At 42.9% G+C, this 560,563-nt stretch overlaps 5 protein-coding genes across 11 annotated transcripts; 3 read left to right on the top strand and 2 right to left on the bottom strand.

The window, feature by feature from the left end:
- Window positions 1-11,228: 11,228 nt before the first annotated feature.
- Window positions 11,229-36,873, top strand: MATCAP2 (microtubule associated tyrosine carboxypeptidase 2). Of its 2 annotated transcripts, XM_075745457.1 has the most exons (7): window positions 11,229-11,467; window positions 16,885-17,567; window positions 27,653-27,796; window positions 29,605-29,737; window positions 30,962-31,267; window positions 31,790-31,887; window positions 36,276-36,873. In XM_075745457.1, the coding sequence occupies exons 1-7, from the start codon at window positions 11,443-11,445 to the stop codon at window positions 36,435-36,437; spliced, it is 1,551 nt and encodes a 516-aa protein (XP_075601572.1). In that variant the 5' UTR covers window positions 11,229-11,442; the 3' UTR covers window positions 36,438-36,873. The 2 variants fall into 2 exon arrangements, with proteins under 2 accessions (XP_075601572.1, XP_075601574.1); XM_075745459.1 differs by lacking the exons at window positions 11,229-11,467; window positions 16,885-17,567 and adding an exon at window positions 26,654-26,769 and having other exon boundaries at window positions 36,276-36,548.
- Window positions 36,874-46,751: 9,878 nt separating this feature from the next.
- Window positions 46,752-113,094, bottom strand: EEPD1 (endonuclease/exonuclease/phosphatase family domain containing 1). Its single transcript, XM_075745444.1, has 7 exons — window positions 111,768-113,094; window positions 77,187-77,238; window positions 57,949-58,059; window positions 54,122-54,256; window positions 52,701-52,833; window positions 47,362-47,556; window positions 46,752-47,253 (listed from the first exon to the last, which is right to left on the bottom strand). Exons 1-7 carry the CDS (start codon window positions 112,619-112,621, stop codon window positions 47,054-47,056), a joined length of 1,680 nt encoding a protein of 559 aa, XP_075601559.1. The 5' UTR covers window positions 112,622-113,094; the 3' UTR covers window positions 46,752-47,053.
- Window positions 113,095-175,100: 62,006 nt separating this feature from the next.
- Window positions 175,101-458,622, bottom strand: SEPTIN7 (septin 7). Of its 5 annotated transcripts, none has more exons than XM_075745448.1 (14): window positions 458,619-458,622; window positions 238,068-238,170; window positions 202,755-202,861; window positions 196,485-196,585; window positions 195,761-195,895; window positions 191,892-192,009; window positions 189,987-190,079; window positions 188,698-188,794; window positions 186,512-186,563; window positions 186,139-186,264; window positions 181,633-181,653; window positions 178,791-178,926; window positions 176,659-176,798; window positions 175,101-176,139 (listed from the first exon to the last, which is right to left on the bottom strand). In XM_075745448.1, exons 2-14 carry the CDS (start codon window positions 238,075-238,077, stop codon window positions 176,100-176,102), a joined length of 1,176 nt encoding a protein of 391 aa, XP_075601563.1. In that variant the 5' UTR covers window positions 238,078-238,170; window positions 458,619-458,622; the 3' UTR covers window positions 175,101-176,099. The 5 variants fall into 5 exon arrangements, with proteins under 5 accessions (XP_075601563.1, XP_075601561.1, XP_075601562.1 ...); XM_075745446.1 differs by lacking the exon at window positions 458,619-458,622 and adding an exon at window positions 257,006-257,595; XM_075745447.1 differs by lacking the exon at window positions 458,619-458,622 and adding an exon at window positions 257,000-257,021 and having other exon boundaries at window positions 238,068-238,166.
- Window positions 292,908-314,374, top strand: HERPUD2 (HERPUD family member 2). 2 transcript variants are annotated; one of them, XM_075745385.1, is made up of 9 exons: window positions 292,908-293,039; window positions 293,319-293,639; window positions 299,296-299,373; window positions 302,703-302,816; window positions 304,925-305,082; window positions 310,955-311,077; window positions 311,400-311,723; window positions 312,900-313,014; window positions 313,354-314,374. In XM_075745385.1, exons 2-9 carry the CDS (start codon window positions 293,493-293,495, stop codon window positions 313,513-313,515), a joined length of 1,221 nt encoding a protein of 406 aa, XP_075601500.1. In that variant the 5' UTR covers window positions 292,908-293,039; window positions 293,319-293,492; the 3' UTR covers window positions 313,516-314,374. The 2 variants fall into 2 exon arrangements, with proteins under 2 accessions (XP_075601500.1, XP_075601501.1); XM_075745386.1 differs by lacking the exons at window positions 299,296-299,373; window positions 302,703-302,816.
- A 62,806-nt stretch (window positions 458,623-521,428) lies between the features above and the next one.
- Window positions 521,429-560,047, top strand: TBX20 (T-box transcription factor 20). The gene is made up of 8 exons (XM_075745383.1): window positions 521,429-521,681; window positions 523,742-523,976; window positions 525,322-525,486; window positions 530,682-530,790; window positions 536,311-536,469; window positions 540,232-540,308; window positions 552,512-552,621; window positions 556,999-560,047. Exons 1-8 carry the CDS (start codon window positions 521,555-521,557, stop codon window positions 557,337-557,339), a joined length of 1,323 nt encoding a protein of 440 aa, XP_075601498.1. The 5' UTR covers window positions 521,429-521,554; the 3' UTR covers window positions 557,340-560,047.
- The last annotated feature ends 516 nt before the right edge of the window (window positions 560,048-560,563 follow it).

The following is a 560,563-nucleotide window of genomic DNA, read 5'->3' as shown; positions in this document are numbered from 1 at the left end:
AAGAACACGGAGAGTTTTACCTCCTTTACAGGCATGTAGAATGATACTGCCTCGTTGACTCCACACCTTGCAGCAGATGCTCAGGAGGGAGTGTCCCTCAGCCTTTTTCATTTGAAGCTTCATTTTTTGGCTAGCATTGACAGGAAAACACGATTTTAATGTTACTCTGTGAATTGAGAGGATACTTGCCCAGTGCAGGTAGAAAACTGCAGCTCCTTCTCATGGCCTTTAATGTTTCTCCTTGCATTACAGCCCGTGGTCTCACCAAACCTCACCCACCAGTTCTTCCTGCTGTCCCCTTCCCTGTTTTACTGCTAGACCTTTCTTAATGGGCAAGTGCTGGGGATGCTGAATTGGCAGAGACCCGTGGGGTGCTCAGATCCAGTCCTCGCTATCCGTGGTCTGTCTCAAACTCCTTTCCCATAAATGTAAGTTTGCAAGTACAGCTTGGTTTTTGTCTCTGCTTTTCCTCCTGGGAGGCTGCTCTAGGCCTGACTGCGCGAATGACTAAACCCTGTCAAATTTCCAGTCGATCCATACGTATGGACGTACCTTTTTGCTTGTATGCAAATGATGTTCATTACCTTGCATGAATGCCCTTTTTCCCTAGCGCTATGCTGCTTGCCTCCTGAATTATTTATAGGCAGCAGTCGTTTCTTCTTCCAACCTTTGCTTTGCCTTGCTAAACAAACCACGCTCTTCTAATCATCCCTCATTAGAAAATCTTTCCAATGCCTTATTTGCAAACAGCGTGGCATCAACGTGCAGCAGAATCTAAAAATACAGTATCAAATAATCCTTTTCTGAAGAAATCTTCAAGATTAGACACCCCGGCCAACAAATGTCCCTGCACTGTTCTCAGATAAACGTGGGTTGGAGCAACCTGAGGTCCGTTGCGAGAACTTGCTCATACCCCAGGCTGAAAATTGGGACCTACCAATGGGTCTTATCACTCAGTCATAATCTGTGAACCAGCCTGTACAGTGATAAGAAAGGACAGGCTTTATTTCCTTCAAGAGCAACTAGTTGTAGCTATCACTGGGAAATAACAGAAACATTCCTTTAATGGGGCAGTAGAGAATCAATCCAGGCAAAAAACCAGAAGACAAAATAGCCAATATTACTTACTGCTGAGCATGACGTCATATGGTATGGAATATCCCTTTGGTCAGTTTGGGTCAGCTGTCCTAGCTGTGTCCCCTCCCAAGATCTTGCCCACCCCCAGCCTGCTGCTGGGGAAAAAGAAATGTTGGAAAGCCTTGATGTGTGCTGGCACTGCTCAGTAGTAGCCAAAACACTGGTGTGTTATCAACAGTTTGCTAGCTACCAATACACAGCACAGCACCATGAGGGCTGCTGTGGGGAGAATTAACTCCATCTCAGCCAGACCCAATACAGGAGCTCAAAGTCATTGGCAGAAAATAAAAAGAGAGAATTGCCATTAAGTCTTTTCTTTCTCTGGCCATCCCAAAGGAAGAAAAGTCATGCACAATCTGAGCCCTTTAAATATAACACAATTATTGCAATTTAAACATGCTTTCTGCTTTACTTGTGGATCTATGAGATCCATACAGTGCAGCTCCAGGTGTCATTGGTGCATTTCCAAACGTGGCTCCATCCATTGCTGTCGTCTTTCAAATGATACGGCATAGCGCATGATGCTCAGCCCAGGTGCCAACCACAGTGGTGTTAGCTGCAGTGTTAGTGTACATAATAATCTCATCTGCTATTTAATATTCAAAAAGAGAGAAACAATCATGGTTTATTCTGTAAAATAAATCTCTTGTAAAAAATATTTATATTAAGTATATTCTGAAAAATGAAATTGAGATTCCTTGGAGTTTATAACTGCTTAAAGCTTCAATGCAACGTGCATGTGACAAATGTCCTTTCATTTTGATCTCTACAGAGCCAAGAATTTCTTCATCATTTTGATCCAGACTCAATGGGGCCCTGCTAGAAATAAAGAAAATATTTAGTTTCTCGTCAAGGGGTTATGTCTGTCTTCCAGAAGAGTGATGGATAGTAAATATATCTTATCCTTTCATCGCTCCAAAGAGCCAAAGCCAGTCTTTTTCAGGAATGGGACTATAAAATGTCTGCGAGATTGTCTGTGTAATTGTGGGGGGTAAAGCAACAGAATTTCCAGTCAAGGTTATTTTTTTTTCTTAATAAATCAATAAAATTATTTGCAACTGATGAAAAAAAAATCAACTGATGTTTCACAATCTGAAGGCATAAAGAAAAAGAGAGGGAAAGAAAGGAATGCCATGTTGAAACCAGCAGAACAATGAGCCGACTCTGCCCGCTGAACAGCATTATGTTTTATGCCAGCCTTTTGCATTCAAAAATTATGAATCACACCCTCCACTGTCTCCTCGCCCCACATGATACAGTTTGAGATTCCTTCTTGCCAGGGGTAAGCTAATGAAAAGTCATCCCTTCTGTAACAATAAATAACACAATACAAAGCACTTGGGGAATGGTTTTTGCTGGCTTGCAGTTTTCATGGGAATTGAGAGCGTGGGCATGGAAGCCAGTCATTTGTCTTTTAACATGGCAAGAAAAACATTTTTACTTTCCCAAGTTTTCCTTCAAAAATTTTGGAAGCATATGGACTGCTTTCAGGGGTGTATTTTCATTTTCAGAAGGTTACAGAAGTTTGCATTAACACTTTAATAAGAACGAAGCACTTTTTAACTAATGAGGAGAGTGCTAGCCAAAGTTTTTGTAGCTCTTGCTTCCTTACAATACCGATACAATCATAAATGTAAAATATTGAAGGTGAAAATGCTGATCCCAATGTAGTCCACTGTATAGCTCCATTCTGTAGTCCTCAGAGAACATTTCCTAAAACTTTATTTCTGCTGAGAAATTGAGTTCACGATTCTGATTTCAAAGGAGAGATGAGCAAGATGCTTCCTTTGATTCACAGAAAAATCTCAGTAATCCTGTCATTGAGAGAAAAATACTGTTTTCCAACTTGTAATTTACTTTTATTCACAGTTAAATAATTCAAAGTGAAAGTTGATGCTCACCTATCTTGCCTTTACAAGCAGCTTCAATCTATTGCATGGTAATACAGTACATTAAAATACAGTACATTGTAGTATTCCTTGTAGTTTAGGTTTACCTTCAAAAAGGCATTTTTTACCAGAAAATTCACTCTTCCACTAATCATTTGGCGAGATGTCATGATTCTGGTACCTATTTCACACTGGTACATATGATTGCATAGGATGCCCTAGAGAGGAGAAGCAAGTGTATAGTCTAGTACACAGTGCTGTGCATGCTTATTTCCGGAGTGTAGTCCCATTAGACTTAATTCTTCCCAGCCACTTCAGACAAAGGGTTTAACCTTGGGGAAGCGGCAAGGACATAGCCCTTGCAGAGCTTCCTGAGGACTGTGCCACCAGCAAGGACATCCCTTTCCCCTAGCCCACCATCTTTTTGCCTCCAGTGGATCACGGAGGACGTATGGTGCAGGTCTGACTCCCCATGTCTCGGTGCCTAAGATAAAGCCAGGCTGTAAAAAATTCCCCTTCCTGCACCAGGACCCCTATATAAGGGAATCCTGCACTACAGAAGAGCTTTAAGAATATAATAACCATCCTTTCCTCAGTGATTCTGAAATGAAGACCAAATTGTGCCCTGAGATCCTCTTGAATATCCTAGCATGCCAGAGACTTGGCCTGGGAAAAGGCAATTTCACGGGCTGGTCCACAGTATGGCAAAACACAGCAGTTTGGGTTAATCTGTATTTTCTGTTGCAAGTATTACATAATGAGAAACATTTTGATGGGCAGCATTTAGGGTCTGTTCTCTGTGGCAAGCCAAAGGTGATTTTACTGGTTTTTTTCAGCTCCTGTGATAATCACACAGGCAACTTAGGCTGACATTATCCAGTAAAGGAATATATTTACATCAGGAATAAGACACGTTTCATGAGAAAGTAGCCCAATGCGTGATGTGGGTTTAAATGAGAGCACAAGTCTCTCTTTTAGTATCCTGAGTTGGAAATTGATAACCAGCTCAACCAGACTAAAAGAATGAGACCCCATAGCCGTTACAGTCTTAACTTTCAGCTGGGACTGTGCTTTATCATACTAAAAGGCTTTGTTTCTTACTCTGCCTTGGTAAGTGTAGTTGGGAGGAAAATCCTTTACACTGGACATTTGCTGGGGGAAAATATGCTACATTTTCAGAATGTACAGAATGAACTTCAAACAGTGTGAATTTTATTTGTTCCCTCACTTGTCATTTGCAAAATATGGGAGGTTCTCAAGAAAACTGGCTCTACTGAAGACACCATTTATAATAAAGGTTGGAAAAGCACACCGTCATTTATATTCTACACTAAATTACTGTGTGATGACACTGATAGATTAGTGTTAACTGTTGTCAGAGCTGAAATATACCATCTCATATGAGGAGCAACTGAGGGAAAATCACACAGAAATCGAAGCCAGAGGGAAAAGCAAAAACATTATGGGGAGAAAGAATAAAAAAAGAGAAGTGTGGAGAATGGCAAACAACAAGGCAGGATAACAAAGAAAACAGGAGGAAAAGACAGAAGAGAAAATATATTAAAATGAAAAAACAGTGAAACTAGGAATGAGACAAAACTCCTATTTCATTAACAAGAGACAGTTGTCAAGTGGCCTCAGTTTCAGAAAAAATCTCTGAGTGGTTGAATTCTGCATTTTTACAAGGCTGTGGGAGTTAAGAAACATTTGCCTGTCATGCACTCTGAAGAGATTTATTGTGTTCACAGTTTTCTCAGTGTAATATTGCATTTGTATCACAAAATCACAGGAGGTTTCTCAGGACCTTTCATTTAGGTCTCCTGACTGATTTACACTAGAGAAGGGGAACTAGATTTCCTTCTTTTGTGTCTCAGTTACAAAATATTTGCTTTTCTTTCTTTATCCATACAGTCCAGCTGTGCCATTTGCTGACATAAAAATTCTGAAATGAACCAAAGGGCCTGAGAGTACTTAAGTGCCATTACGTTAATTTAGACCACAATGTTAATTTACAGTACCTGAGACTTGCTTGCAACTCTGCAGCGTAATGCCAACGGAGCAATCGCATAATCGCGTCAGCAATTTCACCAGCCAAATTGTATCCCATTTTATATTCTTGAAATAATCTTCTGAAATAATCTTTTCTCCAAAAAAAGTGTTCTGTCAGCTCTAGTTCCTTTTTTTGAAGACTCAGTATGCTTTAAGCTCAACAGGTGATAATTTTCTGACCTCATTCTTGCCATCTTAATCTGATATTTTAAATAAATAAATGGGACACACATAAATCATAAATTATGCGTGAGGAAGCTCAAGAATGTTACCTACAAAATTACCTGAAAGTTTTTAAAACTAAAGTAGGTGCTCCAAGTTAAGCGTAGCCTATATGGTTTGCTAAACAAGGAAAGACCTAAGGATATGAAATGGGTTTTACAGGACTTCATGATATTCTTTTTTCTCTTTAGTTTCCATGTCATTCCTCTGAAAAAAAAAATCCATACAGTAACATGAAATATTTTCTGCAGTAGTAGCATGTTTACACTAGAGGGTGCTACTTCGACAGGATTTTAGGCTGCTTTGGCAATCTCTTTTTCAGTATTTGGAAAAAAAAAAAAAACATCTGAAATAAGAAGCAGCTGTTTTTAGAGGGAGAAATTCTACTGTAATTTGAACAAACACAATTAAAATGTAACAGTGATCATATTTTCCATACACGTACCCATGAGGGACACTGGTAATACAGTCATCTCAGCTTCAGTAGAAACTACATATATAATGATGCTGAGGCTGTGTTAGAGATGAGTATCCCTAATATTTTGGTCTGGTTTTGCTTAAAAAACTATTATGACATGGAAAATATATTAACTACAGGAACATGAAAATAAGGTCATTGGTCATTTTTAATGAGAGGGACAGAAACTAGTGGAGTAAAACATAAAGTGGCAGTCTGTAGTACAAATACAGTGTCACTGCATGGCTGGGTGTGATATGATGGAGAGTTTCCTCACCTTCCAAACGGAATGGAAGTGGCCAAGAGGTTATTTTAACTAATTCTTCCCTCGCCCTTCCAGTGGTGGTGAGGATTGTCATAGCCCTGAACATGTCTCTGCATATCTCCAGGGGCTTTGTCTGCCTGGAGTCAGAGCCCACATGGAGATGGTGGAGGTCTTGGGCCATGAAGAGAGTTGCTGCTCCCTGACAACGGTTAGCAAGTGGCTTGGTATGGGCAGCTTGTCTTCTTATACATCTGATCCAAAAATCTCTTTTGAACTCAGCAGATCTGCAAGAAGGCAAGACGGTGTGTGCCCTGCACTGTCTCTAACTCTAGTAACACTGTGAAAAAAGTGGTACCCAGGGAATCTCCAAAACCAGACATGAGATGGAGGAGAATAAAGTCTGAAGAGAACTCTGTCTTGCCTTATGCTTCTCCCAAACTTGAACACTATTTCCATCAGGTGAATTTGTCACTGGTGCCACTTGAAAGGGATTATTCACCATGGAGTAAATAAAATAGCCCAGATGTTCTTGAAAATGGAACTTACCAGAAGACCACCTTCTCCAGGCCAGGCAGAGCCCCTTCTGCTCTACAGATCCAGTCCTAAGTGAGAGGATCTGGATGCCCCATGAAATGAGATGCTTTGATGAAGAAATAGATCATCGCTCTTTCCCCAGCTGCTGGGTCTTTGCTCACTGAGGTCAACCGCAAAGGGTCCCCTGGTCCCAGCACTGGTGCTGCAGCTCCAGGGGAGCACCGGCCCCGACATCCAGGTGAGGCCTCTTCCTCCAAAGCACCATGTAGTCATACCTATTACTGCACAAGTTGCATCTTGTAAAAAGCTGCTAAGACGGTGTTTTGTGTTTCTTGGATATCCTCTTTTCATTCCCTAAATCTGTTGTACAGCCTGGATCAGCAAAAAATAGGGGATCAGGTAGGCGGCGTGGGAGAGGAAGGGATAAGGAAATGAATGGTGACAGGGAGAGGAACATTGCTTTTCTTAGGCTGGTTGAGAAACAAGTGAAGTCCCCACCTATCAGCCAAAAAGAGCAATGCATTACTATGAAAACATTTGCTTTTCAACTGAAATTATCCCAGCACCACAGGAGAGTTGGGAGACTTCAAAAGGCCCAAAGTACTTACATTTAAAAAATTCTCATCACTTGGGGGCAGATTGTCGTTAGCCCTGTGCTGCCTGACCTGGCATTTGTGTTGCCACAGCAAAGTATCCGTGACTCATCCGCAGGTGTTTGTGGTTTGGCATGCTGCCTGCGCTCAGGCTGCCTGCCAGTCCTGCCTGCCAGTCCTGCCTGCCAGTCCTGCCTGCCACTGCCAAAAGCAACATCCTGCCTTTCTCAGAAGGACCCCTGCAGTGACAAAGCATTGCTGCAGAAGTGGGCAGACGGTCAGAGGAGGAAAGGTCATGAGGGGTGTATTGGTCCACCTGTAAGCAGGTGCATGCTTGACTGTCACTAATGTATTTAGATAACCCTGTTCTCTGCCATAGGGAAAAAGCCCTCTTTTTTTCTTAGTAGGTTTAAGTGCACTTGGGAGTGTACAATAGACATTTCTGATTTTTTCCCCCATATGATAACTGCCAACAGTCAGCTGCATTTGTAGGTTCACATCACCAGGACCTTACATTGCTTTCACTTCTCTGAACTTCACTGCAAGGTTTGCCTGCATTTTGTTTCCTTTTGTTGCATGGGGTTTACAGTATTGAGCCTCCTTAGCATAAAGCGGGAACAAATGCAGTGGATAAATCAATCTGAATACTGGAGCTGTATCAAGTTGTGCTCTTCAAGGCATCTTAAAAATAGCAGTCCCACGGAATAGGACTATGAGTAAGCAGCTCCCACAAGCATGTGCTGCCTTTGCTGTGTACTAGAAACGTAGGACCCAGCTGGAATCAGACAGCAATGTTAAACATTTCAGAAGGAGTTTCTAGAAAGTGTATGTCTGGAAGGATAGTCAGTTGGAGTCACTTGGTCAATGAAATTGTTCAGTCAGAAGATATTCAGCCAGCTAAGAGTCATTAGGGACTCCCCTCAGGGAGGGGAGGCTGACCTTGCCACTCTGACAGCCCTGAAGCTGTGCCAAATTATGCAGTGTTAGTTAAGGACTCTTGTTCTCAGCTTTCCTACTTCCTCAGAGATTCTTTCTTGTCAGCAGAGAAATGGAAGAAAGGAAGCAAATAAAACTGATGGTAAAAAAAGTGTGTGTGTATATATATGTATATGCATATTTAAAATCCAAATGTACATATACACATATATATTTATATGTGTGTGTGTGTTTGAATTTTGCACTGCTAGCTTGTGACAGATGTAAAGATCAATAAAATATATCTCTGCTCTTCCAGGCTGTACATGCTGCAGAGCTTATTGATGCTAATATTCCTATACTCTTCTGCATGTAAGACATTGCACTATTTTTGACCGGGTGAATATGAAATTATCTCTGAAGGCATGACCAGGTAACTCTGAAATGATCTCTGGAAGTAATCTTATGTTGAAGCTGAAATACAAGATGCATGTCAGTCTTAATTCTGTCTCCTAACAATGGATAAATGATACCAAGTTGTAGATCTATTTGTATTGTGGAACTGTATTATTTAAGCTGTATTCCACAGTGGAGCTCATCAAAATCTTACTGTTTGTCCCCATGTCCTCTCACCTTGCTACAGTGCGGATCCATGCCAGCTGCACTGACAGCCTCCTGGAATTTTTTCATGACAAAGTAGCTTGTCTTTTTCCCGCTGTCCATCTAGGTAGACTTGCAAGCTAAAATGCCTTTGAGGTCAGAACTGTTACAGCTACATTAAATACATATATAGTATTTTATATATCAGCATTTGAGATGGTTAACAATGTTTTTCTTGACTGAGTTTTCCATGTTACGCTTTTAATCAACAAATGTGACAAAGCTTGCTCAGAGCCAGAGCAGAAAACGGGCAGGTGGCCTTTTAGCATCCCTCCCCTGTGCCTTCTGCTACTGCCTTTGGCATCCTCTTGCTGGAGCCAAGAGCTAGTATGACCTAATAAAACCTTCAAGCCACCCTGCAAAAGAAAGAGGCTACCGGGAAGAGAAAAAATAAGATGGAGGCAGCAGATTGAGGGGTGACTGAATGCCCAAGCACTTGGTGAAAAAGGACACACAGACGCTAGGGAGAAGTAGGCAGGAGATGAGAAATATGGAGAGAAGGTATCCCCCAGAGGGAGCAAGGAGAGGGAATGTATGTCTAAAATACACATCAAAAGCTGGAGTTACCAATTTCATTGCTATGGCTTCCAAGCATGTATCATCTCTAAGGGGAGAATTTAGGGTCTACACAGCAAAACCACTGGAGAGTCACTGTAAAATGGTACATTGACTTCACATTGCAGCAGTCATCTATCGTTTCTTCATCTGCTGTGCTGATTATTCACAGTGTTTGAAATGATTCACTGGTTTGGGGTTTTGGTTGGTGGAGGTTTTTCCGTAATTGGCATGTATCACAAGCAAACTCTAGCCCATTAATGATAGCTTTGTCTCTCTAAATTTAAAAGTGTTTATTCAGCTCCTGCAATTTGAGATTTGGAGACAAGCCTGTGGGTTCCAGATACTACAGTGTTAGCAAAGTACTTTAGAGGGTATTTTAGGTTAGACTTAAGACGTGTTGACAGAGCGTATATCTTCTCTGTTCCTCAAAGACTTCAAGTTAAAAGGGACATCAAATTTGTCAGCTAGGTAGAAGTGTGTTTCAGCACTAGCTCTTCATTAGCAGACTGAAAAAAATGACACCTAAGTCTTTTCATGGCTGCTCTTAAGAATGCCTGTCTTTGTGTGTGAGGCAGTAGTAAATAAAATGAAAATACGTTTTAAACTCTTTTTTTTTCTTAATTATTGCCTATGAAGAATAATATGAAAGCAGACAGAACTATCTGATCAGCGTCCACTCAGTCATATGATTGCATATGTGCAAGTGTCTATAAGAAGGATTCATGAAGTTCAGTAAAACTTTTCCAGGTAGGACACAGAAAGGGCTTGTCAGAAGCATCAACAAGCTGTGATCTATGGACTTCCCATCCCTGCTACGTGATGATACAGCCAGAACTCATACCCTGTAAGATGATGTTATGGAGAGAATCTATGTGTACAGTGCACTGCAGGTATGAATTTATTGATGGGAGGGAAGGTGGCAAACATTTAAGCTATTCAACCAAAGCAGCGCACAACCTCCCAGTTCTCCTCTCCCCAGCATGTCACTACATTTACGTAATGTATGTTGAGCACTTAATGTATGTTAAGTCACTTTCAATTAAATTGCTTTCTCTGTTAAGCGTTGACCATTTAGAAAAGTAAATGCGTGAACACATTAAAATGTATTCTTGTATAATGCGAATTCAGTAATGCCCTTAAGTCTGCATGAAGAATACAAAATCTTCCTACAGCATACCTACAGTAAATGGTTACACAACTGTAATTGCTACGGTAGAATAACTTGTTCCTATATGATGTTGAATCGGCATTTTAAAACGTGCAGATTACATTTCAAGGAATGAAAGGTTTCACAACAGATTGCACAAGCAAAGCAACAGAAGGGTGCAATACAGAGTCTACCTTCTACTTTAAATTCCATTTATTACTTATAAATTTATGACAACCTCCTCGATTAGTAAAATAAGTTATTGCTCCAAATTGTTGCCTTGACACAATTCCCCCATTCTCTTTAGCAAGCGATGACGGCTCCTTGTCCTGCTCTTCCAGGGTGGCACATACCCTGTCTACACACCTGCTAAGCACCCTTGTCCCACGCACCCCTTTCTCTGCCTGCCTTAGGGCCGGTGGATAATTATCAGTCAGACCAATTATTATCAATTACGGCAATGATGATAATTGATAATTATCAATGTACTGCAGCGCAGTCGCTGGATTTAACGCAAGTTATACCTCCTAAGCTCCTGCAAAAGATGATGCTGAAAGCCTATCCATGTCGCTGGCACCCCACGCCAAGCCGTGCGGCTCTGATAAACCGGGCTCTTTCGGCGATGTCTTCGGGTGCAGCTCGGTTCCCGCCCCACCGGCAGCCACCCCGGGACACCGGCAGGGCCGCCCCGTCCCCCGCACTACAGCTCCCAGGATGCACCTCGCCTCCCGCACTGGCCGCGACAGCGCTCAGGCGGCGCAGGGCTTGCCGGGACTTGTAGTCTGCAGGTCCGGGCGGGCGCTCCGCTCGGGCGGCTCCTGCCTGCCGGGCCGGGGCCAGCCGGGCTCACTCGGCCGTGGCCGGGCCGGCGTGAGGCACCACGCCTGCCGCCGCTCGCTGCCTCCCTCCTCACCTCCCCTCAGGGCTTCCCGCTCCTCCTCGCCCTGGAGGCAGGAGCCCGCCGCCCGCCCCGGCCGGGCCCGCCGCGCAGGGGGAAGCTAGCGGGGCAGAGCACCATGCTGGAGTCCATCCGTGTCACCGGTGAGTACCTGCCCCGGGCCCCAGCCGCTCCCTGAGGCGAGGCCGGACCCTGGCTGCGCCTCCGGGGCGGCTGGGGCGTTACCGGCTTGGCGAGGGGCTTGCGGCGGCGGGAGGAGGGGCAAGGTGGGGCCGCTTTCCCCGCGGTCCCCCCGGCGCCGACAGTTGCTCTGGCGGGGGGGAAATCATCACCCGTGGAGGCGCCGAGGCGTTTCCGTGAGCGTACCTGCTGCCTGGGGACGAGGGAAAGGTGCTTCGCACCTACCGGTCTTGAAAGAGGGCGAAGCAGGAGTCCCGTCGGTGAAGAGGGACACGGGTACCTTTGCCTGCGACCGCGTCCCCTTCCAGCGACGCGGGGGTGCGGCGGTGGGTGACACCCGCCCGCCTTTCGGCGGAGCGAGGGACAGAAGGTGCAAACAAAAAACGCTGAGGGAAATATTACTGATGACATCGGTGTCTTTCACTCTTCGGCTCTCCTCTGTGCTGTATTTTCAGAGAACTTTACAAATCTTTATAATATGTGTACGTAAAAGCCTGTGACTGTATAACCACAGTGTGGAATGGTTGTGTGTGGTATCAAAAACTTTTAACTTCAGTGCTGTGTATATGTGGTATGTAGGAAAACCTGCAATACCATTGCTCCTGCAAAACAAATTTTTCACTCAGGTGTTTTCCTTGTTTAAATTTGGCATTGTATTTCATGTGTCACTTCAGCTGCTTCAAGCCAATGTTATTTTGTCATGGGGAAATCTATCTAGAAGACATCTGGTGGACATGTCTTAGTGTCCCCTCATACGATACTGTTAGAATCATAATTAAGATTTCTAACAGCTACTCTTTCTCTGCGTAATTTATATGCCGTTCCATCCGTGCCATGGATATGAGTAGGGTGTTACTTCTGGTAATGGGAGTGGAAATAAAGTTGATGGAATCAGAGCATCCCTAGAGATGTGCAACAGGGACTGTAATCTTACAGGATTAAGATTTCTTAAAAGGGAAGATAGTTTTTTGGGGTCCATATACCATCAAATATTCCTGAACACACCTGTGCTGCAGTAGAACAAGCTAGAGATCTGCTTAGATGGAAGTTTCATCCTGTGCAGGTCTGTCTATAAAACAGTTTTGTGATTATATCCTGAGTCTATTAAACAAATGGCCCTTGATTTCATTAGGGCCAAGTCTTCACTTTTACTGATTATTACTGTGCTATAAAATTTAATTTGAAGAGTGTGAATTTGGAGTCAGTTACATAATGTTGTATTTCAGTGTACAAACACGCATGCAAGAAACTGCTTGCAAGTCAGTTTATGCTTTTAAGGCAGAAAGAGTACCTTTTTCAATATCATTGCAATTTTAAAGACAAAACCCAAACTGCACAGTCTAAAATCATGCCAGTGAATCCTGTAAATGGTGGATATTTCAGAGTTATTTACAAACACTGGCAATTAATGAATCAGACAAACAAGTTGACTCATAGCTGAAACTTGCCCTTGGTTTTGGAGCTCAGAATTAAAGTTGAGTAACAGATACGCTGTTACAGGAAGAAAGCAAATAGGTGAATATTTTTGGGGAAAAAAATTTCTTAGGTTAAATGTCAACGTTCCCAACACCATATGGGCTCTAGTTTTTAATGAACTTGCTGTGAAAATAGAAAATACCTCAGCATCAGTCTTTTTACAGGAGCTCACTAATTCTACAGCAAAATCATTTTCAGTTATTATAGAGAAAGCTGCTAATGCTGTTTAGTTCAAGTTGCCTGACACTTTCTGTTCAAAACTTGAGTGTTTGTAAACCTTAAAGGTGTTTATAGTGGTGAGGAAATATACTACAGGATTCTGGTCAGATTCTGTTACACCACAAACATAAGCCTGTAGTATTTGAGAGGCAGTGAAACAGTATAGATTCATATACAACAATCTCCATTGCCTGCTGCAGCATATTCTTTCTACAGCCCTCTGCACCCACAAACCATACAGCCTCGAGCTCATAAACTACAGATAGTTGTTAATCTACTCACATTACTTGATTATTGATGACATTTCTTTGTGATATAATCGTAGGTTTGCAGAATGTGTCAAAGGAGGAATCTTGTCACATCCATATATTTTCTTCTCATCTTCCAGTTTCAATTGTCACTATTTTCTTATTGTAGAAAGATCACTTACATTATTTGCATTTCTGTAAATCTGAAAATTCAAGTCAAGCTCTTTGTTTCTGATTTTGAATAAAAAGAAATTCAAGCGTATTCTAAAATGGTAATGCTGAACTGAAAACCAAAAAGCAGTGGCTCAGATCATTACAGGCCTAGGACAGGAAAAACTGCTCCAAGAACATCTTCACTAAGCACCTCAAGAATCATACCTGCAGTTCAGAAACTGTCCATTATGTGTATATAACCTGAGTGACAGCTGGTCGAAAACCACAGGAGCTCTCTACATTTTTTTTTTTTTTTTAGAGCAAGGCTAGCTGTGCAGAGAGAGATCTGCACCCACAAATATCTATCAATAAATACTGACTTACAGATGTGAGTTTAAAATTATAACTATTACAGATTAAACAAATGTACTGGAGAAAGAACTTGAAAATTTGGTGTTTTGGAACATGATTTTGACATCTCAAATACTATTTTCTAGTTTATTTTGTAAAATGATGTTGTTCACAGGACCAATCAAAAAATTTAGAATCACAGTTAAATGACTTCTATGAAAACAATAGTATTATCTAATAGAGTCTTTCAAATCTGCTGGATTATCTGTTGATTCTAGGTTTCCAGCACAAATAAGCATCAAATAGTAGTATTCTTTAGTCAGAAGAAAATGAAGGACGGTCACACTTGGTTTAGCACCTGAAAAATCACTTTGCTTCGAGATTGCACGTATAAAGTAACTACAGATTTGGGGACAACTATTTCTGGTATCAACCACGGGCATGTGAAACCAGCCAGCGTGTGTTCAGCACTTGACCACCATTTGTGACACTTGCAGGAGAATTCTGATTTGTGATGTTCAGAAATTATGTACACATAAATGCATTTATTACTGGCCAACTGTACTACTTAGATCTGAAAAATTACTGTCATGAGTTTTTGGTATTGAATTGGCACAAGAGCTGGGGGGTGTGTTTAAGGTCACTGAGTTGTTTCTTTGAATTCTGATTCTGTTGGTTTGGGTTTTTTTCTTTTCTATTTATCACTTCTTAGATACACCCATGATATTAATTCAAATTATTCCCTGTGTAGTAGCAATTTAAGGCTTCTCTGCTTTTAGTGACTTTTGAGAATTGATTAGTAGAGAAGGTAAAGCATTACTGCCATGTTACATTATTATATCTCATCTGAATTTTAAGAAGTAGCTATTTAATTTCCAAGTTCAATTTTGTCTACACACAAAGTCACATGCACAGAAATTTCTGTGTTCAGACATTCTGGAAGCCTTGCTTTTCATTTATCCTTCTTAAAAGTAAGGCTTCTCACACTGAAATACTTGGTACAGGCCTGAAGTCAGTCTTAAATACTTGCCAAAAAAGGTGTCAGCTATCATCTTATTCTGTTGTCCAAAAAATGCCTCATTTTATAGGAGTTGTTTGTGGATAGGTACACGCAGAAATGAATGCCCACTGCACAGTATCCTGGCTGCATATTTGATGTTGTTTTCCTTGTGATGGGAAGGGTGGTTCCTCAGCACTACAGCTCATGGCAAAGCAAGATAAGCCAGGTAGGCAGGCTGTCACCTCTGTGACAAGAATGATCTGACAGAATTTGAACAGGAACGCCAAGGAGCACGCTCCTGCACGCACCAAGCATAAAAAGGGGATTCACAAACTTACTGTGAAATAAATCAGCTTGCACAAGATAAGCGTGCTTTAGTGGAAGAGAATAGTCTAACGCTTCTACCTCTCTCTTTCCAGTGGAGGGAACACCCAGGCTGCAGATTTCCTATCGTATCTTCATGTAATGAGGACTTCTGTCTTTCTGCTTTTTAGAACGGTGTCTTCAGGAGAACTGAGGAACACAGATTGACATGGAACTGACAGAGGTCCAACAGCGTGAAATACATTGTCATGGTGCTTATGTTGGGAGCAAAACCTAATTTTACTGTGAAAATAAAGCTGAAATTAAACTACTATTGATTTTTTTTTCCTCCCCCTTGTAGGCATTTAATGATTTCTTGCTAATGTTCCATTCAGAGTATAATTACTGTATGTAAAGTAATTAGAGCTCAGCTATGTATAACTGTGGGCTGAAGCTCAAATCCCTTTTGCAGGCTTTAATCAAGCTCCGGCCATATCTCCTGTTCCATGAATCCTTTCATTTTAGGTGCAGAAGTAGGAAGCATTTCTCTGTGGCAGGATTTACTTGTGCCCTTGCTTTTGGCTCACCTAATGTGCTAGGATGAGCTGGGTGGCGAGAACCAATGAAGAGAGGTCACTTCTCTGTAACAAACCAGCACAAATATTAAAAACAGCTTTAATCCTCAATGACTTTGCTGCTCTGCACCAGGGACCTGCCTCCCCTGAAGGCTCTGCCAGGGATCAGAGCAAGAAAGGAGAGTTCCTTCACTAAAAGAACCTTATTTGCTTCTTGCATTCAGTTTAGTTCACGATGTTTCTTCTCAAGTGTTTTCTTAAAGCCGGCTGTTATTGGAGAACAGCTTTGAATAGATGAAGTGACAGTGTTGTCTTATGGATTCTTAGGGGTGTGTTTGTAACTAGCTGATCTCTCTTCTCTCTTCTCATTTAAATATGGCTTATTGTCAGTGTTAAGAAGGAATACGTAAAACTGAAGTCTTTTAAACTTGTATTACTATTCGTATGGTGTTCTACATTGTTCAGAGTGGCTAGACCATTCCAGTGTTCTCATCCTTTCTGAGAGTAAATTGTGTGAATTGGATTTTGCAAATGAGACCACACCAGACTGCTTATATCACAGCACAGAGCCCTGTGGGACTTCACTGTAAATACTGCTCATCTACTCCTATACTGTTTCCTATTTTTAAGTTATTCTTTATCCATACAGAAAACCTTCCTTGCATGATAAAGATCAATCAAATTTTGTTCAAAACTAACAAATTTGTTAATGTAACAGTAAACATTCATAAAGCCCTGCACAGAGTCATGTTTTAAACAAGTTAATTCTTAGCTGCAAACAGTGCACTCATGCATGGAGGTGCAAGCGTAAAATACTTGTTTATCTGGATCTTGCAAGTCCCAATCTAATTGTTGAAAAGTGATATACACACACAATTCCCCCACATGTCTAGAATTCAAGATTAACTGAATGTGATTGCAGTTAAGACAAGTTCTATGTTTCATTTATGTTGCAATTTTGAGTCCTTACAATTAGTATTGTTGTATAAAACAATCAAATTTGTCCTCAGCTTTTTTTTTTTTTTTGCCCTTTTTTTTTTTCCTCCTCAATGCAGAAAAACTTCACTGGCCTAAGACAGAGCTTTCTAAGAAATCAGTCCTGCGTCCAGAAGAACATAAGCTGAACATTAATAATGAAAACAGCCTCCAGCACCCACCTTCTGGGATCCTTAAGGACACTTTCACAACAGGAACCAGTAGCTACAACGTCCTTCTGCAGAGCAAAGAGGAGAAAAAACACCATGCTCAAAAGCAGTCATCTGCTCACCACAAGAAACACAGAAAAACTCCGAAGTGTTCTACCACCTCGCGAAGCAACGAGCACCGCAAAATCAAAGTGCCGCTACCCTTGCTCAGCGGTGGATGGTACTGCACTAACAGACAGCCCCCCATCATCGTCACTGGCCCCGTGTCTACCAGCGTGAAGTTTACAAACAGTATTTCAGTTGCAGGGAGCAGCATAGGACTGCCATCTCGACCCAGAAGTAGAACTAAGAGGCACTTTAATCTCACAAAGCCAAAGCAATCCCCGTCCTCAAAAAGCCATGGAAAAGAAGGTGATGTCTCGGGCCGAAAACTCTGTTTACTGACTGCAATCAAGCCTTCCAACGTGGAGAAAGAGAAGATGAAATTCTTCAAGTCAGATTTCACATACAATCCTCAATTTGAATATGCAAACCCTGCTCTGCCAAACGTGTTAGCTAAGCACAGCCATGCATCTGACCGATTTCTTAAGCAGGTATAGTTACTTTTCTTTCCCCCTTTTCCACTGATGATTTTTTCCTACACCTATTAAGGTGGTATTTGGCTTTGTTTGTAGCAAGTTGTTTCTCCTTACCATCCTCCCCTACTGTTTGAAACATGCATCAAAGATGAGAACAAAACAGTAGAACTGAAAGTCTTTTTGATTTAAAAAAATGAAAGGCTTCCTAATATTTACAGGATTCTATAGGATAAAGGCACAGTTCCTTATAAATGGGTTTACATGAAACAAAATTTAAGGCAAGAAAGCTTTTTAGGCAATGAAGCATAGTCCAATACAGGAAGAATACAGTGCCTAAATAGGTTTTAATAAGCAGAGGGAAAAAAGCAGCATAGAAATCCTGCCAATCCTCTTGGTGACACAAGGAATGGGAGGGGATAGCAATTATTTGAGGTTGTAATTGGATAAGAATATGTTGATGTTCCTTGTTTTAATCAACTTTGAAAGGATATTTACATATACATTAGGCTCAATCAAGCAGCAGACAAATTCCATTCCAGAGAAAGGTAAAATTTAAAAAGACACCCCGCTCTTTTTCTTTTTTTCCCTTTTTCTTCATAAAATGCAGTCACACTGGTGACATACCTACAGATATTCCCATTCTAACTACCTTGGCTTCCTACCTGTCTTTGAGTTACCAAAAAACTCAACAAACCAAAAAACCAAGAACAACAAAACCTTTGCTTTCAACTTTGACCTAAGCGACAAAACCCAGTGCTTATCTATATAATAACAGAACAAGTCCTCTTCCCACTTTGGCTATTTTAAAATGGTTTAGAAATATCTTATTTAAGTCTGACAAGCTTTTCTAAATAGAGAATCTCATATTTCAAGTGACACTTGACTTGGGAAGAGATCCTGCCATTCCATGAGTTTCACTTCTGATATGAATATTTCACTTAAAACTCCTCAAAATTTCTGATGAAAAGGATACATGAATTAAAGTACCATGGATTCTAATAACTGACCCTTGACTTGAGAAGAGTCTGACTTTTTTTTTTTCTTCTTCAAATCAAGAACACACATAGGTTTTATTACCCATTAAGTCATTGTCTTGTAAGGCTTGATCTGCATTTTCACATTAAAAATATCTTAATATTTTAAAACCTCAGTACCTGGGATTTCATTAAGACTTTTTTCTTTATGAGAACAGGTAACAGCTGTTCTGTTCTTGAAATCGGCTTCCATACTTCTAAACAACCAGCTAAATCACACTGACACCAAATAAAACTACCTCTTGACTAGAGCTTTTCAACAAGTTTTCCTTTGATTTTTGTAGCAATATTAGCAACATTAATCACAGATTACAGCAAATCATCAATAACTAATTTGACGACTGAATTTAATACAAATTATCCCTTTTAGTATGAGGTAGCAGAGCCTTAAAAATTATTTTATGCATGCTGATTCTATGGAGCAGGCCTGTCATTGATTTACTCTTCTTGTGATAAAAAACCCCACACCTAAATAATGAATATTTTAATAATGATTTATTTCTCAATATTATTCCAATTTGTAACTCTACCTTTTTCCCTTTACACACAAAGCATGGGAAAATAAAGGCTTTATCACAACTTAATAAAAAATATTGAAGGATTTAATATTCAATGAAGTATGATATTTCTGAAACTTACCAAGAAGGATGTAGATTGTTTCATAAGATTTAGTTTGTTACAGAATTTCTGAGCAAGAAAAGCATCTCTTCCAAGTTCAGCTCCTAAAAATACTGAACAATATCTTGAACTGAACTTCATATAAACAGCCAAAACCAGCTTTCACCCAGCTTCAAGCCCAGCAGGTGGCACTCTCTCTTTTTTTGACTACAACTAGCTTTAGAAATTTTCATCTCCACACAAATTTGCATTTCATTTCATGCAAATCTGCTATCCAGAAAAAGCAGCATTAATCAAAGTTTTAATCAGAAAGTATTATATGAGCATTTACTTTTCCTCAGTGCTATTTTTTTTTTCCAATGCAGATTTTACTTGTCAGAAGAAACACATAGGTATCTTATAGGAAGCATTAAGTTCAGGAAAGGTGACTTCAGTTGCAAAAAAAGTACTCACAGTGTCAAGAGTCGGGGCTGGCAGTAAAAACACAACAGCGTGTAGTCATCCTTTTTCCTGCAACAAGGATAAATTCAGTTTTGTCTTTTGAAACATTTTTGGGTTTCATTTGCTGCTGTACTTATTTTAGGAAGCTTTGCTTTCTGTGAACAGAAATGGAATGATTTCTGTTTTGTTCTATAGAAGGTGCTTACAGCAACTTACACTTTCTTGGTCTTCTATGACTAATGTCTCTGTAAAACCAGCTTTTTACTGACAGAACTCTCTAATTTTATAGGGAGCTTTTAGGATACTTCAAATGAAATGAGCTCAAAACCCAACATTTCAGAATATTAGAGGATTTTTAATAATTTAAAAAATATTTTTACCCACAGCTGTGCATAGCCTGCTAGGACATTAAACAGACTGTGTTTTCTTATTGCCCTTTCTACTTTTGTGCATGTCTGTGGAATTGGTTAATATAGCATTACTGCAACATATCTGAAAGAAAAATCGCACCCTGCCCTTTTTTTTTTTTTTTTTGAAGGCAAAGAACACTATGGATTTGCAAACCATTCACACAGCAACACTGCAATGGGGAATACACAGGCTTGTGAGGACCCACTTCACCCCCAGGCGTCCAGTCAGGTTAAAGATTTTAAGCCTTAGGCACAGCTGAACACTTGTATCGATTGACTTTTCACAGACATAGAGTAAACATTTTAAAATTATTAATAAATTTGAAAATAATATTTTTAATGTCTCCTCATTTTGTTTCCTCTCACTCTGTTTCTTTCTACTTTATCTTGCTTTCTTCATAATAAGGTTATTTCATGCATCACACAATATGTGCTTTTAGGGAAGAGAACTTGAGAATCAAAAATAGTATGCAGACTTGCAGCTTTTCATATTGATTGACAAATCTAATATTACAGAAATTAATTTTCTTCTTGCTGTGCTTCAAGGTCAGTACAGCAACTGTGTGTTCAAAGTGCTATGAAAGTTTTCTTATTAGCACTCCTTCTGGCTCAAACTACTTGTCCTTCATTGTTAAGCTTTCTTAACGCTTAAAGTGCGTGTTTGTTGTTTTTGCACAGATGCTAGAGGTGGCAATACTTATCTAGAAGTAATTGTCCCCTGTGTTTGCAGAGCAGATGACTTAACAGTTGCAATTTGCTGAACCAAAATCAGCGTGGAGGTTGCAAGTTCAAGTAGCCTGTGTGTTAAGACCTATTTCTTTGAATTGTACATGAAGACAGGAAATCTATTTTTATATACTTTTTTTTTAAAAAAAGTCATTTTGTTGAATGAGTAACGCCACCTGTTAAAGAGTTGTACATCCGTTTCCCTTGTGCTCATAAAAATATAGCAGTTTTGAGTTAATAAATAAATCAATCATGCCACTTTGGAAGCGTTTGCATTACATACCTTTTAAGTAAGTAATACAAGTAGTCTACAATTAGCAAGTTTATCAGATGTTGGAAAAATAGTTAGGTGGAGCTGGAAGGCTAAACAACATGACATTCAACACTGAATAATCCTTTGCAATGTCCAGGTGATGTCACAGCTTAAGCATGTTGAAGATTCAATAACATGTCACTGGCTGTGAAGAGCACTTAATTGTAAAACACCTCATTCTCCACCAATAACAAATTCCCTCCTAAACTAAGATGTATAGATAAAGTGTGTTAACATAGAACACAAAACATATCAGACCTTCAAAGCAGCATAAGTTCTCAAGGTCCTACACAAACTTCTCTCTTCCATTGGAAGAGACTCTATATCACTTCTGGTGATACCTCAGTAGGAACATAGGTTTATTTCAGGTCACAGTCTCATAGGAAAAAAAAAAACAAGTTAAAAACCAAATTAATTTTTCATTCCTTACAAACCGTTTGAAAAGTTTTTCATTAAAAATATTTCTACCAGCTCTACATTACTTAAACATGCTCTTTATCATACTGAGAGCAAGCATGCAAAAGAAAATCCACTGTAAACATTGAATAAAACTCAAAATACTACAGCCTCTGCAGACTAGCCTCAAAAATTTGCTCTTACCTCTCTCCCTTCTTTCTACTTGACTCAGAAAGGAGGGCAGCCACCATTTTATGACTGTTGATTAGACTAACAAGTTCCATCTGGTACCACTTGGCATTACCTAAGGATGCAGCTGGGAAGCTTTTCCCCTCAGCAGATAAGCTACATAGAGAGGAGAGCCATGGTGCCTGCAAGCCATGTCTGTCTCACAAATCTCAACAGAAACTGCAACCCTTTTGTAGCAGAGCTGTTTCTGAACATAGGATGAGCTGACTGAATGCTGGGGGCTGACTCCTAGGTCGCTGAGCCCATTTTCTAACTTGGTTGCCCTCAAACAATTCATGAGCGTGTCTTATCAGTACATGTATCTAAAATAATGCTCAAGTAACTAAGCTGTGTTGCTGCACATGGGTGACATGGGATTCTGAGACCTACTTGGCAGTAAATAATTTGTTTAAAAAAGCCACCACCACCAAAACCTAAACCTGTCAATTAAACAGAGCCTTGTCTTGCTCTTGTTAGTGCTTCTGTGTCATTACTTTCTTGAGCATCAGCAGGGTTTGCTGTGCAGGGGGACTTGTTGTGGAACCGCTGCTTCTTTTGGCGCTCTTTGGTAGCGACAAGAGGGATTAAACTGGGCCTTTTAGATAATAATGAATAGGAATTACTACTTCTAACCAGTAACCTGGTGCAGCCACGTAGATCTTCTTTCCTTCCATTGTTTTACCTGTTGCTGAAGAGCTTACAGTTTTGCCTTAGGAACTGTGGCAATATCAGTACCTTGCCTTCTGCTGGCCCAGAGGCTGGAAAATAAGCTCAGAGTTGGACACTGGAATAGGCAAGAGCTGGCATGCTGGTCTGGATTTTGCCCTTTCCCAGCAAGTTCTTGCAACGCCTGACTTTGAGTCATCTCACATCAGAGCCAGGTGCAGAACCCCAAGTGAGGGAGGGGCTCCATGTCACACGCAGTGCCTGGGATCCAGACAAATCCCAAATCTTTTTCCCTCAGGAGACACCACCAGCTGTGGTGGTTGTGGCAAGAGGTGTCAAACCTAGTAGCATCACTGGGGACGGGGCCCATCTGCCACTCCCCAGAGATTTGTACACTGGTGGCAATGTGTGTGTGTGACTTGCAGAGTCACACCTCTTCGCTTGGAAAGAATTATCAGGACTCATTCTGTTTTGCTTGAGACAGGGTCAAGGGAGGAGGTGACAGGGGTGAGCGCTTGTCTTAGTAATTTCCTAACCAAGAGAATATGTGTTCAGCAATGAGGAGGCTTATGCTGAACGACTTTCCCAATATGCATGGGTTCAAACTTGCAACATCTATTTGGAGGTGTCTGAACAGCCAGGATATAGGTTACTCAGGGTGGCACATGAAGTAGAGGCGGCACCTTTCACTATCCCACCCTTTCCCTTGGAGCTGCAACCATGCACCATGATGAGGTGGGAGAGGCCAGAGTGGGTCTGTGCTTCTTCAGGGGGAGGTATCTCCGAGAACCTGCTATTCATATTGTGCTGTTGATTCAAGTGTCTCACATTTTAGTAAAAGCCTTAAACAGCCCAGGAATTCAGGAGGGGGCCTTCAAGCAGGCAAGAGGAGCTAGAACTTGAGCCTCCTGACTGCCAAACTCATGCTGCTTCCCTTGGCACGCATAGGTCTCCGCTCCAGGGAGTTTGCTGTTACAGACGGCCAAGCAGGAAGTTTAATGCACGTTCAGTGCTCGTTTTCTCACTGTTTGTTGTGATGAGGTGGTTTTAGAAAATACCTGCACTCTGACTAAGGTAGGAGAGTCCTCTGGGATAACACCACCAAACCTACCTATGTAAAGCTGCATCTCATAGTAGTAACATCTTTATAAACAGTGTCAAAACAAGAGAACTAGATAATAAAGTTTACATACCCTTCTCAAACACCCTTATTTTTATGAGATTTCATGTGAGAAGAAACTGCTCCCTTGCTCTCAAATGGTTTTGGCAGTCTTCTGCTTCATCAAATCTGCTCTCATCCACCCTACTCGACTTTGATCAGCACTCTAGATTTGTCCTACACTTTTTGAAATGTATGTAAAGTATCTTTGGCATTCTTCAAGCCTACTTCTTATCTTTTGCTACCTTTGTTGGCTTCCTTCAGCCTGTGACTCTCCCTCGCCTGTTCTTCTCCATCTGAAAGCTTTGCCATCACATTATCAAACATTTCATTGTTTGTACAAAACTGAACTGGACCTGATGTTTGGTTTGCTGAGAGGCAGGATATGCATCAAAATGTAGTGGCCTTGTTCCCACTTCCGTTGGGAACCCAACAGCCACATGATCCTTTGGCTATGGCCAAGTGTTGCCTGGGAGAGGAATGCTGGTTCACCTAAGGCAACACCGTGCCTGGGGGCCTACCAACCATTCAACTCAATGGATGGATCCCTTCCAACACCTGAGCCAATATCCTAGTCTTGTTTGATTTACTAGTAGAGAGATGTAGCCTGAATGCTGGATACTTTTTGAAAGATGCCTTAAAAACCCTTAAAAAGGAAAGGACCAAATCCTGGTGGCTTTTGAAAATAACATCCATCCCTGCATCAGTTCCTGCAGTAAATATCTTTCAGAGAATGTAAAGCCCACAGAATCTACCGTGTTTTAAGTCACATTATTGAAAACTTTTGAGGGGAATTGCCATTCTGTACAACCATACATTTGAACATAGACAGACCTATCTCAGAAAGTGAGAGTTTGGGGGACACCGCTTGGCATAGCTGCTCCTGGGATTGTGGTTCTCTGGCAAGACCTGTTGTATCTTAATTTTTCATCTCACTGTGATTTTTATAAAATGCTATTAATTATAATGATTTTTTTCCAGAATTTATTACTGAGAGATAGAACTGGCCATGGGAAGAGATGAGGAGAAAAAGATGAGGTTCAGGAGACAAAATGTGGTGCTGCTGGGCAGCAAGTCTCTTTAGGAATGGAAATCACTGATGCACATTCAAAGGAACTTAAGCATCCAAGAATTTAAGTGGGTACTTAGTGTGTTAATCTAATAGACTTAATCGAAATTTAATACCAACAAGTTGTGAAGACACATTTCATGCCAGAAGATTAATTCAGAGACAACTTCCTTCAGAGTGAGCAAAGAAAGTTAATTAATTGTTCAGAGAAACCAGATACACCGAACAACTAGTAGGTAACATAAGTACCTTAGGGATCTGGCACTTTGCAAAGGCAACTGAAGAATGGTTATCATAAATTACTCAGGCTGCAGGCTGAGAATAAACTTCCTGGGGCAGGGTCAGGAATTTTTGGGTTGCTTCTTTAACCAAGGATTTTGTGTAAGGCGGGGAAGTGCCTCAGAATTTGCAGACACTGAAAAACTTATAAAACAGCCAATGTTTTAAGAAGTTAAGAATTCATGTATAATTTAATAAAAAAGGAAAAAATCCTTTGGGAAAATATGCAAGAACTAGATTTTGCTCTGATTTGTTCTTTACATCTAGCCCTTGATCCTAATTTTTGCTAGAACCAATTGTCATTATCCTCCAGAAACATTAGGCCTTGCATGAAGGATTCATATATTCCTTCTTTTAGTACTTAGACACTAACCTTGCTTCATTTATCTGAGGTAATTTTTAAATGACAAGCAATGTTACGACTCGACTGTTCACAAGAAAAAAAATTATTTACCGACATAGAAAGACTTCTATTCTCTTTTTCTAATCTTTTAGGCCCTGACACACCTATGCATTTGTGCAAGACCTAATATATGGGGAAGTTACTGGGAACTAAAATCCCATTTGCCTCATAGGTCTCCAGTAGAGATATGTAGTTGTCCTTACTCATATTTCTGTGCACTAGGTTAATGGGACTAACTGTAAAAATAACAGCACTGAACCTCTGTTAAATACGTACAGTAGTGGGTAGACGAAATGATGCTGGAGCTACCCAGTTTGCACTAGATGAGGGTGCATCCTCAGTTTTTGATGCATTCATCTCGAAAAAACATGATTTGTTTTTAAGCTGCAGAAGGACGTCACAGTTTTCACAGCAGCAGTCCCATCGCCTCGTGTCTTTAGGAGCAGTAGGATTTATTTTCTCTGCAAACAACCGAGCCAAAGGTTTGTAAGGTCCCTGTTGGTCCTCCTGGGAGTTCCCCGTTTGGGTGCCAAGGAAGGCTGCATAACACACGAGATGGAGCTGTGTTGCCGTGCGCGCTCATTGCGGTGCTGTAACAGGGAGAGGCTAAGCCAAATTGTTTGCGGTGGCTTGGGGGGTGGCACCGCATTCCTCTTCTTTACGATACCTGTCTTCAGACATCTTGGCGCCTGATCTTAAAAAGGAAACTTGAAAAGATGTGTTCCTCGTTGGTGCCTTTCTTCTAACGTCAGCTTCTCACTCGTGCTAGCTTCAGCGAGTGCTGGGGCACAGCTGCCCCAAGGGGCCAGATCCTGGGAACCAGCCACACGTCACCAGGCCCCCAGTGGGTCCGGTCCAAGTCCCTGTCCAGGCTGAAACTACTGCTGGAGTTAGCGTGGTGGCTAGGGAGTTTTGGCCACACGGGAGGCAGTGAGAGGAGATAGGGTTCGTGTAACAACACTGGGTGGGTTTATGGTGAGCCGGTTTCTACCAGAGTCGTTCTCCTGAGGCTGCGCGTGCTGGCTTTTTGGAGAAGTTGCTTGAGGACCGTATTGCAGTGCTGCTGGGCTGTCCCTGAAGAGACAGTGATACAGCTCTCAGAATAACCAAGGGGTGATGTTTGCAACAGATTTCTGTTTATGCATCATTTTCTGATTTGCTATTAATGCTTTGCAGTATATGCCCTCTTCTCCCATGTAAATAAAACCTTACCATGAAGACTCAGGTGCAGCAGGAATAGAGATCACAACAGTGAAGGCAGATTCTTGGCTTCCAGATTGCATAACCCCCCAAAACAACAGCCTTCTATAAGCTAACCTCTTTTTTTTTTTTCCCCTCTGTACTTAGGTAGTAAATTATGCTGCTTTCTTCATTCTTGAAAAAGAAATACAGATCTGACCAGGAGGCCCTTCAAATTTAATAACAAGTATTAGAGGCAGACAGAGAAATACCAAACATTCAGTGCAGGTATTCAGGTAATTGATATTTCTCTTATCAAAGAGCTACAGGACTTTCAGAATGCATAGAATCATACAATGGTTTGGGTTGGAAGGGACATTAAAGATCAACTAGTTCCAACCCCCCTGCCATGGGCAGGGACACCCTCCACTGGACCAGGTTGCCCAAAGCCCCATCCAACCCGGCCTTGAACACTTCCAGGGATGGGGCCTCCACAACCTCTCTGGGCAACCTGTTCCAGTGCCTCACCGCCCTCACAGTGAAGAATTTTTTCCTCATATTTAATCTAAATCGACCCTCCTTCAGCTTAAACCCATGACCCCTTGTCCTGTCACTACACTCCCTGATAAACAGTCCCTCACCATCTTTCCTGTAGGCCCCTTCAGGTACTGGAAGGCTGCTATAAGGTCTCCCCGGAGCCTTCTCTTCTCCAGGCTGAACAACCCCAGCTCTGATCATCTTTGTGGCCCTCCTCTGGACTTGATCCAACAGGTCCATGTCCTTCTTATGTTGGGGTCCCCAGAGCTGGACACAATACTCCAGGTGCAAGTTAGCAAGATTACAGTGATAGTTGATTTTTGTAAAATTCTTTGGAGAACCATGAAAAGAAACATGCTGACAACTTAAACTGCAAATGTCCTTGTGAACTGTTGTGTCTGATTTACAAGGCAGTTGTACAACATTCCCAAAATTAAAGAGTAAATGGATGATACTTCACTAGACTGATAATCATCTGTGTCATGCTGATGTATGTGGATCCAAACTGAGTTGATCAGAATCTTTTTTCAGTACTTTGGCATTAACATATGTCTGATGATGATATAAATTGATTACAGAGTATGTCAGCCTGTATCTAATGACTACAGGGTCTTACTGTTGCTATGCTTTCATGTTTTATAGTCCATTAACATTATGGAGCGGACACTGCAGAAATACGGAAGCTATGAAAAATTTGAACAGGCCACTGGAGGCAGCTTGCTGACCAAAAGTCGCATCTGGAATCACGTCAGGAAATACATGGTGAAAGAAGGCTGTCTCGGTGAGGTAAGTGATACACTGGATCAGGGAAGAAACATTTATGTCGATCTTAGAAATTACACGTGGATTGCCCCAGGACACCATTTGGGAGGCCTTTCCTCCATATTTACAAGAATATTCCTTACATCATATTTTTCTCGTGGCTGTGCCTGTTCTAATTTTTGAACAATTGAAATGATGCAAATTCCTCGTGAATGCTTCAGCCATCTCTTTGAGTCTGTTTCCTGATTCACATATGCTCATTCTTAAATTCAGCTCATTTGGGAGTACCCCAGAACGACACCCTTCCTTCCCTCCTTTTTTCAGCTACTTGGAGACTAGCACATTTCCATTTATTCATCAGTTCTGCCATCCGTTCTCTTGATTCAAATTATTTACACTAAAGGAAAGAGAGTTAAGAAAAAGCCAAGAAAAATAAGCAGCAGCCCAAGAGACTGATTTATAAGCAGGACCACAAATGAAAGTGACATAAATGAATAAAAATGTCTGAAAGAGGTTGGCTTGTTGGGTTGGTTTGAGTGCTGGTTTTTCCTGACTTTAACCATCAAATTTTTTAGAGTCCTGTGCAAAAAACGTATTTCCCATATTCAGGATTTTAGAAGTCCACTTTCACTGAGTTACACTGAATTGCTTGGAAGAGGCAGGTGAAATTGAATGTATAAAAAGAGAATTATTATTATAAAGAATTATTCCAAATGAAAACACCAGCTGACACAGTCCGAGACTTGGCTGGGATCACTGGCGGTGAGCGAGAAGAGTCTGGAATGGGAGATCAATAGACAAAAATTAGTTTCCCAGAAACTAGGTTTAATTATTAAACATAATATTATTAGGAGAAACTGGTAAACTCATCACACCTTTTTGGGAGACTATAATTTGACACCGATACCAGACTTTACCTGTGTTTCTAAGAGTGAGGTTTTAAAACTACAATTTAGAGCAAGCAGGAAAAAATCAGATTTTTGGTTTTACTGTGCTTTTATCTTCCTTTGCAATCATTTTTGTCTTTGTCTTCACAGAAGCAGGATCCTACAGCCTCATTGAACATCCCATGTCCTTCTTAATGAAATATTCTACTTTTTCTGCAAAAATACAGTTAATACATCATGCTTAGTATGGTTTAAAATACTATGAAAATACTGTCCAATTGAAGAGGTGTTAATAAAGCTAAGTGGTGGCCATGCTTTAAATGCTTTAGGATTTACCTATCTTTCCTGCATCTTAAATAGGAGTTTCATGGTACAGTCATGTTAATGCCTTTGATCCCTGGGTCCTTTTTTGTTAACTTTGATAGTAAAAAAAAGAATGTCTCTTGTACATAGTCTCCCTTGTACTCTTCTGAGCAGTACTGTGGGGAGTTTCTTTAGACATTTCATGAAGAGGGAAAGGTGCTTAATCTGTAACAAAGAGCTTCCCTTCTCCCTCCCAGTCACTTGTTTAATAAGTCTTTTTAAACTCAAATAACAAAATATATCAATATGCATTAATTTCCTTCTCTGCCAGTTTTTGTTTTGATTACCAGTTTTCCAAGAGAAAACAGGAAAACAGAAACTACATTCCTGTATCAAACAAAGCAAAACAATACCAGTATTTTAATAATATTTCAAGTCTGCATCATGTATCAGGAAACAAAGTACACAGTGCTTCCCCCCCTCATTCATGTGGCTTTAGAATTGCAACTAAAAAAGTTTCAGATAGTTAAGTGTATATATATATATATACACACACCTAGTCAATACTGGAAGAGCTAAGGGAAAAAGCAGGAATAAGAGCGATAAGAGAGCTCTTTGCTACCTGAACTCTCTCATCTTCAGATTGTGGTCCATCTCACGGAGGACCTGCTTTCTCGAGCCTCAATGACAGTGGTGAATGGCCGCCCCACTCTCACTATCAATATCTCCACTGCGCGAGAGCACTGGCTGGAAGGGATGCTGAGACATGAAATTGGTACGAGCATGACATCAGTTCTTCAGGCAAAGGGGAGTACTTGCATGCTTTCTTACTTATTTTGCAATGATGGGCCAGGCACTGTACGTGCACAGAAGGAGGGAATGTCCCTGTCTAAAGAACATATGCTGAAGGTGTGGTAAAGGGAAGGAGAAACCTGTCTGGGATGGAGAAACCTATTTAGCAGTGCACCACGCAGTAGAAGGAAGATAATCCGCTTGAGGATTCCTGGAGATCACGTACATTATCATTTTTGGTCAGATCAGGAGCGAGCTTTTGAAGCAAGTCTACCAGCTAGTCCCACTTACTGCACTGATACTCACATGCCAGAGGAATCTTGGAGCAGACAAAGTGTAATCCTTTCAGATGATGCTAGCCCAGAGGCTATGCTCCAGGGCATACTTTCTGTGCTGTCACTGCTCAGGGACATTTTGCTCATGAGAGCAACTTAGAGCTAGTCTGAAGTAATAAAAGGGGAAACAAAATTAGTGTGACCGTTCAACCTCCGCACCAGCCATTTTACTTTACAAATCTGCTTCTGTTATGCTGCACTGCTTGCAAATGTAGGCATACTTTAGGTATGAAGACTTTACCCACCGCCCCCTAAATCAGTGAAGGATTGCCTTGATTTTGCATTACACAAGGTTGTCCCAGCCTGGTGGAAAATTTCTACAAATTTTTCAGTGAATCTGTTTTAGTTAAGTACATCAAAACTTGATTAACTTGGCTAGTGCCTGAATTTCAACTGAAGAATAAGCCCTGTGATTGCCTTGAGCCACTGTCACTCACATTGTGAGGGACCATAGCCTCTTCCAAGGCTGCAGCAGGCCTGTTTGATTAACTTCAAGAGGCAACATTTCTGCCTCCTTCCTTTGATCCTCCTTCATTCTGTTCGCTATGATGCCGAGCCTATGCTAGAGGCATTCAGCATGAAAGACACTTTTGAAAATTCCTTGTCATGGATTTGGGAACTCAAGTCCTGCTGACATTTGTATTCCTTAGGCATTTTCAGGAGTCCCACTTGCTGTCAGCACGTGAATAATTGCACCGTGTATCTACCTCTGACAAAATTCTCTGTTGTAGACAAGGCTAAAGTTGGCACTTTTCCCAGTGCCCAGTCCTACCAGTTCAGAGTTCTGAAATGGGCATCTCCTTCCATATTTTATAATTTTTTTCTAATCATTAGATGCTACTGTTCTAAATCCCATATTCCTTTCTTTTCAGGAACTCATTATTTTCGGGGTTTTAACAACAACAGCCAGCCTTGGTGCAACTGGAATGGCCGTAGAAAACATGGGTTAAAACCAATCAACCCTACAGAAGAGGGGCTAGCGAGCATTCACAGTGTCCTGTTCCGCAAAGACCCTTTTCTTTGGAGAGCTGCCCTGCTCTACTACACGGTGTATCAGGCCAGCCAAATGTCCTTCAGTCAGCTTTTCCAGGATGTGGGGAAATTTGTCAAGGATCCCAATACTAGGTGGGATTACTGCGTACGAGCCAAGAGAGGGTGGACTGACACATCACAACCAGGTGGGTTCCCTATTTGTCTTCTCTATTTTTGTGCTTCAGGGAGGTTTTTCAGAACGTGCACAGCGCTCCTTCAGCATGTCACGCAGTAAAACCTTTGCAAAAGGGAGAAATGGGACTCCACACTTTCTGAAATGAGGCAGCAGGATTTCTGCTATTGAAAACAAGGCTGAAAATGCACAACTGTGCAACTTTTAAACTGAATCAGTAATGGATTTTTTTTGTTGGAAGTGGGAACATAAATTGCAAAACCATGAAGAAGTTCATACTCACAGTTTGACCTCCTTTCTTCTTTATTACAAGAGATGTAATGTTGCTGTGCATATTCACAGACACCATCTTCTATGTTTGATTTCTTTCTCTGCCTAGTGAGGTTAACCTTCTGGTTAGTTTTTGAGAAGGTTTTCAAAGCCTGGGATATAAATATCTAGTTTATAAAAATAAAATTGTTCTGCTCTTAATGGCTTGTGAGAATATGCCCGGAACCAACCCTGAGAGAGTACAATGTATCTTGATTTCTTTTAGGTTGTTTCAATAAGGATCAGGTGTACTTGGATGGCATCCTCCGAATCCTGAGATACAGGGAGTCCATTGATTTCCACCTTCTGACAGCCCTTGGAAAGGTGAGTGGACTCATTTCTACCAAAGAGTACAGTTTTGTCATTTCAGCAAGCCTGCCTGTAAAGAGCTGTAAGTCACTGTGTTCTGGTTTACTTTGATCTAGAAATCTCCGTTCTGTACAGCACCTTGTGTTACACAGTGCAAGTTACAAATATTTTGAGGTCCTAAAAGTTTGTACCAGCTTGTCCTCATTCCTTGCTTATCAGATTAAGATTTTATGGTCATATTTCTCAGACTTTCCTTCCCTCCTTTCACAGGATACTACCTGACTTGCAGTACAACAGACTGCCTTGGGCAAGCAGGACAGGTGCTAGATAAGGTGGTGGTCCGGTGGTGGTCCTAGCAGAAGACAAAATCTACTATTTGATGCTAATGCATCCACTTCCACCACAAAGAGTTTTTCATCTCAAATTTCTCTTACTGATGTTTTCCAAAAATCAGGCTGTTTTTTTTCCCCAGAATACATACGTTCACAGAACGTATTTATGTCCATCTAACTGTCATTGCTTGTTTGTTCTCAAAATCATACTAAGAAGTGCAGAAACTTTGTCACACTTCCTGAACCAAATCCTTGGATCGCTAAGTTTCCACAGTTCATAAAGCTGGGTCCATATTCACATAAACCAGGATGCAAACTGAGGTTGTTATGCTTGCATTTAGAGCTGGTATACCAACAACATTTCTGCCTACTTGGCAATCAGCGGGTGATAAAGGGAAGTGGCATATTATGATAGAGGGTTTTGGTCCACATTTAAGAAGTTTTGCCTCTAATGTCAGAAACATCCATACTGGTGAGCAGAGCTATTTAGGTAATGCAACCAAGGTAGGAAGCTCTGAAAGTAAAATGGCACTGTCAAATAAGTCTCTACAACTTTATTCTTTGAAACTTCCTTTTGCTTTAAGCCTGCTTAACTCCACACAGCTTCTGCCTGCTAAACTATTGAACACATACTGTTCCTGTGCTGCTTTATCCTTTTCTGTCTTCAGGGAGTCTGCAGGATTGTCAAGTGACTTCGAAAACGTAATAAGTCATTCCTCATATAATTACAGATTCCACTATAATCCACAAGGCATCCACATTGAGGGTCTACAAGCAATTTAGTTCTAGCAGCATTTATAAGTGCTTGACTTTACAACTTCTAAAATAAGGGATTTTAGTGTCTACTCTGAATGTTTCTGCTGCACACATCTTCTGCAAACTGGAAATTTGCATATAAGAGCAGTGCTTGCTCTCAGCATCACAGATCAGCTGAGGTCTGCAGGGACCTCTCGAGATCATCTAGTACAACCCCCATGCTTAAGCAGGGTCAGCTAGAGGAGGCTGTCCAGGACCACGTCCAGTTGGGCTTTGAATGTCTCCACTGATGGAGGCTACACAACCTCTCTGGGCAGCCTGCGCCAGTGTTTTACCACCCTCACCGTACAAAAATGTTTTGCATTCGGACGGAATTTTGTGCATTTTAACTGGTGCCCATTGCCTCTTGCCCTGCCAGCGGGCACTGCTGAGGAGAGCCTGACTCCCTTGTCATTCCTCATTCCTTCCCATCAGGTGTTTATACACACTGGTAAGATCCCCCTGAGCCTTCTCTTCTCCAGACCGAACAGTCGCAGCTCTCTCAGCCTTTCTCAGCGAGATGCTCTGGTCCCTTAGTAGTCTTAGTGGCCCTTCACTGGGCCCTGCTCCAATATCTCCACATACTCTCAGGAAAAACAATTTCTGTGAGTGTAGAGAAATACGAAACTTGCATTGACATCTGGCTTGTGGTTATTACAAGTTTATCACCACTCTAAAGGGTGATTTGTTTGTTTGTTTAGGGTGGCATAGGAGGATCAGGTTGTTCCAAGGGGAGTATTAAGCTCACGCTGATGTGTCTTCCAGGTTAGAAGAAAAAGCACAGGATTTAAACATAGGGAAGCCCAGCATTTAGTGGGAAAAATTTCATTGCCTTTTGAAGATTCTCAGTGTTGTGTTGCAACAAGTGAGCTCATCTTTCTCAGCATGCCTATCTTGGGCATATTTTCATTGCCAATACAATAAAGGTATGGACATAATAGGAAACGAAAGCAGTCAACTATACTGCTGACAACAAATTGCTTCTGTGCTCTAGTAGGTAGTTGTAAAATCCAAGCACTGCTTTCTCATGTGAATGTATTTAAGACAGAGCCATGCTGAAGTTTCTGTGTCTCTGTTCTCATCTGAGCGCTGGAGAACTGGCTGATGGAGGCAGCCGTGCCTTCCTGATGCTTCTGACATTACTTACAGTGTAGAAGAGAGCGGTGCACGGAAACAGAACACACGCAAGCTGTTCGGCATACCTAGAAGTGACTAAGGAAAGAGCTTGAAGCCTGAGAAAAGATGCTTTTTAGAGGGATCAGTTTTAAAACTTTGCAGGAAAGAATTATATATGGGAAGCACTGCAAAACTTTCATGTAGTAATTGCATGCAAGTAATATTAAAAAGAGAAATAGAATGCAGATACTGGGTGCACTTCAGTATAGCATAACTACCAGAGTTTTAAAAAGCAAAAGCAGCAAAATGTCACCTACTGTTGTGTTTCCCAAGAATGTGAAGGCATTAGAAAGAGCCTAAATAAGCCTGGTTTAGTCTCAGGCTTTTTTACCTAATACAATGATTTTAATTACAGGTGATAAGGAAGACAACCTGTCGCCACAATAGGATGAGATTATGTTTTTGATCTCCTCAGGATGTCAACTTTTATCGGTTTTTTAGCAGTTGCAAAGACTGGGGAAATACATCCCATTCAAACCATACCTTGGATCACAGATACTTGTTTCTTGGTTCCAGCAGTAACAGAAACCCCTGAACATAAATATGAGGGGGAAAAGGTCCTTTTTCTTTCATTTGGGAGGAAAAGAGGTAGAATTTCAGGTTGGGACAGGAGGGAAGGTCAGTATTTAATCTCATTTGGTGCTGTGTCTCCAGACTGAGAGGAGATGGAGATTTTGTATACTCCTCTGTATCTACTTCTAAATATGTTAATCAGGTGTAGTGCCACACCATCTTCAAACAGCAGTATCTTAGTGACTCGAGTAAGCCTGGGCATGGGTGTACGTTCATTTTGCCATTGCAGCTAGAAAAGCGCACGTGCATACTCAGATGCAAATTCATTCTCTTTGCCGACTTTATTCCCATTATCATCAGCGAGATACACACCTATCTCCGACTGCCTCTGTGGGTCAGGTTTAGCAATCTGCGTTGCACCATCCTAGCTTTCCAGAGAGCCCTTCCATGCCCCTTACACATAGCTGAATCATTCCTGCTCACTTTAATCTTTTCTGAATAGAAACCATCCCCTGCTAAGAGGGCTGGCTGGTTCCAGGGAACCCTGACTGCGCGGTGCTCAGCTCCTTAGAAGAAACATGGGGTAAAAAGGTCAGAAGGAGCAGGCTTTACTCTCAAGCCACCTGGCACAAGCCTGCTGTGAGGAAGTAGGATGTGCCAGTTAGTAAGCACAGCCAGGCTTGTGGGTTTTGCCAGTACATATGCTTCTGTCTGTAGGGTGCCCAGAACGCACAGCTTGTAGACAAAGCGGCAACCACATAAATTTCATCACACTGGATAGCTGCCCAAGGAGTCCCGTTCCGTGCTTGCAGGGCAGCTGGTGTAGCTGTTGCACAGCCAAAGCATTCACCCTTTCTGGACCATCATTGACAGCACCATGAGCTATTGTGAGCTCAAGACTTGAAGTCCTAGCTCGTGGAATCAAGACTATGGAGAAAAATCTCAGCTTTCATTAGGAAAAAAGTAGTTGGCCCTGTAGTAGCTGGAAAAAGTTTGAGAGCGTCACATCTATTGAATGGGAAAAAAAACCAACCTGGCATGCTTAAGGGTTGCCCATGCTGTAGTTAGTTACTAGAGGTGCATTTTAATTTAGCTTTGCAGAAGCACATTTGCTAGTTAAAATGAAAACATCAAAGTTCAGGTCAGCTGGCACCATGCCTTCTTCCTGTGCCATGCCTGTCCTGCACTCCCTTTCTTGTTCCTCAGTCTTTGGCACAGTGTTTTTTTCTATTCTCCTGTCAATCTTTCCACTTCTTTGAGAAGAGACTCCAAGACTCATGTGTGCTCCATCCTTTCCCTCTCTACTCCTGCATCTGCTGTAGGTCATTCTCATTCAGGTTCCTGTGAACCTGTTCACTGATTGAATCAAAAGCAGAATCAGGAAATATGGAGGCATTTGCTAAAATTACTTTTTTTTTTTTGCATCTTCCACAGAGGCACACAGTTACTCATGTTTTCAAAGGATTCTCACAAGCTTTTAAATCCACCTGCTCTGAAATCTTTTCTCGTCTACAAGAGAGAATTTAGACCCACAGCAGAGAAGTAACAGGACTATAGCACTAAATTAACTCGTGTCCTTCCTTACAGATCTCGTATGAGGACGTGGATCGCCTGAAAGGATTAGCTGTGATTGAGAACATGAGGGTACCGCATTTTTTGCAAGACCATGCCCGGTATATGGAGCACTTGGAAAAGATCATGGAAGTCAATGAGCTGACTGATGAGGAGCTCCAGGATCTCATAAATTAAGAATATCAGCCCACCATTCACTTACTCTGTGCAACTGAGGACGTGGAACTGGACTTCCCAGAGCTTGCAAAAATGGACTTCTGAGGGGTGGGGAGGGAGGGAACGGTGGCCAGAATATGTGGAATTAAGAAAAAGTCCCTTTATGTTCCATTTGCATTGTGATTGTGTAACGGTTATTTTCTTAAGGGTTTGTGCATTTTTTAAAATCTGGCGTAGGAATTTCTTTGCAGTGATCTGTCCAATCATGTACTCTGTTTTATGTGCTGAGTATAATGCTTGACACTGTCTTTTGTAAGATACTGCCTTTTCCCATCCAGGTTTAGAGGTGGAAGAAAGGAAAAAGAGGAGAAATTCCCCCTTAGTTCACTTGTGTTTGCCCTGTCTTTGCTCATAGCTTTCATAGTTCATAGCAATAGAACTGCTGTAGATTATGCTACTTCACTGTCTGTGTAACTCTTTCCCATTTGGTCATCATTGCAATGAAAAAAAAAAAAGAAAGTCTAAAAAACACAGTGCACAGAAGCAGGTCTTTGTGCCATACGATCAAAGCTCTGTAATGCTATAAAAAGTTTGGGTTTTTTTACTGGGAGACTTAGCATTTAAAAAAAAAAAGAAAAAAAAAGATAGGTATTGCAATTTTAATGACTGTAAGCAGGTAGCAAAGTTATTCCCTTTATCCCCTCAAAAAGTTACACTGTTCCACATCTTTATCTGTGTAGTACACGTTTCAGGAAGCTGAATTCTGGAAAGGGTCTCCCTCCTTGGAGGGCAAGCATAGCATGTCTAGGAAGTTCAACATGGCAGTGTTTTGGAAGAAGGATCGGGCAGAACTGTGATTTCATCACTTGGCATGTTTCAAATAAATTCAGGAACGTGGGGACGTGATTCAGCACAGCAGGCATCACTCACTTCTCTGGGTCACCTGAGCCTACAGAAGGTCAAGTCACTTTTTGAGCAGCACCTCCATGCTACAGCAAGCTTGAGCTTGCAGAGCTCGTTGAAGAAACAAGATGTAAATGGGAGGAAAAGAAGTCTCACAAGTGCCCTATTCCTGTGTTCCAACAGAAGTGCTGCACCACTCTGAAGCAACCTTACCTCTGTTTTAACTGCCGGTGCTATATCCAGAACCAAGAAGAGAAAGCACCTTACTGTCAGCAATGGCTAGTCACATGAGAAATAGCTTAGATGACACAGGAGGACTTACTACATAAACTAGGTTTTCTGATTCCAGACTATTAGGGAAATATCGAGGTGAATCGTGTTTTGCACCTATAAGTATTGTGATAAAGGGCTTTGTTTTAGTAGATGGCTTTTTACCAGGAGTCCTCTGAACCCCTGGGAAGCAGCTGTGGCAGGAGAAGCTGGGCAGGAACAAGCAAGGGCCTCGGACAGGGCTTCAGCAGTTTATTCCCCTTCTGCCTTGGCCCACTGGCCTGGCATTGGATAAGGCGAGCAGATGGATCCAAGGTTTCCCCCCACACCACATCTGCATGGGCCTGAGCCTTGTATCCCTCCCTCCCTGCTTATCCTGTTCTTTCATGAAACGGATGGAATAACCCTCCCACCATATTTTACGCCCAGGACATTACCAGCCATTACAGCAAAGTTTTGAGAACGCATTTTCTGATCCGTAGGAAAATCTGCGGGGAAAAGCTCTCGGTTGGCTAAAAGATTTGAAGGTTTTTGAATAATCCCATAAAAGCAGCTGCCTTTTAGATAGTATTGCAGGTGTGTTTGCAGCAGCTAGCTGGCTGACTGCTTCAAAAAAAAAGAAAATGCACTCGACAAGCATAAATTTACTAAATTTGGTTATTTCCAAGGCAGGGACCAAGAACTGCTCACAGCAGCCTTAATTTTGTATTGTCAGTATTGTTGACGAACTGAAAGCCTTTCAGCCTCTGTATGCTAAAATAAAAGCTCTTTTTCTCTCCTTCCCCCCTTCAGACCGTCTAGTTTGATCACTTTGTTTTAGAACTGCACCAAGTAGACGTGGTGTTGCAGCAGCCTGATGGGAACCATTTGCAGTCATGCACCCACACACTCCAGATTTTGGCTCCTTCACCAGAAGCAGCAAGAAAACCACGCATGGCTGAGGTCGAGTCAAAGATTGCAGTCGGAAGCTGTCTTTGGAATAAATCAGGCAGAGATCGTTTGTGCCTCGCCATGGAAGAATCTGGCTCACCTTGCTGATCCAGGGGTATGAAAAAGAGCCAGTCCTTTATCAAAGGGACAATTTTGAAGTGATTTTTTTTCTTACAGGAGAGAACTCCTTGTCTTTCTCCAGTGATTTCTACGTAAGTAAAGGGCTTTTCCCCTCCCCCCCAGTAGTAATGTTTTATAATCTAACCGTACGTACGTAATGTGTCCTTGAAGTCCGGAGGCTGTGCTAGTCGCCCTGCTTTGCCACAAAATACCATGCCTACAGCCCTTCATCCAACGGCCAGTTGACTCATTTACTGCCCTGTAGCCCTCAACGCTACTACAGGCCTTTTTGCTTTACTCAAAGCCTTGCATCACGTTTTCTCCAGAGCAGTAGGTGCCATTAAACTCCTGTCTGGAAATAGATTTGCCCTGTGCAACGTTGGAGTCTGGAAGTGGTCAGTATCAAAGTAGTAATGTAGCAATAGATGAAGCTGTCGGCTTCTGTTTTCAGCATCAGATCTGTCCTTCTTCCTTTGTAAAAATGTTTCAAATTTTGAAGTGTAGCATTTGTAAACTTTTTCTGATTTTTTTTTTTTCCTTCTCAATGTGAAGAGGCTGGTTACTAAATTGTGATACTGAAGTTCTGTAATAAAACGTATGGCCATTAAACTCCTGTCTGGAAATAGATTTGCCCTGTGCAACGTTGGAGTCTGGAAGTGGTCAGTATCAAAGTAGTAATGTAGCAATAGATGAAGCTGTCGGCTTCTGTTTTCAGCATCAGATCTGTCCTTCTTCCTTTGTAAAAATGTTTCAAATTTTGAAGTGTAGCATTTGTAAACTTTTTCTGATTTTTTTTTTTTCCTTCTCAATGTGAAGAGGCTGGTTACTAAATTGTGATACTGAAGTTCTGTAATAAAACGTATGGACAGCAGTGCACGTGAGTTCATGTCACTACGCAGTTTCATGACGTCAATGATGTGATGACAGCCTTTCCTAGCAGCCTGGTTCAGCTGTTTGCAGTGTATCCCCATCTTGCTACTTCTATGTTATTCCTATACAGAAACCTGGTCAACATTGGCAAAGCCTCCCCGTTTCACCAGACCCATTTCAAAGGGTATTTTATACAACTTTTACAGGTAAAGATAAACGAAAGGATGACAGAGATGAGAGTACTGGTGTTACGCAGTGTTGTGTGAGAGGGTTACTCTCTTCTGATGGCATTGGCTCTACAGCTAGCTGGACATCCCAAGCTGTGGACGGAAGAGATGGCTTTCTGGCACAGTTCTGAAAAACATCACTGGGGCTTGGAGTCATGAAGGGTCGGTGAAAGTCATACATTGGGTACGGCTCCCTCTGCTCTGTCGGAAGGCCTGCCTGCTCACGAGGAAATTACACACCCTCCCTTTTTCTAGGATACGGCCCGAGGCATTGCTGGAGTCACTTGGCTGCGATACATTTCTCAGCACCATCCATGCGGGAAATGGCAACTCCAAATGTTCTTCTTTAACACTTTATCCACCCCCCCCTCCCCCGCTGCTTCATTTCAGGGCTCCTTGTCCCTTCTCACATTATAAAATCTGCTTGCTTATCTCCAGGGAGTCCTATCATCTTGTGGTTCAGCTCCTTCCTGTATAAGTACGGATACCATTTAAGGGTTGTTCGTTCTTTTTAATAGAAACACTTTAGAAGCTATTAGCTGATGTGCCTTGCATGACAGCTAAATATTATTGCATTACATTCCCCCTCCCTCACTAGCTAGTTCAGGAAACTCAGTCTGAAATCTCGCCCCTCCACAGGCTCCCAAATCCCCACTCCCTTGCCCAGTATATCCCAGATCCCCCTTCTGCAGTGTCAGTGGCATGAAACACAATGCTCAAGCTTTGCTGGGCATTGTTCAGTACTGAACAAACTTCACATTTCTTACAGGTGATCTGCAGGACTACTGCAACTCCCAAATCTTTTTTCCAGCTCTCGAGTGCGAGGATTGTGAAGATGAACGCCCTGCAAGCAGGTTCAGGAGCAACTCGAGCACCAAGGGTCCCAGTGATGCTCCTGTCTATGTGGTGAGGAGCGAAAGCTGGAAATCATTTCCTCTAGAAACCAGGATGGAAATCTGAGCATGCACGGAGTCAGGGTAGAAGTTGAGAGAGATGCTGTCCAAGCCAAAAAAAAAAGCAAAAGGAAACAGCCAGAACAGTTTTTTTTAAAGGAAGTGTTCATTTAAAACTGTCTTAATTTTCATAGTATATTAGCACCAAATTAAGGAGTTATTTGAGTTTTCAATATGCAGTTTAAAATGAGATTGTGTATCTTTGATATACAGAGGGGAGAATCTATTTTGGCTTCACTGAACAATTTTAGCTAATGTAATTATGGACTTTTCACAACTGAAGTCTATATTAGATTAAATCTGGAAAATCTGGATATTGAATTTTAAACCCATTCATTTACGTTGATTCAATAATAGAAAGATGCCATCAGCATTACCTTTCAAAGCACAGCCATGCCCTTCCCATTAAAGCTGTCTAAATTAATTTCTTATGGTGCTGCTGAAACGTTTTGTATCTTCCCCAGTTGCATAGTACCTCTGAGACACTTTAAACTCCTTTTCCTGAAGTGTCTACGGACACGCAGGGCAAATTACAGCGTTACTTCAGCTCCTTAGATAACGAAGAAACCAAGGCTGAAGTTACAACCACGCTGGCCACCGTACGAAGCAGGAAAGTCGTGCGATACCGTGGGGCTTTGGAGGAGGAACAGAGGGCACACAGCAACGCCAGCCCCCCTGCACAGCTACTCTGATAGAGCAGAGCTGGGCTCACGTTCAAGCCCTGTCCCAGCAGCGCCCTGAAAATTGCACTTGGAGGGTATGTGGTATATACATTAGGGCCCAATTTCCATCTCATGCTACATCCCAAATGAGACTGGTCAGGCTGTCTCCTCCAGTTTACTTGCTTATTTCTTCTGCTTGGATTTTGTCCTGGTCTCTAGCAGTCATCCTTCAGGCTGTGCTTATTTAATCCCACTCCTTCACCTTCTTTTTTATATCAAGAATACGTTCACTTCCACATCATTCATCTCTGAGCCTAGAAAGTACGTCAAGTCACTCCCACCCACCAAAAAAAATCCACACATGATCTATGAGTCTACCTCTTCTTCTTCTTCCTCTCCCCCATGGCAATATTTTAAAGCTGAGGTCCCCTGTATTTTTGATCTTCCTTTACCACTTTCAGAAAAGAAGCTTTTCCAGGTTTGGGCAAGATTTGTCACCAGACACATAGGACCATGTGGAGAAGCCTCCAGCTGTGATTCTGTTGTCCATCTGCTCTCCCCTCTCCATCCTTCCTCCTTTCCCAGCTCCTCTCTGACCCACACTCCACCAGCTCCCAGCAAGCTTGCTCAGACATTTCTCCACCCTTCTCCTAATTAAGACCTTCCATGTTGCAGCTACATCCATCCTAAACGTGCATCGCTTCAGGGAGCCCCCGCGCCATTCCTGCCAGTCCATTGGCATGCTCCTGCTATCCACCGGCTCCCCATGCATTTGCACTCTCTCACACATCCCCTCCACCACCCCCTCCCGACTCTTTGAGGCTCCTTCCTGGGTCCTCAACTGTCCCAAGAACAAAAGAAATCTTTTCCTTCTGTTCTGAAGGGAAAAACGTGGTCAGCTCTGGTCACACCTCCCTGACCCGGAGCCCTGCCTGATACATCTCTACCTGCTGCAGACAGAAAGGAGCAATGGCAGGTCCCCAGCCTGGTGGGACAGGCTTATTTCTAAGCCTCAATTTCTATTACCTCCAGATATGGAGGTAAAAATGACTTAAAACTTAAAAACCTAGAAAACAAACAAACAAACAAAAATTCTTCTTATGTTATAACCTGATGACAAAAGGGTCCGGTTGAATGTGCACATGGCTCCAGAGTTATAAGCTGTTGAGCCTTATTATCTCCTAAAGTGTTTGCAGGGTCAGGGAGAAGAAACCCAGCCCAAACCCATGTGAAGGAGAAGAGGAGCCAGGCAGCGGCGCAGGCTGGGGCAAAGGAGCCAAGGGCTCCATCTGCAATTGCGATCATGTCCTGCTCTGCGGGATGTGGGACACAGCCCAGAACTGCTGGGGGGTGACCGCGAGAGCTGTGCAGCCTGCTGGCAAGGCGCTTCTGTCACACCCTGAGAGCAGCGGATTCACAAGGAATCTCTATTGCATCTTTTCTGAGGATGAAAAAAGCTGCTGCAGGCTACGTTTCCCACCACAGCCCTGCTTCGCAGTCAATGTGACTCCTTGCATAGGGGAGAACTTTGCGTTTTGCTTCAGAGAAACAAATGAACACAAGCCTCCTAAGAAGTTTTTTCCCCATCTAGAAACTCTGTATGAAAGTGTGATATCTGGAAAGTCAAAGGCCAGGAAACGCCTGTGTGGCTTTGCCTTGCTTCCTGCAGCTAAGGAAAAGCTCATAACCTAAATATAGGACATGTCCCCCCAATTTCCAAGTGCTTGCAAGTGTCCCCAGGGAACAGTAGCTGCTGCCCCAGGAGCTCTGCTTCCCATCACATCTGGCTCCTGCCCATGGCCAGCATACTCCTTCAAGACACTAGTTTTAAAACCAAAATAAAGTCATTCTCAAAAGAAGGCATTTAAGCGTCTAGGAGAACTTTGAAATCCCCTGGGCTGACCCTTTTCTCTCCTTTTCTAGGAACGCTGAGCACCGATTCCCGCAACGGCTCAAGAGCGCCAAGAGCAAGGCTGGTTACCTTGTGTGATCAAGCTTCCATCCCTGCTGCACAGGGATTCATTCAACCCACTGCTGCCACAACCTGGTTCTTGGAAATTCATTTCCAGGACAGTTATTTAGTTATGTTTCCTCCTCGGAGGTTTTTAGCAGCTCTCCAAATTATTCCTCCTGTATCGCAGCTCCTTTTTTCAGACAGTTTGCAGCACTGCTTGGTGCAACAACACTGCAAAGCCAAGTGACCAAATGGACATTTGCCAAATAAATCCTCCTAAAAAGCCTGCAGCAAACAGGTCAAAACAAATAGGAAAGAAGAATAATTCGGCTGTGAATATTTTAAAAGCCTTTCCTGTGGGGAGCAAAGAGGAGAAGCCAAACACCAGAGGTGCCCCCCCTCAGCCTCGGCGAACGGGGTGCTGCTTTAAGCTTTTATTCCAGCAGATGCTAAAAGGTAGAAACTCAACTTGAAAACTCAACCGTACCCCACCAGGAGCCGCATCTCCTCTCAGAGTCTGCCAGGAGGAGAACAGAGCTCCCCTGCAGAAGCCACCACTGCAGGGTCGTGCCAGCCACAGCCACGGCAGGGACCACGGGCTGCGCATCAGCTGTCACCACATCACCTGGCCAGGGGAGGTCTGAGGCTGGCATGTGTCAGGTGGAGGTAAGAGGCAGCATTTAATCATAAGAGAGTGGCCAGGGTCCATGTGCAGTGGGCAGGAAAGAGCTCCACCACCCTTCACTGTGCACAGGTCAGGTGAATTGCCTTCCAGAAGTGACTACAGTGAAGAAAAAATAAACCTGGACTGAATCAGTCCATAGCCTTTGGTGATGTTACTTATGAAGCAGGACCCAGCCTCACAAAATCTGGGCTCCTGAGGGAGCCCAAAACGTGCAAGGTGTAGAGCCTGTATCAGGCCTTTTGCAAGACCCACTGTTTCCATGCTGCCCCGCTTGGCAGGGCAATACAGCTACAGAAACCTGGGCTAGCCCAGCTTCTACTATAAGCATCTTGAAATAAAATTGCTATTCAGGTTTGCTCCTACAGTCACAGAAGGAGGCCAGCCACCACTTCAGCTTCTCAACCACCATAACATGACAAATGCTCTTGGGAACTCAAAAATCCATCATGCTTGCAACCACCTCATCATCCTCCAAGGATGTTGCACACAAAAAGCAAAGCAAGCTTTTTAAAACCAGTGAAACCCTCAAGACAGGCACTGCCGATTCCCAACACAAAGCAACCAGGCACGTACCTCATACTGATGCTCCATGCAAGGCAGAGCTCCACCTGTAGGCATCCAACTCCTCTATCCTCTGACCTTGTAGGACCACCAAGTAATCACCTTTCCAGAGCTCCCCACTTCCTCCCAAGCAGGCTGGGCTGAGCAACCTCCGGGCTGCAAACCAGCCTCATGAACCTTCCCTACGTGGGTTACGAGAGCAGCTCAGCTCGTTTCCCCCACCGGCAGCCCATGCTAACAGGCAACTCATCAGTCAAAGGGCCCCTCCTGCAACTGCGAGCACTGGTGCTTGCAGACACCACCTGCACAGGAGACTGCAGGTGCTTCTCTAGGCTCTGGTGCCTCTGCATTTATTTACACCTGCAGCAGATTAAATGGGATCTGGCCCTTTCAAGTTTTATTTCTAGAGCTATGAAGTAATGTCAGCTTCCAAACATACTTATAGCAGGGAAACACTACCAAACACCAGGAGGTACAAGAGAGTGATTGTGTTCTTAGGAGTTTTACTGCCACTCACCTCATGTGATATTCATTTGACTAAGGGACTCTATTGCATCCTCACCCATATTTTGCAGTGGTCCAGTGAGAGTTGCTTGGGAGATCTAGTGCCGCTCAAATCGTGCCTGGTGGAAAAGGACAAAACAGCAGCAAGGATCCCAAATGAGAGCTGGAGTCAAGCTCTCCCGCTGGCTTCTTTAATGACCAGGGACAAATGCCTGCACCTCCCATTTTCAACAGGGGATGCTGAGCAAGTAAAGATACATTTTTGGTCTGATCCTCTGAACTCTTAGTCACTCACTTAACCTCTTGAAATGTCAGTGAAACCTCCCTCAGCCTGCGAGTCACACCCAGACTATTTCACCTTACTCTGGATTTAGTTTTGAGTATAGTCAGAAAAGCTGTTTGAAATATTTGACTGTGTGTGTTTGCACATGAATTTATCCAGTTGTTGCTACCTGAAATGAGACAGTATATAGTAAAATGCTACAAGAATATGATAGTATTTTGCTCTAAACCCCTCAGTTACAACATCTCCTTTGGTGTGGCACCGCTGTCAGGAGTAGTTTTCCCTTTGTAGCCCAACGTGTGATCATCTGCAGCCTGGAGCAGAAGATGCTGGGCTAGTGGGCAGCTCAGCACCTTTCACACCCAACCTATTTCTTTTGCAGATGCTGAATTGCTTTTTCCAGTCCTTATATGTTTCCCTTCTAGGTTACTGTTTATTAATTGCTACTTGAAAAATTTTATGTAGGTGGCAAATTTAACACTCCATCCCCAGTGCTGTCGTGGCAGCTTGCTGACTGAAGTCCTCCCCACCCAGGACACGCACAGAAACAAAGCTCCTTCGAATTAGACCCCATCCCTGCCATATACACGATGACCATACACTGTATTCAGACTCCCTGGTGAGATGCCTGGACCAGGCTTATGCAGCAGCGAAGCTCAGGAAAGTGATGCATAACCACCTGGTCTTCCAGAGGAAGAAACTGAAAACCCCTAAAAAATCGATGGGTAGAGGTCGGTGCAACACGTGCGTCAGCCTTTGGAGTGACCACCTGAATGTGGGCTTGTCTATAGACCTCCCACCAATGTATGACCTAGTTCTCCCCAATGCAGAACACTGACTCCTAAGCAAAGACTCAGGGCTACATTTCCTCTTTGATGCCAGTTGCATGGCCAGAGGACAAGGGCTGTTCCTGCGAGATCCCCAACAGGGAGCAAAGGGCACTGGAGAAGTGAACCAGGTTCCACAGAGGGATAAGCTGGTGGTTTCCCAGCTCCTGAAGGCTGGTGTGTAGCAAAAAACCAGCACTGAATGCTGCATGCCAGACAAAAAGCCAAAGTCAAGCTCCTGGAAGCCTTTCTGGGGCAAAACACACCCTGCCAGGAGCATAAGTAGAGGGGAAAGGAAGGATGAGAGGTGCCCACATCCACACGGGGCTGTGGTGGAATGCGGCCTTCTCCAGGCTGACCCGGAGGGACCACTCAGGTCTCATTTCAGGTCATGTAGGGACCAGCTCCAGCAGCTTTTGCAAGTGCTGAACGACATTTGCAACTTGGTAAGAACTTCCACGGTGTCTCTCTTTTTCGGGGCTCTCTTATTCCCTCAGTTTACAAGGAGACAAAGGAAAATAACCATCGCTCCCCCCTCACACTCACAGCAAAGCCCTGGCTTGGCTGCATTTTATCAAAGATCCTGTACAGTATTAAAAGTACACTTTATTTTCTGTACAATTCTCATCCAAATCTCCAGGCATGAAAATGTCCACTGTGTCCCCAGAAAAACTTGCAGATTACTCCGCTGCCATGAGACACCCCACAACTGTCCAGGAGGGTCACAAAGCCAGGGCCACCAAAACCAAGTGCTGACGCTTTCTAGGCGCGGGGAGGAGAGCGAGAAGGAGGGAGAAGGGGAGGCAGTCCTGCTCCGCCGCTGAGCCGCGAGCGAACGGAGCCTTCGACGGCTCCCTGGGGAGCAGAAGAGGCACCCTCAAGTTCACGTCATCGTTCGTGCTTAGCGTGGGAGTCATTGCGTTCAACCGTCACCCCGTTCCCGTTCCGCGTCGTGTCCTTCCTGTTCCAGTCCTTTTCCAGGTAAAATTCAGCGAGCACGGGGCAGTGGTCTGAAGCCACTCCACCCCAGGACCAGTTATCAGGGATCCATGGGTTTGTAAGACCTTCTCGCACAACAGCCCAGTGGCCTGCATGAAAAGGAATCACAGAGAAAAAGATAAGTAATATTGCCCAAATCTGACACATGCCACTAACCTAACTGAAGGTTACATGACCTCACTAAAAAGCAACTCTACCTGTGAAAACTTTTTTCAAGCTCCGACTGATCCAGATGTTATCCAGCGACTTGGACCCTTGTGGGTTCTTTGTGCTGATGTTGGTGAAGGTGCTGGAAGGGACCAAGTGATGGAACTTCTCCTTCCTCAGGATGTCATGGTCGCTGCTGTCCGGGGCTTGGTTAAAATCTCCGAGGATGACCACATCTTTTTCTCCTAGAAAACAGGAAAAATAGAAATGAATGGGAGGAATGGACATCCATCGCTTAATTACGGGGGGGAGAGAGAGAGAGAGAGGATAAATGGGAGGAAGAAAAATATAAATACTGAGTAGCAAAGCTGACTTTACTCTGAACTCCTGAAAGAACTACTCTTTAAAGCCTTTTTCACTGGCTATTCACTCATGACCATTCACTTCATGATAATAAAGCCAGCCAGTACACATTTCATGCTTGTTTTTAAATATCATCTCATTTATATTGGCATCCTTTGCTTCCTATTCATGGATAGTGACAAACTCAAAGGCAAACAGTTCTGGTCTTAGAGGTTTTTAGAAATTTGTGACTTTGTAAGCTTATTTTTCTCTTTTTCTTCAAGAAACACAGATTGGCTTTAACTTGTCCCGACATTGTCTTTTTATAGATTTGCCACAAGAGTCAAGGACACTTTTGTGAGGATCCCAGGAAGACGCAGCCTTATGCTGCTATATACCAGAGGATCCCAAAGTGCAGTGCTCGTTCTAACCGTCTGCATTTAAGACAGCCCAAGGAACAAGCCCGAGGAGCAGCTCGCAACCCTGATCACAGACGATGAGTTCACAAACCACACGGACACTCCCTAACTACAGCAGCTTTCCTTTGCCTGGCCAGCTGAAGGGATACTGCTGAACTTGAGACGTCTTAGGTTTTGTCTAGGGCTGAATTTTCAAAGAAACAAAGGGAATGACTTGAAATGCTCGTCAAAATATCCTGTCTTCATGACAGGAAAAAAAAAAAAAATCTCATGTTGTGCTGTTGCTGTAGAAGTAGCTAGCCAGGAGAGGGAGCGCAAGTTCAACAACAAAATCTATTCCACTCCTGTCCTGCACTGCATGAAAGATGAATTGGGAAGGGGCAGGAGAGCAGCGAGATTGATAGCATATGACTTACAAAAACAAATACTTCAAAACATGCTGCTTGCTAAGATGCAGAGGGGCGATGAAAAGAGTGAAACTATTGTGGTTTCTCTACCCTTTGCAAGTCACAAATCATACTGGAAATGATGAGGTTTAAATATTATTCTATAAAGTGTTCATGACAGTGGCCTTCCCACCTTGAAAAGAAACAAAAAACCCAAATCTGAACCTGAGCTATTTTAAACTCCATCAGAACCCAAAAGAAAAATCAGTGCTTGTCTAATGGGACGACAGTGCTTGCTGGGAGCTGGTGGTTTTGCACGCATCTCATCGCAAAAACCCAAGATCTCTTGCTTGGCAGGACCAGGAAGCCTGAAACACGACCGCGCCATCTCGGTCCTTCAGGACTAATGCTTGCTTAATGGCCCAGGCAGCACTCGGCTCCTTCCATGCTTTCAGCTCGGCCATCTAAGTGGGGAAAGGCCATTACAGAAACCTCTGGCGCACATCCTTGGGGGCTGATGTTTAATAATGACAGAGAGGCAGGGATCTTAACAGCAGTATCTTGATCCTGCACAAAATCTATTCTATCCTATCCTAAAAATACTTGCACTTCTTTTACCAAATCCTCAAGCCTATTTCCCTTACATGAAAAATCTCTGAAAAAACCATACTCACAAGTGAATTTTGTAACTGACTGCTCTGTTCTGGCCTGTTTAGAAACAGTAAAGACTAAAATGATCCAGCACCTGGATGTGTGCTCGGAAGAAGGTAAGAAGTCAGCCTGCAGCATGCCCAGGGAAGGAATCACTGTATTCTTCACCCGTTTAAATTTCCACATATAGAATAACTAAGCATAAAATCATAACACAGCGTAAAGTTGACAGAACAGGCTGGGGCATGTCAAAGAAGTTGAAACCCAATTTGCCATTGGGGAAGGAAAGGATTGCTTCTGGTCCCTTCTCACAGGAGCTTCTGGGGCTCCCCATGACTGCAAATCACTGGGGAAAAGGCCAGGAAGCCCTGTGCTAAGCAGGAAAAGCAGGCAACATCAAATTTCTAGATAACCACCAACTGCATTTCCCCTTGTCCTGGCTCGCTCTCAGCCCTGCTCCTGCGACAGCAACGCCATGCATGGCAGCACAGCGGTTTTGTGTCTTGTCTGTGTGTCGAGACTCCGATAGACATCAAGCAGTGGGAGGAAGGAAGCAAACCTGCCTGGATCCTCCCGGGTGTGTGACTGCACCTAATCGGTCGCCCCTGGGTCCCTCGGCAGAGGCAGGGAGCAGAGCTGCCACGCAGCAGCTGCAGCTCTCAGGGGTCTCACGGATCAGCCCCAACAGCTCTTGGCCAAACTCAGCAAAAGGTCCAGAAGAATTCATGCCCTTGCCCATAACGAGGGATGAGAACTGATCAAAAACCGCAGTCATGATGTCCAGAGTTACAATCAGATGGGGGGGGGGGGGGGGGCTGAAAATGGAGATAACGCTACTGGTGCTGTGATGGAACTAGATGATCTTTAAGGTCCCTGCAAACCCAAACCCTTTTATGATTCTATGATGAGATGAGAGCTTCAGATTGGCAGGGCTCACTCCTCCTCCTCCTCAGGACTGGGCAGCAGAGGCTGCCTGAGCCAGAGGCTTCTCAGCTGATGCGATCCGGTCCTTCTCCTCCCACAGGATATGTCAGCAAGCGCTCCCTCACCAGCCCGGATTTTGCTGCAAAGGTCCCTCCCACAGACTACACTGTCCCACAAGGACCCAGAACCTCTGTCTGGTGGGGCGTGGTGGCAGACAGCCTCCAGCAGACAGGCATATCTCCCATTACTTCTCGGGGTGCTCCTGCACTATCGCACTGAGACCCATCAAGCTCAAAGTAACCCTGCCCTTGTCAATGGAAAATTCCTTTAGGTGAGGAGAAAGTCTGGTCTGTTTGCAAATGCATCTGCAAATTCACTGAAGTACCAGGGACTTTTAGCAGTGTCTGCGGGTGGCTCTTGGCCAGCAAAGCAAAGCAAAGCAAAGCAAGCAAAGCGCTGCCTTAACTCAGCCCTGTGCCGCAGTGGTTGAGCACCAGAGTGCCAATGCCATCAGCTGAGGGACTTTCAGTGACTGCAGAAAAGTCTGCAGTGTTAATATCTGCTTTCCTGCAGGAACCCAGAAACCCTCATTTGCTTCGTGGCAGTCCAGAGAGGCACCTCTAGTACGCTCTCCCTGACTTCCCCGTGCTCCGAATGAGTCTCCTCATGAATTAAACAGACCCTGAAATCATCAAATCCTTCCTGGAGAGAGTGAGAAGCAGATGATGAGAAGGATGTGATGGTACACTGGCTGCCAAGAGGCTCCCTACCACCTCTCAAAGGTCTTCTAAGCCTAGTGCCTGATGCATGGGTAACCTGTGGAATACAGCCAAGCCAGATGGGAGAAGATGACTAAGTCAACACCCTAGTCCCTGGGTCCAAGTGCTACCAGCACATCCAGAATAGCGTCTGTGTGCCACCCACGGTCATCACACTGAAGATGAACAGGTGGAGTGCTTGAGAGAAGGCAGAAGGGCTGCTGCAGAGTGTCAGCTGTGAGCAGCCAACAGCCACCGCATCTCTCCGGTACTGCTGAAAGGGAAAGAAAGAGGGGAAAAAGGGAACCAGGACCCACTGGTCTGATGGGAGAAATATGGGGACATTACCGCTCTACATTACAGGAGACTCTGGACAGTAACCAAATCTCCTCAGATGCTCAAGTGCCTCTTTGTAATAATGAAAGATAACAAAGTAGGCGTCTGTTAGCAAAATGGGAGCAGAAACTCCAGTTTACTGCAGTACCCACATACAAATCAGTCTTTAATACCAATATTTCATGGATTGATTTGGAAGAAGGTAATTTTAAGCATGACATTGATTTTGGCAGGGTAATTCAGCACTTCAGAATAACACGTGTGTGCTACTATTTGTTTAGGAAACAAGACCCGCATCCCTCAAGTTTGGAGGAGTCCGAATTCTTCTTGTGTGAAAGACTAAGCCAAGAACAAGCATGCTCCAGTAATGTGTCTACAATATGAAAATAAAAACACGAAATAAAGAGAAGCCCTAATGCTGACCGTCTAAATTTAGATGCAGTGGAAATGCAACTCTGTTGATTTCGGAAGAGCTACACATTTATCTGTGTCTCAGTTCAGCCTTTGGGGATTAAACAAATGATCCTTTTGTTTACTTCCAGCCTTTCCCATTTCAAGGCGTGTGGACAAATACTTAAATCAGTAGCACTTAAAAATAGCTCTGACTGACTTCTTACAGCTCAAAAGGAAAAACAATAGAACATGCATAAAAACTGCAAATACTTCTTGTGTTACACAAGAGGGATATTAATGTTTCCAAGTGACTAGCCTGGGCCAAGCTTAAAATCATCACGCATACAACCTTGTAATCCTTTTGCATCTTTGTTCAGCAGTAAACAAAGGGCTAGATTTATCTATTCCTATAACAAGATCAGCAACATTTAGAATCTGAAACCTGCTGTTCTGCTTCATAGGAAACTGAATTTAATTTGCAAGATTCAAAGTAAGAAGCAAATTCTCAGAAATGAGGTAAAGAAATTCAGCTGACTATTACAATGCTTAAGTTCAGGTCTAAATTCTGGTGTCCCTCATCCTGGTGTAAAACCAGAGCAATTTATTTGAAAACAGCACAATTATCCTGCATATTACACCCAGGTACCAAAGCAGGATTTGGTTGCCAGTCTCTTTTCTTGTTAGCAGTCATCTTCTGATTTGCACTAGGTTTTCCAAAGTGCTTCCAATTATCCACAGGGAAATATATATTAGTCTTTTTATTTGGAAAAAAAGCCATTAAGCTTTGTTCTGACATCACGTAGGTGTCATTTCCACAAAGCACTTAAAATAAGGTCTTAACCCTGGTATCTTTTCTTTTTTTTTTTTTTTTTTGGCTGAACTTGCTCCTATACTAGCATAAAATCAGAAGGAACTTCATTTGAAAAAATGGTGTCAAAGCCAGTAGGATCCTGTGTGCTGCTTGTGTTAATCAGGAGAGACTATAAGACAATGAGCAGGGGAAAAGCACATTTGCCATGCTACGGATCATTCAAATTCAAACACCAGTAACGACAATGCAAAGCTGATGAGGGTATTTCTGAAACCTGCACTGATAAGATTTTTTTTTTTTTAAATTCCTTTTGATTAGGTAAGATGACCTGTGTGCATGTGAGAGCTGGCAGGAAAAAAAATGCTGTACCTTTCAGAGTCTCCTGCAACGTTTGTGCAAAGGCTGCTAGTTTGTGGCTGTCGTGGTTCTTCCCGGTATTCTCTCCTGCCGAGGGCGACAAGGCCAGATGAAGGTTCACCAGCGTTAGATCATTCATCCCAACCTGGGGGAGGAAGGAGGAGAAATCAATGCCATGCAGACAGGGCACGGAAGGTCACAAAGCAAAACCATGCGCCTGTTCCCAGTATTGTCAGTAGTAAATCTGGGTGACTAGGACTCACTTTGCTATGTGTGTGATGTGTTTTGGTTGGTCTTGTTTTTGGGAGGAAGACAAGGAAGGCATTTTGCAGCTCTGTCCACAAAAACCCGATACCCTTTCAGTTCTGGAGAAAATGGTTTGCATAAGCAAACAGCTTCTTTCCATCACGGCTGCAGAAAGAAGCTGGCTGCTTATGAAAATCAGTCTATGCAAAACCAGTTGTTAATAAGCTACAAATAATGTTGTGGTCATTACATGGGCTAATTACAACTCTCTTCTGATTAGCTCTGGCCCATCACAGAGACTAAACTTGAAAGGAGCTGTTGGCTCCCTGCAATGTTCTGCTTACCTTCTGGGACTCACTTTGTCATGTGGCACAAGTAATACTTGCTCCTAATATTGACCTGTTTACACTAACAATTAATATTTATTATCAAGAATAATTTATTTATCTATAATTATTTTATTAATGCTTCTCTCAAAGCATTACCAGAGATGCCAAGTTCCCCATACTGGACCCCTCCATCACAGCCTGTGTGAAGGGGACAGTACGCTCACTCAAACGTATGTACACGAACAGTTTCCAAAATGCATGATGTTCTTTTACACAGGTTCAGCCTAGTGAAAAAGCTTTAAAAATGGAAACTCTGCAGTACACCAGCAGCACGTGAGAGATCAGCCCGAGTCTCTCAGAAGCACTGTGCCTTCTATATTTATATACCCATTTTGACTACACTTACCCCTCTCCACTCACAATTTGTGGCACTGACAAGGTTCACAGCCCGGTGGCTGGCTGCTGCTGGACACACACCTCGTTCTTGCCGTGTTCATTTGGTAAAAGCAGAACAAGGCGACTGGTGACTTCTGTCACTCTCAGTGGCTGTGGATGCTACCGAAGATCCACTGACGCCCATGTGCCTGAATGCTGCCTTGCGGCAGTGTTTGCTCCCACGGGAGCCAAGGAAAGGACTGATTCTGGTGATCTGCCAGACCCATAAAGGCCTTTGTATGGGTATGTCTCATGGCCTTGACCTATAATCAAGCCATGAGACAGTGCTGAAGTGATGGGGTGGGTTAGAGTCTCATGCAAATATTTATCTGTTAGAAGACTGTGTGTCTTTCCAGCTTCTTACCCCAAATTTTTTAATAAAAGCACAATACTGCAAGGATTGGTTGGCGCAATGGCAGTTACCTTGAAATGTGCAAGATACGGGTGAGGATATGAGTGCTTCCCATTGCCATTAGTCTGTGTGCTCTCCTGAGATGAAGCATCTTTCAATTCAATGCCAGCTGTTGTATCCCAGAGGAAGCCAGAATATTCAACTCCCTGGAATTTAAAAAAAAAAAAAAAGAAAAGCTAATAGTAAGAAGGTAAAACCAAAACATTCTGTCCAAATCCATCCCCCGTAGGTGGAACTTTCACCCACAAGTTTCAGTACCACTGTTGGTATTGGCAGTGGTGTATATCACTCCCAAAATATGCAGAGGCAGTAAAAGATGATGCAGGTTTATATCCGGGCTTGGCGCCTGCTGAGGGCAGGAAGCCCAACTCGCTGTGCACAAGCGTGAAGGAGAAACAGCATCCTAGGTTATCAGTAGGAGATAAAGAAACAAGTAGAAACGCTTCTTTATCGCACCGCAGCCAAAAGCCCCACCAGATGCGGGAGGAACACTCCCTGGGCAGCCCCACTTGAAAACTGAGCGCACCGAGCTGAAACAGATATTGCTCTGCTACTTGCAGCCCCTCGTGCCTGTACGCTGGTTATCGGACACCCAGGTAACTTTAGTGCTGCTCGGTCCAGCCAAGGATTTAATAAGCTGTTTTTCAGCCTGGAGAAAAGAAGGCTCCGGGGAGATCTAATTGCGGCCTTCCAGTACCTGAAGGGGCCTACAGGAAAGATGGTGAGGGACTGTTTATCAGGGAGTGTAGTGACAGGACAAGGGGTCATGGGTTTAAGCTGAAGGAAGGTCGATTTAGATGTTAGAAAGAAATTCTTTACTGTTAGAGTGGTGAGGCACTGGAACAGGTTGCCCAGAGAGGCTGTGGATGCCCCATCCCTGGAAGTGTTCAAGGCCAGGCTGGATGAGGCTTTGGGCAACGTGGTCTAGTGGAGGGTGTCCCTGCCCGTGGCAGGGGGGGTTGGAACTAGATGATCTTTGAGGTCCCTTCCAACCCAAACCGTTCTATGATTCTATGATCTTATACAGGTGGAGCACATTCAGGATTGCCACAGGGGTGAAAGATGAAGATGCGCCTGTTTGGGCTGATACGGCCCTAGTTTCCTCCTAGTCCAGGCAAGGCATTGGATTCTTCTGAGCGTGATCAGTAACGAGGTAGTTTGTTACCCATAGGATTATTTGTCTAACCCTGAGCTTGGTGCCTCGTGGTCTCACTGGGCGACTGCTAGGGCTCGTGGTAGACAATGCTGCACGCAGTTGTTCCTTCTCCCCATGCCGTATGCCATCTCACAGACTTCTGTCTCCCGCTAGCTAAAAATATCCGGGCTCCTTCAGTCTCTTGGCATGAAATCTGGTCTAGACCTCTCAGCCTTGTCAATCTTCTCTGTCTCTTTTCTAGCTCAAATGTTTCACCCTCAGCTCTCTGCTCCTTTCAGCTCTGTTTCTATCACCCTGCATGGGTTTTTTTTTTCATTACTTTGGGATGTGTAATTGGCATTTTCAGAAAGCTGCCCGTCCCGGTCGCACCAGCAGTGGTATCTAATTTGAAGCCTGTCAGCATCTCCTCCCATCACCCAGACACCATTTTCCTTGGTATCATTCAAACCCACCTCCCTTAGTGAATCATAGTTAAATCCATTACAAGGAAGTTTCTTCCATTTCAGCTGCAATAGAAAAGTGTTACCTGCTCTGCTGACTTCCTGTGAGCTTTGAAAGTATTAAGTTTGGCTTAAATCCTTTGGTAGCTCTTTTAGATAACTCACCTTTAAAATACTGACAAAATTATTCCACTAGGCAGAAGTCTAAGGACTGAAAACTGCTAAAGGAAAAGATGTGGAAGAATAGAACTGCTGTCAACAACTGTTCGCTATTTCCTGGCTCCAGATTTCACATCAACATGGTGGTCAAAAGTCATTGCTTGGTTGAAGGCCAAATGCCTGGGACGTGTGGGAGCACGAGCTTGAAGCACCATCCACCACTTTGCATTATTTAGCCCTGTAAAGCGTCCTGAGATCAGCTTGCGCCGAAGACGCAATATACTCAGGGTCACACTGTTTTACTTCATTGTATTGCATTTGTGTTCAAACCTGATGGACTCATTAACTAACCCAAGGGGCAGAAGAGACTTTTTGGTTTTGTGGAGGGTTCTCCAGCACAGTCAGGTTTCTGTTAAAGCAGCTAAAAGGAAGAGTCAGGAGGTAACATTTCTATTCTTAGCTTGGCCACAGACTTCTCCCATAATTTTGGGAACTGTTCATCCTTACATCCCTACCAGTAAAACAACTAGATGATGATTTTTATTTACTCAGCCAACAGGCAAAACTTTGTTACCTTTGGAAATACAGCTCAAGAAAGAACTGACTAAAGATTCTGGATTTAACATAGAAACTCTGAGACAATTATTAATAATTGTTGCAATGAAAGAAAAAGCGGACGAAACAACTTTGACAACTTTGCACGATTTTTTAAATTCAGTGTTTTAATGATCTGGCCTAACAAGAGATCCCAAAGGAAAATGCCAGCCAGGAATAAAAAATGTCCTGAAGGGGATTTGCACTCTGCACCGGAATTAAGTGTGAATTGTATTAAACCCTGGATACATTCAGACCCTCCGTGTCTTTCTAGTGATAGCTAGAGTCCAATCCTTGTGCTGCTCAGGTGGTGTTTAGGTTTCTTTCTCAATCTTGGGTTTTACTCAGAAGGGCAATAAAAAAGGAGGTGCACTTCCCAAAACATCAGTCCAAAAACAGTGAACAGTGATGCAACCTAATTTGGAAAAGCCAAATTAAGGAAATGTGGATTCTAAGCAGCGTGAGTATGGGATACAACTGCAGCCACATATTTAATAATGACAGTGTTCAGAAAAGATGAAGACAGCCCTGTGCACTGCTGGGCACCATTCGTTACATGACAGGTCTCGGTGCCTGCTTCTACCCCACAGAAACATCTGTGCTGCAATAACTGCATCATGACAATGATCCCGATCAGCAACAACAGGCTCGAGTCCGAGAAGGACCTTGATCTGAAAACTCAGTAGGTCCTTTAAAGGGGAAAAAAAAAAGAGAAATTTCCCTTGGGAGAGACTGCTTTTGGGCACCATTAGTGGCGTCCAGGCTAACGTAGCTATACCTTGAATATTGTCAAGGGTAGCAGGTGCAGCTGTCACCACCTTATAAATTAGTACCTCACTGCAGTACACATATATATATATATATATATATATTCCCACGGCAGAAGATGCTGCAGGAAAAAGCACAGTGCAGCACGGTGCAGATGTCAAATGGAGTCCACAGCATTTTAAACACCCATGCAGAGCACTTTGGGGAACGTGGGAGATAAGCTCCTCTTCCAGATGAGGATGGCAGCAGGCTGCGCAGCCCCTCTGCCGGGTCTTCACTCGAAAGCTAGGAATCCGGGGAATCCTTCCAAATGCCAGCCCGTGCTGCGCTAGGGAACAAGCTCAGGTGACTAGCACAAAAAATTCAGAAGTATTGCAGCCTGCCAGGGGCAAAACCAAGGACTCGTTCCTTGTCCTAATGTGTAGCCTTTCTTCTACATTTCTATACTGCTTTTATGCACCATACCTCCCCCAAACACACATGCCTTCCTCCTTACATGTGTGCCACAGGCTGAGGAAAACAATTCTTTCAAAAAAATCAATCGCACAGTTGAATTGAAAGCTATAGGAACAGTCAGCTTAAAAAACAAGAGATGCAAAACTTGCCAAAAAAGATTGGCAAAATGTTTTACCTTAAACATTCAAAATATGTCCTTGGTTAGAGCAGGGAGGGGGGTGGGGTGGAAAGCAAAGCCAAAGTTCAGACTTAGGGATTAATGTACCTTGTGTAGCTGGCCTGAGGGTTTTTCGGAAACAACACCCTTCCAACATCCTCTAGGGCCCTTCCACTTGCGGATGTTTGGCAGTGTCGGCTGGTTCAGCTCCATACAAAACTAGAGAGAGAGGAAAAGGGGGGAAAAAAAAAATCAGCTTTGTAGGGTCTTTAAAAAATTGCAAAATAAAGCATATAGCGAGGCATTGATAAGAGACACTGTGGAGCACTGGCTGTGCTCTCTGCCCTCCCTGAAGGCTCGCAAAGGAGGTGGTCTGGGCCACATCCCAGGCTGACTCACCCCCCAACTGGACATTACTCGGAGATAAATAAAAATTAAAATAACTCAGTGCAAATGCTGTGAGTAGAACGTTTCACCCTCAGACTCTTTTTTTCCCTCCAAAGCTACTTGTTTGACTGGAAAGGAGTTTCCTCTGCGCTGCCTCCAATGATGCTTACTGCACCGTATCCCACCCCCGCCGAGGGGCTTCACGAACAGCTGCCGAATCCTCCCAGGGGGCAGGAAGCCCCCGTAACGTGGCTGGCTCCACTCCAACACCATGGCCACCAGCACAACACAAGAGCAAGGGTGTAGGCCAAGCTCAATAGCTGGCATTTTGGGGTCAAGGCTCCTCTTAGTTTATGCCACGGACACATGCTCGAGACTCCCCATGCACGAAGGGACGGGCTGCACACTTGCATACACACACACAGCAGATCCTTCTGATGCTCCCCAGAGGAGGTTGTTTTCCTGGACGCTGCTGTACGGCCACAGCACTTGGACACCTTTACGTGTCCAAGCACACGGTCAGAGCTATAGAGGCTGCGTCCTAATGCGCAATACATCAGGGATACTATAACTATGGACACCATGGGAAGCCCCCAAGTCCACCTGGGTAACATCTTGAGATTGAAATAAAAAATAATAATAACAAAATAGAAAATATTTTATATAAAATATATAAAAAATAACAAAAAAACCCTATGCCCTCGAAAATCTGGAATGTGAAACCCCTTTATGCAGACAATGCGGAACACTGTTTGCCAGAAGTTTCAAAATAAAGTGTAATAGGATGAGCTACAGCCCCTTGCAAAGCTGATGTCAGGTCCAGGCAGACTCAGGCAGGAGCCCGGCCGTGCAGCAGGACCGGCACGCAGCAGCTCAGGCGGTGTGGAAAGGGGCTAGTAAAAAGTAATCGCTGTAAAAGAGCAAGAGAGACTTTGCACATCATTTTGTTACATCTGACACTAGAGAAACTGCTGAAATGCAGTGAGTAGCCTCAGATAAAATCTTATATCCAGAATGTCCCTCCAAATCAAGCAGCAATTTAATGAAGAAGGATTTTCAAGGCAAACAATAACGTCCCATACACGGTGACTCTTTGCAGGGGGACATGCCAAACACAGTTTGAAGAGCTACAGTGATAAACTGCATGGATAGAAGCGTTTCCTATGTGGGTATCAGCAAAATGATGGGACAACTATTCTCATGTTTATTTTACCTTTTGATTCAAAAATAAAAATCAAACCCTGCTCTTTCACTAGCTGCATTGTTTGCGAGTTCAGCATCCTGGAGGCTGAAGCTGTAAGCAGTGACTTCTCAGAGACAGGCTACCCAGCAACCCTTTTTTGCCTTGGAAGGCTGAGAATCACGTTGGTTGCACAACCAAATTGAAAATGCTTGGCACGCCTTTCCAAACAGTTTTCTGAAATGCAGAGATTGGCTGGGGCTTCTTATTCAAGATGCTGCATCAACATATCGTGTTATTGTCCGTTATATACCTTCAGGCAGCGCTAGGGCTGGGCTGATTTATTAAATGAGGAGGCACGTAGGGTATTTGCATGGCCTGGGAACAGAGCTCTGCTCTCAACTGATTGCCAGGTGCTACCCTAATAAACACAATAAATCACGCAAGCAACAATTATTCATTCCTGCTGTCATTCTGATGAATTTAAATAGGGTGAATTTGGTGAATGAGTTTTCTAACATCTAAAAAACTTAAATCAGCAAAAAAACCCTGTTGAAATTAGGAGTTCAACTGTAACCCGACAAAAGAGTTAATTTATCTCTGGGCTGCAGCTGCCTAGAAAGTCCAGCCAGCACCAAATATATGACAGGGCTGAATAAATCCTACAGAAACCATCACTTCATTAAAAAGAGCAACTGCAGTCGACTAGTTTGAATATTTTGTGTCCTCCAAGCTGATCTATTTTTTTTAAGACCTTGACTTAACTTTGCTCAAACAAAAAGATGACAAATAAGATTTCACGGTTTGTTCAGTAAAAAAGCCATCAGCCCCTTCTGGTTACGGTTGCAGCAATGGAGAACTTGGCCTACAGCAGCTGACTTCAATCTGTGCCCATTTTCCAGGGCTTACAGGCACACAGATTTTGAAGCTGTGACAGCATACTTGCTTAGGTCATGGGTTTTTGCTGAAGTGAGAAGAGCATTTCTCAAATTATGTTGTTCTGCCCACAAAATCCCATGTCAAACAACATTGTTTTCCCTCATACAGTAAAAGTATACAGACAAGCTCCTAGCCCACACAGGGAACGAAAAAATGCCTTTTCTCCTTTGCAAAACTAAGAGCTACACCAATCCCTTTGAGAAGCAGTTTTTCAAGTGGTAAAGAAAAATCAAAATTAAAATCTCGGTCAATCAGAACAACTTTTTTTTTCCCCTCTTTTTTTTTCTTTTTTTTTTTTTTTCTCTTTTTTTTTCTCTTTTTTCCAAATCCTCCTAAGGAAAAAAGTTCTAGTTTTGTTTTTCTCTAGAGCCTTTCAGGCTGCAAGTTTCCTGAAATTCAATCAGCTTCTTCATTAAATCCTACACATACCAAGTCAAAACTCACACACATACCATAATGCCAACGGCACTGGGGCTTATTTACAAGGACGCCCTGTATTACACCTATGCTGCCGCGGTCTCTCTTGCAGCCAGGTGCTGGTTTTCGTGGAGCAGGAACATGGCAGCACCAGGCTCCAGGCATGCTCTAGGAAAAGAGCAGCCCGTGCTCCTGAGAGGTCAACCCCCTTGTGCCAAGTACCTGCCCATTGCCCCCATTTGGCATGCCAGGCACCAACAAGGTGGACAACAAAGTCTCCATGAGCCAGCAATGTGCCCTCACGGCCAAGAAGGCCAATGGTATCCTGGGGTGCATTAAGAAGAGCGTGGTCAGCAGGTTGAGGGAGGTTCTCCTCCCCCTCTACTTTGCCCTGGTGAGGCCACATCTGGAATATTGGGTCCAGTTCTGGGCACCCCAGTTCAAGAAAGACAGGGAACTGATGGAGAGAGTCCAGCGGAGGGCTGCAAAGATGATTAGGGGACTGGAGCATCTCTCATGTGAGGAAAGGCTGAGAGAGCTGGGTCTGTTTAGCCTGGAGAAGAGAAGACTGAGAGGGGATCTGATCAATGCTTGTAAATATCTAAAGGGTGGATGGCTAGATGAAGGGGCCAGACTCTTCTCAGTGGTGCTCAGTGACAGGACAAGGGTCAATGGGCACAAACGGGAACACAGGAAGTTCCATGTGAACATGAGAAAAAAACTTCTTCACTGTGAGGGTGATCAAGCACTGGAACAGGCTGCCCAGAGACGTTGTGGAGTCTCCTTCTCTGGAGATATTCAAAACCCATCTGGATGCAATCCTTTGTAAACATGCTCTAGCAGGGGCGTTGGTCTAGATGATCTCTAGAGGTCCCTTCCAACCCCTGCCAATCTGTGAATCTGTGAAGGGCCACCACCCCAGGAACTGGGACCAGCCCTGTTGCCTTTGTTCATCAGCGACACGTCATTTTCCCCAAGAAGGGAGGATCCCAACACATAATTGCTCTTTGTCCACCCTGATAAGGAGCCGGTGCCTGTTGCTCCCGGTGCCTGTTGCTCCCAGCCCCTCCGGAAGCAGAGACAGGTACAGGAATGAGCTTATGACTGACACTGGAAAAGAATGGAGGGCACTTGGAAGAAGCTGGGTAAATGCACATTTGAGGAGGGACTGGAGAGGGGAAGGCAAGGGGTCCTGGACTGATTTGGAAGCAGGGATAAGAACCTATGCTGGGCTGGCATGTGCTGGAGATCATAAGGGAGTTACAGACTCCCTAACACACCTACCTGCCTCCCCAAGACGCTCCAAGCGCTGCCAGCAACAGCATCTAATTTGTACATTAAGTTAAATCTCTTCCAGTACAGTAACTCTGCACACTAGGAGACCTGCCAGCAAGCACTCTGTGGTAGCCCACGAGCAGATCTCACCACCTCTTGTTCAGGATGCCCTGGTTAATCTTCGTTTTCTTTTGGGGTGCTATTTGTGCAGCCAGTCCCAAACCAGGTACAGCAGGGCCATCTTTTCCAGACGATGACACCATTCTGTGCTGAACATTTTTGCCTGTCAAGTGTTACTCCTGTAATACCAGCACTGGGGACCACACTGAGCCAGCAACCTCCCTGGAGGTGAGCATCTTTTGCGCAAAAAGAGGGTGCGCTACTCCTAAACCCTGAGGAAACTAAATGATCCAGGAAAACAATGTCTTAGGGTTTAATAAATTACACATTTCTTATTAGCCAGTGATTCCTCTTTGAAAGACACTTTCATTTCAGACCTGGAGTCAGAGCAGAAGCTGTAAAGGGCCAGGAGTTCCTTTATTTTTAACAGGCACTAGAGGGAGCAGCTTTAATGAGTACTGGAGATGCATATGAAACTTCTATCAATTCCTTATCATTTCAGCTATGTTGAGGTGTCATATTAGTAAAGATTTGACATCATGGTGAAAGAGACTTGAAGTTTGAGTGTGGGAGCTGGCAATAGTTGAAAAGGAGACCCTGACCAGCAAAAAAAAAAGAGATGTTAAACTATATTATTAGGTCAAAATTCACCACCTTTTTTTGAAATTGTAGATCCCGCATAAATCTTGAAGTAGAAAACTGTACCTGCACATCAAAAATTTAAGTCTGCTTTCCAGTTACTTTTGAGGGACCTCTCAGTCCCTCAAAAGTACCTCTTAGTAGTTCATAGACTGCAGGACTTGGCAGGTCATGGGCTGGAAAACACCAAGGTAAGGGCTGTTCTGTGCTGCAGCACATCTCCCACTGATGGGCTTGGTGCTTCAGGAAAGGCTGAACAGGAGAGCTCTAAGGTACACCTTGTAAATTGTGCAGTGGCACTTGAGGGGAAGCCCCCCAACCCTCTCCAATGAAACTCTCATCCTGAAACATAATCTAATATGGTTTTGATAGAAGAGATAACAAAATTGACAGTGGCTTCATTAGACCATCTGGCATTGCTCTTTTTTAATCCATCCTTTTATTTTATATATATATATGTATATATATGCCTTCCCTGCTCTAACACTGGGTACTGTATAAACTAAAAATGATGTTCCTGGAATTAAATGCACATCATCCTTTCTTTTCTTTATTCATCTGAGCGGACTGTACTTGGATTTCCAATTGAAAAAGCAGACTCGAATACCTGTAATCCTAATCCAATCTACCATGTACAGGACACGGCTACAGTTGGTGCACCCTAATGAAGCCTGACCTAGAAAGCCAGGAGCAGAAAAGTTGCAAATATTTCTGAGATCTTGAAATCAACACCTTCGGTTTTCAAGTAAAGCGTCTTGATTTTACACCGATGCTCCAGAAAAAGAAGAGTGTTTTGTTAGAACACACTCAGGAGGAGGAAGAGGCAGAGTTAGGGGGTGGAGAGATTTGTGGGTGTTGCATTCTACTAACTGGTTAATGAGGTAGGGGTAAGGAAAGGTCAAAGGCTTCAGGACTGTTGTCCTGGTGCAGCCACATGTGGCAGAGCAAGGCAAGTCGAGAGGGGATGCAAGACGCAGCAGGGCCAGGATGCTCAGCACACTTCAGCAGCTGAACAACATCCGCTTCCCACCGGAGGAGCAACAACGGAAGGGGACACAGAGGAGCATCAAGCCTTTCAGTTACACCTGGATTCTCCTACAACCAAATGTAACAGCAGGGAAGGAAACGTTATTATGGCTAAAGACGCATTTCCCACTGATAACAGTGTTGTCTCAGGCTTTCGTTGCTTGTTTGCCTTTCACTCAAGTGCATCCCTTTCCTGGTTGCAAAAAATGCACACACAAGAAATAGATGCATCCACTGGCATGGGGGATGCACTCATAAACTCTACTGAGAGGAACCATACAAATAACATGAGGGAAAGTGGGGGTAGCCTTATGTTAAGATATAACATTTTTCACATGCCCATTCAACCAGTCCCTTCTAGGAAGACTTCATTAAAAATTGCATAAAATTTATTGCTTGTGCTGTTCAAGTATTGATATTACATAAAGGCAAATAAAACTTGGCAGATAGATAGGGGTCTGATAGACAGATAATTATGAGTCTTTTCAAAGGAGAACAACCCTCCCCCAGGGAATCAGTTTCATTCTCAGCCATATCTATACATTTGCACTGGAAAAAGTTTTCTACTTCTTCCTCTTGTACATAATTGTACATAATTATACAATGAAGTTAAAGCTGAAGAAATAATAAAAAAATTATGAAGTTTAGGAGAAAAATTCTATGTTAAAAAAAAATATAAGGAACCAATCTACTGAAAGTGCAGCATCCATAGAATTACTCCTGGAAAGCTTATCCACCCCTCCTGCCACGCTAACGTGTCCTTCTTGCACCGGATCATCCAGACGTCGGGCAATACCTTCCCATCCTTTACATACTGGTTTGCTCTACCTAAAGCTAAACCAAAACACTCAGACTGATGACCGAATAAATCCTTGCCATCCTCCATGTTCTTCACAAACATTATCTAACACATCCTTCAAAGAGCTCTATAAACTCATCACGAGCAGCGAAATCGAGGCAGAGCCCTTCAGCAGAGCCAAATCCTCGACCAGTGTCTTTTTTCAGAAATAATACAGCATCTATAGGCACAGTCATCACCTCTATGTACCTTTGCACACTATGGACATACGCTCTCATTTGTTGGGATAAAGTGCATGCACATCGGGGTCCTAAGTCCTGGTCCCTCTGAAGGCAGGCACCCATAGCTTTTTCATCAACTTGAGCAGGGCTCATTTTTTTTCCTGGAAAATATGCTACTTCTGCTTCTTAAAGAGCATCCCAGTAATTCAGACAGACACCCAGAGAGGAAGGATTTTCCTCTGAGGATCAGATTCTCACTCAGCTCCTAAATGAGTGCTCCAGGCACCACGCTATGGACCGGAGAGCAAACATTTACCATACTGCAGCCTCACCACCCGGCAGCCACATGGCAACCTAAATTCCTGGTTTTCCTGCAAAGACCGCTTCTAAGCTTAACATTTAAAAAAAGGAAACCTCTGGGTCTGAGCTCCTCAGAGGATATAGGATGAGGAAGGCTCATTTTTCAAGCCCAACTATACATAGGCTAGAAACTAAGTTGTCCAAGTCCATTCTGCCTGCTTCAGACGGGGGTAATTCTGGGTGTCTGCTTACCTGAGGAGCGTGAAAGCAAAGCATCATCCATGGAGGAACACCCCCATCCCTGGAGGTGTTCAAAAAATGTGTTAGATGTGGCACTTTGGGACATGGTTTAGTAGACATGGTGGTGGTGTGTTGACAGTTTGGACTTGATGATCTTAGAGGTCTTTTCCAACCTTAAGATTCTATGATTCTGTGATTCTATCAGAAGACCCCTCATTTCGGCACCCCTGGGGTTAGGTAGCAGCTAAACAATGCTCGGCAGGATTGGAAAGTTTTTCAAACTGAAGGCATCGTTTCCCATGTCAGGTATCTGAGCCCCTTCGGGAGCTTGGCCCTGTTTTGAACTGTCCCGTGGGTGTGAATCCAGCTGGACACGCGCCTCTCTCCTGCCACTGCTGTGTTACTCACCCATTGTGCTCCATGAATGTGCAGGAAATAATTATGCTGATAAGCTTAACATTATCTCAATTATCAAAAGAGTGTAATGATTTGTTTCCATATATGAACCTGTTTGAATCAAATCAGATTTTTTTTTTTTTTTTTAAAGTCAGGCTTTACAGGATCAGTTGGGGAGTGGTTGGAACCTAAGTGTGCACTCCCAAGTTATTTGCTTTCCTTTTCGAGTACTTATTTTGGAAAAATTTAGCAGTGAGTTTCTACACTGCGCTCCCAGATGAATTACAGCTCACCACAGTCACCCAACTGCTTAATTCTTTGTAATATCTAAGAGGAAATTACTTTCTTTATCTTTGAAAATATGATTAAAAAAACAGATTGTAGCCCATAAAACCAGTTCCCTGCTCGCCTTTAATCATAGTGTTCCCAGGACAACAATGCAGATCATTCACTGTCACGTTCTCCTACCTTCATCCTAAACAAAAGTGATTATTTATATAAACAGTGTCTTTTTATAGATCTTCAAAATGAAGACATGGAAACCTTTGATGCAGAACAGCAAAACAACAACTGAAAGAGGCAATACAATAACTCCTGTAAGATATTTTAAGCGTGGGGGCCACTACTGAAGAATTATGGGATGCTCCACTACCTATTGTCAAAATGGGATAGGTAACATCTTTCAGCCAGTTTACCATTTAATGGGAAGCTGTCTTCACAGATGCTTGGTGGAAATGTATGCTGTCCTTTCCCTGTGGAAAAGAGCACCCATATTTGCCAGACTCCACACAGAAGTTTTGTGGGTTCTTCACTTCTCATGCTTCCATTCATAAGCTGAGCTTTTTCCTCGTGCTTCATGGGATAGATTCCTCTTGCAGACATTTCCTGATGACTTCTTTTCATACCCTTAAGGACTTTTTTTATTTTTAAACATAATACAGGAATTAAGGCTCAAGAGATTGTCAAGTATGGTCACAAATCTTTGCAATTTATTCTTGAAGTCTTTTCAAGAGAGTGTTTTATTCTGCATAAGTAGGCAGTATAACCATTAACAGCAATAATGGCATGCTAAGGGAACTGATGGGATATAAAGAAGAATAAAAAGAAGCCCTGATGATTATGAGGCTATCTTTTTCATCAAGCTGCTTTTACCAGAGATGAGTGGGTGAGTTCAAACATTTTCACTACATTGTCACAAACCGAGCAGTGAGCTATATCGATTTGCCAGGATCTGCATCTCCTGACCTGCACATTGCCTTCAGCCAGAGGAAAACAGAAGGGGAAAAAAATGTGCTAATACAAAGGAAGAACAAACAAAACTGAAAGGGAACAGAGAAATCACAGTTTTGAATGCTGGTTAGCTGTGCTAAAATCATAGCTTCCCCATGACTGAATTATTTACTACTATGTTGTCTGCTGTAAATACGCAGGTGCTTTTCCAAGATTTTTCCCCTACTCATTATTTCCAAACATTTTATTTCCAAAGGAAGACGACAAGTTTCATTTTGCTGCCACTTCTGCCACCAGAAATATATCTCTCTGGGAACACAGATGTATGCCTAGGAAAGGCATCATTGAAATTATTACAGCAATGCCGCATCAGATATTTTAGAAATACTACTCTGAGCGTGTAACTACAGCTACTGCTTCAAGCAGTGACCGACACAGAGGGATTCAGGTCTTGCTCAGAGTGAGCTATTGTGCGTTTACCCAGAGCACACGTACTTCGTTTTGACACATTACGGCCACCGCATCTGCATGGCAAATGTTCGGAGACCTAAGCTGTATGTTCATTTGGACTAGATATAAGACACTGGACAACCAGGAGCCAGTGGCTTCCTGGGGACCTCTCATTTTAATTTTTTTGTTTAATCCCATGGCTGATTATTTTCTCATGAAACATGAAACTCAGGAATCGATTTCTGTGGCGTGGTGTAAAACCATACCACCGTGAGAACAACCTTACTCACCCAGTAACCACCGGGACTACATGAGGTGAAAATCAGTTTATCAGAACCTTGCCCTTAATACAGAAAGCAAACAGAAAATCATCCTATGAAACATGAGACCCAGAAGTGCTAAGAAATAGTTTCTTGTTCACCAATTAAAAAACAAAACAAACCAAAAAACCAGTCAGTGAGCTATATCGATTTGCTGGGATCTGAATCTCCTGACCTGCACATTGCCTTCAGCCAGAGGAAAAGAGGAGGGGAAAAAACGTGCTAATACAAAGGAAGAACAAACAAAACTGAAAGGGAACAGGGAAATCAGAGTTTTGAATGTTATTAATCAAGGAAAGCTGCTTAAGCACGTAAGATATCTAGGTCTCTTTCCATTCCTATGATAAAAATGTAGTCATTTCCAGAGGTGTTACCAAGTGAGTTAGGGCTTTTTGTAGGTTTTGGGTTGGGTTTGGTTTTGGTTTTTAAATTATGCACTTCTGGCATATACATAGCGGTAAAGACGGATGGGACTGTGCTGATATGCTGTATGAGAAGGAGTAAGAGCAATGTGTTAAGAAAATTGCTGTGACACAAGGAAAAAGGCACAGCCCTCATTACTACAAGGTCACAGTCTGGCCACCTCTACAGAGCCTTGCATCAAAAATAGTTATTCACTGGGCATTTTGCTTTCATCCATTTCTTTCCTACTGTTAGTATTACTGTTTTCCCCAACTGATTTACATCTCTGCTTAGAGCAACCATTCTTTCCCATGCTAAGAACACAAAAACAAGGAAGAGAAAAATATATAATATGACTCACAACCATTGCCAGACTCAAGTATTTATTCTTTCTTCAGGCATTGATTACACCACTGTACAGAACACTGTGCCACCTCCTGTAAAGTTATCTAAATCTGTCTCGTATCCTATTCCATCACTTTTTTTTTTTTTTGGATGCTTCTTATTAGGAGGATCTCTTCCAGGCTGCTAGCATTAGGACATGTCATCTCACCTTTTTTTTTAAAAAATCTCATACGCATCTATATTTTTTTTCACGCCTCTAGCCCTTAAAGAGCCCAATTTGACACTGATCCCTCTCTGAAATAGCATACTCTTTATTTATAGGTTTGTATGAGTTTTCTGTCTTCACCCACTAGCACACCCTCCACAGAGCCTACAGGGCTGTCCTCCAACCCTGACCAAAGTTCTGCTCTAACAGATGCAATGGACTGTGACTCCCCATAGAGAGCACATGCATTACTTAATGCACGTAAACTACCAAAACATTATTTGGGCTGATTTTAAAACACTCTTTCTGTTATGTCAATCTATTAAAAAGCAAAAAAAAAAACCCACCCTTCCCTAAAATTGCTGACTATTCAGAACTGGTCCTGTTCTGTGAACTTGCTTTGCCTTCTGCCATCTTCTAGAAGAAAGTCAGGAAAAAAAGGACTAAGGACACCTATTATTTGTATCACCCACAAACAAAACTTAAACACATGCCAGCATTTGTGAACACATATTTTCTGTTTCTTCTTGTTCTGGAAACGTAGAGAATAATTTTACTAGTGGATAAGTTTGGCTTCTGTCTAGGGATAGCACTAGAGGCCGCACAAAAGAATGCCAAGCTAGTATAACAAGCAATCTCCATACCAGCACTTCTCAGAGAGGCACAGTCATGCTCTAGGGAAGAAGAGGACACCTCCTAAAGGACAGCATTTTAAGAGCAATCTGCATTCTCCATGGCTCCCAGCGATGTGTATTGCATGTCTTCTACCATTTTCTTTATTGAAGTCCACTGATCATCAGAAAAGAGATGGACAATGCAACTAAGGGAAAAAAAAATTCCAAGCAAGATCAAAGGTGCCAGACATACTAGAAGATGAGAACCTGTGCTTCCAATGCTGCTGACCACTTGACAACACTTTGCAGTAGAGGGGCTTAGAAAGACAAAGTAGTCATAGGTTCCCTGCAGAGAGCTACTGAAATCATCATGGAGCTGGCCAGAGCCATAAGGTCCACTGATACATCTCCTTAAACTTCTAGCCATCTCGATCCCTCCTAGAGGACAGAAAGGAGGGAAAAAAGTGAAAGGCCAGAGGCAACTACTGTATGGCTGCAGGGTTCCTAAGTCAATTTAGTGGATGGGATAAGAAGCCTCCCATATTGTAAGAAATGGCGTCAACATTGTTTCCAGCTCCACTCAGCCAAAAATGGTTCCTTCCTAGTAACAGCTGTACTTCCCTTCACGTTGAGATTTCTTGACTCTGAAAGAAAGACTTTGCACCCCTGAGTATTACCTGCACTCAGATAAACAAGCAAGGGAAAGAGAGAGGGGGAAATACAGTAAGTGTGTGGGAGAGCAAAAGGGTAATAGTGAATGAGGTGAAAAAAAGAATTAAAATAAACTCAGATGGACGATTTGGAATAATCTCCTTTTACTCTGAGTAGTCAATCATTGACTCCATGGTGGCTTTGAAGGAATAGGGCAGGAGGACCTACTACAGCTGATGAATTATACAGAAGTCTGTCCCAAGGCTGAAATAGGCATGATTCCACCTCTCTTGTCTGGTAATGAGGAACAGAAAAATAAGGCAGCAACAGGGCTGGACAAGGCTGATCAAAGGTCCCAACTGAGTCAGTGGCCAAGTCTACATCTCCTTTTCCTGTTCACTGAAAGTGAGACTGCTGTTTCCTTATCTGACTCTAGAGGACATCCAAGTGTACTTAAGTTTCAAAGAGGTCAACCTCTTTCTGAAAAGGACAGTTCTAAGAACAGGCAGTAAATATAACTCATTTACAGCCACTGATTCATTCATTGGCAATTGCCTTGTAATCTTCTGTTAATTCATAGCTCTGAAGTGAAGCCAGACGTACTAGTAGATGAGAACCTGTGCTTCCAATGCACAGGACAGATTGCAAGACAAGAGCTCACTCACACTGTACAGGAGGACTATGGCTTTAAAAACCAGGCACACAAAGACTCAGTCCTGAACCAACTGCATTTCTGGGGTACACATCGAAACAATTCACACCAAAGAGGAAGGACTGTCTTGGCATTAGAAGAGTCCCTGGGACTCAGGAGACTGAGGTTCACTTACCAACTCTATTCGGACTTAGTCATCTTAGGTGACTGCCAAAATCACGTGATTTCCTTGTAACTCCAGCACGTCTCCATAAATCAAGGATAACCACAATTCTTCCTTGCCTCTCTGAGACTGCTGCATGACTGCACTCTCCAAAACAACTGAGCAGCAGCAGCAACAGTGCAGGGTATTTTGGCTGCACAGGCAACAGCTAGATTCCAGGTGGTCCAACCCCAAGTAGCTGCAGAGCTCAGACAGCAATGGTAGATCCTCACCCTGAGGGGGGTGGTGTCAACAGCCCTTCCCTGCTCTTCCTCCAGGAGACATTGGTGGTAGCTCCCATGCCAGTACCAGCTTATGCACAGGGAATAATGTTTGCCTGCAAGCAAGCATTGACTGCACAAACAGCCACTTGGTGCTTAAACCGAGGAAATGCTGATGGGCCAGACAAACGGCCCTGGGTGACCAGCTGCTCCACGTCAACACATATTATAGCTCACTTTCAACTGCCCTAGCAAACGCACACACAAACATATTTACGTCCACACAAGCAAGAAGCGATGTGCCTATGCTTACCCATGCAAATGGAAAACAGCACCTCTCTTTCAAACGCCGACAAGCTCCTAGGGATAACCTTTCACAAATAAACAACCTGCTCTGCTCCGAGAGGGATTTTATAAAGAACAGAGATTACAATGGGCTTAATCATGATTAAACACTGATCTGGCTCAATCTACTCAAAAGCAGACAAAAGATAAATAAAAATCTCCAGCAGATGCATTTCATACTGGAAATTCTGGAACCTCGATTGACGTCATACTTTTTAAGTTCAGATAATATCTGGAGGAAACAGTACACTGGATCAAGAAAACAAAAGCAAATTTCTAGTTAAAATCCTCCGTGCTCTGTATAGAAAGGAGAAGGCTACAACAGGGAATGCACAGCGCAGCTCAGCATTTTACAGACCTGGTTTTGACTGTAGCTGAAATTGCACTATTGGAGTGATGCAACTAGAAAGAAACAAGCACTCCCCTTTGTCCTTGTCTCCTGGGTCCTACCCTGTAAAAGTGGGCAACATTAGTCATTTCCCCTTGGACAAAAGCTGCTTCTGATTGATGACAGGCAAGTTAATATTCTTTTACTGAAATAATGCTACGTCCTCAGTGTCACCCCAGTTGTGGTGCGTTGATTCCTCAGGCACAGTATGAAAATTCTGCATGATAGGAAGGGGTTGCATCTAGCGAACATCTCCCAAGTAGACATCCGGTTTTTCCTACGGGTGAGGAAACCCAGGGAACAGATTCCACATCATGGGAGTACTGCTGAGGGAGGTGGAAAAATTCAAAAAATGAGCACAGATCCTAGGGACTGCTTGCTTACAGTTTAATAAAATGCTTCCCGTTTTATTCAATGGGATAAAGATGTTCTCTTCAAGGAAAGAGAAATAACTCTTCATATGGGGGGTAGGGGGACAATCTATGTGGAGGAGAAGGCTGATCAGAGTTTTCTCATGCTATCATCCCAACTCTTCATGTCCACAACCACAAGAAATGCCCAGTGGATGACCACGTAACGTTTTGCCAGCAGACAGAAGAGATCCCTTCCTGTACTAACATGGCTAGAAGCTACATCGCTGCCTCTCCTGGTGCCTAGTGAATGTATTCTGTGCTTCACAGCTGCAGGACCTCTACTTCCCAGCACCAGGTAAAAGACTTTTGATCCCTTTTGATTTGTGACCTCCAAAATTCTCCAGTGAAGGTGAAAATCCCCATACAGACAATGTAAGCCTACTAATAATTACTTTGTTCTTCTCTCTGACCTCTTGGATGTAGCTCACAGTGCATAAATTTGCCATCACTGCCACAGACAGACCTTGATAGTGAAACCTATGCTAATTATCCTGATTTTCAAGCTGCAAGATATCAACAACTTCAAGAACATCACCTCTGAACAAAATCACAGTTCTCACCCCAACTCTCACCATCCTTCAGCCCACCCATCTCTCATGCCAGTCTAGATAGGTCACTTCCAACTTCAAGTAGAATAATCATCACTTTGCAGTTGAATTCCCCACTTCCACAAACTGCAGATCAGAGTTACACGATTTGTGTTTCCTAGATGAGAAGCCAACAAACCGCTCTGTCTTTGGAGTCAAGTGGAGACTCCTTTCTCATTCACAGTAACAGCACTTGCTTATTAATACACAAGTAGGAAACTAATGGGTTACTGTTGCTTGTTCCCAAAGCAGGCTCACCTTATAAAAAGCTGTCAGGGGATTGCTAAACATAATGTTGTTGTACAGATTATTTAAATTTCCTCAATAACCTACTTCTAAAGGAGAAACGAGTTCAAAAGCCCATGTTAACACCTGAAAGGCGCAGGGGGGAACATATGACAGAATGCAAAGAATATTTTTATTTTTCCTTACTCTTCCTGCACATCCTACTGGCATCAAGCACCAATAAGAACAATCGTTTTGGCATACTTGTTGCCTATGGAAAAGGACTACGGATTTAAACACTAAACCAGCAACCAATGTGAAATGTCACCTAGCTAGGCAGTTCAATCTGCTAATTACTCAAACAGATTTATTTTTAAACTATAAAAACAGCATGTTCCTCAGGAGAATTATTTCTTCCCCTTCCCCAAATAAATACAATTAACACTTGCCAAGTAGAATTCTTCATCTGCAATTAAGGACTTCCCAAAATTAGACCAAGTACTCAAAAACACGCTGGGTCAAAAGTGTCCCTGGGGGGGTCTCTCCCAGGGCTGCGCTTCTGGAAGAGGAAGAGTTGCTTCATACAGGACACAGCGCCAACAAACCTGCGTGCCTGAGATACTCCTTTCTAAAGCCTGAGTGGCCTTGAACCCTTGCGGGGACGAGGCTGTCACAACCACAAGCTCTCCCTTAGCATCTCGCCATCCGTATTCCTTACTGCCCCTGGCAAGCAGCAGCAGCACTTCTGAAGCAAAGGCATGCTAGCAAAGCAATCCCACGGCAGCTGGGGCAAGCTGGGCAAGGAGGTAGGGGGAAGCAAACAGATCGATTTGAAGGTTCAAGGTAAGACAAAATATAGGTAAAGCATGCACTTAGTTTTAAGCTGCTGGTGAGACCGTTCACGTGGAGTATGTGCTGGAACGGGTCTGATGGGCCACCGCCAAAACAAACACAAATAAGCCCGTCTCTGACCCAGAATTTTCTCCAGATAAAGACTCTTACTCTTCTTACATGACCTGGTCCTGTTTCACCAAGATAAATTAATATTTTCCCATTACTCTTGGTGACAGAAGTGTGGTGCTGGGGTCCAACATCACAAGCAGCACCCGTCTTCTGCAGTGCTTACAGGCACCCATGGCACCCCAGAGCAACAAGCCAGCTGATGAGCAGCATCCAAGGGTCAGGCAAGCTTGTCCCAGGCCAGGATGAGCTGTAATTAAACCCTGCCAATGATCCCTTCTGTCTCGGCAACCGCAAGCATAAATAAAGCCAAGTGTGGTAGATCTTTGGCTTAAAGGGTCATTTTGGTCAAATTTGCCAAAACATTAGGGTTTAGGAAATTAAATGCATAGCGTTTTTGCATGACACAAAGCTTCTCATGGTGTGATCAATTCATTTTCAATGGCCAAGGTGGGAAAAACATTCAAAGATAATAAACTATCTAAGATAGTCAGAATGGCATTAAACCCTTTTGCTGTAAGCAGTGACTAAATGCCTGACGTGCAGCTTTTGAAGGAAGCAGCGCTCCACTACACGAGGGCAAAGCTTTCTGCGACATACCCGCAGGGGGTTGCCATCTTCTCAAGACCCCAACAGTTCAAGTAGGTTCTCCCAGCCTGCTCCAACAGCCTGCTGCTTCATGTGCCTCGCCTCCCAGACAGTCACCCCGTTTCAAAAAGGTGACAGTAAACTGTGTTTTGCAGTGCCAGGTAATTTTCTGATACTGTCTCAAGGCCCTGGTTCTCAAGAGACGTGCTACACATGCTCTTAACTTCAATGTGATTTGATTTAACAGAGGTAGTCTGCAGCACGCACACGAGTGTGTGCCCCTAAGTCTCTTCAGGGGACACTGCTGTTCACCAGCGTGCTTCTACTCACTCTGGGTTTCCACACATCAAACATATATAACAACACTTTCAAAGCTAAGCATTGAAATTTAGAAATAAAAAGATTACGAAAGTTCAAAACCATCTATGACAGACTAGAAAGTGTCCTATAGGAAAAACACGTTTACATTACCATATCCGTAGCTGTTTTAAAGAAAATTTCCCTTCAAAACCCAGAAAAATCAATATTGCAATGTATATTAAAATATTATCATTTAACTACATTCTGTATTGCTGCAATACAATGCAGACAAATAATGATTTACAAATACAAAACTCAGCACGTGTTCTGTGCAAGCAAGCAGGACAAGGGATTTTGTTCTAGTCTACTTTTTTCCCCCTCCTGTATTTAAAAAATAAAGACAGCAAATTTCTTTGAACTTACATAATTCCACCCTGTTATTTTCCAGAGGGCTAAACTGGCCTTTTAAATTCTTTAAGCTTGGCATTGTATGAAAGCAGATATCAAATATTCAGAGAGCTCAATTTAGAAAGATCATTTTTCTGAGGCTGAGCCTTTCTGAAGAGCTTCCTGCGGAGCTCCAAACAATGCCTCAAACAGCCATTCCCACCAGGCTGAGGTCAGTCGCCCTTGCCAAGCCATGTTTTAGGAGGCACTGGGCCAAAGGGAGGTGCAGGCGCCACAGAAAGGTGAGAAACGGACAGGGTGCGAGGTGCCAGGGAAGCTGACTGCTGCAAACAACAACAATTGGTGAATATTAATCTGTTTCGCACAATGAGCAGTTGAGACCTGTGTCTTCTTCACATGCAGAAAACGACAGTATCACCTGTCTCGTCTTCTGTCGCTGCCTTTTAACAAAATCCACCTCTTCGGGTCAAAATCTGAGTTGACCAAAGCCAATGAAGAGATATCTCTCCTGAATTAACTGGGTTGTACATAGGACCTCTGTGAAATGCATCTCCAGTGGCAAAGCACAAGGCTGAAGCACACACTGCTGCTGGATTTCACGTCAACCAGTATTTCTAGAGTACCCAGCAGATGTAGCCACAGCTGTCTGGCTTTAACACGGTGCTGCAGGACCTTCTCCTTCACACAGATAGGATGTGCTTGAGGCAGGAGAAGGTTTTTCTCCTTCCTCCCCGAGGCTTGCCAGGTTGTTCATAGGTACAGAGGGGCTGCTTGGGTCAGCAGCAGCTCAATGCCCGCCACAAGGCAACAGTTCTTCTAGCAGGGCTCTGAATCCAATTGTTTTCTTTGAATCCTACCAAGTCTCTCCTATTTCCACCCTGCCTCCCAACTAGCTCCTTGGTCTTCTAGATGAAGGAGCTGGTGCAGAAAGTGAAGGGAACCCACCAGTCCCAGCTTGGGCACTGGGAGTCCAGTCCTACCTTCCAGGCCAGCAAAATCATAAAACAATAAGAAATAAAACATTTGGTTCTTCACGCAGAAGGAAATTATCTACAGGGTACTGCTGCGTTTGGAATACCCTTGGCTGAAGAGCAACACCGGGTTTTATTATTTACAAACCCTCCAGCCTTTTGTGGCTGCTGGTTTTGCTGCGGCTGCGCAGGTGGGATCTCAGGCTGCTGACGCACTGGTGCCTTGGCTAAACCAACGGGAGATTTTAGGCTCTGGACCAGGGGGATGAGCCCTCTAAAGAGGACCACATTGCTTGGAAGCAGGAGGCCATTGGCTCTGCACAGCTTCTCCTCTCTGCCCCCCAAGCAGCTGAGTACAGGCTGTTTGCAAATCCCTAGGACAGCTGATGGATAGCACATCCCTCAGCTCTCCGTAAGGCCAGGCTTAAAGGCAGGCCTATCCCTCTGCAAGGCAGCCAGAAGAGCTCAGACTGACATGCACCATATACTCAGCTGGTGGTGGTAGGGCTGATGATGAGTAGCTAGCTGCTTTGATCCCTTCATCACTAAATTAGCATTTCTTCCACCTTCTGCCATTCTCCTGAGCTGGATGCTTAAAAGCGGCACCTCAGAGGCTCTTTCTAGTTCAGACATTCATCACTGTCAGTTCAAATCATCTACTTATCCTAGCTATTAGCAAGGGGCTAATTTCAGGAAAGCTAATATGGGCAGACTAGAAGCACTGCTTACTCCAAGTTCATTGTAAAATCAGAAAACACCAAAAGCATGTGGTCAGCTTGGACAAAACATCGCTGCTCTGACTTCACGTACCGTGTAGCTAGAAAGATTTCCTGGTTTATGGTCCATGATTTTCTATAAAGTTAGGAATCCTGACTAACAGAAGGCTTTAAGAGCTAAATGTATTATGACAGTGTTATATTTTTCAAATACCTTTTCAAGCGCCTCTCTGTCAACCAGCTCCTGCACAGCCAAAAGCTTGATGCTGTAAGAAAAAACAGAGAGAAAAAAAAGATTTAATCACTCCATTGCAAGCATTACAGAAACACAAGCAAGACCAGAACTGAAGCTCTCTTTTTATCTTCTCACTTCACAAAAAGAGTCTATAGAGGTACAGATACATAAAGCGCTTGGGATATAATAAATTAAAGCAAGAGAGAATCAGTGTTACTTTGTCTGCTTGGATTTAGCTGTCCCAAACAGATTTTCTGGTTTCCAACTTAAAAGCATATCGGAATTCACCTTATAGAGAAACTGCATTAATCATTACATTTTTAATACCCTAAACTAACGCTGCAGGATCTTCTGAATGATGAACACAGAGAAAGACTAGAACATTTCTTTTGGTTTTCGTCAGCTTTGTTCTTCAGTATCAACAGGTTTCTGTGAGTCCCACAACAGTCACTCCCAGGGATTTAAAATATTACATATATAAGCTACAGCAACGATAATCCAGCTCAAGAAATTTTAGGGAGATATGAGAGAAATATGCATAACTGTTTGAAAGCAGGGTGGAGAGATAATCAATAATTATTATTTTTGTAATGTAATTTGCAATCAAAACCAGATTTCTTCACCTACTGAATCTTTTCTAAGTTTACCTCTAGGGACTAAATCCTGCACACTGAATTTCATTCACTTCAATAAGACTATGAGGGTTAAGCAGGATTTTTCCCTGTAAGACAAGTAAAATCACAGCTAAGTCGAGATATGTAAGAGACCCTCGTACAACATCTATTCTTTCATAATCAGTTTAATGAGTAATTAGAAATTATCCATTCTCCTTCAACATTCTCCCCACGTAGTGCAAAAGCCCAATCCCGTCGACACTAAGGAATTTCAGAAAAACACCTTGTTGCATCCTCACCAAGCTGCAGGGCTCACAGGACAGGTAGAGAACCTGAAAAACATTCACTGTGGGAGCGGTGACTTGCCATTTGTGGACACTGAAATTGTAAGGCACCAGCTGTATCAGCTGAATGTCCACAAGTCCATGGGACCTGATGGGATTTATCCCAGAGTTCTGAAGCAGCTAGAGGATGTTACGGAAGGATCCCTCTCAATCACAAAGGTCTTGGAAGTCTGGGGAGGTCCCCACTGCCTGGAACCTATCCAACGTTATTCCAATTTATTAGAAGGGCGTGAGGAAAGATCCAGGAAACTACAGACCTGTTAGTCTAACCTCAGTTCCTGGAAAAAATATGGAGAAGATTATTCTGGATACTATTGAAAGGCATTTAAAGAACAATGCAATCATCAGGCACAGTCAACATGGGTTCACAAAGGGAAAGTCCTGTTTAAATAATTTGATAGCCTTCCATCCAGGTGAAAGGTCACCTGCCTAGTGGATGAAGGGAAGGTGGTGGATTTAGTTTTTCTGGATTTTAGTAAGGCTTTTAGTACTGTCCCTCACAGTATCCTTCTGGACAAGTTGTCCAACTGTGGGATGAGCAGGTACAGGGTGTGCTGGGTGAAGAACTGGCTGGACAGCAGGGCTCAAAGGGTTGTGGTGAATGGGGCTACATCTGGATGGCAACCGCTCAGCAGCAGCGTTCCTCCGGGCTCAGTCCTAGGGCAAGTGCTGTTCAATATTTTTATCAATGATCTGGGTGCAGGAGTTGAATGCACCATTAGCAAGTTGCTGATGATAATATAATGGGAGGTGCTGTTGAGTTTCCTGTGGGATGTGAGGCCTTGCAGAGGGATCTGGATAGATTGGAGCAATGGGCAGTCATCAGTGGCATGACATTTAACAAGAACAAAAGCCAGATTCTGCACCTGGGATGGAGCAATACCAAATACAAGCATAAATTGGGAGAGGACTGCCTGGAAAAGCCATCTGGACACAGTCCTGGGCAACTGACTCTAGGTGCCCCTGCTTGAGCAGGGGGGTTGGACCAGATGACCTCCAGAGGTCCCTTCCAACATCAACCCTTCTGTGATTCTATGAAAGCAGATGGAACTCTTGAGACGCCCAGACCATTACCAATTATGCTTATTTAAAATTAAAAGCACAACAGGGAGGAGCTAGGGTCATTTCCCCGTTCACTTCAGTCTTTGCAGATTTTAAAATCCATTCAATGCCAAACTCACCCCTTCAGTCTTTTCTAGGCTTTTCCACAGATGAAGCCCACCAAACTAGGTAAGTCTAATTACCAGATTAGGTTAGAAACATGAAGAAGGCATCCTTCGCTGAAGGGATGGAGAAGCACTGTGGGTGTGCTCCCTGGGCACTTGCCATCAACGGTCCACAGCACCTGCCTTGGCCAGAAGGCACAAGGAATCAACAATACAAGCACTGACATAACCAGGCGTCTGCTTTAGGAGGGCACAGTTACAATTCAGCCCGCGTAAACTTTAGCTCTCTACAGCTTTAGTGTCAATCGAAGCCAGTGTTTAGATTTGCTATATGGTCAATGAAACGAGAGAGGGATCTCACTTCCCCAGGGCAGTTCAACCCACCCATCCTGGCATCATCCCCTACGTCCTCCCACAAGGGCAGAAGCTGCTGTCACACTGTGCTGCCCCAAGTCAGGCTTGCAGAAAGCTGGCAGGCTTCTTACCCATGGAGTAGATGAGTACTGCAACTCTGACTGCTCACCTTCCTTACCCAGTCTTAACACCAGTCACTTAATATATTATCCTTGGACTTCAGAGGATAATTTCCTTACCCAGGGATACAAAAACTCTCGCGTGGCAGTGGAAGAATCAAATGATGCATATAAATATTGTTTAAATTACTTTCACAACTCTGTAGACAGATGCAGCAAAGAACCAGTATAGTTAAAAGCTCATATTCAAGGCTGTGCGAACAGTCAATGTAGAAGTCTGCCAAAGGATATAATATGCCATGTACTACAAGGAGTTTTATTAGCCTTTCAAAACCTCAGAGCAATGTTGCATAATTCTTGAACATCCACAGACATCTTATACATTAATTATGTACGTCCATCCTGTAACAGCAGCTGGCAAAACATAGCTTTAGTCCTGTCCTTCTACTGTGCTACAATGCTTTGCACTACAAGTATTCACAGCCTAACCCCTAAACACAAACGTGCTTTCACTTTAACGTACTTCTAGTTTTCAGATGTCTTCAAAGCATCATAAAAAGCCTATATCCAATGAATTATAAAATAGCCCCAGACCATACATTTCCAGTCTGTAGAGGCTATTATTACTAAGACAGAGAGGGTGGAGATGGTTCAGAAAACAACAGGATAATCAGGAAAAAGAAAAAGGTATTCCATTAAGCCCAACCACTACAGCAGCAGGGGGCACATGATTTTCTGTAACTGCTCGGTGAACACACTAGGCTGCCCACAAGCATTCAGCTGAACTGGAAGGTACTTAGGGAGAGTATAAAGCAAATACAAGGTGGTTTTTAACATGATTTTCCTTGCAATTCAGCCAGCAAGCAAAATAAAGATGGGATGGGCACCAAGAAAAGAAGGCACCTCCCTCCATTTAAAAACCACTGCAATGTTTGTCCAACCCTGAACTTCAGAAGGAGCCTAGGCTGATGCATCTTGGAGAACAAAGTCAAACAACATAGGCAGTAGCAATGCAACCACGGTCAAGACCTGTCTCTGAATTCAGAGCTCACCTCTTAGTTTTGGAAAAAACACACTCATACGGGTGAGAGGAAGATAGTTTAACACGCATGTGGAGGCATCCAGGATGCTCACAGCCAGCTGGGCTGCTGCAAAGATTGCAAGTCCATGTGTATGTAGTAAAATCTGTCATTTTGCCATTTCCTTCTGCAAGCTGTACAACACAATGTGGGTTTTGTTATGCAAATTACTTTTGTCTTTTTCCTTTTGAAGCCAGAGACTTTTTGATCACTTAATCATCGAAAGGCAGAACTTATCAATCAAGGCTGCTGATGCTTCCACCAATGGACTGATTTATTTCCAGAACGTTAATTGTGAATTATCTGACACTCAATAGCTGCAGAAGAAAGACGTAGACTGCCCTAAATGCAAGTACTGTTTTCATTAGAGATCATCATCTCATTGTATGAACCTACTCTCGTTCCCATTTACACTAGTAAAGTCCCACAGGATCTCCTTCAGCTGGTATGCTTTTATTTAAAACAAAGTATACTGAGTTACACAGAAGCAAGCAATACAACAGGGAGCAAGAATCTTTTTACTTTATCTGATTATATTTACAGGGATGCTGTACTCTTGTTCAGAGCACAGAACCCATACAAAATGTTTACATCCTACAGAGACAATGCATTATGCAGGGCCAGAAGCAAATCTGAAGTCAATGTTATTACGTGATTTACAACAACACTGGTTTGACTCTTGGTGAGAAAAAGACTTCTCTCTACTGTTATAAATTTACAGAGATCAAAGTTTGCCCAGTATTTTACTCTCTTCTGCTCAGGTGACACCAAGCTATTTTTTCTGGATCAAAAGGAATCAGCGAATGCAAATATCAGTCTTCATACAAGCAGCTGCAAGACGCTTCTTTCCTTGAGGCATCATCATGGATGCTGTCTCTGCCCATTGGATTACAGTCCACTACCTGGAAAACTGCTCTTGATAGCCAGCTATTTACGGCTATTTCTTCCAGCAATTCCAAGCAACATTTGTATGTGCTACTTTATGCAATGTTGGCTTGGAAGTGCAGCTTCTTTCAAGGCTGCTGCTTTGGGGGTTTGATGCTCTGAAAAGAAATCAGGCTGTTTGTTTAGGCACTACATCAGCAATCCTACAAACACTGAAAGCAGTTCATAACTATGTATGCTGTCTGTAGTTTACATGTTCGCCAAGGATTTCAGAGTAGATGGGAATATAGCTACTCAGTAACAGAGAGGGGAAAAAAATCTCTTAATAAAGCAGAAATGCAAAGAGAGCTACCAAAAACCAATGCTCAAGCCCAAGGTCTTGCTGTCTACAATATAATGCCTATGTACTCTGTTTATATACCAGTGTGATTTCTTTTATCCTCACCTGTGGTATGTGAACACTAACTCATGTAGAAAAACATGTTTTCTGAAGAAACCTTCTGGTTACTGGAGCACCTACTCTAATCTACCAGCTTTAAAATATACTGGTAATAAATCTGTACTGCAACTAACTATATCAACTTGATGAAAATGACCCTGGTTGTATCTGAAACCATAATAAAAATACTGACTCAGTTACTTACATGATCTATGTAAAAAAAAAAGCTATTGAAGTTAATATCCTGGCACCCCAGGCACACTCGAAATACTTGAAAACATACAGTAATGAGGATGACGGACTCTCCTCCAGCAGTAAAAATATGCAAACATGATGTGCTGTCAAGGCAACACATGACTCTCTCTTTTTTTGGCCATTGGTGACGCACAGCGTTCTCCTCTAAGGGAATTCCTTTTGGTTTCCAGAAGATGAGTCAGTGCCGAGCAAATGCCTATAGCTACAGCATGTTTCTACCCCCCGAGGGTAGCACTGCAATCCTTTCCTCAAAGTCCTTCCTACTTAAAACCACGTAGATTTGGGTTCCTCTCTCTAATCCCACATACCCAGGAATAATTTAAGCCTTTTTAGCAACCTTTTGCAATACTGCAAACTTGCCGATAGGTCCCTTGCTGGTTAGTGCGTTCCTATTCACCGAGGGCCACCATCACATTTTATTTGTACTGACCTTCACTTCCCAGCTTGAGTTCGCAAAATCCCACCTGCTCTTGCAATAGGGGATGTCAGGGCCTTCCCAAGAACTACTGCAGGGTCATCTGCCTGGAGACCAGCACACCTATGGCTCTGCAGCAAGGCAGGTGGAACAGACAGAAAATGCCACGCAAGGCAGATCCAAGATCCATCCATGCAGAACGCACCTGAAGTCTTCACCTGAGGAAGAGAAGCTGCTTCCCCCAAAACCAGCTTGAAAGGTGCTCTAGGATAGGGGCAGAGAGGATTTAGGATTACAGCCCGTTTCTGGACCACTCTTGCACAGCACTGGACTTGCAGCCACTATGGATGCATGTCACTTGGCTGCCACTCTCAAGGGAGAAGGACTCCAGAGCAGAGTCCTGCATCAACAAGCACAACTATCTGCAGAGCTGAGGTTCCCACTCAGTGCAGAACCTGGTCATTTGGTGAAAAAGGGAAAGAGGAGGAAAGCATGAAGCATTAAGTTTGTTGATCAGAGAATCAGCAAAGTATTTAAGTAAACACTTGGCCTCACGACATCATCCTGCAGAAGGAGCCAGGTGCTGTGATGCAGGGTGGCTGTGAAGGTAGAGCAGCAAGACCCCATCTGGAAGCTGGCACTCACAGCACCTGCCCTCAGCTCTCCACACCTTGTTAGCCAGCGAACAGCTGGTGCACGGTGAGTCTCCAGGCATGCCAGCACAGCTGGATTTGCTACCACTTTGCTTTTCCTTCCCAGCAGCCAGCCTCCCTCCTCAGCCTTAAAGAGCAGAGCTCCAGAGCCAGCCAGTGCTGCCCCTCTCCGACCGGTGGGTTGGTATGGCACGTGGCTCACAGCCAGACATCAGCAACCCGGGTTTGTCAGCCAGCAGCAACGTGAACTGAGTATTGGTCTCGATTTGCTTTGCAAGCTTATACATCTTTGCTCAGGGCCTGAGTTTTTCCAAAAACCTCATGCTTTCTATTAGTCAGTGCATAAGCCTGACTAAAGTTAACAACATGAAGAAATGCTGTTTGACTTCTCTTCGTTTTCTGGCTCCTTCTTCAGCATACAGCTGTACTGAATCACACTTTGACTAGATTCACAGACATTATTATAAATAGCCTGCGCAAAACCCATTCAACCCCAAACCGTTATTTCGAGCATCCCTAAATCATTCCCTCCACTCTCCCTTTTGGTCCATGAACTTTTCCCCTTTGTGCTTGAGATAAGATCCTATAACCATGTTATGGCCGAAGGTGAACTTTCATGGATAACTTGCATATCTAAGAGTAGAGCACGGATGCACGTAACAGAAGAACCCCCTACTCACATTGTGGTTAATAAACACAAAAGAAGAGGACAAAACCCCTTGTTGGCCATGGGTGACGCACAGCGTTCTCCTCTAAGGGAATTTGTATGCTAAAATTGCATTTGCATATCTACGCAAACTGGCTTCACTCATAAATCAGTTCTGCTCTACAAGATCGGCATGAAACGTGAGAGTCAGAAGAAAACAAAACAAAACGAAACAAAACAAAAATGCAGCTGAGCTATGCTAATGGCCCCTGGTACCTGGGAAGGAGCGTTCCCCATCAGCTGCCCACTCTCGCCCACCATCCCCACACCTGACCTCAGTCCCCAGCTCTCCTCCCGAAAGGACACACTCCATTTCATCACCATGCACATCGCAGCCCACGGCCCCAGTTTCTCCTTTGGCATTTGCCAGATGTCAAGGTGAGTAACACTAAGGACGATTGCTGCTTACAGGCTGGGGAAGCGGCCGTCGTGGGTATGTGTTCACCGCGAAGGCTGTGGCGTGTCCCCACTGCAGCCAGCTCTCCACGGTCTGATGTTAAGGGCTGTGATTAACTGTTTTCTAATTGTTTTAAGTGCAGGCAGAAGCTCAGGCAGCAACCATGTGCTGCTTCAGGAAGTGCACAGAGGGTAGAGAAAGATAACAGCCAAAAAGTGACAAATGTAGAAAAACATACATCCTGCTGCTTAAGCCTATGGGGATGTGTGTGTTTGGGGTGGGGTTTTTTATGCATGTCATGAAAAAACATCTCATTTTTGCTGGCATATCTCATTTACAAAGTTGTCTTTCCCCCCACAACCCTGTTCACTCAAACCCCAATAAAACTAAAAGCAGATGGAAGAAAGAAAAAAAAAAAAGCACGCTTAATGATTTTCAGCCTCATAAACTTCCTCCATCTACCCCTACAAAGTCTGACAAGGAAATAAAATCGGTTTCTCCTTTTCCACTAAAAGCATCTGCGTCTTTTCAATCATTCCTTAAATGGAAGGAAAAATCGCATCCACTGCCACGTCTTAACGGCTGCTGGAAGCCACCAGAGAGCTCATGAAGTAAGCTGACGGGCTTGGATGGGAATACCATGCCATATTGCTTTGGGACTAGCTGCCAGCTAATGACACAACAAAATGATTTGGAAGATTCTCAGGGGAAAAAAAAAATATATCTACAGTAAGTAGAAATTAGGATAAAATCAGGGAGCTGCATTTCCTTTAAAAAAATATTTACTTTATATATGTATCTATATTATAGCATAGTATGCATTTATATAAAAATACATTATATATACCTGTATTATATAGTAAATAGCTACATAAATTTTTTATATAATTTTATAAACATTTTAATACATATATAACAATATATGTATGTGTACATTTATTTAGGGCTACTTTTTTGCATTTTCCTAGTTCAGATGAAAGCAGCTGTTCTTCGATGTCTAGCTGTCATTGATTTGCCTGCAAAACATTTTGAAATCAAAAAGCAGATGAAGGCTCTGCAGCTGGGAAGGGAACCAAGAGTAAATGGAAGGAGCAGAGAAGTTGAAATCCATCGAGCAAATTGGCAGTGTAGCACAGGCCGGACAAACACTGTTCCCCCATGTTTGCATTTGTGGATCTTATTATCTTATGTGAGTGATTGGATTATTTGTCATGGGGAGAAAGGAAACTGTAATGGAACTAAAAAGGGGAAAACATGAATTATGGATGGTTACTACTGAGAGCTAAAGGAGGGAAACAGCAGCATTACTCAAGCTAACAGGGAGGAGGCAACTGAAATAGTCACTCCTTTCTTTTTCCATTTCACCAGTTCCCTGGGTCCAGGGACGCTCTCTCAATCCTCTCTCCTTGCTATTCTCTTTCCTACATCTACAGCAAAGCCATCATTTTGCAGGACCTATGAACTTTGCATCGAGGGTCTGATTTATGTTCAACTGATGCTGTGGTTTCAGCACAGCAGTATTGTTGAAGGAACAGAAGGATGATTCATAATAAACCCTGGATGCTGTGTATTCCCAATGCATGAGTACGAAACCAAAAAGGGAGGTTGCAAGAACAGCAAACTTCTTCCTAGCACTTTGGAAGGGAGTAAGACGTGCTCACCAAATGACCCAAACCACAACCAGCAGCAGAAAGCATGTGAATGCCCACATATAATGAGACCTGGAAGCTTCCTTGGGAACACCCATTCCAAAGGGACGAAATCCATGCTGCTGTGCATACGGACATTTCCTACGTCAGTAAGCAGAGCAGGTCATGCACAGCGAAATTAAGAGGGCTGCTGCTCAAAACTCCCAGTCTTGCTGTGCCGCTAAAGAAACAACACTCTTTTCTTGTCCTTCTACCCAAAAAAAGGTGTCTCCTGAGTTGAGGCACCGATGCTTGACAGGACACTTCTGCAAATTCTGGGGGTTGCTACCACAGAGAGGATTAAGAGCAGCAGGGAAGCATCCTACTTACCTCCTCCTCCACATAGAGGATCACATCTCAGGCCTAATTCTTTCCTTTCTCAGGAAAGGGGTAAGAAATAGGAAGGAGACCGGACATCACCTACTCATTTCCACTTGCATAAAGTCTCCCTTTCTGAAGATTCCCTCAAACTTTTAAACCAGAGGGAGCTGCTGAAGGTGCATCCTTGTGGGTACATGCAGCATGTGCATGCACCTAAATACTATCCTTTCACTCATCACTATGTTCACCCAGATTTGCTATCCCATCTCAATTTGGGGTGCAGAGTACTGAAGACATGAGCCCAGAGCTAACTGCACTTTCTAGAAAAGCTCGTTTGCTTAGTTATAGGCCATCCTATGGCCTTTTCTTTTGCTGTCCTCTTATTCTTTTTTTCCTATCCTTCTCCAACTCTATCTCTGCAAACTGGTGCAATGCCAAGAGAGTGGCAGCAGTTAGAAAAGTAAGCATCATGGAACACTTCCAAGGTCCTCAGAAGAAATGTTGGTTATTAAGGGTTGGGATACATTCCACTTGATTGAACAGAACCAAAACCGATTCCTGAGAGGCAAAGGTTAATTAGAAAAATGGCTCAAAAGAATCAATCTGTTCTAACTCATTATTTGTTGACTTTTTAAAAAAATTTTAAAAGAGAGTTTAAAATAGACTAGGCAGCTGAAAATAACCTCCAAATTCCCAAACGCATGAGATAAAACCACAGAAGGCCTGAAACTGCCAGTAACATAACAATTACAGAGTAGTAGCCTAATGAGTAAAGAACAAGCAAATCAAATACCTGTATTAAATCATATTGAATGCAGCAATCTTGTCTGCACATATCTACTAAGGTGCACCAGGTACAGACAGTGGTAACGCAGCTTAACTTCCAACATCATCCAAAACTTGGGGTGACAATCCAGGAGGCTTCTCTGTCACCACTTCCACCTACCCCTTCACTGATTACTCCTGTGCGGAACATTTCACTACATGATGATTCAGGCAGCATAAGAGAACGCTATTGCAAGTGTGTGTGTGGGAAATCTGATGACAGTTATATTTACTCACAAAAAACACACAAGTTGTTTCAATTCACTTCTGACAGCAAACCAAAACCAGTTGCCTGTATTAAAAAAAAAGGGGGGGGGAGGAGTTGACTTTTAGTTTAATTTATATTGTGATAAAATGTATTTTCCTTCTCCCATACTGCATTTCTTACTATCTTTAGCTAAGAGTAATAATGTCTCCCTTCAAAACAGTTCACCTTATGTCTACTGGTTTTGAAATTAGGGAAAATGCTCTGTATAATGTTCACAGTCCTTTTTTTAATTATTATTTTTAATTTTTCAAAGGACGTCTGTTTCCTTATAATTCTGCAGGAAGAGAGAGGCTCACAGAGTGTTGTGTTTGTGGCAACATTGATTTCTTCTGAGTCATTAAAACTGGACATGGGCAAGTTATTTAACTTGCACTGAATTATTCAACTCTGTCCAATGAGGGAGGAGACCAAGACTGAAAACAAAAATTTAGAAGCTCATAAAAATCAAAGGTGACTTAGAGCTTCCAAATATAGGCATTATGTTATAGTGTAAGTGGTCTCTGGCATTTGGCTCTTTTTCCGGATTTTCTGAATCATTCCCTGCTAGGATAGAGCTTCTTAGTTCTAGAAACAGCATCTTCTCCAATCCAACCCTGCCCCACTGCAGCAATGGAAAAATTGAGTAGTCCTTAATTACATCAGATGGGCATGTTTGGGAAAGGGCACACCACCGAGCCATCATTCTGCCATGACGGGCAAAGCTACCAATAAAATTATGGGGGCTTGGGATGCAAAACAATTAGTAGGGACTCTACTTGAAAAATTTATGTCCGTGTCCCTGCAAAACAGACTTGAACTTGGGAAGCAATAAAATGCTATTTGAAATAGTTTGCATCCCCTTTCTCCATCAGGTATGTGAAACAGTGGAAACCAGTTCATTTTGTTAGGTACAGGCCCACAAACAAAGCTGCAGTTTGGTGGCAAGAGAACCACAATCAGCTGGTGGTATCTGGGTGCTGGTAAAATTTAGCCTGGCATTATGCAAAGAGTCTTGAAGCTTCCTAGCTGTATCTGGATATAGAATTCCAAAGTCTTTTATAGTATGCTCTTAACAAAGAGACTGACCCGCAAAAGTTGGCTCCTACTTTGAAGAGGCTGGCGGAGCGCCAGAGCAATTGTGCATTTCATATGGGCATCTTCTGCAGAAGACTTCATGCCAAAGTGGAATTGTTTAAATGGTGGGAGAAGGCCGAACACCAGGGATTAGAACAGGAGAACGTACACAAGAGATGCTCAGAGAGATGCTACGAAACTGTTGAGGAGAAGCAGTGCAACAAGGGGAAAGGAGCACTACAGAAATCAAAACAGATGCTTTGATCGAGTGTACTTTCCTCTACGGCTCTTTCACGAGCAGCTTGTGCTGTCTTACAAATTCAGACATTTTGACAGAAAGGATAAAACGAAGTGCATCATTACAACAGGTAGAGGATACAGCAGAAATGGTCTTAGCAGACAGCCCATACGTTGTAAGGACTTCCCACTGTGTGGCTAAAAGCCAGCCCAACCGTGTTTCTGGAGTGGAGCTCAGGAACCTGGTGACAAGACCTTGATGCTGCAGCGCCCTGCAAGAGCAAGGGGCAGGCATCAAGGGACAAAGAAAAGGACTTTGCCAAGGTGACTAAGGCCTTGCCATCATGAGTGGGATAAAAAGGAGGAGGTGACAAGATAACATTCCTGCGCTACTACTCCAGCAAAAGTCTCCAGCACAGGCCTAGCCTAACACTATCAAGCTTGCACATCAACAGAGCTGAGCGTGTCAGTCAGCACAGCCATCTACTGCAACACAAACAGAAATCCACTGTCAACAACGGGGTCATTCTCTTTATAGCATCTATACCATATGGTGCAGGAAAGGCTACAGTAGATGAGACTTCCTCAAAACTGCCACTTGGCTTATCCCACTTTAAGACTACAAAAAACAGAACAATTTGGTACCCAAGCTCTGAAGAAATAGAACATACACCCACCCTCCTAAAACTGAGGTCAATTGCACATTCCAAAACGTGAAGTAAAGACATGGGAAACTGTGAAAAGAAGCGGGTCAGAGGGAGCAGAGGCAGAAACCCCGAGTTCCGCATACCAGTGACGATGGCACTCCTCTGCCTTGCATGTGCCCAAGCCTTTAACTGTCGGAAATGCCACTGAAGACAACTGAGTAAAGCTGCTCACACGTGGAGTTGATGTCAAGCCATAAAGAGTTTTGTTTATGCTGATGCTATACTCTTAGGTCACCAGAAATGTAAAGAACATAACACTCAGCCAATACTGAGGTTGCATCTTGCAAGAGGCCTCAGAAAGCACAAATCAGATAAGAAAACCACCTGTCACATGAAGTGTAAGTTAAAAGCCTCCTTTCCAAGAGCCAATTACAAAAGTATCCTACCAGCTTCATCTACAGTATCAGATGATACTGCATCAGAATATAGCTTATGGGGGGCATTTGGAGCACCATTTATATAACTTTAACCCAAACAGCAGACCAGACAGTTTTTCTATCAGTCCAGTTGGTTTTTTTACTTTAATAATGACTTTGAAGTGTGATAGGGGCTACAAGAAGCTTAAGCCTCCGGTTAGCCAAAAACCACAACCTCATATAGCCTTTGCTCTGAGTATCAGAGTAACACGGAAAGGTTTTGATTTAAACCTCCAGGCGATGCATCACATAGCTGCAACTCTAATCCAGGAGAGAATGTAATCCTTCCTCAATTCTCAAAGTCAGAAAAACTGGCTGAGTCGGCACTCTCCCAGCCAACTGCTGCCCTCAAACCAGCCTCTGCTCCATTTGCTGGCAGAGTTTTCCAGCAGCGCTATACTAAGCAGAAGGGAGAGACCACTCAAAAAGAAAGTATGCAACATAGACCTATAGCAGAGCAGACTACGGCCTATCTCCACAGGCTGCTACCACTTGCTTTTTCTACTGTGTCCCAGAAAATTACTAGAGACTGTGCATGGTAAAAAGAGGAACACTTCATCAACCGAATCTGTCTCCAGGAGCACTACAGACCCACAAACACAGAAACATTGGTCAAAAGAGGCCGTCTGACGCAACAACTCCCTCAACATGGGACTATCATGAGGTCAGCTGTGGGTTCACCCAGCTGAGTCTTGAAAACCTCCAAAACTGTAAGGCTCCATGGCCTTAAGATAATCTCTTCCAGTGCTGCACCAACTTGTGAATGAGGAAGCTTCTTCTGATGTCTGTTCTGAAGATCCAGAACAAGCCGACTGCCCACTTGCACTAAAGCAAGTGGTTATTTTACCTGCAGTGCTGAACTATGTGCTTCCTGTTGAAATTCTTAAGGCTTCTGTTGACCCAGACGAGTTTCTCCAGGATCTTCTGGATTGAAGGGCTACCATCTGTCATGGTAGCCACTCCCCCAAATAACATACCGTTACAGTGCATAATAACTTATTACCCATCGTAAAGCATAATCAGCCTCTGTAGCAAACACAGACTACCACAATGTCTTTGTGGACATCAGAATAAGTTTATCTGACTAGACAGATGAGTAAATGTTTTCTTTTTCCCACTCCAACAATAGCTTGTGCCAGATTCTTCACAGGACAGAGCAAGATACATAGTAAAGAAGACAAACAGCTTCTCTGCTTCCCCTCCCTCATCTCATGTAACAGGACCTCACCACTGTCTTTATAATTGTCTCACCTGATGGTTCCCAAGCCTTCTGGGCTGCAAGCTGCTGTCAGGATTGAAGCTGCTCTTCATGGAAGATCACATGCTGTTGTGAAACCTTTGACCAAAAGATACTACAGAAGGGATGTCTTGCCCACCATGAAACCACAGTCATGTCAGTCACACTTCAGGAATGGGGCAGGCAGGGGGCAACTAATCCTTTATTTCAGCTTCTGTTGAGCTCCTAACCAGCGTGGCATTTTCTGGCATGGGCTTATTAATGTGGCATGTTAACAACTCCCTTAAAGCAAGCACAGCTGAAAAGTCTTCCCCTTGTTCTAACATGTAGTTAGAAAATAGCACAGTTCAGTTATTTTACATTCCCTTATCACAGTGGCCTTTTTGTTCTAGGATCTCATGACTTTGAGATCAGAATGAACTTCATCACTTAAGGAACCTCATTAAAATGACCTATTTTTTCTACAGAAGAAGAGGAATCTGAAGTTTCTATCACGGAAGATATCATTGAAAGTTTTAAATTATGGAATAACAAGTTTCAAATCAAGGTTCATATGGGTACTTACATAGAAGCTTCTGTTGCTAGCAATAATAGGTGCCATTACAAAGGCGGATTAACTATCTTTCAATTAATGACTGCAAAAAAGCCTGCATACAACAGGACACATAGTAAATGCTTCCCTGCAGCTCAGTACTGCACACATGAGCAAGTTGTGACTTTCCCATTTATTTTGACAAATACAACCACAGCATTTGTCAGAATAATTAAAAAAAAAAAACCAAACTACAAAACAAGTGCGCTGCGGTGTTGGTCCCGAAGCGCTCCAATCTGATAAGGAATTGTGCTGCACAGTTGGACCTCATCAGGCGGAGCAGCCTAGGATCACCCTGAAATGCAACACCACCACCCAGGTGCCCTGCTCCCAGCACCACAACCATGCCAGCTGCATCCACCCTCCCAGGACAGCCACATGGCAGAGCTCCGTCTTCCCCGACAGACCAGACACCAGAGGCAACCACCTGATGGACCTCTCCCCACGCCACGTCATCACCACGCAGCAGCTGTCCTGCCTGTGTATTTTAAAGTTGGGGTCTTCACACGCTATCCCCTGTGGACCTCCACATGCTGTACAAAGGCAGCAAGTAGCGCTGCTCCCAAAACGTACAGCCAGGGCACAGTCCAGCTCTCTCCTGCAACCGCAGATGAAGTGGTTTGAGCAGTCACTGCTCCCGTTCAGCAGCTGTTTAAGTGAAGCCAATTTAGTTGGCAGACAAGAAGCTCCCAGATTAAGCTGGATCAGCTCTGGGTGCTGAGAAAGAGTAACAAGCAGCTACTGGGAGGATCTCAGAACCATGTGCTTCTTAAGCGGCAATGAGAACACCCCTGAAGCTGCAGAGCAATGATGACGCTCATCCAACACGATGTCAGAGATGGAGATGGGATGGAACCATGGTGGCTACAGTCCCAGGCCATAGCTTTGTTCTCTTTGCCCACCTCATTTTTTAATGCCTCATTTAGACATTTTACAGTGCATGAAAGCATATGCATTATATAAGTCTTAATTATACAGCGTACATGGCTCCTGCTTCAGATTTAAGGAAAGCTTTAATGCATTCTTCATTACTTCAGCATTTACTCTTTGCTATTTGGATGATTGCTCTGACTTTTATAGTAGCCCCACCCCCCCCACTTTTTTTTTTTGCGCCAAATAGTTCCGAGCTATAATTTTGGTTACAATTTGCAAACACTGGTTTGTGGACGATTAATTATGACGGTGGAGGCTGGGGAAAACCTGGTGGATGACCAGTGCTAGTTTAGAAGTACCGGACAGCAACAGGAAGCATCATGGCCATCTTCTCAGCAAGACTCGGTCAAGCAGCAGAAGTTTTGGGCTGCCTCCTTCTCAAAGCATGACAAATAAATCCCCAAACACTGAATAGCTACAGCTTAATCTTAAAAGGCCGTATGCTATTACAAAAAAATTAAAATAAATAAAAGTTCAAACCAAAAGCAGAGCCCCTAAGGAATCAAACAGGCTGGGAGGATAAAAAGGAACGTTAATTTCATTAGCTCTCATTAAACACAGATGCCTGCAAACTGCCACAACTGTCACAGTATACAGCCAGCACACAGGTACATAATCGGTTACAATAGAAAATTATAGAAATGGCCATTACATAAATTGCAGAGGGCTGCATCTATGGAGGAATCTTCTTTAACCATCCTGCTAGTATCCACTAAGCTCTAAACCAAGGTTAATGTCTAAAGCAAGGAGGACTTGTCATATCTGCTTCACTAGATGCATAACAGGGGACAATAAACATGATTGTACTGTGTCAGCTCTGTCACCAAAGGTTTTCCTTTAGAGCAGACACAGGTAAACATAAAAGCAAAACCTCAAATCTTTCTAATTTTAAAAGGCTATGAGCTTATTGGGGATTTTTTTTTAAAAAAAAATATCTTTTTAAAGCCTTTCAAAGAGCCACGAAAAGGAGATTTTGTTAAACACGTGATTCTCACCATCTTCTTGTGCTACGCAAGTGTGAGTAGGGCAAAGATTTCAAGTGCTTTGCCTGTGAGTGGATGCAGCCCAGCACGCGCTGCGGGCAGCGTGAACTGCCCGAACTGAAGTAACCCTGCGCAGGCAAGGATCCAGCCAGACGTCTTAGGGGTTACTAGGATTCACGTTTCAAGAGGAGGAAAAACGTCGTCTTCTCTCTCTCTCGCTAATAAAAATAAAAATTGCCAAAGGCAGATGTCTCCGCATGCTTAAATTCAGTCGGATATTATGTGGTTGGGATTGCATTGCCACAGGATTTAATAAGAGGAAGTTCTCTTATCTCCCTTGGTTGGGCAGGAAAAAAAAAAAGAAAAGAGTATTTTTTGCTTTATAGAGAAAAGAGAAAAACAGCACCCTCCACACAGCCTCTCTACTAGCGTAAGAGGGGGAAGAAAAAGTTCCTGACATTATGCAAGTCCTAGCAGCATAAGAAAGGTTAATAGAGTTTATTTGACTTCTAATAGGGCATAACTGTAGCCAATCTTCACAGCCTGCACACATCAAAAAGGTGATTTCATTTGCTTTCTTGTTTATTCCTCCATGACTAAACTCAAGGCCTCTGCTTCCAAACCCATTCTCCTTTCTGAGCCAATGACCAACTCCCCTTGCCATTCACCTTGGCTAAGCAGAGCAGTGTTATGCAGCTGTGCACCACACATAGGAGTACTGAAGCTTCTAGACACGGCACCACATTATTTCCTCAAATGGGACTGATTTTGGTGTGCAGTCCAGGTGGCTGGGATAGCCATGGAAAAGGAAAGCCTCCATACCTTCTCCTGATGACGGGGAGTCCATGGAGCAGCATCTCAGAAGGTGCCTGTTCCCCCATCAGTCTGGCTGCTCTCCCAGCGTGATGCCAACCAGGAGCTTCCAGAACATGGCAGCAACCTTGCCCTACAACAGATCTGGCTATGGCCATTGGATGCTCACCAATGTTTCACCAGTTTAAGCAATCAAATACTATTCCAATTATAACTCTACTATGGCATATATGTATAAGACTATAAAGAAAATCATCCCCTCCCCAATGCCTCAAACCTCAATACTCAGTAAAAGACCAGCCATGTCACAGATGATGAAAAAAAAAAAAAATCAAGTATAGCAGTATTCACCAGCACTTCACTGAAGAAAAAAGCTGAGTGCAAGCTTGCAATTTGGCATCTCATTCAGAATAAGGTCAACATGAGGCAGCACCATCCTCAAGGGAAGGAGCTCAAGGAAAGAAAAAGGGAGTCCTAATGGGGTGGAGGAGTATGATGGATCTCTGGGTGAGACTGTAGAGCAAAGTCAATCAGTTAGTGTGTCTCCAGGGTGCTCAGCAAAACAATGAAAGTAAGCTCCCCAGCCACGTGTGAGCCTGGGTGATCCCACCTCGGATAGTGCCGCTCGTGCAAACGACCACGTAGTGACACAGGAGGATGAGGAAAGCGGTGCACTTGGGGAGAGAAGGCTACAAACAAGAAGAGGTGGCAGTCACCCCTTCCTCTTTTAAGAAAGGGTGGGGAGGAGATGACAACATACTTAACACCTCATGACAACCACACAGAAAAATGCTAAGGACAGCTTTCCCAGAAAAGCAGGGTAGAAGAAAGCAGAAAAGAGAATTTCCTTTTCCTCTTCAGAGGAAAGCACGAATAGTTCAGGCAAAGACTGTACTGTTAGGGCTGAAGCACAATTTAAGAGTCAGGATGGACAGAAAAAGAGGCTGAGCAATCACTGGAGCAGATCCTCAGCAGAGATTCTTTCCCCCTTCACTGCAAAGGGACAGCCCTGGGCTGGGTGGCAAGGTCCTCTCTTCCCATAGCCCCAAAGAGCAGAGTAAAGATCACTACAAAACCTCCCACCAACATGAAGTCTGGCAGACCACGAGTAGGAGGAGCGGGCACACACAGGCAGTTTAGCAGTTAAGTTGCGCACCTTCTGCCTATACAAAGAAACTCGGGTTATTTAATACCAGTTGCTACTTTATGAAAGAAAAAGACAACCCAGCTTTTTTCCAGACTTGTAAGAAGCTGTTACCCATGTGCATACATGGCAACAATGGTGGAAGTTCAGCTCAGTCATAAAACACCCAAATAAATGCGTGTTGCCCTGACACGCAACAAGAAAGCCAGAGCATGGAGACAACCTCTTCTGATGAGTCAGCAGGGGTGATGCGTGCCTGTGCTGATGCAATGACAGCGTGCAAAGGGAGTTGGGTAACACCACAAGGTGAGCCAACACTTTGTTGGGATGAATCCCCCCCCCGCTCAGGAAAACACTGCTATCACAAATTAGTCAATACTGTCACAAACCACCTCACCGTCAGCTCCGCACCGAAGAAATCTCTCACATGGCAGGCAAACCATCTGATTTCCTAAGCCAACAGAGCCAGAGTGTTCGGCTTTTGCTTTCCTCTCTCCCCCACCCCCATCCCAAAACACAATAACGCTCCAAAACGCTCTTTCAAGAAGGGAAACACCCATCGTGTCTACAGGATGTGAGAGGCGAAAGGGATGTGGGTTAGCTGGAGGAGGAGCAGCAATGTGGCTCCAACTGCCATGCCCTTCAAGTCATACCAGGACGTGCCCCAAAGTTCACAGCAGAGAGCAGCAGATTGTGCATATCAACATGGGACCTGACTGTGAAGCATCCTACCCACCTCCCAGTTTAGCTTTCCTTTGTCCAGGGCAAGCAGTCTTTTCCACAGGGCGCAGCTCTGAGGGATGAATGCAAAAGGTGTGAGATTATGGATAACAGTCTGCAAAACTTATTAACTCTGAATTAAACCTGTTGGTTTTTTAAAGACTTCACAATATTTGAATGTTCAGAACAGGGAACACTCAAACGTTCAGGCCCAACCCTGCAAAGGGGACTCCTACGTCTATACGCCATTGATTTAGGGATCCCACTCAAGCTGGCCGGTGCTCATGGGTAAAGCTGTTTACAGGTTTTTGTAAACAGAAGGAGACATCCTGAAGAAAAAATAAGCTATCAAACTGCACGCTTAAGCTCCTCTAGCACACCTCTGCGCGCCTCAGACCACAGCTTTAATTCCACCCCAGCTTCCCTCTCCTCAAATCAACTCCTTTAGCACTCCAAACACCCATGGCTAATGATATCAGAAGGGGTAGCAAAGCAAACAGCAGCACAGCCAGGTGCACCAGGAGAAGTTCTCATTTCACCTGAGCTCCTGACCTGCTAGAAGGCAGGAAAAGGTAAAATAATTTCACTAGAATAAATTTCCTTTTCGTCCTTTATTTGCTCTTTCTCCTGGGGCTCGCAAATGCCTCGAGGGCTGCGCAGTCTTCTGGAGCAGCACCTTCAGGTATCAGGTGGGTAGACCTCAAGGCCACCATCTTATAAACGATGCAATCCAAACCTCCAAGGTCAAATCCCTGCACCGAAAGATGTCCTTGTAAAGAGATTTGAATATATCTATATATTCACTACCTTGTTCTCTCTCCTTGTACCTGGGTCTGGGGGGAAAAAAAAAGGACAGTTCAGTAGAAAGCACCCTCCTCCTTGTCCCATTAACCTGCTTTTATTTCCCCTGGCTACCTGCATACAAAAAGAAACAGCAAACCAGTAGCAAATCACCCCCCAAGCGACTGCAAGCGGAGGTCGAGAGGGAGGCGTTGTTTCTTCGTACTGAAACCCAGGATCCCCACCGTGCTGGACATTTGTGCTCTTGACGGCAGGCCAGCAAGCAGATAAATGGAGCACCGCCACGAGGCAGCCCGGCTAGCTAGGCATCCTCGCTAGCGCGCCTTAGAGCCGAGCGCTCGTACCACCATCACGCCATATAGCCGCCCTCCGCCTTGGCTCATCGATAATTCGGGGTTACACTATTCCCATGAACCGCTGCTTGTGTTCCTGCATGGAAAGCCAACAAGGGAACATGCTAACCTCCTGAAAAACCATACTCTGCGAGGAGGAGGGGATTAGGAGGGAACAATGTTGGAGTGTCTTCAGTGAGCTGGAAGCAATCCCAGCTTCCAGCTGCACAATGACACGCAGGAAGGAGTTTTGAAAGCTTCCCAGTCAGAGTACCCCTGTGTGCCAGGCTCGGAGATGTCTGGACATAAGAATGGCCTTTAAAGCATAAGGATGCAAGAGGACTGCGGAGCCCTGCACGCAGACTGGCCTTGGCAAAGCGGGGAATGGTGGCTCGAGCTTAGCTCCCCCCCCCTCCAGCACTGGGTGCTAATTGTGTAGTCCAGATCCTTAACCTTATTTAGGTCAGAGGCTTGAACACAAAACAGTCTTAGAAATGCCACTCTTCTGTGGGAATGAGAAATTCTGCTTGTCCAGACCCAGAGCTGAAGTGCAATCGTATGTTAGAAAGGGATGACAGGAGGAGATCATGTTTGATGGGCTGTACGCAGTGGTGCAAAATTATGCCTTGTGCAGCTTTATACATGATTTGCATGTTTTGTAACAAGCTCCGAGGCGGATAGAGCAGCTCTTAAACTACATGCAGGGCATGAAACAGGATTGTGTGGATGCTCACGAAGATGTTCCCCATTGGTTCGCCCTGATGCCATGCCTTCCTCCGGCCTGCCACAGGTCTTCTCTGGCTTGAACAGGTGATAACCCCCGCAAAACTGGTGGAAAAATGGTGAAGGTGGCAATGCAGGCACCCCCAGGGAGCAGGAGCAAGAACATTGCATGCTGAGCCCCAGTGACTATTTTATTAGATTCAATATTGGGCATAAAGCAAGATAAAGAAGGCTCCAGTAATTCTTCTCAGTGGTGCTTATGCACCTGCAGGCCTACAAAGTCCACGGAGCAGAAATTACAACCCTTTCACAACACTGATCTCATTCCTGTTTCTTGATTATTCTGATGATAAAGTAATCATTGCTCCATGGAAAGCATTTCAGATTATTAAGAGGTGTGCCTCACATGAGTTTTGTTAGCACGACAGCCTCCTGAAGTTGTGCCATAGAAACAATCTATAAAAGCAATCAAACTAATGATTTAATACCTATAGGCAATAATACAGTACTAAACTATCAAGCTTGCCATTCATTGTACCCATAAGGCACAATGTCAGTATGGAAAACAGCATGTAAAAATGGGGTGACAGGGAAACATGCAGAAGTGTTTAACTGGATGCCAGCATCCAGGAAGATGGAAATAAGGAATAAGAAAACTACCCAAAATTTAACCACCAACTCAATGGGAACAAACCTCTGGATTTGGCAGCATTTCCAGGAGCATCCCAAGCAGACCTGGGAGGTGAAACTTGAGCCAAGCACCAGGAATATTAAAAATGGAAGCAACAATCTCTGTGCTTTCTTTGGACAGTGGATTCAAGCTGTTGTATAAGCCTTGCTCACTGACAACATGAAATTGTCCTGCAGCAGATAAATACATGTACAAAGTTTACTAAAAACATTTGGTCAAGTCTTTAGGTTATGACGACTCTGGGAAGACCCTATTAGCAGAAAAAAAAATAAAAAATCCCCAAAATCCAGAATGACAGTGTTGTCATCTGGAAAATCTCTGCTCCAGAAGAACTAAAAGTTTTCAGACCATCATACTTAACATTCCTAGCAAAAAACACACTTATGTGTTAACTGAGTACCCACACTTAGTGCTAATCTGGCTGTAGACTCCAAACAATCCCCTAAAATGTACCAATAAGTACTTTAAGAACTGGAGCACAGGGAGTCTTGCATGGAAGTCTCAGGCTTTCTCCTACAAATACCAAGGTTTAGCCAAATCAAGCTGTACCTAGGCACTGAAGACAAACATCACTGCCATGACAAAGCTGATATTCTTCCAGTACTTTCTATTTTTAAGAGATTTTTCTGAAGAGCTGTTAGACAAAAAGATTCTTCTGATACAAATTCATCAGTCTCTCCTCAGAGCTGACATCTCCAGACACTATCTTTAGGAAGATAAGATGCATATGGAAGAGGAATTGTAAACTGTTGGTGCAGCATACACCCGTAGAGCATAATCAGATAGGCTCAACTGAAGATAGGAAAAAAATGCTGAGCGCTTGTGCTGCTAAGCTGCTGTACATACAAACTCCTTTTAAACAACTGCTCTTGCAAGTTAAAAATAATCCCACGTCCAACACATCAGGAAGTTAACAAGGTATTTTTCTACAGCACCTCTGAGGAACAGAAATCAAAAGCCATAAATACTGTTTTCCTTTAAAGCAATAGTACAAGAGCCTCCTCTATTTACAATAATTTATAAAACCCCTTGAAATAAAATGCAATGCCGCACTTTTCAAGCAGGTTTTGCCTGAAACTTGAGATATCTTAAAAGGTACTGATTTTCAAACTGCCTGGCAAGAGGCTTCAGCAGAGCAGAAAGAAATGCTGCAGCACATCTTGGAATGAGAAGACAGTGTTAGAATGACTTTGGGGGAAATATCATGGATGATCCAAGGAAACTGAAGTCCTCGGTCTCGTAGGTGGGAAATGATACCATTCAGGTGTCATGGTGTGAAAGCAAAGGCTTAATCAAAATACACTTGCAATAACCGGAAGCGCTCAAGGTGTGGCAAAACAATTTAAAAGCCAAGCGAAGCCAGTGAAAAGGCTTTAGGTTCAGTGGGACTGGAGAGAGGACGAAGAAGGGGGTCACATTTGGGTTATGAGAGCAAGCTTCGAAGGCGAGGTCAAAGATAGAGGCAGTTTTTATGAGGCAATTTCTTTTACCCCTTATGGACAATCAATATACAGGAATCTGCCCATCTTCTTACTTTCACTTTCTTTTTGCCAAATTTGGATGCACAGATGTGCAATATAGAGGACCAGCATCATCCTTGCACAGAGCTCCTCAAAAAAAGCTGTGGTACTCTACACACACACAACGGAAGGAGAAGCAAGTCAAACCACAGACAAGTCCAAGCGGTCTTGGTTTAAAAAAAAAGAAATGGGAAACACCACACGCTTAGAGGTGGCTTTTGCTTGCGCAGCACAACCTTCATCTACAGGCAGCATTTCTAGAATTTTTACTGCCAGCAGCTCTGCATAGAAGTTGTCCAAATACCTCTTAAATCCACAAGCTGCTGACGAAGGGCTGTCCAATCCTTTAACCTTTATCTTGTCCTTTAAGCCATGGTGCTATTTTGCACCAGAGAACTCAGAAGCAACTAAAATAAGAAATTTAGGGAGTTTTTTTGGTAACCAAAGGGTAATCTTTACCAAGACAGCCCTCTGAGAGGCATTGGAAATAAGGCAGAGCTATCTGCCAGCAGTACCAAGCCCTTCACCCTCACCCAGGCCACATCCTGCTCATTGCTCAACGCCATGTTTTCGGGAGGGTGGCCAGCACAGAGGACAGCAGGCAGCGCTGGTAGCGCAGTCTCCATTGATTATGAAAGGGCAGTGTAAACACAGCTAGAGATAAGGGAAAAAGCTGTACAAAGAACTAGCAGGAAGATATAGTTAGACAGCCAAAAAATTGCACTACCATTGCTGCCAAAAATCATAGGTAAACTCAGGTTCATCAGCATGAAGGTTGCAAAGGGTAGTCAGGTACCACTGCAGCATTTTCCTGCCAGTAACATTTACTTTCACACTTAATTCAGCTGTGGCTCTGATGTTTTATACACGGTGGGGGTCTCATGCAGACACAGCGTACTGCCTTTCCCACGTATTGCAAAGCCAGTACGTGCCTCACCACCATCAGCCCCACACGCCACGAGAGGGGAGCAACTCAAAGACTCCCCTAAGGTGGTCCTCATGCAGGTGGACCCCATCTCTACCTCCAGCAGAGTGGCCACATCTGCCTATGTTAGCTTAAGATGGTATCACCATTGGAAAATTGCTGCCTTGTTTAAAATGCAAGCTGTTTTAAATTAAGTAATATGGGTCCTTCCCAGCTCAGAGTATCCTCCCTTGTAAGGGTTCACACTTTTCTATATTCTTGTCTGCTTAGAAGGAGAAAAAAGAGGAGTACAATAGTAATTTTATATGCTGCAACAATAGCAAACCCATGGAACTGACTCTGCATGAATAAAAGCAACAAACTTGCCTATTTTACAGTTCATTTTTCAATATCAAGTTAGAGTCGCTTCTGCCACAACACCCTGCAGTTCAGTGGCATCAAGCTAGAGCCGCACTTGGTCTTACTTGCTTAAATACAATAAATAAAGAAACCAAAACACAAGGTTTCTAAGTTAACATCCAGCGCATATCCAACGGCATGCTGCTTCCAGTCTGGCAGAAAGCTTGCTAACCTTTATGCCAGTGCAGCCTGGGCGAGGGAGAGAGGGAGGGAGGGCATTGACCAGCAATTACCCTGAGCAAGGCTGGAGCAAGCCCTCGGTGGCCAGCGGGAGAGCGCCTGCACCTCTGCACCCACAGGCCTGCGACAGATGGACCCACGAGGAAGCAGAGGGGAAGGAAAAAAAAAAAAAAAAACCCAACCAGAAAACACAAACCACAAAAACAGAGCTATAAATATAACAGTAGTCGAAGTATAAGTTCAAAAGCAAAAGCAACAGCCTCTTTATGCTGTAGCTGGGAGAGGTTTATGCTTTCCCCCCCACACCTTGTGAAGCAAAGGGGGCAGTGGTTTTGCAGGATTGGCAGCATGTCACGAGCGTGAGGGATTTAGGGCAGGAAGGCTGTCGCCGCACCGCACGGCAAAAGCCTTGTTGATCAATTAGCTGTTCAGTAACCCATTAAAATCCCGTTCAGCTGTGAAAGGCTTGGACAGCTGTTGTAGCTAAATTTGCACAGGAGCTTGAGCACGTTACCTGAAACGCCTATAAAAACACAGCAAAAAATAGCCATGCAGAAGGAAAAGGAAGTTTTCCAATTCCTCCTCCTCATCCGTATCCATAAACCTACGGCATGAACTGCTCCCAGGAACAGCTTTGCCCCATGGGATGTTCCCCACAAAGAGCAGGAGGGCATTGCTGTGCTCTCCCCCTTGTCCTGTGACAGACAGACCCATAGACAGGACAGACAGACAGCCTGCAGAGCCCTGAGGCTCCCTGATGGACGGGAGGTGCCAGGCACTGTCAGACACCGGGACTCCAACCTGGAGCGCTCTGCACAAGCTGGCTGCACTTATTCCACCGCAAACACAGCGCGCTTAGCAACCCCAGTATTCCTGGCCGCCCTTAGCAGAGATGACAATATGATCCCAAATGTCTTTTTCCATAAGAACTAATTTTTATTATATTTTTTTATACACAGTTCAACTTCTGGAACATGCACACACCTGAGGCACAAGCATGGTAAATGTATTTCTTTTACTCACTTGCCTACTAATAATCTTACCACAAGCACTGAAAGTAACAGCTCGGCGCTGGCGCCAGGCTCCCGCCTGCACAAACTCCCCCAGAAGCGGGGATGGAAAGGAGGTCAGCAGCGCTGATCCTCCCCACCGGTGACCCAGCAGTTTAAAACACTCGTGCTATTTGAAAATGCCACATGGCTTGCCCGGGATGTGGATATGCTGCATATCCTGAGGGTTAGAAGAAACTGTTTCTCAACAGAAAACATCTTTTTTTATTGCAGCTACATATTCCCTTCACTATTTATCAGCTGTTGATATGATGCCCACCTTGCTGTTGGCACCTTATAGGGCATTTCAGAACCCACGGTGAATCACCCAGCCCCCAGACCAGGGAGGGGACCAGTCCAAAGCAGGGTGGAAGGCACATCCAGACCTCCAACACCTCACCCTCCCCTCAGCAAAGCCACCAAATGCTTTCATGCACCGATAAATCGGTGGGGATCACCAGCTATTATTCAAACAAAGTCCCTCATGTAAAATAATAAATTAAAAAAAGCTGGAAATGAAGAAGTTACTGAGTTCCTATTTTTAAGCACTGTTATTAATAATGTGCCACAGTTCTTGTCTCCATCACCACACCATATAATAGTGTTGAGAAATTACTGCAGCGTACTGTAATTATTTCAGTAAGGACACTGTGCCTCCGTCTGTCAGCTTACACCTGCATCGCAATGAAGAACAATGCGACTTAAAAATAAGTTACATGCACACTGTAATCTGTGTCCTATCAAGTTTTCGCTGCTCATCCAGCCAAGCCTCGAAATCATTACTTGGGCAAGACTCCCAGAGAAATGCTAATTAATGACTGAAGAAGCAGGGTCCTCCTAACAATGCAGCTGTAGGAATCACTCTGAAGCCCAACTCCAGCAAGAAGGGTGCAGCTGAATCTGTAAAAATCAGATTCTCTCTTAAATGTTACTCTTTAACACAGCTGGAGACCCATGTTCACAGTGAGCCAGACCAGCACTTGGTTGCAGATACTGTTTTCCTCCAGCTAAGAGGGACTGAGTTACCGCTCACAACTTCTCAGAAACTTGGAGTATTTAATTCCCATGTTTGTAGTCCCGTGGTCTGTCTTCCCTAGTAAGAACAGCAGCAGCAGCATCTTTTGCCTTCAGGAACGGTCCTGTTGCTCTTTTTAAAGCCAAAGCTAGAAAACTACCCTTCCTGCAGCTGTACTGTGAGCTCCCAAACCACAGAAGAATCACAGAGCATTAAAGATTTCTGTTTACAGGATGGAGCCCTATACGTAAGATACCTACTCTGTCTTCTACAGTTGCGTGGCACAAGCTTTCTGAGAAGTGTAGCAGGATGAGGTTATAGCCTTGTGACCTCTGCTCGTAATTGTGGAGCAGGCAGTAAAGCATCGCTTACTAATTCACCAATTTATTACCATAAATCAGCCAACCCATTTAATCTTTGCTGCATGGAATACAGCAGACCCTGCGGGATGTGCAAGGGGTAAGCTGGCAGCTCCGGCTTACCAAAATACCTGTGACCTGCAACATGAATCCAGTGACATGAAATAAATTTGCAGAATAGCCCAGAAGGCATGGATTGAAACTATGCAGCCATTAAGTGCTGCCAGATGTATCAAGCACACATGTTGGGAGGAGAAAAAAAAAATAATATAAGAACAAATGCTTTCCCCACTGATCTGTTCCATTTTAGTCAGGCTTTATAGCACAAGTAACAGTGGCAGGGTATGATTATAATTTTAAAAAGGAGAAAAATAAGGTTTATTTTATATGGATAAAGTGGCCTTTAACTATACCATATTTCCAGTCGCATTCTCAACTCTAAAGGAGATAAAAATGGCTGGTTAGATACAGCCTCTCAGATGTTCAAAGAATAGGCAGCTGTTCAAAGTCAACAAGATACCCAGATTTCCCTTTAAAAGAGAAAATCCCTGAGAAGGTTACTCAGGGGTGATTTCAAGGGCCTGTCCAACATTCCTCCGTCACATCTGAGGGAGGAAAGCTGGGGGGGGGGGGGCTGTGGCAAACCCACCAGATCTACAGCTATCGACAGAGACCAAGCAGGATCAGAGGGCTCAGTGCATCCACCTCTGTGATCTCCTGCAGAGCGCACAGCTCCAGATGCCTTCTCTAAGAGTCTGGAAATGGGGATGGTGTACACCCTTCATGACCTTGCTGTAAGTCCACCCACTGCTTTTGATGTCTCCTGCAAAGACTCCAGAGTTGCAAAGTAGCTCGAGCGAGTGACCCACCTTCTAGAGGAGGACCAGGCGATGCCCTTATAGAGGGTCTTAGTACTGCATCCATATGAAGCAGAGTTTGGAAATGGAGCTTAATTTATTTCATTTAATTAACTGACATCATCTGTTCCCCAAAAGTAGTCCTGAAAGGTGCTGGGATCCCTACCCAAGATGGGAGCAGTACCACAGAGGAGCCCTAACCCCCCGGGGAGATGGTCGCACTTTTTAGCGCTGACCTCTACAGCCTTCATGTGATTTGACACAGACAAAGAAATGAGCCAAATCCTGATCAGGACTAAATCAGTGGAGTTTGATTTCACTGGAAAATGACGTAACTCAGGGTCTGACCTGAAGATCTTTGTGCTTTCCCCTGCCAGATGGTATGCAGAAGGCAGTTTCAGCCTCCCACTAGTCTCCAGCAAGTAAAATATTGTTGATCTCATATAGGCGGAGGCCAAAAAACCCAAGAAAAAAGCCAACCCCAAAGAACCCAAACACAAAAGCTCTTCCATCACCCCATTTATTTATCCTCAGAGGTATTAGAAGTTGCAATTTAAAAAATAGTAGCTTTACATGCATCTGTATTTCTACTGCTCATAAAAATCTCTTTGTGAAGTGCACATAGAAGATACTATCTAACAATTCCTTTTTTCTCAACTTTTTCCTGAAGTTGCAGGAGGCAGGATTTCCTCCCTATTACATAAGGAGAAGGGGGTGTATTTGTTCTTTTGCGGTTTAAGACTTATTAGCATGGTCAGGTTACTCGAGCCAGGCCTTCTTTCCTGATCTTTTCTTGCAGGGGAATTATTCTTGGCAAGGCTCCAGCCTAGCATTAATCCAGGGAAGAAAAAAAAACAAACCACCAAACCAAGCCAAAAAAAACTAAGCAGCTGTATAAAGAGACATAAAACAGACACACCTCAGGGCTTCACTGGGCCACCGAGAGCTACAGCGACAGAGTAGAAATAACAAATACAGGCTGGTGTTGAGCCTCAGAAGCACGCAAGTACAACCATCGCTACTACTACAATACACCGCTGTGAGGAACGTGAGAAAGAGCGACACTGTCTGTTTGGGGGGGGGTGTGTATGTATGCGTCTGTCGTGTGTGCGTGTATATGTGTGATCCCTTCCCATTGTCCTGCTGGGAAAATGCAGCTACAAGCCAACGGGCAAGGTACCACACCGCATCGCTTCCTTCCCAACCAAAGCGTCAAGCCCCAGTGGTAAATAATTGTGCCTTGTAAGCATTATACCACGTCTTAGTCCAGATTAAGAGACTGGACACAAAAACAAAGCCCCCAGCCTCTTTAATGTACGAGAGTGATGGGAATGTGCTTCTCCTGCCTCCAGCAGCTAGTGCAGGGACCTGGGGGAGATGGCTTTTTAAGGGGGGTGCTCTGGAGGGTGATTCAGGAGCTTGCCCCCCCCCCCTTTTTTTTTTTTTTTTTTTAAGGTGATGAGAGGAGATGCTTAGGGTAACTTCTCCCCCAAGGGCACCTACCTGTGGTAGGTAGGACTAGGAAAAAGAACTTCCAAGTACAGTGGCACAGTGAGGGTTACCCAGGGACTGCCTGTCCACCCACTGCCTCCCAGGAGGTAATTTTGGCCTGAGGTTTACCTATCCTTCCCCCAGCAGGAACACCAGTTTGGGTCTCTGAGCCACAGAAATTGAGGGCAACTTCTTACGTTTGAGAGACCTATATGCTTCTATCTAACCAAAGTGAAAACAGCTAACAGGTTACAAAGCTGGGGGAGGAAGGGGTTGACATGTTCTGTAAAGGGTAAGCGCAGAGGCTTGCTGTCCCAGATACTAAGCCAAGAAGAAAAAAAAAATTAATCAGTGCTAAGTACAAACCTTATATTGGTACTTGTATTTCTTACTCTACAGACATGTAAGAATGATTGATCTCACTGTAAAAAAAAAAAAAAAAAAAAATTCTATGACAGGAACCTGAGCCTCAACCTTGGTACCCCACCATCATCCTGCCACACACCTCCTCTTCCCCCGCCCCCTCCCCTTTTGTTGTTTTTTTTTGTGGGTTGTTTTTGGGTTTTTTTTGAGAGAGTGCAAGTTCTGGCTTTTAGATCCTCTATCAATTTTCATTTACTCAACTGCAAAGTGTGCTTACAAGAAAAAAAAAATAATTAAGAGGTCATCACAAAGTTACTGCTAAGTATTGTAAAGTGTAATGAAAACCAGTTGAAAAACATCTGCTGCAAACCATGCTGGGAAAGGTGCACAACTGATCACTGCCCCTGGCTACTAGCAAACTTTCAAGCAATTAAACTAGAGGATGCACCTTTAGCATGCTCTGTGTGTCAGGCAGCATTGCACACGCCTGCATCATGCTTCTTGATGTGGTCACCCCAGCACGTAACAGCCGGAGAAAGGAGTCACAGGGTTATTGTGGGAGTCACTAACTCAGTTTACAGCCAGGGGGGACAGGCCTGAGGCAGGTACGGATGAGGAAGGGAGAGAGCCCCCTTCCCTACAGACCTGGGGTATGGAACAGCTCTGGGGTACCTCCAACCACCTTGGCCAGAGGAAACATATCTGCTGGGTCTACTTACCCTCCCGATGCAAATACTTGCTGCCTTTACCTGAACTTGCTTGCCCTTTCAATCACACTACCCTAACACTACTTTTTTTTTTTTTAATTTTTCTTTTTTTTGGTTAGAAGAAACTGTTGGTTCCTTCATCCCCCCAAAAATGGGGATGGCACGGAGGTCAGCTGGAGGGGGATGACCTGCATCCCCAGAGACAGGCCAGCTCTGGCCCCCTGTCAACAAATCCCAGACTTGCCGAACCACGCCTGCAAGAAACGTCACAAGTTTGGGCAAATTCACCCCACATTTGATACTTTCATCCAATTACATGTCACACTCGTCTCCATGTTCACCATGTTAATCTCTTCTAAAATTACCCTCCAGTCCTGTGAATGAAAATACCTCGTTCCTCCACTCCAAACACTGTGATAAACATAGATCCTTGTAATACGAGAAAGGGGGCGAGGACCTTGTATTCCATTATTTTTTGTACTGGAGCAATGAATTTCAAAATAGCTTAGTAGTAGTCATGCTTACTGATTTGGTATACATTCCCTTTGCCACTCTTCAGAAATTTAGCACTTCTGGGCACAAGTGTGAAGGTTTGGGGATTTCCCCCCCCCCCCCCCTTTCAGCAGATTACTCTACATGATGACATTTTCTTGCTTTTTGTTTGTTTTGAATGAAGGCACAGCCCTCTTTCCTTCCTGCACAACTGTTCCCTCTGTGCAAAGGCTATGCAGGGCTGGAAGACAGGAGGACCTTCATCTTCTGGCTTCACCTGGAAATGAGCAGTAATTTTCACCGTTGCTAATGCCTGAAAGAACAAGCCCAAGAGGTCTCAAAGCTACTTGCTGTGAACCAGTCATGAAAAAAACCACCGAACTCCAAAGCAAACCCCAAACCAGCCTTTCAACTGACATGAACATCCCCGAGATCTCAAATTAAGATTCTTTACGCAGTTTTTAATACTGTCTTCTTGACTTGCTGTGTTTTATTCCCAGACATAAAAAGGTAGGTGGGGCAGATCCTCCAAAGGAAGTACTGCAACAAGGCAGTGCTCCAGTGCTCCAGCTCCTGAGACCACCCTGGACTACGAGGGATCGGCACACAGGAGCACGCTTACGTACATGAGGGTGGCTGTGCACCAAGTACATCAGCAAGCAGGTGCCCATCAGCATAGCTTGCAGAAGCATCTACCTATTGTCGGACTAAATAGCCTTCAGACCCACTGGGCAACAGCTTGGGGCATAGCTGGAGACTTCAGCAACACGTGCAGGACATCTGCTGAGCACGCAGAGCGCCTTGAAAACACGACGCCACGGATTTCATGAGGCTGAAGTGCTGGTGAGCCCTGTGCAGCAGTGTATTCTTGCTTGCAGAAGCAAGAGATTAATTTCTCCAGCTGATTATCAATTGACATTGATTTACCTGGGCAAAGATCAGTTTGCAAGGCATTTTATCAGTTCCCAGGGTACACAACTGGAGCTGGGAGGAAGATCATGCAGTTAACACACAGAAAAAAGGCAGTTTCTGGCCTGAGCTGAGGCCGTTTCACAGCTGCAAAGCTCCACTGACCTCAGCAATGCTAGCACAAGCAAAAGGAAATTCCTCCCTGAGGTGCCGAGTGTGACTTTTCCCAACATATACTTTTTTCCTGCATTGTGTTGATTTTTTTTTTTTCTCCTGTTCCCACATTTATTTTCCCAGGAAAGTTTTGCAGGCTTGTCTATGGATGCACATTACCCTCATTTCTTTCCAGCTTCTCATGTTATCACAAATAAGATCAAATTCAGAAAACAATTGCATTGTACTCTCCCCTGTGTGACTGACGGCACATATACATGCAATAAAACAGAACAAAACCAAATACTTGTATCAAGGTTATTCACACCACCCAGTTCAACTGAGTACCTGTTTGCTAAGCTGGATGGAAATGAAGTACCATGCAGTTTAAGAGCAAAAATAAAACAGTGAGGGCCACGCTCTGTATGCACGGTGGCTGGCTTGGGCTAACACAGGCTTATTTTATAAGTCACTTTCTCTGCCTAGCTGTTTTAATAGGTGGACTTGTTTGGGGTTTTTTTGCCTTTTTGTGGTTTTTGGTTGTTTCCCCTCCCAAAATGCTGAAGATGCAGAAGTGACAGATAGTTAACACTGTAATGTATGAGGTCCTCAAAAAACCAAACATTTATCTATATATAAAAATAAATAAAAATACATCATCAAGTCACTTTGCATCCAAAACTGGATTATGAGAATAATCCTGAGACTAGTGATAACCAGAGATGTTTCTTTCCTCAGCAGGTCTGCCTGCCTCTGCCCCCTACCCTGATGTCCAACCCCACCAGACTTCATCCTAAGCGCCACTCCAGCCAACCAACTGCTCATGAAAGAACAGGAGCAGTGGCAAAGAGGGAAGCACGGGATACCTGAACTAGCAGAGCAGTTGAGGAATACTGAAAGATGTTAGGCTGAAGCCACCAGCGTAACATCTGAATACCCCCGCTGGGCTATCACCTCCATTTTGACTATCAAACAGCAATGTTTGGGAGACAACAGATGTTTCCTATGCAGGAGCATCAGGCTCCCCAGCAGTGCACAGCAGAGGTATCCTCGACCACAAATACTGTACTGCAGCGCAAGACACCAAATTACTGTCACCGTCTTTCTTGTGTGCCTCACCTCTGCAATCACACCGACAAGAGCTGTTACTCAGACTGTTACTGGAAAAGGACAGAGCTCTTGGCACTACCAGAGATAACTGATGATCAGCACTTCCCCTGCCCACAACATCCCTGTTGCAGAAGTCCAGGAGTCCCCCGCCTATTCATTTCCAGCTGGAAGTTTGAATGGCAGCCCATAGAGAAAAGGTAGTTTCCCAATACTGTAAACTAAATGCCAGATCATCTGGGACAGATTTCGCATATGGAAAGGAAAGGGTGACAGTTACTTCAAACTCCTTATTGCCTTCTTACATTTCTGTATCAAGCAGAAAGTTTTGCAGGAGAGACATCCCCAGCACTGTTGCCTGGCCAGGCAGCTGCCCCCAAGGATGAGCAGTCCCTCCAGCTCAGCAGATGCACCATGACAGCTCGTTAACAAGCGGTGTCACCCTCGTGAGATGAGCCATGGCATTCCATGCTCATTACACAGCCCAAACTGTCCTGACTACACTCTCAAACATTTCTGATTTGAAAAGGGGATCCGAGGGGGAGCAGACTGCAGCCCTAACAGTGAGGTTAAGGAAGTCACCACCCAAGCAAGACTCTGGGGAAGAGTCACTGGAAGGTTTCAGCTTGGCAGCTCCGAGAGGGGCAGATGTAGCACTGCATCCTGCCTCCCAAAGTGGTACTAAGATGCTCTGGGAAACACTGTAAGAAACAGGGTACATACAGAGCAGCTCCTTCCATGCTATCCCCCCCCAGCTTCCGGCAGGACAGACACCCATCTTGTTCAAAAGTCTCTTGACAGAGAAGAAAACCTTTAACAGGCTGAACGTGACTGACCATAACAGCTCAGTTTTCCCTGCACAGATGTATGTAAATACACATGTAGCTCCTCAGCAGGTCCACCACCCTTCAAGGACTATAGAGGCTTCACCAGGGGACAGTCACTACAGCCCAGCATTAAGACTCAACAGGGGTTTCATGCAAGAAGTGAGAAACATTTAATAATCCCAGGAAGGAGCAAGTCCCACTCGGGTCACAACAGGCCTCTAGAGTGCCCAAACCCCAAAGGTATCAACTTACAATCCTGCATGGAGCTGGGCCCAAAGGCCAGGTGCTGCCTCTTACCTGTTCTCCAGCAGCGTCATGCACACAACCTCCCGCACGCCTGGGTTGTTGGCTTTCTCAGTGGAGCAGCTCTGCAGGTTCCAGGTAGCCACCCTCAGCACAGGTCTGCCATCTCTCACCCCCCCGAACATCTCCACAGAGGGGCGAGTGGATATGATCTGGGTTGGACCCCCAGGAGGAAAGTCCAAGTCCTCGCTCTGGAGGCTCAGAGAAGTGGGGCTGGGGTGAGGCTTGGCCGTGAAGTTAAGACCACCATTGGTGTTCGTCGAAGGGGGCCGGGACCGCTCAGCAAAAATCTGATGCCTGATTTTGTCCAGAAAGGAAGAATTGATGCAGTCCATCCTCACCAGGTCCTCAATACTTTTGAAGGGACCGTGCTCTTTACGGTAGTCCACGATGCTGTTGGCAATCTTCTCCGTGATGCCACGGATGCTCATGAGCTGGGCCGGGGTGGCGGTGTTAATGTTGATCTTGGTGGCAGAGAGGTGGTGCTCGGAGGCCAGGTCCTTGCGCAGGGAGCTGGGCGAGTGCTGCGCAGAGCTGCCCTTGCTGCTCACGCAGATCTCAAACTTCACCTGCTCCAGCTTGGCTGCCCCCACCCCGCTCACCAGCGCCAGGTCCTCCACTTTCTTGAAGCCACCGATGTACTCCCGGTACTCCACGATGTTCTGGGCCACCACCCGGGTGACCCCGGGGAGGGTCATCAGCTCCTCCTCCGTGGCCGTGTTGATGTTGAGCCTCTCCTGGTTGACGAGGATGTTGCTGAAGTTGCACGCAGCGCTGAACTTGCGGCTGTGGCACAGGTCCGCCGGGTCGCGGGGGATGGAGCGGTGGCAGCCCAGGCTGCCTCCCATCTCACCGCCTCCGTCGCCGCCGCGCCGGGCCGCCGCCGGAGCCGGGGGAACGGGCGAGGGGCGCTGCCGGGGCTGCCCGCCCGCGACTCATGGACCCCCGCGGGAGGCTGGCGACGCCCCGCGGCTCCGCGCCAGGGGACGACGGACCGCGGCGGCTGCAGGGCACCCTGCGGACAGACCCGACACCACACGCCCGGTCAGGCGGACCCCGGAGCCCCTGCGGTGGGGCCCCCGCGTCCTTCCTCCTCCTCCCCGCCGCTCTCCTCCTCTGGGGCGGGGGGCGGGGCACAACTGCTCCCTCAGCGCCTGAGGTGGTGGTGGTGCCGCCGCAAACGCTGCCTGGCCGCCCGGCCCGCCGCTCCGCTCCGCTCCGCTCCGCTCCAGCCCCGGGCTCTCACAGCAGCTGCTGCCGCTGCCCCGCGCCCCGCCGGCGGTAGTAGTAGCCCGGCGGGAGCTCCCGCCCCCTCGGCGGGGCGAGGCGGAGCCGCCCGCCGCCACCACCGCCTCCCGGGGCGTCACCCGCCCCGCGCCCGCCCCCGCCCGGCGGCGGCGGGGACCGGCCGGGGCTGAGGGAGGGAGGGGGGAGAGGCGGGACTCCCTCCGGGACCCCGGCCCTGGGTCCGTCCCGAGCGCCTGCATGGGGCGGGGAAGGATGAGGAGGGGTGACCTCCTCCTTCCCTGCATGGGGGACCCCGAAAGGTGGGATCGGGCTCTCAGGGCCCAGGGGGATCCGAAATGGCCGGACTGCTGTCACCTTGCCGTTAAGGGTAGGCTTTTCGTCCAGGTGAATGGGACGCCGGGGTCTCAGGTGCTCAGATGCTCTCTGCAGCGTTCCCACCCCTGAAGTTCCTTGGGCTCGCCTCTGCAGCTGGCAGGGCATCGGTGTGTTTTCAAACCTCACGAAAGCTTCATCAGTCATCTCCACTGGCTTTTTTTGCTGTTGCAGGTGCTATGCTTTCATACATCTGGGTAAAGACTGCTTTTTTTTTTTTTTTTTAATCTTCACATCTTAGGCAATCGTGAGAGTGCTCAACAAACTGAAACTCCCTGCAGAACGATGCTTTTGGACATATTAGATCTGCATGCTATGCCCACGGCCTCTGGTCTACTGCGTGCCTAAGCCATTACCTGAGACAGAGTACCACCGTTCTGCACCAAAATTGTGGTCGTGTACCAGCTGTGTGCCTGAACTGGCATTAATGTAGTTCGTTTCTGCCCTGAGAGCCGCAGCAGCCTGCCACAGTCTGTGTTGGTAAAGCCACCAAAGTATTTACCCGGCTTCTGCTGCATTGAGTCCCATGCTGCACTGTCTGCAATGCTATCTGTAGCCAAATTAGCTCATTTAAAACTAGCTTGACTATGCCCACACAGGAGTGACTGCAATGTCAATGCATCCAAATTATAATCCGTGGGTGTAATTGAAAGGAAGGGGGAGGAAAACCGAAAGAAAGAGCAACATATGCTTGCAGATGCCCGCTACACACACTGACGCTGACAGTACACATACATTGCTTTTATCCGGATAGAATATGGTGCATGTATATTTTCAACATCAAGACTCTTGGTTGGCCCGCTAATGAAAATTAAACAGCTTGTAATAACAGCTTATACATGTATATTTCATGGCAAGTTAATGGAAATTATTTGGGTTGCCTTAAAATAAAAAGTTGAATTTGTTCAGCTTCTTGGGGATTGAGAATGCAATGTGCTGCGCCGGGCTTTCAGATTGCACAGGGACACTGCTGCTTTAATATTTGCACTAGATATTCTGCTGCGGATCACACATTTCTCTTCTGTTCGCCTGAGCAATAGAGTTAGCAAATTATCATTACGGGAATGGGTACTGGCTGCATTAGGGTATTGGCTCTCTGCTGACTGTTGGAGTGGAGAAAGTGCTCGCTTAGGTGATTAAATGCTTCCACGTCTACTGGAAAGTGCTCTGTGTGCTGCGATAACAGTGGCCAATGCAGCAGGAGTCATGCTGGGCCTAATCCTGCTGGGATGATACCAGCGCAGAGCTGGAAACAATTAACCATTGAAACGCGTATTCTTCGTGAGGCAATATTATTACGGTAATAGCTCCACAAGCTGTTATCTCAATGGAGAACATACTCTTCTGCTTTCTACAGCAGGTTGTTTCGAATTGATCCAGGCTCATTAAATAAGTTTCGAAGCTGAAAAGTACCAAAATCCATCTGAGGCATCATCTACATTGCAGGCAGCACTAGGTTTTCTGTGTTTCAGAGAGAAAGCAGGAGCATCTCCAGAAAGAAAATAACAGATGTCACTCTCGTCCAGCACTTTGTATTATCAGCAACTACTCAACATTTTTTGAATTTGCAGCACCAAGATAACTTGTGACACTGAATGCAGCTGAGGAAGTGGAGCTCAGAGGGGTGCAATCAGTGTCCCATCTCCTAATCCAGAGTATGACCCATGCTAATATGAGGTGCAGGGGGGGAAAGGGGGCTTATCACTCCATTAGCCCCTTACCCTTTTTTTTTTTCAACACTATGAAAACGTCAGTTACGGGGAGCTTATTGAGCTCCGAGTCAAATTTTGACATGTCTTGGTATTTTGAGGAAGTGCCAAAAGATGTGAAAAGGTACAGGTTTGGTTTATATTTTAAAAGGTTCAAAAAAAAAAAAGATGAGTCAACTAGCTTGACATCAGTGTTAGGCAATCCATTAACATGAGAAAGCTAAAAATGGGGTGCAGTCAGTAAATGATTGAAAAAACAATGGCGAAATTATTGACAGCCAGTGTAGGCAACAGAGAATAAATCTTGCAAAACCCAGGTAGATACTAGATTTTTATCTTCAATCCTATCCCAACCTCGGTGTATTTAAATTTATTCAAGAAGTGATTGATGGTGGTCTGCTGGTGCTCGCTGGCTGGCAGGTAGCCTCCCCGGGGCTGCTCGGCACCTAACATGGCAAGTGGCCACAAATCCGGGATTCCTGGATCTCCATCAGCCCTGACAGGTTAGAGGGCTCCGAGACGCCGTGGGTGGCTTATTCCTCAGGATCTGCAGCTCGCTGCCTGCCGAGCAGCTGGCTGCCTGCCAGGGCCGCCTTAAAAACCTCTCGGCAAAGGCAAAAATTGAGTTTTCCAGCTCTGAGGGTGCAAATCTGGGGAGGACCTCACAGGGCCAGGCAGGCTTCCACAGTGAGAGGAGAGCGGAGGACGCCTGCAAAAAGCCCCTTGGGAACGGCCATCGCCCATCACGCAGAGTGTTTTGGTTTTATCACCGCCTGGCAGCCATTTGTTGAGCTTGGACTTGCTTTGCCACTGTCTAGAACCCTCCTAGGCTGAACAACTTGCACCCTGTCCCCCCAAGCAGCTAGTGAAACGGGTTCCTGGACAGCTGAGTGACACCAGGACGAGCAGCCGGCCACGTGAGAAATGCAGGGGTAGGGCAGTGTCATCTGCTTGGCAGCTCTGGAGGTCTCAAACTCCTCTTCCCTGCAGGAATTGTTCAAAGAGGAAAGAACAAAACTAACTTTTTCCATAGGAAGGAGGTTCTGCAGCACTTAATTAACTTTAAATGCAATGTTTAAGGAGGATATGGAATTGCTTGAACCCATAACAATGGAGTAGATGCCAATACTGCTAAGCAATGTCTTTTGACTTAATTCATGCAAAGAATCAGCCTAGAGGCCACTATATTTTGAAGGCATAACTTCTCAGCATTTTAAGATGGTCTTAAAAAAACCCAACTATTACTCTATTTTCACATTTTCAGAAATGCACCATCTACATTGCAGAGAGTCCAAACAAACAAATCCTGTTTCATGATGAGGGCTAGAAGGAGCCAGGAGATGTTGCTACAGAGTTTGCCTTCAGTCTTCAGGCAGCAATCGCAATTCCCGGCAGCCCACCGTGTGATAGCAGCGCCTTTTCCAGCTCTCTCTTACACAGAGTTTGGGAGCTGAGGGTTTGGTGCTGAGGAGCAGCTGCCCTCCTAGGGACCATGTTTTCAGACCTGCCACACTGGGCTCTTAATGGGCAAGGACTTGAAAAGGCAGCTGATTAACTGCAGTGCCTGTACTTTTATTTAAAGGAGCTATTAAAATAATTGTTTTCCTTCTGAGAGGACATCTTCAGTAACACTTGTAACAGGTGCCCGAGGCAGAAGACAGGCAGTGTTTTTATGAAGACAAGTAATAACAAGTAGGAGTTAGCAATTTCATGAGCGGTGGGACTTACGATGTCTGATTTCTGATGGCTCTCTGTTGATTTTCTGATGTATAATAATAACGCTGAGTATCCATTAGTCTCTCAGTGGGGTCACTAATTTGGACATCTCTGTTCTACGTGGCCATCAATTTTTGTGGCATTTGTAGGAACTCTGTATTTTTGAGACATTTAACCTCTGACAAATTTGCTTGAAATTAGCCCACACACTAATAAAATCCCTGAGGAAGGCATGATGAGCAGAACAGCAGAGCACACAATCACATGAGTTTTTTCTTAGGAATCCAATGTCTATGCTGTGAGCTCTTTTTCCTGTAAGGCATTTTATATGGCTGCCAAAGTTGTTGCAAAAAAGATTAAGTGATGTCACTGGTGCTGGGTTGCCAAGTTACGAGTGTCACATCCTACAGAGAAATACAGTCAGAAGGGTGAGCAGAAGTGACTCATCCTTGTACCTTGATTAGGGCTTCGTTTTGGTTGGTGTTGGGTCTGAAACCCAGACCTCTAACTCCCACAGGAGATCCCAACCACTGGCCCACCATTCTCTCCCATCAGTGTGTGGTGGGACAGCTCATCCCGGAGGGAAATGAGAGGAACCCGCACTAGAGAAGATGTTGTCCAGCAGAGCTTTGGGATGTGGTTTCCAGTTTCCTTAGACAGCAGGGGGATTTGATTCTCATCCCCCACATCTGAGGCGGCATTTAATTACCCAGACATCCCTTGGGTCACAGGGCTGGAAAGGAATTAAAAAAATCTAGTACTTCCTTCATCCCAGGCAGAGTCGCCAAGGTCATGCTTGCAGAAGCTTACCTACTCCAGGCCTCTGGTGGTGGCATCTCTGAACTTCCCAGAGGAGAAACATGGCATACAGTGGACCTGTGTCACAACTAGTGTTTTCTCTGAAGCCTAGTCTGGCAAGCCGCTAATAAAAATGCCCACAAATCACTACTTTGTGAATTTGGCAGGGTGGAGAGTCAGAATTTGTGACTTGCGAGCTAGGTGTCTGTGCTGTCACTCTGGGCAGGCTTTCCGTGGTTCCACCCAGAAGCAAGCATCAAGTGGATTTTTGTGAAAAAGGTACGGGCAATGAGATTTTAGGCACCTCGAGAGACAAGCAAGAGGAGAGGGAAGGTAAACCAACATGCTGGAAAGGGACATTCATTATAGCCATCAGCACAGCCTTTGGTTATCAACAGTTGGACAGCCAGCCTCTCAAACATTGCTTCTCATATAGACCTCTTACCCTTCAAATGTCTTAGGTGATGCCTTTTGGTGGCAGAAAGGGATTTAAAATGCAAGCAAGTCAGCTCACTAATTTACAGCGAACCATGGACTTCACAGGCAGTATGTCTCATTAGTCCTTTCTAAACATTTGCATTTCAAAAGCAGTAAAACTTGTTGATGTTTAGTGCCAGAAGTAATGATATTGAGGCCTATCTCCTGATTGCTCTGTTGTTTCACTGAATAAATTATTATTTTGCATTATTTGTCATTTATATCTTATTTGTAGTTACCAGGTTACCTTCTACTACATGAAGAGTTAAAAACATAATTAATTTTCTTGTTAACAAATTTTAAAGAAATGTTCAAAAAATCCATTTCATGTTTACTTTTGACTTTTCAGAGAGCTTCATGAACACTAATTAACTCATACAGACAGCAGTTTAACTCAAAATGATTCCACAGTTACTGTAGCAGCCAATGCAATTCTGCCCAGACTTAAATATTACTTACAACTTCTGCTATTTGGGGGTTTTGCTTTTGGGTTGGGTTTTTTTTGATATAAAAACTTAAGAGCTCGGTCTCTACTTCTCATTCACATGAACAGTTGTGCTTCAGACCCTGAAATTATTCAGAGACACAAAACCTGGACTCTTAGTTCTCCTAATTTTCTCAGACATAAGGAGAGGTCAGTCAGGTCTCCGTGTTGTTTACTTGTGCTAAGTTTCATTTGTTTCCTGTCTCTGCCTCTTCATGTGTAAACTTATGTTTATTAAGAAGAAAATAAACCACAAAGTGGAGTCAAATTTTCCCTTAGCCCCAAATTCTCTGAGGAGATCTGCAGAGGACAGAGCCTCAGTATAAAGCCATAGCTCTGCAGAGGATCAGGTCATTGGTTTATGAAACAGTGAGTGTTTTGTTTAAGACTTTTCACACAAAACATAGCATCTTGCGTAAATGAGCATCTCCACTACTCTCTTGAGAAAATCTGTCTCACATTGCAAGTCCTGCACCAACAATTAAAAGGGTTTCATGGCCTCAACCACTCCCAGCAGACTTTGAACTTCTCTGAGGAACCTCCCCAACAAATGACACCTACATTACAACATCCTCTGTGAAAGTTTGATCTACTTCCATAAAGACAGAGTAAGGATCTCTGCCGATTTACAGGAGCAGGCAGACCTGTGCTGTTGATGGAATTGACTTGCATGGTTCTCCATATGAAAGCCAGGTTTGTTCAAATGAAAGCATAAAGGAGGTAGGAAAACAGGAGAGTACAGAGGTCTTCCTCTAGAACCAGGCCCTGTAGGATGGCTGCTTAGGGGACACAGGCGTGCTCAGGTCAGCAGCGTCTGGGGGAATTGGCAGCAGAGCATCTGAGCAATACTGGACCACTGGAAGACAAGCAAGTCCCTAAGCACCTGGAGATGAACACCCTTGAGCTATTTAAAATAGCAAATGAAGGACCCATTAAACCTAGCTTTGCTCCCTGGAAAGACTCTGGCATAAATAAGGATTATAAGTACTTGGAAGATAATTAGGTGTTCAAAAAAACCCACCTGCATTGCTTTACCAAACTCACTTTTTTCTTTGGTGGTGCAACTGGCTTGTGGGATAGGACAGAAACAGCAGATTAATGACAGAGGGGGTGGAAGCAAGTATACTAACAAAGCTTGTAGGTACACTGAGCCTGAGGGCCTGCAAGGACCTTGGTGAGCAGGATCAAAATTCAATGTAGTCTTCACAGATCAGAGGGACGTTCCAAAACTGACAAGATGAGCTTTGGTAGAGACCTAGGGAGGAGAAATCACAGCATCCATTCAAAGTGAGGAGTAACTGAGCCACAGATGGGGCAGGAAAGACTCAACAATGTAAACAGGAATCAGCAGGGTGGCCCATTAGGTAGACAACAAAGGCCGTTTCTAGCTGATCTCATGAATCTTACCAACATGATTAGGAAGATAGCTATGCAATGACACAATTACAGTCAAGAACATGATGCTTGGAGCCACCATACCAAAGTATTAATGAATTACTGCCAGATGCTGTACAAGTTGCAAAAACCAAACAGTTCCCCCCAGACAAAACCCACAGCCCTGAAAGTGATTACTGTTTTAAGACTAGATCCTACTCCTTGCTTATGCTGAGTAATATATACTCTGATAAACAGCCTAATTGGAATCACGGGGACTATGAAGTACTGCTGGACAGGCATAAAGCTTGTGTAGCCTGGGGTGAGGAGTTTGCTTCCTAAATAAGGGCTTAAATTACGTAAGATGTCAGAATGTTCTTTTTACTGTATGTGACGTTATGGCTGAGGTCACAGCCATAGCTCCAACCCTTGTTCTAGCCAAACATCATCTGCTTTGGAGAGGCTTTTCCAAAGTTTGAAGAGCCATGAGGAAAAATAGCTGTCGCCATCTTACACAAGCTTTTGCATTATGTCAGCAGCACGAGCTCCCCATGCTCTGCAGGATGTTCATTCCTAGTCACCTGGTGTATTCGTTAGTGTGACTCAACATGAAAACAATACAGCAGATATTAGTTGGCTGTAATTTCTATGCAAACATTGTTCTAAATATTGTGGGACTTCTGTTTTTCCTGTTATGGATTCTCAGACTTTGTTGTGGTTCATGAATGGCTCCCAGCACCTCCTGCTTCAAAAACAATCTCACTACGTATCGTGAAATCAGGTTTTAATGCTTCTCCCAAGTGTCCCAAAGCATGTAGTTGATTAATTCTGATTTCACACCGTAGATAGCCGTGTCACACACCCCCACACCCTTGCCAGCCCATACAGGAGCCACATTCTTCCCATGTTAGTCATGGAGCACGTCTGCCTTTAACCTATGCAGCGGCAGACAATTATGGGACATAGGGTGCTCTTCCCATGACTCAGGAGACATGCCAGTCTCCTGACACTGCAAGGTGCCGGGTGTCCCTATCCTGCCACCTGCCAAGTGACCTCAGGGGATGCTGTTATCTCACCAGTGGGACTCCTAAGATAGGACAGAAGGAAGACAGGACACTCAGCAGGGACAATCAGCTCAGACAAATGGTTGGATCAATGGCTCGCTTAAGCTGACTAAGGCCCCATCCCAAAGGTTCCAGTTGCCGAATCTGACTGTTCCTCATGCACACGCACACACACAAGCTGCGACAGTCAAACACCTCCAGGAAGACAAACGCTGCTCCTTCAGTGTGTATACCATACTGCCATCCCAAACTGGACATGAACTCGCTCCACATGTAATATAGGGCTGACTGCATGGTGACCTTCCTACCTTGGGCTTCAGAGCATCAGGTACCTCTTTTGGATACGCTGATTCCCTTGGCCTGCCTGACATCCAGCACTCCTAGGCAAAGTCAGCAGGCTGCCCACAGGTCACCTCTCAGACCATTAAATTTGTCAGGTATGAGCTATCCAAACTAAATAAACAGTTGCTGTTAGGTGCACTACAGCATTCATGCTGTGCAGGGATGCAGAGACAGATTTTCAGCAAACCAAGGCATCACACATAATATTTTCTTTTTTTCCCCTGCAGCTTTTCCCATTGCATTTCACCGCTTGCAGGCATTACTCCTAACAGCATATGACAGTAGGGTTTTAGAAAGGCAAGTTAAAAGAGAACCTGGAATAGTCTCCATTTATTTTAGAGAACTTCAATATAGAGATTATCTATCAAAGGAATAGAGGTCTGCAGGTTTCTAATGGCTGCTGTCCCAGCTCTGCGAGGTCTTTGGACCTGAGCCTGCCATTGCATGCTGCGCGTGAGGATCTGCCACCTGCGCTGCCCTCGTTGAATCCAGCTTTCTCTAGCGTGATTACAACCTGCTGGCGAGTAGGGGATTGCCCATCATGAGGAAGGGTATCAGCACGCGGCCTTCACAGGGTGTGTTTGAGATAGGCAGCCATGCACGCTAACAGTTGGCAGGGACACTAAACAGCCTTCACATCAATGGATCTCGATACCGTCTGGTTTTGAAAGGGCTAATTCTGCCAGAGGTCCTGGCCGTCTTTGCGGGAGACTGAAAAGAAACAGGGAAGGAATTTTGCCCCGTCTGTATTCTTTTGTCCTCGCTGCTTTTAGATAAGGTGACACAAATTTGCAGATTTGAATTTAAGCTGGTAATTGTTTAAGGCACAATGATGACTCTGTATCATGAGAACAAAAGACGAAAGAAACATTGTTAGAGAAGAAAACCCTCGAATCAGGGAAACCACTGTATTTTCTCCTTCATTAAGCTCTAAATGTCATCTGGTTTTGCTGGGCAGAGGCTCTGGCAGGTGTAATGTGGGGCGCATGGCCCAGCAGAAACATTCCACCAACTTACTGCAGGATCATAAACCAAAGTAAATACTCAGAGATAAGTTCCCTGAGGTGTTTGCAAGTCCCTCAGCAGTGCCAGGGGCATTCTTCCCCTTGGATTTCAGGAAGGGTTAGAGCTTCCCAGGAGATCAGGCCAGGTGCAGTGCATGAAAACAAAAAGGCAAGACAAGAATTGGTGTTACCTTAAATCAAGTGGGGAAAAAAAAAACCAACCCAAAACCCAACCAACCAACCAAAAAAGAAAAAACCCCAACCAAACAACAATAAAAAATAACACCTGGTTATATAAAGGTCAAAATAGGTCTCTTGCCCATGCTCCAGGAAGTTCTCAGTGCGTTCTCTAACTCACATTTTAAAATCAAAATGCTCAAAAAAGACGGCATCAAGTAGTCTCACTTTCCAGAACTGGAACATTCAATAAAAAGTGAACTAATCTTGATTTTAAATATTGAATTAAGCTTTAAAAAAAAATACTTAGAAAAATGGAATATCCCAACAAAAATTCCTTGATTAGAAAAGGCCCTCTTGCTAAAAGTTTTGGACATTTGTGATGTCAAACAATTGTTCCAAGCTCGCTGTTAAAAATCAAAACAAACCCCAAGCTTTTAAGAGTATTTTTCAAAAAGGCTTGATAAAACTCTGTAATATTTGACTGATCTACGTTGTTAAAGGAACCAGGTGTAAAGGTGTTCACCTCACCATACCATGTCACTTTGTAGGGTCAGCTACGTAATGCACACATATTTTAATCTTTGGATAAAGCACAGGGGCTGCCCAGAGATAAGATACCCAACACTCTCCACGCTGTTTTCTAAGTTGCCTATGGTTTCACTTAGCAGCTCCCTGACTCATAGGATGGCATCGCAAGAGGCTCGTAGTCAGGCCCACTGGGAGTCATTCAAGATCCAGGAGCAAATTATCCAGGAGAAGCTATTTTCTTTGCTTCCCACCTACTCGTCTTCCTCTTGGCATCCACTCCTGCTCTTTAGACCTGTTTATGACTTGGAGCTAGCAGAGGCAGAGGAGCAGCAGCAAAGGCTGAGCTGGGCGAGGAAGCATCGGATGGCACAAGGTTTCTCTCGAAATCCAGTTGCCCCAGTTTTATCTCCTCTTCACAGCTCTGCTCAGAAGGCCCTGCCAAGCCCAACGCTGTGGGTTTTTTTGTTCTCCCTGTCAACCAAGAGACCCTTCCCCGTGCCTCTGAAATTTTAAAGCTGTGTTAAGATTCAAACTCAGTGCTAGGATTGCTGAGATAAGAGAGGGGCTCTTATTTCTGGGTGCAAGAGGGGAAAATCTGTCACTCCTAACCATGGCCTGGTTATTATTATTAAGACTCTTATTAAAACTAACTTAATATTATTAAACTCTTTAGATGTATTCAATTTCAGCAGAAAATTCTGAGCAATCTTTACTCCCACAAATATCCCCATGAGAGTGGTGCTGCCCTGGGGCAGGAGTCCAGAGAAGCTGAGGAATCACCATCCTTGGAGATATTTAAAACTCAACTGTATGCAATCCTGAGAAAATTTGACCAGGAGGACAGACTAGATGATCTCCCTTCCAACCTAAATTAATCTTCAGCTTTGTAGAAGAAGTTGGTCTTGGACTTGTTGCTTTGGTAAATAGGAGCTGGGGGAGGATTTGGTGAGCTGTGGACAGCACAGCTATGAGAGGAAGAGGAAGGGAATAGAGGATGGATAGCATGGGACTGACAGTTTCATATCCATTCTTGACAGTTGTATGTTATTTTTGATAGTGAAAGAATATGTGATCTAAACTGGATCAAAAAACAAGTAAAAAATCCTCATCCATCTGCTCTCAAATAATTAAGATTTTTTTTTTCCTGATTCTGCAGGAAAGGAGATAGTGGTTTGTTAATAATGTACAAGTAAACCCACAAGTCCTGAGTCAAAGCTCAGTTGAAATGGTCCAGCAGAGAGACTCCCTAGTCAAGGAGAGGTGCCTTCTCTGGGGAAGGAGAAACAAGGCAGCCTTCAAACAGCAGCATCACAGAGCTTTTATTCTGCTGTCACTTTGCATGATATATGGGGTTAATTTTAAGAGAGAAAAAACTGGTGGGCTTTTTTTGCCAAATAGGGAGAAGTTCGGTCACTTCAGAACAATGGAAGCAAAGAGAACTCAAGGGAATTATTCATCTTGTAAATGGAATTTGATTTTCTAATGCAAAGAGCAGGCTTTAATTACAGCAAATTGAAACAATAGAACATTTCCTTACTGAAAAGTTTTAGGGTTTTTTTGTTGCTATGATCACTATGCAAAGGGGATGTGTCTGCTTAGGAGTCCTAGCAATTATAGTAGGGTTTAACTTGAGCCAACTACTTTGTAAAAATTACCATAATTGACTACAGGAATGTTTTCCTTTAACTTACTTTTCCTAAGGACCAAACACAGATACCATGATGCATGCATAGTCATTGTGCAATATACACTACATTGGCACAGAAAAGGACAATTACCTCTGCTTTAAGAAAGGGTCCATTTCTTCATTTGAGAGCACGGCCTAGAAGAGAAGTAACACAAATGGATCTCCATCTCCCGCAGCAAATAGGATCTGCCATCCCTCAGCAGACAGACATCTAATACTAAAATGATGTTAAGATTCTACTCAATACTGGATGAAACCCCTTGCTAGCTTGCAGTTATTATATTTGGCAGCATCTATAATAAATAACCAGATTATGACTAATTGCATTAATAGGATAGCCCAAGGATCAATGCACGTGATACAATGTATCTCTCTGGCCAGGTTTTCAAGTTTAATTCTCCACATTTTATTCCATAGCTACACTCTTCTTAACTTTCATGGTTGCATCATGGGCTGGGGACACATGTACTGGCTCCTGGCATCACTTTTGGAAACAGAAGTTCCAAAACTTGAGGAAATGAAGTAAAAGAAGTAAACTCCCACACTCCTGTGAGGCTCTCTGAGTATGAAAAAAAATGCATGCTGTGTCTGTTAGAGGCTGCAGTCAAATTAGCATTTAATTACATTAACATTTAACGCCTAAAAATGTCAGGAAAGGACTGGGGAGGAAGAAAAAAATCAGAACTCAGAATAGAGACAGATGAGATGCACACAAGTTTAAATGCCTGATTTGGATTCCCAGTGAAGAACTGTCTCCATTTTTCTTGCCTCATGCCACACTGTATACAAAAATGTAGTGTGTTCAATGTTAAGTTGCCCCCACCTCCAGCTTTCTAAACTAGTTGAAGCTACTCAAATTTAACTACTGCTTCCAACTAATTTTTGTCTCTGGAATGTTGTTTGATAATGAAAATCGTGATGGGGATAAAACACATCATGTTCTTCTGAGGTCTCAGGACTATCAGCCATGCTCCATTTAATCTTAGCACATATCTGAGCAGGAGCTTCAATCTTTTGCAGGGAGTAGATGCACTTGGGGCTGACATGGCAACTAATGCTGTGCCTGCACGACGAGGAGCCACTCCAGAGAGTTGCTGCATGTGTTCAGCACTTTGTTTCTTGAGCCATGTAGCTCAGAAAGTTGCCCCTTCAGGAGACCAGTGATCTATCAGACTGAGAAGAGGCTAGGCAGACAGTCAGAGCTTCCACCTGAAAGAATACAGAAGCTGGATACATGTACAGTCCCTGCTAATGGAAGGAGTCCTATGCTGTAGTTCTTTTGATCAAGGGATTTCTCCAAGCAGCAGCTGTACAGAAGACTCTGGTCCTAGTTATCTCTTACATAAAGGCCAGATGGAATATTTTTCAAGATGCTTCTTAAGGAATTTTTTTTTTTTTAATTATTATTATCCTCTCAGTTCTCAGTGAGGATTCCTACAAAGTATAAACTATGTGGTCCTAGAAGGTCCAGTAAAAGCCTGCACCTTTGTGTTGCTCAGGGAATGCTACTCCAGCAGGATCACATTGCTGAGAACTTGGGATTTCACAGCAAAGTGAAATTACACATAGAAAAGAACATTCAAAAAACACATTTGTTTTTAATGAAGACATTAAACACTCCGAGCTTTGTCTTTTCCCTTCTGTGCGCAGCCTACTGCCTCTGTAATGAGCCCCCAAGCCTTGGAAGACCAGAGATGCCTCAGTGTCTCTCTGCTAGAGAGATTTCAGGTTTTTGGTCTGTTCACTTAAGAAATTATTTGACAGTAATTGATAATAGCGAAACTAAACTGCCTGGAAGATTTGAGAACAAATGTTTTTCTGAGTGGGGCTAAGGACTGTATGGCCTTGATGAGTCTTCTCATCATATGGAAAGCCCCAAGAAGGATCTCTTGCAGATTGTGGTGAGTAGGTCAGGGGGCTGAGGCAAATGAAGTGAGGGATGACGGATCCCTGAAAATGGCCAGAGGGGTTAATACAGCTTCACACACAGCATTTAATCTCCTCTCCTTTCTCCTAACAGCAAGGTTCAGACCTACTACATATGTCTCCTGTACTTCCAGGATAGGACATGCAAGGAGGAAACCCTTTGGGAAAATACAAGTGAAGGTATTTCCCTGGAAATGTCTGACGATCCTAGGTCACAGAACAAAACACTCGGAGGTACTTGCTCTCCACACTTTAAAAGGAGTGGGTCTGAGAAGTGAAAAGCTACAAATGCAGGAATGGAAGTCATCTGCTGGCGTCCTCCCCCCAGTCTTTCTAATCAAAGCGCCTCAGGAACATCACAAAAATCTTTCCTCATAGCATCTTAATTACACCTGGAAGTGCCATTAACCTCTCTTTACAACTGGAAAACTAGAGAATATAATTATATGCCTGAAATCACAGAGCCTGATTTGTCCCAGGCTCTCCCCTTGTCCCTGGAACTACTCCATCACATATCCTGTACACAGATAATCCTGCAAAGTCAAGCTAGACAGGAGAGAAAATGGGGAGAGCCCTTTGTTTTGAGAAACGACATCCAGACTCTGCATTTATCCTGCATGAGTCAAAGCAAATATTTTCATCCTTCAGCACTCTCTCCTGCCAGCTCCCCAGTTTTCCAAGGCGATACCCATAGACTGGAATTTCTGTATGAACATGAAAATGAAACATTACTGTACTGTAATAGCTTTTGGCATGGACATGTATTGCATTTGAATTATTGCTCATGATGTTTTTATTTCTGAACTGTGAAATCTTGGCCACCTGACTCAGATTAATATATTAACAAGATAAAACTATATACTATAAGGCTTCTTAGATGAAAAGCTTAGCTATGCGAGGGCTTCCTATTATCCTTTTTATCCTTCACTATGTCAGAATGAATTGTAGCATCTAAGTCTTCAGCTAAACCCCCTATTCAATACTTAATGCTCAACAGATAGGATAATATTTATTTTATTTTGGAGTTTAATTTTAGATGAGGTGACATGCAACAGAATGGAGCACAGTCACTGGAAAATGGTCTCCTGCAGTGTGATAAATGACAGATCACAAGTGAGTAATGCAGAGGCAATTAAAAAAAAGGAACATACCCCTGAAAGTTGGCACCCTATAACCCCATGACTAAGTAGGCAAGCAACAAAGTGAATGCCAACATCCTCAGCTATGTTTATGCAGTATGCTGCTCACATCTAACCATACTGTAGAGCACGATGGGGAATAGTCAAATGAGGAGAACTTCGGGTTAGTTCTGTGGCAGTGGTTATTTTTTTGCACAGCACAATTTGCCCTCCATACACCAGCTTCCCCTCCCTGTGCTGTTATCAATGAAGTCACTCAAGATCATGCTGTGCAGCTAAATAAGTTGGAAGACCTTGTCTTAAATGAGACATCGCTCTCCATGCAATAAAGCTTTCAAGCATCTGATCATATTGCAGCACGTGCATAGTCCCATTGGCTTTCCTGGCTCAGTGGTCCTGTATGGATGCTTGTGTGTCTTTTGCAGGAAGAAGTCCTCTTCAGATGTCTCTATTTGCCTGGCTTTTAAGAGGCTGCATGACCTCAGCAACGTGACCTACCGAGGTACAGGAGCTGGGACGTTCACTAGTGTACTTTAAGCCAAACAATGCAGGCAACAGTTGTTGGCACTGTCGTCTGGGAGAGATGGTCTACGCTACAGCTACAAAAGTCAATGAGAACAGGGGGACAGATGGATTAAAATAAAGAAATAATAATTTTTAAATAGCCGTGATGATACAGCAGGGAAAATGTTAAATCTCCTCCTAGCTTAGACTGCAGGGTGGAAAAGATATTTGGCAAAGTCCATTTCAGAAACACAAAGAGCTAAGATAGGCCTAACTCTGCATTTCATATCTGTTACCAAGACATCGTATAGTCTTAACTGTGACAGCATCTAAGATATCACACCAAGGCACTGAAATTAGTCATAAAACAGAGCACTATAATTCATACTTTCAAAGCTATTTTTGTTCACTTGGAGCTGTTTTTACAGACTGACATAATTGAACAACAGGTATGACAAGCCTTTACTGTGATGTTATCTTCACCGAGCCAGAGACTATGTTGTAGGAGAAGATGAAAAACAGAGCTCTGCCAAACAACACAGCATGGAGAAAGTCTACCTAACCCGGGGAAATCAGGAGGCTGCGTTCGTCTTTCTCTGAATCTAATCAGTCCCACCAAAGCTACCTCATTGTATGACGAGCTGTAGTGATGTTTCATGCTGGCAATTTCCTAGAATCCAGTTATAAACAGAAGACATAAGCAATGGGGGGGAGGGGGGGTAACAAAAAACCCAGACATATTTGTAATCTAAATATTCACCTTTCAGCAAGCTCCTGCCCTAGGCAGCTGCCTTCTGTTTCCACATTCCCCTTTATAGTCCCACCTGTAAACATGATGATACACAACCACACTCTTCAGAGCACGTGGGGCATTAGGTGTCAGCATGACGGGGTACAGTCATCCCTTCACCTTATCGCCAAATGAGTACGTATATGACAGCCCACACACTTCATCTTCATTGAGCCAAGCAATACCCCAAAAGAACAAGAACTTGCCTCTACTTGATCATTATTAGTATGCTTTAGTAGTAACTTTTTCATAGTGCTTCCCACCTTCCAGACAGACTGACTGCTTGTATTGCCCTTGTCATAGAAATCAAAGAATCATAGAATCTTAAGGTTGGAAAAGACCTCTAAGATTATCAAGTCCAACCGTTGACCCAACACCACCATCTCAACTAAACCATGTCCTGAAGTGCCATGTCTACGTGTTTTTTTTAACACCTCCAGGAATGGTGACTCCACCACCTCTCTGGGCAGCCTGTTCCAATGCCTGACCACTCTTTTGGTGAATAAATTTTTCCTAGTATCTAATCTAAATCTCCCTTGACACAACTTGAGGCCATTTCCTCTTGTCCTTTTGCTAGTTACTTGGGAGAAGAGACCAACACTCACCTCACTACAATCTCCTTTCAGGTAGTTGTAGAGAGCGATAAGGTCTCCCCTCAGCCTCCTTTTCTCCAGGCTAAACAACCCCAGTTCCCTCAGCTGCTCCTCATAAGACTTGTGCTCCAGTCCCCTTACCAGCTTCGTTGCCCTTCTCTGGACACGCTCCAGCACCTCACTGTCCTTCGTTAACATTCACCTGCATCTCACCAAATGGGCAGCTCTGACAGAGAAATTAAGCCAGAGCTCTGTTGCCACACAAGGCTACAAACTCTGCTGCTTGGGATACTAGACTGTGTCTCAGCAAAGCAGCACCTACACAGGCATAAGACAACCAGAACAAAATGAAATATTTACCTCCTCCTGATTTCAACCTAGTCTGTGCTAAAAAAGCCTTTGCAAACCATTCCCGGCTTTGCTCTCAGAGGCTCTGCTCAAAAGCAGCTGACAGCTGAGGCTTAAAAACCACATTGATGAGAGATAGCCTGTGCTGACTTAGAAAACCTGATGCCTAAAAAAGGCAGCAAGTAGCTAGCATCCCATGTCATTAGGAGATGTTTTTCCCATAGTGCCTAATGAGCCGGCACAGTGTTGGCTTTCAGTGGCAGCTCCTTCTCTTGCTGGGATTGCCTGACCAGGTTCCCCCAGCACAGGCTACTTCTTTGTCATCCTTCCTGCAGTGTTTAGCCCTGACTAGGAATAACAAAGACTGCTATAATGTGAATAATAATAATAAAAAAATCCCACTGTGCTGCTGACACCAGGAGAACTCATTGCCCTGTGGTGATCAAGGCAATAATAACTCTTCCAGTCCTGATGGGGATCACCAAAATATCAAGACTGATGGCTGCCCTTTCCCTTCTGACATGATAGTTAGCCCCTGGGAAGGAAATAAATTACTGAGCCACTTAACACCTCATTAGGACTTAACACTATATATTCAGCATCTCCAAGTAGCTTTTTCAAGCAGCTTGACTGTTTAACAGCAAGCTGCGAAGCTAGCTCTGATGGTATACAGCACCATTTCCTTAAGGGAAGCTTTTTCCTTTAAATGACTCCAAATCCCAGGCAAATAATTGTTTCCATTCTCCCTGTTTAGCTGTCCTGCTTTGGGTTGTATAGTCTGTCTGTATTTATAAATAACCCACTTTGTTTACCAATTATTTTAAGTATTTTCAGGAAAAGGAAGGAAGAAAACCCTGGGAATATTGCAATTGCCTGTCTGCCCTCATTAGCCCAGTAATTATTTCACTGTAATTCAATTGTTTCTTGTACTCAGTTCAAGATAAGAAGACTGCAGTAGCAATAATAACTTAAGAAGTTCTGCTTCTCTTTTTTTCTTCTTCTTCTTTTTTTGCTCTTTTCTCCAAGGCTGTTCATCCCTGCCTCTGCATCACTCCTCCCTCCTAGTTATGATATATGGGGGGCTTGCTACTGTGCATTGAATCAGAGCTAAAAATACTCATCCGCCTTTCTTTTTTTGTAGGTTTCGATTGGTTTTAAATCCAGATCAGTTGGCATTTGCATGGTGGGTACACTGTGAAAGCTAAATAAGATTTATCATATTTTATTCAAGTTAATAAAATCTGCAAACATGGTGTGACCTATTACTGAAAACTAAGATACTTTAATACCCAAATCCGTGAAGACTCAGGACTGCGTCAAAGCAAATGCTTTGAACTATACTCCAGCTTTTGATGCTCTTTACTGTAGCAATGGAAGTAGGAGGCAGAAACATAGATCCCCTGTGTATGACTCTTCCTACCAGAGGTATGAATGGTGCAAAATGTTCATGTAAATCTGGATATTTTGGATGGGACCAGATTTCTTCTGCTTAAGGCTTGGACTTACTGGGTGAGATGAACAGACAACCTGGGCTGCTCCGCATTTTAGGTTGAACGTAACCTGCTGTCTACATGGATTTGATGTGACCAGAGGTACAACCACAGTGGCACTTCGGAGGGAGAGGGTGCAGAGCTCTTCTTCACTGTGGGTTCACCGTGATGTCTCAGCCATCCTCCCCCATAACCCCAGGGCTTTTTCTTGGCTATGAAAACGCAGTTGTCATCCACAACAGGGTGTTTTTCTGTCACCCACAATATTCCCTGGCTTGAGATGGTACCATTTGTTCTCCATTCAGCTTCACTGGCAAGTTGGATGATCTCCAAAGACATCTCTGAGTATCCCCCGGTTAATTTGCTAAGGGGGTCTTTTTTACTGATGGCTTCGAGAACAGATTTGGATTGAAGAAAGATGACTTTATCCTGCTACTATGAAGGGGAGGAGGGGTGTGTTTAAATACAGGTCCTTTTTTAAAAAGCAAGTCTTAGTCTAAACTTGGTTGATGTGATTTCCTCAGGTAGGATATGTTGCACCAAACCACTTCAGAATTATGTCTTAGCTTAATTTTAAAGGTAAAATGATTAATCCTTCCACTATTTGACCCAGAACTGAACTTCAGAGCTTAAGGAGCTTTCCTTATGTGGGGAAGGGTTGTACATTCGTCCTCCTGGCATGTGTGCTCCCACTTACACCTCGTCCAAGCAACAGTGCAGAGCTGCCGTGCCAGAACCTCACTTTTTTTCAATCAAATGGCAACTACCATCCTTTGCTGGATGTTCAAGTCTACATCGCTTAAGTTACCTTTTGGCAACCTCCAGTGACCTCTGCATATGCCTGAGCCCACTGCACCAGCCAGGTGCTGAGATTTAAACTGCGAAGGACAATGCACCAGAGCAGATAGAGCAGCAAGGTTAGCGGATCAGCTCCAAAATGGGAAAAATAACTCTGATTTTGTCCAGACTAGCTGCATGTAAGATTCTGCGAACTTTGCTCAAGTTTCTCAAAACTTCCATGTGTTTATCTTGTTCATCGGCGTGGCCCTTCTCAGAGAAGCCAGGATGTTCTGGGAACTGTGCAAGAAGGGGAAACTTTCCATCTGATCTCACTGATGTCCCCCAGACAGGAACGACATGCATTTTGGTGGCCCATCAAGGCTTTCTGATTTGCCAAATGGCAACTGCCTTACCTCTCATAAACACTCCAAATCCAAAGAGGTGGAGGAAAAAGAAGAGGAGGAAAAGATAAGGAAAAATCAGGGAAAAAAAAAAAAAGACTGGGACGCCTCTCCATCTCCCAAGAGTGAATAAGAACTGGTTTGCAATAATCAGTCTCAGTGCCAAATCTTCCATTATTCTCCCACTCCCCAGAGGCTTTTCTGGGGGGCTGTTTTTAACTCCCATCACTTTTATGAACAGGTAACCTGTGTTCCTGCAAGCAGTGTTACCAGCCCCACTGAGAGGGCATGGGGGAAGTGTAACACAGAAGAGGAAGGGGTGATGAATTCTGCTGAGTCACCAGGAGGGATGTCCAAAAAGGGATGGAAATGCCACTTTTAGTGAGTATTTGGAAACTACCAGGACCCTCAGAGGCAGCCTCAGCCCTAGTTCTGTGCATCTGCCTCCAGCATCAAGGTCTGTTCCAGCCAGTGCGTGCGTCTTATCGCTGCATTGCAATGTGAAGCTGTCCTCAGCAGTACTTATTTTCTTAAGGGAAGCACTGGACCTTGGTAACACACTGCAATTGTCCTTTGACACCGTGTTTCCAGAAGGAGTTAACACCCAGCATCAAAAACGAGAACAGCTTATCTTGCAAAGCAACAAGAGAGGCAAGTGCCTGCTGTTGACCTTGGCTGGAGGGAGTCAGTGCCATTCAGCTCCTTGCCTTCAGTCCTGCCTTGGCAATGGTGAAGGAAATTATTCTTCATGTTCTGAAACCTCAAACGTCGACTTAGGTTGCAGATTTTCCTTCATGCTTGGTGGCAAGCACCAAGGCCTGGTGTGAAGAAGAGAAACTAGCTCCAACAGCAGCAGCCTGTGCCTTTGAAACAGGGAGAGCTGCTTTTCCCCATCTGTCACCGGTGACTTTCTGAATGACTTTGGCATGCAGCGGTGTGACAACCATTAAGACCCAGCTGACTGGTTTGCTACAGCAATGTTTCTTCCAGATTTACTGCGAGGAAAGCAGAGAAGTCCAACACAGCATCCCTCACAGAGAGGGGATGTCTAAAGCGCGCATCCCCCCAAAGCAGCAGGATTACTGCTGATTTTCCCGTGCTTGGACTGTCTCTAATACACCCTTGGTTCTCTTTTCAGTCCTGCAAACGTGCATCCTCTCCAACAGCAGCCTGTAGCACCTGCAGTACATCCAGCAATGTTGTAGAGCAGCAGGATTGTCCTGTAGGAATGGGTGAACTTGTCTGAACTAATTTCAGATCTCTTCAGGTATGATGGATTGGAAAGTTCAGCTCAGATTCATGCCTTTCTAGGCACAGAGTGAAAAAAGTAAACAGGGAGAAAAGAATGCAGGGGAAAATGGTACTCAGACTATAAAGCAAACAATATAAAAATGATTATGAAATTAGAAGCCAAGAGGGGAAAGAGAAAGAGGCTAATAAAACCGTAACAACCTGTGTCTTGAGGAGAACAGACATTGGCTCTCAGAAGGAAAAGGGAAGGTTATTTCATCCCTGGATCATTGTGCTCTAGCTAGAGCATGCTCTCATTCTAAATGAACAGACCACCATAGAAACCATAAACTATGACATTTTGAAAGCTAGGTAGATTTGCAATCCTCTTCAAAAAGCATTTTGAGCGGTTTGTAAAGCCTTATGTTTCTAAATATTTACTTTCAGTACCGGGATTTTGGTGATGAATCCATGCTGTCACCGTAGGTGGCTTGCTCCTTTTGCATTATTTTTTAATCAGTCTTCCTGAGACTATTCCCCAGCAACATTTGCAGTCCCAGGCCAGCCTGCTTCCCCATGGTTTCCTGAGTCAGGGCAGTGCTGGCTGCTTACCTGCTCTCAAGTCACAGGCGACTTCTGGGCAGTTCTTCACCCTCGCTGGGGGATGCGGAACTCAATCAGGTAGGTTTTGCAGGTGGAAAACTGAGTTATGGGGAAGCGAAACCACTTGACTAAAGCTACACAGCTGGTCAGGGACAGAACTGGGTGCCAAATCAAGGGCTTTTCAAGTCCAAGTCAATGCTTTCTGCTCTGAAATGGAACTTGCTTTGGGGAAGCCAGCCGCACACATCCCTCTGCTTGGGACCCTTCAGCGGACACCATGCAGGAACGCAGCCCTTCCCATCTCACCCCAACCCCAGGGCTGGACAGCCTGCACAGGGATGGAGAGGAACCTCAGAGCCGCTCCTCTCTCCGAAAGCCACGATCTAGTCTCTGGTGGTACCCTGGCACAAAGACCCTCTCATCCGCTGGTGCAGAAAAGAAAAATGCTATTTTACGTTCCTGGATAGTGGGAAATTTGCACGCTGCCAAAGCCACCAGTGTGGTACAGCACCCGCTAAGTAGGCAGACAGCTCCTGTCACCAGAGATGCTCCACGGCCATAGCGTGATGCACCGCTCAGGACTGTGTGGTGGCTCTCAGTGAGACTACAACGGGCTTTAGTGGTTCCCCAAAGCTCCTTCTCTGAGGACTGAAGCTGAGGTGAAGAAACGTGGTCATTCGGTTGAAAGATGTCCGTTAAATTCCCACTTAAGAATTTCTTTGGAGGTATTTCAGCATTATCTGTAAATGTGGATTACTGACTTTGTGAATATTTTATGATTTCTATTAGTTGTTCATATTTTTAGAAACATAGGCCGTAAAAAATTGAAGTAATTTTGTTTCAGTTCTGCCATGCCAGAGATCTTTTTCTCCAAAATATATTTCATTAGAGCCTTGTATGTCAGATGAAAGAAACTGGAGGGAAGTTGAAAGGGAGATATGTCTGGTCTCTAACACTTCCCTGAAATATGGATCTACCTGGGTGGATGACAGCATATAAAGTTTCATTAGGCAGGTAGGAAATTCTCCTCTCCAGATGCCCTCTCAGCACTGACTGTCCTAAATACCTCCTTTTTCAAAATCAAACCACCACTAAACTTATCCTGAACTTCGTTAATTGGAGATGTGAGAATGGGCTCAGCACAGAACCGCGGCGGCACCAAACGCTGTCCCTGCTCCAGGGCCGTACGGAGGCTTTCCGACAGCGACTCATTGGGGGACGGCGGACACTTTTGGCAGCATATGGCTGTACAATATTGGTACCTCCCATGAATTTCAAGCTGGTCCCTGGGTTGTAAATTGAAATTTCGGAGCCACTGTGATTCATACCCCAGCTGTTCAAAAGCACGGTGCAGCCACAGGCAGGCTGGAACCCATTAGGTCAATTTTTCCCTTATAATATAATTACTCACAGCTGCTGGAAGTGCACATACTCTGATTTCCAAATATAGAAAGCTGGGTAGCTTCCACCTCACTCCCGTTTTTCCTCAGCTTTCTATATATCTTCCAGACTTGCATTCTTATTTGAGCTTTACACAAGTTTCTAAACCCAACTGAAAGACCCAGGAGGCCTGTGATGGAAAGTCACCACTTCTTAAGCTCAGCATATGTAAGGTGAAGGAAGACTCAGACCACTGTTGGTAATTCCCCTGGAGTGCTCTTGTTCCTTTCGTTTGCCACTGATAGCCCAGTGAAAGTGGTTGGAAGGGAAAACATTTCACTTAGGAACAAAGGGAAATTTAAAAAAAATCACTGGGTTATAAATCTTTGCTGGCTTTGCCTGATCTGGTAGATTTTCTCCTTTTTTTAAAACTCTTTACAGCTTACACTGTTTTAAAGTTAACCTAATCTACAAACCATGGAATTGCAGCCAATTTTGAGACTTGCGTTCAGCCTGTAGACCTTAACCTCATGGTGCAGCATGAAGGGATCAAAAAGAGCCCAGAGATACGGGCAGGTTAAGATTTCCAGCCGCACATCTCTCTCTGCTGTGTGTTCCAGGACCAGGCTCAGAGATGTGCCAAAAGGTGGAAAGCCCTATGCCACTGATGTCTTTGCGGTCCATTTTCTATGAAGCCACATCAAGTGACCTCCTAAGGCAGATACTGGTCCTGTTGTACAACTGCAGCAGCCAGGTAAGAAGCTGCCGAAAGTAATTTGGTCATCGATGTCAACACTGTGGGGCAGATGCTGTGGGACCATCCCCACAGCCCTGGATGCATTTTTCAGCTCTCTCCCTGCTCTCCTTTTGCACATTTTTGTAGTCACAAGAGATACAGGTTTTTAATCTCCTGAGTACTGCCTCATACAGTATTGGATTTTACAAATTCCTTTACATCTGATGAGCTACACAAAAATATCCTTGCACTTAATGAGACGCTTGAATGCTGCTTTCCTGTCAAAGGGCTGAAAAGTATCTGCTGTCTTCCTGCGCTCAAGTTTACTCCCATAATTTGTGCCAAAAAAATCAAGTTTCAAGCCATTGAGGTTAGCTGGTCACAAGCCATGGGGTCAGTCCTTCCAGCCTCTGTCACCCAAACTCCCTGCCAGGAAAGGTCAGTCTGATAACAGAGTTTCTCCATGCTGCTCTTTTCATCATAGTTTCACTGGTGGCCCAAAACATTTATGTCAGCTCTGAATTAAAAAAAAAAAACAAACCAAAAAACAAAAACCCTGAAGGGCAGCCTCAGGGAGAAATATGCCATAGGCTCTGCTCTCTGAGAAAGCTTTGCCACTTATGTGAAATATATTTAATTTTATGGATAAAAGTTACTGGTATAACTGTCAAAGAATACTTATTCTTTGTGTTTTAAAGCAGCCCAGTTATGGTTTATCTTAACCCACATCCAAAGCAACGCAGACTGGAAAAAAGGAGTTTCAATTACATACCAAAGTAAGCCTACTTAGGTAAGTATGCGCATCGCTTCCCTCCATAGACAAAACTGGAGAAAGGTACTAAATAAGGTCCAGGAAGAAAGTGCAAAACGTATGGAATATGAGTGGATGAAAAGGTTGGATCATATAAGACTTGGGACAAAAAGAATACAATAAATGCACGCTTCAAGCCCAACTCCTGCTTGCATAAAGTGACAAAACTCCCTTGGAGCTGAAGTGGTGGTAGTGCATACACAAGAGATTTGATCCAGTGGGTCAGATGGGTAAATTTTAACAGTAATTTTCTAGTTGCAGAAAACAAGGTGTATTTCACAATTGAGCTGGCCATAAAAGCATCCCAGACCACCTTGATGCTGGGGTGCCTTTCCCCCCCTCTTGGGAAGAAGTGGGATGAAGATGACTCAGCATCCAGTGGTGGTGGGTCTGGCGCTGCCCAGGGCTGCAGGGGGACAAGCATTTAGGGCTCCTTCCCCTTAGGGCACGTTCATTTTGCCCACCTCACGCTTATCTGTGCTTTTTTAAAAGGAAAACCAAACACCTTTTGCATTTTTATCTAATGGTTATTAATTCATTGAATATTTAGTTTCAATTTTCCTTGTTGTTTTGCTTCATTATGACCCTTCTTTAATTCTTCAAAGATTTTGCAAAAAAAAATAAAAATGTTCATTTTATTTTTTTGTTTTTAATTAAACCTGCTCATCCTGCAACAGCTCACTTTCCATCCTAGCAAACCCAAATCCCTCTCCTCAACCACAGCTCACAACAACTGTCAGAGATAACCCTGCTTGGGCTGACAGAGCGCTCCTTCTCCCTGAACTTCAGCAGCAAAAAGATCTCACCAGAAACTTTTAGCTCTTTCAAGCAGGGACCTTTCTAAATCACTGGAAGGTAAGTTCAGGGACCAAGCCTGTGACATAGCAAACTGCTGCCGTTACCAGGCTAAAATATCAAAGCTTTTTCTCTCTGAATCTGTCCATTGGAATATTTTGGTGTATGCTGGGTGCATCCCAGAGTCCCCATGTATGGCATGGGACCCCGTGTCCTGCCCAGCACAAGGCTCAGGTGGGATCGGTAAGCCCTGCAACATTTGTCCCAAGTTTATGTTTTCCAGTGGCAGGTGATAACCCTTTTTGTGCCCGTGGGACTGTCCTTACTCTTACCTTTCTTTCAGAAAATGGCATGGTGGAAGCATCTAACAGAACTGGAGCTGACATATTGGCCCCACTAAAACCATCTGGAGGGCCTTGTTCTGCTTCAAAGGAGAAAGTATCAGAGAAACCACCTTCTGTTCCTGATTCCTACATCTGCTCCATGACCTTAGCAAAGGCATTTCACCTTTTACTGCCTCTGTGTCCACATCTGTAAAGATAAACGGTAAAGAAATGCATGGCAGATGAACATGGAGTGCCGCAGGAAACTTAAATATCACATCAGGGAGGCACTAGTGATATCAATCAGCAAACGAGGGCTGAACAAGAAGTGACCGTCTCTGCAGGACTGTTACATTTTGCAATGCTGCTATGTTATTTGTCTTCTCCCTGCATTTTCTGTGCCAAGCTGTTGTGCTTCTAGCGGGGAAGTTTGCAGCCCTCCCCCAGCCCACCCCAGAAATTACACATCTCCAGCAGCAGCCCAGAGCTGCAAAAGGCAGGATACTCATATTTCCTTCTGTGCCTGCGTGACCTTTAAAAATATAACCTGCCAATGATAGGAAACAGGTAAAGGAGAAATACGTTTCACTCAAAGCACAGGTTTTTACAGCAGCACAACCTTCCTGGGGCACATGTGGTAGTGACTGAGTATGGAAGGGCTAACAAGACAAGCAATAAAAACAGTGGTGCTGTGTGCCTGCAGCTGGAGAGACACCTTGATGCAGAACCTGAGGGTGCAGCCTAAAAACACCCTCACTGCCTTCCCCATCATTTAGGTCGCCAGTCAGATCTGCCGTGATTGACAGCCCGTTCTGAAGGAGGATCAGCAACGGGTGGGGTGGCATCCGTTCAGAAATTACTGAGCGGGAAGAGGGAACATTCAATCTCGTACCAAAGCGGAGCCAGCCTGGGGACCTGGATTTACAGCTAATAACATCACCTACTATTAATCCCCTCGCTGCGCAGGAGAGGTTTTAGCAGAGAAATCCACCATGCTGCGGGACTCTCATCCGATGGCTTCTCGGCTGCGTTCAACAGCAGCGGATAAAAATAAGAAGGAGGTGCAAGAGAGATATTTAGCACTGTTGACTTTCGCTACAGTTAATTAGGATGAGCAACAACTGCTTCATTAATTTGAAACATCTTTTAGGAAAGAAACTTAACTCAAAGCCTAAGGAGGAAAACTAGAAGGATAAGCAGACCATCATGCTTCTGATGTCCTCCAAGCCACGCTCGGGGAATCGTGATAAACAGCCACGTGGCCCAATGCACGATTCCCAGTGGTATTATTATCTATTTCAGTAGAAGTTATAATGCTTTTGAGAATCCCAGCAGCCACTTTTGGGCAAGTGAAAGATCCTCAAGCCTTAGAAAAGCTGTCCTTTAATCACGGGCTCCTGGTTTTCTCTCTTCACCATTGGATGCTATGAGAATTAATTTGGTAAAGTATCTGTCTGGACACTGCTCAAGTTGCCATGGGCAGAGCAGCTGGGTACAGAGTGGCTATTTTATTCTGATGCACCAGAGGAGAAGGATGTTAAGAAATTAATTCCATTTTGCTCTGGCTCAGTACATACCCATTTAACCAGAAATGCTGGATGTTTTAATCTAACAAGAACAACATTTTCCACTTACCAAAAAATCCAATTTCACACTACATGAAAAAAATTTTGGAAGAAAACTTAAAACACCTTGCATGTTTTCACAAATTATTTTAGGGTTTTTGATTTTGAAAGGAGACCTTTTTAAGCAGCAAGATGTTGTGTGAAAAATTCAAACAGTCTGTAATTGAATCCAGCAGTGGGACTAATACAAAACCTTTGAAAGAGCTTGCCAAATAAATGTATCTTATTACATTTTCAGTTTATTGCTAGCACATTTTAGAAATGGAAAGTAAGCAATTACTACAGTTGTATTTGAGAAACAATACTTGTGAGATGTAAATTAACAACGCCTGTTTCTGGGATCTGCATTCTTCTTACGCCAGTTTATAATGCAGGGGAGGCACGGCTTGTGCAATGCTGGCAAGGAAATATTAAGACGCACCCAGCAGAAAATTGACTTGTCTCATCTTTCGGCTTCGGCTCTGGATTCGATACTAGCAGGAGAAGCTAATTTTCCTGACAGGGCCAGTCTGGAGAGCAAAGCTCAGTCATTGACAGCAGAAAGCAAGCATCGCTTTGAAATCTATTGAGCCACATGAGCCATGCAAGCGCCTTTGTGACTTTTTTCTGGTTGTTAAGTGAAGGTGGCAGGTTTAAAAATGAAGAAAACGCAGCAGTGCTTCATCCAAAGCCTCATCAAGCTACGTCGCCTCTTGATGCCTAATGGTACAGATGCCATCAGGTCACGAGGACTCACGGGATGGCTAGATAGCCCAAGGAAACGGATCAGTTGAGAGCCATGAACTACGCAGAAAACACCTGCAACGTACCCTGTCCTCAGGCTTGATGGGCCCTCATGGGGCAGCACAAACGGGGACCGTGCCAGCAGCCAGCCACTAGCATGGTGCACGGAGAACTACGCAAGCCCATCACCAAAACACACACGTAATGGTTAAATAAATGGACATATATGGTTAAATGGATGCCAAAAGTGCGTGCAGACCAGCCCATAGCTTATCAGGGGGACAAGAGACGCCAGGCAGCTGCGGCTCCGGGGGCTGTTCGGGCCAGCGTGACACTGACCGAAAAGACATTTGATTGAATTTTGCCTCGGTGACCTGATTACCTGGCTGCAGCCCAGCTTTTGACGTCTTATCAGCCTTTCTCAAGCTGGAAGGGAAATGCTGACCCATGGTCAAAAAGCAAAAACAGAGGGGACAGATTATTTTGGGTAGCATTAAAAAAATAAATTTTATATACTTTTTTTTTTTTTTAAAAAGAGTCTTAAACTACTAGATTAAATAATTGAAGTGCTTCGATATTATCTCAGTGACAAACAGGCGGATGCTGGGTCAGGATTACCCTGTGATTTCCAGTCTAATTTTGATGTTTTACTGCTACCTTAATCTAGTAAAGAGATAAAGGCATCAGCCAGGCACTGGAATCCTTCTCTAGAGAAGCAGGTATAGAATCAGAATGCAGGTTTGTAACAACAGAAGAAAAAAAAAAGGAAGAAGTCCTTAATCAGAGTGTTTATTTGTAAAGAACTAAAGCTGACAAAGCAACACCAATTCAAATCGTAGTGCAAACACCATTGCAGATGATACCTGCGCCCCGATACAGACTTCTCCCTCTGCAGAGGAGCCTGGTGTGGGGCATCCCCTGAGCCCCAGCTCCTGCTTTAGGTACTGCTGTGAAACTATTTGGTCAAAATCAGGAATCCAAGTTCCTGGGGCACATCATTTCCATAGCCCAGAAACTGGGACTTATGGAAAACTTCTGAAAAAAACCTCTCTGTTTCCTATAGCATCTTACTCCGCACACACTGGGATTAAACTTCTCTGGGGGTTCGTGGCTCTCTGCAGGTGACATGGCATATACTAGTAAGTTTTTACCCCCAGATAAGCTCTTGGAGGTATAAACCATCTTTTTCTTCTGCTTGCTGAGGGCCCTGGTACAGTTCTGACATCCTACTGTGACACGTGCAATAAATAATAAACCTTTGAATTTTTAAGTAGTAGTTTAATACTGGCTTGGGAGTTTCCTTGGATCCTGTGAAAAGAACTCAAATCCTGCTGAAGTTGCTGTCCTTTGATTACAAATGGATGTCTGTCCTGGTGCAGCATGTCCCCCCCTAAGGGATGCCTTCTCCCCTGCTGCAGGGATATCTCTGCAGAGTTCGCCCACATCAGTACTGGGGCCTCTTGTTTCACCTTTTTCTAACATAACTCCTTGTCAGCAAATACCAGAGAATTTCTGAAAGCGTGGTCAGCCTAGCTAGCGCTTTAACACTTTTTTTGTTTTTTTCTGGGCTATTTTTTTTTCCCCGTAATGATTTTAATTTCTCTAATCCCTGGGGATACTCAGGCGAACAAGGTGTGCTGCCAGAGAACAGCCTTCAGTGGGGAAGACTAAAGTGCCCAGCTAATGTCCCAAATGGGTCCTTTCCTCAAAGTGTTTAATGCAATTAGAGAGGTCTCTAAACACATCTTCAGAGTGTTCAGAGATAAAGAGTTGTGAGCGGCGAGTTTCCTCCAGCACCTGCCCTGCAGGGCAGCATTCATCCCTGTTCCTATGCAATTTGCTTCACTTACCTGCATTACATTTTGTCTCCTGATTTTTGCAGGCATTATACAGGGTCAGAATAAGAGTCTATTTAGAGAACAATGGATCTGTTGTGCTGGGTTTATAGATCAGTACTGATACGAGCACTGACAAGTACCAATTTCAGAAGTCATTTGTTGTTAGAGGATGTGTGTATATAGATACATTTTGCTTGTATTGTTTATAATCTCTTAAGAGATATATTTAACAGTGTGAGTCTGTAGGTGTGTCTATATATAGTTCTCTGTATGTATCTGTCTACTTGGCACCGCCATTAGCCTTTTCTTAGAAGCACGATATGCAGTTCCAAGGTCCCCATTTCTTTATCCTCCCACCCACGTCTCCTTCCTTTTCACTTCACCTACTTCATTCCCCAATTTCTCTCATCCCCTTCATCCCTGTCTAGGCTCCAGTCTATCACCTCTTGTACCCCTTTTCCACACAACCCCTCAGTGATGTTGCGTGCCCAAAAGCAGCTCCCTACACCTGTGGCAGAGGCGGCCGCTACAGAAAAAAGGGAAAATAAAGATATTTCCTCCTGCCAGCTCGCCACAGCAGCTAACCCACTTCTCACTGCTTGGGTTGAAGCACAGCTTCTCCCGCCTGGTTCAGAAATCCTAGAAAAGATTACATTTTGCTGTTAACTTTTCCCCCTGCGTACCAAGCATATATTCTGAGAAAGACCAACAAAATAAGACTAGAGAAACATGGACTTTCTAAGCCAAGCCAAAAATACAACTGAGCCAAATAAACTCCCAAATCCAACAACAACATAAGGAATAGTTATAATTTTTTTCCCCAACCATTATAACTTTAAAATGCCTTCCCTCATTTTTAATAAAACACACAGATCAACCTGCGTGGGTGAAATAAAGAGAAAGAACATGTCTATTATTGGCAGGCAGCTTTGACTTCAACTATAGAAGAGCTTGCGTCTCTTCTTAACATCCCCCAAAACAGTCACTGAGGGTGCAGAGAAGGGGGGCACTGAAACAGCTCTGGATTTGCTTGCACATGAGTCACTTGCTGTTGAATTTCTGCCCCCCCGCCCGGCACCAGCAGCAGTGGGGACATGTGGTGTCCCCTTCTGGCATCGCTTCCCTGTGAACCTCTTCAGGCACCCCAAAAGCCACATCCCAGGGAGAAGCAGGGTGCGTAGGAAGGCAACATAGCTTCAGTCTTTGCTTCTAAAACTAAAACTTGGCAAGCTTTAAACGTAACAGACCCTCGCTGGCATAGTGCAGCTGGAGCCAGCTGTGCGCTAGGATGAAGTCCTGGCACTTGATGGTAACAGACACCAGTAAACCTTACCAGCAGCTCGCTGGGAGGACTGGCATAGCTCAGCAGGGCAGCGGGGGAAAGGTCTGTCTCCCGCCTATAATTAGCAAGTAATTCAGCATGATAGGAATAGGTCAAGGGACCAAAGCAGCTGATGCCCCTGCGCTGTAAGCAGTTCAGAGGTTTTATTTCAGATGAGGTCTGGTCCCCCAGACTGGGTGTCCCTGCCACAAGGACAGAGAATTGATCTGGGACACCCCAGATGGGCCCAAACCGGTTTTGATGTGCACATGGAGGCGACTTCTGGTTTGGTTTCCTCCCCAGGTGCCTGGGTCACGTATGCCAAAGCACCCCATCAGCGCATCCAGCGCTCACATCCTGACACACAGCTGCTCTGAACCACAGGGCGAGCGGGAGGCGAGGAGGCGCAGCCCCAGGCTCGTGGGCTCGCATCTCTGCGCTGGAGGAAAATGAGAGTTCAGCGCAAAGGCAGCAGCCCTGGCTCTGTCCAGTTGCTAATACGTAGCATGGGCAGATAATAGTGCCTGCATCCACAATTAAACTGCAGGCACAGGTCTGCCCTCTCCCAGCAGCCGGTCCCTCGGTACCCCCCATCCCCCAGACGGGGTGGTCCTGCAGCTCTCCGCACCCCACATGCATGAGACCAGCTGACATCATTGGTACAGAGGTGGGGATTGCTACAGATCATCACATCCTTAAACTGGAAATGGGAGAAGGAAGAAGAAAAGGCAGGCAAACTGTACGCTGCATTACAAACCTAGGACTTGCTATTGACTTTTACCAGGGAAATGTCACAGCTCTGGATAGCCTCGTGCCCGAGGTGACAAATGGACACATTCATCACAGCTTGTGGTGTCGCCTGACCTTTGGGGGAGGCTTGGGGGATTCTTCTTTCCTTTTTTTTTTTTTTTTTCCTTTTTTCTTTTCTTTCTTATCTGCATGGGAGGGTTTTAATTAGTTCTGAAATGCCATTAAGAAATAAAGCAGGCCAAGTTCATCAAGGGGGTAAGTCTCCTGGAGTCAGCTGTGTTACTCAAGGGGTCAGTATTCTCCTTCATGCTTTTTGTGGTCATGTTATGAAATATGCAGAGCAACAAATAGATGTTTTGAGTGGAAATAAATTTCACCAAGGAAACATTCCCCAATTTTAGCACCCATTTGACCTAGGACAAAACCAGCAGCAGCCGCGGCTCCCTGTCAGTCGCAGAGCAAAGCAAAGCCTGAGCAAATTCTTGTAGCGGTTTGCATAGCTGAGGCCCCAGATGGCCACTGCCATTCCTGTGCTATTAATAAGGACTATTTTGGAACAAATGATCATTTCGCAAGCGACCAGTCTATTTATTAGCCTTATTATCGTTACCGCCAGCTGCAAGGTGTTTCGAACCCCTCATGCATTGCAGATGTAGCCTGACCAAGAGACAATATGGTGCAAGCGAGGGTGATGAGCTGCTGCTTTGTGCAGTTTTAGCACTTGGAAAGCTGATGGCACCTCTCTGCCTGCTTGACTCTTTACAGTAATGACCTGCAGCACCTATTTTTCATTGCTAGTAGCAAAAGAGACAGTGTTGTTCAAATTATCTGGGTTAGTCCCCTCAGGTATTGCTGCTTCCCTTCCTGGCACATGCTCTGCAAATGGAGTTTGATAACTCGGGGTGGCAGAGCTGTTCCCAGCTTCAGAATACTTGTTGCTTTTTATAGATTAAGCTCTTGCAAAGTAATGTGTTCTGCATGTTGAAGAATAAAACCACATTAAAAAAAAAGGAAAGCAGAAAGGATGATGAGGCAGCACCAGCCCAGTACAGTACCCCAAGGGGATCCCTGCTTGGAAGCAGTCCAGAGACTTTTACTCCTTCAACTTTCTGTCACACGAAAAGGCAGCAATGGGTTGGAGGTTTTTTTGCTATGTGCTTTTTATTAAATGCTGTCATTGACTTCTATTCCCAATTAAGCGTCTTCCACAAAAGGGTCTTTTGCCCTCACCTACCTCTTAGTCCTTTTCACCAGCATTAGGAGGACAAAGATAGGACAAAGCCCAATTTTCAGATGAGTTTTTCTCCCATCATGTTTCTGCACGGCCAGGGGTGTAACATGGGACAGGGAAAACCCACCGTTTGTTCCAGTGACAGCAAGTTCTTCCCAGCCAAGGCAGCCAGCAGCAGCTGGTCCCCTGGTCCAGCGGCCACTGGGAAGGGGCACACTGGGGTGCGATGCTCCCCATAGCCGGGCTGCTCCAAGCACCCTGCTTCAAAATTTAGCTACAGAAAGCAAAGCGATTCCCATACACCCACCCCTTCCTCCTGAAGGCTGCCTACCTATGGATTTTGCAGCATCTATGAAGTATTTTGTGGTTTTGAGGAGAAGCCAAAAAGCAGACTTATAATGGAAACTCAACTGCAGCCTTCGGTGTAGTTTGGCAGCTCTAATCCTATAATAAACCCAAAGCACACGTGAGTCTGTGAAACAGTGCGGTGAATTCTCTATTCCTGTCCGCAGTATTTTTAGCTACCAGGGTCATTTTTAGCCTTTTTTTTTTTTCTCTTTCAGTGTAAAGATGTTGTCAAAATACAGGCGTTGCTCACAGTGCAAGCAGCAGTCAGTCGATTCAGGCGGATGCGCCTGACATTTCAAAACAAGAAATGCTCAGCAATCTAATTCCTGGCATGCTATAAAATGCAAAAATGTGAAACTGTTACCTATGGCAAACATTTCTCCATCGCATGTATCACAGGACCGCGGTGAGGAAATCAGTGGAAGAGGAGGGAAAAAGTCAGAGTTTATGTTTTGCAGATAGCTTAAGGGAAAGGAATCCTGAATATTGAGCAAGCGTTTGGTTTTGCATTGTGGCAAAACGTTTGTTTCCTTAACACAGGGTGATTACAATGCATCTGCATTTTTGTTTAAAAATACTTCTCCCGCTGTCTGGGCTGCAGTGTAAACAGGATGCACTGAAATGTCAGCCCATCCGCGGGCTCTGCTATGGCAGACGCACGCAGGGAACCAACACGCTCGCACTCAAATCCGACCTGCTTCCCCAAAATAGATCTCCGTTACCCTTACAGAGTCATTGTTGTCTGATTTCAGCTTACCGGGCACGGGGCAACGCGAGGACGATGGTTGCAGTTAGTGGGACTGAAAGCAAATGCCGGGGGATGCACAGGCAGAGCCGAGCTGTGCGGGGGCGGGGGGTCCTCAGAGAGGAGCCCAAACCTCACCGCCTGTGTTGCCTCCCCGTGCCGTTGGATTAAACCCACCCTGGCGGGCACCCAGCGGTTACCAGTACCTGGCTGCCTGTGCAGAGCTGGCTGACACGGGGCCGGCCTGTTCCTTTGGTGACTCATCACCGCAAATGTCAGGAAGAGACCCGAGATGTTTGTCTTCGGCTGCTATTCATATCAGTACAAACTTAAGAAATAGCTAGGGACTGTCTTATTTGTTAATTTTTCTCCATTAAGACAGGAATCCTGCAAACCCCTCAGGCACAAGCACCGTCATTGCCAGCCTCTAGGCAATAGTTAAAACACCGTGAGCTTCCCAGAATCAAGTAAATTGAAATTTAGACAGTGAATGCTGCTAGTGCTGGATCCAACCCTTTCTCTCCTGCTTTTCTCTATCAAAAGTTACCCACATTTAATCTTCTTAAGACAGATATGTGCGATCTACAAGACGCCTCTGCTATTACACAATGAATATTCGACAGACTGCCTGTGACAAGGCCACTATCCCTTAGGTGACACTGGTGTCTGACCTGCAAGGACTAACACTTTCCTTACCGTACCCGCAAGCTTCGTACAGCACACATTGCACAGCATAAACATCTTCCCTGTAAAAGCTACTGCAACAGGTCTTCAGTAGCAACAGGCCTTCAGTAATAAAAATCATCATCTGCATTTTCCTGAGCCCTGATCCAACACAGCACTTGAGGACACGGCCACCTATAAGGATGCCCGTGATCACACCGAAACCAAGAGGACTGCAGTGGCCTCCAAACAGACAGAGACTTTGGGTTTCCAGAGGTCCCTAATCAGATTTCTTAGAAATAAATATTTCTTGGAGCCCACCTTGACATTAAACACAGCCTTACATATTTTGACTAATAAAACTTGGGCCAATGAACATGCTCAAATGCTTCAGCACCCCAAGACCTTATTCAGTGCACGAGTTACAACACACAGATTAACAAACCCCAAATCTTTTCCCACATCCCAAAGGTCAGACAGGAATAGCAATAGGTAGCTCTGGTGGGTGCAACCACATTAAACTGAATTAGTCATTATCCCACAAGCTCATGTGTCTGCAGGGATTCTGAAAACTCTGGTGAAGAAACTTCTTGTCTCCAGTAATGGTGTCCAACCAAGCTAAAACTGGAAAAGGGTTTGGTGAAGCACATTTCACTCAACTGTCATCTCTTCACAAAACAAGATTCCCAGAAAATCAGCTGGGGTTTTATGGATGACCCATTTGCCATTACCTGGGCTCTGGGAAAATATTTGTCAGCATATCACAACTGCAAGGGCTAAGGAGGAAACTAATTGCTTAGAAAATTGCTTCACAAAATGAAATAAAGACATTTGTTTCAACTCGGTAAGCATGAACTGCCTCTTGAACGAACAATCTTCTATTTTGTTTGCTTCTTTCTGGTTAATGAACGACCAAATAGACTTGTTTTTCAGTATGTAGCCAACAACTATAAACATCATGGTCTCTTGAAACAAATCTTTGCTCTCCATGTTTCAGCCCAGAAATCAATGAGGAACATAAGGCTACCACTGATTTTCTTACAGGCAGCTGCAAATCCTTTACAAAATAGATTTATCACCGAGATATTCTTGGTGTCTCTCCTCTCAAAAGCTGCCTTATACTCCAGCGGTATCAGTATCTGTATAAGAGATCTGTTATATTGTCTGCAGCTCAGTTCTGTATACAAAGGCAGTCTGTAATGTATACATGCACCTGCTAAAACACAGCACGCGTTGAAGGAGGTGAAGAGGAACTAAACCCGTAGAGAAACAGCTATAACATTGACAAATATTTAGGTGTAGGTGGGACCCAGATTGCACGTGAGGACTAAAAGCCCTCTTGTCTTCTCCTTGCTGGCAGGGAGTGGGAGAGGGCAACCACAGACACTTAACAACCCTGCGCTGGGGGCACAAATTTGACCATTGATGCCTTTTCCAAATGGAGAGTGTTGCAATGTTGGACTGTTCCTGGAATTACCAAGAAACTCCTCTTCTCCCAGTGGCCAATAAATATTTTTTTTCCTAATAATTTTAAGGCATGCACAGGTGTCCCCCATAGACACCTTGTCATCAACGGAAAGAGATTTATCTGCTCTGGTAAGCCCTGGATGAAGGTTGAGGAAAGCCAGCTGGGATGCTTAGGATGTTTTGGGTGGGCTGGTGCGTCAGGAAGTGCGCTTGGACTTTTGCTGACAGATTTTGGCTGAGCTGGCAGGTGCTAGAAACATAAGATGAGGAGGCAGCGGCGGGCAGGAACAGTTGACCAAGCACAGTGTTTACTGCTAAGAAACAAAATACAACAGGGTAGGTAGGCCCAAACACATGAAAACCCCAATCCTCTTCTCTTTAGCCTTCATTGAGAGCAAAGAGAAAATTTAATACAAAAACCCCAGTCAGAACCGGCACTGGTGTTACTAGTGTAGAAGCGAGGCCACGTTTGTCCTGCTCAACCCACGTTGTAGTACATCTATACGTGACTTGGGAGATTTACGGTGTCAGACTGTTGGGTTGGGGCCATCCAAAACCAAGAAATCCAAAGGAATTGTGGAGAATCCAGACACAGATGCAACCCACACCGCCTGAAATCTGTGCTGCCTCCCTGGCATCCCGGGCTTGCCCCCATGACCGCTCTGCGATGGGATCAGCTCATCGCCCCTGTGTTTCTGGCCCTCCTGCTTGCAGAGCAGCGCTTGCAAACGTACCCTTACTGCAGAAAGAGTCAGGCATTTACTATTGCTTTTTTGCTGAGGAGATTGTTTCAAGCAAAGGATGGGCTGCCTCACGACTTTGAACACTAGGAGCTGGCAAGGCAGCAAAGACGAAAAATCTGGCAGCTAACTCTGAGAAATCAGGCTGCCTTTTTCCCCTCCTCCCCTCCCACTCTTTCCCTGCACCAGATGTCAGCTGGGATGCGCCGAAATGCCTGCCATCCTCCCGACTCCCTGCCTGGTGGCTTACAGCACAGCACGCCGTGCCGCAAGCCTTCACCAGCTTCCCAGCACTACCTGCCAGCCGATCCTCTCCAGCAGAGACAGCCACCCAACGCGTGCTGAAAAGGCATCTGTGCTCATACCTCTCCATCCTCATCCTCTCCCCTCTTTCACTGTCCTGTTTGTTATATATTGCAGAGGTGCCTTTCTGATGTGGATAGCAGATATACAAAGAGTGCTTTAAAAACATGCTAAATGAAAATCAAGGCGGGGAGGAATAGCCCCAGACAAGCTATAGCAGCAGGGGAATATTAATCATTTCCAATTAAATAAAGCTCAGTAAAACTCTGCCTTCCTTTCAAATAAGCAGGGTTTTCCCTTTTCTCCTTCCTGCTCCAGACATTGTGTTGCTGGGTTGGTTTGCTATCAATAGAAATGCCACATTGAAGGCACCTCCAGACCATCCCCATCCCACATGAAAGTGGGCATGTTCAACAACAGCACAGGCTAACCCACTACCATGAGCGCCTGATGTTTATTGGGAAGATTTTGGCTCTATAACAAGCTCTCCATGCTCTTTCGGACACAGAGAGCATCAGCAGTGGTCCTGTGCAGAGCCTGTTCAGCCCTACGGCATCCAGGGCTGAGCTCTGTCCACACTGCATGGAGACGAACACATAAGCCCACCAGCCTCAAGCGTTCCCATGACCGTGGGGACCGCACGTTGCTCACCACTCTAAGACTGGAAAGGCTTGAATGACTTTCCATGATGACCAGAGATGCCCACAGTGAAGATGGTTTTAAAGGAGTGGAATTTTTCAAAACTCCTGGGCATTTCCAGGAAGCTCAGCTGGAGTTTCACACCTGACTCTGGTGGGACCAGAGTCAAGCCAATGCTTTGTGCTTTCCAAACTCTTTCCTTGAGTTTAGAAACGTGCTACCCTCCTGTCTTTGCACCCCAAATATGGGGAGCTCTGCACAGCATGGCGCTCAGAAGATGGGGGTTTATTCCCTCCCTCTGAGGCAGCAAGAAGTTAAACTGCTGAAGTCCTCCAGGACCAAAGCCGAGATTGAAGCTTTGGCTTGTGAACCAGCCCAAACCCAGTACTGGAAATACCAGCAAGGGAAAAACTGAGTTTGACAGACACTGTATATGGTCTGTGGCTGAGGAACTTTAGTTTCTTTGTCCTTTTGTCTTAAAGGAACAAACCAGACTTTGTGCACAGCTCTGAAGAGACATGGGAAGAACGCAACACGAGCGTGGTGTTCTGCCCACAGGGAGTGCAAAAAAGCCCTACAAGGCAGAGCAGGGGGGAAAAGTCCATCTCTGAGCTCACTCAAGATGGGGTCATGCTAAGGAGCCTCTCAGCATTTTGTCTAGGCTTCCTACTAGCTCTGAATTAAGTTTGAAGTCTGAGCCTGGATGACAACACAGGCTGGGTAGAGAAATAGCTTCCCCATCAGATGCCAGACAGTGACAGAATTGCACAGAAGAGTCCAACGCTTTCTCTCCAGGTATCATCACTGCTGGCTAAAAACAAAGCTTCCCCGCACTCCACAAACAAATTTCAAAGTTATCTGCTGCCGCACAGCCATTCTCCACCTCCAGCTTCTTCCGTCTTTCTTGCCACACAGTTTTATCTGCACATCAGCATCTCTGCCCCGTACCAGGAGGAGCCAAGTGCGTCTGCTCTGTGCCGCAGCCTCTGCTGTGATGGCTTCCTGCCAGTGCTTTGCCAGGGCTGAATTACTGATGGGCACCTCCTGAATATATGGAGGCTGAATTTAGCCTAGGAGACCAAGGCAATGATGTAATCATTCTTGTTAGAGATTATTTTTAGTCATTATTATTAAAGATTATAATTTGTGAAGAGAAAAAAAGATCAGAGCATGATTTTCAGCAGGAATCATGTTCAGGAGGAACATCTCTCCATCAACTATTGGAGGAGGCCCAGGTATGCCCTGTGCCTGAAGGCAGCTTGTGACAAGAACATTTGCCTGAGAAAATGATTGCACAGGATGAGCAACAGGTAGATATGCTCGCACATATAAGGTGTCAAGATCTGCCAACCACAAAACACATCAGGGCCATTACACTCAAAGAAATATCATAGACTGTTTGCTCCCAAGAAATCAAAATCCTTCATGAGGAAAAAGAACAAGAGAGGGAGGGAGAAGGCCCATCTGGGTTTTGTCATGCTGCTCCAACAGAGGTAGTGCAGCCTTGCTCCTGGGGTTGCTTTTCCCCACGAGCAGCAGCTCAAGGCGAAAAGCAAGGTCTTACATCTAATTCCCCACAACTCTACCCCTCCATGCAGCAGCTGATGGAGAAGACCAAGGAGAAAGTAGGAGAAGCAGAGGGGCTGCAGAGGCTCTGGAGGGAGCGAGGTTTGTACCGGTTACCATGCCTGCTGCCAGCCGCCTCTGCTAGCCACCACAGCTCGGCCTTCGCTTCCAAAGAGAGCAGTGCATGAAGATGATGCCATTTTGGGGGACTCCCAGTGTAAACACTGCAAAAAGATCAGAGTTTCAAGGGTCACTTAATGTTTTGAAAAAGCTTCCAGTCGGCTGCCCAAATGGAAAACGTAATCATTTTCCCTTTTCTTACTTCATCCTCACTCCTGGCTATACAGCAAGATCAGGCGAGAAGCAGATGCACAGAAAAATGAAAACCAGTTGGGAAAACACATACAAAAAATAGCTGCTGCAACCATTTTGCAATGCAGAGAGCACAGCTATGTGAAGAACACATTTCAATGCCAGCAAAGAAACTCAGACAATTCTGTTAATGAAGAAGCATCGATACCCTGTCCCACTCTCCTACTCCCATGACAGGCAACAGCTGCTCTTGCTTCAGGGCAGCGGCCAGCACAGGGGCCCGTCAGGCGGAGCAGAGGATGGAGACATGGGAGGGATGAGTTTAGTGACCCTCGAGCACCAGCCTGCTTCGGCTTCCCCAGCTGTGAAAAGTGCCTTTCCTCTCTCACAGCATCTCCGAGATCTGCTGCTGCAGAGCTACATGCAGCTAGTAACTATGGAGGATAATCATAGTAGCAGTGTAGTACAGGTGGGTCTTCCTTGCAAAGGTCTGGTGCATTCCTAACTTACTGCTCAGGAAGGGCAGCGCGTGGTTTTTGCAATAAGGACTCCTGAAATACAAGCTCGCTAAGCCTTGCGGTAACATAGGCATCTGGCTTCTCTCACAGCTTTAATGAGCTCAGAAAAGCCTTTGCTCCCCCATATCATGTTTGCAGATCCAGTATCTCACCGCTTCTGATCCAGTCCTTCGGGAAGCACGAGCTATCTGAGCTCTTGCCAGCTGCGCTCAGAGAAAACCCTCCTGCAGACAGAGCCAGCAGCCATGCTTTTCAGGTCTGGCTGTCCCCTCGCTTTTGGTTATGCCACCTTCTGCGTGGCTGAGCGTTCCCTGCATAAATGCTGGATCTGCTGAGCAGCTCATTCTTCATCTGCACCTGACCACTGACTCTGCTTCAGACCAAGGGCAACAACCTCCCAGGTTATTGCAAAAGTATCAGTTCTGTTCACTACGGGGGACCTCAAGCATAGGTACGTATGAGGTAGGAAGCACGTTCCCTGCAAGCCCCAGGGTCCCAATGATGGCCTGAGCAACCACCTCCATCCTCCCTGCCTCAGCCATTGATGGGGAACACGCCCCAACATCTGGAGGCTTTGGTACTGGAGAGAGGGGACAGTGTGGGCTGGCTCTCGCTGCTGTCTCTGTGGGCACCAGGCCCCCAGATGCATCCCTGTATTTGCCTTTTTTTGTTGTTGTTGTTCTCTTTAAATCACATGAGCTTTTCCTCTCTGAAGCAGCACTTTGGGAGCCCGCTCCCTGTCCTGCTCTGCTGAAGTAGCAAACCACACAGCTCTGCTCGTGAAGGGGGGCTGCAGTACTCACTTGAGAAGCGTCTGATTCCATTTCCCAAAACATCGTAGCTTGTTTTTGCCATACGATGACACATAGCAAAATTTTAAGGAGTAGATGGCAGCTCGTTTTACCACTGCTGCCGTAGAGGAGGCGGCGAGAGGGGCAGGTGGGAGCAAAAGTAGCAATTTGGCCTCAGCAGAGCAAGCCTGGTGGGGCTTGCTAGCAAACCCCACACCTCAGCCAAAAGCCTTGCCAGCACATTGCCCCATATGCCGCCCCACGCTCCCTGCCAGTACTGCCTGTGGGGTGGTGCGTGCGTGGGGCTGGAGGCGGACAGATGCACCCCAGCTCCCTCTCTCTTTTCCTAGAATGGTTTCTAGAAGTCCCCAAACTGGAGTTTGACTGGAATGATCCAGGGCATGATGTGAAAGAGTCAACAAATGAGAGCGAAAGGTGTTAACAAGATTTGTCAAGACAAAGCCAAGGCAAAGACAGGGCAAAGGGCTCTGTAGGACTCAGGATGGGGGAAAGAGAATGAAGAGAAAGCCTCAAATTGAACAAGAAAATGGTAAGTGAGGCACAAAGGACAAGTGAGAGGAACAATGTGCTTGTTGCTGCTAATCCAGCCACAGTTTTCAAAGCAGGATCATGAGTCACCAGCCCCATCAGGGCTGGAACAGAAACCCCAGCTTATCACGTGCGAGAGCAGAGCATCCTTTTTTCGTCAAAGCGAAGGTCTCCCGTTTGTGGCACGTGAGAGGCTGGAGGTCTGGAGTCAGGTGCTGCAGGTAGATGGCCATGGTAGAGAGGCTGCAGGAAGGCTGCCTGTCTGGACTGCTCACCTGCATGGAGGGATGCTCTGCGGGAGCGGGGCTCTCCTCCCAGTTCAGAGCTCACAAATACACCAGTGGGCAACATGCCAGGCTGGGGTTGTGCTCTGCATATTGGGGTTTCAGTCTTGCTACAAAAAAAAATCCGGGACTTTTTTCTGGGGGGTTTTAATGAGGTGAACGTTCACTTTGTTTTCTACTTGCCCCAGCAAGACACAGCAGTCTGGGCTCCCACCCAGCCACTGATTTGGGCTATTTCCACAGCCCCAAGTCACACTGGAGGCTCTGATCCTCCCCGCTGGTGGCGTGGGGAGCTCCGTGCACTCCCCGGTGCTGTTGTGGCCATCCCACAAGAGCCAGCAACACCTCCCAAATTCCTCTTTACCCATCACAGGTGTGTTGCAGCCACTTCCAGAGAGAAAAAGGGCCCCACGCAACTTCTGCTGTGTTTTAGCACATCTGTCAGGAAGTTGTGCGTCTGCTTTTGTGCTATTCCACGTGGGAAACCTAAAAACACATAGGGCATAACACTGCAGATGGCACACAGCCCTGGCAAAGAGGCACCTGCAGAGATGCTGTCACCGCACTGTTTCATGAGCCCAAAATGAGCTGAACTGTGAGGAAAGAGCATTGGCCAGCTGGGAGGGTTTTACAGACTTTGGGTTTGTTTCTCCTCTGCCATGCACCACAGGTTTTGGGTCCCCAAGCGGGACAGGGGAGCAGTGCTACCTGACATGATGCAAAGCAGAAGTTTAGGCTTGCCCCAAGAGAAAGCAAGAGGCCCGGCTCCAGGTTCCACACAGCCCAGGCTGCCTGCTGTTGTGGCAGGCAGGAGATGCATGTGTGCACGTATATGTATACATGTGGAAGTGCAGGCGTCTGAGAAAGGTTTCATTTCCCTGTGGAGGCTGCTAAGAGATGCACTGAAAGTATTTTTGGGAAGCCCAACATCCCCTTGGCATGCAAATCAGCTGAGCAGCCAGGCAATGGTCGGGGCAGCCAGTCTTTCACTTTTCAGCAGCCGAACATAACCCCCAAATTGGGCTCTGCAGCAGGGCTGGGATGCGCAGGGGCTGCCAACCCATCTGATGCATCTCTCGCCAGCCAGCGAGGTGTATTGCACCATCAAAGCCACGGGGCTCACTGCCCGGCATAGCCTGCTAGCTTCAGGTGGTTCCCTCTCATTTTAAGCCCAGAAGTCATTATTGTCAGGTCTCTGCTAGTTATAAACCGCATGCAAACAGGAGTCTTGTCTGTGTGCTCCAAGAGATGCTGTTGAGCTGAGGCAGATCTTTTTAGGGTGAAACAGCAGGAACATTCACCAATCCTAAAGCTGCCTGGCCTCTAGGAAGTAGTAATAGTGCTCAATAACATTAGCAATTATTTATGTATCTATAAATAGTGAACATCCCTATGCTGGTTGATGATATTTCCCATCTCATGGATAAAAATCTTTCACCCAGTCTCCCACCCTAGGTCTCAGAAAAAGCCCCATCCTAAGTATCCCTATGCACTTGGCAGAAGTTTTATTTCTGGTCTGGAGGATGGGATAAAAGAGATTTCCTCCAGATTTTAAAGGCTGCTGGGTGAGACAAGTAGGGTCACAAGACCCAGAGGAAGTCAGCCTTGGCCTGGGAACAAGAAGAGAGATGCTCCGGTCCTGCCTCTGGCACAAGCCTCTCCTGACTGCAAGTGCTCGACAGTGCTCTTTGTTGCCATCTCCAATGCAGCTTTATTTAGAATAAAAAACAACTGTTACAGGGCCTCTGGGGACAGGTCACCACGCAACCTTGTCCCTGCCTGGGACCACAGGACCAGGCTCTCTGTTTGCCCCATTGCTGCAGCGGGGGCACAGAGGCACAGCTCCTGCTGCTGCCTGCACTGGGGGGGGACAGGCAGGCCAGGGAGACTGGCCTTCAGTTTTAAAGGTCACCCCAGAAGTCAGGAGATATACAGGGTTCATTGAGTCGTTAAGCAAACAGCGCGAAGCTAAGCTCATCTCGCATCATCCGCGGGCAGCCAATACCTGGGCGAAGGCAAGAGTGGAGAGGCTGATGGCTATTCTCCGACCCCGCAGCTATTCAGGTTTGCACAAATGACCCCTCCGAGGGACATGGCTGTAAATTGCTTAAACAAATGCAAAGTTCAGACAACTGCAAAGAACTTGTCTGGCTTGCCAAAAAAATTACAAAACGCCAGTGTTTTCTGAAAAACAAGTCTGTGCAGCTCGCTTGCAAGAAAGGCGACAAGAATGCTAGGAGCTGGCGAGCAGAGCAGATGGGGAAAGACTTTGGTTCTTGCCCAGACAAGACTTTTGTTTTGGGGGGGGGTGTGTGTGCTTGTTTTGCTATTATTGTTCCTAAGAAGAGATGTGAGATCACCTGGAGCCCTGCACTTGTTTGTAGAGAGGGGGACAGCAGAGGTTCCCTGGTCACGGCGGGTGAGGCAATGTTTGATCACAGCCTCCCCCAGGCTCGAGGGCAGCTTGTTTCATCACCCGCTTGATCAGGAGGTGACTCACCTCAGCATGGCAGGGGCTTTTCAAAGTCCCTTATCCTCAAATCAGTAGCAGCTTCCCACACGATGGTCCCAAACTGCTTCAAGGAAAGGGAGTAACCTGGCCAGCATCTCCCACCAAAACAACTCTTACATGCCCTTGTCCCCCAGGGAGCAATGGAGGCACACAAGCATCGCCTGCTGCAGCAGCGAGCTTTGCCATTGTGATGTTTGGGTAAAAGACAAACTGCTGCTCCCTTTTCTCTCTTCGAAGGCTGAGCAAGAGGTTTTTGGTTTAGTTTTTTCCCCACTCTGCACAATACCAGAAGCAGCTGGTAGTTGTTGCTATTCCAAAAGCAGCTTAAAACCACCACCCAAACCCAGTGTCTAAGAGCTGTACACAAGCCCAGTGAATGAAAACCTCAATAGCTGAAGAGACACAGCCATCAACGCCAACACAACTGCTTGTGTCCAAAGGCTCAAACTGGTAAGAGGATCCTTTGTGCTGAACGCTGCAGGCATACCCTGTGATTTACACAAGCGTCATGTAATTCATGGCATGAAGACATGACCATGCTTTCCCCATACAATCTATCCAGAGATAAGACACAAGGAGCACAGATGATTTTCACCCCAAAACCCCACACAGAACCCCTCATCCCACCCTTTGCCATTCAAACTGCTATGCTGGAAGCTGCTCTTTTACTGGTTTACTGGGGGGGGAAAGAAAAAAAGAAGCCTCCAGAGGACAGAAAGCCACCAGGAGCTTGCACAGCCACATGAACCAGCTAGGCCAGGTTGTCTGAGCAGATGAACCAGTGGCTTCTCGAGTTCAGCTACACAGAAATATGCATCCAGGTATGCAGCTTCTCACACACCCCTCACTTGGGAGCACTGCCAAATGCTCTTCAAACGCTCCTCCAGCCATGCTGCGTTCCTACAGGTGGTTTGGCACATGAAGAACTCTCCCATCCACCCCCAAAGGCTGTTTTCTGAACAATTATTTTCAGCCCCTCTTGCAGGCAGAAAATTGTTACTCTTTACATCTGTCTGATATGAGCCACAAAGCATCTCACCACACCTTCCCTTCCTCCCTCCATCCCTCCCGATGGCTGCCCAGACGAACATTTTGCTCCCCACGGGCCAGGCACAGAGCTGCCCGCCAGCTGCCCCACAGCAGGGGGATTTAAAACCTTCAACCTCACTTCTTCATTTTACCATCAAGCCACATAATCTGCTTGTGTTTTGGTTTCCATCACAGGGTTAACAGCCCACAGGCATATTTAGGAGGTGAAACATGCTACATGAGGAGCTTTAGCACAACAGTTTAGATCCCAAATATTTCACACAGAAGCATTTAAAACAGGAACACAAGCATGTAAAATTTTAGGGTTTAGTCTATAGGGAATAAAAATGAGAAACAACCTTTCAGTCTGAAATGTTCTTTTCCTCCCCCACCTTCATGTGCTGTAGCACAACTTACCTGCCACCCCCACTCTTGGATACTGAAATACCTCTTCTGAGGTCCCCAGTACAACAACATGCTAAGCAGACTGAAAACTCACCTACAGCACTAAAACACCCCCCAACTCTTCCCCTTACCTAGGAGGGGGCCTTCAGGTCCCTATATAACCTGAACCCACAACCAGCAGCTGCTGGAGATTAAGTCCCAGCTGATGGAGGTCAGCAGTAATTCACAATTACCACCTCAGAAAGGTGCTGGGAGGGAATGCCTTGAGCTAGAAGGGGAGCACCTTGGCCTTGAGGGATGTCATGTCATGTCATGTCATGTCATGTCATGTCATGTCATGTCATGTCATGTCATGTCATGTCTCCTTACTGTAACTCTGCCCATCCCCTCTGCAGCACCAGGAGCAAAGCCCAGCTGGAGGCAAGGTGACCCCACGTTACCTGATGGGTACAGTCAGGTAGATGCAATGGCAAATCATGACCAGCGCTGTGCAGAGAGGTCGGCATGCTGGTCTGGGAGCAGAGCTGCCGTGCTGCCCTCCTTGCCCTGCCTGCGTGCGGTGATGCCCTGAGCCCCTGCCTGCACTGGGCAGGTGTGGGGCAGCCGTGGGTGCGTACCCAGAGCAGCCTCGTCCCCTCTGCGGTGGCCCTGCTGAGGGGTTTGTGCCTTCTGGCTCTGAGGAGGGGCTCAAATGCCCTGTTGCGCCAGGGATGGGTGCGTGGGGGTTTTCTAATAGTGCAAGGCTCCCCCAGAAAGAGAAGGGGGAGGGGAAGCGGGGGCAGGAGGGCTGGCAGAGTGGAAGGCAAGGCTTGCTCCCTGCTAGCTCTTGTGTCTGAAGGATTTGCAGAGCCCCTGCCACGCTCAGATCGGGAAAGGTGATGTACAAGGCTTGGGAACGCCATCCCTTGCCCACTGCTGAGCATGTGAGCTAATTAAACATGCTGTGCAGTTAAATGGTAATGAGGATGCATGGTCTGAAGCAGTGTGATAGCCTCCCAGTGGGGCCCAACGCATCGGAAAATTGTGATTGTTTTTCCACTTGCGCCCAGAGAGAGCATCCTCACGGACCATCCCCTGCTGCCGCTGGTGACTGAGGACCAGCACAGGAGCAGCTCCTGCGCCAGCGCTCCCTTTGGCTCGCTGCCTTTCGTGGGCAGGTGGGGATGGAGATTTGGGGCCACTTACAGTTTCAGGGGGACAGTTTAAACACTTAGCAAGTTCTGATTTGAGGAAAGCTGTGATCAGCCTCACTGAGGATTAAACCCTGCAGGCTAAGCATGGGCACCCAAAAGACCAAAAAGCATCCTGCATCAATAACCATGCCAGAGCTCCTCGTCCCAAGGCAAGGGCTTGTTTATTGCTTTCCATCAGCCTGCAGGTCACTGTGACTGAAGCCGTAACATCACCAAGAAGGAAGTCAACAGGAACACGAAGGAAGAAGAAATTCCCGTAAACATCACTGGCTGCTGCTAAAATTAACTGGGAAGGGTGCTGGTTCCTAATTTACTATTCCTTCCTGCGATTTCCCATCCGCCGCGCTCATGCCTGAGCTGTGAGAGCAGCTCCCTGGGATGGACGACTTTCTGCAGCAGCTGTTCCTGGCGAGTGGCTAGCTGACAGCGTGCAGCATAGATAGATATTTTTAAAGTTATTTGGCTTCCCCAGTCCTTGCACATTAGCCAAGATAACACGGGCGAGCACTGCCGAGAGACCTCACGTCTAAGTGCAGAGCAGGGTCAGCGTGCTGTCTACCCCCCCTGCCCCATTATGAGTATCTTGGCCACCTCAGCTGGGAGAAGAGACCTTTCTCCCTGGGTGAGGAGCAGCCAGCCTAGCTCACAAGGAGGTGGTGGTGGCAGGAGAGCAGCAGCACCGCTGGGAACTGAGCAACCCGCAGCAGCGCCGGCTACCCCACTGGCTCACCGAAGGGGAGCTGCATGCCTGCTGGGTGAGGGTCAGCAGTGGAGAGCAGTCCTGGTACTCAGCCCCCAGGCAGGTGAGCCAAGCTATGTCTCGCTTTGCCGAATGGTTATCTTGTGACTAAATCTCAAAGGTGTTTTTCACAGGCTGATGCCTCTCTAAGGTAGTAACTCAAAATCCAGAGCTGCCAAGGACACAGCGTTCATCGTGTTGTTTCCTTGGCTGCAGCCCTGCTGCGTTCCCGGCTGGGGAAAGGGCCAGGCTCCTCTTCCAGGAGTTAACAAGAAGCTGACAACTACTAAATCAGCTTTCCAATGCTTCTCATTGCTCCATGCTCCCTCTTGGGCCCGGGGAAGCAACCACAGAAGATGCACCAGCATCACTGGTGGGGTTCAACAGCCGTTAATGGGCTTGGGCTGCACTGGTGAGAGACTATGGCTCTTGCTGATGGCCAAGCCGCTGAGGTCTCAGCACAACCTGGCTGCTTCAGTGCTTATTTGGCCAAGCACCTACCAAATCCATTTGCATTTATACTGGGGAGGAACGCCGCCGCTGCGGGGCTCTGAGCGGCCAGAGGAAGCATTTGCAGGAAGCCGGGGTTAAGCAAAGCCAAGGCCATGCCGGGGTTTCTGCTCTATTTACGGGACTCATCCTACTCTACGCAGGTGCCCAGCCTCCCCACCACATCCAGCCCCTGGCCAAAGGCAGCTGCTCCAAGGCACTGCCCGCAGCCAGGGTCCTGCGAGCCCCCCGGCGCAGGCGTGCGTGGGGGGACCTGAGGAGCTGCAGCTGGGGACGGGGGCTGCAGGATGACCTGTTCGCCTACGACAGCTCCTGCAACTCATCAGGGTGGGATCACACAAGTCTTTCTGCCTGCTCTCACCCACCGTTTATTTTGGAGACTGGCTTTCCTTCTCCTGCCATCTTCATTTTAGTGTTGTTAGAAAATAGTTGCTTCCGAAATAAACACAGATGAAGCTCATGGTTTAGAAAGACTATTCATACAACGGGAAAAGAATCCCACAGCTCCCTTTGGGAAAATCTTTTACGTAGGAAACAAACTTTTACTCTAGGTTTGTCTGTAATGGGCATAACATCCCTCATTTTTCCTCATTTTAGGGAACAACCCAGAGATGTGCAGCCTCTGCATTTGCTGAGGACCTTTCCTCCTGGGAAAGGCAAGCTTCACACCCATCCCTCCCCCCCGAGGTATTTCTGGGAGGGGGGATCCCAAACTGATGTGCTGCTTCAGGAAAGTGCAAAGCACCACTAGCTCTGGGAGGGTAGAGGCTCCCCCTTACCCTCACCCTGTGGGGAAAAAAAAGCAGCTTTTCCCCCCATTATATTATTTCCTTGGAAGTTTCCTTTTCTAATATGCATGGGACAAGTCTGTTCAGACCGTTTCTGACCATTAAAATGCCCTTTCTCATATAAAGCATTGGGGTCCTAGACAGGTCCAGTCCCGTCTTTGCTCCGCTCCCAGCCAGCCTCATGATTTCAGGGCACCTTCTCTGTCCACACAGATTTCCTGACAGGAAGAAAGCTGGAAAAAAGGCACATTTTCCCACGCAGGTCCTGACACGCAGCCCCAGGGCAGCGCTGCTTTTACCCCCAGCCCTAACCCCACACCTCCATTTCAGAGCAAAGCCAGGAGGAAGACTAATTGCCAACAGCATCACGAAGAAACCTGACCTGTCCAAAACCATCGAGCCATATTTAGCATCTTCCATCCAGGAATCTCACAAGCGTGTGACTGAGGGGTGAGTATTTTTACCTTCCTCCCTCAATGTTCCGGGTGGGATAGCTGGTGCCTCCGCAGCGGGGCTGCCATGAGCCGGGAAGAGCAGCCAGGCTCGCTGCCAGGATTGCCAGTTTCCAGCTCCTGATGCCCAGGGAGGCCATGGCTGACCCAACTGCAGCGTTTCCCCGTGGGGTTTAGTCTTTGGGGCCAGAGCCGCAGCTGGGTGCTCGAAATCCTCCCCACCGGTGCTTCTATAAACAACAGCAGAGAAGATTAGGAGACAGCAAATGTGGATTGAGGACAAAAATAATGTAAAATGATGGGGCTTTTTTCAGAAAAAAACAATGCGTGAAGGCTAGCCACAGCTCTTCTGCTGTGCAGAACCCTTTTCTGTGCATGCCCAAGCCCCTAAACCCAGAGTAGGGCTCTTGAGGACCCAGCCAGATGCAGAGCTGGCCAAAAACCAGTGAGACGCAGGAGGATGGACCTCCAGCAGCGCTCAGCACCCCAAACCCAGCCTCCCCATCCCCACGCCACTGCCTTCCCTCCTGTGACAGAGAAAACCACGCTTTGGTGGGATGACTGGGGGACCAATCCGTCCCAGACAGTCACTGGGACGCTCACATGCATTTCCCTTGTCCAGTTCGGTTTTCATGCAGAAAAATCTCCACGGGCATCCCTGGCACACCGGCATCAATATGCAGGGGTGAGCTGGGGTTTGTGTGTCTGGAAGAGGCAGGTGGGCACATCTGGAAGCTGCTCCAGCTTCCAGTGATAATCCATGATCTGATTTGGCCAAGCCTTTGGTGAAAATCACACCAGACATTTTCATCGACTGGCATTTCTGGACCTGGGAAACCTGGTCAGAAGTATCTTGCTCTGGTGACACAGAAAAGGAGGTAATTGAAACAGAAGTGTACCACGGTCCAGGCTGGATCCAGGGATCTTCCCTGCGGACTTGGGAACCACTGCTGTCCCCAACAGACTTGTTACAGCAGGTGGGACACATGGCAGCAATACTCTGCTTTAGTGCAGAAGGAAAAAAATACCTTCAGCTGACTCCCCATGCAGGCAGAAGAGACATCGCTGAGACTGGGATTGGGTCAAGGCGATAGGTCACTGCTTTCCTTTTTCACTTGGGGTTTCAATGAGCCCAAACTCTTCTTTGACAAAGTGATGGTCATCTGAGGAAAAAGATGCAACCTCCTGACTCTCCTTTGGACAAAGCCAAATGCCAGCAAAGCCATGGTGGGAAGGATGGTTATTGGCGTGTGGGCAACAACATATTTTGCTGAAGACCAAAGAACTCTTCAGCCTTTGGGATATATTCACAGGGGTATCTCTATTTCTAAGACAACAATGAGAGCCACTCCAAGCACTCGGCTTGCACCAGCAGGGACTTAATATCCCTGACAAAAATCCCTCCTCTGGGAAAGCAGCCCTCAATTAAACTCCAGCATGCCGTCCCTTCACGGCATGCAGCAAATTGCCTCAGCACGCTGCAAACCAAGTCTTGTGCCCATCCTCCGGTGCTCAGCCAGGGCTGGAGCACAGCTGACACCGCAGGTGGGATGCTGCCTGCTGCAAATTTGGGCACCGCTGCCCCATGCAGACACAACGGGCACAGTGGTGCCCGGGGACAAGGTGCTCTGCAGGGGCCTGAAGCCAAGGTGGATGCTCCTGCATCCAGACGCTGGGAGATGCGGCAGGGATGGCAGACGCTGGTCCCCAGATCCTGAATTAGGTCAGTGGAGTTGTAACATCTGGCAGCAGAGCTGCCTTTCCACGGGGATTAGGCACAAGCGCTGCTCAGACCCTGTGACGTAAATACCCCGAGATGCGGCTCGTGGATGCTGGCGGGTCCGAACATCTGTGCTCTCCCTGCAACCAAGGGGCTCGGGGGCTGCTCCAGGGGCCCGGAGAGGAGGAAGCCTGCGGTCACCCGTCCCGTGCTCCTCTCCCCACCACGGCCCTGGCCTCCCCAAAGGGCATTTCCCTCCCCAGGGGTGGCTGCTGGGTCGGTCACCCACGGGGAGTTGCAGCGGTATGGGAGGAATCGCAGTAGTGAATGCGAGCAAACATCCCCTGGGAAACCGAGACAAACTGCCAGTAACGAGGCAATTATCCGAAAAGGCTGAGAGCTACCCCAGGAAACCCAGCTCAGTCACGGGCCGCGGCCAGCGGGGATACCAGCTGCTGAGACACATTGCTGTTCACCATGCAAAACCAGGGCCAGCTTTTTATATCCCATATGTAAGCACACAGTATCTCTACATAAGCTCATGTAAATAAAGATACAGCACAACTTGCTGTTTTGGAGACATCGGTCTCAATTAGCACTTTAAGCAGTGTTAAAAATCCTTCTTTCTGAGTTGCGAGATACCTTTATAAGGCAATCACATTTTCTGTGTGGTTTTTATTTAAGTGCACACGGAGGCAGCAACAACGCCGTCAGGTGGTCCCTTCCTGGCATTTCGTGATGCTCTCACCAGTCTCGGGTGCTCCACGTGGCTGTAGATTTCAGTTTAGTTCAGGGGTTTTTCTTGTCACTGGAACCGCCTGAGGGGCACAGAATAATTCAGGTGGGAAGGGACCGTGGGGGGGGGCTCTGGTCCGACCTCCCGCTCAAAGCTCAGACCAGGATGCTCAGGGCTGCATCCAGCCCAGCTGTAAAACCTCCAGGGACGGAGCCCGCTCAGCCTCCTGGGCACCTGCACAGCCACCCTGGGGACCTCCCCTGAACTCACTGCAGTTCATGGGCATCCATCATGTACTGGGGGGGATGCAGTATCCACACCTGGTCTAACGAGTGCCAAGTAGAGGGAGATACCCCCTTACCTCAACCCACTGGCCACGCTCCTGCTCACAGGGGTGGGATGCTGCTGGTCTCCATCACTGCCAGGGCACGCTGGGGGCTCACGCTCACGCTCACACTCCTGTCCCACCACCCCCAGGCTTTTCCTGCAGAGCTGCTCCCCAGCCCATCCCTCCCCAGTATCGCTGCCAGGGGTTAATCCTTCCCACTTGCAGCACTGGGCACTTGTCCTCACTGAATTGCATAAGGATCCTTTCAGCATTTTTTGAAGCCAGGTGTGCCATTTGCCTTTCTCCAGTCATTGGGACCTCTCCTGATCTCCAGGACCCTCCAAAGGTGACAGAGAGCAGTTTTGCAAAGACAGGCATGGGTCACGTTTGCTGCAGTAAGCCCAGGCTCAATCCAGCTCCTCCAGACTCCCACCAAATGGGACCACCACATCCAACCAGGACTACAGATTTCAAATTCTGGTGCAAGAAGAGCACATGGAAGAGGAACCGAAATCATGGAGTAGGAAGGAGCAGGTGTTAAACTCACGCCTTTTCTGGTCATGAAAATTAAATTTCTAAGTAAATGGGACGTTTGCATGTGTCCCGGTTTCAGCTGAGAGGGTTGATTTTCTTCATAGTAGCTAGTGTGGGGATATGTTTTGGATTTGTGCTGGAGACAGCATTGATAATATAGAGATGTTTTTGTTCTATAGACCTATTGTTGAGCAGTGTTTACGTGGGGCCAAGGCCTTTTCTGCTTCTTGCACTGCCCTGCCAGCGGGATGGCTGGGGGTGCACAAGAAGTTGGGAGGAGACACAGACAGGACAGGTGACCCAAACTGACCAAAGGGATATTCCATAGTATATGACATCATGGTCAGTTTATAAGGAGCTTCGGGGGAAAGGGGGGGGGCGACGGCGTTCGGCGCAATGGCGTTTGTCTTCCCTAGTAACCGTTACATGTGATGGAGCCCTGCTTTCCTGGAGGTGGCTGAACACCTGCCTGCCCATGGGAAGTGGGGAATGAATTCCTTGCTTTGCTTTGCTTGTGCGCGCGGCTTTTGCTTTACCTATTAAACTGTCTTTATCTCAACCCACGAGTTTTCTCACTTTAACTTTTCCAATTCTCTCCCCCATCCCGATGGGGGGGAGTGAACGAGCGGCTGCGTGGTGCTCATCTGCCGGCTGGGGTAAAACCATGACAGCATGCTTTCTCCATGCATTTCTCCAAGCATTTTCATAGCTTCACATGGATGGGAATTGTCCTTGTAGGTGGAAAGACTGGAAGACACGTAAACCTGGTATTTAGAAAAAAAAAATAATCAATAGAGCAGATTTTAAAAGGAAGAGTCTGAGGCTAATGGAAAACTGATCAAAGAGTAGTATGAACCACATGCCAGAACAACGGCCATGACAAGAGCAGAAGATGAAACAGAAAGTGGAAGCCTGCCTATTGCCAATGCCCATAATGAACCCCACTACTTATAATCACTTTGTGACTTAATGAGCTGGCATCCTCACCCGTATCAAAGGAAATCCCCCAGGATTTCAGGCATCTACTGTTGACCATCTGTCTTTACGGACAGAAATATTTTAGTATCTTTTAAATCAGTGTCACGTGTGTCTCTTCCACAATTTCCAGGAATTTCTGGGCTAGCATTTACTGTCTGCACCGCTACAGAAATGATCTTTTGTTGTTCTAAAATCTTGTGATTTAACTTAATTTTCTGGCTGCTTCTTTCTCCATAATAGGCCCCCTTATATTGTTAGTTCCTCTATGTTTAAAATAATGTAACCTTACCTCTGGCCCTCACCATTATCCACCAATGACACAAACAAGATGACTTTACAGAATATATTTTTTACAGAATATTTTTCTTGGGGTTTTTTTGGAGCTCAACCTCACTATGTAGATTTTGTGCCATTCTATGCAGCAGCTCATCTTCTTCACCATAAGGAGCCACCCACAGATTTGAAATCTGGAAGTGCCAGACAGAATTGCAGTACAGTCAGAAGGGCATTTGGTCCGGGGTCTGTTTGTTTAAAATCACTGCATTTTTGGACATCGCCAGCTACCTCAGGCTTCATACCCACAACCATTTTGCTTTTGCTAGCCAGAGGCATGGAAGAGCTGGACAGTAGGAACTCAGTATGCCTTAGAAGAATAACAGGTGTAAGGTGAAGGCAGCACATAGAAGAATTTAACTGACTTTCTCTTTGATTAATTAGAAATAATACCATTAAACCACTCCGTCTGGACCCTGGGGCCTTTGCCTCCATCCTCCTATGCCAGGACTGCCATAATTTAAGGCTTCTTCAAGCAGCTCCCATTTAAAAATTAGCTTCATATCTCCCTTTTGGGATTAGTCTCAATTGTCCTTCCCCATCCCACCGGTCTGAGGCTGAGCAATGCAGCGGTTGAAGCACACAGAAACAAACAGTGAAGCAGCTCAACGGGTTTACAGCAGCTTTTCCAGGTGCTGAGGTTAAAGGACACCCAAGATATCAGCTGTGGACTAGCTATGAGTTTGTGGTCCCAAGGATGGCAGTAAAGCTGGAGAGCCACGTCTGGTGGAGCCGGCAGACGGTCCAACTGCTGCAACATTAACAGGGTGCCAGGATATTTCAAAGGTAAAGCTTGAATTCATGCGTCAAGTGTTTTGCTTGTGACCCACAAGCCGTCAGGAGGATGCTGAGATTTAGAGATGGGGAGCCAGCAAGGAGAACAGCAGCAGTAACATCCTTTAAACCAGAAACTCGCTGCACTATTAAAGGCAACAGGAGCAAGGCACACAGAGTCATGCTTTTAAAATTCACTCAGGACAAATACCCAGCTTGCAATCCGATGTATCCCAAACACATGGGACTACAGCTCTGCTACGCCCCACCTCAGCACCAGGACACCTCTCCCTGCGGCCCACAGCCAGTCTCAGACGGGGCAGCTGAGCAGTCCCTGTGCCCAACAGCTGGAGAAAGCACACGGAGAGCTGAAGCACATGAGGAACAGCCGCAAACAGGAGTCCATGAGGGCCAAATGCCACTTGCCCAGCATGGCAATTACTGACCAGCTTTGCCTTATTATCTCCTTGCTTACTGGAGCAACACAAAACCTCAGTACAAGGAGCTTTTGCAGGCACGGTGGGAAGAGGAGATGAGGTGAATGGCAGGAGGGGACGATGGGGAGGTGGAGGAGAAGGGCAGGACAGTGTCAGGGGGGCATGAGGGCCATGGGGGGTCTGGGGTGGGGGCAGGCCCGTGGGGTCTTTTCCCACAGTCGCTGTAGGAGCAGGAAAAGGAGAAGCCAGGGCTGGGGGAGCAGGGCACGGCTGTGTGGAAGGCAGGCAGGAGACTGGGGAAACAAGGGCAGGAGGAAGAAGGTCCAGGAGGTGAGCTGTCACTAAGGTGCCCTGCAGGGAAAGTGGAGTTGTTCTAAATTGCCCCTTTGAGAAGCCATTAAAATGCACACCCATGCACATCCTTAGATTCAGGGGAAAGCTTTTTTCCTGCATCTTTCCCAAACCTACTAAAGCCACCACGTAGGGAAAGCATTTGTCAGTACACGTGGAGGCGTTCCTGCACACCCTCACGCACCACCGACTCACTTTGGGTTGTGCTCATTGAAAGACATGGGGAAAAAACCCACCTTCTCTGAACAGGAACCGTAGCTCTAAATTCAAGGTACTTCCCTACTGTGCTTCTGAAGACTTTATTGAAGGCCGGTGCCGGCAAGGTGCTCCTGAGAAAGGCAGAGGCTGCAAACAGAGCCTGAAGTTTCTCCTGCTCTCAGAGAAGGAAAAAGAAACCCTCCACAAACCCGTAAGTTGAATTTCATAAAGCAGAGGATGTTGCCACCTGCTGCTTAAATATGGGCAGACATCAGTTTTCCTGGGGTTTGGGTCATTTCTGGGATTTAAACTGGTTTGTAGTCCAATAAGCTAGGGAGTGTAGAGGGGGGTAGCACTGCATGTTCCAGGGACCAGCAGCTGGTTTTTTGCTCTTGTAACTCAGCTGTCTGCGACTCCTCTTCCACCATACTGCTGGCAAACACAATGGGCCACAAAACATTCCCTTCTCTGCAGTTTCTTTACTGTAAACCGGTTTGCAAATCAGGTGGGTTACCGCAGCAAGCAAACATCACCTGCAAAGCCTTCAGAGGAGCCTGGGTAGGTACTCAGCTGCCACTTCTTCCCCAGTGCCTCTTAGTACAAGGTGCAAATCTTCAGGGATGATGAGGATCATGGGTGGCTAAATCATGGGCACCCAAAAGCAAAATCAAGACAGAAGGGGGCTTTTAAAATTATTTTTAAAGAACTGTAAAAAGTGCATAACCTAAACACACTAGGAGCAGGTGTTGAACTGCTGCCCTTATTTACCTTTCAAAGAACTAGGTCATAGTATTAGATTAAAGCGCACACACTTTGTACAGGATTAAATAAAAAGGCCCACGTTTCTGTGAGAGCACGGCTTGGCAGCCGGAGAGAAACAAAGCAAAACCAGCCGGGGGTTGCTGTGCAGGCAGAGCTGATGAAACAGCAGCACTGGATTGCTATCGCCCCTGGTGAAATGCTCCTGGGGAAAGATCTGTTGATTACAACCATCTGGGAGAGAGTCTCTGCTCCAGATGTAGCCCTGTTGCTGTGGCCAGGAAGGGACAGCACGTGGTGACTATGGTACATCCGTCCGTGGGGCCACTGGAGTTTGGTGCACAGGCCTGGGGGGAATGGAGATGCAAAGTCTTGGGAATCGTATTGATTCGGTCTGAATGTATTTTCTGTAAGGTCTCCAGACAGGATGAAATGATGCTGCTACTTACATCTTGTCTTGGTTAGTTTTCTGGGAGTTGAATCGGCTCCATGCAGGGTCTAAAACCACCAAAGCAGCAGCAGAGAGGGAAGGAGAGGAGCTCACGCCATACCAGGAGGCAGGACACTCAGCCACCAAAGCTGGCCAAACCCGTTTCATCCATTTTGCCAAGACTCACGCCCCTGCCTTCATCCCCTGCAAGAAAGCTATTTTTAAACAGACCAGAATTTCTGTTTTCCAGATGGAAAACTGAATAAAACTACAATTTGAGTGACCTTCCCAAGTTCTCAGAGGCCTTTACTGGCCAAGTGAAAACCTGAAGGCTGTCAGCACGATTCTCAGACTTGGCACGTACAAAGTAAAGCCTTCCTCTTAGCGAGGAACCAGCCAGTGGTGTGCTGGTATTCTCATACTGCTCCAGTTAATCCTTGCTAAAGCCCACAGACCAGGGCTGCTTTTGCTGGGAAGAAGGTGACAGTATCAAATTGTTTCCAAATTTTAACAAGGTCAAATTAGCAAAGATTTTAAAACTTCACCATTGCACTTGACTTGTGAGAACCATATGGGTGAGGCAAGTCTGGGGAGAAGTGATTCAGCAGCTTCCCAAAGGAGAGGAGCCAATTATTTTCAAGGTATCTAAATGAGAAGCTCTTGAGAGCAAAAAAGAGATTTCTCTTGCCCCTCAGTAATCTTAATAAACTATAAAAATCTGCCTTGGTCATTGCAACATGGCTGCTTTTCGCATTTCCTTTCATTGGTTTCCATGAAGATTATTGCTAGCAGAACGCGGTGGTGAGAAATCAGAGAAGCCAGAGGAATAATAGCCTGTTAATAAAACACAAATACAAGTTTTATCTTGACTTATGTGGTCTAGCTGTCCCAGGGCAAGCTGAAAGATGATCACCTTCATTAGAAAAATTGCTCTGGCTGCACAAAACAAGCATCTTGGCTGCCTCAGAGACTTCTGCGGATGACAGCGGAGAGGTGATATATTACAGAAAGAGAACCAGAGCTGCCTTCCCAATCATGAGGGGAATGGATAAAGATTTCTACTTGTTTTCCTATGTCAGTCAGCAGTTTGTTTTCATGGTATTGCTTGAAAAATCTGTTCCCTCAGTCATCCAACTTTTGAAAGCTCATTAGATGAAAACAGGGTGTAGCACACAGGGATTATTTGCACCTGCAGCCTCTGCAGCAGCACTGCTGGCCATCCTGGCCCACTTGCAGGTCCCAGAGTGCAGCTGCTGTGCCCCCACCCATGGTCACAGATGGCCTCCTGCATCCCCTCCTGCTCACGTGGGGATGCCCAGGCAGCTGTGGGTACCTGATGAATGGATCAAACTCTCTGGTCTCACAGCTATATATCCTGGTGACCATAGGAAGGGAAAGACCTGCTGTTTAATATGCTTCCTCACTACTATCTGTAGCAGAAGAAAACCAATCAGCAAACCGAGATGATGGGAAAGCGCTTTGTTCCAGCATCACCAGGTGGTTAGATGCAGCTGTGGGGGGAGGAATCCCATTCGCACCCCCTGAAGACAACCTCTCCCACTTTTACCAGGATATAGATGAACATTTGTGACTCGTTAGAAGCAAAAGGAAGCTGCCAAGAGCAACAGCTGAGTAGTTCCTGGGAGAAGGAACCACATGGCAACAGGAAGGCAAGGGTGGGCAAAACCGCACCACGGTGCGCAGCTTCAGAAGTGCTCCACGCCTGAAGGCCTTGGTACGGGCAGCTCTTTTCAGAGAGAGTGACACAGCAGATCCTGGTGTCAGGGGCAGGCTATCGTGACAGCTGGCCACCAAACCCACCAGCCAGCCGGCAGAACAAGGTACTCAACAGAAGATGGGATGAAGCAGGCATGGGTTGCAGAGAAGGGAGAATCGGTCAGGAAACAGATGTTGGCCGTGGAGAAACATAAACGGCATTAAGAGAGGATTGTAAACATTAAGGTGAAGCTGGCAGGAAACCCAAGAACTGTCTGCAAAAGCAACCTCAGCAGCTAGCCCTCAGGAAAAAGCACATCCTTACCTTGGGCACCTAATACAGCCTGAACTCATCACCCAAAGAGAAATGAAGCTTGACAATGCTGTGCAAATAGGAAAATGAACCCTTAATATACTGGTTTGCTCCACAAGTTCAGCTACACTTTCTGCTTATTTCCAAAGCATGAACTGGTAATCCAGCCCAATTCTTGATTTCCATATGGATTTATTTGTATTGAAACCTTTAAAAGCATTAATATCTGAAGCCATTTATATTTAAATCACATTGAGGGATTTCTTGAATCAATGAAGACAAAAATCAATCCTTGAACAATTAAGAATCTCTTCTTTTTGCTTACTCTGGAAATTATGAAGGGGAAACGTAGATTGCCTCACTCTCTGGGGTGCCACATTGAGGAATGGTTTTGTTATTTCTTGAGCAGCCTGACCACAGAGGGAGTACTCTGGTGATACAAAGTCACCTGAACTCAAAAGATCCAACATGTGGCCTTTTGAGAAGTCAGAAAGGGCATCAGCTGGTCCAAATGGGAAAACCGCAGTGAAAACTGAAAGAACACCACCACCACTCCATCAAAACTTGGCACTTTGTATTGCAGGCGGATTGCTCGGATAAATCAAAGACACAGGTCAATCAAGTCCCAGTGGAAGCAGCAATATTTACACCCAGATAATCAGGGCGCTGAACCTGAATTGTGGTCAGCCAGGTAAGCAACCCAACACAGGAATGTATTTTACATCAGAACAAAGTCCCAAGTCTTCGTTCCCCTTTTCCTATACAAAAATATAGATGCATTTTCATATCTATCTCTATATAAGAGTAAATATACACCACCACCACCCGCCATATAAATGCACAGGCCAGTGCAGTTGCATGTTCAACAGGGCTGTTAGCAGTGCCACCCTTGGCAGGACCAGGATCATTTTCCCTTCCCCACCACCTCTCTAACAGAACACACTCTAAGCTGAATCAAGATCTTCATTCTAAAACAGAGCAGCAAAATTTCCAGCTTCATAACTACCTGCAGACTAGACTACGTTATTCTAACAGCTGCTGTTACAGAACCGTGCGGCAGATGTACAGAACTGCTTTTTAATATCTTTGGTTTTGTGGCTCAGTAGAGGGTAACGTTTCCCTTCTGGTATGCTGTGAAGTAAGCGACAAGTCTAGTACTGTCCGGTGACATCTGGACGCAACAGGTTTCTGACCAACGGCATACACGCCACAAAACCTCTGCTGCACGTTCTTTGACTTTTGACACAGAGAAATTTAAGTATCTATTTATTAACAAGTAAAGTGAGTTTTGACTTTACAGAACTAACATATTTAAGTTATGATTTAGTCAGTGGAAGAAGAAAAAATATCCTGGGCTGTATCATAGTACCTCTTTACCTTAACTATGTTGCAAGCTGCACAGGTTCGCACCTCCTATTCTCAATTTTATCTTATTTTTAATAACACCACCCAACCCCCAAGTGGAAAGTGCAGAAAGAGTAAAAAAAGAAATTCTAATTTTTGGGAAACTCGTACTCTTGTGCAGCCCAAACTTACCATAAAAAGCCAAAGCATTTACGAAACAAGTTAAGACGTGATAAAAGTCTTCTCAAAAGGACAATGCTCCATTTCAGAACTCAGAACACTTGATTTCTACATGGTCTAAATTTTCATTCAAATACAAATACTATGTTATAGAATACTTGTGTTTCCTCATACAAGAGATCTAACAAGAGCTTATACTAGTTTCTGATTATTCCAAGTGGGAAGGTGGAGGGGAGAACAGAGAATAGGAGTGGGGAGAAAGATGACAAGCACAATTAAAACTACTTTCCTGAGAAATGCAATCTCTATTTCAGAGTAAATGGGAACGCTAAAGCACTAGCACATCCACTGACAGTGAGTATATCCTGAGTTTTGATGAGTCCTAAAAGCAATTCAGAATCTGCAGCTTCCGTCCTAGAAGGTAAGTTTTGCCTGTTCTTTACATTATTCAATTTATTGAATTAAACTGAAACCTGAGGGGCAGATGCAGGCAGCGTACATCCATGATGCAATAAAAGATCATATTTTGCAATTCTGTTCACTTGAAAGGGAAAGCTATGTCCACTTACTGGTAATCAGTGTCTTCTCTGACAAGCGATAGGCAGTGTGTTTGAAATGCGTTATAAGGAGGCCTTTATGCAGACTACTGAAAATGTCTTCATTTCTTTGGGAAGCTAGCTGAATAAATGGTATTTTTGACAAACATAACTCATGCAAAAGAAAAATGAACAGAAACAGAGCGACAGCAGGGGTAATACAAGGGACATCTGCAGAAAGTGAGACATTTGTCATTTTTTCACCAGTGAAGACAGACATAAAAAGACCCCATCAATTTTTCAAGAACTTATAGGCTGTATTTTAAATACCAAGTTCCTGACTATGTCATTTATGAGAACGGATGCAATTAACTAAAACCAAAGTCAAACCAACCACCACCACCCCTTGCCAATGAGCCTACCAGAAGTACCTGAGGAGGCTGCCTACGCATTGTTACACAGCAAGCTCAGCAGACAGACATAAAAGCTTGCAGAAGGCGTGACTACCGAAATGGGAGCTAGTGGGACGCAGCAGAGCAGTGCAGACACTTGGTGCCCTCTCCTGGGCACGACAGACCTTCCTTTTCCCAATCCGGAGCACAGTCACAGAAACGGGGTTTTCTAACAATTCCACAATGCACAGGCATTTTCTATACCTTACATTAATTCCTTGGATAAATCAAAGACCCAGGTCAATCAAGTCCCAGTGGAAGAGAGAAAGTTCAAACATTTCCCAGAGAAGTACTCGGTTGTTTAACTCCTTTAAAATTTCTGACGCAGCAGCGTGTTACATCACAACATTGTTTATTATGTGACTTTTTACAATACAAACAAAAATACAGAAATGCAGTATATGAATACAGCTAAATGCGAAATGGTGATGTTTTTCTTGAGGCCATATTCCCATTTCTAGTAGAAGAAAGAAAGACTGCACACAGGTAGAAACAGGTTGGTAGTTAACGCCACGATTTTGCCTAGAAATGACCTATAAATGCGTTTTCCTGCTACTTACCATAAAATGTAAAAAGGGAGTTAAAGGAAAGTTTTACTCACTGGTTCCTACCATATGAAAGAAGCTATATTCTATTTAGGAGGGCCAATATATGGAAAAATATCTAAATTAAATGTTATTACAAAAAAATGAAGCAGTAATGAGATCCTTCTGGCTAAAGAAGTTACTAAATGAGAATAGCATATATTTAAAGAATCCAAAACATAAAAGGGTTGTTATAAAAAGCTTAGGTGCACTGTAAGCCTACAACTTTCGTTTTTCCATGTGTATTTTTAAACAATGGAAGTGTCAAAAATAGGGTCAACTGTGTTAGACTAAATTACATTATTGTATATGCTGCACTGAATGGAATTCTTGTATTATAATAACAGAGAAGCATTGTTTGCATCATATTATGGCAATTTATCCTCACTAAAAACCGTCTAGAGTCCTTGCATTTTTTAAGATCCTGTAAACCGTCAAACCACCAGAACATGATTGTACAACAGTAAAATGTTTTCTTTTGCATTAAAATGACATCTGTTTAAAAAAAGGAAAAAAAAAAAAAAAGAAGAAGAAAAAGGTACTTAGAGCTGTTATTTTTCCAAGTACACAACACCCTAGACAATTCAAGGCATCTCATTCTCCATCAAAATTAACAAAAATTTGTCATGCTGTTAAATCCATTACTATGGATATGACTGGTGCAAAATTGGTCAAACGGATCCAACAAACACTGATGTCCAGGCTGGTATATTGGCAACTAATACATAACTGGTGGTCAAAATGATGCATTTAAAATATCTTCCCTTTCTTCTTATTCTTTTCCAAGGTTCTAAAATGATATAAAAAAAAAGTTCGTTAAATAATGCATACATGCTCTGATTTTTTTATATAAAAATCACTAATATACATCTTTTTAAATATGCATTTTCTACAGCTTTACTGGTTGCAATACAATGTATGAAACTTATTAGGTACACAGTACTCATAATGCATGAAGTCAAGTACTGCATTTATCACTTTCATTCTGAAAGCCTTAACTCTTCACCCCTTGGAAGTCTGATGCAATCTAGCTTTCAAACACAAACATTTTTTTTTTTTTATATAGATCTAGTTATGTATGGATACAGTGTTTTTGCAGATGAAAATCTGCTTCAGAAGCTAATAATCTTCCCAATATTTCTGATATACCCTTATTTATAACTAAAAGCAGTTCAAGGTTTTTCTTGGCTTTTAAGTGACACTTCCATATTGGTCGGCCACCATTGACCATTATCACCCCAGAAATTGCCTTTTAGCAGAAAGCTACAGAACATTTTACTGTGAACTGCAGGACAAGACTCCAATTTACCTGGAAGAATTCTGTTGTTCCAAAATACGTTGTTGAGCTTCCCAGTTTGCTTTCTCGTCCTCAAACTGGCGACGCTTTTCCTCTAATTCTTTGTGTTGTGCCTCCAAATTCTTTTTCATTTGCTCATGGCGTCGCTGCAGCTATAGAAACAGTTATTAACAGAGTCAGTAAGCAACTTTTGGAGCTGTAGTAACAAATCAGCAACTATACTAATGCAAGAAAATATAGTATTATGTTTTCTCTTCAGAGAAAATAACTCTTAGACCAAAAACTCGAGGGTTATAGGCATTGGCAATAACAGAAAGTAAAAGGGTATTAATCCCGTAGCCTCATTTTACAGTTAACAGAAAACACCCCAAGTGCTGCCTGAGTTACAAATAGGAGTTGTAAGCAGCTACGTGTGGCAAACAAAAGGAAATTGAAGAATTCTTTGATATTTGATGCAAACGTTCAGCACCAAATTGCAGAGCATTCGAGTATCAGTAATGCATAAATTAGCGGCATCTTTGATTTTGTGTGTGGAAAAATACCCAAACATTGATTTCATCCTATAGTATTAACTATATTAAGGATCTATTTGGGAAAATATTATTATTGAGTGGATTAATTTATTCACTAAATTAATTATTATTAGTATTATTGAAGTGAATTGTCTACGCTGCCAGAACAGTTTAAGAAGTCTCTCCTGCAACTTGATGGACAGACTGACAATCAAATGTGCTGCATGTGAGAATGGAGACACTGTCAGGAAAAGTGATTCCTTGTGTGTGGTGTGACATGTTTTTTTAATTGAGTTAAAAGTCCCTCTTTCTTTACTCTCGTGCAAGTCTCCATCTTACACAAATCCTTCAAAACTTACTACTTTTTATATATTTTTTAAATGATTTATACACAGCACTGTCTATTGCCTACTTTTCTACATTTAGAGGAAAACAACAGAAGTTTACAAAGTTACGAAAGGTGCAGAAAAAAAGGAATGAATCGCATGAACATTTAAAAACTGCTATCACAAGATGCACTCAGTCAAAAAGTCATGAGGTAGTATATGAAAAAGAAAAAGAAAGATTTTTGTGTGTTTCTCATGTAACAAGGAGAGTGTGGAGGCCAGAAGTATAAATGGGTTCAAAAAGAGTAGAGACAGAAACTAAGGATAAATCCAGTGACTAATTAAACACCATGATCCAGATAAAACATCTAGCTTTAAAATCCTCAAATTGCTGACAGGTGTATCTTAGTATTTATATCCTTAACTATTCACTTTTCCAACAGAAAAAAAAAAAATCTAGATTGATCTATTTTTTCCCTCTGATTCAGTATGCCTTGGCTGCTTACAACACGTGGGCTGCCAAGAATTTCAACTACCCTTCCAAGTTTCTTCACTTTCCCTCAAATTTGGAGCTGAACTTTCTTTAGGAACTTTGACAGTTCTGAACTTCTCTATTAGGCTTCTCGTGAGAAGCTCCCTTCTCAAAGCCTAAAATTAATTGTCTACTTAAATGTAATTTTATAATGGTCTTAAAAAGATCACTTTGAGAGCTCCTTGAAGCCCATAAAAAACAGTTTCACTGTGAGGACCTCACCTAGAGGTGATAAAAATTAAATACCCATAAAATTTATGTATGTTCAAATGACACCAAAACACTGACAACAACATATCCCTGACTCTTTCTTAGTCTAGTAATTCTTATTTAGATGACTTCTTATAGACATTGTATCAAATTCCTGAAATGCTTTTTAAATATGCAAACCAAATTATCATTACTACATTAGCTTATGTAGTGTCACATAGTCTCAAGAACTTTTTAACGTACATGGAAGAAAACAGGCACAAAATATTCCAAAGAAGAGAGTGGAAGACAGGGTAAGGAACTTAAGGAGTATTTTAACATACTGTGACTGTGAAAATAAAAAGAGAATGCATGTGAGCATTAAAAGTACATTTTAAGTTTGGGCTTATGACATTTCAGCAAAGACAACAAGCTGAGAAAGAACAAGTGAGTTGTCTTTAAACATAAAGTCTAACTACGGAATCAATTCCTAGATAGAGGTTATGTTGCAAAGTCTCGGGAAAAAGAGCCATCTCTACATTTGCTCAGCCTCAGGCATACTGGAGTTTAAGACATTTTGATTACCTCAGCTTCAGAGTCCTTCAGTTTCTGAACTTTTTCTTTGACTTTCATCTCAAACACCTGCTCCATTTCCATTTCCATTTTTTTCATTTTGGCTACATGCTCCCTCCTTTCCTCCTCCATCTGTGCCAACGGGCTCCTGCCATAAATCCAGAAGAAGAAAGTTAGCTAATAAGAACTTTTTTCCTGTCTGTTACATTAGGGTATCTGGAAAAAACAAGGTAAAAAAGCTGAAGCATTAAGATAAATAAGATTGCTGTATGCACTGCTAGCTTAAATTCAATTTGTCTTATTGCAACCATTTAGTTAAAGTTTCTCAAAAAGATATTTCATACAATATCTTTTCGTCCCCCACAACATTACATTTAGGTTAACAGAAAATCTTGAGTTTCTATCTTTAGCAGAACCTGGTCATGGGAAGAGAGGAAATCAAAGTTACAACAAAAAAATAATAGCATCTTCCAAGTGATCTTCAGGCATCTTTTTCTTTCCCGTTCAAATATATACAAAAATTAATGGTCATAATAAAAATTTTAAGAGCATTGCAGACAAAAGTTCCATTTCCTCTCTAAGTCTTCACTGTTCAAAGTGAGCCCAAGAGTAAGTTAACGTTACAACTGTGTTGAACACTGTGGTCATACTTTTGAAGAGACAGCAACTTTGCAAAAAAAGGTTCGGGCAACTGAACATCAGTATTTCATGAAAGTGTTAGTTGGAAGATTTTCCTTTAGAAAGCTATTAATAAACTTAATGTATAAAAATAATGTACATTATTTTTAATTTTTCTATACACTTTATGGTAACTACTTTCCTGGATTCTACCGAATTTTTCAAGCTGTACAAGCCTGCTATCCATGTATGGTGAGACAGGTTTTAAATAGGGAGTTTCACATTCAATATCCAATAATACAGGATGATTTTGATCTGGTGATGATTGCTACATACAGTCTTGTAAGACTTTTCTGCTGTTCAACAAAGAGCAATCAAAACAAATCACTGGCCTCTTGTTTCAGTTTTGAGTATGTACGGTTTAAAATCACAAAGTGTTAACTATTGTGTTGGTAAAAATGAAGAACTGAATATATTTGGAATTGTTACAATCAGCCAGTAGAGGATATCTGATGTAATGTATGCAAAAGTCACTCAGATCAGCAAATTGTAAAATAGAGGTGGCAAGCCTAAGCCCTATCAAAAATAAAATTTTTGTTTTCATTTCTTAAAAAAAACCACAAAACCCCAAAAAACTCTGTTCTGATTCAAATCATGCAGAAAAAGCATTCTAAAAGGAGAAAAGAACTGACTGTCTTTCAGTTATGATTGAAACATAATTAGCAACGTCTATTTTGATTCAGAATTTGCCACTCATTCTTAAAGGAATGGTGGTTACATATCAAACATAGTTAAGATCTGGTTTGACTATTAATTTTATCTTTCCTGTTTGCCCATTTTCACCAACTAACCATACAGTGAAAGTAATCGATGTCATATGAACTCAAGGCCATATGAACTTTTTCCTCAAATACCAGTACTTTAAAGGTGACAAATGGTGGGGGGCAAGAAGGAAGAAAATGGCATTTCAATTAAAAAAAAAAAAAATTTAATCTGAACTAATAGTTGCAAAGCTTAGACTGGTGAGTAAAGTGCTGCATAATATATGGAACTGAAACTGATCCTCAGTCTAATGTTTACCTTAGCCCTTCAAAAGGTCAACTGCTAGCAACTTTTGTCAAGGGGGAAAAAAAAAAGTTAAACACAGGTGAAGTACAATAATACACAAAAATAAGAAGAAAATGAAAGAAGACATGAGTAACAGTACTTGAGGCAGCTAACCCACTATCAAAACAAGACTATTTTCTTGTTGTTACCTTTTAGAAGTGTAAAGTTCTCAAATGTATCTGCTCTTCAAAAATTAACCTAGGAAGTAGATCTGAATACTGAGGAAGCATTGCTGCAGTTTCTACAGACTTGAAAGAGGAGCAGAACCAGCCTTCTGTTGACAACCTATTAATCTAATAGGGTTGTCATGCAAGCTGTATTTGAGAAAGTAAAATCAGTCTGCACAGAAAATTTGATAAACTAACAAGTGAGCATTTACAGCTGAGAGCTTTACAACATAGGTCACAACTGGTTTTGTTAGGTCTTAAGTATGTGATGTGGGTAAAAGCACATCACCCTGTATTTCAGGATAAAACTATACAAGGGACTTGAACAAAAAAAAGAGCTGACAGAAAGAAAAAAACCCAAACCACTAAAAGATGTAAAACATTTAACTGATTTAACAGGATGTACGTTAAAACAGCCCTTCTAAGTTAATCTGCAAAAATTAAAAATTATTCTAGATATGCGCAAAGTGGAACCTCTGCGAGCCAGTAATAAGATAAAACCATGGTCAGAAGAGATTAAAGTAGCTAATTCCCCAATCCAATGAAGAGTTATAAATTTACAGATAAGCATGAAATTTCCACTAATTCTTTATAAGCATCTATATAAAGGTGATGGAGCTATGGATAGAAACTGGGGGAATTTCATAATTTATCCACTTCTACTCATTATTGAAATTTGACCAAATTCGTCTTGAGGCTTAGCCAAGAAGTTTCTAAAGAGGATAGGTTTTTACAGATATATTTGTCACTGAAAGTATTTATATATTCCTAAAAGTTTACATTAGAACAGCTTTAGAACAAAAAAAAAAGAGACTGCTAGGGGGGAAAAAAAAAAAAAACAATGCCAAGAGCGGGAGAACAGGAAACTGTTTTAAATTTGAAACATTAAACAGTGAAACCCTTTTTGTGTTTATAAAATTTTTGTCTTTAAGTTTTTTGGAAAAATTTAAATGACCACTTACATGCCTTCAACTGTGTCAAATCTAAAAAACAAAAAATACAGAGGCTTAGCTTAGCATGCTTAAATAAAACCACAAAACCAAAAAGCAGTAATTAAAAAAGTAAATTCATTATTAATAGATTCCTAAAGCTAATTATGCTCCCCAAAAGCAATTTTTTCACAGTAAAAGGAAAGACTGTTAGTTAAAGCCTGTTATATTTATTTCAAATTCAGTTAGCAAATCACTACACCGTTGAAATATTAATGCAGGTTTGATGTGCACATACTTTCAGGAGTAGTTTCCCTAGAATATGCATGGTTTTAAAGCGATTTTAAGTATTTTAGTGACACGAACAACCACTTGCTCTAAACAATTTTTCAGAAACCAATGCTGTATCAAGGCTTATCTGTTCATTTAAAAATTGTCACCTAGTGAAGGACATTCTATTAAAAGCCCGTGAACGTTCATGTGCTCCAAAAAAGAGCACTTGGCTTCCATGGCCAGCAGAGGTCTCACCGGCGGCTGAGCTCAGCTCTGAAGAAGGCTGGGCTGCAGTGTCACCTCCCCAGAGCAGGATGCTTAACCCGAGCATGCCTTGGGTTAGCGCTTCACTAATACTACAGGAAAGGGGGGGAAAAAAAAAAAACCAAAAGTCTGAAAACAAGATTATGATGTTAAGTCTCACCATGTAGTAAGATGGGCTTAATAACATTACAACTATTTCACAGAATTGGCTGAGAACATAGGCAAAAGGAGTTAGAAGTAAGAGTTAGAAGGACCTCTATGCATTGTGTATTTTGTTACCCTGTGTGAGAGGTTATTGAACAGATCAGTAGATGGCTAAGGCTCATCTTTACAGTGTACAGTATGACTTTCAATTAAAAAAGGTTTTACTTTTAAACTCACTGAAGATATCAGCTTCATACAGCAAACTGAAAAGATTTCTCAAATTAAAAATTTGAAGTTTCAGACAAAATGTCAATTTTCGTACATGTCACATAGTACACGTGTGAAATTACAATTACCACATAGTTTGAAGAGACAAGTTATATGTATATGTGAAGATTACCCTTGACATTTTATTTTATTTTTGTAATGGATGGGATGATGTTGAAAGTTTGAAGAAATGAGACACCAAACCTAAAACAAAAAAAACCTATATAATCACGGAAAATACATGCTTTGGATTGCTCTTAGTTACAAGAGTTACTTGTAGAACAGTCAATTCAAGTTTCACCAAATCAAAGCAGACAAATCAGAGATAAAATTATCAACTGGACAGAAGAAAATGCTTCAATTCATCTGCCCAGTATTATTAAAACTTGTAGCACGTACTTCTATTTGTATTCATGTTTGCATTCTTGTTCAAAGAAATACATTAACAGTTGCATGAAAAACAAAGATCTGCTAAGACCATAAAAATACAGCGGTTTTAAAGGCACAAAAGGTCAATCAAGTCTCCAACAGCTGCCAGTAGGAGATACGTCTGGAAAAGTCAAGAACCACGGCATTGTACATCTCCTCTTGCATGTACCCTTCCCAGCCTACAAAAGAACAGCAGCTTAGGAGTTTCCAGAGCCAGAGGTTGTATCTGTGTTTAACAGTATGCTTGTAATACCACCAGATTAGCATCAGAGCACGTCTCCATTCTCATATAGAGATACAGGATCTGTCTCCTGTGAAAGAATCAGACTTCCAGAGGACAAGTCAAATATTGCTCCATTTTGAGACACAGATACTTCTTTCAACAGGCAAGAGAAGCATAAAATTCCTAAGGGGATGCATAGATAAACCATTAATATCTGTTCTTCCCTCTTTCAATTAATTTCCAGTAAGACACATGGTTATTAGGAAAATTCCTTCTATGATGCTCCAACTATGCTAGATTCAAAAGCAAAAAACACACTGAAGCCAAAAAAGCATGTTAAAACTTAAAAAAAAAAATAAAAATGCTGCAACTCAACATATGGATAAGGTAACAAGACAAGAATAGCATCAGCTCCTTAATAACCAGTATATGCATTCAAGAATTTTATTTATTAAGTCACCCTATGTTCAGAGGAACAAACTCTAAGGAAAGGTTCGAAATATTTCCTAAAAGTTTGCAATGGATTTTGCCATCTTTCAGATGGCTGAATCAAACAAACTGTGATAATTTATTTATTCTCTTGAAAGAAAGAAAACCTGATAGCTACGAGCATCATTTGTATTTATTTGCTTCTGAGCTGCAGTACTGCAGTGTTCTAAGAGACAGATTTCTTATGGAGAAAATTGTTCTAAAAGGCATGTTTACCTAGAAATATTCAGGTGGGACAGCAGTGACCCGAAATGGCAGGAGATGCAAAAATAAGCATGCATCAGAAAGCAAAGTAATTCCTTAGAATACTTCTAGTAATTCCTTCTTAGAATAAATTCTAGCTAAAAAGGAAATCTCAGCAATGCTATCAGCAACTGACTGGGGCCAGGAGGGTGAGGGGGAAGGAGGATGAATGAATGACACAAAAAGTTTTGAAACCTTTTGGTAGATGCATTTATACAAAAACACATCTTGTTATGTTTGCAATATGGGAATAAAAATTAAAAAAATAATTGTGTTATTCTTTTTAAGAACGCAGAATAACAAATCCTTACTTGAATTAGGTACAGACTAAGCCTGTAGGTGCAGACTAACACAAATCTAAGCAGGCACAATACAAAATGGTGAAAGTGTTATCACTAAAATTAAGGTTTTTCTGACTCTAAGGAAAACATATGAAGATTTGGAAAGGGATAAAAACAGTATTAAACAACACAAAAAATAAAATCTAAACAACTTCCTCTGGTATCCAAAATTAAAAGTTTCATTTTTTCAGTACAGTAACAGCAAATAATTGTACTGTAAAAAGTAGAGTAATAGCAAGTCAGAAGTCCTGAAGGAAATGCAGAATTTTCTATTCTGCACTACTATTAATACACTATCACCACAGCAAAGATAAAGTTGGCTCAGGTTCTTGCGCTCAAGCACTTTTTCCTTCTCTGACGTGCCCACCTGCGCTGTTTTGTTCTCAAACATGCAAACTACCTGATATGTCCCCCATCCCAATTTTTCCACACTATCTACGTCATTTACTAATTCTAGTTCTTAAAACTCTTCCCCTCTCTACCAACAAGCCCGTACTGTTTTGAGTACAATTGTAGCTTGAGAAATATTTCTAACATACTTGCTATATGCATTCAGAAGCCTTGAGATGCAAGTCACTGATAACACGACGGCAAAAAACACGACAGTGAGAAGTAACCACTGTGTTATGGATACACTTATTTGAAGGCTTTTTAAGGCATTTTAAGGCTTTACCTCACCACAAACTTTACCTAAATTTAATTACACTTTTGAAGAGTTGATATAATTGACATATACTATTATATTTTTTGTTAATGCTGGCTCGCACTAGATGAAACTAAATCGTGTCCACTTAAATCATTCCCTCATAGCCACTTTCAAAGCATTAAGACAGTGTAGAATAGACACTCCTTTAGTGAAAAATGGCTTTGTAGCTGTTATATGGATAAAAATAGCAGATATTTCCATCTAATTTCAGTGACTTTTTTCAGGAAGAACAGGTATAATTTGGCGAATTGAATGAAAAAAACAGTATCACTAATTACTAATTATTTAATCACTACTTGTTGTTTATACAGTTGACACATGTAGAGCAGGAAAAATATTTAAAAGTATTGCTATTCTCAAATAGCATTATAAAATGAAAAATACAGTAGAGCCTACTTTTAAATCTTCCAATAATTTCATCAGGTTGGCAAACAGCTTGCTGTCAAAAGGTAATTAAAATGATATACTAGGGTTAAAAAAACAAACAAACAAACAAAACCCACAACCACCCAAAAACCAGCAACAACAAAACCCTGCATTGCAACTCTCCTCTCACAAAAGATAAAGATGTTGCAATAATTTCCCTGCCATGATAAGTAACCCTAGAAGTAGCCAGGGCAGCATTTCAAAGATGACAATAGTGGATCTGGATTTTCAAAGTTTCTAAACAAATATTAACCCGTTCTTCTCAAAAACATTCCTGACACTGAGTATTAGGCATTCATAGCAAAAGAGCCATTAATTCCAAAAGTAGTATATATACCAAAATAGAAACACTAATGCACAAAAACTTTGCAATAAGTACCAGTGAAATAAAACTTATAAACAGAAATACTAAATGTAACGATTCTTTTCAGAATTGAATCTAACTAAAATCCAGTTAACATGTTCAGATAAACTAGCGTAAACTTTAGTGAAATAGAAAAAAAAAAAAACAAAACCAAACCACAAGTAAACCAGAAATATACAGTGTTCAGACCAAAACACAGTGAAGAGGCAACTGAATGGAGGATAAATACAAACAAAACCACCAGCCCCCCACGCCCCCCCCCGCCACAAAAAGCCCCAAACCAAAAATCCCACCACGCATACACTAAATCAAACCACCAAAAAAAAAGGCAAAAAGATTAGAGTACAATACAACCTTAACAAGAACTTACTTTGTTAGCTGCCCTTTATTTTTGTTGTTGTCAACACCGTTGTATGTAACAGCTGCCAGTTTTCTGCTTCTGTAATTCTCATAATGTACATTGTTAGTGACATCCTTCAGGTCCTGCATATGAGTTCTGTCAATAAGTGGAATTTATCAGTTTAGTGTACAAATACAAAATACTATCTGAAAAATCAGTCTATGTTCATTTTGCAAATTGACTTAAATTATATCCCTGCATTACTGTCCCATTCCTCACAGTGTTGTCATTCTTCCATTTAAATTAGAGCTGTCAAGACAGTTCAAGTCCTTTTTCTCCAATGTATGACTTTCCAATCTCTCAGACATACTAGAAAACTTAATGTTACCTGTAAGTTACTTACCTTATCAACATGTTCCTCAGAATTGTGAAGTCACAGTGCTCACCGTTTTCAACTACAGAAAGAGGTAAATTTTTGTTGAGATGCCAACCAAAATATGTGCATTACACAGAGATAAGGCTTTTAGATGTCACCCATATCCTACATTCATTCCAACAAGAGATGACTTTCAGCCTTTCCTTACTCAGCAGTATGCGCGTTAACAGTAGGAGAGCATTAACAGTAGAATTATATCAATATATCTTACCAGCAAAGTTCCTATGCTCCCCTAAGCCATATGGACAAACTGTACTCCAAGTCAGTATGGCAGAATAAGCTACCACAACAGAAACATAGTTTTGCCATTTAAACTAACTTTATGATCCTTTGGAGGCCCTGCCATCACAGTTGTATAATTAAGAACCAGACACTAACTGAAAACCTCAGTCTAGATTCAGCAAGATCCAAAATCTTTAGAAGACAGACTTAACACAATCTATTTCTCCCCAAGTTGCAAAAGTCTGCATTTTAATTTTAATGTGGATTTAGTTCTTTATCAACTAAGCAAAGGAAGGTCGCATATTTAATTTGATGCGCCTGCCTACAGACCAAAAGAGAGGGTTAGCAGCTGTCATTAGATGCCACTTATTCCAGCTGTGCCCATCATCCCAGCACTGTAGAAGAGGCTGATGCTGTGAGTGGCATTTCCCTGATAAGATAATGAAATGACACTGGAGAAAAATGCACACCCCAGAACCCCCTGGTGTGCAGAGAGAGATGGCAATGCACAAAACTCTTAACGCACACAAAAGAAAGGTGCGAGGCGGGTTCCTATGTGCCCCTGAAGTAAAGACGGACGTTTTCACGGGAAGGAGGAAGAAAAACAGGACGAAGGAATTAAAATAACCCAGTAAGTTCAGTGAATACAGAAAAATGAAGCACATAGCTTCTTTGTGTGTTCGTCTTGCATCTGTACTCCTGCACTATTTTATTCCATGGTTTTATACAACCTGGTAAGTTCCGCTCTGATAGTACGTGAAGTCCTACTCTCAAAAAAAGCATCATCTTCAAGTATTTTGTCCTTAGCTGACAGACTCAAAGCCACTTAAAGAGGTTCCTTTTAGTTAGGCTAGTTCTTGCCTTCCGAAAGTTGTACAATCACATGAGTCTGAAACATTTATGAAGTTTGTTTTACAACAAAGAAAAGCAGCGCTCGTCTGTACATCTCCAAATGCTAATGCAAGAGCCTTAAAAACAAAGCTTGATTCTCTCTGGTGCAGCTGGTTTTTACTTTCTGCCAAACCTCATTTCCTGCCAGACACGCACTTCAAAGTGCTACAGCATTTCTCTTTAAATTATTGGTCCATACTCTGCTTGTTGGTTGGTGGGGGTTTTTGTCTATTTTATACTGCATCAAATTTATAGTCCGTTGCCCTTGGAAGGCAGAAATAGTGAGAAAAACCCCAAAACTCTTTATTCAATACATGCACACAACAAGGAAAAAGTTCAATGATCATGGAAAAATAGTTTAATAGTGATTGTTTCACTATACAGCATGGTGCAAGCTTTATTTTTCCTGTGCCTTTTGAAATAAGTGAACAGTATTAAAGCACAAGCAATGGTTGCCAAGAAGAACGTGCAGTTATCTTCAAGCCTCTATAACAGCAGAAAATAAGTTTTAAATGAACTAAAAAAAAAAAAAAAAAAAGAAAAAGAAAAAAAAGGGGAACTATCGAAAGTATTCAATTCATTACCAGTTACCTTCCTGTTGCTACATCCCAGCAATTAAGACTTAGATTTTTTTGGGGGAAAAAAAATTCTTCCAGAAACTTTAAGTTGAATTTATGCTAGTCAAGCTGATCAAATTAACATTTATAATATTCTAGCAAGTAGCATTTAAGAAATACATAATTTTTTTTACATGAAGAAAATTAAAATAACACTAGCAAGCAGTTGTAATTTAAGCCTCATCATCAACTGCAGTGAATTACTACAGATTTTACAATTCCTCAGTGAAGCTTCAACAGGAACCTGCTTACAAAGTTACATGTTGCTGGACCTTTACTTTGTTCCAAGACTTTCTGAATAACAGAATGGTATATTCAATAAATGTCCAGACCAAAGCACATTCAAATTAAACATTTCAAACATATCAAATACAGATTGTCTAATAAGTTTTAAATGGATAAAAAATCATTAGAAATCCTTACCTTCTGCAACACCCCATGGGTACTGCCTTCCTCTAACTCTCTTGCCATTGACTTCAATGATCGTATTACTACCTACCACAGCAAGAGGTAAACGGTCCTACAAGACAAAGTATTACTTTAAAAAACAAAATTTCTACTGTCAAATGATACTGAAAGCATGCCCATGTATAAACTTGATGTAAGCTAGTCTGATGCTATAACACTGCAATGCAGCTTACCCAAAGTGCAAGAACAGTCATGTTTACTGAACCTCTGTCTAGCTACATGACATATATAAACACACACACCCCTTTGAAATTCCTCACACTGTTGTATTCTGTAAATCTAGTTAAGAAACAGACATTACTGTTACTTAGTAAGCTAAGCAACAGGAAAACCATTTGCTATTTAATCAATTGCACGGTAATTATTTACCAATTCATATTCCCACTGGCTACAAAACCTGTTACTTTTGACTGGATCTTGTACCCAGTTTTCAAATGTTTGGTAAAGAACTACTTCAAGTTTTTGTTTCCAGCTATACCCTCCAGCGTAACAAGTAACAGAGGACAAGCTTCAAGTAGCTGAATGGAACAGTGTACCAAAGCTAAGTATTTTTGACTTTTGTCCTAGCTTTTGTTCTGCTTTTCTCCTTTAGGCTTAGTCTCAGAATATCTTCCATTTGTGCTATTTGTGTTTATCTATCCTAGGTGATTCCCACAGTAACAAAAAAATTTAAAAGCTCTTGCAGGATATTAAAATTACTGAACAAACAGAAACAACGCTCAAGAAACATACACAAGATGGACTCGACATAAAAGAACAAACCAAAACCACAAGTAAACAAAGAAAATCCTTTCAACAGCCTGACAGCCCTTTTGATTCTCTTTAGTCATTCGTCTCCATTAAGGTCTCAGTATATCAATTAGTCAGACAGCTATTAACTGTAATGCACGCACTCTGTGCCACTGCACACCTCTGTCTGAAAGACAAATCTTGCCTCCTTCAAAGCTCAGAATCCAACATAATATGGTAGGTGGATAAAAGTCAAATAGGGATGGAATAAAAAGAGAGTGATCTTTAAAGAGTTTATTAAATGAGCATGTGATCCACTGCTGCTCATTCTGAATTTTAGCCATTAAAAGACTTAAGTCATCTAAGTGTCATTCATTGCCTCTGCTGAGGAACAGTTTTACATTCAATTTTTATCTTCTAAACATTTTGGTGGGCTCTTCGTTAATGACAAAAAAGCTTTTCACTCTCTACCCTCCTTCCCACCAGTATGCAGTTTTTCAAAGAAAACTATTTACCTTTATCTTTTTAACAATCTTATTTTCTTCTTCATCATCTGTTTCTGGAAATTCATATATTTTAATTTTGTGTTCTTGGATTTCTTTCATTATCTAAAAACAAAAACAAGTTTAGTTTGAGGAATTCATACTTTGTAATAACTCTATTTCTTGCTGCAATCTGATTCTCCTTCCTTTTGTTTGATACGTAAGATCCTTGCATATTAAGGTGACCAAGTTACATCACAAAATTTGTACATGTTTAACACCATCAGGTGACCCCACAGGATTATCAGCATGACCACCTCTCCTTAGCCAGGAGAAGACAGCATCAGAGCCAGAGCCCTCACAGCTAATGGAATACTACCTCATCAATATAAGGCAGCAAGAATGAACAGCAGTTTCCTACAACTAGACAAACAGATTTACACTAATGGGAATTCTACCTGCACATGCAAAAACTAATACAGTACAGCTTAAATTCTCAGACTAGTGTCACAACTGAGACCCTTAAAAAAAAGAAGATTTGAATAGATAACTGCAGGCATGCTTCAGCCCTTTGAGTTCCCACAACAGATACTGCTGTCACTCCTATTCTTTTCTGTTTCTAGCTCACCTGAGCATCAGTTGCTTGAAGCAGGATCACCTGCCTATTTTAATAGAGCTTGTGACTGACGGACTGACTCTAGCAGTTAGTTGTGTTGAAAAATATTTACAAGCACTAATGGAAATTTAAGAATAACCAACAGCATCATCAAACATGAGACTGTACTGTTTTGGTGCTTGATTTGTCTGAAGGGTATTTTTAAAAATAAGCTGATTAGTTTTCCAGAATTTTAGAACGGAAAAATATTAGACCATTTAGTTGACAGCTACACTGCAGAGCCCTGGGGAATACTTCTAATTCATGGGTTTGCAATCTTAGAAGAACATTAAGTTTCCAATTCAAGCAAGTACTTATTTTCGAAGTTTGATTTGGGAAAGTTTCCCCTATGTAACATCAACTCATTGATAAAGCTGCTTATAGATCGAGAAATATTCTGTGTTCTACTGTTCCCCCCCGACCTTTACATCAAAAAAAGCCCATGAAATGCAACCAAAACAGACTTCAGGTACCTTGCTTACATTTCTCCAAGGCAAAAAATGTCCTTTAATTTTTCATCTTAAATCAAGAGTTTTGCACACAACACATCTTAATGCCAACTTATTTTCAAAACCTGTGTTCTTCTAAACTAGGACTGGACACAATTCAGTAAAACAAATTCATGCCTTGTCTTGTCCTGTTCCGGGTCCTCCTTATCCTCCCCATACAATACAGCAAAGCCTAAGTGTTCTACTCTGATCATGCAGTTGAAATAAAACATAAACCACTTAGAGACATTAATACCAAATTTATTCTACAAACACAAAGAAATGATATCAGTTCTATCAATGTTAGAATTATCTCACCATCTTTAAAATGTATTACCATAGCCCAAGACTGAACAACAGATATACTGATTCTCATCTAATACCTGAGGCATCTTTAATAAATGTAGCGCATCAAAACAAAAGTTAATACCACAATACAATCAATAGTACTGTAATACTGTTAAATACTTTTTTTTTTTTTAAAACACACAACTTCTGTTAGGCAACTAAATCTTGAAAGCTCCCGTCCTCCCTTACTGATTTTTATCTCAGCAGTGAATTATTTCACTTGCCAAGAATCATACTACACTTGAAACGTCTTCCCCTGAGGATAGAAACACGATTATTTCACCAAGAAATATAATTAAATCTAGAGATATAAATTACTTAGCTTTGCTGTCTCAAGTCATTGCTTCAGGGTTTAAACTTTGCATGTGAGAAGTTAAATCTCACCATTTCCGTAGGGACCAACTTACTAAATTATCCCATGTTGTAAATATTAACCTTTCAACTCACCTGTTTTTTAAACTGTTGGCATTCCTCGGGTGTAAGTGTGTCTGCTTTGGCAATAAGTGGAATGATATTCACTTTTTCATGCAGGCGCTTCATAAACTCTATATCCAAAGGCTTAAGTCTGAAAGACAGCATTAGACCTTTGCAATTTACATTCATTACACAAAAATGTACAAATGATTCAAGATTTGTCCTGACAACTACACTTAAGAAACGGATGAATGATGGATACTTGAATGAAATTCAAAAGGCTATCTGCAACTGCTATAGGAAATCCCCTAGAATTGTATAATACCAGAGGAATAGGTCATAAGTTAAATATTATTAGTAGGCATGAGACTTCAACTAGTGGTAATTACACTCATTTAAGCAAGTGACAAGAACTCTCCTACGAAGGTTGTAAAGCCTGTATCATCAGCTGGAAGATATTTCCATTTAAAGCCTGACTGGTAAAGAGTTCACAGTTGTGAATCATGCCCTGTTCACGCACCCAGCTTCAGCCTCTGAAAGTCATGCTTATTTGTATGCTTCTTCCTGAGAGAGGGCTGTGAGATGTTTTTATACATTAGATTGCTGAAGGCAGTTAACTCTGTGGCCCATGTACAAATGAAGTAGAAATAGCTCATGTTTAAGTTGCTATGTATAACAAAAAGACCATTATGAAAGTGGATGACAACGACGTAAAAACTCAAACAGCCACCATGTGGGTATATAAAACCACTGATGTGGGTCAAAGTGGTCAATATTTCCAGCTTGCTAAAGTAAGGCCACAGAGGTTTTGATGCATTAATGTGTCTGAATTATAGCAAGTTTAGTCAGGCTTAAAGGATTTAAAAAGATTATTTCTCATATAAAATAAATTAGGATTAGGAACATTAAAACCAGATTCATTTGGTATTCAAATTTAGCTTTTTCCCCAAACCACATATAAAAGAATAAAGAAAATATTAAAGAACACATACTTTACTTCGCTTTAACATTTTCTACCTGCCACTGAGTTTCTCAGCTTTTCAACATGTTTCCATTAATGCACATCTAGATTTAGAGCACTGGTTTGGCTATCCATTCACCTTAACATGCTTTCTTCCCTCTCCTTGCTTCAAAAAGTTGCCTATAGGGCAACACCAGGTTAAAGGCCAGTTGTGCTGCTAACGACAACAGTGCTCACCTCAAGGTCTTGAGTTTACAGCGGAGACTGAAGCAGGAAGCCTTTACATAAAGATTCTAGAACTGCAGAGAGAGGCTGCAATTCATTATCACCCCATTTACCTACCTGGAAGGCTCCCCCCACCCTTTCACTCTCTCCCCTTACCCCCAAACTAACCCGTCAGTTCAGATGTTTGTGAGGGTAACAGCTAAAAATGGTAGGATGTGTTAAATCATAGAATCCTTTAGGTTGGAAAAGATCTTTAAGATCGAGTCCAACCATAAACCTAACACTGCAAAGTCCACCACTAAACCATGTCCCTAAGCACCACATCTACGCGTGTTTTAAATGCATCCAGGGTATTAAACACCACTTCCCTGGGCAGCCTGTTCCAATGCTTAATATTGCTTTCACAGTGAAGAAATTTTTCCTAATACCCAATCTAAACCTCCCCTGGTGCAACTTGAGGCTGTTTCCTCTTGTCCTATCGCCTGTTACTTGGGAGGAGAGACCAACACCCACCTGGCTACAACCTCCTTTCAGGTAGTTGTAGAGAGGACTAAGGTCTCCCCTCAGCCTCCTTTTCTCCAGGCTAAACAACCCCAGTTCCCTCAGCCACTCCTCACAAGACTTGTGCTCTAGACCCTTCACCAGCTTCAATTGCCCTTCTCTGGACACGTTCCAGCACCTCAATGTCCTCCTTGTAGTGAGGGGCCCAAAACTGAACACAGTAATCAAGGTGTGGCCTCACCAGAGCTGCGTACAGGGGGACAATCACATCCGTACTCCTGCTGGCCACATTACTGCTGATACAAGCCAGAATTCTGCTGGCCTTCTTGGCCACCTGGGCACACAGCTGGCTCATTCAGCCAGCTGTCAACCAACCCCCCAGGTCCTTTTCCACTGAGGAGCTTTCCAGCCACTCTGCCCCAAGCCTGTAGCATTGCATGGGGTTGTTGTGACCCAAATGGAAGGACCTAACCTGCAATTGTTTTTGGTTTTTTTTCCTTTATAAATTGTAACAAGCTGGCTTTTACAAATTTATTAAGTCATAAGGACAAACAGAAGTAAGTCTACAAATGCTTTAATTCAGTGTAAATATAATCATGCATTAGGAGGAAAGACTACACTACTTGATGGTTTACACATGCTGCTGTCTGCACAGGAAACATGACCTAAGACTGCACCACCACAAAAACCAGGTAGGAAGCGAGCAATGTCCTTTTCAGAAAAGACAGCATCTTAAAAGAGGAAATGAATGCTAACAGCAGCACCAATTTCCTCTGTGCTCCATTAATTTCCTTAATTAGGTGACAATTCCAAGCACTTACTCCAGTAATTGAAAGATACTACGGAAACCTAGCTCAAGTTTACAGGTTTTTGCCCCCTCAAGAATAATATGAAATACTTGTACAAGGAACATACTTCTCCAGCTTTTAGCCTTACAAATTTAGTGACCAAAACCTAATTTATCTGAAGCATACCTTTATTTTTTCTTACAAAAAAAATTGTACCTCCCATCGGTTTAGAAAGTTTTAATAGATAACAAGGGTGGTGGTGGTGGGGGAAGACAAATGTTTTTTCAAGAATCTGAAAGTTATGCTCAAAAAAGATTGACTAACACAAGGAACAGATCATTTTCCCGTTATTTAAATGACATTTTGATTTTGCACACTAGTAAAATAATATATGCCAGGGACTCAAGTGTTTGCATTTAAAATTGACATGCATGTTAAGCAAACCTGACATTACAAGCATGCATGCTGAACAACAACCAAAAATGTTAAAGCAAGTCTACATAAGAAACACTCTTCTCCACCCCCCCGATATTTTTTCCAAATTTGAGAACTCTCTCTAGTTCAAAATTATTAGAAATGTTCCGATGCTAGCTACAGAAGCTGAGTGTAATAGTTGGCATTTTTCACTGCCTGATGAATATTTCTCAGAATTCCTTCATTACCCCTTTCAACAAGTTTTACTACTTTTGACCTGTACAATAGAATAGGCTGCTTATCTTCTCCTCCTTCTGGTTTTGGAGGTATAACTTAGAAGTCTCTGACAAATTTGATCAGTTATAATGATAAAATGCTAAGCAACCAATTTCAGATACAGTCAATCTGCATCAAATACACTCTAGAAACGCAGTTCTCTCTCTCTACCACTAGATAGAAGTCTGATCAAATTAAAAACTGAGCAGGGGTGGAAGATTGCATAATAATTGAAAAAAATCCAGAATGCCTATATTGGAATTGTCACTAGACAAAGGATTACACTCCAGGTGAATTAAAGCATCCTAGTAAGGATGCATAAAACTTCCTATCTTCAATTTATCATTAAAATCCACGGAAGGGAGGAAGAGTGGACAGGAAAAATTCTGTTGCTTGAAGTATGAACCAGTTTCTCCTAAACAGGAATGTGTGAACAAAAGACATAGATCACAAATAGACCTGGCAATTGTGAACACCTGTCTATTTTTAATTGTTCTAACACTATTTTTCTTGTTATGCAATTAATGTGCAATCATGTTTTCTGGTGTTCTGACTTATTTCTTGTCTGGCTTGCTGGTGTTTGACAAGCCAAAGTAAGCTCATCTTGAAATTAAGCATGGTCTGCAGGCCATTTAGAAAATCCTGTTTGGAACTTTACATAACTAAGAATGCCAAATTTGGATATTTATCTGAGATAAAAGACAGAGAAAGGAAACATAAAACACACTTATACCAACCCATGTCCTGAAGGCGCAATGAAGTATAAACAACACTGCACTCTATTATCTGGCATCTGACGTCTGTTCACTCGAGATTCTGCATTCAGGTAGTCCTCAAATTTACTGTCAATGTAGTCGATAACTGGCTGCCAACTGCAGAGGTTACATGAATAAAAACCTGTAAGTTGTATCATTTATGTAAAAAAGTATGTCTTTCCTAAGAAACAGATGTACACTATTTCCCCATGGCTTGCCTTTTTTTTTTTTTTACATTAAGAGACTTCAAGACAGCACATTTTAAGTGACCAGCTCCTCAACATACAACTGAGTTACATAGCTCTGAAGATACAATCTGTGAATTCACTGAAAAACCTTTTCAAACACAATTACCTTCATTGTAATAGTATTAAATAGAACACTTCAGAACAGTACCCAAAGGAGTACGCTTTACTGGTAACATCTCGTGACAGCACAGAGGTTGGTTCTGCACATTGCATGTGTGGATAAAGAGCCAAATGCTCCATTTGCTTTAAAGGGAAAAGCTGATAGCATATCAATCAAGTTATAAGAGTACTTGGAACTGCAGTAGTTAAAGTTTTCAGCTAGCTGAAAAGTTTAAAAGTGTTAATATTTTAACTGAAGATCCAAGTGTGCATTTAAAAAAAAAAGTCAGAAGGTATTATCTCACACACACGCAAAATACAATTCAGTATTGTGGGAGAACATACAACGAATGTCTTACCAATTACTATTATCCACAGCATCTCCAAATCCTGGTGTGTCAACTATTGTGAGTAGTAACTGAACACCACCTTCTTTGATTAAAACTTTCGACTGTTCAACCTGTAAAATGAATAAGGTGAGGTTAAATTTTTAGCAATTTCATCACCCATCTTAAACACTGGGAAAAGCATTCAATGAATAAAAAGTCTAAAAGAATTGCTAACTTTTCTGCTTCAGAGGGATAGTGAGTCCATGTTTTGCTTATAAAATCCTAATAATTTTATAATCATTAATTTTTTTAAAGGGGAAATAAAGGGGTCATAAATTAAAGTCAATGATAAGAGAACCCATCTGAGTATACAGGATACCTTAACGTTTTAACTCCTATTGAAACAGGAAAAACCCTAACCAACAATACTAATGCCAGTATATGTAAAAAAAAAAAAAAAAAAAGGTTCTGAGATATCCAGACATTCTGATAGACCAGGCATTATACTTGATGAAATTGTGAACTTTGGTTACTTCAAAGAAAATTGGACTTTTCGAAACTAACCTGCCCCCCCAAGCGCCTTAGACACCTCATTTCTAGTCCTGTATTTTTAACAATACATTTATTCTTCTGCTAGTATAATGCTTGGGGAAGGAATCGCAGAGAACACGATGGTTTCCTGTTACAAACTGATTGATATTGGAAGGTAATAAAATCTAGTTGCAATCTGCTGAGCTAGACCTCATGTGACCATAATGGATTGGTTCCTGCTAGCTCAGGTCACTGGTGGAAACCTGGCTCAGGAGGCAGCTGCACCAGCATACGGCATGATGCAATATCTGGGTGTGGGAACGTGTGCCTCGAGTTGTGACCACCCATCTGCAGCACATTTCAGTCAGCATGTCAAACAGATTAAGCATGTCATGACACAGAAAATTTAGATTAAAAAGCAAATGGACTGCTACCCCCTTCTTTCTACTAATATCTCAGTAATTATTGATAATGCAGTGTCAGGTGTATCTGCTTGAGAAAGAGCTGTACACCTGTCGTATCAGTCAGTTTGATCTAAAACAGTAAGAAATTACAAACTCATGTTAGTGCGTTGGCTCTTTCCAATTGCTCATATTTAATCATAGTTTTTCTCCCCTGATATTAAGAAAATTTCTATTAAATTACTACTGACACCATCCTCTAGATATGGATTCAAGAAATCGACCATGCGAGTCATTCAGAGCCACACACGAGTTGGCAGACGTTGATGCCACCTTGTTGCTCACTGCTTGACATTTCTTAAGCCTCCTGAACCCTAACAGGGAAAGAAAAGCAAGCTATATTTAACTAGATGAACACCTGCAAAAACATTCAGTAATGAGCTTTCAGAGAGAAGAGAAACCTGGATAGTAAATCTTACCTGGATGGTCTCTTGAGCAGCTCAAGATGTGAGAGAGATCGTATCAACACTGCTTAAGTGCTTGCACATCCCTAGTTATATAGGTGAAAGACTCTCACAGCCACACCTGAACACTGTTGCAAACACTTTGCAATCACTGGTTATGTAATGCAATGCAAATTTACAAGCTAAATTAACACCCTGCAGAAAGTCAAACTAAATACCTCTTGCACAAGGAAAACATTGATTCTAATTCAGAAGAGCATATACAGAAACACAAGAGACAGTAACTAACTGCAAAGAAAGCTCCACATTTAAGCTCTGAGTGTGCAGTATACTGTTTTTACCTGCTCATCAGTAGGGATCCTATCTGAGCCAGATCAATCCCTTTCACTGCTAGGTCTCAAAAAATTAATTCAGCTACACTATGGCCGTCTACAGCACGCAATCATCATGATCTGATTCTTCACCCAACAAAAAGACCAAAAAAAAGCTTCAGCAAGGCAGCTTCATAAAACAAGACTCCCCAACACTAGGCTGCCTGGATGCTAGTTACGGAAGAATCCAGATTGGGGTGGACTTCAAGACCACCCAATTCTATTTCCTACTTGAGCAGGCCTCACCTTACCACAAGGTTAAGAAGGTTAAAAAAAAAAGAAATAATAAAAAAACCCAACCCATACCCACCAGCCTAAGAGTTACCCTTTCACTAACAGTATAACTCCTGTCCTTCCAAAAGTGTCGAGTCCAAAGCCATGAGAACCTAGGAATACATGCAGTGCTTTAAAAACTTATGTTTTAATTGTGGTGAATGTATTTCCATCCCCCCCAAGAGTTCTATGGGGAAATTTTATTGCACACAATCAATGCCAGAACTCAAGAGAATAATCTCCAGCCACACAGTCAACTCAGCCAAGAGTTTACTACTCACAAGTTTTACCACACAGGAGATTAATTTCTGATTCCTCACATTCTTTTTGCTATCTTGCATACAGTAACCACAGAGCCCTTCTATAACCAAGCTCTCTGCAAGTATAAGAAACCCATAACACTATCAAAATACTAGAGATGATAATGTGGAGAGCTGTACTTGTGCCAAGTGCTACAAGGTATCAGCTTTATTCTCCAGCACAAAAATTCCCAGCAAGAACCATTAAATTATTAAGCACTCACAGTGGAATGCTTTTACAAAAGAAGCAATTAATAAAACATTATCTTGAACGTGTGTTTATAACAAAGGAAAAGGAAGGTCAGGAGAGCCTCAGAAATGCCACGCCAAACATTTTTCCTGATTCTGTATGCTTGTAAAATGTAAGTGTGGCTGAATTTATGAAGTCACCTTCTGACAAATGGCCTGCAGTAACTGAATGTCTGCAGACAGTGCTAACACCTTACTGGGCGGTGAGGATTTAAATTTATTCTTACTTTTCATAAATTCATGTAGGTATCTTGCTATCAGAACAGGATTTTCAAAAGCCTACAGAACAAGAAACATCAGTTGATCAAATTAGATGTCCTATGCTCACGTCACGGACAATCAGAACACATCTACCGTATTATTGTAAGCGAGAGATAATCTACCATATTATTGTAAGGTAGAGACTGCTGGTATGAGACAGTAGGTGAAGAACCTGCCATAAAGCCTCTGTAAAACTGCATTTTTCTAACCTAAATGGATGTGTCCATATATGGTCAAAGGCACAGAAAGCAGCAACATCTGGAAAAGATCCAGAAAAATCACTGTAAACTAGTGTCATTCATAGTTAAGCATCCAACTGCATCCTATCATCTGATTTACAAGTATTCCCAAGGGATTCATGGAAAACATTAGTTCAAGTCTTGGAATTTAAAACTTTTTATTAAAAGTCGCCTCCAAACAGTCATTTTCCCATGCACTCCAGTCAACTGGGTCACACGGGTCTCCTCGGCAGTTACTACACAGCATTCATGACTTGATGCTTCTTGCAGCTTGACTACTTTTAATGGATTAAACAAGCCTTTACCATATTCCATTTAAGACAGTCAAATAACGATCAAAGAAAACATATTTCATGCCCCATCATTTCTGAAGAAGTTTCCTTTGAATTCATCTGACATCGTCACTTACTATTAACTGTTTTTTCTGTGTTTTCCACGAAATTAATACAAAGGACCTGCCTCACAAAACAACTTCAAACTGCAATTGTTTTCAAGCCTAAACAACAGTGTGTATTGTATTCATCTATGTGAGACACTCTTATACAATTCCTGATCGATAAGTTATTCCTACCATATAAGAGCAGATGATTATTACCACCAAGATTTTACGATGCTCTGGTGGTCTGTCTCATTTCTACCCTACAAAACTCCTTCTACAAAACACAGAATTTTCAAGGTTGTGGGAAGAAACAATTTTATCCTCACTTAGACATTGACACTGAAATAAGACAGTTTCAGTTTCCTTTTTAAAATGCTACACTTACTGATTTTTCATTCATCACAGCAAGTAACTGAAAGCAAAGCAATGTTGCACTACATGCATACTCAAACAAAAATCCCCCAACTTATTAGATAAAGTAAACAATAGTATCTAAGGGGGAAGGGTGGTCTTTAAAAAATACTTTATTTCAATCATATCATTTGCTAAGTCGTGATAGACCCCAATTTGCTACTGAAAATAGTTTTGGCTAGTTCTCAGCCACCTTCAGGCTTTAGCCCACACAGTGGAATTAGGAAAAAATGCAATGGCTTTTCAGCCAGGACTCTGCTCAAGCCTTTTTTTCAGCATTACATGTCTTCCAAAAAAAAAAAAAAAAAACCCAAACAAACAAACACCACAAAACAGAAAAAACCAACCCCAAAAAATTAAGTGACACTTCATGGAAAGTATGGGGGGTTTTCTTCAACCAGTAAGTTAATAAAAATCAAACCACCTCTGAAGAACTCAAATGGTCACAATGAACAGATCATCTAATTTTGACATTTGATGAGAGTACTTAACTCAGATTCCAAAAGCAACAGAGTTTCAGTTTTGGTTTTCTTACATTGATCCACCTTTAGCCAGGGTGGGACTGAGTTATCTTTGAAAGATGTTAAGTTTTTGTCATTTTGTGTGTAAATTCTTCCTATGATTTTTTCCCAGTTTAAAAAAAATTTAAAAATCTTCCAATAAAGGCAATCAAACCCACCGTTATTTAAACTATAATTCAATGAACATAACCTGAATTGGTTTAGCTTCAGCTAAACCAATATGTAATCAACAGTAATGAAATCACACTAAGTCTCTCTTGCAATTAAAAAGTCACCTTTCTACTCAGTTTTCCAACATTCACTGATTATTTCATTAATAAGTGTATTATACCAGAGCTTAACTATTTGTACACCTTTTCCATCGCAACTAACATCTCTTAAACGGGTACATAAATTCAACCCTTCTAATTCAAATAATGAACTAATGCCCCTGCTAACAAGCTTTCAAGTCCATGTTTGTCAGTCACTATCATTTTACATTAAACTGATAAAACACCCTAATAAACATGACCAAAGCTTAGAGAAATGTAAATATATTGTTAATCAAACTCAGCAAGTTCAAAAGCTTTCTTCTGAATAAAATAATTGATACTCTGCAACAAATGTATTGCCTATTAGTATTCAAGACTTTTATTCAAGACTTTGATGTTGAGTTGAGTAAATGACAAGCAATGTCATTTAACCTTCTTAGTATCAGCATAACTAACTTTTTCCTCGTCTTCTGGTAGTTATTCAGTGTTCTGAGATTGGATTTAAAAAACCAAAACAACAGCTTACCCAAAACCTCAAACAAAAACAAACCAAAAATCCCACAAAACAATAAGGTCAGTGGACATAGCATTGGAGCATAGTTAATTGATTCCATTGAATAAAAAAGACCCATTCAATTTTGCAGCTTTGTTGAGCACCTTGCATACCCTCCTAACTCAACACAAGGCTTCATCACTTTATGACAACTCTAATTGCATGGTCACTTCAGCCACAGCAGAAGTGGTCTGAGACTGTCATATTTTGCAGCTGGAGGAACTCTGCTGGACAACAGCAGCAATGGCGAGCACCTCCAGTCCTCATCTGTACAAAGTGACAATTATCACAAGCTATCTTCACCGAAATCTTAAAGAAGTGTCTGACAAGCATCAAGAGAGATGAATGGAGCTCATTCATCCTTATTCCACTGCACAGCTGTGGAGGCAGAAAATACCCCACTGAAACATAATGATTTCCTAAACTACCCACAACACTATTTAGTTATTTCTTAGTATTAGGGGTTTTTTTTAATAAGCTTTTTGCAATACAAAAAGTATGCTCCTTTTCTTGAGAGAGAATCTTATCGATCAGTAGCAAATTATTACACAAAACAAATGGATCAGGTCCAGGTTTTCAGTCTTTGACTAAACATAATGGTTGTATCATGCACTTGCAGGTTGTATCATGCACTTTGCCTATACAAGTCCAGCACTTGAAGTCAGCCAGGTTCATCCTGGTCCCAGATATGTTTCAGAACAACAACTTACAATGGGAGGGGACATACCACCACAAAGGGTACAGGTTGCAGAACACGGGGTTTAGTGTACATCTATGTATTTCTACACATATACTCAATATCTTAACTGATAATAAAACATTCAATTTCTGAACAGGACTGCACCCATATGATGTCTAAAGTACACATAGCACACAAAGTACTTAAGGGTTCCCATCCTTCAACAGGCTACAAGCTTTGTAACCTGGAATTTTTGTGTAGCTACGGTACACTGAAAGACACGCTGTGTATTACCTAGTGGTTCACATTCTGCCTAAACTTACTTGAAATATAGGTGCTTATGTGGCAACTGTATCCCCTTGCGTTACTAAATTGCAAGTTAGGTCCTTCAAGCTGCTGTTTCTTCACCCAGACATACCTGTACAGTCTTTTTAATTCTGTGTGAAGGACCTGGATACTCTGGAGAATACAATTCTGTTAAGAATAATGAGTTGATTAATGTTGATTTTCCCAGTCCAGATTCACCTAGAAGAAAAACAGAACAGTTTCAGTAAAAACAGAAGTATCACACTGAGTATAAACATTTAGATCTACGTTTCAAATACTCTTGAAACTTACTACCTGAAAACATGCACTGCACTCTAAGGCTTTAAGAATCTATCACCTTTTCCAATTTCAAGGAAAATCTTGCAAATCAAATTGTCACTGCTGCATTCTGTAGACGTTCATTTTTCTGATCACATTATGTACCGAATGCATTTAGCACTTCTCCATCGCTCCCATAACAACATACAGAGATGATATTGCCCCACATTAAAGTTTATAAACAAGCTGTCTTCCTGGTATTACTTCCCATCATGACGCCAATGCAGACTAACCTATCTCCTTTATTTCAAGTATTTTTTGAGGGTCTTATTGTCAGAGAGGGGGGAAAAAAAAAAAAGAAAAAGAGAGAAAAACAGAAAAGAAAATCGAGATTATTTCGCTCTAACTTCTAAACCCACAAAAGCTAAAATGAAGTTCCAGAACTATGTGGTTTGCCTGGGAATTTTGTTGTTGTTGGGGCAGGGAAGAGGGATTGCATTTTGTTTGTTTGTTTTTTTGGTAATTTGTTCATGAGCAACAATAAGTCAGCCTTGCTAAAGAATCTAGAGGCACTACTGCCATAACAATCCAAGCAAATACAATTACAATACCCACAGCAAAAACTACCCTCCCTATTTACAGCTCTACAGAGACAGGAGCAAGAATTTCAAATCAACTACTCATTACAGAATTTAAAAATACCGGTCTTTTGCTTAGTTTTCTATTGTAAAGAAACTACTTCAACATGACAATTCACACTGGCATGAGAATGAAGGAAAAAAGTATACGAAAGTGATACTTCCAGTTCAAGTTTTCATATGCAATGCTGTTAGTACATTGACCTAAATGGAAACAGTCACACAGAAATCTGCTCTTAAGTTAACGAATTTGAGTGCAAACTACTGGTGATATACTTTCACTTAGGGAGGAGAACAAGCTGCACTGCCTCCACACTTTGAAAAGAAAAAAAACCTAACCTCCTAATTCTCCCCATCCCCAAACAAATACCGGTCAGTTTAAAGAAAAAACTCAGAAAGCTTCACAACATGCCTTGAGACACATGTCCTGGGTTAATGCAAATAATTGAGAATTACAAAATAGAAAGTAGTTACAAACTTCAGTAGACAAGACCTTGTCTCCACTGTAACAGCTGGCTCGATTTCATACACAAGCTAGCTTACACACATCAGCCATCTCAATTACAATAGCATAGCTCAGTCTCTGCAGCACTGAACAGAGCAATCCGATTAGCTATACTGTAAAGGGATTAGCAGCCGATGAAACATTGCCACCAGAGCTCCTGCAGGCCAGCCACGCCATTAGCTGTGCTTGCTCTTCAAACCCCACCCTGTCCCACAGATGAGCTAACCCACGCTGCAGCCAGGGTCTGGCTACGGCCAGGAAGACGGGCTGCGGCAGCCAAGGAACAAAGAGGTGCTCAAGTCATAACCTCAACACAGCAGAGCTGGGAACACTAAACCCAACACAACAGCTATATGCGAGCCAGAGGAGACAGGTTTGCTGACAAGCATTTAATCATTACCACTGCAGAATTTGCCTTTTTCAGATGCACTCAACATTTCAGACCTACGTGGTAAATACAGTGCCTAAAAGTGTCTGGTTGTAAGGGACACATGTCTTCTACTCTGAACTCGCAAGATCTTTTGGGCATGGTCAGATAAAGCTGAGAGGCTTCCCTACAAAGTTTGCAATAGAAAGAAGCTTCTGAAAAGCACAGCTTTCCAACCTCATAGCTGCAGCCAGTTTAAAACTTAACCTTCTCCCTCTCACAACTCTGCTCAAGATACTTCTATCATTCCAGTTAAACTGACGAGTTTTTTTATCCACCCTACTGAACCCCTCAAGAGGAGGGCTCTGATTTTGCAATGTGCGATTCATATTCTTTCAGCGAACATCGCTTTTTTAGTTGGCCATAATCTTGCAAAAGGCTCTCTACTGCACTATTGAAGAAAGGTTTGTGTGTCGGATTCTATTCTAATACACAAAAAGGGTTGTCTCTTCTTCTCCCTTCTACTAGGGTTACTGCTGGTCTTAACATACTACAGAATTTAAAATGGAAAACACTCAGAACAACCACTTCTCCCAAAAATCACAGTGCTTGTCAAGTTGCCATTGAAATTCAACATATGGAAATAAGATTTTCAGCTTTGAAAGAATGCGATGGAAAACCAGCAGCTCTCCCTAGATGGTTCCTGCAGCTGTGGCACTCCATACCAAGTAGTTCCTAAACTGCTGAAGCATTACGCCCTGATACATTTGAGATTTGCTCCTCCCGCCCGTTACAGTAGCAAGGATGGGAAGGCAGTTTTGAGCTGAAATTAGTGAAAAGACAAGTATGCTAAGGGTATTTATGCGCCACCTTGTCCTCAAAGGTGCCCAGCCTTGTAGATACTCATACCTATGCTAACTTTAATCAGCCAGTGCAGATTGTAACAGTTTAAACTGCTTAACTGCTGCCAGAAAATGAGGTATTACATGTAAGCGTGTGCATCAATACACCAATCCTGGATGCAGTTGTACCTTAGACCATGTAACAGTCAACATCTATGCTGGTAGTAAAAGGCTGTAATATCAAATAAAACAATTCCCTGAAATGGTAGGTAAGAACCATAACTGAAACATTCACTATTGTACTATGGGGAGTCATGCTGCTTCCACTGTAATCAAACAGGAATTTCTCTGCTGAGTACAGAGGAAGCAGAATTAGAGAAACCAAGTGTATTTGAACAATTCTAGTGGCCTTTTTGGACACATTAAAATATCCTGATCCTAAAATATCTTTCTAGCTAGAAATATGGCAAGGAAAAAAAAACTCCACCAAACAAACCCCTCTGTTCTTCCTATGTAGAACGTTGCTCAATCCAAATTCACCTGAAAAGATTCCCTACTGGAAAGGCTGGGAATGCAGCTTCCAAGGATGCAATGGGCTATGAATACGATAAAAAAAACCACAAGAGAACAGGGAATACAAGTGGAATTTATTTCGCCTTAACATTAAAAAAGACACATCCCAAATAAAATGCATCTTCCAACTCTCAGTAAGCATTTCTGATGAGATTTTGCCATTTCACCATTAGATGAAGTGGCATAAGGATGCAATGTAATAGAAGCATTTCAGCAGTAATAACTTCCAAACACTCAATGCATCATGATACAGTTAGATCTAGCTGCCAAATTTAGAGTGAGCGATTTTTAGAAATACCCTATGTCTTCTGCTTTCAGCATGAAATGTTTTGTTTCAAAAAGAAAAGAAAGAAATACTTTGACTTTGCAGGGTCGTCCTGAATCCAAGAGTTTATTAACTATTTTTGGTATCCAGCTACTGCTTTTACCTTGCCCTCACTCTCCCACTAAATGTTTCATATATGCCTCAATTTCTTCTGAACAAATACACAGGTCTTTCTTCATTTTGTCTTGTGTTTATCAGCAAATTAGTGTTTCAAAATTCCAGTATTTTCTCAAGCCGTTTTTCCTCTATAGTCACATTCAAATACATGGAGCTGGTCACTCTTGTTGGTAGAAACAGGCATGTACTTTTACTAACGTACTCCTGTCAGTCTTGCAAAGGACAGAACCTTTTGTCAGCCCTTACTGGACTAGCAAAAGTTCCAACTCTTCTCAAGTCCATGAATTTCTAAATGGCTGTACAAATTCTGGAGATTTTCTTACACACTTGGGTTAAGAATTATCTGTTGACAATTAGCATCTTTATACAGATGACCCATGGCGTATCATTTAAAATTAACATTGGATAGCAAAATTTCTTCTGTGAACAAAACACTGACCAAGTACTTCCTTTTTTCTCTACACGGATGAGACTAGCTGTAACATGAGAAGGGGAAAAAGAAATCCCACCCCAACACAGTCAGCTTTTTCTTTTGTATCTCAAACATATTTTTGAAGGGTCAGAATAGACCACCAGCAACCACTGGAATGGTTTGCAAACAATGGTAAATAGTCTCCAGAATAACATTAAAGCAGACAAGTATGGAGAACAATTAAAAAACTGGAACAACGAAGTGCACTTCATGGGAATGGGGGAAAAGCAGTGCTCCAGAGATGAAAAAATAAATAACTCAGGTTGTTCTCAACTGAGCTACATAAATCTCCTCCCTATGATAACAGAAGCGAATTGTTATCCTTAAATCTTAATGATGCTGCTTCTTTCACCGTTCGTTGTTGTGGCACGTTGAGAATGTGGCATATTTCCAACCTCCTCCAACTTTTCATTTTCAGCCTCCGCCATTCTTACTCAAATATCTACAACAGAAATGGACAAATAGTCCAGTCCAAACCAGTTTTCAGATTTATATGTAACTTCTTTTGGAAACTGTTAATTTCTAATTGATATATTACATCTCCTGAAAATGCACCACACTACATCCTCTAGCTACCACATCACTCTGAAAATCCAGGATCAGTTTTCTGCTGTGATCTCCTAGTATTTTTAGGATCTTGCTTTCTAAAAATCAAAGCCCTGAACTTAAAAGCATGACTTACATTCTTAGATTGATGACCCCACGTGAGAGTTCGTGATACGCATCAAGTGATTGAGATCATGAATCAATATCGAACATTCTCAGTCTGCTCTCTGCATGGTTTATTTCCTACCTTCTCATTAAGGAGGAAAGAAATTACTCTTGCAGGAATCACCAGAAGTTTTTCCTATTCTCCACTAACAATTACTTGGCAATCCACCAGTCAAACAGTATTTCATGCTCATGCCCTGTGACAGTCGATTGCACCACTGGGAACGTGACCACACTTGCTATCTGTACTTCAGAATTTCACAATACTTTCCCAAGCTCCAGGTGGGACAACAACACTGCCTAGGAACCACCCATCTGCAAGGAAAACTCTTTTGGTACTCACAGCATCGTAAACAGACTTCAGTTAAATTGCTCAAAGAAGTATGCTTCATGTACTGTCACCAAGAAGATGATCCACTCTCTGTTACATGAGAATGCTAGGAACTGCAGATTCAGAAGGTGCGTTAATTGCCAACAGCTCTGGTGGGTGAGAGACAGTAATTCATCCCAGTAGGGCTTGTAACTTACTAGAGACAAGTCACCAACACAAATGTCCCAGGGTAAACACGTTTTCTACAAATTGCACAACTTCTTTCAAAGCCTCCATTGCATTCTAAGTAGAAGTCTATATTTAGGGTTACTTCAGACAAATAAACACAAGCTGCAGATGGTTTACTGCTTTATCAGAATGAAGATACCCAATAATACATTTCGTCTCTGATGTGAGAGGACAGAGATTTTTAATGCGTTTCATAGCCCCAAAGAGTTATTGCAAAGGGATCGAATTCAACAGAAAAATGCTGTACTTCACAACCTACATAAACAGAATGTTTACATCAAAACATATTTTATTTTTAGCAGGTGAGCCAGTTTTTTCACAGAATTTTCTCAATTTTATAAATTCTCGTTACTGTGACAGTTTTTGCTTAAAATATAATCCCATCAGTTTGATGCTGGTGACTCAAAGAGGGGTAAAAAGCTTGTCAGAAGACATAAAAAATAATGCACGTCATCCTCTTTCATCCTTGTACAATCCAGAGTTTATATGCACAACAGCACCTGCAGCTTTATGCAAATGTGCAATGGCTTTGCTGGCACTGTCACACACAGTTTTTTGCATTTATACAGAAGGGAAGCTGCATGAATAATCAAAGAGCCTGAACTACACTGAATGGTATGATGGAACCGTCCTCTCACTGAGGGGGAAATGGTGCTCTGCCATGTTATTATAGATGACCACAAAAACAGAGACTACAAAATGCTTTTAATTTTAAGTCTGATTTTAGAAGCTTTCGTAAAGGCTAGTTCCTGTCTTCAGCACTCTACAAAAATACGAACCAACATTTCAATAAACATACAAGAACATCCAAACGAAACCCATCAGGAGAAGTCGGAGCAGCACTGTGCTACACAGCTGCTCCCACATATCTACAGTTCCATGTAGAATCGTGTCATGTGAAATCTTGCAAAAAGTTCAACTTTGTATTTTATTGACCTTTATAAAGAGAAAAAAGCCAAAAGCTCCACCATTTCACAACTTGAATTTGGAGCATAAATTATAGAAGTAACATCTGTTAGAACCACAAAGCTGATTCTAGCAAAACAGAGTAACAGGCAAGTCTACCAGTGATAAATTCACTTTTGCCTATCAGCAACTGCATCAACAGCAATAAAATTTCAGCATTCAGGATACAATAAGACAATTTAATCAACTTTCTTAGAGCAAAATTTAAATTTTAAGTGCAATAACTGAAGACAGATTCTTGGCCTATCATTCTTGTCACAGATGCCATTTAAATAATTCAGAAAAGCCATTAAAAGCAGGGAAGAGAATTACTTCAGAAGAATACTGTAACAAATTCTAGATAGCATTTTTCAATTAAAATTATTTCCCCTCAAAGCAGAAGCAGTTCTAGCTTTCTACAACTGACAGATTAAAATGGTCATAAAACAACCGCTGAACTTCACAGGTGAGAGTTTGGCTGCGGCCAAAAGAAGTGGTCCCCCTACTCCCAACCCACTACTTGCTCTGGAATTCATAATGCAATTTGTGTCTAGTAAAATAAAGAAACTGAAATCCCAAGTTCCTCTTCATTTTCAGTTCTTCAGCATGACTGCAGATGAGAAAAACCACCCCACAGCATTAGTCCACCCGTATCTAGTATCAAAAACAGCTGAAGTGTGACAACCTGGGCTTCAGCATCCAGGCTTGCATGGAATTACAGGTATGCAATTAGCAGCTGCAGCCCAAGCTTGCCAAAGCTTATCTCACTTTGTTTTCTATATTAGTTAAAAGAAAACTCTTATGTCCGATCAAGCTGCAGTCATACTGTAATGCAGTTTCAGAGACATTACAAGCAACAAGAAGTTGTCAAAACTGACCTACATGGGAAATATGAATGCAGAAGCTATCCGTGAAATAACTGGGTTAAGGGATTCAACTGGAAATGACAGAAGCTGCAGAGCTCCAGGACAACAAAGCTATGATTAAACCCCATAACCAGCACATACCTTGAATTTTCACAGGTTTTGACAAAGCTAAAATAGAGAGCCTTAAAAAGAGAAGAAAAAAACCCATATTGCTTCAAAATAAAAGAAAGAGGAACAAAGTAGTTATGAAAGATACTACAGGAGGGTGCTCTCTTTAAGACTAAGAGAACATACATCTGAGACCACCACTACTTGGTCTGGAAAAATTATCTGTCTAGAGAAAGCTGCAAAGCCAGACTTACTCTCTGGACACATACACAGTGATAAATATAATTGATTAAATTCCCCAACTATATGAATTAAAAAAAAAAGAGAGAGAGAAAGATGATAGGAACATGAAATTTGTTGTCTATACATTACTATTGACAACTAACTGTACAGCATTTCCAGTACATACTTTCTAACTTTTGCTGAGTCAAGAATGAAAGGTATGTTAATAGACAGATCACAGATTAATTAGTCACAGTAGGATCTTTCATTACTTGGGCAGGAAAAAAACCAAACCTGCACAGCTATCTACATGCTGATGAGAAAATAACAAATGAGTGATTGGGTTCGCTTAATCTTTAAGACTAAAATACTTGGTACAGATACAGGGTCAACACCTTAAAGACAGTATAGCTTGCATTACTCATATGCTACTTCAGAATAAGTAGTATCACAGATCAACTCGAGCAAAAAAGAGAGAAAGGTGAAGCACATTAGGCAGGATGTTACCCAAAAACCCCACCCAACTGATACACAGGCATGAATATCACAGAAAATTTCAAAAGGACAAAAAAGAAAATTATTTTCATTTACGTGGAAACTAATGAGTCTCTACATTAGAAAGAGCACCTAGATGGACTTACTCAACACTGCATCACCTCTTCCCTTGAAAACTTACACATGAACACAATAAAACCTGTTAGGAAGAAAATGTTGAGCGCTCTCAAAATATCCCAGGTGGAACACTCTACTAAACCAGTCTACAAAAATTTGTTAGAGGACTGAACTTAGAAAATTTTTAATGCTAATCAAAATTTCTTTCAACACCTTATACCTTGTCTCTTGATACCTTCTATCCTTAATGTCTTTGGAAGCACTTGTTATTGCAGGCAGCACAAAGGAAACAATGGTAGGACAAGACACTTAACTGGCACAAGTCACAAGTGGCAAGAGAAAGTTATAGATAGCTTGACAGAACTCTGCAAATTTACCCCAGTGATACTATTTTGGGGCAATAAGGAATGAAAAGTTAGGGCAACACCATTTGCAAGTTAGGATAATTCTGCTTTTCAATATTTGGTCTAGTGTTAGTCAAGCAAGGCGCAAAAGGAACACAGAGGTGTGCTTTGCTGGATACGCTGCTGCCACTTCTAAGCAACCTTGGCAAAATACAGAAAACTGATATCCCCATTACTTGGGGGCGGTTACATGCTTTTGTTTCCATAAGACTGCTTCCACTGTAGTCAAAGATAGGTATTTTATCTCTAACAAAGGCTGAGGTAGGTTGGAATAAGCTTGTGTGGTCAAGACTACAGCCTTTTTAATATGGTGACAACAACTGTTCTGCTTAAGTGCTAAGACATTGCTTCCAAATTGCTGCTGCCATTATTTAGTTTTCTAATAATTACTTAGCAGAAAACTGAGCCGCTTTTGTCGGCAACAACAGAAGCATATATTTACAAAGCTGAAAGGAAAATAGATAGAGGTCTGATGATAAGGTGATATCCTAAGACCTGTTTAGTGAGCTTGCTATGTTTTGCAGCAGATGAGCATGAAGGACAGACACAGGAGGTGGACGAGGACTCCTTCTGGAATTCCTGCCAGCTAGGGAGGACACAGCCTAGAGCCAAGGACACAGAATCAGGTCACAGGCTTGTCCGTTACAGAAGGTGAGAATTATATACGATGAAATTAGGCAAAAGAAACACAAAACATAATTCTTAAAATATTTTCCCACATAAATTCTTAAATCATTCCATCAAATGCAATGTAAAAAAAAAAAAAAAAAACACACCAAAAACCCCACTGACTTTGTAAGTTAGTGAAAAACTGAGATCCTCTTTTCTCTCTCAACATCTGCTGAGTGGTCAGCTACTGGTTTCTGCTATGCCTGGCACTGACGTAGCAGAAAAGTGGTGAATAAATACTTGTCAATAGTCAGTTTCCTCTAAATTAGCAACTCTGTATATATTCCACATTTGTTAGCAGTGTATGCCTCCAAGACCTAAAAAAATTACAGAAATCATGCAATTTCTCCTCTACTGCAGTGTAACATTATCCCTTTAAATTAGCTTTTTCAATACAAAATATCACAAAATCTCACCTCATCTCCTATTTCAATATTTATGTTACTCTAAGTCCCAGTTTCACTATGGATTTTAAAGTAATTGTCAGTTTCCTATTCAAATTTGTTGTTGAAAGTGGTATATCGTATACTTGTTCATACTGAAGTAATATTTCTACTAATGAGACTTTACAAAAAAATTAAGAAAAGCTTCCATGATGCATGGAAGTCCAAATAGGATACATCTGATTAACATGTAGTTATTTAACATATATGAAAGCTCCCATTTAAAAAAAACTTGGGGAGTTTTTTTGAAAATACATACAGATAAGATTTCCACATCTGACAAATGTTTTGTTTGAAACGCACATCTTAAACAATTGATTTAAAGCCAAGATTGTGTGTGTGCTAAATGATGTGTCATTTATGAAACTTTAAATTGTTCTAAGATGAGGAACAAAGACTTGCCTTCATCCTACACCACACTGGGCAGCTGCTGCCACCCGTGCTTTAAAAAAGCATTAGCTCAAAAGCATGTTGCCCAAGTATAGAGTTCTGCCACCATTAACATCAGCTGATCTGATGCATGACTTCAGCTGAGCAGTACTAGAGGCTGTGCTCTTTCCCTGAGCTCTCGATTGTTTCAGACACATACAGAATCCACAAAATACAATGTTAAAACATCTACCTAGGAATATTTTTCAGTTGCATCCTACAAGACTGACTTGTGCGTAGCTTCGCTTAGTATTTTTAGTATGAAGGTATCCATAGGATAAGCTGCTCTTCCAAATACACAAGTCTTAAAATTCTTTAAGGAAAAATATCTTGGACAAACAGATCCTTCATTACAACCGCCACACTAGAGTCAGTAATTATAATGCTGAAGATTTTTAGCCAAAAGCAAGCATTATTTCAACGCAACCGAAGTTCATTTCAACAAGTTTCTGAAACAAATGCCTAATCACTGTCAGATCAACCAATACTGCCACCAAAAAAGAAAAAAAAAATAAATTCTAGTCTCCATGCCATCCCTTCTTTGTGCTGACACAAGATTTTTCTTTTGCCATGCTGCAAACAGACTGGAGACTAACCTTCCTTGCAGCTCCTAGAAAACTCTCCAGCTGGATTTGCACACTAATCCAATTTGGGCCAAGTGCTATTAGTTCTTTCAGCAGCAGCACAGACTTATGCCAGGTTAAAACCTGAACTTCAGCCTAGAGGAACAGCTGCTACTGTTGGATCACAGTTTTTCCTAATTAAACCAGAACAACACTTCATAAATGCCACTGAAGCCAGTATGCCTCTTCAAGTGCTTAAAAATGATGGAAAATCATTTCCATACTCTTATTAATGCAACTGACACCCTCTACATCAACCAAACTTTCCCATCCAAGCACCTTCGAAAGGTTACCCGCTATATCAAGAAACAGTGTGAAAAGGGAATTCCGGAATCTGTAAAGAAAAAGGAGAAGAAAAAAAAGTATCCAGTAAAAAAACAAAACAAAACAAAACCACAAACCAAACACACCAAACCAACACACCCACACAAAGAAAAAAAAAAACCAACACCAAATGCCACTCTACAGAAAAACTAGTCTAAAAGAGGCTGACCACATATGGAATGTACAGTTTAATTTTTCCCCCCTTCACTTTGTTCTGTTTTTCATCAAGCAAGAAAACTCTTCAAGTTTTTTGCGGTTTTTTTTGGTAACAAAAAGTACTCCAGTCTCATTTTCCTAAAAGTCACCATAGCCTGAGTTGGGAAAAGCAGCTGACGAGCACATGATACTGACATGAAAATACTCAAATTTTACAAGTTTTAAAGATGTGCAATCACTGAAAAGCTAGGGAAAAAAATGGGAAAAAACATAAACCTTGAAATAAACAAGTCTAGTACTGACTCCAGTGCCACATTACAAAAAGTGGTTTCCTATACAGTGTTTTATCCATTAAGATCTGTGACACTAATCGTCCTTGCCATGTTCCGATGGGAAACCTCTCAAAGGAACCAGCCATCCTGGAGACAGCCCTAGTTATTTTCCAATGGCAACTTTATGCTGGCCACATTACAGACCTACCAACATTAAAATGATTGAAGAAGGACTAGAAAAAGAGAGTTTGCCACATCAGATTCATCAGTGGAAAAAAGAGCCATGTCAAAGAAATCCACTGGTATCTATATGAAAATAAAAGCAGCCAGATGAGGTAAAGAACTGCAAAATAGAGTCACGGCTAAGGCAGTAACTGCCAAGGAATTTGCATTGATTCTAATATTTTTGAAAAGGAAGATGCAAGTCTGGATTCTTCCTAGCTGTTTCCAAATGCTATGGCTAAAATAGGTCATTGTGTAGTACAGCATTCTTGTAAAGGGTAGGGGGGCAATGGACACATGACTACTTTTACAGTTTCAATAACATCAGTTATTGTTCGAACTTACTATGATAAAAAAAGGGCAAGTTTTTGTACTTGAATATCCATAGTGTTATTGGGAACTCAGTTTTCAAAAGCAAAGGCAAGACAACAGCCAAGCCAACATCACAAAAAAATGAAGGCCTAAATGAAGCAACCTAAAAGATAGGGAATGAAAAGGAAGAAGTCATCAGATTCAGTAGCTATGTTGCACCATAAGGTGTCTCAAACATCAATACTCATTAGAAAGTAAACCAGCACACAAGCACACTCAGGAATCAACAGAAAACCTGGGGCTGGGATGAGGGAAGTGGCAGAAGAGAAAGTTAGAAAGTTTTCAAAAAGGAGAAGGAAGTTTGAATAAAATTGAAAAGTAAATTGCTAGCTCTATCTGAAAATAATAGCTATATGCAGGCAGCCCCCATCTACGCTGCTTCTGAACAAAGCTTCTCAACAGTGAAGCACTTAAGCCACGCAGACCAGTCCGAGAGAAAGCAAGGAGAAGAGTCCTAAATTGAGTATCATACTAGGAGAGCAATACTAGTCACGCCAGCATCCAATTACGCTGGAGTGAAACAGTTCTGCAGAAAAATCAATCAGAAAACTGTGGAAAACGGTTTTAGGCAAGATTCAGACTTCAGCAAAAATCTCTGCTACACTGAGCTGTGTTACAGTGTACATCAATAAGCCCTCTGCTCTCCCAAGAATATTCCTTCCAAAAAATAACTCACCATAAACAACCACAACAAACTTACTCTTGACAGTATGCGCTTCAGGTTAACTACTTTTTACGGTTTGATCTAAACTCATCTATACTGTAAAATAAAGATCACGGCTGTCACTACCACCCCCTAAAAGATCCATCTTTCCTTCCAAATTTCCATGAAGGGGTCTGGGTTGGTTTTTTTTTTCCCCCTCTCTCCCCACTCACCTCTAATAATACTTCATTTAAATTATAGGCCTAAATTGCTCCAGATATAATTCAGGAACTGAAGCTACCAACAGACTTATTCATAACTGGACATAACTTGCTACTTTTACCACCAGAGTTATGTTTCACAACATCCTCCACCCCCTCAAATAGAGATGCAGCACTGCACTCTATCAGGACACTACTTTTTATTTAAGAACTTACGTGTATAGTTGAAAGAAAATTCCCTCTTTACTAGCTAACTTCCTAATTACTGGAAGAGGAGCATCCTCCTGCCTCTAGACCCCTGCAAAAAGAATATGACATGTGTACTCTTGTCTCTTCTGAAGAGTTAAGGGCTTCCCCTCTTCCCATCATGAACATGAGCTGTGCCTTTTCTGCTGCTTAAAACAATTCTGAAGGACGAGACATAAAGTTAGCATATTTCTGGGTCAAATTTTTTCCTAAAAAAACCACCTAGCTATGATTCTGAGTCATTTAAAGCATATTGAATAAAGACTTAAGTTGAAACACTTTAAAAGTAAAGTATTTCAACCAGTCACTCCTTAAGTCCTTGTACCAGGTCCAGTGAGGCATTTCAGCAAAAAGCATATGCAGAGGTTAGAGGGTTTTGGTTGGTTGGGAGGGTGGAGCAGGGTGGTTTTTAATTTTAAAAGCTTCATTAAAAGCAATGATTAAAAGGGCTAGTTACCATGAGTCACTGAGACCAGATAGTCACCCGGATGGCTTCTTCCAGTCCTAAAGCATAATTTTTTAAAATTATTATTTATTTAAATATGAATAGCCCATAAAGAGCAACATTAAGATCTTTAAAGTGATCAGACAACAGTAATGTCTGCAGCACAGGAAGAAACATAAAGGTCATTTTCGGCTATAGTGCCTCTGATAGCAGATACAGGATACTCTTTAGCATTAAATTTGTTATTTTAAATCAGGTCAGATTTGCTAAAAGCTACATTGATTTCACAGCATTTGTATAGAAGCACAAGAAAAGTTGGTCACAGCTTTATTACCAACCAGATTTTAAAGACATTTCACTGGTTCCTTTTTGCTTTTAGGATCAACTTCCTGATCTTAAACATCATTACAACTATTGGCCTTTACTCAAACATTTGGAAACCCCTGAAGTCTACTACAGACATACCACACCTACATTCCTGTGTGCTTCTACATGCCCCATTGACCATCAAATGTCACAAATGGGAACAGAAAAAAATATCATTAAAACCCCACCAGCCAAAAAGGAAACAGAACTATCTGCTAATTTCCTCATTAGGAAAAGCAAACAGCAATCCCACTGCAGATCCTCAAGTTCTACCTCTCCACGCTAAACACCAGGACATTTATGGAATTAAAACAAACAAGTTTGAATCTTTTACTACAGACAAGTTTGTAACAGTTGACAAAGCAATCTATTGGTAAAAAGTGGTCAGAACTACTCTAATTCAATTTAACTTGAAATGTTTAAGTTACAGTTTACAGCCTGCACATTAAATACATCATGTGCTTTTATGGATTCTCAGAGTTTCTACACACAAAAACCTCCAGACTTCTAAAAGTAGGCACTCTGCTGCTTTTTCTCCTTTTAAAGAAATCAGCATCACTTCACAGAAAATATGAACTACTTCCTACATACAAGAAAAGCCAAACACAGTAAAATTTGCATAAAAAGTTGTACTACAGGAACTAAGACTTGACTACACCTAAGGCCACGTTTAGACTTCCACTGGAACAGCAGCTATGCTCAGAAAAATTGTCTTAATTTGTAAACAGTTAATATGGCCTTAATTGCAAGTATGCACTTACAAAAATGTTTACCAGTTTTATGTATTACTATTGCATGAGTTGTTCCATAACTAGCAGAACCAAGTTTGGTTTTCTAGACACCAGTGGCCATCACTTCCTACCAAGCAGTTAGCGCAGGTTCCTCTTTCAGCCCTCTTGCCTCTCTATCTTCCTGAAAAGCATCCTCAGCATAAGCCTCCAGGCAGACTGAATGCTAAATAGCAAATGGGTCCTATTAGATATAATCCTAGACAGAATCTTCTGATTGAGTATTTTTTCTGAAAGAAATAGACTTCACATACTGCCAGACTGCTCCATGATTTGAATGAAAGCTCAGTAAATGGGAACAATTCAGAGATTCACTTCAAAAACAGAATTAAGATCAGAGTTAAAACTCCCTTGTAGATGCAACCATCTAGCACACTGTTTTGCCAGACCAGAAACACAAGTGAGACTCGCTAGCTAGTAATGCTCATGCTAACTAATCAGCCAACTAACACAAACTGTAGACTAGAAAAAGCTTATTTATACTGTCCCCCAGGGAAAGTTAAACAATCCTATAAAAACTTCGCAAAACCAGTATCTATATAATTACATGGTATTTCTAGTCTTCAGCACTTTTGGAAATTCTTTGAGAGCTCCCACTGTCATCTAGTGAGGTGGTGGAGTAAAAGGGATCTGGCAACAGGCAGCATGATCATCGTGTCTTCCACCCATACGGAAGAACAACAAACATTCTGGTACCAGACCACAGGTATGGGGAAAAACCAGCACTAATACTTCACATGGACATCTACAATCCTGAGTTAGGCTATAAAAGCACTAATTTAAAAATCTGAATGTAGAATACCTGCCCAGTCTCAAGGTGCTCTTTTGCTTCATCACTGCTGGACTTAGTTATCTAAAAGCTTTTTCCTAGATAAACTATCTAATTATAGGGGTACAATTTATATTCAACATAGAAAGGAAACAAATCTCCCTTCTCCCTTTTTCCTCAAAACTTAAGGGTCTGTCTTCCCACACCCAAGGATGGGCGTAAGGAAGTAAGCTTTTATTCAACCAAGAGAGGAACACACCCAAAACAGTTTTTTCCTTACATTATATTTCATATACATCTGTATTAATGCTTTTGGACTCCAGCTTCCTTTACACAGAGCCTTGGTGTTGGTTTGTTTACTCCTTTTCCCCTCAAGTGCAGAAGCATTGTCTCCTCTATAGCTGAGCAGTACTTTCTACTCCTCATCCCCTCGGACTACCTAAAGCAGCCCCACTGAGTCAAGAGCCACTTTCACCAACCCCACCAAAACACGGTGGTGGTTTGCCAACCAAGGCAGCAGGATTCATGCAGAGTACCAGCGATGCTCTCCCTTCCAGAGCCAAAGCTAAAAATTGTTATAATGTTGGTGCCTTGGAAGTGGAATAAAATTATTGGGAGCAACCAGTTGACTCCCCTACCAAAGAGGGACTAGATATTAGTTCTCTCAGCCTTCTGTTCAGGAATCCCACCCAAGAAAACAAATCTGAAATAGCCTATGTAAAACCATGCAATTTTTGCAACCACACTCCTGCTCTCAGAGATTTCATAACACTCTGAGTATGTTTTATTTACAATTCTAACACTAGTCCATTGACCCAGGCAGCAGCAAGCTGCAGAATATGGTTAGGCTATTTTAAGTAGTACTTTGGCAAGTATTTATGAATGTCTACAATAAAATGAATTTAGTACCTTTGGATCACAGGGGAGGAAGCCTAACGCAATCTCTGTCCTCATCGTTCTGAAAATGAAGGATGGCATAGTACGTAGCAAACATACTCCTACCTGGAATGCGTTTTTATGCACCAGATCTCGTAAGACTTCATAAAAAACATATTTGAGAATCTTTTTGCATAAAAGCTTTATGTAAAACTAAATAAATCAGTATTAGTGAAAAACAAAACAAAAAAACCCAACACCACTGCAGCTTTAAAGTTGTCCTTATCTTTGTCACTCACTTCTTTCCAAAAGCACTATTGGACCCAAAGCATAGATAAAATACTATTTTAGAACTTCAGTGCATTTAACTGAGAAGGATCAACATTAAACTACTATATTTCATATACCCTCAAACAAGAAGTGCCAAGACAAACATGCATGTAACAAGACAGAAAACTCAATTAATTCTGTCTGTTAATAGCATACACAAGCAGTGCTTAGTTTTGATTTATGACCAGTGCTAACTACTAATTAGCAGGCTTATAACTAAGATATTAAGAAGCCTGTTCTGAAAGGCAAGCTAGAGTAGTTTCGACAAGCCTGAGCAGTTAAATTATCAACACACTGCAAGTCATAGTCACTATGCATAAACTTAAATATGGCCAACAGGGTAAAAAAAAAAAGGTAAAAAAAACCAAACAAAAAACCCCACCAAAAACCCCACACCACCTTTCAGAAACAGCATTACACAACAACTTACTTACACAAATAAAAAAAGGTATCATTTTACTGCATTTCAGCAAAACTTATACTTTGTTGGGAACTTCCTTTTTATATAAAGTATTAAAAGTTTTCTTTGCTACTTTGCAAGACTCTTAAAAAACTGGTCAAAACACAGAACCATAATTTCCATATCCAGGTTTTGTTTATGAAAAAATACAAAATCTATATTCCTATACTGAACATCTCTATAACTAGCTTAGAGTGAAATTAAATGTCTCAAAATAGCTGAAGAAGGCAAAAAGCTTAGGAACAGCTTCTGTGAATTCTTTTGCATTCTTTACAGCCATACTGGACTCTGAAAGGAAAACCAGTACATGTTCTGCTGTTCTGGATCCAGCTGATTTATTATGATCTCTAGTTTGAGATTGAGACTTCAGATTAAAGCGTTATGCTAAACCCTTCTTCGAAGCCAGTAAACTGACCCAGCTTCTCTACAAGCTGCAAGGCAAAAAGCAAGAAAACCCAAGGAATGGCAGTAGTCAATAGATGCACAGAATGATTGGGACCATGAACAACTGGACCACCACGTCTGCGCAAGAACTAACTCTGCACTTCACCCTTAAGTGCCTGTCTTTATTATACATGAATCATGTAAGTCAGAAAAGAGTTACCCAGACGATTACGGAACATATTTAGCAATACTTTGACAACAGAAAGGGCAGGACCAAAACACATTTAAGCCTTCAAGGGGAAACACCCAATGAACTCACATGTAAAAAAAAAAAAAAAAAAAGCTTCTGATGAAAGAGGTACGGAGAAGAACACATGCTTATAAAAAGGCCCCATGATACAATATTCAGACCAATTCCAAAAGCTTAAGTGGAACATTGGCAATTGCATGCATTCTGAACAGTGTCTATGCACCATGTCCTGGACACGGTACCCACCTGACTCAGCCAGGCTGAAAGCTTCCCCTAGCAGAACGCTTTGTAACAAACAGTGTTAAGTGGCAACTCATTTATCCTAACATTTTAGTGAAACACTGTATACCACCTCCACCTCACTCAACTGCATGATTCCAATGTGTCTTATCCTCATTTGCAAGGATTTCAATCACCTCAAAGAAAGATCACAAAAAGCTGTAGTATTCAGCAGGTTTGAGATAAGAGAGATCCTTATGGGTAGCGGGGTACCATCTGACAACCTCTTGTGGATTATTGCAAGAGGCTGAACAGAAATTCACCTTTGTTAGCAGATCTGACCAAGAGAACCTCTCCACGAACCATAGCTCTCTGCCATCCCTGTCTACCTTATTATCACCAGCCAGTCATGTGGTTTCCACTTCTTCAGCAGCACCCAGTGCTAAATCTGAATCATGGGATTCGAACCAAGATGCCAGCACACAGCAGGAATATCTGTCCCAGTAGTGTTTTTCCACCTTTTTATCCATGGAAATTCAACTACTAATTATTTTTGCAAATCAAAATTTACATCTCAGGACTAAGCAGCAAAGATGCTTGCCTTCTATTTTCACCTTTCCTTTCAGTACTTTCCCACCTTCACGCCCAGCGTATCAAGTCCTCGCTTTCTCCCAGAATAGCTTCAAGAACCACAGCTTTTGCTTGCTTCTAGAAGCAGATAACTCTGAAGCTATACATATGTTTTGACATATGCAGTCATTTTGTTAGAATATGTGGAAAAAGCTAAAGATGTTTTTGAACACTAAGTAATAAAAAGCCTTCCAGAAAGAGTCCAAAGTACATCAACAAAAAACCTGCAGCCAGAAACATCAGAAACAAGATCTCTACAATTTACTGGACATGAAAGGATGCTAAATATACTCAACAGTACTGCTATGACACAGCAGCTCAAACAAAACAGGTAGAAGATAGCAGCATGTAAGATATGGCCCTTGATCTTCCATTCTCAGAAGCATAAACATAATCAAGGCACAATTTAACTAAAAAGTCATATATTATCACCTACAGAAAGAAAGATAGTCGTCTTAGTTATCTTAGTCTTCTTAGCTGGGAAATAAAAATTTCTCAGTTGCTTATTTCTCCTGGTTTTTAGGGAGGAAAAAACCCCCACAAAACCAGACATCTCATTTAAAAGCTTATCACTGTATCAAGAAAATCCAGCTGAGTTTTTTTAAAATCCTTTTGCTCTATATGTAATAAAACCTATCATAAAACTTCAGCTACGAAGAGGCTTTATGTAAAAGGGCAAAAGGAGGGGCAGTACATTGAGACTGCAGTTCATCACAAGTAATGTAACGCTGTGTATTTATGCCTCTTCATAATAAATAGCTAACATTTACTGCGGTGTTCATGTCACTTAGACAATACTGTCAGTACTAGTATATGCACCAGAAATACCTTACATGAAAAAACAGGTGTTTTAGAAAGATAGACACTTCATAGGGAAAATTCTCAGGAGAGGAAATACACACTAATTACTGCCAACCTAAATTTTGTATATACACCCATCTCTATAAAAGATACCACAATCTTCGATATTTCTAACTGTGTCTAAGTTAATCTTTTGTCTTTTCTGTAGAGTTAAAAGTGCTATAGGCTCTCAAATTCTTATCCAGCAAGAGTCAGTCTCAAGCTTCATCTAAAGTACCTTGACAGTAGGTGGCAATAGACCAATGTGTCTACCTGAAGAAACCAAACAGTTTTTAAGGTGTGACACTTTCTAGGAAGTACTGACTCTTCTAGTTCCCCTGCAAGGGTCTAGTTCTCAGTAGCTGGGAAATTAGCAAGCAGCTTTCTTCTCCTTACTAAAAACCTACAAAAAACAACAAGAAAAAAGCAATACCAAAAAAATTCTGCCACTTTATAACTGAGTGGACAGGGAAGGTGGCTCTGGGAAGAGAGGGTAACTTCAAGAGGGAGCATTCCATAAAGCACAAATATCAACAACACATAAAACAAGTTATGAAATGCCTCCCCAAAACCACAAAACATAGTCTGAGGCTAGGGCCCTAACCTTAGTACTTATTTTTGCATTCGGCAAGTCAAGGATAACCTAACCTTAGAAAGACATATCTAAATTAAACCACTCAGAAACATGCAAACAAGTAAAGAACACATCTTTAGTGAAGCATGGTTGTTGGGCTTTTTGTTATTATTAATATTGTATTGTAATAAACTAGTTATTTAAATATTAATCATATTCAACATTCATGAAATTTATTTTGCCTTTTTTTTAAGCTGACCACAACAGTCAGTTAAGTCAGTAAACACAGTGATGACAATCATAACCTTATTTGAATAAGCAGAAAAAATTCTCTGCATCTGCCATCAGTTCATCTCACTAGTAACAGGGAAGCCTTTCTTGCCCCGCTTTCCGATGGCACAAAAATGATGAAGTAACATATGAGTTTTAAAATGCTAAAGGAATAAGATATGAACTACAGGTTTACTCATTAATTGTAGGATCTTTTCCTTAACAGTTTATTAAAAAAAAAAAAGACATACATCAATAAAGGTCTTCACACTCTGCATATTCAAATTAGCATAATTCAAATAGAAACTAGTGACTGATTATATTGCATATAATGACAGTTCTTATCTGAGGCACCCCTATTTAATCTTTGGTTAAAAACCTACTTTTTAATAAAATATTCACAGTACCTGGTTAACAAGAAACTGAAAATGGCCTAACTTCACCTGATTAGCAACTGCAAAGCATGTCAGAACACAAATTTAGCCAGAGAAAAATTCTAAAGGGTATTAGATTCACAAAGATTTCAGAGTCTTTTCAAGCTATCAATAACATCTTCCATCTTCCTGAATTCTAGTTCTGGTTGAAATGGTATAAAAGCATTTTTGTAGGTCAGCCTTTTTTGAGGTAAAATGAAACTGCCTAAACGGTAAAATGAGAAAGCTGAATGGTAAAAACTCCTATGTAGCATCTCATCCATACGATGAATCTCTAGATTATAATGTTGTCTGTCTCTGGAAACGCTTCAACTATCACGTTAATGTCACAAACTGATTCAACAGAAACTGTTGACAGAAACTTGACAGAAAATTACTGACAAGTAATTTTAATAACCAGACTGGAGAACCTATGTTTCATCAGAAGCTCAAGAATGCAACAGATACCAGACTACTGTATACGTTGATTTATTTAATAAGACGTGCATGTGTTGGACCAAATATGCTCTACCGTACCTACAGTATTAAAATACGGCTGTGCAGTGAACATCAGCAGGATACTCCTGCTGGATTTGACCCTTGGCTTTCCACACAGTGGTGTACAGCAATAAAACAGCCTATAGAAAAATGAACCAACATTGTGCACAAATTCAAGATTTTGCTTTTTCCTTGCCTTCCTCCACTTAAAACCTACATTGCTTCCCCAGGTATTACGTAGCCATAGGTAACATAAAAAAGACCTTTTAGAAAACTCCAGTATCAAGTGACCCCAAGTACAAGGAAAAATAAAAAAAAATCTACCCTGAAACACAACTGCTCTTTCAACATGAACATAAAAGACAATTGCTCACTAACATTTTAAAAGAATTCAATAAGCCTTTCCAATAAAAGCTATGTACAGAGCTTAAAATTGTTGGTCTGACCAAGTGCTCCATAACAGCACCTTCCTCAAACACTCACAAACTGTCATCAACTGTCACTTCAAAATAGGACCTAGCTTATTTTATCTAATCTAATCTCCTTCTCCTGAGAAAGGACAAAAGCAGATGCCCAAGAAAAAGCACATGGAACTGCTTCAAACAGGGGCTGGACCAGATGACTTTGTGAGATTCCATCCAAGCTGGACTATTCCATGATTCTGTAAAAAAGCACACAAGCAAGCAGTGATATTTCCTTGAAATACCATTTATCTCCCAGAGTTTATAGCACCAGTTGACAGAGGTCTTTATTTTGACCTCTTAACAACATGCACTTGTGGGAAGTTACAAATAGTAAACAAGAAAGCAAGCATCATGTACAGTCAGGCCCTGATGCTAGTAAACTCAAAATTTATTTCTCAAAAACAAAAGGCACTGACTTCATCTAGCCACAAACCCTGAGCAAGAAATGGCTGCTTATCACTTATTAGCAGGAGGGCTACTCTGAAGCCATTTTTAAAAGAGCTCTGTAGACACACAGTCAAGAAACTGCAAGAGGCATGCAACTGGAGACCTCTTCATCCATCTTTACAGATACCAGCTTTCTCCAAATTAGTACCGTGCCATAATTTCAGCTACTGTCATTATGCTGATCCTTTTTCTGATTTACTGTATTTTCAACTTATTCTGCTGTGTGTATCCTTGCTTGGTCTCAGTCAGCCACTCAGTAATATTTAATAGGCATTAGAAAATAGAATTACAGCATTCTACACTGTGCAGCAAAAGCAAATTACTTCTAAGAAATTAAGTTTATTTTTAGCAAAAAAGGACAGAAAACTTCAGAAGAGTGCCAAAACTAAGGGACAAGAAGACAGATATATATAACCTAGAAGTTTGTCTATTGATTACATAGTATATTTGATGTTTTGAACTTGTAGGTCTCAAGTCAAGCTGTTGGAGTGAATCCAGAGGAGGCCACGAAGCTGATCAGAGGGCTGGAGCACCTCTCCTGTGAGGACAGGCTGAGAGAGTTGGGATTGTTCAGCCTGGAGAAGAGAAGGCTCTGGGGAGACCTTATAGCAGCCTTCCAGTACCTGAAGGGGCCTACAGGAAAGATGGTGAGGGACTCTTTATCAGGTATCTAGTGATAGGGCAAGGGGTAATGGGTTTAAGCTGAAGGAGGGTCGATTTAGATTAGATATCAGAAAGAAATTCTTTACTGTTAGGGTGGTGAGGCACTGGAACAGGTTGCCCAGAGAGGCTGTGGATGCCCCATCCCTGGAAGTGTTCAAGGCCAGGTTGGATGGGGCTTTAGGCAACCTGGTCCAGTGGAGGTTGTTCCTGCCTGTGGCAGGGGGGTTGGAACTAGATGATCTTTGAGGTCCCTTCCAACTCAAACCATTCTATGATTCTATGAAGTCCTCTCTAATTAGACAGGTGTATAAAAATGTTTTGCAATTAGTTGTAGAATAAATGTTTTGTTCTTAAAGTAGAAGCTGTTTTTGATGGAACCTCGAATAGTCCAAGTATCTGCAAAGTTCATAAAAATACTACCTCTAAGTCAGTTTTGTTTTAGTCAGTTATCTGAATGCTTGCAATTTGGCATAAATTGACCAAAGCAGATAAATTCACAGTCAAATAAAAATTAGGACACTGCCCTCAGTTCAAGCCACAGTCTAAGTATGTAAAAATCACATCCTTTTACTTATTGTATAGACTGAAATAGCTGTGATAATTCAAACAAAGTTATTGTAATTCAAGGAATACTTAAGGCTAAAATCTGGCCTGATCATCCAAGTCTCAACTCATTTCTTTGCATTCAGTCACTAAAAATGTCTGATCACAGAGCGACCTTGCTATTAAACAGTTCAACAACAGCAGGTAAAAGGACCAAAATGTACAGAGCAAGAACTGTATTTTAGAAACACAGTGTGTATTTCCTCATAAGTACAGGGATTTAGTCTTCCAATCGCTAGACTGCATTAGTCTATTGAGTGAATTAATATGTAGCGTGCATTACTGGATTAAGCTCTACCTGTACAGTAGAGAAGCAGGTATTGATTTTGCAAAATCACTAATAGAAGACATTTCCCTGCAGTGGTAATTTTTTAGCCTCAGTTACTCAGAAAGAAGTAGGAGACAAAATATACCTTGAAATGATCATTCAAATAAAAAGAATCATAAAACACCATACAAGAATAAAAATGGAAAAATTTCAGCACAACTTTACAGAAGTGAATGTAAAATGCTATTTATATTGATACAGAAATCTACATACAGGGGAGGATTTGGTGTAGCAGACAAGATCATGCTATTTAAGGTATGACTTTGCTAGAGTTTCACTGAAGTTAATCACCGAGCCACAAAATGGTAGTGCTGTGGAACATACAGGACACTTCACTTGTCCTGCTTGGGCTAACCCCTGCATTAGTCCCCTCATGCAGGCTTCACAGTACATGGAAACAAGGTGGTTAGGATTTTATTTAACACTTTCTTTCTGCATCAGAAGACTCATACTGACAAGGTTACCTTTGGCATTTTCAGAGCAAGAAGTGCCACACACTAAATATCTACAAAGAGACAATATAATTGCTTTTCATGACTTCAGTTCTGTTGCTGGGAGCACAGAAGAATGGTTAGCCACAAACCCATACGACCATCTCAAAGGTTTCTACATTCTCAGAGTCTTTTGCCAGAAATCTGGAGATACACGATGAGAATTCTGGTGACCAAAACATAGTAAGTTCAGAAGGGAAATCCCCCTAAAAATAATTACAACTAAACTTGAACACTATTTTATGTTGCTAAACTGTCTACGGGTCATTAAACAAAACACCATTGCACATTATCCAAGACCCAAGAAAACTGATGTTCAGAGTCGAGCTTGTCTTCAGGTCCTTTAAAGAGCTCCTTCTATTATTTACTTGTGCCATCCTACATGAAGACAATGGTGCTTTTACATTAGTTGCTCAAAGGTCTCTGACAGACTGTGCTGCTTGTCATGTAAAGCATTTACTGGAGGTGAAAAACAAAAACAAACCAAATCCTCTTATCAATAGCAGATGTAAAAAGCTAATACAGAAAACAGTGAAGCAAAAATAACAGAAAACTGACAATAAACTGTCTCATACCTTAAACCAAGAAAGAACAGATGGTAAGAGAGAATTACTGACTTTCAAGACAAATAAAGTTTACACTCAGAAAACCTACATCTCCTTTTTAACTCTGCAGCATAGGACAGAAACTTTAACAGTATCTCCTCCTCACAAAATCATGTAGAAGTGAAGGCAAGTTAATGGATCACAGTTTAATAAAAAGTAAATGTTTTACAGATTTATATCATAGGGTTTGAGGAGAGATTTATAGATGAAAGCTCAACTAGCTCTTTAGTAGAATATTGTATCACTGGTGAATCATTCACATCTTCATGAGACAACTTCAGAATATTCCCCAGATTAGGTCATTTGTAAGAAAAATCAGATTATTCCAAAAGAATAAGAATTCAACTACATTTGGTGCAATAGTTCAAAATCTTTTAATTTAGTGAACTGCTAGTCTGACTGGCAAAAACCAGAGCCTTGACAACTGGCAGAAGACATGGTCAATGTGGACCAAGGTAGTAATAATAATCAATACATGTGTGCAATGAATTCCCTTTGTTGCTTAACCCCATGCTGTTCAAGCTTATCAAGTGTCACCAACTGCTTATCTGATAATTATGATATTTTTCAGCAGTTGGTTCTTCATTTTAACATGTTTGTTAGCCTCTTCTGCCCAGTGCACCACAGACATCCAACACCTGCTTTCAGGCCACTGATTTACTACTTTTTAACCGACTTACCAGTAGAAAATAGGCCTAAGATTCAGGATTAGCCTACAAATTCAGAACTTAACATGTAAGGATTTCAGACTGTGAAACTGCTAATTTAAAAAGCACTGCTGTTTGCTGTTAGAGGTGTCACCTGGGAATGCTTCAGATTCTTTTCATATACTCAAGCTGTCACCTTATATAGACAGCAGCACCATTTCATGCATCCCAAGAAATAAAATACCAGAACCAGATGCTGTTAGAACTGACACTTGCTGCCGTTATCCACGTCGCGGTTATTTGTGTCCTTCCGTTGCGCTGCTTCTCATTCTGCAGAAGGCCAACAGTTAAATTCCCTAAATCACAGACTACTTCTTGCCCTTCTGGAGAAGCATCTGCCCCAGGAAAACCACTTGTTTAGCCTTCACAGCAGAAGTTGCATGAATGATGCACTTTTCATTAGCTTTGACACACTTGTAGTTTCGCTTTGTCGGCTTAATTTCTGGCTTAAAGCCTCATCAATGACAGAAGTCAAAACTTCAGTGATACGAAGCCAGAACTGCTTGTGAAATTAGGAAGTCAAGACCCTCCAACAACTTTCACTTCAAGCTTAATAAAGGGAAGGAACGACATTGAATGGCATCATTACAGACTTAATACAGCTTATATCAACACTTTGACAGAAACTTAGCACCATTCCAAGACAGACTGTAAGAGTACTTACATTTGTGTTCTTGGTATGCGTAACAGAAGTACCTACAGTGAAAAATCAGGATGGAAGTAAAGGCTGACAAGAATTCAAACACAAAAACTAATTTGATGAAACAGTCAGCTTCAGCAGACTCTCACCTCCAACCACTAATAAGTCCAAATATTCTGCTTTAAGTATTATATTATGGTATAACATAAAAAGTGTAAAAACCAGACAAGACTGGCATAGAAGTGAGAAAAAAAAAATTTCTTAGAAGATGTTCATTCTCTTTAATAAAAGAAATTCTAGACTCTAGGAGTATGGTATAAACTCTAATTTGTCAGTAAATGTGCTCAGAAGCTCAACAGAACAACATCCAAAACCAAAAATGAAACAGTTGTGTGCAATAGCCATACTACATACAGGAAAACACTGAAAAAAGGAACAAAATCTAATAGCTTCAAATGCATTCACAGTGAATATCTGAACCAACTATTGCAAAATCAACCAGGAAAACACGCATATTGAATCAGAAGAGCCACATTTAATGGGTGACTGTGGCTTTACTACAATTGGAAGTTTAGACCACAAATACTCCATCCAAGAATATCACTTTGGTTACAATATTAACCTATTCATCCATGAAATTGTCAGCATTCCTTGTCACAGCAAGTAAGCCTAACGTTTTCGGCCAACAGGAAAAGACAAGCAGTTTAACTCAAGCAGCATATTTATCTATTTAAAAAACTGACTCCTACTTCGAATCTGGCTCCACGCTTGTACAGAAGATGGTCCCAAAAGCAGACCTGCAGTAAACTGGCACCTGATTACCCAGGGCTAAGGAACTGGAAACAGTAGTAGTGTGACTTCTAATAGGTCACTGCTTACAAGACGTGTGACATTTAGCTCACACCCTACCATGCACCATGACAGCTCAGGACGATCTGTTGACTTTTGAAGGCAGAATCAACCAACTGTTGATCACCTGATAATCAATTGAAGAAGAATGTATCCGTTAGTTAGGTACCTTCTTTATGATGTTTAAGTTCACACATTATATTAAACCCTATTACATCTGAGCATCTACAAAAGCATAACTAGAACATCATATAGTGACTAACGTGTAACCTACAAACCTGTCACCAACAGGAACAAGGATCAGGTTCAAATGCGGATCTCACCGTAACAAACAAGTGTACTGTAATATATGAAATACCAAAAGAGTAACTGTGTGTTTGTGTGCATGTGCACACATATTCAGATGTGTAAAATCAGCAAGGACTTTTTTTTTTTTAGAAATAAAAACTGGTAAGCTAGGATAAGAAAAAACACCTAGAGCAAAAATATTTATGTAGTTAGAAACATAACAAAAGTTACAGCTGGCCTGAAGATAGCTAATACCATAGCAGGATTAATTACGTAGGTAAGTACTAAAAAACTCCACAAAGCTTAAAAAAAAGACACTGAAGATGACACCTACACAATGCAGAGTACAGTATCTTATTAGTTGGTTTTCATAAAATTCCCTGAATTCATCTATTAGAGATCCAGCTTTAAATACAGATAGAAGTAAAAGAATTCATACCATTTGTTATGAGAATGACAAGGAAATGATACACAAAAAGAAAAAAAGAAAATGTTTCAAACAGAATCATCACCTGGCTAAAGAAATAAAAGCCAATTAAGGTTACAGGCAGATTTTTGCCAAATTACGGCTTTATATCCACACACGTAGGTAGAAGTCTCTTCCCTCAAAAACCTTTGCCAGGAAACAAAGAATTTTAAAAGAGAAATTAGGCTCTGACCAAAATGCTACCACACAAGAAAAAGTTCTGTTTAGTTTAAATATAACCACCAAAGCTTTAAAAAAACCTTTCCTTAATTTTCAAAGCAATATTTTAATATAATAATACTTGGTACTTAAGGTCAGTTGTCAGAACTCAAGATTTGTATGACAGCAACTATCCAGTAAGAGACACCATAATGAAGTTGGCTTTCATATAACCTACTCAAGAAGCTCTGCATCCAAACAGTTAATAAAGAAAACAAAAACCCAAAGGTTCTTTAAAAGTTGTCCAGTAAGCACTAAAATTCCAATTAATGTTGTAGTTGCAAACATGAAAGCTGAGAATCGAAGAGCAATAATTTTAAATATCAGCTTCAGTTCTGGCCATTATAGTCTTTAAGCATCCTTCAGTACAAGTCTAAGCTACTGCACAGCAAGGGAAATGTTTAAAATGAGCTTAACAAAAATTAAGATTAAAAAAGTGTGGTGTTTTTTTTTTTTCCATATTGAATGATTAAAAACCACTACACTACAAGCAACTTGTGAGAGTATTTGAAGAGCTATGGTTTCTACATAAACTCAATTCGGTACACTGACTTTCCCCGACACTGTTTCAACAATAATACACTGTAAAAAGTTTCTCTTCCTCCATCAGGTTTTAGACTTTGTGCAGGTTTCTTTCCCCAACACTAGAAAAAGGCATAGGAAAATGCCACAAAACAGGTAAGAGCAGCAAGCACGCTGATAATCATATTTCCCTGTCTTACAAAGAGGGAAAAGAAGAAAAAAACCCACCCATAGAACCAAAAAAGAAGTATGAGAGAAAATTTTCCAACTGAAGCTAAGTAGTCACATGAATCTATACTTCAAGCTCTCACCTGAATAACTCGGTGGAAAATCATGCACTGCAGGCCACTAAACTCACTGTTAGATTACTTGACCATCCACATCTTGAAGAGATATTCACTTTTCCACAGAAAAGACTTCAGAGTTCATCTATTCTGCCTTCGCAAAAAACCTTTATCAACTTCCTTCCACAAAATGGAGTGATATGTTATTGGTGAGGCATTACTCCATCAATAAAAATTACTCCAGAGGAATGCGTCATCTCTAGAAATACCTTGGCTCTATTCTGAGTTCCACTAGTTTTCTATTCCTTTCATTTTTATCTCTGCCAATTCTCACAAATTCAACATATTTTGCTTTGGCATGTCCATCAGGTACATGTAAGTATTAAGCTATCAATTTTAATATTCTGCAGACATCATCACTGGAACACATATCCACATAACCAGTACATGAAAGGCAGTAAATTATTTTTAAGGTTACAATATTCTTCAAAGAACCTTTCTTATTTCTGTACTTCACTGAACCATGGTAACCCTGCCAACAGAATACCTACAACTGAATTTTTTTTTTTTTTTAGTTTCCTAAGGGAGCCGTATCTGCTACACAACAGCTGAATCCCAGACTACTACTTTTCTTTATGGAAAGAGTACCCTGCAAACTGAGAGAGTGCTGTCTAATCTGGCCCTGGCTCACTGGCACAGCAGTACCGCAGGGGCAGTCACCTGTCATGCAAGTAGCTCAAAATGGGTTGCAGCCAAGGTGATAGCAGAGGATGAGAGAATTAGAATTGAGGTATTTTGAAGAAGGGAAAAGGAGGCAGGATGCATTCAAGAAATAAAAAAAGGCTTTACTCATTCTTTTCCATAAATGCTTTTCCTTTCTAAGAGGTGTATACGGTCTTGGGTGTACACTGGCATACACAAGGAAAAGCTCCATAACTGATAATGCAACAATATAGCCCAGAGAAGCTGCGAACTGACTGGAAAGGTCAACACTCACTTCTTTTTTCCTCCAGAAAGCATGTTTTAATTTTATTTATATGGTAATAGAGCCTAGAGACCTCTAAAATAATGGCAAAAGTTAGGCAACGGATACTCAGCAGTGATACTTCACAGAGCCTAAGAAGCCACGCATGAAGGTCACACAAAGGCCAGACAAATGCTCAGATACTGTGTAGCAGGGACACTACAGAAACCTTTATTAAGAAGATTTCCAAACATAACAGGTCAACAAGAACTGGGAACATCCCAAAACGGTTTCTATTAAATTGTACTGCCCATCCACAGGTTATTTTTCACTTAAATATTCTTCCTATCCTGCCATATGCTTAATGATTTTGTTCCTGGCTTTAAAATTGGGAAGACAGACTAACAAAGAACAAGTAGCTATCAACATCTGAGGCTCTTAGTACCACTGGTTGGCTTGATAAACTGCCCCAGAAAGTGAACAAAAAAGGCGTAGTTCTAATCAGAACACGATCCATCATCAGAACATACCAGTATCAAACCAGTCCAAGTCTTCCTCAGTGAAAGATAAAAGCGTTTTAAAATCAGAGTGTGCTTTTTCTTTAACATAACTTTAAGTCTTGCAAAATACAGCCCTTTCCTTTGTGTCCATGCCAAAAATCCATGTTTAAACCAAAACATTTGAGTATGCATATAATTACAAAAGAGACACTATGACAATACTGCATGACATTTTCCTTTAAGTTGTAATCTACAGGTGATCTACAAGGCTAAAGCAACAATTAGAAAACAAAACAGACAATTTACTATAGGAGAGGTTTCAAAACAGCTTTTACAGTTGAAGCTGCCAAACAGTTGTTCAAGAAATAGGAACTGTGTAGAAAAGCCCTCTGGAAAGTCATAGAATGGTTTGGGTTGGAAGGGACCTCAAAGTTCATCTAGTTCCAACCCCTCTGCCATGGGCAGGGACACCCTCCACTAGACCACGTTGCCCAAAGCCCCATCCAACCTGGCCTTGAACACTTCCAGGGATGGGGCCTCCACAACCTCTCTGGGGAACCAGTGCCAGTGCCTCACTACCCTCATAGTGAAGAATTTTTTCCTAGTATCTAATCTAAATATACCCTCTTTCAGTTTAAACCCATGACCCCTTGTCCTGTCACTACACTCCCTGATAAACAGTCCCTCACCAGCTTTCCTGTAGGCCCCTTCAGGTACTGGAAAGGCTGCTATAAGGTCTCCCTGGAGCCTTCTCTTCTCCAGGCTTAAAGTCACTCGACTGTAAGTGTTCTGCACTTTGCAAATCAGATTATTTGAAATAAAATAAAATTTAAATGTCCAACCTCTAATAAGGCTCATGAAGCCTGAACACCTTAAAGTATATAACTCTAGAAAAGCCACCCCAAAATTATTAAGTACATAGTCTATAGAATAATTTTTAAAAATTGTGACTTTGCATCTCCTTGGGTGTTGGTTCAAATCACATGTTACTAGTGTAATTTCAATACAAGAACAACAAAAGGGGACTTCCTGATTCGGTGTTTAGAAAAAAAGGCACACTAAAAAGCAACGCTGTTTGTTCCAAACCTCACTATACTAAAACAAGAAAAACACATGCCCACTACTTAAGCAAGTGTAATTATATTAATAAGCAGACATAATTACAATTTCACAATTAAGATTTTCTTTAACTGTGAGCTACTAACCATAGTAGTATTACTTCTGGAAGTTTTCTTTTCTGAAGCATCTGACTTAGGCATGTACTTTCCTCCAAAAAGCCTATACAGCAGAGAAATACAGAGACTACACTTTGGATTTCAAACAGACCAAATATTTATGTCGGGTTCTCAAATGTTTCAACAATTATCTTATACTTGAAGAGATTACACAAGATCATGAAGGAAGTGATCTACGGAAGCAAATTTGACATTGTTTTCTACTGGTGAGCTTTCATATTTCAGATGTAGAATCAGTTGCTTTAAACTGCTATTTATATGTCTTCTTTTTAAAGCATCAAGAATGAAGTTCAGTTTAATGCATCTTTCCACATACTTTGTCTTATCCTCAGAGGAGGAGCTTAGTTTTTATTCTACAAAATCAAGTCATTTCAGAAGTAGTGTGATTTAAATTACCAATTAGCCTTTTAGAATATGACTAATATGAAATTCACTGTCTCATGAAGATTTTAAAGATATATCAGTGTCCAATGACAATTAGTCAATAAAGAAAACAAAGGGCTACCTCAGTCTTCAACTTCTTAAGAAAAGTTTAGAAACACTACCAAAGGAAATGATACAACTTAGAGAAAACATAAGTAACAGTTAATGAGATCGAGACCTTGAAGTGTTTATTATAGCTAAATATTTTGAGTAAACCCAGTTCCTATTAAGGTTAACTTTTCAATGATTCTTAAAACATTAAATATGAAAAGGATACTTTAACATCAACTTTCTATATTTACATGTGTGTAGTTCATAAACACTTCACCCCTTAGTTATATTTAATGTAAACACCAGAACACCTGGAAATTAGCAACTATATTTACAGAAAAGACTTCACTAGCATTATACACCTCAAATAAAGCGATCTTACTGAGTCCTGACTCAAAGAGCAAGTTACAGGACAGAGCACTGTCCACACAGCTGTAAATGGAGCCACTTCCAAAGCAATGCCCCTGACCAGCTTAGATCAGCTCAGATATGAGCATCCATGTCCTGAACCTTCTCCAGAAATCATATTCTAGGCTACTCAACAACTACTTGGCCTTATGCACACTCAAATTTAAAAGCCCTCTCTCCAGCTTTGCTGGCACAATAGAAATGCAGGACACAAGGTGGTTTCACCACACAGTGCTATGGGCAACCCCATCATCTCCAGGGCAATGACAGTAACTTGGCAGCCTGGGGAAAATGCATTTTATGGAGTACATTCATACTTTATGCACAGAAAAACTGTAAGACTGATCTCCCTGCAAAAATTCTTACTGGAAACAATGTCAGATCTGTGGAATGCTGTACTACTTCCTCAGTGACAAGTATCTTCCATCATTAAACTGAAAACTGAATTGTTCCTACAACAGTCAGTACACCTGTACAACCATATTGGCATGTCTCTCCAAAACACTGGTCCGGTGACCTTTGACTATTACACATTTCAAGACAAAGAAGCCAGATATCACTCCATGAACATCTTTTAAGTTTAACCAATAATTCCAGACTAAACGGACAACTGGAAAATAATTGCTATACAAATGCATCAGCTGCAACATCAAGCCTTACAAACACCTGAAAATAGTTGGACACAGAGATTACAGATCCCAAACATAATTTGTTTCCTTCCTTTTATCTGTTTAGCAACCACAATTATTGGCTTTCTCATTTTTCATTTCAGAACAAACAGGTAACATACTGACACTGAAGAACCTGTAAATAAAACATAGCCAGCAGACTAGTAATCGTGCCATCTACAGCAAAAGGCAGCCATGCATGCATGGTTACTGGTAGGAGAAAGAGCAAGCAAATATTTTAGATTATCTGCAAGAGATGAAATATACAATATTCTTATTCAGCCAGCACTGACCATATATAGATTAGCACTACATTCTAAAACTTTTAAGTTTTAATAAATAGATTATAGATAATTCTCTTTACTATTACAGAACAGTATAAGGTCAGCGAAAGACCTCAAACCAAGTCAGAGTACACTATCTCAAAGGATGAACACCGCAATAGATAATTACAATTCTAAGAATCTAACTGCACATGCCAGTACAATGTTTGCCAACAAGTGCTCCGTAATACACAATTTAATTTTCATATTTAAAATACATGCATCTTTTCAAAGCATACTATTAGCAGACACATCACTTTGAAGTCCCAGAACAAAATCATTTCTCTCCCCAGCCCCTCTCCAGATGTTAGAGTACTAAAAGATCAGCTACCGTTTTGTTTAAATACTCACTTTCAAATATCTGATTTCTATACTATGGGGGTTGGAAGGATAGAATTAGATGCATTTTTAATTTAGAAAACTACTGCCAATTCCCCCAGTAAACTTTCAGACAATGGCACAATTTCACATGCAAATGAATTAAGTCTTAGTAGCAAGTACAAAAACATTAAAAGTAAAACTAGTAGCAAGATTTTCTGATCAACATCTCATTTTCAATCTAATTTTGGACCAACTTTTCTTCTCCATAGCACAATTTTCTACAGTTCCCCTAAATGTAATTGCTTTAGGCTGTACTACAGGTAAACATAAGAACACCAAGGTAATTGTACACGCTGTCTCCAGTTCTAATACATCACTACATCTACTACTTGTGCTTTAAGTGACTTGCTTTCTGTGAGAATGAAACTCAAAGTACAAATTATACCCCATTCTAGAACAACACTTTCTAAAGACAGTTGTCTCCCTTCCTCCTCCCTTTTTCCTGTGGACAGCAGAAAACCAAATTTTATTTAAATTTAAACAATTTTGTACCAAATAATGAATTATGTACTCGGATGCAAGATTACAAAGGAACCTGTAATCAAGTTCCAAAAGAAGAAAGTAACTCTCATTTTAAAATTCTTACTCACTTTGTAATCAAAAGAAAATTATAAGTGATCTACAATGAGTTTTCACCAATTTGACCTTGATTTCTATCTCTGTCAATAGTACTATTACATAACATGCTACACGTACATAATGACTGCACTAGATATCCACTGTATTGATGACAAAACATCAAAGCATTATCAAGCTAACTAAATTACAAGATAGAGGTAGAGATCGACAAAGAGACAGTTGGCTATTATGAAACGCTTTTATTATTATTATTTTAACCATTAGCACGTTAAAGCTGAGTCACATATCCGGTATATACGTATCAGTTACACAAATGTACCCAACCTGAGTAACTGTCTACTATCACACAAGTACTCAAAACGGGGGGCGGGGGGTGGGGGGGAGGAAATCGGATGTCCTAGCAGGACAGATGACAATTTGGGTCATCACTGAAGCCTAAATGAACTGTTCTGCAAGGCATTATTCATCCATACCAACTATAGTTTCCCATTCTCTGTAGTCCATAGGGAATGCACTGTTTACATTTGGTTTTCTTTGCAACCATACAAACTAGAAAGGTTTGTTTAAATGAAAGCTTTCATTTTATAGCAAAGTTTTGTGGCCACAGAACTGCAGGATATACAGGATCCTGCTGCCTGGTTATGTGCAAGGAAAGATTCTAACTTTACTTTTGGATCCCAGTTTGCCATATTGCACTCACAACTGTAAAAGCAGTTCAATTTTTCTATTCAAATGAAAATCCAAGTTCAAATTACTACTATTATGTCATACTCACAAGTCACATTTTAGCCTAGATCCACACCAAACTTTTTTCTTAGGCTATATGAAATATACAATTCTTATTCCTTACTCATCTCCTCCTTGTCTACTTGCATATGCGACAACATGTTCTTTTTAAACGCTCTAGATTTAACAGTGTAGAGGAGGAAGACCCATATTTTTCTCATGAGATCACAAAAACCCATATTTACATCACCATCGTAGATTTTAAGAACTACATCTTCAAATAATCACCACTCAAAACAAAGAAAGAAACTTACCTACTACCATGAGTGTGAATTCAAATCCTCTCTTCACAGACTTTCGGTAAACTTGATTTGGAAGATTTGCAAACCCCACATATCCTTCAAGGTTCTTCTGTTGCTAAGGCAAGAGATATTTGGGGAAAAAAAAAAAAGTTAAAATAAAAGCTTGTAAATTCTTACTTTGCTTACTTATTTTTTAGTTATTTAAACGTTCACTTCATTTTCATATTTGCAGAAAGGCACTACCTACCCAACCTCTCAACACCCTACGTTGTCTACATCAAAGAATGAACTGCAACAATAAATAAGAAAAAAATTTTTGTTTGACTGGATAGCCAAAAGATTGGCATAGAAAGTTAGCTATGCTAACAGTATTTTGAGTACGTACAATTACCACATTATGACTGTGCAAGCACAAGAGCATACAAGCACAAACAGATTAAAATATAAGCAACTTTGTTGCAATGCCCATTTAAAATGCAGTCAAGTAGTATGAGCATAGCTCTCCTGTACTCCTGAGTCATGGTGGTACTGATTCAGTATTAGAGGGACTAAGTTGACACTCCCTTCTTCCAGGTCACACAACCAGAGGCCTTTTTTAGTACCTCCATAGTACATCTAGATCTAGAACCTACACTAACGCAGCATGCATCGCAACAAACCCTTCAGAAAGGCAAAACTTCAGTTGCCTTGTACTTTAACTAAGTTACTCAAAATATTGCCTACTACAAAAAGAGATGAGAATTCTGGATGTTAGTCACTACTCCTCACCATGCTAATGAAAATGTGGAAGGTGCTTAAATGCTTCTCCCTCATTGTACTAGACCTGGCAATTCTCCAGCGATCAGGCATGCTACTTTTAAACTGTTCCTCCAGTAGAATCCTAGAAATGTGTTTGATGTCACGGTAGGTCTGAGAATCTTCTTCTAAGACAAGACAGTTTAGTTCTTTTACAGAGAATATGAAAATACTTTCAGAGACAACTGTCTGAAAGCAACACAAGGTCCTGTTTCTCATGAGGAATGACTTCAGCCTTTAAAACCACAGGCTTTATGTCCACCCAAAGTTGAGAGTATACGACCTGATACTACCTCAATTTCAGAGCTTAGGAGTTATGCACATCCACAGAGCTGTCTACAAGTTTGAATTCCCCTCCTAGTATTATCTTCAAGAGGATAGAGGGATTCTAAACAAATTTAAAAATCTGTTCTACTAGTGGCACTATTGCCTCAGAACTTCTCTGTAAGAGTACAGTTTATTTACATTTGATAGGTGGTTAACTTATGCTTATTTGGATGTTTTTCTAAATACTGAATCAACAGAATAAACTTATTACAGTAATAACTCTTAGAGTTTAAAGAAAACTCAAGTTTTTTAAAATTAAAGCAAACATTCCTTGCAAGGATATAAAAACCACTAACCCTTTTAAAGCATTGAATGCCAGAAGAACTAGCCTCTTTGCAATCCAACTGCACTAGTCAATGAATCAACTCCCTGCTTTCAAGTCACATAACTTATTTCTCCATTTGCCAAACAATTATTTTCGAGCAACAGTACTCTCCTAGAAAGACATACTATGCTGGTGCTATCAAATTTAAATAAATCCAAAAAGTCCAAACTTAGCAGGATTACTTTGGAAATATAGATTTAATCCTAGTGCAATTATTATCAGCTCTCATTTAGTGATAAAACACAGTATCAATTCTCCAAGTTTAAAAAAGGCAGTATCTCTGAACTCATAAACTCATACAGAATAAGAGAGGAACATCTAAGGATAGCCAGCTAAAGCTAGATGTTATGGCTTCAAGTTCAAATACACACAATACAACAAATGTTATTACTACTTTAAATGTAGGAATGTTTGCCTTGTGTCATCAAGAAACTTCTTTTTTTAAGATGCTTTTTGTTTCATTTCAGCCTTAGGTGCAGCAATAGTCTCAACTGAAAGGTCTCAAAAGGACAAAAAAAATAACCCAGGAATTTAAAAATCCAAGTATGTTTAACTTTTCCAATCTACTGCCACAGCTACATGTGAGGAATACAATCCATCACATTCTAAAACCCTGAACAGGAACCAATGCTTCAGAGGTATTACATGACATACAGGTGGGTGCTCTTTAAGATATTAAAGAGCTCCTTAACAGTGCAGGTTCTTAATAACTATTAAGGATATGCAATTGCTATTCATCCTACCAGATGTAAAATATATAATCACAGTCAGACACTCTTTATAGTTCTACTTGTCAACCACCTGCATCTTTTAATACCTACATACCTTTCAATATATGTCATGCTTAGCAGAAACAGCTCCGCTCCTCATTCAATCTAGGTAATACTTCTTTTACTTAAAAGAATAGGTTTAAATGTAATTCTTCTTTTAAATTAATTTTATTTCTCTTCCCTTCCCCTTCACATATAGCTCCACACTTACTCTGCTTTACTACTAGGAACTTTAAAAATGCTGAGTATGAAATGCTAAACAAGAATAGATGGCAACTTCTGGGCTGTTTGCTCTGTTAAGTGGGTCTATAGCATTTACATCCACAATTTTAGAGAATGAAATATAAATGTTACTAACTAGAAAGATGTATGAAGTGTTACATTTGACATTAATGCTGTATTTAAAATGAGCATTTACGCTCCATAAATCAGATGCCAGATTCAGATTTCTGGTGCACCAATACCAATTAAAATCGGTGCTTTCAACATACTGATTTTTGAAAGGCTGCATTTGTTCACATTGTGCTACATCTAAACACACTGAAACAAACTAGAAATTGAGTTTCTTCAATTCCTGCAACAGCTTTTAAAAAAAGGTAATTATTACTCTTTTTGTTGAAGCATTGAATTCTACTGTATTGATCGCGGTGCCAGGTGAGATCTCACGTTTCTAATACTTACAACAGCTTCCCCTTAACTTTTATCCCTTCCTGATTTTCAACTATCTGCTACCTAAGCTCAGTTTCAGTTCACCTACCAAAACATTAATGCTTCTTCTATTTCCACAATAGCTATAATACATCTTTATCAAAGTAATACTTACAGCTACTTTGTAAACAACACATTTCCATCATTTCCAGTGTTGAAGACATCGATAGAATACATCCAAAAGTAGTCCAGTAAAACGATGAATTTGAACCATTGCAGCAATGAGTCCACACAGGTGCAGCAGCAATCCAAAAAGAGAAATAGGAGTGGTGTGAGGAGAGAAAGAAAAGGAAAAAGTTACTTACATTTGATCAAAGTTACCCACAATATTTTTAATCTAGTATGCTTAGCTTACAGCGTTTCATGCCACCTTAGTGTGCTTTGTATGTGTGACAGCTTCATTTCATGATAATACGCTACATGACCTCCACGCCATTTAATGATAAATACAGGTAGTTTACTCAATAGTTCTTTTATATTCTAGTTATTCAGCATGCTTTTTGTTTACCATATGCTATCTGAACCTGTAATAGTTTCAAGGGCATTTATTTTCTGAGGTGCTCGCCAGAACATGTAATCTCATTTCACCAAGCTACTGCACAATATTTTTATTTTAGAGTGGAAAGGTACAAAGATCAAAGCCATCATCATTGTGTCTCAGGATTTTGTATTTATGTATCACTATACAGGCAGTAAACAGTGTCAATTCACTTCATTTGCAATACTGAGCATTGCAAATACTGCTGCAAATTTGGGCATAACTGTCCTTGTTGAACAGCCAGAAAATAAAGAACAAGTTAGGGGGCACAAGTGTCTATCCAGCATCACCTAATGCTGTGGATGACAAGATACCTATGCTAGTTCTCCAATATGGCACTTAAAATACTTTAACTATAAACCCATATCAAAAAGACCTTTAAAATGTCTGTTTTTCACTAAACATCTTCCTGTACTTGAGCATTTCAAGACACAGATACAGAAAAAGATTTTAAAAAAAAAATCTCAATACCAAGTTCTAAGCCAGCAGTCAATGATGCTTCTGAGCCCTAACACCCAAATTTTTAAATCAATCCCATACTCCCAGAGGTTCAGAGACTATTTTTAGGAAGTTTACACTGTGATGGAGACTACAGTTCAAAGTGACACTGAAGTCCCCTTCTCTCTGTTTCTACCTAATGGGATATGAGCCTTCTGTTCTTACAGTCTCCCTCATTCTGTCAGCATCTGGAGCCACAACAATTCACCACACTGGATACTTCACTGCTGCACCCTTCTGGGAGGACAAAAAAAGCAATGCATTGCTGATCAGTTCCAGTCCCAGTCCCTCCCCGTGCCCTGCAGAGAGGTGGCACAGGGTGCTCTATGTAACTTCAGGAGGATAGATGCACACGCAGCAGAACTGGAGCAAGCTCCACAGGCTGCAATACAACTAATACTGCAAATCTTGCAGCAGTATGAATGCCCAAAAGTTTTTGTATCAACCATCTTACAGACTATATTACTGTAATTTATTATGTTGCACATCACTACTTTCATCTTTGAAACAAGATAGCGTTGTCAAGCACAGACAACTTCTACATCAGTTCCCCAAATACACAGGAGGGCCTGGTTCCCTAGTTGTAAACAGTCTTATTATATTAGACAGCATGGTTTTACAACCATCATCCAGCGAGAACAGCCACATGGACCAGACCAAAGTTCCTGCCTTCAACAGCGGCGAGAAACATACACCTAAGGTAGCACATACAACTGAGTACACAGCAGTATTTCTCTAAACGCTTCTGTAGCCACCAAAAATCCACCTCTCCAGCATTTCTAAGATGGGGGAATTTTTCCACCTAAATATCATTTGATTGATTTCTCTTCCATGTACTCTTCATGGACATTCTTCTTAGCATCATGTAAATGGAGCATCCACAAAAGCCCCTGTACCAAGGACTCCTCCTGATTACCTGCGCATTGCCAAAGGGCAGACTTTATCATTTCAAAATCACCACCTGTTAGCTTAATTGCTGCACAACACTATCTGTGTTGGAAAACAGCCTTAATAATCTTCATTGAAAAGAAGCCATTTCATGCCCCTGATCACCTCTGCTGCTCTTCCATAACACTCTTCTAGCTCTGTAGTCTTCCAGAGAGATCAGGGTGAGAGCTATATACAGCATCCAAGAGGCAAAACAGTCACAGATCCACAGTCTGATGATGTAGTATCTTGTTCTCTATTTCTATCTTACTGATTCCCAACATGCAACTTGTTTTTTTAACTACTCGTGAGTACTGAGCTGATGACACTGTGAACTGTACACAGGCACAAGACCTTACTCCTGAGCTTTAACAGATGTTCACAGCTAATCACTGAGCATACAGCAGTCCGCACATACATCACTTTACATTGACCTATACTGCATTTTAGCTACCATTTTATATGAAGTCTTCTAACATTTTTAAGTCCTGGTAGCTGTTCATCATCACTGCTCTAACTCAGCACAAATGAAGGCAAGCCATACAAGCAATTACAATTTTAGCCTTAGCTGACTTTTGATGCATTCACTCTGTACACTCTGTTACTTTAATGTAGGTCTCCCCAAGCAAAATGTCAAAGTCCACATAAAGCAGCTGCAGAGCTGGCATTTTTAGATCCCTCGTATGAACCAATGGATTAATAGCCAGCAGCAAGCTGCTGTAATTATGCAAATGAGCAAAAAGAGAGAAAGGAGGCACCATCAGTGGCTTTCCAAGGAGTTTTTAGAAAAAACACAATTAAAAATCGCCTTTTCCTTCTTTTCTATCAAGTCTATCTATCACCTCTGTTATTGCCCAGACACCATAATTTACATTTATTCTGTGCAGTGTCCAGGAACAATAAATCTAAAGTCATTTTTTAGGTAATACCATCAGGGCCAAAAAGATGACAGTCTCTGGCATAAGGTCCATTGTCTGACAAAACAGGACACCTTAACTGTCTTATCAAGAGGGGATGCAAATCCAAGGTGGCTAAAGCCATTTTTTTACCTCTACTATGTCCAGCTTGAGAGTTCAGCTCACACTCTACACAGCTAAGTGCAGCTGCTGTGTGCTGGTAGTAACCTGTTACGTGACGTTATGAAAACACTTCAAGGATTTATGACCTAGCCAAACTAGCAGCAAATATTAACAAAGACAGCTGGAGAGAAGAAGAGAAAAGCAGTTTGACATCGGGGGAATCACTGTTCTTTCCAATCAAAGTTAGCTTTGGAGCTTTTAAATCAAACTTATTTTAAAAGAAACGCAATACACTTTTCCTTAGTGTCCTAGGATCCATTATTTTTAAAAGCCTCCAGAAGCATCACAGAAAAACCAATAATTGCTGAAATCTGACCACAATTATAAGCAACACAAAACAATCTTAGAAAGGGCACAGATCCCCATTGCATTAGGCATGCGATAGCAATGTTACTTGTCATCAACGACGAAAATAAAAGGTGATCATTTTTAAGTTTTCACACATTTGGACGAGGGAGCACATTCTGAACGTATTTTTTTCTACAATTTACATTTGCTGTGGAGTCAATTTGCTCTTGTAAGATACCTAGACATAGGGCAAGTTTTCTTTATACACAGTTTACTTTGAAAAGATGCCAAAACGTAAGAATTTCCACCTGCTCTAACACTGATTTCAATAAAGCTAAAATAATCTTTTTAGAACTTTTAGCTAATTTCTGCATACTCTTTAGCCACAGTATTCCTATTCCATTTCCTACCATCATGCTACGAGTAAGATCAGTTTAATAGAGTTTCTAGTTTTATATAGAAAAAGACTAGTTATTCTATAAAACACTGTGTACTTACATTTCCTCCAATATATCTGACACGGTAACTTTTTATTTTCTTCTTTCTAACAGTGCTAGCTGTTTAAAGTCTCCACATCAGCATCTAGAAGCCTGCAAGGCCTAGGGATTTACCTTACCAACATCTCCAAAATCCCTAAAAGCGTTCTACGCTTTAACAAAGCCTGCATTTTTTCCAATTTTTACTATGGAGGCAATACATAAAACATACAGCTAACACATATCCCCATCTTGTCCTGCCACATCCCAGAGGCAGATAGTACCTGCACGTCTTGCAACTGACAGTTTTTGTTTCCACATTCTTAGAATAGGAACTTTACATAGCAGTAGTTAGTGTAGCAATGCTTCTACAAACCCTGATAACTTGTTATTATAATAGATTAAGATACATGCAATCCAAATTAAAAAAAAAAAAAAAACTGAATTTAAAAAGTACGGAAATAACACTATGAAAGGGGGAAACTTACCAACTCTAGCTGCAAAGTTAAACTTATGCTGAATAGCTACAAACACATTTTGCCTTTCACTATTCAAACTAAAGTAAAAATGTTTGTCAGGTCAACAAAGTCTGCTATAATCTGCATGGTAGAAGTCTGGTATTGGTGGAAAGGAAACCAGCACTTTTATTCTCTCAAACAGACATCAACTGTAGCCAGCAGTACCTATTAGAAGTCTTCTTTTATATTAAGACAATTTGGCTTCCAAGCACAAACCTAGGGTCTTGCCTATATCAGAAAAAATTAAAACTATCCTCAAAAAGGAGAAAAAAAAAAAAAGAAAATTGTTTCAATGTGTAACCATGATTAAGATATTAGGATCTTTTTCAGTCTCTAGGAGCAAGCTGATTAAGTCAATAATTAATAACTTCAATCACTGATCCAGTGAATGCACTTTCAATTCAATTGTTCCTCAAAATCTCACCGGCCATAGTGAGTCAGTGTAAGTGAAGAGTAAACTTCAGACTCTCTCCCTCTTCCTGCGCCAGACACTATCATCTAGTTTGTTAACAGAGAGTGTCGAAACACACGTGACGTCTAAGAGCAAAACAATTCTGCAACAAGGATTCTGCACCGTAAAAGATCAGAAAGAGCAGACAGCACAGTCCACCTCCTGAGCTACAGGTAGCGTGTCCAGAAGGAACGTAGAAAACTCTGAAGAAAAACAAAGTGGATGTAGCAGGCACACTAATAAACCTTAACTTGTCTGTTAAAAAAAAAAAAATTGCCAGCCTTCAGAGGTATACAAGGGCATGCCTGAGCAGACTGTGCACAGACGGCAGCACTACAGCATACACAGCCAGCGCTGCAGTTCTTACAGTGGCCAAAGATGTGCAAGACAGACAACTACAGGAAAATGAAGTCACTTAACTAATTTAGAAAAAAAAAAACTATAGATAGATGGGGGGAGGAAAAGGAAAAAAGGACGTCAAACTACCAAAGCCAGCCTGTATAACTACAGCACACAATATTAAAAGAAGTTCTACCCATGATGACTCTACAAAATGTTCAAGTCAGCCACACGTACTGACAGTTTTTATGTAGTAGTTAGTCCTTCATTAGAATTAGCTAGACAACTAATTTCTTAAAGAAAAAGTAAATATTTTTTGTGTATTTTAAATACAATTTAAAAGTATAGGAATACAATTTTGAAGCTTCTTGTTCTTTGTGTGCATTTCCCCCCTTTATTCTGGCTTTAAAAAAAGCTTTGGTCTCCCTGGAGAAAGCAGCAGGCAAAGCACCATCACATAACAACTTGTATTTAAGTGAAATGACCAACTCGAAATCAAATTTGACAGTAAAATGACCCATTATCTTCCACTCCATAAAGCAGGGGTCAAAATGACTATAGCAAGAAATGGCACAGGAGACAGGAAAGCTTACAGAAAGAGGTCACCAAAATGGCAAACAGGGAACTAGTGTCAGGAACAGCAGCAGATCAAGCATCAGCCACACATCACTCTTTGTGTCTATCGCCACTTTTAACCTTCCTTCCTAACTCCTCCTCCTCAGTTTTGCTATCACTGAATGTTTATTCAAATAGAAACACTAAGCCAAGGGCTGAAGATGAAAGATGCAAAGGAAAAATATTTTGAAAAAAAGCTATGAAAGATTCCTGGGCAAAAAAACCTCCAAGGGAGAAAAAAAAAAAAATCCATACTCCATATTTAACATGTCTCTTGTCTATCTAGTTTGTGGAAGTCTCCCAAAGAGATGTAAATAAGAGATTTCAAAAGAATAAAAAAAAAATAGTGGAAACTTTCAGACAGTTTTATCTCACACTACTTTCACCTCCTATGAGATCAACTAAACCATGGGTTTGAAGAGAGTAATTTTTACAGACATAGAAATTCTCCACAAGTAGGCTAGTGCTTCAATCAGGAGAGACCATTTCAAGAGTCTTACTTAGTACTGGAAACACAGTAGAAAGAAGCAACAAAACACAGTAAATATCAAGAAACACATTAAAGTATCATGCTGTAATGTATCATTTAGTTCCTTTGCCATTTCCTTTTAATCTAAGTTACTGTTCAGCATTTTTTCATTTCCTTCAGGTTCACCTTAACATTGCATTTTCCTTCAAACATTGTATACGGATCAGTCAGTTAACACAAAGGGTCAGCAGGTTGTGATAAATTATGGTTTATAGGTTTAGACCTATTTTAAAAAAAACAAACAACCCCAAACCAACTGATTCCATCCCTCTCCTACCCCAAATCTCTGGGTGAAGCAGCACCAAAGGCTCACATCTGCCCAAGCACAGGAGTGAATTTTTCAGGAGGTGTATCTGCAATCCAGCTGGCGACATTTCAACTGAAGAACTCGGGAAAAGGGATTTGCAGGTGTGCACTCTGCGCTCCCTTCTGTTCTACGCCTTGGATACCAGCAGAAGTGAACTCCCCAGCAATATATCCCATTCTTCTCATCAAGCAGCCATAAGGACGGCAATACAAGAAACTGTATTGTTACATTTCTAGCATAAACGGCTACTATCAGATCTAGTAAAATTTCTTGAACATGTAGGTGCAGAAATGCTAAGGAGAGGTGAATCACTCATGCAGAAATACTCAAGTATGTTCAACACACTAAGTGGAGTGTGTTCCTCTTAAAATCCTAAGAGGAATTACAGTATTTCATCTCTGGTGCTCCTGTTAACATGAGGAATTCTCATTTAAAGTAACTAGGATGAAGGGCTTTTACCATACAGTCATGTATGGTGGATGCAACTCGTTCCCATATGGAAGCCATCTGGTTTTCTGTGTATTCTCTTATTTTCCTATACTAGTTCCTATGCTGAACACCTCATGCTCTGACTTACAGAAGCCTTTAGAAGTCCTGTAGGTTTCACCACCCTGTAGGTTTCACCAAGAAAGAAAACTTTAGCTCAAAATATCTAAGAGACATGTCCCTGTCACTTGACTTTTAAGGTTTATTGTATTTTTGTGCTGTAGCAAACTAGCACCCCAAAACAGTGAAAGCCAAGTACTTCCGAAAGCACCGATCCTTTTGGCTCGGACAATCTATTTCTTTGGAAAAAATTAAAATGCATCTTGAGACTATCATCAACAAGCTGTTACCAACTACTCATTTAAAACATGTTTTTATGAAAAAAGCATTGTGGTAGTTCAAAGTTAAGTTACTGTATTTTTTATCACTTGAAGCAGGTTAGGTATTTTTCCACAGCACTCATTCTTCCCCCCCCTGCCATGACAGCATATTCTAATGACACTAAAAGACAAAAGTTAGACTTTTAATTATAAATTAAATTTTCAGGATATTCTGAAATCATGTTTATTTTTATGTTTCCATACTTCTACTACGAGGTTCATCAAACACTACCAGGAGAGGTCTTCAGGGATATTATTAAATTACTAATATTTAGAGGATTTTACTTTTTACTGATTTGTACACTGTCTGAGGAGTTCTGTATTCATAATATAAAGCGCTAATAAGACCAAGAAGATTAAAAAGAGAGACACAGGTGCTATTTTAAAGAACTATGTCAACTAATAAAAACCTCTCCATGTGTTAAACTTAGATGTTTTGAAACACAGCTGGCTGCATTGTTTTTAATTGTCTTTATTTTTAAGCTAGAGAGACACCATAGAAAGACAGCTCCCATTATAATTACTGTGTAAGGAAGATAATAAGTAAAAGTTAAGATTGTTTCCCTGCGGGTTGCAATGGCAACAAAAGAATGGTCGATACTGATAACAAAATATATTGCAATATATATATATTTTGGTATAATTGCAACTCATCTGTAGTATAAGTTAGCAGTTAGAAACCATAAGTTTTGATTTCATTTATTCCATGTCCAGGAATTACTTTTTAAACTTGGCATTTACTGCATACATTTTTTCAAAGAGGAAGGCAACCCATCTGAGAGCATCCAGAACACCAGCAGTCTAATTGCCTCGGATGAGAAAACGGAGGACCGTGAGGACTGAAGCCACAGCCTGATCGTGAACCATCCCAGTGATCAACAGCACCAAACACGTCAGTTTCTCAACTTCCCAAGTACTTTTGGTTTCGGCATTAGTAACAAAGCCGGCTGTGAAGAGCATGCATTACATGGTCCAACATGAATACCAGCAGAGCAGCTATCCTGCAGGATTAGCCATGCTAAATTTTAGAGTGGGAGTTAAATCTTCTCCATACCTGGCTGCCACACCAGAGTACTTGATGGCCAAGATTCACAACTGGGAACACAATTCAAAAGAACAAGAAACCCAGAATCATTTTTGCTACCCACAAAGACTTGAACATACCGAAAGAGAGTCACCTTTACCTAAGAGGATATGGCTGTCTTGCAGGCATGTTGTTAAGCAAGAAGCCAGAGACACAAAGCTAGGACCAAGTGAAATTCATTCAGTGACCAGGTTAGAGGCCATCCATTGAGCATTTCTTTAGAGAAGCTGTGTCTTAATCACTTTCAAAGTCTTCCCCAGAAATCTACTCTTGCATACGTTTGGACAAACAAGATTTCAGTGACCCCTCATTACTAAGGGATTAACATTCAAATAACTTCACTTGGTCTGCATAAAATACTGAGTACTGATACAATTTTGAAATCCCCTGCTGAAAAATTCAACTGTTTAAGGATTCAGAACACAACACTTAAAAGGTCTTTTACAGAGGCCCTGAAAATGCCTAAAAAGGAACAAACACCAGCCAGCTCAAAAATCAACTTCCTAAGTAAATTTGAAACTGCTGGTAAGGAAAAACTCCGATGAAATTCCCAGCTTTCCTTGCAAATTTTTATAGGATGGGGGCTCACTACCTCTACCTTCTCCTCCTTTGAAGCATCTAGTCTTCAGTATTGTTCTGAACTTGTAACACAAAGACATTTTTCCTTTAACTGATTAAAAAGGAGATCCCTTTCATTCACAATCCACAACTTTACAACATCTGAAAAAGGACTGAACAACCATACCCTCTAGTTTTTGCCCCAGTCTCTGTAAGGTCTTGTTCCCTATTGCTTCAGTCTGTCACTTACAAACTGCAGGTTCCTTCCACTGCTCTGAAAACTTACAGGTTTGCAGATGCCCACAGAACTGCAAATAAGAGCACCGAAGGTCAATACTTGGCACCACTGAACAGCAGGAGATAACCATGAGCTTCAGTAACTGCTACTGCATCAGTTTGAGACTATTCTCTGGAAGTTCTCCCCCAGCTAAGTGCTAAAGAATTAAAGAACACAGAAGGCAGCAACAGGATGGCTCCCCGTTACCCATCATCAGGAGATTACTCAGACCTTGATTTTGCACCATCTGGCAAAGCCTCCCAAGAGGGAACTAATTTAATCTTGAATCTCTTGGTTTGTTAGTATACCTTTACTAACTACAATTAGGAAGTGTTTGTTTTCAGAAGCAGGCGGTGGGCAGGAGAAATACGAAGATGGGTTTCTTGGCCTCGTTCTACTTTGGAAATTTTCACTGTCCCAAACTTGAAAACATTCAATTACATTTAAGCCAGCATCTGGAACTCAGATTTTGAGTCATATACTCTGAGTTTTGCATTCTTGTTTTGAAAAGCTACAGTGAGTATTGCTAAGATTGCACAGCCAGAAAACTCTTTGCTGTCAGAAAGCTTCCAGAAAAAATACATTTCTCCAGCAACAGCTTTTAATGCCTCACAACTGCTTTGTTTTTCACAAGTCAGCTAAAACTGGTATCTCAACTTACTTAAGGTATCATCACAGTTAGAATCTGGTCAGGACTACAAGACCCTCTGCACTGCCAGATTTCTGCAGCCATCATTAGCCAGGGCTTTAGTTTTGTACATCACTCAAGAAAGCCCTAATGCTAATATTAGTATTACCATAAACATCCTAGGTAATGATGCAACAGCAGATAACAAAAAACAAGTCACCTCACCCATTCAGTGCTCAAGGAGTAAATGATAGCAGCTGAAACAAGAGCCATTAAACTTTGCCCACTTGTGTTTATCCTCAGCTAGGTCATCGCCTCAGCACCAACGGGAGAGTACTACCTTTTAGCCACTAGCATTCATTCCTGCAACAGGATAGGGTTTTCCTCTTTCCCTATCCTAGCCACCAGTAGAATGGAAATAAACAAGTTGTACAACTAGATCAACTACCACGTATCTCTTCTGCCTCGGGCACACTACCACAACTTTCAGCCTACATTAAGATTCAATGCTAGGGTAGGAACAGAAAAATCAAGCTCACTTCTCTTTGCAGCAGTGCCATGTTATACCAGTCTAAAACAGGCACTTAACCAGGATTGCGCATATCTGTCTATGCCAAAGTGGTCGGCTGAAGTTCCATCTCTTGTCTAGAGCACACTTGCATTTCTTTTTTCATGCCAATACTTCTGTGATCCCACGATATGAAAGGTTCAGGGACCTCAACTGATAGAAAGAAAAATAATCTTGAGGAAGAAAAAACAGGCAGTTCCTATGAGTTAAGCTCCAAGAACTGACTCACTGTCGGGTCAAAGAGGCACCCTGTGAGGGTGGGGAGAGCAGCAGAATTGCCTCCTTTCAAGCAGCTGGCCGACAGATTCACCCAACAACCATAGCATCGGGTACAGCTTAGGCTTCCCTCATATCGGTTCTGGTAGCTGTACAGTTAGGGAACAAGCCAGATTAGTTCACATATCCAGCGGAAAACTACTCTACCCTAAGGTTAACTTTCCATTACATCAGCAAGCTCATCTAATCATACCAGTACATGAACACTAGAGGCAACACAAAGGAGAAGAGAAAAAAACACACAATCAAGACAGTATTTTTCAGCTGCAGTCCAGTTATACCAGCGCAAGCCATGAAATCACATGATAAGGTTCTTAAGAAAGAACAAAAAGGAAAGCAGAGGATACTGTTTGAAAATACTGCTGGGCATACTAAAACTTCCTGCAAACTGTGAAAGAATTACACATAAACTGAGATTAAAACACTCCAACTGGCCAACACTGTAAAAGGTTTTATTTAAGCTTAATGTCAACATTAACTTAAGCATTCTTGGCAATGTTGACCACCACACTAAGTCAAATTTCATTTTATTTAAAGTTCAACTTGAATCATTACATGAATGGTCTTTTAATGTATAAGATATAAAAAGAGGTAATATTTCATACATTAATTCTTCTAATAATCCGCTGCCCATAGTAAAGTGACAACCACTGGCACCAGTACCAACATTCATGCCATCTTGCATTTTTCTCAGCATCAACTGCAATGACCTACAATGCCTTTTCACACAAATGTCACACCAGAAATTCTGCCACCAATGATTTCGGCTGCCTTTCTGAAAGGTCTCTTTGTAATAACATTACTGTATGATAGATAAGACTATTTTGATTGGAATTTGATAAACTGCTACTTTGCAGCTCAATGGTCACCAAAAACATTAAAGAGCATGCCTTGATATATCTAGTTTGCATTTCTCTTTTTCTGGTCATTTTTCCTGTCATGCTTTACCCCAAAGCAATGGAAAAAGCTTAGTATGCGATATTCTCTCCTTTGAGAGCATGCTTCTAAGACCACTGTCCCCCCCCTTAGTCCTTTCTGTGTTCAAATGAAAGACAATTCTGAAGTCAATTATTACTTTTTTTTTCCTTCAGGTCTCACATCTTTTGTGAATATGATACCATCTTTCTATTTAAAAAGCTCTATTTAAAAATGCTGACACCAAAACTGTCAGCAGTTTTGTGTACTGTGTCTTAGTATTGATTCCCCTAAAGCTATAGTGGGTCAAAGGAGGAAGAAAACTCCCTAACGTTTTAATCAATCCTCCCCCTGCTTATAAGTCCTAACATCTTTAATATTCAGGTTAAAAAAAAAAAACAACCAAAAAGCAGACAACCGTTAAATGTAAAACAGGAAAAAAACCCCAATTAAAACCTCTACATCTCGAGATGTGATCTTCAATGCCGACGAAAAAAAAATTTCTAAATCTTCTGTTCTACTAAGAAATAATTCAGTTCTATTTTAGTTGCTTAAGTGCTGCTGAATGTAACACCCATAGTGTTGTTATTCTGTAATACTGCTTCCAAAATTATTTGCAAATGCATTCTGAACTACCATTGCATTAAATGATAGAAACTTGGCATGAAAATGGCCACACAAAGAGCCATTTGAAACTAAGCTACAGAGCTAGAATCACTGAAGAACAGACTCCCCGTAAGCGGCTTGAAGAAGGGCTACCGGGCAGTGCACCGCTCCATGCTGTGGCACGACCAGTCCAGACACTGAAGTCGGCGTGTGACTGGCCGGTTTCTCTAAGGCACATTTAGAAGCGTGGAACAGCACTGATGCAGAAAAAGTAGAAGTAAGATTAAGCGGCTTTTGCGGGAAGTAAGTCCAGGATGTACATCAGAACAAGGTTTAGTCAAGCATGTTTTAGGTACCTCTAGCTCAAACTCTGTCAAAAGGAAAGTGGATACATATTGTCTTCTGAAGTACTTATGGGCCTACTGGTTACTTTTCAATTTTTAATGTAACACAAAGAACGACATAACTTACAGCAGCTTCACAGCCATGCTCTTGCAATGCAGCAAATATCTGGTTTTGCAGGGCAGCTGCATTAAACTAAAGCAGAAGGCAAAACTACAAGTTATGTAAATAAATACTGATTTGATTTTTTCCTATAAAAAAAACAAACACACACACCAATAGAAGAGAGCTACCTGATAATATTACAGAGCTATCACAATGCTCCCACTAAACCAGGGCTGGAAAAAAGTCCAATTTGACTCACCCTGACATACACGAAACTCACTCTGGCAAGGTGAACAGGAAGTCATAGGTTTCCGTGAACTGAGTTTCTGGCTCTCGCAGTTGAGAAATGTCTTTACCTCACCTATGCCACCACCCCCACCTCTGCAAGACATCTACAAACATCAGTTCAAGATGTTCAAACCCTCCTAGGGAGTAGTTTGTATCTGCCTACAGTTTAACACTACCCCAAATTTGAATTACTAATTTAAACGAGACTTAACTAAACTACTTAAATGGTGACTAAATGCCATTCTAATTACAGAGAACACATTTGCAATTAACTAGCTTATTTCAGGAGCTAGAGCACCAACTTACAGAAAAAAGAACGTCACTCATACATACGCATCTCTGGTCTAGACAGGTTAAGTGAACAGTCTGGCAATAAATTAAAGCTAAAAATGTATGTCACGCTACAGTTCTGAGTAGAAACCTCTCTCCTACACCTTCTCCAAGGCAAATTTTCCTTCACTGACTTTGTATTTAAAGTCAGGTTTTGAATCTGTAGCCATTATATTTTATATCTATTTGTTGTCTTAACACGTATTTTAAGACAGTATTAAGAACACCACCACAGCAGCACTGGGTTAAGCTACTAGAACTGCAGAAATTAAAGTACAAGAAGTATGAGCCTGACCCACGGAAGAGAGTAATGAAAGTACCACTAAGTTGCCAGCCAGCTAAAGAAAAAGGAGAGAGTTCTGCTCCGCACATTTAGACACTTTTATGCAAAAAGAAAGCAAAATCTATTGTATTTTAGCTTACAAAGACAACAAATCTGATCCTTTATTTCTGCATAAGATAAACAATCAGGTTTTTATCCCCATATACACAAACACACATTTGTTTGTCACGCTGAGTATACATCTGAAGCACTATTTTAACTGAGACTAGTGACTTGTCCTTGTGGGTAAACTGAAGGAAATGCTGTGAGTTATTATCAGCACACAGACTGATGTGCACAGTTTTGTGTGCATTTGCTTCAATTTCAGAATGACTAAGTAGCAACCCTTTCTTCCATAGTAGCAAACACAGAACAGGTGATGTTCTTGCATTTCAATTCAGGTTTCGCCACAGACAAGGCAGTAATGGCTTTTTGAAACCTGCTTTGCCAAGTAAAATTTTTATTTATTGGTTTTTGTTATTCACATGTCAGCTTAAAAAAAAAAAAAAAAAAAAGCAGTCATCTGAAGCCAAGACAAAATAATGCTCTTACATTCACTGATACTAGTAATCTCACAGAGCAAACAAGATGCAAACATTACAAACTAAGCAGGTATCAAGTGAAAGATGTTAAACACTATACAAAATATATCTTCCCCAATTTCCTAACATTTCAGCAGGCAAAAGCTTTAAAATATACATAGACAGAATTAATAATATTAGCTTGATATCTCAGTGAAAGTTCTAGTCAGAAAGTAAGTTATCACTTAGCACTGAAACGCTACTACTACAAAAAAAAAATCTTAAATAAGAAGGGATGGTCTACCTTTTAGCTGAGATGTACAGCAGTAGCCCATCTAACTTGCAAGGGAGCTGAGCCTGCATATTCACACAAGCTGACATTTTTTTGGTCCCAACATTAATATAAATCATAAGTATTTATACATATGGAAGCATTTGTTTCACTGAACATAACCTAAAGCCACTGTCAGTCAGAGGCAGATTCCTATGGCTAAGAAAAAACATTCAGTGAACGGGTACTTCTGACAGTCTCATGTTCACAGATTTTTCATCTGCAGGAGGCGGCACACAAACTGCACACAGAAGATTCTTGAACGTTGTCTTTCACAGAATTACATTTGTACGTAAGCGGTTCAGCGTGAAGTCAACAACTTCATGCTAAAAGAAGTTTAGCTGCTTTTCCTTAAGTTGCCCATTAAAAAGCTTCCTATATAATCACTCCTTTCCCCAGTCACCCTCCTGAAACGCTAAACCACCCTCCAATTTATTTTGCAGCACTGGTTCGCTAAACGAGGGGATCTCAGAGAAACTGCTCATAAAGCGTTTCATACAGATTTCCGGGGGGGGGGGGGGGGGGGGGGGGGGAGCTGCTCGTAAATTGGAATTTTTAATTTTATTTCTCGTTTTGTTTTAAAAACGACCGTCCGTAGCCGGCCGCCGCTGCAGGGGCAGGAGCCGGCCGGGGTGGCGGGGCAGCGCGGACCAGGCGCCCCGCGGAGGCGGCGACCAGCCCCACGCACGCCCCGGCGAGCGGCAAATAAAAGCCAGACCCGAGCGGAATAAAGCCCACCAAAAAAGCCTTAAAAAAAAAAAAAAAAAGAAAGAAAGAAAAGAAAAGGAAAAAAAAAAGCTCCAGAGGCGGGTAGGCGGCTGGCGGGCAAGCACGCCGCGGTGCCTTCGGCCCTCTCCCGCTGCCACACACGCACCCACCCGCGCAGCACAGGCGCCCCCTTCTTCTTCCTCCTCCTCCTCCTCCCCCGGCGCCGTGATTTCAGTCCCACCCGCTCCTCTCCCGCATATTTGAAGGCTGCTTTAATTCCTGCAGCAAATTCCTCCCTCCCAAATTTGGGCGCAAAAAGAGAAAAGGGGAGGAGGGATGGGGGGGGGGGGGGGGGAAGGGGAGAAAGCGAGGGAGAAGAAATATCTCCGGCATTTTCGCCGCCTGGCTCCCCAGCTCCGCGCAGGCATTATACAATTTCGGCGAGGCAGGAAGTGACTGTGGGGAGGGGGGAAGGCGGCGGCGAGGGGGGCTGGAGCTCTATCTGAGGAGGAGGAAGGCAAGGGGCGGCGAGAAGGACGGGGGGCCCCGCGGCGGGGCCGCCGGTCCCCGCCGCCAGGATGGGGGTCTCGGCGGTGCCCGCTGCCCTCCCACCCCCCCACCCCGCTCCTCCCGGGCCGCCTCCCAGCCCACCCATCATGGAGACCCCGCGGCCGCAGTCTCCCGCCTCGGACTGTCACGGCCGCCCCGCGCCTCGGCCCCGGGCTGGAGACTCACCCATGGCGCTGGCCGGCGGCGGTGGTGTCGCTGCCGCTGCTGACGCTGGGCTCCGGCTGCCTGCCCGCCCGCCCGCCCGCCCTCCCTCAGCCGCGGCGGCACCGAGCGGGCCGCCCCCTCCTCCCCGCGCGCCTCCTGCCAGCCAACCCGGCGGCCGCCGCGGCGATTCTTCAACGCCCCCTACGCCGATTCCGCCGAGGGGCCGCGGCCCTTCCGCACAGCGCCTACGCGCGCCCGCTCTGGCGGCCGGACGGACTTAGCGGCTCAGCTCGGCGCGGCTCCGCTCCGCTCCCCTCGCCGCTGCCTGCTCCTCCTCTTTCTCCCTTGCCGCCTCCGCCCCGCTCCTCACACGCTCGCTCCTTGCCCGCCTCCCCGATCACGCAGTGGCGGCAGCTTCCGGCTCGGCCCCTCGGCTCGGCGTGGGTCTCGCCGCAATCCCCACGTCTCTACCTCCGCCTCTCCCAACCCGGGATCTAACTGTTATTTCCTCCCGCGCTGTGTCAGAGAAAAAAAAGACCGCTCGGTGGCCATTTTGAAACCGGGCACGCTCAGGAGCGCGAAAGCGCCACGGCGGCCGCAGGGCTTTGCCCGAAACAAAGATGGCCGCCGACTTTGACGGGCTGGGCGAGGCGGTTACAACGCCCCCTCCTTTCTCTGGGGCTATTCTCGGAGCGTCACTAGTCCGTACGCGCCTTGCGGAGCGCAATGAGCGCTACGGCGCCTTACGCTCTCTCCGCCCGCGCGCTCACGCAGTTGGTGTGCGAGAGGCCGGCAAGAGAAGGAACCAAGCGGACGGGGAGAGGGGCTGGGGAGGCAGCGGCAGCCCCTGGGCCGCCTTTCGGCCGGCGGCGCTGGGGCGAGGGTCCACCAGCCGCCCTTATCGCCGGGGAACGCTCGGTCCGCAGCTCCCCCGCTACGCCCTCCCGCAGCCCCTCCGCCCACACGGCTGAGCGGGCCCAGCCGCGGCGGGCTGGCACCGGGCTCTCCCTCCAGCGTTGCCGCCCCCGAATGAGGCAGTTGGGTCCCATTCATAACCATCGCATCACTCACGCAGCCACCGCCCAGGCGGGCGTGGAACGGCTCCCCGCCGCGGCTGCGGGCCCTGGCGGACAACACGCCGGCCTGCCCCCGCCGGGGCGAGGCGGACTGGGCCCTTCTCCCGGCAGGACGCCGGCGGCTTTCAGGCTGGTGTGGGCTCTACCCGGCTGCCTCTGCGGCGGGGAGGTGAAGGCACTACTGAGCCGGTAGTTTCCCCACCGTCAGACCAACAAATGGGCTGGAAGCCTGGCCTTTCTTGCCATCAGCAAGTGATAATTTCGTGCCCAAGTTCTCCAAAATGAATGAGGACTCATTTTTAAAAATATAAAATACCATTTTTTTAGCCCACCAGTTGCGGGTGCCCCAGTTCAAGAAAGACAGGGAACTGATGGAGAGAGTCCAGCGGAGGGCTACAAAGATGATGAGGGGACTGGAGCATCACTCGTATGAGGAAAGGCTGAGAGAGCTGGGCCTGTTTAGCCTGGAGAAGAGAAGACTGAGAGGGGATCTGATCAATGCTTGTAAATATCTAAAGGGTGGATGTCTAGAGGAAGGGGCCAGACTCTCCTCAATGGTGCCCAGTGACAGGACAAGGGTCAATGGGCACAAACTGGAACACAGGAAGTTCCATGTGAACATGAGGAAAATCTTCACTGTGAGGGTGACCGAGCACTGGGACAGGCTGCCCAGAGACGTTGTGGAGTCTCCTTCTCTGGAGATATTCAAAACCCTCCTGGACACGATCCTGTGTGACTTGCTCTAGGTGATCCTGCTCTAGCAGGGGGGTTGGACTAGATCTCCAGAGGTCCCTTCCAACCCCTACCAATCTGTGATTCTGTGATTTGAACGCAGCTGTTGGCAGGCACCAGGTAAAATCCTTCTAGGATGCCAAAGGGGTTCTTGTGCACCCTGGGAATCACCCTGACGAGCCCTACTCTTTGGGCTGGTCTAGCACATCCCCGAGACCGTGAATTGGCTCCTTTGACATGCTGCTATCAGTCAGGGTAAACGTCCTCTGCAGTAAAGAAGTGACTCTGGAAAAGGATGGACTCCTAAGAGAGGCAGAAGAATTACTTTTGCCTTTCCTATACCGATACAGCTTTCAATGTTGTATTTCCTTTTTATGTTTGGGACAGGTATCTTTGGAGCCTTTTAAACTCTGGGATATTTTATGCCCAAACTGAAATACTGGAAAGCTGTATTTATAGTTTGTGATTTGAAACTTAACATGCTTTATTTTGTGTTAGGGATTTCTGAGTATGGTCTGTTCCTTGCCTTTTCTTTCACACAAGGCACAGTGCACTTCTCTAATAGGGAGAGGTACTTGGCAAAAAGGTAAAAAATCTTAATTTATTGTTCATTATATAATTTGTTTCTTCCATTATTAAAAGTACATTTTAAGAGCATGCCCTGGTACTAGAAGGATGAAAGCAGCAATTTTCATTTCAGCAGCAAAAGGGAAAATTTTAATAACACAGTATTTCTGTGGGTAGAGTTGTAGCAAGGCAGGCAGGAGCAACCATGAAGACACTATGATTGTCCTTGTTTCTTACCATTTTCCATCCAATTCTGTCTTGTCTAAAGTCTGAGTTTCTTTTTTTGGCTGCGTTTGGTAAACAAATACTTTTTATGACAACAAGGAACGTGCATCATGTTTTCAGGAAGGTATGCAGCCCTGCACAATGTGGTTCAGCACTAAGAACTGGAAGTGTTACAATATACTGTGGTTCTCGGATGCCCAAGGGAAAGAGATTTTTATTATCGTTGGTCACAGGACTGCCAAATGTTATCTCGTAGATCTGTGTCTTTCACAATGGATGAGGTAAGAAATAACCTTTTTTTTTTTTTATTCTGGTTGGTTTAGGTGGTAGTGTCCATGGCAATGAGATATAGCTGCGTTGCTTTTGTGGTTATTTGAATACCAAAAAGAGACATTTTACACCACAGAAGTTGTTCATTGAATACAAAATATGGTCCCCGCAGCTCTCCCATAAAAAATACATTGTGGGAAAACAAACAATAAGGATAATACTTGTTTTCTCTCTTGTAGTAAGGGCTTCAAATTGCTTAAAAACATTTATCTTGGTTTTCAGACAAGCAGTGTTGAGAAAATAGTATGTAACTGATGGGGATATCTTTGACAAGGGAATGATGCTTTTAAAGTAATTTCCTTTTAAGTAAGACATTACTTTGTGGATTGATCATTGGAAAAACAAAAGTGAGCTTGCACCTTTGAAATCTACTGCAGAACTGGCACAGGCATAAATGAGGAAGCAAGATGCAAACCAGTGGGTTTTATGTGAGGTTAATGTCCCATTTTTCTGTTGTGAATAGCGGGGGGGGGGGTGTGTTCTCTTTTCATACGGTAATTTATGGGGTTAGGAAGATTCTGCAAAATTGTGTGCATTTTGAGAAGAAATAAAACAAATGCAAATGAGTCCCTGAGGTTTGAAGAATACTGTGTTCTGTGTACAATATAATAAATCCAAACTTTTCCATTCCTGTAACAATCTGCTGTTCATCCTTCAAAAGGAAAAGACTTGACTAAATCTGTTACTAAACTTTAAAAAACTGAACTCAGCAAGTACTTTTCAAGACTCTTCAGATTCTATTTAAATTGATTCTTTTGAAAGAAGATACATCTTGTGACTGCTTTTTGTGAAATTAATAAAAAGCTTTGCGAAGTTAAATGTAGAACGCTACCTGCCACCACTCAGAACCCATCTGTGTCCTTCTTGTCTTCAGATACAGAAACAAAACCCGCTCACCTTATTTACAAAACCTGCTAACTAGGGTTGCTGCCAGGTTGGTTCCCAACCAACCCAGCCAGTTTCAGTGTCTTCTTGCCAGTGAGACATATGAAGACTAGTTTGGGTTTGTTTTTTGGATTAGTTTGGGTTTTTTTAAAGCAAGCAGACCTGACTTACTAAGTGAATTTGCACATGGCGTTAGCTCCAGCATGGGATGTGGTGGAATTGCTGCGCTTGTGCCCTGTTCGCTTGCTCCTGCATGGCAACTCCAATACCTCCTGGGTTTGTAGGGCACGTGGTGCATCTCTGGACCAAATCGCACTCGCTCAGTTGGTCCAACGTATGCAGCATCCTTTTGAGCTGCTCTGCAAGGGTGACAGATCTTTGCATACCAAGCAATCCCTTGCCAAAACAACCAGTTTCATTATACCAACTGGGTGAAGTCCTAAATTCCCGCTCCTGTAAACAGCCTAGCTCTTGCAAGATAGGAGGCTGAGGATGCTCAACACTAAATAATAAGCACAGTATCCTCCTTCAAACCCATCCTTAAATCTCAGCTTTGCAGTAATGCCTACCAGCATCTTGACCACCCTTTGACCACTGCTTGTCATGCTGACCAGAAATGTCTCCTGTACGTGTACTTTGTTGCCTCTTTGACATCTGTTGCCCTTTACATTGGATGATCTTTTTATAAATGCTGCCATTTTGCTTCTTTCACTAGCACAAGAAATGTATTACCAACACAATGGTAATACAAATGCTAACAATAGTATGAGGCATCTGGTGTCACGTCCAATTGGGCTCTGATGTCTTGGCCATCAACCCTTTCCTTTTTTGAGACATACCAAGTCAGTAGGGCCACTTGTCTGAATAAAGGTTTCCAGAATCAGGCCTGTATTTGTGGTGCTTTTCTGTATTCAGAGGAGGGTTGTCATGAAACAGAAAGCCCTTGCAAACTCACAAGCAGCACAGTAACCAACTATCCTAACTATTGTTGTTGCTGCCATCACAGCTGTCTTTGGCTGCCACCTACAACATTATTCTACAAATATACAAATGAAGCAACATAAAATGTATACCTCTTGGCCCCCTTTAATGTCTTGCCATTTGCTGTTAAAAAAATGCTCTGCAACAATAAGAGCGAGCTATGTTCAACAGCAAAAGCTTATAAAATGCTGTAAAAGTTATGAACACAGGCTTCTATTGAACAATTGCTATGGGAAAAATACAGCATCTCTTGTTTTGTACTGTGTTTACTGTATCATCCTGGTATACATCCATTACTTCAATTATCTAAAGAAAGAGGCTTTGATAGATTACGACCCAATGATGTGATCCTTGTGAGAGGCACACACATGCACTTATTGTTTAAGGTAGAAAATGGTTGCTTTGTGCAGTTATAGTTACGTAGTGGGGAATATAGATCAGTAGAAGCAGGAAGGCAGCCTAACCATTAGTCACGTACTCATATCAGTAACGATTGCTTCCTTACATGAGGTGAGATACAACCTTCATGGTAGTTTCCTTCATCCTTGTGAAGGACTTGTGGCTTGGGAAACACAGCAGATTTCCAGTAACGTTAAACTATTTGAGAAATGCACCATCTAGTATGTTGTTTGTACAATATCCACAGATGGAAGCTGGTGAACCGACAGATTGAAAGCGATATCTCCTACGCCAGGGAGTCGGAGCCTGAAGCAAAGGTCCCTCTCACCCTTCCGCCCCTCTGTTTGCAGGCAGCAGCAGCAACTGCTCGGATGACCAGGAGCAAGGCAATTGTGTGCGATGCGTGTCCTGTAATTCCAGTTCTCCGTTTGTTTATTTGTTAATAAGTAAACCCCATCGGGGTTGGGCAGGTCTCAGTACATCCTTAAGAGGCTTTCTGTATACCTCGATGTGTAATCATTAATAACCAATGCTGCAGCCAAACATACACCGATGAACCATTGTGTCTCAGCAGAGTCCCACGGGCATTAAGGGTCTGCTCATACTGCTACCACTGTGAGAGCAAGGCCTTTGGAGAGTTGGGCTTACTGCCTCTTTATGTCAGAAAGTTCTTCCTAGTCTAGCATAAGGTAATGCTGTCATACTTTGCGTATTACATTAGGAAAAAAAAAATACTGGGCAATTAATGTAATGTGGCATTTTATTACTGTTTTTTTTTAACTTAAGGAAAGGACTTAGGCCCTCCAAAAGAAAAATATTTTTTCTTAAAATGAATTAATGAGCTTAAAATTAACTTCCTGCATAAATGCTAGACAGTTGATTTTTTTCATTCCAGAAGGAAAATATTATAGAATAAATAATAGTCAAATATTACAGAATGGAAACAGATGAATTTGGTATGTACAATAATTGGCTCTTTATTCTCTTTACTTATATCGGAACATTGTTTCTATAAAAAGTAAAGTCAATGACGGGTTCAGATAGGAAAGAAGTACTGTGTACCCTGTGCCACTGTGGTCCTAGCAGTCCAGCTTTGTATTTTCCACTTGTCCCCTTTTGATTAAAGGACGTCTGCATCACCCTAGGAACACTGAATCGGGCTTTGTCCTTGAAAACTCTGAAGCAATAGTACGTTTAGTTCTTGACATTAGACTTGAGGTAGGGGTATGCCACGTCAAGGCCTTGGGGAGGGACGACTGGAGCGAAGTGTGGCAGACTATGCTACTTACTGGCATTTTAATGGCTTTGTCACTTTGTTCCATTCCCTTTATCTGTGAAAACAGGACTCTAGCTTCTGACAACAGTTACTGGGCTACCTACCATCTGGAGTCCTCTCCAAACTCATCCCAAAGCAACAAGTCTCTCCATTCGTACCGCAAGTCGGACCGGCCTGGACCCTGCTCCCTCTGGGTAGGCAGGTCCCGAGTCCACAGCTGTGGTTACCCTTCTGACGTGCATGTGATCCGGCTCCCAGATCCACCCTTTGAGGCTGCATCTGGCACTCTGAATAGATTAGTTGCTCATTGTGGCCATCAGGAGCACAGCACCTCACAGAGAGGAGGACTTAAGCCTTCACACTTGTCTAATCTACCCTGCATACACATGTAACTCACCCAAGGTAGTCAGACTCTCCTTCCTGTTTTTTTCTGACCAGCTGCTTTGCATGAACAAAATTATTGGTGCTTTTGCACCAGAGTATCCACCCTATGCTTCCTGAAAGTCACTTTTCAGATACTCAGTTCCACTTTTCATTTTCATATATCACACATGCTTTTCATCTTTAGGTTCCAGCTGAAAACCAGTTGTTGAACTGTGGGGCTAGAGTCAATGAATACGATCTTTACAGTTCACGGCTTGGCTTTATCTCCTGCTTTTGTCAGAGGGTGGCTTATTTGTACCTGTTTTTTGGGCTTTGGTGATAGTTTATCTAGCAGCAGCCATTAAACTGAACACACTTATGCATGTAGCTCTAGTTAATCCAACAGAGGTACTCATTTCTCCTTTGCAACAAAAGGTGATAGAAAACACTTACCAATAAGTAATAAAGCAAAAACTATTTTTTTAAGCTATATGTAAGGATTGGTGTCTGTTTACACGTGGAACTGACCAAAGCCTACTGCCACTGATGATGGTGGGAATTTTGCAATTGGTTGTACAATCTCCTACAGGTCAAATCTGTCTATTATCAGGGGGAAAAAATTCTCAAAACTATGTTTTCTGAGAAAACCATGATTATCTGAAATATGAATGTAACAGTATAGAAATATTCAAAACACATTATAGTTCAATCCAGTTAGTTAAATTATAGGTGCATAATGAGGAAAATGCTGAAACTTAATTGAGATTACTTCTTCATATTTGCATTCTGAATTACATCATGCTGAACTGCTTTTTTACATAAGGAGAACGGTACTTAGTGATTTTGCTGTGATGACTGAGCAATACTAGAAACAGAGCACAGTTCTGAAAGAATCTGTTATGTAGACGTTTGGGATTCATAATGGAAGATAATGGTCTTTTTGATGATGAATCCACTATATAAGCCAAGAATATTTCAAGAGCTTATTTCAAAGTAGATCCATTAGCATAACCCAAGACATATCCTTGGTCTTCCAGATAAGCAAAGTTCTTGTATCATTGTAGTAACAGAAAGTTAGAGTGTAAGAGAGCTTTTGGAGAAATTATATGCTTGTTACAGAGCCAAACTTCAGGATCAGTTCTTCTAGTGTATACATTTTAATGTAACATGCATAATCTATGTTAGGGTAGAAAAATTAGGATTGGGATTATTTGCATAATATCATAGATGTGTTTTACGAAACAACAGTTTTTTCCCCACTTCTGGATATGTGGCCATTAAATGTCCTTGGATAAACAGGCAGCATGGACTCTTCCTACCAGGATGTTTCTAACCTCCTTGCCAACATTTCTTCTTTTTTTTTTTTTTTTTTTTTTTTTTAATCTAACAGTCTAATGTAATGTCCAATGTTCGGTAAAAACTGTGGTTAAAAACTGTGGCTGACTATATGTGAAGCATATACTGTTTGGTTATACATTGATGGCACTTTTTGATCATTAATCTTGTGCTCTACAGAGTGCATGGGAACACCTCTGTTATAAAATATGCTAAATAAACCCACTCTCTTTTTTATACATGAAATGCCTAGTTGCATGACTTCATGTTTTATGAATACTCTAGCATTTGTAATGCCCATGCCTGTTTTCAGATATTACTCATCTTCACCAAAGACACTGTGATAGAAGTAGTATATTGGACATGACAGTTACAGGCTAGTTGCTGTGCGTTCTTTATTTCATTGAAATAGCTAACTGAAGAATTGAATGTTGCTGAAACAGGGTTCAGTTGTGTAGGAAGCAAGTATTTGCCTACATTATCCTTTAAAAAGTGTTTTGACTGCTTTTCTTGCAAAAAGAATTATAGTATTGTTCTACCTGTAGCATATTATTATGCAGCTCATGCAGTTACTGCTGTGTTGACTAGCTGGTCCAAAAATTCAGTCTATTTAATTCCAGTTTGCAAGCCAGCAATCTCTCATTTTATATAAATTTATTTCTTGGTGTTTTTCTAGTTAATTGTATTTATCTCAACTATTTAAAATGTCTGCAAATATCCCCATGGTAATGGAATTCACTTGGCAGCAATATATAGTTATATGAATCATAACTAGACAGTAAATAAATGGTTTAAGGCATAACTAAATACCCAATGGAAGTTGATATGTTTGGTAACAGCAGAAGGTGTTTATTGTGAACATACCTCAACACCATTAATATTATTTCCTGGAAAACCCTAGTTCTCAAAAAAAGTTGGTTTGGATGCATTTGAGAGTTTGGTCCTGATGTTTTGGGGGATGTCCCCCAGAGGAAATCCTTTCCCTGCAGATCCCTGTGGATCACCCCATAACTCTGTTGTGGCTGAGGCCGGAGAGCAAAGGTGGCTGTTGGAATTCTATATGAAAGAATTGGGGATCATTGAGTTTTTCTGATTACGGACCTATTAGTGCTATGGGCTGTCCATAGCAGATAAATGGAGAAGTAACCCTGTAGAGATGTTCTTAGCTTGAGCCTACGCCTTTGACAGAAAGCAGGCTAAAGCAGCATTTATGGACCTTCAAAAGATCTAGTGTATGTGCCTGTGACTTCCAATGAATAAACAAGTCGCTTCTTTTTGTAACAGCATGTAATGGAATAAGATGGCTGAATACTTGCAGAGCATTTTTTGCTAGAGAACAGTATTCAATTTTCGTGGGCTACAATTGGCAAAGCAGCCTTTTTCAGAGTATTCATAATTACCACAGCTATGAAAAAAGTGTCCATTCAACTTAATGTCTTGGATGGACCCATTAGCTACTGATGTCTTGTTGCATAAATGCGCACAGTTGCAAAAGTGACACAGGTTTTTAATGCAGGACATCTTAATCCATTGTGATAGCTACATGGCTTCTCCTTCGAACACAGAGGGAAGACTGTGCAGTCAAGGGTATTTTAATTCCATATCTAAAGTTCAGCAAATGGAAGAGAGAGCATTGAAAGACTTAAATAAACCACAATGTGATAAATCATAACAAAGTACAAAATGAAAACATTCTGTTTATTTAGAGAATATTCTCAAAGAATGGAATACATCAGTCTTGAACCAGAGCATACATTTATCCAGACTGCTGTTAATTCACAGTTTATTTATAAAATGATTCCATTTTTGATAACATCTGTATATGGTAAGGTGCCTAACCTCTGGGGCACAATGAGAAGAAGTTATTAAGCTAGCATCCTCTTTCCTCTTTATCTACAAGCAAAGAAGCTGGAAGAAATCAGTGTTACTCTGCTGACTGAACTCAGGCAGCTGCAGCAAGTGGGTCTTACTAACCGCAAAAGAAAAGACAGAGCTCCTCTAAAATGCCTAAAATGGAGACAACAGAAAATCTTGGTAGGAGGTTCTCAGAATGGCCAACCAAAAGCAAGCTAGGTATAAGAGTGTAGTCCTGTTGTGATACAGAGTCAACACTTTGACTTCAGTCATGGAGGAAACTAGACAAGAGTGATCACACAAAGTGAAGAAATTAAATCAGAAATTAGCCTATGTTTTGTGTTCGTTTGTGGTAGAAAGTCCAGCTGTTCACAGGCGGCACAAAACCCATGGTTATTATAATTCTGCTTTTCTCTCTGATTACTTGACTGGGAAAATACTAAAACACAATTTCTATTTGTGCAAATTTTTGAAAGAGCAGTGAGTGCTGCTGAGTAATGCACCTATAAGGTAAAGTACTGATCTGAAACAGAGTTCTTAAAATACATTTTTGTGTACAGAAATTCCATTTGCTGTACATCACCAACAAATTTAGTATGGCTGAAAAAATAAATCTGATTGGCCACAAAATGTTTTTCTCTCATATTTATGACCTAAAATATATTTCTGATATTGGAAAAAATAACATATTGGTCATTTTGTCTGACGGATTTTACCACTTCCTGCCTGATTATTGAGGAATTCAGAATGCTTTTTGGCCAACAAGAAGTATGCCTACACTGGGGAATTTCTTGCTCTCTTTTCAGGAAACACAGCTACATTAGTGCTATTAATGCAGGCTTTCTCACTGCCATTTATCTAATGCTGTCTGGCCTCCGTTGCTTTTCTAGATCCCTCTTACCTACTCCGCAGCGGGCCTCTGTCCTGCAGTTAATTCCACTTGGTACAGAGGTTGGCAGTGCTCACCGTGGAGTCCCAGCCACTACAGATAGCTGTACGTAAGCACGAAGGAGTTAGCAATACCTGAGCTAGCAAATACCAAGCCAGCAGCTTTCTCGCATTTGCGTGGCGATAAGATTGAACTCCTTCAGACACAGTCACACGAGGTGAGCGCTCACCCTCCAGTGTGTGAGCCTTTGGGGCAGGGACCGTATACTGTCAGGGCAATGGGGTCCCCATCCTCGCTGGGGCAAGTAATCTGAAAAAGGAGACGAGACCTGGTTGACCTGCTTTCCATTACCTGCTGCTGTCTTCTCTCAGCATGAGCTGAGGAGGTAATTCACTCTCCAGCCACAGTTGTTTGGGGTTTTGGTTTTTTTAAATAAAGCTTTAATTTTCTAAACCATAACAATTTTATTTAATAAGAAATAACACATTAGCAAATGGAAGGGTATTTTTAAGACTCTTCTCCTCAGCAAACTGGCTTTCACTGAGCATTAGACATGCCCCTGGTAAATAAATTAGGAGATAAAGAGCATTAAACTCATAAAACAATTGCTGTATTTTGCTGACGGTTGGCACCCCTGCAATACAGCTGCTTCTCCCGGCCTCCTGGGAGCAGAAAAAGGGACAATAGCGAGCTATGCAGTATGACTGACGTCTCTTCTACCCCACCAAACTAAAGGCACACACACATATTCACCCATACTCACCATCAGATCAGAGTAATTTCTATAGGTTTGTTATCATCTTAAAAAAACTTTCTGTCACCCAACCAGGAGTCAACAAATGGTCAATGCAGGAGGTCACACAGGATGGTCTTAAGAAACTCTTTTGGCCCAGCAATATGTCACTCATTAGACAATCTCCCTGTATCTGTCAGAAAATGTCTTTTTTCTTAGCATCTAGTCTAACAGGTGCAGCTCTGCCTATAAGCTGCCCAAAACATCCAGCTGTGCTTGCAATGAAACGTTACAATCTGAGATCATCAGAGGAAAGGAGTCCTCGCCGAAGGCTGTAAATAAAAGGAGAAGAATGTAGTGGCTTTGGGCCTTTTGCCCAAGCAGATAAACCTTGACTGCTGTTGCGCCTTTGCTTTCTTAAGAAGCCCCAAGTGCTGTTTCCAGTCAGAGAAGAAAGAAGTCCTCCGCTGTGACCCTTGTCATTGGCCATGGCTGTTTCAAGCTGGAGTTCACACCGAAGGCCAGCAGAGCCAGGACTGAACCCGCAGCGTTGCTTCTTTCCATGTGCAACCCCCCACGCTGTCGTCCACACGCGACTGCTGATTGCTCTAGCCCAGTCCTACGCGTTTCCTCCTCCGCTGGTGATTTATGAAGGCTTTTCATTACTCACACCCTGTTTCCCAGTGCTTGTGTCCTATGAGGAGCCCTCTGCGTTAAAGTAAGAGTTGAAAAGGCAAGAGGGGACAGGAAGGTAATAAGTAACTGGGTGATGGTTAATTCAATTAGCTTTCCAGGAGCTAAGAGACAAGAAATCTCACACACTGTAAGGAGAAGTCACTTCTCAGGAAATCCTTATGGATCATTGTTCCTATGGAGCAGGAAAACAAGCCTCTCACAATAGAAAATATCTTCCCATCAGCAGCATTAGAAAATGATAAAGCAACCAAACTGTGGTAGAGTGAGTCATCACTCAACAATTTTTCTTCAGCACTTTCCCAGTGATTGCTAGCAAAGGTCATGGGTTGCTAAGCCAGAGTTTGGAGACTCTAAGATGGGAAGGGCCACCAGGAAGCCCTGATGCTGACAAAGATGCTGACTTCTAAATTTCAGTTAAGCTCAGAAGTAGAGTCTCAGGGGGAAGATCCATCTTCCTTGTTCTAAATTAAAGACTTACGTTCAGCAAATCTGAGGGAAGTGTTGTGGTTGCTATGGATAAAATGTATGTGGGGTCCAAAACTCAGAATTCACTCTTTTAGTAAATAAAGAGCAAAAGACGACAGAAGTTAAAAGAGTGTAGTGCTGCCACATCTCCTGCTGAGATACTCAATTTCAGGTTAGTTCCAGATTATGACACAGAAAGTCGCTTTGACTGTGGTGTTCCCCTGCCTGTCATGATAATCCGTCCCTAACGTCCTTCTGGTCCACTGAAGTGCCTAAGCTACAGAAGGTCTTCAAGCCATCACTCAGCTCCCTCTTCATTCCCTATTTGAACTAAGTAATTAATTTACCACCTGTAAATCTGTGGTGGTAGTAGGAATTACATTCAAAAAAGGAAAAACACTGCTTTTTGCTTCATTTCTCTTAAAACTAAGGTCCTACAGAGGTGTCATATTCCCTTCCTTCCTGCAGATGTAGGCTTGTCTAAAATAGCCAGCCTCTCCTAACATTCAGTTATCTATGGTGTAGCACCATTGCCTATTGCAACACTGAGAACAATTAAGATAAGACGTCAGTGTTTTATCACTGTGTGGTCTAACCTTACTTAAAGCAAGCCTGGTTGAGGCAGTAGTAAAAAAAATACCAATGCCTAACAGTACCTACCTTTCCTGCCCTAAAGCTCGTATTGCTGTCAACACTCTAATCACAGGGGAAGTCCCAACAACAGAACATGTTGTGGAGGAAAGTCCGGTGAAGATCCAGGTTTTGGAGTTACACTGGGACAGCAGGTATAAGGAGAGGAAGAAAACTGGAGCTAGATTTCATGTCCATTGTGTTCTTGTCTTTCTGCAATATACCTGTGAAAAATGATAGAAAAGTGCTCTGGTAATGTTAATCAACCACTAATGACCTCCCATGCTCAAGGGAGTTTACAGCTTTCATGGAGGTGTCTGGCTTTTTTTTTCAAGATTACAAGGAGTTTTTTCTTTTCTGTGTTTCATGGAGATTTGATTCACTGTGATTTCCCCCTGCAAGGGTAGAGCAGCAAGCTGTGCTCGGGTAGAGCTTCTATCCTGAGAATGTCCAGACGTGCCCCATTCCCCTAATGAGATTATTTTTACTCTGTCTTAAGGGTATTTTAGGTCTTCCACAGAAACGGAGGTTTAGCTTCATACCTTACAGGCATATTATATATACAAAGATTGATGCTGGCTGCATACAGTACTGCCTAAAGTATGTCAGAAATATGTAATGCATGATAAACAGAAAGATGTGCTTGGGGTTTTGATCATCTTTCTTCTCAGTGAGGTATTTCAGGACTTCAACTAAATGCACATGTCTTACATTAGAGAAGCTTAGCAGGCTCAGAATATGTATATCCCCGTTTCCCTTCAGCCTGTGAAGCTGTATTACTACCAAAGCTGAGTAAAGTATCTTTATTGAGTCAGTGTAAACAGCTCCTATTCAGCTCTCAGCCCTGCAATCACACTACTGGGTGTTTTTCTTTCTTTCTTTTTTTTTTTCCTTTTTCCTGCAGCTTTTTTCTTTTTCGGAAATAAGAACCTTCTCATGCCTGTTGATTTCATCATTCAGGAATTTAATTCAGCAGTCACCTTAAAAGGCCATTCATTTAGAATTTAGGGAGGAGTGCATTTGCTTCCTTTGCAAAATGTGATGTCAAGGCTTATATTTCCCCCCCTCAACTCATCTTAAAATAGGAAATGCAGAAAGAGGAGGTTCCACGGTAGAACACAGCACACATTTATATGGTCACCTAAATGAACAGAGCTGAAAGACTCACAAGTAACATGTTTCTCACTGAACATGAGGACACTGGATGATCTTTCTGAGGATCACAGGTATGGAAAAAAACAAAATCTATTTCGGCAAGGTGCTGATTCAAGCTTCTTAATTAGCCAGCTAAACAGATCAAAGATCAAAAAGAAGTCAGATGAAAGCTAAGTGCTGGTGTGGCTGCAATTCCTCTCCTAACTATCTGGTTCCCAGATTACAATGATGTCAGGCTGTATCTGTCACAATTAACATGGGGAGGAGGAGGATAAAACAAAAGCCTGTTTACTGTAGGCTTCACCACAACAGCTTTTGTATAGGTTTCTCCAAACGAAATCAGTTACTGTAGGTGAGGCTGGTGGCTCCAGGTATTATTAGTTGTCTGCACATCTCATTACAAAGCCGTGTTTCCACTGATAACTTCTGAGTTCAGCTCCTAGAATTGAACCATTGAGAGCTGTTTGGCTCTACTAGGTACACACGTGTACGTGTGGCTGTACTTTTCAGACACAGGATAAAAGTGAAATGTGTTTCTTGCTCAGGTCAAAGGGGTTTGGAGTGAGGATTTGCAGTCAGGAGGTGAGGGGGGAGGAGGGAGGAAGTGGTCTTTCTGAAAGGGCTCTCTCTTTTACACTCCTTCAGCAAATTCAGCCACAGCTAGCTAAGGCAGAGAGAGGCCTTTGAAAGTTTCCATCTCACACATGCTCAACAGAAACCTCTACAGTTTTAGCAGCTAAACTCCCCGATGATTTTGTCTGCCTTGAGCAGTCCAAATTTAAGACAATTTTTTCACCCCTGCAGTTGTTACGAGGCTCTGCGGCGGGTCATGCTTAACGCTGAGATGAGCAGGGGCACTGCCTGGTTTCCAGCCAGCATCCCCTGGCTGGCACTACAGAGGGAAGGGGAAGCTGCTGGGGAGAAGGAGCCTCAGAACAGTGGAAACTGGCCCCAGAGGTGCCAGGAGGAAGGGCGAGAGGTTTAAATGGGCAGCAGAGATGGGGGGACAATGCTGATGCTGAAGCAAACTGCAAGGCAGAAGTCAGAAGGGAGCTGGGAAGGGAACTGGGGGAGCCAGGAAGTAGCCACAAGCAAAGCCTGGGGCTGAAACCACGTGAGGTGGCACGGAATAAAGCGAGAAAAGCAGCAGGGACAGCAATGCCGAGACAAGGAGAGGATAACGGTGCTGGTCCAGGCAACGAGCTCTGCATGGGTCTGCACCTGCTGTCTGCAGTCCACTTATCTTGGATTTGTTAGGGCCTGGGATTTGCTGAGCAAGAAGATTAGGACTGAGTGGGAAGTTTATGGAGCGGAGGTGAGAACTGGCTCAACGAGAGGTACAGAACTGCAAGCTGCGGGCAAGGAGAAGATGTGGTGTGGATAAATGGCTCCTTGGGTTTAAATGCTGCCTTGGACTCTGTCCCACTGCTCCAGAACTCCTTGCACACCAGGCATATGGTTACCTGGAAGCTCTTCATTTCCTTGGCGATCAACGTGATGCCTGACGTGAGAAAGTACTGAGTGAGAGCTATAACTAAAGTCCATGGGGGCTGAGGTTTTAATATACATAAAAAAATATCATGTCAAGTGCTTAGAAAGATCAGGTTTTAATATCTCAAATTGGATGCCAAAAATTAATTTGTCTTTTCTCCCATTTTTCATCCACTCACGTCGGAGTTTTATGAAAAAATACATTAATACTTGTGAAGTACTCAGATTTTATAGCATTAAGTGTCAGTAAAAAAGTACCTTGGGGAACAAACTATTCTTTCCTCAGAGCAAAATAAAAGAATACAGTGCAGTAAAGTCTGAAGCCCCATTAAACAACCAGGAGAACACAAATCATTACACAGGTGCTTGTTACATGACAGCTCTTGTTCTGTGTACTGGTTGAAGCAGAGCTACTCTGAAAAAAAGTTATGTCTCATGCTACTAGGAGCTGGGTTATCTATGGAAGTACTAATTGGAAAAATATCATCCATTCCTTTTCACTTAATAGCAACAGTGTAAAAGCAGTGGTTTTGAGCTTTCTTCACTTGTAGATGCCTATAAACTTTGCAGGAGACATGCAGACCCTTGGATAGGGACAAGACAAGCAGCTCTTCTGCAGCCCTTGGAAGTCATCTGTGGGTCCCTAGGAGTCTGTAGACCACATGTTGTAAACCACTGTCTCTGACTGTATAGCTCACAAAGGCAAAAAAACCCTGTTAAATCAAGAATTGTTTTCTTGATCTTTCCAGTAACATGATCTGTGTAATAAGAAAGTGTATGAACCATTCAATGCCCTTGCTGCTAGCAGTAATCTTGAAAGAAGGGAACGAGTCTGTTTTGACTTTGCCATATCAGATGTTCTGCCTTAGACTTTGTCTCCTGGTTTTATTTGTTTTTTCTCCCTCGATCGCCATGGCCGTATCTTGCGTTTCCCTAGTTGACCATCATTATTGTACCCCCAGTCTGCGTCAGGATCCCAGTACACCTGGGAGCTCACCTCTGCCAATTTTGTCTAGCTCCTAACCAGGTAGGACTGCAATCCGGTTTAAAGGCTCACATACTCAAACGCTTCCATTCCATTGTGTTGAGAGTGTTATTTGATTCTGCAAAAACAAACATTATGAAGGTGTTTCCCCTCAGAGTTTGGGAACTTCTGTCACCAATGTGCAAGGATCTGCAATTACAGCAATGTTCCCTTCCATCCACCACAGCTGTCTCCAGCAATGTTCCCCCTCATTAGGAAACTATCCTATAATTTAAGATTAGAACTGGAACATAAGGCAGTAATTGCCCCTTTCTGTTTGAGTCTTTGGAGAATTTACGTTGTCAAGCTGAGGCGTTTGTTGTGCTTAAACCTTTCCGCCCCTCGGCAATAGGTCTTTACGTGCCTCGTTTGCATCAGCAGTTCCCCTAGTTCAAATGCTGTGAGAGCTCGTTGCAGACAGCATTTGCTTCAGGGAAGCACAAGCCTCTGATTCTCTTGATAATACAGCAGCCACTGATATATATATATATATATTTTAATCACCAGCTGACATTCAGCTTTTTGCTATGTTGGCAACATGTGTCACTTTCCCATTAAGTTATTCTGGCTGTGAAAATTATGGAACAAGAACTGAAAGTGATGTGAAGTGATAGGTTCATTCAGTTTTCCATTCTGACTATCTGCTCGTTTCTGGAATATGGAACGAGGCACATATATCTTTATTCATTACCCTTTAAAATGACACCTTTTTAAATTTCGTTAGTTCCATCTATGTGATACATGAGAACTTCCTGAGCTGACAATATGCCACTGCTGCCTATAGATGACAATCTTAGTAATAGGTGCTGGGCTGGTGGCAAAGGATGTAGCTCCTTGCTCCCTTATTTCTGCATTTTTGTTCTTCTAAGCCCTGAGCCCTGGCTGCTCTCCTCTGAAAAACTCCGTGTTTACTAGCAGAGTTATAACAACACATAGATAATATAAATTTGCCAGCAAGCTCCTTTTGGCTATTTATTTTTATTTCAATTTGCAAAACATAAAAAAGGATGTATTCCAGGCTGTGAGCACATTTAACAAAGGATCAAAAAAGCAGACCAACCCCTAAGAGCTTTAGGAAACCACTAGCTTTTTCCCACATGCCAGGGCTCTTCGTCAGATTTTTTGACACTAGCAAAGTGGACAAAAAGGGCTTGGTGTGGATGGGCTTGGGACAGAGGTCTAACACGTGTGAACACGGGCTCAGAGCGCTTAAGCTGTTGGCTTCTCCAGTCTTTCTGCCTCTTGCCTCAGTGTTTGCGTGGCGGAGGAGTGCACGTACAGACACAGGTGCATACATGCGCACGTCATGCTCCAGGTACATGTATATCATCCACGTATTGGGAGTTATGCTGTGAGTAGCTACTCATTGCCTTAGCTGTTCCTGATGTTTCCTGTTCCAGCTTTTCCCCACGAACCACCACCATTAAGTTACTTTCGTTTTACTGCCAGCACACAACGCAATGCAAAAGATAAATTTCTAAGTTCCACACATAATTTATAATGATTTCTTTCCAATTACACCCAGTTAGTGTGGATAAACATTTCCCCAGAAGACAAAACACTAAACCACATTCTGGTATTCGCCTTGACTTTTTGGAGAGGTTTTTACAAAGTGATCTGCTGCTTCATGGGAAGAAGAAAATTCCATTTCTGAAAATCAAGCCTTTCTTTTAGAGAAACCCGTGCAGTTTGCATTTGCTGACTCTCTTCATGTGTTGCCAATGAGTGGGGATGGCCTGAGCTTGACTTTTCCTTTCTCATTATATTTGGTGCGTGTTTGCTTCCCTCGTGGGCTGTGTTTTGAATGTGTTTGTTTAGTTTGTCATAGCTTGACATACTGACTTCTTTATTCTTTCCCTTCTGAGTTTGCTGCCTATTTTATTTCTGTCTTGCATCTGCACTGTGCTTTGCTTTTCTCAGCTGGGTTTAGCATCCTGATTGTATGAGGATGTGCCTTTTTTGTCATTTTAACCTCTTGAGGGTTAGTGCTCTGTTGAAGAGAGAGACTGCAGAGGGGAAGTCCAAAAATTAAAACCCTAACATAAAGTCCTACTGACAGCAAAAAGAAAATTAATAAGAAAAAAAAAAGTATATGCAAAACTAAAATTAATAAAACAGGCACAGGATTTAAAGTGTCACATAATTTCTTCCCACAGACATAATCCAGATGTTACTCAATAAATGTTTGAATATAAAAGAATCATATTTAGTGCATTGTATAATCACTGTATTTTTTGAGTTCAAATATGAAAAAATCCAGGTTCAGTAATGTACACCTTTCACAGGAATCCAAACCTTTCTTATCATGGTTTACAGCCATTGTGCAATATGATCCTCTTATCTCTGGTAAAAGTCTGCAAGGTTTATCAGCTTTTGACACAAATGAACTTAAGACCTGGCTGCTTTTCCAGAGAAGCTATCTGGGATCAATGAGGTCATTCTAAAGATGAAAACTATCTGCATTCCCTGCAGAAATATCTGAGAGGGTCATACTGGTTATCTTCCTTGCTTCACATCCCCTCGTGGAAAGCTAGTTGTCAATATTTGTGTCAATGGGATGTCACCTGATAAGATACCTCAGATTTTCAAAATGAGCAGTATCTCATGTATCTCATAATCTGTACTGAACATTACAATCATCCAACTATAGCCAAGCCTGGGAATAGTGAATGTCAGAAGGAGAAAAGCTAACTCAAAATAAGTTTGAAGAAAAGATGAGTAGGGCTGACAGATGGTACAGCACTGTAAAGAAATCACGATTTTCCCCTCCTTCCATCAGTTGCTAAGGAAAGATTATGTATGAGAGAGTATCAAGAATATCAGCATTCAGGTAATACTTAATTCTGAACATCCATGAAACCATCTTACATTCCTTCCATCTTAATCCAACCTGCATCTTGGGACTGCGGCATTCATCCTTGTGACTCTTTATTTTTAAGAAGATGGAAGATGGGAATGCTCTGCCTTTCAAACTGACCAGAAAGCTGCTCAGAAGCGTTAACCAGTCCACCATGCAGTTATGCATCTCTTGAGCTGCAAAGGCAAATGGGAACACGTCAGAACATATTTCCCTGCAGTTTAGTGACTCCACATTCAGTGGCTGCTTTAAACCAGAACAATGATCTTTCTCTTTTCGGCTTTCCACAGGATAGGGTTCAACCCCATTAATGATTGTATTTCCCTCCCTCCCACTCCAAGGACACTTGCTGAGAGGGGATGATGGAATTGTCATGACTGCAATGAAACTCAGATCAGTTGAGCAGTCACTGGAGGCAAGTTTTTGGGTCAGAGCACAACAGTGAAGGCGAGGACAGACAAACGTGACTCCAGCTTGTTTCCCAGACCTTCCTCAGGATGCACTGCCTCCCTTATTCCACATAACAAAGACTTAAGATCCTCCTTAAGATTCCTCTCTTTTGGCTTGACTTTGACTTGACTTTAATGAACTAACTTCCACCCTGGTGTTATACGGCCTCAGTCTTTGCCTTGGTTTTTGTTGTGCAGTCTGTAACTTTCTCAGTCAGACTGCAAACTCCATAGTAAACCGTTATAGCAGTAAAGTATAAAGTGCAGAGTATTACAGCACCTAAATGGTATCTAAAGCACACCTACGGTGTTCTATGAATAATAACCTAGCCAGCCATAATAATGAATTGCATAAATAGATTACAAAAGGGTAGGAAGTAGAACTTGTACTTGCAGAATGGCCTCTGCAACAGGGTTGGAATACTAGCATAGCAGGGGTTTTTTTTGTAAAAAGTAGTGGTAAAAGAAAGTTAATTTTAGTTTTGAGAGGATCTCTTGTGCAACAAGAACCCTCTGTATGTATTAAGCATGCAGAAGAGAGTAGTGCCATCACAACAATACAATGAACCAGATGCACCCAAGCTCTGGTCAAATTAAGATGCAGTCAAGAATTTTAAACATCACGCTACACATTTTATCTAAAGCATTTAGTAGCAGACAGAAAACCTCTTCACTTGGTGAGAGGCCGTAACATATTTCTAAAGCAAGAAATATCACAGACAGAGCTGTCACCAGTGAAAAACAGTTTGGACTCAAGTGAAAGAACTGGTAAAAAAACGATGATAGGAAACCATTATAGGACACTGGGGGAGGATGAGAAAGCAGAACAGGAAATGTTTATGTAGATAAAGGAAGCCTGCAAAACAACTACAATGAGGATCACAGGAATTTCAGTCGGCCTGTCACTGAGGGGAATTGTAATTAGGAAATATCAAGTAAGTGTGAAAAGCTGAATCGTCTTGATACAGTTTATGAATGTGCAGCTACAAATAGAGAAGCAATGGCCTCAGAAAGCTCACATCCTTGCTTTATCTCCAACTCCAAAATAGTACAGGTCTGAAAGAATCAGTTTATTGACCTTCTGGGTTATACTACCAGCTCTATTTTCTCAGGCCTTCTGCAGATGGCTGGGGCCTGGTATATTCACAGAGGATGTGGTTAATTTAACTTCTGGGGATTGACTCTTGTCATGTTTGTGGAGGGCATGAACCATAAATTGTTGGAAAGACAACTTTGAAAGCTATGAGATAGTTAAGTCTTTATCCTTCTGGAAGGAGAAGTGGCTATATGTTTTTACCACCTGAGTTATTCTTAAATAAAGTTGTAATATATGATAGGCAATAACTAGTCAATTTTGGAAATGACAAAGTACACTAACAAAAGTTTAGTTCCATTTGCAGTTAAAAAAAAATCAGGTACGAAACCCATCCTGCTGCCAGCAGTACCATCTTGGCTTCTGTGACGTTTAAATTCTCCACTCCAAAAGTGCAGTTAGGAATGTGAGGCTTTGGCAAAACTTCTCTGTGTGGCAGTTGTAAAGAAGAACAGTTAAGTGACAATTACTCAGTTGACATTAAAGCATCAAGTGTTGCAGCATTGGTCTTCTATCCATCCCTAGCTTTTGCTCGCCTTCTGCTCAAGCTTTGTGTGTCTGCAGCACTGCTGCAGGCCTTCCTTTGCCAGGGGTTTCCACTGGGTCCTTCCAGTTGCCACTCAACTGCCTTTGATGCTTGCCTTGTCCAAAACCAGTGTGTTCTGCCATGGGGCCAGCATAAAACAGGTAGAAGTCCCCTCTGGTGATGGATTTAAACTGACTCAAGGAACATCATCCATACTAAAGGGACTGCGGCCAGGAAATAAGAAGAGTTGCAAGAGTAACCACCCAATATTTATGGGTGGTAGCTGTAAAATTTATTGCACTAGACTTCATTTTTACAAAGATTCATGGGAAAAAGCATCTGGTACGTTCTAGTTCGTAGCACACATGTCTGCTAGTGTATCATTCTGTACAACAATAATCACTTTAAGATCAGTCCTGACTTCATTCAGTATTACTACTATAACACAGATTACTCCTTGACATCTGCTAAAATTGATACCATATTTTTTATAGTCTTTTATCTTTTCTGGTCTTTATTTGTCCTGGTGAAAGATGATCTTGTTTGATATTTCTCAAGACATAATTGTTGTGTCTGGAGTCATCATTGTTTGTGTAACAGGGATTGCACTTGTGAGACTTGCAGGGGAATAGAATGAGCACTGATTTTATAAAGAGACTGTGATTCACTAAGGTTTTGATGAAACTGTTGGAGAAAAGTGCAGATAGTTAATTCTACTTTCTTCTGGTTCTGTGTGTACACTGGTCTCCAAAAGCTATGCAGAAAGGTTTTCAAGAACAAGCTCTAATCAAACCTTTTCCTAGGAAACTCTCGTTAGCAGCCTACAGAAATGACTGCTTTATTTTAATGAACCCTTTCAGCAGTAAGTATCACACAACTGTTTTCATAATCTCAAAACTCTTATTTAAATAGCTGTGACAATCAAGCCAATTATGCTCCCATGGACCAATTTTTAGTTATCTTTGGTCGGCTTCCACTAAAAACATATTTGTGTCCCTTTGCTGTCAGCCGAAATATTTTTTGGAATTCAGTACTATTTATCTCACTAATTACCCTTTAACTTGCTTTTGCTTATTTTTACAAATTTCCCTTTTTTTCCCCTACTAGATTATTTATTTTTTTAAGGCTTACTACTTATTGTTTCTACTGACCTTTGGATCTCTCAGCCTGTGAGGTTCTGGGATATTTTTCCTATTTAAAATCCAGAAGAAGACATTTCAGTTTCCTTCCCCCCCCAAATATTTTCTGCCAGCAATTTCCTGTTATACAACTGCTTAATTTTGTTTCCCCAACTCATAGAAATTCATGTTAAAATAGGAGTAGGGGAGATTCTTTTGGCAGCCTGCCTCCTGAACTCTAGAAATGCCACTTCACATAGTCCATGCTTTGGATGGTTGAGTGAGTTCCAGAGAATATCACTGGGAAGACAAACCTGCAGACTGAAGCCTGTTAATTTGAGGAGAGGGGAAGCCATCCTCAAAATTGCTTCATCCTGATCATCACATGTCTGTTTTATTCCGAGTGCTTCATCTTGGCAAAGTAATTCATTCTCTTCACCACTTTGTTTGTCTGTCACTGTCATAACTCAGCCAGCAGGCACTAATAGTGCTGGTGAATTTTGTGACACTGGCACCCATTTACTAACAAGCGCTTTAAGATAAGGCATACAGACAACTCTACGGTTATTAGATAGTAATGTCTTTAGATCTGTGTTTACCTGGGTGTCCTTTAAGACAGGAATCTGGCTGGGAAAGGATGGCTCTGTTGTCACTTCATGGTCATCTACCGAACATGACAATACTAATTATATAACTGAGAAGTCCTAAAAGCATTAGTCTTTCCTAAGTGAAAATAAACTGCAAGTTGACACTCGATCTTTGTATGGAAAATGTTAAAATTCACAGCAGGTTTCCAGACGTCTGCTTCCCAACTGTTTTTAAAATCTAGGTCATTATATATAGGTGGCATCAGATAAGTCTCAGAATGTTTTAAACAGCAAAATGGGTCAGCTTTCTTTAAAGCTTGTCATGATCTAACACAAGTTTTTCCATATGTGTACAGTCCAAGAAAGGTTAAATATCTCTCTTGACCCCTCACTGAGTGTAAATTTTTGATGTTCCATGTTCTCATAGCTCTGTAAGGCAGCATTTTGTAGGTAAATTCCCTTGCTATTTCCATCTGTTTGAAGATTTTTGCCATCCAGTATGAAACCTACGATGATCTAAACCCTATCTTCTTCCAGGTCATTCATTGCCACACGCTGTGCAGTCATTCCTTGACTGTAGATATTTTCCATGAGCTGAAACATTTGATGTGCCTCAGCTACTACTGTTTCTTTGATTTCGTTATTGTTCTGCTCATTATATTGGCCCAGCTTGGGACTCAAATTGTGCTTCCAAAATGAGCCCCACTGCCAGTGTGTAATTTTACACATGCTTGCAAACAATTTTCAGACTAGTGAGCAACACACATTAGCCTAAGCCATGGCAGAACAAAGGTACGGGGTAGTGCAGTGTTGGAATGGGCTCCTGGATGGGCGCTGCTGGGAAGTAGCAAGGGGTTTGATGGGGAGAGATGGTCTCCAAGGCTGACAGTACCATCCATAGGGAAGCAGAAAGACACTGGACCCAGATGATTTCAGTGGCAGAAGGTTGCTGGATAGGCAAGACATTGCTATGTGAGGAAAGCAGTGGATGCTCTGACTCTTAGACTTTATACAGGTAGAAGTTACTTTACCTGTGGAGCACAATGTTGGAAGGGATCCTGCCGTAACTGGCTACAGACCTGTCAGCTTGGGAACCTTCATCCTGGTTCCCTTGGCCTGGATCAGTTCCACTGCTTAGGGGCAGAATCCAGTCACAGACAGGACACGATTACATGCCTCAGCAATAGAGCCACGGGGGCACCTAGCAGCCCCAAGACAGAACTACAAGCCAAAATCCTGCCACATTCTCCCACAGCCAGCCTGAGTGCCTGAGAATCCAGCTGAGAGCCAGGCCAGCATGAGAAGGTCCCTGCTGGTCTGAGTGAAATGCATGACATTTGGCAACTCTATTGCTCTGTGGGCTATTGAAACCCATAAAAAGACTGCAGTGCCTTCAGAGGACTGCGGATCCTGCCTACGGGCACCTTTCCGTGTGCTGGGACAGCACTGCAAGAACTCAGATCATATCACCACCTTCTGAACCACCTGCAGTTGAAAGCCTTTACTATGCCTTTTCCTAAGCTTTGTACATCTGCTGCTTATTTTCAAGTACTCGCCCACAATCGCCAAAGAATAAATTTGTCTCTTTTTTCATTTCTTTCCATTGCAGCCAATACAATCTCCTTATGCCTGTTGCAAATTCCTCCACCACTGAGCTCTTCCGTCATCATGCTGGCTTGTGTTTTTAGGGCAGAGGGGAAGAGGGTTTTGTGTGGTCATTTAATGCATGAGAAAACTCATTAATAGATTCTCTGGGTAGCCGAAATGTTGTTTTTATCTGCAGAATAGAGAGAGCCTAACACTGCAAGCTTCCTCCTGCTGCCCTGGCAGTCTCCTGCAAGTCCAATTTGGTGTGACTGTTTTTTTGGAAGGAAAGAGTAGCTTGAACTCTGTGCTTATTCATTCTCGTTGCTGGGGCTGATCAATGAAGCAATTGTATTTTTTGGTGATGTGAGCGCCGGCGTGTTTTAAACTGACAGGAAACCATTCACACATACAATTCGTAGGCTACCAGGTGAGAATGAGAAGGAACCAGGGCAGTGACTATGAATATGGACTAGATCTGAGGCCACAACACAGCTGAAGAAACTCACAGCCCACTTTTAAACAGTTGGTCCGTAGTGGCTTATTTGTGATTTCACAACCTGTTGCTGTGAAATTAAGGTGATGTCAACAGCAGATGATAATTACTTCAGCTAAGTTGTATAAAACAGATAGACTGCTCAACCAGAGCCTTAAAATTATTTTGTGAAACTAACAAATAATTACATAAATAAACAACAATGTGTGCAAATTGAATCACTTTAAACCAACAAAGTGCAAAGGTCTGCATGAGCTGTCAGTGGCTCCTTACATCCCTGGGGAAAGGCGCTCTCTCTCTTGGCCACTGAAAGGCATTTTTCTTCCCTGAAGATGGCTAGAAGCAATACAGCCATCTACTGACTGACAAGGTTAACCACAGCATGTTTATGTGCTCGTCATTTAACTCGCTGTTTCCATCCTAAAATTGTGGCCCATGGAAAACTGGTTTTCAGCAGCAGCTAATTACTGAAGCACACAATTAATAGCTGATTAGTAACTTGCCGACTCTCCTTATTACTCATTGCTTTGACATCTGGTTAGGTAGCTGTGTGTATAAGCACTCCTAAGTATGTGCCATATATTTTCCCAAGTGTAAGACAGCATCACATCTTGCAGTTGACATGCAAGGGCTCCATTCCCATGTCTCCGCTGCTGCGTAGGGCTAAGAGAAAATCATATTCACAATACATTTCCACTGAAGAATGTGACAAGACCCCCTGATGTCTGTGGCTCTCCTGTTCCCCTCCTGACACCTCAGGCTGGTGTTTGCTGAACACTATCACTTTGTAGAAGTTGGAGAAACACTCTGGACACCAACGCAATGTTGACAAAGCAACCTTGCAAAATAAGGGGACAGGAGTCTGTGACTCAGGAATTATTCAGGATATTTAATTGTGTTTAAGAGCTGTTCATAGGTTGTGCGATGAAGCAGGTGTTTGAAAATGGAGCCTGATGTGCAATACTCTGTGTGTTATGTGACTTGGGGGCTTACATGTCCTAGACCATGGAATCTTGCAGGAAGTCCGTGTCTTGCTCTCATTGAAACTCACTGAGAGAGGCTCTCATTGAAACAAACTACTGAAGAACACTTCAAGTTCATACAACTACAATGAAAGATGCAAAAATGGAAATGAGATGAAAGTGGATGAAATACCGCTTTTAAAGACAGTTTGTATTACAATAACATCTAGATCCTGGATGGATGTCAAGAAGTTCCCTTTCACCAAAAGGTTTTTGTACTCCTTAAAGGAAAATGAAACGTTGGTTAATAATCATAGAAGGCTCAGCAGGAATAGTGTGTGTCAGCAAACTGAAGAAAATACCTGGCATACTTGGTGCACAAGTAGCTGGCTGAGCAGTCCAAAAGGCACTCACGAAAACAGAGTGAGGCAGCAGACTATGTGCAAATATAAAAACAGTCTTACATTGTTATGAAATGACTGTAGGGATCAAGACTGACCACAGCAACTGACTCTGCATGATGAGCGTCACGACAGCTTACAGAACGTGGCTTTTACAAATGGTGAATGAAGTCCCACGATCCTCCTTAGGCTTAGGAGGAGCTGTGTGACCCGCAGTGCTGCCATGAAAGTGCTAAACGCTCTATAGGCAGAAGGCTGATTGCAACTGTCGGAGCTAGCTGACCTACATACACACGTATGGTTCCTACCCTTGCTGGAACTGGAGCATCCAGATGTACACGACTAAGACTTCGCTTTGAAGTGTCACTGTGAGGAAACTGGGCCTTTCTTCCTCCTGCAACCACTTCAGCACAGTTCAAATTAAATTTTAACTATGTTTAATCCCTATTGCTTACATAACATACAGGCTGAAATCACCCTTTGCAATTTTTAGACCAAAAGCCAAGGCAAAATACCACTCCTAAGTTATTTTATTGTATCTTGCTATTGTAAATGAGACATTACTATAGATTCTCAGAACACAGTGTAAAGCTCCACGCATATGAGCGACAAGCATTTGAGACTTTAAACTGACTCCAGACTCTCCTATGATATCCAAGAATCTGTAAAAACTTTTGTTATTAAGAGTGTGATATTTAATGGCCAGAGATCAATATCATGCTATTATAAAATCTTATAGCTACAAAAATAGTATTTCAGGCTGAGAAGGTTGTATTTTCCAGAGTACAGATGTCAGGATGACACCTAAAAGACAAACAAGTATAGAGAAGTATTTGGAAACAAAATATTTGGAAGCAAAACCTAAGCCAGCATGTTTCCAGTCAAAACAAATGAGAGTGTCATCACAACAAACGTGAGAGAACAGCTCAGACAGAACAAATTATAAATATACAAAATACATGGATTTCCAGAACAATTGGATCTTGTTTCTGTAAATACTTACGCACAGGAGTTGAATGCATTGAGTTTCCTGGGATTGTTCATGTGTAAAGTTATTAGAGTCTGTAAGTCTCCAGTGATGTGCAGTGACATTTGCAAACCTGTAGGTCTGGAACTTCAAAAATGATAAATTCTTCTGAAGAGCGATAGTTTCTTTTCTACGGACTGACTAACACTTAGCAAGCATTTGGTCATTTTTGTTATAAATAATAAGCCTTATATGTAAAGCTATAAAGCAGAGGCTGAGAAAAGATTAGACATTTCATAATCATTAGATTGGCTGTTCTTAAAGTTCTTCCTCTTATCCGTCACAAAGGCACGCTCTTGGCCTCGCATGCTCTCCCAAGAACTGGTGAATTATTTCTGTGGCTATTTTCAACCTGTGTAACATTGACACACAGGGCATACGGTGGTGGGGGAAGAGAGAAATGCTGAGGGCAGCACTGGGTGGGGGGGTATTGCCAGGAGGCAATGGCTACACCAGAGTTGCAAGCAGGTGCTAATTCCAAGCATTTTCATCACTGTGCTCCCCCTACCCTATTCCCACCTGGACACTTCTGCCATAACCCCACTCCTAACTCCATCCCTTGTGCCTCAGATGCTACTGGAAGAAGGCAGTGGTGCTGGGCCATGCCATGCCCAGAGAGTGGTGAAGAAGGCTTGGAACTAGCAGTGCTGCTCTGCTCTTGCCATTTCCCCACACCATGTCCCAGGAGCTGGGGAGGCACTTGGAGACAAGGAGCACTCTAGTGGTTAGTGGAAGAGCTAGCCTTTCTGTAATAAAAAGCTGGGTATTCACTTATATTTCTTAATTCTTTCCATGCATGTCCTTTCTTGCCCTCACCCCCTAAATTTTGTTCAAACAGAGAAACAGGAATTTGGCCTCATGTCTGTGATTTCTGGATAGCCAGCAACCTGACCGGATGTGCAATTGTGCAGATCAAATGGTGGCTGTCCTGGTAACTGGCCAGTGGACATACACTGATCAACAGCACTTCAAGCGAATATAAATCTGAGGTATCTGGATCATGTCATGCTTACTGCACAGGTGCTAGTTATCTGACTATGTGCCAGGAGATGCCTGTATCTGCGTTTCTGCCTGTGTTGTCCTGAGCTGAAATTAGAGATGCTGGCACGAACTTTATGCAAGATAAGATAAAACACTTTAAAAATATCTGACAGAGCCCTTGTAATGTAAATCAGCAATCTATCAGGTTTCAGAAGGACTTTTCCTTTGAGCATGACAAATTCTGGCTACCATCAAGTCACTTGTTTTCTTTCCTAAGTTTTTACTCCTGAACACAGTCAGAGAAAAAATAGACTATAGGAAGGAGACATTTTTCCAATGACAGTAAATTTTACATGGTTATTGATCCAGATGAGTCCATCACTGCCTCCTGGAGGTGGAAGGGATGATACCCTTATAGGCAATGCCTGAACTTAGCTTGTATGTTACAGAGAACGAAACATTCATCTTTTCAGACTGCGCTTGGGTAGTTCTTAGATGGGGGAGAAGTTATTCCATTCCCCATGTAAGCTGTGCCCTTCCCTAACCAAATCCTTCCTGACACTGCTCCCAACACTGGGGCTTGGCAGTATCTTGAGATAGTAAGTTCCATGGACTAATTATACGCTATTGTTTTATCTTTGTTTCCTCTTAGTTTAATGAAATATCCCTTTGCTCTCAAATTATGAGAGATCCTTTAAGACTTAGTACTGCTACAGTTATGGGACCCAGAACTCTGGGGCAGCATGGACTGTGCCAGGACGTAATGCACAAATAAGCCCCAATTCTGCAGACAGTTATGCACCTACCTCATTTCATACATGTCTGTAAAGCACAGCAGGCCAGTTGCTCAGTCTACAGCTAGGCACTGTGGAGAATGGTCTGTGCCCCAAAGGGCTTAAAACCTCAGAAGAAAGTCAAGCAAGTAACAGAAAACAAGGGAACATTTAGAATGAGCAATAATTTTTCAGGTCTCAGTGTCACTTTATCATATATTACCCTATCAGTGTCTGCGTAGGAATTGACTGCAATTTCTTGCATGTGGGCAGACTGCTAGGTCCCTTAATGTTAATGGGGCGTCACATAAATAAAGAATGCTGCGGATGAAAGCAGAAGCTGGATCACAGCATTGATCTCCTCAGTAGCCTCTTGTGGGCAGTAAGGTCAAAGGCTTTTTGAAAGTTAAAAATCAATTGCATTAGTAGATTTTCTTTTATTCACTGCTCTGCAAAAAAAATCTTCCTTTGTAGCAATGCTGATTTGTCTCCAATTTTTCTTGGTAGTGACTTAGAATTATATGAAATTTAAGAAGACAAAGAATTTGCTAAACAGAATTAGTATTTTTTACAAAGACAAATGCTCATCTAAAAAAAATCATGTTGGTACCTGGTTTTGCTAGATTTCCCATGGCCATTTTAGCAATTTAACTTAAATATTTGAAATTGTGTTTCTTTAGCATTCCACAACAAAACAATTAATAGACATGTATTGGGTTTGTGTGGCAAGGTTTTGGTAGTGGGGAGGGGCTACAGGGGTGGCTTCTGCAAGAAGCTGCTAGAAGCTTCCCCTGTGTCTGATAGAGCCAATGCCAGCCGGCTCCAAGACGGACCCACCGCTGGCCAAGGCTGAGCCCATCAGTGACAGTGGTAGCACCTCTGCGATAACATATTTAAGAAGGGAAAACCAACTTGGAGCTTTTGCAGCCAGACGAGTGAGAAGATGTGAGAAACTTTGCAGACACCAGGGTCACTGAAGAAGGAGGGGGAGGAGGTGCTCCAGGTGCTGGAGCAGAGATTCCCCTGCAGCCCGTGGTGAAGACCATGGTGAGGCAGGCTGTCCCCCTGCAGCCCATGGAGGAAGGATGAGGGGGTGTAAGGATTCCACCTGCAGCCCGTGGAGGACCCCACGCCGGAGCATGTGGAGACACCCGAAGGAGGCTGCGGCCCCGTGGGAAGCCCACGCTGGAGCAAGCTCCTGGGAGGACCTGTGGACCTGTGTAGAGAGGAGCCTGTGCCAGAGCAGGTTTGCTGACAGGACTTGTGACCCCGTGGGGGACCCACGCTGGAGCAGTCTGCTCTTGAAGGTCTGCACCCCGTGGAGGAGACTCACGCTGGAGCAGTTCGTGAAGAACTGTAGCCCATGGGAAGGACTCATGTTGGAGAAGTTGGTGGAGGACTGTCTCCCGTGGGAGGGACCCCACGCTGGAGCTGGGGAAGAATGAGAGGAGTCCTCCCCCTGAGGAGGAAGGAGCAGCAGAGACAACGTGTGATGAACTGACCACAACCCCCATTCCCTGTCCCCCTGCACCGCTGTGGGGGAGTAGGTAGAAATTGGGAGGGAAGTTGAGCCCAGGAAGAAGGGAGGGGTGGGGGGAGGCATTTTAAGATTTGGTTTTATTTCTCATTCCTCTACTCTGTTTTGCTTAGTAATAAATTAGATGAATTCCCGCTCTAAGTTTGGTCTGTTTTGCTCATGACGATAATTAGTGAGTGATCTCTCCCTGTCCTTATCTCGACCCATAAGCTTTTTCATTGTACTTTTTCTCCCCTGTCTAGTGAAGGAGGGGAGTGATAGAGCGGCTCTGGTGGGCACCTGGCCCCCAGCCAGGGTCAACCCATGACACCGTGTAACACAGCTGTCTAGCTCTTTCATACTGCAGTTTTAAAGGATAAAAAAAGGTCCATTTAAGTTCTGTCCCAGAATGCTACTGCTCACCTAAAACTTTTCTAACCCTGCAGCTGTTTAACCAGCATATTTTCTGTTTGATTCTCCTTGAAGCAATAAGATACCACGACATTCTCTTACCTGTAAGTCTCTTTTGAAGCATCTCACATGTAAGAGGAAAATTTACGGATAACTGCTATTCCTCTTCAGTCTTGAAGCTATCATCAGGGAAAAATTATTTGCAGATGAATCACATTTTCACTTAACCATTTCAAGAAGTTATTCCTTACACATTTGTTGCCAACTGGACTACCACTGCTAGTTACATTGCACCCAGGAATACGTGTTTTCAGGATTAGTCAATAAAACCATCTTCACGCCCCTGTTAGAAACCAGATTATTTGGCCTTGCAAGATTTTATTCCAGAAGTTAAATGTTGAAACTGCATAGCCCAGCTGAAGTTGTTGGAAGTCCAATTCCATGTTGCAGTCCATCTGCTAGTCACCTACTGCAGACGAGTGGGGCCTTATAGTGTCACATTCTTTACAGGCCATTTGCAAGTGAAAGCACCTAGTTCTGAATTTCCCTCTCAGCTTGCTCCATTTGAATTCTCTGGTGGCTAGAAAGGAAAAAGCATATTAGCTTTCTTATCAGTAGATATGCTTGTAAGGTCTCTCTCTTAATAGCCCCTTAGTTCTTGAAACCATCAGTATTGTAATACCTGAGACTGCCACCCCTTGTGGAAACTGGCCACTAAGCTCAAAGGTTAGGGGAGTTTCAACTGGTACATATAGGAAACACCAGTGTGTAAGTCCTGAGAAACAACTGAGAAGCCCTTTATTATATTTAAATATATATGCATTTCAGCTTGTTTGCTTACAGAAGTATCAGGACTGACAAATTGTATACCTCTCGTTGAAAGACATGTAGTCAAACCTGTTTGTCAGTGTTGCTAGTATGGCAACAAAAAGACTTCCAGAGCCATTTTTCCTCATGGAAATCCATTATGGAAATTCCTATTAGTACTGCTGGGAATTAGCAAGATTTCTAGTATAGAAGAGATGATATACACTTCCAGAGTGAGAAAACCCATGTGAACATGAACTTTCCCTTAGTTTTCTTCAGGAATAAACCTCTTTGGCTTCATGTATACAACTGACAGGAGCACAAACCCACTCTTTCCTCCTTGTACATCAAGTTTTCCAGATCATTAAATGAAATGTAAATTCTGTGATTTAGAACAGAAAATCCTGGCAGGGGCTGAAATATCGATTTTCTCAAAGCCATTTGTTCTGAAGAAGGAATGTGGGAATCCTTGTCATCTTTTCATGGTAAGGAAGAGTTTTTAAAAAGTCTTGGTGAAAACTGATGTTTCTGAGCATACAGATTCTCAAGTTGTTTCTGGTGCCGTCCCACATACCCGAGGTCAGTAATTTCCCATGACCCCAACTATTAGTATAAATAGCAGAAGAGGCTGAATTCATTAGTTACAACCCAGCTTGTAACTCCTATGATTTTACTTAGAGTGCCTAAACTGAGCCCTGCTGGTTTGTACAGAGGAATGAAAGAAAAAAGTGATCCAAAATTTTTAGACCACACACAGACTATCCTATCAGAAAACAAACAAACAAATTCCAAGAAAGAGAAGATATTTTACCAGCAGTAACTTGAGATTTTGATCTAGTCCAACTTGATAAATGGATATCAGCATAGATTTATCATACAATGTATCTTCTGTGCCTAACTTTTAGTTAAGAACCTAGAGATACAGGATCTTATATGCTCTGAATTTTTCCTTGGATAGTCTAATGGCTGTATAAGAAGCCTAAACTCTCAAATCAGATACCTGTTTTAGCTACCTCAAGAGTCAGAAGATGATGCCTCAGTCTTTCCTAACATTTTAATGCATGAATTCCTTTATTTAGAAAAATTAATAAAGTTTTGGAATTCTTAAAGATGATTTGCCATATTTTTTCCTCTGAACTACAGTGCAAATATGCAAAAAGATTACTGTGGCTTTGTCAAGATATGCCAAGTCAGACAATTATTAAGAATAATGACATCATTTCTTGCATGTTAAACTACCAAATGGCCTCTTGGTGTGACACTTTAAATAAATACTTCACAATGTATATTCATAAAATGTTTTCTGGAATGTAAATTAATGTCAAACTGGTTTTACCAGGTTTTTAGTCCTAAAATGAGATCACCCCAAGTGTAATTCTGATCCCTGAGGGCCTGTGCACAGTACAGGGATCTGTTCATAGAGCTGCGACAACACGCAGCTCCTAAGATGACACCACAGAGGAGACCTTATTGTTCTCAGGTTGTGACTCCGCAGATTTCTTGGTCATCCCAAGTCTGGAGTTTTTTAAAGTAGCTAATGGGTATGTTATAGAAATATTATGTGTATGTAAGTGGTCAAATTGTCAAACAATAAAATTGCAACCATCCTAAATGCAAAGTTTAAAACTTACCATTCGCCTTGTGTTTTGTTTATTAATCCTTGCAAGTTCTCATCTAGCTGATCCATTTTGGTGCATCACCCTATGTACAAATATTTGACTAGTGCTTGGAAATTCTCTTCTATTCTTGGAAATTCTTGGGAAATCCAAGTTACATGCCCTGGTAAAGGCAGCATATTCAGAATTTCAAATGCAAATAATTGTTATATAACAAGGGAGCGAGCTGGGAAACCGGTATCAGTATGTCAAATATTACATTTGAAGGTGTTGTCAAGTACCGGTTGTCCACATTTATGATTTGATAAGCCATCTCAAGCATACCAGGTGCTGCAGAAACACAGAGGTCCCATGCCTCACCTCGAACACAAGGTATGTGAAGGAATGGTTTAGGAGAAAATAATTAGAAGTCAATAAACATAAAAATTATTTTCTCTGCTTTTGCAAAGTCTCACATTAGCTGTTGTTTGTATCCAGGTTTTATTTAAAAGAAAGAATTAGGTCCTGGTTGCTAATGATATTCCTTCAGGCTCTTCTTTCTATCTTTCCCTTCAGACACTGGAGTTCCCTAGGGTCCTCTCTTTATTAGCAAACTTTTCTGTGCCTCATTCCTTGTTCATAGTGCAGAGCTTAATGAAAGGTACGATTCTTTGGTATTGAAGGACATTACTTGAAAAATCAAACCTGTTTGAAATTCTCATGCCACCTGAAGTTACACACAGCATTTGAAGACTGAAGGAAATAGAAGGAAAGCATTGTTTCTTGGCTCTTTTCAAGAGGCAATTTAAAGTACTTTTTATAAGCAGTTTATCATTTTTATCAAGTTAATGAGGCCAACTTCCACTGCAGAGATCTCTAGCAGAAGCATCGTGAACTTTTCCCTTGTTGATTGTCATTTTATCCATCAAACTGGAAGGTTACCCTTTAAAGGATTTTCTTTTCAGCAACTGAAAATTGTGTAAGATTATCAGAAGTTTACAATGCTGACCTAGGACTTCAGAAACTTGTTTTATGATTTTAGACAAGTGTCTTCTGTGAAATACAGCAAATCTCTTCTTATGCCTCCGTTCTGGTTACGAAATAGTACTTCCTGACCTCACAAGGATATTGGGGATAAATACACCGAGGTGTTCCCGCACAATGGTGATGAGCAAGACACACAACAAGTAATTTTTCAGTCTTGAGACCATCTTGTGAACCAACATGTTGACACAAGAAGTTGGCAGACACCCCACATTCTGCATCACAGGCCTCCGTCTACAGGCACTAACCCGGAGCCAGGTGACTATGAAGCCAGCCGATTTCTCGCTTTTCCCCACACACCACCCCGGTGCAAAGTATAATTTCAAAACGCCCGAGTCCAGTCCAGCCCTGCCCTGCCAACACAGTTTTTTCCCGTCCCGTTCTTTACCACACCCTCGGCAAAACGCCGGAAGAACTCTGCGCCTCCCTCAGGGAGAGCCGCCTCGCCAAGCCACTCGCCTCACACACCGAACGCCACCATTGCGTCACGCTCCCCCCCCTCCACCCTCCTGCCCGCCCGGAGGCGGAGCGCAGCGCGCATGCGCCGTGCGCGCCCCGCCTGCCCGGCCCGCGGGCGCCCCCCAGCGACACGTGCGGGGAGCCGCGGAGGGAGGAGGGACGCCGCCGCGCTTCCGGTCTCCATTTTACGCAAACGACAGCGGGCCCGGAGGTTGAGGTGGTGCCGCGGGTGGAGGGGCCCAGCCCGGGCGGGCGTGTTCTGGGTACAGAAATATATACTGTTCTCCTTTCCTTCTCCGTGGGTCAGCGGGAGGGTGGCCGGCCGGCGGGGCGGGAGGGGGGTGGGTGGGTGTGTGGCCGTTCGCCTCGCGTGAGCCCCCGTCGCTGTGGTTACGGGGGGGTGGGGGGAGGGGGTGTCTGTGTGTGCGTGTGTGTGTGCGCGCGCGTGTGTGCGCGCGCGCCTGTGTGTGCCTGCCTGTGTGTGTGTGTGACGTGCTAAGCCGCCCCTCTCTCTGCTTGCTCCACCCCCGCTTGGCGGGCAGAGCTCGGCCGGTGCCGCCGCCGCCGCCCTGCCCGCGGTGTGAGCGCCAGCATGGGGATGGGCTCCCTCAGCTTGCCCGGGAAGTTCGCCCCCGGCCGCTGAGCGCCCAGAGGTTCGAACGGCTTCGTCTCCCCGGGGAGAGAGAAGGGCAGGGCCGGCCGCCCTTGGGAGCAGCATGGACCAAAGCGTCGTGGATCACCCGGTGACCCTCATCATCAAGGCCCCCAACCAGAAGTACACCGACCAGACCATTAGCTGCTTTCTGGACTGGACTGTGGGCAAGCTGAAATCTCACCTCTCTAAAGTCTACCCCAGTAAGCCGGTGAGTTGTTGGCCAGCCCTTTTTCTTCATCTTGTGGGTAAGACTGGCGTTGCGGTAACTTCTGGGCAGTCGATCAAGACTTTGCTTAGGTAGTCTTCAAAATAAACAAGGAAGAGTCCTACTGCAAAGAGCTATCTGTATAAAGGCAACGGCTAGGTCTCTGTTTTCAGGGAAGTTGGCAATATACATAGCTGGTCTTTTATATGGTTCAAGAAGATCACACTTACTAATGCTGCATTTAACTTTTTTTTAGGAACTGGAATTTAGGTATCTCAACTCAATTTAAGACTAATCTCTATAAATCTGAGAGTTCTGTCTGATTACAATACTTAAGCTAAAGTTACTGTGATCTAGCGAATACACTGGGGTGTGGAGCAGACGTATGTTTCAAATAATAAACGTCTAGTTGAACAACCTCCAGAATTATTTCCTCTTTTCCCTCTTTGAAAAGCCATTTTTTTGAGGTTGTGCTTAAAACTCTGCTCTCAGATGTTATGCAAACTTGTATGACAGTTGTGACTGTATTTTGAAACAATGTAAAAGCTTATCTTTTCACTGAGGAAGTTGTGATTTATTTCTAAATTATTTTAAGTTCTAAATATGATAATTGAATAGAGACTATGAAAAAACATACAGATAATAATAGATAATACTGTACCTGATTAGAATGGCAGTCATACAGAACAGTATATATGAAAAGTTGTTCCAGAAAACTGTATAAAAGAAGTGACTGCTTCCACATTGCAGTAGCATGTGGGGCCTAGACCCTGGTGTAGAAAACATCAGACAAAGGTTGCGTTTATGTTGTAAATGATTAGTATTCTCCTAGTCCAATAGAAGAATTATTGGCATTGTTGATTTCTTTTTTGGGGGGCAAAAAAAGGCAAAATAGTGGCTTTGTGTCTAAAAGGGGGGTTCTGCCTTTTGGAGAAAGCAAAAGAAAAGCAGCTAACAACTTGGGCAGTGTCACTGGTACGTTGATATCTGTTAAGCAGTATTTGAGAGTTTGTGGATTTAGTTACTGCTGTACTTCTTTGCTGAGAGAGCCTATCTGCTGTGAAAGGAACAAATACATGACTTCAGCTGATTGTTGCTTTTTCCTCCTTGCTAGAATCTCCTTCTGTGACGTATTTGTGTTTAAACACTAGTTTTCTGACTCATCTTATGGTCTTGCTAAGTTGAGCTTCTTGGAAGAGTCCTTAATGAACCAGAGATTTTTATGTTGTGCTGTAGGTTTTAACCAGTAGCATAATATTAAATTTCAGTTTCCTGGAACATCTTTCTACTGTGGAAAACTGATTCCTCAATGTGGCTCTCATTATTAAATGACTACTTCAGAATGCCCAAAATTGTTCTGAGTTAAAGAATGGGAAGTTTCTTTAGTGAAAATTATCTCAGTAATTCCAATTTAATTTGAATTTATTGTACTTGCAGTTAATATTGTGTTCGGTTACTAGTTTTCTATTTCATAGAACCTTTCAAATTAAAGCAATAATGTGGGAGGCGAGAAAGGTATCTCCTATGTATAGTAAAATCGAAAAGTGTATTTTGGCTTGATACATTTTTGAAGTCACGTGTTACTGCTTTTTTTGAAATTTGTTTTAAATCTTTGTTCTTTTAGGAGCTTCTTTCCCCTCTTTTTTTTTTTTTTTTTTTCTTTTTAAATCAGATCAGCATCAAAAGCTTGTCAATCAAATTTCTATATTCCTTGAACATGATAGGTCCTGGAAATACCTTCTATTACAATGCTATCTTAAGAGTGCAAGATTACATAAGAACACAGATGTTTTATACAGATACTGAAATGTTCTTGAAATGAAGGGTGTAAAATCAGTTGCTATCATTGCTATACAAGTTTTCACATGTGACTTGTACCTCATTCTCTGATATGTATCTGTAAATGAGTTGGTAGACTGATGAGTAACTGTAAATATCCTTAAATTTACAATTTATTAAGAGTCCATCTTCAAAAAAAGAGATGGTTAAAATAGGCAAATGAGAAGTTAGGCCTTGAGGCAGTGGTGTTTGTGATTTTATTTTTTTTCCAGATTAATTTATGGAAATGACTTAGCTAAATATGTACAAATTCCAAGTATAGGCAGTTTTAAATTGGTTTAGTCGTTATTAAAGTTGGTGTACTTACTAAAGTGAGTCACTGAATAAGCTAAATGGGTTTAAATCAGTGTTAAATTAGTTTGTGGGTCTATAGTGAGGTTCACATTCATCAATATTTTTTTTTTTCCCCCTGACTGGAACAGTTTTTCATAGCTCAAGTACTGCAGCTATAGTGCCCCTAAATGAAATCTTTATTTAAGAAAAGAAAACTTGGAAAATCAACCTGTATGTCTCAGTCTGGCAGATCCTACATTCAGTGCACTAACTGCTGTATTGATTACACCCATAAACATTAATCTAAAACTGCTGTTTCTCATTTCCTTTAGTGCTAGCCATCTAGCATATACTTTGCCCGCAGTTCTAACCAGATGTGGTGGTTTGGATTTTTATTTCCTATGGAAGAATGGGAGAGAGGCTGAGTTACCAAAATAAAGAATGTCTTGTAGCTGGAACAGGATAGCTCAGAGATTGTATGTGTTTCTTTAGAAAGTTGGTGCTTTAGCTTAGGTTTGGTGGTTTTGGTAATGTGTTGGGCGTAGTGAACTTGGACTAAGCATTGCAGAAGGAGTCTTGCTTGAAAAATGGGAAAAAAACCCCGCAAACAAAAAACAAAACCAACAAATCACTAGCTGATGAATTCTTGGTTTTAAATACATACCTTTTGGATTATGATCTGAAAAACTGTCTTCCACCTCACTTCTAAACTTTAGGTTGTTGAATCATTTTATCTGATGCTATGTGTTTGCTTCTGAAAATGGGGCCACTCTGATGCAAAAAAGACTTAAAAATAAAATAAAATTACAGTTTGGTGTTTGGGCTAGCAGTGAGTATGCTGTTCCTTGAAGCAGGAGGTGTGGTAATGAACCTCTGACAGGGTGAGTTGAATGACTTTTCCATTTATTTTGGCATGTATGTGAATTAATGTGTTTTCATATTTATCACGTCTTCTTCCATCTGCATTTAAAAACCCCTCACATTTCAGAATTCTAGGATGGCTTTCACCTTGAGAATCACAAGTGGTAATCCTTATGTGCAGTTAGGTATTTCAGATACATAGGAAGGAGTATGGAGTTTAAGACCTCGTCTTCCCCCATTAACGTCTCTAGCTTAATAGGACTACCAGTACTTGAGCATATGTATAACACTTTCTTCTGTGGTTTTGTAGGGAGCTGAAACACATTATTGAAGGCTATGTAGTAGTCAGTTTTGAGGGGTCATTTTAATCTAGCAGTTGTTTCTCTCTAAAGTATTCATATTAAAAAATAATTTGTATTACTTGTGTTTGAGAAGGTGCTTAATTAGATGGGGCTGAGAGGAGGTTCATATAAGGTACTGAAAAGAAAAGTCTGAATTTTACCATGTAGAAAGCTGTATTACGAGCTGGAGTGGCAAAACAGTACTCCGTTGCCATGTTGGATGATGGTACAAAGATTTAGAGTTAGGGGTGGTTTTTGTTCTTGTTGTGTTTTGCTTGTTTTGTTTTAACTGCTGATCTGTTCTAATAGATTATCTGGAGATTAATCTCAGGATGCAGAAACAAGGTTTCTGAGACTTTTCTTCTGGATCCACTGGTTGTTTTAAAGCAACAAGTTTCTAATTTACAGGAAATCAAAGTCTTCTGTAATCTCAATGCGTGCTGCAAATTCTAGTTTTTCTAAGGCAGCCTTTCCTAAATACAAAATGCAAGTAAGCTTATATTCTGTTAGCAGACTGTTCCTGCTTGAAAGCAGCAGCCGAAATGAGCAGTTCAAAAGAAATTAATCTGAGAGGGTCAGGCATTTTGTGTTGTTGCTTTAAACATAAATAGAAGTAGTACAGCATGATGTTGAATTTGTTGCAGCATTTTATCTATCAGAGCTGCAAATAAATAGTTCCCTGTGTTGTAAGACTAAGTGACATAATACGCTAATTTTTTAAAATGCAGAAGAATATAGAGAATGATTCTTCAGTAGAAATTATGAACAGTTCTTTACTATATGTAGCAGATTATACACTTTTTAAAGCCATGTATTTAATGATTAACAGCTAGTATGAATTTGGGGGGGGGGGAAGTTAAAGCAAAAGCTTCTCAGACTTAATGTGTGCTTTTTATAATTATTTGCCTAGAGTGTATATAATGTTTTTTTCTAGTGATAGAACCAGACTTTTTCAGGGATAAAAACAAGTTCTTGAACTCTTCTATGTTTTTCTGAGTTATAGGGAATCTGTAAAAGGCAATTTCAAGAGGGGAAAAAAAAAGTCAAAACTTCTGTGAAAGATTTTTCTAATCCGAGAGATCTGGATCTCAGGTATTTGTGTCTTAGTGTTAGCATGAATAAGACTGCAGAGTGGGCAACAGAAGGCTGGGAGACAGGAGAGATGTTGTAAGACTAGCTGTTTGCATGATAGGGAAATTCTTCAAATATTTCATGCTGATAATGCATGTCTGTTCCACTGATGTTAGCCTTGATTTCTTCATTTAGCATTTGCTTATGTTAGTGCTCTCTTTCAAGTGATAAATGCTGTTGTATTAATTCAGGATGCAAACAGTAGTTGAATGTATCAGTTGGATTCTCTTAAATATTCATCCATATTAAAAGAATTTTAAGGAACTTTTTTTTGAAAAAAGCAAGCTGTTTATTCACATAGTTACAGCATGTTAGTTACCCGCTAGTATTAAGACTATTTAAAACCCTTTCTGACAGCATAAACTGAATTGAGTGGGGTTGGGATTTTTGCGTGTTTTCTTTAACCAAGTAAACTGCCTATTGCTTTACTGTATTGGACATCTTACTGTAGATAGGTACCACAGATAATTTCCTTTTAAAAAGAATTTTGTTGTTATCTCTTCCATGTAGAATAGTTAAAAGTTATTACCTTATGAATAGTGCATCATTTGTTTAAAAAAAAAAAAAAAGTCTTTGTTTGCATTACTAAGGTGTATTAAACTGTGGAAGTATAAGAACAGGCAAAAAAGCTTACCAAAGTTTGAAGGCTACCTTAAAAAAAAATCCTTTTGCTGCTTCCTGCTTTTTAATGCTTTTCTCCTTGTTTCCTCTGGTGATTTTTTTTGGGGGGTGGGGGATGGGGGGCCATGATGGGGGCAGGAACTAATAACAGAAATTTACTGTCAAAAAATATTTAAATTTGTGCCCTCTGCATAGTTCAGTTATTCCATTGTTCTTCTAACTATTTTTGTTTTGTTTTTCTTTGCCCCAGCCACTTTTCCATCTACTTTTTCAGCTAATGCCTGGGAATGGGAGCAGGGTAAAGAGCAAATCTTTAAAAGAAAGGCATTTTTGAATGTACTTGATAGTTTTCTTGCGCAGCATTTGCCAGTGAAGTGTTCTTAATTGTTATGGCACTCTTGCTGAGTGCGTAATAGCAGAATTCTTTCAGAATTAATTTGCAAGTTGGACTTGCGAAGCCTCTAAAATGGTTTTTAAGGCTATCTATTGGTGGTTTGAATTACAAGGGGTTTTCTCGTCTGCAAATGTTATTTCCAGCTGTATATCTGTACAGCAGGAAAAAGCTAAATTCCTTTCTTTGTCCCATCTCCTAGTCTACAAAGGATCAGAGACTGGTGTATTCTGGCAGACTGCTTCCTGATCATCTGCAGCTGAAAGATGTTCTCAGAAAAGTAAGCTTTATATCAATACCATATGATATTTGATCAAATTCCCTTTTTGGGAAATAGGAATTTAGATTTGTGTTGTTTAGCTTCAAATTTTCATTGTTGTATTGCGAGATGTAAGTGTATAATGTTGGTATGTTCAGGAAAATGTATTTTCAAGTATCCCTTGTATGTAGGATTGTGATACTTGTGGATTGAGGCATGTTTCCAGTTGGTGGGAGAGCAAGTAGGTTATCTAAGTCCCAAGCAAGTGATACATAGTCTAGAGTGACTTCTTTGGACAGTTTCCACTGTGACCTAAATGGAATCATTTAACAGATTTGTGTTGGTTGGGGACATCTGTTCATTTTTTGTACATACTTAAATCAAAACATATTAAAAATGGCAAATGTAAGCAAATTAAGGTAATATATGCAAAACCAGAATTCTAAATCCCTGAATGGTTTTGCTGGGAAAGCTCTTTGTTGTCCTGGTTATATTCATTAGCTATTAACCATTCCTGATGATGTTTGAAAGTTTGTTCATTCTTATGTGGGGTTGTTTTTTGTGTGGGTTTTTTTTTTAATTCTGCTAGTTTGTCTTGGAAAAAATAATTTTACTAATCTATCTTTGGGTTCTTAAGTCAACATTAAAAATAAATCCAACTCCTGAATACACATGACATCTAATGTAAGAAATCTTGAAATACATTCACTTGTTTATCAAATTGGTTCAAATAGTTTGGATTGATGCTACCAAGTAACAGAGACTTAGTTAAGTTATTAAAGTTCTTTAAAATGTGTAGAGTAAGATGATATTTAGAGCAGATTATAAGGAACTTTCTTTGCAATTTTGATGGTAATAGAAAACATACAGCATTATATCAGGTAGTCTTAAAACTCTTTGTAAAGGGTTCAGGATGCATCAATAGCTATATTTGGAAAATACTTTAGGTCATTAAACAATTATACATTTTTCAATCCGATGAAATAGGTAAACTCTGTTATACAGTACCTTGCTGTTGGTAACGATAGTTTTTTGTAATCTATTAAGGTAAAAAGCAATGTACAGACTGCAAGAGCGGGTTACGCTTTTTAGTATGGAGGAAAGTCTCCAAAGGAGAATAAAACTTTAGTGAAAGTGGGCAACTGAACTTCCATATCAAGTAGGGAGAAACCGATGCAGAGGAATCTTAAGTATTGCTTGAGCAGACTAACACTGTTGTTACTTTATAATCTTCATTCTGAAAGAGATTTTATTAAATTGGATTTAACTGCTTACCAAAAAATGATTGAAATTTACTATGTATACGTTTACTAGGAAACTGGAGCTGGACTATTGCCAACCAGTATATGTCCTGTACCGCTTTACAGTTCATGAAAATGGTTACATAGTTTACCTCAAAGCTTAGTTTTGCTTGTTAAGGACAAAATGAAGTCTGAATTCACTTAGCTTGCTTTCAGCAGACTAGTTTTAGAAAACACAATTTCAAACCTTGCTTATATGCTAGAAGAGAAACTTTGCCTAACTAATAACTTCATTATACAGGGGCTATATTTGACTTTAAAGGCATTTTGGTAGCTATAGGCCTTGCGTTTAGTTAAAGAAATTTAGTGAATTTAGAAACATACTCATCAGTCTTGAGCACAAAGTAAAAAAGCTGTGTTGGAAGAGGAGGAATTTTTTGTGCCCGAGCTTTTGGAAAAAAGGTATGATTACTCTTTAAGTTCAGTCTCCTCTGCCATAATCTTCCTGCTTCATTAGCTCTAAATTCCTAATATTATCTGGGGATTTACTAAATCTCTCAATTTAGCTTTGTGATACTTGCTCTTTGAGACTGAGCAGTGTCATTTCACTGATATGAAATACCTTGAGGCTGGAAGTCATGGCACTCTTCAAGCATAGTGGTGTCCAACATGTTAAGTATAAATCGAAATATATTACAGTAAACTGTCACATTGAATAAAGGTGTACACTGTAAACTTACAGTAATATGTCTAGCATACTTTACCTTTCTGAGTGGCATAAGTTCTTATCTGGAAATAAGGTAACTAGTTAGGTTAAAGGCTTTTGATGTGGTCAGAATGCTGATCACCTGCATTCAGTGCTGACTGATCATTGCATACTGTCACCAACTAGTAAGAAATAGTGAGGCTGTGCTTGGGGCTAGAAACTGATACGTGCAGAGGACTTTAAATGGCTGTGGACAGGCTATTCTGGCAGTAATGCACAATGGTGTATAAAAGCAGTTATCCAGTTTTCTTTATTCCTGAAGATGAAAACGTAAAAATGAGTAAACATGTGTTTTAACATGGGTTTTTTGGTTTTTTTTTTTTTAGTTTAAAAAAAACCAACCTCCAAACCTGGTATTTCTAAATGTCATCTCATTAAAAACTGCAGCTAGACTGCACCATGCTGGTTTCAGAAGAGGATAGAGGGGGGGGTTGTTGCTTTTCTTGTTTAAAATTTGGTTACTGAGGAAGCTGTAGTGTGCAACTACATACAGTCATAGCTGTTCCTGTTGCTATGGCCATATAAGCTTCAGGCATGCTGATATAATGGGGTGTTTTCATTTAGTACAGTGAAACAGCTTCAGATTGCAGTTGTTACGGCATCTGTGTTGGGGGGGGAGCACACTAATGAAGAATTGGTGTGGGCTGATTACTTGCATGCTGACATGGCTTCAAGTGGTGCCACTTGTTTGCTTCCTTACTTTCAAATATGTAGGAATATTCAAGTCCCATATAACGCTTCAGGTAGCATTCCCTGAGTGTGAAATATCTGCAGGGGCTCTTCAGTTGGGCACCTGCAGGTTAGGCTTGAGCCAAGCTCAAACTGGGGTGAGGGGGAGGCAATGGCTGGTACGTTTTTCTTATTTTGGTCTGCTTGTGGAATTCTAGTGCCTACATTTTTCTTTTACCCTGATGTCTTTATTGAATAACAATCTTCATTAGATCTCAATGCAAATGTAAGCACTCTTAACTTTAGGGAAACTGAGCCCTGTAAAGGGTTTGAGATTTTTCCAAAATAAAAGTTAAAGCTTATGATATACCTCCTTATGTTTCTCTGTGTCATCTTCCATTGATTCTGCTATAGTGCAGTTTTAGGGAAAACTGGGGGTAAGTGAATGTTCAATATGTTATTGTGGACAGCTGCTGAGAAAACATTAGTTGAGAAGTCTACTGTTTCACTCGTGCTAGGCTCAAGTTTTACTTTATGGTCTCTCCATTTTGTATAATGTTTCCTTACTGATTGCAAATGCAACTCTGAAAGTGTGGGGTTTTTTTAAAGACATGTTTTGCTTGTAAATATCTCAAATATTGTTGCTTTAGCTCTTCAATTTCTTTAATTTTTAGCAAGATGAATATCATATGGTTCATCTGGTATGTACTTCCCGGACACCCCCAAGTTCTCCAAAACCCAGCACCAGTAGAGAAGGTCACGGAGCTTCAACCTCCAGCAGTAGCTCAGTGAGTTGTTTTCATACACAGGACATGAATTTCTTCTACACTGAGGGAAGCTTTCCAGGAATTTCTCTTTTAATCTTTAAAATTTGACTGTGAAATAGTGTGGTGAAAGCAGAGTATGCCGCATGAGTTTGTACAATTAAACATGATTATTTAAGTATGTCACTTTATTTAAACAAAGATGACCGTTTTCAAATTGTAACACAATTATGTTTGTTAGATGATAAAGCACTACTTTTTCTAAGCTATTCTTTAACACTTTTTCTTTATCAAAAAGTACATTTTCCTTTCTCTCTCTATCCCCATATCTTTGGCAGAAATTGAGCAGTGCATTCAGATTTTTTGGGGAAAAAACCCAAAACCAAATAAACCCCAAAACAAAACAACCTAAGTTCTGATTTATTTTGTGAAAACTTGTACCACTGAAGAGAGACCAGTCAAATTAGTGCCCTTGTGAGAAAGATGGAGCTTGGACAGTGTTCAGTCTGCTTGGCAGGAATTAGCCAGTACTTGTGTAGTAACTTCGAGGTAGTCATAGTGTCTGTAAAACAGAAGTAGTAAGTGTTCTTAATGTTTTATTAGTTAAGCTGTTCATAGAACGCTTGTTTAGGGTGTTTTGAGTCTTCCCCTCTTCATACCCTCCAGAAACGATGTTCTTTGTACTCTGTTTTAACAGAAGGGCAGTTAATGTTTCTGTTGATGACTTAGTCATCATCGCTGTAATTCTCTTGGCTTTTTCCAGAGCTGGCAGTATCACTAAGTGACCCTTGAAGGTTACTCAGAAAGGAATGTGTGCAATACTTTTGTAGGTACTTCTCATCTGTGGTGTGTGGACTATCAGCATATGGGAAATACCCTTCCAGTAACACGCGGTCTGTCTTCATTTTTCTGTCGATAGGATACTGTTTCTGACTGCTCTGTGACAGTCAGAAATACGAGCAGTTTAAGCAATAGTAGAGAGTGGACAGTGGTTATGTCATCTTTTCAAAGGCTGTATTTATATCTCTGTTTGCAAGCAGGACACAGGGGGTCTCCTTTGTGATTGTTTTATTGCTAGGTAGATCAGTTGTAAATGTTGTATTTAAATGACTGTATTAATGACTGCTTAAAGCAGTCAGTATGCAGTGTTAAGTTCATAATACTTTGAAGGAAACAACCTAAACCCAAAGCTTGAATGGCCTTTGTTCTTCCATTTGCTTTTTTATTTTTGTTGTCCCCTCACTATCTAGTAGTAAATGTTTCTTATTTTCCTTTGTAGGGCAAATGTGATATGGATGTCTTAAGTAATTGCAGCTCCTCACTTCCTGAGTTGTCAAAGTTGAAGAGGATTTTCTACTGAGTAAACATTACAGTAATGCTTAGCAACAGGATTTGGGGATTTATTAAAACTAAAATAATGCATCTCAATGGCCAAATTGCAGTCATATAATGGTGACAAATAATCCAGGAGAGCCAGCTGTTGTCTGAAGGGTTAAGCATTGATCTTGGAAAGCATTTAAGGTCTAACATGTGAGTTTTAGGTGTGTTTCTGGAAGCCGAAGTAGTTCCTAGTTACCTCCCTATTCCCACTCCCTGCCCCCTCCCAGCAGTGAGCACAGCAGTTTGTATTGGGCAGCTGGCACAGTGAAGATGGTGATGAGTAGAAGGGGAAACTGAACACACAAATAGGGGAATGGTATTTTAAGCCACTGCAGGCACTGTTGTTTCTGAATATAAAGTCATATCCGGAGGTTGTAGTTACTTTTGTTAATGGTAGCCACTAGAATTCTTGTTGCTGCTAAATAGTCTTTGGATTAAGTTTTAGTTTGGTTCAGCTTTTTGAAACTTTGATTCCCAGTGACTTGTGGTTTTCTCTGGGGTCTATCAAGTGTTGAGTCTTCCTGAAAACTTCACTTTTCTTATATGTGCACCTGAGTGCAATATTGAATTTCTGTTTTTACTAAAGGCTTGCCAGGACCGATAGAACCCCAGAAGACTTGCCTGGTGCTTATATTCTCAGTAAAACTTGTGACAAAACATTAAAGCAAATAGGGGTTTTTTTTAAAGACACAGTAGTAAGTCTTGTAACTGTGGCAAAAAGATCCCCAACCTCATTCTTATTTATTTTTAAGAATTTGGACCGTTCTGGATCAATTGCTGCCTCACCCACAAACCAAGAAGCTTCATCTACGTCGTTGAATACTAGTGCAGATGGAGTGAGGCATCGTAATCTTCCACAAACACAAAGCAATCCTATACCAAGCCACCAGTTCCCTTATTTAATGCAAGGGTAAGTGAAGTTGAAGCAATCCTCATCTCTTTGATACTCTTTAAAGTACTTTAAGCGTTCAGTTACAGTTATGTTTCCTTCGTAGTCTGCAAAATTATTTGGCTAGTTCATCTTGAAGCATGAGTCACATTTAGAAACACTTTTAATATGAACATTAATGTTTTTAGGCGGGAGTCAAAGAGTAAGTGCTTGTGGTGCTCCCCTTCAGGCTGTGGGGTTTTAAAATTTTTTTTCTTCATGCTTTCTGCCCTCAACTTTCTGTTGATAAGTGCAGCTATAATATTTATCCAGTGGATATAGTTAGTAATGTAACTAATAAAATTACTGCTTCTGGTTGCTTTTTCTAGTCCTTTATTGTAATCATCAACACTAAATACTTATGTGTCAAAAAGTAAGAACTTAATCATAAGAGATGTAACTCTTCTCCATATTGGATTCGACTGTCGAAATGATATGCAGGTGTTTTCAGTAAATGTAAGTGCTTGTGTATCTACAACAGGATTTTTAAGTATTTTCTTACATACCAATGAAATGTAACCAGTGTACATTAATAGATCAGATTAGTTATTACATCACTTTTATGATTCTGTCAATTTTTTTGCACTTAAAAAGCAGCTTTAGGAATTTTTAACCCATGTGACCTTTGCAGCTTTTTAAACTCTGTTTATTTTCTTCCAAGAGGAAAATGGGAGGATAGTGCATTCTGAGATGATAGCTGTCACTCCCTCAGGGAACACTTTAAAGATTTCTTTCTGACAAGGCGTTCTCCCAGTACTGTATAGATTCTAGAGATTTTCTTTGGAGAATGTTGAAACAAAAAAACCAACTATGAACCTGCTAACAGTAACCATTGTTTCTGTTGCTGGAAGGAAAACAGATGTCAAGAACTGTTGAAAAGCTATTTAGTTTCAGTTCAATTTACTTGCTCTCTTGTTAGAGTTAACCTAGACTTTACTAGTCTTGCTAGTTTTCATCCTGAATTCCTTCAAGTCCTTTTTATTATTTATCTGAAATGTACTGTCTACTGGGAAGAAGTTGCCTTTGCAATGGGTGGAGCAGTTACTTATTCTGACCACGTGCATCTCCACAGAAGTGGTTATACTTGCCTTTATGACAAAGCTAGGTGACGCTAGGTTGACTGTCAAGACTGCTGTTTGGTGTAATGTAAATTATTTCTGGAAGCAATTTATTTTTTGTTGTGCAAATTACTAATCTGTAAGAAGTTTTAATGTTTTTCAAATTAGCTTTTCACGTAAGCATACCCTGAGAGTGAGTTTTTCGTCAGCATGCATGGTGAACTGAATAGCCTATGGACTTCAGAAAGGCAACAGAACCATTGTTCAGTCTTTTTAGCTGAAATAATTCAATTGAAATACAGTGGGAAGCATCAGTTTGGAAGACATTAGTGTGTGTGGAAAAAAAAAAATCTTAAAATCTTAAAATACTAAGTTTGTGTATTGACAAGTAATGTGGATTGAGAGGAGTGGATCTGTAGACTGAAAGAGGTGCTGAGAACCTGACATCAACATTGCACATGTTTCAAGGTTTTCTGTCTTACTTGGGACTATCTCTAGTTTGATCACCTGGAATAGGTGCCTATTTGTGGCTAAAGAGCCTTAGTAGTGCACCTAAATCATGTCTTCTGATTTAGTGTAATCCAAAAGGAATCTGGATGGTGATCCAAGAGCATGCTGTGGTACAAACAAAACTATAGTCAGAGGAAGTGACTGGAGACTTGCTTCAAAAGCGCAGTCCTAACCTGAAAAGAAATGCCAAGAAATGAACCCCAAATAACCTTAAGCCTTTTTTGTTAAAAGTAATTTAATGGAATGCTATCAAAACTTAAGGTAGATCCTTGCTGCTGGGAACTGGCTGTGCTCTACTCCAAATAGTCTGTGCCAGTGCCTGCTGTAGTTTGCTGTTGTCCTAAAAAAACGTTTTTAACCTTGTCATATGCATCTGTTTTTGCTTCAGGGCACTGCTACTTGTATTCCAGCAATAAGAAATGCCTTCTGTTTTTTAGCTGCTCTCTTAAACATCATTTGGGGCAATGAAATCTAGCTTTAATGTAATTTATTCACAGACTGAGACTTAGTAGGAACAATGAAGATTTGTAGCTCAAATTTGCATTGCCTTGTGGATTTTTCTCACTGTTTCATGACCAAACACTTTTATTCTAGCTGCATGATGAACTATAGGCTCTACTGATGGGGAAAGGTCTCCAGATGTTTGAAAATGTATGTGAGGGTCAGCTTTCTTGAGCATTTTGCAACACTTTCATTAGTAATTTGTACAGATAAATAACACCAATGTTAGGTGATGAAATGATGGTTTTGGTGTTTTTTCAGTTCCTGGCACAAAGCCTCAGTGTGCAAGTTGAATACCCTTTGGGAAAACAGCTAACTCAGATTTGTTAAAATATTACAGAGGAAGCAGTTGAAAACTCTCTGTTTCTTTTGAGCTTTTGTAAATGCTGTTTTCTAAAAATCTAGACTTGAGGTGGGACTGGGAAAGTATTTTGTGTATCTACCGAGTCAGTCTTGTGCTGTGAAGAGCAAGCACAACGTTGTCTGCTCCTGTGGACTTGGTCGTGGATCAGGACCCCACTGTGCTATGCAGGTAGAACAGATGGGCTCAGTTGTGAAATGGCTGTGAAATTTCAGATTGGAGAGTACATGGAAGCAGTAAACAGACAAGAAACATCAAGGCAGTGAGATAATTTGTCAAGTGTGGGCAGCCCATCTAATGAAATGTTTTTGTATTGTGTACATAGTAATGTTTGAAAGCAAACAACAAAATGACATACTGACAGCATACAGTATGTTCTAACACATAAATACCTTGCTTCATCAGTAGCCTTTGCTCACTGTATTTTTTTTTTTTAAGTAGTAAATAACGTAGTGGAGGATATTGAAATACCGCTTCAAGTTGCTATCCCAGGCTTATGAGACCAACACTAAATGAGGTATCTTTGTGGGTCAAGGTTGTTAATCAAATGTAGTTATTGTCAGTCATGCAGATGACAGAGATTGAGCTTTTAAGTCTGAGTAAAAAAAAAAAAAAAAAAATCTTATTTTTCCATTAGTGGTGAGCGGTATCTTCCTGATGACACTAGCTAATTAGTGCGATGTTACTCTCAAATTGAATCCCAGTTAGCTCATTTTAGGTGTCTTCCTTACACAGAAAGAAGTAATTCTGAGCTTTCTAGCCATTTAAGGAGTAGCATGCCTCTTTCTTTTCAGAATATTCTGAATTTACCTCTGCTATTTGAACCTTAAAAACTGCTTTCTGACTTGTCTAAGTGTTCTACTGTCTGCTCTGCTTTGCTGTCCAATCTTGGGAGTGCCTGTGCCTATCCAATTTGCTTCTCTGCTCTTGTGCTGTTGCTGCCATTCTTTTGAAATACTCTGCTTCCTGCCTTCTTTCCTCCTTCTGGAGAAAGATGAGGAGAAAGCACATCTACTTTTTTCTTCTAACAGCAAGCTGGCTTGCTTTGCTGAGAAGAGCTGCTTCCTTTGGAGAGGTTCTTCTCACTGAAATACATTACACTGTGTTTAGAGTTGTTCCTGAGTTTCAAAAGCTAACTCAATATCCTGGCAGCTGTAATAGCTATATAATTGACAGCATCTGCCTCATTCTGATTTTTGATGTGCAAATAAAATACCGCCGAGCTAGTCGGCATTCGAAGGCAGGAGCCGGTTCTTGAATATTGATGTCTACCTTTTCTCATTTGTGGAGTCAGATCTTGAAAAGTTAAGTCTTGCTTCTCAAAGTCCCATCTCCTAGAAAAGCTGTTGGGGGTGGCGGAACCAAAACACCACCACAAAGCAACCCACAAAAATACTTGAATGGGAAAGGAAAGAACATGACATAACCGAAATCTTCTGTGGTTTGTGTTGGTTGACTGGTTTCTTAATCTATTGTTAAGCTTTAAGACCTCAAGAAAGCAACTTTGGCAAGAGTTTGGAAGAAAGTAATCCTGTAATACTTCTAAAAGTTATACCTGTGAGGGAGAGCAATTAGCCTGAAGCCTCTCAACTTTTGTTGAGCTCAACTTTTGTTGAGCTCAACTTAGCAGTTTTAAAGAACTACTGCTCTAAAAATCTGTAACTGATGAGCAGAAGAATTGGCGAATTCCTGCAGAACTCACTCAGGCAAGTTGGGTAGCACAGCTTTTTGGTGACTGAGCTGGAGAAATAGCTGTGGTTGAACAGTGAGTGGTCCTGCCTGTTCACATCCCCATGTGATATTGTACCTGCTTGAAATTGAGACATTGCTTGGTGATTTGTCACAACATAGTACTTAATGACACCTGTGTCGAATATTTGAATTATCTTTACATTTTGAGGGTCAGATGTTTTATGAAGGTCAGTCTTTTATGAATTTTGGAGGAGTCTTGTTTCTCAAAGTGTTTGCCAGTTCAGGGGGTAGAAAAACACATTCTTAAAGCTTGCACCCATAAAGATAAAAGCATGATTGAGGTTTTTCAGTAGCAGCTTGACAGCTTTGCTGTTCCAGCGTGTTAATTATGCATAAATAAGTAGCATCAGCAGGGCTGCCAGTGCACCCTTGCAATTTTTGAAAGAAACCTAGAGTATTGTCTGTGATTATCTCAGTTTGTGTGTGGTATCAGGAAAGTAGCTTTTGCTTGCTTTATTTTTCCCCCCAAACTATTGTCAAAACAGGTTATGACTAAGTACAAACAGTTCTAGCAGAGATCATGGAGTTGCGTGGCAGGCTTTTGTCTAGAATTACAGTGAAATACTTATTTATGCGTAAGATGGAAAAAAGATTTTAATGTCTTCCTCCCATCATTCTTTCTGGGCATGTCTTGTGTATCTGAATGCCTGGTAGACTAATGAAATCTCTTGGTGATATCTTTGCAGGGAGTGCCTTACTTAGGGAACAGGTGTAGTCTGCAGTACAATTACAGCAGTCTCAGCTTTTGCTACCTGCAGTCTGAATAAACTTTTCTTCATGCTTTATACTCTCATGCTGTCCTGAAAGATGTCCTGGTTTACTACAGTTCACAACATCAAAATCTTTGGGGAAAGAGTTGGAAATCTTGCCAAAACATGCTATATGCTCTAGGAGGTAAGAGAGGCTAAGAAGTATAAAAGCAGACAAAACCAAACCTAAAACTTATGTATAGGAGCTTTGTATCTCTTGCATGTGAACCAGAGTTAAAAACCCATAGGGACAAGAATCGCTTATGCTCAAAATATTGAGGGGGGAAGTAAATAATTTACAGTGTTCTTAGTTGTGTTCTTCAGAAGCTGTATCTGCAGGATTATTTGTTGTCTTTACTCATGTTCATTTCTTGATGTCTTTGATCACAGTAGTATTTAAAGTATTGCTTCTAAAAGAAAGTTACAGAAGGCTAGTAAGTTTTCCCTTTACAACTACTGCAGCTCTTTTAAGGGTGACCATTGAACTTAAAAGGAATTGTATGGAAGAATTTCTGCAGTTACACTGAAATTTTTTAAAATTCTGTATATGGTTTTATCCCAGAGATGTAGCTAGTGACAGATGTCCAAGTACAAAAACATAAATCCCCTTTCTATAGAAATAACTTTGTTCATTAATTTCTTATGTGAAAATACAGTGCTTTTTTGGAATGGGTGGGATGATCTCACTACATGTTGTTTCAGTGTTTCTTCAGTACATGATTGTAGGGGGGACAAATCACAGGAAGAATGCTACTTTTTAAAAAAAATTATTTAAAAATTATATTATTTTTAATTTTAATATTATTATTTTAATTTATATATTTAATATATATTATTTTAATTTTAATAAAAATTAAATATTATTAGTATTTTATAAATGTGGCAATTTAGAACTGATTGTTTTTCTTTAAATCCTTTCATAGCAATATAGGCAACCAATTTCCAGGCCAAGGTGTTTCTGCTGGATTTTCTATGTATCCTGCATTCAGTCCCTTACAGATGATCTGGTGGCAACAAATGTATGCACGTCAGTACTACATGCAATAGTAAGTCTGCATTATCTTAGGTAGTACTGAGTTACACTAATGAAAGGTATTAAAAACTTAAATGTTGTTTGTGAGATAAAAATGTCTGCGTTTTTGTCTGGCAGTGCTGTTCTGTACTTTGTCCAGCAAATTGTAAAATCCAGTTTTGGACTGGAATTTAATTAATGTATTAATAAGTAAAGATTTAAGGGCAAATGCAGTTTTTTTGACATGTATTACATCTGAAACTTTGTTTTTATTAGTGTGCAAGAGACAACAAGAATAGGCTTAAAAACTTTGGTGCATGTTTTTTGATAAACTAGTTTTATGTTTACATTTTTAGCCAAGCTGCTGTTTCGGCCCAAGTGACTTCCAGCACTGAGCCCGTGAGATCTGCAGTTGCCCAGGCTGTAAATTCAGAACGTGCTCCTGCAAATGAGCCCGCAGCAGCGCCAAATGTAGCCGTCCAGGACAATAGGCCTGTAAACCCGAATGTTCAGATGAATGCACAGGGTGGCCCGGTAGTCAATGAGGAGGACTTCAACCGGGACTGGCTGGACTGGATGTACACATTCTCTAGAGCAGCAATTCTTCTGAGCATTGTATACTTCTATTCTTCCTTCAGTCGATTTGTCATGGTAATGGGAGCCATGCTGCTGGTTTATTTGTGAGTACAACAGTTGAGTACAGCTGCAGATCTGATATGTGGAGTATGGTGCTAGTGTACAATCCATTTAAACTGTGAAAAATTATCCAAGTATAGAAGTTGAGGCAAAGGCCCTTTACAGTATGGGGTGGGTATGTGTTTAAAAACAAAAAAACACCAGAAAATCTGAGAACACTTGTACAGTAAGTTGGATACCACTTATACATGAAACACAGTGCTTTTAAATGTTGGTGATATTAACAGATCAGTATTGTAGAAACATAATTTTGGGATGAAAATTTAGAAGGTGAGGGGAAGGAAGCTTATATAGGTCAAGCTTATGCTTGCATAAACTTAAAACACTGCTTGGATATGGAAGGGAAATTGCAGCTCAGCTTACTTATATTTCAAAAATTATGAGATTTGTACAGTAAACTGTGTTAGGCAGACTTAAGGTAGTGCCACTGTAGCGGTGGATACTAGATCTGGTAGAATTGCAGGGGCTTACAGATTTTTTTTTTTATTACAATGCGTTGGAAAGACCTAAGTTCTCTCTCTTTCTTATTAAGAAATGTCAGTACTGTTATCATCACTTCTATTTACATGACTAAGGTATTTTCATATATAAAAGGAAGTGGAAAACAGCAGTAATGCTTGATATTTTGGACTGATGTCATTCATTGAGAGTTTCCTTAGACCGTATTCTCCATTCTCACAAGGACTGTTCTGTTTCTCATGCAGATATGATAGTCGAAATCTGAATATAGATGCTTGAAGACGTAGGAGAGGCTTGTTTAGTTTACAACAGTAGCGTGGTTCAAGCCTTAGCTGAACTTCTTTTTTCCACAGAAAATCAACTTTAAACTATGAAAACTAAGGTTGCCTTGAAAATTTAATATAACTTCAGTACTTAAAAATGGGGAGGAGACCCAAAAAAATGTTTTCACCTATTTATGGTAAATTATTCACCTTCTGGAACAGAGGGCTGGGAACAGCACTTCTGAAACTTAACAGCTCTTAGCAAGACCCTTCTTAACCCAGCCATTCAATCTAGAAGTCAGACTTGCAGAAAAATAAATGTAGCTTTATTCTTTTGAAAGTACTTGAAGAATTTACTGCAGTAGTTAGCTGTAGCAGAATATTTTTTTTTATTCCTTTCAAAAGAGAGGTTTTCAACTGTTCTGTTGTCTTACATAGACACCAAGCTGGATGGTTCCCCTTCAGGCAAGAGGGAGGCCAACAACAGGCAGCCAATAACGTGGAAGTCAACCGTGATGGGCAACATGCAAATAATCCTGATCTTGAAGAGATGGTGAGTAAGAGCAGACAGGTCTCTCGAGACTCCTGTGTATTATATCGTCAAGTATACTGTAATGTCTGGACAGAAAGTCAACTTTTAGGAAATGTAGTTGGTTTAACTAGAAAGCCGTCAGCATTGTCATCAGTGTTACGCCTGCTGCTTAAGTTCTGTATTTTTCCAGTCTGACAGTTACTGATTGTCTCTACTTCAATCACAGACTTTCTTCATGCTAGTTATTCTTCAGGAGGTTGTTCTGAGAGAAGTTGCTTAATGTAGGAAGATACTGCTGGTTACCGTATGTCAGAGCTTTAAAAAGAAGCACTTGAATTGCTTCAATTTCTGTTTTTAAAGGAACGACTTATGGATGATGGGATCGATGAAGACAGTGGAGAAGACATAGGTGAAGATGCCAATACAGAGCAGCAGCCTGGATTCATGGCTTCTGCTTGGTCCTTTATCACAACCTTCTTCACATCACTCATCCCTGAAGGGCCTCCACAGGTTGGCAATTAAAGTGGAAAAGGAACTGGTGTCAGGCAGCCTCAGTAGCCATATGTAGAAGTGGAGCAGATTCTAGAGAGTGTTTTAAATACAGTGCAATTTCTGAAAATTTATAATGTTATCTTTTTGATCATGGTGTACAAAAATGTGTATTTTTTTCTTTGGCTTTCTCATGCATTGAATATTTTAAGCACAAGTGGACTACTAAATGCTTTCTTTAAGATTCTTCTTTTTCTGAAGAATAAACTATAAAGATATTGGTCTTCCATGTTTTATTTTAATTTCAAATGTGTATTATACTGAGGCAAAAAGCTTGTACTTAATCCGCACCGTTACCTCTTTAAAGAGCTGTTAAAAATATGAATGCTGACAGACCTTTCCAAATGCTATCTATTCATCTGAATAACGTTAATGTATCTTGTGTTAGTTTTATGCAGGGTATGAATTATCACTTGGGATTTGGAGTTTAGATCATTCCTGAAAGAATGCTGTAAACACAAGGATTACTGGTTAATGGCATGTTGTCTTCATGCCACAAAATACTAAGCCTCTTCTCGTACATTTAGAAAGCTAAAAGCTTTTTCTTGAGGCTGTACTGAAGTCCATTAAAGTTGGAGATGTTTGACAGCTCTTCAAAGACAATTGGCAGTGATGGAATAAACCTTAAATGTTTGATACATACAGTACTTTTTAAGAAAAATATAGCTGTACTGGGGAAAAACATGTACATTAGGTTTTTTAATAAAAACTGTTATGGTAACTCTTTTGGATGTTTATATGCATATTTGAATGCAAACAACTAAATAGTGCATCATTAAACGGGAGAATATGATAGATTTGAGTGGAATAAAGTTATCATGGTGGCATTACTGATATGACTAAAGTGGTGTGTTTGTAACTCTGCATACAATGTTACAGGTATAATCTTAACAGCAGGATATCTATTCTTAAACTGAGAAAAGGGAAAATTGTATATGAGGTAGTAGCACAGTGCTACTGTCAGTTTGGTTTTTGGTTGCTTTCTTTAGATTTTAATCACAGTCAAGTTTCATTTAGTTTTGTTCCTAATTCTGAAGTTACCATGTGTTATCTAACTTAAAAATGGCTGCAAAAATTCTGTTACACCACAACCAAAAGAAAGCTTATTCAGTTTTCTAATTTCCAAGTACATGGCAAAGCTCTTAAATAGGTCTGAATGAGTGAGAAATAAGGGTTTATTTTTTGCTTCAATGAATTTGAATGGTTTGGGTTGGCAGGGACCTCAAAGATCATCTAGTTCCAATCCCCCTGTCACAGGCAGAGACACCCTCCACTAGACCAGGTCACCCAAAGCCCCATCCCATGAACGCTTCCAAGGAGGGAGGCCTCCACAACTTCTCTGGGCAACCTGTTCCCAGTGCCTCACCACCCTCATAGAGAAGAATTTCTTCCTATTATCTAATCTAAATCTACCCTCTTTCAGCTTAAACCTATTCCCCCTTGTCCTATCACTATATGCCCTTGTAAACAGTCCCTCTCTAGCTTTCCTGTAGGCCCCTTCAGGTACTGGAAAGGCTGCTATAAGGTCTCCCTGGAGCCTTCTCCAGGGTGAGCAAGCCCAACTCTCTCAGCCTGTCTTCATAGGAGAGGTGCTCCAGCCCTCTGATCATCACTGCTTTCTCATGTCTAACTGCTGAAGCTATGCAGTGAACTCTTAAAGCTTAAAAAAAAATCTTTAGACTGAAACATTTGTCAGGGTTTCTAGGCCTTATTGAGTTGACTCTCAGTTGGAAAAAATAAATTTGAATAATCATTTTAAACAGCTGAAATAGAATGTTTGGGTTACAAAATAATTCTCATTTACAAGTCTGTCAAGAGAAGAAATAGAAATGTCTTACAAGCATCAATTATTTGCGGTATAAGCAGCAATGATGAATAAATCATGTTTAATTTTGATGTTTTACTCCCATGTTACTATGGAGACATATTCTTAATTTAGCTTCTCTACTACATAAACATAAAATGTGTAGAGTTGTCCAAGACATTTTACCCTTTTAATTTGGTGGGTGGATCTAATGACTAAATGTTTAAGAACTATTACAAAAACAACATTTTTAAAGGAATGGCACAGAGTGGCAGTCTTGGTTGTCATAAAACTTACTTCTGGGATGTCATAAGATTGCACTGAAGAGGTTTCAGCTATCTGCCCTGTGTGTCCTCCCTCCTGCTTTTCCCAAAAGTTCATTTTTCTTTCTGTCCTGGGGTTAATGTATCTGTAATCTGTGAAGTTACGACCTACTGGTATCCAGTTACTAATGGCTGTTAGTTGCTTCCTGCTGTCATTGTTTAGGTTTCCGTTGTTTTCCATGCTATAGGAAGCAATTGATGGTAGCTCTCTGCTATTAGCAGACTATATTGAAAAAAAGTTGCTCTTATGCTGTTAGCCCTGATTTGGTTAAAAAATGTAGAATTGTCACTGCTTGTTTGTATTCAGATTTGTTTATAGGTTACCCAAGGTCGAGACAGTGAAATGGGCGATCCTGGCAGTTACTTAGATACTGAGGGAGATGTTCTGAGTTTTAACCAGATCATAGAGCTGGAGCAATGAGTTGAAGAAGCCAGACTTCCACGAGAACATTTTAAGGTCATTTAACCTCTCAGCTTCCAGAACCTTACCAAGATCCCAGGAAGGAAAAGCAAAAAGGTTGTTACTGAGGAAAATGAGTGAGAAGTAACAATGAGAATTGAAGCGTTACTAAAAAGTGGTGAAAGTTGGAGGCAGAGGAAAGCCAATGGGAGGGGCAGAGATAAGAAGGTGTGATCATGAATAAATATGAAGAAAGCATCGAAGAGCAGATTGAGGTAAAAAGTGCATTTTTTTTCTTTTCAGAAAAGGAAAGCTTCATGAAAAATACATCAGGTCTTTGTTTTACAGGTTTCTGAGCAATTCAGATACAGAATTGAACAGCATGAATAAAAATGAAAACCCTAGGAAGAGTTGCTTGTTGTTAGTGTATTATTCTTGTAGGAACTGTTCTACACCATAAAACAAAACACAATTAGTAGTACATGGCCGTAGGCAAAACTGGATGCTGAATTGTGGCGAATCTGTAACATGAGGTGGAAGAAAAGGCGAGAGGATTAGTGAGGAGTATGGCAGCATAGGATGTGCCCCAGTATTAATGGTTCTGTAAAGTACCAATGTGTCACCCACTTTGAATACAGAAAAAGTGATTGAAATTCATTCTTTCCCTTCACCTTACAGGAAGACATGAAATGATAGCTACCCTCCATTTAGAGGAAGGTTGTGTATCTAATAGGAAGTCCATGCCAGCATGTGCAACAGCTTCACAGTGTGTTAAGGCAGAGACAGTCACAAGATCGAAGCATATTCCATCCATAACACTACTTGTTGTGAGGAGACAGATGAAATTAGCAGTGCTGATGGAGCAGGTGTATGAAGTAACATATAGCTGCTCTTCTGCATGATTTCTCAATATAGCGTGTACTGTAAAGAGTACTTTCAACTGATGTATGTCCATACGTACACCTGCCTTGATACCACAGTTTACATTGTGTTTAACGATGGGACTGTTTGTTCAACAGGTGTAACAAACTCAAAACTGTAGAATTCTTGAGTGCAAAATAGCGGTCAAAGGGATCCTTTTTCTCGTGGTTAACTTGTGACCTCACAAGCTCTTCCTCGTGCTACTGTTAGGTTTGGAGACCATAACACGCAGCATTGGCTTTCCAGTTGCTCCCTGTTGCCCTTAAATTAGGTAACTCAGAGAGAAATTACCACGCGGTGCTTCAGGAAGAGGCTGCTTCCGTCTCAGACACACTCCGCTACCTTCTTACTGTTGCTGTAGCAGAAGGAAAAAATGCCATTGCATGTGAGGTTTGTAATGGTAACAGGTGCTGTAAAATCACTTGACTTCCATCCTGTAGCATGAATAATTATGTTTCTGCCAGTGTGGCTTTGCATGTGAGTGATGTACTCTTCCTTCAGGTGACAGTGTTGGCAAGGTGGGATATGATGCAAACTGGGAATGAGTTATCACTCACAGCCCTTGTTTGCTTCAAAGCTGCTGCTTATCTGAGTAATAAGATAATACAAAGTAATAAATACGTTTCATCATGATTCCCATCCCAAAAAAAGCGGATTCAGCCATTCTAGAGTGGGTCTAGAGTGCCTGTTCAGCTACTGCCACGCAGGAGGCAGCTTCTTGCTCTCAGCTGGATTTATTCACATGCAGCTGTCTCTGCAGGGTCTTGCTTTTGAAAGAAGCCGGGGTGACTGCTGTGAATGCTTAGCAGTTCAGGCTGACTTGCAAGACAATCTACCTGGTAGCACTGGTTGGAAAGGAGGGAAGCCCATACTGGGCCTGAAAGAACTATCCATAAAAAGGATAGGGTTGGTAACTTACTCTCTTCTCTTAGAATTTAGAGGGGCAAGCACAGTGCACAGTGTGAGAATGCCCAAGCTACATAAAAAGTTCCACTTCTTTACCAAGACATTAGTTTGTGCTTGTTTTAGAGCTTTACACTTTGTTTAAACAACATGAGGAAATGTTGCTGTATAACAATAAATAAATACTCTTCTTTTTTTTTTTCTTCCCTCCCTTTAATGTTTATCTGTGATACTGATATGATTTCACTGCTTGAATTATTGTTAGGGTCTGGGATGGTGAAGCTGAAGACATGCAGTCATTCTGTTGATCCCTTTCTTTAAACTTTCATTTAATGCTTTTCTCTGCTCTATATGACAGCGTAGTTATGTGCCACTTGTGTAATAAAGCTGGTCCTAAAATTTTTCAAGGCTGTGGGAGAAGGGAAAGAAGGATTATATTCCTAGAATTTAATTCAGATTTCTTAGGAAATGCCAGGTGATGTTAACTGGTTTTCCTCTCCCCTACATAGTTTTCACTGTCCTAGGAATAAACTGCACAATTACTGATCATTTTTGGAGTAGGGAGCTTACACCAGGGCAGCTGCAACTGTAGTTTAAATCTCACAATGGTGAGGCGTGTGTGTTAGGTAGAACAAAACTTACACAAAGACTGTTGACTTTTTTCCCCCCCCCGGCTTTGTAGGAATCTTGGGAGGGAGAATCTAGGTGTGAGGAGCTTACGGGACAGCAGTAAATTAAGTTGTTAATTTTTAAAATTTGGGGGGGGGGGGGGGTTGTGTGTGGACATGTTTTCTTTACTCCTTTAGAAAAAACTGTGCTGACCTTAACTGCTGGTTAGAAAGGGAAGCCAAAACCTGGTCTTTGTATAAAAGCGTGTTTGGGTGGCTTTCTTCAAGGGTTTTGTTTAGTAACCTGGTGCGAGGTTAAACTAGTAATGAAATAACGGCAGCAATGTGAAAATACACCGCTGTAAAAACAAATGAGCAATTTGTCTAGCCAGTGAGCACTCGATAATTTATTAACCAGAGATAACTAAGGAAGCGCGTAATGGACAAAATAAGAAAACACGTCACGTGTGACGAGATCAGTCGGGAGGAGCCAGCCTTCCCTCCCTCGGTCCCCCCCCCCAGCGTGCCATTCCGCAAGGACCCCAGCCCCGCCGGGGCGGAGCGGGCGGCGGCGGCGGCGCTGCTCCATCGCCCCGCTAGATGGCGCCGCCACCCAGCCCCGCTGGCGCGGCGCGGCGCGGCGCGGAGGCCGCCCGGGCTGTCGGCGGGTACCGGGGGCAGCGGCGGGCGGGCGGCGTGGGACGTGCGTCTGTGAGCCCGCGGTTCCACAGCGCCGTTGGCGGCGGCGGGAGGGTACCGGTAGTGCGGGGCTGGCCGCGGGCGGCACTCCCGGGTTCCCTTTTCGGGTAGGGAAAGCCTGGCGTGTGCTCGTCAGCAGGGCGCTGACGATACTAAACGTACTGAGCTGGCGTTTTGTGTTTAAAAATAACGTTTCTTTTCACTCTTACCGAGTGTCTTTGCTAGCAGCAGGCGTGGCGTTCACCTTCATGAAATAGCTGATGCCTTCAGGGAAGGCTGGGTAGCTTTCCCTTAAAAAAAAAAAAAAAAAAAAAAAAAAGCATCACTAACCCAAACCCTTCTGCGGTACCCTCAGCAGAAGTGAGTGAGTGCAACCGGCGTGAAGTCTCGCTACTCCTCCGCTGCTAAAAGATGCGATTCCTGCTTGAGAAAAGTGGATGAAGTATTGCGAGGGAGCTGTGAAATTGCTCCCATTGTTGTATCTCTTTTCTAGCTCGAGGGCTGCACATTCAAGGCTCTCTCCAAACAGTCGTGTCTGGAGCTTGCCTGTTGCCGAGCAGTTAGGTTCTCACATTCAGATGCGTGTGGTAACGCTGCTGCTTGCTGAAGCGCTGCTGTAACAAGTTAGGCACCCTGCTGTCTTCATCTGGCTGAAAAAAACAGCCTCCAGATTATGTGACACAGAGCTGTCTCTGGGAAATGTGGAATCATCAGTTTATTGAGTTGTATGCTAGTTTTCCAACGCTATTGATTTTTAAAAATTTTTACCCTGTAGCCACAAGGATAGGGTGTAACACGTAAGTTACAGCACGAACATCGTTAATTAAGATGATTATGCCTGACTTGGTCTTGATGTCTTAAATTAATCTTCCTACCTAATAATTATAGTGCAAAAGACAGCATGACTCTTCCTAGCAAATAGCTATGATGTACGATTCTTCAGAGCAAGTTTTTTTTTTTTAATTACCGAACCAAACATTTGTCTTAAGTCATCTGAATAAGTTTTCCCAGCCACTTCTGGAAGAGGATGACTGATACATTCTTAATGCTATTGTGCCAATTGCATTTCTCTGGTGAGGGCTGGAATTCCTATGGCCTCTGATAGAGGGTTTTTGAGGTCCTTTACGAAGTAAGGTGATGGTATCTGCAGAGATCCGGTACCGTAATATGCAATACTGGTGACATTATCCAGTGTTACAGCATGGCACCAGGCAGGGGCTGAATCACGTAGAGGTTGTCATTTTTATGGGGTTTGCAAAGGCTGTATCAGTTCTCTGGTGTGATTCCCAGCATGGGCACGTGCGCAGCTCACCCGGTGCAATGGAGGGGGCAGCATGGCATGAGAGCACCGCTCAGCAGCAGCAGTATCTTAAGAGGATGCTGCTGTCAAAGACTCTGTCTCATGAGACCATAGCTATTGTTCCAAAGTCCTGTTCAGGAACTAGGAATGTACGTTTTTAAGGCACTTAACTGGTCTGGACAGCATCTTGGGTTTGAATTTCAAGGGAAACACATATGAGCAAAACGTAGGCAGAACCCTGAAACTGTTGGCCTTCCTTTTCATTTGGTGTACGTGCATCGTATGAAGCCAGTTAATAAGCTGAGTGGATTTCGGCCTGCTTGCACTATACGAAGATCTGGCCCCAAGGTTATCTGAGCTATTACAGACACACATAGTTTTACATGTATGTGAAATATACAATATTGTATATCCTTCAGTTTCTCTCTACCTTGGATTATTTGTGTATCTAGAGTGGGTCTTTTCTCTGTCCTCTTACAGGTGACTGTAAGCACTCAAGAGGCTTCTGATGGGAAATAGATCCCAATTTCCTTCCCTTCTTCTCCGTACTGGCTTCATTCCCCTTTTTGTGACTGCAGTTTAAGGACCTTCCATGTGTAAAATGTGAGGCACTGATTATAGTGATAACTCTACAGTTAAAATTTGTTTTTCTTGTTCTGGCATTGCTTTGTTGCTGTGAGACTGGTGTAGCATGAAGATGGGCAGCGGTGAAAAACAGATGGTGAAGCGCAGGGAATATGTTGTGAGGAGAAACCATTTGTTGGGAAGGTCTCTTCCTCTTTGCTGTGTGTTTGTAAACACCTTGAGATGTGTGATATCTATTAAAGATGCAGGTAGAATTTTAGTATTTTTGAGAGGAAATAATATCAAGATTTTTTTGTTAACCAATTTGAAGAACTTATGCAAGAAATTGTAGGTTATTATACAATTTTTTTAAAAAAATAAGAAATAATTAATGGCTGTCTTTTATTTCCATTCCATTGTACATACCCAGGTCACTTCTCTTTGGCTAGTGCAGTGATACTGCTTTTGGAGCTTCTCTGTTAATGTGGACAAAGATGCTGGCCTCTTTTGTGCATTCAGAGCTGCTGCTGAAAAGCTCTGTTTGGGAGCTGACACTTGTGATGTATGAAAGCACTGAATGATCGCTTGGAAAAGACTTTGCTTCTCCCTCTGCTCTCCTCTCCTGCAGTTCCATGTCAGCTCAAAAACTGGGCTTCCTAATGATTTTAAATTTTGTCTGGGCTATTGTGAAGAATTTGGCAATATGAAATGCCACTACTGAGATGGAGGTTGTGAAAGCACTTCCCATAAGATATCAAGTTAAACTCTGTTTCTACATTTCTTGGGGAGGGTCTTTCACTTCACGCTGTATAATTACCCATCGCTGAGGGTCTGCAGTGTCCCAACAGTACAAAGAATAAGATGATCACAAATACAAATAAGTTTTTTATCAGATACTTGAGAGTGCAAGCAGCAGCATTGAAACAGGTTTCAGAGAGCTTTGTTGACTCCATAGAAGTACCGTGAGATTTTACTTTGTCCTTAAGCTGAGAGCCTGTTGCCTTGGTATCCACATTGCAGATGATAGCACTTAATATCCTCTGGTCCATGTGGTGCTAAAAGACAAAGAAATTAGGTCAAGGAACATTAAGGGTGAATTATCTCAATTTCCTAAGTTTAACAGAAAACTCTAGAGTTTATTGCACTGCCCTTCTATCTGTGTAGAAGTTTCCATTTTTAAGAGGAAAAATCGTAATTGCAAGCGTGGATAATGATAATCTCAAAAATCAATTTGATTTTGATTTTAATGGCTACGCTAATGTTTTTGCCCATTGTAATTTAATAGCTATAGTGACCTTCCTTGTAAGGATAACAGACTGACTCACTCTGTATAGTCACATAGACATGCATGCACTCACATTCAATTACAGGTATATCTAACGAGCTACTGTTCGGTATGCCTACCCGCATACACTGGCAGAATCTGCTGCAAAATGTTGGGATTTTTATGTGTAGAAGAGGAATTGTGGGTCCTAGAGAGAGATTTTCTGCCTTAAACTGCAGTAAATGAACCATCAGTTGCTGGATTTCAGTGAAGATACGGAGCTAAGAATACAGAGAGTACAGTAGTAGATAAAGGAGTACTGGGGCTTGACAGACCTAAGTCTCTAAGTACTAATTTTTGTGAGAGCAGAGTCAGGGAAGTGACCCAGATTATTAAAAAAAAAAAGTGTCTATCTCAGTTAAGGAGCAGAGCATATGTATATCGCAGAGTATAATTATACAAACATTTCATTTTTTTAAAAATACAGTTGTAGTGTCAAGGCCAGCAAGGTATTAACACAAACATGTAATTAAAATTGCAAGAGACTCATATGAATTACTGCTGAAGGATCTCAGTGGGATTGCAAATACATTTTGGGAACAGAAATCATAAAAGAAAATCAGGTGTTGAAAGAGGTGCACTATTCAGGAAAGATTAATAAAGCTAAAGGTATTGATAATTCTGTGTTCATGGTGACAGATGACAAAGAAGCAAAAAGGGATAACAATGGTCAAATAGATCCACTTTGGATTAAAGGTTTATGGGAAGGATGGTTAAAAAAAAATAATCTACTGGTCTACTGTTGGGAGTCTTGTTTGCAGATACCCAGGCTTAGATTTAGTGATGGGTGGGTTTCTTAAATTAACTTTGATCATGAAGATCTAGTAAGAGAAAGAGTAGCTAGGATTAGTAGGATCCAGGTAGTCTTGTGTCCAGTAACTGGCAGATTTCTTCACCAGTCATTGGTCTAATAGGAATCATCAGTACTGCAGACTCACTCGTGATCAGCATCAAGGATGTTATCAAAGAATTGATCATCAAAACCAAACCAAACTGCTTGGATTGACTGAATGCCAGTAGAGTTCCTTTAAATTGAAAGGCAGTTAAAGAAAACTAAGATGCTTTATTTCAGGAAAGCAAACTTTGAGAGTAGTAACGAGCAGAGCAAGGGGGACTAACGAACTCAAGGACTTGGGTTTAGAGCAGTCTTGGAGCTGGTGGCATCAAAATTGCAGAACCTCTCTCGACTTTGAATGAAGACAAAAGCTTTATAGGGAAGTGCTGCAGAGACAACTGGAACATCAAACGTCATGTCTGGCAGAGCAGATTTTATGGTTCTTTGAGATAATTTATTAGTTTAGATGGATAAGATAGGGATGAATACAAAAGCTAGATAAAGAAGAGATAACAGGAAGCTTTGCTGACAGGGATATTAACAAGGCTGGAGACATGTTTTTAAACATAGGCTTGAGGGGAAAAAATCATATTGAGTAGTTCAATTAATGATCTTGCATAAAACCTAGCAGTGTTTTTAAGGACAGATTAATATGGGCAGTGAGACAATAATGAGGTAACATCCCTTTCCCTTGGGCCCTTCCAGTGGAAGGTTACATGTTGTGGTTACAGTCCTCCTAGCCAGAGCATGGCTGTGGCCAGGCTCCGAAGTGCCAATGAAATTTTGATACTGACGTGAAGTTATGAGGCATCAGCAACACGAAGAGGATAGTGATGTGCTTCAGTGAGGACTGGGCTAGTGAAAATGGGATGAAATGTAGCAATGCAAAGAGCTAAGTGAAGAAATTAATGACTAATGACAAGAATTACTCTTACAAACCAAGAGCATAGCACTTGGAAACAGCAAAGGAAGTATGCTGGGCATGTTGGATGATCAGAGGTTCACAAGGAGTCATAGAATGGTTTGGGTTGGAAGGGACCTTAAAGATCATCTAGTTCCAACCCCCCTGCCGCAGGCAGGGACACCCTCCACCAGACCACGCCGCCCAAAGCCCCATCCAACCTGGTCCCAAACACCTCCAGGTATGGGGCATCCACAACCCCCCTGGGCAACCTGCTCCAGTACCCCACCACTCCAACAGTAAAGAATTTCTTTCTAACATCAAATCGAAATCGACCCTCCTTCAGCTTAAACCCACCACCCCTTGTCCTGTCACTACACTCCCTGATAAACAGTCCCTCACCATCTTTCCTGTAGGCCCCTTCAGGTACTGGTAAGCTGCAATTAGATCTCCCTGGAGCCACCTTTTCTCCAGGCTGAACAATCCCACCTCTCTCATAGGTGCGAAGTAACCTGGAAAAAAGTATCTACGATCCTGATGTCTTAAGATACCTCAAATGAGGTCTTAGCAGAAGGGAAGGAATTATTAACTCCACTGTTCAAGGTGCTAATGTGTAATGCTGTGTGCAGTTCATCTCCCATTTTTACCATAGATACTCTCCAAAGTGGAGTGGCATGGAGGGAAGGGAAACTTGGATGATCAAGAGGATTTAACTCATCTGAGAAGATGAAAGCTGAGAAATGACAAATGTTGCCTGTGAATACATCAAGGGAATAAACTCTGGCAGGAAGAATAGCTCTTTAGTGTAAAGGACAAAACAGTCCTAAAGAGGGATGGATATAAGCTCGGAGAAGTAAATTTGGCCCAGAAGATGATTCCTAACCGTGGAAGTGGTATCTTCCCAAGAAGAGTGATGGGGATGAAGATCACAGGTAGGTGTAAGATGGTGTTTGAGGAACCCCATGACAGGCCCTGATCCAGCGCCCTGTTACCAGCAGGGTTTGCAGTTTGTGGGGAAGCATCCAAAGTGGGATGGCAATGCCATATCCCACTGAAGTCACAAGGCACGTGTGAGAGGTGAAGTCTAGTTATCAGACTTGGAATCTGTCCTCAGCACCAAAAGTAATGCTTGCCTCTGTGAAAAATCAAATTAGATTCCTGAAGACACTCAGTGATCTGGATTTTATTGTTATGCATTTTCCAAAGGACTAATAATAGTTGCTTTGGGGACTTCAGGGAGCTCTTCTTCCTTATGCTATTTTTGCTGTCAAAAGAAGAAGATCCACTGGACAGGCCTGGACTGTCAGAGGCTCAAGAATAAAATGTATTAGATACCAGCAGTTTAAACTGGGTTGTGTCTGGACAGAAGTTTTATTTCTTGTGGCAAAGCCTATTATTAAGGATACTGTGAACGACTTCTGTAGTACTTTAAAATAGTTTCTTTGTTCTCTGGAAAAATGCAGCTTTGAGTGTCTTGGAAGTTTTGCCTACCTAAATGGTGGTAGCCAAATCAATTTCTATGTGCAATGGATTTGACCCTCTATCCTTAACTCACCTGTTATCCTTATTAATCTGAACACAAAGCTGGGTAAAAAAAAAAAAAAAAAAAAAAAAGCTTGGTTATTAATATCAGTATGGTAGTACTCTTTAACCTCCAGTACTCTTTAACCTCCTATAACTTAAAACACTGAGAATGTCTTTAAGAAAGATTTCGCACAAAACTTGAACCATGCTCCCTAAACTGTTCAAGGTTAGAGCTTTTAGCAGAGGGTAAACTTTCAAAACGAGTTCTTGGAGTCTGGAAACAGGAGTGTCCAGTGAACCGCCCACCCCACTGGGCTGCCCATAAGCTACAGACAGGACTCTTGCAGTCCTGCCGCCGTGTGCTTGGTTGTGCAGGAGGTCTCTTCCCTGGGCATTGGCATGTCATTCGGGAGGCTACCGAGGTGATGGAGTCCTGGGTCGCAGACACAAATAAGAAAAGACATAGATAAGGAAAGACAAAGAAACGTAAGAGACAAGAAGGATGTAAAAATGCCATAATGAACTCGTGTGTCTTGAGAAAACCTCTAATCTAATGAGAATGGATTTTGTTTGAGAGATTGTACTGGTACAATTAATTATTCATGGCAGCGACATCGTTAGAATTTCATTTTATTTAAAGGCCTCTAAGTGACTTGGAAAATTGGGTTAAGCTGAAGAAGAGTTTCAGGAGAGAGACAGAGGAAAGCTTTTCCTTTTATTGGCTTTGTCTAATATTTTCTAGATAGCTATTAGAAGTACAAACACAAATTACACTCAAGCTCTAACATTCCTGCATTAAATGTGAGCATAAATTTGAACCACATAAATACCAGATCTGGGCCAAATGGGAATCTAGATGGCTTTTTGTGGGACAAGTTAGATACCATTTAAGCGACCTACTGTCACTCGTTGGGGACTTGCCATGTTTCAGCGCTGTACATTAACACCAGGCTGTGATCGGTGGTTCCTCATGCACGTTTCCAAACTTGGGCTCCTAAACGTAGTGGAGTGAGGGGCTATATGGCCTTTCTGCTTGTCCTGTGGCAGCCTAAGCGTGAGTGCAGAGAATCTTGGGGCTATTCCCCTAAAACCAGAAAGGTTTTGGCTGAGGTACATCCAAAACCAAAGTTTAGTAAGTCCTTCCCTTGCTGCAGTAGAAAGCAAAGGCAGAAATGGTCCTAAAAACCAGTAGTGGCCAGACCTCTCCTTCATATACAGTAGCAAAAGCTCTTTGCACTTGACCACACCACCAAGTGTATTGCCCGTATTGACAGACAAAAGCGCTTTCCTGGATGGCTTCCCCCTTCCCTGGAGAGGACAACTTGTACACCAGCCTGCCTGAGGTGGGTTGTGTGCCCACAGACAGCCCTGTGGTACAGCCTGAGACCATGGACCTTGCAAGGCACAGCTCATGGCAACAAGGCAGGGATTACCCTTCTCTGCCCGCCCCGGTAAACCTGTATCTGATTCACAGATAGGTAACGCAGCCTCAGAGCTGCTAACACTTGTGTGCTGCTGAGAAGATTTTTTTTTTTTTTTTTCTTTAACACATGGATGCTTAGCCTGGGAACTATCCAGGCATCTGAGTGTTTAAAAAGTCTGGTTTTCTTTTTCTTTTTGTAATGTTTATTTGTTCCTTCCCTTGTAATTCTCCCTGTTCACTCATGGACATCATTCAGGGACAGATTTAAATCGAAGCAGACAGACTCCAGTTCTGCTCTGTCCCTCGAACAGTGGAGATTTGTTTAAAAGCGCTGTTGGGAGCACACTTGGTATGACTGGAATGCTGAGGGCTTTATTTTTCATTTCGCATCACGTGTGAAGTAACCCGGCTATAGCTCAAGATGTTCACGTGGCTGTGGTGGTACCATCTCTGCCTCGGTTGGCTGAGGGTTGTGTAAATTATTTACAACAGCTTTACCGGGGATGCTCACAAACAATGGACTGGCCATCGGGAGGAACGTGGGGGATGAAGCTCATATGGACCGAGGCTTGGGGCCTTGGGAAATCACATTGGGCAATGGCTCTTAAAAATGACAAAGCATGTCTCCAAGTACTGGTCTGGATCCAGTTTCAGGCTCGGCCTGAAACACAGAAACAATCACTCCCTTGCTTTGATGTCTGGAAGGGTTTGTTTCACAACATTTGTATCTAGCTGACACTGGGAAGGAAAAATCCTATTGAAATTTGCTAATTAAGAAGAATTTTCAATAAGACAATTGTAATTTCTCCTACAATCCCTAGGCATTGTCTTACATGAAAATCCACAACAGCTCCAAGCTCCCAAGCTCTGGCTCACCTGAAAACTAAGCCAGGCCACAGCAAAGTTTTAGTTGGCATGAGTGATTTCACCTGGGTCAGTCCTGAATCAGAAGAAAAAGCGATAGCTGTTGCTGTTTTGCTAAAGCTGTGGCTTGCCAGTGGCATCTCCAGGTGATGTCTTGGGCATCTTGTTGGAGCTGCAGCCCAGCCAGGCTGGGGAGTCACGTCCCTGCAGCCCCCCCGGCTCTCCTGCACCTCACTCTTGGTGGTCGCTGCACCTTGGAAGCTGGGTGCGCAATTGCTTCCTAGGAGGTCGAGATGCATTGCAGGTCAATCTTTCTGAAGTGTGGAGTGCTGCTAATTGCCAGATAGGGAGAGCACTCAACACCTCACAGATGGAGGCTTTACAGAATAACGTGGCCTCCTAAAGCATGTGTAGGCAAACACGTTATACTGGCGGTGAGTTGATTTCCAGTGAAGAGCTTGAGATGTCTCAGCTCTAGGACTTCAGGTGGTGTTTGACCTTGTTATCCTGTGTTTTACGGTGTATATCATGTAAGGGTGGACATCTTTGCTTCTTCTGGTAGTGTACTTAAGACTGCTTGTTTTCCTCTGGCTGCAGACAGGGAAGCTTGGAAATGCCTTCCCACAGCATCTCATCTTAATTTGTCTGAATAGGTGATTGTTTCGGGCTGCAAAACCTCTCCCTTGATTCCCTGGGACCCTGCTTTTGCTGCTCACTAAGAAGAAAACTTTTGCACTTTAAATGCTGGGGCTTGCAACCTCCCCAGACTTCCAGTAGACAAAATTGTGGCTGCAGCCCAATTGTTTATTTAGACTTCAAGAAGGAAGAACCACAGAAGGAAAAAAATCTATCCAAATAATAAGACCTTTTCTCCTGATGACTTTTTGATGACATTATTTTGGTTGCTAGACACTTGACTTTACAGTGTATAAATATTCATTTGTTTTCCCATATGAGGAGAAAATTCAAGTCAAATAAATTCAAGTCAATTTGGTAGTCTCATTTCTCTCCTTTTAAAAAGTTCCCTGTTATTTTTGCAATTAAGTAATATGTGTTTGACTAACCGTTCATTTTTCCCATGAGTGACCTTGGATAAACACAATAATTTTAAAAATAGAAGTGTACTTCTCAGTACAGTGATCCTAGCACAGAGCAGTTCTTTTATCATTCATTGTCTGCCATGGCAAATATAAAATTTAATCCAGTATGTGAAAGTTGACTGGTCAATCCTTAACTCATGAAGATGGTTTTTTCTTTGGTACTGGTTCACACAAACTTGAATTACTCTACTTGGGACTGTAGTGGCACTATTCAAACTGTTGAAGTGCAGCGATGCTTTTCTAATCATCCATTATTAAATCTCAATCATCCAGATATTTGGTAAACAACACTTCTGACTATGTCCTTTAGCTCTGGCCCAATTTTTATCTAAGTGAATTTCAAAACCCCTCTTCAATTTATCAGAGCAGTGTGTTAGCAGCTGGCCAGCAGTCCTGTTGAATCAGGGCAGTACATGTTGCTTTACAAACACAGATCCAAACTGTACAACCAGGTATGCAAAGGTTTGTGTTTCTGGGCTCAGCTGGCCTGTTAGGCTACTTCAGAGAAACTTGCCCACTTTGATCCTGTTGACTTCAGTGAGAATGTAGATTAAACTGTTTTCCTCATTTGAGATGGATTTTGATATGTCCTCACCTTTGAGTATTTGTTTAAGAAGTCAACCCCTTCTTCTGGAAAGATGAGAGATTTTGGGGTCTCTCTTCTCTGTGCTATGTAAGGAGAAAGAGTAGTTCCTTCCACAGGGCAGTAAGGAGGAACACCACATAGTGCTAGGGCAGGAACTGGTGCTTGCTTTGGTTCATTTAAGGGTCCTTTTTCTCCCTAGCAAACCAGGAAAAAGCCCTTAGACGGATGACACCATGTGTGTTTTCTCAGAAGAAGAAACATATTAGTGGGAAAAACTAATGGCATCTACTAAGCTCTGTTATCTCAGGATGAGATGACTTGAAACAGCATCAGCTGGGAGAAAGCTGGTTCCATGCTACAACTGTTATGAATTAGCACAGTCCCAGCAGGAGCCTATAGAAAGGCTAGGAGCCTTGCACAGCTGGTAGGAGAGGGTTTAATGTTGCTAAATCTGCAAGGGGTTGCTGGGTCAGCTTGGTCTGAGTTAGTGTTGTGAGCGGCTAAGAAGATCCTTGTTGACTGTGTTGATAAATACAAATTTTGAGAGTGTTGGAGCTCTCTGAACCAGCAGTAAAATGCTGTAGGAGGGCTGTGTAGGGGAAGGATAGGTGGAGAGAACTAGGTGCTATCTTCTCATGGATACTGTTCCTTTGATTTGGGCAGACTGGTATGACTACAAGGCAAGTCACCTGGGGCTAAAAGGTAAGTGGAAAACCTATTGGCCTTCATGGAGACTGACGGGAGTAGAGGGGAGTAAAAGTTTCAGTGAAGAGGGTAAAAATAATGTGCAACCAAACAACTTTGAAGCTGAGCAAGGAAATGCAAAGCTAAAAGAAAAGAAATGTCAGCAATCCGAAGCCTGAAGGTACTTGCTAGGACTTCTTGAAGGCACCTGGATGTCTAGCTCCCATTTCATCTCAATGCCTTGAGTAGCTAGCAAATATTTTGGGCATTCAAACTTTGTGTGAAGCCAGTGTGGAAAGGGGCAGCTGACAAAGTTGTGCTGGAGGCAATTCAGTTTGGTCCAGCAGAGCTGGCTGCTAAAAAAATGCCTTTAGTGAGCTCTGTTTTGGCTGCCTCCTCTCCTGGGAGTTGTGTTGCCTGTCCTGGACTGGTGGTGTGGTTCCCTCCCTCCTTCCCCCTGGCTTTTGCAAGCTCGGACCTTCCCCCAGAGCTGGCTGGTGTAAGTTTGATATCGCACCCCGGCAGTGATAAGCATGTGTCTGCTTTTTTTTTGAACTGGAGGTTGTTTAAATACATCAGTGAAACACTGTGTACTGGGAAACAGGAATAATAAACTTCTGAAAACTCTAGGCTCCTGGCTGGTGCCAGGAGAATGAGTGATGAAGACGTCTGCCTGCAAATCCCAGCACTAACAGGGCCCCTTAATTTGGTCCAGTGAGTCTCTGTATGTGGGTGCTGGGTACAGTGGCATAATTTTTCAGATGTGAAATGATTTGTCCTGTTTCTCCCATTGCATGTTGCAGGATACGGGGAGCAGAAATCCTGGCTATTTGAAGGGGATGGGGGGGAAGTGGTTAGATTTAATGAAAGTACAAGTGCCATTATTTTTCCTCCAGCCCTTAATTAATTTTTCTGCTTATTTAACTCAATGCATGGGAAGGGCTATGCAGTTTGGTGCCTGATTCTCAAGAAGTTTGAATGTAGAACTTCTCAGTGTATATTCCTCGTAAGTGTTTTAATGCTTTACTATACAGATAGGCCCCTATGTTACTTCCTAATGTTGGATGTTGTTGTCCTAGTTTAGCACACAGAGCTGGCTACATTACTGTACATTTTGTACTCTTAGCAGCTAAACATTTAGTCTTCAGAAATAATCCTCCTCCTCGGAACCAATTCTCTTCCCAGTTGGGTCTCAAAGCTGGACTTCAAATCTCCATAGAAATTGGAAGTTTAGACCCATCTATAGTCTTCTTAGACTGTAAGAGCTGCTATATTTGAAGTACACTATAGCTGTACTTGAACTGTAAGCTGCCTACCCAGGAACCAGCAGAATTTAGGTCAGAGTTCAGCAAAGACTAAATGCTGAAATCCTGTTACTCAGCTGAATTTTGTATTAGAGTAGCTCCACACCAAACTGCGGTTATGGTAGTGACTGCAGTGTAGGCATAACACAGTCACACGTTCTTGAATATCCCATTAGGCACCTAATACTCTCCAAGTTTTGGGTTTACATCTGGGTGCTTTTTGTGTTATAGCCATGGTGCTTTGAAGTCCCCAGTAAGCCTTGAAAGGCTGATGTATATCTTCAAACTCATTGTGGGCTTTGCTTCTAAAGTGAAAAGTTTGTGTGAAGGAGAGTTGGGTGTTTTGGGGTGGGTTTTTTGCATTTCTATTATTTCCCCCCTTCCCCCCCCCTCCCCAGGAATCGGGGTGAGTGCAAAAGTACTGTGTGTGCTGCTCTGGCTTTGTGTGAGTGATCATACTGTGAGCAAGAGGATCTGGCTGTCCCTGGCTGCGTGGATGAATGTGTCTCTGCATAGCAACGCCATGAAGGTACCATGTGTTCCACCACCTTATCTGGGCCCTGAAGAATGGGGTTCCAGCTTTGGTTTTGAGGCAAGGGCATTAAACCAGACCTCTTTGAATATGGCTTATATCTGACCAAAATCTGGTGATTGTGTGTGAATTTGTGTGTGTGTGTGTGTGCCTGCACTGCTGCTGCTCATTCCACAGCAGAACTGCTACCCAGAAGGATAGCTGCCTAGATGGACTTGAATTATGTACCAAGACAAAGGTAAATAAATGCATAGAGACTTCATCAGATCTGAATTGCTCTGTTAAAATATGGGCTGCCTGTCTTTGAAACATCATCAAATTGATGGTGTCCTTTCAACTTTGTTAACAAAACCGATTACAATATACTGAGAAAAGTTGTATGTTATTCCCCTAGTTGAATACATACTTCTGGCTAAATTCCTTTACATGGTTTATACCCTAAACAGCTAAATGTTTTGTCCTTAGAAATAATCCTCCCTCTTGGAGCCAAATGCTTTCCTTTCAACACCGTTTCCTTCATACCAGGGCAAGGGTGGGATTCCCAGCCTCGGGCTGATCTGCAGCTCTAGACTGAAACTAAATACAATGCCCTGGGACCAAGTCCCATCATCTGCAGAAGCTGGGCAAGAGGAAATGTTTCTTGTGTTAGCTCAGCTTGTGGCCACACTGGGAGAATTTGTTTTCACACCAAACAGTTGGCTGACTTCTCTGTTGGGGGCAAAGGAGAATGAAGGACTGATCTCTGAGAGAAAAGGTTTTACCTTAGCAGTAGTCCTTTCCAGAGACATGCTGTTATTTTTCACTTGTTGTGTGTATACAGTATTTGCCTTTCTGAAACACAAGTGTGAACACTTTGCTAGTAGTGCACTTCTGTGCACAACGTTAGGGTTCAGGAGACTTACTTACGTTTGCTACTTCTTGTCTTTAAGCTGTTGGACAAGTGGAGCAGGACTTGCGCTGCTCTTATTCCCAAAACTTTAATTTTGATGGTCCTGGTGACAGGGTTTGGGCAAGTTATGAAGCCTGGGGCTGTTAGCAGAGTGTTGTTCAGCATGTACTTTTGTTTCAGGTTGACTTCCAAGTTCAAAGAATAAAAGAACAACATATTTAAAACGCTGGTTTGAAAACACCGTGCATCCTCTTGATTATTTTTTTAACCTATTTCCCTTGTGCAGTTCAGTGGTATCTTGCCAGCAACAGCCTCTGTTTGGTTTGGGTTTTGACCTCCCATTGTGCAGGGAACTGAGAGCCCTCTTGGGGTCCTGGAGCTCAGCCTGGCACAAGTCGAAGCACGGAGCCTGTCTCCGTGTGTGGTAATGAGACTGTCACTCTGTGCTTATAAATCACCACCTATCAGGAGCAGAAGGTGAAGGCTCTTCTTGTTGTTGTGGCAAATATTGAGTGAAGTTTTCACATCTCCCTCTTGAGTGATGAGTGAGGTTGGAGATGCTTGGTTTAATTCTGTGTGTATGTGGATTATGCATGCCTGCAGATTTGCTAAGCGTGTTCGTTAGCCTTTATTTCCTAAACTCTATTGCATCTATGCCAACTGGAAAGCCATAATTTGTGCATCTTTATACCCTTCATTTGGAGCAGCAGCAATTACTTGTGTTCCAGGCAAAGCCTTTGAGGGGTGGAAGTGTATCTTCAGATGAACAGGATACTTGCTGGCTCTGTGTGAATAAAAGTAATAGGATGATTGGAAAACATGGTAAAATGTTTTCATTACAACACATAACACCTTCCTGAAACTCCTGCATGTTTTTCACCAGTTTTGGAAAAAACATTACTATTGCATCTAGTCCATTGCGTTAGAAGACAAAGGTGTATAGTGAGTAGAGATTTTTAGTTTTTCAGACTATGTCAGAATAATCCCTGCCTTGTTAGAATGGAGATCACAGAGAAGTTTCTGGGTCTAATCATGGCAAATAACTTCAAGTAGCTAATTTCCACTTTTTAGTAACAATTTTAGACTGTCTTCTTGTTGACTGATGGACAGCATAACTACTTCCAAACTCTAGATGGTACCCTTGAAGAAGAAAATAATCTTGCATTGCCTTATAAAAGCTACTCTGACTTCAACATGGTTCTTGAGGTCTGGAATACTGAACCACAGCTCAACGCCAAAGTCCCGGCATTTGACATAATGACTTAAAAACGTACATGATCAACAGTAACCAGGAGACACACGTATGGAAGTTGGCAAATGACTATTTCCGTTCTGCTGCTTTCTGGCAGTGAGTGAAAGTGCCTGTGAATGGGAAAGCATTGAATACAGGTTGAATGTAGGTTCTGCAGTCACAAGCAACTCTGTTTTTCCCTTTTAGGAGTGTATTTTTTTTTTGCTAGCTGGTATGTGTACAATTTCTTTTATTTCTCTTCTAAAGTCCACTCAAGAAGACCACAGATTACTGTTGAAAGAAAAGGAAGGCTGAGTTGTTATCATTAATTGCCTGCTGTTTGATATCCTTGAGCTTATTGCCTAATGGCATGTACATAGATTTTAGAGGACAAGAGGGATTGTGAAGGTTGAGGGGAATAAAATGGAGGCCTCCCTGGAAATAAGATTTAACTTTATGTTCTGGCTGAGGAGAGGAGAAAAAATGATCATTGAAAAACTTTTGCTCTTTAATCACTGTCTTAGCCTATCTTGTCTACCAGATTCTTTCTTTGCAATGACATCACCTGAAGCATGCATTTTCTGAGTACATCCATCTAATGCCAATGGTAGACAGAATGTAGCAGAGCCCAGTATGATACTGGCATGTGGCTGGTTCTTTGGCTGTGTACGTGGCTGAGGACCTCCAGTCAGTTTGTCTGTGCCCCATCAAGTTGAGTGGTCAGTGAGTTGACTGCAAGATGCTTCCTATCAGCACCTGTGGGTTTGCTGTCATTAGGGCTTCTAGAAAGTTTGTTGATCTAACCACAAGGCTTGTTTAGGATTTCAGAACACTGACCCTTCTTGGAGCCAAATCCTTCTGTGGTGACTAGATGCGCAAGTGTAGCTACAGTCAAGATGGCTGCAAATGGACAGAGAATAGCACTTCCTTGCAAGTTTGTCTGGGGAAAGCACTACACTAAAAAGCAAAGTATCACTCTAGTAAATCTATGCCAGGTGATTTTACTAGACTTTTACCAGCAGTGGATTTTGTTAGGACTTTGCCGCAGCAAGCAGTAATGCTCTCGTGGAAGTTTTGGTTAATCTGAACTTAAGCTGTTAGAGAGATCAGTGAAATGGAGTCAAATGTTTGCATCTCAATGTGGCTTCTGAAAATAAGTTGAATATTTGGTGTGGCCAAGCACCAGGATCACCAACTGTTAAATACAACTCCTGGTAACTTGTTCTGGTTAATTCAGTTAAGCCTGACTCTTCCTACCCCTTTTCTCTTCCCTTGGCTGCAGGGAGAGGCTGTACTAGTAGTTAGTAGAGAAATAGGCCACATGTGCTAGCCATTAAAGACTTCAGCTGTTTAGACTGAAACTTCTAGATTTGAAGTATCAGAAATCTAGATTTGGGCTGTCTGATTCTTGTGGAGCTCCTCTACAGGAATTAATGCACTCCCTTGACAAGTATAGTGCGGGCGTGTTTTACGCTTGAACCTTGCAGGGGCATGCCATAGCAGTTCCCTGAGAGGGTGTCTGCTTTTGTAAAAACACATCAGTCCCTTTAGGGATGTGTAGGAAGAGTCTATGTTTAAGCTAGCGTTTAACACTGGAGTAGCCCTGCCTTGGGTTTTCAGGGTGTTTAGGTACCTACTGCTTCCTGCAGGTTCAACAGCTTTCAAATCTAGCCTAGAGTATTTTGAACTCTGCCCTGGGTAAGAAAGCCAATGATAGCACTGAAATGTTCATTTTCTGTGTATTTCTAAACTTAACTGAATAAACTTCAACCTAGACAGATCATTGATTCAGTGGCTTACAGCAAAATGTAATAAAATTAATAACTGTAGGCTTTAATATAATCTCACACAATTGTATTACTGCCCAATTACTTTTTTGACCTCTTTGGAGCCATGCTTCCCTTGAAATACATGTGGTCTGCAGTTCTGACTGTCCTCTTGGTATCTTCCGTGTCAAGCTAATCAATAACTTGGGTATTGTGTCATGCCTCTGGCTCCTGTTCATAGGAGGACAGCAATGCAAAAGGTGTTATCTGTCTTAGACAAAGAGTTCATGTAATCAATGGCTACAGATGCTTGCTCAGTTTCTCAGATCCTAGAGGAATCAAGAGAGCTGTTTATTTTCCTGAAATCATTAAGCAAATATGACAATTATCTTCTGTCAGTGGCTGAGCTTCCTGAAGTCAATAGGCTGTTCTTTCTGATAAATTAAGGCTACTGATCTAATCCTGTCACCTTCAATAGCGTATCCAGTCAACAGTGCTAACAGGTACCTTCATGGACTTTAAACAAGTACGATGGGATATTCTCTGGCTCTGATTTAGGAAATGACTTCAACATCTTCCTAGTTGTTTTCATTTATGAAAATATTTGGATAAATTGATGTTTGGAAGAGAAGGACACGGGAGGCCCCAGCAGGTGCTGGAGAGTCTAGAAAGGGCATCGGACAGGAAAACTTTGTCTTCAACTGTTTTGAAATGTATTGTGAGATTTTTGTTAGCCCACAGAGGGTGCAGGACTGTTGATCGTGTCCTTGTATGATACTGATTGGAATATGGTCTCATATTTTGTGCAGTTGAGCAAGGGGCCATAAAGAGGAAATGCAGGTAGTCTATGTGGTCTAAATAATCCTGGGTATCTTGCTTTAACATCCCAAGGGTTAAAGGCTCAAACAGGAGCTTAAAGGTCTGTGGGATCAGACTTAAGTGCTGAATACCCACAAATCATGTTTAGTTTATTGTACTATGGAGGCAGAAGGAAAAAGAACAGCTCAGCAGCTCACTTGATCAGACCTGAAAAAACCCACACCTGTATCAAGGGGTAGAAGCCACATACCGAAGTCTGGAAAACTGAGAATTGCCATGCAGCCTGAGAGCAGTCATATCTCGCAAGTGGTGTTTTGAATGAAAACTTGTTTCCAAATGCCAAGTTCCATAATGTTCTAGACACTTCTAAAACAGTAACAAAGGGAGAACTCTTTTAATTAAGGAAGGAATATTTATTTTGTGCAAGACATCATTGGAATAGGTAATACATTTTATATTGGTGTGTAATATTCTTTTTCAACTTTCAGAAGAGAATTTGAGTGCTTTGAAGACCTGCATTAAACCTCATTACTGTCTCTGAAGCTATCCAGCTAAGAGTCAATACCCATAATTGGAAAGGACAAGTCTTTAACATGTTGATATGTGGAGATACCCGCTCTGATGCGGAATGTATTATTTGACACCAGACTGCCTGGCAGGAGGCTTCAGGTTCACGGTTTAATGGGTGTCTCAATCCAATCCAGTCTCCAGTGTTACTTTTTGAAATATGGCCCTGGGTAATGTCCGTCAGACAGCTCCTAATGGAAAGAGCCCTCCCTGGAAGGGGCAAGACCATTGGTACTGAATGTCTCTATATCTGCTGGTGTGGCTTCCTGTAATGTGGCCACAGAGCAGAAAGTGTAGGGTTAATAAGAAGCAATGGTGTCTTACTGAACAAATGCTTTCTAGTTCATTTAACTGCTTAAGTAAAATGTCTCGGGACCCTCTAGTTCATAAAGTTACTGTTACCTTTGCAGTGGTGGGTTTTGGTTTTGTTGTTTGGTTGATTCTGCCCCCCCAGTAACCTTTCATTTACAGATAGAAGGGATCAACCTTCTATGTGTGCCAGCATTCAGTGGGTTTCTCCCCCCTGCATGTGAAAGGAGAGACTAAACAGGAGAAGTAGTGATGGACGTGGACTTCCAGTTTAGTGTTGTTCTAATTGAGATTCTGAAGGCAAGAGCAAGGCGTGAGGGCTGCGAATATCCATTCCAGCTTTAGCACTTTCCCTAATTAATAATAGAAGGGGCAAGATTTGGGGTGTACTGATGCTTCAGGTCTCTTAAGACAGCATGTCCCAAAACTTGCTCGCTCTTCCCCAGCTGTGAGAGTTGGTCTCTTACAATACTGTGAAGAAAGGAAAAAAAAAAAAAAGATTTAAAAAGAAAACAGCAGGGATGATTGCAGTGAAAGAGAAATATTAAATGTAATTTAGAGCTGGGGGGAACCTTTGTTTTGCAGATTATTTTCTGGCTTTCAGCCTGATCCAGGAAACCACTTCTATCAAGAGAATGAAAGATTAAAGCCAGAAATTTAATTGCTTAAGAAAAAAGATTTACTACCCACGAGGTTCATCGGCATCCAAAATAAGGTCTGTTCTGTAGCGTACGCTGTATCTCAACCATGCTGAAAACTATTGCAGAGAAAAAGAAATCCTTGCATCTCCAAGAGCAGGCTTCTAGTTCCACCACAAGAAAGTGATTTCTCAATACCACTGGAATGTGGCTTCTAGTACAGAATTTCTGCTTACAATATTCTCCTGTCATCTGGTGAATTTAAAGAATGAAATTCAAGGAGGAAATATTTTGTTATTATAGATCAAATAAATAAATGCCTAGTTAGATGAATAGCTTGTTGAGTTATCCATAAGACCCTTTATTTTTCTTCATGTCTCATTCATACAAAGTAGTATAAATGTTGCTCTTTTGGCTATTAGCGTGTGATGCAACACATACTGTGTTTTTGTAGGACAGTGCTGAGAAGATAGCTCTTCTAGAGCAAAACGGGACAGCCGAGAGGCTTTAGAAATGCCAATTCAGGTTTTTTTAAGCTGTGCTCTTATTACTGTGATTGTTATGAAAAAGAAAAAAAAATAGTGATTAAACAAAAAGTGTGATTTTTTTTAACCTTTGGGGGGAAAAAAACCCCCACCCAAACCAAAAGCCAAACAACCCATGCAGTAACTACATGTGTTAGGACTGTATTCTGAGTGAACATGTCACCTTGCTGTGGATTACCTGCCTAGCAGGATAAGGGCTTCCCTTTCCCAAAAGGCAGCAACAGAGGTAATGGAATAAAAATCCTGAACCTTTTCTGTGGCTTACTGATTATTTTTTTTTTTTTTCATTACCGGAGCATCTAGAGCCTCTAGCGAAAACTGTGGTCCCCCTTTAGCTTTTTAGAGGAGTAGATGGCACAGAAGGCGGGAAGGAAAACTGTGGGATAGAGCAGCGGTGTGGGCATCTGTGGTGCTCAGTAGCTGTAAGGTCAATTTAGCACTAGAAAAGGGAGGTTCTGGACTCCCAGTCCAAAGGTGTACGTAGCCATACTGTGTCTGTCTTCCCCCATGCACCGGGCTCTGGAGGGGAGCTGGCTCCATCATGCCTCGATCGGGAATGACTCCGCTGGAGCGGAGCCTCTGAAAGGTGAAGGAAAAGGGGGAAGAGTCTGTGCTCAGATGTATTCCTGCTCCTGTGCCCGTGGGTCAATCCTGACAGAGACATCAATCAAAAGCAGCACTGAGGTGAGCTTCTACACGGCTTTAATCAGTGGAGAATATTGTCTTAAGGGAGTTTCTGTGTTTCAGAGTGTAGTCCACTTCTGTGCTTCTCACAGTAAGATCACCAACATCCTTTTGGTCACAACCTTTCTTAGGAATGGGTAATTTGGGGAAAAACCTGAAGTTGGTGCCAAGCCAAGTCATCTGGTTTACTTCCACATGTCCAAACACCAGTAATACTTTTAAGGCTATCTGCAGACCTGTAAAATACAAAAATATACCAAATGATATACATGGGAAGGTAGTTGCCAAGAAGTAACAACAGTAATTATTTTCCCTGGCTCGCTCTTTTTTTTGGCCTGTGCACATCTGTGAGCCCGGATACAAATAAGACCCAGGCAATGTGTTGGAATTTGAATTTCAGATTAACCACCTTCTTGGCAGCCACTCTGGCAATGTGCTTGCCCCAATAGCTGATGTATTTTTGTGGTTCTGATGTGGACCGCAGAAGTCACCTTAGTGAAATTAACTTGGGAACAAGATCCTCCCTGGATGGAGGACTGAGATCCAATTTAAAAGTCAAGCATAAACAAAAAAATATCAACAAGTAAAACTACCTGCTGAATCTTGCATTTCGGTATTCATTAGCACAAGTGGTTGTTCCCCACTTTTCCCAGCTCAGCCAGACAAGCCTATCTGCTTTGTAATTAACAGACTGGTATCTGGTGGCTGAAAAACTCTACTCATCTCACTGGTTTAGTGTTTCAGGCTTAAATTTGAAAAAAGTATAAACATCTGTGTTGCATTCCTTAAGTATCCTCACATATCCTGAGTTGAGAAGAGCAGAGCAGTGTGTTGGATAAGCTGGCGTCTGAAGGTTTAAAGACTTCTGGTTAGTGCTTTTGTAAGATATAACTTGGCATTTTGTGGTAATTTTCACAGAACATATTTACTTCTAGGCTGTGTTTTCCTCTCTTCCTTTGAAGTTTGTTCTCATTTTTTTGATATTTTTGTGATTTAACTAGAGAACTGGTCTTATTTTTGAATGTACTAAGTTATAAGTAGATATCGGGCATTTAAGTTAAAGGATCAAGCATTGCTTGATGGTGATCATCACTGAGGTGATGTTTTCCTCATCACCTGCTAGCATGTTACCACTGAATTCTTGATGAAAGAGCTGCCTGAAGCAGCTTTCTTCCTTCTAAACCTGGAATGAGGACCAGTACATTTGCAAGGCTTTATCCCCTGTACCTTCTAAATAGCTTTGCTTTTTACATGGCGGAGTTGTAGCAGAGGTCCCTTGCTGTGTGTGGCATGTGCGTAAAGACACTGATTTCGGCAGGATCTACAGTAAAAGGTCAAGTGCTTGTGAGGGTGACATGACGTTGTAAAAACAATAGCAAAGAGCGTGTCAAAATGCCTCTACGTGCAAGGCACGTGGAAAGCTCTCTTGCTCTCTGGGGTGTGCAAAGTGTGTGCTCAGCATGGTGCAGGAGTTGGTGTAACGTGGTTTCCTTGTTGGAGCACACCAACCCTTGCTGCTTTGCAGCCTGCCTGTGCTGGGAGATGCGTGACTTCGTGGCACGTGCAAGAAAAGCGTCTTATTCCCCAGTACTTAGGTAAGTGTAACCTTGGTCTTTGTGGTGTTTGAAGTGAAAGTGTTCTTGTGTGAGTTCTTGGCTCCTGAAAGCAGTTGGCATCCTCTAGCAAAGTCTCATTGGATTTGTAGATGCTGTGAGGTTAGTACTCTGAGCATGTAATAATACACCTTTCCTGGCATAAAGAATAAAATAATTGAATTAACAGAAGGAAAATGTTAGCATAGGGCAGGTCATCAGGCAGGATGAAGGTTGAGCCAAGTCTACTTATGTTTACTACTGTGACATAGTAACTGTGACTGATGACAAAGTTGCAAGGATAGACATCTGAGATCAATGACAGGCTGAGGATGAAGCTCCTCTGTTATATGCTGCTCTGCAATGGGGTTCTTTTAAATTGCCTGTCTCTGTCAAACAAAAGATGAAATAAGTGCATAGAGTTTGCTCTGGAAAGACTCCCCCTATCTCCCCAGTACTTGCTCAGCATATTTTTATTAAGAGGAAAAATACTTTCCAGTTAGTCAGCTAAAAGATCCGTATTTGTTTATTCCATTTGACTAAACCATGGAGGTCTAGGGGGAAAGTTCAATGCTATGTTTGGGAAATAGGACAGATGGTCTGTGCTTCTATGAACAGGAGGCTGGTACTTGATCTCTCTGTCCTGCCACTGGTATCAAAAATAAGATTAAAAAGTGGCCCTCAAATATGTCATTAAATGGCCTGCTGAAAAGTCTTCTAATTTACCCAGAATTAAAATAACATGTGGCTTACAGCTTCACTTAAGCCTCGATGCACTGGGCGATTGGGCATTGGCTAAATTCTCCCTGCCCCAACATATCTTTAACAGTCACCAAGCTTTCTCACCATCTAATCTGCTACTAAGAAGAAAGTTATGACCTCCTTGCTAGTGGCAATGGGGTGTAAGCCTGGCCAAAAGCAGCCCTGAGAGCTGGTAGCTGTGCTGCAGATGCAGCTCTGTGGGACAAATTCCTGCTGTTGAGGCACAAAGAGAGAAATGCAGAGACACCTTCAGAGTCCTTTCACACATCAACGAGGACTGAACCAGAAATGCAGCCTGCGCTTCCTGAAGTAGAAAGCTTGTTCTCCTGGGTGAGCAGCTTTAAGATCCTCTTTTCTGTTACTCTAGGAAATGATGAGTCCTTGGGCACTGATCTTGTTTGCGGTGGAGCGGAGACATCCTGTAGCAGAACTTACCTTCTGTGGCCCTGATTCAGCAGAATGTGGATGGACATCTCTGTGCTCTGCTCTTGAAACCTCTCTGGGAGGTCAGAAAACCACAGGCCTCTCATCCTTTGAGCAGGACTAGATGCCATATCAAAACTATTATGGGCGCTCTAGATCAGATAAACTGCTCTTCAAGGCCTCTGTTCCCATTAAAGGATGGAGAGGCTTGCTCGTGGAGTGCCTGCTCTGGGGCAGGGACTGCTATGAATCCCCTCTGACGTAGGGGGGTTGTGTGTGGGCAGCTGGGGAGTCACAAGATTTCCTGAAGGGTCTAGGAGCTCCAGGAGTCATGGCAGAACACTCCAGTGTGGGGAAATCAAATTTAAATGTTCATTAGATGAAAAATAAGTAGTCTCTTCCTTTGACATGGTAGGTCAAAGTGGTTAGTTTTCACACTGGAGGAAGAAAACATTCTCAAAGTGTCAGAGCTTGCAAGGAACAGAAATGCCGAGTGATCTGTGGCTTCTCTTTTTTTAGGGCATTGATACCACAAAGGCCTTAAAAGATGCATCAGCCAGCTACATGCTTGCACTTCCCTTTGGAAACACCATTGCTTTCTTAAACTTTCTCAGACTGAAGCTTTTAAGGCTTTCTCAAGGACTGCAGACCTCCCTATGCTTGGACCCTTACCAAAGAGGTTCCTCGGGGCTGGAGGATGCAAAGAGGGCTATCGTATTTCTTTGTCATCTTGAAAAGGACTTGCAGCTTCTTTGGCAATCCCCTCTGGAAAAGTTTAGGAGCAGTGCTGACCGTGGCTGTGAAAAATGCCTGTGATGGCTGTCCAGCTGTCGTTATGCAGCACCTGCAAGATGCGTGGATAGGAGAGACTAGGGAGGGGTCTGGAGAATTTGAGGCATGAAGAAAAGATATCCCAAGAGCAGATAAAACTGAGAGGTTTGACTTTCCAGCCCCATATGTTTTCATTTATACCTATGCAGTATGCATGTGTAAAATATGTAAAAATTTGCAAAGATTGAATTGATTAAACAATGGTCAAGGCAAGAAGGAAACAGGCCCTGCACATGAACTAGAGCAAGGCAAGGGAAACTGCTTTTAGGTCCATCATTATGATATCTAACCATAGTGCTGTGAGGTTGAGTATAACGGATATCTTACTCACTAGCAGTGCTCACTCAGTACCTGTGATGTTGCTTCTGGCTTGAGTGCAGCCCGTTGGATGCATTTGCTCTTTTAGTGAGGGACAAGAGTTAGAGGACAGCTAAAGCAAGTATCCTTCCCACTCTTTGAGTATGTGTTACCTGGCATCCAGTGACCACCCCAAAATGGATGTAACTTCCAGCATTGTTGGCGGGCAGCTGGGAAGTTCTCAGCAATCTGAAAGCAATAGTGGAGACTGGAGCAACGTCTGCTTTGCAGAAGGAGTGGTTTTGATCACAAACATTATCACTGGCTTGAAAGTGAACTAAGAGAAGCTGCCCTCTGGCCTGTGATGTGTTAAATACTTGCAGTCCGAGGCTCCCTGGTAGTCTCTAGCTGATGTTACCAGCGAAAGCCCCATTGAGCTCAAGTGGTGCAGGACAGCACCCAAGAGACAGATGGATCACAAGAGGCCTTTCCTATGCAAAGCTCTGGATGTCAATGCCTTGCAGATGCTGTGAAGGAATAAAGCACAGGGCTGTAAATGGAAAAGCAAGAATATCATGATGTAAATATTGCTGGAGCGGAAAGCCTTATTTGTAAAGAAATAAGAAATACAGCGTCAGTGTTGCCAACCTAAACTGACAGCTTTTGGCGCACAGGAGAGCTGTGAAATGGACACCTGGCCACAAGAAAAGGCCTCAGACATGAGAGCCATTGGCCAAGCTCCAGCATGGGAATGAAGACTATAAATCTGGAAGCTTTCTTGCTGATATCAGTGCCTGCGTAGGGTCTCAGCAGCGTGCATCTCCCTGGATCGTGCAGGTGTTGCTGATCCGGGGGTAGGTGGTCTGAGGCTCTCGTTGTTCCTCTGACTCCTGTTGCCTTCCTCCTCCTGACAAGCCAGTCAGGGATTTATAGTGGGGGAGCGGCCCAAGAAACGCTGCTAAACCAGCAGGGAAGCTTTCCTTGAGGCGTGATCTTGATCAGAGCAGCACAACAGAGACTGGGAGGTGAGAAACCCTGGCTGCAGCTTGGGAAGCGGCTGTCCCCATTGCCCATGCCCACCACACTCTGGGTCCCCACTCGTCCTGCATCGTCTCTGCGACAGCGTGTGGCAGAGCTGATCCCTTGTGGAGCAGCACTTTAAAAAAATAAAAGACAATAGAAAAGATTTCACCTATGCTGGTTGTAGGATGAATAGGTTTATACAAGACTGACCACCTTTTCATTTTGGTCAGTCAGACACAGCAGCAGTGTCCTTGTGCTTCAGAGCCAGTACCTGAAACAGAGGAGGAACAAAGTGCAAATCATTAGCTCTAATCCACTGCTCAAAGACAATCAAATGTATACAGTGGAACCGTTAAGCAAGTTTTTCCATTCTACTGAATCTTAGGAAACTTTTACTGGATTCAGTAAGACCAGGACCAAATTCTTTTTCATGGTGGAAACTCTCTACCTCTAAAACTTCGTTTAAACGTCGTTTAAAATGTCATAATTCCCTAGGCTTACCACCTTTGTTTCTTGTTTCCAAACAAATATTTTGAAATGTATGCATGGTCATTCTAAGACTTGCTGTCTGTCTAGAAAGAAAGAGATGTTATGCAATTTTGCAACCTTAGTTTTCAGTCACTTTGATTACTAACATAAGTAGTTAAAATGGTTGCATTGAAATATCAAGCTTTCAAGCATGCCAAAAGCCAGTTGAGGATTTATCCTTCCTTCTTCTATGTAAAAAATGAGTATAAAGTTTATAATGGTAACTTCTGTTCTGGGAAAATGTTTGATATAATTTTCTTTACCAGCACAGTTCCCACTCATAGGCAAATAAAAAAGAAGCCTTGGTGATTAATCTGCAAACAGGATGCAAGCAATCTGCATTGTTTCCATGAGTTTAGTCAGCTAAAATACTCCTAGTAAATCCTATCCCTTTATCACCCTAATCCTCCGAGTCTGGAAGGAAAATGCAACCAAATGGAAAAGCACCCTCAGCCCCTCTCCTTGTTAACAACTTGCTTTTCAACCTCACATCATCTCGGGGCATTATTTGACTTAACATTGAGCTCCCATTAGTATATGCAGAACAGACAATTCAATTTACCATCTCTAGGGTCTTGGCTGACAATTATTCCCTTGACACAAAACAAATGGTTTGGTGCGTGTGAGCAAGATGCTTCCTACCACTTTACTTTCTTCCAGAGAATCACTCGGTTGTTTTTTGTTCTGGAAATACTGACTTTTGAATCTGGAAAATAAACGACCCAGGCAATGTGTTGTCTTGGATAAGTCGTGGGCTGAAACACACTGCCCTTCTGCTAGAGATATTAGCAGGGTAAGAGGTGTTGCTTGTTTTATTAGTTGTAGGTATCCACTGTTCTTGCTAAAAAAGGCACAAGAATCAAAATCACGCATATTGTTTGCCAGCAAATGATTTATTATGGTTTTATCCTAGGACACAAAACTCTTCCGTGTCTTCATCTGGCAAAATCCAGTGCTGCAGCCCAGTGCTTGGTCTATCATCAAACCCTGTCACACAGGCGCAGGGAAGCCCCTGAGAGGAGCGAGCACTGGGGTAGAGGCTCCTTCAAGCAAAACTTCAGCCTGGGATCCCCGAGGAGGATAAGCAAAGGGAAGCAAGAGCTGGTGGTGCACTGGGCGGGGGTTACGTGGAGAGTTATCAGTCAACAGCTGTAAGCCCAGACTCCTTGCAGCTGATAACAGATCTGCTCATTCAGCCTGGCCACTCATGTGTGGAAAATCAAAGAAAATTGAAATATATATTTGGGGAGTGTGGGTGGGGAAGAAACCTCCAATCTTCAGTAGACTCCAGACTACCAGAAAACTGTCCTCAAGACACCATGTGTAGCATGGGAAGAATCATGTAGCAGTCCTGCTTTTAAAGGTGCCTCTGCTGGTTGTTGATCTGTGACACAGAAAGTCCAGTCACCTCTTGCAGCAGGAATTGAGAAGTACGTATATTTGGGTTTCATGATTTCAGTTCTAGATCAGTAGCAATTGAGAGAAATACTCATGTTTCTTGAACTATAGTAATTCATGAGCCCATGTTGCCTTCAAGCAAACTGGGGAAGGATGCAATTCCAGCCTACCTTTATTTGGTTAACAATGCTGTCAGTCTCTGAATCTATAGGACTACATGCAGCATTAAATCTGACCACAGAAGGCTTTATAGTTGGGGTTTTTAAAAAAAATAATTTTTGTATTTATATCTAAACTGTTATAAAATGCATGACTCACTCTGGCTGCCTTTAGGCTACCATGTTTATCTGTGCTTGGAGGTACATAGTGGCTATAGCCAGACTCTGTGTCAGAGTAAGAATTCCTGCTCACCTTTTTTTTTTTTTGTTGGTTGGCTTTTAAATGGTAAAGAAACATGGGCATCCTGGGCATATCACACAAGTCAGAGCTGCTGCATGGTCTGAGAAATGCTCGATCCGGATGATAAGGAGGCCAGGAGCCTGAAGGGGTACCGTGGCACAGTCCAGTGGCAGTGCAGACCTCAAGCCCATGGTTGCCCTGGAGCGGGGGCATAACAGGTGTCTCCATGGTCCCTACAATGAACGTGCTGGTGGGAACAATGTACAAGAACAGCTTCTGTATGAGAAAATACCTGTGTTCTCCCCAAATGGGCCAGCATCAAAGGGGTACTAGCAAGCCTGTACATCTAGGAAACAGGCTTAGACCCAGGGTGGGAATGAGCCTGGCTATGGTGAGGGTGTTTCACAGGAGTCAAAAGGATTACTGCTTTTTGGGAGGAAGATTCACTGCTATGTCCTAAAGACAAGCCTTACAGAACCTACTCAATTAACTCACTAGAGAGGTCCCTCAAAAGCTGGTGGTGCTTAGTATCTGCTACAAGAACTTGGCACCTCCTGGCAGTGTATAAAGTTCAGAGAGCACTCTCCGGCTGAAAGGCACTCACTATGCAAATGCAATGTGAGTCATTATCGTTATGGTCCTTTCATGTTCTTACTCAAATCACTGATGCACCTTCTGTGTCCAGCTGACCAAGCAGTATTTCTTGCATTATAGGATTCTGATTCCACTTCCATTGTTAATGTTCATTACTTTCTTGGAGAGCTACAATTTCATTATTAATACATCAGTGTAACAGAGCACAGATTACATAAATGCATTTCTGAGCATTAGTTAAATATTAGTTTTAAGAACAAAATAAGCTTCCTCTGCCAACAATATGTTCCATCTTGTACAAATCCTTTATGGCTACAACTGCAAAAGTATATGGAAAAGGCTTTTATTGTCTTCAAAAAATATAGCAAAGTAAGTATTTGCTTACCCTCTCCTATTTCTAAGGAAAATCAGCATTGGGAGTTTGATAGGTGGTTACCATGAATGCTTGAATCTGTCCAATGATAATGCCACTAAACTTAAAAACTCTTTGTTATCTTTCTATGAGAATCAAAGGATGAGTTCCTAGTTTCTGATCTGTTCCAGTGATACAACCTGTGGCTGCCATGTGGTTGTCTCTAACTTTGGTGGTCTGACTAGCCCTGTCTCAAGAACTGATATTGTTTGAGCTGAAGAGAGCCCACTAACTGCCCTGTAACCGAGGTGCATAGCTGAGCAGTGGGATGAGAGCATGGTGATGACCATACTTCATGGCAGATCTAGTGGCATCAAGTTGGGCCAAAAGCTGACCGAGCTGCAAACAGATACCTGGTGCGTGGATGTGATGTAGCCGAAGGATTTCCTTGGCTGCTGCTGCCAGACCTGGACTGCAGCTGCCTGCAGGACCAGGAAGGCTCAGAGCTGATTTTGTTTGATCCTATTATAATAGTAGTTAAGTGCCTGGAGTATCTTGGTGTGTTGACCCTCTTGGGAGGCAGGGAAGTTTTACTATGCCATCTTCACAGCTGTAAAACCCAAGTAGAGATAGATGGGGCCAAACTATAGAAAACCTCCCTTGTGTTCCCGGGCAGAAGCAGGTGTCTCACCACGTGCCTGGGGGGGCTGCCTCCCTCCCTGCCGTCCTGGAGGTCTGCACAGGACAGACATGCTCTGTGGGACAAACAGACATCGTGACCACAGCCGGCCGCACCAGGGCTCAGCTGTTGTGCATGGATTTCTGGTGGTGTTTTGCTCTGTTATTATGAGTGAGACAGTCTCTGCTCTGGGTCTCATCTCTTGAAACACAGCAGGAGGACTGGGCTGCTTTAGAGAAAATCTCCTGTGCTTTAATGCTTCCCCCTCACCCTGTGCTTTCATGCTTTCACGCTTTCACCTTAAAACCAAACTCGGGGGTTATTTGGAAATTCTCTGAGCAGGACGCCTCTCAGTCCATGCAAGGAAGCCTTGATGTTTACCCTGCTCCACTCATCGGTTTTAGCACATCATTTGGGGACCTCTTAAAAATGCAAGCTAGTTATGTTATCTCCTTCATAGATATTCGTGGGACTGATACTCTAGTGGATTAAATTATTTTATACACTGTAAACATTAGGCTGATGGAGCTGAAGTGCTGAGGTCCTTTTTTAATCAGAGGCACCAGATTAACTCGCTTTTAGTCTTTCAGAAATTCACTTACTCTTAATGAGTTTACCATGATATAGGTCCACAAATTTCCTGTCTAGCTTCTTTTGGCACTCTCAGATAAAAATGCCATCTGGGAAGGAGATTTATTGGTTTTGAAATGATGTCCCTTCCTTATCACCTTGTTTTGCTGGCCCTGAGCTCATCCCAAGATAGTAGTACTTACCTAGACAGCATCAGTTTGTCAGACACAAATTGTGGAAAAATTAATTTAAAATACCTTGACCTTTCTACCCCAGTAAGACAGGAATTTTTTTCCATAGAAAACCTCTTGCTAATGTAAAATGCTTACATATATACCTATATAAATATGTATGCGTACAAATAGATAAAACCTCTAGCCACTTTCTTGTTATGTTCTGCTCTGTTTCCACTGTAAATTTTGCCTCAGTTTTGTCATGGAAGGATTTATATTTTATATCCACATTTGGTTTGTAGAAATGAATTTGGAGCTTTGAACAGCATCTGTTGTGCGCTAGAATGCCGATGCCAGCCAGGGGGGTGGGGTGGGTGTTCTTTAGCATAACTTTACTTAGAGACCCTTCAGCTTGACAGGCTTTTTGCTATTTAACTCAATGTGTATTGGCTGCCACAGATGGAGGGACGGGTGCAGGCGCTGGGTGAAGCTTGCTTGAAGCACCATGGGTACTTCCAGGATATCAGGGTGATGGAGACTTCCCCGCTCACCACTTCTGCAGCTTGGTGGGGCTGCAGGCGACTGTAAAATGTCGTTGTGTCAAGATGGCACCAGAGAAATGAGCACAAATGGTCGCTGCTGCCAGGGCCAGGACTCTTCCTTGTACCCAAGGACTTGGGTTGGACTTGATAAAGTAAGGGTCAGGTCTTTTCCAACCTTAATGATTCTATGAAGGAAAGGAGAACAACTTGGGAGGAAAAAAAAATAATTAACGGCTATAGAAGCTGCTAGGGCTTGTGATGTGTGTACATTCACATGTGTTAAGGTAATGTGGAGGACAGAGCTCACGGTTAACCCTGTGCACTTGAGATCTAACAAGAAGACTTGAAATTTGTTCAAAACTTTTTAAAACAGAACAGTCCTGTATCTTTTTTAAACTTTCTGTAGAAAATACTTTACCCAGCAGGTAAATAGAACTACACTTCTTGTTCTGTCTATATGAGCTGTAGGAAGGTTATTCCTTTGTACTCAAACTTTGATATCAAGGGATGACCGTATCCTGGTTTTAGTTGCCTGAATTGCATTCCTGCACAGATCATGGCGGTAACTGCAGAGGTACCCTGTTTCTTCAGCGAGTAAAGAAAACTTGTAGGAAAAAATGAGCTTGTGTTTCTGAAATACATGGAGAAAGGATTGTGCATGAATCAGGGGAGGGTGTAGCTATTTGCAGTGATGTTCATAACATCATTTATTAATTATAATAATAGCAAACTGTAATAAGGCCTCTATAGTTTATCCAAATTTGCTCCATTGCCCACAGCTGACTAAGCTTGGAGGGATATTATGACTGGGAGTAAAAAACAAGCTGTGCTGGAGTTGCTAAAAAAAACATTTAAAGAGTGTGTGCACTTTCAAATAGTGAAATTAATCTTGTGGCAATGCAACCATGCGTTGCACAGAAGGAGAAGGCTGTTTTGAGGAACGTATGTGAAATGTGAGGTGGGAAATGGTGTTCTTTGAAATATCTCTTCAAATCATTGCCTTACTTTCCCTGCAATTGTGCTTTATTCCCATATGTTGATGTGACCTCATGTTCCTCTGATGTAGGAGACTGCTGGTTAATTGGTTTCAAGGGAAGACTTACAATGATTTTTCTTTCTTCTGAGTCTTTGTGGCTAGAGGGAAGGAAGCTGATATGCAAGCAAAATTCATTTTTGCTTTAGCTCTCTGTAAAATTTGTGCTTAACGATCTCGTCTCTTCTTCGGTGCTGTGTTTTTACCAGTGTCCTAATCCAAGCACTGATCTCGCTTTCACTTAGTGTCTGAGCTCTGATGAGCTGTCAACGCTTGATGCTGTCCCTTGCGCTCCTCAGCCTCCCATTGAAGAGTGGAGTATTTGACTCTCTTGGTGGCTTTAGACATCAGCTAGAGAGATAGGGTGATTTTTACAGAACTCTTAGATGAGTATTTTGTATTTGTTGCCCTGCTAATGGAAGATGTGAGAGCCACATTGCCCCTATCCCAGCGTTCACAAGGGAAATTACCATCATGTCAAATTACAGCTGCTGACTCCTGCCAGACAATCCCCTGCCTTATCTTATCTATCTACATTTTTTAATGCCATGCTCATCATCATGGCATCTAAATGCCTTAAAAGTTTTCCATTGCTTCAGAGGAAAGATACATTTATGGGTGTGTTAGTGGAAAACTTTCCCCAGTTCCGGTTATTTGGTCGATCTGTGTGAACAAGGGTTATAAAGGTTAAAGTGAAATAGCACTGAAAAAGTGACCTTCCAGTGCAACAACCTTTTACTTGACAAACCTCATCCTTGTTGATATTTTGTCCAAAATGTGTCATGTGGCTTTTCTTTCTGGTTATGTTTAGGGATTAGCTGAAGTCTGCAGCGTTTCTGGCAGCGGCGGCAGAGTGAGCGAGCAAGCACTGACATAAGCCTGTGCTCTGCTCTGGTTCATGCTCTTACAGTATTAATCTGCTGTCTTCAGCTGACAGTGAGCTTGGGTCTGGTTTGAAGCATTTGAGGCTTTTTGGTTGCCAAGTAAATGGCACATTCCTTGGAAATACAATGGTTTGGCTTCTGCATTCGAGTTTCACTTTGCAGTATGCGTTGTAAGAAAACCTGATGCAAAAGATGCTGGTGCATGTTAAATAAGGCAATTTAAACAGGGAATTGCTGAGATGGCAAGAAGCCCACATGGGATTTCTTCATTGTTAATCACATTTCTGAGCAAGACCATCATTTATGTCTTATAAATATTCTGGGATGCCAGTTGTACCCTTCCACTGTCTATTTTTCAACCTGTACCAAAAAGCATGAGAACTTAATATAAGGATTGATACGTATGTCTGTATATAGACGTGTTTCTGCATGTGTGAGTGCTTCCAGCACACTTCCCAGAGCAGATCCGTGTTACTAACTGTTTTACTGTTCTCATCTGACTCCTGTTCTTTGGTCCCCAGAAGTCTGGTCTGGATATAGCCATCTGGCTGATGCTGGAGGCCAAAGGATCGTATCCCGAGCGCTGCCTCTGTCCTTGTGACACTTCCCAGCTTTCAGGTTCCTTGTATGGCTCCTGGGATATCCGATCTTGCCCACACACTGGCTGTAGTTGCTGCTCGGCCTTTCCTAGAGGTTTATGCTGTTGAGTCCTGCTGCGCATATTTGCTGCCCAGCTCGGTGGTAGGCAGCAGGGTGTGAGCGCTTTGATCCTCTCCTCAAGTCACAGCTGATCCACTGAGATCCCTATGTGATCTGACAGCTCTCCATGTTTTCACCCCTTAACCTAGAGCGGTGTTTGCAAAGTTAGCTTGCCACAAGTAAGCTTTTGTCATTTTATGATTTGCAGCCATCTACACTCGCACCTATTTTTCATGCGACTGTGACGTTATTTCCAGAGCTTTTCAATCAGCTAGGGAGGGTGATGCTTGCACTCTTTGCTTTGGTGATAATTTGGATGGGGAGGGGGCAGGCCAAGAGGAACAGATATTTCAAAGACACTTTTACTATTCTGTCATGCTGGTGTAGAGATTTCAAAGCAAACAGCAGTAGTAAATGCAGATTCCCAAGTCAAAAGGAATCACCGTCTGGCAGTTAGTTCTTCCATATTGCTAAATCTCAGGGAGGGGAGGACAGAGGTGTCTTGGTGCCAATGAAAATGTTAGTCTAACTCACTTAACATCTTACTTTGCCATAGCGTAAATTTTCTTTTCTGTATGTTAGCGTAACAGAACTTGCAAACAATTCCAGTGTTTCATCCGCAAATCTTTGCACTGTCAAAAATCAACTTGTTCTTCTGACATGCTCAAAAAGAAAAAAAATCACAACAAAACACGAGGAGGGAGAGACCTTAATTTGGCTTGCAGACTGTACTTCATCCCACTCAAATGTAGTCAGCATAAAGCAAATAAGCTGCAGCCATGTGGGTTCTGCTGCAGGGGCTGGTGTGCTGCCTTTGATCTTGAAGAAAGTATGAATCCTCTGGATCTGACTCAGCAAGGTTCTCCTTCATGCGCCTAATAAAAAGCACACAAGCCATCCTGTTGAAGTCAATAAGATTATCCATGTGCCTAAATTTAAGCACATGCATAAGTGTCCTGCTGAACTGTTAATGAAGGGAGGTTTCCATCTCTCTTGGACAACATTGCTTAGGCTTCCACTGAGCTGTGCTATAGCAACAGCAGAAGTTGAGAGGAAACAGAGGGGAATAGAGATATTTAACCCAGGTCCTCCTACAGCAGCCAGTTTTCTTACTATTTAAGGCACAGTTGCTAAAGACTGTGTGATTGGCTTTGCTGCGTGCTGAAAGATTGCTTCCTCCAAGCTTGTGCTCTAATTTCCTGCCTTGTAATTAGCTCTTCCACATGGTTACCCCAATGTGCACAGCATGCAGTCATATGATGAGCTTATGCCACTGGACATCCTCAGCAGGCAGGATCACAAGGCAGCGCGTTAAATCCTGCCCTCTACATCTGCCAGACCCTAACGCAGGGTGACGGCAGCGGAGGGGGCTGGCTGTCAAGTAACAACCCCTGAGTGCGGGGACTTGGCTGAATTTGGACAGAAAGGGATTACTCTAGTCAGAGAGGCAAGAGGCGCTTCTAATTGCAGTAGTAGTGTTGTCAGATGGTTGGGTTTTTCTGAGAAGCACAGTGCCTCGCCTGTACCTGCAGGGCTGCAGCAGATACACCAGCCTGGGGGAAGCCAGTCCCGCTTTGAGATGCTGCTGGCCCTGGCACCCGTTACGCGGGGGCTTCTGCAGCAGTCTGTGCCGAAGCATCCTTTCCCTCTAACCTCTAGGGGGAAAAAAAGGAAAGGAGAAGGATCCAGTGCTTGGGAGCAGCGTCTGAGCATCTTGCACTGGGAAATCAGGTTCCCCCATGCAGGTTTGTCCTCCGAAGAAGTGTAGAGACGATGCTGTGTCCTTGCAGACACCTCCAGCCTCAGGCAGGGACTGCCACCACCAGGCATCCTCCCGGCTGCTTGCTGCTCAGCCTCCCCACTGGCATGGCTGGCCCTGAGGCTGGGGAGGGGGCAGCTGCAATCCCCCTGCAGCTCACAGAAGGCACCAGGCAGCGCTGACTTTTATTTGCCTCTCCGTTATGTCTCAAGGGCCAGGTTTTCATACAGTGCAGACTGGCACCTCTCTGCTGACTTCCATGGATGGCACCTGAGAAGCTGAGGAGAAGTGGCAGGAGAAATAATGGGGGATATGCCGTGATTTTGTCAAATCTGTCTTGGGCTGAGTTACATAGCTTTCCTTGCACCAAGGGACACTGGACTGAAATGGGCAGTGTTTGACTCCAGGTTTCACAAAGCAAGATTTTTCCCCTTTCTTTGAGTGCCTGAGGTTCCTAATTAAAATCTTAACCTGAGGTGACAGATGTAATTTCACTGAATCTCTTCCTTCAGATGCCAAGGATACTTTTGTGCTATTTTCTGGTTTATAAGGTTTTATTTTAAACCCTCTTTTTTTTCAAAGCTGTGTTTGGTGTCTTGTTGCTTTCACATCAAAACAACTGGGAGCAAGGTGACCTGAACTCTTTTCCAGAGCCATGGTAACAGGAGAGCTGATAAACACAAACAAGGTCAATCCCAAACTTTCAAATCATGTCAGATTAGTCTCCTGATGAGAAAAACAAAGAAATGAGAGAGAATCTACTTGAAGGCACCAAACTTGATATGGTAAAGCATCTCATGATGTTAGTTGAAACTATCTAAAGTGCTTCCAATATGTTTTACAAAATATTGCTTGAGGGTTAGGTACTTGTGGACAGATGAAAGAAAATCTATAAAGATTTTTCTGCAGCTGGAGACTTGCACTGTAATAGGCAGCTGTACTGCCTGTTCAAAGCAACCTTCCGAGTTGTGATGACTCAAGAGTCATCCATGACCAAAACTGATACATCCCATCAACAGTAAATGCCTTATTTTAGCCCTGCAGATTACGAGAGTGGGCCATGAATTGTATCCCTTTGCTCATGCCATGTGTTGCGGTCCCACCAGGGGCTGCTCAAAGTGTCTGCTGTCTCTAGGAGCGGCCGTGAACCTCCAGCTTGCAGAAGCACCGTGCAACGCCGCAAGCCGTGGTGGAGCGAGGATGGCTGTCAGGGCTGGGGCTTGCAGCTCCCCTGGCTGGCAATGGCTTTGCGAGCTTCACGGCTGCTGGGACAGGGGCCTGAGCGGGCATCCCACAGAGGTGTTGGTGGGGGAGCGTCAACTTAGGTCAGACCCGCTTCTTCCTCTGACTTCCGAATGTGGTGATCCTTGTCTTTTCCTGAGCATATGCCCTTGAGCATCTAATGGGTCATTCTAAGTCACAGGGAAGGAGCCAGAGAGGCACACCATGTTAAGGATGGGCATGACCCCTTGCCAGCAAGCAGCAGCAGTCTTCCTCTTGCATTGCCTTTCCCCCACTGCAAGAGCTACAAGCAGGGTGCAAGGACAGCTCCTTCCCTGCCTGCATTTCCAGCCCTGGTCACCTAGCTCTGTGTATTTCTCACATGTTCAAGTATGATGCTTCTCTGATGACAACCCCTACAGAGAAAATAGTTGCCCCCCCTGCCTTAGATGCTCTTCTTGTGTCATCTGCTCAGGGTATTTGTTTGCAGAGAGCTTGCATTAACACTCCGTACTGCCTTAGACTAAGCAGACTAATAGACTCTTTCAACACCTCCGTAGCACTGCCTGCTGTGGTAATCATTCAGCGGTCATGGCTCTCTGCAAACAGCAGCACTGAACTCGCCATTCAATTACCAGTTTATTATTCTAAGACGTCTGGGGAGCGGAGTGGTGATAGTCATATGCCAATAAGGCTGTGGACTGCTTGTGAAGTTCCTTGCGGGACACCGAGAGCAAAGCCAGGGGTCCGAGCAGTTCTCTTAGGCTGGTGACTGACAGCATCTGACATAGGCTTAAAATAACCCACCCCAGAAAAGAAAACACGGCAGCCTCCAAATGAAGAATTCCTAATACATGAAAGCTGAGCTTGGAGGTGGGTACTTGTATTTGGGAGTCAAGGTTGAGGTGTGCTGATCTGCCAGGAAAACCCTGTGTTTGGCGGTGCTGGTTCAGCACGCTCACAGGCAAGTCCTTCCAGTACTTAAGAACTTGGTTGCTTTGGGGTTTCATGAAGCCACCATGGAACAACTGGTTTGTTTTTTTTTTTCCTTTTTTTTTTCCTGAAATTCAGAACTGAAGTGAGAACTGATCCTCACCTTGGGCTGATGAAAGCTGAGTCTTTCCTGGTGCTGACAAAACAGCCTCTGGCTAGAGAGGGTCTCACGCTGTAGCACTTGTTCTGGGCCAGTTCCCGCAGCAATCCTTGGAGGAAAGCTGGGGCACAGAGACTGAAATAACAAGAACCAATCATCATGAAAACACATCTGCTGGGTTCGGAGTGGGTATGCTTTGTGAAGTGTGACTCCTATTACAGGCTATTAAAGAAAGCTGAAACTCTTCTACAGCGCTGGAAAAATGAGCTCCCTCGAAATATTCAGTTATGCCAAGAAAAAATAAAGACATAGTGGATTTCTCTGTGGCTCCAGAAATTTGAGGAAGTATCCCAAAACTTTATCTGCTCATTCCAAAATGTCCATACCAAACAACTTAGCTTCTTATGACTGGATTGTCAAACAAGAATCGCTTCTAAATTTTTTCCATTCACTAAGTAACTTCCTCAACTACGGGGTTTTTGTTTTTTTTTTCCTTTTGCCTCTACTCCCTGATCTCTCTCTCATCTTCAATTCAGTATATTCCAAATGTATGCTGAGTGTGTCCATGCTAGCTTAGCAAGTGGAAGAACATGTTGGAAATTGTCTTCTGAGCTGGTATGATCCAAAGCAAGATGTTGTCACTTCTATTGGCCAAGATGCAGAATCATTCCTTTTCTTAGCAGGACGGCATCCAAGAGATAAGGAAGTTAAATCGGACAAGTGTGTGCACTTTAACCTGAAACCCTGCTTATGCGACAATGCCTTTTTCCTTGTTATTGCTGACTTGTGAAAAGGATAAATCTACCTACAGTAAAATCCTACTGGTAGCTTGCTTATTCCAAATTTCCCTCTTGTGCAGTGTAAGCATTAGAAGTAATTCTGTCCTGGGACAGCTTGGCGTCAGAAGCTTATTTTGTGTGATGGGGGTTGGTGCCGGTCCCTGTGTGTGACAAGCCAGCTGGTAAAGCATGTATGTTTTATCTGTCAACAGCCGGAGTGCTAGGTTTGGGATAGTTGGAAAAAAGAGGAATAGGAGGTGCAGAAGCTGACTGGGGAAATGTCTTTTCATGCCTTTGTATTCCAAAAATATCTGATGCCAAGATTTTGGTTTGGGAGCAGAGCTGTCTCGGTACAGGAGCAAGCACAGTGCTGCATAGGGTGGAGGTGGAAGAGGGAGCAGCGGCGGGAGGAGAGGGCAGGTGAGGAATGACTGCTCTGACAGGGGGTTAAGGATAACGAAGGATCTGCTGATTGCAGGAGTCTGCTGACTTGGACCAGGGGGATGAAGAAAAGGGGGTAAAAGAAAGGCCTGTGGAAAGTGAAGAGGTTTAGTTAGTGTTGTGTGAGAGAAAGGAAGAAGAAAATGAGAGAGCCAGGGCAGATAAAGATGATTAGGAAGCAATACCTAAAGATCTTCTGGGTTTACAGAGTCGAGGTTTCCTCAGTGCTTTCTGACCCCAGTTCTGCCCTGGGCTTCCTGGGAGATGCTGAGGATTCAGCTGGAGCCACCGTGGCTCTGTTGTGCACTGGTAAGTGGGACAAGTTTCCATCTCACAGGAATGTGGGGCCAGTAGGGTTGTCCAACACCATTTTTGAACATGTGCATCCAGCTATAAACCAAGCACCGTGCCAACAATGAGCTGGCTTCCCACCTAAAGTAAAGCATTGCTGCATCTGGAGGTTTTAGTGGCATGGCTCTCTGAAAATACAGACCTGTACCTCAGATCTCCCTGTGTATACCATTTTAGATGTTTCTATGGAGAAAAAGCCTAAGGATATTAGGCGAAAAAACCCCAGGTCTTGATTAATGCCTAGTTTAACAAAGCTACTGAAAAATATCCCATTCTTGTTCTGTTTCAGCAGAACTTTGTTTTGTGAGTAGGCTTGGACATGTCAGGCAGATGACTGATGGAGGAGCACTTCTTACCTCAAAAACCAGAATAGATACGTGCCCAGAATTAATGTTTTGTTTGGAAAATTTTGAAAAAAAAAATTTTAAAAAAATCTTCCTCGCTACACAATGAGAGTGCATTAATGGGTATATGAATATATCCATTATTTTCATTGAATCTGTCTGCTTATGTGCACACACTTCTCTATTTAAGTGGTCTTACTAATATATAAAAGAGGATACACGCAAAACCGTATGTAGAAGCGACCTTAATGCACAAGCATACTTCCAGTGACCTCAGTAAGAGAGATGAATCTGCTCCGTTCTGAACAAACCATTTGGGAACTGCAGTGGTGGCAGTACTTTCCGCTCTGCGAGCAGAGATGTAAACCGCTGAGATCCTGGCTGGCTGTGCACCCTTCGCAGAGCCTGATGCGAATCGCTCTTTTGAACTGGGAATGTCACAGAAGCGCACTGACTGCGTTTGTTCAGCAGTACCACCTAATAGCACGGTGCACATGAAGTAATGTGTTTTCCTTTTAGGGCTCTGGCAGGGAATCCGTGCTTTGTGCGCTCTACATCTGACTCCTGATCCCGTTATTTTACATGGAAACAGGGCTGGAGTCCCAGGTTACTCCTGGCATGGCAATGAAGTCCAGCACGTGCACAAAGGCAGGGATTTGGGCCATGTACAGAAAGTGCGGGGTGTCATCCATGATGTTATCCCCCTGGTTTGTATTTCACTGTGGTTTGGACGGGTGCAAAAGCAACAGGTTTCCTTCATGTATTGGAGAGGTACCTTTGGAGTATTATAGTCTGGGTCCATCACAGAATATTTTAATTGCTTTTTAACCTGATATTATTTGGAAGGCTGCAGATTGCGTTCCTGAAGCAAGATGTGAGCGTCCTATCTCCACCCGCTCTTTCTCCTCCCTGCTTAGGCACTCTTGTTTGTGCAAGGAATAGCCCACACAGCGTGTCTGTGCGTGCAACTCCCTCCTCTTAGGTGGAATTACACCCTGGGACGAATTTGGCTCATTGCGCTTGCTTGGAAGGACCCAAAGGGTAGCTCGTATCACATCTCGTGGCTACCACCTTTGGCCAATATTAATAGTGACTCTTGCACAGTCAGCAAATTCTTCAGGAGGAAAGAATCCGCCCTTAGTCCACATGCATATTACAAAGGATATTTTCAGCAGTGTGCAGCTGTAATCAGTGGAGCTCAGCTTGGCAATTTTAATCCCCTGCTGTCTAGTTTGGGGCTGCTTGTTATGCAGCCAGCATTCACTCAACATAATGGTTGCTACCTGCCAATGTGCTTTGAGGGATATTGTTAGCATTAAATTTGCCATTTACATTTTCATGTTTGACATAATTGAGGAATGAATGCTCTTATGAAAATTAAACTTGTGGTCCTCCTGGACTACTGTAACCCTGTTAAAATGTAATGCGATTCTTGATGCGTCTTCTTTAGGTTTTTATTAAATAGAATATCCGTATGACTAATTCCCCTGGCCTAAATGTAGGCTGGGAAGGAGCATTATTGATAGGGCTGAGCACAAATGGCCCTCTATACTCAGCCTCTAATGGCCTAATAATGCATTATACTTGAATCAGAAATACTTTGAGTTGTAGTGCTTATTGCCATTATTGAAAACACCTGGATGCTCCATTCATCAAGGTTACATCAAAATGGGCCCATTTGTTTATTAGTCTGTCAGTAAACATCTTTATTTAGTTTCATGTTCCTCTGCTCTCAGTAACATCAGAGAGGACAAGACCATGTAGTGTATCTTTTCTGTGGTTTGCCGTTATTAGTTTTCCCTGAAAAAGAAAGATAATGAAAAGTTTGGATGGCTTCATAAAGAAAACATTTTTCTTGGGCATTGTTCTTTTTTTTTTTCCCCGTTTCCCTTTTAGAAGAGGAGGTTAAAGAAAAGCCATTGGATATGTAGTCAGGATGACCAAATTGCAGAAACGAGCAGATTTGCCAGACCGAGATTTTTAAAGCGTGTTTTATGGCAGGCAGCCTCTGGAGTATTTTGCTTCTGCTGCTGCAGCTCTTCTCTGCCCGGTGGGGTTTGCTATGCGGGGGACAAGGATGCTGTGGGACGGGTACGGCTGCTGGCCACCACCGGTGTTCACAGCCAGCATCTCACAGCAAGGGAACCTGTGCCCAGGCAGGCGTGTTACAGGATTGAAGCCATGACGTATCTCTGTAGTTCTGTCAACAGACATCCTACTTCATCGTAAGTGTGTCACTTAATTGTTTTCGCCCCTCTTCCTTCCCCCACTGGCAAAAAAGATGAATTATTTTGTGTTTGCCAAGTGCTTTCAGGCCGTCTAGGGCTGAGGAAGGTAGTTCCAATTTCCAGCTAAAGAGGAAAGAGTTGTTGAAATATTTTGGCCCTGCAAACGCCCATCTCTCTCAGGCTAGCTGAAATATTTTTTGTCAGCAAATGTTAGCTTTGACTATTTATTCAGATTTTCTTCTGAAAGGGAAAACTTTAAATATGACATTTTTGATTGACATTTTTGATTGTCATTTCAAAACAGCGAAAAGATCAACATTTCAGAGTCAAATGTGTTTTTTTTTTTTTTTAACAATGCTTTGTTTTGACGTTTCTCAATCAAAATTCTCCAAAATCTTCAGTTCTGTGGAGATCGAAGCTGGAATTCTGATGCAGACAGCTCCAGCACCACTTTGGACATGAACCAAGCTGAACCAGAGCTTTCCTTAGCACAGGCTGGACAAGAAATGTATTATTCTTGAGAGTACTGCATCACTCAGTATTTGATGCCAGCCATGAAGCATTGGTACCGTGGCTTTAAGGCCAGGTGCTCTTGTGCATGTTATTGGTGTTTATGTTGACGAGTTTAGTTATACTCTCTTGCTTAAGTAATCTGCTGCTAGATCTCAAGACACCTGGTCTGTTCCCAGATCTATGGTTGTGCTATGGCTCGTGCAACACTGCTGCTCCATTGGTGGTCAGATCAACACAACAAGATTTCTGGGGGCAGGGGAATGGAGAAGGTCCCTGTTACAGTGTGTGTGGGTCAGTAGGTGATGTGGAATATTAGAAGGCAGGGCTCCTACAGGTTTACCTGCATTAATTTTCCAAGTAGTTTGAAGATTATGGGTGACCTGAATGGGAATCACACAAGGGATTGGCTAGAAGATAACCGAGTCTTAATTTCTGCACTTCCTGCCCTTGCCATCTTAGATGGCCATCAAGGAAAAGATTAAATATTTCTGTGGTCTACTTGCAGATGGTTTGCTGCTGATACAGCTCAATGTGTAAGCGTACTAGTTCCAGATCACCTGCTGGTAGTAAAGAATTGCTATAGTTGATGTTTGAGGTATTCAGAAATACCAAGGCAGGTCAGTGGCTTTTTTGATGCTTAAAACCCATCAGGTCTGTGCTGGCAAGGACAACTTTCCTGTCCTCCTCACCTGGGGGCTCTTCAGACCCACAAAGAGGGCAACACTGTGAAAGTGAACCTCAGCTTCAGTCTGTTGCTTGTGGTGCATTCTCCTTTGTACCACCCCTCAGTGAGAGACCAGAAACCAGCTTTGTGGGGGGATGATAGCTGCAGTTAAATGGGATTTGCACTGAAATATGCCATGTTACGGTCCTCTGATGGCTTGGGGCACAGTTGTCTGAAGTAGCACTGTCAGTTAGCAAAACTATTTTGCAATTTTGTCAATATCTCTTTGAATCTGTTCCCACCAGAAAAAGAAAAAAAAAAAAAAGAGGAGTAATAGCATTTTTCCCTCTCACTGGGGAAATATTGATGTGTTTATGGCAGCAAATAAGAGGAATGCTGAGTGGGAAAAGACCAGTGCTGAGTTTCATAAAGGGTTTGGAGTTGCACATGAGCTAAGGCATTGGCCCATGCTTCAGGGAATAAAAGAAATGTGGGGTTTGCATACTCGATGAAGCAGAAATCTGGAGCTCTGTAACCCAGATTAGGTCACACGGGTATGGGACAATTTCAGTCTGAGGTGGGGAACACTTGCAACCTGGATGGTATTAGCTGGTGTTACCAAAATGAATAGGAATGCCCTCTTACGCCTTCTTGAATTTGCTATACGGAGCTTCTGGAGAACTATTGCAGACCTAATTCCTCTCTGCAGACTCCTCCTGCTTCATATCCATCCAACTTGAATTCTGGCAAGATGCGTTTCCTGGAGTTTCTTACTCTTTTGTTGCTGTATGCTTTATTTTTCCATAAGCGTTGGGGGATACAGCACAGAGCAGCGTGAGCAGCAAGACAGCGTATACATTATGGAATAATTTGGACAATCTACAACTGATCCTAGTACATTTGGGCTATTATTTTATTTTACAGTATGTATAATTTTGTTTAGAGGATGGGAGGAGAATTAGAAATTGAAACACCATAATCCTTAAAAGGAAAGAAAAACCTTGCTCTGAACCATAGCAAAAAAAAATTGTATTAGTATTGGCTTCCTCAGTGCTCACATCTATTGAGTTTCTTCGATTATTAAGAGAAGCAGTGGATACTTGCAAACTAATTAGTCTCTAAATCAATCTTCTTGTACAGCCGTTCAGGATCAGTGAGCATAAGTTCATGATGTTGGAAGAGAGAATGATATGGCAAAATATGAGGCAAGTGGTGCCACAGAGCAGTAAACACATCTGAAACACCTGCTATCAATTACTGCTGTTTCTACAGTGATCAGTTTGATGGGAAAGATTTGGAGACAGGAGAAAAGGAGTTTAGAGATCTTCAACCACAAGTGGGAGAACATAACTGAGAGTAAACTAATGTTCATATTTAAAGACGGAGGGAGGCAGGATGTTAATATAAAACTGGCATGAAGATCTCAGATTCAGAGCCAGCCTTGCGAATGTTGTTATGAGCACGTGAGCCAGAATTCCCATGTCCTGCCACAGGCTTGACTTGCAGTAAGGCTCTGCTTAGTCACTGCAGTAAGAAAAAGGACTCTAATGCTTCTGCATGCAGAATCCTGCCAGCTTCTCTAAGTTGAAGGTACTGAAATTATGTAAGAGCCTCAGGTTTTAATGTAGAAGTTCTCAGATATGTGAAAATTGTTTCTAGATATGTGGAAATACACATCAGTCTGAGAGGCAGAAACAACCTAAACCTGAACAGAACATGTGAGTTAAGTATTTTTTACCCCTATATGCACACTTAAACTGGGCGGGCTGCTTACAGTTAACTGTCCAAGATGTAGACCACAGAGAATCTGGTCTCTTGCTTGTTTGTATTCAAGCTAGTAGTGAAAGCATTCACCCAGGAAGATGGAGATCCGAGCTTCCTGGCTCAGGGTTGCCAGGAGGTCTGTTTTTCCGCTGGGATTCCCAGCCTGGCACTGCCTCCTGCGAGTCAGTTGTGTGTGATGCTTTCTTCTGCCTTTGTTGACTGATTTGGCTGGTGATAAAGCTACCCATTTCACACCCATGTGTCAGGAGAAAGTCAGAAAGTGCAGCTTCTAAGGTTTCTAGGGTCAGTTGTCCCTTGTTTTTTCACTAGCAGAAGAGCACACCACACCCACTGAACTGGAGGGAAAGCAGGGCCATGACCTGCTGGTCAGAGACTTAATCCTGGTCTGTGCTGACTACTGAGGACTCCTTTAGGTTAAACAAGCACTGGATGAAAACCAGACACTTCACTACCACCACCCCGCTGGTTGTGCTCTGCAAGGAAGCCATGGCCTGGGCTGTTCCTTCCCAGAGCCTCATCTGGGAGGTGTGGGTTCCAAGCGGGCAGAGGAGAACTTGCAAGGCATCCTTGGGTTTGTTGAGGCTGGGGGTGGGGGAAGTCAAATCACCCTTCTGCTAGAGGTTGTATGTCTTGATGCTCTAAGTCCAAGTGAAGTGCGAGGCAAGCAGGCTGGTTTAAATCTTGGTGACGGAGGTTAAGGCTGATGTGTGTTTTACCTGTCATGTGTGATGGGCTCCAAACCCACCTTTGATCAATGACCTCAGCCCAAGCAGTGCAAGACAACTAGAGAAGGACTCTCCAGGAAGGTGCAGGTGAGTCTCTGATGTGCCATTTTGGTACCCAAGTTCTGTTAAACCCCCAGAAGTCTTCTGTCAACATCCACCTAACTCATCAGGAAGCCTTAAGGCATCGGACGGTGGCCTTTTCCCGCCGGTTGCTGACGTTTTGCCGCCGACAGCACTAGGTGGTGCTAACACACAGGCGGAGGCTCCGTCCCTCCGGCCCCGGCGCTGCCCTGCGCCTCCCCGGAGCCAGCCCGGGGGCCCCGCCGGGCCGGCGCTCCTGCCACCGCCGGGGAGCGGGTACCGCGGGAGGCGGCAGCAGCAGCTGCTGGGTTCTCCCAGGGAAAAAAAAAAAAAAAAAGGAAAAAAAACCCCAAACCGACTGTGGCACTACTTGATCAGATCAAACTTGAGTAAATGAGAGTTTTAAAAATTGCTTTTCCTTCACTTATCTCAGGCTAGAAGGCATCTGGTTTGTCACAGGCAATTGTAGTGAATACAATTAAAATTGATTGAGTGCAAATGTTTTAATTGTATAATGTTTTTTCATTGATGATCTCAATAAACTAATTTAATTAAGGATAATGGGAACATGTTTGGGGACATTTAGGGACCCATTCAGCCATAATGGGTTCAAAATGTCTGAACAGAACCAAATCGCATGGGTTCATTGGCTATGCTTCCCTTCAGGCAAAACCCTAAAGGTGCTTCACTTGCACTCTCCCCCTTTCTTTCCTTCAGCTACCAGAGCACGGCAAAGCCAGGCTGCCTGCCAAGGACTGGGGGCAGTACTGCCAGGCAGGAGCTCAGAGGCTTCCCCCTTCATCCCGCCATCGTGGTGCTGGGGATGCTGCAGGACAACCTGGTCTGGGTGGGACTGAGCGGGCTGCAGGGTGCAGCAATCTGAGGCCTGACTCTTTGGGAACCTCCTGGCCAGAGGCATGGCTCACAGGGAGCCAACTCTTTGGTTGCTGGGGTCTGGAGGCTGCTTTAATTTGAAGTAAAGTACCCTTACCCCAAGAGAAAGGTGAAAAGGAAGGTGAGTGTAGCACCTTCCTTCCCTCCTCCCTGGGTGTACGGCACAGCCAGAATGGGAGAAGAGCTGAGGGTGCATCCCACCCCAGGTCCTGTGCCCAGGGTGACCGTAAGGCATACTGCACCCACTGGTGTGCTCCTGGCACAGTAATGGGGCTCCCCAGCTCATGTGGCAAGAGGGATACCCATGTGTGTTGGTAGTTCAAGAGCATCTGGTGGTAGTCTCTCTCCCAGTTCCCTCAAAACTTCATTAAGGTTCAGCTGTGTTCCTCCCTATACCATTTTACTTACACCCCCATTATCTGTGACCCCACCAAGTCACAGGACTTTCTGTCCAACCTCCTCCTGCCCTGGCCATCCACAGCTCAGGGGGAGAGAGCACAAGGTGGGGACCCATTTCCATACCCTCATTTGGATGTGACTTTTAGTATGAAAAATTGACACTTCTTCCACATGCACTCCCAGCTTCCAACTATTTTCAACTCACATTTTTTGGGGGAGTTGGGGTTTTTTTTGAGTTGGCTGATTGTCCTGGTTTCAGCTGAGAGGGTTGATTTTCTTCATAGTAGCTAGTGTGGGGGATATGTTTTGGATTTGTGCTGGAGACAGCATTGATAATATAGAGATGTTTTTGTTCTATGGACCTATTGTTGAGCAGTGTTTACGTGGGGCCAAGGCCTTTTCTGCTTCTTGCACTGCCAGCGGGATGGCTGGGGGTGCACAAGAAGTTGGGAGGAGACACAGACAGGACAGGTGACCCAAACTGACCAAAGGGATATTCCATACCATATGACGTCATGCTCAGTTTATAAGGAGCTTCGGGGAAGGGGTGGTGGTGGTGGTGGCATTTGGAGCGATGGCGTTTGTCTTCCCCAGTAACCGTTACATGTGACAGAGCCCTGCTTTCCTGGAGATGGCTGAACACCTGCCTGCCCATGGGAAGTGGGGAATGAATTCCTTGCCCTGCTTTGCTTGTGAGCGTGGCTTTTGCTTTACCTATTAAACTGTCTTTATCTCAACCCACGAGTTTTCTCACTTTAACTTTTCCAGTTCTCTCCCCCATCCCGATGGGGGGGAGTGAACGAGTGGCTGCATGGTGCTCATCTGCCGGCTGGGGTAAAACCACGACACTGATGTTTCTGTCTATTTAGTAATCTGTGGTGGACTTTTTTTCTACTGTATGTATGAGGCTTAAACCATTATATATTCTTATTATTTTCCAGGACAAGCTATTTCCATAGTTAAAGGTTAGAAATGTACAGTGGGTGCAATCCTCCGCAAGAAAGACTGAGGCTGGGCAAAGAAAAAGACATTAAAATAGTAAGTCCCATTGCTGTGGATTTTCTATAATCTCACCGGAAATAATATAATATTATTATATAATAATAGTAGTAAAATTGTGTGAAACATCTTTCTCGTGGGACAGTTCATTTTGCAGCCCTCAGTTTCCTTTGGCAGCTCCTTTCCAGCCCCACGCCAGCTGTAGCCCTGGACTTTCTGTCAGCCCAAACCGCAGGCTGATTCACAAGCCAGGACCCACCGAGACAAAGGAGACTGCCAGTATGAGCCCTTAATTATTTTTTTGAGATACTTTTGCCGGCACTCCAGCATCATTGCTGCTAGTTTACTCACTAAGAACCCTAATCCTAACCCTCAACTGTCCATAGGCCGGGGACTGCACTTCATCACAAGACCTCTCTGTGTCTTGGATGAGGATCCTAACCTCAGCCTTTCCTTTCTTTTGTGCATCCTTTACATTCCCTCCCTCCCCAGATGGCAGCTACAGGTTTTATCATTCCTTCCACATGCACCCAACCCAATGTTGGTTTATTTAGCAGTATTGTATGAAAACTCCTTCAACTATGCTGGGGCCTTTTTCTCCTAGGAAAGAGTAATGGAAGACCAATGATTACCCAGTTTGGAGACATCTTGCGAAGTAGTGTCTTGGTAAACAATGCCTTGTTGAAGACCCTGCCTTTTCTAAAGCAGATTATTCAGATGGACTGCTTATTATCCAGCAGCTAAGCTAAAATTTGGTTAGAGTAGAGAGGAAGTGAATTAGCCAGCCAGTAGACATGGCAAGAATAAGCCAAGCTCTCCCACGTGAGGACCAGAACATCCAGTAGAGCTTTTGGGGTGGCCTGAAGCATTCAGGAAATGTGTGTGACCCAGTGTCAGTCAGCAGCAGGGTGGCTTCCAGCAGTGGCAATTCAGCAGTCTGCCTTCTGGTTTCATCTCCTTCAGGTTAGTCATAAATCTTAGTGACCTGTGAGGAGAAAACTAGAGAGAAGTGCACCACATTAGCAGCTGAGGACAGAAAATCAATATAAAATCCTAGTGTACTGGCAATCGAGTAACTGGCTAGGAATATAATATTTTTTCCTTGGTGCTCTCTGAAAATGTTGAGGTTACAATAAACTCTGGGAGCAGACCATGAAAATGACGGGGTAGAGAAGCTCCAGCCTGAAACCTCAGCAGACAAAAGTGGTGCTGCGATTTGAATGTATCTACTGTGATTTGAATTTATCTAGTTATGTAGTCTAATCTAAATATGATTTACATATCTGACCAATAAATAGTATGGCTTTCTGTATATATTAAGACTATATTCACTGCAGATGAACATATAAAGCATGAGTTGCTTCAGGGAACTTCTCAAACTTCTAAATTTTCCTCAGAGAACAATGCAATTAATTCTATGTAATCTAGTATTTAAGAATCATATGTGTTTACAGATCATTAAAGTCCATGATTTGCACTTGCCCTGGAATTGTTTTTCTTTTTATCTTGTACCTGCGTAGAAACCTTAAATCTTTGAACAAACCCAGGATTTTTGATAGATGTCTACCAAGACATCTTAGGGTACAGGATTGATCTCTACCCGTCACATCAAATAAAATTACAGGAAATTTCTCTGATTAGGAAGAGACACCAATCAAAACAGATCAAGAATCATTGCTTGTATATGTAGGCAGTAGTGTTATTCCCCTTTACTCTTAGGAATTACTATAACTTAGTCACAGAAGTGATATTTAGGGCTCTCACACACATTGACCCATTTGACACCAATAGGAAACTGATTCTCCCATTTTGCCTGAAGTGAGAGTTTTTGATTCAAAGCACCAGGGAAACACAAAGAAAAACCTAAAGGAAAGCTTGTTCCATAAACCTGCTATCAAAGTAACACGAATCAACCTGAAACTACATGAGAAATTTCTGTCCTGGCTGGCAGGTGCAACTCGAGTGTGAAATAATCAAGTGCTGGATTATTGCAGTTTGCCTAGCTGGGAAGCGGGACAGGGTGGTGGGGTACTGTGTCTCCCCATCCTAAAGTCAGCCTGAGCTGTAGCATTAAAATGTAAACTGCTATGGCCAGACCCACATATTTCGTTGAAGCTGCACTGATTTATCCCAGCTGAGTTTCTGTCTTTTTAAGTATGTTTAGGTATCAGATTTTTTTCCCTATGGTTCTTGACTTCACGGATGCCTACTCAGCAGAGTGATTGGTGTGGTGAGGAAAGTGCCTAGTAACCAAGCTTTATATATCTGGTTTCTTATTGTGCTACTTTGCATTAACGTACTTAGAAGAGGGGAATCTAGTTGAGAGAACTATGAAGAAACCTCCTCTCTTGCCTGCTAGGACATCTTCTGTTCTTCTCTTGCCCCCACAGATGGCCAGTGAGGTTCTGTTGCAGTCCTGCCCAGCTTGCATCAAACTTGCAGTCAACATCTGTGGGGCCAGCCATGAGCTCAGGCTGCAACGTAGAGGTATCTCCTCAGGGTTGTGCAGTGGAATTAGCAGCAATGAAGGTTAGGTTTGTATGTTTGACTGAAGAGCTTGTCTGGCATTTTGGAAAACCTGAGACTTGGAGCCAGAGGCAGTATGTGGGCCATTCGTGGAGAGGCAGAAAAGGTCTCCCAGTTGCTTCTCACACCACCGACAACCTTCCCTAAGTGTGTTGCAAGCTAATTGCCCACCCTACCTCCCCTTTTACACAAAGCAAAGCACAAACAGGGAGAGCATTACGTGGGCTTGCTGAGCTCAGGGAGGAGGAAGGATGGTGGTTTAAGTGTGGGAGAGGGGCAGCCCTGCAGACCTCTTCACCACAGATTACCTCGTCTACTCCTACTCCTCATGCTCAAAGAGCCTGGGAGAAAATTTTATAGGAGGTAAACATCCATTTTTGCCCTGTTCGTGGGCTCCACTATGTTTTCTTGGAGATGAGCTGTTAATAGGCGTGGGAGTTTATCTAAGCGCTTTTATCTGGTGCAGATAATACCTCAGATTATTTCTTCCCTCTCTTCCTGTTACTAGAAAGTAAATTTTTTTGAGAAGCCCCTTTCCCTGCACTTATCCCAAATGCACACGTATGTTCTCATAAAGACAACATGCCTGCCATACAACTAACTTCCAGTTTTACATTTTTCTTGTTTGTTTTCTCATTTAGCTGATTAACTAGATACTCGTTCTATCTTCCCGTTACCTGAAGGAGTTGCATGTTCTTTTTACCAAAGATCAGAGGAAAGTATCAAGCCTGTCTACTGTTTGACCCCGAAGGAACATTTTACAATCAGCTGAAATTACACAGCATTCTAGAAAAAAAATAGAAACATAAGTTAGATTTATGCTTATCCCTTTAGGAAAAAAGTAACAGTCAAGGGAAAGTTGTATGTTTTAACCATGTTTAGGATACTGAGTGAAACAGCTGTTGGTATTTAATATTGCTTTCTTGACCTCTTTCACACATTTATGCCTTTGGAAGCCAACTGGAGGTTTCTGGGAGTGGAGTACTGTTGTAGTGGTTAAAATAGCTGCTGCTTACTTTTATCAGAGAACAGGAACAAAAAGGGTATAAACGCATATGTAAAAATCTCAGCGATTTTTAGCATTTGCTAAACTTTAACCACTCAAGTGCCTTTCTTTTAGCTGTGGCTTTCTGCAAGATCTGATTTTGCACCACATTTCAACAAAATATCTATTCTAGACTATTTTGACACACCTTGAAAAGGAGAATAGAAGATCTAACGCTTTAGGTATGCAGCTGGTCAGAAACTGTACAGTTGTCAGTGAGTCACACCTGAGCTGGGAATCAAAGGGTTCTACCCTGGGTCTGCTGGTATTCGGTATTTTCACTGGTACTTGGATGATGGAGTAGAAAGAGGTCTCACTGAATTCCTGAGCAACGTGGAGCGGAGAATGGCTGCAGATGTGCTGGAGGAAGAATTGCACAACCTCCCTGAAGATCAAGCTCTAGCAATCTCTCCTTTGTTTCCAGGTCCCCTTTTAGAGATACTTGTTTGACTTATACTGTCTGTACCTTCCTTGCTTGCACACCTCATGCCTCCAGTGGTGTCAGCCCCTGGGGAACAGCGCTCCACCTCCACAACTCAGACCTTTTTGTGCCTCCCAGAGGCTCTCTCCCCTGAGGTGGATTGATTTTAACCAAGCTGGGTAGTAGCAGGAATACAAAAGTGCTATCCTGACAGAGGAGATCCCCTCCACCTATTGAAGCTGTGAGTGACTGAGGCTGGATGGATGGTAAGGCAAGGAAATGGGATTAAATCAGCATTTTTGCTCATATGAGGCAATGTATAAATATGAGTCAGTGCAAAACTTTTCCATAGTCCTAAAATATATGTCACCAAAGATAGATGGGGTGGATTGCTTAGAAGAACTCTCTGCAGAGAGTTCAGTGGAAGCCTGGACAACTGCTTTAAACTAGACACAACTCCTAGATAGTTAAAATTAACAGCAACATATCTCACCCTATATGCATAGACAAAATGAGCAGCCCTTGTCTGGGAGAGCTTTGATTGCCATGTGTTTTTCATTTAAACTCATTGTTAAAAGAAAGAGCAGTGAAATCCTTTCAAAAAGGTTTCAAAATGTCTTTCACTAGTTTTTGTCTTCAGATATAATTGGCCGAGGAGAGCGGTGGACCCAAGTTGTCCTGTGCTAGCAAAGCTCCAGACAACCCATATACACGATCCTCCTTTCTAACCCTCCCACGCCATCCAGCTCCCACTGAAGTCAATAGCCATCTCATGAGGGGTCATTGGTATCTCTGTGTGTGATATCTGAACCAGATGGAAGCTATAAAGTACAAGACACAACCATTGTTCTTTTTGACACAGAACTTGAGACTATCTAGGCCAGGGGAAATAATTTCTACCCACAAAAGTCCTAGTTTCCTATATTATGACCTATATCAACAATATTAAAGCTTAAAGCTATACTGTTACACTGATGACTTTGTTCCATTGACTGTACAGCTCAGTCAGTACATATAAAATTGCAGGATGCATTTAATGTAATTCAATTAGATTTAATTGAATTAAAACTATTATTAAATTCAGCCAAAGGTAAGTCTATGGAATTTTTTTCTAATAACTCAAAAAGCTCAAGTCTGGATGAGTTTAAAATAATAATCCTACAAGAGAATATGATTGAATAAGTAAGAACATACAAACATTTAGAAGTCCAGCTAGATATGAAACTGAACTTTATATATCACATAAATCAGTCATTACAGAAATGGAAATCAATTTGGGAGGGTTTGCTCAACCTAATTTTTGCTCTGCTTTTAAGTATTTAAAGAAAGATTGATTTCGTGCCATTTTAATTGGCTTAATCCAGCTAAGTATGGAGGCCCCTGTGTTAACGTAACAAAACATCCTTTATCATCTGGCCATGGGGAAACTCTCAGAGCTGTTTCCCTAAGTTGTAGCAGCCCCTGACACTGAAGACCTTATATTTTATATTTCCTAACATGGTATTTTAAGCAGCTGGTCTGCTGCAGTTTCTTAAGACTTACAGATACCCTGGTCCAAGCAATCACTGTTTTCAGCCAGCTCTTCTTTTCTTTCCTTTCTCTCTCCTTTAATGTCTTCTCTGTTGAAGACATGCAGTGGGACAGTCAAACAATAGGAAAATGAATTAAGGAGAGTGCAGACCTGAGATTTTTTCCATGGAGGCAGAAAGGCGATTAGGAGTCATCCCTTGTGCCATTGGTGAGACTGCAAATTTTTATCTACTGGTTGTTACAGTCACCAGCACACTATTAAATACCAAAGAAAAATTTGCCAGATGTTGCCTTTTGAGTTAATGGAGTACTTCCATTTTACAACAGGCAGGATGAGTTGTTTTACATCTGTAGCCAAGTATATTAGGTACAGCTTGCTATCCCAGCTTGCATGTCTCTGATATGGCATGGGCATGCCCAGGTAACCAAGGGGCAGAGGGCTGATGGAAAGGAGCTGGGTGTGAAAAGGTGGGGTGGGACCACAGCCTCAGATGGAGCCTGTCTCCTGGGTATGTGTACGAGGAGTGTACCAGTAAAACTGTCTTCCAGCAATTACCAGGAACGCTAATGTGAGGATGTAGTGATTGGGAAAGCAAAACTTAGGTTTTGCTTTCGTTGAATGCCTATGGAAATGGTTTGCTAAAACTATAAGAGTCTGCAAGACTCTAAACCTGACTCACAAAACCACCGTTACACAGAATGCACGTGTGTGACCTTCATCATGCTGCCAGTAACAAGGTTTGGCTGGTCCTGCCCTTGTGCTGGTTGCACAGGATCATGCATTGCTTCATTGGATCTGTTTTCTTGCCAAACCAGAATGGTTTCCCCTGTAGATGGCTCTGTTTTCCTACACAATTTTGGAAGTGCTGTTGCTTTAGAAACACCATGTAAATGAGATTGTGCTGGGGCTTTCTTTTCCCCTTCCAGTGGGTGTTATGTTTAGAAAGCAGTTGCTGGGATTAGATGCTTTTTAACATGCCGGCTCTGAAGAAAGCTGAACTGTGAATAGTCAGTCACTTTCCACAAAAAATATTTTTTGTGCTTGATTTGGGACTAAAGTTTCAGAGAAAGGCTCAGCCAGAGTGCCTAAGAATTTCTGTTCGAGATGCCCTGGGCTGCAGCAGCTGGTATTAATGTACTGATCAGAAGGATGAGAGTTTCCTATAGTTTCCCTGTTGTATCTCCAAACCTACCATGGGTTTTGCCACTACCTATGGCATCTCCAGTGGTACTAGGTGCCTGGGTTTAGGCAAACGGAGTGAACCTAGAGTTTCAGCTTTCTGTGTGTGTGTAAAAAGGATGGCTTACTGTTTAAGAAAAAGAAGAAAGGGAGAGTTTTCACTCATTTTCTTCTTAGCATGTGCAGCCCAGAAGCTGTTGACATGGGATGAACTGACATTGTGACTGCTCACCCTTAGCAAAACTTAAATATCCAGTGGGATGCTGGGTCCCTCTCTGGGCCCAGCAGCTTGGGTGCCCTGGTGTGGCACAGCTACCAGGCCCTGAGAAGGCAGATCCCTGTTGTGCGCGTTTAAGGAAGAAGATAGAAGGAAATTGTCTTTGTGAGTCAATTGGATGGAGGGATTATAACGTTTAAATTACGGTGTTCAAGAGTAGAATCTGAACCCTTAAACAAATGTGATGATGGCAGCGAGACCTTTCTAGGGTGCAGAATAGACATTGTCTAAATGCAGACAAGGAGCTATAATACCTGGAGATAATTCCTCCTAAGCCATGTTTGAGTTACATCAGGAGAACACCTTTGTTTTGTGCTGCTGTGTGCTGGTGGCAGAAATTATCCTGCACTGGAGCTAGCAACCCACCTGACTCACCTAGCCTCCCTGCCTGCTAAAAAAGAAACCATGAACCCAAAAATATTTGGGAGAGATGAGAAAGCTCTGATGACTCTCAAACTCCTGAACTATACGCTGCATTTTGGCACTGACGCTAAACTGAGCTATCCATTCGATGCTTGCATGAATTTCTATCTGTTCAGCAAATGTGATAACTCAGAGATACTGAAACTGGAGATTATCTCTTCTAATTTCCATCAACAGCAGGAGCCTGACTCGGGAGCACTGGGTGAGCAGCTCGTGCTGAGTGCTGGGACTCCCCATCGTGAGCTGCTGGCTGGGACCCACTTCCACAAAGAGGAAATGAAATCACCAACCCACAGTCATTGAGAAGAAATTTGGCAGAAAGTGTTTCAGGAAGGTCTGGTAAGGTCACCTGAAGCGTACTCTGAGCATCAGCGTCGGAGGGGTGCGTGTGGGATGGATTTGACTACAGCTTCAAAGTCTTATGAATGTAAAACCAGCCCTGAGCTGGGGTACAGCCCAAAGTGTTGCCCCAAATACATAATGTATTTGAGGCTGAGCTTGGTCTGTCTTGTTTGCAAATATTGTTATCAATAAAGATAATTCTCAGAGGCATTGTTTCCCTGATAAATCTCCACCAGGATAGATAATAGAAGGAACCTAGTTGTCTAAAAAATGCAAGACTTTCGTAAAGATTAAGTTATTGTAAATTATATGTTACTTTTAAATGAATACCTAGAGAGACGTGAATACCCAAGAACTTTTCAGAAAGGGCAAAGTAAATGATTAGAGGTTGGAGAGTATCCCATAATAGGAGAGATTAAAAAGATTACAGCTATTTAGTTTAGTAAAGAGACTAATAAGAAGTGACATGACAAAGGTATATAAAATAACGTATGGCACAAAGAAGGTCAGCAGGTGCTCCTATTTATCCTGTCTTGTGAAAGAGGCATAGGAGGATACCTAATTAAATTAAAAGGCAATGAATTTAAAACTGGTAAAGAAAATGTCCTTTTATGTCACATATAGTTAATCTGCGGAACTCACTGCCACAATAAATTATGGAGGTAAAGACTTTTAGTTGAATTCAAAAATGTATTAGATAGATAAAAAAAGACGGAATTGTCAAAAACATCAAAGTTCTGTTTTCAGAAGTAACTTGGGATCTTATGCAGAAACAAATGTAAGCATTGAACTCTTTACATTAAACACTTGCTGTATAATTCATAGACCGTCCTTACAGCAGGGGCCAGACTGCCAAGTCTTGCTCTTGCATTTTTCAATTAAAGAACTAGGATTTTTTTATTAAGCAGAACATCCGAAGTAAGAAAATGTCCCCTTTTGGGGTAACTGGGAAGTTCTGAGGTGAGATGGCTGTGGGGGGCACAGGATCCCCTCAGTCAGAGGAGGATTTGGGCTGAGGCCCATAATATCTTTATTATGTTCTTGAGCTGCCATCCTGCTTGTTTTAATCCCTAGGTTGCCATGGGACTTCTTTATTTCTTGGAGAGTCTCATACTGCTGGTGTATATAGCTGTGATCTGGGCATCTCACTCCTCCTCTTCTCCCCTCCTTGGAGCCCTGGGGATCTAATACCTAATTTCTGAAGCCCAGCTGAGCATAGACACATGGTGAACATCAAGCCAATATTGTAGTGCTTTGGTATGGATACATGAAACTGGGGAACCTGAAAATCAACCACAGGTGCCCAGGGACAGCAGGTGGGGCTGAACAAGGAGGGGAGTGTTCGGTTATGATTTTTGTATTGCATTTTTGCTATTTATGTTTTTGATATCTTGGTTCTCCACCAGAGCTAGTCATATATGTCTTACTTCTAAAAATAAGATTTGAGTGCTTAGATAGGCTTTTTAGAAAAGCTACCCTAAATGAGACTTTCATTGTGATATCCATGCTATTCTAATGGAATAATGACACAACTGAGGAATAGCAGGAAACATGGGAATACAGGAGACAACTTCCTCAGGACTGTTCTTGTTTTTGGTGTCTGCTTTATGCAACGGAGATTGACTACCATGGAGCCGAGCGGTTTCAGATCTAAATGCGAAATGTGTTTCCTGACTCAGCCTCCTCTGACTCACTCAACAGTAGAAGCACAACACAGGAAGGGAGATGTTCACACAAATTAGGTGTTGCAGGGAGGATCAGGAGAGGCGAGATCAGTTTCTGGCTTTTGCAACTGCACAGAATTTCTAACCTCTCCTTTGTTTTTCATTTCTGTGTGTTTAAAACATGGATACTCCTTTTGTTCTACAACTTTCTGTCATGGCCATTAATACTAGGAAACAAGAATGTTCTATACGAATATAGTTCCGTAACCACTGCTGTAAATAGAAATAAGTGTAATTAAAAAGCGTCTGGGATTTCTATACGGGATGAAGGGACTGAGGTGCTCAGCTTGTTCTTGCTCCTCAAAATTCCACCTAAAATGTTATTGGCATGTGAGTGATTAGTTAGATATTTTTAGTGACTCTATTGTGTATTACATTTAGTAATTCTGGACTCAGAATAGGGAAGGTCCTCATGGATCATGAGGTCCAAACTCCTGATATTTCAGGCAATCACATCATATATTCCTCTTAATTTACCAGGCTGAGTTTTAAAACTAGTTAGGATTTTTGCTCCCCACCCCATCGTAGGAGTTGAGTCTGTTCCAGACTTTGGCTCTCCTCATGGCTGGAAACTCTCTGAAAGCATGATATAGGGGACAAATAATAGTGATAATTAATGACAGACAGGATTACTTATGAATATTCATGTGATAGTCTGTGAAAAGGGAAAATACAGGGGAAACATAGCTTAGGATCACACAGCTGGGTTTTATATACGAAACCAACAGATACACAGTTTCCTCTATTCTAGCACATACCGTTCTGCTGTAGTTACAGAGAGGAACAATTATCTCCCCTCTTAGTCTTTGTCCTGCCAACCTAAAATACAAGAAGCACTATTTATAAGATAGGCTTGCTGTATCCAAACCATCTGTTCCGTGAACCTGGCTAGTTTGAATGGCTATTTCTTGCCATTCTTCAAATTTTTTTGCCCTTGTTTGGAGCAAAATTTTTTTCTGGTTTTGTTTGTATCCACCCTCATTTCAGCTCTCTGAATTTGAGTAAGTTGAGATCAAATTCAGCTAAAAATATAATTAATGTACATGAGTTGATACATTCTGTGCTGGGGCTGGCTCTATCACAAGGGACAATAACAGCCTAATTCTAGTTTATCTTCAGCACTCAGGCTCGTAATGGAAATGACAGACCTCTGGCAGTGCTGATGGGTGCTCTAACAATATATATTTCACCAGTTATCTCTTTAAGATAAGAAACTTTCACAATTAGAAGAGCCTTCTCATTTTATATGAAGGCTTGTCCCTTGATCTGAGATACTTCTGGGTTTTGGGAGGCAAAGAAATGTGTTTAGGATTTGAATGCAGCCACTGGAAAAAATAATTCATTTCAATAAAGTTCTGTCCCTCTCATAGATAGGTGGCTTCTGTGATCCACTGTGTGCAGGTGAAATGACCAAAGTAGCACTACCCACTGGTACAGAGCAACTAAGGGAGAGGTGAGGAAAGATGTGTTTTGTTAAGGACCATACCTCAGTGGGGCACAATGCTGAGTTCTGTACCCTTGCGACCACAGTCTAGGAAACATGCATGCATCAGGACAACAAACCTGGGGGACCCAAGGCCTGAGACAGAAGCCTCATTCCTGAGATGAAAGAGGTAAAACTAACTTCTCCTTCACGCAGACTTGGGTTCTGCAAGGACATGTGATGGGAACAGGTGTTTTCCTACACCAAATGAGGAAAAGAGCTATTGAAGTGCAAGGGAAAATACGGTAAAGAACACAAAACAATTCAGGACTTCTTAACAAGACGACAACCTCACCATAAACAGCATGCTGTCTGCGTCTCTGCAATTCTCATGCAGAGGGAACCAAACCCCTTTCTTTCACCTTGACATCACCACAACCAAGTGAATGTCTATGGTATAAATGCCCTTATGTTCATAGTCTGAATGTACATACCAATTTTGGCACAAATGTACAAAATGACAAGAACAGTACTTTCGTTACTCTTTCAGTACTCAAAATACTAAATCCTAAAGGAATAGGAGATTTGCCAGGGTTTTAGATAAGATCTGAACATCTTCCCACAAAGTGAAGTAGGCAAATGGGGTGGAATGCTATAGGCTGTTCAGGAGGGATATGCAGGGCAGGTGAGGTGGAGGAGTTGCACTGTATGTAAGGGAGAAGTTTGCTGTACAGCCCTTACAGTTAGGGGTGACGTGGTTGAGAGCTTCTGGGTGAGGATTAGGGGGATGGAAGATAAAGATGATATTGTTGTGTGTGCCTACTACTGAGCACCCAGCCAAGATACTCCTTGAAGATGGTCATCTGACAAAGATGAAGAAAAAAGCAGAGGCATTCAATGCTTTATTTTGCCTCAGTCTTTAATAATACTGAGAGACCTTGGGCTGCCTGGTCCCCTGAGTTGGAGGACCATGAGCGTGGAAACAATGACTTTCCATTTGTGAACAATGAAATTGTAAGGGACCAGCTGTGTTAGCTGAATGTTCACAAGTCCATGAGACCTGATGGGATTCATCCTAGAGTACTCAAGGAGCTAGCGGATGTTATGGCAAGACCCCTCTCAATCATCTACCAAAGGTCTGGGGAGATTCCTGTTCACTGGAAGCTATCCAATGTTATTCCAATTTACAAGAAGGGTGTGAGGGAAGACCCAGGAAACTACAGACCTGCTAGTCTAACCTCAGTACCTGGAAAAATCAGTACCTCACTGGTCTCTACAGCTTCCTGAGGAGGTGAAGCAGAGAGGGAGGTGCTAAGCTATTCTATCTGGGACCCAGTTCCAGGTCACAGGGGAATGGCTCCAAGCTGCAGCTGTCAGGGGAGGTTTGGACTTGACATCAAGAAATATTTCATTACTGAAAGGGTGGTCAAACCCTGGCAGAGGCTTCCTGGAGAGGTGGTCAATGCCCACGCCTCTCAGAGTTTAAGAGGCATTTGCACAATACACTTAATACCATACTTTAACATTTGGTCAGCCCTGAAGTTGTTGGGCAGTTGAACTAGATGATTGGTGTAGGTCCTTTCCAGCTGAACTCTCCTCTTCAACAGCTTAAAGTTACAAATGAGATGTTCAAGTTTTACCCCATGGCCAAAGCGTGTTTTGTATCCCGTATGAACAGTGTTGATGTCTGTATTTAACAAAGGAGCTGCACAGCATGATTTCTGTGGGAGAAGGGGATGTGACAAGAATAGCAGCAATGGGCTATTTTTGGCATTTGGAAGAGTCAGTTTGCCTGGCTGTGCTTTGGCACCGATCCAAATGTTCTAGGTCTGAAAATGACCGAATTCTCTACCACACCAGTGTCACCTCCACTCACTTGTTTTTCAAACCCTGTCTCATTTCCATGGCAGTCTGTTGGCACCATCCATACCAAACTATGGCTCTGGTTACACTTGGGCTTTTCTCCAGGCTGCAGCTGCTGAAATCAGACCTCTTACACCCCAGAAACAGGGTTTGTGTCCATTAAGATAAAGTCCCTGGTCCTCCTTGCTGAAGGGCCCTTGTGAACATTAGCTCTGGAGCGGAGAGGGGATGGCTAATAGCGGTGTTCTTTGGGAGGCAGGGTTGGTTTTTGCAACGGCCTAGGAGAACAGCAAAAGCACGAGATTTATCCTTGGAACCCGACTGGCAGAAGATGTGTCAGGGACACCCAGCAGCTATACTTAAGCACAGGACAGCCCCCTGGGCACGAGGACAACGTAGAGGACAGCACCCCAAAGGACTTCCTTCTTCCATGCTGGGTGGAGGGGCAGTGGGCGAGGCTGCGGTGGGCGGGGCTGCGCATGGGGGGCCCATCACCCCCATGTCACAATGCCACCTCCCGGCAACCCGGCAGTCACAATGCCCCGGGGCAGGATAAAAGGGGCATCCTCCCGTGTGCTGCTGCCAGAGCTGGCCCCCGGGCAGCTCGAAGGCATCCAAGAGGAAGTTCTTGAGGAACCGGTAGAATTCCTCAGTCAAGGCTGAGGGAGGAAGACCTGGACGAGGCTGCTGGGTGTTCTCCGCTGCAAGGCCAACTCCTAAAGCTCATCGGATGGAGAGATGGATGGAGGGATGGATGGAAATCTTGCTTCAGCCATCGGGGAACAGACGCAAGCCCCTCTGGAGATGAGAAGAACCACCAACCCCTGGAGGTGGCCGAGGCTATCAAGCCTTTTCCGCTGGATAGCCGTGGCCAGAGCAAGGGAATGTCTTCTTGAGGAGCACTGCAGAGCTCGCCATCTTCATCCCCCGTGGAGCCAGGGGCAGCAGCCGTAAGAAGTGAGAGGGTGCAGAGAGGTTGCAAGGGGTCCCGGTGCTTTGGAGCACCCACTGGTGTCCCGCCAGACACCCACAGGAAGGATTCTTGCCCCCAAGGTCGATCAGGCCAGGGGCTCTTGGCCACTCTGGGAAGCCCCTGAGATGGCTCCAGGCTGAGGGAGAACAGGGCTTGCGCACCTCTCTGCTGGGAGGCGTGACCAGCCTGTGGGAGGAGGAGGAGGAGGCCGGTCTTGCTCACGTGCTCAGGGAATAGCCGATCGCCAGCGCCGCTGGGGTCAGGAAGGAATTTTCCCCCGGGGCAGATTGGCACTGGTCCCCGGGGGTTTTTTGCCTTCCTCTGCAGCACTGAGCAGGACCACTTGTTGTCAGGGCTCCTCCCCTCCATTTTGGCTCGGTCACTGCCTGCTGCTCATGCACCACGAAGATGGCCTCTCGTGCCCTGCAGCTGGGGGGAGGAAGGCTTTTTTTCCCCCCCGGTGGGCTAGCAAGTGTCCCCCGGGGGTTTTTTGCCTTCCTCCGCGGCTTTGAGCACCGGCCCCTTGCCAGGCCTGCTTTGGGCCATTTTGGCCAGGTGCCTGCTGCTCATGCTCCACGAAGGTGGCCCTCGTGCCCCGCATCCGGGGGGAGGAAGCTTGCTAGACCCCCAGGGCGGGCCCCAAGGGAGGCCGCCGGGGCTTGCTTCTTGTCCTCTGTAGCATTGAGCACAGCCCCTCAGCGGGGCTCCTCTGGCCCCTTTCGGCTAGGGTCTTGCCTGCTGCTCTTGCACCTCCAAGGTGCCACTCTCTTGGGCCCTGGCTCTCTGGGGCTCTCTTGCCCGGTGCAGCTTCCTAGCAGGAGTGAGCTCTGCTCTTCCCTTGGCTCCCTTTCCCCAGGGGTTCTTGCTTCTGCAAGACAGCCTGTGTTTTTGGAAGGGCTCCAGCCTTGCTGCACCACCAGCAGCAGCTGCCACTTGGCAGCTCTCCCTGCGGGCAATCCAAGCGCAGGGCAGGCGCAAGCGCGCTTTTCACGCATCGCTGGCCAAGAAGCACAGCGCAGCAAGCTTGGGAATGCAAAATTATGCTTTTGTCATCGCTGGGCGCCAATCTGTGCAAAATAGCCCACGGTACCACACACCTCCACCTCTTCTTCTTCTTCTTCTTGTTTTTCTTTTGTGTGTGGTCAGTCCTGATCCTCATTGTTCACATTGTCACTCTTCAGGAAACAGGGACTGCTTGTCCTGTATTGTTGCTGCTGCTTTCTGCAGCTCTGTGACTTGCCTTTGCCAGACTGCAAGGGATGTTTTTTCTAAACAGAAGAATGCATCAGCCTGCTCCTGGCTGCACATGCACATTGTCTTCATGCTTGTGAGCACTGGCTCCGAAAAGACTCAGGAAAATAAAATAAAATCCTGTTTCCACCTGTAACCTTTGTGTGATGTGTCCTTGAAAGTGTTTTTGGAGCTGAAAAGCCCCTGCCATTTCAGGCAAAGAACAGTCTCATCGCTAGGCGACTCATGGTAAGCGCGTATAACAAAAAAACCAGAGAATATTGGTGGTATGTTGTGCCTGAAAAGCTGTGATCTAGGTCTGAGGGCTCCATCCAGGAGAGGGGCTCTCTGCAATGCACGTCCCAGGCCCATCCAGGAGACAGGGCCAGAGATGGGCACACCCACAAGATGGCTCGGGCAGGGACTGAAGGCCGCAGGCTGAGCTGAGACATGGCCCCGGGGCCCTTGGCCGGAGACGGTGCGGGTTGGGGTCCCAAGGGAGGCCGGTCCCAGCCATTGAGGCCTATGAGTACCCCCAGGACCCTGACAGGAGGAGACCTGCACTGCTCAGATGCTCTCCTGTAGAAATCGATGTTTGGCCACTCTATACATAGCGTCTTGGGCCAGGTGGACCTTCTCTCTCATGGAGTACTGTTGTTCTCAGGCTCTTGCATTTTCGCATGTTTTTCCATGGGAAACAGCTCAGGCATTTCTAAAAACGAGTATAAGGATAAAAACAAATTCTGTGGGTAAATGAACCAGGTATTGCTCGCATCAAAAATATTTGCAAGCAATTAGTTGAGGAGCACATCCTGCTTCAAAGTGAGGACTTGATCTCCGAGCCTCGCCAGTGTCAGAGATGTGGCGTTTTGTCATCCTGTGGAAACCCAACTCAACTGGATGAACACGGAGTGCTTTCAAAATGTGAACTTCACAGTGTTTTTTTGCAATTTTGTTCAGATGGTCAAATTACCTTTAGATGATTCAGAGCTCTCACCCCCATCAGAAGGTACGTGCCTCCTTCCTACAAAGTGACAAAGCTGATGCATAGGCTGGGACATGGTTCTGGGTATTCAATGCCTTCTGCTAGTGCAGGACTGAGAGGAAATGGCATCAGAGATTTCCTCAGCATTTACTGGTGGGGAAAGGAGGAGGTAGGAGGAAGAACAGCATAGAATACAGTGGTGTACTTAACCTGGAAGGGCCCTAAAGTGATCATCTAGTCCAACTTCCCAACAACGTTAGGGCTGAACAAAAGTTAAAGTATGGTATTAAGGGCATTGTCCAAATGCCTCTTAAACACTGACAGGCACGGGACATTCCTCTATAGCTTCTGTGGAAAACATGTAACTGGTCTGGATTGGTTTAAGTCTGCCAAGGTTTATTGTTAATTGATGTGTGGTGAGTCTTGGTGTAGTTTGGTGACTGCTGTCAGTGCTGCTCTAATGAGACACATGGGAAATGGATGAAGGCTGGAAATGGGTGATTTTGCACTGTACAGTTGTGAGCTCTTTGTATGCATCCATGTGGTCCTGACCTTCGAAACATATGATTTGGGATTCAGGTCTATAGCTTGGGTGAAAAGACGGGGGAGAAGGCAAGGGAAAGTCAAACAGAAGAATTTAGGATCTTGTATTTCTCATGAGTATCCCAGCATGCAGGAGAGGATGGATGCTTGTGCGTTCCTCCAAAACTAACTGAGTACAAGGTAAGGACCGTACCTTCAGGGAAATCCCATCCCCAAATTGCCATCTGTGTTTGTATGCCCAATAGAAACTCCATGCAAACCTCTTAGTAAGTGGAACATGATGCAATCTAAGGATGCACTTAGTACCATTAGAATTTCACATGATATGACTATTTTAAGTAGGCTGTAGGCAGGCAGAAGTCATGTAAAGCAAATGGGCACACCTGAGGTTCCTGATCTTTGGGAGGAGGGATGAAGTGCTGTTCTCTTTTACAGAGCTTCCCCAGAGCCCAATTTCAGAGAAGGAAGGGTGCATCAAGAGGATCAGACAGGAAAGAAGAGTTCAGTCCTTGGGCTAGGGAGGGAGGAGATTGTCCAGAATGATATGTTAAACTATGTTTAACCATAAGAGTGGGAACTCTAGATCTGCAGATGTTCAGGAAAGAAGGGGAAGTCATCAGCCACCCTCCCAAGGGAGCTGAAATACTGGAAGTGCTAAGGAGAGCCCTTCCTGGGAAGTAAAATCATAATAATCTAAACAATGTTGTTTGGCCATCTTTGTAACTGTTTTATTTTGGGGAATCTATATTAAGCTCCTGAGTAAATCTCGTTTAGTGATGAAGCTGGCTGAGTGCCCTGATGTTCACCAAAGTGCTGCATTCCAGTTGCAGTCTTTAAAATCAGGGTCTTGGACTACCTCCTTTCCCTGCCCAGATGCCTGCAGCAGGTTCAGAGCACCCAGAAAGCATCTGGTACCTTTCCATCAAGCTCCGTTAGTCTTTGTACACAGTAGTAACACAGGAATCTGTGTGGGACATGTGTTTTTGGTGACTATCAGGTGCACACTGGAAAGTGGTGGGTAGAATCATAGAATCATAGAATATCCTGAGTTGGAAGGGACCCATAAGCATCATCGAGTCCAACTCCTGGCTCCACACAGGACCAGCCGAATCAGAGCATATGACTGAGAGCATTGTCCAGACGCTTCTTGAATTCAATCAAGCTTGGGGCTGTGACCGCTTCCCTGGGGAGCCTGTTCCAGTGCCCAACCACCCTCTCAGTGAAGAACCTTTTCCTAATATCCAACCTAAACCTCCCCTGTTGCAGCTTCATGCTGTTCCTTCGCGTTCTATCACTGGTCACCAGAAGGAGGAGATCAGCGCCTGCCCCTTAGCTCCTCCTCGTGAGGAAGCTGTAGGCCGCGATGAGGTCTCCCCTCAGTCTCCTCTTCACTAGGCTGAACAAGCCAAGGGACTTCAGCCTCTCCTCATACATCTTCCCCTCTAGACCCTTCACCATCTTTGTGGCCCTCCTTTGGACACTCTCCAATAGTTTTATGTCCTTTTTATACTGTGGCGCCCAAAACTGCATGCAGTACTCGAGGTGAGGCCGCACCAGCGCAGTGTAGAGTGATCTCTTCCCTAGACCGGCTAGCAATGCTGTGCTTGATGCACCCCAGGATACAATTGGCCTTCCTGGCAGCCTGGGCACACTGTTGACTCATGCTCAACTTGATGTCGACCAAGACCCCCAAGTCCCTTTCAGCATGGCTGGTCTCCAGTGTCTCATCACCCAGTCTGTATGTATAGCCAGGGTTGCCCCTTCCCAGGTGCAAAATCCGGCACTTGCCCTTGTTAAACCTCATGCGGTTGGTGATTGCCCAGTTCTCCAATCTGTCCAGATCTCTCTGCAAGGCCTCTCCACACTCGATGGAATCAACAGCTCCTCCCAATTTGGTGTCATCCACAAACTTGCTCACATCACCTTCTAGTCCTACATCCAAGTCATTTATGAAAACATTAAAAAGAACTGGCCATAAAATGGAGCTCTGGGGAACCCCACTAGTGACTGGCCACCAGCCTGATGTAACCCCATTTACCATAACTCTTTGGGCCTGACCCGTCAGCCAGTTGCTCACCCATCACACTATGTTTTTGTCAACCTGCATGCTGGACATTTTGTTGAGAAGGATACTGTGAGAGACAGTATCGAAAGCTTTACTGAAACCTAAAAAAATTACATCAACTGGCTTCCCTTGGTCAACTAGATGGGTGACCTTGTCATAAAAGGAAACTAAGTTTGTTAAACAGGCCCTTCCTCTCATGAACCCATGTTGGCTGTGACCAATGACTGCGTTGTCCTTCAGGTGTTTTTCGATAACTCCCAGCATAATTTTCCCCATAATTTTACCAGGCATTGAAGTGAGACTGACAGGCCTGTAATTCCAAACTATCCAAGTCCTCATGATGGGCAGCATTTGTACTTACAGACCTAAGAGCAGAGACTGCTAAAGTGTGGTCTCTGAACCATGTTAAATTTCTGGGAGACTCTGTCTTTCTGCATCTGCAGAGTGAAGTAAAAAATACAACTTTTTCCCCTTTCTTTTTAAAAATGAAATGGAGATGAAAATGAATTTCCAGTCTGAGGACTAAATTTTCGTTGAAAATCTCTATGGAGAAACCTGCTTGAAAGAAATCAACTATATTAATTTGCTTAGCTATAACTTCGATGTGCAGAGGTTTGGACTTTGCTTGTATACATTTAGCAGAGATGTAAAAAACCTCCTTCACTATGTGCCTTCTGAAGGATGCAGTGAGGGCAGTGACGAAGCTGAGGGTACTGGGATCTCACCAGCACAGGAGCAGTGTGTCCCTGGGGGGAGAGGGCTGCCACAAAGGCACAGCAGACTTACAGCTGCCTGCAAAGGGGAAGTACACGCCTGCTCCCCTTATGTAGATTACAAAAAATCTTCCCTGATTTCCCAGCCCACGTAGAGGTTTTCAACCCGTAAGAGTTCCCATTGATGGCTCTAAAGGCAGCACAGACCAACAGAGAGAAATTGCAATTCTGTACTCTTTCGCTTTGTGATTTCTTGCTCCTTTTTCCTCCTGACTTGTTCTGACTGTGAAGACTTTTTTCCCCACAGTTCTGAAAGGTGATCTTTCTTCTTGAAGGATCATGAGAGCAAAGGGTCAAATCTGGGCCTTGTTTTTGTTTTCCACTTTGTATGTTGGATGCATTTGCTGGCTCCTATTCCAGAGCTGTGATTGGCATCAAAGCTGGCAGTGACAATTGTCTCTACTGATATCTAGACTTCATTAAATTAGATAGTTAACATTCAGAAAAAGGCTTTGCTAGTTTCTGCCAAAGTGAATTTCCTTGATTTCCTCTCCAGCTTTTTTTCCCCCCTGCCTGGCCCTGTTGCGGTTTTCTGAGCTGACACAAAACAGTAATGGTTGGGTTTTTTTAGTTTCCTGCAGGTCACCTTCCAGCTCAGTGCTGGGGCAGAAGATTGAGGTAGACAGGACTCAGGAGTGTGCCGTAGCCCTGAGGGTCTGCACAGCCAGCTGAGGTAGCCTCTTGCCTTGCTGAGGGGTCAGGGTGCACTACCCCCCTTTTTTTTCAGTTTGACTCCTGCACCTGGACAAAGAGAGGTTGTTTGTGTCCTACACTCCCTGGAGATCCTGCAGGTAAGCATACAGCAGGTAATGCCTACTGTTGGTAGGGGGTGAGAGGCAAGGCTCTTTTTCTCTGTGCAGGCAGAAATTTACTGCTTTTGTGATAAAACTGGTTTTAAAAACCAATGCTGATATTTTTTTCTTTAGTATCCCATTAAATTTCCACTGATTTTAAGACAGTCATAATGCAGCACTGAGCTCCTGGCAGGCAGTGGGTTTCCTTTGATGCAGTGATGTCCTGTATTTGTTCTGCTGACTATTTAGGGCTGGTGATGACACGGACGCTTTCAATCTTGTCACCCCAAAGCAAGTTCACGGAGCTGACCCGCAGGAAAATTATTTTAGCACTTTATAACTGCGTGTGTGTGTGTTTGCAAAATCATTGAGAAGTGTACAACTTCATTATGAAAGCAAGGTGTTACACTGCTTTTACTGAAGCATGTGTAAATCCATCAAAAGAAAACCACCCCTGAACTTGCATTTGAAACTCCTCCAGCAGAGCTGGCCCGGAGTCACATGCACCGGAGAATAGAGGCTAGACATCAGTCCTGGGTCTCAGCTTAGCAGTGCAAATCAGAATAACAAGTAGTGAAAACACTCCTTGAAATACTTGCAGGGATCATGGCATGCAATACAGTAACTAAAAAGATGTTATTTTTGCTGATACTCTCTTTTGAATGAATCTCTATATTTACGAGTAAGTGATGGAAATGCTTACACATGGGGAAACAGGAGATAGGGACCTTCCAGTCAGAAGATCTCCACATCCTCCAACAGCTGCTTCAATTTGCAAAGCTGCAGTTGTTCATGCTTATAATGAGGAGGTTTTAAAGATTATTGGTCAGTGTTTGATGCTAATTAGTGTTTCTAAAAAGGTAGCCTTTTACATGACTGAATCACGCTGTCTTCCCTTTCTTGAACAGATCCACTTGAAAACATCCCACCTAGTAAGGTAGGCATTGAGATACTACTCATCCTCCATCCCCTATGCAAATGCTGCTGAGCTCTGCCAACTCAAACACTGGTTTTTGCCAGGCTTCTGTATTTTTTCTACTCAATCTGCTCACAAACTATAAGCACACAACAGAGTTATGTGCATGTATAGACTGGGTAACATAAAAGTGACCTCCAAATTATAGGTGCTCTGTCTGGGTTGCCAAAACGTAGGTTGATCTTTATATGCAGTTGGGTGTCTTGGACATGGTTGTGGTTTTTCTAATGTTGTGCTAGTAGCCTGGAATATATTAGGCAAGGATTACATCTAGCACGGATGTGTTGGAGGGTCAAAATATGTGTGAAACTGAGCTGGCAACTGAATTAATCTTTACAATTATTTCAGTCTAATTTCTTACAGAAATAAAACTTAAGCTATCCCAGTTCTTTGGGAGTACATGTATGTCTGCCTTTCTGCTCCTTGGGTGCTTTCTGAACCTCTTGTCCCAGTCTGATAGTGAAATGGGGTTATCTCCAGTTTAATTAATCAATGCGATTCATGGACATAGTGGGAGAGAAAGGGGGGACTGTACTGGTGTCTTCCCTTAGAAGAGAGGCTGCAAAGTGAACGCAGTTCTTGCTAGACATGGGATAAGCCCCCCTAGGGTTCAGTGCTTTTGGAAACCACCCTTCTGAGCTCCTGCCACTCACTCCGCTGTGCCTGTCCTCCCCATTCAGTGGCCATGAACACCTGCGGTGGCAGCCAGAGACTTGTTCTCATGCAGATTTGTAGATTGCATTACTATTGCTGTAGGTTTCATGGATGCATCTTCAATATCACTGTATTGATGCAACAAAGACAATGTTATTCACTAAGTGTTTTGAGATCTATATGTTTGATGTGTTTATCCCAGGACAGGGAAAAGCGCGCTAAGACCAACTTGACTTCAAAAGGGAATGGTTTGGGTGAGGCTGGTGTTGAATTTGGTGACAACTGCCATTCCAGCAAGGCTGTGATAACCGTCTTCCTTCAAAAATATCAAACTCTGTGCTCAGGCACAGGATGAGTGATGCTGTAGCAACACAGTTATATATTCATTCCAATTGCTGCATTGTCAGTGCTGTGTTAGCCAATACAAGGTGCAGTTTTGAATTATAAAGACTTATTCTGGTGGTTTTGAACTGGATTTTCTTGAGTGTGAAATATGTTCTGTGTCTGTCTCTCAAATATGATGCTGATCTCTTTTTCTGTCAAAGAAATTGAAGGTGTCTCTTTACCTAAAAAGAAAAAAAAAAGACCCCAAGAGAGTATCACAGGATCAATTTTTCAGCATGGGATTATACAGTTTGGCTGTATAGGCTTAAGGTTTTTAATTTGCTTACACATAGATAGACTTACTTGAGCTCTATACATCACCAGATCAATGCAAATCTATTTACTAGAAACTTGGGTCAATATTAAAAGAATTCCATTAACCAGCAATAAGGACCCTGGATTAATATGATTACTATAGGCTTCCAAGCACACAGAAAGGATCAAGGATTTTCTTCATACTAATCTGAAACAATGCCATTGTGGATATCCCTCCTCTGCTCCCTGTCTCCTGAAAAGTAAGAATGAAAAAGGATAGAAGACACTGTCCAGAGAGATTTATTTATTTCATTAATACTGTCTCTTTAGGTTAGCACCTCTGACACACACTAATAGTGTACGCTTCTGCAGCTTCTGGTAGAGAAAGTGTGGATGGGCAGAAAAGGTTTGGGCAATTACTCCAGGGGAAGAGAGAAGAAATCAATGGATTCTGAAGGACACAGAGCAAATGTGACATTTCTAGAAGATAAAGTTGATTTTTTTTTTAAAAAAAATTATTTTTAAGCCATGTTAGCTAGGGAAAAGAATAAATGTTTTGTTCCTATTGTTTTTAACAGCAAGTCCCATATTGCAGTCCTACTGAATTAACTTTTGAAGGATAATTTTCCTGTGACTGCAGGCCACAAATATGAAATCTGTAATGAAGGATATAATTCTGAGACCCATAGTTTGGTAGTAGAAAATCAAGATTGTCCTGGAAAAAGTTACCACTTTTTGACTGAATGGAGAGTTGTGTCTTTATTAGAAAATCCCACTGGTTTATTTTGCATGATAGCTTTCTTCTCTTATAAATGGCAAAGAGGGCATCGGCTAAAATGACCTTGTTAGATTAAGCCTGGGCATTTGCAAACAAAGTGCAAGCAGTATACATTAACAGTCTAAAACAGAGGCTTGGATGCCTAACTCTCTTAAGCCAACTTGGTCATCTCCACCAATGGGAACAGCAAAACGAGAATTGGCAAAAACAGATACTGGGACGAAATGCATACAGCATCCCCGGCCATCTGCATTGCACTGGCCACAAAATGGTGGTGTTGGCAGTTTCTATTAGGAACTTGAAAGCAGAGGCCACATAGAACAAAACTGCAATATTTGCAAGCTGTAGAATCAGGTGAAGAAATGTGCTTTAGGCCAACATTTTGCAAGCCTTTGCTGTAGTTCTGTGGCAATGAGTAAAAAACAAATTTTGAGATGGGACTTGAGGAAGTATTGAAGGTAGAGGGGAACCTTCTTTTGACAGGGTAGAGACAGCTTCAAATCCTTCCATGCCAAGGGACAGGAGGCCACAGCCTCCACTTTCCCCCCGTTCCCTTGGGATCTCTGCTTCCCTCTGGATATTTACACTTAGAATTTTGCAGCTAATCAATCTTCTTTTCAAGAATTTGTTCCTTTTTTTTTTTTAAAGGAGGGTGTGTAGAAATCATAAATGCTGGCCCCCAGGACATTGTATTGTTTTGAAAAGCAGTGTATGAAACTTGCTACTGCCTCCCCGGCCTTGTGTGCAAGAATGCCAGCAGTAGTTTTAAATACCAAGATTTTAACTGTTGCCAGCAAAGCCACCACCATTCCTCATCAAACTGCTGGTGCAGGTAAGTGGTTTATCAGCAGCTGAATCCTTTCCCCAGCTTGGCTTACTTGCTTGAAGGAACTGTATTGGGCTATACCAGCCAAAAGGCTCCTTTTTTCTAATATAAGGTTGTGTTTCCAGTAGGGCAATTTACTGGTAGTTTTGTAGTTTTCCCTTTTCCAGCAAGCCCTGTCTAGTATAGGCAGGACTTAGATAGATAGACTTCCCCAGGCTAATTTAAGCATTTTTCTCTTCTTGCACTTTAATTTTCAGTCTATATTTTGCTACTTGGTCTGCATTTCTTTAAAGAGAAACCTACTACTTTAGCCTTGTCCCCAACCGCTGCTTGCTCAGACCATCTTGGATTTGACCTTGGGAGATAAAATAACCTCCTTGATGTTAACCTGTTCCTTTTTTTAACGTAAGTATTTGTATTTTAAAGCATTCCTCTTTGCTTTCCTCTCCTTACCTGGTACTTTTACAAAGTAAACTCCATAGAATGAAAACATTTACTAAGCAGGTCTTTTTCTTTTCTGTTTTTCAAACCAGCTGAGCTGTGTTGTTCCAGAGAGAGTTGAATGAGCTAGATTTTATGTGTGTTTAGGGAATAGGCTGCGTGAGAAGCAAAGTTCTGTTTCAAAGAAAAAGTACTTTTCAATAGTAGCTTTAAGGATTATGTGTGTAACCTGTGAGTAGCAACTCATTCCTTTGCCAACTGAATTATAACGTGGGATATTATGTCCTGGACGATATGACTCTCTTTGGGTTTCATGGCAAGTTATCTGTCAGGCTGTGAGAGAGCATATTCTGGAGGTTTTTCACACTCCCCTAGCCCCATTGCTGCTGGGACTCAGGGTCTCCTTGTGCCTAAGTGCTAATGCAAAACGCATTGGCACTTGCTGGCGAGAGAATTGGGTCCACTGGTACATGGGTCACTCGTCCCTTTTCAGCCTGTGGGGTACACATCAAATCTCTCATTATAGGAGGAGAGAAGGGCAATTGTGTCCGTGATGCTGCACAATAACAGTATTGTTTTAAGCTATTTCTCTGTTGCTTCCCCCATTTTTCACTTGTTGGCGTGGATATCTTTCTGGTCCCAGGTCAGAAACTGATCCCTGTAAATAACTGGAGAGTTGGTCTCTGCTGTGCAGTGCTGTTAAAATCTTAGTATTGAAAATTCATGTCTATTGGTGATGTTAATTATGAAGATTTTAACAGTATTTGGACAGCAGGGACTGTCTCTCTAACATATCCAGGCCCTGGTGTAGGTCTTTGCTCACAGCAACAATTAAGGCTTTTTCCTTGCTCTTTAACACGTTGCAAACAGCTACGAGGCTGATTTAGCTATTCTGTTGTTCCCAAGTGGTGTGCCTTAAGCAGACTTTTCACTAGAAGGGTCTCATTTTTTATGTGTTTACTTTTAAATCGAGCTGCTTTCATTCAGATTCCTCAACGTGGGTCTAGATAGCTCAGTGGGTAGCTTCATGTACCTGTTCTTATTCTCCCAGTCCTGTGTTCACCTATTGAATGGTAGCCTCTCAAACTCGGTAGGCCTTCTTGGGCTGAGAGAAAGAAGAGAAAACCCAAACCTACAAGTGATGATCTGCAATATGGGATCCTATCACTTTTAAGAGATGGGACATGCTCTCTCCTCAGAAGCAGGTCTGCAATGTCCATGAGGGTTATGTGTTACCTGGGAAGGACGTGTCTGAATTCAGGCTAGTATGACTGAATACAAATATTGAAAACATCAAGGAGTTTACATGTATTTTAATATCTACACACATATTTATTATAATGAACCCTAATGTTTTTGAAGGACATGGTTAAAGCTAGACTTTCTTGTCCATGGCTAGACACCTAAATAGAAGCAACCTTGACAAATAGCATCATATACAAACTGGGAATCTGCCACCTCAACCAACCTGCTTTTGACTGCTTGTACTGCAGTGGCATCCTCAGAGCCCCTCCAAGGTTGGAGCAACAGGGCAGGGCAGATGTAAATAATTAATCATAGGGCCTACACTCTAAATGCAAGAGGGTAACATTGGTCCAAAGTGCCTAAGATAGCATTATTCAGGAGACAAGTGTTTTAACACAATCTAATTCTTCTGCATTGCTCTCCAAGCAGTAAACTAAAGAAGCTAGAGACCTAAAGGTATTTTTGAAACTTTGCTGCCCAGTGGAGTCTCTGCCATTTCGCTCTGTAGAAGAAATCAGAGTATTTGGAAACTTTTTCTTTCCGAGTTGTAGCACAGCCTGCTTTATCTAACATAACCTTTAATGGAGCTCCCAATGATTCCTTAAGGACACTGTTCCTCACGTCAGCTATGTCTCATTGCTTGGGAATTTGTCCTGATAAACCGCGCAAATGTTACTGTGCTTAATTTCATTCCTTTATTCATAATTGTGTCCCTTTGGACCACCTACACCCTTTCCATAGAGCCCCAGAGGGCTGTGGAAGATGAAGACCGTTTTGTGAGCACATTATTCCAGATGTACTCTCTACACGCACAGGGTGAGAGCAGTGTAATACAGTTCTTTGGACATTTACCTCCTGCTTTAGATTTTCAGGCAACTCTGGAAAGATAATTACCATTTTGACATAACCTATCTGGGAATGCCGATTACTTAAACACTGTCCTTGTTGACTTTACTCCTTTTAGCTGTTTTCTATCTAGAAATGCTTTGCTTTTTCTTTGTGGGTGGATCTTGGAGAGAGGGTGTGTTTCTTTAAAATACGTATTTTCTCATTTACTAAAACCTCATATTGTGGCAAGATACACGTCTGGTAAAAACAATGAAAATGTTTTAAAAAAACAGGGTGACAATGTGCGGGAGTGATTCCTTATGGTGTTAGACATTCTGGATTGATGTAAAAGCCTTTTCTCACTGGAGAAAATCAGAACTATCGCCCTAATTAGGATTTGTAACCATACATGTGATAATTTAATAAAAGGAAATGTTTGGATGTTAAAGAAATATCTTGCCAGAATGGCAGAGTGGTGTAGCAAGTTGAAAGCCGTGGTCTGAGAGGCAGCTAGAGGGGTAAAACTGCCTGCACAAGGCTTGTACGGGGACACTCTGCAGTGGGTTGAGCAGTAAAAGATACTCTTGCTGTTATTAGAGCTGGTGATTCTTGCCACACTTGCTTTGGTTGGGTTTTTTTTCCTCCTGAAAATAGATTACTTTTTCACTCAAGTACTTTGTTAACACTTGAATAATAAACAACATGTCTTTTACATGACAGGATACCTGTGGGACTTGGGCATACAGAGAATAAAATGGCTAAGATGTACTTGAGCTGAACATAAACACTGGAAAGGATAATGTTTTTCACCAAGTGCTTCGTGCTAAGCAGAGTGGATACTATAACCACTTGCTGCTGTTTGCATTACTGCTTGCAGAAATGTTCAAGGCCAACGGGTTTTTCACAAGCAGCTAAGTTAAGCCTGTATGTCTTGCATCAGTGAAAGCCATGCTCATGTTCCCAAATGCAACAGGTGGAAGCCTATTAACAAATACGTACAACACATGCAGTTACAAACAGACCAAGAAATTCAGTCCTTTCTAGTAGTTTTTCACTACATGACCCCTTCCTTCAGGCATGTATGATTCTGTTTTCTTGCTTTCTGCTTATCTGATGGGGAATCATAGAATGGTTTGGATTGGAAGGGACCTTAAAGATCATCTAGTTCCAACCCCCCTGCCATGGGCAGGGACACCCTCCGCTAGACCACATTGCCCAAAGCCCCATCCAACCTGGCCTTGAACACTTCCAGGAAAATGCTGTTTGGTCCCAAATAGTTGCATTGCTAATGTCCCAGTGCACCCTCTTTCCTTCCAGTCATTTGTCCTTGATAACCAGCAGATGTAGCAGAGCTCTTGGTCTTCTGTGTGGCTGGTGTCTACCAGGAACCTCAGGCAGCCCTCAGATACTCTTCTTTCTTTACCAGCAGGCTTCAGTAGTGAGCTGCCTGCTAGTGGCAGGTAATAACGCTCCAGTGGGAAGATATCTCCACCTCTAACAATACCTTTGCAGATCACGTGGTTCTTGTTTGGTGTAATTTTATTCATTGATCCATTAAGTAAATTTTAGTGTATCCTTTTTTTAGCAGATTTTCGTATGCTAAAATCATTCTTTGGTGATCTTCTCTTATTTTATAATTCAGCCAAAACTCAACCAATGAAATGACAGAAGTCAAAGAACCCTTCTTGACTGAGGACAGGGAAATACCAGTTTCCTGTTGTCACTGGGATGTGGCATCTGGTTTTACATTTGCTGGCTGTGCAGATGACTACATGATGTTGGTGCTTGAAAGGCTTTTGATTTGAGATTTCAGGTGGCTAGCTATGAACTTTTTGGTGTCTCCATGTTGGAGTGTGCTGCTAAAATCAACTTTGAGAGATCTGATGTCTCACTAAGTGCGTGCTGGGCACTCACCCTTTGAACATTAGGCCTCAAGGGAGATGATCAGTCTTATTGTCCTGGGTGGTAATCACAGACCGTGATCATCCATAATGTCCTTTTTGGGTGAGTGCCACTCAGTACTTTTATTTTGTTGTTAATCTTTCCATGTGACTCATCAAATTAATTGCAGCATTCAGTTTTCCCTCCGCCCAGTATTTTCCTAGCTTTTCTGCACAAAGCTTAGAACAAACTGAAGAGACACCATAAGGGCAAAGCTTGCTCATGAGCCTACTGTTGTAAATCTAGGCTAATTTAATTGAAGTTAGTGTTGTTCCAGACATGCCAAGAGCAGAACTGAGCCTCTGTTTTACTGATTTTTAAAGTCTGGAGTGAAAGAGCAATAGACCTTCTTTCTATGTGCAAATCAATTCATACTGATCAAGTCTGTTAAAAAAAAGAAGATAAACATGTGTGGTGGTTGGTTGGACTTCTTTTCACAATACCAGATACTGCAAGTTTATACTGGATGGAGAAACCTTTATAAGGCCACAGTAGTATTTGTTGATTAATAAAGTGAGTCAGGTGAAAACTTCTATACCAAAGCTGGAGCACTGACAGCATATATGCAAGTGGCTGCATTTTTTGGCCACAGACAAAGCAGAGTCCAACAGATACCCAGCTAGAATGAGCTGGTAGATCTCCATTTGCTCGAGAGGAACTAGGGCCACTGCACTTGAGCCAAAGGTTCAGTGTCAGGTTGCGATGGAACAGAGCACACGGGCAGATGTGCGTCCCCAGCTGTGCCAGCACCCAGCACCCCTTGGGGACCTTCCTGCGGGAGCATGCACCCAGAGCTGTTTCTCCAGCTCTGACCCAGAACAGGTCCAGCCTCTGCCAGGGCTCTCCTGCTCTAGGGAGGCTGGTGCTGATTTATTTTATGCGAGTCCAAACATCAGTGCTGAGGTAGACTGGGAAAGAAAGACTGAGTTCCTTTATTAAAAAATTATTTCTCTTCAGCCTAGCGCAAATCAGAGGAAGATTTTTTTTTTTCTTCTGCCTTTCCCCAATGCCAGTAATCTCTGTGCATAACGTCAGGCCTTTCTCTCTTCTCAAAATGTTGTCACTGAGCCAATTTTCCACTCTTACTTTTCTCACCTTTTATAAAGTTTCTCCTTCCTTGACTGCTGGCTTTTCTGCCTTGTGAGGCCTCCTCATCCAACCTCTGCAGATGGACACTGCACCATGTCTGGATTGAAGTTCTGCTATAGGGTACTGTGACAAAGTCCACTGTGAACTGGGACCAGCTTTGGCGACCATCCCACTCCTCCTGCCAGCACAACCAGGGACCTGCAGCAGAACCCACCAGGGATCCGGTGAACCTGGGATGAGCTGAATGCCAGGAGCAAAATGCAAGGAACACAGCATGAACAGTTTTGATGCCAACTACAAGAGGTTTCAGAGACATATCTCTGCTTTGGGGCTTCATCTGGTCAAGGCCAACCTCAGGGCATTGCCCAGCCCTCTGTGGCTTTCACTGGTTGTCCTTCTCACTTGATGGTGCTGTCCTTGTCTACGTGTGCTTGCTATGCTCTGGCTGGCCCTCTCCCAGGCACGCGTGGTCATTGCAGTGACTTCAACACCCTAAATAACTTTCTCGGTAAGAAGTTCAGGCTCCCGAGTTACAATCTCCTTGGAGGGAGACTAAGCCTTCGGCATCTGTTTGCTCGCTGTGCGGGCCAGCATCATCTCCTGCCCACCAGCCCTGTTGTTGTTTTCCTCAAAGCCATCTGTGCACCGCGAGCCTGTGTGATGGTCAGGCTGTCCTGATCCCCTGGCAGCACCTATGTATCCATGCCCACTTCACTCCCTGGGCACTGCCAGACCTCCTGAGGACATGATTTATTTCTTCTCTGTTTGACAGGGCTGTTACCAGCCTGCACTGAAATGCTGAGTCCACGTGTGGCTGGTACACTCAGCTGTTCAAACCGGCCCCTGGAAGATCTCACCAGCCCCATATCAGCAGGGTAAGCTAGCAGGAAAATAGTTTCCTACCCCACCACTGGTTCCACCACCCATCTCATCCCATGGAGACAGTTAATATGAAATACTTGCCAGATTTTAAAATAAGCTATTTTAGGGGGAAAGTGAGCCTTCATATTTTTTAATACGTACCTTTCCAACATTAAAGTTTTCTAAGACAGCCTGAAAAGGCTCATGTTCATAGGACCAAGCAGCAGGTATGCCCTTGCACCTCCTTTCCACCAGAATGGGAGGCAAGGAGCCGCAGGGCAGGCGTGGAAAAACCGTCTCTCTTCCTCCTCCTCCCCTCCCTCCCCGCCTGTCTCCCTCCCCACACTTCTCTTGATCTGCTGGTGGCTCCTAAAAGGATTAATTAGAAAGATGTGAGCAGGGGTTGGAACGTCAAAAAACAATCGTCACTTTCATATCTGACCCCTATCACCAGCTGCAGAATTAACAAATTGAATGTCGTCAGCAAACAGGAGTTGCAGATGATATGAAGTTCATTACTAGCAGCACAGGGCTTGTTTTCAAAGCCCAGTTTAAACAACTCTTGCTGATTAAATTCCTTGCAGGGGCTCCTGCCAGACACGTTTAGAAAATACGGACATATAACAACTCTTTCTCTTTCTCTCCCTGTCTTTTCTTCTTTTTTTTTCTCTTTTTTCTTTCTTTTTTTTTTTTTCTTTTCTTAACATGTGCCAATTATTTGTCTCCTATCTGCAGGTACTGGCAAGTATCAGCGCTCTGGCCCCACTGTCTACAGCCTTATCCGTTTGGCGCCTGCTCCAGCCCTCTCACATTACCAGCAGTGGGGTCTGTTTTCAGCTGTGAAAAGCTGTGAGCATAACTCCATTCTGCCCCTCCTCCCGCCGCAGCCTCTCTCCCCGCTTTCCTTTTTTTCCCCTCTCGTCCTTTTGCTCCCAGGGCTCCCTTCAAGAGCTGGGAAGCAAGAAAAAAACCCCAAACCTTGGTAACCTGCTAGACGGTGGCACTGGGGATTCACAACCTCCCTACCCTTTCTGGTGGTTGTGGCTCTCCTGCGTGGGAGCATCCAGAGCAGCTAAAAGCCCACCGAGGCAGGTTGCATGAAAGATCATCTACTGGGCAAGCCCCGATGCGGAGGCAGGAGCTGTAAGGCAGCAAATGGGAGAGCTCTGGGGATAAAACTCAGAGGTACTAGCTTAGCTTCTCTCTAGTTCAAGAGTCTGAACCTTCCCTGAGCTTTTCTTTCCCTTCCGAAAGCATCTTTTTTTCCTGTTGTATTTGGTCATGTCATGGTCCTCCTGCTCACGCATTTGACATTTTTCTCCGCCATTTCTCTAGGAAGTGAGGATGGAGTGATTGTGCTCTGTCTCCCCCTGCTCACCCCTACGGTAACTCCTGGACTTGGCAGGTTGGGTGGGAACCCAGCTAGAAAAGGCCAGATCTCAGAGTTAGGTCATTCCTGCAAGTTTTGTGAAAGCAGGCAGTCCCAGAAAGGGGACAGACATCACCAGGGGTCTCCCTGGGAGCAGAAAACCAACCCTCACTGCAGGGAGGAGCTATGAAGGTCCCATCTGTGGACCTGGGAAGCCTTCCCAGGGCAGACACTGAAGGAGGTACCCAGGAACCCAACTATGAGACATGCATTTGTAGGAAAACGGGCTATGTTTGCTCTGCTAATGCTGTCATTTAGGCTGAATGTCACAGATAAAAATTTTGAAACAATTGGGAGAACTTTAAAAGGTGTCCAGGAGATGGTGTGGAAAATGACTGCCCTTTGGGGGCCCACACAGTACTGGGGCCCTGCTGCTCAAGTACCTTCTCTTTGGCAAACTTGCTCAGGAGAAAAATACCGTGGATTATTGAAGAAAAGTACTATCTAGCTCTGCCTTTGACAGTGAAATGGTGGTATCGGGGGCAGAAATATAGTATAACCTCCAAAGAATTTCATAACATAGTTGGATTCTTTCTGTATCATTATTTTTCCCATGTGGGAAGTATTTTCTTTTCCAGCCATGGCAGTTCCTGAAAGGATTGCTGAAGTCTTTCTACACAGGTGCAACTGTCATAGAGATTTGCCCACACTGCTAGGCGGCATTTTGGATCAGGGGGGTGTTTCATTGAAGAAATAACCCAGCATCAAGTTTTTTAATTTTTTTTTTTACAGGCCATCTCTCTCTTCCTCATGGTAGTACTGACAGTTAATTACAGGACATAAAACTGCCCTACATCTTTACTTACCTATTTTTTTCTCACTTCCTCTCTATGACCATCTCTGAGAGAGCATTGTTATGGAAAATGGCTGATCCAGAGCAGCATGTCTAATTTGTACATCCCTTTGTTCCTAGGCCTCTTGCATCTCCTACACTTTGCTCTACTGATTTTGGTTTTGAAAAAGAAAAAGCACCTTCCAAAACTAATTAATCAGGTATGTTTTTTTTTTCTTTTTAAAATTGAATTCACTGAATTGTAGCAAGAATTACACTTGGCCAACACTTTTCACTTCCAAAGTTCCTGCTGAAATATTTTAAATTTTTTTGCATCTAACTATAAAAACAGGGGGTTTTTTTGTAAATACCTGTCAATGACCAAGTCTCATTTTTGCCTTGAAAAGCATTACATACCTGCAAAGTGTTCACCCAAAGTCCACATTTCAAGTTCAGCGCTGTACACAGGTTGCATTCCTCACATACATGTGCTTGCACTGATTACTGCTCAGCAACTGGACATGCAAATGCACAAAGCATTTCTAGCAGGCAGGAAGTTATTTTTGGAAGAGTCTGCCATAGCGTGAGTTTGCCACACTGCTGAGCAACCAGCACGGGATGTCTGCAGTACGTGAGGAGAAATCCACGACTAATGCAGCGTATATGGACATAAGTATAATTGCAGTATGAGCCTATGGGAAGACTTGATTTCAAATCTAGCTAAGCCTATAGGGGAATGTATTTTCCTGATGCTGGCTGTTATTCTCAGCTGATCAGAAGATGCTGACCCAATGTTTTGTGCCAGCAGTCATTCAGTTCCAGAAAAATGCAAGGGTTAGCTTGGCACAGGAAGCCTGGGTTTAGAGAAGACCCCTGTGAAGGTCAGTTGGTAGAGGAGGGGTGGCAGTAACTTCTAGCAAGGGTTACTTACCTCTGCCGTGCGCACATAGTCCCCAGCCCAGGCTAGCTGGATCTAGAAGATCCACTGTCTCTCTAGTACTAGCTGGCTGTTCTTCATCCTTTCATCTATCCTATCATTGTTTTGAAAAAGCATTTTTGATTAGGCTGGCATGCCAACTGCAGGCTGTGCCCCCTCGGGCACTGTGTGAGGTGGTTTGCCTGCACATATCCCTGCTCGCGGCTCTTGGGAGAGCCTGTTTCGGTTGCTGTTGAAAAGTGGCTCAGACAAATTGCAAGCTGCCTCACCCATGTTGGGGACCAGCCTAAATCTTTGGCTTGTTCTTGCTCCCCTAGAGCAGCTCACACACTCTTGCTGGCACCCAGCACCTCTGCGGATTAATTGATCTCCAACCCATCAGTGGCTCCTTCAGCTATCGGTGAGAAAGAGACTCACAATCACTCAGCGCCAGAGTAAGTTTTGGGCACCTTGAGGTATCTGTTGAAACATTTGCTTTGATGTAGCTTTCCTGGCTGCTTTTGGTCTGTTTGGATCTTGCTGTTGAGCACCTTGCTTGGTATCTCTGTTACACCTTTTGCCTCAAGCACAATAGTGCTTAGATAGGGGATTTGTAAGCTATTTTATTTGGAGACTGGAAACTTGATGCAATTTAATTTGTGTTGGCCAAGCCCTACTGTCCTGAGGGAAAGAGGGATCAAATGCTTTGAGACTGTTTCTCTTGTTCATGGTCTGAAGCCCTTACGTGATAGTGGTTGGACCAAATTCTTTCTTGTGGTATTTTCTCAGAGCCTGGTTAATCATACTTTTCCTGCCCTCTAGTCTTCTCTTGCTTTTTTCTTTCTGTTTCTTTGACATTTATTACTTCCAACAAAACTCTAGAAATGTTGCTCCAGCCCTGAAGCTCTGCTGTGGTCCATTACCACCTGAGTCCACGGTAGTCATTGCTGGTCTCCCAGCGATCCAGCACACCAAAGAACTAATTTTTGCCACGTTTCTGAATGCAGGCTGAATATTAGGTCCCATAGCTATGCTGAGGTCTGTGCTCCAAGTTCTTACACTTTAGGATAAGTTAAGACAAGCGATACAACTAGTCACGACACCCTGCACTGTTGGTGTTGCAACATTTTTCCAGTCCCCCCAATAGAGGTCTAGCCGGGACGCCCTGGCCAAGGTATTCACATCTCATTTGCAGCCCATGATAAAGGACCTCGCATTAAAGAATAAGTTAATGAGAATCCTGCTCCTCCCCACACCTCTAATCTGGCAAAAGTCATAAAGAAAAGTACTCTCAAGGAAGTGCATTAAGCAGTGTTTACGAGCTGTGACACAGAGCACAGTAAACCCCACGGCTGGGCCCCTGGGCCTGCTGGACAGCTCTTTACTGGGAGGGACACCACAGAAGTACCATCTTCTGTGACTATACACAATACTGTAATAGGGTTAGCTCACAGTAAAAGTGTAATTAATGTCATGTAATATAAAGATTTACCATTTTCTCTAAGGACTTCTCCCCCAGGCAGCTTTCTTGCATCATTCGGTAATTTAAATTAAAATGACCATCTTTTTGCCCCTTTTCTGCCTGTGAGCTTGTTCCCAAAGATGTTAGTCGTGGGATGCCACGCCACTTCACCAGAGGGGGATTAGGAGGACGTTATGCAACAATAGTGGCGCTGCCTTCTTTGCCTGTTGGGTGCGAAATGAAAGAATATGTAACTTGTCTGGAGTTTTTCTTTCGCTCTCTTTAAATCTTTCGCTGTGTATTTTCACACCAGACTGTCGTGTCTCCCACATTCCTTATCACCGTGAGATTGTTGCAACTTGCTCTTGGAGATTATTGAGGAAACAAATATCCATGCTTCCTTCATTTTCTCTGCAAACGGGCCTTCTACTTGAAGGAGGAATAGCAAGATAATATTCTTGACCAGTTTGCATGTGCATCTTCTAAAAGGTCTGTGCTGGGGCTGTTTAATTTTTGTAGAATCCCTGGTACCAGGAGGTGTTTGTAGTTGGGGAAAAGCAGAGAGCACCAGAGTGGCTAGGTCACCACCTGGCACTCCCATTCATCTTCTTTCTTCTCTCACCTCAAGCACGTGACTGTGTTGCTAGACTATTTCTGCCCCATTAATGAGAACTCTCTCCAAAGCTTACTGCAGTCAGCAAGAGACTTTTCAACGGTTTTGTTTTGGGACCAGTCCCGCTGTGAGCTGAGTTTTGACCTAAACCTCAGCTAACTTAGCTGAAGTAGATTAGGGACCACTCTTCCCAGAAGGTTACAGGGGCCACCCTTGTTTTGTGGCCATATGCTGAAATCCCAAACTCTGTGGATCACACAGGCTGAGCCATGCAGACCTTTTCTTTTGAAGCCTTATCCTAGGCAAAAGCCATCCACATCGCCATGCACAGAAATCAGAATGTGCTTCCCTCCACTCTCAGCACCACCATCCTTGAAGTCAGGCTTTGCGGTAGGTAGTTCCTCTTTATGGCTGCTTCCCCCCATTTCCTCACTTTCCCTGCCATTTACCAACCAGGAAAAGTTCTTCCAGACCAGAAATATTCATTGTTCTTTGATTACCCATACTGGCCAGCGTGCAGTGCTATAGAGGACACACTTTGCTTCAGTGTAACTGGAGAACAAGGAAAGGCTGGTTTGTACCATCAGCCTGGCACAAGGTGTTCAAGCTGAGATGATGACTGATTAAAATGTGACAAGGCTTGAATTTTAGCCTGTCTTTCCCACCTCTGCCATGTCAGTCCTGGACAGTCAAGGTGCCCAGGTCAGTCACTTGCAGGGGTTTTAGTTCTGACCCTTTGGTTGCAGTCACATGAACAGCAATTGTCCAGGTGATTTAACGGAGTGTGCGATCCTCCTCTTATCACGTACTATAAAATCCAGAAGTGGCAGATCACCTAGGCACATAGCAGGTCCCAGATATATTGCCTGGCAATGCTGCCACTCTGTTGCAGGCTATTAAATTAATACACAGTTTGATTTTTCCATCTCATAGTATATTGCCTTGCACTGACCTGGTGAGAGGCAGGGAGAGGCAGCTGCAAATGGCCATTTGCATCAAAAGCTCCCCAGTCACTCCCGATTAAAGCAACCACATCTTTTCCCAGCTAATGAATTGCTCCCATCTGTGAAATTACAGCTACTCACTTTTGTTTTGTTTAAATCAAAACTGCAGGGCTCATATGGCAGGCCGTCTGCTGCCTCCAGGTACCCAGCTCTCACGCCGTGATGCTGAGCCGAAGGCGAGAGCGATCGCTGCGGCTGTTGTTTTGTCGCGGGCTGTTTGTCTGGGCTTTGACAAGGAGCATACACAGAGCAACCCTGGCTTTGCTTGAACCATCCAGGCAGAGAGGGAACAGCTTCAGGGACCTGTTGGAGACCTGGGGCTCACCAGCCCGTGATGAGTCAGTGGAGATGCTTTCTGCGTAATGCTTCTCCGGGAGTCTGACCTATTGATTGCCAGAAGTCTCAATAAATTTAGATTGCTGGTTTGTGTCTGCGCTCCCTAAGCAGGGGTAGGACTATGATTAGCTGCAAAGATCAATAGGGGGGAGTCTTTTAATCGACCATGTAAAATGTGTCCTTCGTCACTGATGGCGTGTTAATTGGGATTTAATTCTTGAAGGGGCATTCACCTGTCCCTCCCAGTTTTCTCTCTGCTCTTGAAAACCTTGTTGAGAAATTCAGGATAGCTTGAAAGTTAGAAAGATGGAGAATCGAGGTTTTATTATTCTTGTAATGTTATTTTCACTGTATCCTGTCAGTCTCCACCTTGATGAAAAGCCCATCTGCATCTTTCTAAAAAAAAGTCCTGTTTCAGTGGCGTTCACCAACAGGACTATATTTATCATCCTGGCACACTGATGCATTTCTCAGCCAAGAGCTTGGTAGCAGGGGGACTCGGTGCCTGGCTGCTCCCTGGCAGCCACCAGAGACACGCAGGTCTCTGAGACGCTGCCAGATGCCCAGAGAGATGGCAGCCCGAGACACCAAGGTGCCTTGGCTCTCCCAAGGCAATGTATCCTGTGGAGAGGCTTCCAGCCATCCCCGCAGCCGTTCTGCTCGCTTTTGCTGATGCAGCTGTCCTATGCATCCTTAGCTTTCACCTACAGCTCAGCTTTTGGTCAAGGAGGGAGCAACAAACTCTTATCCCGCCTGCGTGGCTCAGCCTGGGAGAGGTTTAGGGGCAAGCCACCTTGATCAGAAGCACAGCCTGAAGGAGTAGCATTCCCTTTAGCCCATAAGGGGTGCAAGTGCTGTCCTCAAAACACAGAGGTCTGAAAGGAAGAGAGCGAAGAGATCTCACAGGCTCCCTTTCCATAGCAGTGGCTTATGCCAGAAATCAAACAGCTTTTCCAGAGCAAATCTTGTTGAGTCTGTATGATAGGAACAAAGCCAAATGTGAGAAGAGAAGGATATGATGTGTACTGTACCCTAAGTCCTACTATGCTGTAATAGTGGAGAACTAAGTTTTACTATTTTGACCCCTTCAGCAAAGACTGTCTCTGTGTCAGCCTGCTCCTCATGAACAAATTCAGGATTGTTGCCTGTCCTCGCAGTCCCTCCCCCCCATAGGGAAAATCTTTTAATTCTTTGGTTTCCTTTGGGACTTTCCAGTTCCAGCTATAGCAAAACAAATCCTGTCACTGGCAGGAAAATGGAAGCAGTCACATCCCAACTGAAAGCTCTGGCATTTTTTCTTATTGTAAATTCTTTAATCTCTTTTAACAGATGACTTCTCTAAGGCTATTGTATTACCTTCCTGCTAGTCTTCTGACAGGTCTTCTATTTAACTAAACCAATAAATATGTATATTTGCAGTATATATTTCAGTTATCCAGAATAACTGTACAGGGTATTTGTTACTTAGTAACCAGTTTACAATTAATATTGAAAATTTATTGCAAAATATATGATTGGATGCACAGAAACAATTCCCACATACAACATCCACAAAATTTCCTTGTTGTAATTTAGCTAATTAATAAATATTCATAGACAGATCCCTAATTCCTTCCTGCTGCAAAGTATTTTTGGGGACGGATGGGTGAAGCAAAGTAGGGAAAGGAATCTCTGCCACCCCAAACACAGTTACATCTTCCATGACTTCAAGGAGGGTCTGTGGTGGGAACCAAACCCAGCTCTGTGCATGACTTTCATAGTCATCTTTCATAGCACCGTGTCTCTTCTCTTTCCTTTTCCCAGGCTTGTGTAGGCTGTGAACTGGCCAGCTGCAGTCTGCCTGTGCAGCGGGCAGCGGGAGGAGAGGCTGCACCAGCAGCCCTGTAAGCAGTGCCATCTTCCTGCGAGGGACCAGAAGCTTAGGGTGAAACCTAAGTATCTTCTGGTTTCTGGCACAGGGGAGCTCTGGGTGGAGGCATCTAGGTGTTGCTGTTGTGTCCTCTGATTTGAAGGGGGGTGGGCTGTCTTTGGACCTGTCTGTTCACTGCATGGCTATTGCATGTCATCCACTGGAGAGAAGTTTCTCTTCCCTACCCCTTTTGCTAAGGGAGGGGCTCGGGGGGGGGGGGGAGCAGTTGAGTTTTTTCTAATGCTTTCTTCCATGATGGGATTAAGCAGGACCCGCTCCTTTAAAAAGTGTCCCCTTCCCCATCATCCTCCCTCCTTCCAATTACGGCACTAATTTCAGTAATGGAGCATTAATGGAGTAATGGACTGCTGAAGCTGGCCTGAAGGAACTGTAGTGCTCAGCACAAATTGAGTAAATAAACCATATATTAGATTTCTAAACAATACTTTTAGTCTAGTCCCCAGGGAAAGAGAGTTGTCAAGACTTACTTAAGTCAGCCCAGCAAAATGTATGCAAAAGATCCATCCATTCATACCCTGGAAAATGGCACCAGTGGCCTGAAGCATCAGTGAATCTCTCACATAAATCTCTGCTATCCTGACAGAGAGCGCTTTGTGTTGTTTCCTTCTCCCAATTCCTCCTCTTTGATTTATTTACCAATAAGCAGCTTCGTGCCTGTTTCTATTTGTGTCTTGCTAGAGAGCTGTCCCTGTATGCTGATAGAGAATGACTTGCAACTGTAAGGAGAGAGTTATCACGGAGCTGTACGAAGTGATGGATGAGAGTAGTGCTCTAAACGGTTTTCAGTCTGGGAAAGTCCTGATTATTTTTCACTTCCAAAAGCAGCAGCCCTCTGTCAACATTTTTATTACCTTAATTTAAAAATAAGCTTTGCACTACCTCAGCCAAATAAATAGAAATTAGTAATGAAGTACTGACTATCCAGATTTACCCCGCTGGCAGCAGGGTGACTGATTGTAATTTAGTTACCTTGAACGCACGGGTCGCAGTCGAGTTTTTCCTAGGCAGCGTGCGAGCAGGGTGAGAGCCAAATGCAGAAGATGGAGACTACGAAGTGAGGCAAAGGCACGGAGTAGCAAAATGACTTTTCCACGTCCCTCTGCAGGTCAGCGGGAGAACCAGGGTAAAATCCACGACTCAGACCAACGCCATGTCTACAAGCAAACCTTTTGCATCTTGAAGAGGCAATCATGAAAAGCCATAATTCCTACAGGGCAGCAGCTTGTGGGTGTTCAACATCCCACAAGATGATTATTTACTTTCTATGAGCTTCAGTGTGATGTGAGAGCAATCTTTCGAGCCTTTGTGGCAGAAATAAGCAGGACTTTTTTTCTGCATTTATTTCCTCTCAGCCCTGATGCAGTCAAGAGAGGGTGAAGAGGGCTCTAGCTCTTCGTGTCAGTAAGTTATATTTGGCTGTGCCATTGCTAGGAATAAGCTAAACAACAACAGCTTAAGCTAGAATTGAAAGAAAGAAGATTGCTTTAGTCTTGTAATCAGGCTGGAGATGGGGTCCAAACCGTAGCATTTTATCAGAGGGAGTTTTATGCAGACATCATTAATCTGCTTCAGATGTCTGACACCTAGAACTTGGGTATGTTAAAATCACTCCCTCACTTGATCTCCGGATATAACACGTGAAAGAATCAAAATCCACTGATGTGTACCAGACCGAGATGATGTAGTGTCTCTCAGGGTGTAATGCAGCATCACTTGCATTTCTTATTTTTATTGGGGGTAATTCTGAATGACATGTATAAGAAAAAATATACATACTGTGCTAGTTATAACAATCCAGAAAATTTAGCCATTAGATCCTGAAATCTACTTTTACAACTGAATGGGATAGGTAATTTAAGCATGCTCTGTGTATGTAAAGGGACTGCAACAATTTTTTTATCTTTGTAGGAAGATTAACATATTAATCTATGAATAGTTTGTTAGGCACAAAACCAGATTGATCTCAAGGAGTGATGAGTTTATTACTGAACAATCGCATCCAGGAGTATGGATTGAAGAGCTTGGAAGAAGTCTGTGCACAATTTTGAAGCAGCATGCAAGACTCCCATTTTAAGAAATGGACTTTTATATGTTTCCGTTGAACTCCTGAGCTTCCTGTTTTCACAGCGTTAATGCTCTAGAATCCAATCAGGCTGCTGAGCTCCTCCCTCGGTACCATCCTCTTCCAAGAACAGCTCTAGCTTATCCAGCTTGACAAAATCCTGCACCTGCAAACTTCAGATCCCCGTTACATGACCTGCATTTCTCTCCTTCCCTGGCATGCCTTCCCAGAGAAAGCTGGTAGTACACAGCCCTTCATCCCTTTTTGATGCATTTGCTCTTTCTCCTGTGCAATTCTCCCGTGCAATTCTCCCTCATTATTCTCTGCCACACACTCAAAAATTTTAAAGTTCTGTTTCCCTTCTCTCTCACTTCCACCACTAAGTCCAGTTATTTTTCTGATTTTCATCACATCCCATCACTTTCTCCCCTTACCTATACTCTCATCTGGCTGGTTACCCTTTTTTCATCCAGTGCAAGTATGCCTATCAGCCCCTGCCACTTGAGCCTGCCTTGGTTTTCTTCATTTCGACTCTGACCTCAAAGCACTGTTTGCAAACACTGTGTGGAGTTTCCTTCTCCCAGATTTCAAGCTGCTGCTTCAAAGTTTGCAAGTCTTAAAGCTGCACTGTACACGCATATGTATGATGAATACAACATATATCTTCTCTGCTAATGTCCTCAGAAGGAACAAGGACCATCTTGATGGGAATTTTCAGCAAACACCACGTGCTCAGCCTCAGACAGCTGCCATGGAAACTTCATAGTGAAGTTTTGCAAAGCAGATGAAAATAAAATTTTGTGATGAAAAAAACGTCAGGGAACCTAAATAGCAGACTGTTGCTTGGTGGTTAGTCCTTTGGCAATGGGAAAGCACGGAGCTGCCAGCTCCTCGGCCTCGTGCACAGAAATCAGAGTATGTGAGGCTAACAACCTGACTAAATGAATGTGAATTAACTTTTCCAGTGAAAGGCATTCCAGAAAAACTATCCTACTTGCACCTTTAAATACCGAACTATTAAATTATGCCTCTGTTTTCAATGCCTTTGTGATGCGGCCGCACACACTGATGAGATGACAAAATGATGGCCCTGGAGCCTGGAGATCCCAGCTTTCCCACTCTGTTCCCTACACTCTGGAAGAAAAGGCAGTGGGGTTGTTAAGAAGAGCCAGTTGTAAAGGATGCTTTTCTGACATGGCAGTTTGCTTGGTGGACCTCATCTAGAGCTGCCCGACATAATTGGGATCTGAGAAAAGACAGCCTTCTGCCCTTTCCCCGTCAAGCAGTGTTTGCATTCAGATGGTGATTTGGAATGCCCTTCTGTTATTTTTTGGTTTTGCTTTGTGATATGAGACATTTAGCAATTGCCAGGGTAAATACAGTTATATCTTAAGGGTGGCTGGTTGAGGTTTTTTGTTGTTTTTTCTGAGAAGTCCTAGCTATTTTGTGAAAGTCCCTGGGTGCTGGGGGAGTCTTTCCTCTCCACCACTCCATTGCTTAATACTCTTACAGCCTTGTTAATTGCTTTTTGCCTGTCTAAATTCTGTTTCAAATAATCTTTGTTTTCCTATCCAAAGCCATGTTGTCAGGTCATCTGGACTCAAATGTTCCTGTTGTCAAAGACAAAACCAACTGCATATTGAAGATTTTTTTTTCTTCCTTCTGCTGAGAGTTTCTCTCCAGTGGAGAATGTGGAAAACTTCTGAATTACTTTTATGCAAGGTGAGTGCTTTTTTTGTGGTGCTCTAGCATGTCTGGGAGAGGAGACCAAGAAAGAGTTAGATACCCAATGTGTCTGATCTGGTCAAATGCATTTTTGCACAATAACATTGCAAACACTTCATGGGAGCTGGTTTGCCCAATCTTTTGGGCAGTGTGTATTATTCCTGTGGGGAAAGTTTGGATGGAAAAAAATTGTTGTTAGATATGTGTGTGTATTCATCTTCACCCTTTTCCTACCCACAAAACCTGGAAATTTGGCCAGAAATAGATATTGCCCTAGAAGAAATCCATTGAAAATGCAATAAAGCCCCTACAGAATTTTGCAGAAAAATTTTTAACAGGGAGGTATCAAACCTAGCTTTTCCAATGTGACTAGGACAGCCCCTGGGGTTATGTCTGCCTCTGAGCCTTAATCTGGCCTGAGAGTTGGGGTTTTTTTGCTTATTCTAGCAGCATTTTGGGGTGCACAGCATATTTGTTTCTCTGAGACTAGATGGCCCATGTGAAAGGAAGAGGAAGCAAAGTGAGAACATGGTTCCTAATCTGGGCAAGCATCTTCTCGGCCACCCTGGTCTGAGTGGTGGCCCCTAGCTAGGCAACACCTCCCAAAGAGACATCCAGCATTAGTGCTGGCTGCCAACTTGAGAAAAACCATGGTGCTGGCCAGATCTGCCTGATGCTCCCCCCATTTCTCCGATCCCTGCCAACCAGGCTGTTAAGACCAGGAAAAGCCATTGGGTCGGTGACAAGAGCCAAAGAATTTTCTGAATGTGTCAGGCCTGATAGTGGCCACCCCTCATCGATGGCATTCCTCTGCCGTAGGGTCGATGCACAGAATATGTGGCAGACCCTCCTCCCAGCGGGAGGTAAGCCCCGGAGCCCTCCACGGAGTGGGGCTTTCCTCCATATGGTGTGAAATTGGCTCTTCTGCCCTAGTGGCTATGGGCAGCTGGTATGATTTTTTATTTTATTTTAAAATATTATTATCATTATTGAAGATGATTTAATAAGCATTTAATTTAGGCTTGGTTACCCTGTAGGTAGCAAAGAACTTGAGGGGCATAATCCCTGTGTCTGACTCCACCACTGAGTTATGGGGCAGAAAACTGGGTTGTGGTGAAGGAAAAGGAGAGCATTAAGGCATTTGATCCCACAAAAGGTGTAGTGCATCTCTCCCCTGCCCTAGACAGCCGTGTGGCACTGGGCCATGGTGGTTGCAGACCTGGGAGGAGAAAGGTGATGCTGAAGAATGTGCTGTTACGTATTTCCTCAGGTTCCCCCTCCTTGGCAGAGTTGTGCTAGGACCGCAGACTTGGCAGGCGTAATGGAAAGCTCTCTTCCCCTGCAGCTCCCCAAGGACCTTCCCTGGCACTTTGCCTGGCCCTGGCCACCGGGCACTGTGGTGGGGAGCTGAGCTCTTGCAAAGAAACATTGGATGTATCTGTGCAGCCCCATGGAGGGCAATGCAAAGGTCCCCAAATGACCCTCACCACACTGGAAATGGAGAAAAAGAATGTGTCCTTCTCTTACAAGCACTAATTAGCCAGACATGGCATTGCACCCGCAGAAATATCATTGCTTCCAGGATGAGAGTGAGGGCCCGTGCGCTCTGTGGAATCTCCAAATAAGTGGGACACCTCTGTCTTGTGCTGTGGAGACTCTCAAATGCACAAAGTGGGCTGACTTGAGGCCCAGCAAGAGCTTGCCATCATGACAACAGTCTTTCTGGAGTCATGATTCTGAAGTTTCACTGAGGTTTTGGGCATCATTTTTAATTTGTGTGAAAATAACCCTAAATATCTGCATGAGGCAAGTTTCCAAAATACAACTAACTAGAAGAAACTTGAAAATCTCTGTCAGCTGTTGTTGTGCAAAACCCATTTTAAGCCCAAATCAAAAGTGGTACATGGAGCTTCATGGTGCATGTTGTATGGTGCATGTATGGCTACCTCTGCCTCAAAAATAATTTTCAAAATCACTGGACAGCAGGAAATAAACAATTCAGAGATGTTTAATCCTTACATGTTTCATGGCAGTAAATACCTGATTAGACGATAGACAACCTATTCATGCCCCAGCTGAGGGAAATGGTGAACTCAACTCTTTGTAGACACCAAAGAGTTCAAAAGTGTACACCCCCCCCTCTAAATTAGGAACCATTTCAGTCAAAATTTTCAGGTTTATTAGACACCAGAAAACGCTGCTGCAAGATGCGAACCCATAGGGAACCAGTTCTCTTTGGTCCCAGTGCTTGCAGAGCTATAATTCCCTGAGAGACTGGCTCCCAGAAACCCCTCCACACTTTGATGCCTCAGTAACACCTATAAATTTCCATCTCCTTTTTGGAGCCTGTAATGAATGGGGCTGTGGCCATGCATTGAAAAAAGGACATGAGGGTCCCTCTGCCGTTACCTTCCATTTTCTCATCCCTCCTGGTTGAAATGTAAGCCACCACTTAAGTGCGCTCTTCAGTCACAGCAATTGTTTGCCTGAAATCCCTTCTGAAAATGATGCCTTTCATTCAATACTGTTATTGAGTTACTGCCATGATATATAAAGTATTTTCCATCCTTCTGCTCAAGCAATGAGGAGAAATTAACAGTCAGTAGAAGATGTTTATTGTCAATGCTGTTTTCTGGGGCTTGGGATGGGAGGAGGAGTGAAAAACCCCAGAGATCTCAGAAGTAATGTTACAGAGGGAGAAGGTAAGCTCTCACTTTTCCTCACCTTTCTCGCTTTCTGTCCCCGTTTCTTCTCCAGTTGCACCATCCAGCACATGTAGTCTATGTCAGGGGCTGGGAGACATGCACCACGTCTCCTTCTCCCATCAATATTGCATCTGCCTCTGGCCTTGCTTTTGAAAGTCCTTTGAGGTTTGAGCCTCTATTTTGCCCTGTGTGTCTGTTACGCTCTTATTTACAGGGTGCTGTTGAATTGCTGACACTCCCGTGCACTGTCACAGAAGCAGAGAGACTTCATGACTCTCAGGACAGGAGCATATCCCCACCACACTGCTGACCAGAAGAGCCAGGCAGGTTGGTTACTTTTAAATCTAGTTTGCCAAGATTTTTCTTTCCCCATTGAGAATCCAGACCAGAATTGATTTCTGAAGGAATTATGCTCTTTTATGAAGTTGCCTTTTGAGGATATCTGTGAACCATGGTGGTGGACATAAAGTGTTTTCTTGATTTATCACCTTTCTGCATCGCCTAAGTATAGACGTCTGTGATTTTTATTTTTATATATATAGAGAGAGGGGTCCATGTGTTGGTCATATGTTGAGTATAATTTAGGTGTGTGGATCCTTGCAGTCTGGAAAAACAGGCCAACATTTAGCTGAAAAAGTCAGGTACTTGGAAAGCAGAAGTGGAAAGGCTAGTAGGGAGGGGAGAGGAGGTAACTGAGGCAGAGGGAGCCCTCAAACAAAAGAGCGGTCCTCAGACTGCGACGTGTATTTGTCTTTGATGCTGGCAGAGTTGTACAGGCTCTACAGGAAGCTCTGCACTGCTGGTGGGCTGCTTTCAGCTGAGACACTGGACCCAGGTCCTATTTTTTCTGGCTCTGGTGGCTGTCCAGGAGGAAGTGAGAGATCCTATGACATTTTTTGGAAGAGAAGGACATGATCCCAGTGCTGTGGATAAAGTTTCCTGTCTGGCAATGAAATGTGTTCAGCTCTGTGGATGGTATTAACAGGTGCCAACATCAGGCTCTAAGGCTGTTTGTTAAAGCTGCGTAGTCCTCAGCTGGCGTAAGTCAGGAGAGCTGCTTAGATGGTGGAGCTGCAGGAATTTTTCCCTCTTCCTTTGCTTGGGAATTATTTCCTTCACCTTTGGTTCTAACATAAGTTTGGCCGATCATACAAAATGAATTGTATCATCCAAATCTGTTTTTTAAGGCTTATGATATGAATGTAATTTGGTACAAAAAAGGTTACGTGCAAGCAATTGAGCATAGGCTGTCTAGTGGCATACATTTCTAGGAAGATAATGCAGAGGACCTAAAGCTAAGGAATTTTCTGTTTCACAGACTGTAGAAGTCCTCTGAACTGACAGCAATGAATACCTTGAGAATCCAGGTTAGCCTTGAAAAGGACAACATGAAGAAGGGGTCTGTGCCTGTGCAAGTTGATTTGTTGATTATCTTTTAAAGCATTTTGATGTCTCAAGTGAAGGTCATTCCATTGTTGTGTGTCTCCTTTTTGCAATTAGCTATAGGTAATTTGTATGGAGCACAAAACATGAATAGCATCTCTTGAAATTAATACTGAGGTGGGTGGAAAGGAAGAACAAGAGAAACAAGCAGAAACTTATTTAACAGTCTGACTGCTGAATGGTAGCAACATGGCTTGACTCAAAGCATTATTGCTTTTAGCATATGATTTATTGCTAATGCCCCTTCCCATGACTGGCCTTCAGCCTTTGATGTCAGTCAGCTCTGAATTAATTACTTTGTAATGCAAAATGAAAGTGCAGCAGGTTTAGTTTATTCCATGTACCTCCCTGAAATTGTTGTGTTAACTTGCCTTGTCCGCGTTTGCTCGCACTCTCGCCCTTCCCACCAAGCACCTCCTCATTTTTTAATTGAAAGAGCTGGGGGGGGTGCATGCACACGTTGTATTGCCTTATAATAAATGGAGCCTTTTAGCCAGGGCAAGTGAGACTGATGTCGGAATGTAGGAGATCATATCTTGGGGGGAAAATCAATATTAAGATGTACAATTGCTCCCATGGTATTGAAAGAATTAGTTGATCTACATGCCAAATGACAGCCCCCTTGATAACAGGGATTATGTGTCCTGTCTTTCCAGGCTGTGCTCCGTTGGGGCTGCTCGCTGGGTCTCTCAGGCAGAGATAATCTAATTAGTACAACAAAGACCAGGTCGATTTAAAAAAAAAAGGGGGGAGGGGGGAATTGGAGCGAGGGGCTGTGGGGGGAGGTGGATGTCAGAGAGAAACAAGGCTCTGGAAAGTTGCAGAGGAAGAGAGGAAAACTGGGAGCACAACTTAACCCTCAGTTTGGCTCCACAGACATTGGAAATGCAGACCCACCGGACTATTACCAGACAAACCCCAAATTAGCAAGTGCTTACAGCCTTCACAAGCACTCATTCAATCACACCCTCGGCAAGGCGGGAGCCGAGGAAACAACAGGGTGTTGGGCTGAGCGGAAAGGAGGTGGCTTGGACCCAAGACCTGCTCTCCTGTTGCAGAGTCATGAGCACCTGCTGCAACAGCAGCTTGCTAAAAAATACTTTACCACAAAAAAAACACAACAACCTAGGAACAAACAAAACAGCATGACACTTTCTCCCTTTACTAAATTATGTGACATGAGCTTTTTTTTTTTATCTTTTCCAGCCAAAGGCTGAGGCCTGGCCCCAGCTGTAGGCAATGAAGCTGTATTGCCCGTGCTAAGCACGAGGTGAATCGTTTTCCTGAGGATAGGGTGAGGGTTGGAGAGGCTTCTCTGCGTGGGGATCTGGTTTCTCCATCTGCCACAGTTACACCAAGGCAGATGCCCCTCGCCGGCAGCTGTGCACGGATGAGTGGTTCTGAGGCACTGCAAATTTTGGAGTTGTTTTTAAAATTAATAACTACGTGTCAGCAGTCCCCTCTGAGCCCAATATCTAGAAAGAGTTAGTTGGAATAAGAGCTGGCGTTTACCTCCTGGGTACAACCCGTGATACTAGCTTTTGCAGGCGCTGTGTCTGCTCTGTCAGTGCATCCCATCAGCCCCATCAGCACGAAGTTCCCCTCATAGCTGTGACTGCTTTCCGCGAGACCCAGATGGATGGATGCAGGGGTGGGCACATCCTCAGTGGGTGTAAAATGACCTGAACTCAGAATAAATTCCCTCCTAAATGATGATAGTGTAGAAGAGAGTTACTTAGGCCCAACACTGGGATGGTACCTTTGACTTTTTGGCAACAGATATGAGTACCTGAATATTTTCAGTCTTGGTTTTGCTTCTAGGCAGAGAGAGAGGCTGGATCTCTGCATACAGTTCACGCAAGAGGTACACCACAGCCCTAGGCTTTTGCAGTTCATTCCTAATCTTTTCTTAAGGGTGGATCCTAGATTTTTCCTGTCCTTTATGACCATGTTCCTGAAGTTTAATTCAAGTTTAATTCAATACCAGCACAGCTGGTGCTTTGGTGGTTGGGTCTAGTATTTTGATGCAGTTCTCCCTCCAAGGCAAATATTGGAATCGCTCAGCCATGCAAATGGGTGCAGGCATCTTCAGGCCACATAATGTGGTAGGCTTAGGGGACTGGATGGCTGAAAGAAGGCTTGCTCACATCTGGAAGTTGCTTTTTTTTCTAAGGATCATGAGCACAAGGAGTTCAGGCATTTTTGCACAGCTCCCCACTGACCCTCAAGTTCATGTCATCAGACCCAATCTTCTTGTCTTGGCAAGCATTCACACAAATAAGAGCACTCTGACAATGGGATCTTTCTTTTCATAGCTTCACTCTCCCTCTCCCCTTGTCCCTTGCTGCCTCCCTCTCCTACACTGGAGACAGAAAATTTGGAGACGGCAAGGATGAGATCACCGCTTTGCAAGGAGTGACAAGAAAACTGGCCGCATGGTTCAGGGCTCTGCACAACCTTTTCCCAGGGAGCAGATCTGATGTTATTTCCCTATCCACAACTGCACAGAGACATCAGCACTTCGGAGACAGTGCTTGCCAGCCGCTCGGGTAAGACTGCAGATAAGGCCCAGAGATGAGGAGCCATCAAAACACAAATGTCTAGCACAGGCTTTGCATTCCTGGCTTTGCTGTATTTACTTCAATCACATGAGCTTATAAACCGTAATTAGCAAGGCATAGAGTTGTTACCCATTCTGGGGAAAGGAGCAGTCTGACTTGTGTTGGGGATGCTGTATGGGTTCGCATCGTCCTTCACTTCAGTTGTGAATTTATAAACAGCTTTTGGATTTGCACGATGCTTTAGAAACAAGTGCAAACAAGTTATACTGTCGCACTGGAATTAGGGACTCCAGATTTCCTATGGATTCCTGTGCCAGTGCTGTCTCGAAGCCCCAACTTCAGGTTAGTGCCTGCGTACGTTTGCTAGGGTTTTCCCCTTCCCAGCACAGTGCTGTTGCGTTCACCTGAACCACCGGGCAAAAGTCCACGTCACCACACCTGAGCTCTTGCCAGCTGGCAGAGTCTGACCTGCCTGCGCGCGCACGGCTGGTGGGACAGACCCAAAACGTCCAGGTGTCTCTTGGATTAGTGCTACAGCTCATCCTTCAGCAGAGGCGTTAAATATGTGCCCCCCCTTCCTCCCTCCAGTCCCTGTTTTCACCAGAACTGCAGGAATTTCCTGCACTGACTGTCTGGATTCAGACGTGTTTTTGCAAGTGTGTGCTCTTTGTTTTCACTGAAATGGAATAAAAACAAACCAGCAGAAGGAAATTCAATAAAAATTACATTTGATAGACCCAGAAAAAATTGATTTTTTAAAAGAAAGACTACCATTTAAAAGCCCAGATGTAGACATTCCTTATCATCCCACTCCCATTGAAAGTTCAAATCGAAATCACCCAGGACTCAGTTTCTCATATCTGCGTGGTTCCTTTTGTTTTATTAAAATCAACAACCAGAAGTCTGTCAGGGATTTTCTCAAGCATCCTGCCAATGTGTAATAACTTCTTCATAGTATACTTTATAGTGCTCTGCTTTACGTTTATGGTTTTTAAGGTTTTGGAAGGCATTGGGACCACTTCTTATTTTATTTTTTATCCATTGCGCACAATAGGCTGCTGCTCTCTAGCTGGAAATTCAATGTACCATTACTAAATAATGAGTCATGCCTTGGGGTACTATGGCATTTATGTCTGTTGGAGACCCACCATCTTTTGCGCAACCATCGGAGCAAAATGTGAGCTGCTGCATATTCTAGTAAGCTTTTGTATCACTGAGGCAAAACATTTCATTTTACCCATTTCCTCTTTCTGTAAAACCTTGCACTTTAATGCATGATACTTTTTTTCTGAAGAATTTTGCATCCTCCTCACTTTAAGCAGTATGTTCCAAGTTCAGTTCCTTGGTCTGGCAGATGGTGTAACTCTTGATATAATCTGTAGTAAATTACCACCAATTACTTACAGTGCATTCCCTGATCATTTGGTGCCTTGGGATATTGTGCGTTCTGCCTAATTGCAGGTTTAACAAAAATGTATTGCAGTCATTATGCCATTATGTTATGAGAGTATAAAGAGCAGAATAGAGCAAATCAGATAAAGTTGAGAGAGACTTAGCTGTCCGCATGGGAATGTTAGGAACCGTGTCTCTCACCCTTGCAGGCCACAAAGATAATTTCCTGACTACTAAGTAGTAGTTGGTTTAAAAAAAATCTATTAGGCAGTGTCTCCACACTCAGGGGAAATGTCTATCAGCAAAACTGATTAGAGATAAGGGTAAGCAGATGTCAAAACAGAAGACCACCAAAGAACTGAGGTCCTGAAGTGAATGGGGAGAGATCCAGCAGGTAGTAAAAGAAGGGCGGATTGCTGTGCCGCGACTGGGGGCCAACCCTGCCCTCCTTTCAGCCCCAGTGAGAGTTTTGCTGGAAAAAAGGATGGTAAGATTGGGCTCTGTATCTTATATGAGAGAAAAAGTCTGCAATCATTTTTCTGGGTGAATTTGCATGTGTGTGTGTTGTTTTTTTCACAAACTGTTTCTTTAACCTAATGATTGGATGGAAATTAAAAGTATTAGGGAGAACAAAGAACTGTGAGAGGATGTTCTGCAGAATTTCTTGCACTTCCTGTAACCGCAGAAGAGCTGAATTTAACCTATCTCCCTATGTAGAAAGAGCTTCTCTGTAATATTCAGTTTTGTCACAGGCTTCACTGTGAATTAAGTCTCCACTTACGTGGCTACACAAGGTTTAAAAAAAAGCCAGTAAATAAGTTTTGATGAAGCTTCCATTGTACGAGCAGATCCGTGAATTTCAGTATGTTGTAAGAACTTACAGGCTTTATCAAAATTTTGTGAGGGAATTCATGAGAACAAATAATTTTATGATGTCAAATTATTTCCATGAAATTTTTAATAGTATTTCACATTCACCCTGCTCATCCTTAACTTCATATCAAGAGATGTAAAATGCCAGGATCTGCGCTCACCCTGCTTCCCTTGTCCTCCTCTGCCAGCCGGAGAGGACCCACAGCACTACCCTGCCACTCTTTTTTTTCCAGAGAGATGCCCACACACATTGCAAAGGGGCTTCAGGCAACCCTTGCCAGCTAGCCGAAAAGCCATTTTAGCATCTCCTTGCAAGGCCTGTGTGAGAGTTTTACCACTCAGCTTTGCTCCTCCACCAAAGGAGATGAGAGACGCTGGAGGTCGGGAGGTGCGGAGGCCAGAGCGTGACTCCCCTGCTCTCCCAGTCAGCCTCCGGTCATGCCAGAGCAGCCACGCACAGGTCCTCAGGGTATTAGGGCTAAGCAAGGGGAAGCTTTTTCAGGTGCGGAGCATCTCCAGCGCTAGCTTACCCACCTGTACCTGCCAGCCTGTCCCTCCCCAAGAGCACCGGGGACATGCTGAGCAAACAGATCAAGCCACACAGTGCTAGCAAGCTCCCACCAGCGGAGGTAACCGAATATGCGCAGTCTTTTCTCTTTAACCTTGGCATGAAAGGAGCTGGGAAAGACCAGACAAATCCCAGGCAGATGCTCTACGCGCTTTGACAGCGGCTTCAACTCTCCGACAGGAAAATCTGCCTTGTTTTGCTGAAAGAGAGGCTAAATCAAACCAGCAGGTTATTTATCCTGAAACACGTTTGAGGACCACACCAGCGCTGCACCAAGTGCAGGGTGAATTACCGTGACTGCCCTTCTCGGGTCAGCCTGTACCTAACTTCTGCAGCAGTCGTGCCTGCACGGCACATGTTTGGCACTCTCAGCTATCTCAAGTCTCTTGTAAAACTAGCAGCTCTGGGTTTATTCGCTTTGGTGGTTGTCCCAGAGCTGGCCCTGGGTTTCATCGAGCCTGTACCAGCCAGACGACTCCATCCTTCCCACTTTCGGGCTCCTGAGCGGACCACAGCTACCGCAAGAGAAGATTTACCCCGTCTGCACAAGCCCCTGTAGGAAACCCGTTTTTCAGAGCACAGGCATCACTGCCCTGGTGCATCTGATGTGAAGGTGCGGGGAAGCTGTCCTGTCCCCAGGCACAGCCTTCATCCTTGGCCATCGCTGTCCCTTCAAGGAAAAAATTGGAACGCCAACAAAGATACAAGGGAAAAAAAATATGCAAGATATCTTTTTGGTTTTCATTTGTTGATGTTTTTTTCCTTACAAAAATACAGAGTTGCGTCCTTACTGCTTTTAGTACTAAAAGAGAAACTGATGAAAGCCACGGTAGATTTGCTTCATTGGATAACATAATACATCATTCAAAAGGTAAGTTGCAAACAGTGGTCCTAATCTAATAACATTAACCATAACCTCTGCTTCTCCTCCCCCCCCCCAAATCCCAGCCACTTTGGAAAAAATCTATCTTCTTGTCCAGTGATAAGTGATTTTTTTATTGATGTGATATATCCAACAGTGAAATGAATTTCCCTTTTTACAAGGAATGACACTTTTTGCTATGGAATATTTCCATTACAAGAGGGTTTGATTGATTCAAGAAGTGTCCTAGATAATAGCAGGCTGATCGAGAATAAATTAGCCTGAACATTGATGTAGAGTACTGTTTCTAAGTGGGTTAATGCCATTCATAATAAAGATGTGTAATGTTTGGAAAAGTTGCTTCTCGTAAAACAGCTACAGTGTTATATCATTTTTCTATCCTTCGACTTGGCGAATACTCTTAGTTTTCACTTTCCCTTAGGGGAGGAATTGTCCGTATGACCTGAAACACTTTGGTCTTTCTTAATGACTCAAGTTGAAAGCAAACAGTAGTGGCCTGCGCCAAATATTGATCCGATCCTGGAAAGGGCTGGCCAGCTGCCGTGGAAGGTGTATGTTGTTCAAACTGCCTTTTGATCAGGCTGCATCGCTTCCTGGCTTATTTGTGAGTGTGAAAACACAGATCTACCTTCTGCAGGGAAAACTGAACCGTGCCACTCTGCTCCTCTTTCCTGCGCTTTGTCCTTAATTCTTCCCTGTGTACCTGCTCCCTCACTGGTTGCCAGATAACAAATGCATTGCTTATTCTGACTTTTTTGTACAAGCGGAGGAAAAACATGCATTTCTGATACACGCTGTACAAGGTGCTTCACCACAAATATTACCAGCATGCTGAGGCGTGGTGTATCCCTTTTCTTCATGCAATGCCCGCTCAGGTGGAGCACAGGCTTGGTGGAGAGGGCCTGCCGGATGGGTCACCACAAAGACACAGTCAGAAAGACACTCACTGGACAGTCTTGCTCATTTATTAATAATGACTAGGGTTTTCTTCCATCTCGTGCCATCACTGGAGAGCCATGCATCTCTCGCACCTTTCTCTCTGTGGTTTTGCCCAGAAGGAGCGACTGTAGCTCCTCCATCACCCGTGTGTTTGACCTGTGGCAAATCTTCGGGTCCAGCCTAAAATGTGGGATGGCAGTGGCACTTCTCGAGGCCTTTCATACCTCTGGGACACCCCATGATGAATGTCCGTTTTCCCCCGTGAAGGAGACAGACCCACCGTGAGCAGGATCGACGCCTGCTCCCCGAGCCGAACTCCCCTTCCCCGCCTTCTTGGCTCTGCATCAGGCCAGGGGGACCCCAAAATAGCTACATCTTGGTGCCACTGGGCGTGCTCGTCACCTCCTCCATCTTTTGAAGGAACAGCCCTTTGCACGCGTAACTCACGGGGGGATCGATGTGTGCAGCCCGCAGCCGCGCACGGCTCTGCCTGGGGCTCCTCGCTGCCGTCCAGCTGTGCCGTGACCACAGGCTGGGACCAGCACCAGTCCAGAATCGCTTTTCTTAATTACAGCTATTTCAGTGGAGACTACAGCTTCCGTGGGAGTAAATTGTCGGGATTTGGGAAATGCCAAGCAGAATCAACTGGAAAAGCAAGAATCTTTTTGTTGGCATTCCTATGCCACAATTTTAATGTTTAAGAAGCTTTTTCCCCCTCACACCCAAAGACAGTTGATGCAATAAAAGCACAGATTCGCTCCAAAACGGTCCATTCTGGATTTGCATAGTACTTTGTTATTTTTAAGAGAAACTGGCTTACTTCCAAATTCATAAGCCAGAGGCTGAATGAGCTAAATTTAAATACTAAAGTATTTCAAATGGATATTTTACATTAACAGCAATCTCATTTATTTTAGTTTAGTGTTTTCACATAGTTTTTCAAAGTTAAGCTAGACCCACTGTGTAAGAATGAGTGTTTCATTAATTTTTATAAGAGTTATAAGAAGCATATGTTTTAAAGCTTCATTTTGTAACATAGCAAAGTATATTTTAGACATATTTATTTACATAATGGCCACATTAAAAGAAATTTTCATATGGAAAAATGTAGCAATACCAAGCAACGGTTACCACAAAGTTTAAAAAAAATATATTAATGATATGGAGTGAAAAGAAACAGGAAAAATTTTAAAAAATAAAATGAGAGGATGTGATTTTCTTTTTAAGTGCTCAGTGAGCACGTTTCCACTCCTATCACAAAGCCAGTGGAAGCACAGCGTTCTATGGGAAACTTTCATGAGGAATCGTGGAAAAAAAAAAAACGTGTGAAAGAATTTAAATATCTCACCTGGAAAACCATATCTTCATCTTGAAAAGGTGAGAAATTTTGTCTTTGGTTTCGCTGTTCTGATCAGTTTTGATTCAGGTTACATTTTACTAAATGTAGTATGCAATGTATATATAACATGTATAAAACAAATATTTTACTATAATATAGCAATAAGTGAAAAGCACACAAATGTAAATGTTTTGATAATGCCAAAAGAAGACTTGACACAAAATAATCAGACCTCTACTGATGAGAAATCTTGTGAAATATCTTAGGTTTTGGCAAAAAATGCATTCTTCTGTAAGAAAAAAACCTCTCCAGGATTTTATCAGCTCAAAGTTACCACAAGTATAATTGAAAATTGTTACAGCTAATAAGTAAACTACATCAGCACATCATTCTACTAGAATTAAATCAACAGCTACTGTAACCTCCATTTGTCTAAGGAAAAGCTTGAAGAAATCCTCAAAATGTAATTTGTTTTTACAGATTTACAGAGTTTGGAAAATGTAAGCCTGGCCTTACCAGGAATTTGAATTACCATCTAAAATAATTTATACAAGATGCACTGAAGAGATTTTATGTATGTGAAAGACGTATGGTTTTTGCTCTGCTTTGACTGAAGAGCTATTGTTTCTGCAGGCATGCACATTCACTTTTTGAGGGTATTTTCGTAACCTAAGGTTTTCAGTGAGGGTGCAGGTATATTTTTTTGAAGGAAACACAAATGTTTCATTTTTTCTCTGAATGGTGGGAGAACATCACTAAGATCAACAGGACCTTTATTTTCAAAAAGCCTGCAAGATTGGCCCTATTGTGTCCAAGACCTATTGGACCCATTACAGACTCTTAACCCCTTAGCCTTGAAAACCACAAAGCTGGAGCCAAAACCAAAAGGAAACTGGTGACTATATCAGGAGAGCAACAAAATCATCGCTGCCCTGTTACTCCAGGGGTTTATTTCCTCATCGAGGAGCAACGCTCCTGATTTCTCCCTGCAGAAAGTTGTGTAATGTCCTGCTCCGTGAAGGCATGCATTCCTGGAAGAGCGGAGGTCCTGAGAATGTCAAAAGCTCTTGAAAACAGGTCCAGCTTCCACTTTGCCAGACACTATGGCAAAGACTGCTCTGAGAGCTAATTTTGGATAATGAGCAATCAGCAGGGGCAGAACATCCTGTAAGTATCTACAGCTGAACCCTCTTAAACAAGATTGGGATCACCCAAAGCTTTTCTCATGGGTGTTAATATGGTGATTAAAGTTTACAAGAGGCTCCTGGTTTTATTTTTGTCTTGTCACATGCAATGGCAGCTAGGCAGGAAAGCTGCCTTAATGCATTCATGTTTCAGAGTCATAGGATGGTTTGGTCACCTACGTGCAGAATGGAAGACATGCTTATGTAGCAATAACTGCTGTATCGCTTCAGTCTTGGTTGTTGTATGAATGGTGTTGGGCAAAGATGTGGCAGCATACTCAGAAATATTATTTGGATAAATGTACTTTCACTGGAACGTCTGCTTTAGTCTGCCAGAGTGTCTTGAAATACAAGTCTTCTGTTGTATGTAAAACAGATATGCTCATCGATGTTTGTAATGTGCAAATGTGTGCTCTATCACTGTGAGATATACCTCTTCAGAGCTGGCAATGTCTGCTGACAGCCTTGTATACTAGCAGATCCTGTTGTCTTTGGTTATGTACATTTTTGAGACCTCCTACTTACATTTTCTGGTAACTTTTTTTTGGGGGGGGGGGCAGGAACAGACAGGAACTGCCAACTTTTAGAAGGTGACCTACTCAACAAAATATGTAGGGTTGTTTCTTCCACTTTCTGCTTCTGTTCTTTCTCACCTTTGTATTTAAAAGACTGTCTTGAACAGATAGGATCCTAAGTGAGTCTTATCAAGGTCAGAGCTTGTTGCTCTGGCACAGATTTGAATACGAAACTTTGTAGATATCTGATTCCCAAACATCTTTGGAAGCCATGTTTACCACCACTAGCTTGTCTGTAATTGTGGTCAAATTTCTGCTTCCTTTGTTTCATTTCCATTTTTAGAAGATGCATCCAATTTAGTTTAATCTAATCAAAAGCTAATGTAATTTAATCTAAATTTAAAAGGTTTGTGTGAACAATTTTTTTGTTTTGTTTTGGAATTTGTTTTTTGGCTATTGAGTAAAAAGCCGAGAACAACTTAGGTTTTCATGGTGATGAATTTACATATTTCATTTTTGTCCCTTAAAATTGCTTGAAACTAAGTTACTTATTTCAGAAGAAATTAGTCTTTTTTCCCCTTGGTTTTTTTGGGGTTTTTTTTGTTGGTTGGTTTTTGTTTGGGTTTCCCCCCCCCCCCCCCCCCCAGTCAGAAGCAAATGAAATCTCATGGCAATGGTAGTTTTTAACTCAGGACCTGTTACAATTCTCCCTGTAACCAGAAAAGATGCAGGAACACAGAGCAGTTGCTCCAGCTGCAGGGATATGGCATAGTTGGGGAAAATTTTCTCTAATTTGGTCCCTATATTATGTTGCACTATGTATAAATCACCTAGATTTTTTGGGAATCGGCACTCACCTACATGTGGAGTAGTTTAGGAGAGGCATTTGTTTGGCGCCTGTCTCGTTCACTATATAACTATTTCATACAGGGTGGAAAGCAACTGCAGAAACTACTGAAAGATAATCTCTGCCTACACCAACCTATAATTTGGTGATTTGAATTTAAATCATTCAAATGTGCTCAAGTAACGGGATAGATACCAAAGAGTGCTTTCTTTAAAACCACTTGGTGAACTTGAGGGGCTAAGCTCCTTGCACACGTTGCCTGGCTATAGGCAGTTGTGAGATGGCCAGCCTCGATTCGGTTGTTCACCCATAGATGTCTACGTGCTGCTTGATACGTCCCCAGGTCGCCACATCTGGGTTTCAGCTGTTGGTCACTTGGCCTGGATCTCCTGTATTTTTATATCGTATCTGCCAGCCTTGTGCTGATGTCCCAGGTGCCCTGGGACACGTCAGTTGGGTGCCTATGCCAGGGCAGTTGATTTGAGCCACTTCTGTCCATTGAGTCAAAAAAACCTAAAAAACCTGTCTCTGTGTTTGAATGTCAGTGATCATCAGGGCTGGACAGACTCGTTCTCTTTCTCATTCTGTGTTTTATCTTGAGCGATGCAATGATAAAATGTTTGTCTAAATTATTTTTACTAACTTTTGTATGTGTGCAGAGTATAAGCAAAGGGGTGACACTACATCTTTGAGGCAAGGATTCTGTGGGCGGAATTGCAAATAAATAAGAAAACGGCAAACTGGAAAGAATTTGTTATGCTTTTTGTCCCAAACTGGTTTACAGTTGTAAATATGTAGATTTTATATATTAACTGCTGAAATTCTTTGTGTAAACATAGCCTGATGTGAGGGAGAAGAAAAGCAATCAAGAAATTCAACTTGGTAAACAGTTTCAGCAGATGTTCTTGAAGAACTGCTGAGACAGGCTCCATGCTCAGATCTGGACTGGATCACAGGGATGTGAACATATTCACCTGGGTCTTTAATATGCTTGGATGTGCTATTAAGATCAGAGAGAGTAGAAACCAAAGAGGGAGAAGGTTATTTGTTTATTACAGAAAAAGAAACAAACATTTACGAGATATTGGCTCAAATGCTGAACAATCTTGATGATTTGGTAGTAAGACTTCGGGACAGGGACCAAGTTTCTCCTATTTTGTGCCTGCAGTGCATCGTAGCATACAGGTGATCTCAGTTGTAAAGGCTATGTCCACTTTAAGAACACTGCAGGGTGAGATTATTATTTGCATTTGTCCTTTTGCTGCTCTACATCAAAGATGAATCCGTGATGAAAGGAAGGGTCTCGTTTCCTGGATGGATTTATTTTTTATTAACTTCTGGTGTCAATGAGCAAGATCTTGCCACTGTGTTCAGTGTGGGCAAGGTCAACTTTCCATGTGGTACCTCCCTCTACATTGTCCTCAGTGATGCATTGTACTCAATGAGGCAAGTTGCTACATGGCATGCAGGAGGTGGCACTCTCCTGATCTGATCCCTCTACAATGGAGAGAGGTTATGTACCAGTACACGCTGGGGGGAAACTAGCTGGGAAGCAGCTCTGCAGAGAAGTACTATGGGGTCCTGCTGTCCAACAAGCTGACCATGAGCGAGCAATGCACTTTCGTAGCAAAGAAGGCCAATAGGGCTGAATTGGGAGGAGTGTTGCCAGCAGGTCAAGGGAGATGATCCTTTCCCTCTACTCAGCACTGTTGAGGCACCAGCTGGAGTCCTGGGCCCAGTTCTGGGCTCCCCGGGACAAGAGAGACATGGACGTACTGGAGAGAGTCTAGCAAAGGGCCATAAGGATGATGAAGGGACTGTAGAACCTCACACATGAGGAAAGGCTGAGAGAGCTGGGACTGTGCAACCTCGAGAAGAGTAGGCTTGAGGGTTCTCATTGATGTGTGTAAATACCTGACAGGAGGGAATGAAGACAATAGAGCTAGGGTCTTTTCAGTGGTGCTCAGTGACAGGACTAGAGCCAATGTGCTCACACAGGAGGTTCCCGTTGAAGACCAGGAGACTGTCTTTTACTGTGAGGGTGACTGAGCAGTGGCACAGGTTGACCAGAGAGATTGTGGAGTCTCCATCCTTGGAGACATTCAAAACCCAACTGGACATGGTCCTAGGCTACCTGCTCTAGGTGGCCCTGCTTTGAGCTTCAGGGGCAGACCTCCTGATTTCAAGAGGCCTCTGCCAACCTGAGCGTTTCTGTGATGTGGTCATGTTTCGTACTCTGTAGCTCTGAAGTAGAATACTTGCTTAGTATTGTCTGATAATGTAAAACTCAAAAAAATATGTTGCTTTCTTCTTTAGGAGTATAGCTGTTGTTTTAAAAATATTGCTGATAGTATTTATTAGAAACTTGATGCTTGAATCTGAAGTGAATAGGTTTGATGACTATGCATCTGAAGTTTAAATAGTGGGCTATGTTATGCCTTGCCACAAAATCCTGCTCTTCTAGAGAGGATAATCTTTCAACACCATCCCCAATGGCGTTCAAATTCTTCCCTACCCACCTTCTTCTTTAACCTCAAAGACTGCTTTGAATGCAGCAAATAAGGAGATGTACCTGGTGGGTGCTGCCTCATTGCCAGCATGGGTGTGCACATCCCATCGAGTGGAGAGTAGATCTTCACACAGAAGATCAACTGGGTCCCACAAGTTTAGCCCCAGAGCTTAAATGCCAAAGAGGATATTCATACCTGAAAGGGCTAGATTATCACAGATTCTGGATACGTTCATCTCATATTAAATGTCCAGAAACATCCAGAAATCTCCAGCAATTCTTGAAAAAGATGGTTTGTTGCATCTTCTAAATCTGAGGGTTGTTTTGTTACATAAAAAGCTTTGCTGTGAAACACTCATTTAGCGTTTTACTATGAACACACTTGTGATTTGTAACTCTGAACCCTGAAGAATGGTCATATGTTTCTGAGTCCTTGTATGATAGCCACAAACACCGATAGTTGTTAACGGTCTAGAATGGCATATAGTAAAAGCATGAAAAGTGAGCCCAGAGGGAAGTCAACCATTAACTTCAGAAGCAGAAAAGCTTTTGAAGTTGGAAATTTGCTAGCTATGGAAGCTTCATCAACTCCTTATTATTTACAGTTTGCTTTCCAAACGTGATGCTGGTAAAAGGACAGAACAGCTGGAAAGAGAGTGATTTTCTTGCCAGCTCCATGGACCTCTGATTACAAACACATGACTGCATGGCATACAAAGGTGACAGGGTTAGCAAGTATGCTGTGCTGAAGGTATATCACCAGTTGTATGATTCTGTGAGATGACAACACTTGCAAGTAACTAGCACTGCACCAAAATTTAAAAAGCCATTTTAGTAGCTTTTTTTGCACAGAAGGGAAATAGCACATCACATTTTTCCTTTCTATTATTACAAATAAATTGTTTTAATCTTGAAAAAATAAAATATATGATGCATATCAGTCTGTGTGTATATACAAATACATAATACAAATATGCAGGGGTGCATGTGCAAATACATATATTTCTGTGGTACTGATACTTACAGAAGTCTATAGTCAGACTCTCTAAGTAGCATACAGGACTTGACCCAAACTGTCCTGCCTGTGTGAAAGAAAAAGTTTAGAATATATTGAAGAATGAATTTAAAAAAACAAGCTCATGAAGTGAAATCCCGGGAATTGTGGCAGGATTCATCCTTGATTGCTAGATAACCAGCATCGCTTTTCAGAAAGTGCAGAATTACTATCTTTCAGATATCCATCATTTTTTATGTATAAAGTTAAAACCCATGCAATTCAGACTACATTGTTTTCATGTTTACCTTTCAAAAAGCAAGCAAATAATAATAATAAAATAATAATTTGCTGTGTGACACAATAAGAATTACTGTGTTACTGGTTTCTGTTTCATCAAGGTGTGAGTGAGGTGTGCAGTGCCTGCTGTCCAGCTCCCACACTGCCGTAGCAGCAAAAACCACACAGAAGTGTGTGGTTACAAAGACTGCACTGCAATATTTTTGCAACTGATCTGCTGGACAGAAATATCTAATTTTTAGTAATTTTATATGTCTTAAAGAATAACAGCTGTTACAGATTTACACACACTCCATTAACTATAAATTTTGGATTTTGAAGGCAGACAAGTTTCTGCTTGATTTTGACTCCAAATCTTTTGCCATTCTGATACGTTCTTCTTAAAACTTAATGGTGTTAGGTTGTTTTCACTCTTATGTTACAGATTAATTTTTGTAACTTCAACTGAACTGAAGTTACAATTGGTATTGAATTTGCCTAAACCTAAATTAGAATTATCTATACTCAAAGTTATCTCCAAAACCACAGCCATAGTTAATAAAGCTGTTGTAATGAATTGGTGCTTAATTCAACAATAACTTTAACAACAGCACAAAGTTCGTTTTCAGGTGCTGTTTGGTTGAAGAACAAATGGCAGCAGTAGAGTTACCTCTTTAAGGTATAAATAAATGTAGCAAAATCACTGACAAGCCAATGGGAAAGAAAAAAAAAGCCATCAAGAACCTGTGAAATCAGATATGGAAAATCCTACTTTTATCTCCCCCCGTCGTCAGTCGCTACCCTCCATCTTTCTACCTTGCCTGCACATTCAGCAAGTGCCAGATCAACGTTAGCCGAAGGATTTTTCCACTTACGTCTATTCTAGCCGACAGAGATGACGACAGCCCGTTATCTCTGTTAGCGCAGCTCCGAGGAGCCTCGGTCAGGGATCCTGCGGCGCTTGGGGTGATACGAAATATATAGAGACAGTCTCTCGGTCTGCCTCAGAGCAGCTGCAGCCTGAATAGGCGTCACGTATCTCGCCCCGCAGACAGCTGCAGAAAATGGATCGCGCCATTGCTCGCGTACGCAGCACCCGCCGTCGGCATCAGTAGCGCCCTAGGAAATGGGGTGCAGTGGGGTGCAATGGGGTGCAGTGGGGTACCTGCCTGAACAGACGTTGGTTTCTCACTCCTAAAGCAGCGCTGGTGATACTCTGCTGCTGGTGTTACCTTTAAGCTAGTGTTTGAGTTAAACTATCAAATAAAATAGAAGCCTGATTTTAGAGTTGGGGCACCTGAGAAGGATCAAGGTGAAATTACCCGTACTGTTCATTACATGAAGCTCGATGTGCAAGCTTAGGTAATCCTAGATGCACGTTGTTAACCAATATCTGCATTTCCTTATTGGCATCCATGTTGATGTTTCAAGGAAAATAAGCTGCCCGTACTCCCGGCTTCTGCCGTTTGTTTAGCGGTTTTTTGAGTTCTGGTGGTGCTTTCTGACTTGTTCTCTTTTTTTATTTTGTAGTTTATATTTTCACATCCCCAAAAAATGTATGCAATAGACAAAACAACCTCTCCTTGCAAGCCATTTATTTTCCTTCCATATGCACATCCCCACACTTACTCACGCATCTATTTAATGTAAATAGAGTAGGTAGGGAAGATAGCTGTGAGGGAGAATGTTGTGTTTTAAAATCATTGGAGACAGCAAAGTTATGCTCCCTCTCTTTAATAATAACAAACCAGTGCTTATAACTCTTATCAAGCAGTCTGCGCAACGTCTGCATCCTTTCACTAATTTCAACAAACCGTCCCGAGGAGTGGGAAGATTAGCTGTGGGGTTGTTTATTCTCGGTGGAGTTATGTCCATGTTCTCCTCGAGTGAGAGAGAGAGAGGAAAATAAAATCTTGTTTGTAACTATATCTCATCTGTCCTGTGTTCCTGCAGCAGGAGAGAAAAACGCCAACGGATTTAAGATGCAAGCAGATGCAGTGCTCTTCCTTGCGGTGCTTCCATGTTTGGGAGCTTCACAGCCTTTCGGGCTGGCTCCTGTACCCCAGGGAGCACTGCTGAGGGTGAGCGGGTCCTGCTTCGGAGCAACCCACACTCACAGCTAAACATTTTCCTCTGGCTAGAAAGGATTAATTCATGAGGAAAACATCGTTGCTCGCATGTGTGTTGCCAGCTTGCCTACAGCAGCCCAACCCCGAGCTCCGGCTCCGGTTCTCGCTCTTGTAAGGAGGCAAATGAAGTAGTGTAGCAGCCCGGTCCTGGATGCAAAACCGCTTTGCTCTCTGCAGCCAGAGAAATTGCAGGATGAGGAATGTTATGGCAGCTGAGCAACCGCTTCATTAAACAGCCCACAAAACCCCACAGCGCCCCGTATGAAGTGCGTGGCAATTAACGCTTGTAATTAATGCTTGGGCATTAATTACACGATCGACATTAACAGAAGAGAACCTCTGTTGTTTTGTTTGGGGTTTTTTTTTTTTGCTTCTAGGCTCAAAAATTTACTATTTCCTGTGTTTCGTAGATACAGATTTGGACCTCAGAGCCTGGATGTTCATTGTGGGTTTTTCGGCAGGGGAGGAAGTAAAGGATATTGTGTGTAAGCATTAGGAGTGAATAGTTGACCTCTATTTTTTCCTTTTTTGTTTGATATCTGAACTAAGGAACCAGAAGGAAAAATTGTTCGGTCTTAGCTTTGACTTAAATAAAAAAGAGCTCATTTTCTTTGTGGGTTCTCTCCCACTTTCTCTGTGTATCTCTCTGCATGCTTATATGCGTGTGTGTATGTGCATGCACATGTGTAAATACACACATTGTGGATTGTATTGCATGATTTTGGGAGGGGATTCTTTTATAACCGAAGAAGTCTGTTTGAAACAAAATGGTATTTTGAATTGAAAGCCAACTTTTTTATAAACTAAAATTCCTTTTGTAAAATACATAATTTAGAAAAGAAACACTTTCAGATATTTGGATACATTTTTTCTGACCTTATTTGCTAAATTCCACAGATAATTTTGGTCAGCATATAATTGCAAGTTTCAGTAATTACATTTACGTGAAAACTTTGTTAAGATCCACTGTGCATAAGGATGATAAGGAATTCACAGCTATCTTTTTCATGACAGATCTATAGACTAGACAGTGAAGGATAACTTTGAATTCAGCTTTCAAATCATGGGGGAGGTTACACTACAAAAAGATATTGTAAACTATATATAGAGGGGGATGATGTTGGGAGGCAGCCTCAAATCAAAAGCTACTAAAAAGAAAATAAGAAAATGGCTTTTTTTGCTGCTTGTTTTCCAATTCTGCATTAGGTGCAGTACACCATAAACCAAACTTATTGCAAACTTAGCTATAGCCACGCCAACCAAGTTACGCCAGATTTTTTGCCAGTTTAAGCCTGATGGTCTCATTTGGTCAAACACTTGACCCTGTGGAAACGCCGCTGACATGCGCACACTTGTATAAGTGAGAGTAACTTTGGTATTTGTGTCTGGAAGTTACAGCAGAAACCTTTGCATTTTTGAGCCTTTTCCCTCTTTGGATTTTTCCAGCAAACAGCAGGAGGCTAAAAGCCACTGCAGATGGGCTCCACGTCCGAGCCGCTGGCCAGCAGCTCTCACCCAGGACCCGGGCAGGAACGAGGGCCTGGGGCAGGAGCTGCAGAAAGTTGGAGGGGGGGATAATTTTTTTTTTTTTTCCCTTGTATTGCTGAGGGAGCTTGTCTCAGCAGTGTTTATCTGGGGTGGAAGAGGAAGCTTGCAGGCAGCATGATGCATGGGCGGTGAGTGCCGGCATGATGTCATGGCGAAAGGGAACAGAGCCCGGCTGTGTCGCACGAGTTGGGGAGGGAGCTGCTGCGGCGCAGGGCGGCCACTTTATCAATTAGGTAATGTCTGGGGGAGATTGGGGGGGAATTTCATTACATTGTGTTGGGCCATGCCGTTGATGTGTTACCAAACATCTGCGAGGGACCTTGCAGTTTCTTGGGGAGCATGGGCTCGAGCTGAATCACGCCGCCACAACCGAGCAGAGGGAAGGGGTGGGGAAGGGGGAGAGAGATAACTTCCCTCCAAAAATACCCCAGGAGGGCTTTGCCCTTGGTGGACTTCCCATCGAGATCTGGGGGAGACGCTGCTCTGTGCATTTTGCGATGGAGATGGCGGGGTGAAGTCTTGTTTCCGTGCGCCCGACTACCTCAGGCTGGCAGTGAAGGACCTGTGGTCCCTGAGCAGACATCTTTGGGAAGCCCACTAAAACCCTTTGTAAAATCCTGGGAATTTTTTTCCCCTGCTCTTCTTTTTAGTGAAAGACCAAAAAGCCAAAAGTGGTGAAAAAAACAACATGGAAACACTGGCGCCAACCTTCCCTTTGTAAATGGAAAGTTAGTGATTTGAAAGCAAACATATTGCTAAGGGCCATCTCAATGCTCTGTTATCTCTCCTATGAGCAACTCAGAGCTGCCATAAATGACGTTGTTCTCCCAATACTCCTGTCAGGAAGGTATGTGAGCAGTCCTCCGTTCGCTTTGTAAGATGGTGTGCATCTCAGGGATGGTGCAGCCAACATGAGCCACCAGCAGAAAGTGCCAGGAGTTCACTCACCAAAGGGCATGCCCTGTAGATGTTTCTAGCCAGAGATGCTTCAAAATCACGGCTGATTTTGCTAACCTAACCTCAGGAGGAGTGGCAGAGGAGCAGAGCTTACCCCCATGGTTCCCTATCACAGTGAGCACTGGGATCACCAGGCTCCCTGCCACGTGTTTTGAGTCCCGGCAGTGTTAAACGATGCTTCACAAACACGTGCAAAGCCATGTGCCCCGACCCAAGAAGCCAGAAAATTGCTTTAATTACACATTTTGTTCCTGCCAGCATGAGGAGGACACGTTTTCCCTCCTCCTGAGCACCAGCGAGTGCCTGGGCAAGGGGGAGCAGCGTGCCTGGAGGGCTACGCAGGGGCTGGTCCCACGCCCACCGAAACTCAGCATAAATCAGGATTAGTGCTTCAGCATCTGGGGAGCTGCGCCAGCGGCAAGCCGACGCGAGAGGGAAATCAGGCCCCACGGAGCAGGCTCCCCGAGTGACATGTTTATTCCTGCCAAGCTCCCATCTTTTATCCCCTAAACAGAGCAGCCTGGTAAGCCCCTCTAAGTCTCTGGTATGCTAAACTGATATGGGAGCCTTGCTCTTGCCTCGCTGGAAGGAAACGTGGCGGAAAGGGACCGGCGCTATGTATTTTGAGATTGCCAGCCAAGGCCCTTGCTGCCTGCCCAAGCACCCCACTGTGCCTCTCTGTGGGGCTCTCTTTTTGGCCACGAGGGCTGCCTGCAACCTGCTGATGGAGAGGGGAGGGAGGAGAGGAGGGAAACTGCTGAGCAGAGAAAACGCAGCCCCCCTCATCCTCCCTCCTCTCCCCCTTGCCTGGGAGCAATTGATTTAGGAGCTTTTCTTAAGTAAAAATTTCATCACGAAAGAGCTTTCTTCTGAGAGCCACTGAGAAATTGTCTCACCCCCTCTCACTTCTTTATGAATATATATACGTAGGTTTGTTTATAGGAGGATGCGGCTTTCCTGACCCAGATGGCAGGTACTTGAACTAATGGGTTTATTTGCTATTCTTGCCTGAAAAACAATATGCAGTCGTAGGGCTTAAGGTGGCACAAAAAATGACCAAAGCATCATTGCCAAATGTCTGAAAATTCCTCATGATGGATTACAAGGAATAATAACCTTGACCTTTCCTCCAAGGCTGGGAGGAGCACTTAGGAGACAGCAAGTAGGTTTCCTAATGTTTTTGGCATTAGAACGTCAATAAAAATCAAGTAAGCCCAGAAGCTAAGGGCTACCCTTAAAATCCATGGTATTACTGAGATAGGTTTTGGGTTGCTTCTGAATCCACACTCATCTTTCTAGACTTTAGACGCAGGATATTAGCGCTGCGTCCAGAGTCTTGCTTTTATGTGCAGATGCCTGAGTAGTGCCCTTCTGAAGCTCCCAGATGGTTGACGTCCCACCATCAACCCCATGTACTGGGGGACTCTACGTCCTCTCCCTTGGAGTGCATCCTAGGGTCAAGGCCTCAATGGTCTGTGTTGCACCATGATATTTTGAATGTATTTGTAAAAATCCCTTAGGAAAAATTGAATGCTACTGGAAAAGAACATATCAAACCTGTAAGTGGGTCCAGGTCTATAAAACATGAAGACATTCAAACTTCCTACAGTGATTAGGGAGGTCTTGCCACGCACAGAGAGCTACCCACTGGGATATTAGTGGAGACACTCAATATTCAAAATCATAGTAACGAGTTATAGGGACCCTACCCTGAACTAGACCTAGCAAACCTTACTGGAAAAACAGGAGTTTTCATTAGAAAAATCTCCATTTAGAACATTTGAAAACTGGGTGGTTTTCTCTTTGGTCCCACAGGAAAATTAAGACAATTTAGACTGCAGAAAGTTCTTCTTTCCCTTACCTTCTCATGGTTTTCCAGCATTAGCCTAGCAGACAAGATAAAAGAAGTACAAAAAATATTTTTTTCCTTATTTAATTTATTCCATTGTTCTTTTCTTGCTTGAAAGAAATCTCAAGGTATTAGTTGTTATTCCTTGAAGAGAAAATGCTTTAACTGTTCAAAGAAGATATTTAAACCGGAAATGTTAGTCTCTTTGTTAAAACCTCACCTTAAAAATTTCTGTAATTATCTGCTTTTCTAGATAAAAAGAAAAGAATCAGAGCAAAAACCTGCAGAAAGGCAAGCGTGCCATCAATACTGTGGAATGTACATCTTCCAAAATACCAAGTAATTTCAGAGCTTTTGGAAGATGAACTGTTTAACTGAACAAAGAATATTTCCTGAAAGAATTCATTGTCACTTAAGCCAGATTTGTAAGGAAAGCATGCCATTGAAAATGGCTTACCTCCAAGGTCTGTACATAAAACACAGAAATAAAATGCACTGCTTTGTCAGTAATTGCTGTTTTAAGACAAAATGGTAGTACCTAATTTATCCAAATCATTCTGCTTTTGTAGATGATCGTGAAAGTGTATTCTGCTTTTGTGAGAGTTTTAAGGAATATCAGATTTAAATTGATAGGTAACGTACACAAGTAATAGCTAACCTGCAGCTCTCCTAGGAATGAACTATTAATAGCTCTTTACAAATACCTGTATATTGATACCAAAAGGTAGCTGGGAGTAAAGCAGTGCATCCCCAAATAACAAGTAGGGATTTTCTGAAGCTTGGAGTCCCCCTTTCCCTTGGCTAGCACAGAAATAGCAACAGCAATAGGGTCGTGGCTGCAGCTGCCCCCCTGTACAGCTCTCGCCTCTTGGGGTGAGCACATACAGGTTTCAAGTGCACTTAGTGACTACTTACTTAGGGAATATTTATTTTAAATCATCTTCTTTTGTAAACTTCCCTGGCAGTAAATTCATTATTTGAACTAATTGAGGAGATTAAACATAAAAGGACAATGATACAGCAATTCACTAATGAAGACTCATTGTAGGGGAAGAGTCTGATCTTCTTTCATGGTGAAGTACCAACTCTGCACGATATCAGCTCCTACAAAGCAAACCAAAAGGGACCGCAGAGCAGCTCACCCAGCCGGATGTTAACTGAGACCCTGGGGACCAGCAGGACCAAAAAAAGGCATGTTAGAGGGCAGTTTGGAAATGGCAGTTCATGGGGTATCTCAGAAGAGATGGATGATGTCTGAAAAACTGCCTAAAAAACATCCAGGAGTAGATACATATGACCCTGGCATAGCTGCATAGGCAAGGAAAGGAAGTGAGCCAAGGAGAAAACTGTAATGAATTTTTCCCAAAGAATTTCCCTCTGTCCTATCAAATTCACAATTAGTATTGATACTTGGATTCAAATACTAGGTTCAAACCTTGAAATGAATATAAATAATGAAGGTTTATAAGGTTGTAGAGAGAGAAAAAAGAAATCATAAAGCAGGAAAATTGGGAGACTTTTCCCACATTTTTCCAAGTGATGGACCGAGAGTCTGTTTGCTTCACAATAAATTTGGTTCTGTTTGATTCTTTCCTGTCTAAAAAGCCCTGTCAGTAAACCAGAATCAGCAAGGCTTTCCCTGTCTCTGCCCTTCTGGAGCCTGGGTTTTCTGATGAACTCATTCCGCTTGCAGAACTCTCACGTTCCTCTGCAAACTCTCATGTTTGCGCTCTCCTGAAAGACCACAGTGGACTTCAGAAACACTACTGACAATAATAAAGCTGAGCCACAGAAGAGTTTCCAGAGCCTGGACCAAAATTACATGTGTTCTTGGTTTAAGAATGGTTAATATAGACATCTCAGAACAAATATTTCTTAATCTTATTGCACAGCATTCAATATGTAAACAGTTTGCACACACATAAAGAAAGAAAGAGATATAAGAGCAGCTGATAAACAATCCCTTCCTGCCTGCTGCAAGGGAAGAGCTTGCACAAGCCCAAAGACCTTCCTAGCACAACTGCTCCTTCTCCCAACCCTGTGCTGCCCAGTAGGGAGCATACAGAGCTTCCCCTGTGTCTGGGGACAAAAACTGTGAGCCAGGAAATACCAAAATGCCATGCCAAATCCCTGTCCCACCTGACGCAGGAGAAAGAGCATCTGTTCCAGGTGTCTGATTGCATCAACATCCATCACCTGTAGGGATGTCTGATTGCATCAACACCTATCACCGGTGGGAAAACTCCCACCCAAAGAGGGGAGGGAGGGCCCTTCCTGCCCAGAGCTGGCCAGGAGGAAAGCAAGGCTTTAAGAAGCCTGTGGTGACCAGCCTTTGCCTTTGCTGAGAAGAGCTTTCAGGACTTTGGAGTGCTATGCACTGAGGTGAGGGCCATTGTGCATGGGGACCTGATGTGGTGAGGTGGTTTGCCACTTTTGGATATTAGCATAATGAGTGATGGTAGCATGTTGGTCTCTCTCTCTTGCACAGGTTACGTAAGGTATATTGTATATATGCCTGGTGTATATTGTTTTACTGTGTTGTTACCATACCTGAACACAAATGGTAATGCCACTGTGTTATGCTACTTGGCCCTGACCTTGGTGCAAGTGCCTATGGCCACCAAAGGTATAGAAAAGTGATAAATGGACCGTGAAATTCTACTTGCCTACTACTTTCAGGAACAGGGAGCTCTCTTGCATACTTTCCCTTACTTACTAGTACTGAGTATTGGGGTTAAGCTGGTCCTTTGTCAGCCTTACTTCAGTCAGAATTAGGTCTTCTTCATTTAAACTATGTCTTTCACAATGTGGGCCTGAAACTGTGGCTGGTCCCTTGCAATTTGTGTGAAGCTTGTTGGTGGTAGGTAGGACAGCTGTAAAGTTTTTATTTTCCAAGGTGACTTTTTTTTTTTTACCCTTAAAAAACCCCTAAATCTCAAGAAGGGGTAAAAAAAAACAACCCCACAAACCCTTCCTTATTTTCCTTCTCTTGTCAGAATTTCCAGAAGTCCTTTGCCTTCCTGGCCATATCTGTCCTGCGCCTTGAAATGCTTTTGCCTATTGGCTTGTGAGTGTGCGTGCACACATGCCTGCTGCAAATTTTTTGTGTGTGCATATTTATATCTTGGTGGCTGTGTTGCCAAGGAGCTCTGAAAGAAAGCAGAGCTGAGATAACTTCTAATCCACCTTTCTGTGATAATGTGGCGCAAGTGAAAAAAGCCAGGGGTCTTTCTCCACTCTAGCTATGCTCTAGGTTTGGTAGACTGGGGCCTTTAACGGGCACTTGGGACTTTGCTCTTTCTCTTTCTGTCTTAGGGCTGGTGCTTGGCAGGGGAGAAAGCAAATACCTGGGTGACTGGAAACTGTAGGCCTTTGCTCAAGGAAGACTTAAAAACTGAGTATTTCTGGTTGGGTCTGAGCAGACAGCCACTGGCTTGAGTCATCTGTGCCTGCTATCAAAGTGCTCTGTTTTCCTCATCGATCCTTGTGGAAAAGGGGTCCCAGAGTTGGAGAGGCACAAGCCCTGCCTGAGCTGCTGTTGCTTTCTTGGTTAGGAAAAGGGATGGACACAAAATGATTGTACCATCCTTCAGTAGTTCCTGAGATGTAAAAGTCCCTCTCCTTGGTTTCTGTTCCCCTGGAGGGTCTCTGTACTGTTCACAGAGGCAGCAGGAATCCAAAACAGCCAATGACCTCACGGTCCTTCCTTTCAGCATAGATTTTTTTGTAGCTTTTACTCAAAGCAGAGCTTAGGCTTTCCCTAGCTGGGAGACTGCCCAGGCTGTTGGACCGTCTTGTAGTTCTGTGATGACCCTTCCTTGCTCTCTAAAACTTTCCTGTTGAGTAGAGATAGCTATGCTCAAACTGCAATGCCTGATGCTTTTCCCATGCCCTCCTAAAACAGGTTTGGTTTTGGAGTAGGCATTTTCTGATGAAAGCGTTCCTCATCACAGAATTCCTGACTTGGTTCCTTCTGCATTAGTTACTTGTACATAATATAATATATTTGCTGTTAGCAGGGACTTGCAGAGCTATTTTGCTGATACTGCCCCTGTGTAGCAAATAGAAAGAGACAGTTTGACAGAGAATCTTTGGAGGATAATTAATTTTTCATTTTGACAAGGGTTTCAATTAAGTGTGTTACTCTTCTTCATCTTCTGGATATTATGAATAATGGGCCAAATGTACCCATGGTGTAACTACATTAATGACCTCAAACAAGATGTAAACCTATGCAGCATCTTTTGAAGTTTTGTCATCCATAGGATTTTTAGGATGTTCAGTGCTTTTGCCTTTTCTATCTGCATTCGTTATCTGGTGGAGTTGGCTTGGCTTTTTGGAGTCTTATTAGACTCCAAAGGTAGATCTAGAATATGGAATGGTCACTTGGCATCTAACTTGTAGCATTACTGATGGGCTGATACTGTTCTGTAATTTTTTACTGTTTTTGAATGAATGGATGCCAATACAAAGGCAAGGCATCCATTACTAGTCAGTTTATTATCAACAAAGATGCAAAGCCATGAACAAGCACAGGTGACAGTTTCATTGCACAGGCTATCATGGGGCTTAGATCAAAAGATTTCAGCAAGTCATGAAAGGGATTCCCTATTTTGCTATTATATGGTATTGTTCTCAACATAAAGGATATTGCTTTGTTTGCAAACATTATGACTTTTTCAGATTGAGAAAGCATGAATTATTTATCATAAACATGAGTGACTAATTCTGCCACTTTCTAACATTAGGGTATTTGGCTTTACTGCCTTTCCTTTCCACCAGCATGTCATTTGGGTTGTTATTTCCTACCCATACAGCATTTAGAGCACATTGAGAATAGTAAAATGTGATCATACACCATTGCACTGATTTCCCTGCCTGCTTCCCATGACGGGAGTGGGATCTGTAAGTCTGTGCAATAGTTCTTGCACTAGCTGAGCTTGTGATGTAACTTGTAAGAGGCCAGAGCTCTGTTATTGCTGTTAGTCTGCAGAGAGCGGCAAGATGTTCACAGGCATCCTCTGACAGGAGAGGAAAGGTGATACTTTGAGGTGCTGACTCCAGGCTCTAGCAGGCCAGTGTGGCTTCTCTTTACCCCTCTTGTTCCAAAATTGTTCCTCCCAGCTGCTGCCCTTCCTGCCTCTGTGTCCACATTTGCTCCTATCTTTCCTGATTCTCCTTTCCTATGCACTTTCCTCATTCATCTAAGCTTCATCTTCCCCTCTCTTTCCTCCTCTCTGCTTATTCACCCCTCTGCACCTTTGTCAGGCTGCTCTCATTCTTCTCTGCCAGAGCATTAACAAGGGAAGCGGAGGGCACAGCACAGGCAGCTTCCCTGCTGTCAGCTCTCCTGTCTGGCTCCACGGAGGCCCCAGATAGACAGGAGAAAAGACTGCAGGAAGAATGATTGCAAGAAACATTTCGCTTGGCCCTTTAGCCCTGGCATGTTCTGTGGAGACAGCCTAATCCAGTTGAACACAAGAACTGAGGGAGGTTAGAGCAAGGGACCATCAGGGATCTTTGCAGACAAGCTAATAGGTTCCAGCTGAGCATTTGTGAACACTAATTTATTTTTGCAGAGGCTTCGAATATGGACAGAGGCAGAAAGCATATCCTTGATGAGACAACAAACTACTTCCTAAACGCTAAGCCTCCATTCTCAAGCACAGGGACCTCAGACCTCTGCACATGGCTGAGATACCTGTCTCACCAGCTCTCCATCACCAAATTACAAAGTTAAAGGAAGTCTTACCTGAGGTGAGTGCCCAGAAATACTTCAGGATCGCAAGTGAGTGAAAACTGCTAGCAAAGTGAGCCTCCTGCTAGAAAAGCAGCCTATGCACACCTTCTGATACTGCCTGTCAGAGAATAGGAGGAGGATTACTACTGGTTTTGTTTTAATTTTTTCTGCCTCTTTGTGGTTGCAGCAACAGTCCCTTCATCATATGTGCTCCTTGGGTTTTCTGCTTGTTTCTCTTTTTGAAGCCTGTTTTTAAGGTATCTTAATGCCAGTCCCCCAGTTTCAGACCTTCAGACACTAAGGCAGTGATGCAACGGCTTTGTGCCCCTTCGCAAGACTATGGTGCTGCTCGCCTGCAGGATGTTGGGCTCCCTTTCTCCTGTGGCTGGCACGTAGCTCTTGGGACATGATCAGCACCTGCTTGGTCATCTCTGAGCCCATGCCTGTTTTCCTGTTCTCAGGTGAAGCAGCTGTGGTGGTGGTGTCTTTAGTCCTACCTTGCTGCTCCTTCAGGCTCTCTTTTTGAGTCCTCTGCTTAACTGTGATACCCAAAATTGTCTGTTCATGCTGCTCTGCCAGTTGATGTGCTCACAGGATGAGTGTGTGACTTTGTGGCGGATACTGAAAAATGGTGGTGTTATGTGCCACCTGAACTGGGTCTTTTTTCAACTAATAATTTGTCTTGGAGGTACTTTGAGGGGCTGGCAGACTCTTACCTTTCTGGTTGGGAATTTCAGAAGTCCTGTTTCTGAAAAATGTGGCCTTCTCAGGGGTTCCCATGGATAGCTAAAGTCATCATGGTCTTTGTAGGGCTGTGAATCACATTGATGTCACCCAAATATCCAAGTCAAGGAAGCTGTGACACTGCAGGGTGTGGTGGTTTAACCTCAGCTGGATGCCAGGTGTCCACCAAGCTGCTCTGTCACTCCCCTCCTCAGCAAGGCAGGGAGGGGAGAAGATTAAGATGGAAAAACCAGACCCAAACTCATGGGTCAAAATAAAAGCAGTTTAATGTGGCCACACAAACCCAATACACAGGGTCAGATCTGGAACCAGGGTTCTCCCCCGACATCTCCTTCTCCAAATATGCTCCTCACTTTGTGGTTTACAGGATGGATTCTGGGCCACAGAAACTTTCTGAATGGAAATCCTGAGTGTATGAATATCTCTTATGTTGTCTTATGGAGCCTTTTGTACTGGATTGCTGTCTGAGCCTGTTCATCAGAGAAGGCTTTTTATTTAAGTAATTGTCCCCAGGATCCATCTTAAGTGAGTAGAAATAAGTATGTGCAGAGTTAGTAAGGGAACATATAGCTGTGTTGAATGTACCATGCTGGGCGTCATGAGAGGAAGAGCAGAGCATGCAGAATGACGTATCTCCACCATCTTCCTCCAGGCTCATGTTCTTGTGAGACAAAAAAATATATCATTAAAGATTAACTGAGTGGTCAGCTATGAAAAGCGAGGTGTTCAAACATTAAGAAAACTGTAGTGAGAACGTGGTGTTAGACATTGTCATAACTGTAGTATGAAGTGAAGCAAATAACTTGTGTGCTTGAGTGCTTTAATATGAAGAGATAACGCCTTTAGCTGAGTGATGCTCAAGTCCATTCAGTGAGACAAAACCCTCATATGTGCAAGAATAAAAAATTAAGAGTGTGTGTGGCTATATAGTAAGTTTTTGTTGCAGCTGAGTAATTATAATAGAGTATCATGAAGCAGAAAAAAGAAAGTGTTACATATTTCAGACCAGGATGGGAAAATAGTGTGATATTTATTAGAGGCTGGACTTTGGATCTGTTTAGAAAAAAAAAAGCTCTCCTTGGAATTTTTGACATCTGCCTGGTAGCTGGATCTATTCCTGCTTTAACAGCCCACACAGAGTGACACTCTGCAAACACAACATTGTCACCTGAACAATTCACTCAACAGCTCGCTGTGCTGTCAATCAGAGCAGACTCATTTCTCTTCTAAAAAAAAAAATTATACCCCCTCATTTTTTTTCTTTTGTCTCCAAGCCTTTGTTGATGTTGACAGCTCATCCTTTGGCCATCATTCATCCTGGCTACTGCAAACTTTGGAGAAAATAAAAACCCTGCTCCCCTAATCAGATTAGAGGGCCTGCAAATTGAATTCAGCCCCTCTCAGTGTCCCCTCAGCTGGCTGTCATTAGGAGCAAAGGCTGGCCCTTGGCAGAGGTCCAAACACCAGCTAACTGAATTTGAGATGCTGGAGTCTTGACAGGCCAACGAAGGTAATTGAAGAGCTGTGGGGATCTTGTAAAATTTCAGGCAGTGGGGATTACAGTGGGGGGATCTTTGGGACCCATCTGTAAAAAGGGATGGGGTACTGAAAAGCAGCTCTCTCCATTGTTAAGACTGGCATAGATGAATAGAAGAAAAATATTGAAATGCAAAAATGAGGTTTTCAACATACTGACTTCTTTGCCCCCTTCTCCACCTCTGTCTTGACTGAATGCCCAAATTCAAGTATCATTGATTGGTTGTAGTTCAGAAGTGTCCAGAGGCCTCGGGTGTTGTGTAAACATGCTGAATTAGTAAATGCTGTGTTTGGATAATGTTAGTTCTTAATATTTTAAGAACTGAAAAGCAAGCCTACAAACTCACGTTTGGATTTATTTGCTGGAGTATCTTATCCTAGAGTCCTATTAACTCTTTCGTCCATGTAACTTTGCCTTTCAGTTCGAGTCATCTTCAGCTATCTCCTAGCAAAACTCTGTGTTGCCTTGGTCACTGATGTCTCTCCTACCATCACAATTTACTAAAAATACCAAGGCAGAGGGAAACAAAAATAAATAAAATCAAATAGCTTGGTAAAAATGTTTTGGGTTTTATCCACATGCAAAGAGGTTCTGATGGGGAAAACATTAATATTCTGGTCTCTAAATACTTGTAGATTTGGGGTGCTTTGAGCAAGTTGTCCAAGCAGAGGATAGACACCATAGCTCCTGTAGATGTGCCAGTGAAATACATACACTGAAATTATGAGTTAGCACTGAGCAATAATGCTGCTGCAATGGTTGCAGTAGACAGGCCTTTATAAAGGAGCCACTGGGACACCTGATTCAAGCCCTGAGAAAGCAAGACTGACTTCAGAATAGTAGAGCTGAACCTAACTGGGCTCCTGAGCCTTGTTTCATCTAGGTGCAGCATGCAGAGCATGGAAAAGAATAATCCCATTGTAAAAATGTCAGTTCTTTCAAAAAAAAAATAAAAATCTAAATTCCTGCTGAAACATATAGGTGGACCTGCCCTGGGCACAACAAAGTAGCAGAAAATGTGGAAGCAGATGCCCTCCCTATCAGCACAGCTTCCCCTTCCTCAGAGGAGCAGGTTGATCTGATTGCATGTACCTTTGATCTGTTTGGTATCACTTCAGTTATTGATATATTAATTGCATCCTTGGTTAAAAGTCATAACGTTTATAGCTTTCAAAATCCCCTTCTTTCACTTTGCCCCATCCCCCAAGAGAAAGATGGTTTGCAAAAGAAAACTCTGTTTCTAGGACTCCAGGGCTGACGCGCTCTCAGGACACTTCATCTGTTTCTCGGCCCAAGCCCAGCTCTATGCCAGCTACGCAATTTCAGCTGAGCTACTGGTGCATATTTGGTCTCTCACCATTTAGCATTGTTATCAGCTGCTTTAGCCTCCCATCCATCATTCAAAGTACAGTTTAGGGAACCAGAGTAACACAACATACATTATAGGGCAGTCTTCAGCTTCTGTAGACTTGCGTAGCCCTAGGGAAGGCAAAGGAACTATGCTGATTTAAAAAAAAAAAATAATTCTAAGATCTTGTTCTGTTCACGTGACAGCAGTATTATAAGTAGGACCAGAAGTGTAGCCTAGTGCTGAAATTGTCGACCAAGGTCCAATTCTCAGTTGCCCATAACTTTCCCAGGTTATATCCCCTTCCAGTACTAAATGTTTGCTTTGGACTGGCTTAGTCTGATAATGGTGGATCCAAGACTTTTAGCTCTTCTCATCATCTGTGTGGAAGACTGCATGATGCCACCTGATATTCCTGGTGTGTGTTTCTGTCCTGGTTCTGGCAAGGACAGAGTTAATTTCACAAGGAGCCAGGACAGGTGACCCAAAGCTGGCCGGGGGCTATTCCATACCATGTGACGTCAGCTCACCATAAAAGGGGGCTGGGCGGGCAGGGGAGGGGGCGGCAGGGTTCTGGGATGGGTTGAGCGATTGGTCGCATCGGTAAATCGTTCTCTGTTATCCCCCATTGTTACTATCTGTTATCAGCACTGTTGTTGATTGTTTCCCTCTCCCTTGCTGTCCCAGTAACCTGCCCTTATCCCAACCCTCGAGGCTTTGCCCTTGTTTTTCCATTCTCCTCCCCAGCCCACCGGGGGAGGGGTGAGCGAGCGGCATGTGGCGCTCAGCTGCTGGCTGGGGCTAAACCATGTCAGCTTCGTCAGCTCTCCCTGTGATTTATAAGAATTTAGCTATGTTGTTCTACTGATGGCTGCTGCATAGCTGGGCATATACCGTACTGAATGGGCTCTGTGCAAGTGCATAGAGTTAAAGATGATGTAACATATTCACACCCATGGGCTGATCTATAGGTTGCAGGGTGCCATGGTTCCCAACTTGTGAATGCTTAACTCCATCCTTCCATATGAAGGTAACTCAACATAAAAACAATTGGAAGTGCTAAAGTTCGCTCCCTTTCTATAGGGAAAATAAGTCTGGAACATAGAATCATAGAATGGTTTGGGTTGGAAGGGACCTCAAAGATCATCTAGTTCTAACCCCCGTGCCACGGGCAGGGACACCCTCCACTAGACCACGTTGCCCAAAGCCTCATCCAACCTGGCCTTGAACACTTCCAGGGATGGGGAATCCACAACCTCTCTGGGCAACCTGTTCCAGTGCCTCACCACCCTAACAGTAAAGAATTTCTTCCTAACATCTAATCTAAATCGACCCTCCTTCAGCTTAAACCCATGACCCCTTGTCCTGTCACTACACTCCCTGATAAACAGTCCCTCACCAGCTTTCCTGTAGGCCCCTTCAGGTACTGGAAGGCTGCAATTAGATCTCCCTGGAGCCGCCTTTTCTCCAGGCTGAACAACCCCAACTCTCTTAGCCTGTCCTCATAGGAGAGGTGCTCCAGCCCTCTGATCAGCTTCATGGCCCTCCTCTGGACTCTCTCCAACAGCTCCATGTCTCTCCTGTACTGAGGCCCCCAGAGCTGGACGCAGTACTCCAGGTGGGGTCTCACGAGAGCGGAGTAGAGGGGCAGGATCACCTCCCTCGACCTGCTGGTCACGCCTCTCTTGATGCAGCCCAGGACACGGTTGGCTTTCTGGGCTGCAAGCGCACACTGCTGGCTCATGTTGAGCTTCTCACCAACCAACACTCCCAAGTCCTTCTCCTGGGGGCTGCTTTCAATCCATTCCTCGCCCAGCCTATAGTTGTGCTTAGGATTGTGCCGACCCACGTGCAGGACTTTGCACTTGGCTTTGTTGAACTTCATGCGGTTCGCACATCTCTCTCTGTTGTAGGACATCTGAATATTCTAGGTAAAAGTAAAGGTTTCTGGTGAGATTTTTATTCTAATTTAAATTTTTAATTTATTCTGACATAGTAATTAAGAATATAAAGTCCAGCTTTTTTTTTTTTGGTAGGGATAGTGTGGAAAACCATGGCTCTTTGCCATGGGTTTTGCTTTTGGATAAACATTTTTAACACGGTATATGCAGAAGCTATACGACCTTCATCAGTAGTAGAAACCAACAAGGGTTGTTTTGGGCAGCTTTAAGTGACCTGAGAGGACAGAAGTCAAGTCTTCAGAGCTTAATCATCTGCCACCATGAATCGCTGGGTTATGTGGAAGCTGAATTCTGCTAAACATCTTCAGTATAGATGCAGAAGTCTTTAGACAGTCCCAGAAACTCATTGATTCCTCTTCTGATAGATCCGAAATCACTTCAGGGTGACCACAAAGGTCTCAAAGTAAGTTCAGGTAATCCTTTCTGGTGAAGGACAGCCGTGTCCTTAAATTTACCAAACTTGAAAGCCTGAGATACAGCTTTGTACTGAGTGCTTTTCAATACTCAGGTATGAGGATTTTCTCCCAAATAGCAACATGCAGTAATATGCCAGAGCCTATCCCTGTACTTGAATGCACTGTATTTAAAATAGATATATATATACACACACAGAGCTTTTAAATCCTCTGGTACTCAGACTCGAATGAGAGACTTCTGATAAACTAGATAACAGTTAAAGTACCTTTTTGTGCTGTTGAGGCCAGACTCTGTGACTTCAAACTATCAAATTACCTACCTCCATGCTCTCCATAACACTGCCTTTTGTAGATTGCACTCTATATCTAGATGAACACTGTTTATCTATTGCGCCATGTAATTCATCCTTCCTTAGAAGAAAATCTTTCAGTCATTATTAAGGTTTTATGTAATAGGCTGCCATATATGTGTAAAATATTATTTGGGAAGATCAGTGCTCACAGGATAGAGCAAAAGAGCATTTTTTTTTTTCCTTAAACATCAGTATTTTTCCCTTTCAGCCTTCTCCAGCCTCCGACATTTAGATCTGCAAAGAGCAACAGCCCTTTGAAAGATATGAAGCTATCTCTACCCACCTAATCCATTACTACCACTACCACAAAACAAACCCCACTGAGATGAGACTGTTAGTTAGCAACGGCCAAACTAGAAAAGGTGCATGGATGTAAAGGAGTTCTGGGAGGTTTATGACTTGGATGCAGTCGTAGTGTACATATGAAGCAAAGGGCTTCTGCTAAGCAGAATGCAAATGCAGTACCTGGCTGCCCCCAGTTCCTCTTGGCCAATCGACGTACATATACATCAACTGACATATATTTGGGTTGGGTTTTTTTTTCTTTGAACTGGTTATGATGTGTGAGATCTGTAGCTCAGGTGAAGTGAGTGCGTAGGGTTTGGGGATTTTCGTGCTTCTGACTCTGCTTGGGGAGCTGCTTGTTGTCCTGAAGTGCTGCTGCTTCTCTAAGATGTACTGCAAAAAGACACTTGTTAGGAAGCTAATCTGTTATGAAACTACCTCTTCAGCAAAAGCTACCCTAAAGAGGAAACCAAAAGTAACTTCTTCAAGGGTTGTCCTTGTTTTCTAATCCCTCTTTAAGCTTGCATCTTCTGCCTGCATTTCTCATCTTCTAAAACTTGAGGGATACCTCATCTTATTGTACTACATTTCTAATTGGCAACCCCTCCAAAGTGGCCTTGTGTGTGCTTGCTGTACAGCTGAGAGTGAGGCCTCACTTTGCGTAATGGTTTAATTATAATGTCAATGTGGATTCATTAGCATGACAGCTGTCACTGTAAATGGGTGAGAGGGGAGGCTTTTGGACCCCCTGGGGTCAGCGTAATTGATGTAGTGAACAGAATACTGTATTCACTGAACAATGGGATGGGTCTCCATTCTGACCTGGGAAGGGCAATCAGTGTAAGCAGGGAATCGATAGCAGCTGAATTTTCATCCATGATCAGATTGATTCAACCATGTTAACCTCCACGTGCGGATTATGTTCTGCTGGAGCCTGGGTGACTCTAGCACACCCCACAGGAGGACGGGCAAATGCTGATGCTTTCATTGTTAATATAAATCTTGAGCAGACACAAGAGCAGCTGCAGTTTTGCTCCATGACTCTAATCAGAGGAAAAGAGAATCTGCCTGAACATCTGGAGGCAGTTCTTTATGTTTGTTTTGCCATCGCTTTCCCAGCTCTTACTCTTCTTGACATCTATTCCACAGCTAGTCTTCCCTTGCCAAGCCTGCCTTTGGAAAATGAGCTAATAGCACAATATTGCTCATTTTTCTTAAAGGATTTTGCCCCACGGAATAGCAGAGTATTCATGCTACCTTTATGGGAGTCCTGGTAAAGGTTTGTGCTCTTTGCTGTCTACTACAGGTTTGTTCCTCTGCAGGTCCATCACAGATCTTCTGTTGATGTTTCTCCACATAGAGTTTGTCTCATGCTGACAATTCCTTCCTTTAATATTTGCTTGCCTACTTGTTGTTGTCTTTTCAGTGTTGTACATTTGACCAAAAGTATAAGCAAAGAAATGTTGTTGGAGACTGCAAGGGTTAAGAAAAATAAGGTGCTACTATAGAATCTATAGGTGTTTGCTGTAATATTTGTAAGATAACCTAAATACTAAACTCACTCCTCTAACAATGGAAAGCACTGTTTGGGTCAGGTAAAAATAAGTTGAAGCAAAGAAATTGAATAAATTATACTTAAGGTTACAGTGACGTCACTGTTGTGAGGTATCTCTTCTGTCTTCCTTGACAGGGTAAGAAGTGTTCACCACCTTTCCTTCTTTCACTGAGAACAGGGAGAAGCATACAGAGACTTTCTTCTGTCTTTAAAAAAAATAAAAATCCATAATTTCCTATGAAAATAGAATATTCTTGTTTGAAATCATGCTGAATAATAACAGTTAGCAGATGCATGGCAAGACTTTTAAACAGCTGACAGTCTCCTTTGCCCTCCGGCAGCCATGGCTCTTCCCGCAGCAGGGAAGCCGCATGAATTCATGGGGGAAAAGCACACTCCAACGTGCATGATTCATCACCATAGCTGTGCTCTGGCTCTGCTTATAGTCAAACTTGAGTCTTGGTCTCCTAAGGCTGACCCTTCTACAACTAGTCGAAAGCCTAATGATGGAGAGCCCTGCCCCTTGCTGCTCCCTGCCTCCTCCAGTGCTCTGAAGCCTGGGAGATGCAGATGTGCTTAAAGGTAGCTCAGACTATGTGTCTGGAAATATAGAACACAGATGATGGGTGTAGAACTGTCTGGAGGAAGAGAGGAAGCCCAAATACTTGGGGATACAAGTAGACAGCTAACACCAGTACTGGGGAGGGCTGGTTGTAGTAGAAACTCTGAGGCCAGCAAAGCAGAGCGCAACAGGACTTGCTAATGCTTAATGGACATTAAAGGGTGTAATGAGGTGGGGAGGGGACCATGTATGCTAGGGTGTGCTGAGTGACCACAGTGTCACCAACTCCTCTCACACTTAAGGTTACCGCAACTACCAACTAGGCCAAGGCCCTTGCTCTTGGAGGAACATCGCTCAGCTCCCTTGGTGGGGATCACACATTCCATGCAGTGCAGACCTGCAAAACAGAGCAAGGCAGGGAGGAGAGATTTGTTGTTAGGGGATTCTATAGAGCCCTTCCAGCAACCTGCTTCTAAACACACCTGAGAGCAGGAATTGCATGAGGAATCAGTGTACTTAACATTTTTCTTCTGTTAAAAAGAAATTACAAGAAACTCTAACATCCTGAAATAATCTTAATTTTGTCTTTGGCATTTCCAGGCTATCTTTATAACTTAGTCTGAAGAAGCTCAAGTATTGCTGGATGCTAAGACATATAGCGCACAGCTCTTTCTTTGCCCTCTTTGATTGTTGTCACCACGTGCCAAGATCTTTGTGCTCTGCAGGGATGTGAGGAATTCTGATTAGGGGATGTTGACATCTGGAGAGAGAAGGACAGCAGAGTTCTTCCTCCCCATAGCCCATCAAACAAAGGTGAGATTGCTGAATACCACAGTTCCCCTTTCCATCTGTCACGCTATTCCTGTTAAGTCTGTACATTTAAGTACAACTGTTTATAACACAGGAAAGGCTGTACAAAAAAACTCCTTTCCCAAAGTTGGGATTGTTTGTTGCTTGAAAAAAGTCAATGAGAAGGGCCAAAAACCCCCAGAGCCTCTCCTTCCTCAGGAGGCTTAACTTTTAAGGGGATGGGAGGGAAAATAGATTGTCTGAGATACCCAAGTATTGAAATGGGAGTACTGTATCTGAATGACCATTTCAGTCCAGTCTCTCTGGTAGACTGCCCTGTCTCAGTGATGGAGCAAGGGAGTGAGTGTTTCACTTTGTGTCAATGTTGTCTCTAATTGCTTATTATGCTGGCTTTCAGGGTGTATATATAGTGGGGGCAACTGCTTTTATTAGTTGGAAGTGTATTAGTAGAACTAGATTTCAGAAAAAAGTAATTAACAGACAAGAATATAGATAACTTCAGTAGGAAGTGATATTACGTGAGGAGTGCTGAATTCAAATCTGAGAAACAGCAAGTATAATTGCCCTGGGGCAGGGGGGGAGAAAAGGCAAACCCCCCCCCCCTCAAACAAACAAAACCCCACCCTCTCTTCTCCCCACTCAAAACCAGTCCCAAACAAAAAAATAGCAAACACTTTTTCCAAACACTGGGAAGAAGTGACACTGCAGTTAATTTGCTACAGAGTAAGGGGAACCACTGCAATAAATTAAGATCCTCAAGCTTGCACAGGGCCTGGGGGTGTGCAGAATTAATCCAGTGGTTGGGGAATCATTGGTCTGTCAAAAAGTGACTTCCATGATGAAGCCAGACTTGTATAAATCATCAAAAGCGTATTCTCTGTGCCTTTTGCATTGAAGGAAGCATCCTACTTGGATTTGTACTGTACATTGGAAATTTGTGTTTAAGATATAGTGAATATCAACCTGCACCTAGTTAAAATGTAAAAGAAAATTATTAATATTGATAAAGGATAGAGAAAGGAGAAAGTGGGGAGAGGGCACTTGTGTATGCGCACGCACATGGTGTCGCCTCTGTTGGTTGTATAAGTGCTTTTAAAATAATGAAATTACTTCCCTCAGAAGAAGAGAGATGCTTGTATGATAGGGGTTTTGGGGAGGAGGGAGGGGGGGTAGGAAGGTTTGCTTTTGTGATTTAAAAATATCTATGGCTGTATTTATACCAGCCAGGGAAGTTGTGTTGCCAAGTCTTTTAAGGTTTACAGAGGAAATGCAACACAAAGCAAGAAAAATATCTGTGGAAGCACTTTAGAATGAGCTCTAGATGAAAAAAAAAAAAAAAAGCTGCATACTGTGTGGTCTTCAGAGGACTGCTTTGAGGGAAGGAAAAAGAAAGGCTGTATAAAATAAAAATGTACATATGCCTCCTGGTAAACTGGCCTGAAGGTTGTGACCAAAAGCAAGAGACTTTTGAACTTTTCATTTTATTTGTTTCTGGAAAGAAGGAAGAGGCTGTGCTGCAATAACTCTCTCTTCCTATGTTTCTATTCTGAATAGTGTCAGGATTGAAGAGAGCATATAGCAGGAGGAGATGTTTCATTTGGGGAAGAAAGAGGAGGAAGGGACAACCCTCCTGTGAATAATTTCCAATTCAGGGTTTGCTGAGTAAGGTGCTAAGAAGCCTGGGGACAGGTGTAGTGGTTTTGGTGATGAATGGCTTGGCTAGAGCCTTCGCATAAGTCGAGGTGATAGAAGCAGCCCAGACTTGGGCTAGGGAGGTTTGCAGGCTAATTATACACCTGGTAGCACGAGCACTGAGGAGAGAAAGCAGTGGCACACTTAGTGATAGTGTAGTTGCCTCCAGCTTCCAAGTATCGGTCTGGGAAATAGGGGGGCTACAGGGCCAGGTAGAGACCTGTGTGCTCTGTGTGACTGGGACTGTGCACCATAATGGGGCAAAGTCCTTCCAGCAGTTCTTTGGCCTTTTCCCATCTCCACTAAACCCTTTTGTGATTCATAACCACTTTCTCCTCCTGGTTTTGGTATCAATCCAGGGAATAGTCTGGCTATGGATGAGTGGTATTGTATTTCTCTGGGTACCCCTGACAGTAGATGCATGGTTTTGAGAACAGCGACCATCTCAACCAGTCAAGAATAACCAGGCAAGTGAAACTTCTGTGCTAGAAGATCCTAACTAAACATTTTTTTCTCCATAATGGAATAAGATACCATCTCTAATAACTAGATGTAAGCATAAAGTATTCTTGTAGCCTCCTGAGAAACTGCGGTGGAACAACTATTTCTTTAATGACATGTGCTTGTATATGAATTTGCACTGCAGAAAAATACCATCAAGTGAGTTTTTCTTTAGCTTACAACCATTCATGGACCAGCACCTCTCCTCTCGTCCTCCATGCAGCTAGCCATCAGCAACAGAGCCTGCCACAGCTGACAGCTAAAGGAGCTGCTGTGTAGCTGCTCGCGTTTGGCACTTGCTATTCAGGGTTCTGCTGTGCTGCTGATCTGTCAGAGAGGTTAATGTGAGCATCAAAACATGCCTAGCAAAACCAGTCCTGTGGGCTGACCACCTCCATCCTATTGCTTCAGTGTTTGAATACTAAGTTGAATTTACAGCTGGCAGATTTACTTTGCAATCCATTTTCTTCTGACAAAAGCTGTGGATTTAATGTAGTACGTGTCCTTTTTTTCTACATAAAGTGTCTAGGAAAGTGCATTTCCAGTTGTAAGATGGCCAGTGTAATTGCACATGAGCCATAGGCAGACTAGGAAGAAATTCTAATAAAGAAATGGGTATTATTCATGCAACTACTGAACAGTATGAAAAATAAACTGACCTTCCTTTCTATTCAGGCTTCTTATGACACTGTGACCCTTACGTAAGGGACTCTTGCAACAGTAAAATCTGTATTACATCAATATGTTGCAGTGTCCCTGCCCAAGGATCTGAAGGTGACATATGTAACCATATCTAACCTTACTCAGAGCTGGTGTGGACTCTCTGTTAAAAATAAAGCTAAGACCTTCTCATAAAGTTCTTCATTCTTCCTTAAGAGTCCTGTTTTCATTTCCCCCTTTCTCCTGCGACTGCTAGGCAATCTCCCTGAAATCCTGGGGACTGTCAAGAGAAATGATGACATGTCTTCTCTTGCAAGTAGACCAGAAGTCTGCAGTGGCAGAGTCAGAGCTGATTGCCTATCTTATCTCAGTTGCTAGTCTCTAATTCAGGCTTTTGCAAACAACTACCAGTCCTGTTTTCTTCTGGAGCTACAGGTTAGTGTTTAATGTATTACTTTTCTGGGACTTTGCCTATCAAGTCAGAGAAAAAGCCTTTTGCCTTTTTTTATCCCAGCTGAGAATGGACTCAAATAAAAATTCATGGTCTGGAGAGCCTGGAAGGTGTGAGAGGGTAAAGGACAGGGGACATCATCTGTCACTCAGGACCTCTTTTTCTTGTAACCACCCCTGAAGTATGACAGGCCATGATTTATCAAATAGTAGATAAACTTCAAATCAAACAATATTATGTTAAATTAACTTGGGAGGTTCACTTTGTCCTTGACCAGTGAGCTGGTGGTGTTTATTTTAAAATGTGTTTATTTTTTTTGACTTATCAAAGTTGAAGTGAGATCCATGCAAAAAAAGAACCATACTACTAAAGAAGTCTTCCTTTGGCATTAACCAATTTTCCTCCATCACTGTGTTATGAAAGAGGTTTGAGCAGTCCGATATCAAGACCTACCCATCCTCTATTACCCCTAGGCCATCCTCCCCCCCCGCCCAAGGATGACAGGCAAGTGATGTCTGTCTGCATGACAGAGTACCACCTTACAGACATTCAGATAGTTTAGTTCAGTATTACATCTTTTTGATGCCACAGGATGAGCAAATTGCTCTAAAACTTGTAAGAGAGCTAAGTGTAGCTTGCGTCATCTCATTTTCAGAAATTCACGGTTATAGGTTTAGACTTGTTGGTGTGGTCACAGTCCAGCTGCTTAGAAAAAAATGGTGTCACCAGCTGCCTTTTTTGATAGCATCTACCTGAATTGGAGAAGCTGGTATGAAACAACAGGCTGCGTGGTTGCCTACAAAACCATTGTATGAACACGTGGGCTGCAAGGCTAAATTTGGCCCAGTGCATCTTGATATCTAGTTCTGTGCTGGTTTTGGCTGAGATATAGTTAATTTTCTTCATAGTAGCTAGTAGCTAGTATGGGGCTGTGTTTTGGATTTGTGCTGAAAACAGTGTTGGTAGAGATGTTTTTGTTATTGCAGAGCCAAGGCCTTTTCTGCTTCTCATCCCACCCCACCAGCGAGGAGGCTGGGGGTGCACAAGGAGTTGGGAGGGGACACAGCCAGGACAGCTGACCCCAACTGACCCAAGGGATGTTCCATACTATATGACATCATGCTCAGCATATAAAGCTGAGGAAAGAAGGAGGAAGGGGGGGACGTTCAGAGTGATGGCATTTGTCTTCCCAAGTAACCATTACATGTGATGGAGCCCTGCTTTCCTGGGGATGGCTGAACACCTGCCTGCCAATGGGAAGTGGGGAATGAATTCCTTGCTTTGCTTTATTATTACACTGTATTTGTCTCAACCCATGAGTTTTCTCACCTTTCCTCTTCCAATTCTCTCCCCTGTCCCACCAGGGGGGAGTGAGCAGCTGTGTGGTGCTTAGTTGCCAGCTGGGGTTAAACCATGACAACTTCTTACTCAAAAGGAACAGTCCCCCTTAGAAAAAGGCAGGGGGAAAATTGCTGGTAATTTTGCTTACCAGGAGGTGATCAGAGATATTTCCTACTGCCAGTCCTAGATTATTTCCTTATGTGGTAGTTCAAAGATGCCATGAAAACAGTAAACCTGCATGAACAGTCTGGATAGCATGATGAGCAAACTTTCCTGTGCATGTCGGTAGGAAGAATGCTTTAACATCTCCGAATGATGAATCTCGGACACATGCAGCCATGCTGCTATAGTTAGCACAGTGTTGCAGCAGCTTACTTTGTCCTGCCTTGCTCATGTACCAGTCCAGCTCCCATGCATGCTGAAATCAAGTCATTCAGTGGGATTTTTTTCTGGAAGAGACATAATTATAAAATCTGCTCTCTCCAGCTTGTTAGACTCGGGCATGATCATGAAGTCTAGAATAGAATAGTATACTTTCAGTTGGGAGGGACCTACAGTGATCATCTAGTCCAACTTCCTGACCACTTCAGGGCTGACCAAAAGTTAAAGCATGTGTCATGATGTCTAACATCAAGATAACTTTTTTTGGTACTAGTTACTGCAGAACATTGCAATCAATACACTCCCTAAAAGAAGCTCCAGCAGAATGAAAAACATCACATTGCAAAGTTTGAACAGCAAATTTCTCCAGTGTGGGTATACTCTTAGATAAGGATTAGGATATCAGTGTAGGGCAGGAGCACTTTTGAAGTCAGTCTCCCACACTTCCCCATTTAGCATGTTTTGGTTTGTGTTGTGGGGCAGTCCTGGAGGTTACAAACTGTATTTCTTCTGGAAGGACTGAAAGCAGATGTGTGCTGATGTGCTCCAGCTAATGGGTGCTAAGTTTAGGGGACCGGGCAAGAGCCAGGCTGAAGTAACCCCTAAGCTGCATGCAGTGTGGAAGTTGGGTTCTCACCACCACTTGCTTTGCTCTACAGGTCCCTTCCTACTTCAGTGTTACTGCTTGCCAGTGCAGACCTGGCCTTACTTTTCCCTAAGAGTTTAGTTTGCAGTGTGTGTTCTTTTCACTTGCTTCCATTTTATTGCTTCAGTAATTTCACAGATCATTGAAACTTGACTATCTCAACCCATGGGTTGTTTTTGGTCGGTTGGTTTAGGCTTTCAGTGGCTTCTGGGGTTTGGCTGTTTTTTCTTTACCATACTTTTACCAGAAACTGGACATCATCTACAGCTTGTTTTGGAAGCTTATCAATCTGTTGCTTCTACCATGTTCTAAACACTTTAATAGCTGCCTCTATATTGTTGTATATGTTAATCAGTCAAATCTGCTCTCCATATCTAGCACAACATTTTTGTCTGCAGGCGTATCACGTGCCCAATTGTGCAGGAAACTTGCTCAAGGCAAAATTTCTGGTCAGGAAAAGCCACAAAGCAACTTAATGGTATGTTTATCTGCTGATTTTTTTTTTTTAGTTCATATAGAAAAAGCAAAGCCTGGTGGCTCTTACACACAGCCTGGTTTTGTAACACTAATACTATCAGTTTTGTGGCTTCTGAGGAAAGCTCTACTGTGATCTCAATTAAATACATTTTCTACTTAATGCCAGACTTAAAACTCATAATGATGTGCAACGTAAGATTTATTGCTATGTTTACATCATTATTTGATTTATTGTGATTTTACCATGTTGCTCACTAATTCAGTATTTGTGCATGCATAATGGGTGGGATTTTCAGTAGGGACCGCTATTAGCCTAACCCTTTTTCTGTAGAAGCTGATGTAGGCTTAAATCTGCTCTTAAGGAAGTGGATGAGTCTTGCTACTGATGATGAGGAAAGAATCTTACCAACAGTCATCACTTCATGAAAATCTTTCTCATTATAAATATAGATTCATCCTGGTTTGAGCCCCAAATAAAACGTGGCCAGCCGTCTATTCCTATATTGACCTACTTTGTAGCTACTACACGTGTGTGCTGCTGTGGTACAAATAATCAACACTTCACATGCGTGTGGTTCTAGCTGTTTTATTTCAAGCAAACAAGCTAAAGCCTACAATGTTTGGCTTGAATGGTCTTTTGCCAGTGCTGGTGTATGTGCAATATTTTACAAGCATGCTACTAATCAGCTTGCCCTCTGATTTATGTTTCATTATCGAGAGAGCTGAAACTGTTTAGATAATTCATGAGTGAGATACTGATGCTTTCTGTTAGTGAAATAAAAAAAAGTAAGATCTATCAGCATGTAATATGACCGTAAAATTAAGCACAGCCACAGCATCCCAAACCAGAGTGACTGAATCATTGCAAAAAATGCACTCAAAACCAGCCTTTCACTTCCAATTCCTGCGGTACATCGGGGAAACTTTCAGCCCCGCTCTGGTAACAATAACGTCTGCTCCTGACAAACTGTTGGGGAGAAGTAGAGGAAGCCTTTGTGTTTTTGCAGTGTTGAGACAAAAGAAACATGACTTCTTGTAAGCTCTTGATCCCTGAGCTGTCCCGGGATGCGTTTTGCCTGGGCTCTCTTGCCATCGTAGTGTACCTTCCTTACTGCATGACTGCTGAGCAAAGCACTTTCCACTAGCACTAAATTCTGTGTTTTGTAACAGCACCTGCTAAGCTCAGAGAGATGCCTACTTATGCTTGAAGCCCAAGCAGCTAATTTTTTGTCCTCCACGAGAAGCTGAAGCTGACTGATGCCTCAGACGAGCCATCCCCAGACCAGGAGTACCAGCACTTGCGACTGCTCTGCCTGGCCGCTGATGACAGGCGCCTGTCACTCAGAGGGTAGATAACATGCTGGGGATGACAGCTCGCTGTGCCCCGTCCATGCCAGCAGCACCCTGGGGGCCAGGTGTATGCTGTCTCTCGTCCCTGTCTCCTCTGGCATGGCCACGGGGGGAGGATGCCAAACTCGACTGTGAGATCGGATGACTAGGGCATTCCTAGGTGAAGGGGAAAACATCGCTGACTTGTTTGGGTAGTCCTACTCAGACCCAGACTATTGCTCTTACTGGTAGGATCCCTCAAGTGACCTGGTTATCTTTATACTGACCTTATTAGTTGGACGACACATTGTTCTTGCCTAAGGACCTAAGCTAGTTCATGTTTTGGTTGGTTGGAATACAGGTCTTGATCCAGCCCCTAACAGTGATAGGAGTATTCATGTTTTCAGGTTAAGACCTGGAGATATCAGAGATTTTAGTACCAGTGTGACACAGGCTATCCTGATTGCACTTTCCTTCAAAAAAAAAACCAAACCCAACCCCTTTAATTTTCTCTGTCTTGTTCTATTTACCAAAATATCTAAATGCTTCCTCATGCTCTCAACCATCATCTTACAGATACTAATACAGTAGTTATTCAAAGAATTTAACTGGTTCATTCGTTAGACCTCAAGACTTTTTCTGGAGTATGGAAGAGCCAAGGTTTATATCTTGGATGCTGTACTTAGGTGATTGGAAAATGGATCAGCCAGAGTCTTCTGTTATATTAAACATTTGAGACCTCGTTATATGAGCTTGGCTTGGAGATTATGGTACAAAGACCATACATGAAGACCCCCTTTTTTTTTTTTTTCAGCATTGTGTCAAGGTGTCTTTGCATCATTACAGATAATGTATTTAATGCCCAGTGACAATCTTCACAACTGCTCTTCACAGTAAAATCCCTGCAAATTAAGTAATCAATAACTCCAAATGTATGCTGATCTGAAGACAGACGATCCTTGAAATCACTGGGTGTGAGATAAATATCACAGCATGTGATATAGTCAAGTGCTGAAGAAAACCCACCAGCTACCATGTGCTTAAATAATTCAGAGGATGATATGCAAATTCAAGCTAAACGAGTGAGGACATTCTCCTACATTGTCAGTAGGAGAATGGTAACTTGGAAATTTGTAGGAAAGTGCAGGGTTGTTCCTGCTCACTCTTTTATTGTATGTTTCTGATGGAAAGAGGCAGGAATATTATTTTGGCTCAGAAGCAATGAATTCCACTGTAAAACTAAAATATGACAACTTGTTATAGAAAACTCACCCAGTGTGTCCACTCTCCCATGTTTTCTTGGCTTTCCTGAGGGTCGGACAAACTCTACTAGCAGATGCTAGCAAATCAGCAGAAATCCCCGTGCCAGTTAATCCAAACTTCAGGAAATGTTGGTTATAAGCACTCTGTTGACGCAAACATGCAGGTCAGCGCACAGCCAAGCAGCACGTTTACCTGCACTGGTACTGAGATGGGAGCTAAGATGTTAATGTTGAGGATGACGTCAAAGGGGTTCTGCCCCCCTTAAAGACTGTGCTCTCGAGATGATGGTGCTGTGCTGGGATGGAGGTGTGAAGAAAACCCAACCTGTCTGATGTGGTTTGAGGTGAAGGTCCAGATAAGTGCTTGGTCTTGAGTGTGGAGGAGCACCTGGGATGTAGCGCTTTGCTTTCCAGCTTGTCTGTATGAGACAAAAACTTTGTTTTGAAGGGTTTTGAATGTGGGTGCAAGGGTAAACAGTTCAAGACCTGCTTCTTCTCATGGGGGAGACGGTTACTGTGCTCTGGGTGTTGTGGTATAGTTTCCCCACTCGGTATAAGAAAAGTTCAGGCTGCTGTAGCAACACAGGTAGTACTCAGTTCCAGTTACTGCACGTGTAACTAGCTGAGGTCTGCAGCTTTCCTTGGCGCATTATGATCCTTCTGACCTTACTAGCCTCTGCAGTCCCTTTGGTGAGTACGTCTGTGGTTTTCTTCCCTTTTCTTCCAGCTAAAAACAACTTGAAAATATTTTGGCACTTCCTCCTCCGCGGTGAGAATTTGGCCGGGGTCTCTCTGGGAATAACTATCAGCCACTTGCAAAAGAGCCCAACCTCTCCGAGCATGCCTGTGAGCCAAAGCTTTGATCAGGGAAAGTTTAGTTCTCTGTAGCTCTGCTGTGATTCCTTTTCCCTCTAGTTGCCTGTGCTGGGCTAGGTGGTGTGATTTAGGACTCGTGTCTGGGAAGGTCAGGGTGAAGGCATCTACCCTGAGGGATGCGGGCAGGGAGCAGCCTGGGTATGCTTTCTGTTCACACGCTGAAAGGACATGCTGGAGAAATACAGCCAGGAGCTTGGAAGAGGAGGGGTACCTTCACCTCTGTGCTCCCAGCTATCAAGAAGGACGACTGCTGCCCTGCCAGGGCTGTGTGGGTCACCTGCCCCTTCTTCCCCAGACTTTGGCTCCCCCCTCCCCAAAACTCATCTTCAAAGTCCTTTGTCCAGTTGTGATGAGAAAGCCGTAAATCTGTACCCTTGTTTAGTGTGGCATGTACTCTGCCTCTAATCCAATTTCCCTTCTGTTTGTTCTCTGTACAGCCTCATTCGGCCTGACAGCTATTTAATAAACCTATTTGCTTTTCTTTGACATGAGGCAGAAGTGGTGGGTGTTGAAGAGCCATAAGGCCCTAGTGGACAATGAAACCCTTTCCCACTCAACACTCTTCCAGCTCAGCACAGATAAATTGTGTAGAACTGGGAAATTAACCCATCCTATCTTTAAAAAAAAAAAAAAAAAAAAAAAAGAAAAAGAAGGCAGCATTCACAGGCTGGTCTGCAATCAATTCAAGTTTCTTCCTCCTCCTAAATGAGGAATCCTCTCTCTGTCTGTTTGTGCAGATCAACAAGTTTATAAGATGATTGAAGATGATTGGCAATGCACCTTTTGGCTCTGTCACCTACAAGAAAGCAAGCAATTCATGAATACTTGCATTTAAAAAAAAAAGCGCCAACTAAGGTGTAATGGAACAAAATTACTCTGAGAAGTTCAGAGAAACGAACTTGTTAATTTATCCACTAGGAAGATATATTACAAAATGTCCAGCTTAAAAACCTCTCCATTTGGTTTTCATGTATAATTTCCACGCTCACCTTTCTCTGCATGCTCCTCCCTCACAGTAACTGGTAGCATGTGGAGCACTGCAGCAGATATGTTTCATGCAGACTCAATTTGTATGCACGTCCTCCCCTTAGGGAAGGGAGGAGAAAAGGTAGTTAGACCTTTTATGGCACAACTGGAAGACACACAGACTGCAGTGGTGAAGATGATAAATTAATATTTAGTTATGTAGATACATGTAGGAATCAGAAGGATTTATTTTTTGATTAACTTTAAAAAAAAAACACAACCCAACATTGTAGAAGTTTTAGCTTACTAGCACTCTGCATATTAACTGATGCATATCAGGGTTTTGGTAGACTTTTATCTCTTTTAATGATCTGACATAAATGTATACATGAAGCTCAAATGCCAACCACCTAAATTCCAGGGTGATGGAAAAAAAAACAAATGTGGATTTTGAGACTGCTTTTCTTTTGGATCTTGAATATTATATAGACTTAGTGATGACCAAATGACAGATTAAGCAAGTAGAGTATTCCCTGCCAATTATTCCAGCTATGTAAAACTGGGTAGCTTTTCTTAAGTGAACTTCTGTATTGCTGTTGCCTGTAGACTTTCATTTTGAAGCAGGACCTTACTGAATTAGATGAGGTATAGAGATACAGTAAAAGGAGGTCTTTCCTAAAGAAGCAATACAGAACATCTATAAGGAGCCATTCCTCTGACAACCCAATCTGAAACAAATATATGATGTAGTCACACGGTCATTAGGAATCTGAGTGATGTATGGACTTAGTTACCATTCTCCTTTTTTTTTTTCTTTTTATATATTGCATCATTTCTGATAGGCAATGAGGAAATTAAATATCCCTTCTCGATGTCTCTTTAAACTGACACAACAGGTATTTTGATTCTTTTGACCTTTCCTTCAAAGTCATGTTTTCTATCCTCTGCTTGCTCCCTCTATGCCTTCTTCTGTACTCCCCAGTCCATGTCTCTTCTTGCAGCAGACCACTAGCCCCTATATGGGTTGCTGCTGGGCTAGCTGAGGAACATGATGGTCCAGAAAGAGGAAGGTTCCCTAGGAAAAGAAGGTGAATGAAAGGGTCTAGAGGCAGAAGAGGGTTTTAAGAGAATGACTTTCAGCCCAGATTTCCCCATCCTGGGTCCCTTTTGTCCTTCCCTCAAGCTGTTTTGTAACTGTAAATGAATCTTGCCTGCACAGCTGAGAAACCTTTACTTTTACCTGAAGTACTGCACCTGACACCTAACACAGTACTCCAGTGGAGCACTGTCAGGGGTGCAGAGGGCACAGTGACATGCCAAACAGTCTACAGAGGCACACGTTGATGCTTTCTGAGTAGTCATGGTCAGCTGTAAGTCCCACCTCCTTTCCCAACAGGTGTTTCCCAACCTGCATTTGCAACTTCAGTTCTTCCTGAGTGCAATGTAAATTGCCCTAATGAGATATCATAACATGCCTATCGATTTCAAGAAGAATAATATTTTTTAGAGTTAAAATATTATAGTCATACTTGGCAAATGATACCAATAGACAGGCGTTCAAAGCAGCACCAATAGTCTTCAATGGCATCATCCCCGACACTTTTTATAACAATTCTGAGTCCTAGGGAGGATTTGAAAAGACACCTGAGAAAGTATTCACTTCCAAATCCATAACTACTCCAGGACATCATTTTTTTTTAACTTGCTGACTTGCTTTATTTTTGTGGCGAAGGAGGAAGGTCAGCACCAGCGGGAAGAGTTAGCGCTGCTCCCTGATGTCATGCGGGAGCTATATCAGCTGTGGCAGCACCTATCTGCAGTGAAAGGCCAAGTGGCAAGCTGAAATATGTTAAAGAAAAGACTTGCTGGCAGATTGATGGAGAACGCTGACATATTTCTGTAAACCACAATACAAAGGGAGTTAATCAAGATCAGGAGGAGTGTTCGTTGTCTTGAGAAGTCATTTCCCACCTCAATTAGCTGGTAGTTTAGGCAAACGTACGCAGTGGTCAGCCCCCATCAGTCTGAGTGATGCTTTCTTGAGCAATTCTTGTGCTCCTGCCTTCGCTGAGTCTCTCCGAGATGGTGCTGCCAGCAACTGGTAGACTTTGTCAGCAAGCCAATAAATCTTTATTGACAGGCTTAGCTTCAAGTTTCACTCAAATAACATCCCCTCTTAAGGCAGAGAGGAAGAGGAGGAAATATCCAGGCCCAGCACGCACAGTGTCTATCAGAGGGTTGGTAGGAATTTAGTTTCTCTTGGTTATATTGATTGTCACATTTTACGAGGGAGCCTGTGCATGTCTCTGTTGCTGGACTGGTCTCATTTGGGATGTGTTTTTTTTCTCCCCCTGTCTGTATACTCATTTGGTGTTTCCTCTCCTGGAGTGACCTTCATCCTAATTCTGCACTGAAGTCTATGTGAGCTCTTTGAAGAAAAACATCATCTTGTACAAAACGATGACAAAAAATCCCTAAACCTAGTGATCAAGAGGGAAAAATGAGCCTTCAGGCTTGTGAGCCTAAACAAAAGCAGGCAATAAACATGTGGTAGAAAGGGATGATTTCCTTTAACCTTTTTACTGTAGTCTCTGATATTATCCAGTATAGGTTACAGCCCTTTTGTTTTTCCCTCTCTGGGTTTGGCAGACCTCTGCTCCCAGGCTGCAGTAATGTGTTTTTTCCACTGTCTGTTCTCCAGTTTTTGGTGTCTCTCGGCACAATGAAACTCTGTGGATTTTCTTTCTGCCTGACAAATACCCTGTTATTGTTTTGGACCACACTGGAGGCTCTTTACAGTGAAAGCTCTCAGTAGTAGCGTGCAATACACTGACAAATTAAAGTAGTATGTCTCCAGGCCTAGTTTCTTTACCTTGCAAAGAGCAAATCGAACATTTTCTTTCCTTCCCTTGGATCACCCTTTGATGTTCCAGAAATTAAACTAGACCAAAATCATATTTTTCTTTCCTTGTGCATCCATAATGAGAATTCATCTAGCTGTGCTAGGTGAATACTCTGGGTGAATGTTGCAGTTAGGCATAAAGGCTGAACTGGGTGCCAGCAGCAGGCAGTGAGACTGACCCACCCATGTAGAAGGGGTGGTCCGAATTGCTCTTACTGTCCTAGGTGAACTGAAATGCTTTACTAGTCCCAGGTCTAACTCAAGCAGCTATCACAAGCAGTTTGCCCAAATAATTTATACAACTACTTTTTTTAATTGCTAGACAGTCATCAAATTAGGAACTGTAGGAAGTGGTATGAATTCAGTCAAAAGCTTCCTCATTGCTACCCTATATTTTGAGCTATTTCATTATCAAGTATAACATAGGAATTAGTAAAATCTCCCTGGCAGAAAACTAGCTTGTAAGATAACATGTTTTTGTGCTGGGGAAGGGGTTTGCGGGTCTGTTGTAGGAGAAGCTGGTGCCGATCTCTGCATCACTGGGAAATGCTGCACAAGAACAACATCAAGGTATTGCAAAGAATAAGTGTTTTGCAAATGAGGATGTGGAAAAATGCTGCTGCGGCTATGACTGTGTGATGTCTGTCCTTGTGACATGGACGGCACTACGAGGGATGTCTGCATGTGTGTGGCTCCATTGGTTATCTGGAGGAGCAAAGGAGCAAAACATCTGTCCTGTCCTGCACATGAGGCCTTTTTGGTTGCAGACCAAAAACCATTAATATTATCTTCTGTTGCTGGGCCCTTCTGAATGATGGATTTACAGCCTTGTGCTGAGCTTTCTTGGTAGCACCAAGAACGTTTTGGCCAGGTCACTGCTCCTGTTGCTGCTGACAGACATAGGGGTCATGGAGGGGGTCTTGCAACAAGCAATTCAGCCGTAGCGGTGCCTCATTAATTGCCACTGCTAAATAGGATTGGGGGCCCGGGAGCCTGCAGGCTTGGCTCTTCCCTTCTTTGCACCACATGGGTCAGGAGCCACTTCACTGCAGTTACTGGTGACACCGGCATAACAGTCGTCCAGAGGGAAACTCGGGTCTAGAGTTTATTTTTCCTTAATGAATTCTTGATTGCCGGGTCAGGGAATATTTTCTGCCCCCAGCGCCAGGGTGGCGTGTGGCAGAGGGAGCATGCCCCTCTGCTCGCCCACCTGAGGGAAGACACTGAAAACACCAAATTAATTCTGCCCACCTGGAAGAGCAGCTCCCTGCCAATGAGATTAAAATGTCACTGGCACTAGACATTAGTCCCAAGCATATTTCTTTTCTGTCAGTAAAATATTCCCCTCTTGCCCTCTCTTATCTCCCAGCTTCCCTTCATTCCAGCCCCAGTGCCTCATTACTGCTGAGAGCGCGGTGGCCCCAGCCAAACCACCTCCGTGTCCCCCCATCCCACCTCAGCCCCCCTTTCAGGAGGTCTTGGTGCTAATTAGAAGCGTTACTGCTTTGCAAAGGAGCGGTGTGGGGCTACGAAGTGTCTGGCATGCTGCAGGGTGAAGCTGCCAGGGCTGTGGTGGGTACCAGCTGCAGAGGATGCTGGCAATGCCTCACCACGCCTGCACGGGTGGGAGAAAGCCAGTCTGGGACTGCAAGGCTGTGTGGAAACCATGTGAAATTCAAATTAGCCCCTTTTCCACTCCCTTTGTGGGCTAGAGGCAGGTGAGCTGTTTTCTGGTACCTATCGAGGCTGCCTTGTGCTGCATGAGCCAGGCATGAACGCATTTTGGGGACAACCTCTGTGCATCAGCTGGACAAAATTGTCACAGTAGCTTGCAGGAAGAGGAGCTCGGCTGAGACGCATTTGATTTGTGTAGGCAAGAAGTGAAAGATATCAGCGCTTTCATGAAACAGAAGAGACAACAGCACACAGACAGCTTGAAAACTCAGGCCTTGGACTCCAGAGATAGTTTGAAGTGGGAATGAAACTTTTGAAATCCTTTTTTCCCCTTCAGCCATTTCCTTGTTAACATGTTGACCCCAAAATACTGGCAATACTCAAAAGGGCTGGCACAGCAGCGCTTGAACACAGGACTCTATTATTTCAAATTTATGCCTCAGAGCAGCAAAGATTCAGCTAAGCCTTTGAAGCATCACGTAGCCTTTTGCTCAAATCTCTTTCTTCTGTTGAGAGGCCCTTTGGTGGAAGGCAATAACAAGGATGGCTCGCTTAGATGCTGAGAGGGGCTAATGCAACATTGCAGTTGGCAGAGTTTCTCTCTGCTGTAAAAGAGAAGTGTCTTGCTTGATGCAATACTACCCCAGTCCTATAGGACATCAGATTTATAGTGATTGTGTATTGTAATGTGCTAATAGCATTATCCCAAGGGAACTGTTAAACAAAAATATATGCAAGTAACTTGAGATGGCTCTTGTCATCATCAGAAATTGAGGGTAAAACGTTTTAACCTGCAAGTGTAAGTTTGCAACCCTGCAAAGCAGTGACCAGGATAATGCTCTGGTACACTTCTAGCAATTGCAAGGGGGGGTCAAACATTCAGATCAAGATTCAAGGATGAAGATACAACAACCTCAGACATCAGCTTAAGCCCCCCTGTGGAGTTTCCTAATGTTATCCGCCCCCTCAAATGCTAACCTCAGCCATCCCATATTTGCATTTCCCACAGTATCTAGAGAAGGAGCCTGGGGAGTGAGGGATGAGGCTGCTCTGTCCCGGAGCTGGACGTCACATGCTGCTTCCCAGTGAAGTGGTGACGCCATCCTGCTCTGCATCACCCGTAACTTGGTGCCCGACCCAAAAAAAAGCTGCTCACGGTTTGGCAAAAGGTGAACTTTGCAAGAACCCCTTTCCTCTGAGAGGGCTGAAAAAGTTTTACAGCTCGGTTTAACCGAGGCTTTTGCTATCAGCTGGCAGAACTTCCAGCCTTTTCCTGCCTGGCAGTTGCAGACAGGGAATTGCTGATAGCCAGTCTGAAATCTGTCTCTTACTCTGAGTTGACTCCATAGCTACCTTGTCTGGCACAGTTATAAGCTCTGGGAGATTTATATATTTAAAAAGAGGGGGGAAAAAAAGAAAAAAGTCTGGCCTAACCTCATAGTCCTGTGGGACTGTGAGAGGAAGCAAACTGGAACCCATTTTCCTATTTCTTTCTTGACCTTATCCGAGAGCAGCCAGCCTATCTGTAAGTGGCAACTGTGGAAAATGTGCTCTGGCCACTTGGTGTGAAAGATAGGCAAGACTCCTAAAAAATCTTCTCCGCAGCTTATCACCTTTCTGCTGGCTCCACAGCAAACTAGTGCCCCGGTGCAGAAGGAAACTGGCTGTCTGTAAGGCTGGACAGGGCCTCATCAACAACTGATAAGCTCCCCTGTGAACATTCAGGCTCTTCAGGGTTTACTGTCCTTTCAAATACCACAGAAGCTCTAGCTGGGCAGATGCGTACACACACGCATCAGTGCAATCGATCGTGTAATGCTACACATCTGATTCTCCCTTGCTCTTTCTGCTATTTCAGGGATGCTGCTCCTGTTTTGTGTGGATGTAAATGCAGTAGGTCTGTGTAGCACGTTTTATAAAGTTGGATAGAGGCATTTAAAGATAATTCATCTTCTAGTTCCCTGGTCCTAGTACTGCAAAAATTCACCTTGCCACTGAAATAGTAGTCGGAATAGAAGAATTGGGGGAGTGCATGTCGTGGGAAAGAAAACAATACCTGCAAACAAACTGATGCCTGGAAGTTGTTCAAAAGGTCTAGCTTATTTTAAACTGGGACAGAGAAAGTGCGATAAGCCATTGCCCAAGTTTCTTTTTCTGCTATAATTTCTGTAAAAGCAGAAAAGTAGCACTACGAAGAGCTGCCTGCCCAGTTTGGGGAAAGCAGTTGTATGGCAAGTAGGCAAAAAGGAGATTAAAATATGATGTTATGTGAAAGGAGCAGGGGGGTGCAAAGAGATAGTAAATAGGCAACACACTGAAATTCTGGTTTATATTTTAAAGAGTAATATTGTAAGAGAAAGCTTGATTTGGTCATGCTGAAAGAAAAAAAAAAAGCATCCCTGTTGCTTTGGCAACACTTTATGTGCCCAGTTTTTGGAGCTACTGCTTTCAAATCACAATTCTCTTCATGCAAAAGGCTTACACAGGCACACTTAGTGGACAGCTTTAAGTTATCGTAGATACATGTGACCACCAGTCCCATAGAAAACTGCAGCAGACTGGAGCATGGTGAGCAAGAGGGCTGGATGTCTTTGGGGGAGTCTGCTGAATGCACTTTTTGATCAAATGCTTTAAAACATAGTTAATACACAACTGATTTAATCTTACCAAAGCCCAGAGCCTCAGGGTTTCTCTCTGCCATTTGGCTAGGGAATTATTTAGATTAGTGTAACCTATAAATCTGAATAGCTAACAATTAAACCAATTCTGTTCAATAAACAAGTAAACAAAGCCACAATAAAAGACATAAGTTCCCCATAGGGCATTTTCAATGTTAGATTGCCATTGCAACCACAAAGCATGAGACCTCAGAAGTTTTATGCGTTCGAATCCAGAAAATGCTAGCTGGAATAAACCAGGTACATGACTTTGTGCCAAAATATGAGTCCTTGAGAGACTGCAGATACTGGGTGTGATTAGTTGTTAATGAAGAGAACAAAAAAAATGGAAAAAAGAAAGAGAAGACCATTATGTGAGATGGAAACCCTATTGGGCATAGTCTCAAAGCCAACAGTCTTTGTGCACCAAGAATAACACTCTAAAGAAAAAGGACAGAGAATTGCTGGTTATTGCTGGTATTGCAATGCCAGCAATTTTTGTATGGCTCAGGTAAGTAAAGTACGTGTTGATCCTTTTCTGGTTTGAGGTTTATGTTTTAAAACCAACAGCAAAAAGGATTCAAATGTAAATGGCAAGGTATTTATCCAACAGGACGTGTACTAAAGAAGCTGGAGGAAACACAACGTAATCACTGGATAAAATGGATCTGCAGTTTTACGATTAAGGCACTTCAAGGTGATTTTGCAAGACTTCTGTAACTGTCCCCCAGAACCCCTTCCTGGTAGGAAGATGGTGAAATTTTAGTAAAAAGTGTTTATACTCCCACTGTATCAGAAGCTAACACAGGTGTGTGCATATATATATATTTAAATGGAATGCATTCATGAGAAATAAGCAGGAGATTGAAGAAGGAACTGGAAGGTTAAGCTGAAGTGAATGGATGCATACTTCTGTATTACACGCAAAGGGATATAATGTGTTTATATTAAAAATTAGGGTGGTCAGTTTTAACAGGTGATCTTTTTAGTACTTTTAGTTTTAACAGGTGATCTTTTTAGTACTTTTACAAACAGTTTTGGCTGTATAAAGATGCAGAATAACAGCTGTAACTGTATAGGCATGTTGGCTTTTTTATATGTGATTTTTTGGGGTTTTTTTGAGTAGCTCAAGATCTCGCCAAGTCTTAGGGTGTACAGTTGCTCCTATATTGCACTAATGTAAAATAATATCACACTGAACATTTTTATTCTATATGAGGTTTTGTAGATTTAATTCAAAACAAGGCTCAGCATCCTGGCACACATTCATTCCTTTGGATGACAAAATTAATACAATGATATCTCAGTGATGGGCAAAAAATAAGTTGAATGAGGGTTGGAACAAGGAATCTCTTTTAATCCCATGTTAAATAATCACCATACATAAATTTTCTAGCTGCCGAAGTATCAAAAGTTGGTCCTTGTCTCCACCATTTCAAAGGTGCATTTGTTTTCCTTGGTCACTGCAAAACTACCCGAGAGCATCTGTTTCCCTTAGGAATTACATGGAGTTTGGGTTCAGCCCTTTCACCATTATGTTTATTAGGGTGAAGTCTCACCAGAAACCTCTGAAAACACTGGTGAGAAAGACCAAGTCTGTGCTTGAGGGTTGTAAAGCCACCTTGCTGCTGGAGCATTCAGTAACTCAAAGTCTTGGTGGATGCCCACTGGCAAGCACCATTTCTTAAAAACATGTGGTCTCTCCATCCTCTTGGGACTGGGGAAACTCTCTTTTAACAAACCTGACATGCTGTCAGCCCCTCCCGAGCGAGGGAGCTGCTGACCCCGCAATGTACATCATACATACCACATGGGCATGTGGTCGTGCTGCGGTGCAATGCAGGCAAATGCAGGCAGCCAAAGTGGTTTGGATCCTGACTGCTGAAGATGTATGTGTGTCCCCCCAGGACTTTCTGTGCTAATCAGGGTCACGTGCAATTCCCCAGCAAATGTTTTGCTGGCTTTAATGCTAAAGGAAGCGTCTGGTGGTGTTTTCAGGTCATCTTTCCCTGGTTTTCCCTATCTTGAAAAGCTCTGGCTTTGCATCTCCGCTCATTTTTCTCCTATGCATCCCCTACCTGGTCCCAGCTGGCACCTCTGTGGTCTGCTTTACGCATGTAAAACAACAAAGTAGGGAAAGCAATTTGGGCTGCCAGGCAGCTTTGAGGTTACCTGTTAATACATCAATTTAGAGCTGTACTTCTCGCAGATGTAGGGAAGCGTATTGCCATTCAATATAAACAAACATATCCAACTCAGTCACAGAGGTAGCCCCACCAAATCAATCCCTGTTAAGCACTTGCCTGGCCTTGTGGCAACAAAATAAAAATAAAACATAATTAAAAAGCGGATTAAGCCAAAAAGCCTTATAATACAGGTTGCAGCTTGCCAAGTGGGGCCCCTGGCAGATTTTTAGGGGCAGTGAATATTAAAGGCCGAGGGCCTTGGCTGAGGTTGTTTTGCCATTAGCCTGGAAAGCAAGCTGAACTGATGCCTTTGGTCTGGCTGCTGGGAGAAAAAACATCCCTCCAGTGATCCGTTGCCCCATGGGGAGAGCGGTGCTCTCAAAAGGAAAACAAGAAAAAGAGAAGTTCAGCACTGCAAATTCCCCCTTCCCCTCTCGTTTTCCCTCATATGGGAAAGCTGTGAATTTGTCCTTTGGCTACTAAACTACTCCACTTCTCCCTTTGGACTAGTTACAACATTTATGAAGGCTGAAGTTTTATAGGAGAAAATTGTCCTGCTTCCTTAATGAGGGTGATCAGTGTGTCTGCTGCTTTTTAAGAAGACAATAACTTATTATGTTAAATCTGTGGGATGAGTATTTGGCTAGGGTGAGATGTTGTTCACTGCAGACATCTGATTGTTTGCTATGGTGTCCTGGCTGGTGTCAGGAATGATGGGGATCTGCTGTTTCGTGTCGAAAAGCACTGCTGAAGCCTGACTGATCTGTCAGCATAGAAACCTTGTAAAGCAGGGCTTTATCCAGAGTCCATTAAATAGTCCCACTGAGTTTTAATCATACTCAGAGGATTCTATCTAACATCCTTTGAAGTAGATGACTCTTCCTACTTAAATTAATGTATGTATTGTTGTATTTGTGTTAGACTAAAATGTGCCTATATGATATAAAGTTAAGCAAAAGGGCACGTGCATCTCCGTTACCCCTCAAAAGCAGGTGTAGTAATAGGAGTAAGAAACTTTAATGTCTAAACTGTAGTTAGTTCATAAAATGGCCAGAGCAGGGACTACTCCTTTCCTCTCTGCCTGCACAGCCCCTTGTGCGATGGGTGCCAGCCCCAACAGGCAGGCCTACGTGATACTGCTCTGCTGGCGGTGGAAGGGATGTGCTGATCGGGGCTGTAGGAAACAAGAAAACCAAGGGTCTGTATTCTACTCTTCTTTCATCACCTCTCTGTCTTCCCACCAGATGAGTTAGGAGAAAGTCAAGGGCTTTGATTGCTGGGTATATTCCATTTTCATTGTTATGGGAGCATGTTTACATGTGGGAGCGTTTAAGGTTGTTTGCTCTCTCTGGTTCCTTTCTCCAGACAAAATGCGGAGTCTTTGAAAGAGCAGAAGGATGTTTTGGAGGGTTCAGAGAAGCCAGCTGAGGCTGTTTGCTATCTCATAGCAGACCCTTTCCCTGGGATGCAACAGAGTGATGTTTTACTGTTGCTTGCCTCTGCTTTTGTGTACTGATACCCCCGTATGTTTTTCTTTCATAGAGTGATGCCAGTGAAAGACAATGGTCTATTTTCTAGTGTGTTACAATAAACAGAAAGTAGCTAAAAACAGTCTAGCAATGGACAGAGTGAAAGTAGTTGGTCAGGGTGAGTGGCGAAGCCAATTTTTGGCATCATTGCTTTCAAGAAGAACACAGGTGTGGAGGCACGATGTCAGGAGTGTCATCCTAGTCCTGTCTGAGCACAGGCAGGTGATCTCCTCTGCCTGCCCCTGGCCCGCGAAGGTGAAGGTAGCTATTCATCAAAGGCAGCCTATCTGCAAAGAGCAAGCTCACCTACAGTGGCTTGCACCTCGCTTAAGTACTTATAGCTCCTGGAAAGTAGATGCAGAGAAGGAGCAGGATATCTGTAGAGATGCAGAGCAAGTAAGTGACAAAATGCACAGGGTAAGTGACTGAACGCGCAGGGCACTGGGCAGAGATTTATGGAAATCCAACGTTTTACTCCAGCTGCTGCCACTCTCCTGCCATGGTCCTGTGAGAAGCTCAGCTTTTTTCCTCCCTCCACCCACCCTTCCTCTCTTTTTTGCCCATTCAGAGCAAGAGGCAGGGACCAGAGTAAGGAAGTCTTGACCCTGCCAGTGCTAATAATAATAGCAGCGATGATAGTTCAGCCCAGCTGACACCCTGTGTGATTTAAGGTAAGTGTGAAGCTTTTGTATGTAGGAGTTGGACTGCGAGAGGCATCCTCCCCGAGTATACGTCTTTTTAAAATACCTGGTGCTGGAAGGAATCTGGTGTGCTCTGAAGGCAACATGCTTTGGCTGCTCTGAAGCATTTTTACGAGGCCTGGGATAAATCAGCTTTGGAAAGTATGAGTTAGCAGTAATCAGAGGAGGGAGGGAGTTTTATCCAGGATGTGGGAACCGCTGCAGACTGCAGCTTGCTAGTGCAGTAATAATGCGCCAAAAGAAATTTCTGTGGGTCCAACAACAGTGGTCATTTTCCCCCTCTACAGAGAAAAGGCAGAGCATGGCCCTGGTGCCATGGGGAGCTGATGGAGGGTCCGGACCTGCCTGTGGTCTGCAGTTGCCCCATTGAGGAGGAGGGCTTCTCTGGCTTTGGTTGGAGACTGTGGGGCTGATGCGCTGGGTGCACAGGGCTCATCACCAAGAGGGTCAATGGGGGCAACAGCAAAGGTCACACAGGAGCAAGGGGAAGGAGGGACAGCAGAAGGAAAGGGTGGTGGCACGTGTCTAAATTCCAACTGTAAAATCAGCTGCGTTCACACAAACCCCCAAACTGACACATTCCTAGCATATCAGGTAAATATTCAAAATATAATGGTGCTGTCTAGGCTCCACTGGACTATGAGTTTGGGATCTACAAGGTATCTTGATTTACATTTTTAAAGGTGTGTGGATGCTGCCCAGCTAAGCAAGACCTATGCCCTGTTTTGGGCACCTAGTCTCTCTTCTGTCATTAAATACATATTGATTGTGCTATAAGGAGAGCACAGCTGACGATGATGATGCTCACTGCAGAGGGGAGACACCTGTCTGGTGGTGTCCGCACTAGCGTCTGTTGTATACGATGTGCTGGACAGTATGGAGGGAGCAAGAGCCCCCTTTCTAGAGTAGCACAGGGCATGATGCCAGGGATTGCGATCTAGCTCACCCTTCCCCACTGCCTGTGGACGGGTCCAACAGGGACTTCTGGTCCTTGGGCTTCCACTTTCTTGGCCTTCCCCCTCCTCCAAACTTCTCTCAGACAGGGAAAGTGCCAGTTCCTGGTGCTTGAAGTCTGAGTGCTCCAAGTCATCCTGTTGTACAAAGCCCCAAAAGTTTGTGGATCCAGAAACATATGTGCCTAGCAAATGTAAAAGGGCTCCAACTTCAGCCCTGATGCCGAAGTGATGGTCCCGGTGTGCATTTGTAACCAGCTGTGCGGAAGTGTAGCCCAGGCCTCCGGGAATCAGGGTGATCACGTACCAGGAGAGCTGTCAGGGAAAGCAAGCTGTGACAGTAATGTTTGGAAACCACTCTGGGATGAAAGACATGCTGCAGATTAGGTATCTGATCAATCTACATTTCCACACTGAGGCCATCGTCTCAGGCCCCAGTTTCTGAACAAGTTAAAAGATCAACACGTGCTTCAGGTAAATCCCCAGACTCTTTGCTATAGCCCTGCAGACTTTATTTTTATTTCGTTACTTGTTAGTGGCAAGCAAAGCCACTTTAATTCAATGTACATAATGCTGAACCAGATTCTCGATGAGATAAACTTCCATGGCTTCACTGATGCAGGCCAGCTGAGGATTTGTTCTGCCATTTAGCAAGTTTTTATGTGAACATACCATTTGGAAGCGCCCTTTGATATTTCCCCTGGAACTGAGCATATTACAGACCAGGAGTTATCTGAAGATTAGAGTTGAAGTCAGGATTTTTGTGCAACTCTTACAGCTGTGTTCTCTCTTGCACAGTATAAAACACATCTGCATCATTTTAGTTTTGGAGCAAACATAGGCTTTATCGGAAAATGTTGTCCATGCTGGAGGGGAAGCCATCGGGGACAAGGAGATTTCTGCTTGTGTAATGATTTTGACATGTCAAAATTGCAACTCTATCAGTTTTGGCAAGCGTGACCCAGACCCACAGTGACTGGAAGTGGAATGTGATAATTGTAAGGAAAAGACCTGAAACCCAACAAGATACTGCCGGGCGACAGGCAGCCGTACTTGATGGGGATGCGGACGCACTCCCTGCCGGCATGTGGGATTCAAGTGGGAGAAGAGCTGATAAGTCCGCTGCGGCTCTGCCACTCAGGGCTGCCATCATCAGAACGAAGGGCAAAATAAACATTTCAGCAAGTGCACGTGCCTTCCTGGTCTTGGAGATACCCCGTGGTGGATTTAATTCATTTGGGGTAAAGTTATTAGGGTTTCTCTAGACCTACAGACTCTGGTGCACAAATAGCATCTTCAGGAGTAAGCACAGCAGTGTTTACTCAGTAGCCGTTTCTCGCGTAAAATGACTGAAGGATGTAAGTGTTCTCAAGTGAGGATAACCTACACTTGTCGTAATCATGCAGCATCACCTTACTCCTTTCAAAGTCCTCTGGTTTTGGTTCCTGCGGCTTTAAAAGAGCATGTTTCAAGATCTTTCTTGCTAAAGACCCATAAATTACTTAAGACCATGTGAATGTGGTTCTTTGCATGCTGAAGTGGTTGCAAAATAGGTTTCTTCAGACCATAAATATGTGAGTTTAGGCTCATCTTGTCTGAATTTTAGACCACGGAAGACCAAGGACACTCTTTAAAACTACCAATATTTACATATTAAATAGACAGTCAGTAGCCACAAAGAATAAGTGGGATAACTTAAACCAGTTAACGAAACATCAGACTCAGTGAAAATAATGAATTAATTTCTACAAGGCTCTGTTAATGAGGTATTCAAGGACAGGAACAGAATTAATATCAGTTCTTAGATCAAAGCTGATGTTCTCCTCTGCTGGAATTAGAAAGTTCAATGCTAAAAAAACTAATGCGACTTTGTAAGGCACCTAGCCTACTACCTTCTGCATGCCATTTTTCAGAAATAAATTAGCATTGCGCATTCTTAATAAGGTATATGTTAGATTGAATAAACCTTGAAGGAGTTGTAAGTAAATGAGGAATTTTAATTGAATGTGGATTTTTCTGGTTTGGTTCAGTGACAATTCGTATTTGACCTGGCGGTTCAACATCTTTATCTGCGAGTTGAAGTAAAAACATAATCTGGAGACAAGTCGAAGACTGTCTGAATGGTAAAAGTCAGGAAGACTAAGTGGTGATATAAACTGGTCTGAATGCCTTGGTAAGCATAGCCCGGTGAAATGAAGTGGTACAATTAAAATACCAGTTTGTATACCTCAGAATAAAAAATACAGACCTCATCTGCAAGAAAGAGGGCTGTACCCTCAAAACCAAAAAACTCTAGTGGTTATATTGGACTAGAAGGAAAGCAGGGGATTGCGGTGTAATACTCCAGTAACATTTGCATGACCAAAGATGTTACTGAGCTCTGAGCTCATCTGTGGTTGAGACTGGTGAGAACGATACTGAAATACTGCAGGTTCAGCAAGTTCTGCTTGTAAGGTGTATACCCAGGGAACACAGAAACAGCTGTAAAACAAAATCAAGGGTCAGAGAGAAATGACTTAGATGGAGCTTCTTATGCGTGTTTATCTTCCACAAAGGTCCTCCAGAGAGGCGTCTTCGCGGGAAGAGAAGGCTGAACACCAAAGGGCTTTACAGTCCAGTGAAGCGAGGCATAACCTGAATCTGTGGCTGGAAGCTGAAGCTGGGCAAATTAAGCTGAAAATAACACGTGTTTTTATTAGAGTGAGCCTAATCACTGGAACACACTAGAGGAGGGGGGGTGGTGGAGGGTGGATTCTCTGGCTCCTAAAGTCTTTACATCCAGACGGATGACTTTCTGGAGATAGTCTTTAGCAAAACACAATTTATTGGACTCGATACAAAGGTAACTTGGTGAAATGTAATGACCTGTGATATATAACAGGTCAGACTGGATGACAGAGTGGCCCCTCCTAGCTTGGAGCATTACAAATCTATGAACACTTAAACTTTAGAAAATTATGACAGCAAGCTGTAATATTTTTCTCTGCTGAGATTTCTCCAAAGCTCCTAAATAAATCAACTTGTACTTAGCTTGCTAACCAGCATGGTACATGAACAGGGTTTTTTTTGTTTTGTTTTTTGGGGGTGTTTTTTAAGATATGTTGGGGATTTTTTTAATGTTGATTTTTTTGAAGAATGGTGTTTTGTTTTTTTTTTTTCTTAAGTGCTGTTAAGAGACTCTAATGCTAAAACTTTCCAAGAGCAGGGAGAATCTGTATGTTGCACATTAGCCCTCACCAGGCTACATCACTTCAGTGGTTTTGGCTTTTCAAAACACTTCCTATAGCAGTTTGCACTTTCCACGTGCCACTATATTGACTCTAACTTCAACTTTACCATGCTGTAGGCTGCCCATACTCTATCACAAATTTTATATAAAATATAAGATTTTGACAAAGCAGGCTGACACAAGCACTATACTCTGATAAGAGGGAGCTGTTAATCTACACACTTCTCACAACAGCGGCTGGGGTCAGGAATCATTTATCGCGTGCTTTCCGTCCTAGTTTGAAATGATTGATTTTGCATTATCGGTAGGGCTGCACTTTTGAGACTCTGTATCTCCGGAGATGCTCTCCATGGCAGTCTCTCCTTGGAAGATTGTGTGGGAAAGAAGGGAGGCTAGATATAACTAGAAAGGAAGGTGTTTGAGTCACTCATTGAGGAAGCAAGTGCTTAACTTCAAACAGGTGCTGAAGTCCATCAATGCAACATAAATAAATAATCTGCAGAAACATTGCAGCATATACTTAAACATACCCCTGTGCTGCCAGTCCTAATGAGTTACGACTTGGGGCTACTGAAGCACTTAAGGAGCTGTGTAATTCGAAGTGCAGAAGTCCCTTGACTTTAATGGGGTTGTTTGTGTGCTCACAACCACCCACCTGCCTAAGTGCAGGGCTGGAATAAAGCTCTCTGAAAAGCAGAAGAAAGCAAACTGGGAAAGCACAGTGAGCACACACCACTTATGTTGCTGTCCTGTACTTGCTAGCGACAGCAAATAGGTCCGCAGGTCTTGGGGAGGATGGAGGAGTGCAAGGCCTTGAGATGCGCTTTTCTTTTGGGAAGGGTGGAGGGGCTGTTAAAGGAGGAAAAAATACTGCAAATTTAAAGACTTTACAGCAATTTCGGGAGTAAGTAAAAACCTAGATCTTAGCCTGGTGGAAAGAAACATGAGTTTGCATGAAATACTCAAGGATTTAGCTGTAAGTAGGGAATGAACTGTCTCCTAGCTCCTTAGGCAATGAATTGATGGTTGTTTGGTTTGTTGTTAAAGAGGCAACAGTTGTTGATTCACTTCTTGTACATCTTCCCTTGTTTCTCCTCTCTCCACCCTATACTTAATGTAATTATTTATATTTTTTTAAAAAGTAGAAGAAAGTTTAGCTTTTTTTCCCCAGAGATTATTGCTCCTAACACTGCGTTAACATAATCTCACAGCTGACTGAACACTACCCTCTGACCTTTCTTTCCTTGGGGACAAACTCAGGTTTAATTGACATTTGTGTCTGTGAGCTCTGCTGAGGAGAGATTAGCAGTGGCTTAGCTAATTAGTATTTAAATGTTCACTAATGTTCCAATGGATTTGTCAATTACAATCTTATTAAAAATTGATTCAAAGATTTCACTTTTTGGAAAAAAGTAGAGATGTCAGAGCTGATTCAATTTCTCAAAAGGATTAAAGAAAAAATCAAATCTGCTATTATGATCTTTTCAGTCATAGCAGAAGGCAAGGAAAATATTTTGAATTGTAAATGGCCCATATGTTTCTCAAAGGTGCAAATAATTTTACTTCATGCTGCTGGGTTAAAGAAGATCTTAGTAGGAATATTTGAAAATATTCACACTGTAATTTGTTGTGTTGATGTTCTACTCTTCCAACAAAACCTTTGTGGTTTGAAATACTAGAAGAATCTTCCTGATAAATTTAACATGTAACATTAAAATAATTCTATTTCATTAAAATAATTCTATTTGTAATACAGCATATCAATCTCCTTACCATTGCTCACGTTGTACATGGTAACGCCTTCCACCCAGTGCACTGAGTGCTGTCTTTAACAGTTTTTAGCCAAGGAGTTTTAATTTCAAACTCAATCCACAGTTTATAGAGTAAATGATGAAGGCAGCTTCTGGCTGTGGAAAATCTTTGGCTGATCAAAACAGGTGCAGCTTGTTATAAGCTGAAACCCTCATTCTGACTTGCTGGATGAGGGGAGGTAACATAATAAGACAACTTGCTTTGAACCAACCTTTTTTTCATCCCCTTCCCATTAATGTATTTCAGCACACAGAGAAAGTAAGCAAATATGTTAAAGTTGGATTAAAGTTTGAAATTTGGTGCCCTAAAGGCAGTCTTTAAAGCCATCTTGGAAGCCATCCATATACCCTAAACACACTTGATTTGACTTTTTTTTCAATGATGCTAAGGTATTACAATAACCCAGCAGGTTCAGTGGGAGTTTCAGCCATTTAGGGGATACACATGCCCTTTGGAAATGAAGCTAGTTCATTTGGAAGTGTAACTGTGGATTTGGGAACCCAGGAAATGTAAGGAAATATTGTCATGTGCATTAAATGTTCAAGAATACTGGCGTGATGCGGAAGCTCAAGTTCATTGACCTTCCATGACAGCTCTAAGCTGAGCATCTAAGTTGAGCAGCAAGAACGTACGATTATTGTGGGAGGGGGGTTTGGCTCATGATTTAAAAAGGAGTTAATCTGTATCAGCACAAAATTACTTTGTTTACTGCCTAATGAACAACTAAGAAAAGATGGTTTGGATTGAACTAGTGACGACAGTGTTTAAGACGGTTTAAGAGACATGAAACTGAACCAAACTGACATTTCATTTTCAGATGTTTAAAGTTAAGTGAAGTAGCCCAAAGTATCAAAACAGAACACATACTTTTAGTATTCTTTTTTCTAAAGCACTTGGAAACTAATGTCAATTTCAGAATTGTTTTAATTTACCCAGATATTTTTCTTCTGGTACTTTTTTTCCTGCTGAGATCTGTTTCCAAGAACCTGTGTCGCTTTTGGAAAGAAGCTGTAAATTCAGAAGTGTCTATGTGATTTCCAGTTATCTCTGCCACCCCCAAGTCTGATGCCGTGGCACGGACACACGGACTCATTTGAGTCCTAAGGGGCCAGTAGGTAGTTTTCCAGTGAACCTCCTGGGACTTCTCGTTAGAGTAGAGGGGTTTTCACTGAATTTATTAGAAGCAATTCTTGGACTACGAAGGAAGAAGGAATCACAAGAACTCCTCTTCTCACACCTGAGCAATGGTGCTATCTCCTTCCATCTCTTCTCCCACCCACCGCCTTTTGGGTGTCCTCTTCCCCCACTCCTCTTCACCCCTATCTCATGGCCTCCTTCAGAAAGGGCAGTATGCTCAGGCTCATGGGATGCGTCAGCAGGGGCGTAAGCAGCACACAGGGGTTGCAGATCTGGGGACACCCAACCCCGAATCACTAAAACCCTCTGCGGTCCCTGACCTGGTGAGATACTAAGCTCTGTACTTTCCAAAATATCCCCTGGATCCCAAAAGCCATTAGTTACAGTTATCAGGGAAAGAGTTTGGTGCTGAGTTTAAGATATCGAACCGGAGACACGGGGAGAACAAATTCAGAGAGAAAATCACCTCCGCATCCTACGGGGCTGTCTGGCATCAAAAGGCCCCAGCCCTTCTGCTGGAAAATGGATGTCTGAGGTAGCCCCAGGACATCACCCTGCCTCCCCCAAACCCTGATACCGCTGGTGTTAGAAAAAAGCCCTGATAGGGCGAAATGTAAACAGAGAAAGACATCTGGGGACTGTAGCCAACAACTGCGTTTTGGCATTGCAAGCCAGACCGCAGCCTCGGCACTGCAAGGGAGATATTTGCTGGGGTCACTGCTCACTGGGGGAACCAAATGGGGGCAAGTATCTCCCGTCTCCACTGACTGCTAGGGGACGGCAGTGGGGATGAAGGGCAGCAGCATTGTGTAGAGCGACAACCAGGTTTTGGTGAGGGAGAGGACACCCACACCAGGCTGCAGATTCGATCAGGGTCATGAAAGAGATGTGTGTCATCCCCAAATTGACGCATCGCCTCCTGATGCTGTGAGTGCCCAGGCAGAGACCTGAAACCACTGCTACCGCATCCCCTCAGGACCTGAGGGGCTGATGGGATGTCACATCGCACGTTGCATTGTGCCTTGCCCAGAGCCCGCTACTGGCAGGGGATGGATGGCAGGATGGAGCAGGGTGTCCTGTCCCCCCACCCAAACCCCAGCTTGGCTCACCAATGTGCCATTATGGGGCAACAAATGTGGTGTCAGTGGATGGGGAGCAACTGCGAGTGGCCAAAATGGAAATAAAAATGGAACAACTTTCTGTAGCCAATTGACACCCCTTGAGAACAGGTAGGAAAGAAGGAACTAGTCTGATTTTAGTTTGTTACTGCTTTTATAAAAAAGCATTTGCTGACAGTAGCAGGACATGTAACGTCTGTCTCTACCAAATTCACGTATCTCTTCTGCTCACTGCCATACAAAAATAATACATGCTCACAATAATTCCTTTTATCTTGACTTTTTTTTTTTTTTTAATTGAGAGGCCAACATGGCTTTGCTGAAAAGACAGGAGATGACCATTTTTGTTAAAAGTGTATGTTGAGGAAAATTAATTATGAAAATAGTGTCTTAATCGTTACAAGCTAGATAGTTTTTATATTGTTTTGTCATCTTTGTTCCCCAAAATGTTTGTAGTATAGGAAAAGCCAGTCCACTTCCTGGCTTCTTGCATAATGTAATGTATTACCCTTAATGCTTTGTCTGATAAGAGATGATTGGCCAGAGCTCATAATATGCTGCAAGAAATGGGTCACTCTATCCTGAAACTGGGCAGGAGGCAGATGACAGCTGCATGAAGTAGCTCATCTGCACTACTAGAGGAAATTAATAAGGTTGTATAGACAAATTTATTCCTAAGGAATAAAACCAGTAGGTATCCATGTAATCTAAATCTGAGCTAGTAAACCATTGGATTCTAAAAAGGAAATACAGTAAAAATGTATTGAATTAAGTGCCAAATTGTGTGTAATATCGATTAGGTAATTTAACTGACACATCTTCAAGTGTACTGCCCAATCCTTTTTTACGGCTGAAAGCTTTGCGTTTTGTTTCCACCGGGCCATGGCATGGAGCCCTACTGCCCAGGTCAATCTCTGCTTCTGGCAGCTATGAGGCAGCACATGCAATCAAAAAATAATCATTGCCCAGTCTGTGGAATTAAAGGGAAAAAGTGGAAGGACAAAATATACCATCTTGTGTTTCAGCGAAGCTTAGTATATTTTTAATCAACTTCTTTTAGATAGAAAGGCAAGCACATTTCATTTTGTGAAGGCAACAGGAAGAGAGAAAGCAGGAAGGCTAGTGAAAGGGTAACTGACAGATAGGGATCATCATCCTCTTCATTTTTGAATGAGTAATAATTGTAAATGACATTGAAGTAAACCTGAGGTCACTTTTATTCACTGAAAGCCCAGCCTAAAGAACACCGAAGTTATAAACTCCCATTCAATTAAATTGAATTGAAGCAGGCTTCCTACGTGACTTTAAATGAAACTTAAAAAAATCATCCTGAACTAGAAAATTGACCTGCAGTATTTCAGTCCATTGAAATTTGTGAGTGCCTGAACAGTGGCCTCCTGTGCAGGAAAGATGTGCAGCCCCATCTCCAACATACTGCTGGGTACGCACGTGTGCACCAAGTGCAGGGTACTGCATGGAAATAGCCTCAGCTGGCTGAAACCATATGGTGTGGGGATGAAAGCTCATAAAGGATGCCGTTATTTTAGATAATTTCACAGAGATTTTCTGCTTGGCCGAAGGCACAAGGAAACTCTCTTGCTCAGTGTTTTGCACAGCCAAGTGTTAAATCACTTCGTATCAGAGCTGAACCTCAACCTCGTCACTGTTAATCTTCTTGATTGGTTAAGTCTTTGCTTTCTGTCAGAAGATCTAAAATCTGAGTGTCAACGATCAGCACATGAAGATTTTCCCGCAGAGAAGAGTGGCCCCCCTTTTCCACTCCCTTTCCTCTGCTGCTGAAGGGAAGGAGCGTCCTCTCTGTTATTTGCACTCCACTGTTTGCTGACTGTACAACAAGCCTGAGCTGCAGTTATATCCTTCTAACACTCACCCCCCAGTTCAACGAGTCTTTTTACTCGTATACTCATTATTCACCTATATCAAGTAATACTGACTGGGAAAACTAGACTTCCTTAGCTGTGTGAAGGTATCAGCCCTAAGAATCTGACATCCTTGTTAAATGAAAATGGTGTTATGAGGAGAAAACAGCCTTTAATCCCAAAAGCCAAAGGCAATTACAGCTTTTTTTTTGTATGTCGTTGACAGAATATGCATTTCACCAAAGACTAGATCCTGGTCCTTAATGAGCATGGCCTGGTTTTGGGTCTTAGGTGATTGGCCACCCTTGTGGTTAAGAGATGTGCCCCCTAGACTGTGGAGCCACTGCTGCAACCGTTCTAGGAGTCGCACTGTGGATCTGCAAGGTGAAAGACTCCTCCCTGCCCACCTTGCACTGGCTAATGCTTCACCCATCCTCAAAGCAATCCATACAGGGCACCCAGATTGCTACCCAGAGAACATAACCATAGCAGATACCTGCCCATGTTGCGGACACCTGCCCGTGTTGTGGGTCTTGCTTCCCAACAGCAGAGGAAGTGATAGTCAATGAATTACAAAGATGTTTTCTTCTTATATCAGACTTCATGCCTTCTTGTCTACCAAATCTCTTAGCCAGCCACTTTGTGACTTAAGTATGCTGTCTGACTGACACCTTAGTCACAGGGTATTATTTCAGTTTTCTAACTGAATGACTGAAAGATTTATGAAATGAATCAGGAATAACAAAAAAGGTATGGTGATGCATGAACAGGCGAATGAATATGGGCATTAGGATGATTAATAGATATGTCTCAAATACTCATATCGACAAAACTTTGGTGGTGTAAACAGACCATTAGCAAATAAAAGCAGGATGCTAAAAAGGTTAAAGAGGACAGCCACTCAGGAATCAAATGAATGTTTGAAAGCAAGGTTTTGCAACCTGGTCAAACAGACTGTAAAAAGAAACATCAACTTCTAACATGCAGCAAAACTCTCTGGGACCACTCTTGTCATGTGCAGCCGTGTGACATTCACTGAATGCAGAAGTTCATCTCCGCGATTACTGTGCCTAGTGATGATCCTCCTTTCAACCACAGTCACTCCACTGGATGCGTCGGTGAATAAGGCTGCCAGAAAACTTGCTTACACAGTGTGTAGAGCACCGTTTCCCTCTGTAGGCTCTTTCTTGCAGCTTATCCCCATGGATCTGACAGAACCACAGTGGAGCTTTCGCAGAGCAGCCTCAGCCAAATTTGGAAGGCATGCTTCTGGTTAAAGCTGGGATATTTCACGCAGAGGGTAATGTTTGCACTGAATGTCAATGAGCATTTTGGTTTGGTCAGGATAATGCCTAGCCGCTGACCTTATTCGGCCCCAATTAGCTGATAACTGCCAGGGAGTCGCATTCCTCATTGTTAGGAGTGAACAAGGCAATCATGGGAGAAAGGCAGCAATAATAGGAACAGCTAATTAGACTGTGAGTGGTGCACAAGGCAAAGAAGGGAGAAAGAGATGTGAGAGTTTCTAGATGGTCTGGCTGCCAGCTGTAGATGCAGTAAGAATCTGGGGCCCAGGACGCAAGTGTAGGGCTCAAATCAAGGTTCAATTCCCTCCACTTCTACAGCCCTCTCTTCAAAGCCTGTAGGGCCCATTTACACTTTGCAACACAGCATCCTCACAGCGATGCTCGGATAGGCACAGTCCCCGTGGCACAGCACGGCGTGAGGCAGAGGTGACAACTCTGGCTCTGAAAAGATGGTGGACAGGTGACCGCAGTGGCCTGCCTGACACCACCACCCCACTCCTAGAGAAGGCAGGAGTCCTTTTCTGCCAGCAGCACAAAAAAATAGTAGTGCCCTTTTCCCTGTGCACTGGTGGCACCGAAGGATTGATACCACAGGGAGATCTGGAGCTCGGGTGTTTTGGGCAAATATTAGGAAAGTGGTATGTTTTGTAGGAGCCCATTCCAGCACCTTCAAGAGAGGTGGAGTTCCTTTGGGGACTTTGAGTCCCACAGCATTTTAGTATCAGCAGCACTGATATTTCTCAGATTGGAAAAACCCTTTTTCTGAAAAACACTTGTTGAAGTATTTTTTTCTGTTAAGCATATAGATCTGTAGAGCAAAACGTCATTTGGAGAACCTGAGGGAACTGTTCATATTGCCAAGATTTCTAGATGAGGGGAAATATTTTGGTCTAATCCTATTGCCACAGTCATGCCTTATACTTCCTGCACGGTCACTTCAATTCCAGTTTGTTCTATGTCACTCAGGAGAAAAATGTGCACTTACTCCAGCCTAATTGTGTCTACAGAAATACCTGATTGCAGTAGTATAATTCTACTGAAATTATGAGGTTACCGAGATGCCCTTTCTACAGTTCCCTTACCTGCTGCCTTTTTTTGTATGCCTGCAGAAAAGTCACTAAAGTGGCATTTTTAAAAAAGTATTTGCTGTGGGCTATATCCTGCTCTCCCTAAGCCTCATAAAAATCTGGTAATTGCCATTAACATTGCTAGAGCCGACCTGGACTTGCATTTAGGCTGGATAATGGATTTGACCCTCTGCATCTACAAGAAATGTGGTCTTCTGTGTACTACTTCAGGGGAACCATACTTCCTGAATTGGATGGTGGGTATTCCAAGTGGAAATTACTGACTTGATTTTTTTACTGCTTGGTGCCCTGCACACCCTCCTTCATGAGCCAGTCTCTGTGCATCACGAGAGACTGAGGATCCAGCCTGGAAAGCCCTGATGGTTTAAATTGCAAGCTCTGTGAGGCAAGGACGGCTTTTTACTGTAAGTCTGCACAGGCTGTAATTGGAGGGGATCCCTGATTTTAGCAGAGAACTCAGGGCATTACTGTGAGATACAATAAAGTGTAAGTCGTTAGGCAGAGAAGATAAAGTGCCACTTAAGGGAACCACTGACAGATGGGAGCGTGGCTCTGCAGCTCCGAGCAGGGAGAGGGTTGGGTGCTTGCCCCTTCTGCCGCTGAACCTCCTCACAATGCCTGGAGAATAAAAGCCTCATGGCATAATGGTGGTGGTGATGACAAGGGTAATAAGGCTCATGATAATATGGACAAGCAGGGTTTCCATTTCCATTACCAGAGCAATCGATTGGGGTTTAAGTTTTTTTCTGGTGGGTTGGGGTTTGGTTTTTTTTTTGGGGGGGGGGGGGGGGGGGGGGGGGGGGGTTGTCTGTGTCATCTAAAGCAAGTTCTGTAAAGACCATGAGATAAAACCGTGAAAAAGGCCTTTAAAAAGGTCTTTGGAAGCAGTGTGGAATTTTAAAATCTAATCTGTAATTTAAAGAATGAAAACTAATATAATTGTTGCACAGTACATTTCCATTAGGAGGAGGATACTGCCCAGTTGTTTCCTCTCAGCATAGGCTAGATTAAACATACAGGTGAATTATTTTCTTTTTTGTAATTCACCTCTCTAGGGAATCTGTGTTTGCAGAGTAACAGATGCAGCTTTTGGCCTGTTACACACACACACAAAGACTACTATAATCATGTTTGAGAAGTTGTGGCACCTCAGTACTCCCAAAAGATGTGGGCCGGAGCACCGGAAGGCCCCCCACCACCACCAGCACAGCAAACTAACACGAAGCAACGTGGGTGCCCGGTCCCCCAGTTCCCCCACAGCACTCCTTTGCCAACACTTGCAACTACCAACTCTTGCAAGGAGATAAATCAGCTCTGCAGAAGATTAACTAATATCAGACCTCTGCACTGCGACCACCAGCCTGGCCTGGCCTCAGCTGGAGGCTGCGGAAGGGAGGCAAGGGTAGGGACTGTGTGATCCCTGGGGCTGTGGAAGCAGCCAGGGGTTGACCTGGAGGGGCTGCTGGCAGGAGAGTTGGTGGGAGCTGTGGGTGGGGGAATAACCTGGCTGCTGCTCAAGGTAAAATCACGTTTTTCCTCTCCAGGAGCTTGGAGCCAAGGCTGAAACTGAAGTGCTACAAAAATAATCCTTGCCCAGAGCAGTTGGCTTTGTTTCAGGGTTGAAACTGTGAGTCAAAGATGCTTTTATGTCAAGGCTTGCTTGAAATCACTCACTGTGGTCCATTTATTTTAGCCTGTGGCTGGGAGGAACGCAGTTCAGATGGGTAATGATATTTGGGAGCTTGAGGATGAACTTTGCTTCCAGACTGCAATGTCTTCTCTGTGCTCTGCCACCCATTGCTCACGGCTATGAGGTATCTCACATGATGCTCGTGTACGTTGCAATCCTCTGACTGCGCATCACACAGAAACCAGTCATAAGCTGTATCTTGTGAGAGTTTGGTAGTGATGCAGCTTGCTATGCTTTCTCAAAAATGGGATATACGTGCCCATTGGTCAGGTGTCCATGTAGACAGCGTTGTGTCTGGAGGAGAGAACTGGCAACCGTTATTTATTTTTCCTTGCTCCACACTATTGACTCACCAGATTGTATCTGGAAGAGCAAGCCTCAAGCAGATGAAATGAAAAAGAGGGAGGGAATTATTTGCTAAGTAGGCATCGCATTGAAATAACTATCTTTTCTCATTACAGTAAAGAAAAGGCAACCTTTGCTAAGGTCTGTAGTTCCAGCAGGACTGGGCAGACGTAACAAATATTTAGTAGCATGGGATTTTTTCCAAGGCACAGAGAAAAGAGAGTGCTTATCAGCTGAGAGAGAAAAGCCAGGTATGGTGGGGGTCTGGCACAGACAAATAGAAATTTTGTCCCTAAAAAAAAGACATGAAAAAAATAGTACTGAAAGAAGCTTTGACACTAAAGCGTTAGGTGTAAAACTTGAGGCACTTATGCAGAAAGGTTTAGAAATGAGGGGCATTTGGTTAGGAAGAGCTGTATACTGTACCTATAGACATAAACCCACATTACACATGCCTCCTACCTCGTAACCCGCTTACACACATAGAGCCTTGCTGTCTTCTAGAAGATCAGGAAGAAAATATACAGCCCTTTAAATGGAAAGCTTAGAGGCTGGGCTTTCAAAAGAGCCCCCAGGGAAGCTGGAAGCCTTGCTTCCATTAAATTCCAATAGGATTGTCGTGCCTCCATGAGTTGGATGCCCCTGGAAATCTCAGGCCACAGAGTTTTATTGAAAGCTCTTACACAAATCAACAATATGTTTTTGCAATCCTCGTTAAGCTCACACTTTTGTGACACGTTATTTTTTTCCCCCTATGTAAAACCGTGACTTAATGCATAGTAATGGCATGTCAAAGGCAGCCTAAGAGCCCCGGTCTTGAATGCAATGCTGAGTCTCCTGTCATGCGTGGAATGTAATTACCATTAAGGTTAAAAAATGAGGGAGATGAACAGTAGTGGCAGTTTTTCTCAAGTTTACATAAACACTGGCTGCAAGAAGAGGGCAGGAACATTAAAATCAAAGAGTTCCTGTCACATCAGTGCTTTAAATCTCTAAGCGGCTCCTTGAAAATCATCTGGCCTCAGTGAACACAAACAACCGATAAAAGCTTCAGTTAAGGTCTGCTCTTATCTGCTAATTTCAGGGCAGTCTTGCCCTTTACCCACTGTCCCCAGGAAAGTAGCGATTTTGGCACTTTCTCTTGGCTCACTAAACTCTCCACTGTAAGAATAATAATAACTAGCTGGGAAAGAAGTAGAAATGGGGTTGAAGGTGTTTGAAGAGGAAATCCCTGTATCCCTCACCAAGCAGCTGTGGGGAAACGCTCCCCGTGCTTTGCCTGTGTGTGCTGATAAACACTGGGTGATAGAGGGTACCACTCCTCTCATGTCCAGCGCTGGGTGGCATCTCTTGGGCACAGGGCACCAAAGCCTAACCCAAAAGCTCTCAAGAACGTGGGCAGCATCTCTCCCCCACCGACTCCTGATGAATCTGCAGGGTTCATCTCATGGTGGAAGCGCCAGCAAACGGGAATGCCTTGGGGAGGAAGAAGCGGCAGAGATGTTTTAAGTTTTTTTTCCTGAGTTGTGGGGGTAGGTTTTTTCCCTTACTTGAGCCGAGTTAACAGCCAAAAAACGCAAGCCTGCAGGTTTCAGGTTTCATTAGGGACATGAAGCTCTCAGCAGGTTTGCCAGAGGATGTTTCAAAGGTAACTTTTCTGCATGAAACTGAGCTGATTTATTGTCTCTGTGTTTTTATTGAGCATTTTTGGCTTCTGTTTTCTCTTTTTTTTTTTTTTTTTTTCATGTGAAACCTCATGGCTTAAGCCAGGATTTGTTTTGTGGCTTTGATGAATTGAAGTCTCCTCATCCTGACACTCTTAATAGAGCAGCACTGTAAAGCATTTCGGGTTCAAACCTCCATAAAATCTGGTGCCAGTAGAAAACATGGGTGACTGGTGTCTGTGTCTCCTGGATTTTCCACATTGCCCTCCCTCTCCTTTCTCCAAGACCAGCTCTGGGCATTGGGCTGGAGCCATCAGTAGGCAAGTGACCTGCACAAACTTGACCTGTGCCTTTGCATGGCCCTTTCACTCCCCTAATCCCCTTTGGCTGCTTCCCGTACCCAGCAAGGACAGGAGCTGAGCCACGGAGATATCCGTGTCAGAGCCTCATCATGCTGCAATGGAGGGGAGGAGAGAAGGAACAGGGTAGGAAAAAGAAGGGAAAAGGGGAAGCCCACTGGCAGGTTGCTCTCCAAAACCCTATAAGGTCTTCATGGAAAGAGGTAAAGTGGTGGTCTTCTCCATGACAGCCATTTCCTGCTGCCATTGCAGTCATCAGTTTCAGCACTTGCCTGAGCTTTTATGAAAATGGTCCTTTTGGGTCCAAATGGGCTCTTCTCATCTTCCAAACTGAGTCAGATTAGGTTAGTCTGTGTGGAAATTGTAACCAGCTGCAAATGGTTTATCTACCGGCGACAGAAGAAATGACAAGAAAAACAAAGAATAGGAAAGTTTAATGTAATCTCACTTTTAGGTTTTGTTACTGGTACTCATTTGCCACAAAATATTCATATGTTTTTATAAATATCTTCTTTTTCAGTAAAACATTGCCTTTTGTGGCACAAGCATATTTCTTGGCAAAGACTTCTCCCCACCAGCGTCTTGCTTAGCATTTGTTTCTGAGCGGACAGAAATTTGTAAGCCCCAAATATTCTGGTGAGAAAAGAGGATTTCTCCCCACCCCTTAAGTCTTTCAGCTGAAGGTTCTAGATGAAGCCAAACCTAAGATTTCTTATAATACTGCTAAGTCTTGAAATATTTCCATGATCATGTTTGCTTATCAGAATTTGGATCTCCAGAGATGGGCTAGAGATTCACACTTGCAGAAATCCTCTCCACAAAGTGCAGGATCAGTGCCATGGCTCATGTCTTCTTCTAAAAATGCCTCTAAGCCCTTAATTAATCAGCCTTTTTAAGTCTGTCCCATGGTACCCAAGTGCAGCAAGCAGAGCAAGTCTGGGGATGGTCACTAGGCTGAGCCAAGAGCCCAGGTCACAAGATGAGTCCATGGTGATGAGGCAGGTCCATGTCTGATCCAGGACTTCTAGCCCAGAGGTCAGTGATGGGGATATACAAGACCAAGCATGGATTTACTGGCAACGTAGCTCAGGCAGAGACCAGGGTGGGAGCCTGAACCTCAGTGCAGCTCAGGAGGGAAGGGGAGACCTGTGGAGGCTTCCCAGGGCTACGGTCCCAGGATGGAGCAATCCACCCAAGGCCCTAGCACCGATACTCTCACCCTTTAAGGTTGCGGACAGGTGTTTGCAGTCCTAAACCCTGGAGAGTACTCTCAGTGCTATAAATCATTCAGGTATTCGTGTTCCTCGGTGATAGCGATCGATATGAACAACTTCAGTGTTCATTGCTGGTGCTCGGGCAGGACTTCATCTAACCTTAACCCCAGGCAGGTGGGAGAAAATGCCACCCATTAAATATTAACTTAATGACATAGTTGGAATAAATGTATAAATGTAAAAACTCCAGCACTCAAGTGGAGTAGGAAACACCCCAAGGGGCAAGTATTCTTCAGTACAAGTGAGACAAAAATTGGATACTTCAGAAATGGTGAGAATGTTCTTGAGTGTACAATCCTTTTTGCAGTGTCACACAACTAAGCCAGACTTTTATCAAACCACTCTGGTGATAAAAGCCTGGAATTGAGAAAATCAAATGGAAAAACTAAAAGTGGAAGGAGGGTGTTAATAAAGTCTAATGCGTAATGTCCAGTGCATTCGTTTTTAATCAAGTTCTATATGTGGCCACAGTAAAGAAATACGACAGGATTCCTCTGCTAATACTTCACATTCTTATTGGCAGTCTTATTTATTCACGCTGTGTTTTTCTGAGTAAAAGCACTGGGGGTGGGTGATAAGAGGTGGGAAAAGCAGAGAGGAGAAAGCAGAGACCACGCTGGAAAACGAAAAGCTCCTCTGAGTATTCATCCTTTGTGGAGCTTATTCTTCATTTCATTCCATGTGTGAAAACGAAATGCAGTTCTCCTGTTCCCCAAAGTATCAGTGGATAAAATGGGTTTGACTCCTTTAAATATAATGGGATGAGATCATTCAGGTTTTTTTCTCTTTCACTGAATTTATCACTTTACTTGTATCCAAGTTAACTTACGCCTCTGTTTTATTTGTAGACAATTTGGCCATACAGTTTTGACCATCATATAAACCTTTCACCCTTGAATCTGTTTTCATGTTTAAAGGGATATGGTCTAGCAGCTAGAGGAGGTGGTATTTTAATTAACAGCTATATAAAAACTTCCAAACTTTCCTAGCACAACAGTTACAGGATTTGGACCACGGCTTCATGGTTAGCTCCACTAGCTGAAGTGCAACGCACACCGAGGGATGCATTTCACTCACTAGCTCAAGCAGAAAGGGATAAACCCCAAACTAAGAGGAAATAATTATGCTGGGGATGATTTTTGCAGTTATAAGGATAGCATATGAGACAAGTTGCATGTAGTATCTCATGCAAATGAGTGCAAAAAGAGAGATTTTATGCTTTTGTGTGTTTCTTTGAGTGAATTCTCTCCTGCCATGTTAGGCGCTTTCTGGATAGCTTCTTGCAAAAGTTTGAGTGATGGAGTTTTACTAGTATGCATAGTCAAAGGAGGCAATTAGGGAATGACTTCGACATGACTAAAGGGAAAATCCCTTTAATGAAATGCTAGAGATGCTTGCATGTTCATTGTTCTAATAAGCAAAGATGGTACCGTGTGGCTTGTCTGAACAAATTAACCCCAAAACTTGTAATTTTTTCCACTTATATTTGTTGGTCTGATAAAGGGTAATATTTCCTCCTACAAAGATTGCCAAAACAGTACAGTTTTGACACTGAATGTCAAACACTGGGAAAGGACACTGTGTTAACTGAGATAACCTTCTGGAAATAAAGACAGCAACACAAAAGGTTGTTAGATTTTTTTAAAGGATGAGTATTTTGAAGGAAATTTTAAATTACCAGCAAAACTAAACCTTTTTATTTCTGTATTTTTTTTTCATTTGGATATATTTCTTTATTAATCTGTATGGTGTTTTAAAGAAAGGACATCAAGGAATACAGTGGTCTATAATACCACCTATAGATAAAACCACAGAACAGCCCTTTTGCTGCTCTGTGACCCTGCTTCAGCCGGGACTATTGTCCAGCACATTAAATGCCATGTCACATGCATGAAATCATTTGTGGCACAGGACACTCAGCTGCAGATTTTTTTTTTTTTTCGTATACCCTAGATGTAATTATCTTTTCTGATTTGGGTATGACATTGCACAGGTAAGATACTTCACCACTCACAAACAACCAAAAGTTATTATTAAAAGGTCCAAGTATACATTATTTGTCATTTTATCTAAGGGTGAGTGAAATATAAATTATACAGAAACTAGAGAAGATTCCCTCTCTCCCTAAAAGCAGTTTGCACAAACGTCTATCTCCTCATTTTCCTGGGAGGTCATCCCTATCTTACTGTTTGGTGAGGTGAAGTAAGTGCAGCTCTTTTAGAAGGAAGAAATAAAGTCAGGTTTTTTGGTTCCACAGACAAGTGTCCTCAATTAACACTGACAGCTATTTAATTTCATTTAAAGTAGGTTGGTTTAAAATATGATTCTTATCTCTCCACCGCACGATGGACTAAGTCTCTCTTTTAGAATCACCCAGCAATGGGTATTAGGGGAACTTGGTTACATTTCTTTCTACGGAAACCTGAGCTCCATTAGCAAAATATAGATTTGAGCAGATACGGACCAAGCATCTGGCCTTTTAGAAATAAGATAAAATTGTGAGGAGGGAATTAGAGAAGATCCAAAGCCCATTTAAGTTGATAGGGAGGCTCTGTAACCTTCAGCAGGTTTTGGATCCCACTCTGAGAGAATAGAAGTTGTTTACCATAAAGGAAGAAATCATTGTCAGTTCATTAAGGCCTTGATTTTGTTTTTCTCTAAAATCTCTTATTTCTCTAACAGTAACTGGCTGTATTAAAGAAAATGAGTAGCAAGTGATACCGTCCATGGTGGAGAGGAGTGGATATTGTCCTCGCTAAGAAGGATGTGCCTAATCTTCTAACATACTCATCCCACCCCAAATGATGCTCATATTTTAATTAAACAATGTGCTGCTCTGTGTACTGATCTAGAGTTGGTAGCTTAATAAAAACAACTACTGCAAAAAAGTGTCTGTTTTGAAAATGTCTTTTCAAGTAATGGATGCTGATGTGCAGTGTTTTGGTTAGTTTGGTTTTGTGGGCTTCTCATTTATCAAGCAGATTTTTTTTTTCTTTTCAAAAACTCCTTGATGTTTTTGGTGGAGACTCTTTGTTAAAACACAAAAAATCAAAATCTGAGGAAGCATAGATTGGAAAGAATGAGAAACACCTTTCTTAGCCAGCTCTAGACAGACCTTTACAAAGCTTTAATTTAGTGAAGTGAGAACAGCTGATGCTGAACTGGTTGCTAAGAAGGTGTCATGTAGCATATTGGGTTATATAAACTCGTTGTTCGTGGCGATTACAAAGTAGCTTCTTATCTCTGGGGATATTTAACTCCCAAAATCTAATGCTTGAGGGCACAGCTACTAAATTAATGTTTATTGAAGTCTCCTGGGCAGTTTTACTGAGCTATGCTCAACCAGAAGAAATACCCAGGTCCTAGGCCACTGGTCATCGTATGTGATGGCTTCACAGCAGCCCACTCAGGCACCAGGAAAGCTATGAGAAACACAGTCTCCGTTTCTACCAAGACATGGGCACCACCAGTGAGAGTTCCAGCAAGCATAGTCTACCAGGTGGTCTCGATCTAAAGCACAGTTTGCCATTTGGGTAGTCCAGTTCTAGGTGGCAGAGCAATTTTTTTTTCTCTATCAGAAATGAAGATACAGAAGAATAGCTGCAGTACTACTTCAGCTCTTCTGGATAACTGAACGTGGTAAAGCTGTCTGCCACCATTCACAAATAGCACCTACATAGAGCTTAAAATCAGTACCTAGCATCCTTCCACCAGGTGTGGAGCTACCACACCCATATACTCCCTGCATGGGAGAGCGTATCTGGGGTAAGAAACCTACTTAGGGCTCTCAGGTGCTTCTGGTTTGCTTCTAGGTACTCTTGGGCAGGTGTTGACCTTGCTAAAACCAACCAGGAAGAGTAAAGCAGTTGAGTGATGTGACTATTTCCTGGTTAAGAGGTGAGTGGAGTGGTTTGCTCCTGTTCATCTGGAGGTCCTTGGGCTGAGAAACACCTGTGTTTTCTGTGGGGTTTGTGCTACCAAAGAGGGAAGGACCATGGAAAACCACCACTTGCTTGTTGGAGCTTGCACTGGTGGATGGAGAAGTGAGGAGATTTCCTGGAATAACACTCCTACAGTACAGCACTAACAAGTCAGTGAAATATCTAACTTCTCTGTAAGTAGTCATCCACTTTGCATTCATCCTTATTGCATGCAACAGGCCCCAGCATACGGATGTTGCCACAATGCAGGTGTACATGTGGAGCATCTCCAAGGACAGTTACAGACAGGTAATCCTTCTCTGCTATGCTGTTTTTTCAAGCTGTTGCTATGTTGGTTTTTCCCTTTCTAAAACTGTCCTTTCATCACATAGGGTGCTTGCAAGCAGTGATGTCATGGTTTCTACAGCTGTGGTTAATGAGCTGCCTAATGCTCCTGAGAAACATTAGTTAAAACTGAAGTTGATGATGCTGTATGTTTTGATGTAGACTCCAATTAACTTAATTGAATTGAGTGTAGCACTGAGGTTTAGGCAAGAATTGTCATTAACTGGGAGGGTAACTGACTTTTTGGACCTCGGTGTTAGAATTTTAATTTTATTACAATGATAAAATCACGTGCCATTTGAGGTGTCTCATCCAACCTACTCATCTTCCACATTCTTTCCTTGTATATTTTCTTAGAATGTGTTTTTGGGTGAAAGAAGCACTGCTGAAAAGAGTCTTAAAAAGAGATTACTCTTGGATTTTGGTCTGATTTTTTTAGTTGCTAAGACTTAATTTAAAAAAAAAACAACCTAAAAATACTAGTAGGATTAATTTCTTTTTGAACTAGAGTATAAATAGAGACAGTGACAAACACAAATGCTAAATGACTTTGGCTGAATTGATATGCCACACCCTATGTGCCTAGTTTTAAAGATGATGATGGCTTTCCTTGCCATCAGTTTTATACCTGGTTTTCATGCATTTAGTAATTATTAATATAGACAGTAGGATACTACTAACAAGCTTTTGTAGCATCATGTTTAAACAGCTAGATGGGGATAAAGAAATGGGAAAAAAAAAAATGTTGTTGAATAAGGAGTATAAACAATTTTATTTTGGAAGGGCTCCCATAAGTGTAAGTACTGCTACAGTGAACCAGACAGAAGATCTGTGTAGGCCAACGCTGTTTTGCTACGAGCTGGCTGAACAAATAATCTTTTTTCTGGTATATTTCCCCAACTTGCAAACATTGATGATTTAAGAACTATTGTTTCTTCATTATGCACTGATGGCTTTATCCTCTATGCATTTACCTAATTTTTCTCTGAACCTCTTTTCATGCTCCTGGCCTTCATAGCCTTCTGTGGCAGTAAGTCCCAGAATTTAACTATTTGTGTGGAAAAAGTACTTCCCTTCTTTTACTTCTAAGATTGCTGCTGAATAATTTCATCAGGTGCCTCTTAGATAGTTTTGTGAGAAGCAAAGACCATCACCTACTTGCTGCAATAGCCACCATTTTTAGGCACAATTACTCTTGAATATTATTTAAAATTCCTGCTTTATTAAAGAAAACTTCTTGTTTGATGCATCTCTGATGAGTAATTTTATAAGACTTAGTTTTACCTGTCTTACATGCTTAAAGTCAAATTACAACCACACAGTTTTTCAATTAAGTTCTGCCTGGTTTGTCCCCAAAAACTTTGTTGTTATTTTACTCAGTTTTCCCTTGATGCTGTGCTCTTCTACTTTACGTCTTTTTTGAAACTTATTTTTATATTAATGTTTCACACCGTGAAAAATAGGACAATTTTGTAATGGAGATGTCATTTGCCTTAGGACACTATGTAACCCTGAGAGGACTGACTCGGTAAGGCTGAAGGTTAAACTATTGTAGGTCATAGTAGCAAATAAGCTAGTTCCCAGCGCTTTACCTTTGGGGTGGGAGGGAATCTATGAAAAATAATGAAACTTAGGTTTTGCACTTAGGTAAAATAGCTTCCTCTATGTAAATTATTCCACTTGTTTCTTGAGCTGCACCATAAATGGTATTGAATGAACATGTATTTTCAGCCTGATACTTCTGTGGGGCAGCAATGCATTCAGGGGGTACGTAGTGAGTTGTAGCTCAAACTGAGTGTTTTTTTCAAGAGCTCGTTTGGACCCGTTGTCACGTTGTACAGAGACTCGCATAACACTGCGGTGCCGGGTTTAAAGGTGAGCAAAGCTCTGCCTCTCTGAGCCTCCTTGGCTGGCTCTGCACAGCACTAGGGTGTCCCTCCACCTGCTCCAGCGCCATCTCCACAGGCGGCCGTGGCTGAAGTTAACCCACAGCCGATAGTTAGCATAGGTCATGCCAATCCCCTTTCCTCAGCTCCTTGCAACACGTGCGTACCAGGGAGCCCCAGGATGGGCCTGGGGGTGTGGGATGGCTCCTTGAGACCGCGAGGCATGGGGGCGGGGGAAAATGAGCATTCGGCAGCACTTGCCTTGTCACTGGTGCTTGAAAACCCTTGTCTGCACTTGTTTCAAAAATGATTCCTCCTGCTTACTTTATGCTATTCCTTACAACGTAAGGAAGGCAGAAATGAGCTTTAAAAATAAGTGATTTTGTGCTTTGAACTACTTTGCCTTTTCCTACATGGAGATATTCAGAAGGTCTTAAGGGCCCTAAGTGTATTGAAGTGGGAAATGGGAACTGGCTTTTCCAATGTCACAGTAGATGTTTGTGCTAGTGGGGGGGTGGGGACCAAAAGAAATAAATAGACGCCTAAACAAAACCCCAAAAAGTACTCAAAACCCAAATTACTTTAATGATAGCCAGCACTGTTTTCACAATTAATTCTTACTCCTTAATATGAAATAGTCAAAGCTTCATTAAGATACTTCTGTTAAAAGAAATGTGAACTTTTAGGAAATGCTCTTTGTAGAGATTCACATACAAAGAGTCTGCTCGCTGCTTTTACACCGTTTTGAAAAGATCTAAGTATAGAAATCCACTCACAACCCAGATTTCATTTTGCAGTTATCAGAGCCAGGGCAGGAGTGTTTGTAAACACCATAGTAAGTTGGTTTTCTCTGAGTATTAGCTAAAACCTATTTGGGTCAAGGGGGAATGGTTCTTTGGTTTTTGCAAACTGTTGTTTTGCTATAACTGAAATGCATGCATCATCTGAGTTAGACTGGTAAATGAGGAAATGATAGAATTCCCATTGATAATGGGAAGAAGCTTTTTTTTTTTTTTTAACAAGACGGAGCACAACATGAAAGATACCTAAAACTGCTTAGGAAATTCTGACAGATCTACCCTATGGCCAAGAGAGGTTGGAAAGGCTAGGATACTTCCAGCTTGTTAGAGAGAGAAAGTGTCCTGATAGTCCAGTGCAAGAAAAAACTAGATGGAGTTCTGTGTGTCCTAGGCTCCTAATGAGGGTCTACTTATCTCTAGCTAAAGATAATCCCATCTCCTCCTGATTTAGCATGAGAGACCGGGTGATGGGAACTCATAATCTTCTACTTCTCAACCCTCCTGTCCTAGAGTTCAAGTACCCCCAATGCTTCTAAGTTCTCTGACGCTCTTCCAGCACGTCGCTCCCATTCTTTGAGCTCCTTCCCCATTCCCAAAGTGTTCCCACCCGGAGTTTTCTGTTTCTTCCCTCAGAACTATGACCTTTCATCACCATCTACCCCAAAGTCCCCTCAGACCTCCCAGCTCCCTTTCCTCACTTTAACCATTTTGTATTGTGGCCACCTGTGAATGGAATTGTTGGTAGCACTGTGCTTGGTGAGCTCTCCTAGTCTTTTCCTCTTTCTCCTGCAGTGATTATATCTGATGACTAGGTTTTCAAGTATTCACTTCCAGCTGTCTATAATGGGAGCTGTTACATGTTGAAATATTCCTATAAACTTAGTCCAAATAGGACCCTGTTGTAATGAACAAAGGCAAATAGCATGAGTTTTCTCCTAGTAGACAAGAGATTGTGAGTTTGGGTGTGTGTACTCATGAACATCTGGTAAAATGCAATTTGGTGATGAAAGCTTCCTTCACGTGGTCAAGTCTCGACAATATCACCCACTGTTTAGACTAAACTTTTATTTCACCAAGTGCTACACTTTTGCTTTCAGTGACCTTGTACATCAGTCAGAGGGCATGCCACACACACTGCTGTTTCCACTCTGAATAGGGAGTCTGAAGTTGAAAATTGCAGGTTGGAGACTCTACCACCCTGATGGTCTGTCCCCATTGTTGTGGTTAAGCTTGTTATTGTGGAATAATTATTGTTATGTCGACAAACCAAGCACTGGGCCAATGACCTCTGCAATATCAAGAGTGCTGTTTTCATGAGACTCATTTCAATAGATGTTTGCAAGTGACCTCAAACTGCAGCAAAGATACCCTGCTGTTCTTTTGTGTTTTACATGGTCTGCATAGCACACGTGTGATGCTGAAATAGATTCCTTCCACAATGATCTCCAAGAAGCATTGACTGTTGTGTGTTTTCTGATGTAGCCATAATGATGGGACCTAAACTGTTCTTCTCAAAGCTGTGTCATAATTGCGCTTTATTTCCCCTTGCCTTGTTTTATTTCAGGTATGTTAAAGAGGGAGAAGCGGGGGAAACACCATGCCATCTATACTCTTCTGTTTTAGTTATAACTGTTATCTTGAACTCTGGTACATGTAGAGTTATTACAGATGCAGGAAATCTAGGACAGGAGGATACTAGCATCCAGTGCTCTGTCTTTTGCATGTCTGTTTCTGATCGCTTGATGAACAGGAGCTTTTACAACCACACAATTTAGCTGTACAGCTGCACTCAAGTTAGCTGTACTACTCAATACATGCTGTTGGAATTTTATCCAAATGCATGGGAATAGGATGCAAATAACTGGCTCTTTCACAGATGGGTGGGAGATTATCACTGACTCTTAAAAATGCTTCAGAACTCTAAGAAAAGCTGCTAAGAAAAGGTGAAGGGCCAAGATATAACATAGAATCATAGAATGATTTGGGTTGGAAGGGACCGTGGGCAGGGACACCCTCCACTAGACCGCGTTGCCCAAAGCCTCATCCAGCCTGGCCTTGAACACTTCCAGGGATGGGGCATCCACAACCTCTCTGGGAAACCTATTCCAGTGCCTCACAACCCTCATAGTGAAGAATTTTTTCCTAGTATCTAATCTAAATCTACCCTCTTTTACCTTACCTTTTACCTGCCCTTGTAAACAGTCCCTCTCCAGCTTTCTTGTAGGCCCCTTCAGGTACTGTAAGGCTGCTATAAGGTTTCCCTGGAGCCTTCTCTTCTCCAGGCTGAACCACCCCAACTCTGATCATCTTTGTGGCCCTCCTCTGGACTTGATCCAACAGGTCCATGTCCTTCTTATGTTGGGGACCCCAGAACTGAACACAGTACTCCAGGTGCGGTCTCATGAGACATCTGATTCAAGGCTTCATAAGGGTTCCCGATGACAGGATTTGCAATGAAGTCTTTGATCTCAATGCAGACTTGTCACAGGACAGTGCCTTCTAGTATTCTGTAAGTCGTCTCTTTTGCTAGCAAGCACTTCTTGAGGATATGTAGGGACAGATGTCATGGCTGAACAGGGGAGCCTGCTGCTTTGGCTTTGAAAGACTGCATGCTCAGAGAGAGAGTGGGTACACCAGGCGTGACACTTTGTGACTTCTCTCTTACATGTCTATTATTTTTTACAAATAATTTTCTGAAATGTATTGCTAATGCAGCTATTGATAAAGTTCTGCAGGAAAGTTGAAAACGCGTCATTTAAATGAAAATAGGGCCTACTGCAGATGCAGTCAGTGACAATGAAGCTGTTTGGCTGCTGATGTGCTAAAATAAGAAATCCTGTGCCGTCTAAGTATGAAAGCAAGGATGTTTTGTTACTTCCAGTGTCATGTGTGAAAGGTATTTGAGGTGAATTTTTGCTTGTGTTATTCCTTTTGTTCCAGACCAGCAATCATCCACCGCAGAGCTAGAGATGGTAGCAGGAGAAAGAATGCATGGTTTGTTATATGGCAGCCCTTAATATATGTGCTTGTAGCAAGTTTGAAAGAGTCTGCCAAAACTCCCAAAGGCTGAAAGACTGAGATGGTATTTTTCCCTTGAGGTATCACAAGAAAATAGGACTGGAACAGTCATCCTCTTAACCACACTGGTAGGCTATTAAAACCGCAATGCAAAATTCTTTTGAGCTACTCTAGAGAAGTATTAAGAAAGTTTTGGGTTGTTTTTGTTTTGTTTCGTTTTTTATACATTAGCCTCTACCTATGCCACAGATCTTAAATTGGATTGGACCTGTAACAGTTGTTTACTTGTCTGGACTCTTTGTCCTTTCTCTGGCTTTCCCCACCTGTTTGCAGAGTGCACTCTCTCTTCCTTACTTGGACAGTCTCACTGAAAAGTGAAGCGTATCCTAAGCAGAAAATTTTTTAAATGTCATATCTTGAAAGAAAATTTGAAAATCACATTGAGTGCTATGTAAAGTCCTAAACCCCTTGTAATTTAGTAGTAACTTTTATCAGAAAGCTGATATTTAGCATATATAATGATTAGTACATGTTCTTAGCATATCTCAAAGGCTGGAATTTCATAGATCTTCAATAATTATTGCTTAGTTCTTGTCCAGCCAGTTGAACTTCTGCAAAATTAATTTATTTTGAAGTTGAAATGTTCTATTTGTATCCCTCCCACTCGCTTATACTTCAGTGCACTAAGGTAGACAGAGATATTATCTGTGCTGTGTCCAGAAATAAGTTTTCCAGTTGTCCAAATGCTGCTGAGCAGCAAATTAAGAACTGGAAGATATATAAATATGTGCATCTGTACCTATGCAGAACTTCTGTAATTGAAGAAGGCTGGATAAAAGGAGCTGAGCAGATGACAATCACTACCTTTTTCCAGTAGAGATCATTGCTTGGGGTTTCTTTTCTTCTTGCTGTTCACATCACAGCCACATCTTGTTTGCTATTTACTTCCAAGATGCTCTGGATAGCTGAAGTCCTCTTGAGACCATCATGTCTGAAATCAGATCAAGACAGTCCTCACTTGGCTGAAAATTCTCCTGTCTCCCTCAGATGTCTATGCACAGTGTGGAGGAAAGTCTGTTAGTTGCACAATGCCAACTTTTTCAAGGTGGATTCTGAGGATGCTCATATAGACACAGTGATTTCCAAGCTGTCCTCCACTGAAATCAGAAAGCTATGGCTTTGCACTCCTGAACTCTTACTAAAATTAAAAGCATCAGAAAGAAAAGGGAAAAGAGCCCAACCAAGAAAATCAAAATCTTTCTTCCCTCTTTTGCAGAGTTGTCATGACTCGATTGTAAATTAGAATTTTAGGACTTTAGAGGGGAATGGAGCATTTGGCTGCCTCATTGCATGCTAAATCAGAAATAGCATAACAGAGCATTTATTTTGCAAGGAGCAGAACGGGGACTACTGCCCAGAAAACTGCCAGTTTTCTCCTGCCTTTGCAGCCAAGCCCTTGGGCCCCTTTCATCTCAGACCCTGCTATAATTGTAACACCTGCTCTGGAGCTACACTGAGAGCTGGGCCGATAAAGGTAGCAGTTTGCAGACCTGAACAGGCTGGAGCGCCTTAGCTTTTTGGAAGGCCCTGCTTTCTCTGGCCTGGATCCAATACACCACTTAGACATCTGCTTAACTTTAAGCATGTGAGTATCCCCTTTGAAGTCCTATGTGTATTGTTTTGCTGGACCGAGGTCAATGAGCTCAGTACCTTGCAGGATTGAGCTCCTGAACGTCAGATTTGATTAAATGCTCCCCCTTTCTTCCCCCTCCCACCCCCCCTTGAAAGCCTGACCAGAGCTGAAACAGCCTCAGGAAAAAAAATGGGAGGTGTGGGGGGGGAAGCGCAGCTGGTGGGAAGTGAGCCTGGCTCAGCTGTGGTAGCTTGGTCTTGCAGATCTAACCAGAAGAAAAGCAGAGCAAAAAATCCAATTGGAGATGTAGTTAAAAATTAAACCATCTACACTTTTCCTAAGGGAGCTGCAGAATCTCAGCTAGAAGTGACTGCTTATCGATCACGCTGCCTCTTCCTCCTCCAACTCAAACGGGACGACCACCCGTTTTATCTAAGGGGTAACTGCTCCCCGTTAATTGTGCTCCCGCTTCTTTCTTCCTGCGACTCCCGAAATGCCCTCTCCGCAAGCGGAATGAACCCCGCTCGCTCTCTCTCCCAGTCTGCTCCTTGTCAATTCGCATCAGTCTAAGGTCAGGAAAGCTAACGGGGAACAAGGCGCTGCAGCATTTGAACTCAACCTTGCTTTCCCAAGGAACAAACTGACAATTAGTACAGGGATCAGCATCAAAAAAGAGCAACTCAGCGTGAAGCCTGTCTAATTAGTCATATGAACAGAGGGCTTCCCCTCCACTTCCTCGGGAACACATGCCTGTCAGATCTGATACAAAGAGACTTCTCTCCCTAACATAATACTGAAACTAGGTTGAGAACAGGTAGCCCTGGCTGAATCCTTGTTTAAGCAATGGGAGGCTTAGCCGCAACATCTAGTTGCGTGCCTGTATCCACAGTTGCAGCGTGCTTATGACCGTGTGCTTTGCAAGTGATTGCAGGATGCTTCACAGCAAAAAAAAAAAAAAAAAAAAAAAGGCAGCATTGATCTTGTTGCTAATCTTCTCTAGTTAATAACATTTCTTGTTTAGATGGAAAAATAAGCAAAGGGAAAAATTCAAGATGAAAGCTGAGTGAGTCTCCTAATCTCAGAGAATTGTCCTGGTTGGGAGACTTCATATGTCCAACTTTTCTCTTTTTTTTTTCTTTTTTCTCTCTTTTTTATTTGCTTTATGAACCAATACATGCATTTATCTCCTACAATCTGCAAGACAAAATAAGTAGCAGTAAAACTTTGATTACTGTTAATTTTGCTCTAGTATCTGGATAGTGGCTAACAGCTTGAGCTGAAATTAAGATCCTGTTGCATTTGCTCTGTGAATGAAGAAGACCAAAGATCATGCAGTCTAACAGCTTGTCTACACAGGGACACAGAAAAAATAAGCTAAATGAACTAAAAGTGTGTATTTTATGATTAGTTAAACTCCATTTAAATTCCTGAGTCAAACTCCTAATTCAGAGTTTAAAAGTCCTTTATCTGATTTTGTTGAATTTACTTTGGAAGTGAAGCAAATGAGATGAAATAGAAGATACTTTAAATTTGTCCTGGACCTTTTCTGATGTGGGCTACAGACTATATGTGGCATGCTAGCAATTCTGAATTTTCATTTTGTTCTTGAGCATAAGGGATGTTTTATACTGGCATGGCTTATTTCTGGAAGGAAAAAGGAATAAACTACTCCAACATAATGGGCTTTTGCATGAAGGTAAAGAAACATCTGTATGGGAGCTGCATGCATGCAATAAGTAAAGATTAAAAAAAACCACTGCCACCACTGCAACAGTTTTATCTGTGCATCTGCTGGGTCCTCATGATGGTGACGTGTTGCAACAAGTCCCTCGGCACTGGTTTCTGTACAGATCATAGCCTAGATTTTTTTTTTTTCTTTGGGGGGTGTGTGTTTGGTTTTGTGGTTTGGTTTTTTTTTTTTTAATTTTCTTTCATAGCCCAAGTGCTGTATGCCTTGGTTTCGTTGGCACGACTGTCCTGTCAGACAGAAACCCTCTGTCCCTTCTGCAGGGGCTGCCAAACAGCCGTGAGAGAAGCTTTGCTCCTGCAAGGTACCTCAGGCTGTTTGTTTCCAGCAGGAGACTGACAGCTGCATCTCCAGATGTGGATTCCTAGCATGGTGGGACAATGCCAGTACCAGTTCCAGCATCTGTATTGAGGTAGCTCCTTTGTTTGTATGCCAAAAGGAGCATAGATGTTTTCTATTTGATACAGCACCGGGTTGAGTCGCAGGAGACATGGACACTGCCTACTGTGGCATTTACCTTCTGGTTCTTCAGAGGACAAAGCTGAAACAATTTGTGTAGTTCTTCTTTTCCTACCTATCACGACAGTACAGTTATTTGCAAAGCTCTTGAGTTTTACCCCTGAAAAGTGCTATAAAAGGTCTTTTCATCACTATTTATTGTTATTACTGGGAATTGTAGCATGAGCTAAGCATGTGCTCACAAAGAGCACCCCTGTGCCTAAGCAGAAATGCATAGGAACTGAGACTCTGCAACTGTTTTGTTTCCTTACATACTAGAGAGAGGGGAAAAAGAATGATTTTTCTCTGCTATATACTGAGTGATACAGATGCAATGCCACGTGCTTGCCAGTGAAACTCTCTCTCTAGTATTCGGGTGAGCACTCTCCGCTTCCATCATGCAGATTCTTGATGTATTAATTAAACGAAATCAGATGCTTGGTGCTCTTAGCAGCCTGTGTTTGAATAGACACTTGGTGGCACACTTTCTCTGAAGAGTGCTGTGGAATAATGTAGCTGTTCTGCTAGAGACCCCTTTTTGTTATTTTTCCCTTGTCCTTGGCATGGTGTGTTCTTACCAGCTGCCAGGCTTGTGCTTTGGCTTTTGCAGCTTACCTGGGCAGCTGCTATTAAGAAACAAACAAAATGGTTCCCCACAGATCTCTCCTCAGTTCCCAAGAAGGAAATTCTACAGGTTTCGATAACCATTTGTGTGGTCGAAGCTCAGCTGAATTTAACTGTATACTGGGGGTCTGGAAACACAAAGTCCTTCTCTCATGGATTTCTTGGGTATCCCTTCCTAACTCCTGCATGGTTGCTTTCTAGAAGACACAATACTATTCAGTATTTGCATATACTCAACAAAACACCATCAGCTTTTGCATTAGCTAGTCCTGGTGATACACATTTCTGTTACACTTGCACATAAGGAAGAATCTCACTGTATTTAGGAAAAAAAAAGTATTTGTACAAGTAGTAAGAAGATAATATTTTATGATTTTTCCTCAGGCTAATATTCATGGGTTATGAATGGTATTTACCCTGCTGCCCTTGTTATATGAATACGTGCCTAATACTATTGCTCAACCATAAAGCTTAAATTTGCTTCCAGCAGAGTTCAGTGGCGTGAGCTGGCTAATACCAGCATCATCTCTTTGTGAATCTACATTAATGAGTCATTAAAAGAAGAATTGTGCATACATTGTCCCAAAACTTTACAATTTTACAAGGGTCTCTGTTGCCTTCCTGTGCTGGTTGAAGATGTTGATTGAAATGTGGAAAAAGTGTGTGGGTACCCAACATCTGTTCAACTTGTAGCTCTGATCATCTTTTCTACACGCTGCTTCTACTAGCTGGCACTTCAACAATGCAATGGACTGCACGAGATTGGGCACAGGACCCACTAATGAACCGGCACTAATGAACACTGCCAAAATCTACTGCTATTGGAGCACAAACGTAGAGAAATGGCCACGGTGTCAAGTCTTTCATATATTTAGCCATGGACAAGAACTTGGGGGGTGGAGAGAACAGTGGGACAGTAGTATGTTACATGTCAAAGGTGAATGTCATATGATGATGAATTGGTAACTGGTTCCCTGGTGCTTTTTCTGCAGTTCCCCCAGCCCTGCAAGCAGAACTTTAAACAAACAGGCTAGTTGTCCAAAGCCGTATTTGCTTTTCTGCTCACTGTCCTTACTCGGTGTATTACAGCATTTGCTGCTTCACAAAGCTCTGAGGACTTCTGTGAGGAGAAAAAGAAAGCACAGATTTGGTTCCCAAATGCTCTAAAGCTCTGTTTGAAACCAGAGATTGAGTCGAGCCTTCCCATCATTCACATGGGAAGGTTTCAGATGATATAATAGTGTCTTTTTCATCCTTTACAGCTCTGGTTCAGGTCTGTTAGCCATTTCAGCAGTGTCCCTCTGAGGGAACGCTAGCGATGCTGCTGACTCACAAAAGGCTCCACTTCCTTGACACATCGCAGTGACTGCAAAGAAAGCCTTTCTCCATGTGAGCCATGCTTCAGCTCAGCCTGGTTCTCATTATGTTCCTCTCAGTACCATTATACTTCTTGCATAGACACAGTACCCACCCAACTGGGGTCACGTCTGCTGCTAACAATCTGCTGACATATTAGATAACTTATATGCGTTTCTTCACTGCTGCCAAGGGCAAAATATTCCCATTTCTACAGTATTTCATTTTTTTTTTTTAACCAGATGCTAGTCAAGCTGCAAAAAGCAGGGAAAGTTTGTGAAGTACTGTGATCTTACCTTATTAATGCTGCCTGTTTTTCTCCCTGGAAGTGTAGGATATGAAAAAACAGGGAAGTAGCAGTCGGGATTTTTCCTCTTGGCCTGCCCGAGGGGGTCTTTTGCTTTTTGCTACTTCCTACCCTCACCTGACTTGGACACTATGCAATTTTATTTTGATATCTCTTTTAATTGAGGAAGGTCTAGTGTAATGAGTCACCTGCAGGACCTTCATCTTCGACATTGAACACACGGATGGTTTGCAAGACACTTTAATGTCTCTTCCAGAGTTTTTTGACCCCAAAGCACTGTCTTTGTTTATATAACACAAAACAGATACTCTTCCTTGTTGTGATATTACCATGAGGGAAACTATGCTTGTCGCCTGTTTCTTAAAACTGGCTTCCTTAAGGAAACAAGGCTGAAAGAATTCTGTCTGTCTGTCCATCCCACCCCTCCTCCAACAAAACTTCTGAACTACTTGGCCAATTTCACTTAATATCATTGACATCCTGTCCTTATTTTTAGATGTATACTTGTTTTGTGAATATAGATTGGCTAATACAGAAGGCAGATGGTTCTCTTTATGCCTCCATTGATGGAAGACTTATAGCATGATTTGGTTCTATTTCTTGTTAGGTAATTATTGACAGAGCAAACTTTATCACAAGACATAAATTCACAGGTGACCAGCCTTCATAGATTCTGCTACTTAATGCAAAGTATTTCTTTTTTTATGTCTCCTTTGATACATGCTCTTGAGAAATTGTACCCAAAATGTGCACATACTGCACACTCCATCGCATCATAGAGGAATGACCGGGTCTTCAGTAAACCCAGTACGGGGTATATATATTAGTAGGCTTGTTCCTCAAGCCTAGAAAGTGAGTCTGGATTCCCAACACAATTTTCTGAGATCCGATGTGTTCTTCATTGCTTTGATTACACAGGTCTATGCAATTGTTTCATTTGTCATAAACTTCTGCAAAAAAAACCCCCAAAACCCAAACAAAAAACCCCCCAACAAACCTAGAAGGGGTAAAATTAACTTCAGCTGTGTTGCATGTACTATTATCTCATATACAATAGTTTAAACCTCTTCCAGTCCCTGGTACTTGAATAGCTAAACAAGCTTGTTAGGAGATTCACCATATGCTTTCAAACAGGACCACACCTAGACACGTCTAAAGCTATTTGGTATCAGTGTGGCACATTAATATAAAGTCTGCTGAACAGATAGTAAATGTGGTTTTTGTCTCTCTTCTGAAGAAGGGAACCCAGCTTTTGTAAAATCTGGGTTCCATATGCAGAGCCAGCTATGAAGTCTTTCCTTTCACAGGAAAAGCCTGCACCAGTGTCCTCAAGTTTCATCGGCTCTGTAATGTCTCTCATGTCCCTTCCTCCCCCTCAGGAGATTCAAAGTACCAGTGCTTTGGTCAGGCCTGCCTCTTATTTACTACAGACAGATAATGATAAGTAGGTTTCACGTCCCCACTACCTGTTAATAAACAGAGGCTCCGGGATAAAAGCGATGGGCATGTTGCAAGGACCTAGATAAAGAGCCTAGCGAGGAACCGCAGCTTCTGGTGTCAGTCGTATGAGTCAATGAAGAAAACGTGACCAGGCTGTGGACAGCCTATTAGTATAATTCATTCTTAGTCTGGCTGCGAAAGAGTTTGTGGCAATCCTTCCCCCTTGATTTACGGCTCTGAGGAGAGGTTATTTTAAGATACAGTTCGGGAATATGGTTAACTGCTGAAATGACCCCGTCTTTGCCAGATCATGTATGGTGTGTTTCCTGTGGATCGCTGAGCTAAGTTCACTAGTAACTCCAGGTGTTAGCGAAGCTCCAGCTCAACAGTGGCTTAAGAATATAAAATGGTGACACACTGCAAGAAGAACGTTGCAGAATGATCACTGTTTGTTAACCCCTCTGGATCTGGGGCTCAATGTGACGGTGTTTCAGCTTTATCTCAAAGCTTACTTGCTGGCATTTCACAGCAGAAATTGCTTTTCTTTAAAAAAATTGAAAAGTAAAATGAGAACCAAAGAGTTACAGATGTCAAGGACTGTAGGCTGCCAGTGATGGCTGTGAGATAGCATGCAGATGACCTAAGTAGTGCTTAAATAAACTGAAAATTATTTTGTTTAAAAACAGACAGGAAAGAGAAAAGATGGTTTTCAAAAGGGCTATAACCCTTCCTTTCTTTCTCTGCCTGTACGACCTCCCCTCTCTACCGCTGTAGCCCTTGCAGTTCTCATTTATGTGCTTCAGATGCAGTCAAAAGTTGGTTCTTTTTGGTTCTCGGTTTTCTGTGAAACCTTTCTCATTCCCGTAACAGTTGGTTCTCCAGCGTGATGCAGCTTTAAGAACACACACTTCTGTCAACAGAGAAAAAACGCGAACATGGTGACAGGGATACATTAGAAATCCCACTCTCTGTGCAGTGTCTGCTTCTCCAGCTCCCATCACTGCCATCTGCACCACTGCTGGTGGGACAAATGCATACTGCTCCTGTAAGTCCACCATCATCGTCACTGAAAGCACTAAAACCCATAACAGAGACAAATTTTCAGGAGAAAGAACGCGGTCCAGAGACAGACAAGAAATACCAAGGTTAAAATGTTATTCAAAACTGTATATACTCAGGTTTTAGTGGAGATCATCAGCGAAATAAGGGTGACCATTGTGTTGTGCTTGTGACTGCAGTCTGTACCCATTCGGTTTTCCAGTGCTTAGGTCACACATTAGAGAGGAATCAGTCACTGTAGATTAGAACATGTCATCCATTTTAGTGACAGCAGAACTAAGTAATACTCCCTTTCCTGCAGGAGTCGGTGGCTTCTCTAAAGACATTTCCAAATTCAATTGCTGCTGGGTTAATTCCTCTTCTCTTATATCATACTGCAAACTGGACAGCTGCCTCAGCTGGTGTCTGAATCTTCAATAGAGAAGAGGTCAGCAAAACTATTTTTCAACATTTAGCAGAAATCTACTGAAACTGTCAATTTTAGAAAGCTGATGGCAAGTTGTTTGACAGATGCCAAGTGGTAAGAGCCCAAATATACTATTGGGAATGTTTATTTGTGGGCATAATCTCCCCTGTCAAACTGAAGAAAAGGATGCCACACAAGTTGCAGATATTAAGTGACAGATTTCATACGGCCTTTCTTTTGCTGAAAACGCAAGTGCATGTTAAACGTAGAAGTGCTCTTCCCAATCCCTAGGAACACATGAATACAAAAGGCTCACAACCCTTTGCAGATCAAACTTAGGAAAGAAAGGGTTCAAATATTGGTTGCTTTGATAACAAAAATATTTAAATAGATCTCTGAAATTTGACCTAATTGAATATGATAGTTAGTGACTAGCAACGCCAGCTTTAAGAATAGATTCTATCTTCTCCTTTGTGAAAGCTCAGGCAGAGTCTACAAATCAAGCTGTCTTCCAAATGCCCTGTTTTATAAGCAATACTAATACCTGCTTTCTGTATGGTGCTTTTAATCAGCTAACTCCAAAGCCTCTTATACGGCAGGCTGGTATCGTTGCACTCATTTTTGGCCAAAGCAAAGCGCAGGAATATAGAGCAGTTGCAATTCTAAAGTCTGAGAATGGTAAATCCCGGTTTCACGTTGTAGTTACCATCGCGTATTGCTGGAGAGCAAACGTGGCATTGCCAAGGAAGGGTGGAGGCATCACCTGAGGTACAAAGCTGTCATTATGACTGTAAAAGTTTAGCTGTGCTTAAGCTACTCTTTTTTTTTTTTTTTTTTTTTTTTTTTACCCAGCAAGTATTTCCATCCCTGGGGCTTTAGCACCAAATCTTCTCTTTCTCTCAAACTTTTGGTCTTAATTTTCTTTCCATTACCAAGTGTCAGATATGTCTGTTTATTTTGCCAGCATTAACTTTGGTTTTCCTCTTTGTTTTTAATATAAAATACCTCTTTCAAAATACTCACGCAACTATGTCTAGGCTTTCCCCCCCACCCCGTTACAGCTTACCGTACACCGTTATCTTTCTTTTACAGTGCCAGCCTTGGTTTTACTATCCACTTAGTAAATCCATGTAACTTATTCTGGTAGGCTAAAGGGAATTTTCTTTTCGATTTGCATTTATTCTAGTCCTTTTTAGGATATCCACACTAACCACAGTAAAACATTTTAGTATTTTGTGCACTATGTAAAGGTAAATATCACTTTCTACAGGATCACTTACATCCAAGTGTTTCAAACGTGAGAGAAGACATTTGTCTTAGAAAGCACTGGCACTCGTAGCATTCCTGGTGCAAGAAAGAAAAATTTATTAAAATATTATTTCTTGTATTTACTTTGGCAGCTGTCTTTAAAATTGAAAGATGCACAACAAAGTTCTGTGCTCCATACTTGCTGAAGAATTTGTGTAAAAGGAAGAGGAATATAGACTTTGGTATATAAACCAGGAATATACTGTGGACTTTTAAAGAGAACCCACTTATTACAACTTGTGTGAGCTCTAAGCTCTTGTTCAAACCCTTAACTTGCCAAAAAGCAACAATGTAAAATACGGTTTTAACTTGAAATATATTATTCAAACGTATTTTAAATAATAATTTCCATTACTGGAAAATGTTTCAATTAATGGAAGAGATTTATTATTTGACAAACACTTTTTTTACCTTGACTCCACATACAGCTGGAATTACAACCTATGGCTTCTGGCTGATTTTGATCAATCTCTTTATCAAAAAAAAAAATCTCTTGAAGAGAAAAAAGAGAAAGTGTTTAACCTGTAATTTAAGAGGCTACCGTGGAGGCGAAGTCAGTCGCTGGTTTAACTGGGCTAGGCTTAGCCCCGATCTCAGCAGTGGGTAGGGGTGAAGACGAGGAAACTAATCAACTACCAGCGTAACTCAGGGCTACCCTTGCTACTAATAATCACCTGCTTTGTGGTGGGATTCGGCTGTGCTGGGTAATTATAGACATACAGAAAGGCCAATTCCAGCTCCGAAGACCTTGCAGCCTCATCAGAGGCAGGGGAGGGCCAGCGGTGGAGGGTCGGGTACGACGTCTTCCTCCCCTGATGGTCGCCTTGCACAAGAGGAATCTGTTCTGACCAGCAGTCTTTAAGAAGCTCCTCATTTACCTGCCTAATGCTGGGCCAAAAGGGCACGCTGGACTGCTAATGTAGTTCAATCCCCGTGTAACAAAGAATCATCAAAATAAAAGCCTAGGAACGGTGATTCCTCTGCTGCAGAAAAAATAAGGTGCATGATAGACAGTAAGCAGTCTCTTTTTTTTTTTTTTTTTTGGTGGAAAGGAGCTGGTTTTACACCTTTATACTTCCCATTGTTTTTATCCTTAAAATATCCGATTTACATTTGCATTTATAAGCCATATCTAGGATTATATTTATTATATACTCAACATGCACAGCAAGATATTATTCTATCAGTTGAGTTTGGTTCATCTGTGTTTCACAGTAACAGCAGTCACAATTGTGTTAAATTTTGTAAACCTTTCCAGTATCTCAAAAAAACCCAACCCAGCTTTGTATCCTGTAAGAATGCTTGAGGCTAACACATTATTTGCTCTCATTTAGCCATATTTTAAATTAACAGATTCAGGCACTGCGAGATTATAAATTTTCTTCATTAAAAAAACCCCTACACATTCATTTATATTAAATACGAACAGTTATAATTTCATGTCTGTCACAGGGAAATGTTAATTTCTATGTCACCCGGAAGCCTAATTGATTTGTATTTTCATTACGACAATCATTTTTGCTGACAGCTTTAAGAACGACCATGAGTATTCTACTACAGTCAACAAGTTATGCTCTAAAACCAGCCTAAAAATCCCCGGGAGGCTTGGTAAAGTTGAACCAAAGTATTGGTTCAAGTTCTTCTCTGATCCACGCGAAATGAACTGTTAACTTTAAAGGGGCCAGATTTTCACCTCTGATCACCTGAAAGCTGATGGCAACCTACCCGGCTTTTAGCCACGTTTTATGGTGCAAATTCCAGGTCGATTGGTTTCCTCGCTTTGATATAAATAATGGAAGCAAGCTGACCGCTTCTGCAAACCCGCACGGGCAGGGCAGGAAGCACTCAGCTCGTACGGTTGTCTTCACGCCGCTGAAATGAAAACCCTTTCGGTGCCGGCCTTCCAGCAAAGCGTGTGCCGAGAATTACACAAACTTGTGAATTGTTTTCCCCCAATGTTATTTATGACCACGTTATTTCAAATAAGCTTAGTTTCCCCCTACAAGCTTAGCTGTTGCCAGATAAATCAGCGGTATGTTATGAGTACTGAAATATGTTTTCCAAGCCCTAATCCTGAATACTTTCGAAATTGCAGGCTTAAAAAAAAAAAAAGTAAAAAATTCCTTTTCATGCCAGAACACTCCAAATCCTGTTCCCCATACTGTTAAAATAAGCAAAAGCGATGCCTTTCACCACGCCACGGTGTGGGAATGCTTCTCCCTCCGTCCTTACAGTGTGGAAATAAGCCAGAAATATCTGGCAGCCCCGTCTGCGGTGCCTGATGGGTCCGGCAGCGCAGCCCTATCTGTGTGTGCTAGGTTTCTGCAATCGTGGCTGTAAGGTTTCAGACAGCAGAAGGCTGCTAGAGCAGTTTCTTGGTGACAGCAGTGCTGCTCCCAGACCGTATAACACGCTTTATTACAAGCTGCTCTGTATGATCTGGGACAGTTGTAAATCACGACGCTTCTTCTCACTTTCTGAGCTCGCTAGGCCAGAAATGAAATTGTCTTTGTTCTACGTTCACATTGTATCTCTTTGTTTTCTAATTTTTTTTTTTTTGAAACCTATCATTTTCCTTTACATCTACCAGGAGACATGTGGGACACAAAACATAGATGCATCACTGAGCAAAAATGGAAAAGCATCCACTACTGAAGTTTTTGGAAAATGGCTGATAAGTCTTTTTTTAATTCTTTCTACCACTGGCCCTCAAAGCAAAACTCGTTGTCTTTGGGTGTATTCCTGCTGCTGTACGTTCACAGAGGGAAAATATGCAGAGGTCAGCAGTTTCAAAGGCAGTCTCTAATTTTAGGTTCTTAGCTTTGGGTATTTTGGGACAAAGCTTTGGACACAACAAAAGAAGTGTCAAGGAACTATAAATCTAGATGAAGTAACTAACACCGAAGACATCTCGAACCGGAGACCCAAAACCAGAGACTTTTCTATTTAAAAAAAAAAAAAAAAGTTTTAGCATTTGCCAGAAAGTGTTTTTTCTTAGTTCTTGAGGTTTCTATCCTTCCCCACGCTTCCCGTTATTCCTATTTTCATATCACCATTACAGGCAACTCTAGAATTCTCCGACCAATCCAAGGCCTGCAAAAGTCGAGGGAAAAAATTGCCATTTATTTTAATGTGCACGTGATCATCTTAAGATTGAGTGCTGTGTAAAGTCTGATTTATTTTTTTTTTAACACAAAAAATGCTCCTTGAGACTTTTTTATCTAGTTGAATTTGTTCTAAATACTTTTAATTGGCAACGAGTTGTTTATTTATGTCTTTTAAATACACAATGTTCAAAAATGTTCAAATAGCAAATGAAAGACCTATTTAAATTCCAATTATGTAATAAAGCTCAGAAGTGCTGATTTATTAAATAATTCTTTGAAAATCAAAAATGAAATATGAAAAAAGTCAAGAAGGCTTGAAAGAAAATTAAATTTAAACAGTTTCACATAAAATATCTGTCACTGATTAAAAAAAATAAAAAATTAACATTGTTCCAAGAGCTTGAATATGTTTTTCCAAGCAGTCCCACTGCACAATCACATCACTCAATAGCCAGAGATTTGCTTCAACCAACAAACGAGTGCAGGGACAGTTTTCCTGGAAACTGCAAACCCAAAATTTTGGAATGACCACAGTACCTGATCAAAGGAGAGGGAGCCATCCCAGTTTTACAGTCTGCCAGGAACTGCTGTTCCATCTTCGTGTTGAAAGTCAAGGATGAGCTCAGTCCTATCTCTAGGACAGACAAATAGACAGACGTACATATGCCTGTCAGGAAATGATAACTTCAGTGAGACTTCAGAAGTCATGAACCAGAAGAGATTTTTCAGACGCTGTGGCAAACGGTTTCCACATCACTGACATACATTTTTACGTCTTTAAAATGAGCACTGAAATACAGAAGTCTTGTTTTCCACTAAAATTTTGGTCCAAAGCAGTGGTTTCAGCTTACAGTAAATCTTGCGCTGTGGCAGATTGCGGGTTGCTTGTATTGATTCATGGAAGGCAACTAAGAAAAGCACCACTGGGCACATTTAAATGTGTGGTACTGCAGATGTATGTGCATAGACGTGTATACCTACACACACATATTTTTCATGTTGAATATTCCTATCCACTAAATAAGCAAGTCACATTTTATGATTTATAAAATTCTGAGGAGCATTCAGAAATTTGTTGTGTGTAAAGAAATTAAAACTTTTTTTGTGTAAAGAAACCAGGCAAACAGATCCATTCGCAAGCCATTGAAATGCAGTCCCCTCTGTTGAAATAGCTGCACTGTAAATAGAAAAATTTGTGTTCTCCTGTGAAGGAGCTTTTCTGAACCTATCCATCCCTCCAACAAGCCAGCCTTTCTGCTTAGTTCTGCCAGTTAATTCAATGCATATTTTGTCTATCTCTGCAAAACAGGTGGAAGGACCTTGGTTTGAAATTAAGCATGAAGTGGATGTATAAAAATAGAGCGTTAAAGATCATGTGGCTTTTCATAACACCTCTGACTATTGCTTTAAACCACAAAATCCAAAGAGGGTGCTTGGTCACTGCAGGTGCATGCTGCATTGCATAGGTCTTGGCTCTTCTGGGTGCTGGTGGGCATGACTTGTTTTGCTTTGGTTTTCAAGTAAATGATGTTGGGAAAGCTGAGCAAGACACGCTTGCATGTTAATTAAAAACAACAACAACAAAAAAAGGCTCATGTCTTCTGATACATGTGATGTGAAAGGGGGCAGAGGTCCCTCACTGCAAGGAGGCAGGAAGGCCCTAATTGCCTCTCCTTACCCCATCTCTCCATGGGGAGCCCAATTTTGCCCTGGACCGCCCCCTCCACCCACACACACAGGGGCGGGATAAGAAGCTGGCCGGCCGCCGTGGAGCATCCCTCTTCCCGGAGGTGCAAGTGGCTGGGAAGGGAGGCTTTCCCCCCACCCCCCCGCCCCGGGGCAGGGGGGAAGCCTCCCTTCCCCCGGCGGGGGCAGACGCAGCATCAGCGGCCCCAAAACCCTAATCCCCTGCCTGCTTGCTGCCTGCACTCGGGGAGGCGCGGGCAGCTGCGGAGCTGCCCTCGGGGAAACCCAGCCCGGCTGGCTAAAATGTGGTGCCTGCCACAGGGAGAAGTAATTGCCTTGGATAACGACCTTCGTGGATAGTCGGGGTGCTAATAAGCTCGGGGGGGGGGGGGAGAAAAAAAAGTTTCATGCGTGGCTAATCTTAAAACCTAAAGAGATTTTGCAATATTTGAATTAAATGATCACATCCGGAGTCTTGCACTGCTTAGTAGTGTTTCAAATTAGAGCTGCAGAGCGTTAGGAGTAGAAACCTTTAGTGAAAATTTCGTCAGCTTTTAATGATGGTTTTAAACGGGAAAAAAAATAATCTGTGGAGTAACCAACTCGGATATTTTTTTTTTTTAAGTAAAAATGTCATCGCTTCCATTAAGCGTAAACTTTAGGTTTATATGGAAAAATACAGTGTATTTTCTGCACATGAAAGGGGCGTTAAAGTCTAATCGCATCCAGCTGACGTGCCGATGTGTGTATATACAGTACCGCACGTTTGAATAGGCGTTTGTACGCCTATGGATGCACCTATACTCGCACGTTTGTAGCGTGTGTCCGTGCGCTCGTAAACTCGCAGCAGAAACGGTGTGGCTTTGGATCAGGATGGATGTGTTTAATGATCCTCCTGGCTGCGGGACCTCCTGCGTGTGTGACTGTCCGTGTGTCCCTGTGTGTGTGCGTGTGCGTGAGTGTGTTGAGCTGTGCCCGGCCGTTGGCGTTCTCCGTGGACAAAGACGTCTCCCGTTCAGGAGTGCAGCAGCCTGCAAAGTGTGAATAATTTTCAGTGAGGAGTTACACTAAGTGGGAAAGCTTTTAGCACATTATCCACTGGCAATTGGACTATAATCTAATTGTCAGCCCTCGGGTCTTAATAGAGCCTTTCTCTTTCCACCATTGGATTTGCATTTGGGAGATGCCTAATGGGTTTAAAATGCCTCGCATTTTGCTCCAATAAGCCACCTTCTCGGCGTAGGTGACATTGAGATGTTTTCGTTGTGAAATTGGATCTCGGGTACCTGGGCTTCTGCCTTGCTGGCGCGGCTCTTTTCGTGAAGGGAAAAGCGTGAAGCAGAGATGCCCCCGCCGCAGAAATAGAGCTGGGAACGGGGGTTGCTCCGAAACCGGGGAGCGCAAAGAGAGGGTGAATCCGGCAAAGAGAGCGATATAATTAGGTGCAGCAGAGAAGGGAAAAAAAAAAAAAAAAAAAAAAGAAAAAAAAGCGCCTGAAAACAGAGCTGATAATCGCGTAAGGTTGCAGAGACGGAGCCGGGGAGCCCTGTAGCCATCGCTTTGTAAAAGCAGCGATGCGTTCTCAAGACATAAACGGGCGCTTTTGCGACCCTGCCCGAGCGAATAAACACGATTCTTCACACAGAACAAGCTGTTTTCATCTACAAGAGGAAAAAAAGAAAATAATAATAGGAAGAAAAAGATTTTAACTCCTCTTCTCCCGAGGCGGGAATGCGTTCAAGCCAAAAGCAGCACCGCAGGTTACCTTGCAGCGGGCGGTGCGGGCTGAAGGGTCGGGCACCGGCTCCTGGCAGCACCGGGCGAGAAGCAGTTAGGATGGGAAAGCGGCACTGAGGGTCTCGGCAGCAGCACCCCGCACCCAGAGGTTCCTAATTAAGGGGGGGGGGGGGGGGGGAAGTGTTGTTCTTGCCCCCTGCCCAGGCGACGGCTCCGGAGGGAAGACAGGGAAGTAACGGAGGAGGAGGGATGGGATGTAAATGCCAGGTTATCCCAAGGGGCGGTCGGGAGAGAAGAGGGTGTCAGCTCAGCTCGGTGCTCTGGGGGGGGGGGGGGAAATAGCAGCCGGGGCCGGTTTCGGGGCACAGCCCCACGGGTGCCACCGCGGAGCTGCGAACAGATTTGTCCCTGCGCCGTGAAGCGCGTGGCGTGGGGGCTTTTGCGAGGCAAAAAAAAAATAAAAAAAAAAAATAGCGGTGGCCCCTCCATCACTGAGCGAAACAGTTGCTTAAAAACTGAGCGTGGTCCCGCGTCCTGTTGCGCCCCTTCCCGCACACCTTGCCCGCCGGCGGGGCTGCGCGGCCGCGCAAAAACGCGCGGGGTCGGAGCTCATGTCATCCAAGCAAAGGCGCATCTGAAATCATCCCTCCTGCCCGGTAGGACGCTAGGTTTCCTGGGCGGGGGGGGTGGGGGGGGGGGGGGGGAAGTGTCTGCAGGTTTCCCTCCCTCATGTCCCGTTCCCGTCGTGATTTTGGCTAGGTGAGAAAAGGGCCGGAAAGAAGCGGTGTTCATCGTTTTCATGGGATCAGATTTTCGCCTTTGCTTTTTAGGGATGAGACAGACGTTTTGGAGGGGGGCCGCAAGCTCGCTGTTTGAAACCTGACGGTGAAACTGAGATCTAATCCTGATTAAAGCTGATAACTGAACGAGCGCAACGAGGTATGCAGCAATTACCCGCACGCTGGTTTTTGCCAGAGCACAAGACAGCAAGGAGCTCTTCACGCAAAGGAGGGGGGGAAAAGGTACTTTGAAAGCATAACGAAGCCTAATGAAATGGCTCTGCCATGCCAGACTGAGACTAGCGACAAACACCTGGATTTGCGAGGTAGAAAGCAAATCTCTGCGGTGTAGATGACGTGTTCTTTATGTATGGATAAAGAAATAACGAAGGGTTTAATTTAAACGGGTTCATACAAGGCAACCGCCCTGCTCAGGTGCAGCAGGGTTTGTAACTCTCTTCTCGGGACCGGGGACAGCCGCTCTGTGCCGGGCTGCGGCGGGGACGGGCGCTGGGGACGACGGTGGTGACCGGCTGTTCCGACTCGCATCCCTCGGGAAGAGCGCGCAGGGGTTTATTAATTACATGCCCTCGGCTGGGAAAGCAGAGGGGAGCCAAGAGCAGTGGGGTAGTGGTGTGTCCCTCCGACACCCCCCCGGCTCTGAAAGCCCCCCCCCCATCCCCGAGGAGGGCCATGGGCAGAGGCTGCTGAGCAGCCCAGAGGAGCCGGTCTCTCTTCCCCTTTCCCACTCGGGTCCCCGGATCCGCGTGTCTCCCCGGCTCGGCCCCGGCGGGGGAGGGACCCGCAGCGAGGATTAGGCGGCCGGAGCCGAGCCTCATTCATTGCCCACGGGGGAGGAGGGGGTGCTCTGGACGTCTAGACAAGGCTCATTTCCTTATCGGAGGCGGAGCGAGGGGAAAACTAAGAAAATAAAGATTCTCGTGGGATAGAGCGAAAGCTTGCATGGCTTAACCGAGCAAAGAAGAGCCGTCCCGTGTGGACGGACACCGTTTAAAATAAAATAAAACAAAACGAAGCCCCCAGTTTCTTTCCACCTCGTGTTTTTGATCTCCAGGGTACGAGCAGGGACCCGCAAGCCCCCAAGGCCGGTTCCTTTCCCAGGAGGGCAACCCCCTGATCGGAGGCGATCGCCAGCCCCGTCCCCGCTCCACGACCGCGCCGCGGCCTCGGTCTCCCCCTCTCCTGCCGAGCCGCTCCGCTCCTCTCCGCGCCCGGCCGCGCAGTGCCCCTCTCACCGCGCAGCGCTTTCCCCCGCCGGGGCTGAGTCCCTCTCCCCCAGCTAAAGGAGGTGACGGTCACCCCCTCGGGGCTGGAAATCCCGCGGCGAGGCAAAGCAGAAAGGGGTCCGGGCTTTGCCGCAGCTCCCGTGGCTGAGCCGATCCCCGCATGTCGGTGTTTTCCAGCCAGGCGCGGTCAGCACCGAAATACTGACCACCCCCCGCCGCCCCCCTCCCCTAGCCCCGACGGGCCGGGCACGCCGGGGGCAGCCCCTGCTAGGGACAGGTATGTTACGACCTGGCTGCTCGGGGACGGAGATAAACAGGGGGAAAGTGAGACCTTTGGGGGGTTTTGGGGGTGGTGGTGTGAGGTTTTTTGGTTTTTTGTTTTCTCTTTTTTCCCTTCAGGATTTTCGCTGTTACTTTGACGGGGGCTTGGCTTTTTTAATAATCCTTATTTGCGCGGCGCATAGAGGAGGGAGGAAACCAAAAGGGAATTAGGCATCTCCACTACCACCAGAGGAAGGGTGAAGCGAGTAATTCCCCAGGCTGTTTGTACCCTCCCTTGTCTTTCTTTTCTGGCAGGCCGGACCTTGCTTTTCAGGCCTGGCCAGGGGACCCCAGGAACCCCCGTCCCGCCGCCCCTCTCACTCCGGGAGCGGCCCAAGGAGCGGGACTGTCCCGCAGGGAAACCGGGCTGTTAAAAGGAGGGATGTCCCTCGGAATAAAGCGGTAAAGCGATGTGGGGAATTTTTTTCTTTGTTTGTTTTCTTGGGATTGATGTCCGGAGAATCGTTCGTCTCGTGTTCTCCGTGACAAGATGCGATACTTCGTGAGCTGACCTTGCCGCTGCAGGGTCTCCTGGCTCCGCGGCCGCGGGGGCTGACTGGGCTCTTCCTCTGCGCCCCTCTCCCCCAGCTTCTGCCTTAGGCAAGAGCGGGCACCCCAGACCACTGTGGGCCACACTGAAATCCTTATCCCCCTGCCAAACTCTTCAGGCGCTTCTAAATACGCGTCCTGTTTGCGAATATATATATTTATACTCTATCTATTCTACCTATATCTTCTATTGGGTAATTCAGCTAATAAAAGGGCAAAGCGCAATTGGTTCTCGCTCCTTTCAAAGCGATAAGGCACTATTTGGCGTTGCCCACTTCATTGGCTCTGGTTGCAACAGGCAGTCAGGGTGCCTCGAATAATTATTTCTCCGCATTAATTAATGAAGTTCAGCAGGAACAGGAGTGGCACAGATCTGTACCTGACCGGGAGCAGTCCTTCAGCAGTATGTCTTGGCACAAGCCTGCGTCTAAAGGCTTTTTGGATTCTGTTTTGAGTTTAGAAGTTGGCACTTCAGTAAAGAAAAATCGCGTGTCCTCCTGAGTCGTTTTAGCAAGGATATCTTTTCAGTCCTCTTTTTATTTAAAGGACTTTAGTTAGATTACCCGGTTTTTTATTTACGGGAGGATGCTTACGTGGTGTGTTTAAAAGAGCACCGGTGAGCAACTTACTTAAATCACTGTCTCGGGATAATCTGCTCGTTGGCACCATCAGCCCGCCCTGGTTTTCTCTCTGTCTTACGTGCTTGATCAATACCATCTAGTTTGGTGGAGCCGATGAAATGGAGTTTCACGCACTGGCGTGGCTGGGACAGGAACCCGGCAAGGGTCTCACCTGGACTCGGTCGGGGCGAGTACATCTGATTGGGATGACAGTATTTGGGATCCGGTGCGGGAAAACCAAGTGCACGATCAGCCTTAAGGAACCTTCTGACCCAGGAGAAGGCACACAACGACGAAACGGCTGCTTTAAAAGTTGTGGCCTTTTAAAATTCGAATTTAAAACAGAAAATTGACACACACGCGCACGAGGGGGAAAAAAAAACCCAAACCCCAAAAACCAACAACCCACAAACACCCCACAATTTCTTTTCCTCCTTTCAACCATCTCTCCACTGATTCTTGCATCGTCAAAGCCAATAGCCTGGGGACCTTCTCGGGAGCATCCCCGCCCGTGTGGCCTGCCCCCTCCGGGCTCAGAAGAGCGGGGTGCGCACCCCAAACCGCTCCCGCAGCCGGGGCCTCGGCGGGGAGCGGGGCTGGGTTGCCCGAAGGGGGAGCGGGAGCGGCAGCGGGGAGCCCGCCCGAGGGCCGGCCGCCCCCTGCCCACCCCGCGGGCGGGTAGAGCCGCCCTCCTCCTCCTCCTCCTCCTCCTCCTCCTCCTCCTCCTCCTCCTCTTTCCCGCCTCCCCCCCTCCTCCTCCGCGGCCGGGCCGGGGCCCTTGACGTGTCCCGCCGCCGATTGGCCGCCGGCCGATAGGATCTCCGCGGCCCCGCGTTAAGGCGGGGGAGCGCGCAGCGCCGGGCGCAGAGCGCCTCCCGCCCGTCCGGTAACCCCGCTCCGCTGCCCCCCGGTACTCCCGTCCGGGTAGCGCCCGCCGAGCCGCTTCTCCGCCGGGTTGGCCATGGAGTACACGCCGCCCCCCAAGCCGCAGCTCTCCTCCCGAGCCAACGCCTTCTCCATCGCCGCTCTCATGTCGAGCGGCAGCTCCAAGGACAAGGAGTCCCCCGAGAGCACCATCAAACCGCTGGGTGAGTGGGGACGGGGGGGGTGGCCCACGGGTGTCCGCGGGGCGCGGAGCTCCCGTCTGTCCCCGGCGGAGCCCGCTCCCCGCTCAGACTCACCCTCCTGAAGGCTCAGGCGGCGAAGGGTTTCCCCCCCTGCCCATAGGTTTCCTCTGCAGAAGGAAAACCCGCACCGCCACAGCCAGTTAGGTCTCCTCGTTCCCACCGTCGTTTTCAGGCAGGGCTGTTTATAGCATAAATCATTTTCTAAATTCCTCCATCTTAAATTGCGCCGTTTATTTATCCAGTTTCGCCATTCGTAGAATAATCTCGCAGCCTAAGGTAGTTACGTTTTCTCTTCGCTGGTATGAAATGAACCTCTTAAATATTTATTGCAAATCATCTATGGTTTTGAAGTAAAATAAAAGAATTCCCGGCATCGTGCCTAAGCTTACAAGGGGTAGTAAAACTTGTACGTAGACCTGAAAAATCCCTTCGTTCCGCAGCCACTCGATGTAGGCTCATATAGACTGTTTTACTCTACATCGAGAGGGAGGATTTTTATGGTAATTCCTCGCGTTTTTCGGGTAAGCAATTTTGCTTCTATTCGGTCGTCTCGATTCAGATTCCCGAAAGCTTTTTAAAAACATTAGCATCTTCCCTTCCTCCCTCCCTTCCCCCCCCCCCCCCCCCCCCCAATTTCCGCGGCTTGTGGTCCTTGCATGACATCCAAGAGTTAGCAGAAAACTTAAAAAAAAAAAAAAGTATTCAGCTTTCAGGGCGCCAATGGACAAAATTACAGTCAAGCTTAAAGAAATATAGAAAAGGCAGCTCTCAGCGTCTGCTCCATCTAATCGACTGACTCGATAGATTTCACATGGTCCAGAGATTCATTGTAAACTTTGGGTTTTAGTCTAGGCGACAACGTAGGCCGGGAATGTTGCAGTATTCCCGTTTGACATATTTACACGGTCTTGTGTTCAACGTAGCTGGTGTTTTTCATTTTTTATTTTCCGAAAACGCGCTCTCAATTACACAATTTTTAAAAAATTCATTCCCCCACGCCATTCAATTAGAAATCGAAGGGAAACGACTGCCTGTAACTCGGCTTTTATTAACCGGAGATGCGGGAGAAACCTTTCCGCGGAGCGTCAGGGCGCATTTCTGCGCCTTCTGTTTCTTGGCGCCGGATCCGTCGCCGCATCCCGGAGCCGCAGCGCGGGGCCGGGGCAGAGACCACCGCAGCCCCGCTCTCCCCTGTCCTCTCCTTCGCCTGAAGCCTCCAAAGCCTCCCGGGACTTGCGGAGGAGGGGGGCGGGCGGGGGTGGGCAGAGCCGGCGGGAGCCAGCCGCGGCGGGCGGTCAGCGCCGGCGGCATCCACCGCACCCGCGCAGCCAGACGCTCCGCGCAGGTTGCGTGGCCGCACGCAGCTCCCCCGGAGCCTGTTTCTCCAACGGAGTGTGTTCACCCTCAGCAAACCGGCTGGGAGGCAGGGCAGACCTGGCTTTCCGGGTGGGTGAGCCCGCCCTTGGCGTTGAGTCAGTATTAGGAGCTCGCTTCCCCGCGGAGGAAGCGCGGAGCCTGCGCGGGTGCGCTCGGAGTCGGCGTTACGCGCTGTGCCAGAGGCGCAATTTAGGAGCAGCCGCCCGCACTCCCCCAGCGTGGCCCCGGCCCTCGGCAGGCCCCCGGAGCCGAGCGCTCCCGTTTTAATGAGAATTAGTGACCTTTCCGTGGAAACGCTGGGTTAGCAAGAGGGCACGCTGCCCTGCCCCTCCGCGCCCCGCGGAGTGGGTAATAGCCGGGCGGCGATGCGGTGGGGGGCCGCGCTGCTCCCCGCCGCCCCCCGTGCGCCTTCGGGGAGAGGCGCCGCTCCGAGCTCTTCCCGGAGCTCATCTCCGAAAATCACCACCCTTGCCCTCAAATGACGAGCTGACGCCTAAAACCCAGCGCAGATCTGGGGGTGTGCTGGAGGGCAGCTGAACGATAAATGCTTTTTTTTTTTTTAAATAGTTCTCGGCGGTGTCCCGTCCTGGCTGAATCCCCTCTCTCTCTCTTTTTTTTTTTTTCTCCCCCACCAAACCCTGCAGAACAATTCGTTGAGAAATCTTCTTGCGCCCAGCCTTTGAGCGACTTACCCAGTTTGGACCCTCACGGGGAATTTAGCACCAGTCCTTCGTCCCTGTGCACCGAGCCCCTCATCCCCACCACCCCCATCATTCCCAGCGAGGAGATGGCCAAAATCTCCTGCAGCCTGGAGACCAAAGAGCTCTGGGACAAGTTTCACGAGCTGGGTACCGAGATGATCATCACCAAATCCGGGAGGTAAGGCTGGGCAGCCCCGGGGCCCCTCCGGGCAGCTTCCTAAAAGTGGCTTTGGACGGGGGAGAAGGGAGGAAAAAAAAAAAAAAAAAGGAAAAAAAGGGCAAAACAACCAACCTCCCATAGTTTTTTATCTTGGGAGAGGAACACGGATGCGCTAAGGGGAGGAAGAGGAGGGTGAAGCCCCTTAATTGCAGCCGCGCTGGGCAGCAGCCCCTCGGCGGGCTCAGCCCGGCGGTGCGCGGAGCCCCCGGGGGGGGGCAGCGGGAGAGGCGGCCGGTGCGGTGCGGTGCGGCAGCGGGAGCGGGAGCGGGGCCCGGCGCGGTGCGGCCGGCTGAAATCAAACCGGAGGGGTCCCGGAGCCTGGGTGGGAATGTTTCCTTAATAATTGGGTCTGTGGCTAACAGCTCCTTGGCGGGGCTGGGTCGGTACGGACACAGGGAAATGCGGGGTCGTGTGGGAGTGATTGAGTCAGGGCTGGGTTTGGTTTGCTTTTTCTCTCGGTTGCAAATAACGTGCAAAAAGAATCCCAGGCTTTCTCGTCACCTCAAACTGTGCCGTTTCTTCAGTAAAGCTTTTTGGGGTTTGGGTCAGCCAAATGCGATCTGCAGGAGCCAAATGTCTTGTCGGGTTTCGAAATCCCCAAAGTTACTTGTTATTAATGCAGTTCCCCGATGATTTTTCTTTTTTTTTTTTTTTTTTCTAACTAGCGAGCTCTACCAGCATGCGTTTTAAAAAAATAATTTTTAAAAAGTACCTATAAAACCCGCAATTTAAACTTCAAAATTTTCGACTGTTTAGTTATTTATTTCTACGGCATAACCTTACAGTTTCAAGTTGTGTTTTGGCAAAATTTAAGTGAAGAAAGGAAAGTTTAGTTTTCAAAATTCCTCTAAGGAATATTGTGAGCAGGCTTAAAAAAACATGCATCTAAAATATGTGAGAATATTAACGGAAATAATTTCGGCAATATTTCCCTAACACTAGTATGGATTCCATTTAAAAAAATGATCTGTTTCTAATGGCTTATGCACATTAGGTACACCCACTTTCTGAAATCGTTGTGTACTTTTGACTAATAGGCAAAAGTACCTTTTTCCTTTACTTTTTCACTTTTACCATTTTTTCTTTTTGCTCCTAAAAAATCGTTCTGATTTCAAGCTGCTCTTTCTGTGCGTATTAAGAGAGATGCACAGAATTCAAATTTTACCATGCTGAAGCAGAATCAACAGACACTTCAATTTTTTTTCAGGTGGTTTAAATATAGTTATTTTAGCAGCTTTTCAGAAGCTTTTCTTATTTCTGTTCTCCATCCATGTATTTATTTTCTGATTTGCCTTTATTTCAGGAGAATGTTTCCTACGATTAGGGTTTCCTTCTCGGGAGTGGATCCTGAAGCCAAGTACATTGTGTTAATGGATATAGTTCCTGTGGACAATAAAAGATACAGATATGCCTACCACAGGTCTTCCTGGTTAGTGGCTGGAAAAGCTGACCCTCCGCTCCCTGCAAGGTTTGTAGGTTTTACTGCTGGTCTTTCTTTTATTTTTCTTTACTGATTTTTTTCTTCTTTCCTTCAAGAAATACCTACTATCAATCTTTCCACGTTGTTTGCGAACAGCGCTCTGAGACTTTGAGTCTGTGCTCAACAAAGTTGATTGCAAAACTCTGATTAATTTCTGTGATGCAGAATCGGGCCTCAAATATCTGCTTGAGGCTTGATTTATACTGGACGTTCCAAGGCATACAGGATTTGGCTAAAGGCTCTTTTTATATATATATATATGTGTGTGTGTGTCTGTGTGTGTATATATATATAAAATGAAGTTTGCCTCAATTCAGATAAGAAAGCTTTAAAAAAAAAAATTGATTTGTCTCTCGGGCTTGCCCCCCCTCCGTTTGACCTCATAATTTAAAGCAATCCAGGCACCACCAGCCAAGTACAAGTAGAAATACTACATTAGAGTTCAATGCTGTTTATGCTTGAAATATTATTTCTTGATAACATACTCAATGTTTACTAACCAATAATTCTACTCGTGTTTTTAGTCGTCTCTTAGACAGCAGGCAAAGTACGGATCAGTTCTACAGCACAGAGATTTATATTTTTTGGTAAAGAAATCATGGCACTTTCTGAGATGTTAGGGAACAAAAAATCGACACGGAAACAAAATGCTATAGAAAATCAGTTTCTAAAATCATTCCGTTAATGTAATTAATGACTGACTCCTTTCAGCATTGGGAAACTGAGGCTGCAGCACTAGGCTGTACGGTAGGAGGGCACTTCAGCGGAGACCCACGCTTCATCGTATTCAGCCCAGCACTTCAGTACGTACTTAATTCCCCAAGTCCATTAAGACTGAAGCACATGTCGAATGGCTTTGCTGAGTCAGAGCCGGAGATATGGAAATAACGTGGATGCCCCTCTGGCTTTAAAGAAACTTCTTGTAAAGGGCTCTGTGCAGACACATAGATCTGCTCCAGGTGGCTTAGCCGGGGGTTAAAAACTTGGTTATTACAGAAACAGAAATTAGAAGTGAAACATAAGAAATGTAAGCACATTTTTGTGTGTGTGTGTGTGTGGACCAAATCCTGCACACTTTGCTCGTATAAATAGTTTGACTGAAATCTTGCTGACTGCTGATCTCTGGAAGGCGGCTTAGGGAAGTAAACAAACAAAAAGTGCATGCAGAGAAGCTGTGATTAAAGACGGCAACCTAGGAGTTATGTCGGCTTTGTTTTCGTGGCCAAAAACTCCTTCTTGCAATGTGGTTAACGTCTGAGGGCTTCATTTGACGTATTGTAATGGGCACTGATCAAAACCCAAAGAAAAAAAACCACGGGTCCTGCTCCAAAAGAGTCAGCACCAAAAGAAGAAATAAGGGAAGGACAGAAATAGTTTTAAGGCAGGGTTCTCCCCTTCTTATTTTTCTGTTCAAGTGCCTTTTGGGATACCTTTAAATAGATTGCTTATTCAAACTATCATCTGGCATAGACTAGCTCAATGAGGAAATACAAGAGTATAAGACAAGAGGTTGATCCTTGGAATAATTAGCAACTGCCCTACTGACTGTTTTAGAGCTGGGGGTCAAACCTTCTTGGAGTTACATATTCATTATCATCGTACTGTGGTAGCTCTTTAAGGTCCCCATCGAGTCAGTGCCCCTATGTTCAAACGTGTACCTTTCCTGTTTCATTTTCAGGATGCTTAGCCAAAAAGATCACTGATCATAGCACAGGCACAGATTACTTTTTCTTTGTATGAACGGTACTTACATATACATTTATGCACTTTCTCCTCCTTATGCTCCTGTTTGGTGAGAAAAAGGATGTCAAGAGGTTCAGTGTGCTGATGTTTGCATTACTAGTGCATTTCCTGGAGTGTTAATGCATCTTTTGAGGTGGGAGGCCTCAGTCCTGCTTGAACAGATTAGAAGTAGCACTCTAAAGGGTTTGGTCCTGTTCCAGTAACAGGAGCCCTTAATGAAGTTATGATTTCTTGTCCTCCAAACACACAGTTTTAGCTCTCCTTACTTGAGGAGCATCAGTGAGGGGCATGCATGCGCTTAGCATCTGGGCGCTGGTACGAAGGTGCGAGCTCCCCGTGCACATCACTGCCTGCATCTGCGTAGGCACAACGGCATCAGGGGAATTATTCAGGAGTCACATTGTGCATGGGTGTAAGACTTTGCAGGATGAAACCCGTTAGGTGTTTTGCTCTTTCCATCGCAAAAATAACTTTCAACGCTAAGACAGCTTTATTTTTTTCTTTTTTTAAATAAAATTAATAAGTATTCTGTAATTCTGTTTGAAAGATTAGCCCTTCAGGGAACTTTCTGCAAAAAACAGTTTTATCCCTGTCTTCCTGCTGTCAACATTTAAGACAAGTTTATGTTGCAATGAACACTTAAATAAAAATACTTTTCAGAGACTCTTTTGTAAATCTTCTAAAGTGCTATCTGGGGATAGAATTCCTATGTGATATTTCATGTTTCTTCTTCCAAATTACTAAGACTGTGTGAAACATCAGTTTAATAAGTTTCAGCATGTACCTTTATTTGCTCTCCGTCCTTTTTCATCTCCTTCCTTTCACTCAAAAGTCTGCCTTTTTAAATTTTTTTTTTATTTTACTGCATTTGGCTACAGTAATTTGTTTAACAAAGTTGTAGCGTTTACACACATCCAGAGAATTCTAGGTAGGAGACCTTTAAAAAAGTATTATATTTTGCAAATTATTTGAGACATTAAGGTAATTAAAAGCAGCATGCACAGGGCTTGTAGGACCAGATCAACTGTTAAACTAAATACAAGGAGAGTGGTGTCGCATTCCAAAATATGCAAGAAGGAAGCGGTGCCCAAACCTTGCATATATCATGAAACATTATATACTGTGGAGAAAATTCACATCCTAATATGGCTCCTGAAGCCTTTGTGAATTGGAGCGAGCAGCCCCTCGCGTCTGGCTGGCCTTGGGCAGCAGAGCTTGTGCGAACTTCTGGGGGAGCCTCGTGCGTTGTGCTGGAATGCGCGCGTTTATTTCTCTAACCCCTTTGCTCGTGCGTGCTTGTGGCCTCATCGACTTCTACTTCAGAGGGTGATATGTCAAATTTTGAACCCTTTTCTTCAAGACACGCAAGCTCAGGCTGTGGAAGTGTGCAGATAGGTGTAGTTCACCAGGTGGAACCACGTGTTGCAGTGGGATCAGTGGCATGTAGCAAATCAGTAAAGAAAAGCAAGGTCTGTGAATCCATTTATGTAACTGATAATCAGGTGCCCATCCTTCACTGACTTTCCCATTAGCGCTCTGCTAACATCTAGGCACTTCGTAGTTCGAAAGCAGTGCCAAGCATTAACTGCCTATGGTGCAAAACAATTGCGCTCAGCTTTTAGACACATGAAGATCTTTACTCATTCCCAGCACATACTTGAAATAGTTTGGCTTTTTGGTCTCGATTAGCCAAACCTTGCCGAGCCTGACACTCTGTGATTGCAGTAAACATTATTAGCTATCCAGACATTCAAAATTAGGAGTCAGGCTCCAAAAATTAAAAAATTTAAAAAAAATGACAAGACTGGCTAAAAAGTTGCAGGACACATTCAGGATTCTTTTTGGTTTGCCTTCTCTTAATTCAGGGCTCTAAAGATTGAGACTTTCAGTTTTTTTACAGGAAGACAAAGTTAATTTTCATGAGAGGTAAAATTCTTTTGACATAACAGGATTCTAGGTCTTGGGTTTTCAGATACATCATAACTTTTCACGAGCCTCACTGCAATCAGCAGAGTCAATAGTGATGAAGATGTCTGTATGCTAGGAATGTTTTATTGCAACAGGAACCCTGGCTCAGCATCCCTCCCGTGGACACGGCTATACCAGCCAAGCTGTGCTGCGAATCAATGTAAGGAAAATATCCTGCACGTCTGAAGCGAGCTGTGCTGGTAAAACTTTAGTTTCACCATGTCTTGGGGATTCTGTTGGCAAAACTGGAGAGTACAGGATCAAATCTCTTTCCTCTTCGAGCAACAGAGTTGTGCTCCCTGGAGGCTTTAGTACAAGCATTCCTTGATTAGGGATCAGTGTAGTCTATCAGAGAGTTACACCCCATCCTTTAGTGGTTTTTCCATTATCCTCTTGCCTAACCAAAATCATAACTCAATGGAAAAAAAAATAAATTATCTTTCAAACCCGGCATCTCAGCGCTGCCCCACCCGCCTAATGGAAGAAATCCATCCGTGTGGCCAAAGACATCACCCAAAATGAGAGTCAGGCCCTCAGCGAGCGATAACCAACACCGACAGAAGCAGGACAGGTCCAGTTTGCACTAGCTGAAGGTCTAGTTCATCTCTTAATTCACTATCAGAAAAGAAGTTTTGAGCTTAATTTTCAGCAATGCATTATCCCTATAAAAAAATCATTGGTTTTAAACAGCCTGGCACTTGTAGTTAGTCTAGTCATAATGTATATATCATTGTATCTACATGTCTTCTGTGCTTCCTTTTCTTCTGCTTAATTTCCCAAGTGGCGGATTGTTAATTACAGAGCTGCAATTAATTTTTTCATGTCAGACCACTGTGCTGGACTGCAGCCTTCAACCTCTTATAAACAGACGTCACCACAGCTAATGTGTGATCGAGTGCAGGTTAAAATCATTATCACGGCTTAATGTTACATATAAAGAAAAATGCATTTTTATCTACATTCCCCCATTATCTCTCTAATGACACCATGTTTTTTCTCTTGGAGCTGTAGTCATTGTTATTTTAAGTGCTTGTTAGTACAGCTGTGGGGAAAGACATGATCAATTTTTCATTTGGGAAAAGACACAACAGCGAATGTTAGTTAATGTCTCCATTTTAGATAACTCAATAAAATAATAGGTATGGTTAGAGAGCAATCTAGTACTTGGACATGGGATTCTTCATCACGTTCCAGTGAATTAAACAACTCGAGTCATCTGCTTTACTGTTTTTCATTAATGGTCATATTTCAGGCATTCATTAATTTGGGGGAGATGGTGTGTGTCTTGTTCGAGTAGCAGCTCTGTATTACCCTAAGCTCTCAGGAAATCCACGTCCCTGAAACCACCGCATATCCCTAAAGCAAGATATTACAGGCTTTTTAATTTCATACAGAAGCAGTGCCCATGCACAAGCCAAGAGGTGAGATATTTTTTTTTTTTATGAGTATGCCTTTTCCCTGTGTATTTTTAGGTTGTATGTGCACCCTGACTCCCCGTTCACCGGAGAGCAACTGCTGAAGCAGATGGTGTCCTTCGAAAAAGTCAAGCTCACCAACAACGAGCTGGATCAGCATGGCCACGTGAGTAGCTCTCCTGGTGGGAAGGGGTAAAGGAACCTCCATAGGGGAATCGCTCGCCTGTGCCACAGGGCTAACCTTGTGGGAGAGAGACCACGATGGGGAACGGCTGCCGTGGCCCCCACCGTACACCCCTCTTGGCCGGCCCAAGTGCAGTGGAGTGGACGCTGTGTGAAGCTTAAATATGTTGGGTTTTAATCTCTGTTGTAGAAGAATGAGTGACTTCAGAAATCGGGTTTTTTACCTCTTGTAAGGTAGAGCCCAGGTCAACACGAATGTTCAAATTATGCTCCTACCGCCATCAGAGGCAGAACATCCACTGGGGACAAGGTCAGGGTGGAGCTGAGCATCAAAACAAGGGAGAGAAGGGAGGCAGGTGAGATTTTATCATGCTTCTGCCTGCATTTTGCTGTGACTTGGCAGTATGCTTTGCCATACGCACTGGCTAGCAAGCTCTCGTGCTTTGCCATGTGTGCTTAGAAGCTCCCTCTCATTACAGGCAACCTCTTAAGGTTGAGTCCATCAATAAAAGCTCTTGTACTTCCAGACTCAATGCAGCACAGGCGCAGAGTCAGCAGAAAATACTAATCTTGACACCAATGCAAGCACTATCGAATTATGGCAATAAGTGTGCCTCAGTTGCCCTTGAAACTCCTTTAGCTACCTGACTGTCTAATGGGGTGGTAAGACAAAGTGTTGCCTGTCCTGTCCCCTCCCCAAAAATGCCTGTAAAGTGCAAGAATGGCTTGGTAGCACCTCCAAATTGCAAAGGAAGAGCTAAAAGTGTTGTCCCTGGGCTCGGCAGTTCCCCAGGGGAAGGCTGAAGGATCAAGGGGATGGATTTGAAAGGGTCGTTGGCTGAGAACGGGGCAGCTAAGAAGACAGAGTGTAAATGCAATGTTAGTAAATGAGATGTTGGGAAGAGAGGAGTGGTTTTTTTAACTCTGAAGCATGTGTAGGGATAACTAACCTGTAAAGGTGAATAATTGTGGCATACACGGTGTCAGAAATCCCTCCCCTGGTGTGCTATTTATCCCCTTTTTGGACTGTGTGAGACCGTTTGTCTGAGCTGTGTTCTGTGCAAATGCTTCTCATCTGAAACAGAATTTTTACTTAATTCAAGACCTAAGAATTGAATCACACCCACGATCATTTAAAATATATCCTGAAAACAACAGCAGCAATAGTAGCTAAAAACCAAACTGAAACAAAAGAAAGCTCAGATAGATGTCTCTGTGTTGTTCTTTTGTAAAGATCCATATTTTTCTTGAATCCAGTTCCCACCGTTGTTGCCTTCCTGACTAGTGGAGAATGTCTTTTTTTTTTTCCCCTCTCTTTTATTTCATAATCTGTAGAAGGGCAAAGCTGAAGATTTGTGGGCTCTATCACCGAGTGATGATAGAGCAGTATACGTGCACATTTAAAAAGAAGCATTTTTCATCATAACAGGGGCCATGTGTGCCTCTAATAAAGGGCTCGCAGCAGTATATTGCAAGCTAGTTAGGAGCGATGCAGTTCCCAGAAGCCCAGACGAATATAAAAAAGAAGTAGGTCTGAGAAGCTGTCGGGAACAGAGACATGTGACAGCAAGACGACGTAATCGTCTCAAAAACAGGCAGTGGGAGAAAATGATCCGTAGCATTTGAGATGCGGCTTCCCGATTAAGTTTCCAAGAAGCGGCAGAGGTGGATGCCATTCTTTACGCGAAGGCTTTGGACAGCCAAAGTTGATGGAAAGTTTTGCATGTTCAGTTAGGAATAAGCCCCGAAGGCTTCATCCCGTGTTGAGATTTGCGTGACAGGCGTTACACCTTCGCGGAGCACTCCCTTTTTAATATTTTGTGGTTTTTTTATGTTCCAAATTAGGGTGTCAGGTTTTGTGCGCTGCCTTATTGAAGCTATGTAAATACCATCATTGGCTGCTCAGTAGAATTAAGGAAGAAATTAATTCTCCGTAGCTTTTAAGGAGGGCTCGTGTGCCACGACCAATGGCATTTCTGAGCTCCCGTATACTAAGAGAAGGGGAGAACTGAAGTGCCTCCTGAAACCTGTCCCTTCAGTTTGAAAGAGCCCTTCTTCAATGACAAGATCTTTTTAATTGACCTGCTAAAATCTTAATTATGTTTGATAAGCCATGTTGGTTCCTGAGGAAGTTTTAATGACCTAAAAAATGCCTTTAAATGATAGTTATAGGTAGAGAAGGTGGATCCAACCTGACTGCAGTTTGTTCTAGTTGCTTGCTTTCTCTATCCTCCAGAAGACAGTTTTGGTTGTTAAGGTAATTGTGGTGTTTTCTTTGTAGGGTGGTTCATTTCCTGAGAAGGAATCTGAAGAGAGGCATTTTTTTGTTCTAGCATTTGTTTGTTTTCTCTTATTCTGAGACTTTTGGAGTTGGCAAGCATCTCTGCTTGTGTATCTTCAGCAGCGTGCATAACCCCATAGCTATGTACATATTCTCCCCAAGCATCAGGCAGAAGTCTTATCTCTGTGTGCATGACATACAGCTTGCTCCATGGAAACACTTTCAGATATCCTTACCAGAGGAAGGAAACGGCTCCTGTCTCTGGATTTTTACAGCCAAGCAAGTAATTCCCATTTTTCTGGTTGTGGAACATTTATGAATGTGATTCCGCCCCCCCCCCCCCCCCCATTTCTGGTGATGTTTTTCATGTAGACTGCTTCTTTTAGGACTTTTGGTTGCATTTAGTTGGGGTGGCATCGTTTCTGGTTTATGGTGAAGTGAACCATGAGTGTATACATTATTGTAATTGCTTTTCTGGCATTTATGATAGCAAAACTCAAACACATGAATGTTTGCAAAAGCAAACACAAAGGTGTGAACATGGCCAACAATTAACTGTGAAAGCAAGGGTTTCTGAATAGCCATAAGGAGTTATGCACAGAGTTTTGTCGGGTTTTTTTTTTAAGTCAACCTGGCAGAAGTTAGGAACTTCCATGCTTTTAGAAAGCAAACTTTGCCTGGTGACACACTTCTTCAGTGAATGTGGAAACCGCATTCACAAAATAGTTCCCAAATTCAGAGTCACCTCAGGGATTTTGCAGCTGGCATCCAGATTGCCTCTGATGACCGGTCTGTAGTCAGTGGGAACCAGATGCCTACAAACCTGCCTGACCTTACAGCAAGCAGGATCCTGTAAGGACAGATCCCGGTCATCTCCCCTGCCCCAGGCTGTCAGCACGAAGGCAGATGGGATGGCTGGGGGCCTGTGACCACGCTGTACTGCCAGTAAGCGTGTGCCGGGGGTCTGCCGTGAGGATGTGTGAACCTGACGTTTCTCTCGGGGCACACCAACATGGGTATCGCAGAGCTGGCATCAGGGAGTTTCTGAGGGCTACACAAGGCAGGAAGGAGACTACATGGACTTTGAGACCACCCTTGAGGGCTACTCTGTGAGATGCACCCTGTGTGCCTAACTCCTTTAAGCTGTTTTGATGGTCCTAACATAAGAAGTTGCATGGATATTAAGGGGTATCTTTGTTCAGTATCCTGCTGAATTTATATCAGTGAGTACTGCAACATCGGCAGCCTGCGCGGGGATGAAGATGGAGTGCTACGTACACAGACCCTCATGAAAAGGAAATAGTGGCCTTAACCTCGGCCATGGGTCTGTTGTGACCTCCCGGCTACATTCGGTACTTGTTTTGTACCTGAATGTCCTACTTGCCTCTGGTGGGAACAGGCAGGGCAGAGCGCCATGGCAGGCGATGTTATCCATGTGCACTTTTGGTTTCGGAAAACTTTCATAAAGGATTACGTGGTCTTGTTTGAGAAACAGAGTTTCTTTATCACAATTTGCATTCAGAGAGGAGCGAAAGGAAAGGGCATGTGTGGGAGCTGCTCTGTCACAGCTTTTTCCTCCTTCCGCTCGGCAGCTGCTCAGATGTAATGCCTTGGTGTAGATACCGTGGCCGTGAAAGGCAATGGGAAGCGCCGAGCGCTGTGGGCCAACCGTTCAGTGACCTCATCACCATCCATGTTATGTCCTTTAAAATGTCTTTTCCAGCTGCTTAGAGCAGCCCAAGTGACTAGGCTGGTAAGACAAAATTTTACAAAGAGAGGGAAAAGCGCTGAGGATATTAACAGCAAGGTCAACAGCTGATGCATGTGTGCATACACAAAATGGTGAAGTGATATGAGAAAGGACCTGAGTTGGTAAAAACGGGCGTGCAACACTTTCAGGACGATGGTTCCCCATCACTGCAATGACTTTCCTCTCGCTGTGTGCCCCGTGCAGAGTCACAGCAATATTTGGCCCTGAAGGAGCAGCAGAGAAAATGCTGATGGAATTTTTAGCCATGACAAAGCTGTCTCTAAGCTCTCCACTCCAATGCAACGTGCAACCTTTCTCATCGACTGAGTTAGCATGAAATACTGCACCATTTCTGCTGTGTTTCAGCTGAAGTTAACGCTTCCCGAGGAATGCACATTAGCTATTCCAGATGTACAGAGCTAGCTGTAATGTCGTTATAGCCCCTGCAAAATAGAACCACCCACACCATTGCCAATTTCGTCTTGTGACTGTGATTATATCCAAAACAAGGACTGGTGCGAGCTGAGCTCTGTATTTAATTCTTATATTGTAATACTGTGGTTAGAGGCAGCCAAACAGGCCTCCAGCCAGAGGTAGCTGAAGCAAGTGGGACTCTCGATTTGACGCCAGTGAATGTTGAAATTGGTTAGTTGGTACATTAGGTTTAGAATTATTTTGGGAGCTCGTAAACAATTATTAATAAGGATAAAATGGCAAAACCTGATCATTTTGGGGTTTTGTACTGGTTTCCCTCCTTGCTCTCGTTTTTGGTAGTCTGTGGTGAAGAGCATCTAGGAAGCAGGTTGCTCTAAAGGTTTCATGGAATCATAGAAAATCATGAGTTGGAAGGGACCCATAAGGATCATCAAGTCCAACTCCCAGCTCCTTGATTTGGTCAGCCAGTTTGCGCTGGTGGTGGTGATAGCTTTTTAGTTGTTGGGTTTTTGCGGGTTTTTGCAGGGGTTTTTTTTTTTTTGGTTGTTTGGTTTTGGTTTGGTGGTTTTTTTCCTGGGTTTTTTTTTTTTTTTGAGGTGTTCCTGGCTGTTTTCATTCTGCACCTGCACGTTTTTGCAAGTGTGAATTCTTGTCCAAGAGCTTTCAAGAGTTAAATATTTACACTTGCAGCTGACACCTGCAAACTGGGGCACATGCTAGCAGTAACAAATTCTGTATGTAAAACACTTCACCTGTAGGAACAGGTATTTATGCTTCAAAAAACGTGTGTGCTCATCAGTGGTGTAGGAGTGAGAGGAAACTAGCTCCTGGGATGCTTGTTTTTCCACCTTCATTTTTGGGAACTGTCCAAAGGAGCTGAAGAGTATGTTCTGAAAATCAACCAGCCCCTGGCTGGTTAGATTTTGGATGTCTCCCCTGCAGTGTTAATTAGATATCACCCCACCCATGATTTTACAGCCTTTGAGGGTCCCGTTAACCTTCTTCTCAGGACACTGCCTTGTCACTCTTTCTTGCAGATCATCTTGAACTCCATGCACAAGTACCAGCCAAGGGTCCACATTATTAAGAAGAAGGATCACACGGCCTCTTTGCTAAATCTGAAATCAGAAGAGTTCAGGACATTTATCTTTCCAGAAACAGTTTTTACTGCTGTTACAGCCTACCAGAATCAATTGGTAAGTATAGTTGCTAATTTCCATGGATTAACTAAATCCCACCCTGCTGAAAACTCCCTTTTCCCCAATCCAACCTAAGAAACATTCTGATTTAGTTTACGTTTCCATGCCAATGTCTGTAGTGACCATGTCCAACCTTATTCATATTCAGGAGTAATTCTTCCATTTATGGGTAGTACTACTAACTTCAAAGGGACATGAGGATTATTCATGGGAGTAAAGATGACATGAAAGAGGCTTTCATTTCTCTTCCCTTCTGTCTACACAAAGCTGTTTGCATATTACCATTTAGTCCTTTTCTAATTATAGCTCATTTAAGAACTGTTCTTATTTGCAGTGATCTTTAACGCCATGAGCTATTAGCTGAGAGATATTCTGTTTTGCACATGATGATTTCATGGGCTTAAAAAATTGACTAATTAAGCTGTAAGGCTCAAATGTAAGGGAAATCACTTGGAGATATGCTTTTCAGAGGCTGCCCAGATTACATCCAGATGTCTGAATTTCAATTTGCATGCCAGTGAATGATATATACAAAATGGAGGAGATCATAACAATGGATTGCTAATGAGTAATTTTAGGAAGTATATAAACAATCGGAGAGCAGGGGCTCTGCTTGACAGTGGATAAGGCTTTAATATTTAAGTCAGTGGAAATATGTTGTCTTCGGTGTGATTCAGGGCGTGTTTTAAGGGCTTAATGACTATGGCACTTAAAAAAACCCCCACAACTTCTTTCCTTCTCTAATTCTCCCAAGTTAAGACAAATACAAGTACTGTCCAAACACGTGGGCAGGCAGCTTCACAGAGTCAACGTACCTGCTGGTTTATTTAAAGAAGTCTGCGCTTCTTAATATGAAGCAAAAGTAATTAATTTCTAAATGCCATGAATAAAATGAACCTACTGCATATAGGGTCAAAGAAGCTATGAAGTTAATAGTAATAGTATTGTCAGTCCTTATGACAGACCCCTACTTCCAGCTTTAAGGCTTTAATATCAGAATGTATTGATTTTTAAACTCAGGTTTCTATCTGAATGCTGCAGAAAATGTATTCAGCACCTGGCAATCTCAAGAATATAATGTTTGGACAGGCGGTTAGGTTTTTCCACATAACTTTCTGTAGAAACCAGCAAAATAGTAACAGGCACAAAACCAGCTAAACTTGGAATTTATTTGTGTAGGATGGATTTGTGTTTACCGACGACATTTACACCAGAGATGTTTCTAAACTAACCTTCCCGAAGCACATACATTGAGTCCTGGAAAATTTCTCAATGGAACATCTCTGGAACCCCTAGAGGTTGATGCTGTCATTTTATTTATGACTAATGAAAATGGAGCCTTTTTTCATTTTTGCCATTTCTTTCAGAACTGTTTTAAGGAGGGGTTGATTACATTTCTGGAGGTTATTAGATAAAAGCTAAATACATTACACTTTCAACAAACTATCTCATAATTTAAGATTTAAAGGGCGTGCATTTATTTAAAGTCAAACCACTGCCACAGAGTTGAATTGTAGGTCAGATTTCATTTTAAAATGCTTTCTAGCAGATGTTCTCTGATTGTTTGTGAGACAGTCTCTCAGGAAAAATATGGCCATAAATGATTGTGAGTCTCATCTGGCTTTGGTGGATACAAAAAGTTTCTCTCGTGATGTCATACCAAATCTTTAACATTAGGTAAATGGAAGTTTGATTGGCTCAAGAGATGAATAGACCTCCTTATTATTCTGCAGTGCAGTTGGTTTGGTGTGTTGGTGATCTAAGTCAATGGAACGAGTTAGAGCTTGTCTTCTTTCAAGGGAGTTTTCAGAACGCTGCCATAAAAATGCTCATGGTACGTGAGGCACTAACCCGCCACTCTTTGCAACATCACCACGAGTCAAGGGTTTATGGTTATCTTGGGAGTAGAACGAGACTATAACTAACTTACTGAGCTGTTGCAAGGTCCTGTGACAAGGCTAGTCTTCAGGGTAGTTTCCACCGGCTGTACTTGCATGATAGGACAACCAGCGCTGAGGTCCCATGCTGTTTGACCAGCCCATAGGAGCAACCGGTGAGCTAGAGCACCTCCTATGTAGTGCCTCAAAACAAGGACCTTCCCCAGGGAGCTTGCCCCTGTATGGACACGAAACATTGGGCGGGAAAAGCAGGAGCCCAGGGATGTAGTGAGTTTCCTTGGGTGGCAGAGAAGGTGTGTAGCAGCCACAGGAGCAGCCGCTCAGTGCATCGTTCATATACTGCAGACCAGTAATTAAATACTTAGGGTTTGTCTTCATGAGCCTCTCCCTCCCTCTCCGTGTTTCCCTCCCAGAAGATGTCTTTCTCAGATTGAAAAGTTGGGTTCAGTCGGGTTTGTTTCTGTGTGTTTTTTTGGTTTCTTTTTTTGTGGGTTGAGTTTTCTTTGTTCTTTTTAATTTTGGAGGAGAACCACCCTATTTTGAAATACCTTTGTTTGATGAGAGCATTTGATTGTTTGGGGATTTGGAAAAAATCCTTCTTTCTGAGTCTTGAGGGCTAGCTATTAAAAATGAGGTTGCAGCCTCTTCAATACAGGCTTTTTTTGAGGAAAGCCAGGCTGACATAGCCGGTCAGTATGAAATGCTGAGAGCTGTTGTTTTTCATGGGCTTCAGCTAGAGGTGGTGGCATTCGCTGCCTTGCAGGACAGGTCCTTGCTGTCCCTCATCAAGCTCTAACTTCCACTTAGTTTTATTTTCAATTCTTGGAAGAAGTATGACTGGAAAATCTGAATATTATGATGATCTCTCAGGTTTTATTCACCGTATCTCATTTGGTTGGACAGCTAGAAAATTTCACAAGGGCAATGATGTATTTTTTTCCTGGTCACAAAAAACCTCACAGTGGAAGCCACCACCTATGCCTGAAAAGTTTCACTGCAAAGTTAAGGGGAGCCACGATGCATAGGGGCAAAGAGACTCCTGATCAGGGGGTTACTCTGGCAGAATGGAACGGCTGACAGGACGCGCTGGGCAGGTTTGTAGCTGCATTTGAAGAAGGGAGCACAGTTGTGGTTGTAAGATCTCTGGTTTTCCAGGACTGTGATGATTTTAATGGGGTTACTCCTTTAACTCAGGCTCTGTCACTTTAAATCTGAGTGCTCCCCACGTTTTTCCTCCCTTCTTCCCTTCCTCAGCCTCTTTCCAAGCAAGAACAGTTAAAGTGCCTCTATGTGATGGCTGGTAGGTCTGGCAGAGAACATTTGCATCCCAGTAAACAAAAACAAAAAAACCCCCCAAAAACCAACCAAACAAAAAACACCAAAAAAAGAAAGCAAACAAAAAACCCCAAAAAACAAAGGTGGGGCTGAACTGAAGCAACATCTTCAGGTTTGCAAGCAGTGGCTCCTAGTTTGGGCTCCTGTTAGTTGATGTGCAGCTCCACCAACGAGGCTCAGATGTTAGCAGGGTGCAGTGCATTGCTCGTGGAAAAGACAACCCGATTCATGCTGTTAAAATATTTGGAAGCAGCAATGCTGTACGTGGGTGTGTTCCTCCTGCTCTGGGTAACGTGAAGGCTGAGCCCACTGTCCCCTTCGGTCTTTCCACTGCCGTATGTGTAGAACACCCTGGTTTGCCTCCCGAGCTTTTCAGCATCTCAGGAGTAGCATGCACGCATGCACACACACAAGGAGCATGGATAAAATTAGCAGTGAAGTCAGGAGGATGGATTGGTTAACACTTTGTACGCTGCAATACCTTAACACTATATTCATGTTGCGTTGCTTTTTTCTGTGTTTCCAGATAACCAAGTTGAAAATTGACAGCAACCCTTTTGCTAAAGGATTCCGGGACTCTTCCAGACTCACTGATATCGAGAGGTAATGGGGACTTTCTGTTTACTTTCCATGTAGATAAGATAAAGAGAAGAGAGAGTTTGTAGGAAAAGCATCCTTTCAACTCCTGAGAAGCTGTGCATTTTAACGTTATCTTGTTGCATATAGTAAGCCTCCTCCACCTCCTTTAAAAATACTTATAAACTTTATGAAGAAAGAGCTGTTTTGAGTTTTGACATCTGTTCCAGTTGGGGCCGATATATTCATTTTCCTGAGGGGACTTCTTGAAGGGGGGGAACTTCAGAATGAAAAGCTTTTTTCTTATCATGCCATTTAATCCTATTGAGGGCTGTGAATTGGGTCAATGGGAGACAAGGGCAGTGGTCCTGTGAAAAACATCTTTATAGCTCCCCGCTGCTCCACACAGTGGAAAAGAGAGAGGGGAGCTTCCCAAAATACACTTCAGCAGTCTCAGACACTGAAGTCAGCAATTATTGCCATCAGGACAAATCCCGTAACTCCCACTCTGACGACAAAGATGCCATTTTTGTTTCACCAAAATTGTACTGCAGGCTGCATCAGGGGAAAGTTTTTTTATCTGGAAACTGTTGAGTTTTGTGTGTGTACGGTTCATTATAAGCAACTGCTGCCATGGGGACAGAAGCATTAACCCACAGCTGAGTAGGAAATAAACTTCAATCTCTTGGTAGCTCTCCAGCACGTCACATTTTTATGATATCGTATCAAATAGTTTGGCAAACGAAGCAAATTAAGCTGCCTGCGTCCTTTAGGCTGGAAGAGAACTTGATGGACATTGATATAGCACATCCAAATTTTCCTATGAGCACAAAATCATGAAAGAAAGTTTGGCAAGGCCAAAACCCTCCAGGCTCCTATATGGGGATATCCAGATGTATCTGTGAATCATCTTTCATTGGTGCATATAGGGGACAAACTGCTCAATGAAGTCATACCCATACAGCTAGAGAAAGTCTTTACAGCATTTCAAAAGTACATCACTCTAAGCAGGTCCATGGATGGGAAATAGTGGTATATTTTATACCTTACTAGTGGCTGGATTATTAGTGATCCATCGAGTAACTGGGTAAAAGAACAGTAACTTGGGGTAAAAGAACAGTAGACTGCAGTGCATACTTGCAGAATTGTTAAAAATTGTTTTCCAAGTGAAAGCCTGCACTGAAAATGCAAAAAAAACCCCCAAAGCAGATGTAATTAAAATAGCGTAGCCTGCTGTATTGACAGTACTAAGGTAAACAACACACAAAGCTCGAGTTTGTATGCAATAAATAGTCAAGAAAGGACCTGTAGGAAGAGAAGAGACTTTGATTTTTCACATTTCAGTTTCCTTGTTTTACGGACAGGCGACATCTAATGACACAGCTTTGCAAGGGTTGGGAGAGTCTGAATAGATAAGCTGGGAGAAAAACTTGGTTACCTCTGTGCAGATGAACTGACTATCGTGGTGCTGGATACGAAGGGAATTTTTCCAGAGGACATCTTATTATAACAACACATGGCATGGAGTCAGAAATGCTGAGCATAAACTGCAGTGCCCTTTTGTTTATTGATAAGTGTAAGAATAGAGCCTGAGACAGGCAGCCTAGCCCAGGCACAAACGTTGCCATGAAAGATAAGGTAACCAAATGTGAAACCTACAATAAATACAAGAAACAGAACGTGAGAAATATTGAAATGACATTAAAGCTCTGGATTTGAGAGTCCGAGTTCAGTCTTATTTTGATTTAAATTGGAAAGCTTAGCCCTGATTAGGGAACAACGGTATTTAAAAAACCAAAACCTGTTTCACAACACATCAAGTAATGAGATAAGAAATTCTCAAACAGTCTCTTACCAGCCTTGTTGTGTGTTACACTTTTACTGTTATCTGATACAGTCCAGAAATACCAAGGGTTTCATTCAGTTCGAGCATTAAAATATTCAGGCAGATGAGAAAGTCATTCTCTAAGTGCCCATTGGTGCTACAGATTTCATCCTAGTGCCAGCAAAATTGCTTAGAGTAATCTGATAGAAAGCAAAAGAAACAGCAAAGTGAGATATGACAACAGGAAGAATTTCTTGCTTGGTGTCCATCACAACATGCGTTACAAGATGTAGGTGATAAGTTGAATAGTACACTGTGACTCTCGCTCGGTCTAGTTGGAAACAGTTATTTCTGTAAGATTGCTGCCTGAGAAAAATATTTATTTGCCAGGGAAAAGACTATGCAGGCCAAATGCACACTTGCACAGCTCTTGAAAACTGAATAGTTGTATATAGAAGCTGTGAAAATACCTTCCATGCACTGCTTGCTAAGTAGCCTGCGTACAGCACGTGCATGCATAATCCGGAGTGCCGTGCGGTGATCCTAATGGTCTCCTGTAAAGCATCCTGTGATGTTAGGGCCAAGAGAGCACTCATTTATCGTGAGTTCCAGCTTTTCCGAATGACCTAAGTAGTGTGAAAGTGTACAGAGCTTTGTATTTCATTTCCAGGTATTTAAGCCTGCTTTTTCCTAAACAGCCTTTGGGGAGGGAAACAAATCAGATCAATTGATCTTTAGAGACCTAAAGAAATCAAATTAGTCTGGAGTCAGTTACTGCACTAAACCATCCAGTAATTGGATTGCTCCTTGTAACTGATTGAAAACAGCCTCTATCTGTAACAATATAGGGAGCTTTTCTTTATAGTAGATCTGAGAGAAAAACACATCTTTTTATGACATGATGACAGAAATTGCACTTTTTTAACCTAATTGAATATGATTTTATAAATATGTGACTTTAACGATTTCAGGCTTCCTATTCTAGATTTACGATCCCTATGTAGGAAATTCAAGCTGCAAATGCCTTTAGGATTAAATCTGTTTGCTTTACATGTGTTGAAGTAAAAAATAATATATGTAAAGGTAGTGAAATTTGCAAAATAGTAGAGGAGGTAAGCAACAGCAAAGCTATTGAAGTGCCTGTATTTTCTTTTGTTCCTTACAGCAGTTTCCTTGTACTCGTAGCTACATATGCAAAGCTTTTAACTATTGAAAAAAATCTTTGGTACATATCGAATTTTCAGTAGGATGTGAGATTCCTTCCCCAACCAACTCTTTCCATACATTACTTGTGGTAATCTATTTATGGTAATGGGGCAGACTTTATCTGGGGCTACTGTGATTTAGATAAGTTGCTGATTCACCTTTTGATCTGTTTTATGTGCTATTTACATTTTCTCTATGATAAAAAGGCTCCCACAGTGGTTGTGATTGAAAAACTGAACATTTAGCGGTTGTCAGAATGTGGAGCTTAATGTACTATGGTGTTGATTGTGGGACGCCAAATGCAGTAATGTGGATGAGCATGATCTTTTTTTAATGACAACCTTTGTGAAAAAGACTAATGCAGGTTTTATGAGCAATTCACTCTGGAGATAGGCTCTAAGGGAATATCTTTGTGCTTCTGCTTAAGAAAAAACTGCAAAAGCCATGAAGGATGCAAAATCAGAACCCAGCACATTAATTTTTTATCTTGAGCCTGATCTTATATTTTGAGTTGTTGTGAAGAATTAGTCTTTTAAAAATACATAAATAAATAAAACCATCACAATTACATAATCAGGCAAATCATCCAGTGAAAAAAGTGATCACTTCAAGAGTGAGTCAACGGAACTACTGAATCGTAAAATAATGATCAAAAAAGAATTGACAGATCATAATCATGATCTGAATGTTGCTTGTCTGTTTGATCCAGTATGTGATAAGCAAGTTCAGGGTGTGGACTTGTAATTATTACAGAGAGCTAAGCGAGTATACCCATCTGCACAAGTCCAATAATGCTACTGGGAGTAGATACGTGCTTCAAGAGGCAATATGGAAAAGTATGGCTGCGCTTGCAAGTGATTTTTAGGCAGAGAAAGGAAGGATTGAGGGATGGGAGAAGTAAGAGAGCTGCATCCCAGCTGGATTTGCATGGTAGTCAGATTCTGAATTTTCCCCTGAGGAACTTCATGTCTGAGATGTGAAAATACATTGTACCAGCTTACAAGGCTGTAAGCAAAATGGACGCTAATGCCCGGGTACGGGCACTGCCCTATTGAAGTAGCTGTCAAAGCCAAGTGCTTAATGACGCGCTGTCCGCAGCAGTTCTCTCTTCCATCCCTTCCCTGCTCACCCCACAGAGCTGCCTTCCTCCCCACTCCCACTGCTTGCTGCTGGTCTAGAACAACTTCCCTGACTCTTGAAAGCCCCCTACCAACAGCCAGAAATATATACTCTCTATGACCTAGTCCCATGTCCATGGTTAAGTAGGGCTTTGTCATAGTTCTCCAACAAGTCAAATTCCCCAGCTGATCTTTTATCCTCAGCTAGTTCTCAGTCTATGAACGTCAGCAACGAACCATGGGAGATCATGTCCAATGTTTAGGTTGGGAGAAGTGAAGTCCTGAGTTTAAGGAGAAACACCAGGGACTCCAGTGACTAAACACCTGGTATCTGGTGCCATTCAAAATGTGCTGAGGTTACGCCAGCCTCCAGTTGCTGCTCCACAGGTGTAGATAGATTGTCTATATTTTCTGTATCATCCCTTCCAGGTCATTGCAGATGGCTTGGATGTCTTAGGACGTCTAGAAAACACTACCTGCTTACATTTAGACACCTGAAGCATTCCCTTCAAATCTGGTTCCTCCAACTCTGCTTACTGTTAGCCAGACAACTGTTCCTTTCCCCAGCAGAAAGCCCTCCATGCCAGCTAAAACTACTGCAGTTCCCAAGCTTTTAAGCACTCATACCCTGGCTCATTTGCTGCTTAGGTATTCTGTCATCTATTTTTTCACTTGTGCAAAACGGTATAAAAGTATTACATTTTGCTGCTGTTTTCAACACACCTCGTGCGGGTGTAGTGTGTGCATAAGGAGAGGGGATGATATCAGATCAGACCCCGGGTTTGCACCCCAGAGTAAGTTTTCCAAGGACTTCCCCCAGTGCCAGTTTCACAGCTCTGCTCTGTCCTCACCTCTCATCCTCTGCCTGGCAGTCAGAAAGAAATGGTTGCAGTCACTGGGTGAAGTGGAGCTCCGTGGGGTTGGCTATGTTAAAGCGTGTCACTATATTTGGGGAACAAAAGATACAGAGAAAGGGCTTTGACATACATTTGCAAGTGTGTACCTTTTTCCAAGTCAAAGGAGAGAAATGTGATTTTTTTTCATTCCCTATATAAAGATAGCTGGTTTTCTCATTTTTATTTCTAGTTGAGAGAAGTGGGGTGGGTACATTGAATAACCTTGTGGTCCTTCTTCATTGATGTCATTAGTTTTCCCATGTCATGGCTTCATCCAGGCTACAACACCTCCATGCATATTATAGTTATTCTGGAATTGCCATCAATAGCCAGATGTTTATTGTGAGTGCGCCAGTAAACAACACTTTGGAGATACACTTGTTCTTTCTCCTGCAATCATCAAACCCCAGATTTTTCATAATTTAATTCTCATTTCCCTTCTTTCTCAAAATCATATGCATTCTTGGAGTATTGCATCCATCCGACACTTGCCTAATAGTTTTGACTTTGTGTGAAAGTGTTTGGTGGCTCTGTATTAGCTTTTGGGCCAAATTCAGCTCACGTGAGCCAATGTAGTCTGATGGGCCCTGGTTCTTCACTGGTGGGAATTGGTTCAGGTTTAGTCTAAGCAGTGGAAAGGAGCTACTTTGTTCTGGTTGAGGATTTGGTCCTTAGTGTGTCAGAGCTGAATTAGGTTCCTATGATCAGCCTGTAAACTTCATCTACCAGTATAACTGCAACTATATGTAGCAAATTAATCTGTGCCTGTATGTTTATGCATGTGTAAAGTAGCAACTAAAAGCCATAGGAACATTAAGGCTGAGAGATATCTGAACAGTGGTTCTGGCAGTGCTTGTTGTTCACTCTTAGCTGCTGTAATGGAAATGTATTTGTTCCTCCTGCTGTGTTGGGGTTTTTGGGTTGGGGTTTTTTTTAGTTGATGTGTTTTGGGTGGTTTTGGTTTGGTTTTTTTTTTTTTTTTTTTTTTTTTAAAAGACTTCTTTTTAGCACTTGCGTCTTGGACAAATTAGTCATCTTTTCCCTTAAAAAAAAAAAAAAAGTTCTACTGTAGTGCGACTTCCGACAAGTTTATTTTTGTGCCTTCTCAGCCCATTTATTCCATCTGTCTTCACCTCACCTCACTTCTGATGTCTTCTGTTATCTGGGCTTTCTTCCAAACATACTAACTGGCAGCTACAAAAAAAGGAAACCTTTGAAATGCAGAACTAAAGAAGTCATTCAGCCTGCAAACTGATAATTCATACACTTTATATCCTGTTCTGTATTTTTCTTTGTGTTGAGCTGAATGGCCAAGTAAAACATGGTTGTCAGTTTTAGTATTTCATTATTTTCCTTCTATTTTTTTTTTTTTAACATTGCCTTTCTTGTAAAGAAAAAGACAAAACCCATGACACCAGGAACAGGGAGCGATTCTGAGAATATCCTTACCTTTTTTCTTATGTAGCAGTTGTATAGTAAGGACAAAAAGAGAAAACACTAACAGGTCGTTCAGCCCTGCTCTAAAATTTGTACCTCTTACAGCCATTCCTAGCTGAGCCAGTAACTTCTGCATAGGGTTTGAGTTCAGAGTGCCTGGCCCTGCCATCCGCTCTTTCTGATTGCAGTCTGGCTTTTGCACATTGTCTTCAAAGGAGGTTGAACCTGGATACCAGTGGAATGGGTGGCTGCCTGTTACATCAACACCATCCTCTTTGGAGTCATGGTATATATCTAGAATGGATACTAAGCCAGGCCTGGCTCCAGCAAGCTGTATTAGCTTTTCTAATGTCTTCTGCTAAAACCAAGTATATTGCCTCAAGCCTCCTCATGCCAAAGGGAGAAGGTAGGCTTCCTGTCTCTGTCTCCTGGGCATGCTCTCTGCCAAATTCAGGAAAAACCATAGCTTCCGGTGCACGTGGGCATGTGGCAGCATCAGTGTTGACAGTGCATTGTGGCCAGGTGAGACCTCTTCGATATCAGCAGGGCTTGTGGTCATGCGCTTCAGAATCAGGGTTGTGGTCATCACCACCCTGCTGTGAATGCAAAGCTCAAGCACAGCAACAGCAAAAGGAGCAGAAAAAAATGACATGACGAAGCATCCAAGAGATGCCTGCTTCCACCTACAAAGAAACACTGTTCTTTGATCTTGATTAAAGATCCTGCTCAGAGTAATCTGGGACTTTACCATGTCCCAGAAGAATTTTTGTAATCTAGGGTGACAGCAAAATGAAGTGAGCATCCTCACGCAGGGCCTTGCTCCTCAAGGAGCTCCTCAGCCACTTCTCAAGTCAGCTCTGTGTTCTGCCATCTCCCATTTCATATCCATGGCAAGATCTTGGGCGTAGTTTGTAAAGCGTTAGTGAATCATTTATCAGCTACATCAGGATCTTCCTATCTACTTTTGATCCTCTGAGACTATTTTGTACAGGGCACTGTTAACTAAACAAGGCCAAAATCTCAGCTTGTAGATGCAAGACATAAAGCATCTCTAGCTGGAAGTCTAGCTTTGGCATCAGTTGCTGGCAGAGGCAAGAATGAAATGTTCAGTTGAGAAGTTAAAACCTACAGAATGGCAAGATGCTCTCTGTGCACCCTAAAATCTTGTTAATTGATAAATTCTCCCAACATTTCACTTCCTTGGTTTCCTGGTCCAAAACTCACTGGTTTATTTCTTGCATAAGAGAGAAGTGCTTCATTCATAATAAGCAGAGGTTTATTTACAGGGCTGGGCTCATGGTGTACTTCTGTCAGAATGCAGATCATTTGGATCAGCCTAAGCTCTTTTTCTGTATTACCTCTCCTCACATTTATCCTGCCTCAGCACTTCTCTCTGGGTGTGCTAGCCAATATGAGTGTTGGTTTTTTTTTTTCCCCTCTCCCTTTGGCACATGGTTCCTTCTTCTCTTTCTCAAACAGCTTCAGCCCCTAACTTGCTCTTCTCCAGCCTGTCATCTGCTACTATTATCCAGTTGTACACATAGCACAGCTTAATCATAGTAATATATTATGTCTCTGTGTGTGTGGTTTTTCCCCCACCTCTGGGTATTTACAAGGTAACTGTGAGTTGAAGAGCAGTCTGGAAGACTGAAAATTGTTGGTAGACCACACAAAAGAATTTGACAGAAAGAAGACATCTTTCCATTATCCAGCTGGCAGCTTGTGATCTCTCGAAACAAAGTTTATTGCTAATTTATTGCTATAATAGAATCACAGAATGGTAGGGGTTGGAAGAGACTTTGGGAGATCATCTAGTCCAATGCTCCTGCTAAAGCAGGTTTACCTAGAGCAGGTTGCACAGGATCGCATCCAGAAGAAACTGCAGAGTTCTAAGATGCTTTAAAAAGGCAAAAACTGTTAGGTCCAAGTATTAGATAACAAGTGCCTGATCACAAACTGAGTAACAGAAGTACAGAAGTTAAGCACTGAGTAACTGAAAGTCGCTGTTGGAGAGAGTCCAGAGGAGGGCCATGAAGCTGATCAGAGGGCTGGAGCACCTCTCCTATGAGGACAGGCTGAGAGAGTTGGGATTGATCAGCCTGGAGAAAAGGCGACTCTGAGGAGATCTAATTGCAGCTTACCAGTATCTGAAGGGGCCTACAGGAAAGATGGTGAGGGACTGTTTATCAGGGAGTGTAGTGACAGGACAAGGGGTAATGGGTTTAAGCTGAAGGAGGGTCGATTTAGATTAGACATTAGAAAGAAATTCTTTACTGTGAGGGTGGTGAGGCACTGGAACAGGTTGCCCAGAGAAGTTGTGGATGCCCCATCCCTGGAAGTGTTCAAGGCCAGGTTGGATGGGGCTTTGGGCAACGTGGTCTGGTGGAGGGTGTCCCTGCCCGTGGCAGGGGGGGTTGGAACTAGATGATCTTTGAGGTCCCTTCCAACCCAAACCATTCTATGATTCTATGATTTTGTTCTTCAGTCAGTTTAGTATGGATCATCTCTGAAAAAAAACTAAAGGAAAGCTTTTAAAAAAAACAACCCCCACCATAGTCTTCACTTGCTTTTTTTTTTTTTATTGAGCAGAATCATAAAATGGCAAATATTGCTTTATCATTTAGTAATTTATAAAATTATTTCCATAAATCCTTTGAACCACACTGAGATATCTGAAGATATTCCATATAGAACTATAAAGCCAGAGGTTTAAATTAATGAGTCTTTCCCTCTTAGTATTACTATTATTATATTTTAGGACTTAAAAATTATTTTATTGGCCCACTCCACAGAGCACCATATTTTGGACATCCTAAACAGTTCATACTTTCATAAACAGAATTTTCCAGAAGATTTTGAGATTTAAGTCCTTTTGGCCCAGATTGACAAAAGGTTATAAGCAGGAAGCTGTGTTTCAGATTGCCAGCTTTGTTCCTCTGTTTTGAACTAGATTTCGCAGGCACCGAAATCTTGTTGAAGTTTTGCTGCCTCTTACAGATCTATTTTTGAGCACCTAAAGCCACCTCTGTCTTCAAAGGGTAGAGGAGGTTCAGCTCCTCTTTCCAGCCCGTGTGGGGAAACTCAACATGTTTCCATAGACAGATGAGTTGCAACCCCTTTCTTCTCCAAGAAGACTTGATTTCTGGGTAGTGTTCTCTGAGCATGAAATATTTGAGCATGGTGCAGAGGCCACCACCCTTTCCCTTTGAAACACAAATGGAAGAAAAGGTTATCCCTTAATTTGTAGTTAGGTCACTTATCCAGGATGGGGGAGACCTGAGTGTAGATTTCAGCTTTCGTTTTGCTAGGTGGAAGAAACAGTGCTTCGTGGGATAACTCAGAGATGCGCTTCATGAGTAGAGAAAATACAGAACTTCTTGCTTTTCTTTGTTTCCTTTTGCATATTTAGGTGGTTTCCGGCTCAGCCTTTTGCATTTTGTAGGTCTGTTTGGAGGTTTATATGCAGCATGTGCTGTATGTGGAAAGAAGTGTCCACCTGAAGGCTGTGGGGGCCAGGTGCCTAAATTCCGGTATGAGTCTCAGTCCTTTGTGCTCACGATGTGAATCACAACCTCAACCTCTAAAATGAAAATTTAGTAGGTGTGTTGTGACTATAGTGTAAACCACCAACATGGCTAGGCAAGATAAGCATACACAGTTTTGAATATTAAATCCCAGCTGCACAAAAGGAACTGCTTTTGTGAAATTAGTTCCTTTCCCTGATCCAAGTTTCCTCATTAGACTGTTCCCTCTGCCATAAAACCCTTTGCTGCTTGTGCCAATGAATGAGATTAATCTTCTAAAACCTTTTGCATACTACCTGCAACATTACAACATTAAAAATAAATAAATAAACCTACCATATAATTCCCTGGTTTCAAACTTCGCAGATTCAGGGTTCACTAATAAGTCATCTCTCTCTTTCCTTTAAAAGAAGACAACCATATAGAATAATAGAGTTCTCTGTCTAGCATGCAAACCCATCTGGAAAGAATTTAGTCTGCAATAACTGTGGGCATTTGATTTAGCTTTAAATCCCTGTAGGTTATTCAAATGTAAATTTATTGGGGTGAGTTTATCCCCAAACCACCATTGCATCCAATGTTTTAGAGATGAATTTGGCCCATTGCTCTAAAACTAGAGCCTGCATTGTTTCTGTTGCATCAGGATATTATTACATGCCCTAATGTCTGTCATTATAAGCAGACCTTTACTAGAAATAAAGTCAATAGAGACAATACAGACAATCACCTGAATCACATTTATTTTCAGACCTTTAAAGATTAGTAATTTTTTAGTTATGAATATATTTGTAGACTGGTATCTAAATCACTCAGACAACACTGGTCTAATTCATTATTCTGTTATTCTGTACTCATCTGAGATAATCTTTTTGGCTGAGTAAAATTCTTTGCATTTCACATTCTGCTTCAGGAAAAAAAAAGTTTCAAGAGGCATTCAGCACATAATGTAAACAATGCCATCTGTCTTTTTCTTTGTAAAATCTTCTTTGAGATAGCCCCGATATGCCTACTGTTTTCAATCACTTAAAAGGCAGTAATTCAATTATATCATCCTCTATGTAGGAACTGCCATTGCTTTCAGTCCACTTCCAATCCTGACACAAGTAAATCACTTTGATAAGATCCCCTTTTTATTTATTTTTTTCCGAGGAGACTAGCATAAGTAATGATGCCAGTGATAGACCAAGGACAAAATGACCATAATGGGCTTTCTGTAGGAAAGGAAAATATGTGCCATTGCAATTTATCGCGTTACTTGGAAAATGTTTTTTCTTGGAATTTCTGCAACAGATACGCTCTCCGAGAGAAGGGCATTAGCAAATATGAATGGCCAAATGGTAAATTCAGACAAAACCTTCACTGAGCAGCAGATTTAAACAGCTATCACTACTTAGATCTCTTAAACAGGAACAGAAGGTCAAAGCCATTTTGGAAATGTGCCTCAGTCGTATTCATCTTTGGTATAATGCCACCTACTTACATGGAAACGCGCCGGGAATGTGTACGGTTGGATCTTCCTTACAAACTGCTATGGCTTATCATGCAGATATGCCTTCCTTCTATTTAAAAATTGTTTGGGTGACTTCAGTGCTTTGTGCCACCAGCGAGGCGGGGGCCTGGCAGACACGTCTAACCTCCCAGAATAGACGTGGCACGAGATCGGTAGTATCTGTAGACTTCCTGCTACAAACTGGCCTCAGCTCTGATGCTGAGAGAGCACGGTTAGAGCTGAACTGTCTCTGGACACATCTATCTCTTGCCCCTGATTTCAGAAAAAATGGGAGAGCACCGGATGAGGTAGTCATGTGTGATATGAAAGCTGTTTTCAAAGGAGCTGGATCACGGGTGTCTCTTTGAACCCAGACTGATCATTCAGCATGAATAACCCCAGAGCCTGCGTTTTCAAATTTGTGAAGAGTGCTGGTCTTACATTCACTGTCTGAGACCACATCCAGCAAACACAGTGGGAAGTTCACTCTACTTTGCTGAAGAAGCAGTACCATGCAGGTAAGAGGTGATCGGCAATGGTAAAACATTGCAGGCCAAGTTCAGCATTTCCAGTGGCATGCTATGAAGAAACCCTTTTATTATGGAATTTTGGAGAGTCTGTGTGAGAAAGCTGTGATCTGGACAGGGAAAAGGCAGCTTGTTCATTGTATTTAACCTAATGAATTAGGAGGCTGTTTAGGATGTTATTGATACAGTAGGTTGTTTCCTTTCACAGAGAAAGTGTGGAGAGCCTTATCCAAAAGCATTCCTATGCCCGATCCCCCATTCGAACCTATGGAGGAGAAGATGATCTCGGAGATGACAGCCAGGCAACACAAAGCAGAGGTAGGAAAACATGCTCATGAGGTAAACTGCGATGACCTAGTTATGCTTGAGAAAAGGAGGACCACAGTCAGTACTGTGGTACTCTGAAGCATTTCTCTGGTGTGTCTCTCTGCCATGAAGTCCTATAATTAAGAAGAATACTTGTTACATCATGGCATTTCTGGACCTCTGATACGCCCACGGTACTGGTGTGGGTGGCTAGATCAGGAGGCAGCTCTAGAGATGCCTATATAGCCTTTACTATTAGAAAAGAACTATCTCTGCTTCCTCTTTGAGATGGCAACTTCATTACCGTGGTGCTGATAACAAGCTAACGCTCACCATCCCTTGGCAGGACTTACTAGCTGAGGATCAGCACCATTTGTAAAGTACCGTGTAGATGTGCTATTTGCTGCCCCTCCAGCCTTCTGCGAACAGAGGATTTGGTTCTGACCATCTTCAACCGGCCTGTGGTTAACCTGCTTTGCTTCTGCAGGAAGAAAAGTCCAGAGCTCCCCGGAAAACTGATGTTTAATTTTTATCTCTTGGTCTCTAAAAGGTGCTTTTCCTGCTGAGGCAATTTACCTCAAATGCTTCATCAAATGGTTTGTCTACTTCATCAGTGGCTAAAGTAGAAGGAAGAGAGAGTTGTTCTTTGTGGGGATACTTGCTGGACAAATTGCATCTGTCATAATTTGCCACTGGAAATAGATCTTGAACCCATCCTGTGAGATCGCTGACTAGCATAAACTTGTGTTGCATTATACTTTGCATGTTGACTTTGTGACCTGCCTGATATGCAACAGCCACTTGAGGTAAAGCGGTTCTATCTGCCTTCTGACTGGCAGTGCCCTTGTCTTGTCCTCTAACTTCATACAGTGCTGCTAAGATAAGAGCATTATTTCTGGTCATAAGCTCTTTGGACTTGTGCAGGGAAAACACACTTATTTTTAACAACGAGTTTCTCTTCAACAAAATGTGATTAGGTGGGCTTGTTCATACACGTCTATTCTAAGAGCAGTTCCTTAGATTGCGGAGTTTCTGGAGTAACTCCTCAGCTGGTACACTGCCATCCTTTCAGACACTTCTAGGGGATTACCTCGCTTCATGTCATCTTAGATCCTAGGCCAGTTATTGTTGAAGACAATGTTAAATTTTCCCTTGCCAGAAGTGCTCAAGCAAGGCACCTTCTCTCCAAGAATTGAATTTCTCTCTGGTATGATGTTCTGCTTTGGGAGTGACAAAGTGAATGAGGTGAACCTCAGTATGAGAGCTGGCCATTAGAGCCTTTCTCTTCTGAAGAGGATCCCTAGGAAGGTGTTGTGGGAGGAAAGAATAGTTTATTGCAATTAATTTTAGGTATGATATATACAGGATACAGTTTTGCAGTTGCTCGCAATATGGCAAATGAGTAAGTGAGGAAGATGATGACTTGTGGCAACCAACTTCTTTCTAATCTGGGAGCCATATGCTAGCATAGGACGTGACTGTTCTGGGTAGCCAGCAGCATGCACAGAGAGTAAAACGTACTGCTCTTGCAGACGGGTAGCTGGTACTGCTTTGTCTCTCTCTGTTTAGGTCTGGTGTCCTTAAATAAGGAAAAGTTCTCCAGGATATGAGCAGAATAATAATGATCTTATTGAAACTCCACAGACTTTTTCATTTTTTCTGATGCATTTTAAAACTACCTTGCATGCAAAATTGAGGGATATCCTTCTATACATATGAGCCAAATACATACACATGGCTGGGTGGTGTCTGTTATAAGCTCTGTGAGGCCTCAACTGCCTCAGAATTACTAGAGCACGTTTCCTTGGTACTGGCAAATGTGGTATGTGAGACTTTTTGGAGTACTAATTTGCAATTAGAGACCATCGCAGTTAGAGGAGGAAAGGGTGCTTATGGAGGTTCCTCATCAGAATTGTAGAATAGTTGGGGCTGGAAGGGACCTTTAAAGGTCATCTAGCCCAGTCCCACCTGCAATGAGCAGTGACATCTTCAAGTAGATCAGGCTGCTCAGGGCCCTGTCCAACCTGACCTGGAATGTTTCCAGGGATGGGGCATCTACAACCTCTCTGGGCAAACTGTTCCAGTGTTTCACCACCCTCAATGTAAAAAATTTCTTCCTAATAGCTAATCTAAATCTTCCCTCTTTTAGTTTAAACCCATTACCCCTTGTCCTATCACCACATGTCCTTGTAAACAGTCCCTCACCATCTTTCCTGTAGGCCCCTTCAGGTACTGTAAGGCTGCTATAAGGTCTCCCTGGAGCCTTCTCTTCTCCAGGCTGAACAACCCCAACTCTCTCAGCCTGTCTTCATAGGAGAGGTGCTCCAGCCCTCTGATCATTTCATGATCATTCATGAGAAGGAATCACATACTTTATTCTGTGTAGAACAAAGAAAGTCTATCACTGCAATTTATTTCTAATTACTTCAGCACCCACCCAGAGCATTATCAGCTCAGCCAATTTCAGCCATCTCAAGATGGAAGCAGCTGGCCTTCAGTAGTATATTTATCACAAGAAGTCTATTTCCAAAGGAATTATCAGATAATAAATAAATAAATTCAATTAAAACTCTTTAATGCATAATGTCTGGGTGCCTGCACTCCAGCATCCACACGCAGGGTTCACAGTAGCCACCTGGAACAGAGCCAAACGTAAACCTTCCAGGCAAATCCAGATTTGCATCCCACTTTCCCTGTCATGCAATAATGCTCAGGTATCCCCTGATTTGTAAAGGGTTTTGCTCTGGTCTGTGAGTATAGTGTTATCCTTATAGTTTGGCTCAGGATCCTAACCTCCCAGCGGTTCAGATTTGGTTCAGTGGTAGGGCCAGGATTTGGTTTATGTCTGCTTCTACTGCTGAATCAACACAATTTCTCTTTCCTGTTACTGGGATGTTTTACTTGTTTCATTAAGCAGAGAGGAATTAAGCAAGAGTAGCTCTCGTTCTGATTTGAGAATATATAATTTATGATTTTTAAAAAAATAATAATTTGCATTTTCTCTTTCTGTTGTTGTTTGCTTACAGTTTTGAGTATGTGGCTATGATTGGTTAGTATACATAATTCCAGTAAGTTTACCTTGACAGATAGATGTCTTCATATTTTCTCTTTTCACAGTTTGGATGAACCTATCTTCTAGAATCAGATTTAAGAAACTAATGCCTGTTGCAAAATTTCTTGTCTCAGAATGTTTTGCAATACCGGCTTGAGATTATATTTTGTCAAATATTCTTGACAGTAAATTTATTTCTTAAAGTAAGAAAGATTTCCTCAATGGATGAAGTTGGACAAGAAAGAAAATACAGAAGGGACATGAGTTTAATTATTGTTTGAATAGGGATAAAAATTAAGAGTTTATTTATAGGATTGGATTGTATTCCCCATTTCTAGAAATCAGACATCTGATGATGACCAGATGCATAGAGGAACTGCAGAGGTGAAGGGCAACATTGTCACCAGATTATTTGAAGATGACCATGTATAATTATCCAAACAGTTTTTTCATTGTTTCCCCAAAAATTAACTGTCAAAATAAGTAATTAGTTCTAATTTAAAGAAACCATTCTTCCTTTTTTTTTTAATTATTCTGCAATCTTCAGAGAAAAAGTGTTTTAAAAAGGTGGCAGATTTGTGATGATAATTTTTTGAACTTTTCAGATTAAAAAATACCAAATAAACCACTTCCATTTGATCAAAAGTAGATAATTACCCTGACAGCAAGTTTTTAATATTTTTTCACTTAAAACTCCACATCTCTCACTATGATTTAGCATTAGTGTTGTTTCTTAGAGCACTGTACGCAGTTGGAAGAATAACAAGTGTTTTGAAATTTTAGAATTTTTTTGTTCTGTATTTTGGAAAAAATCAGGTTGAGTGAAAAGATGCAGTGTTGACAAGTTTTACTGTGATAAAAAAAAAATTAAAAATTACATTTTCCTGCATTTTTGCCAGACTGAAATATTAGAAAAAAAATAACCAGTTCTACTGAGGATCCGATGTAAAAAGCTACAAGCATGTCTTCAAAACAGGGATGTAACACAGTGAGAGTCAGAGTAGATACTTCAGTGTTTAGCAGCAGCATTACAAAGTTCTTCAGTGTTTTAACACCAAAAATGTCCAAAGCGCAATCAGGATTTTACTGTTCAAACCACCACAACCAGCTTCTTAAAATGGAAATTTGTTTAAGATGTAGTTATAAAGGACAGCAACAGGCAAATAATACTATAAAGAAAGATATAAGGAGAGAGAAGTATTTGGGAAGTATTTCCAACAACAACTTGTGATTAAAATCAGCCTTGCTGCGAAAGACTCTCTTTTTCCCTTTTTGCTATTTTACCATCTCTGTGTGTTGCAGTGCAAATCTCAGGCATTCTTTTTCTTTGCTTGCAGGGTCAGCCTTTACAACATCTGATAACCTGTCCCTCAGTTCCTGGGTATCCTCCTCAACCAGTTTTCCTGGGTTTCAGCATCCGCAGTCTTTGAGTGCCCTGGGTACCAGCACTGCATCCATAGCAACACCCATTCCTCATCCAATCCAAGGATCTCTGCCTCCGTACAGCCGCCTGGGAATGCCTCTTACACCCTCTGCTATAGCCAGCTCCATGCAAGGTAGTGGCCCCACTTTCCCTTCTTTCCATATGCCTAGGTACCACCATTATTTTCAGCAGGGTCCTTACGCAGCTATCCAGGGACTGCGTCACTCCTCCGCAGTGATGACGCCGTTTGTATGAGTGATGCAAGACAAGAGAAACACAAGATTTTAAATGTGCAAGTTTGGTATGAAAAATACAAGGGACCTTCCTGAAAGGCCTGTGGCAGGAGTGCTGAACTCGTAACAAACCAGCTAAGAAAATGCATTGTGGATATAGATTCCTCCATTGAGGGATCACAGGAAGAGAGCATGCAGCTTGGAGCTGCTCACAGATCTATGTGTAACACAGCTGAAATGGATCCCAAAGTTCCCAGGATTTTTGGTCGTGTGCAGCTTGTTCCAAAGGTGCATTATACGTAGCGGAAAGAGATTATGTTTATGCAGCAGTGTACAAATTAATTGTGTATAGGTCTTTTTTCATATGCTAGAAGGATTCCGAAAAAGGCAATACTTTTACTCATCTTCATCTCTTCTTGTGACTGATGAGCATCTAAACCGAAAAATGTATTGCTATAACTTTGAGCATGTTTTAGGCTATCTCAGCACACTTTTGCTGGGAACAGGACAAAGTGGAGAAGGTCACTGTCCTTTTTAAAAGACTGGCTTATATTCAACAAAAGCAGTATTTCTTAGTTGCTCCTATAATCCCAAAGAGAAAGCTATTAACAAGTCTGTCTGTCTTTCTTTGTTTCTTTCACAAAACACTTACCAGTTCCAAAAAAGAACTGTGTTACAGGACTGTAGCAGTAATGAAGTATTCTGTCCTTCAGTCTAAAGTTTGTACTATATCCTAGGAAGAGCAATTCAACTGTCTATTAAGGTATGATGAAGGAAAATGTTAATTTGGGAAAATCTGTTACTAAAACTTAGAAACCCAAGATATTGAATCTTTAAATCAACACTTGTTTGCTGCTCTACTTGCCACCGAAGACCTGTTTCTAGCTGCAAATGCATATCAAGTTAACCAAATTTCAGGCTAGACCAGTCTAGAGACTGTCTAGATCAATCTATAATCAATGGACTGGTATAAGATGAGTGGCATTGGAGTATCCTTCTACTTGTTCTGATTTTCTTGGGTTTGGTTATGGCTGTTTTTATACAAGCTCTTTGGCCAGGAAAATGAGGGTTGTACTGTCTGTTTTTTCCATGTCCCAGTAGAATGGTGGAGTTTCCTTGGGAAAATATCAGTGCAGAACTTCACATTCAATTTTTTTAATTCCTATCTGCCTTTTTTCAGTTAGTAATTAGGGTTCTCATTTAAAGTACTGTCCACTTTTTCTAGTATGTTATGTCTGATGATGCAACAGAGGAACTATAGAGGTGTAAGAAAAAAATTACCTCTCTGTAGAGAGCTAGCATGGATCCTTTGCACTGCTGGAAAGAGTACCAGTGTGACGCTGGTTTTCTGTGTGGCGGGAGCTGGGGTTTTACTGTAAATAATAAGTCAACGCAGAGTTTCTGTGTAGAGTTGTATCCAAGTTACAGATGATAATACATCTACTGATAAAGAAGAACTATCAATCCAATCTCATATATTAAAGATCTGTGTAGAGCTGGAACACAGAATGGAAAACAAACTTTTCTGGCACTATTCTCCTCTACTTTGACCAGTGTGTGTTGGTATCATATGGTAAGTGGAGTGCAGTACATTGAGTCACCTACCTCCCATCTCTGTGAAGTGCAAGGCAAGTCACTTGCCTTTTTTTTTGTCCCATTGCCTTGTCTTACATGCCCCATCACACAGAGCTATGGCAACCTCCCATGCTTTTCCAAACTTTACTGTAGGCCAGTACTTGCATCCTACAGATAAGGGCCATCGTTATGTATTTCCCAGCAGTTGAATCTCAAATCTTCTCAAACTGTCCATTTCAGTCACCTCAGCTGTCATCCTAATTTCCCTTTATTCGCTGTTGGACCTGCTGATAAAAAAATGACCTGAGGCAATTTGCAAATTTGTGCTCTGCATGTGAATGAAAACAAACTTTTATTTAGAGTTTCTGGGTTCAGAGCTACTACAAGGAGTTCCATAAATGAATATAATAGGCCAAGCTCTGCAGTATTTAAATGGCTTAGAATCAGATACTGAATTTGGTTTAATGTATCCAAATACTAGATTTTGCTCCAGGCTATCAGATTCACCTGAAAAGCGCATGTTGCAAAGTTGTGTCTGCTTATGACCCGTTTTGATATAAATCCCCTGTTTTTCAGGAAATTAGATGATACTGACCCCACAACAGCATAACTCTTCAAGCGCATCTATGATTCCACCGAAACGAGAATTTCAGGGGAGATTTGTAAGAAAATTTTAATCCCTCTCCTTCAGTTGCTTGACTTCTGTTAGAGTTGTACGAAGGCCCTATGACGACATGCGCTAAAGCCTGTGGGGAAACTCTGTTTCTTTTATCTGTTTCTTTCTGCAGCTCCATTAACTTACCTGGAGTTGCAGGGGATATGGTTAGGTTCAGAATTCAAGCCAGTAGTTTTAATGCTGATACTTTCATCAGGAAATAGTCAAGTAAGTAGGTAGCTTTTATACTACTCCAGAAATAAGTTTGGAACAGGTAGGCTGATTTAGGCATGCTTTACAAGTCATGTAAAGCCTGCTCATACATCAACCTGTCCTTCCTCCATGAAGCAAATTCAGAGAAATAAACTGTACAATCTCTTTAGCCCTGTCCCAGTCCCTGTTCTGAAAACACCAATATTTGGCATGCAGAAATGCCCCTGATACTGTTTCAGAGAAAATTCTCCAGGCTCTTCCTGGAGAATGAAACTGGATTTTGACAACATCATTTACAAAAATATTAAATGAAAGACAAGTGCTTTTCACTACGAATAAAGTGTGATTCATACCTGAAAAAATATAGCAGTAGACTATGTCTGTATAAAAACATAAGGCCAATTCCTCATCCAAACTCTCTGTGATGAGTTTCATATTGTAGATGATGCAGAACTATCTGTCAAAATCTACAGCTTGATTTTTCCAGTCGGATCAAGTCTCTCTCAGTGTGCTCATCCCTCCCTGCGCTGCTCTCTGGCATATGCTGCTCTCTCCAATGGTTTAATTCTTTTGCATCAGAAACCCCCTGGGATCCCCACTAATGCAGAATCATGGGCAGATCCCAAGCAAGGGAACGAAGGCAGCTTGCGAGAGCCTTCCTCAGGAGTCAGGTCAATAGGTATGTCCAGGTCTCACCTCCTCTTCTTTGCCCTCACAATCCTAGCTCTGAAACCTGTTGTGTAGAGTTGAAGTTGAAGGAATGAAGTTCACAGAGACCACACGACACCGAACGAAGAGGTCTT

Source organism: Balearica regulorum, chromosome 2 (genome assembly GCF_011004875.1).
Source record: "Balearica regulorum gibbericeps isolate bBalReg1 chromosome 2, bBalReg1.pri, whole genome shotgun sequence".
NCBI classification, from domain to species: domain Eukaryota; kingdom Metazoa; phylum Chordata; class Aves; order Gruiformes; family Gruidae; genus Balearica; species Balearica regulorum.
This window is presented reverse-complemented; position numbering and strand designations above follow the sequence as displayed.

Coding starts and splice junctions, on each gene's coding strand:
- HERPUD2 (XM_075745385.1), top strand. CDS start 293,493: ATGGACCAAAGCGTCGTGGATCACCCGGTGACCCTCATCATCAAGGCC. Junction 311,078..311,399: donor CGTCAGTACTACATGCAATA/GTAAGTCTGCAT, acceptor TTACATTTTTAG/CCAAGCTGCTGTTTCGGCCC. Junction 311,724..312,899: donor GCCATGCTGCTGGTTTATTT/GTGAGTACAACA, acceptor TGTCTTACATAG/ACACCAAGCTGGATGGTTCC.
- MATCAP2 (XM_075745457.1), top strand. CDS start 11,443: ATGCTGGAGTCCATCCGTGTCACCG. Junction 11,468..16,884: donor GGAGTCCATCCGTGTCACCG/GTGAGTACCTGC, acceptor TCCTCAATGCAG/AAAAACTTCACTGGCCTAAG. Junction 17,568..27,652: donor CTGACCGATTTCTTAAGCAG/GTATAGTTACTT, acceptor CATGTTTTATAG/TCCATTAACATTATGGAGCG.
- EEPD1 (XM_075745444.1), bottom strand. CDS start 112,621: ATGGGAGGCAGCCTGGGCTGCCACCGCTCCATCCCCCGCGACCCGGCG. Junction 54,257..57,948: donor CCTCAGGCCAGCTACACAAG/GTACATTAATCC, acceptor TTTAAATTCCAG/GGAGTTGAATATTCTGGCTT. Junction 47,254..47,361: donor CTTGAAAAAAGTTTTCACAG/GTAGAGTTGCTT, acceptor CTTTTCATGCAG/GCCACTGGGCTGTTGTGCGA.
- SEPTIN7 (XM_075745448.1), bottom strand. Junction 188,795..189,986: donor AGATTGTTAAAAAGATAAAG/GTAAATAGTTTT, acceptor TTTGTCTTGTAG/GACCGTTTACCTCTTGCTGT. Junction 176,799..178,790: donor TGAAGGACTCTGAAGCTGAG/GTAATCAAAATG, acceptor CTGTTTCTATAG/CTGCAGCGACGCCATGAGCA.
- TBX20 (XM_075745383.1), top strand. CDS start 521,555: ATGGAGTACACGCCGCCCCCCAAGCCGCAGCTCTCCTCCCGAGCCAAC. Junction 525,487..530,681: donor GACCCTCCGCTCCCTGCAAG/GTTTGTAGGTTT, acceptor GTGTATTTTTAG/GTTGTATGTGCACCCTGACT. Junction 530,791..536,310: donor AGCTGGATCAGCATGGCCAC/GTGAGTAGCTCT, acceptor TCTTTCTTGCAG/ATCATCTTGAACTCCATGCA.